Here is a 576,716-nt window from a genome sequence, read left to right as displayed (position 1 = left end):
AGAAGGACATGACTAAGGACAGAGCTAGTGAGGATAAGGAAAGTGTGGATAAAGGGCTTCTCTTAGATAACCTCAAGAAACTCACTAAAGCAAGAATGGCTTATGACAGATGGACTTACAAGCTCCTGAAGAACCTAGAAAAAAAGGGGAAAAACATGAATGAGAAGAGGGAGGATGACAACAGAGACCAGATAAATTGGAAGCAGAATATGGAGGATAAGGTTAAATCACTGGAAGAAGGGAGAGAGACAATGAAAAATCTTATGGGCGTTATCCTGAGTATCCTATCTATTGTCACTAAAAACCTAGAGGATATTGCTAAGGTTGTTGATCATACCAACTCTCCAAAACTGGTAGTGGAACTTGACTTGGACGAAGAGACTATCCAGACTGGTAGCGGTGAAGTTACTTCGGTTGGTGGCGCTGCGAAGAGGACCAGGGCTAGTGTCAAGAAATTCGTGGTTGCTTCTGCAAAGGATCTCTCTAATCTTAGAGATAACATCAAAGAGTTGCATGAAATTAGCAACACCCAGGCGAATGCCCTAGAAAAAATCAACTAGTTTCTCTCTTGGAGTCCGGCTGGCTTGCTGGCTTTATGGGGCTTTTTCTGGTTTTCTTTGGTTTTCTGCTGGCTTTTCGATGGTTTGTTCCTTTTTGTATCTCTTTGCTTTTGTTGTTTAAGTTCTGCTTGGAAAGGGTTTCGAGGCCCCTTCAAAACATGCTTTTACCTTAATCAAAAACAAATATCAAGTTGGGAATCCAGCAAGGAACTAGTGAAAAAAAAATTTAGAACAAGGGATAGAAATGCATCATCTGATTTAATTTTGTTATGGGACTTTTTCCCATGGAATGGAGTTATAATAAATAGTATTAAATAAATATAATTATGGACATTATAATTGTTATGAAGGGTTATGACTTTTGTTACCACCTTTGAGACATTATTTAAAACCTATGAATCAATAAAGAAGGACAGAGAGAGGAAGAAAATAATAGAAGAAAAAGAAATTGAAAGAAGCAAAAGCGACAAGATAGTTAAGGTTTGGTGGTTGGGCATTGGACATTGGAGAAGGGGCATACAGTGTGTGTCCAACTCAGGGTACAATGTACACCTAGGAGTGTCCTGGCCAGGGCTGTGTTTGTTTCATGTCATGAAGGCATGTGGAGTTCTGTGTAAGAACCGTGTTTATTTCATATCGTGAAGGCATGTGGGGTTTTGTGTAAGAACCGTGTCCTCCTAGAGTGCTCCCTTGCCTAGAAACCCTATACCTATAACTAATCCTCTACGTGTAGGAAAGCAGCCTCTTCATGATTTACAGATATGTATTAATAGATCTCATATAGTCATTGCCCTAATGTTTCACCATTGCAAATCATTATATCAATGTTTTATATATTCTGAGTAATTAGTTTATCATTATTTAATAATAAATACTTAATAATAAATAGTGGATTACATTAGATTTAGATTAATATTTTATTTATTTAATCTACTCCTAATGACAAAATTAACCATAGAGAAAAGTACTATCACAAATTCCCTCAAAGAGTTGCAAAAGGCAAAGTTGATGTGGATCTCTCTCTCTCTGTGAAATCCAGGGTTTTTGTTAGATACTCATAGAAAATTAAAAAACAAAATAAACTTAAAACAAATGTCATTGGGTCAAAAAAAATAAAAAATTTAATATATACAACAAACTAAAATATAATTTAATTCTAAAAGATTGATAGATTATGTGTAATCTAAGGTTTATCTCCCAAAACTTCTTATTCCTCCCTCTTTAAAAAAAAACACAAAGGGTTAATTAAAAGTTACTGTCTACTAAGAATGGTTACTTTTTCTCACATAATTTATCATATTTACATTTAAAGATGTTAAAATTTGGCCTATTCTATTAGTAATTATTTCTTAATGAGAAGTAATCCACTCATAAAGTCATATTCAGTAATAAAAATGTGATGGTAAATACTTTGGTAAATGATTTATAGGGAATCTAAAAACCTAAAGTAAAAAGTAACTACTATTTTATTGTCTTGGTGATTTATTTTCTAATGTGTAAGGAAAGGAAGCTAAATGTGTAGCAACAGAATTTCAAATAAAATTGAATGATCTCGTACAGGCTCTCAAGATTGATTTGGCTCTGATACCAAATGTAATGGTCTTTTCCCCTATGATTAATTAAGTATTTGCAGCGGATCAAATAAATCAAAGATTAAGTTAAACCTAATGTAATTAACCTTTTACCTAAGATAAATAATTTAAAAGAAAGGTGTTTAATTTATTATTTATTATAAAGTGTATACACAATATTTTAATAAAGCTTCAAAAGTAATTATTCAAGTTAATGATAAACTAATCACTCATAAAATTTATATTATTTTATATTGAATGAACCTTTGAAACATTTATAGAACAATTATATTAAAGATGAACTTTTATAAACATGAATGTACATCAATAATCAATAATAAAACATTGAGATAATAATTTGCAGCAGTGAAACATTAGGGCAATGATTATAAATAAAATTGATCAATACATATCTGTAAATCATGGAGAGGTTACTTTCCTGCATGTAGAGGATTAGTTATAGGCCTAGGGTTTCCAGGCAAGGAAGCACTCCAGGAGGACACGGTTCCTACACAGAACCCCACATGCCTTCACGACATGAAATAAACACAGCCTGGCCATGACACTCCTGGGTGTACGTTGTACCCCGAGTTGGACACACACTATATGCCCCTTCTCCAATGCCCAATGCCCAACCACCAGACCTTAACTATCCTCTCACTTTTGCTTCTTTCAATTTCTTTTTCTTCTATTATTTGCTCCCTCTCTCTGTGTATCCTTCTTTACCAATTCATGGGTTTATATAATGTCACAGGGTGGTTACCAAAAATCACACCCTTCCATAACTATAATAATGTTCATAATTACATTTATTTAATTATATTTATTGCAATTTATTTCCACGGGAAAAATTCTCGTAACATGCAGGACAATACTCCAAATCAATGACATTCTCCTGAATCAGCTCCCTGGTGTAGTACATGTGGATCTTGATGTGTTTGGTTTGTTGATGGTGAACCAGGTTCTTTGAGTTTTGAATGGTACTCTGATTATCACAATGAAGGATTGTAGGTTGGGGAGTGGTGATGCCAAACTCTATGAGAATATTTTGAAGCCAAATAGCCTCAGTAGTTGCATTAACAACCCCTCAATACTCATCCTTAGTTGAATAGAGAGCAATAGCATGCTACTTCTTTCTCTACCAACAAATGGGCCCTAAACCAAGAATGAAATTTCAAACCTAAAATGGACTTATGATCATCAATATCACAAGCCTAATCTGATTTTGTGTAACCAACCAAGGTAAGTCCTATGCATGTTGCATAGTGAATCTCATAGTGATGTGTACCCTATACGTAGTGCAATATGTGTTTGGTATTTCTAATGAAGCTCATGTGGTTCCTACATAAAGTTTGAAACCATGCCAATCATAAAGGAAATATCAAGGCATGTGTAAGTCAAGTAGATGAGATTCCCAACAAGCTGATGATACAATGTGGCATCAAGTGGAGTGGAACACTTAGCCTCAAGCTTGACTCCTAAAAGAAAGGGATTTAATGCAGGCTTACAATCACCCATGTGGAATCATGCAAGAAGATCAAAAGCATACTTGGGTTGAGAAAGAGTAATCCCAAAAGAAGAATGTGATATCTCAATCCTAAGAAAGTATTCAAAAGGCCTAAGTCAGTCATAGCAAATCTCTCATGCAAAGTTGATTTGACACTACCAATGATGGATGAGGTGCTCCGCATAATGATCTGTAGTATCGTAAATTGCACACCGTTGCTAGGGTGGTACAATTTCACACTTGGTTTAGCACCCGCCTTAGTGTGTTTTGCATCTTGCATTTCTAATCTCTTTTAAGTATTTAATTAATTAGTTTAATTAAATCTAAATTCATATTTCACCTCTTCACATGCTATAAAATTGGTCCCTTTAACCTAAGTGGGCCCCTTTTTATTCCTTTAATAAATCATTTAATCATAAACCTTAATTATGTCCTTTTTTGACCTTTAAGGCACAACTTCACATATCAAAACATCTCAAAATCAGCTATAACTTTGGGATCAACTCTAATATCACCATATCTAATGGCCCCAAAAATTTGGTGAAAAGTTGGTCGAACCATGTTGAAAGTGCACATAGTCCTCAACTTTTTTCTTGAAATTTTGGGACCATAAACTTATGATATAATAATGCTTAACCCCAAAAGATTGGCAAGAAATTCAAATCCTAGGTCGGCCTAAACATGAAATTAAGATTTAGGGTTTCATACTCAAGAGCTCCCTTTCTTCATTTGAAGGGGTCTTCTTCTAAGAATCTAAGGGCAGGTTTTTGGAGCATAAAGAACCTTCTTTACAGCAAAAGAGTAGATCTTTGAAGTCCTCAACAACATTGAACATCCATCCATCAAACATTCATCAAGCATAATTTCATCAATTGAGGGCTTTTGAAGATGTAGGAGAACAATAAGAGATCACTGACTGAAAATTGGCTTGTACCTCTCCCTTAGGGTTAACCACCTGAAACCCTCTTTTTCAGCTACAGGTACAGGTTCGGATTCGAGCGTCGCTAGAATTTTTAGGACCAGTAGAGAACACAGAGGCTATCTTAGGGTTTAAAACTCATCAAAAAACCCCTAGGACAGGGGCATGGCACTCTGGTCCTGCCTGATTTCAGTAGCATTTGGCAGTGCAGCAATTTGCAGATCCCAGAATCCAGTCTTCCAGTTGCAACTTTTGACTTGCAAAATCGGGACAGTGTTGTGGCACCCTGGTCCTGGACATTTTGACTCAGATTTCAGACATAGGTGCACCTCTGATTTTGCTTCCTAATCTATACTTTTTGGTAGTTTATCAGTTGTTTTATGTTCTACATTTCCAAATTAAGGTTTGCTTTCTTACTTGCACTTTAGGTTAAATTGCATTTTGAATCATTCCTCGCTCTCATTTACAGCAAGGGAATAGAAACCCTAAGAGGTAATCCATGACTCTCTCTTTCTCATAAGAAGTATCCAAAGTGTGTTACCTCCCTAGGCTCTTTTGTATTTTGTGGGTGTGTATGAGAGTGGGATTAGGGTTTCCATACTTAGTCTCACTTTTTCCCCTACACATCTTTGGTGAACCTGACGTGAACCCAATTGAATTTTCATTACATTGCATTGTTATATCTAGATTTTGTATCTTTTCATTTTTCTTTATAAACATAAAATTCCAAAAAAAAAAGAAAAAAATTCAAGAAAAAAATAGAGAGATTTCCCTTTATTTGCTTGCATTGTGTGTTTAAATCTCATTCAATTTCCATTTCAAAATGTCATATTTTTATTTGCAATATGTTCATGCTTTTGATGATATATGCAATTATATTGATTATGAGTTTAGTAAGGATGAATTATATGAAGCTCTAGATGAGTTTTTTTACCCTAAGCTTTCTAAACCCTCATTTTGCCAAAAATTAATCAACCTTGTTACTATGCCATTTCATGGTGATGAGAAAGATAAGTTGAATGGTTTCTCCCATGAGTATATTCCTATCAACTCCTCCACTAAATCTAGTAACATGGTTGACTTTCATAATTCCCTTTATGAGGTTATGTCTCCTTTTGAGTCCAAAGATAAACCTTTCAATCACTATGATCATGCTTTATTGGAATCAACATGATTTATGTGAATGAGCATAGTAAACCTCTTTTTTTAGTCCAAGGTGCTTATCGATCTCCAACCTCACCTCTTTCTAATCAACCTATTTTCACAGTTCAAGGTGGATATAGTCATGATTCCCTTAGCACTCCAAACAAACCTATCATTATTGTGCAAGGAGGAAATCCCACTAAGAGTCCTTATAGCTATGCTAAATAATTAACTAAAGAGATTTATAATGCGGTTATCAATACCTATAACATAAGAAATAATGGGCAACCTAATCTTCCTCTGGTTATCCCAACTTCTCTTCCTGATCCTCAACCTATTCTTCCTCAAGCACCTCACATTTCACAAACTCTTGGTAAGTAATATGATCTTGTTGAACAACTTAAAGCCACTCCTTCCAAGATATCCCTTTGGGACTTGATTCAGACTTCTTAAACTCATCATGGATTTCTACAAGATGCCTTGAAAATATTGAATGTCCCACCCATAGTGACATCCAATAATATGGCCTCCTTGATTAATTCTATCAGAGCTCCTAAGGCTCAAATTGTGTTCACACAAGATGAGCTACCCACTAGTGAAATTCAACATCAATATGATCCCTTAATTATTGTGGTTATGATAAATGATAGTGCAATAAGATGAACACTAGTGGACAATGGTTATGGCCTTAATGTTTGTAGCATTAACTTGTTGCATAAGATCAATGTTGATACATCTCTTATTAAGCCCGATTATCTCACTATCTGAGGTTTTGATAATGTTTCTAATCTTCATTAGGTATCATCACCTTGCCTGTTAAGGTAGGTCCTATTACTTTACCCACACCCATCCATGTCATTTTGGGAGAATTAACATACAACTTGTTACTAGGGAGACCTTGTATGACATCAACTTCCAAATCCTCTTCAATTGGTTCTTCCCCAACTATCTTAGATGATTCCTCTAAAGCTTCTAGTTTGTCCACTTCATCAAACCAATATCCTACTTCCGAATCACTTCCCAATACTTCCTCAAGTGGACCCAAAAGTTCTTGAGGAAGAGTCTTCTCAACCTGATTTTACTTTTGAGGACACTTTCTCTCCTTAAAAGGTGCTTGCAGAAGATGATTGGGGACCCTTTATTTTAATCATACCTTCATAGAGGAATATAAAATTTTCCCTAAAGAACCTAAGGTTGAAAGGAAGGAAGAAGAAGAAGAACCTAAAAAGAAATCCACTGTGTCTGGGCCTTTGAGTAATAACTTTGTGGTGGCTTCCCAGACTTCATCTCCCTTAGTTTCTGACCTAGAGGACTTTGACTTTTCACTTTATGAAAATCCTTCTTCTCTCTCAGAAATGGATAACCTTTATGGTCCTAGTTTTCACATCCTAGCTAGGTGTGGATATAATGGTAATGGATGTGGTGCTCAAGAACAAGGGATAAAGGTTCCCTTGGAAAACATTTTTTTGTGATACAACATTCGGGCTTGGTTATGATCCTTTTAAGTGTACTAAAGCCTCTAAGAGACCATCTATTAGTGTTAATATCATTTCTTCCTCTCTCCCAATAAAATATCCAAAGTATATTGACCGTGACTCTTCTAGTGTCCTCGCTTTGGATGTTTTTCCTACTAATGATTCCTTAGCCGAATTCTTAGGAGCTTATGACAACCTTCCTCATTATCACCATAATTGTGTCTTTCCCTATTGTCTAAATGTTGAAGCTTACTTTGGGAAAGATAGAAATAATGATGAGATAGTTAAAGAATTTCCTCAATTATAAGATGCTCCTCAACAAAGCAATCTCCTAATAAGTGACACTGTTGATATCAAGATAGATCCTTATGTTGAAGATAACATCATCAAGATAGGGAAATGTCTTGACGAAGAGAAAAACAATATTTTGATTTATTACTTGAATTCCCTGGAATCTTTGCTTGGATGTACTCTTACATGCCTAGCATAGATCCTAAGATTGTCACTCATAACATTATCCTAGTTCCTAATGTTAAAATTGTGAAGCAAAAGATTCGAAAGATTCACCCTGAAGAGGCATTACTTGTTAAAGTTAAGATTTAAAAATTGTTGGATGTTGGATTCATCCGTCCTATTGATTATTCCCCATGGATTTCAAACATTGTGGTTGTGGCTAAGTCTGATAATAAGATTAGGATGTGTACAAACTTTCATGATCTAAACAAAGCCTTTTTACGAGATGATTTCCCTCTCTTGAATATCGATATGATAGTGTCAATTCTATAGAGGGTCATGCCTTATTATCCTTCATGGATGGTTTCTTTAGATATAATCAAATCTTCATTAATCCTCAAGATCAATACAAAACTGCTTTCACCACCCCTTGGGGCATGTTTTGTTGGGTTATGGTGCCTTTTGGATTGAAAAATGAATGCACAAACTATCAGCATGCTATGACTCTTATCTTTCATGATTACATGTGATGCATGCTAAAAAAGATGCAAGAACCATAAGATTCAAACGTTAGTGTTGTTAGTGGCAATCAAAAACAAAAGATGAATGAAACTACAATCCTAAATATGCATACCAAGAGAGATATAAAATAGATTATGGAAAGCACACAAAAATGAAGGAAAGACACAAAACCCTCCAAGATGCCCTCCAATATGCTTATAGTTGCTCCTCTCTTGTTCCTCTCCTCTCCAAGTTCCACATGAGTGTAGCCCTTAGCTTTTTGCACTATTATGGATGTCTTATGGAGATTCAAGATTGTGAAAAATGAAGATAAAAGATTATGCAAATGCAAACAAGCTAAATATGAGAAAATGCCTAATTAATCTATGTTAATTTTAGCCAAAATAACAAAGAAAAATTCTTTTAAATGCTCTCTCAAATTTACTATAAGTTTGATGCATACAAGATTTTTGGATCCTTTTGAAAAAGGAATGGGCTCTATTTATAGGAAAAACAGAGCAATGGATGGTTGAGATTGAGTAATCTCAACAAGGGTTAGGATTAATGGGTTTATGATCCATGTGAGGGATTTCAACCCAATCCTAGGATGACAAATGTCAACATGAGATGGCTTGAGAGGAGAGGGAAGAAGAATTAAATGCTTGAGATGACTTGAAGGTTACCTTAGGAGATAAGGTTTAGGCTTGAGTTAATGAATAAAGCTTTTATCCAATGAATAATGCCTTTATCCAATGGAAAAGATCTTGTGCAAGAATTAGTGGGGATAACCATGGTCAAAGCAATAAATGCTTGAAGAGACCCATGAGTCAAATGAGGGTTGAGTTAGAGGGAAAGTGTCTAACCATGTGGGTGAGTTGATTTTAACCATTAATGGTTTTGAGGACTTTAGGGGTTAACTTGTTGAAGACATAAAGGCTTTAAGTCTTTTCAAAGACTTTGAAGCTTTGAGAAGTGACTTCAAGTTGCTTAGGAATGTGACAATAATTAGGGAGGATGATTAGGCTAATTTATAATGGATTAGAAGAATCTAGAATGGGTTAGAAGAGTCTAGAATGGGTTAGAAGAGTTTATTGGATTTGGTGGGTGAGAGAAAATAGGATTTTGATTAGAATAAAATTCATTTATTTCAACTAAATAGGTGCAACTTGCATTTGTAGGTGAATGCAAGTGGGGGGGTAGTTTAGGGGTTTAAATAAATATTTATTTATTTATTTAAAGGAGGAAAGGGGGTTAAATTAAATAAATGTGCTTTATTCATTTAATTGATTTAGAGTGTGGCTTAATGAATTAATTTAAATAAATTGAACAATTTATCTAGTTAATAGAAGAAGAGGTTGAGGATGAAATTAACTAAATATTAATTTAATTAATTGATTATTGATAGTTAAATAATCAAATAAATAGTAAATATTCATTTAATTAAGTGGACAGATTTATGTGACTACAACATGCATAAGACCTTAGAACATTGCGTTGATGATATCTTAGCTAAATCTATTCTTCACATAGATCATGTCAAGATCCTTCATCAGGTCTTTGAGAGAATTTGTAAGTATAACATGTGCTTGAATCCCCAAAAATGTTTTTTTGGTGTGGATAGTGGAAAACTATTAGGATTCATAGTTTCACATCGTGGAATTGAGGTGGATACGAAAAAGATAGCTGTCATTGTTAACATGTCACCTCCTAAAAATGTCTCTCAGCTCAAAAGTTTGCAAGGAAAGATTCAAGTTATTCGTAGGTTTGTATCTCAGCTTGCAGATCGTACCTTTCCTTTTACTCAATTTCCTAAAAATAATATCACCTTTTAGTGGAATGAAGATTGTCATCAAGCTTTTGAAGACCTAAAAACTTATTTGGCCAATCCTCCTATTCTTCAATTCGTTGACCCTTCTAAACCCTTTTTTCTATGCACAGTTGCTTCCCTTCATGCTCTTGCAGCCTTATTGGGACAACATGATAAGGATGGTAGAGAATGTTCGGTTTATCATATAAGTCATACTCTACTTGATTACGAAGTCTGATATTCTGCAATAGAAAGGCAATGCCTTGCTTTTGTCTTTGCAACCCAAAAGTTAAGGCATTACCTTTTGAATGTTGAATTCCATTTTATCATTAAATTTTATACCCTCAAGCATCTTTTCTCTAAAGATGACCTTTCGGGACGCTCGGCTAAGTGGGTTATGATGTTGACTGAGTTTGACCTTAAGTTTGTCTTGCAGAAGGCAATAAAGGGTCAAGCATTGACTGGCCACTTGGTTGAGGCTCCTTCACCCTTCTCCCTACCTAATCCAAAGTCCTTTCCCAATGAATACATTTTATCTATTAAGATTGATGAGATTTGGGAATTATATTTTGATGGCTCTATATATCGTACATGATCGGGGGTAGGGGTAGTCTTAATTTCTCCTAAAATGAAGCCTATCCCCTTATCATATCATCTCAATTTATTGTGTACCAACAACATTGTTGAATATGAGGATCTTATTGCTAGAATTAAAGTAGCCTTAGCATTAAACATAAAACATCTACATATCTATGGAGATTCTCAACTAATCATAAGACAAGTGACAGGAGTTAATCAAGCTAAGCAAGACAAATTATCACAATATAGAGATCTAGCTATATCCTTGTTACATAAATTTGATTCTTATACCATGGAGCCTGTTCCTCGAAAATATAATCGACATGTTGATGCAATGGCATGTGTAGCTTCTCTTTTATCTTTAGAGGATCCCTTGGTAGATCTTAAATTCACTATTCACAACCTCACTACATCGGCTATTGCTGATAATCCTAGTGATGTGGCATATTGTTGCATTATCGATTCCAATGAATGGTACTCGCATATTGTGAGATATTTAAATGATGGTACCTTTCTTGACTCTACAAACAAGAATACTCAGGATAGGATTCATAAATTGGCTACTAGATACATTATCCTTTCTAGTGTTCTTTATAGCAAGGGTTATAATGGTCTTCTTCTTAGATGTCTTAACAAAGCTGAAATACCTATTGCTCTTGAGGAAGCACATTCAGGTGCTTGCAGGGGGCATTTTGGGGGTAGATCCTTAGTTCAGAGATTACTCTAAATGGGATATTGTTGGTAGACTATGGGAAAATATTCCTTTGTGTTTGTTAAAAAATGTCATCTGTGTTAGCAACATAGTAATTTGATCCAGGCTCATGCCCAAGAACTTCGATCTCAAGTAGCATCTTGGCCCTTTTCTACGTGGGGTTTGGATATCATTCATAAAATATCTCCTCCTTCATCCTAAGGACATACTTTCATCATCACTACAACTAATTACTTTGCAAAGTGGGTGGAAGCAGTTCCTCTTTGATCCACTACTGCTGAGGTAATTTGTCAATTCATCTTAGAGAACATTATTTCCCAATTTGAATACCTTTTGCCTTAGTTTCATATAATGGAACATCATTTAAAAATAAGGATGTGAAGAATTTCCTCAAGAAATACTATATTCAACATAAATTTTCTACACCCTACTATCCTCAATCAAATGGTCAAGCCTAGTCTTCTAATAGGATAATTGACCAGATTCTTCAAAAGACTATAAACAGGCATGGTAAGGATTGGCATACTCAATTAACCTATTCTCTTTGGGCCTATCGGATGAGTGTACATGTTGCTATGGGTTGTACTCCTTATAATCTTATTTATGGTGATGATGCCATTATGCCTTTGGAGTTAGAAATTCCTTCTTTGAGACTTTCTCTTAGGGGTATAGTGGATGACGATTCCTATAAAAAACAAAGACTTTAACAACTTGAGATGCTCGATGAACAACGTATAAGCACTCTCGAGCATATTCAAGCATATCATAAAACTTTACAATGGAGCTATAATGATAAAGTCATTCAACTTTCCTTTTCAGTGGGCGATCTAGTGCTTTATGAAAATCAATGTAACGTGAATGCTCTACTTGAGGAGAAAGGAAAATTTAGCCCTATTTGGCTTGGACCATACATTTTTATCAAATTATATGGATTAGGTGCTTACAAGATAGCAGATGTGAAAGCTACACCTCTCAAGGAACCTATAAATGCTATGCACCTTCCTAAATACTATGCCTAGCCTCTTTTTCTTTCTTTCTCTCCCTGTTTTCTTTCTTTCTAGTTTATCTTCTCTCTCTTTGTACCTTTTCTTTCTTCAAAATTGGATAATGTGTTAGCATATCTTCATTAAAGTATGTGGTATTGAATTATATTGTATTATTTAGTCTACATTACTTCGTTCTTGACAAGCATGTTTCTTTACTTCGTTGTTTTTCTTGGATTCAATTATGTAAATTGTAATAGATTTATATTTTATATGTGCTAGCATGTTATAAAATTTCTTATGTGTTAAGTAGGATTATATCATGTTGTGTTTAATTAGAGTTAATTAAATCACATTAGTCATATAGTTCTTAGGCTTAACACATTTCTCTTCTACATCATCAAAGTAGCATTTAATTAAATAATTATTTATTTAATTAAATCACACATGTATCAATTTAATCATGAAGCATTGAGAAATAAATCACTTATAAATTAAATTAGATATACATGTTCATCACCAAATGTGTTACTTTTAATAAAAGCAATGTATACATTGTTTAAGTATTAAAATAACATAATTTAATACATATCCATGAGTGTCATAACATATACATCAACAAAATGTCTCCTAATAAAGCAGAGTCATCTCCTATCCCTAGGACTAGTAGTTGGAGGATGGTGACTAGATGTCCCCTCCTGATCTAGCCATGGGGGTGGGCCCATGGGTGTGTATCATGATATAGAATGTGAGTGACTCTGTAAGGAGCTCCTACAATCCCTATCCATCATAATATATCTGAGACACTGCTGGATCACACTTTGTTTGTTGTAATCTCTCTTGCAAAGATCTCTTTGTGTCTCACCAGACCTCCATCTCCATTTGAATGGGGGTAAATAGGTTCTCATGTCATCCCACTCTTCCCTGTGATCTATGTGCTATCTACAAGGAACTGGGGATGTGTGCAGACATGATGAGTTATGTCACTGCATGTTGGATAAGGGAGCGCCATTCCTAGATGCTAGCTATAGAGAGAGAGAAGTTTTCATCAATAACATTCTATTTTATGAAGTCTAACCAAATAAGATACATAATTAAAAAAATCATAAAGTACCTTACCTAGATCTCCCTCTCGCCAGTAGGGGTTGTGGAAAGGAACTACCTGAGACTGGGACCCACTAGGCTCTTCGCACTCGTACTATCTCTACATAATAGGCACCATTCGATGGGGACTGGAATCAGGACCCTTTATAGGGTCCTTCTCCTCCTGTGATGGGAGGTTCAGAGGATCAAGTGCTATGGTGTCATCCCCGGAGTGATGAGGAATTGCATCTGACTCATCCTCCTCAATCTCCTTGTCCTCTTCATCCTACTCGTCCTCCTCCTCTTCCTCCTCCTCCTCATCCCCATCCTCTTCCTCCTCCTCTCCATCCTCCTCATTATCTCCATCCTGATCTCCCTCTCCTATATCAGAATCATCTCCATCACTACCCGCTTCCTGCTATCATACATCGTCAATCTAATCATCTATGTCCTCCTCTGATGTATCAGGTCTCTCCTCATCGCTCGTCTATCGCCATAGTTTGGGATTCCCTCTAGGATAGTCTACTAGAAAGAAGGCTCCAGGGTATGTCCTCCCACACCATGTGATGTACCATCAATGCATGCCCACATCATCTTTATAATCGGTCGCGATATCTTGATCCAATCCATCTGAATTTGTGATGTCAATTTCATCGCTCGTAGGCCTTAAAATAGCTCCTGACCTAGGAGTCAGGCGTGAGTGTAAGATGTAGATAAGCACATCAGTAGGAACACACTTCTTGAACCCAAACTGCCTCCAAACTCAATCAAAGTACAAGGGATGACTATGTGACTATACCATCCCTCCAGTAGATGGCTCCTCTGCATGTAAAATAATTGCCTGTGTATCCCTACCCACATATACATCTTGAGGTAAGGTCTCCATATGATCATATCTATTGTCAATCTATCTAGACTCAATCTCCAATGCAGTAGATCCCCAAACCACTACTCACAGGTAAGTGGATAAGAAAATACCCTAGGTTGCTCTAGAACTAAGTCCGTAGGGACTCCAACAAACCTAGCGCATGTAATATGCTCAAACATCCACACCTGTAGTAGTGTGCAGGTCATCAGACTACACCCCTGTCCAAACACATACTCTACAAGGTTATGATAGATATATGCAAGCATGATCCGATCCCAAGAGTATACTCTTTGATGTCTCTCCATGTCCCAAATCATGTAGGTGAGACCTCCATGTATGTGGGTGTCGCGCCCATTGGGGCACATAGCTAATGCAACGGTAGTGATCATGAGCTGCCTCACAAGTGAAACCTCATTGGCAGGGTGTAGGATCCTACTAACCATGATGTATCCCCTCATCTTGTCGGGCATCACTCTCCCTACACAATAGACCTGCTCCTCTTGTACGCGGTAGCTGAGCAATCGGCTCGATATTTAACAGTCTCTCCTCTGATGGGAAGGCACAGAATATGGTATACATCCTCAAGGGTAACTGTCATCTCCCCCACAAGTAGATGGCATGTTCATCATATACCACAAGGCTACAGTGTGAATAAACTCTCTCTCCTCCAGTGTGAGCCTCGAAATCTGATTTTGAAGGCTCCGAAAGGTATGACCGGTAGTGTGCTCCCAAATGTATGGAAGAATCTACAAATCAAAACATCAAATCATCAATAATCAATCATCAATCATCAATCATAATCATCCAATAGAAGACATCATCAATCTATTCTATCTATCTGATGCTTGATCCCATGCACCCTTTGGTCACCCCCAACAGGGACCAGGGTGCCCAGGTGGGACCAGGGCCCCTCATGGGACCAGGGTGCCCATGGAGGACCATGGCGCCCTAGGAGACCATGGTGTCCAAATAGGGGGCACAAGCATGATCTTGGTGATGACATCATTCAACATCAAATTCAAAGAAAACATAAAAAGTCAAAGACAAGTCTATGACAAGTCAACTCACCTCGTCCAAGGGTCGATCGGTGAGTATGGACCTATGCAGGATCTCCATCCATGTTGGTTGCTTGGGTCGGCGTCGAGGGATGATGGTGAATAAGTGGGCTCCTTAGCAGTGAATAGTGCTAAAAAAATTAAAAATTGACAAATGAAGGTGTCACTTTCATATTTATGAGGTATGTACCTTTTCAATTTTATGCTTTTAAGTTATAAACCCTAAAATCTAGACTTTTCTTCAATCTATCATATCTTGAGCTAGGGAACTCCAATTTTCGCATCATCGGTGGTGTTGGAATCATGAATTTTCCCTCTCGCTCTGCATTAGTTCCATAAAGCACTTGGATGCACAACCAAGCCTTGTTGTGAGCATTTTCATCAAGGTTTTTATTTCAGTTCACTGTGGTAAACATGATACCCTGTTTCACCTCACTAATTAGCAAGCTGAAACAGGGGGGCATATAGCTACCCGCGAATTTGATCACCTTCCTTAGTAAGCATTAGGTGATTTTGTGATCTAACATGTGGTTTTGTAGGGTGTGGGTCCTAACCGTATACTGCAGATACCTCTGGGAGCTTCGTCTGACAAATTATGGATATATCCTTTTTCAAATAATGTTTACTTTTTTGTACTTTATCTTGCATATTCACATAGTGTCATATGAAAACTAAAGTGGGGGCTAAATGTAGTATCATAAATTGCACACCCTTGCTAGGGTGGTACAATTTCACACCTGGTTTAGCACCCACCTTAGTGTGTTTTGCATCTTGCATTTCTAATCTCTTTTTTAGTATTTAATTAATTAACTTAATTAAATCTAAATTCATATTTCACCTCTTCACATGTTATAAAATTGGGCCCTTTATCCTAAGTGTGCCCCTTTTTATTCCTTCAATAAATCACTTAATCATAAACCCTAATTATGTCCCATTTCGACCTTTAAGGCCTGACTTCGCATATCAAAACATCTTAAAACCAATTGTAAATTTGGGATCTGCTCTAATATCATCATGTCTAATAGCCCCAAAAATTTGGTGAAAAGTTGGTCATGTTGAAATTGCACATGGTCCTCGACTTTGTTCCCAAAATTTTGGGAGCATAATCTTATGATATAATAATTCTTAACCCCAAAAGATTGGCGAGAAATTCAAATCCTAGGTCAGCCTAAACATGAAATTAAGATCTAGGGTTTCATACTTAAGATCTCTCTTTCTTCATTTGAAGGCGTCTTCTTCTAAGAATCTAAGGGCAGGTTTTTGGAGCATTTAGAGCCTTCTTTGCAGCAAAAGAGTAGATCTTTGAAGTCTTCAACAACATTCAACATTCGTCCATCAAACATTCATCAAGCATCATTTCATCAATTGGGGGCTTTTGAAGATGTAGGAGAACAATAGGAGATCACCAACTGAAGATTGGCTTGTACCTCTCCCTTAGGGTTAGCCACCTGAAACCCTCTTTTTCAGCTACAAGTATAGGTTCTGAGCATCGCTGGAAGTTTGGGGACCGACAGAGCACACAGAGGTTGTCTCGGGGTTCAAAAACCATCAAAAACCCCTAGGACAGGGGTGTGGCACCCTGGTCCTACCTTTTTTTAGTAGCATTTAGAAATGCAGTAGTTTGCAGATCCCAGAATCTAGTCTTCCAGTTGTAGCTTCAGAGTTGTAGAATCAAGACAGTGGTGTGGTGCCATGGTCCCGGATATTGTGACTCAAATTTTGGACATAGGTGCACCTCTGATTTTTCTTCCTAATATGTACTTTTCTGCAATTTATCAGTTATTTTTTGTTCTGCATTTCCAGATTAAGGTTTGCTTGCTTACTTGCACTTTAGGTTAAATTGCATTTTGAATCATTCATCTCTCTCATTTGTAGCAAGTGAATACAAACCCTAAGAGGTAATCCACGACCCTCTCTTTCTCATAAGAAGTAGCCAAAGTGTATTACCTCCCTAGGCTCTTTCATATTTCGTGAGTGTGTATGAGAGTGGGATTAGGATTTCCATACTTAGTCTCACTTTTTCCCCTACACATGATCAAGTCATCAACATAGAGCACAAGTATCGAATAAGAATCATCCTATCACAAAAATAGGACATTCTGATTGGAATGACACCTAGTGAATCTTGTGAACAGAAGAAAGGAATTCATCTTGGTATAACAAGCCCTAGGGGCCTACTCAAGGCCACAGATAGACTTCATCAATTTGAAAACCAAAGAAGAATCTTGAATGAATCCATGTAGCTACTCCATGTAAATCTCCTCTTTGAGATCTCCATAAAGAAAGGCGCTCTTCACATCCATGTAATGTACAACCCAACTATGAGTTGCGGCAATAACAAGTGTCAAGCGAATGGATTTTGTCTTAGCTATGAGTGCAAAGGTCTAAGTATAATCAACACCAAGAACCTATGAGAAACTTTTCACAACAAGCCAAGCTTTGTACTTATCCATACTACTATCTGTTGTAAACTTGGTCTAATAGATCCACTTACATCAAATCATCTTTCTCCCCTTAGGGAGAGGGACTATTTCCAAAGTGTTGTTCCTCATCAAGGAACTATACCCTTCCTCCATGGTTAAGTCCCACTTAGCAACTTTGGATGCTTCCTAAATGGTCTATGAATTAGAAGCTATAGCAATGTAAGCATGTGGAAGCTCCTGATGTTATGACTAAGTCCTTTGAGTGTTGGAAGGATCCCCAATAAGAGAACTCACTGACTCAAGAGTCTATCAAGCCCAATGTGATCTTGGAGGAGATGAAGGATGATTTGCATCAACTGTGAGTGGACCCTAAAAAGGGGTGAGCAAGCAAGTTGAAGTTGAGGAAGAATCATCATCTAAGTCACTATCATCACTATCCACAATGGAGTAAGGAGGATGAGAAGCTACGCTAGGAGATCTTTCCTTAAAGTAAACACTCCTCTCAATAAATACCTCATGTGTCTCTAGATCCATAAGTCTATATGCCTTATTACCCTATGATATCCAACAAATATCCAAGGCCTACTTTGAGGTTTCAATGCCATGGGTTTATGCAGAGAAATGTGAGCCCATGTTGGACACCCAAAGACACTAAAATTTCTCGCAATCAGTTTTCTACCATAACAAGCCTCAAAAGGAGTGATACCCTTCAAAGCCTTATTGAGAACCTGATTTTGGATGTGTGTGGTACAACTGATAGCTTTTGCCCAAAAAGATGAACCAATAGAACGAGCATGAATCATGCAACTAGCCATCTCCTTAAGGGTTCTATTCTTTCTTTTTGCAACATATTCACTTCCATTTTTTGTGCAAAGAAACTTGACTAACTTCCCTAATTGCTTCTCAACATGAGCCTTGAAGGCTAGAAATCTATCAAACACTTCACTCTTGTGAACAAGAAAGTACACCCAAGCGAAGCGGGATTAGTCATCAATGAAAGTGGAGACATAGTGGGCCTTGCTAAATGATGGCACTGGAAATAGGCCTACTACATCACTGTGAGCCAATTGAAGAAATTTAAAGCTCTCCAAGACTTCCTTTTATCAAACTTCTCTTTGGGATGCTTGCACATGGAACACCCTGAACATACACCTTCTAAAAAACTGATTTAGGGTAGACTTGTGACCATTTCCTTAGATCTTATCTACTAAAGATAGTGATAGTTGAAGTGGCCAAACCACTCATGCCATACCTTACTTTCTGATTTTGAATGAGTGAACAAGGCCATAGAAGGGGATTGATGCACAAAGGGAGAATGAATAAATTTGTGAGTTTGATTGTCTTATCCCACTACTACCAAGGCATCATTCTCAAGTTCTTTTACACAACTAAATCAGGTGTAAACTCAACTCTCTTTCCATTTCCATAGTGGGTGATTTGGTAGATAGAAATGACGTTGGTGTTCAAATTAGGAACATAGAGAAGATTTTCAAAAGTTCCATCATCCATGGAAATTGAACCCTTCCCTTCAACTTTCACTTGTGTATCATCACCAATGAATTTTTAAGGTACCTTAGATGGCTCTAATGAGTAAAACTACTCCCTTATAAAACCTATGTGATGAGAGGCACCCGACTCAAGTATCCACTATTGTAAAGAACCTGTTTTAGCCAAAAATGTTGCCCTTTTGCTTTTGACTATGAGGAAGTGGAAGGAGATGAATCCTTCTTCTTGTAGGTGGATGGGAAATTGACGATGTTCTTCTTAATGATGTTTGTCAACTTATCAATTTTCTTTGAGTAGCAATGATTCTCATAATGACCAAATTTCTTGCAATATGAACAAATTGGCCTCTCCTTCTTAGTTGTGTTTCCCTTCTTGGAGGAGGATGAAGTATGGCCTTGTTGTTGAGAGGATAATTGTGCTCAATCTTGTTGTGGATTTAGCTTAGACTCTTTTAGTTCTTGCATTTTCCTTGATTCCTTTTATTCCCTTGGTTAGCCACCAAAGATTTGAACTTTGAAGACTTGAGAATCCCCATTTTCATGAACTTTGCTTGCTCAAGTATCAACATCTCTATGAATGTATCAAATGATGGTGTAGTGAATGAGGCACATGAAGTCAATTGATGGGTTTGGAATCTAGAAACAAAGGTTGCATACTCTAATGGAAGCTTGTCCAACAATTGTAAACCAATTGAGCATCCTTCTTGTCAATGCCACAATCCTTAAGCTTTTCTCTTAGCTTGGTTGCTTTTGTGACATAATCTTGAAATATATCAAAATCCTTGGGATCTAATATTGTGAGTTAATTATCAAACTTGTAGCCCCTAACCTCATCAACTTGTCCATACAATTTGCAAAATATATTGCAAGCCTCTTTAATTGTAGTACATTTATCAATGTGAAAAATGAGGTCATCTAATACATACTTTCTCAAAGTTCCAAGAGCCATAAAATTTTTAGTGTCATTCCAATTGAGCATTTGGATCAACTTTAGGATTTGTTAGTGTTGTCAATATTTCATTAATGTAATGAATGAGACCTTTTTCCATTAACTTACTTCGTCCTTTAATTTTTCATGATGCATAATTTTATGGAGTTAGAAGTGGAAATTTAGGAGAACCCATAACAATAAAATGAAAGAGCACAAGATAGAGAACGACATAATCACACAAGACTCTCCCCCCAACCCCCCCCCCAAAAAAAATGATGATTTGGCACTTTATACTTAGTGCGTGTGCAATGGGCCACTTGCAAACAAGGGTAAAAAGGGCTTCTTATTTCAAGATTACAACTGCCTCAAATAGGCTATAGACAACTCAAACCAATAATGCACAAGATCTAAGCTGAGATCCAAGCAAATTATGAGTGCCAAAAAGGCCAACAAAAGACAAATTATGGAAGTGATATTTCTACTCAAAATGGTGAAAAATTGATAGCACCACATGAAAGTAGACAAAATATTATGCACTTTAAAAAAAATGGCACCTGAAAAGGAGGTCGCATGAGCTTGAACGGAGCCCAAGAAGTTGCAAAATCAAGGATTAGATAGCTAAAATTATGAATAACTAAAAAATACTTTTAAAATATGTCCACTAAAATCAAAAACTAAACACACCACTATGGAGAGCATAAAAAACTAGCCCAAATTAAAAAAAATCACTGAAAAAGGCCTCAAAATGACCAAGTTCAAAAATTGGCCAAAGTTGGACTACAAAATCAAAAATCTCAATGGTGAGTGGTCAAAAAAATTTCAAAAAGTGTTCATGTAGTGCTGATGTCAATAATCCATTGGGTTAAATTTGATGGTCATATGACCATCATGACAAAAATCCTCTCAACTTGTGTCACAATCCATACTGTACGGACTGCTGACATGGAAACGTACAACAAAGGACACATGGAAGGTACGGATGCTGACTCGACCTACTAACTGTGCATACAAATGTTGATGTGGAAGGTACAGATGCTAACTTGACCTACTAATTGTGCGTACAAATGTTGATGTGAAAGGTAAGGATTTCCTAACTATGCATTGTATGACTGATGGCATGACAGTACAAATAGGCTAACATGGTAGTGCGGACAAGATGACGTGGCAATCTAAGTTAGTAGTACAGACATACGGATGGAATAATGTGGCATGTGATGTGGTAGGTGACTATACCATTCAGGGATGACATGTGTCAAGCAACAATTGGTTCTATACGTGTTGCATGGTGCTTGTTGTGTTCTAACTATGTACTAACTGAACGCTTATGTTGGATATGACTGTGCATCCATCTAACGAATCTCAAAGTGCCACAAGGCATAGTTGTGGAAAAATTAAAAACCATCGTGTCATAGCAGTGGCCGAAGGAAGGACCCAGTGGTAGTAAGGTAGCCTAGAGTGGTGGTGGGGAACCAAGTGTAGGGGTCATAAGGAGAAAGGAGGATGTGATGGTGCCAAGAAGACCACATTGGGTGGCGGGCAGAGTATGATGGCTAGGAGGTGTACAAGCGACAGACCAGCAGCAGCTGATGGCAACGGTATGACCTCTACACACACGGTAGGTAAGACGATATAGAGAGGAGGGGTGGACTATGATTCCCCCCTCAATAAAATTTTGACTTTTTTTCTTTACAAAATAAAATTTGCGGTATAATAATTTTAAAAAAATCTATAGAAATTACAAACAAAATTTTATTTTTTTTGAAAAAACGTACTACACTGCCTAGGAAGTGATTTTTTTTTCTAATGCCCTAGAATGAAGTTAAATAAATATAGCTAAATTTATGGAACCAACCTCCTAGACTCAATGGCAATATCAAATTTGGCATAGGATTTCCCCAATTGGCATTGCTCCTCAAATCTAAATCTATAAATGCACCAAGATCTCTCCAAAATGACTACATAATGGCGCTCCAATGGCTCTGATACCATGTAAGAATTTGTCAATAGTAACTAAGATCTAGAAACCAATGAATAGCAAAACACAAGAGAGACAAAGATAGACAAGAACAAATTGCTTTCTCATCAAGATGCAAAAATCGATCAACTATACGATGAACATAAGCCTACTTATAAAGGCAAGGCCATAGGAAAATGAGAGCACACAATCATGACATATGGCCCGATGAGATATAAGGGTAGGTAGGGGTAGGTAGGAGAAATAATATAATATTCCACTAAAGGTGGATCACCCACCAAAGGTGAAATGTGATAACAAGATAACAAAAGGTGGAATTTCTCCTACAAACATCTTCCCTAGATGCACACTTCCCTAAGTGTCTCATATGCAAACTACAATGAATGCATTATCCTAAGTCAACTTAAGTAAAGTGTAATTATGAGACATAATTTACACCAACACTTGTCATTTAAGAATTGATAAGAAAATATATGTGAAATAAAATAAAATGGAAGGAAAATATCTTTCATTTATGAACCACAAGTTTATCTACCTATAGAAGCATGTTTGAGAATGCAACACACTTAGAGATTCACATGCACCTCAAAGTGGGAGAAAAATATAATGGTAAAAAGTGCATCTTCAATGCATTACCTCATATAAGTTTATGCTTGATTTGTGGCAATGTCTTAGTATATTTGTACAACTACAAATGCCATATTTTATGCATGGTTAGGCTTATATACCAAATCTTTCTTGCACCTAAACCTATGCCTAATTGCACACAATCCTAGTTTGATTGGCATATTTCTCTAATTTTGATAATTAATCTAATTTTATTTTTTTGATAGGTAATAACAGCGTTTTTATTGATATAAAGTAAATTTATACATCTTGTTCCTCAATTCATTCAAAAACCAACCCCTATCACCATTTCAACTACACCATCGACTCTCCACAATTACATCCAATACATATAAATTGCAGAAATGTCATCCTACAAAACCACAGCCATTATTCATCACCCATACTATCACCATCTTATCCTTTGGCATAACACATTTTTAAGTGTATACACAATACAAAAACTAAAACTCTTTATTATTCTAAACCATAATAACTATACTACACCCACAATTCATTATAGAAACATCGAAACAACAAACGTTTGCTGCATAATTTTGGACAGAAAACAAAATTGAACAAAGGCCATATAACCATTCTTTTTTAATAGGTTTGAGGGGGTCGTTCACAGAATGGTCGCTCAAATCAAATTTTGCCACTTGTTGTCCTTGTTCACTGCCTCTACATCAGCCTCATTTTCCTCCATTTTTTCTCCCACGTAAAGTCCTTCAAAGCTTCCCAACCTATGTATGCTTCTATTTGTCACTCACTCTTGTCTAAGGTAACACTCTAATGTATAAATGAATTCATAGGAGGAATTATCTCCCCAACCTATATCCAATCCCCTTTGCTTACCAAAAAACCAACTCCAAGCTACGTCATTGCCATCAATGACTTCATGCCATATGCCCATTCTTCCTTTACACACTTCTGCATCACCCACTCTAATTCTTCTTTATTCCCAAGTTTGGGCCCCCACATTAGTACCATTAAAACAACATTAATTTTTTTATGATATTGATGCTTTGTAGTCATAAACTCTTCACCAAGTAGTATGTCCATAATTTTCAAAAAAAAGGGATCTTCAAACTTGAATAAACTTTGCATTATCTTCTTTGTCACCTTGCCAATAAATGACAATTGTTGTTTGAGAGTGATAGAGGGTAAATTTTTCTTCCATGTTGCTCAAACCCTCACCACCAATCCTATCATTTGGCTCACTTGTCACAACAAAATCACTCAATAAGAAGAAAATATCACCTCCTCGATTCATTTATAACTCTACCATCCTATCATATAAATGATCCATCACATTCCATAATGGATCCTGCAAATGGTGGTATACAATCTTGCTCATGGGTCAAGGTGTACATTTCAAAAATCTTCACATATCTCCCTTGATGGCTCATCATTAAATGACACTACAAATTTCGATAATATGTTTTCTATAGTATTACTACCTCTCAAGACATGCAAAACTTCAAATTCATTAAAATAAAATAAATAATTTCTTATTAAATTAATATAGTTATTTAGTTTCCATGTCATGGCCTTTCCTTTTATCATTGCATTTATGATTATCATATAATCCTCTTCCAAGTGCAACCTGGAAATATCTAATATTTTTACCATTGTTACTACTAAAAAAGTAACATGTACCTCTACCTAATTATTTGTTCCCTCTGACAACTTGTTCGCCCCTAGAGCTATAATACTTCTAGTCTAGTCTTTCACCACAAAGACAGCCTCACAGAGGCCTAGGTTACCGTTTGATGCCCTGTCAAAATTAAACTTTATCCATCCATCTTTGAGCTTACTCCACTCTACATCTGAATTTCCCTTTGATACCAAATTAACCCAAACAGTCCCATCAATAGGCTAAAACCTGATACAACACCATTTGGATTGAATAAAGTTATCCTCCCAATAGTAAATGACCTTAGTCAGATCAATTCTAAGTTGCAATAGCTCACACCAATTTTGAAATGGCACATTCAATTCTCCCATAGATTCAGTTTAAAGATTACACTTTCTCTTGGAAAATTCTTCTATTGTGTTCCTTCCATATTCCCCATATTAGAGTGGAAGGACAAATTTTCCATATACTGGAGAAAATAGACTTCTTACTTGTATTATACCATCTTTGAAATTACTCCCTCAATGTAGAGGGAAAGGGGATGTTCCAATCAAGTTTCACTATGACATATCTCAAATAACTTATTCACAATGCAGAAATAGATCATCTAGGGTTTCTTCACTTTTATTACATAATACGCATTTGAAAGGCCTCATAAACCCATTTTTTTTAGTCTCTCACCCGTAAGTATTATGCCCCTCAATTCTAACCAAGATAAATTCCTTGCTTTAGGTAAGCATTTATTATTCCAGCATAAACTATAAGGCCAACCCTCTTCATCCATAGCAAATTCTAGTAGATTGTAACTTCTTTTAGCAGAGTAGTTACCTTCCCTCAATCCACATGAGACAACCTCATCTTTTTCTCTTGTGATCGACACTTTCCTCTCTGACAAATTTTTTTGTAACAATCTTGAATTACCAATATCTAATTCCAAGTCCCCAACTGATTTTCATTTCCATTTATTTCTTCCATCCACCATTGTTATTTCCAAAAAACCTACCAACTTAGATCCCCAACAATCACTAGTTTTGTTTTGTTTTAAGTATTTTGAAACATAGATCCCCTCCCAAAGTCAAGAATCCATCCCAAGAATCTTCCTAAAAGCTAGTAGACTTTCCATCCCCAAGTTGCCATGTGATATGATCAACAATAATTGGGTGACACAAGATCGTACAAATCCATATTCTTGATCCCCAAGGGGGATTCAAAATAGTCAAAATCCTTTCTTTCACATGATTGTGAAGATATTTAGCTTTCAATATCTTCAACCACATCTATCTAGATTGCAATACATGTTCCAAATAAGTTTGCCCCCCATGGAATCATTAGTTATCTACCAAATTCTCAACCCAACTCCTCCAACATGCTTCGATTTACAAAATTTATTTCATGCAAGAAGAGAAATTTTATCTTGGTCTTGATTCCCATTCCAAAATAATTTTTGCATCTTCTGCTCAATCACCCTGATAACCTTGTTTGGAATCCTTAAACAAATCTTTGAGAAGATTATAATGACAAAGATGAAATCTTTAATATCAATATTTGACCAACATACCGTAACCACTTTCTTTTCCAATCATCCATTATGTTTAAATAACACTCCACCAAATTTCTACAAAGTTTAGATCTACACACCCCTACATAAAGTGGAATGCCCAAGAAATTTCCTAGTAACATACCCGACCTTATCCCTAATATTTTAGAGATTTCTCTTTGTTTTTCCACTTTTGTATTAAAGAGGAAAATTTTAGATTTATTAACCTAATTCTTATTGATAATCTAAACCTTTCAAACATAGATAGATCCTAGTTGTGTAATTCAATTCACAATCATGGATGTGAGGTTATCCTCATAACTAATATATTAATTTTTTAATCACAAAATCAAAATCAAATATATATCCAAGTGTTCTTGTCTTATATTATGTCAATAGGTTGACTTTACACAAATATTCATATTTAGGTGCCATGTCCATGTATAATAAGACATTCATTTCATTATTTATATGTCATATCATATAATTAGAATCTATCAACATTTGAGGTCAATGACTATAACAAGACCAATCATTTTCATTTGTACTCAAATCAAAAAAGGAATCTAAAATATCTAAATATACTCATCCTAACACATGTAAATTTCAAGATTATAAAATGAGAAAGATGAAGCTTATTGCTATTTTGTTGATTTCAAGAAGGTATTTGACTCAATTCCTAGGGATAAGCTACGGTGTAGAATGAAGGATCTTAGTATTCTAATGCAATTTAGAGAAGTTTTATATAGGCTCTGTCAACAGGTTAAGGTAAAAACCAAAATAAAAACTCACATAGGTACTTCAAATAAATTAGGCACAACATTGGAATTAATCAAGACACTCGTTGTCTCCTACACCTTTTACCTATATGTTGATAAACTTGAAGAATGGTTGAATTTTAAAGAGGATAATTTTCTTCTAAGTCATGATTCTATTTGCATGTGAATGATTTTACTTCGGTTACTAGGTCCACACAATGGTTATAAGAGCATTCATGTAACCTTGACCACCTTTTAAAAGATGTAGGTATGTGACTTAATGCTAGTAAGACCAAGATCACAATCTTCTCCTATAGAAATAAAAAAGAATAAATTCAACTTTTATTTTGAAGGAAGTAACAAAGTATAAATATCTTGGGACCTATTGGCTAAAAAATTTATAAACTAGAAGAGTTTACAAAAATGTGGTTTCAACCACAACAACATGAGATTAAATCTCTCCTAATTTTTTAGGGAAGGATCCCCATGTGATTCACTACTCTATCCTAATAAAATAAGATACAAATGTTAACTCCTTTTCTAACATGGGTGATACATCCTCCTATCCTCTTTTTTCAAGATACATGTTGTTCTTTTCCTCTCTTTTCAAGAAAGAACTTACAATATAGAGCAACACTAATTCTTACAATCTTACAATTACAAATTAACTCAAAATTCAAGAATGATACAATGTAGATAAGAAAAGAAGCAAAGTTTTTATAAGGCACAAAGTCCTTCATTGCTTCCCGAGATGGGAAAGAGTAATCAAGTTCAAAGTCTTAAAAATCATTGTTGTCTTATCAACCTTTTTACAAATTCTTTTGGAACCCAATGTGTTAATTAATAAAATCAAAATAAAGCACAAAGTCCCTAAACTAATTGTTAATTTCACTTTTGATAATATTTTTCTAAAATGATAATATAAATCTCAAAGTCTTCAAGTTATGATTTCCTTTCCAAGATGACACAATAAAGAACAAAGTCTTCAAAGTGTAACCTTAATATATATCTCAGCTAACTTTAACTTGAAAATACCAATATGAAGCACAAAGTCCTCAAAATGATATCACGATCAAAAATTCCTAATTATATTAACAATATAGTCAAAATATGATACAAAGTTCACAAATTAACAATTGCCTCTACATTTTAACCATATTCTCTCAACACACCTTTACTTGAGAAAAATAAGAATTTATAATGAAAATGACATAAGGACATTCTCACCACAAACCATAAATGAATCCAACACAAAGTATGGATGCTAAATCTTTCTTATTATTTCATCAAGTTTGTAAAATCACAATAGGAACACAAAGTTTCACTTTTGCACTTCACTTTGGTATTGTTTTAGCACATAGATTAAAGATAATAGACACTAATTACAATAAGAAGCCTCGTATATATAGGAGAGGTGTGTTGAGAAAATGTAGGAAAAACTATGACTAATTCAAAGAAGATTCCTAATTGACTTTGGACTTGTGCATTGCCTAAGTGAAAAAACTAAATACAAAATGACACTTGAGGTGTCAAAGTCTTTTTCAAAATTGCATCTACTATGAAAATAATTAAGTGTCACCAGAAACTCCATTCTGATCATGCTTCATGAGTTCCTCGAACTTTTGTAGAACTTCTTTCATCTATCCCTAATTAGGTCCTTGAGTGTGACTTGTGATGACCTTGACCCAGGTGATGGAATCTCTAAGGCTCAAGTAGCATTTCTTGTGCTTCTTCAGAAGTGAGACTAGATCATCTAGATTTACTTGGATATCTATCAACTTATAAATTGAGGATAATGAGAAATCTTGTTTATCAACCTCTTCACCATTCAGTAGACTAAATTCTTTAATGATGATATCTTCATGAAGGGGCTTTTGGTTCTCATTGAGGAAAGTGCAAGGAAAGCTGATATCTTTTCGATGATTTCTTTCCCTTTATCATTACATTATTTTTGTTCTTTCCTAAAATCTTTGATAAGCATCTATATTATGTTCACTGATATTCCAATATCTCTCTTTTCTCAACATACATATCCCTCGAATGGATCACTCCATTATCAACTAGAACATCCAATAGGAAATCTTCTAACTTCAACCAAGAGTTGAAGTCCTTCTCATGTGCTTCCAATTTATTAGAAAATAAATTCAAAGTTTTATCAATCTCGATTTTTACCTCCTCCAAGTTGTTTACAAGAGTAACTATTGAACATAAATGATGAGTTCCCTGCCTCAGCAATCTATCCATCCATTCACCAACTATTCTCCTGTGAGAATTTACCTATTCAACTTTCTTAACAATTTTCTCATCCAGTGAAGAAGTGTCTAGCTTGACTACCTCTGATGATTTGGTAATCTTGATTAGGACTTTTATGAGCTGATCAACTTGTTTCTTCAAGTTATCTTTCTTAACTTTCTCCTCATTGAACATTGTCACAAGATGTTGGAAAGAATTTTGAGCATCCTCAACTGCACCCTCATGTGTTTGTTTCAGTTTGTTTGCCCAAATCAGTTATTTTAATGACATAATTAGTGGACTGCACTTTATCCAAGTCTATGTCTGTAGGAGGAATTACCATTTCTACATACGTGTTCTTTGATTGGTCTATTCTCAATCTAGAGAAAGTCTGACCTTCTTTGTAACCTTAGGCTTGATAGGTACCAATTGGCTAAAATCAAACTCATCTGAAGAGATGGCTTTCTTATTTCTCTTAAGAGTGTTACGCACTAGCCAAGGTGGAAATGGAGAATTGTCATCCACTCCAGTAGTCAACACTTATGTCTCCAACTCCTGAGACTGAAATCTTGTGGTAACAATGGGTGAAGTTGAGGTAACAATGGCGGTTGGATTCAAAGTAGTATAAACCTGTGAAGGAACTTGGGTTTCTAACATGAAATTATCAAAATCTTCCAACTTGGAAGAAGTAACCTTAGACAAATTGGGAAGGAAAACAGTATCAAGGTTGTCATGAGGTGTATCAAGGGAAATTTCACTTGTGGAAGTGGAGGGAATAACATGAATTTTAGGAGCTTGGGATGAAAATGACACAGTATAACCTAAAGGAATAGCATCAATAACCGATACTGAAGTAATACCTGTTATATCACATGATGTAGGAGGAATACCTTTGTGCATCTCTTGAGACTAGGAAGTACTTGGGATTTTAGGTAATCCATCTTCATCAAATCCTCCTTCCTCTTGTTCCTATTCCTATTCAGGAACATCTTCTTGTTGTTCACCTTCATATTCTTCTTATTCTCCTTTATCAATCTCTTCATGAGCATGAGTCTCTTGAGTTTAAGACTCACCTTTGTTGGCAACAATGCAACAAACTGAGAGGGGGGTGAATTAGTTTGCACAAAAACTTTCTGCAACTTAAACCACAAATCAGATCTAATAATTAACAGTTAAAGCATGAAACAACACCACATCAATAACACACATAACACCAATATTTTTGATGTGGAAAACTTGGTTAAGGGAAAAACCACAATGGTATCCTACCCACAATGAGATAATACCATGTTAGGAGTAAATGAAATATTACAATGGGGAATGCACATGCATTCAGGCACACTGCCTAGAGCTCATTGCTCAAACGAGAAACCCAGAAAGGCTACAACCTTTAGGGAGGACTCACTGCCTTACAAGAAGTCTCAATGACTTAAAAAAGCATTCAAACAACAATCTAGATTACATGAACTGTGAAAATAGCATCTCCATATGCCTGGCTACAGTTCCGGTTGAGCACACAGTCTACTCTGCAACACTTCTCTTTTCTCCTTCACACTTCTGAAAGATCAAATCACTTATTTGCACATACAACTTGATCATACACACTCAAGATCATAGACATACATCTTACATGATTATTATATTTATTTATATAGGACATCAACCTATATTTCAAGGTTGGTTAAACCCTCAATACAAATTACAAAATAATAACCTCACATGCTACAACAACATATGCGGACAAAAAAAATGTCGGCTAAGACATAGTCTGGACCCAAATCAACACTGCAAACATGCAACACCTCCAACAATTACACCTCGATCATCCACAACATGCTACAACCACCATGAATATCGCATAACATGAAGAACATCACCTAACAAAGAAAATATTCAATAACATGTACAATAATAAATGCGGACCACCAATATGCATAGAACATGAGATATTCACAAGCAATGTGAATTGTACCACAACAACCGCAATAACTCGAATTACCAAAATCATCACCGGAGCTCAAGAACACCATCATAACTAACTGTCAACATGGAAGATTCACTTGTGGATATCCAAAACATGAACCAATCAAACTGAGGACATACATCAACATCCAAAACACATCCCATACATCCGCAACTAAAGATACACCAATTCCAGAGCAATTTGGAGCACAAACCAAAATATCGAATAACATGAACAACTAAATATCAACATCAATACTAGATCTCATAACTCGTTCAAAGCATTATGCGGACCTCTACAAATGGGAATAAACCATCTATAGACAACATACCAGAAACCCTTTAAACCACATCAACTCATTTGCAATACAAAGGCTAAACCAACTCATCCAATCAAACTGCAACACTCGAATATACAGAAGAATATGTTGACATCAATGAAAACACATCATTCCAACAAACTCTCAACAACATCCAACAACCTTGACTCTTACCTTTTCCAATAGTGAATTTTAATTTTGGACCTTTAGGAATCATAGGATCTTGTCTATTCTTGGTCCTTACTCATAAGTCTTTCCCTTAGGCCCTAGAGCATCATCTTTAATTATTCGGTCCGAAAAGGATTCGGCTAAACACCATGTACATTAACCAAGCATTGGTAATAGCAAGGATACTCTGGAACCTGGCCCTTATTGAAGTATTCTCCTTTTGGGACCATTGTATAGGAGGTAAATGTGATCCAGTAATATTTTTTTCTCATACATAGGATCTAATTTGTCTCCATCCTTTTCAAGATCCTCAGAAACATCCGAAAGATCAAAATTCTCAATTTTCTCTATTGTCAGACCACAGTAGTCAATTATTTGAATGTCCTCTTTTGTTCTATAGTCAATCCATACATCTTCAATTTGATGGAAATGAGTGTAACTCTTCTTGATTATGTTCTTCATTCCTTTGTAGTCAAAATACTTCATAGCTTTGTAGAATCTTATAGTCACCCTCCTCATCTCCTCCTCCATGGCATAGGCCTTGTAGATGGAATTGATGGAATATCTCCCTATGGAAATGGAGAACTTGAGACCTATCTTATGAACTCCAAATTGACACTCATGGATTGATATCATTTGACGAGCCATTTCCATAAGAATGATCTTATCTAATGGATACCTTGGGAGTATGAAGGGTTCTCGATCAAAGCATCCAAGCCTAATATATGTGAATGTGGGGAATTCTAGGAAAATACAACCATAATCCCTCACCACCTTCCAAGCCTCATCTAAAAATCTCTTGTTATGAAGATCCTTATCAAATAAGCAATAATAATGAGCAAAGAAGGCATCATATACCCTCCTAATAGTGTAAACTCTCCTTAAGAGTCAACAGGCAAAAATATTTGTAAACAAGAACCGAGCTCCCATCACCTATGGTAGAGAAACCTAGAAAATGCCTCATCAAGGTGGCTGCATAGACAAGATAGGAAATCATATAAAATTTAAAGGTGGTGGGAACCTTGGTCAACTGATCGCACAAAGCATTTGCAATCTTCTTCCCCCAGTAGATCTTATTATTATGCCTGATAATATGAATGTACTAATACATCCACTTGTGGTAAGTATTGGAAGTTAGGAGGCCTTTCACCCTGCTAAGAAGAGTAATGAGATAATTAACCTCCTCCATAAAATCATAATGAGGAAGAGTCTCCAGCTACCTTGAAATTGTTGGCCTAGGGTTCTTTAACCAATTTTTATTCATATTCTTCCTGCATTTATCTGATTTTTTGTCAAAATAAGCCATAGTTGATTGCATGTCAATATCAGCATATTGATCTATAAGTAAACATTTGAAGATCGTATCAAAGAAAACTTCATCAATCTTGATGAGTGTCTTCTTTCCATCTGCATCCTTCACTAGCCTATTGGTAGGGTCATATCTGTTGGCAAGAGCCAACACAAATTTTGGATTATGTGCAAACATGGGAAAGGCCACCACCAAATGTATTTCATTGTTGATGGAGGGATCCATTTTATAAGATACTGGTGGCTCTTGACTCTCTTCAATAATTCATCGAGATGCACATGCTCAATGTTTGTATCCTTAATATTGTCAATATTGGATGATACGAAAGGAGGAAAGACTTGATGAATCTCTTGCTTCTTAAATTTCATTGATTTTTTTACTTGGTGAGAGCTTTTTCATTTACAATAGATTCACTAAAACTGTAGACACCTAAAAATGGTCAACGCTTGCAGAATCGTACTTTAACATTTGCACATTGCCTCATTTTAGGTTTTTGCGTCGCATTAACATTTCTCCTATGTCACGCACTTGGTTTTTATCATTTGCGAGCATTGAGTCTTTCTTCTGCACTCCTCATTCTTCTCGCTTTCGAATTAAGGTTTTGTCCTCTTATCAATCTTGTCATTTTGTGATCGATTTGTCATTGATCCTCGTCCTTGTCAATCTTGTCAATTTTGCGATCGATTTGTCATCGATCCTTGTCCTCATCAATCATGTCAATTGGCGCATATCAATTTGGTCTCTTTATCAATATTGGTCAATTTGTCAATCAATCTCAATTGTTTATCAATCAAATCATTCAGAATCATGATCAAATCGAATCAACATCAAATCAATTTTATATCAAGACCTAATTGTCGTCCTTGCATTTCTAATTTATCTTCTGTGGTTTTATGATTTATTCATTTAACCTTGTTTGTCATTTTCTCTCCATTTTCTTCGTCTAGGTTAAATAATTTATTTATTTATCCTAGGTCTTCGTGTCACAATTAAATGTTTAATTTAATTGGCTAACTAATTATTCCTTTTTTTGTGAATTAATTAATAAATGACAAATTATTAATTAATTTACCTAATTTCCTAAAATTCCCTCTTTGTGAATTATTAATAAATGAGAAATTATTAATTAATTCACTAAATTCCTAATTTCATCATTTCTAATTCTTAATTTCCTAATTTCCACCTATTTTCTAATTTGTCAAATTTAATTTCCACCTAATTAACTTGTCTCTAGTTCTCCCTATTTTTGTGCTTCGGTGGAAGCATGAATTTCTCATGCGTCATACTCTTGACATAGCAAGATGTCATAAGGTTCTAGTTCTCTAGTCTTTGCATTGGCAATATGTCATAATTCATGACATAGAAGGTGTCATAACCTTCTTCTTTTTACTCATTTTTCCCATTTTGAAATCAATTGCTTCTAATATCCATTTCATGCTAATTTGATCTTTTCTCCAATTTTTCTATAAATTGGATGATTTTTCTTCAATCAGGGGTAATTACTTTGTTGAAATAATCACTTTGTCAAAACAATCACATTTCGAGTACTCTTGCGCCATAATCTTGTCTATTTGCTTTCATCTCATGTGTATGCACTTGAAGGTGAGATCCACAAACAAAGGCTATTTGGAGAGGAAAGAAGAACAATGGAGCCGCATGAAGGAAGCATTCCTATCTACGTTTGGTTTGCATAGTATTTAGTTTTGAATGTTTTGTCTTTATGTCTTTATTAAGTGTGTTTAGGATAGATCATTACATTTAAGCTTTCGTGATTGAGCTAGATTAATTTTTATATTGTTTGTGATGATTTCCGAATTCCTAGCCTACTTTTCAGTCAAACCAGACATTCAAACCTGATCACACTTGTCATATCAATCAACCGCAAATTTATTTGTCCTTGGCACATTAACATGGGTCTTATACAGGGTGTGGTATACTCGAAACCAGACTGTGTCCTGCCTTAGACGGGGTACCGCATGTCCTGAAACCAAACAGCATGATCGTCCTCTCAACACTTTCAACTTTTGACAATGAAGATCAAGATGTTTGTTTGATTTGTTGGAATCTGTGCATCTTATCTTTTTACTGATTTATCTTTGGCTTCGATCATGTTCCTATGTTGCTCGATGATGTCACTGAGTGATTTAGAGTGATCGGGATGGATCATGGTCCTTTTCTTTTTTGATTGTGATCGTTGTTTGTCTGTGATGTGTTTGTCTTTTGAAAAAAGTGTTGCATTTCAGCTTTGGCCTTCAATGCCATGATGCTACGGATCCATTTTGCTACATAAAAATAAAGGTTCTCACCTACAAAGTGCATTACTGAAAGCAAGTTTTTCTTCATCTCTAATTGTCCTTTGTTTCATTTTCTTCTTACTAACATTTCTTCTGTCAGTTCGGATAGCCAGTTCGGTCTAGTGCTCTGATTTCCCCAAACATACATGCTACATCCTGCATCTATTTGGTTAGTACATTTGCATTACATCGAGCATCATATCAAGTATCTTATCCATTTCATATTATAAATGCATCAAAAACACATAAAAAAATATATCCATACATGTTCCACAATGGTACATAAACAGTGCATAAGTCATCCATACATGGAAAATAACATCAGTCATAACATATTGCATCCCATCATATCGATGCATATCATATCATATGTCATAATAATATCGGAGTACAAAATTGGACTGTCTGTCCTAAGTATGGCCCGCAGGCTGACTACAAAATGTCAAACTACATAATGTCCACTGCCTGTCCTAAGGAGCACGTGCCTCTATCACTGGGTGATCCCTCTGTCCTCCTCATCCCTGCCATGTCTCGCGGATGATGTCCCTCCTGGTCCTGGCTGTGGTGGTCTCATAGGTCCACTCACCCCCATGCTGCTCAATGACCTTCAAGAGCGTGTCCTGCTCTCTGTCCTCGATCGTGCCTGATATGATGATGCTCTCTACTCTGGTGGAACTACACTCTCATATAGTGTCCTCCAAGTCCTGCTAATGTATCTTTGTCCATGCTCCTGAGTCTATGTCGTAGAATGAAGCAGTCAGGTCGTCTCTCCCGTGTGATCAATGGATACTATCGACTCTGCATCACAATTGGGGCATATTTTGTCAGTTTTAGGGTTTCCTTCTATGGGTTGCATTTCCTCATTTTCATGTCCAAATCAGGGTGTTTTTCCTCTAATCTGACCTATCCTACCCTTATCCCCCCTTTTCGGATCATTTGCATGCAGTTTTGTACCAAAATTGAGTTGCCAATGCACAATTGCGCCTATGTCAAGGAACCTGCACCTATGTCATTTAACCTGCGCCTGTGTCTCCCTACACAAGCGCAGGAGTCCTTTTCTGCATCCCCTGTGGGCCCCGCAATGTCCCGCAAGCAATCAAAATTCATGAAATTGAAAATATGGGTTTTTGAGATCCATACCACTACTCCCACATCGTCCGGTCATCTATATGTGCATACATGTTCCCCGAGGTGATCCACCATTGGAATGTTCACCATCTATCTGCAAGTGTCCTTGTCCAGAGCAACAAATCCTCCTCTTTGGCTAGTGCAAATGAGCTCTTTTCACTTTCTTGGTCCCATTTATAGATCTTTGTCAATGCATAGATGGACGTGCATCCTCTCCATCTTATGTTGGTTGCGGTCTTGTGCACCTTAAATTGCTTGTCCTTCATGCATCCGATCTCCGATTGTCAGTCCGTTCGATCCTATCATTTTTATCGATCAATTGGCCTCTTCTCTGCATGTTTCCGGCCAATTCCTTGAGGGGGCATGCATATGTCATTATCATTGTCTGGGGCATTTTCATTATTGTTCTTTGAAACAACGCTTAAAATCGCATTGTCTCAAAGAGGGGAAAAATGTAGACACCTAAAAATGGTCAACGCTTGCAGAGTCATACTTTAACATTTGTGCATTGCCTCATTTTAGGTTTTTGTGTCGCATTAACATTTCTCCTATGTCATGCACTTGGTTTTTATCATTTGCGAGCATCGAGTCATTCTTCTACATTCTTCAGTTGTCTTACTCTCAAATTTGGTCTTGTTGACAACACTCTCCAGTCATGATTTTAATCGATCTTATCTTATTGCATCAATGTGCGTGCTCATTTGTCATCATTTTGGACATCGTCAATCCTAATTAGGGTTTTGTCCTCTTATCAATCTTGTCATTTTGTCATCAATCTTTATCATTTTCAATCTTGTCATTTTGCGATCGATTTGTCATCGGTCGTTGTCATGTTCAATCTTGTCATTTTGCGATCGATTTGTCATCGATCGTGGTCATTTTCAATCCTGTCGTCTTGCAATCTATTTTGTCATCGATCCTTGTCCTCTTGTCAATTTTGGTCATCTTGCGATAAATTTATCATCGATCATCGTCATTATGTCAATTTGGATCAATTAGTTATTGTTCCTCGTCAATTTGCGTATTTATCAATCGAATCATTTATCACATTGGTCCTTTGTTAATCAAAATCAAATCGAATCAATTATCTTCAATCAAGACCTAATTGTCATTCTCGCATTGCTAATTCATCTTTTAGGGTTTCATGATTTAATCATTTAACCTTGTTTGTCATTTCTCTCTCTAGGATTAATAAATTATTTATTTATCCTAAGTCTTCTCATCGCAATTAAATGTTCATTTAATTGGCTAATTATTCCTCTTTTTGTGAATTAATTAATAAATGACAAATTATTAATTAATTCACCTAATTTTTCCTAATTTCTATTTTCCCATTTTCTAATTTCTAATTCATCTAATTTCAATTTCCTCCTATTTCTCTCCTAAATTCATGGAAATGACATGTCAATTTGTCATAATTTGTCATAATTGACAATCAATCAATTCTTGACATAGAAATTTGTCATAAATTGTCATGAATTATCAATCAATCAAATTTTGCATAGAAAGTGCATAATTTGTCATAAATTGTCATAATGACTTAATTGATTTGCAATTTCTATTTGAATTGAATCATGCTAATTTGATCATTTGCTCCAATTTGTCTATAAATTGGATGAATTTCTTCAATCAAAAGGCCCTAATCAGATTATTGAATTTCTAATCACTTTGTCAAATTACGCTTCGAGTACTCTTGTGCCAATGTCAATCTTGCTTTCACATTAGGTTTATGCACTTGAAGGTGAGATCCACAACAAAACTATTTGGAGAAGAAAGAAGGACAATGGAGCCGCATGAAGGAAGCATTTAGATCTACATCTGGTTTGCATAATCTTTTTGAATGTTTCAATTTTTATGTCTCTATTGAGTGTGTTTAGGATAGATCATTGCAATGAGCTTTCATGATTGAGCTATTCATATTACTTGCTTTGATGATTTCTTATTTCCTAGCTACAAAAACATGAAAAAATCATCATTTGAAATGATTAGCCTCCATGAGAATCTTCATTTGATAGGATAAAACCACCAAACAATCACAAAAACACTACTAATTTTCAAGTGTGTGTATTAGGTGCAAATCAGACTTATAAGTTAGATTTACACTTAATATAAGTGTAAAATCAACATTAAGTGCATATCGGACTTTTAATTCCAATTTACACTTAATAAACTAAAAACCAAAGCTAGGTGTATATCGGGCTTATATTGCCAATCTACACCTAGATATGAAAAATTTGAATTAGGTGCAAATCAGGGGTACACCTTCGATTTACACTTTGGGAAGTTATTTTGGTGTGAATTAAGGATATAACCCCAATTAACACCTTGGTGAGTAACAATACAAAAAAACTAATATAATGTCAAATGGGATTACAAACCCGACCAACACTTTGGAGAAAATCCAAAGGTGGTATCGGGCGGGGTTGTAAACCTAATCGACACTTTGGGAAGGATTTGAAAGAATGCAAACCAAACAATGGTGACGTTTGCGGTGTTGGGATCCAAGAACACTGAGAAAGTGAGGTGAATCAATGTTTTGTCGGTAAGATATGATTTTACCCTTTTATAACATACACATATAAACCATTAAATAAAGAAACATATAGCTTGAAGCAAATAAACCATCCACATAAGTGAACACCATAACACACAGAATTTATATGTGGAAAACCTCAAAAAGGAAAAACCACGGTGGGATTTCTGACCCACAATATCAGTTCACACTGCTCATCGCAAAAAGGCACACTACTCATCACAAAAAGAGTCTCACTGACTACAAGCTTCTGCTGAACTGAAAAAGTAATAATGAACTCACAAAATGCATCTGCTATGCCAAAAAGAGTTCTAGTTATAGTTTTACTTTGTACCAGTTCATAAACCTTGAACACTTCTAGCGGTATTTCTCCTCCAAGAATGCTTTCCAAACTATCTATAGATCATTGCATGATATAACATTCACATACAAATGATCTACATAAATATACTTCACATTTTACAGTTCTACTATATTCTCCTATGTCACCATGTTTAAAATGACCTAGCAGACTGACCTATATACCCTTACAAACAATAAGCATTAAGTTGGCTTGCAATGTATTACAAAATATATACAGCGTTGGCTTTATATAGTAATTACAAAATGATTTTACAAATAAAACTTTCTTCGGGTCCAAGCCCGATGTCAGCTTCACTAAAGTGTCAGATGTCGGTGTCTGTGTCGGTGCTAGTGTAACCCTGGATTCTCCAATGTTGGTGTCTACCGGTGAATGTCGGTGAATGCCTCCTATTGTCAGTGTATGTCGGTGTAAGCTTCCTTATGAATCTTTTTTCCAAGTAACCATGTCGCCATCAATGACAACATATGAATCCAATGAGTGTCAATTGCCAACAATCTCCCCCTTTGGCATTGATGGCAACACTCATGGGAAAAATGGATTCCCTACCGGTTCAACCTGAAGTATGCTCCCCCTGAGCAATACACTCCTTCGTGATATCCTTCCCATATTTTTGTCTGATATTTTTCACATTATATACACTCCCCCTTTAGCATCAATGCGAAAGACCGGTAAAATAATTGAAAGAATTAATAAATACAGATTACTTTACCGAATCTTGACCAATTTCAAAATTTCTGGGTAAGCTTTGTCCAGCAACCGTAAATATGTATCCCAGCCAATTCTAAAGGTTTCAGATATGGATACAAGTCCACTCAGTAAGTGTGCAAATGTTTCCTTCTCCTTGACTTCTATCGGTGTGGGCTTAGCAATCATATCCATGCATTCCCTCTTATGTAAATCGAGTGAATCCAATCTTGGACTCACCAATCCTCTAAGACTTCTTTCTCTTCGAATGATCTTGTCTCTTTCCTTTTCAAAAGAAAAAATTTGGTTCTCCAAGGACAAAATTTGTCCATCAATAGATGTTGTTAGTGAGGTTAATCCATCAAAAGAGTTTGCAATATTGGCAACCATATCATGTAACTCCTTTAGTATGCTATCTACATTTGTTGTAAGAGTTTCTATGTTACAATAGACCCTATAGATATTTGTACACTGTTTTAAACAATTCTCAATAAGAATCAATTTTCCTTCAATTTTATTTTTCTCTGTTTCAATAATTTGATCAAAAGTGGCTCTCTTAGCCATGGTAAATCTCTCAAGTGCATGTCAGTCTGAGATTTTCTGCAAAGATTGAAATTTGTTAGCTATATTCCCAATTAATGCCTTAAGCTTGTTGGAAGGGCTTTCTTCATTTTCAATCTTACAATCAGGAATTAGTCTGTGCAAAACTGTGATTGAGTGATCTATTATTCCTTTATCTGTCGATCCCTCCTTTATTAGTTTCTAAGTAGCCATCATCATTGACTCAGTGGGACTCATCTCAGTGATTGATTTCTTCTCAACTTGAGAAGTGTCAATTGCCAAAACCTTTGTCGGGGAATCAATATTAGCTATCAGTATAGTCTTAGTTTCCTTTGCCTTATCCTCCTTAGCACCGGTAGCTTCGCCACTTGGTGCAGTATCTATTATTGTCGGTGGAGTATTATCCATAATATTGTCAGTAACCTATGCAATGTCTTGTTTAAAGGTTGTTTATGTCGGTATTGACTGTACACTCTCCTTTACTGTCGGTGGTGTCTGTATACTTATAGTTACTATCAATTTATTCAAAATTGGAGTTGAACTATCCAAAATACCTTTCCAATTAGATCTGTCCGGAATGGTGGAAGTTGTTTCTTTTACAAATTCTTCTTGGGAGGTGAGAAAATCAAGATTCTTTTGGAAGAGTTTGGTCCATCTTTGGTCTCATTTACTACCTCATTTACCCTGCCCATCATTAGGCTAATTTGTCGGGGTTTGCTACTAAAAACTGTTATGTTAGCAACATCTATGCATCTTTTCATTTCCTCGTTGTTTATTGATCCACACATGCCCAAAAGTTCCACTTCCTTAATTTCTCTTTCCCTCTTGATTGCATCAATTCTTCTAGCATATAATTTATTGTACAGTGATAGAGGAATTTCCTTAAAAGTTTCTACTAAGGCTTTCTTATATATATCTATATGTAACAAAATTGCCTCTTCAATCTCATTCTGCTCATTATCCTCTAAATCTTCATAATAAATGGATACATTTTTTAAAATTCCATCCTTGGTTTTTTCATCAATCAATTCAGCACAGGTCATTGTAGCTTTACCAGATTTAGTATCATCATCATTCTTCTTCTTCTTGTTGTGGGTTGTCGGGGTGGATGTGACTGGTTTCCTCTTCTGAATAGGTTTTATTACTTTTCTCACAAGCTTCCTCCTTGGCTCCACCTTCTTCTCCTCTACTAGAGGTTGGTCAACTTTCTTTCTTTGTACCCTTCTGAATGCTAGAGGTTCATTGTCCTCTGGATCAGAGTTAGAAGTGACAGAAGAAATGAAAGTTTCAAGCCTCTTTGCCTTAGGAGCACTAACTGTTGCCAATTCCTTTGCCGGTTTGGATCTAGAACCCAGTTGAGTGTCTATCTTATGAATTACATCCTGTATATATGTAGACATCTTGTCTATTTTCTTCTCTCTTCTTTTCTTGTCAAAACCAATTTTGACTTCAAGAGCCTTTTCTTCAGTAGTACCAAAGTGTTATGTCTTATCATCCAATGAAGCTTCAAGCAGCATTTTTAAATAGAGTTCAAAAATGCTATCATCCACTTCATATCCAAGCTCAGTGATCCATATGATCCTAGGCTCTACTGCCTCTATAAGAGTTTCATTAGTTTTCACCATAAAATAGATACAAGTGGAGTACTTCTCCACAATGTGCTTTGACATTTTTTCCCTCTGTCTCATGTTTTCCTGAAATATTTTCAAATAGCCCGAAAGCTTTTCATCCTTGTCAGTACCAAGACTGGTGATTGCTTCCTTTATTTTCATACCTACAGTATGTCATGAGCCCAATGCTTTTTCCCTATACCGGGTAACTCATTCATGAAGTAAATCATTAAACAAACAATGAGATTTCCGAACCTAAAAGTTCATTTCCTAACACTCTTAATCTTTCCAAGATTTATCATTAACTCACTTCTCAACCATTCACATAAATCATACTTCTCATTATTCTTTAACATTTGATAAGCAACATGGATAGCAGAACTACCAACAGAGTTCAATCGACTAGATTGAGTTACCTTATAGTCTATTATCATGCTGATAAATTTCACATCTAAGTCCTTGATGGTGCTGATTCTCATAGATCTTTCATCATGGGTTGTGTCGGTGAGCTTTTCAACCACAATGGTGGAAATCTTCTTGTCAAGTTCTTGTCTGACTTTGGGTAAGTCGGTGACTGCTTGAATTGTTTCCTTTGTGATCATGTGGGGCCTATCTAGCCAGATGAACTCATTGTGAACCCTGCTTAGAACATATATCATCACGTCATCTTTGAATTCTAGTATGTGCAGAATATCGATTAACCCTAGATCCTAGATGATCTTATATTATGGCTTGATTGTTCTGAGTCTCCCAGTATCACAGATCGATACATGCCCTTAATCTCTTCTATACCTAGATCCTCCAAGGTGTAGTGAATATATGCCCTTACATCTTCAACATACATCACGCCATCAGGAACCCTAGAGAATGTGTCTGTAGAGTCTTCTTTCTTAGCTATCTAGGGAACTTCCTTGAAAATGGGTCTCAACCTATCCTTAACTTCAACAATGGTGGTATTTGCAATGAAAGTAGAAGTAGATGATTTGGATGCCATTTTGAAGAAATACCTAAAACATGATCGTCGGTGTTAAGATTTTGATTGCTTCTCTGATGATTGTTACTTTTGCTCGCTCTTAATCACCTAAAATTTGCCTTTTCTTTGCTCTAGATTGCTTGAATGTTGGGTAAGTCAAAATAAATTGACTTTCTCCTTTTATCAGCAAGTAAACCCTAATCCTTCACTGTCATAAATGTTTCGCGATGTACCCTACAGCATGTCAGTTTCACAGTCTTATATCGAGTAAACCTTCATCAATGATTAAAAAAACTCTCTAGATCTCTTCCAAATCTCTTTCAGATCTCCTCCAGGGAATATGCAAGTTTTACAATATATTTGCCAACCCCTAAGGCATATGCCTCAATTACCGGTGGAATTTCTTGTCAGTGCAGGAATGCTCTATTCTACTGGTGGAGTTACAAGTGTAGATCCATCTCCACTTGGTTCTTCAGACTTTCTAACCCATCTCTTGGTGTGCTCTTGTTGAATTTCATCTACCTTCTGCTTTCCTTTCTCATTTGCTTTATCATTGCTAACCAGTTGAGTCTTGCTTCTGTAGTACTTGGCAATATGACCTATTTTGTTGCATGTAACATTATTCTTTTGAATTGCTTTAACATATTCGATGTCATTTCTTGACCTACATTGATTAGCTAAATGACCAAACTTTCCACATGCATGACATTTGACATTCATTCTACAATCTTCTAATCTATGACCATATTTCTTGCAATTTGTGCATTGACCAGGAATAGAATTGTAGTTTTGATTTGCTCTATTTCTACACTGTTTAGCCATATGCCCAAATTTATTACAAACAAAGCATCTACCATTGAATTTATAAGCATTAGATTGCCTTACCGGTTTCCTCTAGTCTGATGGGTTCTGCACACCGGTTTTCTAATCTTCATTTGTAGTACCGGAGCTTTCACCTTGTAAAAATCCAAGTCCTCTAGAATCATCATTCTGCCTTTGTCTTTTCAATAAGTTATCCATCTGTGTAGCACTAATCCTGATTTTTTCTTTATACTCAATTGCAGTAGTTAGATCATCTCCCAGAATAATTATTTGTCTTTCAAGCTCTTATTCATTGTTCCGGGAGTGTGCCAAATCAGTTCTCAGTAGATTATTCTCATGATTCAATCTACCACATTCATCAAATTTGTTCTTCAGAGATATAACAAGATTATCTTCCTTCTTCTTTTTGTCCTCAATATATTTTGATAACCTCATATTCAGGTCTTGCATTTCATTCTTCATGAGCATATTTGCTTGACTTAGTTTCCGACATTGTTCCTTAAGTGCATTTTTCTCCTCATCATCCGGGTTTTGCAGAAGTTCCTTTCTCTTGGCTTGAGTTGATGATAACCTTTCTTGTAGGACAAGGATGTATTCATTAACAAAATTCAATTCATCTTGCAATTTTAAATTCTTCATCCTTTCAGCATCATAATCCTCAAGAGCCATCTCAAGTTGTTTCTCCATAGCCATGTTCAATGATTCCAGTTTCAGGATCTTCCTCAAGCTGTTAAAATTCTTCTGAGGAACTAGGATTTGATACCAATTGTTAGGATCCAAGAACACTGAGAGGGGCGGTGAATCACTATTTTTCCAGTAAGATATGACTTTACCCTTTTATAACATACACATATAAACCGGTAAATGAAGAAACATATAACTTGAAGCAAATAAACCATCCACATAAGTGAACACCATAACACATAGAATTTATATGTGGAAAACCTCAAAGAGGAAAAACCACAGTGGGATTTGTGACCCACAATATCAGTTCATTGGCCATATGAAAGGATATTACATAAAATGGGGGCCTGCACATGCAGGAAGGCACACTGCTCGTCACAAAAAGAGTCTCACTGACTACAAGCTTCTGCTGAAATGAAACAGTAATAATGAACTCACAAAATGCATCTGTTATGCCAAAAAGAGTTCCAGTTATAGTTATGCTATGTATCGGTTCATAAACCCTGAACACTTCTACCGGTATCTCTTCTCCTCCAAGAATGTTTTCCAAACTATCTACAGATTATTGCATGATATAACATTCGCATACAAATGATCTACATACATATACTTCACATTATATAGTTTTTCTATATTCTCCTATGTCACCATGTTCAAAATGACCTAGCAAACTGACCTATATACCCTTACAAACAATAAGCATTATGTCGGCTTGCAATGTATTAAAAAAGATATACAATGTCGGCTTTATACAATAATTATAAAATGATTTTACAAATAAAACTTCTAAGGGCCCAAGCCTGATGTCGGCTTCACTAAAGTGTTGGATGTCGATGTCGATGTAACCCTGGATTCTCCAATGTCAGTGAATGCCTCCTAGTGCTGGTGTATGCCGGTGTAAGATTCCTTATGAATCTTGTTGCCAAGTAACCATGTTTCCATCAATGACAACATATGAATCCAATGAGTGTCAATTGCCAACACGGGGTTGTAACCCTAATCACACCAAATACTCCAAGAATATGGTGGGATCGGGGTTGCAAACTCGATCACCACCATAAATCAAAGAACATGGTGGGACAAAAGGGGTGGCGAAACTGTGTCCCCGCCACATACTACAAAGCAAGGCTCTGGTGTATGATGGGACCACAACCATGCAACACATCGGAAAGCTTGAATCAAAAGAAAATAAAGAGATGAATCGGGATGAAAACCTTACTCATCCTAGATGAATCAATGGTGTGAGTTGCATTCTCATCTTGACTCATACCTAAAACTAGGGTTTTTCAAAATTGATAGAAACCATTAAGATTTAATGTTAACCATATTCATTGAAGTATAAATTCAATGTATATGGTCAATGTTAAAATAGTAGAGATAAAGCCTGAAACAAAATAAAAGTAAAGGGCAAAAATAATACATACCACTGATTTGTAAAATCTAGTATTTGGAAAGCAATTTGGTGCCCATTGAATCCTGATGGAAATAATGAGGAAAATCAGGGCACAAATCAATAAATAAAAGGGGAAAAGAAACTCGATATAAATCAAACTCTAAAAATAATAAATGAGAAGTCATGCTTCATTATGGTGTCAATCGAACTTATAGGTCCAATTTACACTATAATGTCAAAAATGATGTAACGGGCTTATAAGTCCGATTGACACCATAATTGGTTACCATGGTGAAAAGTTAGGGTTAAAACCTGCCTTGACACTTAACAACCGAAAATGGTGCAAGATCATGTTTAAAACCCAACTTGACACCAAAATAGGGAACTTAAATTTTTAAGTTAAAATTTGAATTTTTTATCCAAAGGATGGAATTTCAAGATCAAATACTTAATATTCAAGGACAAATGAGATGAAAAAAATGCCTCATTACTTTCCTTAAGAGAAAAGAGGATGATTTTTTTGAAAATTTTGTAGGGGTTATCCTATTTTCACTAAAAACTAAAACAAGGACAATAGGACCGACTTCAACAACAAGATTAGTTGGGAAACATGTAGAAGAAAGAGAACTTTGGGAGGGTAGAGAACCATTTTTTACCCTCCAAATAGTTGCAAAGATGTAGAGGTGATGTAGAGTAATAAGATTGAAAAATTATTGAGACTTTATTGTGGCTATTAATAATTATGAGGGTGCTTTATGCGCATGAAATATGTGCTAGTAATGTTATAGACACCCAATAGATGCAAATAGAGAGACTCCAGAAGTGCACGATAACAATCAAGTTCAATTTAAAAAATTTAGTTCCCTATTTGATTCTTCTAACTAAAATAGATATAATTCCTATTGAAGCCATTGTTATGATTGTTTTATTAGGATACCTAAAGAAATTGAGTAGATAGAAACAAAACACTAATCTAATGTTGTCTTTCAAGATATCTTGAACAAAAGAAAGTAGTCATGGAAGGAAAAAAACTATAAGTGGATGAGTACATGACACATTCACTTAAATGCTTGTCCTAATAATAGCAAACAAATAAAGATATTTTTTGTTGACAAGTTTCACAAGTCTATGTAGGAAAAGACATTAGAGAGAAGAAATATTGTTCTAGACACTTAAAATTGTCCCGCTACTAACATTGCTAATTATTCTTCTATATTAATTAAATATTTTTTAATTATTTAATTAATCTAATTTTATTCTTCTAAATTAATATTCATTCCTTTCACCATAAATTAATTATTCTTTCATTCTTAATCATTTTTTTAAATTAATTAAATAATTTTTTTATTATTTAATTAATCAAAATTTATGTACTTTTTTTTTGGTAAGTTCTACCTATAATGGGGGTAGATCCCTATATTAATATGGAAGGCAAAGTAACTTATATAGATATCCAACATAAACTTCAAGGAAACCTCCAAAAACCTCAACACCTACAAGCACTTCTCTATCAATCAGCCCCTCCTTGACCCTTCAAACAAAATTTCTACAAAAATACCCAATCCCCTTACATAAGAGAAGAATTATCCTCGCCACATTTCTTGAAAATGGTGATTTATCTAAAAAAATTAGCTTAAACAACTTCCTGAAATTATTCCTTCTTACGCTCTTTTGAAACTCCCTCTATATATATTATATTGGGATGAGATCCTTCCCATTATACCCCTCCAAAGGCATGTCCTTTGAGTCCCCAACCTTCTCTATCTCAGATCCAAAGAAGGAAGAGAGAGGCAGGCTTAAATTACCCACTTTGATACCATAAATCTGGTCTGCCACTTTGGGCTAGAAGGCTTTTACGACAAAGTCATTTCCCACTTGGGAGCCTATATTTGTTGAGCCCATTTTTTGCATGATGGGGTACAAAAAGGCTCTAAAAACTTCCCCATCATGTTGATGGCCCTCCCCTGGGCTCGCCTCTAGAATCATCTCTAGAGCCTTCACATTTTGATCTTCTCCAATCATAAAGAGTCGTTTGAATTGCTCCTTTGTCTCCTATGTTGACTAGGTTGAAAGGATCATAATACTAAGAGGGGGAGTGAATCAGTATTTCTGTAGGTATATATAAAAAGAAACTTTAAGAAATAATTTAATCTTCCACAAAAATATCAAACTTCATCTATCATACTTAACAGATATAAAACTGCAAAAGTAGAATAATCGTGAAGAGCACAACCACAAAAGAAACACCAGATTTTATACGTGGAAAATCCAAATGGGAAAAACCATGGAGAGTTTTAACACGAGAATATAACTAGTTATATGGTGTTTACAAAGGAGTGGCTCACTTCTAGACTACAAAAATGGCTCACTGTCGAACTACTCATTGCAAAGATACAAAAGAACAACTCACTATCGAAATGCTTATTGCAACAGAAAAGGTTGAACAGTAAAGGATTGTATCTCCAAATGCATGGGATCAATTATAAGATTAAGCTCAGATCATATATATATATATATATATATATATATATATATATATATATATATATATATATATATATATATATATATATATATATATATATATATATATATATATATATATATATCGGAGGATACAAACACTAAATAGTGTGTCGGCCAAGCCCAACACACTATCCATCATAAACAAGACACTCACGTCGGCCTCTGCAAGATCTCTATACACTTCCTTTTTCATACTTCATTTTCCAATTCATATACCAATATTACCAGAATGGGGCAGGGTCATCCAGACCCAAAGATACTGACCCATATTCTGGGGCAGGGTCATCCAGACCCAAAGATACTGACCCATAATTACAAAATTAAGCATAACATCTCCAATCTTCCAAAGATATAGACTCCACACATACCAAGAACATTTCAAAATTAAAAATGAAGAGATACTAATGTCATGACCAAAAGAGCTAATACGGGAACTCGTAACTGATATCGGGACTAATGAGAACTCAAAATTCTAGAACGAAGATCTTCCAGAGATTACCTCATCCTATCACCTCCATCTGACTACATCATAACATTTGTCCATAACAAATAACTAAACATACTAACTGCATATAATATTCAGACCAATATGGATAACACAAAATTGCATATACTATATGGTCCAAACCAGATAGGTAGTTTCACATCAACGCCAATAATATTCACACAAGTCTAACAATCTCCCCCTTTGTCATTGATGGCAAACATATCCAAAACATATCTTCCTATGACACAACTCCCCCTTTCTTATGCAACTCCTCAAATCTAGGAAACCACATTCCTTTCTCCCCCTTTTCACATCAAGGACAATGGATGCCTTTGATAAAAAAAAGAAGGAATAAAAAGGCATAATATATATAACTACAAAAATGTTGGAAACTGAATACCACAAAAGAACCCTTAGCTACTCTTCTTTAGAAAGATAAGCTTGTATTTCTCCTTTAGATTGAGAAAAAGAACTTCCCAAGAATTTATGGCCAATTTAATGCTAACTGAAAGGCTTCTGCATTCCACCAATAGATCAACTGCATGAGAAAAATTGTTCGGAGCAAATGGATTTTTCTCATGGTCAATTGCACTTCCAAGTGTTAAAAATGCTCTAGTTTAGACTCAACAGTTTGCTTCACCTTCCAAAACATGTTTATAAAGTCTTCTTTCTATCTTTACAAGAATAAGAGTTCATCTTGAAGAAAGTTAATTCTTTTCTTTGCTGGCCATCCTTATCATCCAAAAAATCAAAAGATTTGCCTAAACTTGTCAGCTCATTTTCAATAGCATCAATTTTTCTTTTGTGCTTCACTGCAGCTACCGACCAAGAGATACAATACCTGTAGACTCTACTAGCACTGTGGATACAGTTCCTCAATTCCTTAATACATGTTGATAAGATCTTTTGCACATCAACACATTCATTCAGCAAATTCTACATATCCAAACCTTTTCCTTCAGATATTATACCCTCAACAAACTGCTCAGAGATTTTCTCCTTTAGAATCTCATTCAAGGATTCCAAAAGTAAATTATTGATATTCTCAATGCTCATGTTATTTTGAATCAAATGATTCAAAAAAATGCTTTCAATTCCATCTGACTCAACTAAAGTCAGCCACATCACACTAATTTTCTTGATTCCATCCATGTTGTCCACTAATTTAGCAAATTAGATTCATCATCTGATTCTCCAGCTTCTTGCTCTACAACTGTCGAATCTCCTCTAGCTACAATCGACTCTAGATCTTCAATCACTACAATATCCTCTACCTTTCTTTTCTTTGACTTTGAAATACTGATAGGAATGGACTATCTTCTTTTCTTCTTTCCGAAGGAAGAACCTCAAGAATGGAAAACAAAAGATATTGGGCCAACACTCCACGTGTCTAGAAAAGGTTTCAAAATAAGTATCACAGACTTCCTCTTTATTATTCAGACTGTTCAAATATCTAAATATTTGTCTTGCAATCAGAACACCAGACTCCCATATAAAATTATCTTTTGTCAGAAGGGATCCCAAACAATACATAGCCAAACTCACAAGCAATGACCCAAACTAGAAAGGATAATTCCTTTATTTTGTCATCTTAACATTCTCTAACAACAATGCTCTCAAAAATTCACAAAAGTCATATGATTTTTTTTCCATTGCAAGCATATGTGCCATATATACTGCAATTGCTGAGGTGGTACCTTCCCTATTCTTAAAATAAATTTAATTAAGAAATATTGTAGGCTACATACCTCACCACATGGTTGATGATAGTGTAAATTTTCAATGCTCGCTAATCACCCTTTACACCAATTAGGGCTTCCACTTCTTCGTTCAATATTAATTTCTTTGCCAGAACTTCTTCATTGTTGCACAAACCAGTGATCATAGAGATAACCTCCTTCGAGATGGGGTAGGGTTTATCTAACATAATTTTGTCATCCTGTACACAGCTAAGGATCATCTTGATAACCTCCACATTATCAAACCAAGGAAATTTTGTCCAAAGATTCAAATATTTTCTTTCCAATCCTTTGGCTTTTTGCAACTCAACATCAATCAAACCAGCTTCAACATCTCTGATTTCTCCAGGTTGAATTCATCTAGGAACACCTTATCCAAAGCTTGAAATTATTCATTGCTAGATTCTTCGATGATCATTTTTCCTTTCATGATTTCTCATATTGTTCTCTTGTTTTGCTACTTCTCTACCATTCCCAATACGAATAACTGATAATGAAAAAATGAATTCAAAAAGTCGATACGTATCTTGCTAAAAACACTTCCCTTAGGTTTTTTCTGCCAAGAACTATTTTATTGACTATGTCAACAAAATACCTTCGATTACCAAATAGCCTTTAAAACACCTAAAGAATAGTCATGGCGGATCAACAACATGATCCAATCAAATGGGGAAGACAAAAGATTTTTCTTTCAAAAGGGAATTTCCCCGACGCAAAGAACTATACTTAGTTACCAGAGGAAGAGGTGCATGCACTAGATTTTGGTACATCAGGCTCACTTCCTTTGTTCTCACTCTTCTTTCTCCAGACCAAATTTTCTTTCTTCTTTAATTCACCATTCTTCACTACACTTTTCTTAGAAAATTTCTCTATATTTCCATTTCTACATTGATTAGCATAAAGTCGGGACTATTCTCATTTGAAATAATTAATGTCTTCCTTTCTGATCTTACCGGATGTGATCTATGTCTACACTGATTAGCCTTATGTCCATAGTTATTGCAAGTATAATAGTATCCATGAAAGTTGTCACTCTTCCTATTCACTTCAACCGGATTATGATTCTAACTCATACCATGGTTTCTACAATGATTTTCTTTATGACCAAACTCTTGCAACTATAGCATTGAACTCTTTTGCAGCTTACTAGATTATGTCCAAATTTATTGCATTAAAAATAATAGACATTAAAAGATGGGTACCTTTTTGCATTAGGCTATCGAAATGGTGGTCTTCTTACATTATAATTCTAATTCCTAGATTTTCTCTCATCTTTTGACTTATTCTCCACTTTAGCTTTGACTTCTTTATTTTCCTTTTTGTCATTTTGATCTAAACACATAACGGGTTGAAAGCCAAGTTTGGTCTTATCCAAGTTAACTTGTTGCATGTTGATCAAATCTTCCAGGAGGTTACTACTGTCAAGGATTTTATTTTCTTCCTTCAGATTCTTCACCTCTTGCTCTAGCTATTCACATTCGTCAAACTTATGCTTGATTATTTCTATTAGGGATTTCTTTGTCTTGTCTTTTCCCTCAATCTTCTGCATCAAATCTTTAATAGTCTCATTTGTCTGCTTCAACTAATTGTTAACCTCCTTATGCCTCAGTTTGAATTTATGGATTTCCTCTTATCTTTTGCATACATTCATTTTCTATCTTCACATTCTCTTTCAATTTTAATTCTTTGAATCAACACTTTCCAAATCTCCAAGGGTTGTCTTCAAATTTTCATCCAGATGAAAATCTCTGGTCATGTATATAGGCTCCATGATTCAGCCAACATGGATCTCCCTCAAGCGGTCAAGCTTTCAAGAAAGGGACCAAAGCTCTAATACCAATTGTTGACTAGGTTGAAAGGATTGGAATACTAAGAGGGGGGTGAATCATTATTCCCGTAAATATATATAAAAATAAACTTTTAGCAATACTTTAATCTTCCCTACAAATATCAAACTTTATCTATCATACTTAACAGATATAAAACTGCAAAAGTAGAATAATCATGAAGAACACAACCACAAGAGAAATACCAGATTTCAAATGTGGAAAACCCAAATGGGAAAAACCATGGAGAGTGTTAACTCTTAGGAGAATATAACTAGTTATATGGAGTTTATAAAGAAGTGGCTCACTGCTAGATTACAAAAATGACTCACTGTCGGATTGCTGACTGCCAGAATTATCACTACAATTGAAAAGGTTGAACTGAAAAGGATTTCATCTCCAAATGCATGAGATCAGTTCTAATATTAAGCTCATATCACAATTCACAAACCCTATAGTAGATCTGGTTAAAGATCTTTGCATAATTGTTCTACAATAGGTCTGGTGAAGAACTACTGCAACATTATCTACCTTCGCTATCCACAACTCACACTACACATTTTTCTTTTCTGCTACCTTCTTCATACACACCTCATATACTTTCTTAATCTCTTTTTCACACATACTCTCTCTACCACGTACACCCTACTATATATATATATATATATATATATATATATATATATATATATATATATATATATATATATATATATATATATATATATATATATATATATATATATATATATATATATATATATATATATATATATATACTGGAGGATACAAACATGAAATGGTGTGTCAACCAAGCCCCCAACACATTATCCATTATAAACAAGACATTCACATCGGCCTCTGCAAGATCTCTACACACTTCCTTTTTCATACTTCATTTGCCAATGCATATACCAGTGATATTACCGGAATGGGGCAGGGTCATCCGGACCAGAGATTACTTTAGTGGTGAATATTTGCCAATGGCAATTTTTTCATGTCAGTGACCTAGGAAATGGCAAATATTTTATACCGATTAGGGGTGGCCATGTCGTCAGAACATTATCAATTTCTGTCAAATTCACGGCCCGATCACCATATGTTTTATGTAATTAAATGTTCAATTTTTTTGCCTACACTTTCTGAGGTTGCCTTAATAGACGGCCATAATTCGCCTATAGGCAAATGAAGATTTGTTAGCCAGGAGGACCCAATCTTCCCAGCATTTTGCTGACACGTGTCTCCATTCACCCCCATTTTCGCCAACCATATTGTATTTGCCAATTATTTAGACGACCCATAATCACCTTGAAAATTACATAAGTCGTGTTATAGTTAAGCGGGATTCACCAAATATTTGTATACCATATAAAATTCCCGTGGAATTCACCATATAAGGATTGGTATAAATACATTCAAAGATCAGATCTATCTCTACATAATCTGGTGGGTTCTAGGCTCTAAATTCATATCAATAGTGAAGTTTCAGACCAAGGAAAATCATTGTTGTTGAGTGTTGACTGCATTGGCGATTGCTAGTGACCTAAAGGTGAATGATCATAGTTTTGAAGTGTTATAATATTATTCTAAACATATATATCATTCTTATTCAATGGGGACCCGTTAGTACCAATTGGTTAGCTGGGAGATACAGACCTCGAACATCTAGATTGTAGGTCATAGGGCCAATGAAACATATATTATAATTTATAGTCTATTATTGCTTCTTCAACAAATTGATATTTTTCTTGCACCCTTTATTTCACTGGAGATGTTGAACAGGAAGAAGGGTAGGAAACCTGAATGTGGGGAAGGCCATGAGAGGCCAACAAAACGTAGAATGTTGTCTTCATACTTTGGCTTTAGAAAAGATTGTGGTGAAAATCAAGAAGGTACATCATCACAAGTACAAGTACAAAATTCACAACCTACACTGCATGTTGAAGACAGTAGTGAACCTGATATCTCAGATCAAGATGATCTTGAAGAAGATTATCTGGTAGATACCCAAGTTAGCCAAAATGATATAATCGACTTCGGTGATAATGTCATAGATGATAATGCATGGAAGGGGAAAAGAAAAGTCAGATCAAAAAAGGATTAGGAGTGGGATATGTCAGTGAGGAATTTTCAAATTAATTGGGCATCAAAGTATCCATTCATTGAACTAGTAGAGAATCCAATTGAAGGCGAGCCTCCAATATAATATAGGTGTAAGATTTTTACTTGGAAACATAACAAGGAAATTAGGTTACAGCTAAAATTTGACACCATAGAGAAGCATATGGGTAAAGTTTATGAAAAACAAATGATAGACGAAGTTGAAAAATCGGTGATAAGATGGAAAACAAAGGAGGAATGTAAGCATGTGAGGAATGTCGAAGAGTATCATTTTCATGAGAAAATACAGATGAAGCCTGCTAAAGTTAAAGGTTCTATTAAAGCTAGTTTTGGAAAAGCAATGCAAATAGAACAACTAGGAAAAGTTATTCAGTTAAGTGTTGTTTTTTTATATTTTGAGTAGAGGGCGTGCTATGACAAATTTCCCATCAATTAGTGGTTTATTACACTTTTTGAAAGTTCCTAACTATCTTAATAGTCACTGGTCAATAACCAGTGGATGGGAATGGGCAAGTTGTCTTGGTGAGGTTCAAAAAGAAGACGTAAAGGAAAAAATAAGAGTCAAATTTTATTGTATTTTCTTTAGACAAAGTTACGGCAGTAGACAATACTTCATGGGTATGCATGCATGCTTATACTATACAGAATCATGCCCGCCAACCTCATCTACTATATGTTGCTAAAATGAAGGATAGTGCGATAGCGGAAAATTTATTTCAACTAATAAAGGGATGTTTAATTGAATATGAAGGTATGGATGACATGACGGTTGCCAAAAAATTGGTGTGTGTTGGAGCAGATGGAGCTTCAGTAATGCAAGGTCACAGGAATGGTCTTTTCACAAAGATAGAAACTTCTTTTGTGTCGTACATTATTGCAATTCACTACATGGCTCATAGAATGAATCTAGATTTTGGAATTGTGAGCAAGTATGCTTCAGCAAAAAAAATTAAAATTTTAATTAGAGAGCTCTACTCACACTTCTATCAAAGTCCCAAGCGATTTATGGAATTTCAACACTTTGTTGATGGACTAACTGATGGGAACAAGATTTTCAAGGATAATGATACCAGATGGATCTCTTTGGATGGTCCAATGCATCAAGTTTTTTCAGAATATCCATCCTTGATTGGACTATTTCACACAACTCGTGACAAATCAGAGCAACCAAAATTTCCCAACCTTCTTTGAAGGTTAAGTAATCTAGAGACACTCTTAACTTTAGCATCTATGTTGCCCATGATAGAGGAAATGAGGAATATTATGAAGGTTGCCCAAAAAAGAGCTCTGTAAATTGCAAAATATGTTACGCTTCGTAAGTTGACATTCATGGCCCTTGACAATCTCTATTGAAATCAACTAACACTATCTGATGAAAAATTTGTTAAGTGGCGGACACTCATATATTGTAACAATCCTAGTAACCTTTTTACAAATTGGTGCAAACGGGGAGGTATGTGCCAATGTATGGGGAGTTGAGATACCTATGCACTTATATGCCATGGTCGACCCCGAGGATCCAAGAAAGCACCCCAAGAAGCAACTAGCAAGAGGTACAAGGGAAGATTTAGACAAGATTGTTGAGTCTGTAACTACTTCTATGAAGAAAACTACCTATGATCTTTCCTCACAGATTAGAAGCAGATTCCCTCCTGGCAACCTACTCGAAGCCATGTCTATAGTGTTTCCTCAATATTGGAGCCTCAACAGTGCAGTTGATTTTTTAAGTAAGCTACTGACTTTGATAAAACAATTTTGCATATCCAAAGAATTGAATGGAGTAACTATAAATGGAATAATAGACAAAACTCATCTTAGAGAGAAATCATCTCATTTTGCATACACTATGAGGGAACAATATGGCAAAATGGAGAAGCCCCGCGAACAAGGATCAATAACAAGGCTTTGAAAATATATAGCTAAGAACATAGTGTTGCATGATTCAATACCAAAATATTTGAAGCTTGTTGATTTATGTCTTACCATGAAATTGGGTTCGGTGGAAGATGGAGAGTTTTTTAGTGCTTTGGGGTTCCTAAAATCAAAGCTAAGAAACAAACTAGACAAAAATTTGGAAAATTGCTTGAGGCTCTATACATCTAGGTATGATGTCCACACTTTTCCTTACGATACGGCACTAAAAATCTGGAGGTCCAAATATGAAAGAAGAGGTTTGGGAAACACTTCAAACCAAAGTTCCAGTGGAACTATTAACTCATGTACTAGACCTACTGGTAGCATTGAGATGCAGTTCAACAAAGTTATGCAGAGTCAAGAGTGAAGAAAACATAGAAAAGAATCAAGAAAGCTTTGAATTTGATGAGGATGAATGGCAACTGTAAGAGATTGGTATTTATTAATCTTATTATTGTATCTCATCATTCATATTATAAAAGTGTATAATTATTGTTGATAACTTGATGATATTTTATGAGTCCATCAACTTTTTGCAATTAGAATTTAATATTGATTTGTAATTGTATTTTTCAACTTTCTATCTCTAGATTTAAAATAGCATAATAAAAGACCATAATGTGTTTATTGATACAGAGATGTTTATTTAGACATGTTGAGAACTTAGATTTTCATTAATTCTTTCAAAATATAGCCATATAATACAATTCATTCAATACACCACTCTATGTGATTCTTCATGCAAAAGTCAATACAATGTTTCAGAACCCTTTGCAAATGACCCTAAATTCCCTTTTATACAAACAAGGGAGCAACAACAACTTCAGGTCAATTTACAACATGTGAAGAATCAACATCAAAATCAATTACTAAGGCACTGAATATTGAATGTATCATCCTGACTGTCATCAGTATCACAAACTCAGCACAAATTTAAATAGCCATCACATATCATATTAGCAATTTAGCAATTTAACAACTGCTACATGTCTCCTATTCAAAAAATAGAGTTCAAAGTTAAATATTAATTCAAGCCATGACAAATTAAATATAGATAATAACAATGCTCAAAACCTAGTAATTAGAAATAGAGAAATATAAAAATGTTAAAAGTTGGGAGAATTTGAGAATACAAATTTACAGGCTGAAGGTTTGCACTGTGCATTATAGATTCATAGGTTGGATTAGCTGTGTGGGAGAAAAAGTGACACTAAGCAAACATGCCCTAATCTCACTTTCAACCACACACTTGTGGAATACGAAAGAGCCTAGAGGTATCACACAATTGGCTACTTCTTCTTGTGGAAGAGAGAGCCACGGGCTACCTATTAGGATTTCTATTCCTTTGTTGCAATTGAAAGATGAAATGATGCAAGTTCAATCCCTAACCCCAAAGTGCAAGTATGAACTAATGACAAGATTGCAGAATTGAACTTAAACAATGGAAAGTTGTAAACACAAGGACAAGACAAGAATGTAAACGCGTACCCGGAGTTAAAATCTGACTGAAAATGTTCAGGACGGGGGCGCCGGCGCCACTGTCCTGATTCTGCCCCTGAAACTACTCCGGAAACTGTTGTTTTGCACTCTGGAAAAGCTGTCAAAAATGCTGAAAATGTTGTCTGTCAGGAGGACCAGGGCACTCAGCGCCCCTGTCCTAGCAGGACCAGGGCACCCCATGCCCCTGTCCTGGTCTTTTGCTTTGAGATTTGGTGTGTTGTTTGGTCTCCGTCTGCTTCTTCCGGATCTATAACCTGCGGCATCGTCCGAGTCCCGAAACCTGCACTTATATCTGAAAAGGGTATGGGTGGCTATATAGGGTTTTGCCTTAGTCAAACCCCCACTTCGGTGATTTCCACCTCCACGAATAGCCAAGTTGTATTGTAAAATGTATTGTGTGTGCAGACCTAGTGTGTGTGCAAGGTCCTTAAATGCAAGAAAGCAAACTAGAGCAACCTAGAAAGTAAACCCTAATTGCTTGTAAATGATAATTTAAATGCTCTAAATCAAGATGCAAAGTGATCTAAAGCATGAATAAAGGATATATTGAAGCTTATACAAAGACATGAAAACAACATGAAATCATACCCAACCCTTAAGGGAGGAGTACAAGCCAATCTTTATTCGGTAATCTCCTATTGTTCTTCAATGTCTCCCAAGCCCTAAATGAATGAAATTGATGAATGCTTGATGGATGGATGTTGAATGTTATTGAAGTCTTCAAAGATCTGCTCTTTCACTGCATAGAAGCTCCTTCAAAGCCAAAATTTGGATCCCTTCAAATGAAGAAAGAGAGCTCTTATATATGAAACCCTAGGTCTTAATTCCAACTTTAGGCCGACCTAGAGATTGAATCTCCCGTCAATTTCTTGGGGTTAAGCTTTATTTTATGATTGGATCGCGCTCCTAAAATTTTGGGAAAAATGTCCGGGACCATGTTGCACTCTGGGCGCCATGGTCTTGACAACTTTTCACCAAATTTTCAGGACTGTCGGATATGATGATTTTAGAGAGAATCCCAAAGTTACAGGTGATTTCGAGATGTTTTGACCCCCGAAATCAAGCCCCCAAGTTCAAAATAGGACCTAATTAGGGTTTTTGATTAAATGATGTATAGGAGGAATAAAATGAAAAGGGCACACTTTAATGAAAGGGCCCAACTTTATGATATGGGAGATGATAAAATAGAACCTTAGACCTAATTAATTTAATTAATTAAGTGCTAAAGGGGAAATGTAATGCAAAATGCAAAATGTGCCAAGGCGGGTGCTAAACTAGGTGTGAAATTGTACCACCCTAGCAAGTGCGTACAATTTACGACGCTACATTTAGCCCCCACTTTAGCGGTCATATGAACACTACGTGCATATGCAAGCTAAAGTACAGAAAAGTAAACATTATTTGAAAAAGGATATATCCATAATTCTGTCGCACGAAGCCCCCAGCGGTATCTGCAGTACACAGTTAGGAACTGCACCCTACAAAACACACGTTAGATCACAAAATCACCTAATGCTTACTAAGGAAGGTGATGAAAATTCGAGGGTAGCTATATGCCCCCCCCTGTTTCGGCTTGCTAATTTTAGTGAGTTGAAACAGGGTATCATGTTTACCACTTCGAATTGTTAAAGAATATTGATGACAAATGCTCACAAGAAGATTTGATATGAGATCAAAAACTAATGGAGAATCATTTGGTAAGAAAGAGGACTAAATCTCAATTCCAACACAACAAAGAGTGTGAGGATTTGAGAGTTCTCTAACACAAGATGAAGGATGTAAATGGAAACAAAATGCCAAGAGAAGAAAAGAAAGGAAAAAAGCATGAATACACACATTGGTGATCCATGAGAAGAATAGTGAGAGAGAAAACATGGACTTCTCGCCCCTAGATCTTGTCTAGGTGATCCATGGGAAAAGGACATGGAAAAGTAGCCCCTAGAGTCTGTCTAGGTGATCCATGTAAGGGAGGAGAGTGAGAAAGTCTAGCCTTATGCCGCTAGTTCCACTCAACCTCGTGCATGTGTGTGTAAGGGAGGTTAGGAGCACCTCATAGGAGTCTATGCCCGAGTATGCTACAACTTGTATATGTATAGTACAAAAGCGTGACATCTCGCTCTAAGAGTCCGTGCTCTGGTTCCGAGAATAATCACCTTGCATAAAAGAAAAATGGAGGCATCTCGCTCTAAGAGTCTATGCTCTGGTTCTGAGAATGACCCATTGCTCAAAAAGTGTAATGTTTATGTCATAAGTAAAGTAGAACAAGGATACCTACCTTCATCACAAAAGAAGATACCCAAAAAATGCAACAATGTCATAGATCCAAGCAAGAGAGTTTTGCACTCTTTAAGCAAGGATAAGATAGTTGAAAAGGGATATCTTGTAATATGTGTAAAGGAGATCCTTAGAGGAGAAGAGATCTTTGTACAAAAAGACACCTATCCCCGAGAGGACAAATATAACATCTTCTAGAATAAGACAAAGAAGAGAATAAAAATGCAATACTTCCTTCTTTTGCGAGGTGAAAGTGATTCTTAATGAAGGATGACGCTCTTTTTAACCCGATTAGGAGAGTGAATTCATTATGGATGTATTTTACCAAGTGCAAAAGAGGTTGTAGTCAAGGACTTACACCTCTTGTAAGAGAGAATCCTTGAACAAACAACAACAAATGCATACAAGGAATAACATCAAGTAATAAAGTTCACACCATCCACGAAATAGGAAAAAGTGGATCCTTAGAAAAAAATAAGGAAAGATCATTGCCTCCCAAGGATAAGGACAATGAGAAGGACTTACATGATCTTCTAGGGAGAGATTTAGACATAAGAAAAATGTACTACATGCAAGCAAGACATTAGTGTATGTAAAATGCTCCTCATAAGAAGTGGGTAGGATAAGAAAGAGAATACACATCTTCTCCCATATCTAGGAAAAGAGGATTCTAAAGAAAAGATGATCAATATTTCCACATTATTACCCCAAAGGGAAATTTTAACCATAAAAAGAAGAGATGTATGAAATCACTCTTGTCCCCCCTAGGAACAAGAAAATTAGGCTATTATGTTGCTTCAAAAATATGATTGCACTTGAAATTGTACCATCATGAATGACAATGAGCCCCCAGTAAATGAGCTACCAATGTCACATAATGATGAGCAACATAATAGCCATTAATGTTATTTAAAGACATGATAGACTAAATGAGGTATTTGAATATGACATGTTAAATGCTCAACTATAAGTGAGATCAAAAACATGTATAAAATGATGAAAATTGAAGAAGAAAAGTCACATGAAATCTTAGAAGAGGGATGAGTGTAATTTATTAGAGCCTTATCCCTAGAGGAAAGGACTTTGTGATGAATAGGAGATAAAGATTCATAAGTGGATTTAGAAATTTGAGGGAATTCATAAAGAGATTTGTTTATTGCCAAGATTTCCTTATGAGGGGAATGAGAGTTGATAGAAGTAGAAGATGATTTAGTTGAAGTGAGATCATCATCACTACTAAATATAGCATTTACATTGAGAGATGGTCTTTTAGATGCTTTGGTACATTTGCAGGGATTATAGCCAAGCCCAAAGGCATAATTATGAAAATTAGTCTCTAGAGGAACTTTTATCCCTTGTTCATGAGCGCCACAACCATTTCCATGATACCCATGCTTAGCAAAAATGCGAAAACCACGACCATAACGATCAGCCATTTCAGAAAGAGAAGGTGGTCTTTCATAAGACAAAGAATCAAACTCTTCATAATTAGAGGTGTGAGGAGAAGAAGTTTGAGAAGTGGCCACAAAATTATTGCTCATAGGTTCAAGTAAGACTGATTGATTTTTAGTTTCTTCCTTCTTTTTAACTTTAAACTCTCTAGGAGGAACCCTATACTCACCTACAAAGGTGGGATTAAAGTCAAGAGACCCCCAATCGTCTTCTGCGAGAACCTTCTCAGGATCAAAAGCCTTTTTATGCGTATATTCAAGTCGAGAAGGATCTTCTTCAGGGGCTTCACACTTATCCAAAGAATTTTGATTATCAGAGGGTAAGGATTCATCCATAGGTATCTTGTTCAAAGAGTCATTACTAGAAGAGGAAGGCTTAGATGTTTGCAAACAAGCTTGAAGATTAGTGTCACCTATCAAGGTATATGTCTTATTGTTATAAATGAATTTAACTTGTCTATGCAATGTAGAGGGGACAGCTTGCATACTGTGAATCCAAGGCCTCCCTAATAACAAGTTGTATGTTAGATTTCCCGACATAACATGGATAGGAGTAGGCAAAGTAACAGGTCCCACTGTGACGGGTAAGGTGATGATACCTAATGAAGACTTAGCCACATTATCAAAGCCTCGAATGGGATGAGAGTCAGGCTCAATAAGGGATGTATCCACATTCATCTTATGCAATAGATTAATGCTACACACATTAAGGCCAGAGCCATTATCTACCAGTGTTCGTCTTATAGCAGTGTCATTTATGATAACCACAGTCATCAAGGGATCATATTGTTGTTGAATTTCACTAGTAGGCAACTCATCTTGAGTAAACACAATTTGAGCTTTAGGATTCATCACAGAGTTAACCAAAGACACTATATTACTAGATGTATTAGGTGGAGGAACATTCAAATCTTTCAAGGCATCTTGTAACATCCCATGATGAGCGGAAGAAGTTTGGATCAAATCCCAAAGGGATATCTTAGCAGGGGTAGCTTTAAGTTGTTCTATGAGATCATATTCCTTACCAAGAACTTGTGAAATACGTGGAGCTTGAGGAAGAATAGGTTGGGAAGGAGGAAGTGAAGTTGGGATAACTAGAGGAGGATTAGGTTGCCTATTGTTTCTAGTATTATAAGTATGGGCAACCGCATGATAACTCTCTCTAGTCAATTGCTTAGCATAATCATAAGGGCTCTTAGTAGAATAACCTCCTTGCATAGTAATAATAGGTTTGTTAGGAGTGCAAAAAGAATCATTAGCATAACCACCTTGAACCACTAAGATAGGCTTATTTAAAGGTTGAGAATTTTGAGAAGGACAAGCACCTTGGACAGTGAAGAGAGGTTTGTTAGGTGTTTCATTCACATGTATCAAATTGATTGAGGATGGTTTAGAGGAATGAACAAAAGTGTTGGAAGAATTATTGATAGTCTTCTCTTGCACTAAAATCTTATCACAGATTAAATCAATTTTAGGAGAGAGACAAGGGGTAGGCATTGATGTTCTAGTAGGAAGAGTAATACTAGGAAAGGTCATATCATCCTCTATCAAAGGATCTACATGGGGAATAAACTCTCTAGGAGAAGGATCAACACTACTCTCTAAAGTCTCACTTTTGAGAGGGAGATCTTTGAAAGAAATGTTAACCATCTTGCTTTGAACTAGGGTTTCCTTATGAGTAGAACCAAGTTGAGGAGAGGGAGATGCTTTATTTTTAGAGGGAGAATAATTGAGATTCAAGGAAGGAGAGAAACTATCAAGGGAGTTTCCAATCTCGATTTCATCCCCTTTGGCTAGGGTTCTCTCATGGGATAGAGAATAATCTACACCTTCTTCTAATGGTTCATCCCAAATAGTGAGGTTGTTGAAAGGAATGTTTGAAGTATTGTCAATTTCGGGAGAGGAGATAACATTGTTTATTAATTCCTCATGCTTAGGAGGGAGAGCATCAATAGATGTGTTAAACTCATCCTCTTTCCTCAAAATATGTTCAATAGGGGAGAGAGAATTAAGGAAATTGCTTATTATTTCATCTTCTTTCTCTAAGGGATGCTTATGGGTAAGACAAACTTTAGGAGAAGGGTAAGCATTTATCATTAATTCATCATCTCTAGTGGGAATTTTGTTGGAAAAGGAAAGGCCATCACTAGGAAATGTAGGGATAATGTCATCTTCTTGCACAAAAGGATCCTCATGAAGGGAGTGTTTTTTAGGAGACACAAGGGCATCAAGGGCATCATTCAACAAAGCATGATCATATCTATTAAAAGGTTTATCTTTTGATTCAAAAGGAGATATCTCTTCATAGAGGGGATCATTGAAAACAACCATGTTACTAGATTTAGTGGAAGAGCTGATAGGAATGTACCCTTGAGAGGAATCATTCAACTTATCTTTCTCATCACAACGAAATGGCATAGTAACAATGTTTATGAGTTTTTGGTAAAATGAAGGTTTGGTATATTTAGGTTTCAAAAATTCATCTAAAGCTTCATCTAACTCATAAACATCTTGCAAATAAAAATCTAACATTTTGAAATTGCATAAAATTTTAAACACACAATGCAAAGAAACACACTTTTTTTTTTTTTTTTTTTTTTTTAATAATGAAAATGAAATGAAAACACACTAAATCTAGATCTAGATCTAACAAATGCAATGCAAGAGGAAGCAATGATAGTTTCACGTCGGGTTCACCAAAATGTGTGGGAGAAAAAGTGACACTAAGCAAACATGCCCTAATCTCACTTTCAACCACACACTTGTGGAATACGAAAGAGCCTAGAGGTATCACACAATTGGCTACTTCTTCTTGTGGAAGAGAGAGCCATGAGCTACCTATTAGGATTTCTATTCCTTTGTTGCAATTGAAAGATGAAATGATGCAAGTTCAATCCCTAACCCCAAAGTGCAAGTATGAACTAATGACAAGATTGCAGAATTGAACTTAAACAATGGAAAGCTGTAAACACAAGGACAAGACAAGAATGTAAACGCGTACCCGGAGTTAAAATCTGACTAAAAATGTTTAGGATGGGGGCGCAGGCGCCACTGTCCTGATTCTGCCCCTGAAACTACTCCGGAAACTGTTGTTTTGCACTCTGGAAAAGCTGTCAAAAATGTTGAAAATGCTGTCTGTCAGGAGGACTAGGGCGCCCAGCGCCCCTGTCCCAGGGACCAGGGTGCCCAGTGCCCCTGTCTTGGCAGGACCAGGGTGCCCCACGCCCCTGTCCTGGTCTTTTGCTTTGAGATTTGGTGTGTTGTTTGGTCTCCGTCTGCTTCTTCCGGATCTGTAACCTACGACGTCGTCCGAGTCCCGAAACCTGCACTTATATCTGAAAAGGGTATGGGCGGCTATATAGGGTTTTGCCTTAGTCAAACCCCCGCTTCGGTGATTTCCACCTCCACAAATAGCCAAGTTGTATTGTAAAATGTATTGTGTGTGCAGACCTAGTGTGTGTGCAAGGTCCTTAAATGCAAGAAAGAAAACTAGAGCAACCTAGAAAGTAAACCCTAATTGCTTGTAAATGATAATGTAAATGCTCTAAATCAAGATGCAAAGTGATCTAAAGCATGAATAAAGGATATATTGAAGCTTATACAAAGACATGAAAACAACATGAAATCATACCCAACCCTTAAGGGAGGAGTACAAGCCAATCTTCAGTCGGTAATCTCCTATTGTTCTTCAATGTCTCCCAAGCCCTAAATGAATGAAATTGATGAATGCTTGATGGATGGATGTTGAATGTTATTGAAGTCTTCAAAGATCTGCTCTTTCGCTGCATAGAAGGTCCTTCAAAGCCAAAATTCGGATCCCTTCAAATGAAGAAAGAGAGCTCTTATATATGAAACCCTAGGTCTTAATTCCAACTTTAGGCCGACCTAGAGATTGAATCTCCCACCAATTTCTTGGGGTTAAGCTTTATTTTATGATTGGATCGTGCTCCTAAAATTTCGGGAAAAATGTTCGGGACCATGTTGCACTCCGAGCGCCATGGTCCCGACAACTTTTCACCAAATTTTCAGGACTGTCAGATATGATGATTTTAGAGAGAATCCCAAAGTTACAGGTGATTTCGAGATGTTTTGACCCCCGAAATCAAGCCCCCAAGTTCAAAATAGGACCTAATTAGGGTTTTTGATTAAATGATGTATAGGAGGAATAAAATGAAAAGGGCACACTGTAATGAAAGGGCCCAACTTTATGATATGGGAGATGATAAAATAGAACCTTAGACCTAATTAATTTAATTAATTAAGTGCTAAAGGGGAAATGTAATGCAAAATGCAAAATGCGCCAAGGCGGGTGCTAAACTAGGTGTGAAATTGTACCACCCTAGCAAGTGCGTACAATTTACGACGCTACATTAGCAATAGCAAGTGCTGGTTTTTTCCTGTTCATAAAACAAAGTTATTTCAAGCGATGCCAAATTCCAAACAGAAAAAACATAAAACCTTGAAATTAAGAGTAAAAGCAGAAAACTATGCAATACATACTATGATTTTTTAGATTTATGTGCCAATTTTTGTAGGGTGCTCCACTCTTCGTCTGATGGAAGGTCAATATTATTTAAACTAGGGAAAGTCAATTGCAACTTCGTCAATAATCCATATTTAGAAGAGTGACTTGACATCACTGTTTTACCCAATACCGCATTTAGAGTTGTAAATGGTTTGATGAATTCCAGAAAGCTTTGGGGAGTTGTGTTCTTAGGAAGCAAGTCTAAATCAGACTTCATTTTTATCTCCATGTTTTTTTTGTAAGCTTCTTTTCCAATGAATTTATTTGATGGGTCAACGGTCTTAGGCAAACCAAGTTTAATCAAAGTAGTTGTCTTTTCTTGCATCTTCAATATCATTTTGCCACATTTATCCATAACTTCTAATGTTTCTCTTAGTTTCTAGCATTTTTGAAGGATAGATGATATCTTAAATGCGGCATCAATACGATTGTTAACTCCCTTGGATGCCAAATAGTTGTTACTGGTACTGTAGACTACTTGCAAAAAAAAAATTGCCATATCCTCTTTTGAATAAATATGTATTCTCTTCTTAGTGTGCCCTTTTATTTTCATATAAATTAACCTCAGACTTTCATTCAATTCAAACCATTCACACAACTTGTCACTCCGCATTATTTGCCCCCAAATATTTTCTTGTATATACTTCATTGTATTTTTCATATTATCTTTCAATCTATCCTCCGAAGTTTTAATTTTATCATTTGCATTAAGCAGGTCTTCTTTCATGTGTGCACATTTTTTTCTTTCTTCCTATATTTCCTCTTTCAAATGTTTTTCTTTTTCCTTCTCATGATCCAATAGGTCTCGTATTTTTCTTATTTTGGCAACAACAGACTCATAACTTTTGTATAATTTTTTAAAACTGCCTCTTTCATCATAAGTTTTTTTACTGCATTTAGCCACTTTTTCACTCAGGTCCTTCAATTTTGCCTCTATCATTTCCTACTCTGCAATTTCTACTGCAGAGCCCAAATTTTTTATCCTTTTCTGTAAATCATTGAACTTGTTATCTGTTGCTTTCCTCTTTGATTTTTTCATTTTCCAGGTCTACCTGTAACTTTTCTATTTGTTTCTCCATTTTATTTTTTTCTCTCTCCACCTTTAGTAGTGAAGTGTAGACCACTTCATTAGTCCTTTTTGACACATTAATTTTGTCCACATTTTGTACTTTGGAAAAATCCATTTGGAGGGTGCTAACTTGAAATTTAGAGGGATCTATCTAACTATGTGGTGGATTTTTATCTTTATTTAGGGGCATAACAACCATGAACTCCATAATATATTTGTGTGGGTCCTATGTTGGAAATACCCTATTCCTTGCAAGTTGTTTGTCTAAAACTTCAGTCAGGGCAACCCTCTGCAATGCTCTCTTTTTTTCTTTATTTGCATTTGTTGTGAGTTCAAATTTTTCATAGTAATCATGAAATTGAAAATATGAGCTTGCTAAATAAATTGAATGTTTGAAAGGTGAAATAGCAGAGGCTCCAGATCCACCTATGCATGTGGTTTTAACTAATGCATTACGAGGAGTACCAATAACCATTCATGATCCTGTCCCACTATCACTTGCATGTGTAGTTTCTATAGTCTTTTGAGGGGTCTGTTCTGAAGCTACAAATGATAGATTTGTAGTGGCAGTGGCACTTGATATAGGATTTTGAATAGTATGAGTATCTACCACTAGTGGCCTCTTGCAAGAGATATTTTGTTGTTGCACTTGTCCAACACCAAGACAACTAGTATCAGTAGTAGTACCCACACCAACCCCACCAATCACAGTGGCACTTGACTAAACACTAATAGGTATACTATCCCCAGATTCCCCACCAGTGGCAGTGGCACTTGATTCACCACCAATGGGAATACCATGTTGTGTTGGTTGTGGATTTGAACCTGTAACAAATGCAGGTGGACCCTAAGGGTAATGAGTAGTACCTTTCCATGATGAATCCAACAAATCAAGTCCAATGATTGGTTTAACAAGAGATTTTGATTTTGAATCTGATGGAATTTGTACCTCAAGTGGAAACCAAATGCCTTCTCCTCTGGGACCTAGACCACCACCTTCAAAACCACCTTTTTCCATAATTTTTGCCCCTTTGCTATTTTTTTCTTTCATGTACTCATTGACTCCATCTAATATTTTAGGGACTGTATTAGTTGTTGGAGTGGCCTCAACCTCATACTCATTTTCATCATCACTCATGTCATATTTTGTTGTGGGATGCTCCATATTCCACAATTTTCTAAACTCTACATCCTCGTCGATGAACTCAAATTTTGAACTTGTCTTTGGTTCACCGAGACTCTTCCTCATAGTCCAAAAATTTATTTTGGTTTGAGTCCAACAACTATCTTTACATTCTTGCAGAATTATTTTGGGAATAGATTTATTAGATGGATTAGCAGATTTTTGGTATAAATTGTAGGACCTCCTATTTTGGATGCCCTCCTCTATTGTCCTCTATGTGTGCAATGCCATAATTTATGATGACAATTCTTTTGTTGAAATGTTATTGTTAGCAGCAATATTCTCCATCTCTTTTTTTACCCCATCTCAAGAGTCCATGTTTCTAAGCTTTTATAGAAATGGTTTACTTTCATGTTGAGATAACGTTGAAGAGTTCCTATTTTTCTTAAGCCTTTCTTGAACTACACTGATTGGATCATACTGTTAGAGAACTTCATCACCAAAGCTAAAAACTATCAAAAAATTATGTGCCACATTGAATTCTTTTCTCTCAAATGTGAACCCTCCACATGAGAAAGTCAAGGAAGGAAATATTCTCTTCTTTTGCTGACCATGAAAGTGCCTATTTGTGCTCTCCAACTATCATACATATTCCAATGCAAATACCCTCTCTATCACATGTATTGGAAGTCTGTAGGGTTTTACTGCTCATCTGTAAAACCTTAACACTGTGTATTCTTCCATGAAGAACCAGTCAGCCAATTGTATTTGACTTCCGAGTTGAATGCAATCTTTACAAGACACAAGCAATCTAGGCATAGGAGTGTTTGTAATTTCATTATACATTGGTGCCAAAAAGAAGTCTACAAAATGGTTGTAGTTCTTTATGTTATCATGCATCCTTATCTTTGGTGTCCATTCATATATCAGACACTTTGTTCTATTTTGAGTCTTTTGTTCAATCTTATAGTTCACAATGTGAAGATTGTTGGTCTCAAATATTGTACGATACTTGGATAGAAGAAGATAGCACAAGTAGGATGAGAACCTAAATGTCTTGCAGGAACCTTTTTTGATCATTAGTAATTGTTTTTGCATGGATTGAACATCATGATCAACAAAATTATATCTTACTGGTTGACTTACACAATGCATATTAAAAATCATTTCAAGAAGGTTAGCACCCACTTCCCTATCATTTTCCAATCCCAGGCAAAATGTCAGCAAGGAAATATTATCCTGAATCCATGGAACAAAAATGTTACAATCATAAGGAGGCTTATGATTCCGATCCAACGAAGTACCATGCATTATTAGAGCTCTGATAAATGAATCTCTATGACTTGGATCGAGACTCTCATAATTCTCTGCCAACTTTCCTAGGTCAATATGAACGTTTGAGTTTTGTGCTTCAAACCCTAGGTTCAACAAACGAGAAAATTCTCGCTCGTTTATGGATAGAATTTTTGATAATATGATGAAACTATAAAGATCCAATCAACTAGTGAGAGGGGGGGTGAATCAGTTGATAGAAAATTAACTGGGCTTTCACCAAGCTTATTTCCAACTCAAAAATAACTCACAAAGTTTACCAGTTTAGTCACTTTAACAAATCTTCAGCAGCACTGCTAAACCTTACCCGTTGACCAAAAATTTTAGTGATACAATGCAACAGATCTGAAACTTCAATATTCTTTGACCAAAACCTTAAACCACTTTACTAATACCAATAATAACATATTTCAAATTATTTTTAATTATGTAAATATATCTATGCAGATTTACCAATCATTCATATCAACCATACCAGAAACACATCCACAAAATCATTCACCACTTGACACAATGATTTTTCACATGGAAACCCAAATGGGAAAAACCACGGTGGGGATAATACCCACAAGCATTTTAAACTCTTCTGAAGTTCACTAGGTTAGGAGCCAAGCCTTTTAGAAGCTCATACAATAATGTTCTACTAGGAACATATCCGGTTAAGGACCACCCAGTTAAGGGATTGACTACAAATACCCTGTGAATGGTAATACCCTGTTAAAGATAACCTTAGTGGAGGATTTCAAATCCAAGCTAATGGATCACCTGGTTAGGGGATTTCAATAACAAGCCTATTCAAGCTTACTTTGTTAAGGGATTTTACTGCTGTAATGGTAAGAGAACAACAAGTTCTTTGATCGATTTGGAAATAGCACTTCCTTGCTAAATCAGATCCTTTACTGCTCTTATCTGCCTTCACATCATTTTGCAAACACACCTCCTCGTTTGGCAACAATCTCTTTCACACTTAATCAAGTTTACCAACACTCTTTCAAACAATCCATTGACCTTAAAAAAAAGTACATTAGGTCAGTAACACAACACAAAACCTAAAATTCTCATAGAGATTACAAACACATTGGTTCAATCTTGACCATTAGATTACATGCAATCAACTTCACATTCTTCTAGGCATCTACAACCGCTCTTGGATCATCGCACTTTGAATCTTGTAACACATTACGCATTTTTCACTTCATACTGTGCATTTGATCATTCCCAAGATAAATGATTATATTTACACGTCAAAACCTTTTCAAAACTCATCACGTGTAACATGCTTACGTGGAATCTTCATCACTAATCATCATTCAGTTATTAATCATCACAACCGATCATCAAGCTCCATCGGTTAGGGTTCTGCATCTCAACTGGTTAGGGTTACCAGTTGATCTTCATTGTATCATTACCAGTTGCTTTACTGCTTCCTTACCGGTTGCTTTACTGCTTCATTACCAGTTATAATTGACATCAATGACAACACTATACTTCTTCAATGCAATCTTCATGCAATGCCAACAATTTTCTCTTTTGTATTTTTATTGACAATTTATTTTTTATCTTCATCATAATTTTCAACACAGACCATGACAAATTCGGGGCAAGGGAATACTTCAGGTAACACCATGCTTCCCAATCCAGCATCCCACAATGCAATTTTATTTGTTCTTTGTTTTAACATTGTGTTGAAAATAGTACATTTTTCCCTGCTTGGATCTGTCGCCTTCTTAGACAATGCATATCTAATTTCTATGATACACTTTTCACTATGGATAGTCAGGTCATAAATATCATGGTATTCATCAGTGAAACCTAGTGTTTTAACCAATTCGGTTACGTATTTTTTTTTCACTTGGCTTCCTATTGAACTACTGCTTCCCGGTTTCCCCATTGTTGTTATTGTTAATAATTCAAAATAATGTTAGAAACAAGCCTGAAAATGCTAACCCTCAAATTGAACCACAAGATTAAAAAAAGTAAAAAACACAGGATGTAGGTGTTCTAGATTTTACGCAAAATTTCTAATTCACTAGATTGGCACAGACAGAATCTGTTACAACTTGCATTCCTCAATCTAGTAGCCATTTCTGAATCTCCCTGGATTTACTGGTTTTGTCCATGAAATGAAATACGATTATGAGTCACTTATTTTAAAAACACTGAAAAGTACAAAAGTAATACCTAAAGGGAAAAATTAATATCTATTCGTCACCGAAGCACAAAACATTCATTGCTTCAATCTAAATTTTGAGGATAGTGGACACGTCACGAGACTCGAGTGACGAGTCACTTTTCCAGACTATTTTTGAAGTTTGTTTAATCATTTTCAACTTCTGCTAGAAATAGAGCTTAATTATAGATAATTAAATGTAAAACGTTCAATTCTGGGTCAAGTTGTCAAAAATGTGTTTACTTCCCACACTCAGGCAGAAATCCATCCTAAGTCGTTGATCTGGGCTCATCTAATGGATGATGGTATATGTTGTCAGTTATCATGGGTCCCATGACTTTTGCCATTTTTCGAGCATGTCACCAAACTCGAGTCACTTTTTTGGACTATTTTTTAAGTCTTTTTAATCCTTTTCAACTTTCGCCCGAAATAGAGATTTTTAGACTTAATTATAGTTAATTAAATGTAAAATGTTCAATTCTAGGTGAATTTCTCACAAATATGTTTACTTTCCACATTCGAGCTGAATTGACCCTAAGTCATTGATCTGTGCTCATCCAACGGATGATGGTATCTATTGTCAGTTATCGTGGGTCCCAGGACTTTTGCCATTTTTCGGCCACATCAATAGACACGAGTCACTTTTTGAGAATGGTTTTGAAGACTTTTTAATCCTTTTCAACTTCTGCCCGAAATAGAGCTTATTAAATTTAATTAAGCTTACAATTGCAAGTTTAGAATTTAACTATACTTAATTGAATTTTTATCATTTATGGAAGTCTTCTGTTAGAAGTTTGCAAAAAATGTTTATCGTTCCCACATTCGGCCCAAAATACACCTCACGTCATTGATCTGTGCTCATCCAACAGACGACAATATCCTTTGTTAGTTGTCATGGGTCCCATTATACATAGGATTTATGCCACCCAAATGCCACATCACCTAACACTTCATCGTCCCATGGGCCTAACCTTTCTTTCCTATTGGTGTTCAATGACACGTGTTTCCGGTGAAAGTTTGCAAAAAAATTTAGAGATCCCACATTCGGCCTGAAATACACATTAAGTCGTTGATCCATGCTACTGCTCATCCAATGGACGACAGTATCTGTTGTCAGTTGTCATCCGTCTCATTATCAATAGGATTTGATTATGAATTAAATATATAAATTTATAATAAATTAAATATATAATTTAAATATGTAATTTCAAAACTTGCATCATATTTCATTTTTTTTTATCAATAATTTTTGTATTGTATTTACTTGGAAATAAAATATTACAAATATGCAAGTATAGGTGGTATAGTAAAACCACCAGGCAATACCACCACAAAAAGAACCCCCAAGGGCCAAAACCACCATTCCCAACAAAAAATAAAACCCTACTACATGCAAAAACCCCATAATTCCAATTCGGCGTACCAAAATTTGTAGCAAACATCCCCTCATACATACAAAGTTGGGTATGGGGAGAAAAAGGACATGGAACAAAAAGATGAAAATAGACAATACCAAACACCACCGACCATAGTAGGATTAACCCAGAAACAACATGTACTCTAGGTCATCATATAATTTTGAGAGTCACTTCATTGCTTGGGTAGTCTTGGGTCTTGGCTGCAACTGTCAACCCACCTCTGCACATGCCACTTCATGAAGGACTGTTAAAACCTCATCACACTGCATCAACCTTGCAAACATTTTGAAGGCCTTCCACCCACGTCAAGCAAGAGCTCTGCATATTGCCTTCAAATCATCATTAGCCCATTGAATGAGTGGTAGCGGTGCCACCGAGCCAACCACCCCTACCTCAGGAACAATTCCCACCTTTGGGACCACATGAGCATACACACTATCCAGATTTAATAGGTAGTACCCATTAATTACAACTCTCAGGACATTTTTTACTGTGTCCACCTCGTCCTCAAATTGGAAACCCCAAGCAGCAATCAATGAATATGCCTCCATGTTTGTCCTGTAGTGATGACCTATATGGACAATTTCCTCTCCCAACAGCATTTTCACACTCTAGTATAGCCGCTCATCCTTAAACAAGAACAAACCTTTCGGCCTCCTATCCGTAAATCATCCGAGAAATGGGACTAATTTCTTATCAGTATGGAAGGTGAAATTTTCTTCCATGCTACTTAAGAAACCCAAGATAATGTTGCAAGTGCAAACAGTATGATACAAAGACTTCCAATCCACCTAAGATTTAAACACCTCTCACTCAATTCTAATTTCTGACATCAAACAACGACGGTCATCGAAATTAATCACAAACCCTGTCATCATTCCTCCGCATGCACTAGTTCAACCGCATAATTTGTATGTACAAGTTGGCATTAAAGCTGCATAAAGGCTAAATGTTAACCTTTTACTTTCATGACAGTGATGTGTGTACCATAGGTGATAGGTCCATAAGGCAATATCAATGCATATTTGTTGTTAGTTCCCATGGGTCCCATTATACATAAGATTTCTGCCACCCAAATGCCACGTCACCTGACGCTTCATCGTCCCATTAGTCATAGCCTTTATTTCATGTCGGTGTTCAATGACATGTATTTTCAGTGTTCAATGTACAAATAATTAATGGAACAAACTCGACTTTTTTTTTTAATATTAAATAAAGAGGAAGAAACATTACATAAAAAACATCACAGTATAAAATTTATTTCCATTGTTTAACAAAATATTGAAATAATGTAGCCCATAGACTCATAGACATTGTGATCCTTATTGGATGCTATCACTTGCAGCCAATCCCGGACATTATGTTTTTCCAAAACTTCTTTGTCAAGCACTTCAAATATCTTTTAGAAAAGGTCATCTCAGAAGTGACATTGAGTTTGTTCTTTAACTTTACAGAAGAAATTAGAATAGACCTGCTATTTTTTATGGTGAAAATTAAATCTTATATCCACACAAATTAATAACTATTTAAGCTATTTCAAAACATAATGATTATGATAAGTATCTTTCCATGGCATCATGGTAGCAACAAATAATAAAATAAAATAGAAAGTATTTTTATATCCATAAGAGGCAAACTGAAACGAACTGGAATTTGCAAAATTATTATTAATATATATGTTTCGCAAATTTATAATTTTTACATGTCGGAGTCCCTCAAAAACTTTAAAGCCAAAATGAGTGAGGTTACGAGGAAATAGCCAAAAAAACAAAACTACTAGAGGGTCACGGCTAGGGCACAGGTAGTGGACACATTCATGGTTTACCCTATGAATATCACCCTCCCTCCATGTAGAACTCTTTAGACATTATAAGTTGTGAGAATTCTTCAAGCCAACTGTAGTTTGGAAAGTCATCTAGGAGGAACCATTTCCAAAGAAATTCCCTACCAATCCGTGCCCATTTCCTATGACGCATCAACTGCTCTACGTTCAGGTTCAAAAGAAACAGTTGCCTGGCCACTGTTTGGTCTGGGAGGAGAAGATTGGTTAATTCATTCACCCAAGGGATCCCCACCTCTACTTCTGCAAAGATGACAACAGTAACGTTGTCTTCAAGGAAGTCTTCTTTAAATACCTTCCTTATCAACATCAACATATCCACCTTGTCTCCTCTAAGGTCCAGAAGAGATGCCAAGAATCGGGATGTAACGTCTATGTTAACACGGTATCTATTTTCATTATGCAGAAACTCTCTACCCAACACCATCCTCACAGCCTCATTAGTGAATATCCCAACTTTCTTACAAACTGTAGAGGGTTGGGTCTCTAACGAAGCCCAAAAAGGCCCTTTGGTCCTTTGCAAAAATGCTTCTCAACCAAATAGGAGTGTCCATCTTAAGAAATTAGAATATCAAATTATACATCTTAAGCCTATAGACCTAAACCAGAGGTAGAATTTAAATACCGTGAGCTCCAATGATTTATCTACCAAAGACTAATTGAAGATGACAAAAGCAGAGATCATCTATAAATAGATAAAGCTCTTGATTGTAATAATTCCTTCTCTAACCTATTAATTCCTTTAAAAAAATTTAAATCTTTCATATATCTCTGCAAATCTTTCCCATAAATGCACTAGTGTGCAAAATAGGAAACAGCTATAAACCAATACCAAATACCACATTCAAAGTCGTGGGGACAGAGTCGATTGTAGTTAGTGACTAGACATATAGTAAATGACAACCATTATCGACCGTGACATTTGATACGTGTCTATTGAATCCAATTCCTTTCTGGGCACTTTCTGGTGAACTACATTCTCTTTAGAAAGTTGGGCCAAAATAAAACTTCAGCCATTGATCTACGATCATCAAATGGTTTAAAATGATTGATGGATTTTAGGTACGTGTCACGTGTCAAAGAGGCCATGCTTATCGATACATCGTGTACAGTCCAGACTCAATGTGATTTATTGATGTGATGTGATGTGCCTTGTCTATTAATGGCAATGAATTCATGAAATCGCCAATAGAATATATATTTTTCCATAAATAACAAAATATTAGCCAAATAAATTAAATAATTTTCAAGCTGTGGATAAAAATCACCAATTCACTTAAATAATTTTTCCTTCAGAGTAAAAATTTTTGCCCATACAATTATATATTTGTTCCTTTAAACGAAAAAATATTCGCCTCCTACAATATATATTTTCCCCACAAAACAAGGTATTATTCGCTAGAATTTTATGGAATTTTTGTACCCTAGAAAAAAAATCACCAGTACAAAATAATTTTTTTCCCTATTTTGAAAAAATATTTCGCCATCAATATGAAAATTTCCCCCCCAAAATAATGCCTGATTCGTCAGGTTTTTACAGTTTTGCCCAGGGGGTGCTTTCTTAAAGTTATCCCTAATCTGGACCCAAAGATATTGACCCCTTATTATAAAATTAAGCATAACATATTCAATCTTCCAAAGATATAGACTCCACGTATACCGAGAACACCAGAACATGAAACTCAAAGAGATACTACTATCATGACCAAAACAACTAATACCACAACTCATAACTGATATTGGGACTAATGAGAGCTCAAAATTCTAGAATGAAGATTTTCTATAGATTACCTCATCATATCACCTCCATCCAAATGCATCATAACATTTGTCCATAACAAGGAACTGCACATACCAATTGCATATAGTATCCGAACCAATCCGGATAACACAAAACTACATATACTATTAGGTTCAAACCAAATAGCTAGTTTGACATCAATGATAATAATATTCACACAAGTCTAACATCATGTTCGCACATGCATCCAAAGGAATCGAAAGCCATCTTTTCCTCTACCTAAACTATCCCTCCCAACCACTCTAGATATCAAAACTGTCTCAAACTTGACATTTCAGCCATACTTATAATTAAACCCTTCTACTATCAATTCCTAGATAAGAAAAGCAAATCCACGAGAAAGATAACAGGAAGAGAATCCTCAAACTCGGGACATAGATCAACTACATGAAATCATTCCTCGAATCCTATTCCTAATCCTATCCCTAAAAGATCGGCCCATCTAACCACAATCCTTGAGAATTCCTTGCCTCAACACCATAACCTCAATACAGTACCAAAACTGAAATGTGGTCCTAATAACCATTGCAACCATCGGTACTACTAAAAGGAAACATATCTAACTAATTCCTACTCTATTGGTGTAATGTCTAGCCTTTCCATTAAAAGCCACAAAATCTTCTAATTGAGGCCATAAGTCACTTGTACCACCAACTTCTCCAAGTCTACTATCAACTCCTTTATTAGCCAAGCAGATTGTCACCCTATTGGCTTCCCTATATACATGGGTTAAACTATAATCTTCTATTTGGTTCAACCAAAACTAATTATAGTTTTCTACTGCTTCAATTTCTAATTCTTTATATGGCCTTTGTTAATCACATTGATGCAGGCCTGTGAGTCCCTTTCAATCTCAACCTTCCAAAGCCCTTTAGAAACACAACTTTATACCTCACATGAATGCATCCATTTTTGTCGAACTGTTTGTGGATACACCTATATATCCAAATAGGCTCCACATACATTGACAAAAAGAATCACAAAAGATACACCCTACCCCCGTCTCTCCTAGATTTTCTCTCAAGCCACCATCGAAGCTGAGTTTAACCCACCCATTCTTTGGAACAATCCATCAGGCATTCTTCCTCTTAAGCTCAACTTTGAGGCCAACCCCAACTAGTGCTATTAATACCCACAATGATTGAATATGATCAACCCCTTTAGAGAAATAGGAAACCTTCTTAGAAGAATCTTGGCCATCGTAACTTTCCAAATCCCATGTTTCAAGTCTAAAATGATATGTGGCAGAGAGAGAGCAATGTCCCTAAAAAATTCTTCTATTGTTCCTTCCATAACTTCCATGCCACCATAGAAGGACCAATAACCCATAACTCCACCCAGAAATAGTACAATCCCAAGGATGGCCAACTAAAGATGAAATCAAAAAGATTTAGGTGCCTAGCATTTTTCCTACATAAGGACTCCATTAAGCATTCCCAACACTCAAAGGCGATGGGAAACCGATATAACAAGTGGTTCACAGTTTCTTTGTCTTTTTTATGCATCGAGCAAATACTAGGCCCAATGATCCCAATCAAAAGCAACCTCTCACCTATCAATATATTCTCATGAATAACAACCCACAAGAATGCACCAGCCCTGGGAGCCATTGCTTTACTCTAACATAAGGTACTCAACCATGATTATCCACTTCTATTTCTCTGCAACTCGTAGCCCAACTTGGCACTATATTCTCCTGAGGTTGTCATGCACCAAACTATTTTGTCATCCACATCAGAAATAGTGAACCTCCTCCCTCCCAGTTCTATCAAAATCCTTTTCCTATCCTCCTAACATAGAAAAAAAAATTCTATCGGCCTCCATACTACAATCCTCCCAACAACTCCAAAATCGAGAATATAATTTGCCACATGTTCGCTAGATCTGCTTTCATTCTTGGTGTAGGAGCACCTAGGTGGTGATATGCTTCTTTTTGGCCATCATGGGTTGTTTTAAATTTTTATGTTATTTCAAGGTTTAATAAGGTCATTATTTACCATTTTTTATGTGATAAGGTCCTTGAGACCAATTTGTAATGTTTGAGTTCAAGTTATAGTCCCGATTGTCCTAATTTTGTCAAAGTTGTCATTATAGGGTGACACTATTTCAAAGGCATCAAATGGGTTATTTAATCATTTATAAATGGTATTTGGGCATATTTTAATATATTCATAATTGTTTTAAGGAATATAGGTCCTATTTTGGATCTTGGGTTGAGTTTTGTCAAAAGTTGTCATTGCAATTTTAATGCAAAAAGTGCATTAAGGGTGATTTAATGTTGGTTAATACTAAAAATGTGGTTATGTACATTGGAGGGAATAAAAATTATTTATATATCTTTATTTCATCAACCAAGGGTCGGTTGGGTAATGTAAGTAAGCACAATCAATAAAAACTTGAAGTTTGTCCTTGCATTTTCATAGTTTCTCACACGTAACAGTTTAATCAATTGCATTTTTCAATGTTTAATACTATTAATTTTCTTTAAAAATATATTAGTAATGTTAGAGGAGTGAATCCTCTAAAATTTTGTCTTTGTTTCATTTATTTTCATTGTGTTTTGTGCAAGTTATCGTTGTTTTTGTAAAAACTGTCACAAACCCTTGCCAGGGTATCTAGTGACATCAAATAATGTAATTTTTTGTCATCCCATCATTCAAAACCCTTTCCAATGGATGTTATGACCCCTTTAAATGTTATTGTTAATTATCCTTTCAATGTAGGGTCCCATGATGAGAATGGCATATGCTAAGAGTGACACAAAATCTGATTTTTGTGTCCTAGACTGAAAATGGCCACAAGTTGGCGATGTGTGGGTTGATATAAGTGCAAGATTGGGCTCCCAGAGGTTGGGTGAAGGCTTATATGGGTTTTATGAGTTATTTCAGACCCTATTAAATTATTTTTGGCCCTTTATTGGTCAAAATACTCGCCATTTTTATGACTATCCTAAAATTGGGTATATTGTTGTCCTAATGAACTAGTGGACTAAGATTTTGAGAATATGATGCAATGGATTGGTTTGGTGGGTAGAAAATACTTGGGGAAAGTGTGTGAGATCTCTTAGTGACCTTTTAAGCTATTTTAAATCCCTAGAGAGAGGAACTGACTCAAGTTATTATGACTGTCCTAAACAAAGTTGTAGTTGCCACAGTAAACCAATGATATAGCAACAAGTTCTCTTTATGACCTTTAAGGTGGATGTGAGGGTGAAGAATAGTGATTTATCTATTAAAATGAGTCTCTTAAATGGTTTTATGAAATCCCTTGGGTTGGTGAGTACCTATTTATCAATGTGATTTATGCCTAAGGACAGTTTGGAGTCCTAGTTGGAGATAGGCTTGTGTGAGTAGGTGTTTGAGGGTTTGGTGTGGCCAAGTTGTTGAAGAGTTCCAAATTGGCCTTGGGAAAGTTAAATGAGCCTATTCTAAGGTATTTCCATGATTGTAAAAGGTTTGGAAAGCATGGAATCACTTTTGGGGTGTTAAAGCCTATTGAGCACCTATTAGCCTTGTGAGGGCTCTTGAGTATTTTTAAAGAGTTGTCAGCTATTTGAGTAGGTGAGTTGGTAGAAAGATCTCCCCTAGGTTGTTTTTGTTGGGATTCTTTGCATCAATTCTCTATCACTGAATCCTTTTTTGTCAAGAGATCAACCAAAACCACACCGTCATTCTAAGAGTCCTACCAAAATCTTGCCTTCCTACCACTACCAAGCTTCCACATGAGGTGCTATGTAATAATCCTCCTGCTTTTCAACATAAACCTCCAGGTAGGAGAATCTCTGACAAATTTGTCAATAGTAAGAATTATTTATGGGTATGTGGAGCATAAAAATGGAACCAAGTAGCTAAGACCTAATCCCACTCTTATGTACACAGTAGACTACGAAAGAGCCTAGGGAGATATTTCGCTTTGACCACTTCTTGTGAGAGAGAGAGATGGTCAAGGAATATCTCTTAGGGTTTCTATTCCTTTGCTATAATGTAGAGGAGATGTGTAAAATGTAATGAAATGATCAACTATGCTAGGAGATGAACAAAGATGAAAATATAAACTGAAAATCCAGAAACTTGCAGATTTGAAACTGAGATATTGAATACAGAGAAGGAAGGGAGATTCAAATGTGCACCTATGACTGAAATTTGGAGCTGACTGTGCACAACCAAGGCGCTAGGCACCTTGGTCCTAGATACTACAACTTGTTGTGGTTCTGGGAATCAGGTCCTGAAGGTCTCATCTGATGAACTGTCAACAAAAACTTAAAAAAGTAGAGGACCAGGGTGCCACTCCCTAGTCTTGGAAACTGGAATCTACTTCTGACGCTGAGTTTGTACCTGTATGTTTTATTGGTCCCAAAATTTGTGCATTCACCGGAATCCTGTACCTGCACCTGCCACTTGAAAAATGGTGTCTACATGGCTATATAGGGTTTTGCCTTAGTCAAACCCCTTGTTTTGGTGATTTTCACCTCCACAAATAGTCGATAATGTACTAAAAATGTGTGTGCAAGAATCTTGTGTGTATGCAAGATCCTAAATGAACAAGAAAGTAAATCTAAAGTTCTACCCTACGCTTTGGAGAGTAAACCCTAAATGAGTGTAAATGTAAATGCTTCAAATCAGGAGTATGTTGGAATTTGCGACATTTAGATATGTGAAATTGGGCCTTGAAAGTCAAAATAATAATTAGTGTACTTGATGAAATGATTAATTGGGAGAATAAAATAAAAAGGGGCAAACTTAGGGTAAAGCGCCCAATTTTATGATGTGTAGAGGGATGAAAGAAGGCCTTAGATTTAATTTAATTAATTAATTAAATGCTTAAAGGGAATTTGAAATGCAAAATGAAAACACACTAAGGCGGGTGCTAACCTAAGCATAGAATTGTACCACCCAATTAAGGGGGTACAATTTACGACGCTACAGGGTCATCTTCATCTAGATATTTTTAACGCATGACTCTACACCATATTTTCTCAAAATGCTTAAACATTTTCCATGTGAGTTTAGCTCCAAGAGCAAGGTTTTAAAAATCCAATTTCCTCAACCCTTTCTCACCCTCAGCCTTGTCCAAGAATTCCACATCCCACTTGACTAATGAAATCTTCGTCTCTACTTTAGCTCCAGACCATAAAAAAAATTTGAGCAATCTTTCAATTTTATTGGAAACATGGGATTTTAATTTGAAACACGACATTAAATATAGAGGAATGGCGGATAAAAGAGATCTGATCATGATAATTCTCCCTACTTGAGACAACCATTTATTCTTCCATGATGTTTCTTTGGCCTGGCATTTACTCACAACCTCCTCCCAATAACTGCTTCTACTGGGTCCTACAAATAAAGGGGCACCTAAATACCTGGAGGGAAGAATCAAAATATGGAATCCAAGCGCCTTGGTGACTCTCCTCTAAAGAATATTTCTAGTATTAAAGAAAAATATCTCATACTTATCCCCGTTCATACTTTGTCCTAACGCAACTGAATATGTATCCAACGCTGCCCTAATTGCTTTTGCCTCATGTAATAGAAGCCTCCACGAATAAAATAGTGTCATTAGCAAATTGGGAGTGTGTAATACATTCCATTTCCTCATGGATGATGATTCCTCTCTTATTAGTAGCCTCCCTTTACATCTTTATTATCTAACTCAATTCTTATACCATGATCACAAATAGAAAAGGAGATAACGGATCTCCCTAGTGAAGAGCACTACCCAATTCAAAGAAATTGAATAATGAGTCCTTCACCACTATGGAGAACCTTGGGGACCAAATGCATGCTCAAATAATATTAATCCAATTCTCAAAGAATCCATTTATGAAGAAAATCAAACAATAATTGTCATGATACTTTATCATATGCCTTACTCATGTCTAATTTAATCACCATACCTTTGTGTTGGCTTCCTTTGATTGAGTGGATGATCTTTGATGCAAGGATGATGGTATCAGCTATATCCCGGCCCAAGTTAAACCCATTCTACTCCTTAGAGATGATGTTGGGAAGCACCTTCTTAAGCCTATTTGCCAAGGCTTTCGAAAGAATCTTGAAAATCAAATTACAAAGAGATATGGGCCTGTAGTCTGCCATGTATTCACAATCTTCCTTTTTGGAAATAAGAACTAACACAGTGTTATTCAAAACTCTTATGAACTTATTTTCTTTCCTAATATTCTTAATCAGCCTGGAAATATCTTCTCCCATGACCCCCCAACAATGTTGATAGAACTGAGCTCAGAAGCCATGTGGACCGGGCGCCTTGTTGGGGTGCAATTGGAAAGCAGCAATCTTCACTTCTTCTCTTGTGAAATCTTCGCATAGCATGTCATTTTCCACATCAGACACTAATCTAGGCACCACACGTAACACCTACTCCCTTTGAGATGACTCTAAAATCACCTCAACAAATAGGATAGATTTAAAATGACATATGGATTTACTCCCAATTTTCTCGGAATCCAAGCAACGCCCACTTGTATTATTCCTAATTTTATCAACCCTATTATGCACTCTACTTTCTTTGATCAATACGTGAATTTTTTTTAAATTGGAATCTCTTTATTTGAGCCAATTTTATCTGGCCTTGTCCTTCCAGAACAACTCTTCTCTGGCCAAGAGTTCCAAAAGGATTTCTCTGAGTTCTTCCTATTTTCTAAATTCCTCAAATGTCATCCCTTTCTTGACAATATGATCATTTAATTCACAAAGCTCTGCTTCCACTCGAGCTTTCTCAACAAAAATATTCTTCAAGCTCTTCTTATTCTAGATCTTAAGCTTTTTTTAAATGAAATTCAATCTGCACATAAACCTAAAGCTTCGAGTGCCTTTGAAAATATTGTTGTCCTTCCACCATTCTTCCAATTTAGAGATCGATGATCCTTCTCTCCACCACATTGTTTGGAATTTAAAATAAACTTTTCTTAGCTTAATAGGTAAGCCAATGTGCAACAACATAGGAAAATGGTCTAACAAGGAATAAGGAAGAATAAAGGAGGAGAAAGAAAAATCATTTTCCACCCAATATTTTCCCAAGAAAAATTTATTATTATTTAATTAGTCTCAATTTATGTACCTTAATAAAATGATTATTTAATTAAATTCAATTTCTATTTTCCCCATAATTAAATAATTTCTTGAAATTATTTAATTATCTAATGATGTCCCCCAAATTAAATAAATTTCATAAATTAATTTGAATTAATTTCCCTCCGATTTGAAAAAAAACAAATTTCCTCTATATTCAAATTCATTTAATTTTCATTTCATTTGAGACATTCAAAAATCTAAATGCAAATTAAATTGCATTTCATGCTAATTTCCTACAGCACATGCTAAAAATCTAACTACCACTAACGTCCATTTAACTCCTTATCAACCTCCTCTGACTAACTAGTTAACTCTCAATCACCTTCTTCTGATTGATCAATCAATCCAATCATCTAGTCCATCAATTCAATTAACAAATCAATCAAATCAGTCTTCTAGTCAATTAATCCAATTAACTATCCAATAAAATTTTCTAACTAAGCAACCAATTATGTCTAAATCTAAATCAAATCAGTAAACTCAATCAAGCCAATTATCTCTCCAATCAAGACAAATGATTTATTAATCAGATTCAGTCATCATGAGAAATTCTCTCCCACCAACTTGTCATATGAAATCTCAATTGTCGATCATTTCAATTCTCAAACAAATCTAAACCATCCAATTAGACTCTCCAGAATATATAAATTCGACATCAATTTCCCTTTTTTAACAACCAATATCTTTGAATTCTTATGCTACCATCCTGCAAGTTTTTCATAGTGCAACTCTGAGAACCAACATCACATAAGAACCAGAAGAATAATGGAAGTGACATGCATCAACTGAACAAGGGGTTTCTAAAGCTTATAATTATTTCTTTATTGATTTATATGCATACTTTCATTGATATTGCGATAGGAATCTTGTTAATTGGATTAGGTTTAGTGGTTGTCTAATTATTTGATTAACGATGACAAATTTTTGCATACATAAATTGGTGAACATGACGTCAATTTTGTAGGTGAACTTTCATTGATGTTACGAACTTAATTAATTAGATTTGGGCTTTTGTGGTTTCCCATTAAATCTAATTAACGCGAATGAAATTTATTAGTACACATAAATTGGTGAACATGGTGTGAACAAATCTTCTAATTTTATTTTATTTTTGTTTACTCGTACGTTACAGGTTTGGAATTTTGTAAGTGTTTCCAGATTTTTGCATTCATCAAAATCTTTTTCGCATTTGTACTGATTTTGCATTCATCAGCTTCCCATTTCGCATTCGACCAACAGGGTTTTCGCATGCATTCAAGGAAAATTTGTAGGTAAAGTAAAATAAATTTCAGGAAGTTCAAGTAACTTTGGGTTTATCTAGGGAGGGAGTTGGAATTGTAGGTTTAGATCCTATGGTTAATAAACACCTACTTTAGTTTCCCTTATCCCCTATTTTACCTTCCCCTTCTCCAGCGAAGAGGGGTAGGAAACCAAAGACTTTCTACACACAATTAGAAATTGATGTTGGTATTTAATCTACTCTCTTGAGTCCAAAATCAGGGTCTAGTAAAAAGAAAAAAATTAGTCCACCTTTTACTCAGTCGGTGGCTTCCAAGCATTGCCTAAAGTCTGAGCTGGAGAAGGTTGATCTAGAAATTGAGAATAGGGGAGAGGTTGCCTCCCCTCGAGGCCAATGAAGTTTGTATCTTGGAATGTTAGGAGCTTAAATTCCCCTAACAAAAGACGTCTCATTAAATCTCAGTTGGATTTAATGAGGTGTGATGTATTACTTTTGCAAGAATCTAAGTTAAATAGTCAAGGTGTTGATCTGCTATTTTCCAAGTGGAAGTCTTGGAATTTTTGTGTATCCCCATCGATGGGGGCTTCTGGGGGTTTGGCATTCCTTTGGAAGGATATGTTTGTTGATCTAAAACTGGTTGCTTCTGCCCCCTCCTGGATGTTGGCTTTGGTTAAAAGTTGTGTTTCGAATATTAAACTCTGGTTGTTCAATGTTTATGGTCCAATGTCAATCGGAGATAAGAAAGCTCTTTGGGATTCATTATCTCTCACATTATCCCCTCTTCATTGTCAGCTTGTGGTTGTTGGAGGAGATTTTAATGCCATCTCCTCTGATGATGAGAAGTGTGGGGGAATTCTTCCTAATAAACGTATCCTGGAAGATTTTTCTGCTTTCATTTTAAATAATAATCTAGTGGATTGTAAGACTTTGAATGGGCCATTTACCTGGACAAATAGGAGGAAGGATTTCTCACAAATTGCTGAGAGACTGGATCATTTTCTGGTATCAGATAACTGGATTTCCTCTAATGTGGATGTGGTTGCTTCAATCTTGCCCTATGTTGGTTCTGATCATTTTCTAGTTGTGTTATCCATTTTTTATGACAAAGCCCCTGGTCAGTCTTCTTTTAAGTTTGAACCAATGTGGTTTCATGATCCTTCCTTTTTATTGCTTTTACAATCTTGGTGGTCTATGGCTCCTTTTGTTCGTGGATCTAGGATGTTTCGGTTCGCTAAAAAGCTTTCTTTTCTTAAGCTTCAAATCAAGAAATGGAATGTTTTGCATCTTAAAAACATTTTTTCTAAGAAAGCTAAGATTCAGGAAGAGATTGAAGCTCATAATAACAAGGTTATGAATGGTGGCATGGACTCTGCTTCTTTCCAGATGCATAAGTCTTTGATTTCACAATTAGAAGAAATCCTTTCCAGGGAAGAAATTTATTGGCATCAAAAATCCAGAGATTTATGGTTGAGTGATGGGAATCATAATACCAAATTTTTCCATGCCTCGACCAAGTTTAAATGCCAACATTGTCGGATCTCTTCCATACAAAATTCTGATGGGGTTGTTTTAACTGAAGAATCGGATATTGTTAATGAAGGTGTCCAATTTTCCAAGTCCTTGCTTTCTGAGGAGTTGTCTATTTTTTGTGATAATTTTGCCTCTTCCATTCCTAAGCTTATAACAGAGGAGGATAATGCAATGCTCATGGCCCCTTTTTCCATCCAAGAAGTCAAAGATGTTGTCTTCTCTATGTCTCTAGAGAAAGCGCCTGGTCCTGATGGCTTTACTGCTCTCTTTTTTCAAAAATGTTGGTCTTTTCTTGGGGAGGATCTTCGTTTGGTTTTAGAAGCTAGATGTAATCGGACTATGTTAAGAGAAGTTAACTCAACTCTAATTGCTCTTATCCCAAAATGTGAGAATCTTGTATCTTTTATTGACTTTCGCCCAATTGCGTTATGCAACTCCTTATACAAAATTTTTACTAAGGCTATTTCATTACGACTCGCAAAGCTCATCCCTAGGATCATCTCGAATGAGCAGGGGGGCTTTGTCCCTGGTAGAGAAACGACAGAAGGGGCTATTGTGGCCCATGAGATCCTACATTCCATCTCTCAGTTATCTATTCCGGCTATGATTCTGAAATTAGATATGATGAAGGCTTATGATAGGGTAAATTGGCAGGCTTTATTGTCTGTGCTCACTAAATTTGGGTTTGGAGTTAAATGGGTTAAATGGATTCAGGCTTGTATTAGTATGGCTAGGTTTTCAATAATATTGAATGGATCTCCATGTGGTTTTTTTGCCTCGTCTAGAGGCCTTAGGCAAGGAGATCTACTATCACCTTTTTTGTTTATCATTTTGGCTAAAGCCTTTAGTAGAGTTATTTCATGTGCTAGGGAGAGAGGCCTGTGGAAGGGGATTTCCATCCCTCCTATGACCATGTCCCATACTCATTGTTTCTTTGCAGATGATACTTTACTATTTGGATTAGCTACTATGAGGGAAGCTCAAGTCATTAACAAGATCATTTTGGATTATTCTTCGTTCTCTGGGCAAAAGATTAATCAGGCTAAATCTAAAGTTTTCTTCCTTAATGTCTCCCCTTTGGTACAGTCCAGCTTGTCTCGATTTTGGGGTTTTTCTGTGGGTCAATTTCCTTGCAAATATTTAGGGTTTCCATTTTATACTGGTTCTGAGAAGCATAATTTCTGGGAACGGGTTTCTGGGGCTATCTCATCCAAAATTCTTTCTTGGTCTCATAAGTGGTTAACCTTTTCCATTAAAATTGTGCTTATTAAAGCAGTCTTAAACGCGGTTCCTATCTATTTGTTATCCATTTTAAAGGCTCTGAAAAAAACTGTGGTGGCTCTTCAATCAATTGCAAGATCCTTTTTATGGAATAACAATGTTGATAAGACAAAGAGGAACTCCCTGTTGGCCTAGGATAGAGTTTGTGCTCCTAAAGAAAAAGGAGGTGCTGGGATTAGGGACCTTGGTAAGCAAAACTTGGCACTTGGTGCTAAGTTCGTTTGGAAATGTTATAAACAGCCTACCTCTAAATGCGCATCCATCTTATCTGCTAAATACTTGCATAATTGTTCTAAGGCTATCTTCACTACTTCTTCTCTTCCCAAGGGCTCTGTGATCTGGAATTTTATGACTAAATGTAGATCTGTGATTTTCCCAAGGTTGTCTTGGCTTATTCATAATGGTCGTAAGGCTAGGTTTTGGGATGAGGTTTGGAATGGCTTCCCTGTTTTGTCTTGTCTTAGGGACTAGGCATCCCTTATGTCCATCCTTAAAACCTCTTGGGGCATTTTTGTGGTGGATTATTTCTTTGTAGACTCCTCGAGTTCCCTACCTGTGGCAAAATGGAAATCAGTTGACTCTCTTCTAGTGGATCAGGATATTAAATCTGCATTTGAGGATGAGCTTAAGAAACGTCTGTTACTCTTCTTGAGGAAGGATGATGAGCTCCTCTGGACTTACTCAAAATCAGGGGAATACTCGATTAAAGAAGGTTATAATTTTTTGTCCTTAGATGTTAAAAGGGAGGTCTTGCCATTTAAACTATTTTGGCATGCTGCCTGTTTGCCTAAAGTAGGGGCGTTTGTTTGGCTGGCTGTTTAGGATAGAATTCTTACTAGCATGAGATTAGATAGGTTGGGTATTACTGTGGTTTTTCCTTGTGTCATGTGTGGTGGGTCTCTTGAATCGGTGGATCATCTCCTCCTGCATTGTCCCTTTGCTACTCATTGCTAGAATTGGCTTTTTAGCAAGTTGAATTGGAAGTCTTCTCTAAGTAAGGATCTTAGATCTCATTTTATGAGCTGGCCTCTGTTATATCCATCTGCATTTTATGCTTGTCTCTGGATAATTGCTCCCTCTATTCTAATTTGGAAAATATGGTTAGAAAGGAACAATAGGATTTTTAAGAAACTTTCCTCCCCTCTGCATGAGGTGCTTTGCGGTATTGATAAGTTGATTTCTGAAACTGTTTTGGCTTTCATCTATAAAGGCTCTGGTTTGCATAATACTTACACTCCTTGGGACAATTAGGTGTCCAATAATTGGGAAGCCTTGCAAACACTTCCTCGGAGTGGTGCATTATTTCAATCACAGCCTCCAATTAATAGAAAGGAAGTCGTTTGGTTGCCCCCTCCGGTTTCAAAAGTTAAATTGAATTTTGACGGTGCTTGTCATGGTAACCCTGATAAATTTTCTATTGGTATTGTGATCTCTGATGATAGGGCGGGTATCATTAAAGCTCAATGTAAATGTATTGCTTATGGGACTAACAATGTGGCTGAACTACATGCTCTTTCATTAGGTCTGGATTTGCTTCTCTCATTACATTTGTTGGATGTTGTTATTGAGGGTGATTCTCAGGTAGTTTTCTACATGGTTACGAATCACTCTTCCCATTCCTGGCACTTAAAGTATTGGTTGAATAAGATTCTTGATCAGCTTGAGTTGTTTAATTCCTTCACTATGACTCACTATTTTAGAGAAGCTAATAAGGTGGCTGATTTCCTGGCTAATAAAGATTTGGATGAGGATATTCAAGATTTGGTTGAGGTGGCCTCCAGTTCTCTACCTCCTCATCCGGTCTAACTAGTATCAAATCGATTGTAGAAGTATGACCTTGTGCCTTATCTGTAGATCACATTCAGACATGCAGTTTAAAGTGGTGGTATCCAACTTGGGACATTACTTCATTATATCTGCATGTTTGTGTGTAACCTCAAGTAGGGCTCGGGCCTTTTTTCTTCTATACAGTTGGATTTTGTGGTGTGTGAAAGCTTTCTTATCATGTTTTTCTGCCACTCTAAGAGTATTTATTCTTACTCATTTGCAAAAAGTTGATCATGTACCCTGGCTGGATGATTATTTTTAGGAATGCAATGTTATGACTGCATTTCTATTTAATCGCAGTCTCTGTACAGGTCGCCTTTATTGCAAGTATTGGTTGGGGAATTTTGGTGTGTAGGGGAGGTTTTCTTGCAAATTTGTAATCTTCCCTAAGATGTTCATTATTGTTCTCCCTTGATGATTGCACGGTTTCTCATATGTTTACCTCATGCTCATTATGTGGCAAATTTTTGAGGTCTCTTGGTAGATTTTGCTCATGTGGATATCTTGGTTTATTAATTGACATGATCGGCTATGTGTTTCGTATGGATTGTCATCATTTTTTATTAGGGTGGCGCATTGTTTCTATTTTCATCACTATTAGATTGTGTCGAGTAATTGATTGTGCCGACCTTTCGTGGTTATGTTACTTCCTTATGATGACATTGTGTTCTTTTATTCTCCTCTGCTCTCTTGGCTTTGCATTATCCTTTTTGATGGAATCAGTGGGCTACTGCATTCTTATGCCTCACAAACATTATGATTTCCAAGACTCTTTTGTTTTGGATGATGAAAAGCTTGGGCGTCTATTTCAAATTCACTCGGTGGATTCTTCTCTGGCTTTTCGCAAAGTTTTGGAAAAGCAATGGCTTGTGGATAACACAAGTTGTTTGCTTGTTGATATTGCATCTCAGTTTATCACTGTATGTATGGATGTGCTTCTGGATTCTTCTATGGTTAGGGCAATCTTTGATGCATATTTCAGCTCCCATTTCTACACTACTATTGATTTGGATAGTGCACTCTCTAATTACCGTTTTGAATTTGGTGATTTTGAATATGCTAGTTTTATTTCTCGTTCTCAGTTATTATCTTCCGATTGGCATGGGGAACTCCTTTCAATCTTAAGGAATGGTTTGATATCTAACTTATATGATGATACATTATTTGCTTTGGTAGGCCTTTTAGACCATGTATGACCAGATTGTTTGGCTGCAGCTATCAATATATTTGCAAGAATTCACTTTCTCTTAGAATCAATGCCCAATGTTTGCTCTTCGCCAGTCTGGATTTCACCTATATAGATGGTGCCTCCTTCTTCTCCACCATTGGAAGGGCCTAGCTCATGGTTTTCAATTCCTTGATAGCATGGTACTAGGCTTTTGCATTTTGTTCACGCTTTACAGAGTATTTGAGCATAGAAGGTTTTTGTCTACGGGTTTTTGAGCAGAGCTACGGTTTCATCTGTCTCCTCCCTTTTTTGGCAAGCAGAGCTATTATTTTGTGGGAAATCTCTACTAGATCTGTTAGTATCATATGGATATTATGTAAATGCTATATCATATGTGACCGTATTTTTTAAGCGGCTGATTGTATAAACTCTTAGTATAGCCTTATTTTATGAGCTATGACCGGAGGTTTTCTTTCCAGGGTTCTTTCCTCCGTTATGCTCTTTGAATCCTATGTTAAAATAAAAATAAGATTTAATAATAAAATTTAGTGGAGTATTCCACTTTTATCAAACAAAAAACAGAGGTATAAATTATTTTTTGTGTCAATTTCATTCCTTTGTTTTTATTTTATTGATCTAACTTGTGATTGTAATGGAATTTATAAGATTCTTTTGGGAGTGAATATAATAAAATGTCTCATAGGATAAAGGCTAAGTTTCTAGGTTACTATTTGAGAGTAGAGCAAAGGAGGATAAACAAATAATTATAGCAAGTGTTGTAAGCAGAACGATTACTCAATGAGCCCAATGAGTACATTAAGCTTAGAAAGTACTGAATGCGCGTCATGGCTTATAACTTGAAATACAACATGCACCTAGGAACAACTTTGATGTTCTAATTTTATTCTATTTTCTGGATATTTTCAATTTATTGTTTTACAAATTTTTCTATTAGATAGTAAAAAAATTTGCATCAATGAGGTAACCTTTTTGCATTTGTTGGTCAAACATTTTGCATTTGTTAGTTGTTTATTTCACATTTGTCAAATGATTATCTCGCATCCGACTAATAAATAATTTTATCTTTTGACTTTGTTTCTCCCTTCAAAATTCGACTTTTGCGTTGCTACTAATGTCATTTTTTTCAACGTGTGGCAAACAATATTTTGAGTAACACATATGATCAGTCAAAGACTAAAAACAAATAAAACTACTAATCTAGAGCTTTTGCAAGAGTAGTGTAGGAGAGCATTTATTAATTTTAGATTAGCTTTCACTTTGTTTGGTAGTCAAAATGAACAATCTTTTTGAGGTGTCTAGGGCATTTACCTATTTTGTTTAACCCCATTAGAAGGCCTACCTCCCAGTGCATTACACCTATGAGAGGGAATGACCTAAGTGGTACTTTAATCCAGTCTTCTCTATAAAAAAAAGTGTGAGATGAAATTCATAGATAAATATGTATTAGTTTATGTTGTTATTGTTAATCTAAAAGGGATTTCATATCCCAAGTAAGGTTGGCTTGACACTCACAGGGTGCTAGTGACCCCATATTCTAACTAGAAACAATTGTTTTTAGAGGCCAAAATCCCTATATCTTGTGGTTTAGGGAGTGCAGATCCTACCTCATAGATACCCCTCATGTACCCTTTAGATTAAGACAAAAATCCCCCAGGTACAAGATCTCCTGATTTTTGAGGTAAGAGGAAAGGTGTTTTGGTGTCGTGGAGGGGAGCGAGTGCCACCTGATCTCTAGATTTCCATTTTGTCTTAGGTATTTTGTTGCAATGGCCCCACCAAATGGTTTCCTTTGTATCTTGAGTAAGCCATTTTCTTTTCTTCTGAATGTTTGTAAAAACTTCAATGTGCTAAACTAGTAGTGTTAGTCCTACTTGGGATAATTTAGGCCCTTCAATGTGTAACTCTGATTTTTAGAGTAATAAGAGTCCAAAGCCATAATGTCTGTGCTATTTTATGATTTTATAATTGTAGACACCCAAAATTGTCATGTCTAATTAAATAAATATTTTATTTATTTAATTATCTAAGCCTAATTCTTCTATTAATTAAATAAATCTTTATTTATTTAATTCATTCATTTATCCTCTTCTAGCCTTATTTCTCATTTAAATAAATACATTTATTTATTTAAATTATCCTTTCCCTAAATTAAATAAATATTTTATTTATTTAATTGATCTCGCTCTTTCTATTAATTAAATAAATCTTTATTTATTTAATTAATTCATTAACCTTTTCTACCCATGACACATGTCATTCATCTCTTAATTCATACACTACCTACCCCTTTCATTATTTTATTATTTCTTTTACCTACCCTCTAATCATAGCCTATCTCCTTTTACACCTCTCAATCTTATCCCTCCATTTCATATAGTGTCTTCTATATAAGGAAACGCTTCCTTCATTATCAACCCTAATCAATCATCCTAATGACCTAACTACTTGATCAATTGACTACACTACGCTTTTGAGCATATGTGATCCTACTTGCAACCACATTTCCGTTCTTTGTTGAGCTCTTGTGCACATAAAATCTGAGAGCAAATATATCAAGCAAGATCAATGGAGATAGGAAGAATGGAGATCCAAACCCTATTGGACATGTGATGGTATAATCTTTGTGATTTCATTTTATTTGCATTGTCTTAGGTAATCTTCATATGTTATGGTGGATCTTTGTTGTTGTTAGGCTAGGGTTTTGTGGTTGAATTCATTTAGCCTTTCAATATCGTTATTATTGTTATCCATTTTCACCATATACATTTTGGCACGCCCCATGGGACATGGATTTTTGTTAGATCTGTGTTTATTTTTTGCAGATTTTTCTAACCCTATATTGTTGTTTTGTAAAACAATTTGGAGTATAATCTTGTGCAGCTAGGGTTTTGGACACAAAATCAAGATCTTGGAGAGATTCGATCATATCTCACAAACGGCTAAGAAATTTTGCACCAAATTTTTTTTGTGGATTGAACAAAGTATCAAGAGCTCTTAATCGAAAATTTAGAACTTTTGGAGCAGATTTTCATTTTCTATGAATTTTTTATGATTTTTCATAACAAATTAATTTTGAGAGCAAATGAGAGGATTTTTTGGATTTTCTTACATTTTTGGAAATCTCTCATAATTATACATAGGATCTGTTCTTTGTGGATTTAATTTTGATGCAAAATATTTTTCTAAAAATTGGATCTTTAAAAATTAGGGTTTTTCCTTATTTTGATCAGATCTCACAAACGGCTTCGAATTTTGATATTAATTTTTTGTACCGATCAAGAAAATTATTATAAGGATTCAGTAAAAATTTCAGATTTTTTGGATCATTTGTTCAATTTATATGAATTTTTTATGATTTTTCATAAAAAATTAATTTTGAGAGAAAATTAGTGAAGTTTTTAGATTTTCTTACATTTTTGGAAATCTCTTAGAATTATACATAGGATTTGTTCTTTGTGATTTTAAATTTGATGCAAAATCATTCCTCAAAAATCAGATCTTTGAAAATTAGGGTTTTGCATTATTTTACTCATATCTCACTGTAGCATAGGAAATAGGAAATCATCACAAGACAAGATAAACGTAATAGCTCAATCACAAAATCATTCATTGCAATGATCTATCCTAAACAACACTCAATAGAGACATGAAACAAAAGCATTCAAAACTAGAATTTAAGCAAACCAAAGGTGAGATTTGAATGCTCCTTCATGCGGCTCCATTGTTCTTCTTTCCTCTTCAAATGGTTTGGTTGTGGATCTCACCTACAAGTGCACACACAAAATTGAAAGCAAGTAGACGAGATTTTTTATCAAGAGTACTAGAAGCGTAAATTCGATAGTCTGATTACCAATTAGCTTTGATTGATGAAGATCATCCAATTTATAGAAAAATTGGAGAGATGACAAGATTAGCATGATCCAATTCAAATGGAAATTGCAAATCAATTATGTCAATTATGACAAATTATGACAAATTATGCACTTTCTATGCAAAATTTGTTGATTGATAATTTATGACAAATTATGACAACTTCTATGTCAAAATTGATTGATTGTCAATTATGACAAATTTATGACAAATTGACATGTCATTTCCATGAATTTAGGAGAGAAATAGGAGGAAATTGAAATTAGGAATTAGAAAATTAGGAAATTAGAGAATTAAGAATTTAGGAATTAGGAATTAGGTAAATTAATTAATAATTTATCATTTATTAATTAATTCACAAAGAGGAATAATTAGCCAATTAAATTAACATTTAATTGTGATGAGAAGACTTAGGATAAATAAATAATTTATTAATCCTAAAGGAAGAAAATGACACACAAGGTTAAATGATTAAATCATAAAACCCTAGAAGATGAATTAGGTCTTGATGAAAGATAATTGATTTGATCATGATTTGATTTTGGATTGATAAATGACCAATGTGATAAATGATTTGACTGATAAAATGTGCCAAATGACGAGGAACAATGACAAATTGATCCAAATTGACACGATTGAGAAGGACGACGATCGATGACAAATCGATCGCGAAATGACAAGACTGACAAAAAAGACAAGTATTGATGACAAAATAGATTGCCAGACGACAATATTGAAAATGACCACGATCAATGACAAATTGATCGCAAAATGACAAGATCGAACATGACAACGTTTGATGACAAATCGATCATTAAGATGACAAGATTGAAGGATTGATGATAAATCGACAAGATTGATAAGAGGACAATGATCGATGACAAATCGATCACAAGATTGATAGGACAAAACCCTAATTAGGATTGACGATGTCCAAAATGATGACAAATAAGCACACACATTGATGCAGGAGGAGAATTTGTTGCTCTGGACAAGAACACTTGCAGAGAGATGGCAAACATTCCAATGGCGGATCACCTCAGGGAACGTGTACGCACATCACCTCAGGGAATGTGTACGCACATTCAGATGATCGGACGACACAGGAGCAGCGGTATGAATCTCAAATACCCATGTTTTCAATTTGATGAAATTTGATTGCTTGCGGGACATTGCGAGGCCCATAGAAAATGCAGAAATTGACTTCTGCACTTGTGTAGGGCGAATCCTGCGCTTGTGTGAGGTCTTCTACGCTTGTGTAGGGGGACACAGGCGTAGGTTACCTGACACAAGCACAGGTTACCTTGCACAGGTGCAATTGTGCAATGCAAACCCTAATTTTGGTCAAAATGACATGCAAATGATCCGGAAAAAGGGGACAAGGGTAGGATAGGTCAGATTAGATGAAAAACACCCTGATTAGACATGAAAATGAGGAAATGCAACCTGTAGGAGCAAACCCTAATACTGACAAAATTTGCCCCAATTGTGATGCAGAGTCGACAGTATCCGTTGATCACATGGGAAAACCGACCAGATTGCTTCATGCTACGACATAGACTCAGGAGCACAGAGAGAGATACCTTAGCAGGACTTGGGATATCTATGTCACATTCATGCCCGAGATTAGGGCAAACACAGGACTGCTTACCGCATTGGCAGAGCGATGGCATTCAGAGACTTCCTCCTTCCATCTGGCGACTGGAGAGGCGACGGTGACACTGGAGGATGTATGGCGTATCCTCCGCATTCCAATTCATGGAGAGATGATAGAGTATGACCCAGTGATAGGGAGAGATGCATTATGCAGATTGTTTGAGTGCAACGCAGATGATCTGGATATCGTCGAGAGGGAGATTGGCTGGGAGACTATGGCATCGGAGTATGATCGACGATACGTGGTGATAGTCGTGCTGATAGCATGTCTACTAGCAGGAGACAGACGAGGACATGGATTCCCTATTGGATGGGGAAGAGTGCTGGAGCAGATGGTGATAGAGGGGACGGTGTACGCATGTGGACCAGGTGTACTGGCTATGCTCTATTTTCAGCTGCATCAGATAGCATATCAGGGAGTGTAGACTTTGAGTTGTGGAGTTACATTACTACAGGTATGGGCATTTGAGCACATAGCCATATGTCGACCGATTACAGATAGACAGGTAGTACCACATCAACCATATGTGTATTGCTATGGGGGAGCACTGAGACAGGGTCCTTTTGGATACATATTGTACTGGCGACATGAGTTAGACCGACTGAGAGAGTTCATATGGAGGCCATATCGTGATTGCCCAAGATGGTCAGATGACAGTGAGGAGATACCATATTGTAGACAGGAGAGGTACTTGATTGGGCGACCAGTGAATCGCCAGAGAGTGATTGAGTTGTACCTACCAGAGAGAGTCAAATGACAGTTTGGAGAGAGGCAGGATGTACCCAGGAGGACTGCACACTTTGCCCGATCTCATAGAGAGACGAGTCAGTGGGGGAGTATGATTCAGCCACACACAGCATATGCGAACTTCTCACAGCTACAGCAGAGACAGTGGGATTGGAGATTAGATGTGGCAGACGTCGGGATGACAGATGAGTATGAGAGATGGTTTGCATGACGGCGGCCAGTGCCGTTGACAGATCTGGATATTCCAGTACCGAGGAGACAGGAGGACTTCCCACTCACAGGAGAGGAGGAGGGAGATGATGAGGACGAGGAGGACGAGGATGAGGATGAGGATGATGGAGATGGGGATGATGAGGACGGAGACGAGGATGGTGGGGATGACGAGGATGAGTCAGATTCAGGCGAGCATGAGGCATTGCAGGATATATCCATAGAGCTAGAGACAGCTAGGACAGAGGAGATGGAGATGTGCAGGGCTACCATAGCGAGTCAGCAAGATCACATTGAGACTTTAGAGAGAGAGCATGATCAGTTCAGAGCGGAGATAGCTAGACTCACAGCGGCTCGAGATGCAGCGATTGCTCAGGCACAGCGAGAGGAACAGAGAGTCACTGAGTATATTGGGTCGATTCGGGATGCCAGTGTACGGGAGCTAGGACAAATGTTGGTAGACCGGAGAGGAGATACGCCATTGGAAGTCACTATATGAGAGTGCAATTCCACCAGAGAAGAGAGCACCTTCATATTGGGCACAATCGAGGATAGAGAGCAGGGCACGCTCTCGGAGGTCATTGAGCAGCATGGGGGTGAGTGGACCTATGAGACCGCCACAGCCAGGACCAAGAGGGACATCATCCGCAAGACATTGCAAGGATGAGGAGGATAGAGGGAGCACCCAGTGACAGAGGCACGTGCTCCTTAGACAGACAGTGGACATTATGTATTTTGACATTTTGTAGTCAGCCTGCAGGCCATACTTAGGATAGACAGTCCGATTTTGTACTCTGATATTATTGTGACATATGATATGATATGCATCGATATGATGAGATGCAAATGACTTATGTGATTTTCTCTGTATGGATGACTTATGCACTATTTATGTACCATTGTGGAATATGTATGGATGTATATTTTTTTGCTTATGTGTTTTTGATGCATTTATAATATGAAATGGATAAGATGCTTGATGTGATGCTCGATGTGATGCAAATGTACTAACCAAATGGATGCAGGATGCAGCATATGTGTGCGGGGAAATCGGAGCACTAAACCGAACTAATGGAAGAAATGTTAGTAAGAAGAAAATGAGACAGAAGATAGTTAAAGATGAAGAAAACTTGCTTTCAGTAATGCACTTTGTAGGTGAGAACCTTTATTTTTATGTAGCAAAATGGATGCGTAGCATCATGGCATTGAAGGCCAGAGCTGAAATGCAACCCTTTTTGCAAAAGACAGACACATCACAGACAAACAACAATCACAATCAAGAAAAGGACCATGATCCATCCCGGTCACTCTAAATCACTCAGTGACATCATCGAGCAACATAGGAACATGACCGAAGCTAAAGATAAATCAATAAAAAGATAAGATGCACATATTCCAACAAATCAAACAAACACCTTGATCTTCGTTGTCAAAAGTTGAAAGTGCTGATAGGACGATCATGCTATCTGGTTTCAGGGAATGCGGTACCCCGTCTAAGACAGGACACAGTCTGGTTTCGAGTATACCACAACCTGTATAAGACCCATGATAATGTGCCAAGGACGAATTGATTTGGAGGTTGATTGATATGACAAGTGCGATCAGTTTGAATGTCTGGTTTGAGTAACAAGTTCATCTGTTAATGCATGATTTCATTAACACATAGTGTTTGATTGCGTGTCGTTGGATGTATACTCAGTGATCTGTCTATGCACAAAAAGAGATCCTTTATTGCAAAATGCTTGTTTTTGGATTTTAATGTTTTTGAAATGTTTTTGGGTTCATTTTTTCAGGACTTTTTATGATTTTTAGGGATTTTCATTTTTTCAATTTTTAGATACTTTTTTCAGGACTTTTTTCAATTTTTTTTTTGCTTGAAGATTTTTTTCAGGACTTTTTTAAATGTTTTTGAGATTTGTTCAGGACATTTTTCAATTTTTTAGAGATTTTTTTTTTTTTTTTCAATTTTTTCTTTGATCTTTTTTTGTATTTTTCTCTTTTTGATTTTTTTGTATTTTTTCATTTTTTTTTTAATTTTTTTTGTATTTTTCTCTTTTTGATTTTTTTGTATTTTTTCATTTTTTTTTATTTTTTTTGTATTTTTCTCTTTTTGATTTTTTTGTATTTTTTCAGGATCATATTTGAAGAAGTATTGATAGAAAATTATGCCCAGTACTTGTGAAGATGCATGTTGTTTATAGGATCGGACAGAGGTTCACCTTCCGGGGTAGCAAGCTGATATGCCCCAGAGCCATATGCTGCAGTTACTATGAAAGGACCAACCCAATTAGGTTCAAATTTACCTTTGATGATGTTAGTAGACTATGCATTCTTAGGGTTTGCCTTTAAAACCAGGTCTCCCACTTCAAAGTGTCGCCCTTTGACCTTCTTATTATAAGAGCGATGGAGACGGTTTTGATATGCTTGCAAATGTGTCAGAGTTGTCTGACGTTTCTCATCTAACATCTCAAGCTAATGCAGCCGAGAGACTCTTTGTGTCTCGTCATCAATCAGATGTTGCAAGGAAACATGCAAGGAAGGAATCTCCACTTCCAAGGGTAAAATAGCTTCCGCACCATACACCAAGGAATAAGGTGTTGCGCCAGTAGGTGTGCAGATAGAAGTGCGATAAGCCCATAGTGCTGGATTCAGCTATACATGCCAATCTTGACCAGCATCATTGACAACCTTTTTCAGGATCTTGATAATGGTTTTATTTGATGCTTCGGCTTGACCATTCCCGTATGGATAGTATGGACTGGAGAAACGGTGTTGAATATGAAATTTTTCACAAAGTTCTTTGACATCTTTATTCTTGAAGGGACGACCATTATCTGTGACTATGGCAAGGGGAACCCCATACCGGCATATGATATAATTCAGCAAGAATTTTGAAATTTGGACACCCGTGATATAGGTCATGGGGATAGCCTCGATCCATTTTGTAAAATACTCTGTGGCAGTAATGATGAACTTGTGTCCATTTGCAGAAGTCGAGTGAATCTTGCCAATAAGATCCAATCCCCATTGAGAAAAAGGCCACGGAGATATGACAGAATGAAGCTCTTGGGCTGGTGCATGAATGTAGTTTCCATGAATCTGGCATTTGTAGCACTTCTTAACAAAATCATGAACATCTTTTTCCAGAGTGGGCCAATAATACCCAGCACGAATCAACTTTTTAGCTAAGCTGAGACCATTGAAATGGCCCCCACATATACCATTGTGAACCTCATGTAAAGCTGTTTGTGCTTCATCAAAATCCAAACACCTGAGGAGGGTATGGTCAGAGGAACGGCGGTAAAGGGTGTCGGCGATGATGACATATTTGGCTATCTATCGGATAAAGGCTCGGCATTGGTTAGCGAAAAGGTTGGGTGGTAAGGTTTGGGATTTTAAATATTGATAGACGCCATTGTACCATGGGGAGTTGGGACCAACAAGAACGCACAGCACATCCGCTGTCGGAATGTCAAAGGAAGGAACCAGCAATTGTTCAACTAAAAATTCACATTTGTCCATATTGTTTGGCATATTCAACATGGAAGCAATCGTAGCCATCGCATCTGCCGACTTGTTTTGCATTCTTGGAACTTGACTGAAATGGATAGCCGTGAATTTGGTCTTGAAGAAATCTACCATATGCTTATAGGGAATAAGCTTTTCATCTTTTGTTTCGTAGTCATCATTTACTTGTCGGATGACTAATTGAGAATCTCCATAGACTTGCAAATGTGTGATGTTCCAGTGGACTGCTACTCGGAGTCCTGTAACCAGTGCTTCATACTCTGCAATGTTATTGGTACAGTGGAAAGTTATTCTGTAGGACTTTGGAATAGCGTCACCTTGAGGGGTGACAAACAAGATGCCAGCTCCGGATCCAAACTTAGTGTGGGACCCATCAAAGTTTAACTTCCATTCAGTAGAGGATGTGAGAGAAAAGACTGACTCATTTGGAAAATCAGTCAACATGGGATGATCATCAAAAATAGGAGCCTCTGCAAGTTGATCTGCTATGACTTGTCCTTTTATGGCCTTTCGCTCCATATACTCAATGTCAAATTCAATGAGAATCATGACCCATTTTGCTAGGCGGCCCGTCAAAGCTGCTCGGCTAAGCAAATATTTTAAGGGATCAATTTTTGCAACCAACAATGTTCGGTGGCTCAGCATATAATGTCAGAGTTTCCGTGTTGCAAATACCACTGCTAAGCATGCCCTTTCAATAGTTGAATAATTTAGCTCATAGCCTACCAGTGTCCGGCTGATATAGTAAATGGCTTGCTCTTTGCCGTTCTCATCTTGTTGGGCCAAGAGAACTCCTAATGCCGTTTCAGTTGCAGAAATATACAATAAAAATGGCTTTCCATCTATCGGAGGCATTAGAATAGGTGGCGACAGCAAATATTCTTTAAGAGCTTGAAAGGCTGATTGACATTGCTCAGTCCATTTGAAAGAGACACCTTTATGCAATAGATGCTGGAATGGATGACATTTGTCAGCCAACTGAGCTATGAAGCGGCGGATTGACTGGAGCTTTCCTTGCAGACTTCTTAATTGCCAGAGATTTGAAGGTGGAGGCATATCCATTATTTCTTTGACTTTAGCAGGGTCGACCTCAATGCCTCGGTGAGAAACAATGTATCCTAGTAACTTGCCAGCTATGACACCAAAGACACACTTCTTTGGATTGAGCCTGAGTTTGTAGGTCTCCATTCGGTCAAAGATCAGGCCCAGGATGGCCAGATGACTATCTCTAGTGACAGATTTGCATAACAAGTCATCAACATAGTCCTCCATCAGAGTGTGCATGAAATCATGAAAAATTATCGTCATTTCTCTTTGATATGTTGCACCTGCATTTTTAAGACCGAAGGGCATCACGTTCCAACAATAGGTACCCCAAGCACAGGTGAATGTTGTCTTATGCTGATCTTCAGGAGCAATGCGAATTTGGTTATAGCCAGAGAAACCATCCATCAATGAAAGCATCTCATATCCAGCCGTCATGTCCACTATGATGTCTATGTTTGGCAATGGAAAATCATCTTTAGGGCATGCTTTATTGAGATCCCTAAAATCTATGTAGATTCTGATGCCCCCAGTTACTTTGCTAACTAGTACTAAATTTGAAATCCAGTCTGCATAATCAATGGGTCTGATGAAGCCCACATCTAGCAATTTTTTTAATTCCACTTTGACCAAAAGAGCCACCTGAGGATGCATCTTTCTAAGTTTCTGTTTGACAGGCTTGGCATCTGCTTTTAGTGGCAAATGATGAAGAACCAATTCCGGATCAAGGCTGGGCATATCTGCATAGGACCATGCAAAGCTGATCTTCTTCTCAAGAAAGAAATTGACAAAATCTATTTTTTCCTGTTGTGAGAGAGAAGTGGCAAAATGAATGACCTTAGGGTTGTCAGGTGTACCCAAATTGATTTCCTTGGTCATTTCCACAAGCAATGTTGATTTGTCTTGACTTGATAGGGGTATGTCCACTCTTCCACCTTTGGGTGCCTCAGAGAGGTTTTCACCCATAGGTACGTCTTTTATTTTGACTTTTGTATGATTAGAGAGTGCCTTATGGTTTTCACCCAAAGATCTATTCTTTTGATTTTTTACTATTTCTTTTCTTTTTTCATTTTGATGACTGGAAGAGGGAGTTGACTCCCCAAAATATGCTGTGGAATCCAGGTCAATAGCAAATCCTGCCTTATGATCACCTTGTGGTATGCCTTCCCGTAGTCCAAGGAATTCTGCAATTGCTTCATCATTTTGAAAACAGTCCAATGTGAGTGGTTCTTGTTGGTCATGTTGGATAAGCTGGGGATAGATGAGGGGCATGTCATCATCAGTTGTAAGGAGAGAGAGGGCTGATATGGTAAAGATATGAACATTTGTGGTGTCACTATCCAAACTGCTTGTATCGGATTCGGAGCTTGGATCCCAAAATTTCTCTATCCAAGCATGAGGACATGTTTTAGGAAGTAGAGTTATTTCGTGTTTGTCTTCCATAGGCAAATTATTAGGGTCAATGAAAATATTGTCGAGGGCATAGGAGCTAGAAGAAAAAGAACTCCACTCCCATTCATTGGAATTAGTCTCGGGTCGGGTATCCTCAAGTGTTATGTCATCGTCAGAATCACGCCCTTTTCGACACGTGGGCACTTTGGTAGATGTGGATCCAATTCGTAACGGTACAAAACCTAACCCTAAAGTTGGAGGTCATCTCTTGGGTATGACAGTTTCTAGCCTTCCATTGTTGTTCAGGCCTAAGCCACTGCAACCATCATATCCTTTCTTTTGCAGCATAGTAAATCCTTTGCCATATCGTTCCACTGGCAACCTGACAGGTGGGGTCTCAACTGGATCTTTATAAAGCCAATCTATGACATCATCATCTACAGTTTCCTTGTCAAGTTCACCCCATCTTGTAAATGTAGTAGGAGGCTGATATTGAATAATGACCTTAGGTTTCTTTTGCAATAAATGCAGTTTGCCATATGATTTTGGAGATGCTGGCAAATTCCCGATGAGGAATGTCTGATCCATTGAATATTCTCCACATCCTTGCTCTTGTATCTTCAATTTTCCTTTGACAGCATCTAACAATTGATTAGGATCCACATAGCTATGTGATTTGGCCTCTCTATTGACTGGGACTTGCCGCTGAGGGGTATCCTTTAGCGTAGCACAAAATTGGAATGGATTACGATCTCCCAGAATTGTTATCTCAGTTCCATTGTAAGGACATTTTAAACATTGATGATAGGTGGATGGAACCGCTTTCATTGCATGAATCCATGGACGGCCAAGGATCATATTATAAGGGAGATCAAGGTCGAGGACTTGCAGGAAAGTATTTTCTATCATTGGACCAACTCTAATAGGCAATGTAATTATCCCTTTGGATGGGCGCTCAGCATCATCATATGCTTTGATTGTTATTCTTTTAGAAGCATCAATGTCATTTTCTATATATCCAAGGCCAATAACCACTCTCAAAGTACAAATATTAAGACCTGCTCCGCCATCTATCAAGACTCATCGGATTTTGCAGTTATGAACAAAGACTTCAAGGTGTAAAGGATCATTGTGAGGGATCTTATCAGGTGAGATATCATTGTCAAAAAATGCGACATTTTGGGAAACAGCTAAATGTCCAATCCGGGCTTGAAACTGGTCAACATCAATATCTGTCAGAACAATGGACTCAATTAAAGCTTTATCCAGGACTGCATGATGCATGGGGGACATTTTTAATAGCTCAAGGATTGATATTTGGGTAGGTGTCTTTCCTAGATGATCCAAAAGATTATACTGGCTTGCAGGAGTTGGTTTGGGAGGAGCTGCAGGAGCTCCTTTCAGGACTATCTTCGATCGACGAGTCGTAACTGCACAAGAAGGATCTTGTCCCTTTATTCTCAAGGTAGAAACATACTCATTTGATGCGTGAAAACAATTAATGACATTATTATAACCAGAACTTGCATAATTTGTTGTTTGGGTAGAGTTGGAAGAGGACGCTTTACCCTTGTCATGATCAAGCAAAGGAGTTTTGAAAATAGTATGATCAGTGTTAGAGGTCGGGTGGGGTGGATCTACCTCAATTACTCCTTGCTCTAATAAATCTTGAATCATGTGTTTCAATTGGAAACAGGATGCAGTTTTATGTCCTTTGGACCGATGATACTCACAGTACGCATTATCATTCCACCAATGCGGTTTTACCGCTGGTTCTGCCTTGATATCTGGTAGCTTAATAAATTTTGCTTGTATCAATTATCTCATTACTGATTCAATAGGCTCTCCCAATGGCGTAAATTATCGAGGAGGTCCATCCCGCGATCGGAAGGGTTTGCGCTACTGGTTTTGTTGTTGGCCTTGTTGTTGAGTATGTTGTTGTTGAGCATGTTGTTGATATTGCGGCTGTTGAGTAACATTGCTCATTGGTGCTTGATTTTGTTCCATAGTTGACATATTAGGAACACTCAATTTCTTGATCGTGAATGGGGGTTGATTTGCATTCACCGCTCTTGCATCAACAACTCCATCATTAGTGACATTCTTGTTCTTATACCAAAATCTATTTCTATCCCCCGAATAATTGGTATTGTCATTGTCTTTATTGAGCTTGATAATTCCTTTAGCTACCAGAGCCGTTTCAATGCTCATTCCCTTCTTAATAAGTTTCTCTATAGTACTGGGACTTTTCAATTTTAGCTCATACATCATTTCTGGGACCAAATTCTGGATAAACAGATTCACTTGTTGTTCTTCAGGTATATCAAGAGAAGAACGACTATACAAGCTTCGCAATCGTTGCAAGAAAGTCACTAATGATTCACCTTTCTTTTGCTTGGTGTTGCATAAATCTGACATGGTCACATCACTGTCAATGTTGAACGCAAAATGAGATAAAAACTTTTGAGCCAATTCAGACCAAGTCTTTATATTTCCTGGCAGATGTGAATACCAATCCACAGCTTGTCCTGTGAGACTTCGTGCAAATAAGCACATTAAATACGTCTCTTCATATCTTACCTCAGTACATGCCACGAAAAATGCTCGAATGTGATCTTTTGGATTGCCATTCCCTTTATATTTCTCAAAATTAGGTGCCTCAAAATGCTTAGGGAATGGAGGCATGTGTACACTCTTGTCAAATGGATTGGGACATAAATCTTGATCTGTATACAACTTCTTTGTTCCTTTAGTTTCTAATGCGTCAACTTTTTGTTGCAACTTCTCAAGTTGTTGCACAATTGTATCAGAATTTAGAGGTCCATCATTAATCCCAGTTGGTATCCTTTGTCGATACATCGCATTTTCGATCGGTTGTTGGTACTCTGAAATGGCCATTTTTGGTGTTTCCGGCATATAAAGGTCTTGGTACATCGCTTGTTGTTGTGGTTGTGCTATGCCTTGATATTGACCTTGTTGTTGTGCTTCTTGGAGCCTAGGTTGATATTGCAATTGAGTAGGTTGTTGATATTGCATAGGCGCCAATTGCGGTTGTAAAGTAGGATAGCTTGTTTGCCTTGGCACATATTGTGGCACATGTTGGTGTTGAGGCTGAAAGATCGGAACTTGTTGACTTTGTGCCAATTTTTGTCGTGGTGTATATCCCATCATTTGTAAAAAACTTTGTTTAGATGCTTTTCGTTGCTTCTCCTTAGGATGGGGTATAGCACTTGCATTAACTTGTTGTGTTGTTTGTCCAATCCATTGTGATGGTTGCAAGTTTGCATTAACTTGTAATGGTGCCGAAGGCACTGCAACTTGTTGTCGAATGTGAAATTGTTGTTGTTGCACATTACTTGTTTGCACACTCGATTGTACCTTTTGTATATTACTCAATTGTTGCAACAATTGTTGTTGGTGCAAACCACTATCTGTAGCTCTTTGTGTTGCCATTATTGAAGTATTTGTCGCAATAGTATTCAGCAAAGATATTGAACTTAACGGGACATAAGAACTTTGTTGCATCATGGAATTATTTTGGACATTGGTGACATTAGGCATTCCAGTTGTGAAGCTTTCCTGCATCTTAGATTTTGATCCCACTTTATGCATGTAAGGAACCACTTCTTGTTGAGGGACAGCTGTGAATACTTGTGTGTTCTTCATTTGATCTTGCGTTACAGGTGTTGTGTTGAATAGTGGATTATTTATCGTTTCAAATGGTGACTTTTGAGGAATAGTCACTGTCAATGCCTTTGAAGCACGTTTACTCATCAATGTAGGTTGAGTTGCTTGTTGTGCATTTTCTTCATTTGGATGTAGGGAAAAACTTAACAACTCACCACCTTGTTGTTCTTGCACATTGATTTGGTCACTTGAAGATGTCACATTACTCATCATGTTAAGATACTTTTGTGGAAACATCTTAAAGACTTTGTTCAAGAACTTATCCATCTTTTTTGTTATCTTCGGATCTTGAAGGAACATGTCAACATCCTCAGAAGTATCAGAATCGGATGAAGAATCTGGTTCGACATTTGGATTCGTTTCTTGGTGAAAGCCTTGATCTGAACCAAATCCTTGTGAGAGGGTTTGTTCTTCATATAGTGTTTGATTTTGAATGTCATGTTGCAGGTGTGGTTGATTCAAATTGAAAGGCGCACTTCCTCTTGGAGTTGGTGGAACACTCCCATGTCCTGGTTTCATAGGTACAAACACTGGTTCATATAATGGAGGTGGCCCAAGTTGAACCGTTCCATATGGTGGTAGAGATGTGTTTGATGAACCTTCAATTTGTACTGTTTGACTGGTTTGAAACTGCGAATTTGCTATGTTGTCCATGGGTTGATACATTGGTTCACCCATCTTTTTAGATTTTGATCTTGTCTCAACAGGCATGTCACTTGTGCAAATGCAATGTTTTTGGAATTTTCAAAGATAATGTATGATATGCAACTAAATGCAAACTATATAGATGAGCATGCAATCTATGTTTTTGGTTGTTTTTGAAGATTTTGACAAACTTTTGACATGCAAATCTAAGAGAGGGACCCTTAGGAAATTGGAATGATATCTAGACCTTAAAGGACAAAAGGACGTAAGTGACAAAAGGACAAATGACAAAGTCTCCCCTATATGCTTGGATACTAAGCTAGGTTTGACCAAATGATATTGATGACAAAAGGACAAAAGATTTGATAAGGTCTAGACTTCTTAACAATGACTTAGGGTTGAGTCAAAGATTAGGATTACTCAAGTATGACAAAACCTAATTTTGGCACTATATGCAAAGGGACATTACTATGCAAGTGACCTTAATATGATATGATAATGACCTAAGCTTAATGAAGAGACCTAGGGTAAGCAATGTAAATGTATGACAATGATATGACTTAAATGCAAGAGGACACATGCAAATGGATGACTCTTATTGATATGCAAAGGAGTATGACTTAGGTGACACCTAACCTTGGTACTTAACAATGAACTTCGTAAAATGCAACCTAGGATGAACCTAAATGTAAGTGACATGCTTGTTGAGATAAGATTTTGAACAATGTTTGCTAGCCATGCTTGAAGATGAGTTTTGAAGATTTGTTGGACCTTTGTTGGATGAATGTCTCTTGTGTTTAATCTTATGTTGGATCAATTTGTTTTTCTTTTGAAATGAGATGCAATTCAACTTTTGACAAGCAAAGAATACAAGATATTGCAACTTAGACTCAAGACAATCATGCTCATTTCCACATTTCTTATGGTAGGCAAAGACATTAGGTACTTGAGAGGTAGACTCATTATGAGATTCAAGGAGAATACATAGATGCTTGACCCCACGGGCTCCCCTCCATGGCACTCACTTCTCAGGGCAGCCAAGCATCAGTCCCCATGGAAATCTCCCCATGGCGAACTTAGTATCTCTTCCAAGTATCCGAACTTGTCCTTCTCAAGCAACTAGAAAGGCTTTTGGCCTCTAAAAACAAGGTGTTTAGTAAGGATTTCTGTTAAGTGTTACTCCTTGATGTCACGCAAGCGTGATTGAGACATTAAGCTCATCAAGATACCAAACAAATGTAGTCGCGCAAGCATGATTTAGACCAAGAGGCCCTACTTAGATGTTGATATGAGAAAGAGTTCAAGGGTCATCACTTCCCAAGTAACTGCAATTCCCACGTAACACTTCCTTCAAAGCTTTCGCTCATCGGGTATTTTTTTATAGTGAGTTAGAATGCCAAGGAATTCTAGCCGTACTCACTTTGGGTCATTCCCTTCTCACGATTATCACTTGCTTGCAAAAGCAAAGTGGTCGAGAAGACAGGCCCTCTAAAGGAGACACACAATCAAAGACAAAAGCATGGTATCGAAGATCTGGATTTCTGATCACCCTAAAAGGATGAGAGCATACTCTCCTACTCCAATGTCACACTCAACAATCAAAGCAAAAACATGTTCATTCCAACCTATTAGAAATCACTAGGTACTTAAAACATTTAAAGACAAACACCAAGTTTAGTTGTTTCTCCAAGGCAACCTGCAAAACCCAAGTTAGGAGTTTGATTTGTTGTCTTTGACTATCGATTCTGCATAACACATGTTAGTAGTTTGATTTATTGTCTTTGCCATGTGTATGCCAAGATTCTGCACAGATAATTAGTACCAAAATCCAAAGCACAGAAAATAGAAAGCAAAAACTAAACAATTTTCAAGTAAAACACTGCATTTTTACCTCTGTTCTGGACTTTACACAGGCGCAGAACCCATGACACAGGCGCAGAATGTAGGACACAAGCATAGAATGTCTTCAACACAGGCGCATAATGCTCAACACAGGCGCAGGTTGCTTCACACAGGCGCAGAAGTCTCCAGAAAACCCTGCACGACCCTGTTTTTGGGTTTTTTGGCCTGCAAATCAACTTGAAAGCACTCAAAAACACCATAAAGAGGTTAGATGGTTAGTGTTCATGTCAGGTTCACCAATTAATGTAGCATAGGAAATAGGAAATCATCACAAGACAAGATAAACGTAATAGCTCAATCACAAAAGCATTCATTGCAATGATCTATCCTAAACAACACTCAATAGAGACATGAAACAAAAGCATTCAAAACTAGAATTTAAGCAAACCAAAGGTGAGATTTGAATGCTCCTTCATGCGGCTCCATTGTTCTTCTTTCCTCTTCAAATGGTTTGGTTGTGGATCTCACCTACAAGTGCACACACAAAATTGAAAGCAAGTAGACGAGATTTTTTATCAAGAGTACTAGAAGCGTAAATTCGATAGTCTGATTACCAATTAGCTTTGATTGATGAAGATCATCCAATTTATAGAAAAATTGGAGAGATGAAAAGATTAGCATGATTCAATTCAAATGGAAATTGCAAATCAATTATGTCAATTATGACAAATTATGACAAATTATGCACTTTCTATGCAAAATTTGTTGATTGATAATTTATGACAAATTATGACAACTTCTATGTCAAAATTGATTGATTGTCAATTATGACAAATTTATGACAAATTGACATGTCATTTCCATGAATTTAGGAGAGAAATAGGAGGAAATTGAAATTAGGAATTAGAAAATTAGGAAATTAGAGAATTAAGAATTTAGGAATTAGGAATTAGGCAAATTAATTAATAATTTATCATTTATTAATTAATTCACAAAGAGGAATAATTAGCCAATTAAATTAACATTTAATTGTGATGAGAAGACTTAGGATAAATAAATAATTTATTAATCCTAAAGGAAGAAAATGACACACAAGGTTAAATGATTAAATCATAAAACCCTAGAAGATGAATTAGGTCTTGATGAAAGATAATTGATTTGATCATGATTTGATTTTGGATTGATAAATGACCAATGTGATAAATGATTTGACTGATAAAATGCGTCAATTGACGAGGAACAATGAAAAATTGATCCAAATTGGCACGATTGAGAAGGACGACGATCGATGACAAATCGATCGCGAAATGACAAGATTGACAAAAAAGACAAGGATTGATGACAAAATAGATTGCCAAACGACAATATTGAAAATGACCACGATCAATGACAAATTGATCGCAAAATGACAAGATCAAACATGACAACGTTTGATGACAAATCGATCATTAAGATGACAAGATTGAAGGATTGATGATAAATCGACAAGATTGATAAGAGGACAATGATCGATGACAAATCGATCACAAGATTGATAGGACAAAACCCTAATTAGGATTGACGATGTCCAAAATGATGACAAATAAGCACACACATTGATGCAATAGGATAAAATTGATCAAAATCATGATTGGATAGTATTGTCGACAAGACCAAATTCGAGAGCAAGATAAATGAAGAATGTAGAAGAATGACTCGATGTTCGCAAATGATAAAAACCAAGTACGAATCATAGGAGAAATGTTAATGTAGTGTCCTAAAATTGTGACACTTGCAATTTCGACCGCATTTGGGTCTTCACGATGGTGACGCAACACTAAACCTGAATGGAGACCCCGAAACTTGCTCATGACACCAAAAACTGCATTTTTCCAGCACCCTGGCCTGATCCTCCTTGCACCCTGCTGTCCCGAGAGGTGGGACCAGAGCGCCCAGTGCCCTGGTCCTTCAGGACTAGGGCACCCAGCGCCCTGGTCCCCCAGGACCATGGGGCCCAGCGCCCTAGTCCCTGGCCCTATTTTGGGCCCGGACTCCTATGGGACTTCGGGCCTTTTTGTTTGCAATTTGGAAAATAACATTTCCTGGTCGGCCTAAGGTCGGGAAAATCAATCTTTTAACCCTAATTGGCAAGTATATAAACTACATTTTTCTCTCTCATTTGGGAGGAGAAAAGAAGGAGAAAAAAAGGTGAAAACGACATTCAAGCATTCAAGCATTCAAGCATTCCTTCAAGCAATTGATCATTCTAAGTCTCCATTCAAGGCTAAGTGTTGCATTCAAGACAAGGATTCAACCATTGAAGAGGAGATCACTTACAACACATTACATGCTACAACATACAACATACAACAAACAACAACTTCTATACCTTCGCATATAAGGATACAAACATCCTTACAACAAGGTATTAGTACTTGTTTTACATTACATTTACAGCATTTCTCATTTCTCGGTTAATTCCAAAACTAGGGTTTGACCTAAGGGCAAACCCCTAATCCCTAACCCCCCAATCGTCTTCGCTTTTCTGTGTGTAGGTTGCAGGTACGCGGCTGAAATTGAAGATTTGGAATCCTTGTGCAGAGACGAACAGATCCCCCTTCGTTTCACGGATTTTTCGGAGGACCGTGTGCACGCTGGGCGCCATCGTCCTGTCAACTTTTGCTCAAATTTGCAAGACAGCACCGTCTTGACATTTTACTGCTAATTCCAGGTCCGCAGCTTCATCCTATATCCCTAACTCAATTTATAAGCGAATCTTTCTCACTTTCTATGCATTCCTAGTTCAATCTTTCCATCTACACTCTTTACAAAAGAGGGTATCCTTGCTATCACAACCCTTGAAACTCATATAGAATCCAATCTTGCATTGCATGGGATTTGATCTTGTGGGTTTCAACCCCTCTTTTGAATGTAAAGTCCCTCCTAAGTGAAAACCATCAACCCTAGTGACTCTCCCTTCTCCCTCCTCGGAGTTGGGGAGGGGAGAACGACTAAGGGTTCGATTTTTCCGCTTTACATTTTGGTGAACCCGATGTGAACATCCTTTCTGATTATTCATAATTAGATCTGAAAATTGGATTCCTTGATTACATTTCCATGTTTGATCTTTTGCAAAATTTTAGAGGTTAATTGCATAAAAACCCTAAATTTTCTTTTTAGTAATTGAGCTTGTGAAATGTTTAATTGTTAATGCTTGTTTCAGATCTGCCCTTCTATTACAAATTATCAATTCATATTTGTGCTTTAATTTTAAAAATTAAGTGGTTAAGTGTCAAAACCCTAATTTTTGAAACCCTCTTGATTCAACCTTTGTCCGACAATTTCACTGATCAAAACATCTCCAAATCAGCTGTAACTTTGGATTCCGCAATAAAATCATAATATCTTTCATCCCTGAAAATTTGGAAAAAAGTTGCGAGGACCATGTGCACTCCGAGCGCCATCGTCCCCGACATTTTTTTCGAAATTTCGGGAGCGAGATCTTACTGTATTTTCCTGCTAAAATCCAGAATTTTGGCTAATTTTATCAATTTTAACACCTTCAAAATTACAGTCAAAGTTGGTCTAGTGATTGCTTGGATTGAGGCTTCTAATCATTCAAAAATTGTTGAAATTGAAATTTGTGTCAAAATTGTGTTTCTTACAGTCCTAAATCTGAAAAGTGTGTTAGCATTCATTCGAAATTTCAGTGATTTATTCAAATTTTTGCAATTTGTGACTTTTGAAATTAAGTGCTTAATTACAACAACTGTGATTTCCGCTTTCAAAATTGAATTTTGCGTGAAATTGAGTCAATTTTCAAATTTCAAAACTTCCATTGCTCTTAACATTCCCTCTAAAATCATAAAATTCAAAATTTCAGTTTCCCTCTCTTTTTCAAAATTCAAATTTTGCATTTTTCGACAATCTTGGTAGGGTTCAATTTTGAGATTGCAACTTTAATTTGGCCTATCTACAGATCGTAAAATCACTCAATTTTTTCAGGTTAGCTGTAAAATCATCATAACTTTCATCCCTGTAAATTTTGAAAAAATTTGCGAGGACCGTGTGCACCCCAAGCGCCATGGTCCCGGACATTTTTTCCGAAATTTCGGGAGATTGTCCTGATTGTATTTAACAGCTTAAATCTAGGAGATTGGCTGATTTTACTAAAATTTGCTACCTCTAAAAATTCAAAATCTTCTCTCTCTCTTTAGTGCATGAGTTTTACAACAATAAGTCCTACTTACACTATTCCCGTTAGACGAAGCCTTAAAATTAAGTCCTTCCAAGGTTTAATTACTGAGGAAATGGAACCTAATTTGAATGGCCTTTTTAACGAGGACATGGGTAATTCCTCTAATCCTCTTAATGATGAAGAAGCTCTCCATGAGGTTTCTATAGAACAACTTTCAAAATTGGATAACCAATTTGACGATTTTCGATAATGGATGTCTCAAGAATACCCTGATAGTCAAGCTCTTCCTTTAATTGAGGGTCTAAAACGTATGCTTCAAAGTGATAAGACTGGAATTGATATTTTGCATGGTATTGCACACATTGTGGATTCAAATGTGATGCCTATGAAAAGTTGTGCCGAAACCTTAGGTTATACACAACCTCCTACTCAAGACAATCATTCTATTCCTTTGACGACTCCTATTGCTAGTATACCTACTTTTACATCAAACATAATGACTACTTCAACACAAGACATTCCTCCTATGATCACCAGTCATGGGGGCAATCCCTCTTCTTCAATTAACCCTCTTCCTTCATTCAATCCAACTTCTTCATTCATTCCTTCAATGAGTGTTCCTATTATATCACCACAAATGAACATGACGCAAGGGGGCAACTCGTTTAATCATTCCATTCCTCCTTGTAGTGTTCCTCCTGTCCAATCATCTCCTATGACTAACTATCATAGTGTCCCACCACCTTACTCTCTACCTTCTTTCAATAACATAACACCTCCATCACAATCTAACATGTCTAATATGAACTCTTCGACTGAAGCGACCATTAACAATCTTGCACAAACTGTCTCTTCTTTACAGCAACAAATTGCCTCTATGAATCAATCTAAGTTTAGTGTGCCCACATTTGATGTTGTGAGTCCACTTTCTCTTGACATTGTTCGAGCTATTCCCCCTAAACATGTTGAAATTCCGCATTTGGAGCTTTATAATGGTAAGGGTGATCCTCTAACACATGTTAAGACCTTTCAAACAATATGTACTGATTTTGCTTATGACCAAAGGTTGCTTGCAAAATTGTTTACTAGAACATTAAGAGACAAAGCCCTACAATGGTATTGCTCGTTGCCTTCCTATTCTATTACTTCTTTCGAACAACTTGCAAATGCTTTCATTCAACAATTTCAAAACAATATAAGTCCTAAAGTTGCTTTGATTGATTTAATGCATTGTAAACAAGGTGTTAAAGAAAAAGTGACTGATTTCATTGGTAGATATAAGCATTTGTATGCTCAAATTTCTTTTCCAGTGCCTAACAATGATATTCAAAGAATCTTTATTTCTAATTTACAAAAAGATATTAGAGAAAAACTCATGTTTTCTGAGTTTACTTCTTTCCAACAGTTGTGCGCAACTCTTCACAATTATCAACTGACTGTGAGTCAAATGGAACAATCACATCCTATGGCTCCGAGTGATAAGGGTGATAGTAGTCAACAACCATTTGGGAAGTTTAAACCGAACAGAGAGTCCATTAAATTCAATGAAAACATCAACAACAACAATGTGAATGCAGCATCAGGTGTGTCTCCTATTTCTAAGTTTTTCAAGAAAGAAAGAAAGTTTACTCCTTTGAATGAATCATTGCATAGTATTATGAATAAGTTATTGGAACAAAATGTGCTTACTCTTCCTCCTATAAGGCAAATTGATCCTGCAAAGATTAATTCACCCTATTTTGATAACAAATCTTTTTGTCAATTTCATCGTCAACCTGGGCATGATACTGAAAAATGTTTTGCTTTAAAGGGGAAGATTCAAGATTTGATTGATAATAATACTATCTTTGTTTCTGGTGTGAATGATAAAGGCAACAAATCTGTAGCTCTTCCTAACCAAAATCTTCAGATTTTTACTGATCCATTGCCTTCTCATACCTCTAATGCGATTGATACTACTGATTCCTCTGTCTCACCTGATGATCTCGTGTCTATGACTCCGAATGTGATTAACTTTGTAGAGCAGCAGAAAATCCCTAAAGAACCTTCCATCACATTTGATTCTAGTGAAACTATCAGGGCACCTGATGGTCCTTTATATATAGTTGCAAAAGTCAAGAATACACCTTGTCGTGGAGTGCTTATTGATCCTTCTTGTATGGTTAATGTCATTACTGAAGAATTTCTTTTTACTTTGCAATTGAATCAAGTGATCTATGATGAAACAAATGTGGTTGTGAAATTATTTGATGCATTTTCTTCTCCTGCAATTGGTTCTATTACATTACCTATTGAAGTTCATAACAAATCCCTTGATGTGAACTTTGCTATTATTCCATCTTCCGAACAATTTCGTGTGAAGCTAGGCTATCCTTGGCTATCTTCCATGAAAGCTATTGCTTCTTCTATTCACAAGTGTTTGAAATTTCCCCATAATGGTGAAGTTGTTACTATCAATCATAGTCTCTTTAAACCAGCTGAAAGAACTTCTAGCGTTCCTCTTGATTACTTTTGGCCTAAACAATTCCAATCTCTTCCTCTGCGAAGTGATCATCTTTTCAAATCTTATCAAAAGTGGAAAACAGATATGATCCTATCTCTAAGTGAACCTAGAACACCCAAACTTGACATTCCTATCATTCTTGAGAAGGAAGTTCTTCCTTTGAAAGATAAAACTAATGTCTTTCCTCAAGAAGATTCCCAACCCATCCCTATGGATGTGACTATGCCTATGATTAATAAACTTCCTAAAAGTAGACCTATCCCTCCTCGTCATGATGGACTTGGTCTCCTTCCAAAACCAAATATTCCTCCTTTATATGGAGCAGTTCCTCCTCCTTCCTCTTATGGAGAGAAGAGACCTTCCTCTTCTCCTATTGTTCAGCCTAAGAGACCACAACCTAAACACCCAAGTGATAAGGATGAGAACATTCCTCCTCCTCAATCTTCTCAACTTCCTACTAAGACTAGACGAAATCGTTCTGCACGTGAACGCCGGCGAAAGCGTCGTCTTAGAGCTCAAACTTTGCAATCCCCAAAAACACCTTCAACAAGCATTATTCCATTTTCTCCTCAGCCGACGATTGAGCCAAAATCTCCTAAACATAAGATGCATGATGGTCTTGATCCTGTGCGAGTTAAAGATCCTATTTTTATAAATCTTGATGATGATATAGATGAAAATGTTATTCATGATGAAAATGCTACTTCTCCTGTTCATTCTGATAGTGAATATGAACTTATTGATATTGATAACCATTTATCTAACGAATTTTCTAAAGCACTTATCCTAGCTCCTAGACAAGAACACCGCGGCTTGGGATATGAACATAGCCCTTGTTTGGATCTTGTGATAGCTCCATCTGCTGTGTTGGATGTTCCTCCTCTAGCATGTTCCCTGCCTTCCCGAAACATTGATCAGCAAGATCGGGGGGTAGATGACGTGCTAGACTAGTTTCATTAGCATAGCAGATTCTCTCCTCCTCTCTTTCGTTACTTTTTCTATGTGTTATTCTCATTCTTCTATTTGTTGTCCTTAGTGTTGTCTACTTGAGGATGATGCAAAGCATTGAGATCTCTCGATCTCTCTCATGTTGACTCAAAAGACACATGTGTTCCCTTCTTCTAGGTGACCTTCCTTGATTGGGGAATGAAGAACAATTATGCATACATACATATGATATACATGAATTATCATACAGCATACTGACCCCGAGGAAAGCGAAGTCACCTTGTGCTTTGTGTTTTGTGTCTATTATCCTTGGGCTTATCTCACACTTGGGGGCTAAAACCTTGCGATAACATGCTCCTTTCCCTTTTTCATTTTCTTATATGTATCACTACCTTAAAGCAATCACCCCCGGTGAGGCGTGTGCGATCGCTTTAACGTAGGGGGGCATACATCCCATTCATATCTTTTCAAGATACTTGAAAATTTCTTGACAAATTTAGCTTTGCCTTGAAAATTTTTGATATCTTTCTTGCATGACTCATAGTGAGGGAACCTTGCTACTGACAGTCATGGTTCTCCCTCGTGATCTTCCCTTTTACCTTATCAATCGAAGTCGTAAGATCCTTAGTCCACTGGGGGCTTGGTGTATCTTGCCTCCTTGACGTGGTGAAAGTTTTTCAATGTTGTTTCCTTGTACTTTACCGGAAGTATGAGCGTACGCTTATACTCCCGCTAAAGTGGGGGCTAAATGTAGCGTCCTAAAATTGCGACACTTGCAATTTTGACTGCATTTGGGTCTTCACGATGGCGACGCAACACTAAACCTGAATGGAGACCCCGAAACTTGCTCATGACACCAAAAACTGCATTTTTCCAGCACCCTGGCCTGATCCTCCTTGCACCCTGCTGTCTCGGGAGGTGGGACCAGAGCGCCCAGCGCCCTGGTCCTTCAGGACCAGGGCGCCCAACGCCCTGTTCCCTGGCCCTATTTTGGGCCCGGACTCCTATGGGACTTCGGGCCTTTTTGTTTGCAATTTGGAAAATAACATTTCCTAGTCGGCCTAAGGTCGGGAAAATCAATCTTTTAACCCTAATTGGCAAGTATATAAACTACATTTTTCTCTCTCATTTGGGAAGAGAAAAGAAGGAGAAAAAAAGGTGAAAATGACATTCAAGCATTCAAGCATTCAAGCATTCCTTCAAGCAATTGATCATTCTAAGTCTCCATTCAAGGCTAAGTGTTGCATTCAAGACAAGGATTCAACCATTGAAGAGGAGATCACTTACAACACATTACATGCTACAACATACAACATACAACAAACAACAACATCTATACCTTCGCATATAAGGATACAAACATCCTTACAACAAGGTATTAGTACTTGTTTTACATTACATTTACAGCATTTCTCATTTCTTGGTTAATTCCAAAACCGGGGTTTGACCTAAGGGCAAACCCCTAATCCCTAACCCCCCAATCGTCTTCACTTTTCTGTGTGTAGGTTGCAGGTACGCGGCTGAAATTGAAGATTTGGAATCCTTGTGCAGAGACGAACAGATCCCCCTTCGTTTCGTGGATTTTTCGGAGGACCGTGTGCACGTCGGGCGCCATCGTCCCGTCAACTTTTGCTCAAATTTGCAGGACAGCTCCATCTCAACATTTTACTGCTAATTCCAGGTCCGCAGCTTCATCCTATATCCCTAACTCAGTTTATAAGCGAATCTTTCTCACTTTCTATGCATTCCTAGTTCAATCTTTCCATCTACACTCTTTACAAAAGAGGGTATCCTTGCTATCACAACCCTTGAAACTCATATAGAATCCAATCTTGCATTGCATGGGATTGGATCTTGTGGGTTTCAACCCCTCTTTTGAATGTAAAGTCCCTCCTAAGTGAAAACCATCAACCCTAGTGACTCTCCCTTCTCCCTCCTCGGAGTTGGGGAGGGGAGAACGACTAAGGGTTCGATTTTTCCGCTTTACAGTTAATGCGATGCAAAAACCTAAAATGAGGCAATGCGCAAATGTTAAAGTATGATTTCGCAAGCGTTGACCATTTTTAGGTGTCTACACTCACAAACTGCTTAGATTTGTTGCAGAAATTTTTTTATGCAAGTTTGGAAAACCATTAGGACTTTCCAATAAAAATTTTAGATTTTTTGGATCGATTTTGCATTTTATATGATTTTTTTATGATTTTTCTTAAAAAATTAATTTTTGGAGCAAACTAGCAAATTTTTTGGATTTTCTTACATTTCTGGAAATCTCTTGAAATTTTAGAGGTGGTCTTTTTTAATGATGAATCAGATCTTTGAATTGGTCAACAAAACACATTATTGAAGGCCCCTATTTCACAAAGTCTTTTGGATCTAAAATTTACCTAACTTGTGTGCTTGTAGGAAGGGGTGATCATTTGAAACAATCCAAACTACTAATAAATATTTGTTGCAGGTCCTTGGCAAGGGTTTTTGGATTTTTATTATGTGCCTTGTTTTCATAGACTAGCAAACACTTCAATTGGTGCACTAAAATTGAATCATTGTCTTTTGTGTCTTGAGCAATAGGCTCTTTTTGTTTAATTTTTAGAGGGCCTGTCTTCCCATGTGGTCATTAGGACTACTAGTGAGAAGAGAATGACCCAAGTGGTAGCGAGGAAAACCCACCTCTTCCGAACCACTATAAACAATTGTATTCATGGTGAAAACTATGGATAACGTGTGCTGATTAGTTCATACCAACACTATGTCTCCCCATAAACCCGTTTGATCAAATTTATTTGATCAGTTGTAGGGTGTAACCCCTACCGGCTGGGAGCCTTCTGTATTTACAGAGCTGAAAGTGCCACATGTATGGCCACACGAGCAGATGCCCTTAATAGCTCCTTTTTGTTTTAGAAGCCAAAATCGTTCTAGTTGTTGAGGCAGGAGGTCGGACCTCTGGTAGCGGCCCACACACATACGGTTCTTAGTAGAGATACAAAGTTCACCATGGGGAGTTTTCATGGGGACTGATGCTTGGCTGACCCGAGAAGTGAGTGCCGAGGGTGGAGCCAGTGAGGTCAAGAATCTAAGTATCCACTTTGAATAGCGTAGCCTCAAGGGTTAAACCTCATGTGGGATCAACAACTATTGTCTTGGCCAGCCATAAGAATTGTGCTTGACTTATTTTAAACATTCAAACATTCAAGACCAAACAACAAAACATTGTGTCTTTTGTGTCTTCAAGTGTATGCAATACATTTTTACATCAAACAACACACTTTTCTTGGAGTCATTTTGAGTCTAAACACTTGCAAACATTGAGTCCTCATCAACATTGGGTCCTCTTGTCATGAAAAACAGTCAAACATTCAGATTTGGTCACAACCAACAACTTCACAAATTGGAAAAATTTTACAGTCCAGCAAACAAGAGCAATCAGTTTTGGAATTCTTGAGCTTCCTAGGTTGTTTCTCCAGGTTTTTATCTAGCATTCAACTTGTCTTTGGGTCTCACAAAGTCCATCATTGCTTTACATCTTGCATTAAATTTACATTTGTCTAAACTTGAGTCAAAAGGTCACTTGCTTGTCCTCATCATACTTTGTCAACACACTACATACACCAACATTTTGCTAAGTGGTCCCTCATCAAGGTCTATCACCTTTGGGTCTCATTTGGTCTTACTTAGAGTCAAGGTCAACTTACCTCATCAAGAGAAACTATCCTCTCTTTGGAAGCCACACCTACTCTACTACATACATACTTGGTCTTACACTTTGGACATTGCAAGTACACTTCAGATTCATTTACATTCCATCCAACTCTTAGTCTTCCATACTCTTTCCATTTTCTTCTAGTCTCACACATCTCAGTCAATACCTAGTTCATGGTTGAAACCCGTCTTCAAAAATCTAGGAGAGAAACTAAAGAGGCTCAAGAGTCCGCAAACATGAGTTCTTATGAGTATGACAATGATATCTTTTTCAATTCTGATCATACTACATTACCTGACATGGATGCCTATAGAAACATTTCAAATGTTGAGAACATGGACACTACAAACAACAATGATACACATAATGATGATATGGAATAATTTTCAGTACATTCGGCAGATGTGGAAGAATCCATTATGGATCCCCATTTCAATCGATTGGTTGAGGAAATAATGAGGAGGGATAGACAATACTTCTTACAAATGATGGCACAAAGTGGAGCCATGATACCTCATGATTTTGACATGTCTCAAATAATGGAAAATCGACCTTTGCAACAACCTCACTCCAACATGGATCAAAGGAGGCCTAATAGTGGAGGCAATAAAAGACCACATCTTGTGCCTGAATCACCATCATCTTTGTTTCAAAAACCAGAGGTCCCAGACACACATGGTCAAGCATATGATACTCACCTTCACAGACCATTATGGAAGTCTTATGCAGAGAAATATGCTCAATCACATATCAATGCTAAGGATCAACCACCAAAGCAATTGGATATTCAAAGGCATGCTAAAAATTTGGACACAAGGAAACCCCGTGTCAAATTTGGAGGCAACACATTAGAACATGACATGCCTGTAGAGTATGGTATACATGGACAAAATAGATACTTCATTCCTCAACATGAATCTATACCAAGTGGTCCATATATGCAGCATCACTATAGACCTCCTCCATATGAACATGTGTATGATCAATATCATCCATATATGCAACATGCTTCTCCTCCAATTGGTGCCTCAAGTATGGGGTATGGTCCAAGAAGTCGATCTCCACCTAAGAGCAATTTGGAGCAACAAATCAGGGACTTACAAAAGAAAATGGAGGACATAAATACACCGAAGCCAACATACACAATGAGAGACATATGTCCTTATCCATTTGACAAGAGCATTCCAATGCCTCCTTTTCCTACACACTTTGTGATGCCTAAATTTGATTAGTATAGAGGAAAAGGGGATCCTAAGGCACACATAAGACATTTTTTCATAGCTTGCATTGAGATAGCAGCAAAAGAGACATATTTGATGAGATTATTCCCACAGAGCCTAGGCGATCAAGCTATGGAATGGTTCTCCCAACTTCCACCTGGAATTAAGTCATGGGGTGACTTAGCAGAGGCATTTATTCAACATTTCTCCTACAATATAGAGACAGACATATCAGTCACTACTTTGTGCAACACCAAGCAAAAAGAGGGAGAGTCTTTTGCATCATTTTTACAAAGATGGAGGAATCTAGCCAACAGATGCTCTTGTGAAATTCCAAAAAAAACAAATGGTAGAGATTTTCACCCAAAATGTTAACAAAGACATTGGTTATGATTTAAGAAAAGCTTGTTTGTCCACCTTTAAGGACGTCATTGAAAAAAGCTTAGCAATAGAAAAGGTCCTAATTGAACAAGGGGTCATTAAGATATTCAAGGAAAATAAAGATGACTTTAAAGGAAAAGACAAGCCAAGATTTTGGAATAAAAACAAGAACACAATCAATGATGGTGTTGTTGATGCCAATACAATGTGACCCAAATTCATTTTTTCAGAATCAAATCAGGTGAATACTCAAACAACTTCTAAATCACGAAGGGAGTATACTCCATTGGGAGAACCATTTGAGTCAGTTTTCAAGAAGCTAGTGGCAAACAAAGTAATCACAATTCCAGATTTTCCTCCATATGAACCAAAGGTTAAACCAAATTGGTGGAATGATGATGAATATTGTGAATTTCATAAGAGCAAGGGTCATAAGACAGGAAATTGTCATCGACTGAAGAACATCATACAAGATCTCATTCATAGGGGTGGCATTGAGATTGAGGGACACTCATCCAATCAAGAACATGAAATGTTTAAGGAACCATTCCCAAAGCATGACAAGGGAAAAGCTAAAGCCACAGATGACCAAACCAACTATACCAGAGCAACCTATAACTATGATTCAACTATCAATCACATTTCAATGGACAATTACGTCTCTACCATTATCATCAAGGACAAAAACCCTGAGAATTCTACCCAGAGACCCAAGATTGTCTTAAAAGGCATTGAATCTTCTTCTGAACCTACCTCTGAATGTCATGTTACAACCCGTCGAGGTAAAATCACTTTGCAAGGTGCTCCAGCCAAGAACACCACTTTTTCATCAACTAAGCCTGAGTACGACCTTGTAGAATAGTTAGGGAAGACACCCGCGCTTATCTCCATCCTTGAGCTCTTACGCATATCCCCCGCACATAAAGCCATTCTTGACAAAATCTTGAGAGACACTGTCGTTCCTACTGATCTGAACGTGGACCAGTTTCAAGCCATGGTGGGATACCTTTCCATTCCACACTCCCTTACATTCACAGAAGCTGATGACACCTCCGTAAATCAGCCACATAATGCAGCCTTCCTACACAAACATAGAATAAAATGAGTCTTGATAGATGGAGGAGCAGGTCTAAACATTTGTATATTGAGCACTATTAAACAATTGGGATATTCTGATAAAGCTATGAATTCTACAAACAAAATCACCATCAAGGCATATGATGATGAAGAGTGTTCATCCAAGGGCACAGTCATTTTACCTCTCAGAGTTGGGCCAGTTACAAAGGATGTGGTTTGTCAAGTCCTTGATTTAGATCTCACATACAACATACTTTTGGGACGTCCATGGATTCATGAGATGAGTGCAGTACCATCAACATATCATCAATGCATCAAGTTTCCACACAATGGAGTTGAAGTGACCGTCAAAGCGGATCCAAATCCATTCATATATTGCAACAATCTGTGACCTCGATCAGAAATAACAATACCAGTCAATCGAGAGGCTATTCCATCTTCAGCATATGTGGATCCAGAATTATTGAAAGCTTCTACATCAAAACAAGCAGAGATCAAAGAAAAGTTCAAGATTAAAGACATGGGATGTGGTGAGTATATCTTTCATGTTGATCAACTCCCACTATCTCCTAAGGTATTCAATCGACAGGAACAATCTATAAATAATTTAGAAGGAATTGGATGTGAACCACCTAGTGTTGTGGCTACTAAGTTTGAATGCAAATCTCCTCTAGTGGTGCAAGCATCTCTTGATATCAATAGTCGTAAGAGTGGTTCCAATGAAGAATCTATTGAGTGTATTGCCAACCCTCTTGACAACTCACATAGCCTTACCATATCATCCACTCATTCCATTTCTACTCCACTTCTAGACTCGGAGCAACGAGAATTACAAAAGCCCTTACTCATTGGGGATCAAAAATCAAGCTTTGAAAAGAAAAATCTAAAAGTCAAAAATAAAGAGAAGTCCTTCAGTCTAAATCAAAATCAAAAGCTATTGGACTCTACAAAAATTAAAGTCAAGGATAAAAATCCTATGAAGCAAAAAGAGAAAGAGTTGATCTCCCCTAATATCAAAATAACTGGGGGCAAAAGTTCTACAATTTCAAGTCAAAAAGAATACTTGTTGATCCTAAGTCTCCATCATGCTATCCTACTTTCACTTTTTTTCACAATCATAAGCCTTCATAACTCATCCACTTGTTCCACACATCCTTTCCCTTCTGGTGATACATCATGGACCTTTAATGGAACTTCCTCGAAGGACTTTGTTATCAGGGATGCCCAAACTTCTTCAAGTGACATGCATACGGGCCTATGTAGTCCACACACTAGTAATTCTATCTCAGTTCCTTTATCAAGGAAGACAGTCACTCAAGCTACACATAATTCAGTCAAGGAACATTGCATCTACAATCACAAGATAAGGCCTCACACATTTGAGGTGGGTGACTCAGTTCTCAAAGAAAATCCCAAAAATCAGCAAGACAGAGAGAAGAAGGGCAAGTTCGAACCAAACTAGCTTGGTCCTTACATCATTACAGCAGCATATGGATCTGGGGCATATCAGCTCTCAACTACAGAAGGTGAACCTTTGGAGGATCCTATCAACAACATGCACCTTCGCAGGTTTTACACATAGCTCTTCAGAGTATCCTAATTCAAAAAATACAAAAAAAATCAAAAATTTCAAAAATACAAAAAAAATTATAAAACAAAAAAAAAATCGTTACTTGGTGAAAACCTGGCAAACAGGCGCCTTGTGACACAAAAAACATTGAAAAATCAAAAAAAGTAAAGAGAAATAATTTCATCCAATGGTGAAAACCACTTTGGTGGTGCCTTGGGCAAGTACCATGGTGAAAACTGGGTCACCAGCGCCATGCGTAGAGACACTGCTCCTCCCTCCTTCAGGATTCTCTTTCATCACTTCACTTTGCACACACTCAAAACCTCTTCATCCATAATAAACTTACCCATTCCCATCATGGCTTGTTATTGATCTACCCAAGATTGGTTAGCCATTTATAATAAACCTCCCTTTTCACTCCCTTTCCATCCATAATAAATTAGATCCTATCTGTGGCTAAGGCAAATCCTATGTCTAGTGATGGGTGTGGAACTGAGAGCATTGCATGTTTTGAGGAGTATAGTTTCTTCTAGCTTTCTTCAGTCTATTCACACACAATCCGTAATAAAGCAACATTTGCATCACAAATCCACAATAAAGTTTCATCTTCTCCACAATAAAGTATCAGTTTCATGGATTCAGTCAGTTTCAGATGAGACAGCAGCAACAATGGGCTTCAACAAATCAAATCTTTCAAGAGACTCAAACAACATTATGGTTCAATGCTATCTATCCTTTTTGTGAAAGTAAACATTGTGAGCACAATCAAATAAGACTTATACAAGTGACAAGAGACACTAAACTTGAGGACTACAGTGGATGTTGGTGTCGAGTCTTGTTTTTCTTTTGATTTTATCTTTTGGTGACATGTCTTTTAGCTTTTCCAGGATGTCTCTGACTAGAGATTCTATCTCTAGGATGTCTTTGACTAGAAAGGCGAGGATGGGGTATCGTCACCTATTTTTATTTGTTGTATGTGGATTGTCTCTTAGTAATGCTATGACTTGTCCAAGGATATGAGGGCACTGTGAGTCTAGTGTGAACTGGGGCATTCCTTGTTTGTGACTATCTTATCTCCATGCAAACAGGTACAATGACTTTCTGGGTCGAACATATGCCTCGATTGTCATAACCTACTTGCCATAATAAAGCTCAATGATGATAACGCACAAGAAGCTCTTTCAATTTTATCTCTTCTGTCTTCCATCCCCCTTTTCTTGATTGACTTCCATTGTCCTTCTCGAGTCAGTGTAGCCCGCTATCACATGACTGAGTATAATGACACACCAAAAACATTTGCATTTCATGTAGTTGCACCTGAATTACCACATATAAGCATTTCATACATACATATAGATATCACAACTGCATCACATCCTGCACACAACACCTGTTAGAACAATTTACATTTGCATTGTCATAACATATAAAAACATAAAAGAACAAAAATATTGTATTTCATCATATACATATTTGCATCCATATCATAAGCATCACATAAGAACATCTCATCACATAGGTACACATGCATATAGTTGCCGCAAAGATGAATCATCTCATATATATATATATAAAGTGTCATGATACAATGATGTCAAAATCATATGGCTACAATCACCCAAAGGTGTCTACATCATCATAAAAAATGGTAAAAAACTGATACATAAGAACCCACTCATCACTCCTACCAGCATCGCCACTAATGCTAATCTTGTCTATGTCATCATGTCCCATGCCATGTGTCCAACCCTCATCTCTAGTCCTGGATCCTGAAACACTCATCTCAGTGCATCCATGTCTCCATCTTGATCGTAGGGTACTAACTCCCCATTGATCGGTATCCACAGTATCCTGTATACATCCTCCAGGGTGACTGTCATCTCACCCATCGGCAAATGAAAAGTGCAACTTGCGGAGTGCCACCTCTCCGCTAGTGCAGTTAGTAGTCCCATGTTCGCCTGAAACTCAGGCACATATAGAATATGTCTCAAACCCATAGCCTCAATAGCCGCTCACTCCTCGAAGGTCAGCTCAGGTCGCAATCTCTGTGTCGATGGGAATCTCTCCCATGACTCCAGCATAGGCAAATACTCCTGTATTCAAGCAAATCAATCATGTCAGTCATCGTGGTATTCAATGTTCATCACAAAATGCTACTTTTTATCTAAGTGCATATGGCATTCTATCCTAGTGACACTCCTTGTTCATCACAAAATGTTGCTATCTATCCTAGTGACACTCACTATTCATCACAAAGTGTTGTTATTTATCCTAGTGGTACTCCTTGTTCATCACAAAGTACTACGTGTTTGGCACTCCCTATTCATCACAAAGTGTTGCTCACATTTGCACTCACTGTTTATCACAAAGTGCTGCTCGTATTTTAGTACTCCCTGTTCATCACAAAGTACTATATCTTGGTACTCACTGTTCATCACAAAGTGCCTTGATCTATCTTATCTAGGGCCTCTACTTGAGTGAATCCTCTTGAGTAGTTTCCTAATTGGCAACGTATGTTCTATCACAGAATTGTCAATCCTAGCCCTATTTGCAATTCTAGTCTTCCCTAGAGGACCTACTTGAGTGTATCCTCTCAGCAGCTTATCCAATCGACAGCGTATGTTTATCACAGAACAGTCGATTTGACCTAGAAGACAAAAATTCACATTTTTTGGACACAAACACGCTTTCTTGACATAAATGCGCTTGAAGACTGCATAAACGTGCCTGTTTTACATAGACGCGCCTGAAACACACAGACATGCCTATGCTCTGCACAGAAGCACCTGGGCGACACAGACGTGCCTTTTTGGCATAGATGCACCTACACAGCACAGACGTGGCCGCATTCGGCATAGACGTGTTTTCCATCACAGACGCGCCTGGCACAAACACAGACATGCCTAGAAAGCATGGACGCGCCTGGCACCAACGCAGACATGCCTGTACATTTTTTACATTTTTGGACCCTAACCTAGAGCGCATTTATTACCCTATCTAGCATGCATTAATGACAACAATAAATGCAACAAAGTACGAGGCAGTTTTGTGGTACTTACCAGCTCTCCTGCCTCTGCTGGCCTTTGGAATCGACAAACGCGGTCGAATCTGTGAACAAAGGCCATCGCTGTTGACTATTGTTGGAGACGCTTCCTTCATTATCAACCCTAATCAATCATCCTAATGACCTAACTACTTGATCAATTGAATACACTACGCTTTTGAGCATATGCGATCCTACTTGCAACCACATTTCCGTTCTTTGTTGAGCTCTTGTGCACATAAAATCTGAGAGCAAATATATCAAGCAAGATCAATGGAGATAGGAAGAATGGAGATCCAAACCCTATTAGACATGTGATGGTATAATCTTTGTGATTTCATTTGATTTGCATTATCTTAGGTAATCTTCATATGTTATGGTGGATCTTTGTTGTTGTTAGGCTAGGGTTTTGTGGTTGAATTCATTTAGCCTTTCAATATCATTATTATTGTTATCCATTTTCACCATATACAATAATTATCACAATTTAACCAAAATTCCTTCAAACATTTTCAGACTCCATAAGGAACTTGAAATTTTGCATTCAAACACATCACTTTACGCATTTGTCGATGATACCCTTTGCATTTATCTTGATTTTACCTCGCATTTATCTAGTATTCATTTTGCATTTGTCTAAAACATACTTTGCACTTGTTATTTTTTCATTTTGCATTTATCTTGGTCCAAACTCACATCCAACTAGTAAATTAGTGCTTGGATAGATGATTCCCGATTTCACAATCAAGGTCCAGGCTGCTCCAAACTTTTTTGATCAATAGAGTCTTTTAGAGTCATTAGCTCCCTATAGGTTCCATATCCATCAGAGTCCTCATTTTCATCCTCAATTTAGTTGCAACCCAAGCCATCCAAGGATTGGATTTTAACATCAAGCTAGAGAAACCATTAAGAAATTAAGACTCCTTTTCAATTCACTATCATAATCAAATTCCCTTGCTCATAAGTCTAGCATAGGGTATCAACATTTGTCATCTTGCAATCAATCTCAAATTTGTCTTGGGTAAAAATAATCTTTAATATCTCTTTCTTAGTGTCTATAACTTTATCCTTGGGTATAATTGACATTAGCATCATCCATATCAATAGCTTCACCACTTTAGGAATCATGTATAATCTCATTTAGAAAAGATCCTCTAGCATGAACCAAAATGGTCTTACCCCATTAGAATGTCTTCCCAATCTTGCAACTGAATTTAGGATTTAACGATGACCAAGAAGACATTATCTTAGGCCTAAATAACCTTGCTTGGAAACTAAAGAGAAGTGCACCTGAGTATATGAGAGTTATCTTTGTATAAGAAGAAAATGAGGAGAATACCCAATGCATTCAAGCAATAGTTGAAAGACAAATCCTTCAAAAAAGACTTGAAATATTATGCATACATCAAGAACCTCCTCCTCACCCTGCACAAACTCAATAGATCACATAGAGTGTCTTAAATAATCTCACTTAGACCCATATTGCATCCTTAGTGTATCAGAAAAATTCTTAACATGTGCATATACCAAAGTTGCATTTTTAGTGTCTTAGGAGTCATTAATTCTTATTAACTGATTGCAAAAGGCTAAGAGTCAAATGGACCACAATAGTGACCCCACTTTCAATACTAGTAGCACTATGAACTTGTCAGCATATTCACATGGAACCTAGAAGAGGTGCAACCTTACCATCAAATACTAATGATTCATTATTCATAGACAACCTTCAACATAATCTGACACCTGAAGAACTTGAGGCCGCACAACAAGATCCTCATACACTTATTCTCCTCAACGGTCTTTGAAATAATGACTTGAATAGATGTCTCCAATTTCTACTTCATAATGGAGCCAAGTTACTCTCAGTTTTGACATCACGACTATTCTACCACTTGGGACTATGCATCATCCAAAAACAAGACAAACACAAGGGTCATCCTCTCAACAATCTTAGGCTAGTAATGCCTCATCTAATACCACCCAAAGTTCTACACAATCAGCATCAACCCAAGTCATTGCAACTTCTACCCAAAGCACAAATATTATCGGCAAACACTCAGACAAATGCTAATGTGTCATCTCAAACAAGCACTACTACTTCACCACAAACACCATCCAATGTCGCTCAAATTCCAACCTCAACCCTTGGAGGAACAATGGCTAGCATGACACAACCTTCGATATCAGTCTCTATGGGATCAAGATATAACCATAAAAATGTCACTCAACCCAATGAAGGTTCTTATAATCCGTTTGGTGCAACTCAACCCAATGTTTAGCACCCATTTTGTGTATTTCACCCCACCCAATGGGTCTAGAAGTTCACAACTTTAAAATCATTCGACCTTCCAGCAACCGCTTATTTATATGAATACCAACCCTATTGTCAATACCAATCATGCCACATAGGTGTCATTTACTCAAATAGACCTCCTTATTCAACAAGTCCATTACCTACAACAATAGATGTCAAACCTCCAGACAGGGAACACAAAAAAGAAGGACATTATTGAATATCTCTATCCATATTCTTTCAATCGAACAATATATATGTCACCCTTTCCTCAAAACTTTGAAACCCCTGAATTTGAGAAATATAAGGAAAAGGGTGACCCAAGAGATCACATTCAAGAATTTTTCACAACCTGTATTGAGGTAGCAGGCGATGATACATACCTTATGTGTCTCTTTCTGTGAATCTTGGGTGGTCAAACTTTAGAGTGAGTCTCTCGCCTCCCACTAAGGATACAATCATGGGGGGAACTAGTTGAACAATTTATTGCATATTTTTTTCACAACATCGATAACCCTATGATGTTAATGGACTTGTGTACTACTAAGCAAAAAGAGTGAGAATCTTTCACTTCCTTCTTACCACAATGGCGTTCACTCTCCCGAAGGAATCCTTGTCATATACCTGTGAAAGAACAAGTTGACATGTTCATAGAGAACTTAGTCCCCCAAATAAAATATCCTTTGAAAATGCAATGCTTTAATTCATTTCACTAGGTAGTGGAAAAAGGACTTGAGTGTGAGAAAGGTCTCACTGAACAAGGAATATTAAAAAACCCCAAGGAAAGCAATTCGACCAATAATGCGAGTAACGAGAAATCCAAATTCTAGTCAAAAAACAAGAATGTTACCAATGATGGTGTAGTGGATGTAGAGTAGTAAATAGGGCCCAACCCATCATCTCTCTACAAGGCCCCAATAATGTATTCACACCTAATAAGAGTCCACCCAATGATAATAACATTATCTCTATAAATGCAACTCAATCTAATAATTCACATTTACCAAGGAATGTCAACCCAAAATGAAATTACACTCCCCTTAGGGAACCCATTGAATCTATGCTCAAGAGGTTAATCCAAATGGATGTGATAACACTGCCTAAAATCAAACCCTATAATCATGTCCATTCAAATTGACGTGGTAGAATGATAACAACTTTTGTGAACACCATCGAACTAAAGGTCATAAGATAATGAATTTCTATAATCTTAAGAATCTAATTAAAGACATTGATGAAGGAGATATAAGTGTTCAAAATCTAAAGGAAACCTCAAACACTGATCGCACTATTTTAATAACCTTTTTGGTAATCATGAGAATGGAAAGGCCTCTAGTTCAACTTCATAGGACAATAAAGCCAATTATACATGTTTCTTATGATTACACAATCAACCACATCATCCAAGCTGATGAAACTGTTGCTACCATTACGGTAAAGACCAAAAATACCGATTGTGCAGTAGTTACCAGTTTTGCTAAGTTTACTCTCCAAGGAGAACCACCCAATCCTTCTCCAATAGGGACTTATAATATAATTGATCAGCTAAAGAACATCCCTACATAGATATCCATTGTTTAATTATTTTGCATATCCCCAACTCACAAAGTGATCCCAGACAAAGCCCAACGTGAATCTGTAGTACCCTGTGATATCAATGAGAATGTTGAATGTTAAAATAATTGAGAGGGTGGTGAATCAATTGTCAATTAAATTCTTAATTCTTTCACAAATCCGGAATAACCACCTTATAAATTATGAACAAATGTAAACATTAAAGCTCATATATACACAATGAACAATAAATATGATGTGGAAAACCCAAGGGAAAAAACATGGATAATGTTAGTTCTCAATATACATAACACCTATTAGGGTGACATTTGTTAAGGTGATTTTTACAAAGGGTGGCTTGTTGCCAGAATGCTCACTGCAAGAGGGCTCATTGTCCAGAAACACTCATTGTTGAAAGAGAAAGAAAAGAAAAATCCACTAGAGTGATACAACTACCACAATAAGCAATGCTAGAATAGCCTCCAATGACTAAAAAATCACTACACACCTTTTCACAACTTCTTACATCAAAAATTAGTCAGATTTAGCTTTTTAATCTTGCATATCTTCCATACATCACTCATTTTGATCATCCTTGACTTATACTATCCTCTTGACTACATAAACTTCCAAGTCAGCCAAGCATAATTTGAAATAGGTCTACACTAAGTATTCCCATAAAAGAAAGGAATGAGAAGTGGACCATACCACAACACACTTCAACATGTTACATCCATCACTGATATTGAAACTAAAAACAAGATTCCTACACTACACAAATGTTGCTACACAATCTCCAATTCTGGATCGAACCGAACCCAAAACAATACTTCTCAACTTAGCAAAAACAAGAATGGAACCAAGATAAACATGAATTCAAGCAAATAACTACATATCCAAAAAATGGAGAAATTTGGATTGCAACCAATACTATCAATTACTAATCAGCACTGAACACCATCTAGAGCACTAAACAGTTCGGAAAACATATTCTGGATCGCCAACTCAGAAAAACCAATATGTTGACATCAATGACAACCATGATAAACATATCAGCATCATCAACATCACATTTTCAATAGATAATTCATTTCAAGTCATGGTAGGAAGATTAGTTGTTGCCCTTACACAGCAACATATTTGTGTTCATAATCCATCACATAATGATCCTTTGCACCTGGAAGTGTTTGTCCACAAACATAAGATCTGAAGGGTATTGATAGATAGTGGAGCCAGTCTCAACATTTGCACATTGAGCTTGGTTAAATCCTTGGAGTACTCGAAACTTAGTATCGATCCCTTTAAGAATATTAATATCAAGGCTTATGATGATGAGATATTCCCATCTAAAGGAGTGATCACATTACTAGTAAAGGTTGGGACAGTGACAACAAACACAACATTTCAAGTTTTAGACTGTGAACTAGGCTACAACATGCTCTTAGGTCATCCTTGGATACATGTAATGCAAGAAGTGCCATATACTTTTCACCAGTGTCTCAATTTTCCATACAATAGCATTGAAATTACAAAACAAGGGGGTCCAAATCCGTTTCAACTTTGTAATAACCTGAGGGCAAGAACAAACAACCAGGTTCCTATTGTAGACCTCTAAAATTAATTTAATTAATATTTAATTAATTTGAGCCTTTCTACATAGTTAATTTATCTAATTATGTTTATCCTTATTCCCTTATTCCTCTTAAAATTAATTAAATAAAATTTAATTAATTTTATCTATACTCCAATAATTAATTTGTCAATAAATTAATTATTTCCCTATTCTTCTAAAGTCCTAATCATTATTTCTTCTAATTTTCATTAATTAACCTACCAAAGTGATTCATACAAATCACTTTCCTTAATCTTCATTTAGTTGAATTAATTCTTTCATTGTCGTGCTTATCATTATCTCTCAATTTTATATTCCTCCACTCATTCTCTCTCCTCATGTCACATCCTCCTAACTTTCCCACTTGCACTCTAATCTCCCACTAATCCATCTAATCACTCATTTTAATCATTTGCACATTCCTAATCCCCAAGATTAAGAGCAAGTCAACCATTTGTCATAAATGGCTTTCTCCTCTCACCTTCCAAACCTTAAATGCAATAACTTTGGTCATGCCAAAGGATTTCAAATCATTTGTGTGAGAGTTGAGAAATACAACACCACAAAGCCCAAAAGATCTCTGCCAACTGAAATAAACATGTTACAAGGAGAAGCAAGGAAGCAATAACAGCAAAACAAATACACAAAAAATATGCTCAAAAGATGAGAGCTCAATATTCACAAAATTTGTAATGTGATAATCCATCAATACATCAAATCAATAATACAAAGAAAAGAATTAACCTCTAATAGGTTAAAAAAACCTTAAAAAGGAAAACCTAGGCTTGCACATAATAATTAATAAAAGAATTAATTATTATTCACCTAAAGTTAGCTTAAGTGTAAAAGAGATAAAGGGAACTTAAATAATTAAACAAATGTTATTTAATTAATCAAGTAAAGACCTTAATACTCTAACACCCCCCCCTTAAGCTAGACATAGGGAGAAGCTAAAACCTAGAACAGCTACTGAAAGCAAGAAAGATGGGTCCCGATAACAAGGTCTGATCAGGTACCCAAATATAACCAAATCTCTATAAACCAGAGAAATAGAGAAAACCATGTGGGAAAAAAACTCTACTCCAAACAGAGATGGAAAAGGCAAGAAGAAGGACTGAAAAAACCTCCAAACAAGAATGTTCCAAAAAGATAAGAACAAGAGAAGATCAGAAGAATCACTGAAGCATGAAGAACCTACAAACACTGTCGAAGAATAACTGCTAATCTGAAGAACCTCCACTAAAATAGAACAAGACTAGGTAGAGAAGACTGTAATCTGCATGAGTGCCCTCAAATGATACTACTCGAATCAGATGGCAAACAAAGGCAAACAACTGAACTCAAAGATACAGATGGCATGAGAAACCAAAGCCTAAAGAGCTGATCAATTAAACCAAGGAAGCATTAGAACCAATAGGATAAACCTCCCCATAATGCTGAAAAGGGAGAGGGACAGGTACACTGAAAATAACAGCCAGCAAGATCTGCATGACAAAGAACCAAGAGCATCGAAGGTGCAGAGAAAGTACACAGTGTCGTAGAAGGAACACTCACTTGACACACATCATGAGGCAAATGTCATGGAAGGACCACTCATTGGACAACGGTAGATGGAAAACAAAAGGCAAACATCAACCCCCCCATGGCACTTTATAAGGAGTGCATGTACTAGTAAGGCACAAGATGTGCAAGATCCCAAGTAAACAATGTCTTATGGCACTTTATCTTAGTGTGTTTGCATAAATGAAGCTACAATGATAAGAAGACTGCAAATAGAAAGAACGGCCAAAACTGAGACATCCTACTCAGAGAAGAGATCTCAGGACCTGAAACAACCAAGATATCTACCAGAGTGCTGAAAAGAAAAAAATTGAATAAAATATTCCTGGAGCAGAATCTGGAAAGAAAACCCATATGGCTGGAAAGTACATAGAACAAGATTTCCAACAATATAAAGTTTTCAAAAAATGGAGTTCAGATGCTCATTCTACGGCCCTGGAAGTGCAAAAAAGAGACCCCACTTTGACTAGAAAAAAGTATAGTCAAACAGAAAAATTGGAAAGAAATTCCAACACTACAAGGTCCGGCTCGGAACCAGCTTCCGACGCATATTCATTTTTGAAAAAATGACTCTGTTTGCCCAAGTCATGGCAAAAAAACCAACCCCCCCTAAAAGAGGCAAGAGGGAGGTGCAACGATGGCAGGGCCGAGTGGAGGTGGCCCGTGGTCGGTGCTCTAGTGGCGGGCGGGTGGTGCAGCAGTGGCCAGTGGGCAGAGCAGCAGCAGCGAGTAGAGCTGCGGTGGCAATAAACCTATTACAAGGAGAAGCAAAGAAGCAATAACAGAAAAACAAATACACAGAAAATATGCTCAAAAGATGAGAGCTCAATATTCACAAAATGTGTAATGTGATAATCCATCAATACATCAAATCAATAATACAAAGAAAAGAATTAACCTCTAATAGGTCAAGAAACCCTAAAAAGTAAAACCTAGGCTTGCACATAATAATTAATAAAAAAATTAATTATTATGCACCTAAAGTTAGTTTAAGTGTAAAAGAGATAAAGGGAACTTAAATAATTAAACAAATATTGTTTAATTAATCAAGTAAAGACCCGAATACTCTAACAATTTGCACATCCCCATGTCCTCTCTTCTCAAGGAATTTTTAATTCCTTTTTCCTTTATTCTTCCCACACATCCCTTATTCTTGGAATTTTTAATTCCTCTCCTCGTTCCCCAAAGAATTTTTAATCTTTTTTCATTCCCAATGTACTTGGGGATCTCTTCCCATGTACCTTAGAGGATGTGGAGACAAGAAATGCCTTTATGGAAAATCTCTTGATCCCTACACCTTTTCCTTTCAATCCTCTCCCACCTGCTTTCAATCTCCACCCTTTATTTCAAATCACTCTTGTTGCCCTTCATTTGGACCTCCTCCAATCTATAATTGGAGTCTCCTCCCTTCACAATTCATATCTAATGGTATGATGAAAGAATAAGTATCCAGTAGAATACTGAGAGGGGGGGTGAATCAGTATATTGAAAAACTGATACAAAGTTCCCAAACTCAAACCCAGTTAAATAAAGTAAACATATCTCAATCAAGATCAATATTCATAAGAATACTTGACATCAATAGGTTTAACAGTTATGACAACTTTAACAGTAAATGACTTCAATCTTGTAAACATCACTCAACATATTCATCTCTCAATGCTTCTACTTAACATGCCTTAACATAAATTAACCAAATCAACAAATAAGATCACATCCACAAAAGCATTCACCACTTGACACAAATGTTTATACGTGGAAAACCCAAATAGGTAAAAACCACAGTAAGATGTGACTCACAAGGATAACTATCTGAACTCTTTCGAAGTTTGCCCTATTAGGAGCCAAGTCTATTAAAGCTTTACAATAAGTCATGTTAAGAACTAATTCTGGTTAGGAATCACCCGGTTAAGGGATTTACAAATATGCCTTGATTAAAAGCACAATACCCTGTTAGGAGTAACCTCACTAGAGGATTTAAGAATCAAAGCTAATGGACCACCTTGTTAGAGGATTTAATGAGTAACCAAGCTTGTTAGAGCTTACCCGATTAAGGGATTTAACTTTTGTTGTAATTGTTAGAAAACAACAGGTTTTCTTGATCTGTCTGAGTAGCACTACATTTTGCTTGATCGGATCCTTCTAAGCTTCAATCTGCCTTCACTCAAAGTGCGGATCCATTCACCGATTAGGCAACTACACTCAATAGGTTTTCTACCAAACTTGCCAACAATCTTTACAACAACTTCATCGACCTTAAATAGAAATCAATTAGGTCGGTAACACAACAAAACCTAATTCTCACCATCGAGATTACAAACAAGTCAGTACAATATTGATCATTAGAAATCATGACAATATCTTCACATTCTTCAAGAAAATTCCAACCGCTTCATGATCACTACTTCATAGGACTTTGTAACTCATCACATGTTGTGCATTAAATGCAATCAACTTTGCTCTTTCCCTAGACAAAAACAAACGTGCCAAAACAATTTGAACATATCCTCATTCAATGATCACACATGTCTTCATCATTACCACTCATCAGATAATTAACCAACAAACTTGATCGGTTAGGGTTTAACAGCTGATAGGTTTTACCGATTACAATGCTTAGAAAGGTTTAACCCTTTACACCAGTTCAACTCACAAACTTAACATATAGGTTTACAACATCTTCCACAAAGCTCTTCGTACCAGTTACTAGCCAATATCAAAAACAACAATATCAGCAATAACATGAATACCATTACCGATTCAATTGATGTCAATGACAACATATCATTAATGCAATCTCTATGCAAAATACCAACAATCTCCCCCTTTGGCATTGATGGCAATACAAATATCAACGCCTCTGATTGCTACTAAGATTGGTGAATAGGAATCTTGGTTTACATTACCTAATATTCACCTTGCTTTGTTTGTCTTCAACCTGTCGTTGGTTCACCTAATCAGATACATAATTCTTCTCCTCAATCACATAATTCTTCTCCCCCTTTTACAACAATGCCAAAGTGAAATTAAAACATGTAATTCTACTCTCACTGTGATGTTGATGCTCCCCCTGTGGAATACATCCACTTCTTCATTAATCCATGTAAAATTCTGCAAGTAATTCAGGGACTGATGCAATCAACATCATGCTTAACTAACTTGATGAAGAGGGATAACCCCCAATTGACTTCTAAGATACTCAAAAGTGGTCTTAGGCAGAGGTTAGGCAAAGATATCTGCAAGCTACTCCTTGGTAGAAACATGCTCCAAGATAACATCTTTACTTTGAACTTTTTCCCTCAAGAAGTGATATTTCAATTCAATGTGCTTAGTCCTTGCGTGCAAAACAGGATTTTTAGAAATGTTTATTGCACTTGTATTATCACACAAAATCTTTATTGGTTCTGAGATTTCCATCTTAAAACCTTCCAAAATGTGCCTCATCCACATAGCTTGTGTGCAATTTATATAAGCTGCTACATACTCAGCTTCAGCAGTAGATTGTGAAGTGCAACTCTGCTTTTTACTACTCCATGAGCCTAGCCTTCCTCCTAGAAAGAATGCTCCACTGGTATTACTCTTCCGGTCATCAATATTTCCAGCCCAATTGGCATCTGTGTATGCTTTCAAATCAAAATTTCCACCATATGGATACCATAACCCATAGTCAACAATACCTTTCAGATATCTAAAAATTCTCTTGGTTGCCATTAGATGTGCCTCCTTCAGATTCTTCTGAAATCTAGCAACAATACCAACTACATGGGCAATATCCGATCGACTCTGAACAACATAGTGTAATTTGTCAATCATTGACTTGTATTCCTTTTCATCTACAGACTTAGATGCATCTTCCTTGGACAATTTGCAACCTATAACCATTGGGGTTCCACCTAGTTTACAGTCACTCATACCGAAAGTATTCAAAACCTCTTTCACATACTTGGATTGAGTAATGAAAATACCATTCTTCATCTATTGTATCTGTAAGCCTATGAAAAAATTTATATCCCCTACTAATGACATCTCAAATTCATTCTTCATTTCATCTGCAAAGCAATTACGCATGTCATCATTACCTCCAAATATAATGTCATCTACAAATACTTCACTGACCAGTATATCATCTCCTTTAGACTTGAGATAAATGTTGTTGCCATCATTGGTTCTAGTAAAGCCTATCTTCATCAGATGAGTATGAAGTCATTCATACCATGCTCTGGGTGCCTACTTTAATCTATACAAGGCTTTATGCAATTTGCATACCATGTCTTCCTTATCTGTCAATGCATAACCATCAGGCTACTCTATATAAACCTCTTCTTCCAATATCCCATTCAAGAATGCAGACTTGACATCCATCTAGTATACCTTAAACTTCTTATGAGCTGCAAATGCAAGTAGTGTTCCGACACCTTCCATTCTTGCTACTGGTGCAAAAGTTTTTCCATAGTCTTCTCCTTCTTCTTGCGCATATCCTTTGCATACTCATCTTGCCTTATTGTAAATTACAACACCATCTTCATTTAATTTGTTTCTGAACACCCATTTAGTACCTATAACATTCTTGTTTATCAGTTGAGGTACCAAGGTCTGAGTGTTTTTCTTCTCAATTTGATCTAACTCCTCCTCCATAGCTTTCACCCAATGATCATTACCAAATGCCTCCTTAGAACTTCTAGGTCCAAAGGTAGATATCATGCAAGAGTTGTCTCGTATTCTCCTTTTAGTTAGTAGTCCAGCATCCTTATCCCCAATTATTTGTTTAGGACTGTGATTCACTCTCACATACCTAGGAATAACATGATCATTCTCTTTAGGTTCAACTTCTTCATTATCATCTTCCTCTGAATTTATTTGTTTTGGTTGGACAAGTACATTAGGATTTACTTTATCGGTTTTTGATTTAACAGTTTTAGGTTCCAAAAGAAAAATGCAAGGATCTTCATCCTTCTTCTCAGATTTGGTTCCTTCTGAAATTTTAGGATATTCATCTACATGAACATCAACACTCTCAACAATTTTTTGTGTCTGGTTGTTGAAGCATTTATAGGCCTTACTCTTGGTGGAATAGCCAAGAAATATGCCTTCATCACTCTTAGCTTCAAACTTTCTTATGTAATCACCTCTTTTAATAAAACATTTGCTTCCAAATATCTTAAAATAGCTAACATCAAGTGATCTCCCATACCAGTACTCATATGGGGTCTTGTCCTTACCTCTTTTCACCAGAACTCAGTTCATTGTGTACACAGATGTACTTACAGCTTCTTTCCAAAAAAATTTTGATACACCTCCTTATATCAACATAGTTATAGTCGCTTCAACCATTGATCGGTTGTTTCTCTCTGCTATACCATTTTGTTGTGGTGTCCTTGGTGCAGAAAGCTATCGCTTGATACCATTATCATCACAATATTTAGTGAACTCTGTAGAAGTGAATTCATCGCCTTGATTTGTTCTTAGATATTTTATCTTTTTCCACTCTCTTTCTTAGCTAAGGCTCTGAATGCCTTGAATTTACCAAAAGCTTCATTCTTATCCTTCAATAATGTGACCCACATCATCCTTGAGCAGTCATCAGTGAAGATCATGAAGTATCTGTCACCTTGAATGCTTCTTGTTCTTATTGGTCCACATAGATTTGTATGAACCAAATCTAACAAGTGCTCTGCTGAGAAGGACTTGCTCTTAAAAGTTGAAGAAGTCATCTTTCCTAGTTGGCATTCTTTACAAAGAGCATTAACCGGTTTGTCTAGCTGAGGCAGACCTCTTACTGTCTTAGACTTGCTTTACTTTAACAATACTGTCAAAATTTATGTGACAAAATCTCCTCTGCCAAAGCCAGCTATTATCTATTTTCGCAATCAAATAGTTGCTAACTTTAGGATTGAGATGAAATAGATTACCTCTGGTTTGTTTCCCAGTTGCAATCAATTCACCTTTGTTGTCAAAGATTTTGCACATTTCATTTCTCAACTCTAGTGGGTATCCTCTATCATTAAGTTGTGCCACACTTAACAGATTGTGTTTTAGGCCTCCAACCTAATAGACATCGTCAGCACTACTCTTCCCATTAATAGAAATAACTCCCCTACCTTTGACCATACAGAGTGAGTCATTGCCAAATCTGACAACACCACCATCAAATTCCTTCAAGGAAAGAAATTTGCTCTGATCACCAGTCATGTGATGTGAACAACCACTATCAATGATCCAATCATCAAAGTTATCCATTCTGGATACTAGTGCCTTCTGATCTGATATTTCTTCATTAATAGCTACAAACACAATATCTTCACTACCATCATCATCATATTCTTCATCAGTAATACCACTCTCAATAGCTACACGACAATATCTCTTGCCTTTACCCTTATATTTCTTAAATTTGTCTCTCTTGTATTCATTTTCACCATTAGGGCAATTTGTTGCTATATGACCAATCTTGTTGCATGCAAAACATTTTAAAGGTAGCTTACCTTTATATTTACCAGTGCCTCTAGGCAGTCATTTTTCCAACAATGCTTCAAGTTCCACTAAGTTGTCTTCATCTTCAGCATCTTTGTTGGATCTAGATTCATAGTTATGGCCGGTATCTCTACTTCTTCTCATAGATGGGTTAGAGACAGAAGCTCTAAATGCAGATTCTGATTTCTGTACAAAACCAGCATAGCCATTTAGTTCAAAAGCAGTAAGTTTGCTAATAAAAGAGTCAAGAGTTACCTTTGTTTTGTCAATGGATTTCAGCTCCTGAATAGCTACAACTCAGATAGCATAGACTGGTAGCAGGGTTCTCAGTACCTTACTAATTACTGTGGCATCTTCCACTTTCCCTCTTGCACTCTTTATCTCACCAACTATCTCTTTAATCCTTTGACCGTACTGTTGGATATTCTCACCTTCAGACGTTCTCATGTCATCAAACTTTCCTCTTAAACTCTCCTCTTTGGCAATCTTAACATGTTCATCACTACTATAAATCTCTTCTAATTTCTTCCATACTTCATATCCAGTTTCAAGACCATGAACATCTACATATTTAGTATCAGACGGGGAACTGATAATAGCTTCTAATGCCTGGAGATTTTCTTGTTGTTCTTTCTTTTGATCATCAGTCAGGGGTCCAGTAGGTGTAGTATACTTATTTTCTATATGATCCCAATACTGACTACCAAGACTCTTGATGTAAATCTTCATTTTGTCACTCCATATTCTATAATTATCTTTGTTGAACTTCGGACCTTCTTTCTTCATCATGATCTACAGGATATTTTCCTCAAGCTATTAGGCTTTTAGATTAAAAGGACCTGAGTTTCTCTGATACCAATTGATGGTATGATGAAAGAATAAGTATTTGGTAGAATACTAAGAGGGGGGGTGAATCAGTATATTGAAAAATTGATGCAAAGTTCCCAAACTCAAACTCAGATAAACAAAGTAATCATATCTCAGTCAAGATCAATATTTATAAGAATACTTGACATCAACAAGTTTAGCAGTTATGAGAACTTTAACAGTAAACAACTTCAATCTTATAATTATCACTCAACATATTCATCTCTCAATGCTTCTACTTAACATGCCTTATCAAAAATTAACCAAATCAACAAATAAGATCACATCCACAAAAGCATTCACCACTTGACACAAATGTTTATACGTGGAAAACCCAAATAGGTAAAAACCACAGTGAGATGAGACTCACAAGGATAGCTATCTGAACTCTTTCAAAGTTTTCCCTGTTAGGATCCAAACCTCTTAAAGCTTTATAATAAGTCCTGTTAAGAACTAATTCCGGTTAGGAATCACCTGGTTAAGGGATTTACAAATATGCCTTGATTAAAAGCACAATTCCCTGTTAGGAGTAACCTCGCTGGAGGATTTAAGAATCCAAGTTAATGGACCACCTTGTTAGAGGATTTAATAAGTAACCAAGCTTGTTAGAGCTTACCTGGTTAAGGGATTTAACTTCTAATGTAATTGTTAGAAAACAACAGGTTTTCTTCATCTGTCTGAGTATCACTACATTTGCTTGATCAGATCCTTCTAAGCTTTAATCTGCCTTCACTCAAAGTGCAGATCCATTCACTGGTTAGGTAGTTACACACTCAACTGGTTTTCTACCAACCTTGCCAACAACCTTTACAACAACTTCATCGACCTTAAATAGAAATCAATTGGGTCGGTAACACAACAAAAACCTAATTCTCACCATCGAGATTACAAACAAGTCGGTACAATCTTGACCGTTGGAAATTGTGACAATCTGTTCACATTCTTAAAGAAAATTCCAACCGCTCCATGATCACTGCTTCATAGGACTTTGTAACTCATCACACGTTATGCATTAAATGCAATCCACTTTGCTCCTTCCCTAGACAAAAACAAACACGCCAAAATAATTTGAACATATCCTCATTCAATGATCGCACGTGTCTTCATCATTACCACTCATCAGATGATAAACCAACAAACTTGATTGGTTAGGGTTTAACAACTGATAAGGTTTACTGATTACAATACTTAGAAAGGTTTAACCCTTTACACCGGTTCAACTCACAAACTTAACATACAGGTTTACAACATCTTCCACAAAGCTCTTCGTACCGGTTACTAGCCAATATCAAAAACAACAATATCAGCAATAACATTAATACCATTACCGGTTTAATTGACATCAATGGCAACATATCATTAATGCAATCTCTATGCAAAATACCAACAATATCATCCCTTATGCAATTTTATGTTGTCCATGTAAGCCTTAGAAATCATCCATAACACCCTTATTATGCCCAAATCACTCCACACTTAGCTAATTTTTATCTATCATCCCATCAAACCATCAAGCCATCTTGTTGTTGTGTGGTGGAGAGCAATCCACATCCTTCCCAAAGAACCAATCCAATCAAGTGAGGAAGGGGTGCATTCCTTACTTCATTAATGGTTCAATCTGAAGGAGAAGAGAAGGTATAAGAGTTTTTAATTGCATGTTTGATGTTTTATTGGCATTTCTTGATTATTGTATGCATTTGAACACTCTAACCTATTCTCTTGTCTCCATTTTGGCAAACCTGGTGGGAACCACATCCCTTTTAGCTAATCTTTTTTTTGTTGTTTTAAAGAATTGTTCTTGCAGGTTTAGCATATCAACATCTCAGACTACACTTTGGCATCTTCGTAGGCAGTTTTGACATCTGTGCTGAGCTAAAATGGTGTCTCTGTTCAAATTTGAATTTTCCTACTAATTGTTTCTTGTAGGGTTTATAGATATGCGTCTATGTCTAGCTAAATTGGCTTCTCTGTCTATAGTGTATGCCTATTTCTTGTGTTATTTTACTTTTTAATCAATCAAAAATACAAAAAAATCACAATATAACTCTAAAAATCACAAAAACAATTAGCTTAATAATTTTCATTTTCATAACATTCGAGATTTTAGCAGTAATTTTGCAATCTTTGGGCTAACTACTTAATACTTTTGGGATACTACGCTTTGGTATCTACACTAGAGATGATCGTCCCTGCATGACTATTTTCCCACCTTGAATAAAATTAGAATTTTGAATCTTTCGGCTAACTATTTTTGCAAAGACCCCTACTTCGGCCTTTACGCAGACATTACCGTTTGTGCTACACACTTTGACGTCTCCTCTAGTATATTTCCTACCCCTTTTCAAATTTGAATGTTGCATTTTTTCCAGCATTTTGTTTATGTTCTCTATGTTCAGGCCTTAAATCAGCATTTGCACAGATGTTGGCATTCATGCCTGTACTTTAGCATCTACACCAAGTTAGATAGAGTTTTGATGCTACTAATCAGATTCGGGTTTTTCGCCTTCCTCATTTGCCCAAGTTTGTTTTATCAAACTATTAACATTGTTTTTGCAGCATGTTTGTCGAAGGTTATTAATTTTTCTACCAGGTTAGTTTGTTTTTTGCATTTAGATTAGATAACACTTACATGTGGGACTAAAAAGAACAAATTTTTGCCATGTCTTGTGCACTTGCACATACATAGGGTAGACCCACTATTGCACCAAGTATCCTCTCCCCTCGCCTTTGTGGACCTTTGGTGAAGCGAAAGGTGATCAACAACACCCGTCTTTTTTTTTAGTAGTTGAGAGGTATCTTTGATTGGGGATTTCATCACCCCACAAGGGTATCACAAATTGGGACACATCAGGGATATCGTCTCTCCCAGTGCAATCTCAAGTGGTGTCTTTCGAGCCGCTATATTAAAAACCTGGTCAAATGGCCAGACTGTTGAGTGAATTTGATTTATGTGGAGGCCTTCTCTACATCGATAAGCTTAGTTAGAGCCTTGAGTAACTTTCTTCAAGGATTCATTGTTGGACTAGACCCATTGAAAAATTACTAAGAACCTTGTTGTAGTAGCCCAAATCCCACATTTGATAGTTCAAGGAGTGTGGATCATACCTTGTAGACACCTCTCATGTATCCACTCAAGATGGGATAGGAATTCCTTAGTTAAAAGTTCTTTGAAGCTTTGGGGTAAGAAAATCCAATATGCCTGAGAAGTGAGTGTTGTGGAGTGGAACCAATGCTACCAGAATCTCTATATGTCTACTTGTTTGAGGTATTTCTATATAGCGATGGGGCCCAATTGAATGGTTTCCACTTTCCAACCTAAGTTGTATGTTTGTTGAATGTCGTTATTATGCAAGCCAATAATTTTTTTATTGGGTTAATCTAGGCCCACCTCACTTTCAGGCTTGTTATAAAGTGTTACCTTGGCCAATGTGCTTATTATTGTTTTATTTCTCTTGCCAAGAGTAGACACATGTCAACCTCACCAATATTTTTCCAATTTCACTCATGCACCATAAAAAAAAAAGTCCCTTAAACATCCCAAAAGGTCCACTTATCGCCAAGTCAAGAAGAATAAGCCTAGTTACAAGAAAATCCTCAAGCATCACATTTTTTTGTAAATCAATCGCAAGCTCTTGTTGAAACATCAAACCTTCTTGCATTTTTTTCACAATTACCTTCATGGTTACAATAATGAGTTTCATGAGGAACCTTTGAGAACCCGTGCTTTCCATCAAAGATTAGGCTTGTCCCAAATCATCAATAGGAGTGATCGCATCCACTTGTCCAACTTGTCCATGCCCAAAATCACTTATTGAGTCACTTTCCATCTAAGGTAACCTTCATTCCCTTCCATTTCTTTTCTTCAAATCTATCCTTTTATTCCATAATCATTTCCATTGTTCATCTCTAAGGACTTAGCATAACCAATCATCAACCTTAATCCAATCAATCAATCAACCTCTCGATACAAGGTCAGCACTTTACAAAAGTTTGACTTAGACCTTTTTATCATTAATTAAATCCATAATTGGCCTTGTTATTGAGGCAGAATCTACCTCAAGTATATTGCTTTATTGATCCTAATCATTTGGGTTAATCAACACCCTTAATCTTGCACCCAATTTTGCTTAGTAAATAAGTATATCCTAAGTAGAAGAGGGCTTGATCGAACATAACCTAAGGTTTGAGTTTGGCCTAGCTTGGTTGTTACCTCACTTTGTGGCCCTCCCCATCTATGTCCAAATCTAAGGGCTAAGATATCATCTAATCCATGTTCTCCTAATCTAAGGACCATCAAATCAATCTCAATACAATCCTAATCAAATCAAATATCATTTTTCTAAGTCCTTTCATCACCCTTTCCTTACCAAGTCTAATCCAATCCAAAGTTTGTTCTTCTCATTTTTCATCTTTAAGGTTACTCATGTATGGTCTCGACTCACTCACAAAAAGCGAAGATGGTTGTTGAAGGCAATGAGATGGCTAAGACAAGTTACCTTTTTTATTAAGATCCCTAACAAGAAGAGGAACAACTCATTGATCAAACTGAGATTTCTAAACATGTGAAATCCTTCATAGAGGATCCTTATAATTAGGAGATGATGGAGAGATTATTTAAATCCAATCCCAATGGGATGGTAGCTCAACTCATCACTCAAGGGGCATGATTACCCCTTGATTTTTGCTGATCTATTATTGACAAACCACCAGAGGGTGACCTCGTAAACCAATCCATCCTTGATGCTCTTCTTTTCCTGCCACCTGCAACTTCTATGCCAACAACTTTCATGCCTTTGAATTCTATTCCCCCTAACACTTCTAATCCATCTATCTCTCAACCTCCCAGATCATTCGCACCTCTTCACAATTCCCTCAATTACATCAACACTAGCCTACCTCCTAGCATATCATGACCCCAAAACACTTCTAACCTCCTTCTTCCTCTTATCAATACATTGGTGGTGGTATCTCATCCATGTCCAACCAAATCCTAAGGTCTAACATAGGTCACTACATCCTCGTGTCCAAAATCAACAACCTAACCTCATGAAGGAAATTTAAGACATGAAGGACCTCATCAAAAATTTCATGGGACTAACAAGAGACCTTACCCTTTTGAAGAAATATGTCCTTGTCCATATGACCCTTCCATTTCAGCTGCCCCATACCCTCCTAGCTTTGAAATGCCTAAGTTAGAAAAGTACAAAGGAAAAGGTTACCCAAGAGACCACGTTCAGCAATTCTACATCCTTTGTCAAAAAGTTTTCTACAATTATGTCTACCTTAGAAGATTTTTCCCCAAGAGTCTTAGTGGATATGCCCTTGCTTGGTTCTATGCTCTACCCCATGGCTCCATCAGGTCATTCATAGACCTAATAGAGAAGTTTGTGTCCCATTATGCATATAACATTGAGAACAATGCTTCTATGATGAACTTATGTAATACAAAGTAGAGGCCCAGAGAAACTTTCACCAACTTCCTACAGAGATGGCGACATCTCATCAAGAAGCTTCCTTGGGACATACCAGAGTCATATCAAATTGAGTTATTCCAATGTAACCATGTACTAGAAATTTCTCATCTCTTGACTTGTCAATGCTTGGACACATTTGAACAAATCGCTAAGAAAGGTTTATTCTTAGAGTGTGTCCTCTTAGAGGAAGGAACATTAAAACCCTACCAAAAATCTAATCAAGTTTCTTCCTCATTTAATGAGAAGCCAACGTATTGGTCTAAAAATTAAAATGTTGTTAATAATGGAGTCACCAATGCCAAGTGTGTTTATACTGTGACCATCCCCTCCAAACCTACCGCCACCAATAATCTATTCAACACCCAAACTAACCCCTGCATTAATGTCTCCATCCAAGGTCTAACTCCTTGTTCAAACAATCAGTCTCGGAGTGAGTACACTCTGCTTGCTAAACCCATCGAGGTCATCTTCCAAAAGCTTGTCAAGGATGGTGTTGTTGTCTTTCCTATGACTTTCCCTTTTGATGCAAATGAACCAAAACCCTGGTGGTATAATGAGAATGAATATTTTGACTACCAACGTGTCAATGGTCATGATACACACAAGTGTATGAAACTTAATAATTGCATTCAAGACCTAATTGACAAGGGTGGTATTGAGGTAGCAACCGCTAAGCCTATAAATTCAAATGACAAACTTAATATGTACCAAGATCCCTTTCCTGAGCATAGTAAGGACAAGGCATGGTCATCTCATGAATTCCATTATGACTACACCAATTAAGTCTTTGGCTTTGACTCCTTCATAGGTCACATAGAGCTCGCTAATACCCACGTCAACACCATTAGAATCCAAGGAGCTAACTCTCCTCCCACTACTCATAGACTAGGGAAACCATTCAAGGTGCCCCTTCCTTGCAATCATCAAGCATACCCTCCCCAACTAAGATAGTCATTCAAGGTGCTTCACCTTCGACTTCATATTATCAAAATGACTGCAACATCACTACCTACAAAGGGAGAGTAACCAATCAAGGAGCTCCTCCCCCTCCTCTTCAAGCCCCCATGTCATCCACCCACTGTTATGATATCCTTGATCATCCCAATAAGATGCCTACACAAATATCCATCTTAATACTCCTCAAGACTTCACCCATTCAAAAAGAGATCCTTGAGCAAGCCCTTCTAGAATCTTGTGTCCCAAATGATACTAATGCAGCCCAATTCCAATCACTCATTAGAAACCTTGCTATGCAGCACCATCTTGTTTTCACATCCAAGGATGCCCCATTCTCTAATCCATCCCATAGCAAACCCCTTCATGTAGAGGCTACTGTTCAAAAGCATAAAATCAAGAGGGTCTTAATAGATGGTGGATCTTGCCTAAATTTGTGCACATATAAATTAATTAAATAATTGGCTATCCCTGAAGACTTGGTTGATACATCTAGAAAAATCACAATAAAGGCCTATGATGATGAAGAAAGGGCCTCTAAAGGTATCATAACATTGCCTCTTTAAGTGGGCCCTACAACGATGGAAACTACTTGTTAAGTCTTGGACCTTGATCTCCCCTACAACATCCTTCTCAGTAGATGATGGATCCACTGCATTCAAGCTGTTCCATCCACTTATCACCAACGTTTGAAGTTCCCTTACAATGGCAGAGAGATTACTATCTCGGCTGATCCATAGCCCTTCCAATATTGCAAGCTCCTTGAAGGGAAACATCCCTATCATTGGCTTCTCAACACACCCACTTTGCCACCTCCATCTAATCCATCAAACGTTGCATCCACTTCATCCCAACTCAAGATTAAGGTCAAGATAATTGGCAATGGCTATGGAGAGTACATTCTTCAAAATGCTCTCTATGTGGGTCAACTCCCACCCTCTCCTAAGTCATATGGTAAACCTACAGAAATCAAGGTTCAAAAGAAACCGACGATGAAATGCAACAAGACCACCTTTCAGCAATGGGGCCCACTCGATGAAGAGATCTTGAAAACCAATGTCACTTCTTCATTGTACTAGGAAGAAGATGAAGCACCAACAAATATCCCCAAACAAATGTATCCTAAAGCATATGCTATTGTAGAAAAAATGATCTATAAAGTACATGGTCTTGGACCTTTAGAACAAGGAAGAAAAGCACCCATCTCTCCAATCTCCTACAAGAATAATAGGGGATTGGTTTACTCACCAGTGCCTAAGATCACTATCATTGGTGCTCCAATAGACCCTCCTTCTAAACTTGAAGACTCTAACGAAGCGGAATTCCCCAAAGTGCATTTTGAATACCTTGATGATCTATTTGATGGTGCCTATGTTAACACCATCGCCCTAATCTCCCCTTCCACCCCATCAGAAATTCAACTCGTTCAACCTAAGCTTATTGATTGGGACCAACAAGGATCACCCGTTCTCAACATTTGTGTTGATGACAATGCCCTCTTGTCATTACTTACTATGTGAGACCTTGAAGATCACACATCCGTGAATAGAATCCAACTCAATCAAGAAGCATACTTTGGCTATCAAGTCAACTCCCCTAGTCACAAAAATGAAAATAAAAAGATAAATCATAAGTTCCCTAGTGAAAACCTCTTTGAGGCGCCTTTGGACTCAAAAAAGTAAAAATAAAGGATGTATCTTCTAGCAAAAACCTGGATCAGGCACTAGAAGATGAGGGACTTGACTTACCTACCATGGTTCCCCCGTATCAAGAGAAATCACCCTTTCTTATTGAAGAAATAGATTCTATCAATATGGGTACATATGATCATCCAAAGAATGTGTTCATTGCCAAGCCTCTTACAGATAAGGAAAAACAAAAATTGCATGAGTTTCCTCAGAGAGACACAAATAAACTTCTCCTAGTTGTATGTTGATATGTCAGGCCTTGACCTAGAGTTTGTAGTACACAATCTTATTATCTAACTAGATACTAAGCCAGTAAAACAAAAGATTCGCAAGATGCATCCACAAGTTTCCCTCCTAGTAAAAGTAGAACTATAGAAAATGTTGGATGTTAGATTCATCAAACCCATTGACTACCCTAAGTGAGTCTCAAACATTGTACCTATTAATAAGACTATTAGGGGCATAAGGATTTGCATGAAATTTAGAGACCTTAACAAAGCATGTCTGAAAGATGATTTCCCCTTGCCTAACATAGACATAATTATGGACCTCACAACTGGGCATCAAATGCTTTCTTTAATGGATGGCTTCTCTAAATATAATCAGATTAGGATTGTTGAATAAGGTCAACTCAAGATAGCATTCACTACTCCTTGGGGTACATTTTGTTGCCAGGTCATGCCTTTTAGATTAAAGAATCCAAGAGCAACTTATCAAAGAGAAATAACCACTATCTTCCACAACCTATTGCACAAAATTATGGAAGATTATTGTTAACACAAAAGTTTGCACCCCTGGTGATTAGGCTTGACCACCAACCTTGTGAACATTGAATCAACCTCTCAAGTGTGGGACATTGCGCTATTATGAGGTTGAATCTCCGGAGAAGGCCGACTTCCTCTTCAATCTGAATGCAGAGTGTTGGACCAACCCAATTATTGATAAAACTAATCTATGGTCTAACAAGGAAAAGGGAGGAGGAAAGGGAAACTGAAAGAGAGGGAAAGGGATTTGCACCCAAATGGAAATGATGACCTCTCTTGCATGTAACTACATAGAAAATGTGGCAAAAAAGAATGGGTGTGGAGTGAAAAGGAGCAGGAATCCTAGATTTCAAAACTGGGAATGGCGGACTTTCTAGGGAAGGCGGATTTCCTGGGGAAGGCAGTTTTTCTGGGGTCAGATCTGGCAACCAGGCAAGAGGAGAGGCATCTCAAGGGTTAGAAGAGGACAAGGAAATAGTCAAACTGAGGGAGGACAAAGATTCTACAACTAGGGTCCCACATGATAGAGGTAAAGGTAATAAATGGTCTTCACTCTTTGGAGTGAAACCACTGGCTAAATCAGGGCTCCCGAAAGTTACAAATATATTAGATCTAGTTTCAAGGCTGGTTGTTATTTCTATTCTGGATAAATTGGTAGATCTGACTATTGCAAGTTTAACCATGACCTTAGTGGGACAATTTTCTGGCTTTAGGCCTAACATTAATGTTGTTAGGAATTTCATAAGCAGGAAATGGATTTTAAAAGGTCAAGTGGATGTGGCAGCGCTACCTAGAGGGTTTTTTTCCTTTGCTTTTAACTCTGAAGAAGATATGAATACGGCTCTATGTAAAGGCCCATGGATGTTCGGCAAGTCAACTTTGGCTCTTCAGAAATGGGTCCCGAATCTCGCCCTTGATGATTCCTTCTTTGTTTCTGTGCCAGTCTGGACTTGCCTCTCGGATCTCCCGCTGGAATTATGGAATGAGGAAGTCTTCAAGGGTATTGCAAACTCTTTTGGAGAACTTCTTTTGATTGATCTGATGATGGCAGCTAAATCAAGGTTGGTCTTTGCTCACATCTATATAAACGTAAATCAAATGACTGATATGCCCCAATCTATAGATATCATTTCTAAACTAGGAAAATGGACCCAAGCCATTGAGTATGAATCACTTCCATTTACCTGTTTCCATTGCAAGAAATAGAGGCATTGGGCAAAATCATGTCCACTTAAGAAGAGTAAGGAAAGCAAGACTGACAACAATGTCAAGTATAAAAAGACTTAGCAAACGATTGATAAAAAAGGAGACTCATCTACTGAGTCTAATCAAAATAAGGATATAACGAAACTATTAAATGAAGTCGAGAAGGCTGGGAATAGTAATAATAAAAAACAAGATTATGTCTGCTCTAATAACCAAACAAAGAGTTCTAAATAAGGGGAGCAAGGTATAGAGTTGAACAACAAATATAACCCAGAGGTCCAGGAGGTTGGATCCGTCAGTCAAGAGAAGGAAGAGGCAAGCCCCAATGAAGTTGTTCCTGTTTCTACTCTCTCAAAATCAGTAGAGGAAAACTATAATGAAGCTCAAGAGTTTAACCCTTCTGATATTGAGCCTTTATTGCTTTTAACTAATGGAAGCCCAAAGCCTCCTCTATGTAAAACCCCATCTCATTGTATGGTTGTGGATATCCTGGAAGGGAATCTCTGGATTCTCGGTTCGAAAGAAGGAAAAATGAATAAGGAGGATCTCAATGGAGGGATTTCAACTAGAAGCAGGAATAAGAAAAAGGCAGATGTTGGAAGCCAGAACAAAAAGCAAGGAAGGCCATCTCTAAAACATCAAAGGGAACAAGAAAGTTGGAAGAACCGTGTTGATAGAACACAATGTTCCATCAAGTCAGCCCTATCTCTGGTTAAAGTATGAAGATAATATCCTAGAATATCAAAGGGCTGAATGCCCCTCATAAGCAGGATGTGTTATGAAACATCATAAGAGATCATAAACTGGATGTGATCCTCATTCAGGAAACCAAGATGTCTAAGGAAAAAGTAGAAAAGATTAGAATTTTTAAGAATAATGGTGTCATAGGATCTAGCTCGGAGGGAGCTTCTGGAGGAACTATGATTTTTTGGAACCAAAAAACCATCAAAGGTAAGGAAATTATCTCTGCTCTTAATAGGAACTCAGTGCATCTTGAGCTTATTAAGGATAACTTTGTGTGGGTGTTAACTAATGTCTACGCACCTAACACCAAAACTGGGAGAGTTAAATATTGGAGAAGCCTTGTCGATGACAGACTTAAGTTTGCTGATCAAAGTTGGATTATAATGGGAGATTTCAACACTCTGCTAAAAGAGGAAGAGAAGATGGGAGGTCTCCCCTTGCAGCTTGATGGGAAACAAGACCTTATGGAGTTCATCAATGATCAAGCTCTTATGGATGTGGATCTTCAGGGCATTAACTACACATGGACTAATAGAAGAACTGGAGTTGACTTGATCCAAGTAAAGTTAGATAGAACCTTAATTTCTCCTGAGTGGTTAACCAAGTATAGCTACTCCCTTGCTTCTGTTATCAAAATTTGGTCAAACCATTATCCTATCTCTTTTACTACAAACTCTTTTTCGGCTAAGAGAAACTTTCCTTTTAGATTTGAAAAAGTGTGGCTATCCCACCCCTCTTTGGAAGCTTGTATCGTTGAGTGGTGGAATTTTGAGGTTGAGGGTATGGCTCTCTTTAGAATAGCTAAAAAGCTCAATATTTTAAAGGCCAAAATCAAAATCTGGAACAAAGAGATTTTTGGGGACATTTTCAAGAGTAAAATTCAAAGAAAATTTGAAATTAAAGATGTTCAGGATAGAATTCAAGAGATTGGGTTGTCTGAAGATCTCAGGGTGGCGGAAAATGTTCTTTTGTCTAAATACCACACCATTATTTCTAATGAAGAGATGTTCTAGAGACAAAGATCAAGAGCCTTGTTCTTGAAGGAAGGTGATAAAAATACCCGGTTCTTTCACTTAGCTGCTCTTAAGCATAAGGCAGCTAACAGGATTTCCAGATTATCTTGTAATAAAGGGATCTTAACGGAGGATAATGATATTAGAAAGGAAGCTATGGAGTATTTCAGCACCCTATTGGGAGAAGTGGATAACCTGGATATCAGTAATCAAAACATCCTCTTGCAAGTTATTCCTTCTATCCTGACTATTGATGATAATAACTTTTTATCCTGTATTCCCTCTAATCAGGAAATCAAGAAGGCAGTGTTTTCTTTTTAGGGAGATAAATCCCCTCGACCGAACGGTTTTCCTATGTTTTTCTTCCAAAATTTTTGGCACATCATGGAGGCAGACATCTGCAATGGTGTTAAAGAATTCTTTGGCTCTATAAGGCTCCTAAAGGAGCTGAATGCTACCTTCATTGTTCTTATTCCAAAGATCCCAAGTGCTAACTCTCTCAATAAGTTTAGACCCATTAGTCTGTGCAACTCTGTGTACAAGATTTTATCCAAGGTTTTGACTTCTAGGTTGCTGGAAATTCTTCCAAGAATTATCTTTGTCCAGCAAAATGGCTTTGTCCTTGGTAGACTGATTCTAGATTCCATCATATCTGTTCATGAAAATATTCACTCCTTGAAAGTGGTGAATAAACAAGGTTTATTCCTAAAGTTAGACATGGCTAAAGCTTTTGATAGAGTGAACTGGCAGTTTCTCCTAAGGATCATGAAAGCATTTGGTTTTTGTAAAAAAGTTATTCAGCTTTGCTCTCAACTTATGGAAACCTCCTCTTCTGCTATTATTGTCAACAGTTCCCCGACTAGCTTCTTCAAAATCTCTAGAGGACTTAGACAGGGGGACCCCATATCCCTATCCTGTTTACTATTTTAGCTAAATGCTTGGGTAGATTTATTCTTAAAAATATGGAAGATGGCAATCTTAAGGGTCTGAAACCATCTTAATCCAATGTCACTTGCTCCCATCAACAGTTTGTTGATGATTCTATTATTATGGGGGAAGCTTCCATCTTGGAAGCTAAAAACATGAAGAAGGTGTTGAATACTTATGAATCTGCCTCTGGTCAAAAAATTAATTGGGATAAAAGTTCTTTGTTCTTCATCAACACCCCTGTTCAAAGGCAACTAAGAAATGAAAGAATTCTTGGTTGCAAAATTTCTGAGCTTCCCTCTTCTTATTTGGGGCTTCCTCTGTGTATTAAGCCTGAGGATTCTTTCTGGAATAAGTTGATGGATAGATTTAACTCAAAACTTGTTGGTTGGAAAGGGGTTGTCCTTAGTCAAGTGGGAAAAGTTACTTTACTTAAAGCCACTCTCCAAAACCTACCTGTTTATGCTCTTAGTTTGTTCAAAATCCCCAAAAAAATTGCGGAAGCTAATAAAAGAATCCAAAAAAAATTTCTTTGGTCGGGGGTGGAAGTCAAAAACAAAATTCCCCTAATTGCTTGGAATAAAATATGTTCTCCTAAGGCCTCAAGTGGGTTGGGTTTAAGGAATATTAGTTCCATGAATAAGGATTTATTAGCCAAACATATTTGGAGGATGAAAGGGGAGGAAAGAGAATGGAACTCTATCTGGAATAACAAATATCTCTATATGCAACCTTTTGACGAAGAAGTCTTAGACGATTCTTTTATTGTTGAAAGTTCGGCTATATGGAATGTTGTTCAATCTACTAAAAGTTGGGCTGCTACTGTATGAATTTGGAACCTTGGGGATGGTAGGAGAATAAGATTTTGGGAAGATAGGTGGATATTGGACAAACCTCTGGAGGATGTTCCAACCATTAATGAATGGAAAGATTGGTTCAAAAGAAGGTTTGGGGAGCTAGTCAAAGACTACTGGAGAAATGGGAATTGGATTGATTTCAACCAACAGTGTCCGGGGCTTAAGTTCCTTCAGATTTCTCTCTCTGCTAAAGTTCCTAGAGACAACAAAGATGACATACTGATATGGAGGGAAACCTCAGATGGGAAATAATCTGTCTCCTCAGTTGTGGCTACCCATAATGAATCTATGGAAGAAAGTCCTATTTGGGCTAAAGTCTGGAACAAGAAGTTAGTTCCTAAAGTTAATATGTTTTTTTGGATTTTCATCCAAAACAAGGTTTTAACCCTGGACAACCTTCAAAAGAGAGGTTTTGTTTTTCCTTACTGGTGTTCTCTTTGTTGTAGGGAAGAACAGACTGCCTGCCATATTCTTAATCAGTGTACCTTTAGTCAGGATATATGGAAAATCATCTTAAGTAGGTGGAACTTGAGCTGGGTTTTTCCGAACTCCCTAGGGGAAACTTGGCAGCAATGGCACTGCCCAAATTATAATCCTAAGATTGTGGAGACTTGGAGACTTACTCTTCTAAATGTTATCTAGAACATTTGGAAAGAGCGCAACAATAGGATTTTCAAGGATAAAAGTGCTACTCCTAAAGTGGTGGCGGATAAAATTTACAGGATTATATTTGAAGGTATCTATGGCACTGATTATGGACCAGCTGCTAAAGATGACTTCAAAGACAGGTGGAACTTCTCCACTACTACTACTAGCAAGGAGAAGGGAAGAGAAGGTCTCTTTTGGATTTTTCCTCCTCAGGGATGGATTAAGGCTAACTTTGATGGGGCCTCTAAGGGGAATCCAGGTAAAGATGGATATGGGGGCATTGTCAGGAATTTTGCTAGAAGTTGCTTAGTGGCGGTGGCTGGTCCTTTGGGGAGTCAAACAAGTCATTTTGTCAAAGCCTCAACTGCCCTGAACACCTTAATTATAGCCAAGAATCTTAATCATGATAAATTATGGCTCGAAGGAGACTCACTTAATATTATTAAGTGTCTGAAGGGGGAGTCGGAGCCATCATGGTCAATTGAAAATATTATCTTGCAAGCTAGGGAAATTATTGTTAGTTTTATAGATATTATAATTCAACATGCCTATAGAGAAAAAAATATGGTGGTGGATTGTCTGGCGAACCTAGGGGTTAATTATGATTCCCAAATGATTTGGCACGGGGAAGATGTCAACATAAACATTAAAGAGCTCCTTAGAAGGGACAAATATAGAGGAAGGGAAGGACCACATAATCATGACAAAGCATATAAATAATTTATGCCTTGATAGAAAGGTAATTATTACCTGGCAAAGCGGCAGATCCCCAACCATTTCTTATAATACATCGCACGCTTTGTGGGTCACCCAGTTCAAAATCTTGAGTAACTACAGGAAAGAAGTGTTGACTATGCAGAGGAACAGAGCCGATAATCCGAATTTGAAGATGGGAGGAGATTTAAGGAGGGAGGAACCAGATAATACGTCAACATGGAAAGCAATGCCGAAGGTGTGGGCAAAACTGGAAAAAGGATCCCTCACAAGCTTTATGGAGAAGCTAGTGGATTATGATAAAGGTAGGGTAAATCTCACAGTTACCAAAAATTTTGAAAATTGGTGTAATGGTTCCTTTAAAATCTATGGAGTTAAGTTCAAGTTGGATGTGTGCCTCATAGCTACTGTGAGTGGCATGCCCCATACTGGGCTTAATTTTTTTAGAGACCTTAAAGTCTCCAACAACGTGGTTAATATGTTCTCGCGGAAGGAAAAAGAGGGATAGAATTGGCAAAGCCACAGGAGGATACTATGAAGCTGCTAATATCAAGAAAATCTGGGGCTCAGTTTTGAATGCTATAATGGAATATATCACAGTTGAGGGCCGATTCTCCAGGGCCCACACCTAACACTTTATTCTTTTAAACCATTTCAGACACGACAAAAAGGTATCCCTACCCTACTACCTTTTCAGGTCCCTCTCCAGGTCCCTCAATAAACACAGTAAGAATCCCTCAAGTTCGGTTCTCCATTGTGGGCTCTTGCTGCTCATCTATGAGCACTGCAAAACCCTCGCCCTGCTGGAAAACAAGAGGTTATCTGCCTCCCCGGGGAAGAGAAAGATGGAGGGAGGCAATTTCGGCAAGGAGAAGGCGTCTTCTAGCAAAAAAAAGAAAGAATGCCCCTGGGATGGAAACAGAGGAAATTGGAAAAGAAGGCAGCAAAATGGAGATGGATGATTCTGATGGTGAAGACAGCTAGAAAGATGAGGAGGTGGGTATTGAGGAGGAAAGCGGTGATAATGAGCCTGACAATGAAAGCCCTATCCACAGCGAATGCCCTGGCAAGGTCAACAACCATCCTATGGAGGATGTGGATTACAAGGATAATGAGGAAATAGATGTGAATTCTAAGAGGGAAGGGAATAAGGAACCTGAGAAGAATATGACTAAGGATATTTTAAGCGAGGACAGGGAAAGTGCGGATAATGGGTTATTCCTGGATAACCTCAAAAAACTTACCAAGACGAGACTAGATTATGACAAATGGAGCTATGAACTCTTGAAGAACTTGGAAAAAAAGGGGAAAAATACGGATGAGAAGAAGGAGAATAACGACAGGGAGCAGATAAAATGGAAGCAGGATATGGAGGAGAAGATTAAATCGTTGGAAGAAGGGAGAGAGGCCATGAAAAATTTGATGGGCATTATCCTGAATATCATGTTAGCTATCACTAAAAACTTGGAGGATATTGCTAAGGTCTTCGATCATACCAGCTCTCCTAAACTGGTGGTGGAACTTGACATGGATGATGAGACTATCCAGATTGGCAGTGGTGAAGCTACTCCAGTTGGTGGTGGTGCTAAGAGGACTAGGGGGAGTGTCAAGAAAGTTGTGGCTGCTTCTACTAAGGATCTCCCAAATCTCAGGGATAACATCAAATATTTGCATGGGATTAGCAACACCCTGGATAATGCCCTGAAAAAAATCAATTAGTTTATCTTCTTGGGTTTGGCCGGTTTTGCTGGCTTTGTGGGGCTTTAGCTAGTTTTCTTTGGTTTTCTGCTGGCTTTTCGTTGGCCTGTTCCTTTTTGTCTCTTGTTGCTTTTTCTGTTAAGCTCGAATTGTAAAGGATTTTGGGGCCCCTTCAAAACCTGTTTTTACCTTAATCAAAAACTACACAGAAAATGATAAGACTACCCAAGTATCCACAATTTCCTATCTTAACCAACCCCTAAAGTGTAGAGTGAAATTTGGAATTTGTAAGATAGAAGGAGCAACTGATTAAATTTGCAGATTCCATAAATAATCAACACAGTCATCTATACTCAAGAAACAAATTAAAATGCACTCAGACAAAGACACAAAAGAAATACACACATTGTTAGAACTAAAAGGAGGCAACATAGGTGAATTCTATTCATGTAAGGGCAAGGCAGAACTTTACAAGTGTAGAGAAAAATAAGAATTCTGCATGAGAAAAGAAGGGAGAAGATCCTCAGAAAAATGTACAAAATTGTCTTTATAGTCCAGGCATAACTTAGATGGTTATATTGAGAAAACCCTAACCCTAACCCTAACCCTAACCCTACCTAGGTTAGGTTACAAAAAAAAATTAGAGGAGAAGAGATCAGATCGACAGATTTGATGACATATTGTAACATCTCTACAAGTTGTTCCTCTGTCTCTAGAAGCATGGAAAACCCCCCCTCGACGAAGTAATCCTTACCAAAAAGCATGGCTGAGCGTATTTGTAGGGACAAAAAGTTTCTATTCTACATTAAAGAGGGCATGGTGGTATCTGAAAATGGCCTGTAGGGTCGCATCTAAAGTAATGACGAGCAAATCTGGTTGTTGGAGGGCGATCGGATTAGATATGAGGCGTTGACTTGAGAATGAAGAACGTCTTGACAGTCAAGTCGACAACAACCCACTTGTAAAAGTTCAAATGCCAACAGCCTCCATGAATTCAAATACTAATCATTGATCTGAGATATTCACGTGAAGATGGACATACTAGATCTCTCCATCGAGGCTTCTAGCAGGCCCAATCGATGATTAAAACATGGTCATCAGATCGGGCCTTTATGAAGATGTGACGACCACAATTGGTCGATGTGGCATCCTAAGTCCATGTATCCTTACTGTGTTTGACTGCTAAACGGCCCCTAAAATCCTATCTCGCATGGCCCCTGCGAGCCTCACTTTACCTCGCAGGATAAGCATTTTCTTTAATTCTTCCTTGTTCCTTATCCCGCGGGATCTCTCTTATCTTTGTTTTCCTTCGCGGGATAAGGGTCCTTTGTTCCCATTGTATCTTATCCTATGACATCAGTTGTGCATTGTTCTAACCTCTCGGGATAAGAAAAAAGCCTTTTGCTTGGTTTTCTTATCTCACGGCCCATCTGTTGTCATCGTTCCACTCTTTGGGATAAGGAGGAATACTTGCTCACCTTTGAAAATTCTCATCCCACAGCCTTTGCTTGTTGCGTTTGAAAATCCTGTGACCAATAAGAGGAAGGGGGAAATCAACTCACTGACGACTAGGAACCCATCCAGTCGGTTCAACCTAAGTGAGTTGATCAACTGACCCGGTCAACTCAAAAAAGAACTGGGGCCCACTTTGCAATTTTCTTTGTTACTTTTCTTATCACGCGCGGTCTCAACTATCTTAATTTATCTCTACAGGATAAGCTTTCTAAGCTTTATATTTTCTCTCTTATCCTGCAGGACCTTATCCCGCGAGATCAAAACCTTGCCAAACACTTAGCCAATTGGATCCCACCTCGATGGTCAATAACATGACCCGATCTTAGTGGTCAATAACATGACCTAATCTCAGTGGTCAATAACATGACCCGGTCAATGGTCAATAACATGACCAGGTCAATAACATGATTTGTTATTGACACATCATATAACCCTCATGTTATATGACTTTACAAAACTATGAAGGAGCAGCTAACTCTGTTGTGACCAATAACATGACATGTTATCGGTATTGACTAACATGAAATGTTAGCCACACTGAAATCCTGGATTTAAGCTCTGCTAAGGTTGGCACAAAAATTTCCAACATTTTTGGTGATTTGGAGGGGATGACAAGCCTGCTTGGCACATTGATTAGTAGCCTTAGATGTCCATTGGGCGTAGAGTCAAAAACTGAAGCAAAAAGATAATCTATGCACTTGCAAAAGGTCAAAACTTTGTCATTCTGGATAATATTGTACTCACGCACTTCTTGGAAAGAAGAAGACCATAAATTACAAATATATACAAATTGAATTCTCCTTAAGCACATGCTTTAAGGTGAATGTAATTCACTGCAATGGGAAGGTCTTTGCCCCTCAGTCTGGCCAAATTGAAAGCATTATACTCCTTATGATTTGTGATCACATAGGGACCAATATATATTGCATCAAATTTTGAATGTTTCCCAGGCTTTGCCTTGTCGGCATCCCACTTTACAAGATCTCCAACCCTAAAAGTCCTGAAAGTGACCTTCCTGTCAAAACATCTCTTTACTTGCCCCTGATTGACATTTAAAGCCTTCTTGGATTTCTCCCGGACCTCTTCAAGCTCTATAAGTTCATCATACCTCACTAATAAGACATCATTTTCTAGGAGCTCCAACTGATGTGCTAGGTCCAGGGATGGCAACTGAAGGGATATGGGAAGCCTTGCTTCCCTTCCATACACTAGCATGAAATGTGAGTTGCTCAAAGCTCTCTTGGGAATAATCATATCAGCCCATAAGGTTGTTCCCAATTTGAGGTTCCACAACCTCTGATTGTCTTCAAGAGTCCACTTGATGATTCTAATGAGATTTTTGTTCGAGGACTCAGCTGATCCATTACCTTGGGGATAGTAATTTGATGATATTTTCAAAAACACATCATGTTGGACTGCCCATAGACTAATCTGAGATCCCACAAAGGTCTTGGCATTGTTTGATATGATTGTGGAAGGGGCTCCAAATCTGGTTGCAATCCCCTCAAGGAATTGAACCATTGAATTCTTAGTTGCATCCTTCAAAGCAACAACCTTTGTCCACCTTGTGAAATAGTTTGTGGCAGCCAAAATCCACTTGTAGCCTACACTTGGCATTGGGTTGATGGGCCCAATGAAATCAAGCCCCCATTGTGCAAAGGGTTGATCAATTGAAATGGGATGAAGGCACAGGGCTGCGAATCTTTATTTTCCTACAAAAAGTGCACACTCCTTGCACCTCATGACCCACTTGTGAGCATCATTTAATAGAGAATGCCAATAATAGTTTTCTCTCATGATCTTCATAGTTGTAGTTCTTGTTGAGAAATGGCCACCAAAGGGCCTGTTGTTCACCAAAAGTGATAACCTAAGAACACCTGCAAATCTTTCTATGAAATGGCCAATTTTAGTCTACAAAACACATCAGGGCTTGGACAACATAACATAGGACCCTAATTGATCCTCCTGCACTTCAGGTTCTGCTAGACCTAGGGGGACACCCTTTTGATGCACTAAATACAACAATTACAGACACATAACTGCATCAACGCTAAGTAGATAGATCATTTCACAAGCTCAACATGTTAGGAAACATTACAAATTGGCTAGATCTGTACAAACAATAGGATGAAACAGAGCTTGGAAAGAATGGAACACAAACACCCCTAAACATGAAGGGAAATTAGATTTATCTTTTAAAATGTATATCTGAAAACACCCCCAAACTTGTAAGACTAGTGCCTTGTTCATTGGGCAACAGAGTCACAGATAGAACTACAACTATGAATCATAGATGCAAGTTTGTTTTCCTTAAACAAGATATTCATGCACCAATACCTTATATTTATGCACTATTCGATTCATTCACAAATTTATCAGATCTGGAAATACATTTCATCATTTATGACTGACTATAGAATTTAAAACCTTCCTTGAAGGATGCCTATAAACAGTCACACAATTTCCTTAAAATTGACAAGTCTTCATCCTCCTTGAGGATTCAATTTATGATAATGAAATGCATACCTAGAGACAATACTGTGAGGAATTTACTCATGCCTGACACAAGCAAGACCTGCAACTAAAATCACATTTACAACAATACACTGCAATCCTCTATACCCTGAAACAAGCCAAAAGCATTTACAAATTTGGGTCATGACATTCAGAAGTGGAAGCCATCAAATCTAGAGCATTTTCCAAATCTCTGGAACCCTTACAACTGAGAAGAATTGGGAATAAGAAGGAGAGGGAACCAAATCAAATCTGCAACTGAATTGCCAAGTGTCTCCTCTCTAATTGAATTTCAATCTTGACCAAACTACTTCCAAAATATCTAATCTTCACCAAAATTAACTTCATAATCAGATTCCTCATTCCGAGAGCTTTCCGAAAATAGATAACACTTCATACTTTGGCCAAAAATTGAGCCCTGGGCGAATTAATTCCCCATTTGTGCATATCATTTAAATTTTTGAATTTTCGACATAGTTGAAACTATATCATTAATTGATTTTAAATTTGATTTTTGGCTCTGATCATGCTCTGATGCTTTGCCACGTTGTGGCCTCCGATTGGTCGATGGGGTTAACCGGATGCCACCTCATCACCACCACGTCATCTGCTTTGTCACTGCCACTTGGCCGCTATGTGTACACCACCTTAGCTCCACGTCATCTCCACCTAGGCACCACCTCATCGCCACCTCATCGGGACCCACCTGCTGGACATCTAACAGTACCCACCACCTGTGCGCCACCTGGCTTTCGCAACTTCGCAGGGTTTATCCGGCATGCATCTTCCTTTCGCGAAACAGCGCAAGCCATTGATCTCCATCGAACTTGCTCGACCTTTACCCTTTTTGCAACTTCACAGGGTTTATCTCGCGTGCATCTTTGGCCTGCGAAATCACGCACTTCGTCAGATCATCTCGGACGTGCTCACCGGTTAAGTCGACCTTTCACTACAAAATTTTGCCTATCTACCTCGAAAAGTGTGCCTACATGGGGTCCACCTAGTCCCCGTTCAGTCACCTCCTATGTCACCTTGGGATTCGTGCTCATGTGTGGGCCCACCTTGGGTGCCCATAGGCACCATCTGTCAAAAGCCTTTATGGCTTAGACATATTACTACTGTGTGTTCTTAGTTATAAACATTAAAAAATACCACTTCCCAGTGCATGTTGGATATTGTGGTTTTGCCTGTAGCTTCATTTTTTTGAAGGTTTTCAGCTAAGTGCATCTGCCTGGAAGTTTGAAACACCTTCCAAATACCATGCTAAGGAGGAAACGGGCAGAGGATGTGGATTTCATACTTTACACCTGCCATTTACATTAGTTAAAATCTCACGTGGAGGGAGGGTGTGATTGCTGTTCGCATTTGTTTTAAATTACTCCACGCCCATTCAAAACCACGTAGGAGAGGGGGAGACTGCCTTTGCTTTGAAACATGTTTCCAACGCCCAGCACACAGAGGATCATTGCTAATTACAGCTGCTTGAAAAAATGATAGTCCCTCCTTTCAAAAAACCACGTATGGTGAGAGGATACTAGCAATGCATTTGCCTAATTTTCTATTTAAACAAATACCTTCATCATCCACGCACAGGGAGATTTGCTGGCAAAGGCACGTGAGGGAGGAAATTTCTAAATCGTGGAGTTTGAATTTTGATGCGCACGCCATAACACTGCAGCAAATCCACGCCATACCAAATGGAGAATAGGGAGACATCGCACCAGAAAACCTTATCCACCACGCACAGGGAAGACTTGGCAATTTCTGAAATCTTTTCACCAGCCACGCCAAAGGAAGAATGCGTCTCATAGCTCACGCAAGGGAGGATAGGGAGGAATAAGTCTGGTTTTTTTTTTGCTTCCCAAACACCACATGAGGGAGGCGAGACTGCAGAAGTTTCCATTTGATTTCAAAATTCCCCCTTTCACCAGTCACGTGGGGGAGTTTTGGACTGTTTGCATTTGTTGTGAAAGCATTTTGTACCTTCCTCAAGACACAATGCAGCCTAGAAAGATTTATGTTGTTTTGTTTTTGTTTTTGCTTCCCAAACTCGACATTAGCATGCTCTGCAACTTACCCATCACGTGGAGGAAGGAATGGGAGATCTTTTGTTTACAAATTTTCTGCATTTAAAAACATACTACATGCCACGTGAGGGAATGAGGACTATTGAAACATTTACTTGGAAGATTCAAATGCTGCTCTTTTACCTCCATAATGTAGAGATGGAGTTTTGGTTTTGAATACCATTACCACTTCAAGTGTCACGCAAGAGGAGGCTACCAGTTTGCTCTTGCAAAATTTTAAACTTTATTTAAATACTCTCCTCACTCTAGCACACTCAAATTTGATCCATAATATAGGACTGTATTTCATGCTTGCACTTGCACTATGCTTCAATAAGCTTTGGTTCTGAAACGTTTCTCCAATTTCCTTCAAACCTCTCCAATCGAGATTTTGCATACTTATATATATCTGTCCCTAGGAAATTGCATGCCACTACATTCGCTGAAAGAAGTCACAGAATTTGAATAATGATGTTGGTGATGCAAAGACCAAGGCATGGGAAAATGCACTGCCATGAAACAAGAACAGTTCGCCACAAAAAAAAAAAATAATGCATAAGCATGAGCCAGGTCGGGCCCCAAAGTGGGTCCGACTAAAAAAAATTTCATTTTCATGCCACTGACCTCTGGAATGCTTCACGGACCTCAAACATACCTCTGGAAATGATCGGCATTGTTTTCGGATCATCCGACTAAATTTTGTAACCTTCAGGCGATTACGCCACATTTTCGCATTTAATCGCGAAGACGTAATTTTCAAACCTATTAAAACACCTTTTTGGATCTCGCCATCTGACAGACATGTACTCTGATATACAAGGATGAAATCTACCAAACGGTTTCTCAAGACAAGTCCCGAGTGAAGATATATTAATTTCCGAAAATGCCCAACTGGCTTTGTCGACACTACGAACCTGATGAAGTCAATGTCCTAGCAACACATGACGCCTTTCTCAAAAATATCAAACGACCTCCGTAGGCCCTCAAATTTGAAACATAGGTACCTTGAAGTACATATTAAAACTTTGAATTCTCATTTCAATCACCAGACTGATAGGATGCAAACGGCATGCTCGCAAAAATGGCTACATTAACTGATATTGCACTAGAAGTATGGATAACTGAAAACGATGGCAAAATGAGCTCTTTTGAAAACTGATCAAATGGATTGGTAGAGGCTTGAAATTTGAAACGTAGCTCATCATTTATACCAACATTATCTTAGAACAAACATTCTGACATGACGCTTACTGAGGCAACTTTTACACTTGTGCGAAACAGGGCTCCAACTAGTTGTTGAAACAGGGACTTGCCAAAACACACAAACAGCAAATGGATTTGGCTTCAAAAACTGAGCAAATGGATTCGTTAGGACTTGAAATTTTGCAGATTGACTCACATTTATGGATACAATTGAATCCACTTTTAATTTCTCCATGACAATCAACATGGCAAAAGATGTAATCGCTCAAAGAAGGCTACTCAATAAAATCTGCATTTGTGCCTAAAATGCACTTTCAGCTCACCCCTCAAACTGGGTACCTCATAAACTTATCCAAATTGAATTTTGAAAGTTGCACATCACTAAATAGGCCAAATGAAAGGTGTGGGACATGAATCCCGAGCCTTACCCTCTGAAAATCAACCGGCTCCATTTTACCCCCTCTCAAACTAAGCCATTCAAACTGACTCATTTAGGTACTTTTTTTGACATGCAAAGCAAAATTTTGAAATAGGCCTACAAACTTTGACTCAATTTTAAATACTCCCAACAGGGCCCATTATGAAATTCTTCTAACAGCCTATTGGTCTCATCTCCCTGGATGCATCTCAGTAAGACACCATACATACCTCTTTTGAATAATATGTCATCCACTAAGGCATAAGGGATGGACCACAATCTGAGATGTCTTCTCTTGGTTCTATCGAAGTGATAAGGATAGCTATCATCCCTTAAGAAGGTAGACATAACTTCCAACCAACCGGTTTGTGCATCTCTTTGGTTATCAATCAGTTCTTCTTCCTATAGCAAGAGGGAGGTCTTTGACTCTTTCCCAAAAGATGAATTGAACTACTCATAGAGTCCTCCTCTTCTCACTAACCTGGTAATTTTTATGTCAAGGTCATACTCCATGACCTTAGTGATCCACCCAACTCTCTTCTCACCTATATCCTTGTTGAGAAGGAAATCCTTAATGTTGGCATGTGGGACTAGGAGTTGGATCCTATTGTTTGAGAGCATGTGTTTGAACTTTTTAAGAGCTCTCATAATTGTGATGACTTGTTTTTCCACATAGTTGTACCTGAGTTCATAGTCCTTTAGGCCTTCACTGAAAAAGGCTATGGGCTTCTCCAAATCATCCTAATTTAACTGTATTAGGACAAGAGATATACTTGCATCTCCTCCCAATGTATAAAGGATTAAATCCTTCTCATAGTTAGGCTTTACTAAGGTAGTATCCTGAGAAATGGCCTGCTTGATCTGATCAAATCCCTCCTTCCCTTCACTAGTCCATTTGAAGGGCAACTCCTTCTTTAGCATGGTTGTGAGAGGCTTATCCAAAGCTACAAGGTTTGGGATAAACCTTTTGAAAAAGTTGATTCTTCCAAGGAAGCTTTGAAGTCCTTTCTTTTGATGTGGAAGTGGAAGAGACATAATATCTTCCACTCTCTCTAGGTCTATGGCTAGACCATCTTTGGATACAATATGTCCAACTAATTTTCCCTGATTAGTGGTAAATACACACTTGTTGGGATTCAAGGACACACAATATTCGCTGCACCTTTTGAATACTTAATCAAGGTGAGCAAAGTGATCTACTGCATGCTTGGATTATGCAGTCATTAAGATATACTAGCACAAATTCTGCTAATACTCCCTTAAAAGCCATATCCATGGCCCTTTGAAAAGTTGCACCTGCATTGGTTAGTCCAAAAGGCATCTTACAATAGTCATAAGTGCCCTATTTAGTAGCGAATGCAGTCTTGTATTGGTCAGATTCTTGGACTAAAATTTGGTTATACCCCGAGTATCCATCCAAGAATGAAACTCTTTCTAAGCCACTTTTGGCTAAAATTTGTTCCATGGAAGGGAGGGGGTGATGATCCTTAAGGGAGGCTCTGTTGAGGTCCCAAAAATCCACACACAGTCTGATTTCTCTATTTTTATTCCTAAATGGAACAAGATTGGCTACCCAAGAGTAATTCTTAATTGGAAAAATAATGTTAGATTCTATAAGCTTCGATAGCTCTCTCCTCATCAAAGCCTCAATTTTGGGATTTACAGGCCTTTGCTTTTGTCTAACTAGTTTAGCATTGGGATCTAACTCTATGGTATGCTGAGATAAATTAGGGTCAAACCCTTTTAGATCCTCATATGTAAAAGCAAAAATATCACTATACTCTTAACAAATATTTACAAAAGTATTTTGATCTGATTGGAAACATACCTTCCCCAAATTGAGAGTTTGTCCTTCTGCCATGGCTATTGATTTGTAGTCTCCTTTATTGGCAGCTAGGTTCATTGCTTCCCCTTTCATTTGATCATCATGGTTGAAGATCCCCTCCAAGGTGATCAGCCCCTTGGGCAGCTTGTTAGAGCTGAGCTGTACTATTTGATTTCCGTACTGGTCCTGCAGCATGCCCTGCTTCCTATGGGAGAACTTTGCTTCATCTTGAAGGAAGTTCACAATCTGGTGATCAGAATCAAAGACCTACCAATTTATTTGGTTATCAAGCACTGCAGGTCTCACCACAAGTCTGATATGTTGTTCTTTCTCAGTTGCAACATGAGATGGAATGTCATGTTGAGAACTAATTGTTGCTAATTGATCAGCATGTTTATTCTAATTTCTAGGGACACTAGAAATATTGAAGGCTTCAAATCCCTCAATTAGGTCCCATGCTCTATGCTTGTGGGACTTGAGAAAGTTGTTCTTGATGGTGCTCTAAGCTCTAATCTGATTTACAACCAACTCGTTGTCTCCATGCACCTTTAAGGATTTGATCCCTCTCTTTTGTGTCGTTTGGAGACCCAAAATCAAGGCTTCATACTCAACTACATTGTTAGTGCAACTGAAAAGAAGTCTAAAAGAAAAGTAATATTTCTCCCACTTGGGGAAGGTCAGCAATACGCTGGCCCCTGCACCATTATTGTTCCTTGAACCATCAAAGAACATGTCCTATATCCCTTGCATATCAATGTCTTCCTTTGAAATATTGGGAATGGGGGTGTCTTGCTCATGTATACAATATGTTCCCATGCCAGTATTATTGACCTCATTGATGAGATCAAATTGAAATGCATTTGCCCACTCATCAAGTAGGCAATCAGGAACCTCATCCAACTGATTAGTAGGCTCTCTTACTAAAATTTCTTCTTTCTCCTCATGGAGAGTACAATTCATGTTGATGGGAATTGGGGTATAAGGTTCTATATGATCATTGGCAGCATGTTTAGCCCTAATAGTTACTTTGGTACCATTTATTGTCCTAAACAACATGTGAGACCAGTCAAAAGATAGGTAGCCACCTATCTTGGTAGTGAAATCCCTAGACGGACAAATAGCAAAATAAGCAGGGAGGTCAATCATTGAGATGTCTTGCAACACACTACAACCCTGACAGGCATGCAAGGTTAGATTTTGTTGCCTTGATGATGATTGTAATAGATGACTTCATTTGTTGTCATTGATGGCACATGTATACACACACATATGATCACATTGTCTCAGTCCTCTTAGTTAAGACAAACCGGTATTACTCCTAAAAAGTCTTTGTATTGAAACTCGTATTGGATTTTTAGTTTAAGATAGTTTAGAGGGTGTCAAACCGGTATATATAGACAACTGGTATATGCAAGAATGGCTTGACACTAGCTTGGAGATTCAGCGAAGACCATCAAAGAAGAAAATGAAGTACAATCGGTTTATGTATTGAATGAGGTTAACTCTTAACCGGTATCGGTGTTCCAACTGGTATTCATTGATTTTATGATGAGTTATCACTGGTCATGATGAGTTATCCCTAACCAACCGATTTGGTGGCAATCTGTGATGAGTTATGTTAGATTGTCCAGATACACTGCACCTAGGAAATTGTGATATGATTCCTGAGCCAACATGAAATCTAATGTCTATATAATGACATTATGATGAACTATTTTTAATTATGTGAAGAAGTGTTGAGTTATTGAACGCGTTGTGCAATATGTTGGTGATGCAGTTTTGAGTGAGCAGAAAAGGATCTATTCAAGCAAGTTGTGCTACTTCTAGATCACACCACCTGTTGTTTTCTAATCACTACAACAATCAAATCCCCTAACCGGGTTTGCTATGTATTCAATTGCAGAGGTGGATGCCATGATTAAATACCTTTTTCTGCCTTGGATGGATAATTGCTTGGAGTGTGCTTGCTTCTTGCTCGAAATGCCTTAGCTTGGAATCTTCGCACTCTCTGAAAATTTGAAATCACAGTGAAATGAAATGGAGCCAAAACCTTATTTTTATAATGTCTTTTCGCCATCTACCACATTAATTGCATGTCGGTTAAGTATTCACTTAACATTGTCTTGCTAGTAATAAGTAATTTTCAACTTCTTATCTCTAACCGAGGGAATAATTAGCACTTGTGTCATTTGATTTCCAAACCATCAAGGAAATTTTCTTCAATTAGACGAAGAACTTCCTACAGGTGGAGAACTGCTCTGTCCTACCAGTGAAGCATCACTTTGTCCTACCGGTGAAGCATTTGTTGGTTCTACCGGTGGAGAAGTATCCCCAATATTTAGATCAGCTTTTCTAATCCATTGTTTTGAGAATTCTTGCTTAACCTCTTCAACTTTTTCTTTACCTTTCAAGCTAGTACTTTTGTTGTCTACCGGTGTCCCTTTACTTCTACAAAATTTAGCAATATGCCCAATTTTGTTACATGCATAACAAGTTACATTATTCTTCTGAATAACTTTCCCATAACCTATGCCGGTTTGTGTTTTGCATTGATTTGATAAGTGTCCAAATCTTCCACAAACATAACATCTCACATTCATTCTGCAGTTTTCAGAGTTATGACCAACTTTGTTGCATTTTGAACATTGACCAGTGGGTGTATTGATATTTTGATAATTCCTAGATCTATATTCATTTGCTCTATGACCATACTTATTATAGTTAAAGCATCTTCCATTGAATTTATAAGCATTAGGTTGTCTTACCGGTTTGCTGTGATCCTGAGTATTTGCAGTACCGAAGCTTTCACCAACTTCAAAGACAATTCTAGAAGTGTCACCTTTAGGTTTTTGATTCTTCAATAAGGTACCAAGTTCCTCTGAGCTTTTCTTGAATTTTTCTTTATGTTGATTTGCAGTTTCCAGTTCCCTTTCCAAGATTTCTTTTTGTCTCATCAGTTCATTTGAGTCATTCTGAGTATGCATCAGATATGTCTTCAACATGTCATTTTCATAGCTAATTCTTGTGTTCTCATTTGCTGCATCACTTAGTCTTCTGGTCAATTCTTCTTCATTCTTCTTTCTATTCTCAGTCTCTTTGCAAAATCTCATAGTCATATCCTGCATTTCATTTTTTGTTGTCATGATCTCTTGTTTCAACTTGCTTATCATATCATTAAGTGATTCCTTTTCATCATTCTCATTTTGCAATTTTTCACAGAGTTCTCTTCTCTTATTTCTTGCAAAAGTAAAATTTTCTTGAAGTGCATGAATGATATCCTGAGCTGCTCTTAAATCATCTTCTAATTTGATATTTTTCAATTTCTCTGCATCATAGTCTGTAAGAGCTCCTTCAAGTTGCTTCATCAGATTTTCCATCTTTACCGGTGTCAAGATATTCCTCAAGCTGTTAGGCTTCTAAAAATAGAGGACCAGGCTCTGATATCAATTGTTAGGGGTCCCACAGATACTGAGAGGGGGGGGTGAATCAGTATCTAACCGGTAGTAAGAATTTATTAAGTTAAAACATGCAGAACATAATATAACAGTGTACCGGTATGCAAGAAATAATGCAATAAACAGAATCAAGAATATCCACATGAAAAGTACACCATAACACAAGATGTTTAATGAGGAAACCTGGTGTGGGAAAAACCTCAGTGGGATTTGTGACCCACAATATTCACTCACTGGCCAATAAGAGAATATTACTTACAATAGGGGCCTACACATGCAGGAAGGCCAACTGCCTAGAGCTCACTGCTCAATGGGAAGTCACACTGACTTACAATAAGGATTATACTAATCCAATGACTTGTACTGCTTTACCATAGCATCTCCAATGCCAGATTTAGTACTGGTTCTTGCTCTGTTCTTTACATATACCCTTGACCTATAATTCGCACATTAGGTCTGCCTAATAATTTTCTTTATGCCCTTTCATCACTTTTTCAAATGTCTATAATGATCTCCTTTATATACAAGAGTCATTTTACAATTTTCCAAGTCGGCTTACAATAATAAACAAAATATTACATAACAAAAATCATGTCGACCTCTGTGCCAATATACATATTTTCTTCTGTGTCGGTGTCGGTGTAGAGTGATCTGTTGATGTCGGTGCACTGTCTTGCCTGTGTAATGCTTTGCTGGTATAATGTCTTGCCGGTGCCATAGGATTGCAAGGTTGCCATCAATGACAAAACCTTCAATCACATACAATGTCTCATTGGAGTGTCCATATGCCAACATTTCCAATGTGCTAACAGTTTATTGTTCCTCAATCTTTGTAACATGTTTCCACATATGTGTCCAGGTTCAATGAATTAGGTAACACGTTTCACTCGGTGTGTATCAACTCGATATACCATCTTTGTTGCTCAATAGTCATAGAACGTTACTCGGTAGACAACTCGGTGTATACTAAACTCTGTGACTTGTAACTTCTGTAACTGACTGCTCTGTGCTTACCGACTAAATATTTCGGTAGTAATAACCGACTAGAGTATATAGAATGACTTTGGACATAAAACTAATGAAAACTTAGTAAATAGTAACAATCTCCCCTTTTGACATTAGTTTTGAAATGTTTGACAAAACTTCTTTCAAAGTCATAACTCAAAAAAAAATATACTTAAAAAATTTGACTAAACTGTCAGTATATACAATTGTCAATAAAATAGTATACTCAGATATACTCCCCTTATCAATATATTGTACATAACTCTGATTATGCATGCGCTGTGAGCAATATTCGGTATTCACTGCTCCCCCTGTCAAAATTATCTGTATACTCAAATATGTTGATATGCTCGGTATACTCCTCTTGTATACACTATACTCCCCCTTTTTGACAAACATCAAAACTAGTTACCATTCGGTGGAGGCAACTGATCAAAAATGGATTTATACTTTGTTCTTGCATCGGTGAGAGTGGTAGAGAGTGCATCCTTGACACTATCCATAAGTGAATTCTGAGCTGTAATATCAGCTAGTAGTGAAATCAGACCATCTAAAGTGCTTCCCTCTGGCTGAGTGGATAAGGAGGTAGCCTTGTTGATCTATTCTTGGACAGAGGATAAGTGTGGAATGAATAAGGTTTGAAGAGTTATAATGTCCATCCTTATTTTGTGCTCTTCATTCCTAAGTTCCAATTGTTGAGCCATGAGCATTTGTAACTTGGTATAGAAATTCTGAATAGAATTTGGCTCAGTGGTCAATTTATTGGAGAGATCAGTGATCTCTTTCTCAATCACTTTTGTTTTATTCTTGATATCTTTAATGAATAAAGAAAATGTACAAAGTTTCTGAAATAAATAAATAATGTGCTTGAGTTGAGGGGACAACTCAACAATAAATTTGACAAGTTTTACTTTACTGATAGCAATGGCTTTCTGTACCTCTTCAATCATTTTTGCAGTGAGCTCTTTGTCCTTCAATTTGCTCAAGTATTCAGATGCGTCTACTCCAAATGTCTCGATCTGATTGAGGAGTTCATCCAGTTGAATATGGATGGTTGCATCTTTTGTCACTATACCTTCAGGTAGTATTTCTATTAATAGTGCTTTGACCTTCTGAGGTACTCTATTTTTCTTTTGTATAACCATTTGTCTCTCTTGTTCTGCTTTGGCTTTGCATAGTTCACTGAATTCAATAAGTGCTTGCCCTTTTAATTTGGATGTCTACATTCAGTAACACAATTGGTTTCGACAAATCTAACTTGAAACTATGCTTTTGCATTTTCTTTTCTTTAGAGGAGGAGGCTTTCATCGGTTGAACTAATACAATGGCTTGGGAGGCTTGTTTACCCTGGGTAGGTTGCTCGGTAGAGGCAACAGTTTTGTCAATTTCTTTAGCCTCAGATGTAGCCTTCGATGAATCCTTGCTCGGGGTCTCAGTGGTTACATTGTCAATACTTGAAGGGGCTTGAGAAGTCTGTTCCACGGTCGTCTAAGAAGTAGCTTCTCCTTTGGTAGACTGTTGACCCTCTTTACCTTGTTCAGTATCTTGAGGTGTCTCGGTTGAAACATGTTGACTTACCGGAGGATAAGACTTGACTTGTTCCAAAACTGACTCACTTGATACCAGTTTGGCATAAGCATTCCCTCCTATCATTTCATGTTCTTGTACCTTGGTATCCATGACATCCTCATCAGGTTGTATAGTTTCAGCAGGATCTTGCTCGGTGATATCCACTATTTCAACTTCACCTTGCTCATCAGTACTCTTGATTCGAAAGATTTCTTGCCATTTTTCTTTTGTCTCATTCTCTACATCAAGATAAAGGCCATTCATCAGTTTCAAGGCTCTTTGCTTGAATAGGAAGTTTGTGTGGTAGTTTTTTAGATGTTCACTTATCTCATCTACCGACATGTCTGGAAAGAGATGTACTAGACTTCTTTGTCTCATCTTCTTTTCTGAGTCCATGGCATATTTCCACCTGTTATCAATATGTAAATACAATGCTTTTGGAAGAGAATTAGTTACTTCCAATGGGACCAATCAAAATTTCATAAGAGTGCAGATTATAGCTTCTTCTATTTGTCTCTTTTCTGCATTAGATCTGGAATCATATTCTACATATTTGAATGCTCCAAATCCACCATATTGTTTCAGATTTGCACAAAAATTATCAACACTATGTACATCTTCCTTTTTACTCTTAACAATCTGAAATTTATTTTTGTCTTCAGATTCGATGTCACTGGACTCTTTATTCAAAATGAGTCTCCAAGTAGATTTCTTATAAGTTTTTGTTACCTTTGGAACTACAACATTTTTCTATTTCTTGCTTGGTGACACTGTAGATGATCTAGTATTTGGGCATTTCACTGGAGGATTCGGTGATACCTGTAATGTATCATGTTTCTTCCTTTTCAAAGTTTTCCCTTTTGGCAACTCGATGCTCAATGTAATAGCTACTTCTTGGGCTTCAGATTCCTCCTCGGTGATGACTTGAACGCTCTTGACAAGAGTGGAGGAAGAACCTTCTCCAAATTTCTCTATTAATACTTTAATCATTTTTGTTGCTTTCCTTGTATCCTTTGGTACTACAATGCTCATTTTGACTTTTTCTTTAACTTCTTCATATGTATTGTATCTGATCTTGGTAGCATGCCTTGGTAGTGCAAGAAAAGCATCTATATGTTGTTGTGTAATGTCAAAATCAATCTCATAACCCATCGGTGGCAAAGATTGAGTTCTCGGTTCTACCACATTGACATAGCAGTAGTCGGTGTCCACTTCAAAACATATACTATCCTTATATTTTTCCACTAACTGGGGTGGTATTCTGTGCCTATTATGCATCTTTTCCCGAAACTTGCTAAAATAATCATCCATAATCTCATTGAAGTTATCACCTAGTTATTTGATGAAGTCATTGATTTGATGGGTGATTGGTCAATGTAGCTCCCAGACTACATTACCGACTGATGGAAAGAATTTCTCAAAATAGAAAAACATGCATACCAAAAGTGATCCAAACATCAGTGTGTTTGCCGAGTTGTTCTTCTTCGGCTTCCTTATGGTGTTGAGATTTTCAAATAGATTTTTCAACAACACTTTGCATAGATCAATCTTCATACCTTTCTTCACAATTTTATAGGCTAAATCAACAACAGCACAGGGTACACTGTTTTCCCTTGCCAATTGAAAGAAACAATAACCTATGACTCTAATTGCAAACTTCAGCTCTACATCTGTGACATTGTTCATTTTTAGACCTCTGCAATCAGATTCAACTCCAGTTAAAGTGATCAATTCTTTCTATGAAATCATTTTCTAAGCTCGGGAATGGTCAAAAATAGGGTATCCGGTGATCAAGTGGATGATTTCCTTAGTGATCTTGTATGGTTGCTCCTCTAACCACATAAAGTCATCATGAACTCTTCTCAAAACAAATTTAACCCATTGGGGTTTGAAGACTTGCAGGTAGGTTAGGGCTTCGGTCAATCCCTTGATTTTAATATGTTCAAACTTGCTATCCATTTTTCCATTAATACACAATTCATCATACATGTCCTTGATCTCTGTGTGACCAAGTTCCTCAACATGATACTTAGTGAAGAATCTGACATCCTCAACTAATAAAACCCTATCCAAAATGAGTGAAAATGCAGTTTTATCATCCAGTTCAGATGCTACTTTGGGAGGTAGTGAGTATTTCAGTACGAGCTTCTCAATGTTCTCAACGATAACGGGTTTCTGAATCTTAAGAGCCATTTAAAACTTTGGATAATCGCTAACGAAAGAGACTTAGGGTTTGAAAACTTTTAACCAGCAAATGCTTTCCACTTAGTAAGTATAAAACAGATATTCACAACTAATATGATCGGTTAACTTGTGTTGTGATTGATATAAATACCTTGAATTTTGCTTTGAAAGAGATTTGATCGCCTTTGAATCGCCTCGCTTTGCTTTCTGAAAACTTGGTAAAATGACCGCGCAAAAGCTTTAAGTACACATTTTACCTTATCAGGCTCTGTGCAGTTAGGTCAGAAAGCATTAAATGCACTTGGTTCCACTAAACCGATTTACCTTCCTTTTTGTGCTTTTACCAAGTAGCCAGACTTCCTATATTTACCGACTTGACAGGCTTCCTGCATTTACCGACTTGACTAGTGCTCCAAAAAACTTGATAAGGTTTCAAAACTTGCTAATGCATCTTAACTATGCAGATTTTGAATTAAGTACATGATAAAATAGGAACTGTTAAGATTTAACCTTGAGAGAATGCAGTCCCTTCATACCTTTACCAATTAAATTGGAATAGATGCACCTAACTCGGTAGGTAAGGTGCTTTCTTCATTTGACACAATTTCCTTCTTTTTCCAAATCATCTGGAATTTGCTTTTTATTTCTTCAATATCTTCTCTAGGTTGATCTCTGCAATCTCTAGCTAAGTGTCCAACTTTATAACAATGAAAACATGCCATACCAGGATTTCTCCATGATCTTCGATTGTTCATTCCAAACCTTATAAAGTAGTTGGCACTTATATGTCCATATCTTCCACAGCATTCGCACCATATCCTTGTATTGTAATCCCATGGTACTACAGTATATTGTCGGTTGATATCTATGTGAGTTTGATAACCTCTAGTATTTGCTCGGTGTGCAGACCACATATAGTTCTTTTGCTTAAACCAACACTTCTTGGTACTGTGTCCATATCTATTGCAGTTTTTACAAAACCCTTTGAATTTTGCCTTCTGATAATTGCTAACAGACCTAGTCCTACATTGATTAGATGTATGACCATACTTATTGCAATTGTTACAATAACCATTAGACCTAGTGACATTCGGTTGCTTACCTTTTCTAATTTGGCACATGTTGGCAATATGTCCTTGTTTTCCACAATAGTTACAAATAGGCTTCTTTCCTTTGATGTTTTTCTTGTTTCCAGCTTGCTTTGATGATTCTCCTCTCTCGGTAGTGTGGATTCCCTTCTTGGTAGAGTCTTTTCCTTTGTAACCGAGTCTTGCATCTTTGTTGGGTCTTCTTGTATTCAGTTGCTCATCCAACATCTTTGATGCTTCATAACTCTTCTTCGGTGTTTCTTTGGATTTCTTCTTTGTTTCAAGTTCATCAGTCAATCTTGATAGTTCAAGTTTCAATGCTTGATTCTCATCATCTTTCAAATTTGCTTCATGATGTGCATAACCCAATTGATCTGACATATTACTTTGAATTCCTGTCATCCTTGTGATTTCATCATTCTTTTTAGATACTAATGCTTCAAGCTGTTGTTTTTCTCTTTCTAGATCTCTTAATTTATCCTCGGTTGTCCTCAATGGATCAAGATTTTCAGTCATCTGTGTGCTGAAATGCTCATGTTCTCTTTTCATTTCTTTTAGCTGATCAGTCAGTGCTTTGTTCTTTTCTTTCAATGCTCCAATCATTTCTTCAGTCTCTTCAGATATACTATTCTCTGATGATGTCTCAATTTGTTCCACCAACTCTTGAGAGTCTTGCAAATCATCAGACAATCTTCTTCTAACTTTCAGATATTTTTGCATTTGTTTCTGCATGTCATCAATCACTAGATTAGCATGATCCAATTCATTTTGAAGATTCACAATTCTCTGAGATTGTTTGTAGCCTTCCATTGATAAGATCTTTCTCTTTAGGCAGTTAAACCCTTTTCCAAGATTCAAGCTCTGATACCAATTGTTAGGCCCAATATGGAAAGCTAATGTACTGAGAAGGGAGGGGTGAATTAGTACTTTAAATCTTTTCTTCAATAATAACTTTATTGTTAAGCATAAACTAAATATTGTTGAAACATAATATAATGCTAAAACAAATAAATAACAATCATACATGATTCACTCCATAACGCATATATTTTGGTTACGCAGAAACTCCTTGTTAGAGAGAAAAACTGCGATGGGGATGGCACCCACAACTTCACTACTACAATAATAAAGGTTGCTTGGTTAGAGCTACATGTTTAGCTATTTCTGATAGCTTACCCTGTTAGGAGTATCAAGATCTTTAGATCTACCTTGCTAAAGGATTTTACAACACATATTCCAAATGTTGCACCTGGTTAAAGGCTTTACAATTTATAGACTTTGTTAGAGTCTTTTACCCTGTTAAAGGTTTCTCTTACAACTCAAAATATTACAATCAAAATCTTACAAAATATCTGCAACTTCACATCTGATATGTTATAGCAGATTCTATGTGCTCAAAATGAAATTACCTTGCTTATAGCATACCTTGGTAACCCATAAAATAACTCGGTAAACCTTTCTGTTTACTCAGTTCCTTGACTGGTCTCTGAAATCCTTCTCGGTGACCTTTGTGTATCTGTAACAGTCATAACACTCAGTGCTTTCCCATAATTTTGCTTTTCACATATGTCTTGCTTCACACACACATATGATCCTCAATTCATGCTGTATAAATAGATCTCTTGTAGCGGTGATCTTGTTCATGCTTCGATCTTACAAACATGATTCATTAAATGAATAACCATACAAATTATTTCATTGGATAGATGTCCTCAAAATCATACAAAATCTTAAGTGCAATTTCCAATGCGTTAACGGTTTCTTGTTCCTCAATCTTTGTAACACATTTCCACATATGTGTCTAGGTTCAATGAATCTGGTAACACATTTCACTCGGTGTGTATCAACTCGGTATACCATCTTTGTTGTTCAGTAGTCATAGAACATTACTCGGTAGACAGCTCGGTGTATACTAAACTCTGTGACTTGTAACTTCTGTAACCGACTGCTCTGTGCTTACCAACTAAATATTTCGGTAGTAATAACTAACTAGAGTATATAGAATGACTTTGGACATAAAACTAATGACAACTTAGTAAATAGTAACAATTTTTTAGCTAGTTTTATTTTTGTAAGTGTTTCTTTAGCGCGAGCGCTCTGCGAATAGCACAAGCACTTTTAAAACATCCTGCTTATTTTCAAAAATTTGAATTTTCAAATTTGGTCATAACCGCTAGCCTTTTTTGTTTCTGGCATGAGTGCATGTGCTTCGGCGCGACTGACAGCAGAATAGCGCGACCGCTTGCAGGTATATAATCTTTTTCTTTTAGGAAATTTAATATTTTCTGTATTTTCAATTTTCTACTCTCAGACCTCACTGTAGCGCGTACGTAGGTGCTTCCGTACAACTGTCTGCAAAACAGCGCGAGCGTTGTTTCTGCAGAATTTTGTCTATTGATCATAATTTTAAGTTTTGCAGGTCCTATCCTAGCGGTCCAAGACATAATTTTAGACTACTAATCTGGTTTTTTGCATGACGTTTTGTAGAAGATCAAAATTTTCACTAGATTAGTTTTGTGTACGCTTTTTTAGATAGATAACACTTGGATTTTGGGCTTAAAATTAACCACTTGATTCTATGTCTTATTTTCATTTTTTCATGCACACTTTTTACCCTTAGCAGGCCTGCCCTCCCGATTTGCCTAACACACTTGCACAAGCATTGGTGAGAGGGGAACGACCCAAGTGAGTATGCCTAAAACCCAAGCATTCCAACTCACCATAATAAATAGGTCTCTTGGGATGAAAATCTTGGAAGACAGAGCTATTTGAGGTTATCCTCATATCGTGCACTTTGTAGGGTCTTTGAGGTCTAAATCACGCTTGCGTGACTACCATTGTGCTTGGTAATTTGTAGAGCTATAGGCCTCAATCACGCTTGCATGACTACAAAGGGTAGCCTTCGAATGGAAACCCTTACTAAGAACCCTAGGAATAGAAACTACCCGGTTCACCTCCAAAAAGTGGATTATCTTTGTGCAAAGGAGATAATAACTCCCCCAAGAGACTTTCCATTCCGTGCCCCCATTAGCATTTGGAGTCAGCTAATACGGCATTGAGAATCCATTGTGTGCGACTCAACATTCGTATCCCGATTAGTTATTGGGTGTGTGACTAAGTTAGCAAGCAAAGGTTTTCCTCCTCAGCCAACTTCCTAGGATAGCGCATTGTGTTTGGATTCTCTATTTGCGTCTGTGGCCAATGTGTATTCATTGCTTGATATCTCTTGCCAAATCCATCCTTCCTTGAACCAATCAATCCTCCCTCTTTCCAAATTCCATCTTGTCATCATTAAATCCCTAATACATTTCTATCCATCCAAGCAATTCTCCAATCCCCAATCCAATTTTATCCATCCAAACAATCAGCTTTCCTCAAACAAATTTTTATCCAAATCATTCATCCAACTTTGGGTAGCCTTCCCCTTTCTTCTTCCTATCATCTATCCATTCTTCCATAATCATTCTCCTTCTAATCTAATCAAATCTCCAAAATTCCAATCAATCAATCAATCCATCTTTCTAATCCGGTAATCAATCATCCAATCCTTTAATCCAATCATCCCCCAATCAATCATCAACCCTAATCCAAGGTCAATACCTTGTGAGAGTTTTATTTAGCCATTTATTTTAAATCAAATCAATCATCTTGGCTTTTGTGCTTGGGAAATAATCTCCCCCACGTACCTTTCCTTAACCATTTTGGGTTGATCAAAACCCTAATCCTTTTACTCTCTTTTGCTTAGGCACATAAGGCTACCCTAAGTAGAAGAAGGTTTGATCATTATCCTAAGGTCTAAATTTTACCTAGCTTGGTTGTCATCTTGCTTGTGGTCCACATCATCAATTCCCATCTAAGTCTTAATCTAGAGGCCAAGGTGTTATCCTAATCCAAGGACCAATCAAATCAAATCAAATCAAATCAAATCAAACCCAAACCAATCAAGTCCAATCCAATCCAATCCAATCTAATCTAATCAATCCTCAATTCAATCTGAATTTGCTAAGTCCTAGTCCTCATCTTCATCCAACATCACCACCTTTCTCATATGGCTATCCAAAGTTCACATCCAAACTTCAAGGCTTGGTATGAGTAGGTGCTCATGGAAGTTCATGAACCACCTCAACCTGTCTACCAAGTCAATCCCATAACTTCCCATCCATTTGTCATATCCCCATCCATTTCATCTCAACATACTATATCCAATCCCAATATATATCATATCTCTTATCCTTCCTCTACCTTTTCCAAGGTAAATCCATCTTATTCCCCATCTATATCTCCATATTATCCCTCATCTGCATACCCCTCTAATCGAATATGTATACCTTCATCTCCCCTCCCATATACATCCCAATCCCTGTCCTTTTGCAACACTCACTACCCAAATTTGTTACCCCATAATCCTCCACACCCTACCCCTGATTCCCCAATCCATTATCCCAATCCTCCAACCAATCCTTATCCTCCATCTAATCCCAATCCTCCATCTAATCCTACTCCTTCAAAATCTGTATTATCCACATCCTCCAAGTCCATCATTTGTGATCTTATCCAAGACATGCTATCAAAGGAGACAAAATCCCCTTCTCGAAATCAAGTTCCCTCGTCTCCTCAAGTTCTCCATCACCTCCAAATCAAGACGAACCTCAATCCCCTTAGCTTCACGATAACACCATCCCTCCATCTACCCAAGTCAAAACTTCCATATCCTCCTCGATCATACAATTCCCAAAACTCCAAATATGGCTAGAGCTTGTTCCAACGCATGCTAGCATAAATTATTCTTCAGCATAAGATAAAAGAATTCATTCATCTCATGATACCTCTCCATCTTAAAATACATGTCTACCCTCCACTCCATCTGATTATCTCATCCCCTTCACTTCCTCTCATGATCATATGATCCCTCCATCCAATCCTCTCCCTCCATCGCATGGTCCCCTTCCATCCCAAGATCCAATAGTCCCTCCCACTCCACCACCAAGTCAAGATCAAAATATTCCTTCCTCGCCATCTCAAGATCCTAATCCCACACATGATCCTAATCCTCTGCATGATCCTAATCCCCCACAAGATCCTAATCCTCCTTCCACATCCCATCCTCTTCAAAATAGACTCGCATCTTGTTTTCGAAATAATGAGTATCCTATTGGGAAAAGAAATGCTCAAAATGTTTGTACATCTCCTATTCTTTCTAAATCCAAAATCCCTTCATATAAATTAAAATCCCACCACCCCCCATCATCCACATCCATCTTAGGACCCTATGTTCCAAAGATAAATCCTCCATTCCTTCCATCCATTTTTCATCCTTACATCCCTCCATCCACCACCCCATCACCTCAAATAATCCCTAAGCAAGATCAATAAAGACACACATCATTGAATCCCTCCCAACACTTTCCTTCCATCATCCCACCATCCATTAAATCCCTAAGTCATCCATCCTCATCCACCCATACCATTGCTATTGGAAGCAATTTGGATGCCAAATCTAAAATGCATAAAGTCAAGAATCCACAAAAATCAAAGGATCAACATTAACCCTCAAAATGACATGCTCAAAAGAAAAATATGATCCGAATGGAAGGACAATCCAAAAGGCCCCAAAGGCCCCAAAGGCCCCAAAAGAAAAAATCAAAAACTATGTGGATTCCTAAGATACTTCTAGAAGTATAACTCAAAATTGGCATCCAAATTTGCTAATCCAAAAGCTCCATCCACTCATAAGGCCTCCAATCCGCCATAATCAAAATCCATTTTGGGCCCTTATAATACCTTAACTCCATCACCTCCTTCATCTATTTTCGGTCCATATTCCCCAAAATCTATATTTTATCCTCCATCTAATTTAAAACCCTCTTCTCCACTACTCCGCCACCCTTCAAGGTGAGTGCCAATGTTGATCTTCCACAAATTTTTCAAAACCGCATTCATTATCCACCATCCATTTTTCACAGCCCCACTCTGTTAGTCCAATCCTTTGCAAATACTTATCTTCCATCCCCTATCCATTTCTCTCCCCAATTAGTCTCTGAGGCAAGCTTCAATCTATCTGTCGGTTCATCGCACAACTTGCAAACAAGTGTCATCCATTCGCACATCTCCTACGCAAGGATAATAAGTTTAAGTGGGAATACTTATGTCAGAATGCGCTTGATAAACTAAAAGAATATCTAGCATCCCCTCTAGTTTTGATGCCACCTATTCCAAGACAACCCCTCCTCTTATACATATTAGCAACTATAGTGGCACTGGGGGCGCTACTTGCACAAACATATGACAAAGGGAAGGAGTATGCAATATACTACAACAACTACACTCTTATGGGATATGAACTCTGTAGACACCTAAAATTAATGTTTAATTAATATAAGTTTGTCAACATAATTAATTGATTTAACTGTGTTATCCTTATTCTTCTCAGTGTTAATTAAATCTAATTTAATTAATCTTGTCAATATAGTCCAATAATTAATTTATCAAATAAATTAATTATTTCCCTATTCTTCTAAAGTCACCTCAACCATTATTTCTTCTAAAACCCACTTAAAAAATTAATTAACTTAACTAAAGTGATTCCTATAAATCACTTTTTCCTAATCCCCACTCAGCCTAATTAATTCCTCTCGAATCTCTCATAATCCCACTTATCATTATTCTCCAATTTTAAAATTCCCCCGCTCATGTCACATCAATCTTGAACCTCTCAAAGAAATTCAAGTTTCCTTGAATTCCCCTATGAATCCTCACTTTGAAATTCAAATTTATTTCCCCCCCTTTTTCCCAAGGAATTTTATATTCCTTTTTATTTTTCCAATGCATCATTGATACATGTCCACTATCTTGAATCAATCTTAGCCCTTCATAAGCAAATCAATCTTGGCCCTCCATTGGCATCCTCCAATCTATAAATTTGAGCATCTTTCTCAAAAAAAAAAGGGGAGTCTTCCATTCTTATATCATCATGCTGCTAATTTTTCCTCTCATCCCCCTCTATCACATTTTTATCATTTTCTCATAGTCCTCTATCAAATCCTTCTTATCCATATCCATCTATCCTTGATCCAAATCCAAATCCTTAATCCATCTATCTTGCTGAGCATTTGAGATCAATCCACGTCTACAACGAGCAAAGAGAAAATCAAGTGGAGCATCAAAGGGGCGCCTTCACTTCATCAATCTCAATTCAAGGGAGAAGACAAGTTTGTGTAGGTATACTTGGTTTTTTGTGTTTTGAAGGCTTTTACGCTTATTGTTTGATCATCTAATTATTTCATCTCCTCACCCAATTTGCCTCTCTCCAAACTCAACTATACTCCCATAGAAAGAGCTTGCCTTGCAGTGGTATTCAGCGGTCAGAAGCTTCACCATCACATGCTTAACAACAAGACTAAACTCATAGAAAATATTGTCCCCCCTCAATTACTTGTTATCTAAGGTTGCTCCCACAGGATGCACAACAAAATGGGTGATGCTAAAAGTGAGTTTGGTATTGAATATGTAGACAGAAAAGCAATAAAAGGACAAATCATAGTTGATCAATTGGTTGATGCTCCGCTTCAAGGTGATCATGCCCTCATAACAAAATTCCCTGATGATTCCATTATGATTGTCACCACATCAACACAATGGCAGTTATACTTTGATGGTTGTTGCACACAACATGGATCAGAGGCATGCATCCTGTTGGTTACACCTCAAGGAGATTGCATCACTAAGTCCTACAAGATAGCTTTTGCATGCACAAATAACATAGTGGAGTATGAAGCTCTAATCACTGGACTTCATTTGGCTATCCAATGGAAGATCAAAGAACTACAAGTCCATGGAGATTATCAACTTGTCATTAAGCAAGTAAATTATGATTATCAGACAAAGGATGACGAGCTACTCCCTTATCGGTGCATGGTAGAATACTTCAAGCAAAAATTCACTGTCATTCAGTTTGAGCAAGTTCTTGGGATAAACAATAGAGTTGTTGATTCAATGGCCACAATTGGTTCCCTCCCGTGAATGCCTGCAAATAGTCAGAAATGTGAATTCTTGGTTGAGAATCTTTTAGTACCAGAATATGATGTCCTTGACTTAGAAACAGTGTGTGTCCTTATTGTTCTTGGTTCCCCATGGTACCAAGAAACCTTCACCTACCTTCAAGACAACATCATCCCTCCTCATCTTACCAAAACCCAACAACAAACATAAATTCATTGATCCGCCCACTACACTATCCTCGGTGACACCCTCCTTCAAAGGCACTTTGATGGAACCCTCCTAAGATGTTTAGACAAAGAGGAGGTTGAACAAGATCTATATGAATTGCACAAAGGTATTTGTGGAGAAAAACCAAGCGACCTCACTTTGGTTAAGAGGCTCTTGCACATAGGATACTACATGCCCATAATGGAAGAAGATGCCTATCAAAATTATGGTCACAAGATTCATTTGCCTTCTAAAGGTATTAATGGAAGAACATTGCTTCTCAAATCCCTACTACTCGCAAGGTAATGGTCAAGCTGAGGCTTCAAATAAAACTCTTATCACAATCCTCAAGAAAATAGTCCTACCGCACAAGCATTTGCACCCCCATAAGAGCCAGACCATACTTCTTAGTCTTCGGTTCTAAAGCCATCCTTCCCCTTAAGATCAAGATCCCTTCACTTCGAGTATCACTATAGAACATCCTTCCCAATGAGGAATACAGAGTATACATATTAAAAGAGTTGGAAATACTAGATGAAAGGCATCTTAAGCCCTTAAATCATCTCTGGGTATATCAAAATCATCTTCGCATGAGCTATAACAAGAAAGTCAAGACTTTAAAATTTGACATTAGTGACCTTGTACTTATGAAAAATTAGAAAAATCTTCAGGATCGTGAGAAGAAAGACAAGTTTGAACCTAATTCACTTGGATCCTATGTCATCACTACAAAGTATGAATTAGAATCCTATCAATTGGCTACACCTGAAGGAGATCATTTGGATGAGCCTATGAATATCATGCATCTAAAGAGAATTTATGCCTAGTCTTCAAAGGTTACCAGTATTTAAAATCAAAAAAAGATCAAAAAAATCAAACGATCATAAAAATATAATGTAGGGGAGGAGATTTGTCACCTCCAAGATGATGAATCCTAGAGGACAAACCAATTCACCACTACCTCACTCAAACTGGTGCTAAGATGAACCAGGGGATAACAAAACTAAAACTTATTCTAAAGTAGAAATAATTAACAACTTAAAGTATTAGAATAACAAAATATGGAAATCTAAATTGATAGAATAACACAGAGCTTGAAATAGATCATACCACAAGGTCAGGGAGCTCTCAAGTTTTGAACACCAGTGCAACACACTGTCGTTTGCACAATTGAAAATCATAGAATCTCCCCAAAAGCCTACAATGACTCATTTCCACAGCACAAAACCTATTCATCACCTGCACACATGGATACAGAAGAAATGTTGGGGTTGAATAGGGGCCTACCTTAGTTAGACCCCCATTTAGGTGTTTTCACCACCACAAATAGTTGAATAGATAAATTAGAATAGATGATAATTGGAAAAAATGCAAATAGAAACTATACTCCACTTAATGAAAGCAAGCCACTATTGCAAGTAGATAAAATGACAAATTGGTAAGTTGAATGTACCTAGATAATAGATACACCCAAAGATGGAAAATATATATTGCATGCAATATAAAATAGAAAGATAGATGATAAAGAGAAGACAAGGCATGCAACCAAACCCCCCTTTTCGAGATGCGAGCGTGACAAAGCTCAAGATGTGTGCTTATTAGTGAGATCGTTGCAAGATAATCACAAGATCACTATAACTTGGTAGTGTTGGTAAAGCCTTCAAGAGAGCATTCAAGAGATCAAGAGCGAAATAAGAGCTATGAGAGCCAAATGAGAGCATAGCATATAGAACCCAAAAGGAAACCCCTCCAAATGAGCAAGGAAGAGTTTTTAAACTTGAAAGGGGCACGGAGAGTCATTACGGTTGAAGGCAAGCCAAAGGACATGCGTTGACCAATGTTCGACTCATTACAAGATTCGAGAAACCACAGACTTATCAAGATATTAGCATAGCACACAAACGTCAGTGCATCATGCTTTCGTCCTTCCAAAGATAGGACCAAATGGGATTTTAGGGCAAACAAAGGCACTTTGTCTTCGAGGCTCATGATGCCAAAATAATAAAATTTTGATCATGAATTTGTCATTAATGCACCGGGTGTTATGCGTAAGTGTCATAAATGCACTGGGCGCAATTTAGGACACTACATACAAAAAAAAGAAAAAAAGAAAAAGAAAAAGGTAAAGAAAAATCAATTTGTCCATTAGTGAAAACCACCTTGTGGCACTATGGGAAAGTACCTTGGTGAAAACTTGGTTTCAGGAATCAAGGTAAATAAGTTAGATCCACTGTCTCTTTGGATGCTCATCTCTCCTACTTGCATTGCTTCCCCACCCTCCTGCCTGACATCCATATTTTTGTAATGTAAGCCATTAATTAGCCTCTTGTTTCCTCCCACCCCAGTATCAATAGCCATCCACCCTCCTACCCAACATCCATATTTCATTAGTGATGTCAAGAATTAGTTTGCCACTTAGCCCGTCATTCTGTCCCCCTCATTTATGTAGAGCGCTTTTGTCTTGATCAATCACATCATTCAACTAAACCCCTCACACTTGCCTTGATCCCCCATGAAATGATCAACTTTCATCTAATATGTGAATAAGTATCGTCCTAGTGCACTGAGATTTTATCCCATCACACTGAGCTTTCCCTCATTTTTTGGGCTTTTATCCCATCACATTGAAGCTTTCCCCTAGTTTCTAAGCATATCCCATCAAATTGTGTTTCTTCTTGACTTGCGCGTCACCCAAACATCCATCCATATTGTGCTACTCAAATATCAACAATCGATTTCATATCCACATCCACTTGGACATCACACTTGCCTTGATCCCCCATGAAATGATCAACTTTCATCTAATATGTGAATAAGTATCGTCCTAGTGCACTAAGATTTTATCCCATCACACTGAGCTTTCCCTCGCTTTTGGGGCTTTTATCCCATCACATTGAAGCTTTCCCCTAGTTTCTAAGCATATCCCATCAAATTGTGTTTCTTCTTGACTTGCGTGTCACCCAAACATCCATCCATATTGTGCTACTCAAATATCAACAATCGATTTCATATCCACATCCACTTGGACATCCCATCTGCTCTATTACCTAATCAGTCCTATCAGTTACCTTTACCCATCGAGATGCGTCCTTCCCATGTCTAGCATATCATCATAATCATAGTCCTAATTTGGAAAGAGATTTCACTTGGCCATGTGTATGTTGTTTTCATGATTTGATCTTTTGCTTTGATTTACATCTTTGTGTCCTAAAACTATTCCTATCTAGGGCTGCCATGATCATTTGATATCCTGGTATGTCTTGGGTTGGTGTATACTAGGGCAATTTTTGTGGTATAACGTGTTTGAGGGTTTCTCTTCCATGATCTTGTAGTTCTACATTTACACCATCATGATGTTTGCATACATGTGTGCATTGAGATACCTATTGTTTGAGAATCTAGTCCATGCATCGGATCTTCACAACATCTTGATCCCTGTAATCAATGGTGTAGACCATCCTTGGCAATATAAAACTAGGTTTTCTCTCCACATCTACACAATAACAAATCAACCATTCCACATTCATTCTATTTTTAACCATTCCCCATTTTGGAGACTTCAATTTATTTATTTTCCCCTCCTCTTCTTCTTTTATCTAGTCTTATATCATTGTATTATGGTCAGCTCATTACAAAAAATTATCCATTTCCATCCCATTTGCATGTACATATAGGTTGTCATTTTATTAGGTCTTTGCATTATCATTTAGTGGCATTTTCATCTCATTATTATTTATTTCATTTTCATTATCATCTCATTATCATTTTCATTTAGTTATTGTTATCTCTAAAAAATTGCACCCTTTGCTAAGTTGCAGAAACTTAGCTTTCTAGAGAAACATGGAAACACTCTTAGGCAATGCGTCACCTAGAACTTGGAGTGAATCTTCAGAGAAGGTCGGCTTCCTATCTGATACTTCACCTAAAAGAACTTGCTGAAAATCTAAAACTGGTTAAGAAAAGGGAAAGAAGAAATGATAAAGTTGAAACAAAGAACTGAACTTAAAAGGTGATGCACCAAACTTGATGGGGATTATGAAAAAAAAAATCAAAATTACAACACTTGACTACCAAAATAACTAAAGTTGAATTTGCACAACTCTTTACAACATGTCTCTGCATAAATATTTCACAAAAAGGCCACCACACACTAACATATAAGAGGAACAAGACTTCACAATTACAGAGTCATATGTATTTTAGACACAGTTAGTAACCTGCATGAACATACATTCTACATAAAAGGTATAAAAATTAGACAAAAATACTAGGAAATAAGAAATATTTCACAAATAACTTGATCAATCACCCGATAATACACAGAAATGCAAGAAAAAGAAGGCAAACCACTCAATAAATGGTATCCAATACTCCTATGTATTCCATATATCCTTGAGTTACAAAATCTGCTCAGAAAATGCTTAAGGACTAAAAAAAGTCAGTCTAAGACAAAAATTGTATCAAAATAAGAACCGCCTTACAAATGAGTCCACTAAGTGACTATATCCAACTCCCCAAGCAGTTGTAGAAAAATAGGAACTACCAACTTCTTGGGTTGAATGTCTCTCAAAACCCCCAAATCTAGCAACAAGATTCTCATCAAAAGTACTCCAAGAAGCTAAAAAGGTCAACTTTGACCAAGTATACCATAAAGACACCCAAAAAATGCTCCAAGTTTCTCCACAAAGATCTAAAAATCCTCCAAATGTCTCTCAACCTCTTCAACCACCCCTACATTATTGGCACACATGTCGTATATACTTGGCACTTCTCATTAATTTTCTAACAATAAGTTTTGACTCATTCCTAAAACACTATTACATTGCATAGATATATATTGAAGTGATAAACATTAACGCTTAACATATTTACACTAAAAGTTAGATGCAAGAGATACAAGGCATATTACAACATTGCATTGTCAAAGGAAATTAATTCAAATGTGAGAAATATTTTAAACCAATGCAAAGATATGCCTAGGTCATAATCGAACATATTTTAGGGTAAACAAACCCTAAAGCAAAATCTATTCATTTTATGCATTTTTTTTCTCTTCTTTTGCAGTAGCGCTGCCACCATGAGGGTTTAGTGGTGATTTTCTTCTCTGAGAGTTTTTCTAGATGGTATCTTCAAAACAAATGCAGGTTTTGAGCAGATGAGAGTCAAAATAGGCAAGTCTTTGTTACATTGAATCATAACATTGCTTCAAACCCTATTTTTGAATGCAATCATTAGCAATGTGGTTGCTACCGCCTTTTGTGTTTTGACAGCGCCTTCATTGTGAACATTCAAATTGTTACTACTGGCACATTTGATAGTATTATCCTTGCTTTCTTATGACAATTTTGACTGATTTCTTAGAAATTACACTATTCATTTGGCTCACAACATCTTTGTGACTAGGCCGGAGCAAGTAATGGTTTATGTGTATGCCTTTCATGGAATGTACAAGGTTGAGCTAGTACGAACATTTCCTTGGATCTCTTTGGATTTAGTGCTCATGTCATGATGATTTTGAACACATATTTCACTATGTTTTTGTTCCTTATTGAGAGATTTTTACTGTTATACAATATTTCATTGATATGGTTGCTTCAAAATTTCATGACATTAACTGATCTCTCTATTAAATGCTTTCCTTATGCATGGATGACTGTATTTCTTTCTAATGTGGTAAAAACCCTTGGAGTTCTATATCTTTTCATCGTACTTGATGATGATGCTTTATGGTGATTGTTTTAGCTATGTCCTGATCTCTATCATTGCATATCATATCTAAGACCATTGTCATACCATTGATCTCAACAATCCTTTGTGTTTGTCATGGCTTCTATATATTTTATAGACTATTCTTGGATCACTGTTAAACTTTGGCATGCTTTATGATTGCTATAGGATTTGAATGTTGGCCTTGGCAAAGAAATGCATCAAAGGCTTTATTTACCTTGGCTGCTCTGATATCTCTAATACCCCTATAATTTCTTTGCGGCCTTCTGACTCGGTTCTAGGGCTATGATTTATTTCTTCTTACTGCCCGTCTTTGCTATTTGACAATGGTAGGAGTATTTGCCAAGATGACTGGTGTTGCCCATATTGTTTGGTTTTACTGAGAAAACCTCTGATGGAAATGGAGTCTTCATTCAATCTATAGGTCATTTCACAACAAATAATATCACTGTTCTTAATAATTGTACACTTACATCTTTGATCTATATCCATTAATGAGAATTTGATGCTTTGCCATAATTTGGTAGCACATAGTTACTGTGGCTTTTATTTAATCCATAATCTTGTTGTCTTGATGATGATTGTAATGTATGACTTCATGTGTTGTCATTGATGGTACATGTATACACACACACATATGATCACATTGTCTTAGTCATCTTAGTTAAGACAAATCGATATTACTTCTAAAGTTACTTGTATTGCAACTGGTATTGGATGTTTAGCTTAATATGGTTTAGAGGGTGTCAAACCGGTATATGTAGACAATCGGTATATGTAGGAATGGCTTGACATCAACTTGGAAATTTAGCAGATACCATCAAAGAAGAAAATGAAGGACAATCGGTTTATGTGTTGAATGTGCTTAACTCTTAACCGGTATCTATGTTCTAACCGGTATTCATTGATATCACTGGTCATGATGAGTTACCCCCAACTGACAAATTTGGTGGCAATCTGTGATGAGTTATGTTAGATTATCCAGATACACTACACCTAGGAAATTATGATATGATTCCTAAGCCAACATGAAAACTAGTGTCTATATAATGATATTATGATGAACTATTTTGATATATGATATGATGCGAGATAGAAGTGTTAAGTTGTTGAAGGCATTGCAGAATATGTTGGTGGTGCAGTTTTGAGTGAGCAGAAGAGGATCTATTCAAGAAAGTTGTGCTACTTCTAGATCACACCACCTGTTGTTTTTAATCACTACAATAGTCAAATCCCCTAACCGGGTAAGCTCTAACAAGCTTCAATTTACAAATCCTTGAACAAGGTGATCCATTAGTTTGGATTCTGAAATCCTCTACCGAGGTTACTCCTAACATGGTACTACCTTTAATGGGGTATAGCTTCTTGCAGAGCTTTGGGATCTTTATTAATATTCGCTCCTAGTAGAGCACTTTTGTAGACCTTAACTGGTCAGTTATCTATTTCTGCTGATAGTTAACTTCTGAGTCCCATCTCACCGTGGTTTTTCCCATTTGGGTTTTCCACGTAAACACTTGTGTTATGATGGATGTTTTACTTATTGTGGATGCTTCAATATCATTTTGGATTGCATGCATAGTGTTTGGTAAACGTGTTAAGTATCTCTACTGGTCAGTGTTTAAAGTGGTTTTGTTTTTGCTGTCACTGATTCACCCCTGTCCCTCTCAGTGCTTTATAAGTCTATCAAATCCCAGTCATTTATGCACTTTCATTCACTGTGCTATATATGTTCTCATGTAAACTACAATAAAGATCTAAGTCTCTGATAAGGACTCAATATTTCCTTGTTTAGAAGGTTATATTATCACTACCTTAATGCTAAATGTTGTTGCTCTATGTGTTGATTGAAAATAATGACAGCCACAAAGTGATCTCAAGATCATGTCTAAAATAAAAATTATATCACTGCTCTATAATGAATGATTGCACTCATTTTGACTAAACAATAATAATGACTTTTCTTCGTATTGAATCTATGACTTAAGCCAGTCTTTATGTTTCTAATCATGAAGGCTCTTGTATTGATTTTGTGTTTAATACAAAGGATTCTCATTGTCTTTTACCTCATGACTATTAATCTTACTCTTGAATCTTATTAGCAATGAATGGACTAACCATTTTGATTATTGTATTTATGTTTGAGATTATTCTTAATACCTCAGATTTGTCCCTATGATTTATGTGACAGATTGTCATAGGTTCAGACTTTGGTGTTTAGATCCATCTTCAAATTGCATAAAATCCTTATAACTTTGATCTTTGCTAGTATCTGAAAAATGATTGCATTTTTATATTGAGGTTGTTCTTTCTTTTATTCATTGTATTTGAGTTGAACAGGTACTGATTGTTTGCAACAGTATAAAATCCAATTCATTGTTACAATAATGAGTATCTATTTGACACAACTACAAGATTTGTTGGGCTCAACCCTTTTTGGGAGCCACATTTTACCCCACATGTTGAAATTAAAAACATGACTACACATGTATCTACACATGAAAAAAACATGTTAGAAAACTAAATGCCTATTTTAGGTGTATATGATGGCTCAGATGGTTTTCATGGACACCTAAAGTATGAATTTAGTTTTAATGGTCATTGAGATCAATTTATACATGCATGGCGAATAATCAAGTAAATTTGCGTGGCTTTTCATTGCTTAGAGAATTTCTCTAACACATTGATATGATCTCATGCAAGAACAAGGAGCACTAAGGAGCTAGGAAAAGTCAAGCAACACAGGCAGTAGCAGAACAGGACAACTATGAACCAATCATTCAGGCAATGACTAGTCACCCTCCTTATATGCACATTCATTTTATTTACTTATTCATGAATATGTTTATCTCAGTTTGTATTGAATAAGCAAAAGTCAGTCTCACGACTTGTGTGAGACAAAATGTACATTCTTACACTCAATAAGATTACTTTTATTCAGAAAATACTTGTAAGATCTTTATTATATTTCATGCATTTGCATAAATGAAATGATTTGAATCTTTAATCCTTGAAATTTATTCATTTATACATTTGAATGCAATGGAATGAATATAGAAAAATGTACCATTTCCCTTTTAAAATGTCAATGGGCTCTACCTAATTGAGCCATAGGTGAAAAAATCTAGTAACAATTACATCATTTATCATTTAGTGGCATTTTCATTATCATCTCATTATCATTTAGTTACATTATCATTATCATTTAGTTGCATTTTTCATTATCATTATCATTTAGTTGCATTTTTCATTTAATTATCATTTAGTTGCATTTTTCATTTAATTATCATTTGGTTGCATTTTTTATTTAATCGTCATTTTAGTTTAATTTTCATCATCATTATTTTTCAGCTACATTTGGCATCATCCTTATTATTTAGTTCATTATAAATTGTATTCATTCATTACATTATAACCATGTCCATTTAGATAAGCATATTATATCTGCATTAGTAATCATATAAGCATCCATTACATTGCATTATACATTGTATAAAAAAACATTTTGCATATATCATTATAAATATTACATACTCATTCCACATCATAATAAATATAGCCATATCATCTCATAAATGTCCGTCTGAATGTATACATGTATAGGTCATACATCCATTCATCATGTAATAATTATTCAAATCCCATCCAAAATTCATCATAGGATTAGACATAAGTGTGGCATATTACATAATCACACACATCACTTAAATCTCATACATCCATCCTACATCCACAACATGTTAAAAACATAACATAGACACACGTGCATACATATCATATAGACATACATCCTATATCACAAACATATCAGGTAATCATCATCATGCATCATAAATCATCAACCATTCATCATAAATATAGAATCCATAATAAATTCCATAACAATAAAGTCCATAAATGCATCACCGCCAAACTCATGACTCATACATATATCAAAATTAATGTGTCCAACCATAATACAATGGTACATCCCGAAGGGTTAAAATGTCACACATATATATGAGAGCACTAGTTTGTGCTCTCCTTGTTTGTCACACCTCTTGAGGGACCTACTAGTAGTGGCCTAGGAGCTCTCATGCTTATTGATTACCTTGATGTCTAGTTTCACATCTGTCTAGACTGTGTCTGCTCTACATAGCTCGGGGCTCTCCGATCCTCCAACACTACCCTCTCACATAGGGTCCTATAATATTGGGCCTCCCTGAGTGACCTATCTTAGGATCTACGGGCATCCATCAACTTTATAAAAAGTATCATCATTTGTCCCGAATCTAGGGCTCATCTGGCCATATTCCTTTCTCCTCGCAGTCTCACAACCTCTCCCACTGCCCTGCTTAGTATGTCCCTCAATGCCTCTAGATTCTCATCCATCCTCTCCATCTCTTTCCCAATTTGCCTCATGACTCCCCCACTCCTCGTTGCCTCTAGTAACTTCGATTTAGTCTTGACCTTTGTCCAATAGCTATCTCGCTCAGAGATAGTGGCCTCTAAGTCCTTGCTCAGAGCATCCCCCTCCCTCCTAACCTGGTCCAGCTTTGCCTAAAGGTTTTTTCTCTGACTCTCTCCTTCTCTTTCCTTTACCTCTCTACGACCAACTGCTCCTCTAGGCTCTATGCCCGAGCCTGCTCTGTGCCTAAACCTACTCTGTGTGTCTATCTAGAATGCCCTGGTCCAAATGGCCTAAGAGAACTATCATACTACCCACTCTCCCCTCTCATGTCCTTCCCCCTCTGCATCCATCGACTATGCCCTTCCTAATAGTCCTTATACATGTTGAGTCACCTCTATTTTCTTTTCAGTAGCTTCTACCCATCTCGGTGCTTGTACCTGCACTAGCACTATTGTTGTTGATCGTCTCTGTCCCCTCCCTCCTCTTCTGGGTAATCGTCGCTACCCCTAGCCCCTTCTACCTCCTCCTCCCTCCCCTAAACCATCTCCCTCCCCTCCAAAAATCTCATCCATTGATGGAGAAAGTTCATCAGCCTCCAAGGCCCCTAGTACAGTTAGGCAAATAGGTCTATGTGCCTCCCACCATGTCGCATAAGCACCCATGCACCCAGGATTTGCTATCTCTGGGTGCTCATCCCATATAACTGGTGTTGCTCCCCTCCAACTAAGATAAACCTCAAAAGGCCCGACTACATCCCCCCATGTGGTTCTCTCCCTAGTGATCCGCAGATGCACACGCTCATACCCTACTATGTCCTGACAGATCCCAAACTGTCTCATAACTCTATGTGGCAAATAATAATCTATAACATGAATGGTCTGACCAAATAATCGACACTATGTCTGGATGCAAGCAAGAAAAATGTCCAGATGCCATCTCTCACAATCACAAAATGGTCATCATGAGAACTCCATAAGCTCGTAAAAAACCCACCTCCAAAACCATAGGGCACCACCCCGAGTTTAGTGCAAAATTCCCCTATATTTGTCAATGTAGGGGTATCTCCTCCGTCGGTCTTGTACACTAATTGGTTGGGTAACTACAATGTACTCCCACACCCATATATATAGGAGCATCATATCAGTCATGAGGTTCTTATAATAAATATGCATATCATGATACAACTGGCCTAATATAGCCACCCCTATGCATACTCAACTCCATCCTCCATCACATAATATAAACACCTTGACCATCCAATGGAACAATTGTGTCCACTCAAGTTTGGCATAATCTGTCCACTAATCAGGCTACATATGAATATACTGAGATGTGAAATCCCTTGATGTGGCTCCATTACTAGCTCCAACACCATTTGTGTGTAGTCCATAGGTAGATCGCCAGTGTCACAAATGTTATGCATGTATCACTCATCTCCCTCTAACCAGTGCTCCATCAGTGCAGACATCATAGATGTGTGGCATCAAAATTGAGGCCACTGCACAACGGACCCTAGACCAAGCCACGATAATGTGGTCCACTCCACACCTGTCAGCTAACGTTGTAATGCCATCATTAAAGGCCAATGCTCCTTTGACCTTAGGACCGTAGGATCCTCCTGTAGTCATGCAAACCACTCCATTAGCCCTCTATTTTAGGCTTAGGGCATCCTATCGATACCCCGCAACCCTACCTTAGCTCTCATTTTCCCTCCTAGTTCATCTACAGTGGAGACGACATTCCCCAAGTCGAGATGTTGAAACAATGACCCTTGTGTTGTTCCACAGTGCGAAGACGATGATCCATACTTTTTTTCCTCCCCCCCTTTTCTCCCCGCAATGGAGACATTGATTTGTAGTTCAGTTGGATCAATGTTTGCACAGACATTGATCATCTGTGTGGATGTTGGTTGTTTGTGCAAATAGGGGATCATCTCCGCAAGCGACAATCCCCAGTGTAGACGTTGAAACAATGATTGATGTTTGTGCCCCGCCAAGGTTTACCTCTGATTTATGACGTGTATTTAATGTTAACTAAAACACAAGGTCAAGCTCAAGGTACATACCAGTGGGCCATACTCGGTTGTTCTCTGGTAGCGAAGAACCCTCTTAGTGTGGTGCTTGTGGTGTGGAATGTGTGCCATCACTCTTCTTCACTTTGCTCTCCAAGGGCTTTGTGAACTATGTGTGTGACAATGACCCCTCCTCGGTCCCAGTCTGGCTTATATAGGGCCTCTCTTCACCCCTTCCCTCACCTTTTCTCTGTCATTCCTCCTTTTTCCCCCTTAATTCTTTCTACTTTCTCCTTTTTCCTTTTTTTCTTCCTTTCTTTCTATCTTCTTCTTTTTTCAAGAATTTTCTTGAGTTTTTTATTATTTTCCAATTAAATTCTCGAGAAGGCATACATCACCCACGTTTGCATGTGGGGCATTTTTCTTTGTCTTTTACCCACTGCCAATTTTGTCGTTGCGTAAAAGAGGGACAAAATGTAAACATCTAAAATTAATTAAATTAAATATTTAATTAATTTGAGATTTTCTACATAATAAATTAATTTAATTATGTTTGTCCTTATTCCCTTATTCTTCTTAAAATTAATTAAATCAAATTTAATTAATTTTATCATTGTAGTCCAATAGTTGATTTCTCAATAAATTAATTATTTCCCTATTCTTCTAAAGCCCTTCTAATAATTATTTCTTCTAATTTTCATTAATTAACCTAACCAAAGTGATTCCTACAAATTCCTTTCCTTAATCTTCATTTAGTCTAATTAATTCTTCCATAGTCATGCTTATCATTATCTCTCAATTTTATATTCCTCCACTCACTCTCTCTCCTCATGTCACATCCTCCTAACTTTCCCACTTGCACTCTAATCTCCCACTAATCCACCTAATCACTCCTTTTAATCACTTTCACATTCCTAATCCCCAAGATTAAGAGCAAGTAAACCATTTACCATTAATGGCTTTCCCCTCTCACTTTCCAGCCTTAAATGCACCAACTTTGGTCATGTCAAAGGATTTCAAATCATTTGCACATCCCCATGCCCTCTCTTCCCGAGGAATTTTTAATTCCTTTTTCCTTTATTCTTCTCACATCCCTTATTCTTGGAATTTTTAATTCGACTCCTCATTCCCCAAAGAATTTTTAATTCCTTTTTCCCTTCCCAATGAACATGGGGATCTCTTCCCCATGTACCTTGTAGGATGTGGAGAAAAGAAATGTCTTTATGGAAAATCTCTTGATCCCCATACCTTTTCCTCTCAATCCTCTCCCACCTTCTTTCAATCTCCACCCTCCATTTCAAATCAATCTTGGCCTTTCATTTGGACATCCTCCAATCTATAAATTGGAGTCTCCTCCCTTCACAATTCACATCACCCCTTATGCAAGTTTATGTTGTCCAAGTAAGCCTTAGAAATCATCCATAACACCCTTATTATGCCCAAATCACTCCACACTTAGCCAATTTTCATCTATCATCCCATCAAACTATCTTGTTGTTGTGTAGTGGAGAGAAATTCACATCCTTCCCAAAGAACCAATCCAATAAAGTGAGGAAGGGGCACATTCCTTGGTTCATCAAAGGTTAAATTCAAAGGAGAAGAGAAGGTATAGGATTTTTTAATTGCATGTTTGATGTTTTATTGGCATTTCTTGATTATTGTATGCATTTTAACACTCTAACCTATTATCTTGTCTCCACCTATAAATCAAGCAACTCTACTTACCTCGTAGCTTGAGTCCTTGTCTATATCTAACACATCAATGCCTTTCACATCTAAATCTAATACGAAACTTTAAATAAATGACAAAGGATGTGGGGAATACTCTTATTTAGAGGCCTTTTGTATAGGGCATCTACCCTTTGTCCCTATAATCTTTTGGGAGACCACTCTACCAAATCATATTAACCAGTGCAAAGGCAAAGTAGTAGTTCAGTACTCACCTTCTTTGTCCTTCATCAAATAGGGATAATTGAATGAAGAATTACTAGAATAGGATATATGTAAATGGCTATATAAGAATGAAGAAGACAACCCCTAAGTCCAAATCCCCTTAGATCAATATGGAAAATGTTTCACAATGCTGCAAAAACATGGCTACAATTTCACTACAAGCTTGGGGGCACAAAGAATCTAATAAATCAAGGCCCAGGATATGGAAGGATAAAACAGGGATCCATGAGTTGAGATAATACACTAGTGATACTAAACATGTCTATAATTATATTTCCTCCTACAGAACAAATTAGTATAATGCCCGAGCAAGAATCCACAAATCAAAGAAATCTATCAATGGTGGACAATATGAGAAATCAAGGCCTGGGATATGGGAGGATAGAACATGGATCCACGAGCTGAGATAATACACCAATGATACTGAACATGCCTCTAATTAGCTTTCCTCCTATAGAACAATTAAGTGTAATGCCAAAGCAAGAATCCATAGATCAAAGCAATCTGTCATTGGTGGTATACCGAGTCCCTTCCCACTTACTTTTGTCAAAAGAAACAAGTGTGGCTCTTGCATGAGACCTTAGTTTAAGGAAGAGTAATGTTAATATTACTACTTTAGTACCCATCATTGAAGAAGTTAGCATGACTCCATGAATAGAACAGGGGTCCACAAGTTGAAGTAGTCTACCATTGGTAGTGAACATTACTGAGACCCCATTGCCTCCTATTGAAGAAGTTAGTGAATCCTTTAAAGAAGGATTTGATGTGGAAACATGCATCAAGATTGTGAATGTTTATCCCTTCATAATAGTAGCACCTATGTTGTAGACCGGTCTTATGATCATCAACCTCCCGCTGACGATGGTGCTATTTATAAGGAAAAAGAAATTGATCCTAATTCATGGAGACATTACTGTGACACTTGTGCTTGCACTCTAATAGTTTCGTCCTATTCTAATGAAGGCAATGACCTTTGCCTTATGTTTCACCATCTTATAGAATGAGAACAACAAGATAAACCACATCTAGATTGGTTCGAAAATGATGAGGCGATAACAAAATTCCTCATTGTTCATGAAGGACTATCTCTATACAGTGAAAAATGATGATTAAAAACTATTGTAAAACCATAAAGATCCAACCTCAATAAATCCTTAGTTTTACAATCAAACATTCACCATACACCAATGAAGATACCTAAGAACATGTGAATCACCAAATTGAACAATAATACCATTCACATGCCAAGTAGGGTTTCAATCTCCATTGTTCTGATTGAATTTATGAGTCTGTCTGAATGGGAAGTTGTTTAATGTGACCAAATCTTAATATTGAATGTTTTTGTGGCAAGAAAGCACAACAAACAATTAAGACACAATGTCTGAAGGTGTGTTTGTCCAAAAATGTTTTTGTGTATGTTCAAAATATTTCCACGGGTATAGCACAAATGGAAGACACTTGAAAACATGCACAACCTAGGATAGAAAGAGAAACCATTCAATGGCCCCCCCGCAACAATAAAATACCTCAAACAAGCGAACAACTAGAGATTCTGGTAGCACTGGCTCCCCCACCATGACACTTACTTCTCAGGCATACTAGATTCTCTTACCTCAAAAGACCAATGATCAAATGAGGGATTCATGTCTCAACATGAAACGGTACATAAGGGGTATCTATGGGGTACGATCTGCACTCCCTAAACAATCAAATGTAAGGATTTTTGGCCTCTACAAAAAAAGGTGTTTAGTGGGGGAACTTTTGCGGTCCATGGTGTCTACCCATGCGATGGCGGCTTATTTAAGAACCCACTCCTAATCCCCAAAGAGGATTTTTAATGCATCCAACACAAGTGTGGATACTAGGGAGAATTTTCAATGTAGATATACGACACCAAGTGATCGTTGCTTTCGCCTAATGTATTAATTTATATAACCAGCAGAAGAAGTACCGCTTAGGTCGTGCTCTCTCACTTGGCCTTATGGGCTACCTGGGAGACAGACCCTCCTACCTAAATAGAAGATGATAACGATTTCTCTTACACCCAAGGTCCAATGGAAGGCGAGGGGAGAGGATACTTTTATTATCACCTCTAGGGTTATAAACATAAAATGTGCAAAGTACACCAAACGCTTCAAATAAGCTCTTTAACCCCAAATGAAAAATGTGTGACCCTAATTAGATTAAAAAACAAAGACACAAACCTAGATTGCCCCTGCAATAAATGATTAGTAGTTTTGGGGCCGAAGAATGGAGTTGTGCCATACTTTTGGCCAATGGAGGGTAGTCCGACTAGACTATCCCTGAGCCGCGTGGCGTTGGGAGTCCGATCGAACTAAGTCCAGTCAGACTTAGTTCGGCCAAACTCCCTTAGTTCAAATGGCGCCATCCAAAAAAAATTCAATTTTTTTTTAATGTTAGAACTAAGGGTAGTCTCGCCAAACTGAGTCCAATCGGACTATCCTATTTGTCATGTGATGTGGCAGAAAAAGGGTCAAAAACTCTGTATTTCTGAAACTTTTCACTTCTGCTCAATTTTTCTTCAAGCAGAGTATTTTTTTACAAAAATCGAAAAATGCCCTTTTGTAGAGCTCGAAGTCATGAATCTAGAGATATAATTTTTTATTATTTTGATTGATTTTAATATTTTTTATTAATTAAAATTCCGAGTAGCTTTTTAAAGTTCAAAAAGAGGTTGATTATAAATTAAAAAAAATATTAAATTTAAAATAAAAAAAAATTCACTAGGTGAGAGAATTTTTTTTTTGACACTACATATATATGTTCTCTATTTAGAAAAAAAAAAGTTTGTTTTCATTTTTTTTTTGTGGCGCTAACTAGAACCCCTGTTTTTTAGCATTTTCAGCAATGAAAAATCTGTCTTTGAATTTATTAAAAAAAAACCAATTTTTCTCCAATTTTTTTTTTAAATAACAGACATAAATTTCATTCATATTTTTACATTTGATTAGTTTACATCATTCCAATATTCAATATAAAAATGTCACTTTTATACGATCAAAGTTAAACAATTTTAGTTGTGTTGGTCGGTTTCTTTATAAAAGTGTGATACAAAATTGTGCTTTTACCCTTTGGTAATTACCCCCACCTGCAAGCACACTAGTTAGGTAAATTTTAGAAATCCAAATCCAAATGTGAAAAGGGGGCCTTCTACAATATGATATTTTCTTCTTTTTTTCAAAACAGTTGCAACACTTTGTTAGTCCAATCAAGGGGTTAGGCCAAAACCAAATTGCAAATCCCTAAAATGAAAAAGAATAAAAACTAAAAACAAAAACACGGTTATACTGAACACAGATGCGTCGATATCAGATAGACAGGTGATTTTTGAATCTAAAACCTGTAAATTAAGATCTAAACAGAGACACAATAACAGGAAATGCAAACAAACTTTTTGGCCAGAGATGTGGTATTATTAGTCACAGACGCGATTTCGGGAAAACCTGCACCTGCAACAAACAAAAAGATAAAAAATGCAAAAATATCTAACCTAGACGCAATTTATGATCACAGACACTGAAATATGATTCACATATGCGAATTTGGAATCTAAGACCTGCAAAATCAACAGAAAAACACAGACGTGATAACATAGATCATAGACACTAAATGAGAACGCAGACGCAGAAACATTTGTCACAGACGCGTAATAAAACAAAATCATTGCAAATCCGACCTAAAACTTCACAAAAAAGCTATATCTGCAAACAAATGAGAGAAATAAAAGGGACAAGAGTCCCACCGGGCGTGCCAAAATGTATATGGTGAAAAATGATGATGAAAAACTATTGTAAAACCATTAATATCCAACCACAATAAAACCTTAGTTAGACAACCAAACATTCACCATACACCAATGAAGATGCCTAAGAACATGCGAATCACCAAATTGAACAATAATACCATTCACATGCCAAGTAGGGTTCCAATCTCCATTGTTTCCTATCTCCATTGATCTTGTTTAATATATTTGCTCTCAGATTTTGTATATGCACAAGAGCTCAATAAAGAACGGATTGTGGTTGAAGTAGCTTGATCGGAAAAAGGCTTGATTGCATAAGGTATACGCATTCATTAGATTTGATAATAATGCAAGTGTCCTCTTATATAGAAGATGCTTTAGAAAACAGAGGGATAAAATTAAGAGATAAAAGAAATAAATGGTCGGCTAGGATTAAAGGGTAGGTAGAAGAAATAATAAAATAATGAAGGGGGTAGGTAAAGGAAAATTAAGAGATAAATGACATGTGTCATAGAAGAAAAAGCTAATGAATTAATTGAGTAAAATAATATTTATTTAATTAATGGAGGAAGTGGAGCCAATTAAATAAATGAAATATTTATTTAATTGAGGAGAAATATAATTTAAATAAATAAAAAATTAATTTAAATGAGAAAATAGCTAGAAGAGGCTAAATGAATTAATTAAATAAATAAAGATTTATTTAATTAATAGAAGACTTAGGATAAAATAATTAAATAAATAAAATAAAAAATTTAATTAAAGAGGACAATTTTAGGTGTTTACACTATCGTATGGAGATCATAAGGTCGGTTTTGTAATAGACCTTGATAGAGTAGCATATTTTAGGGAAGCAAGTTCTTCCTCTAGCCAGGGAGACCAAGAAGAGGATGGAAACAAAAATGAAAGTAAAGGGTCCAAGGATATAAATCAAGGGACATCATTAGATCATGGGAAAGAAAAAATAAGTGATGAATCCGAGGTCATATCAAGGGGAAGGTTTGATAACTCACCAATTGATCAAGAGAGATCCTTACTACTGGTAGACAAATTAGAAGAGGTAAATATTAGAGATGGTAAAAACATGAGAAAAATCCACCTTGTAGTCACTACAACTAGAAGAAAAGGAAAAGTTCAATAAGTTTTTCAAAGAAAGATAGATAAACTTTGCTTGGTCATACACACACATGCCTGGCCTAGATCTATAATTGGTTTTGTATCACTTGCCCTTACTCTTAGGAGAAAAACCCTATAAACAAAAACTAAGAAAAATGCACCCTCAGATAACCCTCCTAATTAAGGTAGAGCTATAGAAGTTACTAGATGTGGGTTTCATTAGACCCATAGATTATGCAAAATGGATCTCAAACCTTGTACCTATGACCAAACTAAACAAGGGCATCCACATTTGCATAGACTTCAAAAATATGAACAAGGCCTATCCTAAAGACGATTTTCCTCTCCTGAATATCAACATGATAGTGGATCTCACAGCTAGACATGAGATGCTATCTTTAATGGATGGTTTTTCAAGATATAATAAAATAAGGATATCATTAGAGAACCAACACAAGACTTCCTTCACCTATCCTTGGGGAACATATTGCTAGAATATGATGTCATTTGAACTCAAAAATGTAAGAGCAACTTACCAAAGAGCCATGACAACACTATTTCATGGTATGATATGTGATATCATGAAATATTATGTAGATGATTTGTTGGAAAAATTTAATATCAAAGACATTCATCTTGCAGTCCTTTCTAAGATCTTTGATAGACTTGAACAGTATAAAGTCTGGTTGAATCCAAAAAAGTGTGTATCAAGGATAACAACGGGTAAACTTTTGGGATTTATAGTGTCAAACAAAGGTATTGAAGTAGATCTGGCTAAGGTTAAGGCTATTATTGAGATGCCCCTGCTTGCAAATTTGAAGCAATTTAAAAGTCTACAAGGGAAATTACAATCCATTAGGAGGTTCATAGCACAATTAGCAGATAAGTGTCAACCTTTCCAACATCTTTTGAGAAAAGGAGTGATCTTCAAGTGGATAGAACAATGCCAGGAAGCCTTCCAAGCATTAAATGATTACTTGCTATCACCACCAGTGTTAGTAACACCAACACAAGGAAAGACCTTAGTAATATACATTTATACAACTAAATCATCCCTTGGGGTACTTTTGGCAAAACATGATGACCACGGGAAAGAACGGGCCATATACTATATCAATAGAACATTGGTGGGCTATGAACTAAACTACACTCTAATAAAGTGAGCATATCTAACTATGATTTTTACATCCCAAAAGCTACAACACTATATGCTAAGTCATAAGGTAAAACTTATTACAAGTATCGACCCACTAAAATATTTCCTAAATAAAGCCACATTGATAGGAAGGTTGGTAAAATGGGTCATGATCCTCAACGAGTTTGGCATTGAATATGCAGACTGCAAATCAATCGGAGGACATATTATAGTAGACTAGTTGGCGAAATCTCCTCTTCAAGTTGATCATCCCTTGTTAACTGACTTCCTTGACGAATTAGTATTCACCTTAGCGGCTTCAACAAAATGAAAATTATACTTTGATGGATCTTGCACCAATCATGGAGCAGGGGCAAGAGTTCTCTTTGTGACACCTAAAGGGGATTCAATCTCTAAATCATATAGAATCAGTTTTCCCTACACAAACAATATGGTAGTGTATGAGGTTCTCATCACAAGACTTTGAACCACTGTGCAATGGAAAATTAGAGATCTTGATGTGTATAGGGATTAATGGCTTATAATAAATCAGGTTAATGATGATTACACCACTAAAGATGATAAATTGATGTCATATAAGTGAATGGTGGATGAATTTAAACAATAGTTTGAATAGATCATCTTTAATTAAGTCCCTTGTGTCCAAAACAAAGCAATTGATGCAATGGCGATAGTTTTTGATTAAGTAAAATAATGTGGCAATGGCGATAGTTGGATCTCTCTTGGACATGTAGAATAATGTGGCACACTTTGAGTTATTAGTAGACCAGTTAATGGTCTCATCTTATGAAATTCCTCGATCAGAATGTGTGTGTATGATAGTGTTATGTATGCAAATGGAATTGAGTAGTTTAGGACCTAATCCCACTTTCATCCAAATATTGGAATATGAAAGCACCTAAAGGAGTAATCCTCTTTGACTAACTCTTGTGAAAGAGAGTCAAGAGATACTTGTAGGGTTTCTATTCCTTCGCTTCTATGAAAGAGAATATGTAGAATATGGAAGAGTGCAAATCTAAGCTATGAAGATGAATAAAAGTAACTATAGCAATGTTGGTTGAAAAATTTGTAAACCAAATGAGTTTACAAAATTGAGGTTTCAAGCACAGTGTGTGCGATTGAATCTCTCCCAATTTCTAAGGGAACCCCCCCCCCCCCTTTAACTTACTATTCTATCTTTCTAGAAGAAGCTACAACTTTCGATTTCTAATCTAAAATTGGGTGGTGCATCATCCTATCCTCATTTTTTAGAATAGATGTTATTCTCTCCTCTTTCTTGAAGAAAGAATTTACAATATAGAGTAGTAATAATTCTTAGAATTTCAATGTTACAAATTAACTCAAAATGTAGAAATGGTCAAAATACAAATAAGTAAAGAAGCAAAGTTTCCATAAAGGCCCAAATTCCTATGTTGCTTCTTCGGGATGGGAAAATAATGTTCAAGCTCAAAGTCTTCTAATCACTATGCTCCTATCAACCTTTTACAAATGACTTCTATAACCCATAGTTGAGTACTTCAGATAACAAAGAAAAGCACAAAAGTCTCTATCTTGATATCCTGTTAGAACTTTGATAATATTTTCTTGGAATAACAATATGAAGCTCAAAGTCTTCAAGTTATTATCTCCTTCCACTAATAGCTAATCCTAATAAACAAAAGCTAAAATATGACACAAAATCCACAAACCAACAATTGTTTCTACACTTTAACAATATTTCCTCAACAACACCTTTACTTGAGCAAAATAAGAATTTACAACAAGAATGACATAACAACACTCTCACCATAAACCACAAATGAATCCAACATGAAATTTGGATGCCAAAGCTTCTTTTTATTTTATCAAGTTTGCAAAATAACAATAGGAACACAAGTTTCACTTTTGCTCTTCACTTCGACAGAGTTTTGGCATATAGATTAAAGATTCCTCATTACAATGAAAATACTTATATATATATATATATATATATATATATATATATATATATATATATGAAACTAGGAAAGTTACAATAATTTGTGACCAAGTCAAAGGTAGAGTTCGATTTGACTTAGGACACGTGTGAGTTCTAGATGCAAAAACTTGAATACAAAATGACACTTGAGGTGTCGATTGAGATTACAAAATGACACTAGGCTAGAGATGCATAAAAATGACTATGTCTAGAGCCTCATCTTATTCATCATTGTCTCCATTTTTCTTCAATAAATTTTCATATTGTGGCAAGGTAGCTTGTATTTCACAATCATTTGGTCCCAATGTGTTTAATATGGCATCTAGAGTGGAGTTGCATAAATGAATTTGAAGAATTCCCAGAGTTGGAAAAAACAACCAAAAGGGGGTCATGAAGTGCATTTTAGACTTATAAGTCCAATTTGCATTTAGGGAGGGGTCGATAATCATATAGGTGCATATCGGACTTATAAGTCCGAAATGCACTTATGCAAAAAACAAAGGAAACTAACTTTGGTGTGAATCAGGGTTATAACCTCGATTTACACCTGAGAAATAATTATGGTGCAATTCGTAGTTACAACCCTGACTCGCACCAACTCTTAGCACTTGGCAAAATTCAAAGGAAATGGTGTAGGTTGAGGTTATACCCCCGACATGCACCATGATGGGGAGACTTGGTGCAGATCGGGGTTACAACCTCGATCTACACCGTTTTCAGAGGACTCGATGTAGGTCGAGGGTATAACCCTGATCTGCACCGGATTGGGCATACTTGGTGCATATCGAAGTTATAACCATGCCTTGCACCATAATGGGAGGACTTGGCATAAGTTGGGGTTACAATCCCACCTTTCACCAAATATAGGAGGACTTGGAATTTTAAAGGCTTTAGGTGTAGTTCGGGTTTGTAAACCTGACCGACACCTGACACAAGTTCAAATGGATATGAAGTGGTGTAAATCGGATTTCCATTGGACCTTAAAATTTTGAAAGGGAAGTATAATTTGGGTTTGTAACCTTGAGTCATACTTGTGTGCATAAAAGAGGTGTAATTCGGGTTTGTAAACTCGATTTACACTAAAACACAAAAAACTAACTTAAAAGACCCAAAAAAGGACTAGAACCTTCGAATCAAGAATCGAGGGTCCTAAATCACATTTGAGGGGGAATGAAGACTACCTTGAAAAGCATGCTTAGAGAACATGAACTACAAATTAGACAAAATTTGTAGGGGTTATCCTATTTTTTTGACATAGCAAAAAATGAGGACAACAAGCAACAATAATAGTCTAATAATTGTATAAAACTGAAACAACAAGTACATATCTGGGAATGGAATTCTGATGTGCACTTGTAATCAGAATTTGAGCTTGAATTAACAACACAATCTACAACTCTCCAAATTGTCTCAACATTTGATCAAGAATATGAACGTCTATGATACGCCATGAACTAACGGTCTACCCTATCAAATATCTCTTCTATTTGCAAAAGGGTAGATGTTGTGCATTTTTTTATCGAATCGGGGCACCTTAGATATGACCACCATGTAAAGTGGTGCAATATATCTTTAGCATGTTGCCAATACAATGTGTAACCCATGCATCTGTGTCGAATGGAACCCACATACTTGTATGCATATGGATCCTCCACCTGTAACTCTACACGTACCATTGATGTGAACACCACTATATGCTCCCATGTCTAGACCTAAAGGAGCATCACACCATAGCTGATCGATAGAGAACCCAAATACGCCATTGTATGTGTATATTAATATAGCATCCCCCAACACACACGAACCCCAAGAATATACCTGACTCTCCATGATCATCCCAACCAACACCCTCCTCCAACCCACCAGAAATCCATGATTTCATCAACCTAGAACCAAAGTATAGGCTATCAAACTATATAAGACAATGCTAACATCATCGTACTCCCTCATCATGTGATCCCAACCGATCTCATACAGTGCCTTGATGCCAAGCTCATGCATCTGACACTAATATCACACAAATAAATAATCCTTGAGCAATGATCATACTGTTGGGTGAAAATTTTGTAAACTTATAAAGGGTTACAAAAAGAGTGTTTCGCGACAACACTCAGGATAATATCTCTCAGAAGGTAAGATACACTCCCTCCTAATGATAAGGGGAGGATTCCCCTTTCTACTGCAATTATTCTACTTTCTTTTACCTACTAACTTTACACTAACAAAGGTACAACAACAACTTAGTTCTCTTTTTTCAGAACCAGTTCCATCTAATTCTCTTTTAAGAAATGACTTTTATCTTAGTTTAAATAATTTGAAAACTTGCAATAATACTTAAACTAATTATTTTGGAAAGTAAAATGTCCATGAAAGAACAAAGTCTCTCGTTACTTTCCTTTTTTGAAAATGACCTAGGGACGGGAACTCACACACTTAAGAACTCAAAGATTCTTTTTATGTATTATAACTCATATCAACCACTGTAACCCAAATATATCATTATCTCAAAGACTAACATATATATTGAAAGATATTCTACCCTAACTAGATAGTCTGCACAACACAAAGACTTCACTTTCTATGTTTTCAAATTTAACTCGAGGGATAATTTGCAAAAGCAGAAAGACTTGAAACAATATTTTCTTAACCAGATCCCAATTATTAAATCTTCAAAGTAACTCAAAGATTACTTGCAAAAATCCAAAGTTCTTCAATATCTATCATCAATAACTTTCTCCAACTTCAATCAATTGAGAGCATATGATACTAAATGACATAAGAACATCAATATCACACAAAGATTGAATTCAAAATAAAGTTTGAATGCCAAGCTTCAATCCTTCTTGATTAAATTGTAAATTCCCAAAAAGAATAGAAAGTTTCAATTTGTTCTTCACTTGGGCAGAGTTTTGTTGCATAAAATAAAGATGAAAAAAGATCCTTATTACAATAATAACACTCATATATATAGTAGAGGGGTGCAACATGAAAATAGGAAAATATAACTAAACTATGACAAAGTCGAAGAATTCGATTTGATTTAGGACTTGTACACTCAGTAGGTGCACAAGAGAAATTACAAAAAGACACTTGAAGTGTCATTGAGTAAAATAAGAAGCCACTAGAGAATCATGAAAATGACTAAGTGTCACTTTCCTTAGGTAAAATTCTTTTTTCTGAAATTCCTCAAACTTCTGGAAAGCATGCTTCAACTGAACTCCATCAGGTCCCTGGGTATTATCGGTGATGATCTTGACTTTGAATCCTCTAAATCAATACAACATTTCTTATGCTACCTCAAAACAATATCTAAGAAGTCCAGGACAAATTGAAGGTCAACCAACTTATCAATCAAGGATAAAGAGAAATCCTCTTTGTCAACTTCAGCAGTTACAAGTAAACTCGATTCTTTAATGATCTCATCTACTAGAAATACTTTTCCATCCTGATCAAGGAACACGTGGAATTTATGAAACCTTTGTAACAATCTCTTCCTTCTTATCAACACATTCCTTTAAAGCCTTCCTCATATCCTTGACTAAACACTCAAGAATATTCATTTTGTGTTCTAAGGCTTCTCATTGTTCCACATACATGCGTCGTGAAGGAATAAAATTATTCTATATGAGTTCATCCAAATCACAATCTTTAAATTTCAACCAAGCCTCAAAGTCTCTTTCTTGTGTTTCAAGCTCCTGGGAGAAGACCTTTATAGTGCTATCTATCTCTGTCCTAATGGTATCAAGGTTGTTGACAATGGTACTAATTGAACCTGTTAGTCGTGTGCCTTGACTCAAAATATGATCCATCTATTCGACAACAACTCTACTACGAGATACTGCTTGCTCAACTCTTTTAGTAACTTGCTCATCCAAAGAAGAAGTTATTGGTTTAACAGTCTCATAAAACTTATTTACCTTGATCATGATCAAAGTGAGTTGATCAATCCTTGATTTGAGTTGATCTTTCTTAACCTTGTCTTCATCATATTTGGCAACAAGAACTTCCAAAGCCGATATTGCATCACCTGAAGCAGAATCATGAGTCTGTTTTCCCAACTCAACCCTCTAAATAGTATAATCAGTATCCTATACTTGACCAATAATTGCATCTTGGGGAGGAACAACAACCTCAACATACTTGTTCTTTTCTTTATCGACCTTAACTCTTGACAGAGTCTTACCTTTCTTGGTAGTTTTGGATTTGACAGGAACAAGTTGACTGAAATCAAAATCTTCAGGGGAAACAACTTACTTCATCATTTTTTGGGGCATTAGAAAACAACCAAGGTGGCAAGGTAGAATCATCTTCCTCACCAATCACCACATCCTGGGAAGGATTGATATAGTCCTGAATAATTGTAGTCACAAAAGGAGAGGCTATGGTGATCACTTTGGTGGGATTTTTTAATGAAGATTCATTTGATCTAGGAGTCGGCTCATTGATGAACTTATCAAAATCATCTAATATAGATGTAGACACTCCAGACAATGTGGGAAAAGCCGAGAAAACATTCTCAATATTATCGCGGTGTGTGTCTATAGCTAACTCACTAGCACTTGTGGAAGACATGTGAATAATACTTGATGAAACAACACTTGCAAATATTGGAGGCTCGAGATCAAAAGTAGAGACAATAACCTGCAATGTAGATGTAGGAGAAGATACCCGGGGTAGAGGTTCGTCTGTTTGTGGCAACTCTTCTACATTCAACTCATATTGTTCTTGATCACCCTCCTATTCATGAACTAATTCTTCATCGGGAAGTTCACCCTCCTCTTGCTCATTTGGTGTATCCAATTTTGATATCACCTGAACATTAGAACTTGAAGGTTCTCCCTGAGATTTACCTTTCTTGGATCCAATTGTGAATTTCAATTAAGGAGCTTTTTCTGGAATTGCAACATCTTGTTTGTTCTTGGTTCTAATCTCAGATCTCTTTCCCATTGGTCCAATAGTGTCATCATCGGAGCCAGAGGAGAAAGGTTTTAGAGGAACACCATGCAAAGATAACAAAATATTAGTATTTGTGAGAATACTCTGAAAAAGTGCTCTAATGAAAATACACTTCTTTTGCAACCATTAAATCAGAGGCAAAGAAGTAGAAGAAACCATGTTCTTTTCATATAAAGTATCAAAGATATCACCATCCTCTTCTAGATCATCGGGAACATCAAGAATACCAAAATTCTTAATTTACTCAACTGTCAAGCAACAGTAATCAAGTTTCCTTATATCATACTCGGATCTACAATCAACCCAAACATCTTCGATCTAATGAACATGCACATAGGCCGTCTTCAATTTGTTTCTCATACCCCTATAGTCAAAATCCTTCCTGGCTTTGAAAAATCTCATAGTCCATTCTCATTTGATGCCATGGCTCTAGCCTTGAAAATAGAATTGATAGAATATCTTCCAATGGAGATAGAGAATTTCAAATCTATCTTATAAGAACTAGATTAGGACTCATGTAGTGCATTCATCTGATGAGAAAGCTCCATTAGCACAATCTTGTCAGAAGAATATCTAGGGAGCATGAAGGGCTCACCATTGAAACATCCAACCCTAATATAGGTAAAAGCTAGAAACTGAAGAAACATGCATCCATATTGATTAACAACTTCCCACGCGTGATTCAACACCCTCTTATTATATAAGTTTTTATCCATCATAACCATATAATAACCAAAGAAGGCATCATTGACTGTTCAGAAATGACTATGACTTTCTTTCAAGACCAACTGGGTATAGTATTCATGTACCTCAACTTGCCTTCTGTCACCAATAGTGGTTAAGCCAAGAAAGTGTCTCATTCAAGCTGCAACGTACACCAAGTAAGAAGACATATAGAACTTAAGAGAAGTAGGAACCTTGGCGAGTTTCTCACAAATGGCATCACTGATTTGCTTTCCCCAAAATATCTTCTCCTTGTTTTGTCTGATCACATGAATATATTGATACATCCACTTATAGAAAGTATTAGAAGTGGGAAGTCCTTTAACTCTACTCAAAAGAGTTATCAAGTCACTAACGTCTTCAATGAAGTCACATCTAGGAAGAGTTTTTAGCCCTCTGGCAATAGTTGGCCTTGGAGTTTAAGCCAATTGTCATTAATATTATGCCTACACTTGTCAGAATTTTGTCAATGTAAGATACAGGTGATTGCATTGTGATATCTGAATATCTCTCAATACTTAGACATTTGAACACTGAATCAAAGAACCCTTCATCAAGCCTAATTAACTTCTTTCCAGATTCATCGTTCATGCTTCTGCTTTCAGGATCAAAATGCTTCGCCAGTGCCATCACAAACTTAGGATCCTGTGCTGACATGGGAAAAGTTGCAACTAAGTGTATACCACTATTGATAACTGCGTCCATATCCCGATATGAAGGTGGTTTCTTGATTCTCTTTAGAAATTCTTCTAGGTCAACATGACCTATCTCCGTGTCTCTAATATGATCAATATTAGAAGTAATTGAAGAAGAAGGAAAAATCGGATGTAGGTCTTGCTTCTTGAATTTCATCCATCTTTTATTTGGAGATACTTCTATCATTATTATGATAACAATACCAAGAGAAAAAGAAATTCATTAGTATCAACATGATACACTTGCTCAATTCATTTTGTTCATATGATTTGAACAAACTCTAACAATAGTACATTTGAGTTTCCAAAAAACCTATTTTTTGATAACTCGATATTTCCAAAGTAAATGGAATGAAAATTTACCATTTATGTGTGTGCAAAATAAATGAATTTCAAATGAAAACATTTGAAAAAAATACATTTATAAAAGTGTAGAATGAAAAACCTAATTAGTATTCATTTAAAAATAATCTAATTACACTTAGAAAAATCCAAAAAACAAGTGTAATTCGGGCTCATAAACTCGAAATACACATATTAAAGAAAAAACACCAAAATGTTGGTCGGGTCTATAGACCCGTCATACACTTAAAAATTGCATGAAAGCCATATAACACGGGGAGGGTTTACAAATCCACACTACACTTTAAAATATTTTGAAATGGTGTCGGGTGGGGTCATAGACCCGACATACACCACTTGTGGTGTGTGGCGGGCCTACGATTGGGTATTGCAAGAAAACTAGGGCATGATGGGGTGTTGGCAGGGTCTCTGACCTATCATACACCATGTCGTGGTGTATCGCAAGCCAAAGGCCTTGCCAACACCACAATACAACTGTGAGGTAAAAACAATGTGGCAGGTTGGCGAACCGCCACACACCACACTGTGGTGTGTGTCGGACAGTCGACCGTCCTTAACTTCCACTGTGATTCAAATGTAATGTGCAGATAATACTTGGTGTCGTGGTGAGGTCACAGACCCACCACAAACCAATCAATGGTGTTTGGTAGGCTTAAGACCCTGTCATGACACCACTGAAAATTTAAATCGATGAATCAAATAAAAACCCAACTCGGATCAAAGATCCAACTGGGTGAAAAGCTATGAGGAACAATTTTATAACATATAAATTCATGAAAAAAGTAAAACAAAAAGAGTTATAAAAACCCTAAATCGAAGGGAAAAAATTCATACCTGAAAATGGAAGTTGAGAATCCTTCTCCTTCCAATCACAAATTCAATCTTAGAAGGAATTAAAATTGAGATTAAGGAGATAATTTAGTCTTTAAAATAGGAAAATTGACTCCTAACACAACACTTCAAAAATTTAACAAATAACTCAAAGTGTATTAAATAAGTGCAATTCGGGTTCATGAATCCAATTTGCACCTATGAAGTGTAATTCAGGTCTATAGGCCCGAATTACACCTATAAAGTGAAATTAACCAAAAGAGGTGTAAGTCTGGTCTACGGACCCGAATTACACCTAAATTGTGAAACTTGCACAATTAATGAAAAAGGGATAAGCCAAGGAAAAACACGCTTTCGATTACACAAAACATTTCAAAAAGAAAACCATAGAGCAGGAGAAACCACAAACAAGTAAAATTTTGTGGGGTACCCTCATTTTTGCTAACGCTAAAAAAATGAGGATAACACATATGTAAGCCTCTCACCATGGATAGGAATGTGTAGAATCCTTCACACATCCTCAAGTGTGACTAATGCCTCCCCAATCGACAGATGGAAAGAACAGGTCTCTAAATATCGTCTCTCAACAAGAGCAGTGATCAAGCCCCTGTGGTCGTAACCTTGGGCATGTACAAGATGTGATCAAGGCCAACTCGTTGAAAGAAGGCCTGCTCCTCATCGTCTAGCTGATGACACAACACAAGGTCCTTAGACCTATTCTTGTGTGTAGCAAGAATGAGAAGCATAGTCTGTAATGACATGACAACATGAGTCTAAATTTGCCTAAAGTTATCAAATGCCTAAAATGCATGTCACAATTTGGTCCTAAACTAAAAAAATTCTCTAAATTTACAAATTCAAAATTCAAAATTTGTTAAACAATCAAATGCAAGAGACTAAGAAAAAATGCGAAACAATTATGACCTTTGCAAAATGCTTAAAATTTTTGTGAAACATTTAAAAAATTGTGACATGTAACCAACACATGCAAAATATATACAAATGGATGTGAAAATATATGAAACACATGCGGAAATCATCAGTCAAATGCGAAAGATTTAACATGTGTGAAATACAAATTATGCATGCAAAATAGAATTAATAAATACGAAAAAATCGATATACATATGCAAAATGCTTAAAAATTTGGAATTAGACTAAAGTTTTTTGATGAATGAAATCGGGCAAAATTCGACAAGATGTCTTAGGGTACTTACCATACCACCAGTACCCTCTAGACGATGATATGATATGACCTGCTCTGACAAGTGTTGTTGTGCTCTAATCCTTGCCAAATTGCTCAAAAATCACTATGAATGCTCCAAGCTCCTAGAATGTAAATGAGCAAAATGAACTCCAAAATCCCTTTTAGTAGCCAATTTGGAGCCAAAAGTAGGGTTTTCCACCCTTATGGTCTCAGTTAAAATAAACTTTGAATGCCTTGTAGGTCAGTCAAACAAGCTTGAAACTTTGCCAAACTAAAAACACGTAATCTTGATCACATTATCGTTAAATTAGTCTTCAATTCAAAAAAAATGATCAATTTCTTGAGGGGGCACAATTATACCCTACTAGCGTTGGGGCATGCTGGGACATGTTTTTCACCTTTTCTTTGAAACAATGATACTTTGAACATTGTCTCAAAGAGGGACAAAATGTAGACATTTATAATTGTCCCACTACGAAGATCACTAATTATTCCAATCATCTAATCAATCCAACTACCACTAATGTCCAATCAACTCCTTATCAGCCTCCTCTAACTAAATAGTTAACTCTCAATCACCTTCTTCTAATTGATCAATCATTCTAATCATCTAATCAATCAATTCAGTTAACAAATCAATCAAATTAGTCTTCTAGTTAATCAATCCAGTTAACTATCAAATCAAAATTCCTCACTGAACAATCAATTATGTCTAACTCTCAATCAAATCAGTCAACTCCTCAATCAAACCAGTTATCTCTCCAATCAAGACAACTGATATATCAATCACATTCGGTCAACATGAGCAATTCTCTCCCACCAACTTGTCACATGAAATCTCAACTGTCGATCAATTCAATTCTCAAACAAATCAACCATCCAATCAGACTCTCCAAAATCTATAATTTCGACATCAAATTCCCTTTTTCAACCACTATCTTTGAATTCTTGTGCTAATATCTTGTAGGTTTTTTCATAGTGCGACTTTGGAAGCCAACATCATGCAAGAACCAAAAGAACAATGGAAGCAACATGCATCAAATCAATAGACGGTTTCTGACGCGCAAAATTATTTCTTTGTTAATTTATATGCATACTTTCATTGATATTTGTGATAGGAATTTTGTTAATTGGATTAGGTTTAGTGGTTACCTTATTATCTGATTAACGATGACAAATTTTTGTGTACAATTACCTTGAAGAATTTAACTCCACTTTTGACCATCAACAAAAGACCCATTTAGGAATCAATATTTTATGAAGAGAAAAGATTATTATAGCCTAATTGAGGACTAATTCACACTGTCTTTGATGTGAAATAGTTAAATAGAAAAGCCCAAGAAAATTATAGGAAGGGAGAGTTTGAATATTTTACACAACTAGAACAATTAAAATAGAAAAAACAATTTATTTTGAAATATAAAGCTTACAATGACATTTGAGATTGAGTACACAAATAATTTAAAAACTTTATTTCAAGATCTACTCAACCATGAGATGGTTAAAAAAATGAGAAAACTCATTTTCAAATTGAAAATTAAAAAATTAACACTGAAAGAAGAGAAAAAAATAACTTTTCCATTAACTATCTTCTTTCTTAGTATGAAAATATGAAAACAACTTGAAGGTTGACAACATGCATCAGTTATTTAAAGAAGCTTGAATTTGCTTCCGAATCAAAATTTTGTCAAAAGCAAAGATTGTGCTTTGATATCATGTTGAAGCAAAGATTAAGTTTTGATACCATGTAGAGGTTTGATAACTTTAATACCATGTTGAATTTTGCAACACAAGCCTGTAAGATCAAACAACAAACTAGAACATCTTCCACGAATGAGAGTAACAAGAAAAATACGCTACATTCCTTAAAAGCAAAAAATTTAGGATTAGATTACAATGTATAAAAGTATGCTTTTATAGAGAGTAGAAAGTTTCCCTAAGCTAAATTTAGGAGAACTAAATTGAAAGCATGAGGAGCTAAATAAAGCTCAACTCTAGTTAAACTAGATGCAAACTAAGAGAACTTGAGCAACTAGAAGCACATTTAAGTGAACTCAAGAAAAAAAGCATAACTAGATATTAAAATGCTCTAACTTCCCCCTTAAGTGAAACTTAGGGTGAAGTAAAAAAAATTTGAATGCAAGAATGGGTCTTGACAATAAAGGTTCGATGAGTTACCAATGTACAAAACAATGCATGCCATGCAACTCTCACAAATGAAAAAAAGGAAAAAATACCAATAGGAGAAAACTCATCTCCAAAAGAGAGAAAAAGAGAATGAAGAACTAAGAAGCCTTAATTTTTTTATTTTTTTTTCAAAAGACTAGAAACATGAAGAACATCTTGAAACATAAAGAAGTTGTAGACAACTATCAAACAAAGAGATTACTATAGTGCTAAATGAAGCACCTCCCTTGAAACCAAGATGATGATCAGGATCAAGAAGACAAAAATTTGTATGAGTGCCCCTCTTGAACAAACATATGGTAAATAAAGGCAAAACATCTAGCAATCGAAGATACAAATGCCACATAGATCTACACGAGTGACCCTAATGACACTACTCAACCATGCAAGAGTAAACTTCTAGTAAAAAATATAGGATCTAATATTCCAAAGAACACTGATCAATTGATGATAAGTCACCTCCACAAAGCTGGAATGTAAGAGTGTTTATATTGTAAAAGCTCCATCTCATCGAAATACAACTATTGCATCTAGATAATACATAGGAACAAATACTAAATATGTATCTCACTCCAAAACAAAACCAAAGAAGCATTAGCACCAACAGTAGAAAGTCGCCCAACATGCTGACAAATGAGAGAAATGATAGATCCATTGAAACCGTGTGTCACTAAATAGTGCATGAAGGAGAGTTTAATGTGTGCAAGAAAATACTCGCAATTGAAAAAGTGTATGCAACTAATGCACACACGATTGGGACAAGAATCTCTAGGATTCAATGTTATTCGTGGAGAGACACTCATTAGACAACTGTGTGATGGAAAAACAAAAGGCACTATGCAACCTCCCATGGCACTTTATAATACAATGCATGTACACAAAAGACACAACAAAATGTAGAAAATCTTCAAAACCATACACAATAGTGGTACTTTATCTCACTGCATCTACAAACAAATATGTGCATGAAAAAGATGCTCAAAATGCCCAAATAGGGTGAAGTGTTAGAAGCACACGTAGAACAACATGAGAGAAGCCATCTAATGTGAACAAAAAGTTTTTAGGAGCCAAAATGACCAAGTAATTAGCCATAAAGTAAAAGCATAAAAGACTGAATAAAAACTACCTAGGAAAAAATCTAGTAAAAATAGTTGCAGATTTGGATAGAGCATTAAACCACCTTTTCAAAGATGTGCGAAAGTCAAAACATGGAGTCTATTTGCCCATATTATGGCTCCGAAAGCATAAAAAAATGAGTTGACTTTGACGGCTTGCTGCAGTCTTAAGAGTAAAATTAGATAAAACCACTTGTAGATTCAAATAGCCCTCTAAACTAGCTTTCCAACGATATGTAGAAGTTGAAAAATGAATGCCATAGGAGCAAGTTATGACCAAAAAACCAACTGCATGTCAAAATGGGCTTGGAGGCTTGAAAGGGTTTCTAAAAACAGAAACAATTTGAAAATAATGTTTTTTCAAATATAGAAACTTTTCAAGAATAGAAAGTTTCCAAAAATAGAAACTTTTCAAAAAAAAAAAACTTTTTGAAAATAGAAAGTTGCCAAAAATAAAAAGTTTTCAAAAAAATAGAAAGTTGCCAAAAATAAAAAGTTTTCAGAAAAATAGAAAGTTTCCAGAAAATAGAAAGTTTCTAGAATAATAGAAAGTTTATGAAAATAGAAACTTTTCAAAAATTGGAAGTTTTCTTTTTTTATGCTCATTTTGCTTCAAAAGTTGATAAAAATTACTTACTTTCAAATCCACACAAGAAGACAAATTTGGTGACTATGCAATGCTTATGAGAAAATAAACCCTCAAAGTTTTAGAAGGGGTTTGTTGAATCTATGCTTTGATACCATGCTGAATCAAAGATTATGCTTTCATACCATGTTGAAGCAAAAATTGAGTTCTGATACCATGTTGAATTTTGATAGCTTTGATACCATGTTGAATTTTACAATACAAGCCTTTAAGATCAAACAACAAATTAGAACACCTTCCACAAACAAGAGTAGCAAGAAAAATATGCACCATATTTCTCAAAAGAAAAGATTATAGGATTAAATTACAATGTATAAAGGTGTGCTTTGATAGAGAGCACAAAGTTACCCTAAGCTACATTTAGGAGAACTAAATTGAAAGCATGAGGAGCTAAATAAAGCTTAACTGTAATTAAACTAGATGCACAACTAAGAAAACTTAAACAACTAGAAGCACAACTAAGTGAACTTAAGCAAAAAGATATAACTATAGAAGAAGAAGAAGAAGAAGAAGAAGATGATTTTAATGTCCACGAGGCTAAGGATAGCCTATGAGACAACTTGTCCAATCAAAGCCAACTTCTATATAGATCAATTCTTTGCCTAAGAAAGTTGATGATGAGTGCTCCAAACTTCTCAATATACTCCTCGTTGAATAACTCATACCACGAGCTAGCAGTTAAGAAATTAATAAACTTATTTTCGTTGTCCTTGAAGGCATCACACTTTGAGATAAAATGCTTTTCAGTTTCCACTTTTCTGGAGGTGCAAAAAGTGCAAACCCTTTTTGACCAAGCCTCTTTTGGCCTTTTCTAACGCCCGGTCTCATAACGAAGTTGATGAGAGTTACTTTTAAGCTAAGCAATAAGAATTTTAGCTCTCCATGATATATTAGCCCTATGTAAATTTTTTGAAGATGATCACACGCGGGATTGAACTTATTGATATAGTATTGTTTTTTTCTTTCTAATCCGATACCCCAAATTCTCTTGTAGAACTTATCCATAACAAAGGCCTTTATCTCTTTGTTATTTGTGGGGCACATATTCAAATAAATGTTCCATTTACTCATCCATTTGATATTTTGTTACATCCAAGTCTTCTTTCTTTTGCACAATATGTCATTGAAGACAACCTTAGGCCCGCTACCTTCTTCCATCTGTTCGGTTCTTTTTAAATAGTTAACGAGACACCATAAAAACTGCTTCAATAGGGGCAGCTTCAGTTTCACTTAACATGATATCATACGAAACTGTACTTCTAATTTTGAACTAATTTATGATTAAACGTTTTTGAATTCTCTCAATTTACTTTCATTATAAGACTAAAAAACTGCTAGCCCATGGATGTGCCGTTTAATCATGTCATTAAATACTTTCTTATATGTTGAAATACTCTTATGAATTCATAATAGAAAATCCGACATAAAAAAAAATGCGAAGATAAATAAAAGATGTTTTTCTCGCTGTGTAGTCGTGTCATTAAAAACTTTTTTCCTTTCATTCATTCTTCTCCTCGCATCAAAATTCACATGTGCCTCTTTTCTATATAGTCAGCTTCGCCCGGACGAAAGAAGCCATAAACGTCCCATATACGTGAAGGCTTTTTCCCTATTTGACTTGTGGCGGCAGGGGATCGACATTACCGTATTTGAGCGTGTTGTTAGGGCGAGAATAGGCTCAAGGTATCAGGAATCATGGCGCAGAATCCATCCATTACAATTGCGAAGCCACGAAATGACAAGAGGGAATACAAGAGCTTGCTCCTTCCCAACTCTCTGCAGGTCCTCCTCATCAGTGACCCCGACACTGATAAGGTATTTACTTTTCTGTTTCACATGCAAAGAATTTGAAGGGTTAGTTTTAGACTGTAAAGCTTTACAAAGTATTCAATAGCCTGAACAAATATTCAGAAAATTACCAACCGAGCAATCAGCGGTACCAAATTTTCCCCAATTTTCAATAGTCAACAGGTTAACTGCCTTAAAAAAATCATTGGAGCTGTACAACTATGTGCGTGTGTGGTAATTGGCTGAAAATAAACAGAGGGTCCACCTGCATACTGTTGGAAATTCTTTTTGATGGAAACAGAAAAGATACTTAAGCCTTCTCAAACAAGCTGGTCAAAGCCTCAACTCTTTGGGTTTGAAGGGACCAAAATCTGCACTGCTTTGGATTATATTTTTGTCTGTGGGTCATGATAATGCTTTGCTGCGTTTTTTTGGTCAGGAACTCATTATGAGTAAGATTTCCCTTCATATGCCCAAACGATAAATATCCTTCAAAAAAGCGAAATTGCCTTATCAAAGGGTGCCTGCGTAGGTTACCTACATTGTATTTCTGAATTAGCCTTTTCTAGACCGAACTGGATGGCTTTTAAGCCTTTCAACTAGCTTTTTCACCATCTTATGAGAATTATTTTGAACTATATGGATTTATTTGGTTTCTTCCATGCTGCCATTGTCCATTTTTAATCCAAAATGAATCAGGAGGTCGGAAATTGAAAGGCATCAGAATTGAAGCATCAAAAGAACGAAATGCCATTGGTGTGTTAAATTGGAGAGAGTTTTTTGAACCAGTATCTAGGCATTTGAGAAAACCTATTGACTAGAAATGTCTGGGATCCTGATTTTGTCAGCACGATGTAGAACTTGATAGAGCTGGAAAAATTCAGCCCTGACAAATTTGTCACCTAATGCAGAGAATCTGTCCCAAAATATGAGTTAGCCCATGTGACTGATATGGGAAAGTTTAGATGACCTCGAGAGTATGTTGCGATTAACAAAACTTTGGAACAAATTATCGTGTAAGATTACAGGACGAAATTTTGCCAGGTTATACTGAGTTTTCAAGTGGTCACAAATGAATTTTCATGTGCAAACTTCATTGTTTGGTAGGTGAAAAGTATGTTGCTATTGGTAAAAATTCCCAAAATCAGCCGTTGTTGGTCATCTTCCAGTTTTCTTAGCAAGCTAGAAAGGAAGCAATGCAAAGGATTGCAGGGGATGATTTGAAGGAGTTCTGTAGCAGGCCATTTGCAGAAGCTTTACAATATTCCTTGCTTCTAAGGAAGCCAAATTTCCTTTTCCACTTGTAACTCACAAGCTCTCCCTTGCTGGAGATTTTCTGTGTAATACCCATGCAATACTCAAGTAAAGTCTAAACATAGATACAATGTTTTGAAAGTTAATTTTTATGTTTAATTACAAGTTTAAGTCAAATTGACTTTGGCATATGCTGATAGCACAACGGCAAGATATACAGGCCATTTGCCACTCCACAAGGTGTACATGGGTTTCACTCACACGGATCTATGTCTTTAAGGAGACCAATAAATTAGATTAATCCATTTCCTGCTGTAGTGTAATCGAAAACGTTAGTTAAGCTGCTACCCTAGGCTTAACATTAAGACCTCCATGGTTTCCATCTGCACAGAACCAAAATTCTGTCCAAGTTCGTTAAGGAAATCAACTAACTAAGAACATGTTAAAACTAATTAATTCCCAGTCATTGAATTATGAAGGTTGTCAGGGTTGACCTCAGGTCTAGTAGGTTAGTACCACCAAGGTCTCTAACTTAGGTAAATAAGTCCCCCTCTTAAATTATTAAATAGAGAAATTACCAAACTTTTAAAAGAGGGAAGGGGGTTGATGTATCTAGAAATACAGCAACGATCCAATAATATTTTTAATAGTAAAAGATCCAAAATTTATATTTTTATTCTTCAAAAACGGACAACAAAATACACTAGAGTCTTGCTTTCAAAAGAAATGTGTCTCTCTCCCACTATCTAGCATAATTAAGTTGCAACAAAAACTAGTAAAAATAGAAGCTGCCTTGAGTAATTGAAATTGCCAAATCTGCAACATGTCTAAATAAGTCTCGAGAGTGACTTGCAACACAGGTTCATGCTCCAATACAAAGCCTTAAAGTATAAATTAAAAAAATTACTTAAATACACCACTAAAATGCATTTTTGAGGCCTTAGATTATCAAATTAGGCCCCCCAAAATGTTGAAATGACCGACAATTGGAGCAAGTGGGTTATGGCAACCTCAAACTCTTTGAGATCTTCAATTGGAAAAAAATGGGCTTAGTGGTTTCCTGAGTCAAAAGTTATGGCCTTTTAAAGCTATGCTTCTGCATCACTCCCCTCTAGTTGAAAATACTCAACTCCTGCAAGTTGTTCTAATTAAACTGGTGCCATTTACTCTTATCAAGTTTCTTCAATTACTATCTTGAGATCTAGGTGTTATCCTCCTGTTGCAATCCTTTCCACTTTACCAAATGCTTCTTGTTGCTACCTTGCCTCATGTTCATTTACTTCTTGTCTAGAACTTGTGCTATTTTTTCTTTCTTCTTTCTTGGTACCTATTCTTTCCAATCTACTTCTTCTTCCTCATCATCTTCATTATCTTCCCCATTAGATGCTTATAAATTAGAAACATTAAATATTGGAGAAATATCAAAATTTTGTGGTAAATATTAACACTTCGATAGAGGGTGTTAAAATCTTCCACCCGAAACATCCTCAATGGTGTGAGGATAAAAGGACCCAAGGGAGCCATCTCTAGCCCCAACTCTGAAAACACCCCCTTCCAACATTATTGAATGAATATAACTCTTCAATGCATTGTCGAACAACCATATTCTTCATAAATTCCTCAAGCGTAATGTGAAAATCAGCCAATATTGTGGCACACAACCTAAGAAGCCCCCTATTGTCAAACCGATTGGGACCTAAAAAGTCTTCATGAGTTAAGGACCTGAACAAGAAAGGTTTTCTTCAGCAGAAGGTCCAAGACCCACCCAATGTAATGTCCCCTTCCTAATTCGCCCTAGAATCGCAGTTGCAACAAATTAGGGTTAGTGTTACATCTTACCAAGTAAAATATCTCTTGTAATAATGTGATCTTGAATTTGAATCCCGATTCTGAATTAGAGTCTGATTTGTATATGGATTTTAATCATATAAGATATGGAATAAGGAGGCATGGTAGGGTGCCTTTAGACAACTGTTTTCTCTCTTTCATGCAATTCCCCTCCATTCTTCCATGGCTAGAGAATCTTGGGTTCGTCAACAGTCCCTCAATTTAGGAGTTGGAAGGGAAATTGCAATAGGGTGCCCTTAGCCGTTCTCTTCCTATTTGCCATTGTAGCAGGGTGCCCTATATAGCTGTTCTTCCTTAATTGCAGATTTCCTTCCTTCCCTTTAATAGTCTATTCTAGTGTTAAATGCATATTTTAATGCTTATTAATATATAATAGATATGTGCAATAAATTCATATATAAAACTAAACAACAATTTCTATATTACCACAGTGGATTGGAATATTCACAAGTTATATTCTGATCTGATTATTACAGTGTTCAGTATTCTGTAATCTTCTTTTCTGTTCCAGCCTTTCTTAAAAGGACGGTGGGCTATATACATCTCCTTAATGGGATGTTGTGTCCTTTCCAACAAACATCCCTGCTCTTCCACCATGTATATTAATTGCTACTCCTAAACTCTATCTATTTCTTGAGATATATTCATCCCTGCTCTTCCACCATGTATTATATGTGTCTTCATAAATACTGCTCCTTGTTTAATCATTCTTTGCATTATCGTAGGGTCAGATTAGGGGAAGACATTGTGAAGTCTTACTATCATAAGACAATTTATTATTTAGGTTCTTTGTCAAATCGGGGGCATGACAGTCCGCCCTTCCTGAGTTTGCTTGTCCTTAAGCATAGTTAGTTTTCATTGAGTCTTTTGTTACTATGATGATCCCAAATCAGATTTTGATCTTTTGCATATGTTCTTATTGTAAGTGAAGGTTTCCAAGTCCTAAGTTTTCAGAGTATAATTTCCGCTTACTCTTTTTGATATCATACATGTTGTTATAGTGTATTCGGAGTTTTACTTAACCAAGAATTACTTTCATTCAAATATGAATCAATTGATGAATCAATCTTGTACGTCAACTATTACTATCCACTAGGTTAATGAAGATATGAATGAAATACAGCATATTTATGCCAAAGTGTCACTTAGAAGTGTTGGCAGATGACCCTAGCCTTATTGAGGCTGTTGGAAAAATCTATATACTGTCTTGATCCCTATGTAAATTGAGAGCTTTCTTAGAGTCAACATTATTTTTACATGTAATGGGAACATGGCTGACTAGTTGGCAGGAAACCTTCTTCAACATCTTAGAAGTATTGTACATTGATACTTCAATGTGAATTCAATCAGTTTGTTGATCTCTTTGTGATTGAAATCTGTTCCTTAAACTTTCATTCTATGTACACTTAGATAGGCATACATGCGATACACTACTAATTTATTGACATTCATGCCTTCAATTTTCAAATTGTGCTACCCTTATTTACACATGAAAAGACTCCCAATTGTCTAAGAGAGTTGACACATGAAAAGGCTCCTAATTGTCTAAGAGAGTTGTTTTGCTGTCACTCTACCTGCATGAATACTTGTGGCAAACTCACCATCTTAACTACATTAGCAGTTTCAATATTATCATTTGTATTGATTGATGGTTTTATTATCAATAAGTAGTAAAAGAAGTCTTTGTGCATCTTTTATGCCAGGAATCCGTATGAGAGCATAGAACGTGTGATTTCTTTTGATCATTGTGGACTTACTGCACTTGATTTGCTACCTTGGGCTGACACTCATCTATTGACCTTAAATGCAATATTCTTTTCTAAAGTGAATTTATATCTTTTGGTTCACTCTAGTTATTCTCATATTTTGTATCAACCAAAAATAGGAATATGTTTACAGTAATCATAGATTCTTCATGGAATAGACATACTGGAAACACATTATGTTTAAATCAATTGTACTAGAACTAATTGTACTGAGTGTTATTCATAATTTTTAAGCATAAAGTAATCATAGACACATATGAAGTAGACGTGCTGGAAACTTATTAAGTATGAACCAAACACAGAGCATACACATGAAAACACAAGGCATACACTCGGACATCTAATGTCTCCTTTTGGGATTGTCCTATATTTTGCCCTTACTATTATCAAGTCTGCTGGCTTCCTCTCTTTATTATTCCGAAATCAGTTATGAAGTTCGATGCTCCCTTGAATAGATCCATTGATCTTCTTCTTCCTTCCACCCTTCTTCAAATGATGTCTCCTTCACTTTATACCCTTCATGGAGAAAAAGGGTCACACCCTTTGGTTATGAAAAGATACATCTATTTGGCAACAACTGCTGCTCTTTCACTTCTTATTTAATCTTCACCTATCTATCACTTCTCATGTCTGTCTTTACTGCTTTTCAAATCTGCATATATCCCATTTAAGATCTGCATATCTTATTTTCTTCTTTCCTTTTCAAATCTTATTTCAAATCCCTTCATGTACTCCTGCTCTGAATCTGCTCTAGATCTCCTTTAATTCCACTTCCTTCCCTCCATTCCATTTGATCCTTCTTCCCCTTTATATTTCCAATGTGAGGGAGAGGTCACACCTCTTCATCATTTCTGTCTTTTGGCAAGAGTTACAATCTTTCACAATTAGCACCCTTTGAAAGAGTATTACCCTTCATAATTTCTGCCCTTTTGAAAGAGTCACTTCCTTATTTACTTTCTATTCTTTTCTTCTTCCCTTAATCCTGTCTTGATTCACACGCTCCATTTGTTCTTCCTTTCTTCATATCTATTAGAATATTTAATTATATTTTAGTCACCTATATTTAGTTCCTTGTTTAATGGCCATTTAGCTTTTTAGTTAATTAGCTTTTAAGCTTTATTTAATATTTAGCTTTTTCTTTTTAGTTAATTAGCTTTTAAGCTTAATTTAGCTTTCACACTTAATTTAGCGTTTAGCTCTTTAATCTTTTACTTTAACGTTATGTTCTAATTATAGAACATCGTCTTGTAACCTCTATATATACGTGTGTATATCGTTCAATGTAATCGTCCAATTATTGAATCATTCATTCAATTTATTTTTCATGGTATCAGAGCGGGTCGATGCGATTCTTTAAAGTTTGGTGAATTTTTTAACAAAAATTCATGGCCTTCTTTCTGGAATATTTTCCAGATTTTTTTTATTGTTTTTTAATTAAAAAACGATTTTGCTTTTTTGAAGACTTTTTGAGGGTTTCGAGGATTTCTGGTTTGTGGACCAATTTCTTTGTGCTGGGCAGCAGTTCTTGTTTTTTTAGAGTTCTGGAGATTTTCGAGCCTGCAACCTGGAGGTTTTTTTGCAGATTGAAAATTTTCCTAGGGTTTCTGCAATTTTCGACTAGGGTTTTAACCCTTCAGTTTAAGTCACAATTTTATTCTGGTTACAGATTCTTGGTGGGTTTTTTGAGGCCTCAACTAGGTCGTCGTCAGATTTTTCTGGGTGCATCGTTTTTTGTGCCTCGATTTGTGAGCCGTCGGATCTGCATTCTGATTTCAGATTCTTGGTGAGTTTTTGGAGAACTTTTCTAGGTTGGTCTCAAAACTTTCTAAGTGCCTCGAATTTTGTGCCAGTGAATTTGCCTTGGAATTTAAAAACAGTCAGTGATTTTTGCTAATTTTGTGGACGTCGGGAATTTTGGTGTCTTTTGGGTGCTGTTTATGTTGTACATCCGACCTAGGGTTTCTGCCCCTATTTTTTTTGCGGTTTTTTTGGAAAAAAAATCATCAATATTTTTCTAGTTTTTTTACAAAAAAATTGGAGGTATTTTTTTATTTTCTGCAAATTATTATTTTTTTTGATTATTTTCAGGAAAAATTTCAGGTTTTGAGTTTGCAGAAAATTTAATTTCTGGGTTTCTTCCAAATCTTGAAATTCGTGCCTTAGAATTTGTGCCAAAATTCTCCTCCAGGGTTTCAGATTTTTTGTGTAGCTGCTTCTATTTTGATTTTTGAATCAGATTCTTCTGCCTCATGCTTTCACTAGGTTGACCTAGTTCAACCTCCAATTTTGTGATGACATCTTTGACCAACATCATGTTGGAACACAGTCAAAAGTTCAACAGCTGCCACAACACCTGGAAACAGTGCATGTTCACGATATCTGAATATCGTTACCTTTATCAGATTGATTTAGGCCAAACTTCGTCTTACAGGTCCCAGGGTTTTCACGATTTTTTCCAGAAAAATTGTCTGTCGGTTTTCTGATTTTTTCCACAAAAATTCATGGGAGGGTTTTCACGATTTTTTCCTCAAAAATTGTTCGCAGGGTTTATAATTTTCCCTTAAAAATTATCTCATCTGTAATTCGCGATATTCGCGTAAGATTTTAGTTATCTGGGTTTTACTGTTTTTTTCCACAAAAACGATGATTTGTAACCTTAGATTTCTTGGTTTTTCGATTTTCTCCTCAAAATCGTAAATTCTCTTTTCGAGGGTTCCTATTTCAGGGTTTGACGGGTTTTTCCTCAAAATCATGCTTTGTTGCAGTTAGTTTGGGTCGCACCTGCTAGGGCGAACATTTGCAACCGTGGTATCTTGTAGTTAGTTTTGGAGTTGGTACTCTTCTGCAAAAGGGTTTGCCGATTTTCCCTCAAAATCATGGTTTTCGGTTTCAGTTTGGTTACCCAACGCCAGGTTTGGATGGATTCTGGTAATCTTGGTCATTAACACTTTTCAGATCCAGGGAGGGTCTCCACCGTGTTGTGACGTTTTCACACATCGCCCCATTGCAAATGGGGACCCCCTTCTTTTTAGGCCCTCCCGGTTTTTTGGCTTGCGTTTTTGTGGTCTTTTCGCAACAATCTTGTCAATCTATCTGCTTTGCAAGTGTTTGGGGGTCATATTGGTCAAGTCTGCCTTTCGTTTGAGCAAATTCGGCTAAGTCTAGGACTCGTTTTGTGAATTTTAGGGTTTTTTGCCTTCTGTCCTAGATTTTAGGGGTTTCTGTTAGGGTTTCGAGAAAGTTGAACATACAACTGGAATCAGGACCCTTCAAGGAACCTCCCAGTAAAATTTGAGCCAAAACGGAGCAACTTTCTATTTTTAGAAAGTTCCTATTTTTTAGGGATTTTATTGAGTCTCGGATTGGTCTAATTTTGCCAAAAATCAAACTTACTATTTTTAGTAAGTTCTTTTTTTAGTAAGTTTCTATTTTTAGTAAGTGCTTTTCTGACCCTATTTGCCCAAAGACATTTTGAAACACTTACTATTTGGGAAAATCTATTTTTGGTAGGATCTTCATAGGAAAACACTGAAAGCTGAATATCTCTGAAGACGCTGAAGACTGAATGTTCCTGAAGACCATTTCTAAATCCGGAAAAGTCAGAAGGCAGACAAGTTGGATCAAAAATGGTTAAGTTTGGAACTCCTATTCCAGAAGAGGAAAGCATGCAAAATCATCCAAATCCAGAAATTCACATCAATCCAACAATGTCATCCTGATCTGAAAATGGCCTGAAATTTGACTAAGTCTGGAAATTTGGAAGATCTTCCAAAATCCAGAATTTGCATTATGATTCCTATGGACCTGAAACCACTCTCAAACATCCTGACAATATATATGAAATATAACTTAAAATATGTCCTTTCTTATACTTAAATGTTATATTTCATATATATATCCTGACGAAGAGCCTGAAATGGTGGAAAAATCCACCTCTCCATGGCCATGGCCAAAATGCGCCCAAGTCAGGGCTGGGGTGCTAAAACCAAGAATGAATTCACAAGTGGAAAAATCCACCTCTCCATGGACATGGCCAAAATGCGCCCAAGTCAGGGCTGGGGCGCTAATTTCAAAAATGCATTCACAAGTGGAAAAATCCACTAGTCCATGGACAGGGCCAAAATGCGCCCAAGACTCTGAGCTGGGGCGCTGAATTGAAGATGTCATTCACAAGTGCAATAATCCACCTCTCCATGGATAGAGCCAAAATGCGCCTAGGTCTAGGCTGGGGCGCTGAATCCAAGAAGTCATTCACAAGTGCAAAAATCCATCATTCCATGGACATGGCCAAAATGCGCCTAGGCATGGGCTGGGGCGCTGAATCCAAGAAGCCATTCACAGAAAGAAAATTCATGAATCCTTGGCGTGGTAAAATTTTCACCCAAGCAAAGAATTTGAAATTTTGCCTAAGGCATGGAATCCAAGGAGTCAAGGAGGAATAAAAAGCAGAATTCCCCTCGGGCGAATTTTCAGTTATGCTATTTTTAGACATCAAACCCCGGCCAAATATGGAAATTTTTATAGATTCGGAATCGTGGCAGAATTCTCCATCCAATGAACCTGACTCCTAAATTTTAGGAGGATCCCTAAAAAATAGGGATGTTGAAAAGGAGACATGGACAATTCACAAAACAATGAATTCCTTCCTTCAGGACAGAATTCCAGGAAAGATGAAAATTTGGCTAAGTAATGGAAATTCCTTCCTTCGGGACATAATTCCAGGAAAGATGAAAATTTGGCTAAGTAATGAATTCCTTTCTACAGGACATAATTCCAAGAAAGGTGAAAAATTGACTAAGTATTGAAAATTCCTTCCTTCATGACAGAGTTCTTGAAAAAGGTGAAAATTTGGCTGAGTGTTGGAAATTCCTTCCTTCATGACGAAATTCTTGGAAATGTGAAAATTTGGCTAAGTGTTGGAAATTCCTTCCTTTAGGATAGAATTCCAGGAAAGATGAAAATTTGGCTAAGTATTGGAAATTCCTTCCCTCAGGACAAAATTCCAAGCAAGGAAGAAATACACCCAAGGATGAATTGAACATAAAATTTCAAAGGCAAGGAAGGAATCAGGGATGAACTGAACAAGAAATTTTCCCTCCAGGGAAAAATTTGAAAAATCCATGCTCAGGCATCAAATCACATCCAAATTTCAAAAGTTTTACAGATTTGGATTCGTAGGAGAATTTTCTCTCTCCTGGACCGTGGAACCCTAATTTGGAAATTTTCCTAAAAAATAGGAAATGTGTAGAATTGATGAAAAACCTTCTCTGAGCAAGGAAAGTTGAAGAGACTTCAAGAAAATTCTTCCTGAATCGAATTTTCCCTCTCCAACAATTCCAGATGTGCATGAGCAGATATATGACGTCGGGGTCCACTTGCATGGCGAGGATCTATTGAACACGTGGCAGTAGAGTGGTGCATTCATTACCAGAATATTTGACCAAATGGCGACCCGGTCATTGCATGTTGAATTTATGGCAGATTCCTTTTGCATGCAGTTGCCGTATGTGGAAATGATGGATCATTTATGACATAGTGGGGTGATTTTTGCATGGATGAATATTCAACGCATGTTGGACGAATTTGAAGGAGGTGGTGCATTTAATGCGCAATGGATGCTATTTTGGGTACTTTTGAATTAATTGTATATGGGCATGATGGGTTATTAATTGGAGATTCCCACCTTGTTGCATCTTGAGTGGAGAATCTTTTAGGGAAAACCTTAATTAGGGTTTTGCATGTAGCCAGGGCTTGAAGCCTATATAAAGGGGTGACCCCCCTCATTTGTAAAGGAGGGAGCTTTGTATGAAATTGTTGCGATAAATTTTTGAGAAAATAATAGTGAAACATTGTTCTTTGATGGTGTCCACTTGAGTTATTTTTTCAAAACTTGCATGGTTTCACCTTCCTCACCTAGATTAGAAGTAGTAAAGTGCTTTGATTTCAATGGAGAATGTAATGGTGTTTGATGAATTTCCATGGTTCATACTTTTTGTATCTTGCTGATTGTAAGTTGCAGTGTAAAGTTAGCTTGAACCCCCAAATTTGTGCTAAGTTCAATTGTGAATAGTCGTTTGGATTGCGCTGTGTTGGGTATTCAGATGCACTTTTCTCAATATGAAAATCCTCCAACATCCTCAGAAGATTGCACTGGTTCCTGTGGAGTTGTAGTTTATCTTGGCGAAGCAGAAGAGCTTGGTTTATTTGGAATTTGTCTGCCAAAGCACTATTCATTGTTATCACTGCTCTTAGGAGTAGATTTAGATCCTTCTAAACCCTTTCCCTTTTTACTTTCAGTTCATTTTAGTCCATTCGAAGCAATAGCATCGCAGAATTGCCATATCCGATGATGGAGTTCCAGCCACAACAAAGAAGTGAAAGAACGATGCACACGTAAGGCCCCTTGGATTACCAGCAATCACATCAGCCAACTGAGTCACGTCCACGCATTGAAGGAACCATGGAGTCGATTGTTTGAACTTCTTGCAATCTTAGCATGCCATCGCACTTTGATCAAGAGAGAGTGAAGTGACCGTTAGGCAACTTTATTCTGTGTTAGACGCTGTCATAAAAAACACGTCAACACATCACAACAAAGTGTTTCATTTGTGATCAAAAGACCTGCAGTGTCTTCTGTAGGGTAGTTAGTAGATAGAATGACCATTAAGGGAGGGTATTAGAATATTTAATTATATTTTAGTCACCTATATTTAGTTCCTTGTTTAATGGTCATTTAGCTTTTTAGTTAATTAGCTTTTAAGCTTTATTTAGCTTTTAAGCTTAATTTAGCTTTCACGCTTAATTTAGCATTTAGCTCTTTAATCTTTTACTTTAACGTTATGTTCTAATTATAGAACATCGTTTTGTAACCTCTATATATACGTGTGTATATCGTTCAATGTGATCGTCCGATTATTGAATCATTCATTCAATTTATTTTTCAATATCCCCCCATTCAAATGAAGTTCTCTTATCCCTTTTATATCTCATGTTTGAGGGAGACAACTTTTCATGCCTTTTGACCATTTATTAAACTTAACTAAATTTTAATTATTTTAATTTTATTCTTTAATATTTTAATTTTAATCTGCTATATTTCAATTTATTATCAAATCCTATTTCAAAATCCCAAGATTGCTTGTCCTCAAGCAATGATCATGGAGTGCTTAAAATGATTCCCAATATGAAATGGCTTTGGAAACACCTATGGAATAAACTTGCTGAAAACACATCAAGTATGAATCAAACATAGAGCATACACATAAAAACCCAAAGTATACACATGAATATATGCAAACACGGAGCATGCACATAAAAAAAATGTTGTTAGATCCCCGTTTATTTTTTGAGCTAGAAAGTGGGCCTAACCCCAATCTTGCTGCTCATAATCTATTTTGAGCTAGAAAGTGGGCCTAACCCCATCTTTTGCTCATAATCCATTTCGAGCCAGAAAGTGGGCCTAACCCCATCTTTCTGCTCATAATCCATTTTGAGCTAGAAAGTGGGCCTAACCCCATCTTTCTGCCCATAATCCATTTTGAGCCAAAAAGTGGGCCTAACCCCATCTTTCCGCGCATAATCCATTTTGAGCCAGAAAGCGGGCCTAATCCCATCCTTTTGCCCATAATACTTTTTGAGCCAGAAAGTGGGCCTAATCCAATCTTGCTGCTCATAAGCCATTTGGAGCCAAAAAGTGGGCCTAACCCCATCTTGCCGCTCATAAGCCATTTGGAGCCAAAAAGTGGGCCTAACCCCATCTTGCCGCGCATAAGCCATTTGGAGCAAAAAGTGGGCCTGATCCCATCTTTCTGCTCTCATATGCTCATAAATGTGTCATAAATTTGCTCCAATATGCTTCAAACATTTGCTTATGAAGTCCGTTTGGAACATTGTGACTGTCCTATGCTTGTTCTTATCATGGCAGTATGTTTTGTTTTTGCACAATTCATTTTCCTCCTAATAGGCTGATCATGCATACATTCAAACCCTCTATACTCTGTCATTGCAACTCTATCTTCCATCTAATGTTCATGTGCAATCTTCTTTTTTTGACTCTTGCATGATGTCAAATTACTGAGTGTCAACTGTGATCTTTGAGTAATGATTTGTACACTGAATCTTGTCATTTCTTGCCACTCGTTCTTGATGACTATCTTCAGGCACATTGCATAGTGCCGTTCTCACAGGCTGCCAGAATCACTGCTCTAATACCAATTGTAATGTCCACTTTTGGGATGGCCGTATTATCTTTTCCTTACTATTATCAAGTCTGCTGGCTTCCTGTCTTTATTATTCTGAAATCAGTTATGAAGTTCGATGCTCCCTTAAATTGATCCATTGATCTTCTTCTTCGTTCCACCCTTCTTCAAATGATGTCTCCTTCACTTTATAGTATACCCTTCCTGGAGAAAAAGGGTCACACCCTTTGGTTATGAAAAGATACATCAATTTGGCAACAACTGCTGTCCTTTCACTTCTTATTTAATCTTCACCTATCTATCACTTCTCAAATCTGTCTTTACTGCTTTTCAAATCTGCATATATCCCATTTAAGATCTTTATATTTTCTTCTTCTAGATCTGCATATCTTAGTTTCTTCTTTCCTTCTCAAATCTTATTTCAAATCCCTGCATATGCTCCTGCTCTGAATCTGCTCTAGATCTGCTCTAATTCCACTTCTTTCCCTTCATTCCATTTGATCCTTCGAGGGAGAGGTCACACGTCTTCATCATGTCTGTCTTTTGGCAAGAGTCACAATCTTTCACAATTAGCACCCTTTGAAAGAGTACAACCCTTCATAATTTCTACCCTTTTGAAAGAGTCACTTCCTTGTTTACTTTTCATTCTTATTTTCTTCCCTTAATCCTTCCTTGATTCACACCATATCCCCCCATTCAAATGAAGTACCCTTATCCCTTTTATATCTCATGTTTGAGGGAGTCACAACTTTTCATGCCTTTTGACCATTCATTAAACTTAACTAAATTTTAATTATTTTAATTTTATTCTTTTATTTTAATTTTATTTTTACTCTGTTATATTTAAAATATATTATTAAATCCTATTTCAAAATGGGGACTTTACAGGATATATGCAAACATGAAGCATACACGTGAATTCACTTATTGTTAGATTCCTTCTCATTGACTAGAATGATTCATTGATTCATCTTTACCTTGTAGGATGGTAGGATTATGCTTTGTATAGACGGCATAATTGCCGTGCCTAAATAAATCATAGTTGTTATTTGAGTGATATGGCAATGTAATGAACCGTTGGATCTGTTAGGGATAGATAGCTGTCCGGCGGTTGGCATCCTTAACCAACTGCCGAGGGTATATGTACTGGAGATGGTACCGGGAACGGGATATTGATATTACTGTACTATTCATTACATGATGCGATAAAAGCTATATCTTTCTGCCTTAATTATTCTGTGAATGTTATCTGTTATTGGTGTTCACGTCTGTTTACTTCTAGTAATATAGAAACTCACACTGTAGGGAGTAAACATTTTGGCGATGGCGCCAAAATGTCGCCCTCCTAATTTGCCCAAGAATTGCAATTGCAACAAATTAGGGTTAAGGTTACATCTTACCAATAAAACATCTCTTTAAATAATGTGATCTTGAATTTGAATCTTGATTCTGAATTAGAGTCTGATTTGTATCTTGGATCTCAGTCATATAAGATATGGAATAAGGAGGCGTAGTAGGGTGCCTTAAGCCGACCATTTTCTCCCTTCATGCAATCCTCCTCCATTCTTCCGTGGTTGAGAATCTTGGGTTCATCAACCGTCCCTCAATGTAGGGGTTGGAAGGGAGATCACAATAGGATGCCCTTAGTTGTTCTCACCCTTTCATATTGTAATAGGGTGTACTAATAGCTGTTCTCTCTGTATTCGCCATTGTAGCAGGGTGCCCTATATCCATTCTCCCTTAATTGCAGATTTCCTTCCTTCCTTTTGACAGACTGTTGTAGTGTTAAATGCATATTTTAATGCTTATTAATATATAATAGATATGTGCAATAAATTCATATATAAAACTAAACAACAATTTCTGTAAAACTGTTATCAATAAGATTTGCCCACTGCTGAACTTAGAGTTCAACAATCTATTGAAACATGGAAATACTCCTAGGCCTGTGGGTTGTCCGAAACTTGGAGTGAATCTCTAGAGAAAGCTGGTTCTTCTTGGAACTATCACCTAAACTACTTCCTTGCTGGGAAAAGGGAAGAGAAATTGCATAAAATGAAACCTACAACTAATGGTGATACACCAAATTAGTTTTCAGACCTACACATTCTGTTTGACACACACAATTGATCAATACACAAGCTAATCCCTACACAAGTCAGGTTTAACATACTCACACATTAGCACTTCATAGGAAAGAGTTTTTTCAGTCCTAGAAGGAAAAATCAAACTTTCCCCAACTAGAATGTTAATTTTGAGATCAGTTTAGGAGAAAGCAGATAGAAGATAATTCAAACACAATTGCACGGCATATACCCTGGGAAAACCTTCCAACTTGAAGGTGAAAAGCCCAGCAATAAATGTTTCTTATTATATTTACAAGTTGTCTTTACAATAGGTTTGCTTCACTCCTTGAAGCTAGACTCAAACACTTGATAACACAACCCGATCTGAAAGTGTTGATTGATGATTATAATACAAACCACAAACTGCTGAAGATATGTTTGATATGCTGGAGATAATATTCAATCTGCTTGTGTGTATCCAAACTGCTATGAATGATATTTAATCTGCTGTAGATGGATATCGAACTGCTGAAGGTAAACACGGATTGCTGTAGATGATTCGATCTGCTTCACTATGTATTCATTCGATGCTTATGGAGAGAGGGAGACAAACTATATATATATCCATACATGTGTGCATCCAACCAACACGTCTATTCCAAGCAACATGACTTCTACCAAAAGTCGGCTCTACTCCAATCATCATGTCTTCTCCAAGGATCGAGTTAATGCCAAATAACACGTCTTCATTAAGGATCAGGTTTATTTGCAAACAACACAATTTTCCCAAAGGTGGCGAACTTAACAAGTAGTTATATTTCCTTAACAAAGCGTTTTATATATTTGCAAATATAAATGTGTAAAGTCGGCATCATATGTTTAATGAATTGGTTCATATAAATGTCTAAGGCCATTAGGCCAATTAGTTATGTAGTCTATGTTGGCCTGAAGGAATCCGACCATAGCTACATTATCATTAACATAGAGCGCTATCCAAACTCATGACATAACCTACAACCTGTATAAGACATGCTTATCTCTGCATAAGTTGTTGAAGGAATGAGACATACTTAAAAGGATTTGCATGAAATCACAAGAAATACATCAATCATTCATTGTTACACACAAAGAAACATATTAGAAAAGGTAAATACTTAATTTATTAATAAAAAAGGTGCTCACTACAACTGTACATATCTGAATATGAGTTACAATACACAATAGGCAAGAATGAACTTGTTTCAGGTTACAATACAAGCCTAGAGCGGCAGGAACTAACTTAAAAATGAAGCCTAAGGTTGAGATTTATAGCTGTAACAACTTGCTACAACAAAGGAACATATGCTGAGAAATAAATGACAAGAAAGACGTGCTACATTGATTTTGCTTGGTCAATCCTCCTTGGGCGTCCAAGTTATTTGTTGCTATTTTTTAGCCTTCAAATCAGCTCCAAAAATTGTTTTTTATGAATAAAATTCTTTCCCAACTGTTACCCTATTGATAAGGCTCTTTAATCAGCTCCTAGATGCTTGGGAAAGGCCTTGGAAGTGGTCAAAACTGCCCCCTAAATTTTCTCAACTGTTTGAAGAAATCTTCAAACTCCTCCTAGATGCTCTCAACCACTTGAAAAAGTCTTCAAGCTGTCCTAGATTTTCTCCTTGACTGTTGCAACCTCATTCCATGGTAATAGGGCATGTGTTTTGTTTGTTTTGAAGTTGAAAAAGTGTTGGGGTCGGATTGAACTAAAATAGGCCAATTAAAGATCTCCAAAACTACTTCAAACTATGTTATTATAGCTCCAAAACTGCTCCTTGAATTCATTCATATTCATAAAGGACATTCTCACATGTCAAAATGACACTTAAGAGTCCTAAAACTGCTCTTTTTCTCTGCATTTTATATATTTTTAGTTGTCTTCAAACAAACCCTTTTTGACAAGACTAATCTTTTAGAACTTTATTTATATGCCGAGGCTCCTTTTTAGAAGAGGAATAACATGATTGATGGCCTTGAACATAAACCAAACACCTTATTAACCTGTACACTTGATAACATTTAATCTTTTGCAAATGCCAGGACCAAACTCAAGACTTATTGAACCTTGAGAACACAATGATAAAGGCTATTTAGGCTGTAGGGGAAAAATAGACTAACAATTACCATATTGGAATATTCACAAGTTATATTCTGATCTGATTATTACTGCATTCAGCATTCTGTAATCTTCTTTTCTGTTCCATGCCTTTCTTAAAAAGATGGTGGGCTATATATATCTCCTTAATGGGATGAAGGGTTGTGTCCTTTCCAATGAACATCCTTCTCCCAAGGGTGGCGACCTTTACTTGAATAAACCGTTGGAAACTTACTGAAGTTTGTTAATAGAGATCGCTGCTCATAATGAATTTTCCCTGCCTTTCAATACATTATTTTCCTTAAATATCATAGCAAATGAATCGCTGCTTAATGTATACTAGTTGCTACTCCTAAACTCTTCAACATTAATCTATTTCTTGAGATATATTCATCGCTTCTCATCCACCATATATTATATGTCTTCATAAATACTGCTCTTTATTTAATCCCTCTTTGCATTATTGTAGGGCCAGATTAGGGGAATAAATTGTGAAGTCTTAACTATCGTAAGAGAATTTTTTATTTAGGTTCTTTGTCAGATTGGGGCCGAGCATGGGGGCACACTTTCATCCTCTAATTCAAACTGTTGTCTTTCTTAAGTGCAGTTTTACATTTTGAGAATTGCTGTTAACAGGACAGAGCCAAGTTTACAAGACAAACCCACCATAAAGGAAATGTGGCATACTCAACTGACTACCAGCACATCCAAAAGATGTACCACGTATAAGAGACACCCTTTTATACAATTGTACTTGGATATAATACAATTATACTTGAATATTAGTAGGACATAGAATGTAAGATGGATCTTATATGAGTGAATGTAAAGATAGGATAGAAGGAGGATTATGACGAGGGCTGGTGTATACTTGAGGATTGTATCATATATATATATATGAGAATATGATATACTGCATGTTGATCTAATGGATGTTTCTGGTGCTATGATATATGATGTATATGTGCATGTGAATATATTTAATTTTATTTGCTCTATTCTGCCACAACCTTCTGTAATCTACTGCATAAACCTTGAACTTCCTTTAAGCACTGATACTGGGGTATAAATACAACTCTTAAGAAACTTAGGCACAGATTCTCAATCTGTACCCCATTCTTGCTAACATTTGGTTACATTGTTAGGACTGTGGTAAAGTGGTAAAGAAAGATTAGATCAACAAATAAATCATTTGCAGTGGTAATAGATTCAATAAGGATTACAGCTAGAGAAGAACCTAATTTTATGGTTTGCAGTTGTATAGTTTAGGTACTAGCCTTGTGAGAGGGGGTTAGGCACCTAGGGGATGATGAAAGGAAAGAGGGGAGGGAATTCTTGGAAAAGGATCTCCAAGAGAATCGAACATTGAGGTAGGTCTGCCATTAGGGATGGATAAAAATGATTAATACATTGCAAATCAAAATCACCTATGGCCTACAAAGCAGCAAGAGACAGAGAGAGAATTTCAGGCAAATTAAGATGGCAATTGAGATAAGCATTGAAGAAGAGAGAAGTTTAAGGAGAATTCAAGAATGAGAGGAAAGGTATAGAAAGAGGATTAAGAGAGCTAAGGAGGCTTCGTTAGAGTGTGCACTAGGAGGGCATTGTAAAAGGTTTTGGAAGTCCCCAGTTGGGAGTACAAATAGTACCGCTAACATATGATGAGACAACATTGAGCTTGACTACTTGAGCAATAAAATCCAAAGAAAACCAAATAGGAATGGCTGAACAATTAAAGGATTATAATGAGGTTGAGTAGTCAGGAAAGGAAAAAAATAGGAGTAGTAGTGTTCAGTTAGGGCATGTAAGTGGGGTGCTCTGCCAGTAGAATTTTTCACTCGACAACCATTTTCTTGAATCAATCAGTCAAATTTGAAGGGTTTGATGGTTTAATGACCTCAATTGAAAACTAAAGCTAGTAGTTTATAATTTGAAAATTGGATGGTGTGGTTAGTAGAAGTTTGAGATTAATTAAGAGAGGATAGTAGGAGAAAATAAAAACAGACGATAATGATGATGCTATGCTTAGTGAATTTACCGTGAATGTTTTCCAAGAGAGAAGGGAGTAAATCTTTAGTATCTAATAGGATGTCTCTAGCAAATGAAAAATTACCAAACACTATATCCCTAAAGATGAAGAGACATCTTGAAGAGGTACCCCATTAGATCACGAGTCATCTCTCTTGCTGCTTAAGACAAGGAGAGTAACTATAGAAGATATATTTAGTGAGTCATTGTGGGAAAGGGAAGTCAAAAAGTAGAGAAAGGTTGTGAGTGATTGCGAGGAGATTTTGGGGAAAGAGTTCTGTCATGCCTCTGCTGAAATTCAAATTTGGATCACAGCATGTGAGCTGCTAAGAAGTGAATGAAAAGTGACGCCAATGTCATCAATGAGATAATGCTATTAAAAGTGGCTCTAGTTTCATACTAGCAATTTAAGATAAACATAGTCACATTAATATTAAACTATAATGTATCAAAGGGCAGCAATTGTGTGAAAAGGGTTGTGACTCTTTCAAAAATATGTATGAGGTCATTCCACGAGAAGAAGCACATCAGTTTGGAATGAATTGTATGTGTCTTTGCAAGTATTTATTACAGACAAAGAGGACAAAACCCCTCCAAGGAAATAAAGATAAGGATGAAAATCGTTACTTCTCCTATTGAAAACCCTTAACTTGTCTAGATATCAAGGAAAAACATTAAAGGAAAAATAGCTGCAAATAGAAAAGGGAATTATAGCAGAAATTCAAGATTAGTCTATTTTCAATTGAATATTATAATAAAATTCATATTTTTTTTATTAAGTTAAATTTATAAATTTAAATATGAGTATCATTTTTGAGTTAGAATTATTGTTTAAAGACAAAAATAGGAAATGTTCTAGAAATGGACATTACAAGTTCTTTGAGATTCAGTTACCAAGATCAAGGGCAGGAACAGGAAACTAGTGAAACAACAAAAGTGCGGCAAGGACAGTAGAGTATTGGAAGAGAAGAAACATGTGAATCCAAAGACAAAACAAAGAGTTCAACAAACAAGTGAAGTAGAAATCTCAATTAACAACAACAAAAATGAGGAAACTATCACTAACACATGGACAATAATGGAACAAAAATTGCCAATTTTTGGTAGACACCAAAGAAGCCTTTGGAGACATATTTGTCTTGGAATCTACACGGTGGAGAAATGGAATCTGAAGTAATCAAACCAAATTTAACAACTTTGTAGGAATTCTTAGAGATGGAGCCTTTAGATGGTATACGAAGAAATACTGTCATGTCCCCTCCTTGGCCATTATATATATAACTTAAATCAATATGATAATTATCAATAATAAAATTATTTGAAAAATATTATTTTTCTAATTAATATTCATTGATATTTATTATTAATGTGATGAACCTTATAGTATATTTTTATCTTATAATATTACATCTTAATGTTTTATATCATAAACATAATTTATATATATTAAATTTAATTCATAAACAATCTAATTCTCACGATCCTCTATATAAGGGTTGCAGCCTGTTGTGACCATTTCACACATCGCCCCATTAAAATGGGGACCCCCTCTTTTTGCTTTTGTTTTGCCTGTTCTTCTCTCTGTTTTTAGGGTTTTGAGTGAGTGAGTGAGTTGTCTGGGCTAGGGCTAAGCCTTAGGGGTTTCTTTTGGATATTTTTCAGGCTAAGTCCAGTCAAATTTTGAAAGTTATTAAGCGTCCTTCCGAAGATGGAGATTTTTTTTTTTGAAATAAGATAAGTCTATCAGAAGGTCAGATATGTCTCAGGTTAAGGTCTAGTTAGGGTTTTTGGGGTAAAAATTCAAATTTTGTCTAAGTGTTAGCATTTTGAAGATGAAATTGTGTATTCTTGCCTAGGTAAATTTTGATCAAATTTCGGAGGCAAGATGATGCCTGAAATAGAGAAAGTGCTCCTGTCCTTCACTGGAGGCCCAGGGAGAATTTCATTCTAAGTGCAATTTTTGATTTTGCGAGAGCTTGCTAACCGATTCCGGGCCTTGAAGATGACCTAACTCTGCCTTGTGAAATGATTGGAGACCTAAATTTTGAATATTTTAGCCAGAATGGATGAAAGTGCTCCCGTCCCTCTCCAAGGGACCAGAGCACAAATGTTATTTTATGCATATTTGTCACTAACTTTTCTATTTTTGTTTTGTGCAGGGTCTTCCGGAATGATAATTGGACATGACTTGATACTTTTGAAGATTTTGAAGGCACAAAAATGGTGAATTTTGAAGGTTGAAGGAAAAAGTGGTCCCGTCCCTCTCCAAGGGACCAAGGCAAAGTGCTCCCGTCCCTCACTGAAGGACAAAGGCGAAAAGACTTATTGGAGCCATTCCTGGCCTTGTTTGGTCAAATTGAAACATCAAAGGCATGGTGAAGGACGAAACGAACATGATAGAGCATCCAGACTTGATTGAAAACAATGAAATGATGAAGTTTTTGCCTAGAAGGTAAAAAGTGCTCCCGACCCTCACTGAAGGACCAGAGCACTTTTCTTTATATGCACAATTTTAGACCCCTTTTGGACATTAACTTTTATTCATAGCGTGAAGTAAGATGAAATCTTCTCTAGCAAAGGAATTTCGAGGTGAAAAGTGAGACATTTTGGCTTAGAAGGCAAAAAGTGCTCCCGTCCCTCATTGAAGGACCGGAGCACTGAATTTCAAACTCGCACCATCTTTGCAAGGTTAAGGTGATTGTATGATTTGAAGAGGTTAAGGGAGGCATGTTTTGTCCATTGAATATAATTTAAGCGGTTCACAAAGGAGTAAATCAACCCAAATGACAAAAAGTGCTCCCGTCCCTCACTGAAGGACCATGCCACTTTTTCAAGTTTCTCTTCTTTGTTTGGTATTTTATGGCAAAACTTGACTTGGATGGGAAGGACGAAGGATGTTTTATGCCTTGGACGCGATTGAACTTTTAAAAGAACAAAGAAATACACCAAGATGCAAAAAGTGCTCCCGTCCCTCTCCAAGGGACCAAAGCGATTTTACAAAAAGTGCTCCCGTCCCTCTCCAAGGGACCAGAGCGATTTTCCAAAAGGTGTGGATTTCCTGCAAGGCCAAGGCAAGTTGGTGATTGAAATGAATGGAAGAGGACATGATTAGCCCATTGAAGATAATTTGGGAAGCTAGCAAAGGACGGATAAGCTTGAAATTGAAAAAGTGCTCCCGTCCCTCACCAAGGGACCAAGGCGAAGTGCTCCCGTCCCTCACTTAAGGACCTGAGCACTTAACATGTTATGTTGCCTTTCTTGCCAATTTTGGGCAAATTGAGGCCAAGGCGCAAGTTTGAAAAAGTGTTTAAAATGCCTTGAAGTGGAAGTGAGATGCGAGAGTTGCAAATTTTGACGACAACTTGCAAAAGTGCTCCCGTCCCTCACCAAGGGACCAGAGCGCTTTTTTCAAACATGACCATTTACCTTGCATTTCGAAAGGATATTTTTATTACCAAGGCTCAAGATGGAGTGAAATATGATATTCTATGCCTTGAGAGTAAATTGAAGATTAATGTGATCAAGAATTCATGCAATGGACTCAAAAGTGCTCCCGTCCCTCACCAAAGGACCAGAGCACTTTTTATGAAAACAACTAATTCCCTTCGAGATTATGCTAAAGCAAAGTTGTGTGAGATAGGAAAGAACTTCTAAAGCATGGTGAACGAAGGTTTGACTTCAAAAATTGAGAATCCTAGCCTAAAAATGAAAAAGTGCTCCTGTCCCTCTCCAAGGGACCAGAGCGCTTAACATGTGCACTCTTTATTTTTGCCATATCCCAACGTTGACATCCTCCAAATCACATGAAATGCCAAAATCATTAACTTCGAAATATTTGAAAAATTTAAATTAAATTGGCATTTAATAAAGGCGCATGGCATTTAATAAATTAATTTTGAGCCTTAGTCGAAATTTTAATTATAAAGGCATTTAAAATTAATTTTTATTAAATTAAAATTGAAAAGGGAGTGCTTGAAGTATTATTTTTATCCATTTTATTAGGTCGGCCTCTTGTTTTTGCAAATTTATTTATTTTTTGGCCTATTTTGCCAAGTCGGCCTATGGGGAGATGAAATGGTGAGTGCCCTATATAATGGGGGTATTTTGAGCAATTTTAATCATCATTCATTCATTATTTCAAGTGCGATTTGAGGAGCAAGGAAGGAGGTGCGAAATCTGGTCTAGTTGGAGCGAATTATCCTAAGTGTTGAAGACTAAAGGTGGTGGAATTGATGCTTGAGAAGATTAAAGGAGGCGCGTTTTGCTAAAGGAAGGACTTTGATCTATATTTTGCCTAGCGAATTCTCCTTATTTTTGCATCATTTTTTTGAATTAATTCTCAAGTGGAGGTATGGCGAGATCATCCTAGTCCCAATAATGAGATTTTGAATTTTGAACTTCAAGTTTTTGAAAGTTGTGTAGTTAATTAGGAAATGATAACTCAAAGATTTATCATGAAGTTTCCTAATTAAAATCTTAAATCTTCCTTTCTACTCTATATTTCTATGGTGCAAAATATATTACTCATTATGAAATGTTGTGTAGGTGTCAAGATGGCGACCTCGAAGGCAGGAGCATCCACTAGTCGTCCAGCTCTCATGAAGGAAGATCAGAGGAATGAAGAATTGGAGACCAAGATCGTGTCCAAGTGGAGCAACATTGGAGATACCAACTTGGGAAACTTTAGTGTGAAGAAGTTTCGAGAGGTCCCTTACATTGGCAAGCCATCACCTGTTGCAAAGAGAATAATTGAAAGTGGCATCATCAAGGCGGCCGGTTTCCCTCCAGCAGTCCAGTGCCATGAGCTGATGATCGAGTGTGCTCGCCATTATGACCCACAATCAAGATCGATCGTGTCCAAGGAAGGGAACACTTTGGCGTACCTTTCAGAAGAGGCTATAAGTGAGGCTCTCCATCTTCTAGAGCATAAAGATATGATTTACAAGAGCCTAGAAGGAGCCAGGTCGATGTATGAAGATGATCCTGACTCTTGCTTGAGCATCATCAATAAGAATTGGTTACTCAAAAGTCGTCCTCGCCTGAGCAAGATTCCCAATACACCACATAGGATCGACTTCCAGGAGGAGTACAGAGATTTGATAACTTTGCTCAATCGAGTTACAAGGGCTCCTCAAGCCTTCTATTTTGAGAAGTGGATGTTCTACTTCATCCAAGTGATAGTTCAAGGAAAAGGAACGATTCATTGGGCTAGAATTAATAGCCATTGCTTGGATGTGTAGTTGAGAAGACTGAAGGCTACCAAGTCATTTCACATGAGCTCATACGTCATATATGCCTTGATCAGGAGTTTCGAATATGCAGGACTACCTCACAGAGGAGTGATCGGAAGAGGACCCGGGGAAGTCAGAGTTTGTGAGTCTTATGTTCATTTGCATCATCCACCAGGAAGTGACTACAAGTTAGTCAATGATACCTTCACGATGAACATCACTAGGATATTACAAGGCGGGATTCACAATCGACTATCTCAAGATGCACAAGAACTTATCAAGAGGTACGGTGCTTGGTTCATCCAGTTTCAAAAGTTTACATATATCAGAGTCCATGGATGTCCTTCACCCCCCTACATGTTGCCGAGGTATCCGACAGACAAGATAGTGCTACTCGAGGTGGCTAGGCAGTTGGCAGACTATGCGAAGAGATTCAGACACAGGCATAGAAATGGAGCTCCCGTGCCCATCATATTGGGGAATTCAGTTGAGGTATGTCCTAATGCTCTAGCCTTGGATGATGCAGAGAGGGAGTTGGCCTCATATTCATTCACGTTCTTTGCCTTGAGGGAGAATTTTGACCCTTATGGGTATATAGAGGAAACATATGGTAGGAAGTACAAGCACGAATTTCAGGTAGAAGACTTTTGGATGAATCTCTCAAGTGATTTAGAAGTGAAAAGAAAGATGCATTCCAGGTTACCTTTAGATTTCATCAGGAAATGTAAAGTTTACAGAGTGGCCGATCAAGTTCAGGACAGTGGCAGACATCTCCAGTCATCCTATGATAGAGAAGACAAAGCAGTGAAGATAGATTGGAACGAGCCTGAGATTACGGATTTGAGAACTTTGATGGCTCCAGTTTTGTCATGTACTCGCAGATGGGTGGATGTACAACATCAAAAGTTAAGAGAACAAAACGTACCAATGACTTATACTTTGGAGGAAAGACCAGAAGAAGGAGGAGCAAGCGCAAGTGAAGACAATTCTCATCCTAGAGGTGCGAAGAGGAAAGAAAGACCTGAGAAAAAGGAACCATCCAAGAAGAAGCAAGAGGCTAATCGAGATCGCTCATTAGGTACATCATCTCGACATGAGAAAAGGACAAGTCAAGTTGAAGGACAAGAGATGACGATGCCTGAGGTGGATGAATCTATGGAGTCAATTGTACAGAATGATAGACCTGAAAGAGGAAAGGCACCTCAACATTCATCAAGGCGATCTCCCCAAGTCAATGAGCTACATGAAGACAAGAATGATGATGAAGCGACATCTCCTCTTCGAAAAGAAGAACCATTGCCTAAAGAAATACAAGACAGAGAGACAAGATCCGCCATTCCAGATTGGTTGAAGGAGAGATTGACAAGGGTGATTGTGATTGAGGATGAAGATAATGTGATTGGCTTAGAGAGCCTTGTAGGGAATTCTCAGGAAGTAACAGAGAGGAAGAAGGCCACCAAGATGTCCAAGATGATCAGAGATGAGACAGGGTCCAGGAAGTTACAGATAGCTACACCAGCAGTGGACAAGTATGAAGGTGAAATCCTTGCAGAGGAGTATGATGTAGAAACATTTGAATTTGGTCCACTCACCGCTGAGCAGGCACTGGATGAGGCAATCGATTCATTTGAGGCACTTAAAGACAAGCTTAGGGAAGAAATGGAAAAGAATAGAAAGCTTGAAAGAGAGGTCGGTGCTTGGTGAGGCTACTTTAGCCATCTCAATCAGCCCTTGGGACGTCAAGATCTAGCAGTGTCCCCTGTGCAAGCACTTCCCCTTGAATCAGTTGGCGAGGCAGAGAGAGTCAAGAGCTTGGTTCAGCTTATGAGCTCTTGGATTGACAAATCCCACACAGTTGCTGTTGAATTTGCAACAAGATTGATGTAGACAATCCACCGAGCTATCCAGGTCCTTGAGATCGTCCACAACCTGATGATAACAGTAGCCGCTTTCGCTCACACTAGGGATGTTATCATTCCTGTTCTACAAGTAATCAGGCAAACACCAAGGAAGATCCTAGCACAAGAAAAGATAATGGATGGAGGAGCTCATAGTTTACTTCAGTGGTCAACTCTACTCCAGATGAAGGAGGTTCTTTTCGAGGACATCAACACCAAATGCAATCAAGTTGAGGGCGTCATCCATCCAATTCAGGACAAGGTGTTTGAGGTGTTATGTACCATTCTGGGCAGAAGGATCGAAGTTGAGACAGATGTGGACCTTCAAGAGTTGGAAGAAAGGGTCAAGGTCATCTTTTGCAAGGATGAGAATGTCATCACGGATGGGCAACAGGATCAAATGTTTGCTATTATGCTCCTGATTGAGAAGATCAAAGAACTCGAACCTGGATGGGATGCAACTCTTCTCAAGGCCTTTGATCAGGTTATCCACTTGGAGGAACGAATGAGGAACCTTCCCGAGATTCCTATTGCTGAGATTGAAGGAATTGTGTCCAGATTCATTGCATATGCTAAGAAAGAGCATTGGAAAGGGAATAAGGTTCTAGAAGAGAGGTTGTTGTAGATGATGTGGCACCTTAATTATCATTGGTCTATGTTTCCTAGATTTTTGTGCCAATTAAATATTTGGCTATGCATTTAATATTGTTCAATAAAAGGGGTACTTTTTGTAACAAACCCTAATTAGGGTTTAGGTGTCAGAATTTCAGCCGTTGATCTTCTTTCGATCTGGGCCGTTCATTGTAATTGAGGATGCTATATATACCCTCACTCATTTTCATTTTGTCATTAGAGATGAGATATGAGATATTAGATGAGAGATTAGAAATCAGATTTTAGAGAGAAGAAAGTTATTTTGTAGCAAGATTGAGCATTGAAGAAGGAATTTCAAGCAATTGTTGTTTATTTTGGCTTTGAGATCAATAAAATATTGAAGTTATGGTGTTTTATTGCAATTCTTGTGGCTATCTTCATGGTTGTTTACTTTCTTGAATCATTCTCAATCGAAGTAGTATTTAAGTTTGAAGGACTAAGTGTTGGGCTTGATCTTTGGTGAGATTCACGTTCCAAACCACTAGCTTCTTACTGATTGTAAGAACGCCTTGTGTGGTCAACTGGAGATATTTGGATTGCTCAAACCTTCAATCATTATTGAACTATTGATACGTACCTTCATGGTAGTGTCTATGATTCTTGATGAATTGAAAAATCATTAGTCACCTTAGAAGATCGCATCAATTTCAGTAGAGTTGTTATTCCTTGGCAATACTGAAATTGGTAGAATCTTACCAAGTCTAGCCTACATTGAGTCATTCTTAGGATTAGATTAGAATTCATCTCTTGCAAACCCTATCTTTTGATCTTTTTGAGAACTTGTTAGTTTAGGAAATTTCTGTTCCTGCAATTCGGATACGTAAGGCCCCTTGATGAAACAGCATTCACAACGACTGCTCGTGCTTATCCACACGTAGAGACCCTACATCAAAGAACCTTGGAGTCATCCTGATTGACCCTTTTTCGTGACATCTTCAGCAATCAGAGGCTTTATTCAAGAGAGGATAAGGTACCCGTGGGTATTTTATTCTGTGTTTGATAGTGTACAAAATACACGTCAACACAGCCCTACATTAATCCAAAGTTATATGACATTCAGAAAATATATATGTAAAAGAAAGATTTGTTAGTAAAGATTACCTTCGTAAAGAAAGGATGTGCCCCCTCGGTGGCATCTATCCAAAGTTATATGACATTCAGAAAATATATATGTAAAAGGAAAATGGGAATGGAGAAGGGGAGGAAAAATAGATATTATCTGAAAAACATCGATCAGATCATATTAGAACTGTTATTAATTACAGTTCGTTGGTATGCATAGGGGATATGCTTAATACGTATGCTTATTATATGAAGCCTGACAATGTTTTAATGCAGAATTTAATAGTAATATTAATATATGAATAATAATATAAATATTAATAGTAATATTAATAGACTGCAATACGTATGACAGTCATATTTAATACCATATGTAGTGGCAGACCAGATCTGACACATTTCAGATCTGTCTGCCTTTAGAGTCATTAGATAGACTAATAATTAGTGTTTAGGCAATGGTAGTGTTAATAATATATATAATAGGTAATACTAGTTGATTCATTTATTTATGTATATATATAGATATAATGTTTGATCAGACAAATAACAATGATAGATTGTAAAATCAGTATAATAATGGAATTACTTTAAAATATTCTTGCCATTACTACCAGTAACTAAGGAAAGGTGATGGACTTGTTTCCAAGAGGGGCAGTCTAAATCCAGTCAATAGGTTGTTTCCCAAGAGAGGGTGGGGATCAGTGACCCCAGAACCTTGAGGACAGGGTCCAAAATGGGGTAAGGGCTTGGATCTGTAAATTTTGAGGGAAGCCTATTGAAATTTGTATCAAAGCGCTTGGCAACATAGCCATTCTTTTCCTCTTAGACTAGAGCAATGCAAGGGTTAAAGGTCATAATTGTTGAAGTTAATCATCTTAAATTAATTAATGAACAATTTACTTATCAATCAATCAAATCAATAGAATATGGAATGACACACATTTGATTATTTTTGCTGAGCCAGTTTTTTATTTTAACTAATCTAAGTAAGTCATATTGAAATAAGATTAATTAAGATTAAATATGGGACATTACAAATACCCTCAACATGATCAAGAACAGCAAGAATGGGATGAATTCTTTGTAACTTTAAGTTCTTGGAGGTGTCCTCGGAAGGTATGAGTAAGATGAGAGAGATGCTCTTGAAAAAGGAAGAAACCATCAAAGAATTTGATTAGAGCCTTAAAAGTGGTGGTGCAGAAGTTGGAGGAACCACTAAGAGAGAAGCAGAGGGTAGAATGGTTTATCTTTGGACAATCGCCAAAATCAAGAGCCTCTCTAGGTGGAAGAATTTTTGGTAGCTACTTAGATGCAGTGAGGTTGGCTTGTAAACTCAATTCTATCTTGTCAACAAACACTTTCAATTCCTAACTCATGGAAACCTTGTAACAAAGATAAGGCTGGCTATTAGCACCTCCTATTCCACCTCCTTGTTAGATTTCAAACCTAACAAATGAGATCCTAGGTCAAAAATATTCCATTGCCATCTTTTAGTACCTTGCACCTAATTATATATATATATATATCTATATATATAGATATATGTATGCACATATATATAGATATATACATATGTATGTATGTGTGTACATATATATATATATTATGTATGTATGCATATATATATATATATCATATGTATGTATGTACATATGTAGATACATATATGTACACACACAGACATATATATATCTATGCATATGTCACACACATATATATCTATGTATATATCTCTCTCACACACACACAGATATATATATATATATCCCACATGCGCGCACATGTGTGTACACATATACATGTACACAGATGTAGTTATATGTACATATATGTACGTAGATACAGATATATGCACACAAACATATATATATATATATATACACACACACATGTACACAGATATAGTTATATGTACATACATGTACATACATATAGATATATGTACACACACACACACATATATATATACATGTACACACACACACGCACACACATATATATATACATGTACACACACACGCGCACACACACATTTATATATATATATATATATATACACACACACATGTACACACATATATGTACATGCATATATATATACGCACATATATGTACATGCATACATGCATGTGTATATGTGTGTGTGTGTGTATGTACACACATACTCACACAGATACACACACACATAGATATATATACACTCACACACACGTGTATATATATATATGTATGTATATATATATACATATGTGTATATATATATCCTTATCTGTCTTTACCCCCTTATCTCATTCTCTCCTTGTCTCTCCGTGCTCACCTTATCTCTTCGTTCTCACCTTATCATTCCCTCTAGTTGCTCCTCCGCACCACCAATCTCCTTATCTCTCCGCTCCTTATCTCTCCACCCCTTATCTCTCCACTCTTCTTCCTCTCTGCCCTTTTTTCCTCGTTCTTCTCTTCTCTCTTCCTCTTCTTCTTTCCTTCTCCAACCTCCCCACACTCCTCTTTCCTCCTTCCACCTGCTGCTGCGATTGCCTCCCTTCCACATGTGTCCTGTCCATCATGGCAACCTGCGTGGTCTCTTTCCACCAGACTGCTTATCCCTCCAACATGACTCCTACCCCAAACTCCTTCACCTCTTCTCCCTTTGCCCTCCTTCCACCTGCTGCTGTTGTGCCTTTGTTATCCTCCATCTTCTAGTCCACATTTTGATTACTGTTGCTGGCATGGAGCACTCTATCTGCACGTAGGGGCCTGTCCCCATTGTACTCCCTGCTGCTGCCGACCACCAAGGCCTACCTCCGTCTTCTGTCTGTACACACCACTTGCCATGCTAGCATGATCGATACCTGCAACAGTCAAACAACCCCAGAGGGATTCTAAAAGGTGGTTGCAGGTTCATATTTTCCCCTTTGCAGTTCCAAATACAACTCGTAATCGGATCCTCATGATCAGATTTTAAAGGCAAGCTATCAATTTTTGCTCACCCATTAGCAATCAATCCTTACTTGCAATCAGGTCCTAGAGACCCAATTGCAAGTAGACGTTTATCATTGCATTCCAAGTTTGCAAGCTTATTACATTTGCAATCATGCTTATCCATACTCCAAGTGCTTCCAAAAAAGTTACATTGCATACTATCCATATGCAATTGGGTCTTGAAGACCCGATTACAAGTGCTGCAAGTAGAGGTTTATCATTGCATTCCAAGTTTGCAAGCTTATTATATTTGCAATCATGCTTATCCATACTCAAAGTGCTTCCAAAAAAGTAACATTGCATACTATCCAAGTGCGAGACCCCATTGCAAGCATTCGTTGCCATTAACCTCTCAAGCAATACACTCACACTTGCAGTCGGATCTTGAAGACCCGATTACAAGTGCGAGTTATAAAGGTTTACTTGCTTCCATTCTACTTGCAATTGACCCTCCAAGATTGGAATTCCACCCATGTCGCTGTCCAAAGTCTATCCACAAGGCATCTTTGTATTGATCTATCCCTTCTCATGATAAATACCCATGCAAGTCTTGGTGTGAGCATTGGTTTTCAAAGTTTTGGCATCATGGAATCCCCAATAGTTGCGGAAGATGTTCTTACTCTTTTGAGTTTTCATCATAGTGTTGCAGATTCTTGTTCAATGACGGAAGAGCCAGCATCTCCTTCCAACAAGAAGATGAAATACAAATATGATAAATACTAGAATGGGATCGCTCCCACTCAAGTGGTTTCTCTCATTAATGAGATCAGAGACACAGAGATCGGACATGTTTACATGTCCGAGTTTCTAGAAAGAACATAAGGATCACCGACTCATGGTATGCAATTGCTCTTGAATAGCCAAATTCATTTGGTTTCCTCTTTCCTAGTGGCTACCTTGGAGCCAAAATTTGTACTCGCACGAGCTTTTCATTTTGATCGAGAAACTAGGACAATCAAGGATGATGATGGTAATATCATAATCAGGCTAGATGTGGAGACCATTGACAAAATCTTCAAAGTTCCCGCAGCCCCTGTGTATGCAAATATCTCTATGAAGAGTGCTCTGGATTATTACAACTAGAGAATATCAGATTGCATCAGACACATCAACTCTAAATGGCTCAATACTCCCAGGGCCCGTTTCTCAAGATGGCCTAAGCTGTATCGCTCTAACTTTATTGAAGAAGTCAGCGATATGATTACACTTCTCAACAAGATAATGGGTTTGAGACACTCTAATGTGTTTGAGATTTGGATGTACAAGTACATTGTAGTCATGAGGAAAGGGCAATCTCATATTTTCTGGGGAGAAGTCATTAGTGACAACCTATGCGAGCAGCTGTTGCAAGTGCCAACTACCCTCACCTTCTACATAATTTGTATTTGGTATACATAGCGGTGCCGCTTAGACAGTTTCCTTGTCTTTCTACCAAAGGTGACAAATCGTTTGTACCAGTATGGAATTATTATGAACAACTCAGTCTGAGGCCTGGTAGAATTCATTATAGAAGAGTGCAAGATGCTTTCTTTGGTCACTTCATGTGCCTATTTGATAAAACACTCAAAAACAAGAGAGTCTTTGAGGCGGCATGGAGGAAAGTTAATGAGTACGGATGTTTGTTCTTACTGTTCCCAACTTTCACCTACATGAGAGTCGGGTGTTTCGAAGGTCAGCCATACATGCTACCCAAATATCCTACCGACAAGATCATTTTGATGGAATTGGCCAGGCAGTTGATGGTAGTTCATGCGATCTAGCTAGCCAATCACAAGCAAGGTATCAATATTTCTTCTCACAATCCATTGCAAATTGGTTGGTATTCCTTGACCACCTCAGCAAGAGCCAAGGCAATGGAAATTGGACTTCAAGAAATCAAGTTGAGGAAGTTCAAGGAGAGGAAAGATTTTGATAATCGGGGGATGAAGGACAAATTCAAGAGAGCTTTCACTCATGTTCATTGCCTCGAGGATGTGTGGGCTGATCTTCGCACTAAAGAAGACATCAGGAGAATGGATTACGACAGGATCACTTTGGAGCAAATTGTCGATCTGGATCTAATCAAGATCCTAGAAGGAATGATGGGTGACGGGAAGATCCTTGACCCAGAGTATACAGAGCAAAGAGTTGCAGAGGCTCCTCTTCCCTCTCCTCAATGCTCAAAAAAGGGGTGTGATTCTATTTTCGATAGATTTCAGCCCATTTTTGCTAACACCAATGCTTGGCTAAAGAATAATAATGTCAAGACCATCAAGATTAAAGATAGAGGAGAAAGTGATTCAACTGGACCAGTTGGGCTGAGGTTAGGATCAAAACCAAAGAAGGTGCTTCCTCTTTTGGCACCGAAATCAAGCTAAGGGTCAGCAGGGCTTTGGTCATTCCTCCACCAGACATATCACTAAAAGGAAAGGAAAAGCCTCAAGTGCAAATTCATGTTATTGATGTTGAAAATGACACACATGAGGAGGATACAGCAGGATCACCCCCTGCTATAGGCTCAAATTCTCCTCATACAGCCGTTCCTCAATTGTCATTGGACCTACCCATGTTTCCAATTGACATAGATGTGGACTCTTTCTCCATAGTTCATGTAGATCCTGTGGAACCTAGTATGTCTATTTGTGCTAGTATAGAAGTACCTGTTGAGACTTCTCATGGTGCCTTGGAGAATGTCTTTGATGTGAATCCCTCATATGCCATCTTGTCCAGTGTATCTTTTCCTGAGTTTGATACTTCTGCCATGAGTTTTGATAAGTTCATGACTGAAGCCAGTCATGATTTGCCACCTAAACAAACGCTTTTGAAGCTAGTTATGATTTGCCACCTTAACAAATGCTTGTCACTGTCCAGACAAAGACTTCTCCTAGAGTAACAACTGTGGTACAGGCAAAGCCCGTTTCTTCACAAACAACGGTTGCTGTCTCAAATGTGAACTCATTAGAGCTACCCCCTTTCAATCACGCCCAAAAGAAAGAAGCAGGAGATCTCTCTTGACATATTTGATTTCCAGCAGCTCATGAAACCTAAGCCAAGGGTTGCTAAGAAGGCAAAGAATAAAATGAAATATGTAGAAGTGTCAGAGCCTTTAGATGAGAAACCACCAAAAGAAATGTAGCTGACTGATTACAGGCTCACAAGGGTAGAACTTAGAAAATAGATGCATGCAGGTATTATGCATGATTCTACGGATTCAGTGGCTTCACTAGTCCAAAGTTATGATGAGCTGCTGGCGAAGAAAAATGAGCTTAAGGCTAAGAACTCACAACTCATAACAGTGATCCAAAAGATCACTAATTATTCAGAACAAGTTGATCCTTTGGCCTCCACATCTAAAGAATCTATCAAGCAGTTGGAGAAAGCTGCTCAGAAAGCCAAGGTAGTTGATTCTTGGGTAGATCAACTCATTGATCAAAGCACTCAAGTGGTGAAGAAAGCATTGCATGTATTGAGCAATGTGAGAGAAGCAAAAATAAAGTTGAATGAGACTTTGGAGGCCTTTAACCAAAGTCTAGAATCAATTGAGAAAGATTTGGGGATCTGGCATGAGATGGATCAGATCAAGTTGGAAATCCTGTGCAAAAATATGGTGATACCAGGTAGAGAAAGGTATATAGAATTCGATGAACTTTTGACCAACAAGTCATTGGTTATCAAAGATTTCATCAAAGATGTACATTTTACTCTTGTAATGAGTAACGATGTGGAGTAGGATGTCCTCTCTAGTTTTGACAAGATATCTTGCAAGATCTTAAGTCATGATGGAGAGTTACTCACAAAAAATTTGATACTTATGGAATTAATGTCAAGCCTTCGTTAGGAACTAGAATCAGAACGGTTTACTGTGGCTTCAATCCACAAGTTTGTAAGTTACCAAGTATTCTTTGAAAAGATGCAAACTATTCTTGAAGAGCATAGGGAGGCAACAATAAGGTATTTTGATGTCATCATCAAGATTGTTGCCGTTGCCAAGAATACCACAGGTTTTGATCTTGATGAGTTGTAGAAATCCATCGACAATTTCCAATCCCTCATGGCCAGAGATAGAAAAGAATAAGAAGTGCCTCATGACACTTGCATTTTGTTTTGCGCATTTTGTTGTCGACAAATTACATGTAGTGTCAGGATTCATGATTACAAGTGGATTCTCACTTGTAATCTTGTAAATTTTTATTACATGTAACCAAATTACAAGTTGGTTAGCAATAGAATTGTAATTTGAATAAGTCATAGTTGTGGAAAAAGTCTTAGTTAGCTAGACTTCTCCCACTTTTTGCTCTCAGCCCCTCTCCTATATATAGACAAGGGTGCCCTTTGTAATTTTTATCTTCTTAGCAAGCAAGAAAACTCTACAAAAATTTGCAATTGAGCTTTGTACTTGTAAATTGTTTTCTCAAGTAATATCAAGAAGACTTTGAGTTTCAGACTTTGTGTTGAAGTCATACCCTTATATCCATTGTGCTTTTGTGTCATAGTGGCATATAGCTTTATATTTACTTGAAATTATTGTAGTGAAGTTGTTGAAAGGAGCTTTAATTTGACTTTGTGCTGCAAATAGTGAGGGTTGAATTTGTTTAGTTATTAGTTAAAAGTTGAGAAGAGTTGCAAGACTTTGTGCTTGTGGTTGTTCCCATTTGAAGTGATTCGAAGGTGCATCATCTATATATTGTTCTCGTTTTATCATTCTGAAAAAGGTAGATAGGATTGTGGGAACTCAAGACTTTGTGCTTAGTTGCTGTTCTCCTGTCCCGGAGGAAGTGAGGGAAGTCTTTGTGCTTTCAGGAAACTTCATTTCCTCTCTTGTCTTGCTTTAAGCTGCTGTAATTATCTTTTAAAAATTGTTGTTTCTTTTCTGGGAAGAGAAAATGATATAATATTTTCTGAAAAAAGAGGAAAGGTTGCTGTCCTGCCCAAGTTAGATTAGTTTTTAGTTAGTAATAGTAGAAAAGGGGGAGCCTTCCCTAAATTGGAAGAGTTTTACACTAACACGTTGTGGTTGAAATACAATTTTGCACATCCTCTCGGGTGTACAAAATTTTCAACCAACAACAGGTAAGCTTGAACATAGTCTAAAGGAATAGTGTTTGGGTGGCCATTCAGGTTGAATGATGCATCAAGGAGCTATTCATTTACAGTGGATCATGTGTTGCAGTAAGAGAGTTTGGAGTCTTTGGACGCTCTTTATATGGGCCTGTTTAATGGCCTGCAAGCTATTTCCCCAAACCTATAAACCATATAAAGTTGTAGGCTTGATGATTGTTTAAAAAATATGCAATTTGGAGGGATGTCCTAGAAGTTGATTTGGAAACAATGATTTCTAAGCCAGAAAGTGAGGAATATGATTCACAAAGGTGCAGGTGAGAGGTAGACTTTATGCAAAAGGATGAACTAGAAAATTGAAACCCAATTATGTGTAGGCCAACATGCGCTCTAGAAGTTACCCTTTGTAGAAAAAATGGAATTTGGAGAGACATCGTTTGGAGATTTTGAAAATCATGACCTTAGCATTATCAAGGTTGACCACAAGCTGTCAAAGTTCATAGAAATGAGCAAAGGTGTCAAGTTATTGTAAGCCCTTGGAAAAGTGTGAGGAGGGCATCTTCAGCAAAAAGAAGAATAGTGATAACTACCTCAAGTAAAATACAACTGTCATCTAAATGGGTATGCCGCTGAAGATATTACCCCAACTCATCAATGTAAATGCTGAAAACTGTTGGTGAGAGAGGACATCCTTCACAAAGTCAGAGCAAGTGGAACACACCTCAAGTGGAGAGTACTCCCTAATGCACAATAGTATTTGTAAGATTGTATTAAGAACCAAAAATTTCTATACCCAAAGAGGGGCACATGAGGTTCTACTTGAGGAATACTTGCAAGCAAGGTGGCATCAAATGCAAGAAGACGAGGAGGTAAGGAAGCTAACTTTTTAGTCATAATAATTCCAATGTAGCTAGAGACATTCACACGAGTAAGATAGTGTTTAGAAGATGAATTGCTTCCATAATATTGGTATATGACTTGCACCTTTAGATCCTCTAGGTGCATATGGAGCAATATGTGCTTTTGTTAATCTATATCAGAAATGGCAAGGTCCAATGGGGTATGGTATGAAAGAGGACAGCTGAATACTACCTCAAGGAGGGATTGTTTATGCCATGATCACTAGTTCCTTTAGGATATGGAAAAAAAGCCACATGTAAGGAGAAGGTAACCATGGAAACCAACCGAGAAGGAATGCAAAGTCATTTTTCAAATTTTTTGGTCTCCATTACTTGTTCTCCTTGTGGAAGAGAGGGACATCCATCACATTATCACTGGGTTTCTCATGCATGTAATATGAAAAATTGAAATCTTAGCCTTCCAAGGATTGTGCAGGTTTTAGGATAAAACTCCAATTACTCTTGTCACTTTAATGAGAATTTGAATATAGCTGGATACCATTTTAATGCTATTGCAAGCTTTGCAATCAAAGAAAAAGGTTTCATGTCTTGAAGTTCTTTCATGAAAGTAGGAGTGTGGAATGTAGATCACTGAATGCAAGATTGGAGGACAAGTATATGTAGAGACTTGTACTATGTTTATATTAAGCTGATTTGAAGATGACAGTGGCTGTTAAAAACATATGTGTAATTGGTATCTTTATTAAGTAGCAATACATTAGACATTGTGGAGGTTAGAACATTCAACCATGGAGTGTCAAGGTTTTTGTTATCACAAAAGCTCGCACCCTTGCTGAGCTATCAACTCAGCAACCTTGTGAAACATTTAAACAACCCCAAAGTGTAGGACCTTGCGCAAGGGGTTGAATCTCCGGAGAAGGCCGACTTCCTTCTCAATCCAGGTGCAGGTGTTGAACCAACTCAACACTTCAAAACTAACTCCTAGGCCTAGCCTAACAAATTGTAGAGGTAAAGGGAAGAGAGGAATGCTTAAAACAAAAGGAGATGATGCACCAAGAAGAGATTGTTTCTCTCCCTACCTGAAATGACACAAAGAATCAACTGAAACACCCAGGAGATGCACAAACTTCAGTTGTATCAGTGACCCCAATGCATGTATGGAGGTTAGAATTCGCTGAATGTCAAGAAGGGAGAAGGTTTCCCACAAGTCACACTCAAAAATAAATCTAACACAACATATATGAGAGAAGAACCACAAAACATACACCTATGATGAAGGTAAGAAACATACACAACATATATAAGTTGAAAGAAGGCAAGAATGGTGATTTCAATTAATTATAAGGCCAATGGCCAACTTATAGTTGCAAAATACAAAATAATACAAGAGAAGTGGGAGAGCATAGAAAAGCTCAAGCCAGCAGGGAGAGAACCTTTTCCAATGAGGCTTAACAACCTTTATATAGAAAAATGGTTACAAGAGTGATCATGACCCTTGTATGTTAGTCTAGGAGTGCAGGGAAGTGCATGCATTTGACTTTTGTACATGCAAACAACCTAGCCATACCCACAAAAGGCAACCCTGAGAAGGGTGGATTGACTGACCTTACAAAGTCAAAGTATGCAGACATGACATAAGTCACTACAACAAGCATGGCCCCGTACCTCTCTTGATGGAAATCCTGCCAAAAACATTAAATGCACCCCTATGGCTCCACAAAAGAAGGTGCATAAGTCACAAAAGTTGTCAGAGCATTTAAAGCTTTGAGTGTTGATCACGCCATCCGGAAGTGTCGCCAGTCGGAAAGAAATTTGAGGACTTCGGAAAGAACTTCAGAACCTCGGGGTTTCGGGAAGAGAAAGGAGAGCAACAGGGAACTTCGGAACCTCGGGGTTCCGGAGTTTCGGAGAATTGAAAAAAGGGGCTAAGGAAGGAACCTTGGAACCTCGGGGTTCCGGAGTTCCGGGGGAACTAGAGAGAAAAGGCAAGGAGGGAAGGAACTTCGGAACCTCGGGGTTCTGGAGTTCCGGGGAAGGGAAGAAGAAAAGAAAGGAACTTCAGAATCTCGGGGTTTCGGAGTTCTGTGGAACTGAAGTGAAGGGAAAAGAAAGAGAGGAATTTCGGAAACTCGGGTTTCCGGAGTTCTTGGAAAAGAAAGGAGAGGCAGCGAAGGGAAGGAACTTCGGAACCTCGGGGTTCCGGAGAAGGAAAACAGAGAAGGCAAAGAGAAAGAACTTCGGAACCTCGAGGTTCTGAAGCTCTAGGGAAGGAAGAAAAGGCCAAGGGAGGAACTTCCTTCGGACAAGGCAACACTTCACACTTCATGATTCTTCTGCTTTCTCCCTAATCAACTAGGGCAGCGTTGGTCCATGGTTCGTATCTCTGATCGGTTCTTACTGATGGACCAAGGGTGTCATAAAATGACAACAGTTTCGTATGAGCAAGATATATGACTTTGGGGATTCACATTAGGAAATAGATTTTGAGGATGAAAACCAATGCTTACTCCATCCAAAGGAGCATGCCAAGGAAGAGATGGGTCAATAGTACCTCAATAGTGTTCAAATAAGTTGAAGATGATTCATGCCATGTGGGAGGCCTATAATTGGAAACAACCAAAGAGTTGGAATTGAAGCCATGCCACAATCATATGATTGTGTAAGGTGTAAAGAAAGAAGCGTGCTTGAAACCTACCAAAGCTTCCAAATGATTATAACAATCAGATTCGTACATGAAAGGGAGTGAGACCAAATCTTTGAGACATGAGCAAAGCATCAAAATACTTCAGTCAACATTGGAAAATAGCCAAGTCACCAAGGAGGCAACAGCGATTCCATGTTGGAGCTTGGGTAATGCACTTCATTGGAGAAAGTGGTAGCCCTAATGACAAAGAAAAATACAAAGCAATTGATAAGGGTTTATCTAAGTTACAGTCGTAGGTTGGAAATGGAGCAAACAGTGAAGGTATGTTTTGTAATAATTATATAGAGCAGTCAGCCATTTGTTCTATATGACCTCTCGTGTATTTCTTATATGACTTTTTGTATGTAGTGTCATGTAAGCTCACTTGTGTAAGCTGGTTCCTCTAGTTCAGCCTAAGTGAAAACTATATTTTCATTTGTAGATCTTCATTTTACAATTTACAAATGTACAATTTATTTCTGACAGTTGTTTATTATTTGCTTGAATTGAGACTGAAATGTTCAAACAAACGAAGACGGAGGAACTGAAAGGAAAAAAAAGGCTTTATGGCTGCAAATTTTTTGTTATATTTAATACACAAATTATGTATTTGAGGAAATGTACCATTCTTTTGCCAACATAAAATGTTTTCATTGTGATTATTTAAAAAATCGCTTAATTGAATTCGATTGAAAGGCTTAATGTTGAGTTTCTCATTTGCAAATAAAGTTATATAACAGAAACAAGTTTCTTTGGGTATTATTACGAAAATGAGGTTATATCTGATTGGTTTCGAAATGGGTAGACTCAAAAGTGAATGGATTTCTATTATGTCCAAGTTGAAATGTATCTCTGAAATGATTTTTTATTTGCCATTAAACTCTTTAGAAAGACGATGTATTTTGAAAAAGCAAAAACTGTTTTGGAAGTTAATTTGAAAATATGCCATGCAAGTGATAAGCATTTTACTCTTTATATGCAAGATTTATGTATTCTCTATTCATTTTATCTTGTGCTTTACCTTTTAGGCTGCTGCTTCTATGACTGTCTCCATCGGAACATTTAGTGACCCTAGGGGTCTTGAGGGTTTGGCACATTTTCTTGGTAAGTAGTTAACAAATCTTAGAAAGTCACATGTCATTTGATGTTTTTCTTGTTTTAAACGAAACACACATAAGAAGAAGAAACTGTTTGTGATAGTATCCTTTGTCTAAACATCGGTAATATTGTCATAAAAGAATTGTTGCTTCAAAATTTTTGGATAACAGATCATCAGAGATTCTTAATGGAGAAGTTTTGGTGGTTTCATGCCAACCTTTTTAGATTGCAATGCGAGGAATTTAGTTTTCTAACATAGTTGAGTTTGAACAATTATTCTCAAGATTACTGGATGCATAACTTTACAAACAAAATTATACCTGTATTTTTCTGGATTCGACTGTGTAGATTTTTGGTGCCAACATTTTGGATCAAACTCTATATGATCCATCACTAGGGAAAGAAAGCACGAGAAGAGTGAAAAATGATAGTTTTAGCAGACCAAGATGTCTAAATAGATGGGGGAATTTGGAGCCCCAAGGCCTGTTGGCACAAGAACCAATAAAATTACTAAATAAATAAGAAAAAAGGAAGATAATAAGAAAAATCAGAGAAGATGAAAAACAATATAAAGAAAAAAGAGGGGTATGTAATGACATTTAAACAAAGATCTAATATTAAAAGAGGATCGTGGAAATTCTAAATAAGAATTTCAACTCTCCTCTTAATGGAAAATAAATAACAAATTAAATAATAAAATGAAAACTAAGATACATAAAAGGAATTAATAATAAATTCTAGAAAATAATTAAAGGAGGAGGAAAAATAAGATGAAGGAAAGAAAGAGAAAGTATCGAACTGAAAATAATGAAGGTAAGATAAGAAATTATTTAAAATAAGAAAATAAAAAGAGGTCAAAATAGAATTAAGGGAAAGAAAAGAATGAATAATAAAAACAAGTTAATAACCAAGTAAAACTCAAGGAATAGAAAGAAAACAAAATAATTAAATAACAATAAGACAAGAAAATTCAAAAGGACCAGCTTTGATACCATGTGAGATTTTGCCAAGATCAAGAGGCAATGGAAAGCACAAATAAGAGAGAACAAAATAGTTGATAGAAATAAACTGTATTCTATCAAGAGAAAATACTGATCAACTGGATCATCAATCGATACATACAATGAATATGAGCCTGCTTATATAGGCAAGGCTATATGGATATGTGAGCACACAAACATGACATGTGGCTCAATAAGAAACAAGGGTAGGTAGGAAATAGGTGTGGGTAGGTAGGAGAAACAATATAATAGTCAACATGAGGTGGATAACCCACTGAATGTGGAGTGTAACAACAAGATCAACACCATAAAAGGTGGAAATTCTCCTCTACACACTATCCCAATGTGGCACAAAAACCCAAGTGTTTCATACCCAAACTACGATGAAATGCATTTCTTAAGTAAACTTAAGTAAGGTGTAATAATATCCAAGATGAATAATTATTTACACCAACACCCCTCCTTAAGTGCAACTTAGGGGAATGCATTTAAGTCTACAATGCAACTAAGCAATGCAAGATGGGTCCTGGCTATGAGGCCATGTTAGGTACCCATGTACAAATGCAAATGCATGAAAACCAATGCAAGGAAATCTCTCACAAAGCGGGGAAAGAGAGAAAAATCCAATGGGAAAAAATCCTCCCCCAAAAGAGAGATGAAAACTAGATACAAAGAACTCTCATAGAAGTATGTGAAGGACAAAACCCTATGTGAGGAAAAAGTCCCCCCCATATGAGAGAAGAAGAAGAGAGACTAGGAAGACCCCCCTCAATCTGGAATCTGCACCAATGATAGAAGCTCGAAGATGAAGGAAGAAACTGCTCCATGAATGTCGAACAACATTCCTCCCCTTAGGAAGAAACAAAACCAAAGGTGTATCCATGAAGTCTCCCCAACCATGAAGGGAAGATGAAGCAAAAATACTCATGATGAAAGGAATCTCTTAAAACTGCTCAAGTGTTCCCATGTCGATACTGAAAGGTACCCCCTCCAAAGGTGGTAAACTGTGCCACACTGCTGAAAAAGGCACTCTAAGATCTGGTGGAGATGAATGTAGAACAATATCCAAAGACTCATATGTCTCCTCAAAAGATAAAGAGACCTCCTCCAAGTGTTGTACAAAAGTATCCACAATCATGTCAACCTCTAAAGATTGATCATGTAGAGAATGCACAAGAGGGTCAGAGTTATCCCTCGCAACAATCAAAGAAGGATCATCTTCATCAAAGAGAAGATGAATGTCATGAATGGTGTCTCCCAAATCTGCAATGTAGGAGTCCACAAACAAACTTGCAATGTCTGTCAAGTAGGCATCCCAATCAACTGAAGTTGGAAGACATGAAATATCCTGCTGCACTGAATCATAAGAAGGAAAAACTGTCGCACTAGCTGCATCATCAGGTGCAATAGGTGGTGTGATATCAATAGAAGGAGATGAAATGCAAGGCTCAAGAACGGGGTCACATGTGAGAATCCCCAAGTTCAAATGCCCAGAGTTCTCCTCAAAATCTGAATCATCAACATAGGAAGAACCAAACTTATCAATAGGACCAAAATCTGAAAAAGAGTACAACCGAGATGCATGATCAACCACCCCAGTTGCAATGATAGCTCCACTCTCCAAGTCTCTAATGATAACTGAATCAGGTGTGAACTCCACAGTTTTCCTAGTTGCCCCATGTGTGATTTGATAGATGGAAAGAAGATTATTTGTCAAGTGGGGTACTGTTGACGTGTATTTTGTACACAATCAAACACAGAATAAAATACCTAAAGGTACCTTATCCTCTCTTGAGTAAAGCCTCCGAATGCTGAAGATGTCGCGAAAAGGATCAATCGGGATGACTTCAAGGTTCTTGTATGTAGGGTCTCTATGTGTGGATAAGCTCTTTGTGGTATGATGTGATTTGCTGGTATCACAAGGGGACTTACACTTGATGATTGAACGTCTGATCTACTTTGAATATTGCTGGAACGCAGGCTCTTACTAGCTTAGATTTGAAAAAAGGAAAAAAGAGGAGGGCGAGGAAGGATCTAATCCTAACACTAAGAATGTAAGAACAATGAATGATCTTTGATGAAATTCTAACTAAGTCTTGTTTTGACATCACAGGAACATCTCCACAAGGTTAGTGCGATCTTCGAAGGAAAACTTTATGATGTTCAAATCATCACTGCAGGCATAGACACCATCAGGTTGATGCATATCAATGAAGAAGCGACAATTGAAGTTAAGCTTAAGCTGAATGATTCCAGTTGACTACACAAGGCAAGTCTGCAATCAACAAACTGCTAGTAGTATGGATGTACGAATTCCACCATCAATCAAGCACATTTCTTCCACTCATCTAATAACATGAAATCAAATATGAGGAGTATAAAGACCATGCAAATTGTTGAATCGACCCATAAATTTCACCATTTCTTCAATGAAGTAACAAGTCTTTTACAACAACATCTTGGCAACAATCTTTGCCTTCTCTCTCTACTCTACTCTAATTGCTATTCTATCAACTAGCTTCTAACTGCTTCCAACTATTCCTAACTATTCTAACTATTGCCTTTACAAAATGAAATGCCAGGGCTTATATAGTGCCCTCAATACAATTCGATGGCTTAGATCAATTCTAGATCAATGGCCAAGATTCAACAATGAAAAACCCTAATTAGGGTTTGTTACAACCATTACATAACATTTAATGCTTGACCAATGATAAAATTGTATTGCTTGGACACATGTCCTCTCTAGAAAATTCCACCAATGGATAGCTGGGGTAGGTACATCGGAGTTTGTGCCACCTTCCATCAGTTAAGTACATTGAATCTGGAAATGTTGAGGTAGACCACACTGACTGGAGAAGTGATGACTAGGATGCCACCTCGTCTGACACTTGTAACTTGGTAAATATTCAACTTGATGTTGTTGAGAAGCTAGCTTTAATTAATTCATCTGGAACTATCTGCTTCTTCAACGAACCCTTGTTCTAACTTCTTGTGTCCTTGATGTGCAGGATGATTGATGTACCTCACCTTGGAATGCTGGATTGGAAGAGGTCGCCCTTGTCGATGCTAGGCTGGATCGAAGAAGGTTGTCCCTGTCGATGCTAGGCTGGAGGAGGTCGCCCTTGTCCTTGCTTGATCGTCCTTGATCTGACTTGATTTTCCTTGAGGAGAGTCTTCCGACTTGTAGATCTTTCGAGCTTGGAGTCGCCATCTTGATACCTACACAACATTTCACAATTAATAATATATCTTGAAACCTAAAAATTAAACTTTAAAAGGAAGATTCAAGATTTTAATTAGGAAACTTCATGATAAATCTTGAGTTATCATTTCCTAATTTAGGATTTTCAAAGCAAAATTTAAATCTTCAAAAATGGTGCCAAGGTGATTACGCCATACCTTCACTTGGGAATTAATTCTAAAAAATGATGCAAAAATAGGAGAATTCGCTAGGCAAAATGTAGATCAAGACTCCCTTTAGCAAAATGCGCCCCCTTTAGCTTGGAAAAGAACTCCATCTTCCACTAGCTTCTTCAAGATCTGGAAATTCGCCTTCAAATGTCTTCAAAAATCTGGAAATTATCCTCCAATCTAGCAAGAAATTTGCCTCTCCAATAGCCTTCAAGATGAATTTCGCTCCACTCCTCTGGATTTCGCTCCTCAAATTGCTCTCCGATTTCGCACTTGAAAGGATGATTGAATGATTTGAATTGTGAAACAACACCTCCAATATATAGAGCGCTCACCTTCACCTCCCCATAGGCCGACTTGATGAAAATAGGCCAAAAAATAAATAAAACTAAAAAGGAAGAGGCCGACTTAATTAAGCAATAAAAAATGATACCTCAAGCGCTCTTCTTTTAAATTTTAAATTAATAATAATTAATTTCGAAATGCCTCAATTAATAAAAAAAATGATTTTCCAAGGCTCAAAATTAATTATTAAATGCTATGCGCTTATCATTAAATGCCAATTTAATTAGAATTTTTTAAAAATATTTCGAAGTTTTTTGGCGAATCTTGGCATCTAGTGCGATTTGCTAAAATAAGGCAAAAAATAATGAATTTTGATAACTTCGCTCTGGTCCCTTGGAGAGGGACAAGAGCGCCTTGGCAATTTTTGTCCTCCATCCTTCATTTTTTACGTTCAAAACCTCATCCTTGACGTTCAAAATGGCATTTTATCTGGAACTTTAAGTTCAATTCATGTGATCTTTGGAAGGAGCTTTCCTTAAGGCATTTTCGCCCTAGTCCCTCGGTGAGGGACAGGAGCGACTTTGGTTCATTGCGCAAACTCTTGATCATATCAACCTCGAATTACTTTCTAGATGTAGAACATCACTCCCCACTTCATCTTGAGTCCTGGCAACAAGAAATAGCATTTCAAAATGTTAGGCACTTAGGCATTTTGAAGATTTCGCTCTGGTCCCTTGGAGAGGGACAGGAGCGATTTTGCAACTATGAGCTTACTTGTGTTTTGCTAGCCTTCGAAATTATCTTCATTGTACCAATCACGCCCCTTTTCATTCATTTCAAACATAAAACTTGCTTTGCCTTTGCCCGAAGTTTGTCTTGTGAGAAAATCGCTCTGGTCCCTTGGAGAGGGACAGGAGCACCTAGTGCAACTTGGGTTGATTCTCTCCTTTGTGGCCTATTCAAGTTGTATTCAACGGGCAAAACATACTTCTTTTGACCTCTTCAAATCGCGAAATCACTTAAATCTTGCGAGGATAATGCAAATTCGGAATTCAAGCTCCGGTCCTTTAGTGAGAGACAGGAGCGATTTTTGTCCTCAAGGCCAAATCACTACAATTTTCATCTCAAATTTCCTTTGCTAGGGAAGATTTCACCTTACTTCATGCTATGAATAAAAGTTAATGTCCAAAAAAGGTCTAAAATTGTGCATATAAAAAAAAGCGCTCTGGTCCTTCAATGAGGGACAGGAGCGAATTTGACCTTCTAGGCAAAAAACTTCATCATTTCATTGTCAAGTCTGGATGCTCTATCATGCTCATTTCGTCCTTCATTGTGTCTTTGATGTTTCAATTTGACCAAACAAGGTCAGGAATGACTCAAATAAGCCTTTTCACCCTGGACCCTTGGTGAGGGACAGGAGCGCTTTGCCTTGGTCCCTGGGAGAGGGACAGGAGCGAAATTCGCTCTGGATCCTCAGTGAAGGACAGGAGCGAAATTTGACTTTTTGAACTCTCTATCAGGATAATTTTTATGGAATATAACATTTAAGTATAAGTGCTTATACTTTAAGTTATATTCCATATATACTTTCAGGATGTTTGAGAGTGGTTTCAGACCTCCAGGAGTTATATTGCAAAATCTAGTTTTTTGAGGTTTTTCAGTTTCCAGACTTAGTCAAATTTCAGGATCAGGACATTCCAGACCTAGCCAAATTTCAGGCTCAGGACTTCACTCCAGCAGGACTTGCTATCCTATTGATCTCCCTGACAGCACTTCAAAATGCAAAGGCCAGCTAACAAAACCCTAAAAGACCTAGAAAACAAACCCTAAAAAGCAAAAAACATGGGTCCCCATTTGCAATGGGGCGATGTGTGAAAACGTCACAACAGGTACACACAACACATCATTGAAGGAGTAATCCCCAATGGCAATAGATCCTTTCCCAATCACATCCATGTATGTATGATTGCCCATCAAAATCTGTGGCATGTGGCAAGGCTCAAATGTAGAAAACATAGACTACGAAGATGCCATATGATGAGAAGCCCCTGAATCTAGAAGCCATCTCCCTGAATCATGACTTGTAATAGCACAAAGAGCTTGTCCCTTTCCTTTATCTGTCCTAAAAAAGTGATCCTTTCCTTTATCCTTGGAAGAAGAAGCCGATGCAGACATTCTAGAAGGTAGGTTGATTCTATTCTTCTCAAGAAGATTCTTCAACTCATCAATATCCTTCTTATAACAATGATGTTCATCATGTCCTGACTTCTTGCAATATCCACAAAAAAGATTGTCCTTATATGATTTCCTCTTAGGTGAGAATGGTGAATCACCTTGTTGTGGAGAGGAAGATTGTGCTCCATCTTGTTGTGGTTTAGACTTAGGTTGCTTTTGATTCTTGCCTTTTCCTTGATTACTTTGATTCTCTTTGTTAGCCACCAAAGCTTGTGACTTTGAAGATTTGAGAATCCCCATCGTGGTCAACTTAGATTGCTCAAGTATCAACATCTCCGTGAATGAATCAAATGAGGGAGAAGTGTATGAGGAACCTTGAGCTAACCTATGGGTGTGAAAGCTAGATACAAAGGCTGCATACTCTGAAGGAAGCTTGTCCAACAAGTTATAAACCAATTGAGCATCTTTTTTGTCAATTCCACAATCCTTTAGCTTTGCTCTTAGCTCAGTTGCTTTTGTGACATAATCTTGGATTGTATCAAAATCCTTGGGATCCAAAGTTGTGAGTTCACTATCAAGCTTGTAGCCCTTAATCTCATCAACTTGACCATACAATTTTTTAAAAATATCCCAAGCCTCTTTAATTGTTGTACACTTATCAATGTGAAAAATGAGGTCATCTGATACATACTTTCTAAGAGTTCCAAGTGCCATAGCATTCTTAGTAAGCCATTCAATTTGAGCATTAGGATCAGCCTTAGGATCAGGTGGTGCTGTAATAGTTTCATTTACATAATGAATGAGTCCTTTTTCCATTAGTTTACTCCATGCCTTAATTTTCCATGATGCATAATTATGAGGAGTTAAAAGTGGAAATTTAGGAGAACCCATAGCACCAAAATGAAAAAACACAAGATAGAGAGAGGCACAATCACACACGACACCCCCCCAAAATACTCAATCAAGAAATCCCCCCAAAATGGTGATTTTGGCACTTTATACTTAGTGCGTATACAATGGGCCACTTGCAAAACAAGGCAAAGTGGACTTCTGATTTCAATTTACAACTTCTCAAAATGAGATCTAAGAGACTTCAACAAATACTGCTAGTGATCTAAACTGAGATTCAAGCAAAATGCAAGGACCATATATGCCAAAAATGGCCAAATACTGAAAGTACAATTTCTACTTAAAATCACTGCAAACAGATGGTAGATTATGAAGTAGATGAAAAAATATGCACTTTAAAAAAAAAACGGCACCTGAAAAGGAGTCCATATGAGCCCAAATGAAGCCTCCAAAGTTGTAAAAATTGGGATTTCGCGATTTCCGAAAAACCTGTATCCGAAAATCAGAAAACTCCTACACCACTGTATAGATCACAAAATTCTACCCCAAAACAAAAAAAAACTCTCGAAAAAACGAGTCCGGATGAGTAAGATATCGCTATTTGAAAAATGCTTGCAAAATTATAATATTTGGAAAATTTCCGCCGTAGCGTCAAACTCCAAATGCCTCTAGATTTGGCCTCCGAAGTCCGATTTGGATGAAACAAAAGGAAAAACTAACTTTCTTGGACCTCCTAAATCCAATGGTAACCTCAGATTTGACCCATCAAGCTTCAATAATAACTTGCAATAGAAAACTCCAAAATACACAACCCCAAATAGCATCAACTTTCTCTCAATTAGCAAACCAATGACACTCTAATGGCTCTGATACCATGTGAGACATGGACCAGCTCTGATACCATGTGAGATTTTGCCAAGATCAAGAGGCAATGGAAAGCACAAATAAGAGAGAACAAAATAGTTGATAGAAATAAACTGTACTCTATCAAGAGAAAATACTGATCAACTGTATCATCAATCGATACATACAATGAATATGAGCCTGCTTATATAGGCAAGGCTATATGGATATGTGAGCACACATACATGACATGTGGCTCAATAAGAAACAAGGGTAGGTAGGGAATAGGTGTGGGTAGGTAGGAGAAACAATATAATAGTCCACATGAGGTGGATCACCCACTGAATGTGGAGTGTAACAAGAAGATCAACACCATAAAAGGTGGAAATTCTCCTACACACACTATCCCAATGTGGCACAAACACCCAAGTGTCTCATACCCAAACTACTATAAAATGCATTTCCTAAGTAAACTTAAGTAAGGTGTAATAATATCCAAGATGAATAATTATTTACACCAACAAGATATATAAAAAGGAAGTTAAAAATTAAAGGAAAGAATGGATAAAAGGTATAGAATAATAAAAGATATAATAAATAAAAGAGGAATCAAAGGAAGAAAAACAAAGAGTTGGGAAAGAAAGATTAAATAATAAAACGAGATAAATACAAACTATTATTATTAGTAACGAGGAAAAAGGAAGAAAATAAAAAGGAGGTTAAAAAATTAAAGGAAAGAAAAGAAAAAATAAGAAACAAGATAAATATAAAGTAAAGAAAGAGAATAATAAAAGATGAAAAAATGAAGAAAGAAAAAAAATTAGGGCACAAAGGAAAAAAAGAAAGAGGCAGTTAACCTAGAGGAAGAACAACTTAAGAAATAAGGGAAAAAAGAAGGGGAGAATGAAATGAGCTAAGGGGCTTCTGCTTCAAACGAACCAAATTGGAATGAACTGAAATTTAAAGGGGAAATGGTTTAAGAAGACTAAGCTAAATCTAAGGATTCAATAGATAGCAATGCTTCGGATGAGATTAACCACACTTCACTTTGCCACTAGAAGACAACTACATGAAGCGGGTGCAATCTTCAAAGGTTGTGCTTGAATGATTTTAAACCATTGATGAACACCATTAGAGAACAATGTTCATCCCACGATTCAGATTAAGCGCATATATAAAATAGCTCAGTCCAACCTTGCACTGTTGATAAAAATCATCTATCAACAAAAGGTATGAGCAAGCGATCTTCGCCTTAAAACATTGCAATCAACCTTGTTTATCTCAATGCTTGGAAAATAAAATTCTACTCTAAGTAAGGAAGGTGAAACCATGCAAGTTTTGAAAACTAACTTAAGTGAACACCATCAGAGAACAATGCATCACTGTTATTATCTCAATAACTTATCACAACAATTTCATACAATCTCCCCACTTTACAAATGAAGGGGTCACCCCCTTATATAGGCCTCCAGCCTTGATTACATGCAAACCCTAATTAGGGTTTGACCCAAAAGATTCCACACACATGATGCAACAAGGTGGGAATAAATATTAATGTCCCATTATGCCCATTTACAATTAATTACATTCCTGCCAAAAATGGCATCTATTGTGCATTAAATGCACCACTTCTTTCAAATTAGCCCAATGTGTAATCGCCCATTATGCCTCGAATGCTCCACCATTTCCAAAATCAGCTACATGCAATAAATGCTCCATTATGCAAAGTTCGCCCAATATGCAAAAGATGCTTCATTATTTCATTAAGTATGACGGCTGCCATGCATTGAATCAGTCACCACTTGGTCAAACATCCTCCAACAGCAAATGTGCCATCATGCCTCCATGCATTCAATAGATTCTCGACATGCAAGTGGACCCCACCATCATAGGAACTTCTATAATTTTTTGGGTTGTGCTTCATTGATACAGAATATTCTTTTTGCATGTTGCCAACTCATCTTTTGCAAGAATCTTTCTATTCCGGGCTCACAAAAGACATTTTGGAAGATTTTCCTTTCATGAAGGAATTTTAACAATCTTTTCCACCTCTGAAGGATTCCTGTACGTCCAGAATTCGAGGAGAGAGAAAATCCTTATAGAGAGATTTTTGAAGGAATTTTCTCGTGTTCTCATGCACATGTCGTCTTGAAGGAAGATTTTCCATCAATTGAGCATTTCTTACATGTCTAGGAAATTTGTCCAGTTTTGAGTCTTGGAGAGAGAAAATTCTCACAGCCAACTTTTTTTCGTACTTTGAAATTCATCATCTTGCACGCAATTTCACCTTGAGGAAGAAATTTTTTGAATTTTGAACTTTTCTTCGTGAACCTTGATTTTCACGTCTTGCTTCCAACCTTGGTCACATTTTGAGCTGGAGAAGAAATTTTGGAAATTTGTTCCTTGAGGAAGGAATTTCTAACACTTAGTCAATTTTTCACTTTTTCCAAGAATTCTGTCCTGAAGGAAAGAATTTCCAACACATAGTCAATTTTTCACCTTCCTAGAATTTCTTCATCTTGGGTGTAATTTTCTCCCTGGGAAGAAATTTTGATCAATTCATCACCTTTCCTATGTTTTAGGAATTTTTTCTCATTTTTAGCTCTGGAATTTAGGAGAGAAAATTCTTTCTCCTTCATCAATTTTTACCTTTGCCTTGAAATTTCTTCATGAATTTTGTTCCTTGGGCATATTTTGTTCCTTGAGGAAGGAATTTTGAATTCTTCTTTGACTTAATTTCCATGCCCCTCTTTCAATGATAATTTCATCACGTGGAGGAATTCATCACCAGGAAGGAAATTCCTTCCTTACCCCTGCCTAGTGCTCCTTTCCTAAATTGGGCGTCAATTTCACCTTGAGCAAGAAAATTGCACTTGGAGGAAAAATCCTCCATACCCCCAATTTGGTGCTCTCCATATCTGCTTGGGCTCTGAAGTCATATGATGCAAGATTTTCACCTTGGAAGGAAAATTCTTTCCTTACCTTGCTTTGGCGCTCTCTACCTTGATATGGGCATTGATTTGACATGGTGAAGGAATTTTGGGTTGGAGGAAAATTCCTCCACACCCTCACTTTGGTCAAGGAGGAAAATTCCTCCATGACCTCACTTTGGCACTCCCTATTTAAACTTCCTTCCACTTGGGTGAAGGAAGTCTTGCTTAATTTTCCTCCAGATAGCCATTTTCATCTTTCTAGACTTGGAATGCCATTTTTGGATTTTGAAGTGATATTTCCTGCCTTAGAAGATTTTTTCGTGCTTTTTCCACTTCTTAGCCATTTTTTGATCAATTGTTTGCTTTTTCAACTTTCTAGATTTAGCCATGGATTTTCAGGAATGTTCAGTCTTAAGTGTCGGGACCCCTACCTATGAAGAACCTGGCAAAAATAGACTTACTAAAAATAGTAAGTACTTCAAAATGTCAAAATTAGGGCAAATCGGGGCATGATGACACTAAAAATAGAAACTGCTAAAAATAGTAAGTTTGATTTTTGGCAAATTAAAGACAATCAGGGAGGCAGTGAAATTCCCTAAAAAAATAGAAACTTTCTAAAAATAAAAAGTTGCTCAGAATTTGCTCAATTTCACTGGTAGCTTTGTTGAAGGGTCCCAATTTCAATGCAATGTTCAGTTTTTTCAAAACCCTAAGGAAAAGACCTCAAATCTAAGTCTAAAGGGCGAAAAACTAAATGGACCAAACGAGTTCCAAACTTAGCCAAATTTGCTCAAATGACTTGCAAACTTGATCAAATTTCACCAAAACACTTGTAGATCGGGGAGACCGAAGAGACTGCCCTGAAAAGACCCAACAAAACAAAACCAAAAGACCAAGAGGACAATAAAAGTAGGGGTCCCCATTTTCAATGGGGCGATGTGTGAAAAGGTCACAACAAGACCTGTTTTAATGAGAATCTTGGCGATCTTGTTCAAAAGGCCTTCAACAAAAGGGAGGGATGTGATCAAGAAGGATGGAGAGGGGAAGGTCTCACGATTAGGACCACATCTAGATTTGGCTTGCTTGATCGCCCTAATGATGTGTTTCCTTTTGTAGCCATTTAATGTGAAGACGTGAATAAGGTGGGCAATCTCTTGCTCAATATTATCATCATCGCATATCCGAAAAGCACGAGAGAGCAAGGTTTTGAGGACACCGGCTTTTTGGGTTGGATGGTGATGAGAGGATGAGTGCAAGTACAAACTAACCTAAGATAAAATTAGGCTTGACTATAGCTTCTGAATGATATTGAGCTTCATTCATCAAAATCTGTGTATTTTTGAGTTAAGTGAGGAAGTATACAATGGATAAACAATTGCATCACAATCCCCTCCTTTGGCATTGTACTGAGTGGAGAAGCTGGCATACCCCTTATGCCTCAAGACACCTAAAGAAATTGAACCTTCTCATTGTCTATATGTTTATAAGCATAGAAGAAAATTTTAACAGGTTGGTTGAGCATAAAAAAATAAGGGGCAAGCTACATGGTTCTTAGCTATACCAAAAGGATATCAATTATCCAATTTTTAGTTTGAGGATGATACATTCCTATTTCGATTTTCAACTCATCATTTGAAAAATCAAGCACCTTTGTTCTCATATGTGAACCAATGTGGCTGCCTTACAATATCAATAGACAATCAATAAGTGTAAGTTGAACGTGCTTTCACAAATATCCCAACACAACAAAAATAGCACTTCTATGAGTTCCAGAATTGTGGAAAGACGAGCTTCTGATAAGGAAAATTAATGTGACCTAATTTTAAATATATTTCAGTTAAAATTGGTTCTATAGACAAATAAATATCTTCTTTTGCTGAGAGATTTAGTATATTATACAATTATACTGAATAGTTTAAGATAAGTTTTTAGTTTGAGATATTGTTTTAGTAGAGACTCTGCTGTACGTGCTATTTTATACTCTTAAATTTAAATTTTAGTTTGAGATGGCAATTTGTACCCATTTGGTTTACCTGTTTAAATTTTTAAGTTACTGCTATTCTGTACTTAAAATATATTCAAAGGAATGAACTTCTTATGCAGAATTCTACATATGAAACTAGTCTCCATATCATAGCGAATCGTATTTTGTCAAATCACAATAATGTCTTAAATGATAGTTTTCTTGTCAAGAAATTTCATTTTCATTGGAACTTGACTAATGTAATGATATTGTTTTGTTCAGATAATATAATCTTTATATTAAACTTTTGATTTATTTTGTTTTTGGTTTCCAGAACACATGCTGTTTTATGCAAGTGAAAAATACCCCTTGGAGGATAGTTATATGCAATATCTTACAGAGGTAAAATGATCATTCTTAAACAATCCTTTTTTAATTAAATGTGATTAACATCAATTTCACTAACAAGGATAAGCATTATTTTTGGTGGTATTATTATTTAAATTGTGAATAACATTTGTAATACTAATTTATTTTGAAGGGACTCTGATTGATCATATGAAGTACATGTGAGATCCATTACTTATCATTTCATTTGTTGTTTCGAAAGGTTGAAATGGTAATAGTTATTGTACCATCCCATTTCCAAACACACTTGCTGACTCTAATTATACAATGGGTTACTTTAGAGGTCAATCTAGAAAGCATGTAGGTTAGAAATACATTTTGAAGATCATCCCTTACTAGGATAAACGGTAAACCCCTTTTCCTTGGAGAGTTCTGTTGATGTAATCATAATAACAAGACATTGACATATTAATAATTTAATATGCTGTTATTACTTTGAATCCAATGCTTTTCTCTATCTATTGGGAACTACCTGACCAGAAAATTTCAACAAATGTTTGTGAAGAAGAAATTTGTATATTTCTTATTCTTGCATTACATCTGGCAGTTACTGCTTGTCATCCATAATTTTTAAAACTCTATAAGTACTCGTAATGCAACATTCAGGCATTCTGTTATAACTTGGTCTTTATCATGGTCCGAGGATAACTTTATTTAGACTTACAGGAGTTAACAACAAAAAATATCATTATTTATTAGTCAAATGGTGTTGCCACCTAACCTCCATAGTTCCTGTAATAGATCTTTGGTAGACGTTATACATTTAGTAGACATGGATATGCTTGCAGTTGAGCATTTGTGATGGTCAATTCATGCATATTAAGATTGAGATGTCTTGTCAGTTTGTGGTACTTAGTAAATTAGAGTGCTTATGGTTGCAAAAACCAAGATTCAAATCCAGTAGGCATACTACTCAAGATAATGCTTTTATTGAGTGATGCTGTCAAGCTGAATTGAATTACCTGCCAGATTTCTAATGGATTTTCCAACAAAAATCAATTCTGAGATGCAAAATTATATGAAAGATTTAAAAATAAACTGCCATGCAAGATTACATGCTCCAGTTACAACCTTGGTATCTTTTTCTTATTTCTACCAACTAGACTGAGAAAAGGTTTTTCGAAAGAAAATATGTCCAAACATTAAGAAAGTAGAAATATTTACTGGAAATGTATAGTTTTTGTTAAAAATTTGACAATTTTTCAAATGTAAGATATTAGCCAAATTAACAATACTTGTTGAAAAAATACAAAATAGTAAAACTAGCGATCGTATCTGTAGCAGTCTAGATCAGCACCTGGTAATTGCACCAAGGATTAAAGTTAAGAAGGATATTGTTGATGTGTGTTTTGTGACACTCTCCAACACAGATTAAAATACTAAGTATTCTATCCTCTCTTGAATAAGGAAACCTCAAATGGTAAACAATGTGATCAATTAAGGTAACCCCAAGGTTCCCATTCTCAGGTCTTCACGTTCCAATGGATAGACTCAGTGAAATGATGTGATTTGCTGTCTACACAAATGGATTTACGCTTTACACTTTTACAATGCAGCTGGAACTTGAACATCCGATATAGCAATATAATGATGCTTTCCTCCTAAACTAATTTAAACTTCTACCAAACAAAGCTCAAAGAATTAGGGTTAGGGAATCTATTCTACAACCTATGAACAATGATGATGATAGATAGTGCTTTAGATAGACAAATTCCTTATGGAATTACTTTCTTCTTAACCAGAGATAGCTCACAATGCCACAAAAAGTGTGCAATCTTCTAAGGATAGTGAAAGATTTTCATATTGTAAACATCCATTTAAATACCCAATGCTGCTGCAATCCAAATGAACACCCACAATCAAACTTTTGCCAAAATGAGGTTCAGACTGACCATACACTGCAATTTGCAATCAACAGACTACAAATGGTATGAACCAAGGAATTCATCAAATATCTTTCACATTTCTCCATTATAATCAATGCACTTTAACTAAAATTTTAGTAGAAACCATGCAAAAATGTTGAAACTTCATACAAATGTCCACCATATCTTCAATGAAAATTATGCATTGATTTTGACATAGTCTTGGCAACAATTTTTGATCTCCTCTCCTACTCCTACTATTATTCTTGCTACCATCCTATTCCTCAATTAACCTTTACAAATGAAAAGGCCAAGCCTTTTGTAGACTTTGAGTTACAAAATGAAGTGCCCAGATTGATTATAAATCAACAGCCAAGATAATTCAATGAAACCCTAAGTGGAGTTGGTTATAACAACCACCTCATACATTTAATGTCAACCAATAAGAAAATTGGAAGTCTTTGAATACATATCCTTTTAGAGAAAGGACCAATGAGAAAAATGGTTGTAATATTGCATTTAATGTCTTTCACATGCCAATCTCTTCTTCTTCAGATGAGTCAGGTTCGATGAATCTGGACATGATAATCTTTAACTTGTCATTGGTGGAGATGAGTAGGGGCCATCTCATCTCTTACACGTCTTGTAAGCTTTCTTCTTTCATTTCATCCAGCTCTTTGTTTCAACTCCACCGGATGAGTTTCTAACTTTGATTAACTCTTCTAAAACTATCTTCTCAAGAGTGAAAATTGCTTCCTCGTCCTATCTTTCACATGTCCATCTCTATCCTAGGCAATCCTTGAAAAGCCATCTTGCCGTAGTTGTATCCTTCATGTTGTTGAGTCCTTCCTTGTCATTTTCTTGAATATGTTGATCTTGTCTTTCATCCATTTCCCTCCGTTTCCTTGCATCGATCCTAAAAAGGAAGGAGAAAATATCTTGGATCAAAGTCATGGATAAACACAAGGAGAAAATATCTTGGATCAAAGTCATGGATAAACAATTCTATCAACCGGATTTTAGAATCTCTAAAGTGAAATGCAAGAATTTTATGATAAGAAAATGATAATTCAAAACTTGCATTCCTAATTTTTGAAGAACTTAAAATTTTCATGGCAATCAATGATCAAAGAAATTGTAAAACAAATTGTATCAAAATTGCTTCACAAAAGGACTCACAAATCCCTGTTCTTCACTTTTGCATACAATTTTCTAGAAAAATGAACCTCAGTAAAGTTTGATTTTACCCTTGACAATCTGGAATACTTGGAAAATCTCTGGAAATGAAGTTACAAATCTGGAAAACACTCGAAATGATGAAGGAAAAAAATCAGATCTGGATATATAAAACTTGTTTTCCTTTCACAAATCATTCCCTTTTAGCTCTCAATGTCAACTTCTTCTGGTGTAACCTGATTTTCTTGTTCAAATTGCAGCTATCTCTGCTATCAAATTGCTCTGTTATGAAATTCGCCTCCTTGCTATCTTGGTTCTTCAAAAACATCAAGCACCCCTCTTGTTTTTCTTCACCACTTTGCTTGGGGTTTGATTTTCTTGAGCAAATTTGCACTTATGTCCTGTTGAACTTGCTCCTCTGCTATTAAATTGCTCGTCTGCTGTAAATTACTTTTAAATGTTTTGAAAATGATTGGTCAGATTCCTTTTTTATATTCACCCCAAGCATCTTAGTAAGGGTCGGCTATGAAGGGTTATGTATTTTCTTGTTTTTCAAATTGTGAATTGCTTTCTCATTCAAGTCAAGTTGGCCTTCACCCTACTTCACACGTTTTGAACCATTTTCCAACCCGACGATGACCTATTCATGCACTTTTCTAGGCGGGATTGCAATGTATATATATGCATTGATGAGCAGAATTTCATGGTCATTATGCATTGCTTTTTTTCTTCAGGGATTCACCTTACCTTTGCATTTTTTCCCTTGTGGATTTGATACTTGTGCATGTATTGTCAAGCGGAATTCCAAGTGAGTCTTGCAATTTGTGGCACAATTGCAAGGTGGGGTGGTCTTACATTTTGTGGCGTGATTGCAAGGTTGTGCAACATTTTTGTTTGGAAATGCAAAGTCTTTCAACATTTTGTTGCAAAAATGCAAGGGGATCTTACAATTTTGGACAGAGTTGCATCTAACCTTTACATTTGCAAGTGAACTTTCATCTCACTCTTGCATTTTGTAGTAGAATTTGAATCTTGTCTTACATTTTTTGCACAAAGGGTTATTAAGTATCGCTTATGACTGCTGAATTGATTTTGAGGAAACCCCAAATGATGATTTTACTCCATCATTACATACAGATATGTCTAAATTTCTTGCTTTATAAGTTGTAGGATGGATTAGTCAATAGTCAAAACAATGAGTGAGATGAATTTCCCAAAAACGTATAAAGGTTGTATTAATTAGAGAAGTGAAATATGTTTGACCTGGATGAAACCATGAAAAGCTAATAATAATGACTATACTTAACTTGACACCAATAATTAGAGTATGTATCTTGAACCCTAATATTGGAGAGTGATCGAAAATTTCAGTGGGTGGTGTGAATGTCACTATCGTCATAGTTACCAAATAGAGGTGAGTAATTTTGATTTCTTAATTACAGAAATCTGGCATCGCCCCCTTTTGCCATACAATTTGTATGCATATAGATTGTTATGGTTAGATATTGATGTATTGGTAAACTTCAGTGGTTGATTGAGATTAAATGTATCACGAATATATTGAACGGCTAACGTGTTTCCTTTCTCCTTTAATGACAATTTATAGGAAAACTTTCTATACTCATCAAGTTCTTATACTATCACTTCATGGTTTGAGCAATTGTACTCTCACACATTCTTCCTTCCTATAGGTTTTCATAGTATTGTTAAAACCCTATGTTGTTATGAGTATGAGACTCATGTTTGCAAAGAAGGGCCTCGGTGACTTAAAAAATGCACCCCATTTAGAGTATAGTCCTTAAAACATTTACAAGTACTCAAAGCATATTCATGGAATAACTAAGCGTATTCAAGGAAGGCACACACACGCATGAAGTAATTATGTTGAAACATGTAAGATATGAAGCATGCACGTAAGGTGTGAAGAAATACATATAAATGCCAACAAGACGTGAAGTCATGCAAATCTATAAACATACATGAGAAAGGTATATGGGAAATACTTTATGCATGAATCCAATGCATCAACTATGAAGCATTCACATGAATACATAAGACGTGTCATACACACGGATACACCTAAGGTGTAAAGCATGAAATATACAAATGAAAGCACATAGGACAATTGTAAAGCACATAAAACATGGAGTATACACATAAGGAACGAATACATGTAAAGCATGAAGTGTATACATGAATACATGTAAATACTATCACTTCATGGTTTGAGCAATCGTACTCTCACACATTCTTCCTTCCTATAGGTTTCAATAGTATTGTTAAAACCCTATGTTGTTATGAGTATGAGACTCATGTTTGCAAAGAAGGGCCTCGGTGACTTAAAAAATGCACCCCATTTAGAGTATAGTCCTTAAAACATTTACAAGTACTCAAAGCATATTCATGTAATAACTAAGCATATTCAAGGAAGGCACACACAGGCATGAAGTAATTATGTTGAAACATGTAAGATATGAAGCATGCACGTAAGGTATGAAGAAATACATATAAATGCACACAAGACATGAAGTCATGCAAATCTATAAACATACATGAGAAAGGTATATGGGAAACACTTTATGCATGAATCCAATACATCAACTATGAAGCATTCGCATGAATACATAAGACGTGTCATACACATGAATACACCTAAGGTGTAAAGCATGAAATATACAAATGAAAGCACATAGGACAATTGTAAAGCACATAAAACATGGAGTATACACATAAGGAATGAATACATGTAAAGCATGAAGTGTATACATGAATACACATAATGCATGAAGTATACACATGAATTCACTTAAGACATGAAGCATACATGTGAATACATGTAGCATAAAGTATACATATGAGACATGAAGCAACACACATAAATACCATAAGACATGAAGTGTACACATAAGGCATGAAATAATGGACACATATAAGGTAAGAAAAACACACATGAATATATGTAAGGCATATAAAACATGTAAGACATTAAGTAATACACATGAATACACGCAAGGCATGAATCACACATGTAAAGCATGCAACATACATGTTTAAAGCATAAAGTATACATTTGAAAGGTACTCATGGAGTAATCATGCTGAAGACACATCAATTGCAAGGCGAACACACAAATACACATAAGTCACAAGGCATACATATAAAACACATATGCTGAAAACATATCAGATCTGAAGCAACACAAATCATACATGACAAAAGCATTCATATAAAATGCACATGGAGTAAGCATACTCAACACACCTTACACAGATATAGGAATGCATTGTTGGCCTTGCCAATGCAAGTTTTGCCCTGCAGGCTGGCAGAATCATGCTCTGATACCATTTGTAATGTCCCTTTTTGTAAATGCCGTAGTTTTCGCCCTAGAATCACAATCCCAAGTAAAACAAGAAATGGAATAGAGGAACATTAACTTAATCATAAATTAGAGAAATTCAACCATAAGGAAGCTAGAATAAGGTGACTTGATAGGTTGCCCTAGAGATCCTCTACCCTAGGCCCAAGAGCAGATATACCATCCCTCTTGGCCCCATGTGGCCCATGTCATCCATATGAGGTGGTGTACCTAGTGAGGTGTCCTATAACCGTTCCCCCTCATCTTGTCATCATCCTAGTTCCTCTACGATTAGCCCTCTTACACTTGTGGGCCATGGTGGAGAAGAGGGGAAGATTGTGGAGAGTGCCCTAGAAACCATCTCTTCCTAGACCCAAAGACCGTACCCTTTGAACTCCTTTGGCCTCTATGGGCTCATCTTGTGTCACTTTAAGGTGGCATATCTAGAAGGATGCTCATACGCTGTACCCCTCCCACAATAATTTCACCATTTCCTTCACCATGTTTAGAAATGTTGTAATAAATATTTAAGTTCACAATGATATTAATTGTTAATTATATTCCTTAACAGCATTACATTGTATTATCATTTATGCAGTAAATGTTATCAATATTGACAGCGTTTTAACGTTATCAGCTTTGTCTTGTATTACCAGTTTTAAATTCATATTAACAATATTGTACTGTTTTGGCAAATACCATATCAGATTGTATTAACAGTATTAGCATTAGATTATCATGTTATATTGGTACCATTATGTTACATCACATTAATAATATTATCATGTACTATATCAGGATTGAGTTGTGTTAACAATATTAAATTGTATTAATACTAATTGTATTAGTAGTATTAATATTGAATTGTATTAGCAATATTAGATTGTATTAGTAATGTTAATTGTATTAACAACCCACATATTCATACCGTAGAGTTTTCTCAGTCAATGTGACTGCTGGCGTCTTCTTTCTTTCCATATTCTCCTCTTCTTACTTTCCCGTGTATGTATTGCTGGAGGAAGGTGGTCAGGTTATTTAATTTTCTTGACTGGCTACGACCCTTCCTAAAGGATATGACTCAAGGGTCAGGTTATTTAATTTTCTTGACTGGCTACGACCCTTCCTAAAGGATATGACTCCCCCTTGAGTCGTGCCTTCTCTAATTTAAATTTGTCATTATTAAACACAGCCCGATGCATTAATAATATGATCAGTGCTTTTGTAATAAGCAAGTTTTGATGGAGGTAATGCTCAATATTAATAAATTGTGAATAATTCTGTTAATAATAATATGTAATACACATATTAAAATACCATATTGTTAATAACAATTTGTGGATAATTCTTTAATATTAATTTGTGAATAATAATCTTTTTAATAATAATAATGTACTGAAATGATTAAAGTAGTCCATAAAATGAACATATATATATATATATATATATATGGGACATTACATTCATATCTGAAACAACATATCATTACAAGCAATATCATCATATATACACTGCATATATTTAAGGATTGAAATAAAAAATAGCAATTCATTGCTATAGGCGATAGGAAGACAATATAGCATGCTCTCCATTTTCAAATTAGAGAAGGCTAATATCATATTGAACATCAAGATCATCCTTGCATAATTGTTATCAGTTATATCAGATACAACAGTGATCAATATCCAATATATATTGTTCTTTGAATAATATTATTATTATCTATATATATCTTATCAATTGCATAATTTAAACATTCATAAGTGGGGTATCATAGATCATAATTCATAGTGATAATTGAAACTCTAAGGAAAGAAGTCTCTTGCATTTGATTGATACAGCTAATTGTTCCCTAATTCATAAAGAATGACATAAGGGAACATTACATAAGGAAATAAACAATTTGGTGTGCTTTGCCCTCGAATGGACATTCTTGGTTACCGTTCACAGCTTCAGGAGGTCGAAGTTGAGATGTAATGCCTTGCTAAGGAACCCTAGAGGACAAGAGCAAACACACTAGAATATGCGTAGAAATATATTTTCCTTTCTAAAAGGGAATTAAGTGAGAACATACACATGAACTAATCCCACATCTCAAGATAAGATAATCATTTATCAACCACTATGCAATGTGGAGGCTACATATTCAATAACTCCATCAATACTATCTAACTCACTCTAATCTAAACACAAGACACCTCTAAGGGTTCCCAGACGACATTACTAGAACAAAATCCAAACCACTGGATTACAAGACAACACTTGGAGATGACTAAATCAATCTCCAAATCTACTCAAGACTTCTATGTTCATTTTAATGCATCAATTGAAATGTTCCTATGATAACATCCTAATAAAGAGTCAAATGCGAAGCATCCATGATCATGTGTGGTATCTGGTCCCAACATCTATCCACTAAGCCTACTCTAGTCATATCCATAGGTTTACATTACATCATTCTCCATTAGGAGTGTTCTTAATTCTTAGTTTTCCAATAATTACAATGATCAAATCAAGCCATTATCACTTATACAGCTAGCAATGCAGAAAAAGGAAGAACAAGTAATCGGCAAGGTGAAGAAGCTCTCCAAGGTGCTGACGAACAAGTCCACCGGTCTCCAATGGTGGTGTGCAATGCCACTCGACCATGTGGTACCCTCAAGTCCACCCCCCGTGCTCATGGAGATAGTGACAAGGCCTAGACACTCAAGCAAGGCAACAACATACAATAAGCTAATCACTCACACCATACATGGAGCATACATGACACAACACAGCATACGAGTAAGCAATCGAGGATCCATAATTAGAATGGTACACAATCATGAAATCACCAAAGGATCTCTACTCAATCTAAAAGAGGGCTAGATGATAAGGAGGACAATAGGGAAGTATCAAGCATAGCACCAATAGCTCATGCATAGTTTGAGTGAACCTTTTGTAGATGAGGAGCCTGCTAACATCGACCATCTCACATGGACAATCCCATTTTTCCAATTCATCCCAAGCCTTCACAAGCACTTAGGCATGAGGGAAAAGTACACATACTAATGATATGCAATCCATTATCTCATGCTATTTCAATCATAAGTCCCACTTTAAGGTCCACTTCCCAATTGTCTCCATCAACTAAAATCCTAGGCATATCATGCTCGTCATGAACATGAGACAACAAATGCAAACACATGAGCAATCCGAGACTCCAATCACAAATAGGTTCCACTAAGCACACAATATACATTTGATTTCATTCATCCATGAACTATCAGATCTATTCACTCAAGGAGGCATGATTCAAACATTTAACGCAGCATCTCAACGCAACAATGGTCTCGACAGTCAAGGCCACTCTCATTCACATAAGAACAGTTCATAGATACATATTACAATCATCATAACAACATCCAATAGATCAAAGGCATAGCAATGACATACTCATAATCAATCTCATGAATCTCATATAACAGTGTATCACGTTATTATTACAAATGTAATTGGTAAAAATTGATGTATTTACTAATGATCAAAGCGATCATTAAATAGCGTTACAAGACACGACGTTTCTAATAAGAAACGATCGTCGGAATCAGAAAGAAACTAATTATACTAGATTTACAATATATTGACCATTAAACATAATAGAAACAAATATACTGAAGATATTATTCTAATACCCTCCCTTAATGGTCAATCTATCTACTACACCAAGCAGCCCCCTAAACTTAACAAACTTATCTGGAAGTAGGGACTTGGTGAGGATATCTGTAGTTTGGTCCTCTATAGGAACATACTGCAAATCGACGAATCCATCTTCAACTAGCTTGCGGATAAAGTGACAATGAAGCTCAACATGCTTGGTTCTTTCAAGGAAGACTGGATCCTTTGCGAGTTTCAACACCCCTTGATTGTCACAGAAGAGGGGTGTAGGACCGGCTTGAGACAGTTGGATGTCTGAAAGCATCCGTCGAAGCCAAACTGCCTCACAAGCTGCTTTGACCGTTCCTCGATATTTAGCTTCAGTCGAGGAAAGAGTTACAACCTGCTGCTTCTTACTGGTCCAAGTGATAGGACCTGTGCCCAAACTGAAGATATATCCGGATGTAGATTTTCTTTCATCAACAGAGCCTGCCCAATTCGAATCTGTGAAACCAATGAATCTGTGATACCAAAGTCTGAAGTGCCCTTGACATAGCGCAGGATTCACCTCGCTGCAGCTCAGTGTTCTGATGTAGGGGTTGTCATGAAGTGGGATATGTAGCTCACTGCATATCTCAGATCAGGTCTAGTGGAGGTGAGATAGATTAAACTGCTCACTAGTTGCCTGAAGTCGGATTCATTATCAACTGGAGAACCGGATTTGGCTGACAACTTCAGGCCTCTCTCCATAGGTGTAGATGCAGGTTTGCAGTCCTGCATTCAGAACTTGTCTAGCAGAGCCTTGGCATATTTGGATTGAGAAATGAATATGCCATGAGATTGCTGCCAAACCTCAACACCTAGGCAATAGTGCAGAAGGCCAAGGTCAGTCATGTCAAAAGACTGGCATAAATTCTGTTTGATTCCTTGAACCAAAGATGCTGAGTTGCCAGTGATGATCAGATCATCAACATAAATAACCAGAATGATGATATCACTGCCAGTAGTCTTGACATACAGATTTGAGTCAGAAGGACTCCTCTGAAAACCCAAGTCTGAGGCCTTCAAAGGCAGATCCTCTGAATCCACAACTGGAGGAGAGAGCTGAAATGGCCCTCGACCCTCATCAAAAACCATGTCCTGACTAAAGATGACACAATCTGTCTCAATATCAACCAAGCGGTAGGCTTTGCGATTATCACTGTAGCCGGTGTGCATGAGTTTCTTACTCTTGGCATCCAACTTGGTGCATTTTTCATCAGGGATCCAAACAAAGGCAGTGGAGCCAAAAACCTTCAGGCGACTGATTTTGGGCTTGCGGCCTGACCAAGCCTCTTTTGGAGTCTTTTTCTTGACAGCCACAGTAAGAGATCGATTAAGAAGATAGATTGCAGTATTAACTGCTTCAACCCAAAATTTCTTTGGAACGCTTGTGTTCAAGCATAGACCGAGCCATTTCGGTAATCGTGTAGTTTCTCCGCCCAACGACACCGTTTTCCTAAGGGGTGTAAGGTGTAGTGAGTTGGCGCTTGATGCCATGTTGTTCACAGAAATGGGAGAAAGCAGAAGAACAAAATTCTCCCCCATTATCAGACCAAAGAGTTACAATATGATTACCAGACTCTTTTTCTACTAATGCTTTAAATTTTTGAAACACAGCAAAAACCTTTGATTTCTGATGAAGAAAATACACCCACATTTTTCTATTAAAATCATCAACAAAAAGTAGAAAATACCTGGACCTAGTGACAAAAGGAGTAGCCATAGGTCCACAAATATCAGCATGGACCAGTTATAGTACCTTAGAGGGTCTTGATTTCTGGCAATCCAATGACAAGATCTTCCTGAACAAGATGAGAAAGATAGTGCACATTCAAGTGCCCATACCGCTGATGCCAGAATGTACTAACAGAGGAGCGCATGGCTGCCATGGCGAGCTCCAGAGAATCATCAGAATCAACTAATCTGAATAGACCATGATCCATAAGACCCACAACAACAGTTGTTTGAGTCTCCCGATCAATGATACTGCATTGATGTGAACTGAAGGTCACGTCTAGCCGAGGAGAATGTCTCAAAATTTGACTGATTGAGAGAAGGTTGAGTTCCATTCCTGGAATGTAGTACACATCGAGGAAAATTAATTTCCTCCCGCCAGACTGAATCTGTACATTGCCCTTTTCGACAACGGTGTACTCTTCCCCTCCCAAGATAACTGAATTTGAGCACGGCTGAAAATCAGTGAACCAATCTTGGCGATGAGTGAAGTGGCGTGAGGCACCTGAATCTATATACCAAGCAGAGGATTTGACTTGGTTTGCAGGTCTTTTAGCCATGAAGGCGTAAAAGGCAAACTCGCTCTGCTCAGTGTGCTCTGCTACATTTGCTTTCGGCTGCGAACTACTTTGCTTAGCCTGTGCAGCCAAGCGCTTACGACACTCAAGCTTCATGTGACCAAATTTATGGCAGTAATTGCATTGAACATTTTTCTTCTTCGAGCCTTCTGATGATGGAGCAAAGTTCTTCTACTGAGAGGGCTGAGAAGGTTGAGATTTGCCTTTATCCTTTTGAAAGGATTTAGCTGCGGATGCTTGTTCTGAAGAGGATGAGCTAGTACCACTGCCTAACTGCTGCTTCCACCAATCTTGTTGTAGAAGTTTAGCGCAAAGATCAGTGAACTTCAGATCAACACCAGTTGAGGTGATGTTGAGAGTTTCGACAAAATGCTCGTAGGACTTTGGTAAGCTCTTCAGAGTTATCACGACCATGTCCTCCTCCATTTTCCGGCTGATGGCTTCCAACTGGTCATGGATTTCCTTGATTCGATTGAGGTGATCCTGAAGAGATTTCCGCTCATCCATGACAATAGAAAACAACATATTCTTCAGAAAGAAGGCTCTACACTTATCAAACGTCTCATGCAGCGTCTTGAGATGCTCCCATATCTTAGCTGTTGTGTTGCCGAAAGGTATTTGAGGAAGCTGATCGTCGGTCATTGAGAGCTTGATGAGCATAACTGCTTCATGATTTTGTTCATCAAACTTTGTCTGGTCAGGACCTGTTGCAGAGCGACGGGTGGCCTTTCCAAGAACTAACTGATCAATAACGCAATACTCAAAAATGGTGAGCATTTGCTGTTTCCAGGTGTTATAATTTCTGCCATTGAATTTCTGATTGCCCTCGAGTAGAATATTTGTCAAAGATGCCATTGCTGAAAACTGAGGTCAAAGCTGGTTGACCGGATAATGGCACAAATATTGAGGCAAAAAAATGCATGAAATCGTGTAAACATGACGTGTGCAAGAAAACAGAGGCAGAAGACTGGAACTGATTTCGAAGCAGATTTCAAGAAATATTCTGACACAGATCCCAATGTACGGATTTCTGGAGGACCCAGAAAAATCTTACAGGTACCCAGAAGAGCTGACAAAAACCCAAAAAACCCAGGTTTGTGATTTTTATTTTCTGAAAATCTCAGGCCGCAAAAACAGAACAAAGGGTTCGAAATAAACCCTAGGCGGCAAACTGAACCCATGAAACCGGCTCCGAGAACTCCTGTCAGAAAACACAGAGGGCAAGACAAAACCCTATCCGACGGGTGTTGATATAGAGCTCAATGCAGACAGGAAAGAACTGTTGAAAGCGTCGGGTCGTTCGTGGGTGAAGGAGAAGACAAATTGCGCGAGGGAAGGAGTTTTCATGCTGAAAAAATGGAGAAAACCCTCCCGTCAGTTGGCGTAGTTCGAACAAAATAGGTCGCGAATGAGCTGAGAGGACACGACTGTCGCACGAGAAATAAAAAATTGCGAGTTTCAGGTTTTGAAAAAAAGACCATAACTACAAATAGAAGGCGCCACAAAGAAGAACAGGTTCGGAAAATCGTGCGACACACACAGAGACCAGGCAAACTTGCAGGGTTGAAGTCACACGATGCAAATAGAGACCGAAGAACAGTTGCGAAAAATCGTGTTTTCTTGAGCTACCAAACAAACGTGGGTAGAGGGAAAAATTCCTCAGAACAAATCCGCGAAGACAAATCGCGATTGTTGCAGATGAAAGCCCTTAGGATGAACTAGAATAATTTCGAAAATTTCCAAAAAAGAAAAAATTTCGAAAAAATTCACCTAAAGTTCTGATACCATATTACAAATGTAATTGGTAAAAATTGATGTATTTATTAATGATCAAAGCGATCATTAAATAGAGTTACAAGACACGATGTTTCTAATAAGAAATGATCGTCGGAATTAGAAAGAAACTAATTATACAAGATTTACAATATATTGACCATTAAACATAATAGAAACAAATATACTGAAGATATTATTCTAATAGTTATCAGTACTCAAGGGGTACTCGTAGGCCTCAAAAACAAGGAAATGGATTTGGATTGATCCCAATTCAAGCATGCGAACCCAATTCTACATGCCATTGTTGGAATTGTTTGTCGTTGCGTCAAAAGCTCGAACTATCAACACTCGCTACAAATGTTAGACTTAACCCAGATCCATGGGAGGCTCACTACCATATCACGAATCTTGAGGTCAGCGTTGAACGCCTCACTGACAAGGGAACAGCTCACTACCAACAATTCCCCCCTCAACGCGACTCGAGGGATTCGAACCCATGACCCATGGCTTTGATACCGATTGTTGGAATCGTTTGCCATTGCGTCAAAAGCTCGAACTATCAACGCTCACTACAAATGCCAGACTTAATTGAGATCCATGGGAGGCTCACTGCCATGTCACAAATTCCGAGGTCAGCATTGAACGCCTCATTGACTAGGGGGCAGCTCACTGCCAACAACGACATCATAGCATCCTACGAAAAAATCATACATCATTGACATGAGGGTCAAATAGGCTCCAAAAGCCAACCTACAGGTTAGACAGGTTCAAACGGTGACTATGGGCTAAGATTGATCAAAAGCGCCATTCTGTGCATCAATTGTGCATTCTGGGCTGCAATAGTGCCAAAGCTCATCAATGGCACCATTCTGTGCATCAATTGTGCATTCTAGGCTGCAATAGTGCGAAAGCTCATCAATGTCGCCATTCTACATATTAGATGCACCACACTACTCAATAGATGTGTACCGACATGCCAAAAGCGCCATTCTGGGGCCAACACTGGGGGGTTTGACTCTGAGAGACCATCTAGGGCATCAATTCGACCATCAAGGCTAGGGTTGAGCTAAAATTGGGTTCTACCCATTTAAGAAACACCTCTAAGCAACATAACAATGAAACCTAAATGCCCCTAGGATCAATCTTTGAAAATTTGGAAGCAAAACCCTTTGAAATATCCATTTTCCAATCACACAAAACACACATTTGATCCAATCAATAAGAGCAATTTCAATTGAGGAAGAGGGATTCCAATACGAATAAAAAAACATCTTAAGCATGGATAAAGAAGCTCAAGTAGGGAAATCAAGCCAAGAATAAGAACCCCTACCTCATTCTTGAGAAGAAACTTCAAATGCAAAGAGGAAGCCCTTCACTACACAAGAGCTCCCCAAATTCGAACAGCATGCCCAACTCCTCAAAATAACTCTTCCATTTTGATGCCCACAAAATTCCATCCACCACAATTCAAAATCCAAGTATCTCCATCCTCTTCCCATAGGGTTTGAGAGCCAAAACAAGAGAAAAAGACTAAGTGTCTTCACACTCCCCCCATCCCCCCCTCCCCAAACAACACTATATGCTCACTTTATGAAAGTGGGATATAAAATAATGAAATTCAAATTTAAATTCACAAGATCAATAAACTCCTAAAAGTCCCCCAAATTAAAATCACTTAAATCACTTTAAATCAAATTCACATAAAACACGATGCTCGTTAAATATTGCTAAAGGTCATCAAATATCAATAATAGTCACATTATAATAACAATAGTGGACGACTAATAGACTATGCACAAACACTCTTTACTGGTCATTCGCAATATGCATAAGGGTAACTGGTCATCACCTCATTGGCATCCCAAAGGTGTAATCATGAGAGGTAGGGATGAATCGTCCTAACTAGGAGTGATGGCTTAGGCTAGGGAGCAAGTTTGGCCATTGTGCTATCTCCTATAACCACCGTTCGGGAATGTTGGCACGCTCAAACTTGTGAAGCCAGGTGGAGTTGATGCTATGTACCATTATCAATTAAATCAAACTAACACCTATGCATACACATCCATAGAATGCACTATACTAATAACATCATTAATCATTCCCCAATCCGGGTCACATAGTAACATGGTTAATAATCTCATAAAACATTTAAACATTACATCATCATATACATCTAAATAGTTGAAGTGCTAAAATCATTGGAAGGGGATTTTAATATCACATGCATTCTCATATATTCCAATGTTGTGATATCACCCCTTTCCGTCTAAATATCCATTGAAACATAACCATATTACTTTCAAATAATTAACTACATTGATAACGACATCATCACCATAGAAATCTCTAGATCTAGCATATATTTCTACCTACATTGATTATTATTTCAATACTAAATATACTCACCTCATCTCATCTAAGTAAGGAATCAATACCATGATACCTTCTTAACCATGTTAGAGTTGGAGGGGCATTACATGATTAGGTATCATTCCTCTTGCATCGACATCATATTCATCAGTGAACAATGCAGGCTGAAAATCTGATTCAAATTTGAACTCAGGAGCATGGAGTATTTTTCCTATTTGTCTACCTTCATGTTGCATAAATCATGCATCTTTGTGAAGCTCTGCCTTAAAAACTAGGGCCTCTTTGATAGGTTGACCTTAAATACTTTCTCCAGTTGTTCCTCAAATACAATCCCCATGGTTGAAGACTGATTATCCTTTGAGATTTCTTCATCCTGAACAGTTGGTAAATCTTCATTTGAATCTTTCTTTTGTTGTTGCACAACTGAATGCTCATCAAGGATTTCTTTTTCAAAATATTCTGTTTCAGATTTTTATGCACAATTGTCTGCTGTTGTGCTTTTTGCTTCTGCTACAATGTATTCTTCATCTGCAAGATATGTTCTCCAGATTTTGTCTGTAGTGTATTCTTCTTCTGATGAATCTGGTAATCCCAACTGAACCTGAACTTGACTGATCGCCATTGTGCATAATGAGCAAGTGAATTCTAAATGGGTTGTGTTATGAATCCTGCAGCAACAAGGTAGCAATATATTTTCTAGGCATGATCCATTATCAATACTTAACTGATTTTCAATCCACCTTTGGAACCTTGTGAAAGCTTCATTTCTCAGTTCTGAAACCTCCTAAACAAAAACCTTTGCTTTTTGCAAATAATTGTGAGTTTGCACCTTTAGTCATTAATTTCCCTCGATGAATGTTCTGTCTAGCATGATAAACATATTGTTACAAGAAGGGGTTAATGCCTTTTTTTGCCCCCAATGTGCGAGTCTTTGCACAAGCGAGCTTTTTAATTGGTTTTAGCAATTTAACTCATAAGTTGGTGCATTACTTAGGTTAGTTATCATTATTAATTTCTTTGTTTTTATTCCAAAACCTAAATCTAATCTTTGTTATGGTAAACTTTGGGCTGATTTGAAACATTTGGGAGGTGACAAAATGAGTAATCAGTGAAGACCTGGGTAGGGTATTGGAATAACTCTATGTGGTTTAGCATGGTAGTGGGTTTTGTATGCCTTTTATCTTCACCGTAGTTTCCACCAAAAATAGGTAGAAATTGGGGAATCAAGCATATAAATTTTTGCTATACTCCTACTTTTCAATTTTTCCTCCTACACATTTATAAAGCTTCAGGTACCAGAATCAACTTGCTGCATCATCAAGTGGAGGAAACTCCATTGAGGATGTGATATGCTGTCCCAGTGCCTTTTTGAGACATGAAACATGAAATACATAATGGATCTTGCTTTGTTTTGACAACTCCAGCTCATAAGCAAGTTTTTCAGTCCTCCTCAAGATCTTGCAAGGCCCATAGAAATACAACTTATACCGAGGTTTGTGGGCGGGGGGGGGAGGTGGGCGGGGAGGGCAGTGAATCAGTATAATAAAATTCCTTTTAACCTTTTAAAACTTATTTGATTCAATTTTGCTTAAGTTCTAAATTAGCACATACAACAACAACAACAAAGTTTACATGGAAACCCTTGCGGGAGGAAACCACGACAAAAAAATTGCCTATATAAATTAGCTTGTTACAAATTCTAGACGCAGCAACCCCTCATTCACTTCGTGAGCACCAACTCACTAGAGGCACCAACCCCTCATTCAAAATGTAGTCACAAGAGTTACAACCCTCTTCTTTAATTTGCAATAATTCCTTCTTTAATTCTGCTATAAATTGATCAGAAACCTGTCAAGAATATGACAACAAACTCTTCATATAAAAATCATAAATATATACATATTTACAACAAAAAAACATGAATTAAATTTAGATAGTCACATAATGAATAAATAACAAACATAACAACTATAAAACTTTTATCAGTTCAGATTCGTCAATATTAAAAGCTTTAACTCACTTAAGAAAGAACTTAAAAGTTAACCATGTATTGTTTTTAATAGTGTTTAGTGAGTAATGCTAGCTTTTTATGAAGGAATGCAGCAGGTAATATACTCCCAACTTCTTTTAGAAAGACAAGCCCTAGACCACCATCATCAAAACAGTGGCAGCGTTAACAATAGTAACAGCAACACTAGAATACCATCATTGAAAGCACGGATAGCAGCTTTGATGAGGTGTTTGTAGAGGATGGCTTGTATTGATCGAGTCATGATGGGCAGGCTAATTTATTTGTATTGGCAGGTGAAGAACATCAATGAAAGTGTTGCATGCTGTGATGTGGGGTGAGAGAATACCATGATCCTATGGAAGACATGAGAGAAAAAAACATGAAAAATAATTAAAAATACATCAAAAAAGGCCTGGTTGTGTTTGGATGAATCTGGCCCCGTTGGATGGGATCCGTGCCATCCACACAATTGAACTGACTTAGAATCTGGATTGGGTTCAAATTGGACCCAGATCTGCCCCCCAAGCTGATGAACCAGTAGCATAGTTGTTTTTGTACAAAATTGAACAAACAATGTTAATTAACAAAACAAATGAATAAAAGTAACACCATTTTCCAAGGGTGCGTGATAGCAGACCATTGATCCCTTGATACACCTTTCAAAACTGATGCTATATCTTACCCTGTCTTCAACTCGAGTCACAAGCTGCTGCAAAATCAAACCAGGAAAACACACTTGCAAACTTAAGAGGAACACAAATTTGGTATGTGGTAATCATTTGCTCTGTAAAAAAGTCGCTTCTGGCATTGGAGTTCACTGTAAGATGGGTTCTAGTAAATCCACTACTTGTGAAAGATGGCTCACATAATAAACTTGATGCTAGGCAAGCAGTTGATTCTACAAGACTATTATTCGATGGATTGGTTAACTCTGATAAATTGACTGTTCAGGCTTCATTCTATATGTCTTTCAACATGTCAGAGCTAGGTTGCTGTTTCTATCAATGTAAATCTTTTTCTTAAAATCTTTGTCAAAGATGGTGTTAGTTTGTATAATTTATTGCAAATCAATGAAGAAACATTCTAGAAAACTTGCAGACTGTTGTTCTCCATTTAGAATCACTTTCATCTTTTGGCATTAAAAACTACAAACCTTGAGAGCCTTAATGGACAAAGGTTTCTTTACAAAGCTTTATCGCTCACAAGTTCTATGCTTATTGGAAATTTTTTATAGGCTTGAAACTAAGATACTATCAAACTTTCAAGAAAATAGTATAAACAAGTGAAAGAAATTATATGACATGAGAGAATCATCAAAAGTGATTTACCTTGGAGAAACCTAACGTGGAAAGGAAACTTCAACGAGAATACACTATAAATATCAGTTGTACAAGATTTGTCCCTTCATGAGAGCCTCTAAAACACCTTCCTAGCGTTGTATTGCTTGCACCTAGTGAACCACATGACTAAGCAGAGTTCTGTTCTCCCAAGCATCCATGACCATGAACTGCAAAGTGCAAACACACCTCCTATGAATCAGTATCACCAAAGGACTACAATCAGAAAAGCCTTTAATTTGAATTAATTTAAGCCGCCTTATCCTTCAAAATTCTTTTTCTCTCCATCTATATCTCCAAAACATAACACAATGGGTGTTTATTTATAGAAGAGGAAGAGTAGATATATAAACAGAGAGGTAGAGTAACATCTCCCGTGAGAAGAGACAAGAAGAAGAGCTGTTAAACTTCTGAAATGATTCTTTAGCTCTACTTTTCTGCCCTGTATGGAATGAGTTCAACAATGGTGAAACAAGTCAACTGTGCTGTGTTCCCTCAGAGATGAGTTTAACACTGGTCGAACATGTAGGAGGATTTCAGCTGTGGTTGAAACTGCAATTGATAACTGGTATTGCAACTTGCAGATGTCATAACTTTTTCGTGCAGATGTACAATGAAGTTTTTATTTAAATTGCATAGCTTTTTGAGATGAATCTAAATATAATAATAGCACACTTTAAATAAGTCCCTTTTGCTGTTTTTGACCCTACAGAAAACTGCATTTTCATGCTCTCAATAGTTCAACTGTATCTGAATGTTCAATAATTTCTGGATATCATTTGCATATTTATGTTCTTGGATTTAGCAAATTAAAATAATTTTTAGTACTTACACATGCTTCACACCATATTTTAACATCTGTAAGCAAGGGAAGGGATTGTCCTTAACAGTGGAACAGCGGCATTATGATTTCTGGCCTTCGTTCCTTGTATCATAGCAGTTTACTTTGTGTGTGTTTAGATTTATGGTTTAGGTATTTGTTCTCAGCAACTCGGTATATGTTACATTTTGTTGTTGTTTTTAACCTGCTGATAATTCGGGATTTGTAGTCTGGAATTCGAGTATATTAAGAACTGTAGGTTTATTCACTTGGACTCCATTTGGTACTTTGTTTCTATCACAACATATTCTAGATATTCCAATTTGATAACACGCTTGCACACAAATAAATTACAGTTTGATTTAAGAACAAGGAAATGATATGAGGCAATATTCATATGACAAAGGTTTTGATCCCAAATTTACTAAGCTCCGCAGGAATGTGTTTCCACATCCCTGTCCCTGTCCCTGTCCCATCCTATTTTTTAATTTAAATACAATTTCTAGGATTGGAGTACTTCTAACTTCTAAGTATCCCCTGTGTCCTCATGTTTGTCTGCTTTCAGCTGAAAGAGAACTTGGTGGAACATAGAATTTTTAAATTGAATGTCATGAATGGATGACATTGTATTGCAATAGAAACTATGAGAGCCAATGAATCAGATTATTGTAAAGCTTTTTTTTTTCTGTTGTCCAGTGCAGTCTTATTTTTGTCACCGAAACTCTCTTTTTTGGAATGGATGATGGTTTCTCTTATTCATTCTTTTCATATCATTTTCAGCATGGGGGTCGGTCGAATGCATATACTAGTTCTGAACATACAAATTTCCATTTTGATGTGAATGCTGGCTATTTTGAAGAAGCATTGGATAGGCAAGTATTTTTTCTCCATACTCGGACAAAGTACTGTTATTTATCCTGAATTTTTAGTTTGCCTTAGTGTATGAAGGTTTCAGAGTTAAGGTGTGTGTCTCACATTGGATATATTTGATTCAACAACAGATTTGCTCAATTTTTCATTAGTCCCTTAATGTCACAAGATGCAACAGCTAGAGAGATCAATGCTGTTGATTCAGGTATAAAATCTGATAAACGATTACTGCTTAAATTATACTGAATGCTTGTAATTTTGGTGTACATGTTGATCATTGCTAACCTTCAAAGAGGTTTGTGCTTTGCCTAACAGAAAACAAGAAGAATATTCTGGTGGATGGTTGGCGATGGAATCAAGTAAGAACAATGGACTACTGACATACGTTGTTGTTGAATAGCATGTTGGGTATTTTTACAATATATTCTAGGAAAACATACTAAAAACTTTGCAGGCAACTTAGTGGGTACTTGGATAGATTATTGATTAGTTATCAACAAGTAACTTGATTATGCTTCAGGTGTCTCAAGACCTTTTTTTAATTATTGTTATGCATGAAGTCACCTAACACTTTTACATGACCGTTTCAATGGGTGCCACATGCTGCCACAAACACTTTGCATAGGCCATAGCGAAAAGTCCTCATGACACCCACCTCCCGACAAAGCTCTTATAGTACTTACCTTTGCATTAGAGCTAATGACAATTTTATGAAGTCTGCCTTCTCTAGTTTTAATTCATCCTTTTATATTGCCCCCTTGGGCTCCTTTGCAAATTTAACAATCTCCATATTCTTGAATCGCTCTAGCAAGAAAATATTCATCAAACTAACCCTTAGCTTTTTGTTAGTAATGAAATCAGCTGAATTTGTGATAAAATTACAATGTATGTTTCTTTTATCTGGTTAGCAAATTTGAATCTTTCCTCCCGCAACACTTTGTGAACAAATCTTAGTGCCATTTCATCCTCCTAGTGAATTACAAGGAAGATGATCAATCGAAGCTCCATCACTATGTTTGAAACTCTTAACCTTTTTCAACATTGCATTTACTAGTCATTCCGACTAATCTTAGGAAACCTTCACCATTTATGGGACAACCACCAAAGATAGTAAGTCACCAGACCTACATTTCAACTATATAAACAAAAATGACACAATATAGAGGCCATCTACATGGATTCTAGAGGTGCCTTAAATTCCCACACATAGCTGTAACATACCTTGAGCATGCCTAGACCAGCATAGTCACCAATCCTCTACAGTCTCACAAAACACTTAGTAACTATGCTTTCAAAAAACCGAACGTGTTCCTCATGAAGCAAATGTAATTAATTCTGTAATAACACTCTCCATTGGAAGAATTCTTTAAAATTAGGACCTAGGTAGAGTTTTCCCATCCTAAATTGCAGAGAGCAATATCTGATCATGCAGGGTGTTGCCACGTAAGCTTTTTAAAATGTTTTTAAGTGTGATCATAATGACCATATTCTGCTGTAAGAGGATCCTGCTCTGTTCCTACATTAGCTAAATGATTTTTTGCAGCATTTACACTTCCCCAACTGTGACATATTATTATTAAAAAATTCCCTTTCAATCCTTTCAGTTCTTCCACAAAACAGCTGAATTGCCAATTATAACTGAATCCTTTTCTAGAGCATTTATCACTGTCATGGAATCGCTGTACACTATCACATGATTGAGACTGAGAGATATAGCTATGCCCAAACCTGCTATTAATGCTTCCTATTCTGCCTCATTATTAGTTTTATTGCCCAAGAATGAAGATCCATTGAACAAAAAAATTTCATTTGAATCTCTCAGAATCAACTGCCCACCTACTTTACCTGGATTTCCTTTGGATGCTCCATCAAAAATTAAATTGATAAATCCTTTTCAAGGAGACAAAAATTCCTTGTCTACTTCTGTACAGTTCTTTTTCCTTGCTTCATGCAGTTTGCTTGAATGTTCTGATTTTACCCCTTGAACAGGTAAAGATAAGCCTCTTTGTTATGCGTCACAATGATTCTGTATTACTGCTACTAACAGAGTTTATAATCATGAAAGATAACACTTTTCAGTTTTCTTGCTTTAGACGCAAATATTGTAGCCTAAAATTAGTGCTTACAAAAGTTTGACAATTCTAATGGCTAAGAACTCCTACAAAAATTGGGCTTTTCTTGTATATTTTCTTTCTACTGGATTATTTTCTTGATGGTTATTTATTGGATATACATTCTATTTATATTTTTGTTTTCTTCATGTAGAACGATTCCAAAACATTTTATATAATACATTGAATGTACAATAGACTTTTTAATCTATCTCTCATATGAATCTATTAATGGGAGAAATATCCTTGGCTGTTTTTGGGTGCAGTTACAAAAGCATTTAAGTTCCAGTGATCATCCTTTTCACAAATTCGGTACAGGTATGTGATTATTAAAAGAATATACTTTCTGTGCTGTCTGGTCTTGCTTTTCTAAGTGGACATGAAAAAAATCTTTGCCCTTGAATTGCACCTCAGTTAAAATTCAAGGGAGAAGGGTTTATGTATGAATGGACAAAATCGAGGAATGGAAGAAGATTCTCAACTTCCAACAATGCTTGTCATCTCCTCTCTTTGCTGCTCAAAGGTTTATATCTTTTGCATTTCACACATAACCTCAGGAGGTACATGTGGGATGGATTAGCATCTCGGACTGGTATATGTGCTAGATGGTATATTAATTTTTTAAATGCCTCCCTGTTGTGCGAATCGCACACCCATCCCCGTCTTGGACAGGGATCCCCCAGTTGTGCCTTTCTGTCCTTGCGGAAGAGGAAGGGGATATGAAGGGTCAAGTGCCACTAAAACCAAATTCGGCCTCTAGGGCCATATTGCGAAGTTAAAACTCCCCAATTCTCGCAAAGTCGCCTAAATGTGAAGAAAGAGTTAAGGCCTGCAATGACGTTGAAATGTCGATTTTCACCAAGGGATACAAAGGAGATAAAGAATGCAAAGTGCCAAGGTTGACGAACTCGCCCAAGTGCCAAAACTCACACTTTTTAGTAAAAAGCTGGCAAAAAGGCAAAAATGCCCCAAATGGCCAAATTCAGACCTTTTAGCCAAAATGTTAAAAAGTGAAAGTTGGCAAAAGTGCCCAAAGGGCCGAATTTGGACCTTTAAGTGAAAACCTGAAAAGTGAAAAGTTGGCAAAAATGCCCCAAATGGCCAAATTCAGACCTTTTAGCCAAAATGTTAAAAAGTGAAAGTTGGCAAAAGTGCCCAAAGGGCCGAATTTGGACCTTTAAGTGAAAATCTGAAAAGTGAAAAGTTGGCAAAAATGCCCCAAATGGCCAAATTTGGACCTTTTAGCCAAAATGTTAAAAGGTGAAAGTTGGCAAAAGTGCCCAAAGGGCTGAATTTGGACCTTTAAGTGAAAATCTGAAAAGTGAAAAGTTGGCAAAAATGCCCCAAATGGCCAAATTCAGATCTTTTAGCCAAAATGTGAAAAGTCAAAAGTTGGCAAAAGTGCCCAAAATCCCGAAATTCACCATTAAGGGGTGAGAATGTCAAAGTTTTTAAAACTTTTCGAACGCCCCTCTTCCCCGAAATTGCCAAGAACAACTAAATTCGTGGAAGGAGTAAAAGCGTTAAAACTTGGAAAATTTTCAAATGACCCTCCAGGCGTTAAATTTTAATAATTGTTAAATTAATTAATTAATTTTTCAAATTGATTTATTAAAATTAAATTGATCGTTTGCAGGTCGCATGACATCATTAGAGAACCAGGAGAAATACTTGAAATGCAAATCGAAGAAGGATCGCAATCAAGGCCAGGCTCTGAAGATTGGAAAAGAAAAAAGATGTGGGAATGCGCTGCTGGAGTGCGAGAGAAACCAAACGTTGGGAACCGTGCCGCTGAACAAAGATGAAGTCCACCATCGGGACCAAAGACCAAAGAACACTCTGAATGCTGCAAGTTTATGCCTTCTCGAGAAAAAGCACATAGATGGATTTAATTCCAGGAATTCAATTTCTAAAAAGCTGAAATTGTTTTATTGTAGAACTGCTTGTGGGTCCCACTCAGATATTTTGAAAGAAAGGGGAAACAAGTTAGTTGTGGACAGTTATGTCCAACTATCGGATAGACTCAAATTGAAGCCAAATAGTGGTAGGTAGTTGAAATTGTGGTTGAATGGATGAGTGAGAATTTAATGGGCATGGGTTAGGGCTGCTAGTTTCTGGAAGGCAGATCAGGACCCTTGGATGCAGTTAATCCTAGCCTTTGGTTCGTATTGTAAAATCTATAAAAGGCAGAGGCCTTTCTTTTGTAAAGGATTAGATAGTTAGAGATTTTTGTTAAATAGTTAGACTCTGGTGAGAGATAGATTTTAGAGTTAGAATAGGTTAGATTTTAAGCAGTAGCATAGAGATGCTGCAGAAATTGTTGTAATAGGCAGCTGAAATCAATATATAAACATTGATTTGGTGTTTATTGTCTTGTTTTCATCCTGTTTGCATGGTTTCTTTCTGCATTTTAGATAGATCTTTCTATTTTGGGTGTGCAGGTATTTGATAGATTCAGGCTCATAACATTGAGGATATACTGATTGTGTATCCTTTTGTATGGTTAACCCGAGCTTTTGATTGTGCTTAGTTCAATTGCAGATGTTCGTCTGAGCTACGCTAGAATTGGGTGCTTAGTCGTGCATCTCTAGTCAGAAAATCTTCCAAGTCCCTTTGAAGATTGCATTGTTCCTGCAAGGTTGTGAGCTATTCTGGCCAAGCAGGAATTGGTTATGTTGAATCCGTCTACCCGCATACTCGTGTTGTTAGTTTTAAATCTCCTAACCCTTTCCTTTTGCTCTTTATTACGTAATTCAAGAATCGCAGCAGACCAACTTGTTGCAAATTGTAAGTCCCCTTGTGCTCCTAGCAAATCACATCGACCACTGAGTAATCCCGCAGTCAAGACCTGACAATCAAAACCTTGAGGTCGTCCCCTTCGATCAAACAAAAAACAGCATTAGGGATTTCCTTATCTCAAGAGAGGATAGGATACTCAGCGAGTACATTCTATTCTGCGTTGGCCGGATGAAGTCGCAAGTTCAGCGATTTTAGACACATCAACACTCCCCCATGTTAATTTGTTTTGCAATGAAAACAAGTTACTTCTCATTTCTTTTTCTTAGGGGTAATAATAGCGGGTTTCCATCAAGGGTCCCTTCTAACTAGGTTTAGGACATTGTGATAAAGGCAATTAACATTTAAATCTCAAGAATGCTACAATAACATATAAATAGAAAAAAATAACATTTATGATTTATAATTAAACTGATATAAAGAATCTAGAGTTTGCTACTTGTTGATGTGTATTTTGTACACGACCAAACACAGAATAAAATACCTAAAGGTACCTTATCCTCTCTTGAGCAAAGTTTCCTGACTGTTGAAGATCTCGCCGAAGGATCAGTCGAGGCAACTCCAAGGTTCTTGTATGTAGGTTCTCTACTCGTGGATAAGCTCTCTGTGGTATGATGTGATTTTGCTGGAATCACAAGGGGACTTACACTTGATGATTGAATGTCTGATTCGCTTCGAATATTACTGGAACACGGGATTTCACTAGTCTAGATTTTGAAAAAAAAGAAAAAAGGACGAGGGCGAGGAAATGATCTAACTCTGACACTAAGAATGTAGGAGCAATGAATGACCTTTGATGAAATTCTAACTAAGTCTTGTTTTGACATCCCAGGACCATCTCCACAAGGTTAGTGCGATCTTCGGAGGAAAACTTTATGATATTCAGATCATCGCTACAGACATAGACACCATTAGGCTGATGCATATCAGTGAAGAAGCGACAATTGAAGTTAAGCTTAAACTGAATGATTCCAGTTGACTACACAAGGCAAGTCTGCAATCAACAAATTGCTAGTAGTATGGATGTACGCATTTCACCATCAATCAAACACATTTCTTCCACTCATCTAATAACATGAAATCAAATCTGAGAAGTATAGAGACCATGCAAATTGTTGAATCGACCCATAGATTTCACCATTTCTTCAATGAAGTTTTACAAGCCTTCTACAACAACATCTTGGCAACAATCTTTGCCTTCTCTTTCTATTCTACTCTAATTGCTATACTATTTGCTATTAATCATTAGCCATTCTAACATCTATGAACTAACTATTAACCTTCTAACTACTGACTCACTATTAGCCTTTACAAATGAGGAGCCAGGACTTATATAGCGCCCTTAATACAATTCAATGGCTTAGATCAATTTTAGATCAATGGTCGAGATTTTACAATGAAAACCCTAATTCGGGTTTGTTACAACCAACTCAATTCTGACCAATGAAATAATTGCATTATTTGGACACATGTCTTCTCTAGAATATTCAACCAATGGATAACCGGGGTAGGTACATCGAAGTTTGTGCCATCTCCAATGAGTCAGCTACATTGAATCTGGACACGTTGAGGTGGACCAATCTGATTGGAGGAGTGATGACTGGGATGCCACCTTGTCTGACACTTGTAACTTGGTAGATGCTCAATTTGATGATGCTGAGAAGCTAACTTTAATTAACTCTTCTGAAACTGTCTGCTTCTTCAACGAACCCTTGCTTTAACCTCCTTTGTCTTTGATGTGTAGGATGGATGGTGTACCTTTCCTTCAAATGTTGGATTGGAAGAGATCGTCCCTGATGACGCTGGACTGGAGAAGGTCGTCCTTGTTGATGCTGGACTGGAGAAGGTCGTCCTTGTCTTGGTCTGGTCTTGTGGAGGTCGTCCTTGATCTGGCCTGGTCTGCTTTCATTTGCAAGACAAACCATAAGATGATTAAGGACACATAATATATATTTATTCTAACATAGCATTTTATTCCTTAAATCATCAACAAGAAGACATCAAAATGAAGTTTGTTCAAGATTCTTCTCGGGGACAGGCCCTCTAAGAATTTCGCCTTCGACCCTCTGGAAGGGTCAGGAGCGAATTTTGCATTCCTGGCCAACTTAGACCTCTTTTCAACATTACCTCACAACTTGCACTTTGCCTGGCCCAAACAAGGTGAAGAATAGTAGTTTCAAAGGATTTCGCCCTGGACACTTTGGAAGGGTCAGGAGCGATTTTCTTGATTAGGCCTCAATTACCCCATTTTTTCACTCCAAAATCTTCCGGAAGGTGAGCATATGCTAGTCTTTTCTCCACCAAAGCTTGGGAATCTATTTCTTGATTGTCATTGTGAGCAATTTAGGTGAACGTTGGAATTTTGCTCTGGACCCTTTGGAAGGGTCAGGAGCGAAATTCTAATTTTAGTTCAAAGTTTGCATTTTTAATGATCAAAAATCCTTCCAAGGCATTCCAAATAGCTTCTCTCACCCTAGTCTAGGCCTGACTTTATTCAAAATTTGGGAAAAAGGATGGTTTTTAGTGTTTTTCGCTCTGGACCCTTTGGAAGGGTCAGGAGCGATTTTCATCCCTAGCTTGTCTTCCCTCACTCAATTCCATTCTTTTGATTTTGTCTCCCCTTGACTCCCTCAATTGGATCTATCTTTCAACTTGACAACATTTGCTTGATCCCCGGAAGGCCTAAAAGGGAAAATTCGCTCAAAATCATGGCCAGGGATAGGACCTCTCTAGGATTTCGCTCTAGACCCTTTGGAAGGGTCAAGAGTGAAATTCTCATTTTAGCTCAAAATCTACATTTTTGGTGGCCAAAATCCATTCAAGGGCAATCTTAAGGGCTTATCTTACCTAGGTCTAGGCTTGGCTTGGCACAAATTTTGGAGAAAATGATGGGTTTTAGGATTTTCGCTCTAGACCCTTTGGAAGGGTCAGGAGCGAAAATATTGTTTTAGGCTCATTCCTGCATCATTTCAACTTGAATTCACCTCCTAGACAAAGGACACATTGCCTCACTCCTAACTAGGCCATAAAAATCAAAATTTTGACTTGTCTTGCAAAGAAAGTAGGTGATCCTAAGATTTTCGCTTTGGACCCTTTGGAAGGGTCAGGAGCGAAATCTTTGGTTTGGGCTAATTTCCATCATTTTTCAACACCAATTAACTTCAAAAGGCAAGAACATGTCTCCTCGCACCCATCCAAGCCATGAAAACCTAACGTTTGACTAGACTTGCAAGGAAAATAGGTGATTTTAAGATTTTCTCCCTGGACCCTTTGGAAGGGTCAGGAGCGAAAATCACTTTTTGGCTCAATTCCTTCAAGTTTGATAATCATTGCTAAGTCAAAGTCATTCCTGAGGACCTCTCCCATCAAAACTCGCCCTAGTCAGTACTTGGCTTGGCACAAAATTGGGAAAAAAGGTGATTTAGAGAAAATTCGCTCTGGACCCTTTGGAAGAGTCAGGAGCGAATTTCTTAATTTAGGCTTATTCCTCCATCATTTCAAGTTGAATTCACCTCAAAAGGCTAGAAAACACTTCTCCTCTCACATCCAACCCAAGTTTGACATGATTTTTCAAGGGGAAATAGGTTGTTGAAGAATTTTCGCTTTGGACCCTTTGGAAGGGTCAGGAGCGAAAATCTTGTTTTTGTTCAATTCCTTTAGTTTCAATGCTTTCTAGCAACTTGAAGTCACTCTTAGGGACATCTCCTTCTTGATTTTACCTTAGCCCTCACTCATCTAGCACAAAATTGATAGCAAAGAGAGGTTTTGAGAAAATTCGCTCTGGACCCTTTGGAAGGGTTAGGAGCGAAAATCTCATTCTTGACCAAAAATTATCATTCTTTCAATTGGAAACTTCATTGCAAGGTAGAATCTCACCTTTCTTCACCCTAGGAACAAGGTTTTAAGCCTAAGAAAGGTCAAAAGGTAGGCTTGTAAGGAATTTCGCTCTGGACCCTTTGGAAGGGTCAGGAGCGAAATTTCCTTTCTTGGCTAAAATCCTTCAATTTCATAGCTACCAAACACTCTTAAGGGCAAGATCATGTTCATTCTCCTTCTCATCATGCCTTGGATATCAAATTTTAGTCAAATGAGGAAGGAAATGCATCTTAGAGAGATTTTCGCTCTGGACCCTTTGGAAGGGTCAGGAGCGAAAATCTCATTCTAGGCTAGATTACTCACTTTTCAAACTTCAACCCACTTCAAGAAGCAAACTTAGATCATTTTCCACCTGAGGAAAAAGGTTTCAAGGTCAAACAAGGTAGCAAATGAAGTTTATGATGAATTTCGCTCTGGACCCTTTGGAAGGGTCAGGAGCGAAATTCTCCTTTAGGCCAAAATCTTGTTCTTCAAAATCAATCAACTCCATCTCAAGGCAAGAACATACCAATTCATCCCCCAACATGCCCTAGAAACCAACACTTAGCCAAAATTGGGAAGGAAATGAGAGCTACCAAGATTTTCGCTCTGGACCCTTTGGAAGGGTCAGGAGCGAAAATCATGTTTTGGGCTTGACTCTTGACCTTTTCAACTCCAATTCTCTTTGAGAGGCAAACATAGATCCTTCTTCACGCATCTCCATCAAGATCCTGACTTTAGCCAAGGGAAAAATAAGAGTTTTCAAGAATTTCGCTCTGGACCCTCTGGAAGGGTCAGGAGCGAAATTCACATTTTTGACCAAAATCCTTCATCTCATCCACCATCAATCACTCCCTAGGGCTAGAATGTATCAAATTGCCCTTACTATGCCTAAGGAAGCTATGGTCCTGGCCTTGACAAGTGAGAATTTGTTGTTTAAGGGGATTTTCGCTCTGGACCCTTTGGAAGGGTTAGGAGCGAAAATCCCACTCTTGGCTAGCTTCTCACTTAGGTTCACTTCATTCTCCACCAAACTTGATCCAATCAACTTCCTTCTTTCACTATCAAGATATTCCATCACTCAACTGGGTCCAGGCAAGGTCAGACTAGGTTTTAAGGCCAAAGGAAGGGAAAAAGGGAGGATTTCGCTCTGGACCCTTTGGAAGGGTCAGGAGCGAAATCCTCATTTGAGGCTAGCTTTCATCATCTTGAGATCCAAAAATTCCTCTTCAAAGAAAATATGTATCAAAACCTACCAAACCATGCCTTAGAAGTTCCTAACTTGGTCAAACTAAGAAGCAAAATAGAGGAAATATGAATTTCGCTCTGGACCCTTTGGAAGGGTTAGGAGCGAAATTTACATTCTTGGCTCAATTCACCCTCAAACTGGCTTGAGTTTGTTCTAGGCTAGATCCTTGATTCATTCCTTCCTTGTCTTACCCAAATTTGCTCAACCACTCACTGACTTCCTCAAACTCAAACTGGACACCACCAGCAAAACCAAGCTTAAAGAAGACCTGGAAAGAAACCCATCTACTGACTCATCTTAGCTTGAGCAGAGCCTGCTATCCATTGATCCCTCTGGCAACACTCATCATGCAAAGGCTAACAGGCAAAACCCTGAAAGACCTAGAAAAACAAACCCCAGAAAGCAGCAAAAGTAGGGGTCCCCATTTGCAATGGGGCGATGTGTGAATACATCACAACACTACTATAAAATTAGATTAAAAAAACACCCAATGTTTGTTCTGTTGATTGTAACTAGGTAGAATGCAGATTCCAATTGCTTTAAGGCAACATTGGAATCCACCAAGGGCTGGGCTCTTCTCTCCCCTCTCACACGCCACACTAAAGGGAAACATGTTCCCTCTAATAGGGCTGACCCTATAACTAAAAGACACGCCACTCAAAAGGGAAAAGTGTTCCCTCTAATAGGGCCGACCCTATAAAGTAATAAAATAAATAAAAAGGATCAGCACCAAGCCGACCTCAAATAGGTCCTCTTGCCTCATATAAATAAACAACTACTTGACCTCATTAATATACCAATGACATCACATGTGATAATCATTCTGCAAGTGCGAAAATCAGAAAGAAAGAATTCTAAATGCGAAGTGAAGGAAGTGTGCATTGAGGTGATTGTTAATACAAGGGTGAACTTCAATAGAAGATGCGGATTGCAAGACATATGTGAAGCCAAAGACAATTTCCAGATCTGTTCATCTGAAGGTCATCTTGCTGTTATATGCAAAACAGATTCAAGAGGTGTATTGCTGTGTGAAAGGCTTAGACAAATTGGTGTGCCACATCAAAACTACCAGCTAAGTAATGTACTGTTACAATTGGATATAATCCATAGTCAGATTTGAGGATCTGTTGGTTAGGTTTTTCCTCCTAGGAGGTTTTCCTAGGGTATTTGTGTGTCGTGTTCATTTTGCTCAATTTATGTTTATATCTAAGTCTGAAAGTAATTAAACTAAACAGCAAATATATTGATTTAGTAATTAACTTCAGTTTTTTGAGTATAGTTTAAATCTGAAAGTCTAAAATTCAACATGTTCAACAAAAAAATTACCTAGTCTTTGTTCTTTGTTCCACTAAAACAAACTAGAAGAAAGAAAATTGAATTTTTTGTCAAAAAAATAACAAAAAAACCTTCAAAATACAAACTTACATCTTAAATCTTGCTTGAAATCAATAGTGAGCTCTTCCCAATCCTTTGTAGACTCCTCTAGATGCACCAAAAGTAGCTACAAACTTGCCCAAATGTGATTCAACCACCGATTTTTTCTCAATCTCCTTGCTGGTTTCCATACAATGCAATTAAATATTGGCCCAAACCTCTCTTTTTTCTTTCTCCTTTGGTTTGAAAATTAAATGAAATTGCTTTTAGGGTGTGAGGCAAATATAAACAAAATAAAAATTGAGTTGCTGCTTTTTTTTTGTCACTTCTTGTTCAAAGCACTACGACTAAGTCTTTGGATTGGGACTTGCCCAGACTTCGTGATTTTGGCAAGTCCACCAGGCTCAGCAACTCTGGTGAGTACATAGCAACCAAGTTTCCCAGACTCGTCAAGGGTGGCTTGCCTTGGGAGTCATCGAGTCTAGGCGAGTCTTGGCAAGTTTTGTAACATTGTGGCTAACCCTTCGAAAATCCTAGGCGTGTCATTCTTCTATTAGGTGCATGTAAATATGTGTTGACAAAAATAATTGCTTTGAATTGGCACTTGCCATTGCCTAGACATGTGCTTGTTTGTTAGAATTGAAAAATTTAAACATCAACCACCTTTATATTGTTGTGCACCACTATCAAAGTTTGTGCCTATACATTGAAGGGAAAATTTGATTGAATCCAAGCCATTATTTATTCTCATGCACTAGTCTCTTGGCATGTGGCAATATACTTTAAAAATATTTTCAAATTTTTGAATGAGATTCTCTTTGTATTGGCCCATTACAACACACTAGAGGCAATATTTTCTAGATTTGACTCTGCGAAAGTGAATCTAATTTCTTTGTTGCATGTTGAATTTTCCTTTGGTGGTAGGCAAAATGATATTCTTCTTTGAGTCGCCTTATCTTTGATGTGCACCTATACCTTGAGTTCAAGTTCTCAACTTGATGCTTTTGGCTCTCCTTTATGCGTCTTCTTGAAAATTTCTTTGCATAAAACTTGTCTATCATCATAGTTCTTCTTGAGTAGAAAATTTGATTGAAATGTGCTTTTTTTTATTGACTTGCTTTTGCACGAATTTTTGACAAGTTTGAGAAGGCACTTAGAAAGATGAAAGTAGCCCATTTGTTTAGGGATGTTTATCCTCTTTTAGGTGGGCCTTAATAAAGAAGCTTTGATTAGGCACACACCACTACGCATGATCATGCCATTACACTAGATTTTTGAAACTTCGCTATCTTTGTATTGGCCTATGCCTGTACATTGTGATTCCTTTTACCATTTTCATCTTAAAAAAGAACCTTTATTATATTCTTCATGTGCTTTTCATAGACAAGGCTTTGCTCTGTGTTCTTTGTAGATTAGTTCTTTGTATTGGTGTGCTTGAGCTTCTTGGAGTGTGCTCCTTCACAAGACAAAAACTTACAAGAAAAATCTATGCCTTTGTATTGGCATGTCAACAACCTTTGGTGTGCCATCGGTTTGGACACATTTTCTTTTAAAATCAGTTTCTTCTTTATAGGTGCACACTGTTATTTTGTCAAAATTTAAATCTTCCTTTACTCTGCTGTGTTTGCTATCTCCTTCGATTGCTTATGAATTCTTATGTGCCATCCTTTGTTGTTTTGGTGTGTCTTCATTCCATTTGATGCATATCTTTCCCTACTCTCACATGTTTGTCAAACTCCTAGGTTTACCACTTTCCCTTCTCAAGGTGTGTTTGTTTAAACTTATGCACGACATTGTATAGAATTGTGAAAGTTACCTGCTTTGTATTGGTACATCCTTTGCCTTAGACGTGCACCATTACATTGAACAAAAAAAATTAATTTTTAAAATTTCTTTGCTTTTGCATGCACCTTTGTCTTGAGGTGCACCAATACACCGAGGGTACACTTTTAATCTTTTTTGTTTGGAATGGCAAACCTTGTCTCCCTTGTGCATTCGTACTCTTTGACTCCAAATTGTTCTTGATAGGGTGTGATAGATGTTGATTTTATTGTAGCTGTGGTCGGAATCCAGATGCCTACATAAATAACACAAAGCTCGTGATTATATTGATGATAATTATTTTATCAATATAATTATTATATTATTAGTTGTGAGAATATAATTATAGTTATAATTATTAATAATATAATAATAATATATTAATATTATATTAATATATATAATCATTAATATTTAATTATTTAATATTATAGTAAAGTATGGTGTCCCTTGGTGAAAGGGCACCTCTTGCATATATATTATGAGATGTGTGATCTCATTGAGGAAAGAATATAATAATAATAATAATAAAAAATAAAAATACAGGCAATACCTGGGACTTTAACATGGTATCAGAGCCAGGTTAATCGATGTTGTGCCTGCACCTCCTTGCCATTTTCGCAGTCCATAGCAGTTAAGTCTAAAAAGGAGAAGCAATTCATATTAAATAATGCAGCGACTTCATATGACATCGATCATAATTCCTAATAGCGATTATGAGGAGAAGAAGTATGCAAACAATTTGTAAGCATTCAGAAGACGGTAATTTATAATAGCAATATCAATATCAGGTAATACACATCAATGCTATTACAGGCTGCGATTATTATTAAGGAAATAAACAACAGACTAAGCAACACGAAAAAGAGTGATATGAAGAAGCAATGTCTTAAATTCCTAATGTCTAACAGCATAGGCAGCAGCCCGAGTTGTATAAGTTTGGAAGAATGTCCGTGTGAAATCTATTCAACCAGAGATCATTATTCATATATAGAATGCTCCTGGTAACAAGTGATGGAGGAAGACTCATTAATAGATTGCAATATACAGGAGTCGTGTGAACTTCAGTATGAGACAACAGTCATGACGAATTACAGAGATTAATGAAAGCAACTTCTTTAGCAGATGGATTAAGATGAAATTTGGTTATGAGCAGCGATAAATTTCCATAGCCGACTACATGTGTGATGCAGAGGATCATGAAACAAACCATCCAATTCCTAAACCAACCATGGGAATCATCCTTTAGGTTGCTCACTGACCCATCCAACCTATAACTTTGATAGGTTTGAGGCATGTAACAAGATTAAAGACATCCAATTAATCCAATCTTCCAACATCCAAACAGTTCACAATTAATCCTCAACTTAATGCAAGATCCAACATCTTCCAAATCATTCCAACATGAGCATTAACATTGTCAAGATTCACAACATATCAAAACCTCTCATCAACTCATCACAAACCTTTACCTTGAGCAAAAGAACATCATCATAACTCCCATGATTCTCATCCACACCAATCTCCAACAACTTCCATTAGTCATATCTCTACCAATCCTTCATACACCTGCAACATCCAACAAACTCTTTGACTGCCCTATCAAATAATCAGATCAGCAAGATTAATCAATGAGTAATCAATCCACATTAAGTCCTCAACATTCTCTAAATTAGAGAGTTGTAAAACCCTGGAATTATTCCAACCATTCCATTAGAGGTCAAAGTTCATTAATCAAAACAAACTGACGTTGCATCATGACTGTCATACTCCATTATTGTGATCAGCAAGCAATCAACAATCACACTTCATACCTCTAACAACCAACAATAAACTTCAATGTCCTTCCAGTAGAAACCTTGTAACATCAATGACAACTTTTCACCAATTCATGGTGAATATTAAGTCCAAGGTGCAATCAAACAAGTAAGAACTTCCATTCTATATGACTGTCCTAGTTATGACAGGAACTTGACAGTACTGAACTCTGTCATTCATACCTTTTGCACCAGACAATATTAAGAAAATCTCTCCGGTGATAATGTAGATAATTTTGTTACCAAAATTCATAAAGATCCAACGGTGAAATAAAAAGTTATGCTATTAGTACGGAGACTGTTTTTGACTGTCATAAAAGTGTTAATTTTACTTTCAGTTTAACAATAAACTCAGAAAATAGATGTTTGTTGTTAGGGTTTTCAACTTAGTAAATGATAGAGAGCAAGCAAGCAACCATATGAAATGAGACAAGACAACATTACCTTGAGGAAACCTCCTAGGAGGAAAAACCCAGCAAGAAGAGATCCTCAGATCTGATTATGAATTATACAATATTCTGATTACAACACTTATCTCTGATTGCTGTCCAAACAACAAGTTGCCAAGGTGATGGAGGATGATGCCCTAGCTGTAGATGACCAAGGAACAAATCAGCAGAAGATGACTTCAACAGGCTGAAGCAGAATTATAACCAAATGTCCTTGGAGTTCGCCAAAGAGCAGATTCGCCAAGTGTAGGAGAGCAGATCGCTAAAGTAGAAGAGCATATCGCATTTGCTGGTAATGTGTGGAAGTGAATGTCTTACTTCATCTTGAAGTTGTTATATATATATCTTCCCCTTTTGGCGGTAGACATCTAGGTCGGCTTGCAACAAAATAATTTAATATTATTTTCTTAATTGCTTTTCCCACGTTTGGTATTTGGGTACAGCCTTAGGACGTTTCATTTTGGGTGTTGAGACACACAATGTGGCCTGAGAGAGGGCCCAGCCCTAAAGGGTACACGTTACCCTTTGAAGAGATAAAAGGGCCCAGCCCTTAAGGGCGGATTCCAATGTTGCCTTAGGCAATTGGAATCCGCTCTTCACCCTAATTAAAACCAACAAAAAGAACAAGAAAAATGTATGTTCAGTCCGCCTAGGGCATCAATTATCTCCCAAAATACAACACCAGTCAACATGAAACCAAAAATGGAAAAACCATTCAAAAGACCTGTGAATCTACTCTCAGAATAATCAAGAATAAAATTTTTCCATCGGTTAAAACTCAAGTTATTGTCAAACCCTTGTGACTAACTCTGTTAATGAGGGTTTAATGGCAGTTTTCTCAAAACACGTTATAACTTTCACCATACTCAACGTCTGAGGATCAAACCTGTTCCAAAAGTTTGTTAACTCATTGCCCTACACTTTCTAATCGGTTTTAGATTGCATTCAATCCATTTACTAAGTCAAATATGCATCAAAACAGGGAAAAACGTGTCTGAGAACAAAGAACCAGTTTTAGTTTGCACAAATAATTCATTTATTCATTTCATATGACTACAAAACATTACAAAGGATCTTCACCATGCTCCTTTCCTTCCATACTCCTGTTTTCAATCAACATTTGGGTGATCTTCTTCCTCTTACATGCCAATCTCCATGACTGTCACCCTGTCTAGACTAGGTATGACAGTTGGAGGCCTAAAACAACTTTGCTTGATCCAACTATCCACCCCCATTGGATTCGACCAAATGATGGATTTTATAACCTTCACACATCCATATGGCAGTTACAACTGCCCAAGACCAATTACATCCTTGGTTTGCAACTTTCAGAACATGGTTTGTTGCTTGACAACATTTTACATCATTGACAACTTTCACATTTTAGAAAGAATGACCTCTAAACTTCACTTAGACTTTTTGAACACCTTGTAATGGACTCAAAACAACCTTTTACATCATTGTTACCCTTTCATGACTCTTTTACACAAGATTGACCTCCTTGACCATATTAGGACCCTGTTGCACAACTTGAGCAACTTGTTACAAATGAGTTACATCATGCTTACAATTACATCAAAAGGACTCGTTACACTTCAATTACATCAAAATGACCTTAAAGCCAATAATAGACCCAAGTACACACGAAAATGACTCATGACCTTGACCTTGACTAGGTGCTCCGACACCAATGTGGTAGCCAACTCAAAGTCTAAAAACTAATAATATACAGTGCTGGAAATGATCGATTCTTAAGAGAGAGTAGAAAAGTCTTCAAGGGACAGCGATCTGCGTTTAGAAGCAATAACTTCATCAATATACATGTGCAATTGATTGTATTGAAAAGATAGTGAAAGCAGTGATTGGCTTACATCAGTAGCAACAATTTAGAAGAATGATAAGTATTACAAACAGCGCTTAGAGTGTGAGGTGACGGCAGTAATAATAAATCTTATATGGCAGCTGTATCTGTATGCTAAGGACAACAATCTTCTTTGAACAGCGACTATGCTTCATCAATGATGTTCGACCTTCAAGTGCCCAACAAATACATTATGAACGCATCTATATGTTGTTTAAAGTAAACAAATCATTAGAGTTCTATGCGAAGTTTTGATTTGGAGGATCATGTACTTCATTTCAAGATTTGATCGAAAGTTTGATCTCATCGTGAAAATCAGACTTCTGGTTATTTGGTTGTCATTTCACATTGTGTTTTGGCTATGTGAGAACTGCGTTGCATAGTCTTTGGTGGGCTTGTGTTGCAGGAAGCAATTATCGTCAAACTTCGTAATATGAGAGCTAGGTTGGATCTCCCTGCTCCCTGTACGATTGGAGAAACACGAAATAATGATTGATTGTATTACATGAAGGAACAACAAGGCCGAATGCAGAATTATTACTGGCAGTCATATGGCAGCTTTCCGGTAGTTATCCTGGACGACAATGGGTTTCTCAATACAAGCTGCATGGTTAAATCCAATTCGATCTTGGCATCCAACACTAACGAGGGCACTTGCTTGAGAAGGCTCGTTTTAGAGAGCAGTGGGAACCTTCAGTTGTATGGTTGGAAAATGGATCCTTATTCTTCATGGAATATAGTGTGGGAAGTGGTCTCAGAGTACTGCACAATCCATGGGTATTATGGAGAGAATGTTGTTCGTAAGGTCAACGAATAGTGGGAACTAGAGTGTTGGTGCCCGCTCGGTTTTGAACACAGCCCTAGTGATAATCAAAGCTTCAAGGCGATTACTGATATCAAGAACCCCTCCAATGTAAGATTTGTGCCGTTGGACTACGTCGATTTTGCGGGATCGAATATTACAGATTGGACAACGTAGACTCCTTGCAGGATTTGGAAGTGATCTTTAAATTGTCTCGGCAGTCATGGCTGTAGCTAGCGCATTGATCACCATGAAGGAGGCTCTCACGTTGCCAAGCCTTGGGATAAATCCACAGTTTATTACAGTCACTCATGTTACAATGAAATCAGACAAGTACATTTGTGTATGGGAAATTGATTCTGTAAACAGTGTTGTGATCATTGACACGAATAATCTTGTGCCCGTAGTGAGGAGATGAGCTTTAGCATCTGTGGGCATAGCCTCGATGGTGCCCTTGCACTTCTTAATGCCTTTTGAATAGCCGCTAAGGGAGTCAATGTGGATGCAAATGACCAGACTCGAAAAGTTCTTGTTACTATTTTCTCATTCGGGGCTCCACGGGTGGGCAACGATACTTTCAAGGACACAGTGGAGGAGCTCAGAGTGAAGGTCCCACGTGTTGTGGGTAAGCAAGACATGGTGCCCAAAATGCTTGACATTTTGTTCAATGAAGGGATGGAGAAATATGAGAAAGTAATGGGGCATGTGTTGGAGTCACTCCCTTGGTCATATAAACATGTAGGGGTTGAATTAGGGCTGGAGATCAATAAATCTCCGTTCTTGAGGAGTAACCTTGATTAGGCCGGTGTTATAAGTTGGAGGTGTATTTGCATTTGTTGAATGGGTTTGAAAGCTCGAGTGCTCCATTTAGAGCTGATGCTTGACGTGATGTGGTGTTGGTTAATAAGGCCTCTAATATGTTGCACAAAGAGCTGATGGTTCCCACTAATTGGCATCAATTGGAAAACAAAGGGATGGTGCACAATTGTTATGGAAGATGGGTACAACCTAAGAGAGATGCTGATGATGTGCCCTCTCCACACTGTCTAGGCAACCATGGACAAGGAGGTCAGAAGGTTGATGCAAGTACTTGGAGATTCAGAGGGAATCTGACAAACCTATAGAAGCAACCTTGGACGAGAAGGTCAGCAGGTTGAGGTTAGTACTTCAAGCTTCAGAGGGAGCAGTTAGAGGATCTTCTTTATTTGATTTCCAAGAATCTTGATCATATTGATTTAGAGGGAGAAGACCATGTTGAGATGGTTTCTCTAGTGATCAAGAAATTGTAGCAGTTAGAGGAATCTATGATTCATGAGATAGAGTTCTATGTGATATCCCTGGATGGATGGATACTTGGTGGGCTTGGGATTCACCAAGGGTGATGCAAACCTTCGAGGCAAGCTTGGAGATATGGAAAAATGAAGCCCTATTTGAGAGGGAGGCACAACATTAGTGATCTTCTCTGATTTGATAATACATTTCTCTTTGAGAGAGACTTGAAGTGAAAGTCCTTATTTCCACCCTCTGATATGGTTCATGGTGGATGTCATGTGTGTGACTCCATGACTTCATTGGTTCAGTGCTTGTTGAGCCCCTGTGAACATTATTTAGAGGTGACGATCTCACAATGATGAACACTTGTACTTTTGATCATTATTGTAAGGTGACGATCTTGCAATATTGATTGACCATACCATCATGATGGATGTCATGAGATGTGATATTTGTGGATAAGCCATGATGGTTGATATTACATAAAGAGATATTCATGGTGGATATTATGTGACGTAATATCTGTGGACATGCCATGAAGTAATATCCTTAAATGCCATAATAGTGGATATCATGAGACGTGATATCTGTGGACAAGCCATAATGGTGGATATTACATTATGTGGTTATGGTGGATATCATGTGACGTGATATCCGTGGATATGCCATAACCTCTGATATCATGGTGAGGTGATATCTTTCTCTCACACAATAAATGGAGCTATTGTGTTTACTATAAGGTGTTATTACTTATTGAAGATGTCAAGTAGGAATCCTCCCTAGCTAAGAGGGAGTGTTGATTTTATTGTAGTTGTGGTTGGAATCCACAACCCTACATAAATAACACAAAGCTTGTGATTATATTGATAATATAATTATTATATTATTAGTTGTGAGATAATATAATTATTATATTATTAATTGTGATAATATAATTATAGTTATAATTATTAATAATATAATAATAATATATTAATATTATTTTAATATATATAATCATTAATATTTAATTATTTAATATTATAATAAAGTATGGTGTCCCTTGGTGAAAGGGCACCTCTTGCATATATATTATGAGATGTGTGATCTCGTTGAGGAAAGAATTTAATAAAAAAAATACAAGCAATACCTGGGACTTTAACAACAAATCCTTCTAGTTTATTCATGTTATATAGACTTCTTTATGGTCTCCATTGTTGGGAGCATTTTAGTGTCCATTTGATCAATCTTCTATACAAACTATGCATCCATAGCAATGATCATATTGATTGTCATGTCCCCTCCTTGATTGTTATATATATAACCTAAATGAAGCAATAATTATTTATTAATTAATATAATATTTATCAACGAATGATTATTTGGAATTATTAAATATATTTTTTAATTAATATTTATTTATCAATAATAATATTTTTGAAATCTTTTAGTTTAATTATATTACATAAATTATAAACAAATATTACAATATGGCATGCCCCCGTATCAATTGATATGGTGATGTTTTGAGAGTTGATTATTTATTTAATATATTTGATATGGTAGTTGATTAATTATTTATTTAATTTAATATATCTAGAAATAATAACTATTACTGATTGAGGAGATATGATTTAAGTCATGCCAACGATAAAGTGTGTGGCGTAAATGCAATTTCACAATACTGTGATTTTTAATAATCACACAACGTGACCAAAGGCACTCGTATCATAAGCAAAATAATCGTATGATACGATTTGCTTGTTAAGACAAGTCAGCAGGTTAAAACCAAGACAAGTCAGCAAGTTAAAACGAAGAGAAGGTTGCCACTAAACCAATTGGTATCAAAGACTAATGGTGCAGTTTAAATTAAACAAATACGTTTTGTTAAGAAGTAAGAATCATTAAAGGATTGGATCATCTAATCAATAAACAACACTTATCATTAAATGGTGTGAGTTGTATAACAAATCAGTGTTAACTTTATGAAGAGGCACATTTAAAGATCAGCAAGTATAGGAGACAACAGACATGTCTCTTAGAAGCCTCCTTACCCACGATATAAGGGGTCAAACAAATTTATTCCAAAAGGGGGATATATTACTTATTATTGGGAGCACTCAAGTGACAGGCAGTAAACATCCTTTTTCTTGGTGGTATGTAAGGTGATGTGCTTCATATGAATGCGTAATATATGAAGTACGATAATGTTCTTATGCAGAATTTTAATAATTATAAAAATATTAACAATAATATAATAATTATAATTATTATAATAATTTCTGGAAACTGCTCTGCAGTAATATATAATAAATCATATAATAGGTAATTAATAAATAGGTAACTAATAAATATATAAAATTTAAATGATTTATAATATAATATAATTCATTTATTTGTTTATTTATATGTTCAAATCAGAATAAGGATAATATATTTATATGTATAATAATGATGTAATATCAATAAGATTACACTTACACACACACACACACACACACACACACACACAATGTCTTAATCAGACAAATAACAATATTAAATTATCATAAATAGCTCATAAGATAATAAACAATAAGAAGAATATGTTTATATATATATATAATTATTGTTACTACTGTCAGTGTTTAAGAAGTTGGGAAAGGAGATGTTTTCACGTAGGGGATATTACAATCGGTTTGACACTTGCATTAAGAACCATGGATGTATGATAGATGAACAATTTATTTATTAATAGTTAATTGATTGAGCTGTGGAATATCACTGATTTGATTCATGTTAAGGTGGAATTGTCTCCTAATATATGTAGTTTGAGTCATAAGTATATTGAAATAGATTAATTATGGTTAAAATATGCCTAAACCTAGTAGGGGACATTACATTGATAGACTGTATTTTGCCCTTGGGAGCAAAAGTTTCCCCATATTTGACGCTTCCGTTTTGAGTATAGCCATTTGCCACAAATCTTGCCTAATACTCGTTGATGTTCCCATCTTCCTTGTAATTAGTCTTGAAAACCCACTTAGTGGCCTTCTTTTTGTTAGGAAGACCATTAAGTTGCCATTTGTTATTCTTCATCGATGTCTAGTACTCTACACCCACATCTTTCAAAGGCTTTGACATTAGGGATTTGTGAACTGTTGCAAGTTCAATTTTTTGAAAAATTGTATTCATGGGTGCTAAGTTCACCTCACTGCATTTGCTGCTGCAAGTTCCTGGGTCTAAAATTTTGTGTGGGACTTCATCTATCTTTGTGTTATGTATGGTGTTGGTATGCTACTTGGGTATTTGTTATGTAATGTTTGTAGATGATGGTGCTAGAGAACCTAGTAACCACTACCACTCCCATCGTTTTCCTTTTCATCACCAAAAGGGAGTATAGGAAGAATAAATGGAATTGGTGATGGTGTGGAAGGGGAGTTGGATTCACCCTTTCCATCAAATTCTACATCGATATTGAAGTACACCTTGGTATTGAGATCCATGAGTCAATAGGCCTTCGACAGATCATCACATCAAAGAAAGATTCACTTCAGGGTTTTGTAAAGGAACCTCATTCGCTTCTCCTTTGGAATATGCTTTTATGTTGTGCAATTAAAAACACGAAGATGGGAAATAGAAGGCTTATTCCCTATCCATGCATCCTCATGAGTGATGGCGTTGAGAGCTTGGGTGGGCATGCTGTTTGGCAATTAAATTGCTGTGCAAACATACTGTGCTGAATATGCATGTTCCTTAAATATATAGCACATCATTTCCATGATGATGTTTTTTCATGTCTGAGCAACTCTATCATGTTGATGCATGTAGGCAATGGTCAAATGACATCAAATGCCTTGCCTTCAATCTGAGGAGAACAATGGGTACAAGAGAATTGTTTTGTCACTATTTTGCCTTCCACTTGTAGTGAGGATTGAAATTTAGTAACTTGTCTAAGGAAGGATTTAACTTTTTCATGACTTTTCATTGTCAAGGAGTGTAATATGTTTTGTAGGTGTAGAATCTTATTTTGATTCTTTGCCTGGTACATGGTTTGCAACTTGTCCCATGCATACTTGTCACTTGAAGAATCTTGGATTTGAGCTGGACCTCATCCTATACACTGAACATAATAATCAACATGGCATTCTGCTTATCCTTGCTGATTTTCTGTTGTTGGTTGGCATCTGTGGCACATCTGGTCATTATACTGTCAGCAACTGGCCTTAGGTTTCCAAACTCAAAATTATTTTGACTTAAGTTTTCCAGGCAAAACAATTATTCCGTCTCAAAATTTGGGAACCAGGCAGCAAAATATTTGAGGCAATAGTGGCCACAATACTGCACAATTGTCCATTTTTTTAAAACAATGCTTAATTTTTTGAACAAAGCACTAAAAATGTAGAGAGTTATAGATAAAAAACAATTAATTCTTACACATCATAAGATCTGAAGTGAAACCCTTTTGGTGGTTGTTTAACAATGATAAAAAAGCTTATGCTGGAAACATACATCAAAAAATTCAACTTGGATTACGAGTTATCATCTTATTCAATTCCAGCCGGTGAGCAGAAAAAAACATTTTCTTAAAGATTGTCAAGCTGTGGTATTATGCTTGAAAGAGATGGTTCAATTGAAATAGGGCATTCAATTGAGATTTTTTATTCAAAGGTGCTGGATACAAGTTTTAAATTGAAATATTGAAATTAAAAACCTTTTGGCATTTTTCTCTATGCCATTCCTGAATGCCCTTGTTGCAAAAAGAGAAATTTGTGCAATTTATGGCGTATCTTTGGATGCTTTTCACATGGGCCACTTCTCTTTTTCCCTTCCAACCAATCTTAAAAAAACATCAGCTTTTCTGTAGCAGAAGTTTACCTGAAGAAATACAGAGGTGGCAAATATGGCTCGAGAGTACCATGGAGTTCCACCCATTAACATAGAACCAGAGAAGAATGCAATGGTGCTCTTCTTCTTTCTCAGGTTCTGATACCAAATGTTAGAATCGATGGAGGAATAATCCCATTCAATTAATCAACCAGGATTCTGAAAAAGTTAAGCTGGTCAATGTGCAACCATGTTGGATACAGAAATCAATCTATTACCTAACTTTGATTATAAAAAACTATGCTACATGAACAATCTAACAATATTTAGTAAAAACAATATCAAAAATAGAGAAAATCAACCTATCTATTCCCTATGTAGTTTATTCTATGATGTAATAATTGATCAATCCAACAAAATATGTATTTGCATTTATGATTTTCAATGGTTCAATGCATTCTTTCTTGTGTTAATGAAATTAGGACAAGCAACTTGTAAGAACATGCACTGCTGCTGTTGTCTAAAGTTCTAAACTGCAGTTACCTTTATTTGTCACTTATCTTAGCAGTAGCTTGGAATCTTTTAAATGCTCAAGTCTCTAAATATTCCTGCCTTACAAAAATGAATTTAACTTCTTAAGTTTTAATTTATAAGCTAAGTTGCCAATCTTGGCACGTGGACAGGGATGGGTCAGGGTTTGGGTACACTGGTATGGTTTTTCCCCAGGTAGAGGTATTTATAATTTCATAAATATTAAAATTCTAAAATCAGTAATACTAATTCTAATAATTGCCAATAAACAAAATATTTAAATACCTTATAACTTGCAATAAAGAAAATACTTATGTATTAAAATTCATATTTCAATAATTTATCAATTTTCAATACAAAATGAAAATTACATTGAATTTTCAATAATCTTCTTATGGCTCTTCATTTAGAGCATCGAGGTCAATATCTGGTTAAATTTTGTTTGAACTGCAATTAGTTGCAATGCCACTCCCACCAACCATGTCATATGTAGAAGATACCTTATCTTTTGGGATTTCATCAAGTTATGCAACAATAGTGTATAAGTCAGCACACTCAAGTGTTAGATCCCAGTTCTGTGTCACATCCTGTTTTAATCAGGCTTCTTATGTGAAAACAGAAACAAGATGGAGTGCACAAAGCCTGAATCAACATTTTTTGTACCCAATCAGTTGTGTTTTTTTGAGTGGATAATGGAGTTTTACTCTTATTCTACTCAACTGAAGAAGAACTTGCAACCTGTTGAACTTGCATACAGCATTTACAATTACAAAATCTAAATAATAATACTTAGCAACGAAAGAAAGACTAGGAAGTAAGAAAATAAAAAGATGCATCCTTGAGATAGAACTTTTATTGCAAGAGTTGTAGGTAAACAGAGTCTTGGCCATATGGTTACCACCATTCATCAGTGTCTTTTATGTACTAGTTTTGGATAGTCTTGAAGAGCATAAACATGATGATTATTTGAAGATATGAAGTGGCCATACTTAATCAAAACAACTTTGTATGTCTACTTTTGGGAAGTTTCTTCTGAATGCAATCTTGTACCCAATAGCAATCTCTTCATCTTTGTATGGTGCCACCCTCCTTTGCAAGGGAAGTATCTCTTTTCTATGATACTTTGGGGCAAATAAAATGTTGAAAGATGTAAGTGTATTGCCGTCTTGTTCCAGCAATCGACAATAATTTTTTCACTCTTATGAAAAATGCTTCTACCCACCTGGTTATGCTTCTCATTTTCTATTATGATCCTTATTTTTTCAATCATTTAGTTAATGAAATCATAAATTTCACCCAAACATTGTTGATACCTATTTATATAACTAATCACACTCATCATGTGCTCCGTGAAATTCAAAACTTATTTCACATGAGTTCACCACTCATTATCTAGGATTTAATCCTTTGATTTTTTGGGCTATCTTTGTGTGTGATTGCCACAGTACACTTCAAAGAGTGTTGATGACCATGGCGCTTAATGCCTTTCACACCTTCACAAGTTGTCTCAAGATGATTGGGTGTGATGTGAACTGGGACTTGAAAGTCTAACATGGTGTAAAGAATCAAACAAATTAGAGTATTTAAAAGTATCAATTTAGCAAAAATAAAAAAATAATAAATATACTAAAAATTAAAATTACCTTCAACAACTCCAAGTTGGAGATGGTTTTGAAGATGCTTTGTGACATATGATTATTTGTTACAAATATTTGAATCTCCTTAGCCTTCATGAATATTTCTTTGGCCCAATCAATCTCTATGCGAATATATACCAAGTTGAAAGAGTGGACAACACATGGTGACCAAAAAATATGCCAGGTTTACTCTCCATTGTTGAACTTGCTGCTTTACATTTTTGAACATTGTCTATTATGAGTTGGACAACATTTTTACGGTCTACCATCTTAATGGCTTGTATGAGGATATTGGCAATGAAAGTTGCATTCTTCATGTAATTTTACTTTTTAGAATATTCTTTATTTTTTGCCTTTAAACAATAATGTTTACTCAAAATGATAATAGCTAATGATAACAGCTTTGTCAAAGATTAATAATTTATCATAATATTCAGATCAATAAAGCATAGTATGATTCTCAAAATCAATTATCTCGTGAATTCTTTGGAAATACTTACAAATCTGCTTAATTAGAGGTTTTAGTCCTTCCAACTCTCAGTCCACCTTGGAGGGTTTTCATCCTCCTTGACCAAGATTTGGGATTTTGTCGAAACTCGATAAGAGCAATAATGATTTTTATCCTTATCCTCTTGTGAATCTGGAAGGTATTTCATCCTTCCTATTTGCTAGACACTTCCTCAAATTCAAAGCTGATTGCTTGATTTATTTGCTAGATTATTGCTGATTGCTTTGGCTGATTAATATTTCTTGATGGACTTGCAAGTCAATGATTGAATGATATCTTGGAGGATTGATGCTTGAATTGATAATTTGATTTGCTGATTCAATGTCTTTCTCAAACGAAATGTTCTCCCGTTTATATCTTCGAATTTGAGGGAGTCACACCTCTTCGCCAAAATTTTTGTCTTTGGAAGAGTTACATCCCTTCATAGATAAGCACTGCCTTGAAACTCTTTGATTGATTGGGCATATACGTTTGAGAAAGACATATAGGTTTCACCAAATAGGTTAGGCATCTTAGCTATAATTCAGGGCATATAGGTTTCACCTTTTTAGACTTGTAAAACATTTATTAGCATTTATGATTTGAAGTAGAGTTACAAGATTCAGACTTGGTGTAGACTTGGCAAGCTTATTTTTGATTCGGACTTGGACTTGGAACCTAGATTTAGCAAATTGAAAAAAACATGAAATATATAGATTTTGTAAGTATTTAAAACTTGTATCCAGCACCCTTCAATAAATAGATTTTAAGGACAAAATAAACTAATCGTATAAGTATACATTGATCACATGAGTATAAAAACGGATTTTAGTTGAAGGAAACACTATTTGTAGATATATAATATTGTTAAGTGTTTAATGTGTACAAAGCTCATGGATTGTGATATCCATGGCATCAAAAAGAAAATCACCATATGGATTCATGAACTATGGTAGAAAGGAGCTTGCATCCCTCAACCTAACATTATTAGCTCTATGTGGAGCCATGCGCTTGTATCTCATACAATTCTAGAAATGCTGCTACAGCCTTAGGAGTGTTACTTAGGATAGGTTTCGACTTTTAGAACTAGACATATAAATGTAACTTAATAAACTCGGCTGAGGCTACCATTCAGGACTTGGTGAGTCTATTGGATTTGGCAAGTTTGCTAGACTCATTGAGTACCTAGGTCATGAGTCCCCAGGTCTCATTTGGACCTGCTCACCTAGAGGCTTGCCAAGTTTGGGCAAGTCTTGTCACACAGTTTTGAAGGTGACGGACAAAGGTTTCTTCCTTATATATTAATGAAATGATGACAACTAGACTGTTTGTATGGTCAAAATTGGAAATATCACCACCAAATTCTAGCTACTAGTTTTATGACTGCCAAGTTTCAGTGCTTGTCTGTATGGATAACTTACCATTTTCTGTGATTGTGTGTTGATTTGCTGTTTTTTGGGAGAAGAGAATGTTATTTATAGTCTAATGACATTTTTATTCTTTTTTAAGTTTTAACTTTTATGTTGGCTTGTTTGCTTTGAATATTAACAATCCATTCAACTCAGGAAACAAGGATACCCTGGATGCAAGGCCTACAGCGAAAGGAGTAGATATAAGAGAAGAGCTAATTAAATTTTATGAAAGACATTATTCTTCAAATCTGATGCACCTTGTTGTCTATGGTAAAGGTAAACATTCTTTGTTTTGTCTATTATATGAGATGATTCCGATAATCTGAGGTCTGATTTCTAGTATGTATTACAATTAAGATTGTGTTGCTTAAGCTAGCTTTTCAATGATAAAAGATGAATCTTGCAAAACTGTTTTTCAGAAACCATTGAGGAACTTGAAAAGATGGTTAAAGTGAAATTTAGTGAAATTAAGAATACTCAACAGAGTCGTCCTTATTTTACTGGTCAGCCTTGCCATTCAGAGCACTTACAGGTAACTGTCAAAATAACTTCTAGTGGCCAGGAAGGGTTTATGCAATATTATTATGGTTGAAAAAGGTGTCAAACTTTTCATAATAGCTCAATATGAAGATTCCAACTAGATTGCAGAATAAAATTTAATTTCTATGGTGCATTGTAGTAGTTTATCTGTTTTTTTCCAATAACTATGTTTTTGCAGATTCTGGTCAAAACTGTTCCTGTAAAAGAGGGCCATACATTGGGTATTTTATGGCCTATCACTCCTGAACTTAAAAATTATAAGGAAGCTCCCTCAAGGTACCTTGGCCACCTAATTGGGCATGAAGCAGATGGTTCCTTGTTTTGCCTTCTGAAGAGCTTGGGTGAGCTATACTTTATATTCTTTAGTTCATTTTACATGATGTGTGCGATCTTTGGAAACAGCAATTGTGGCATACTGGATGATCTTTGGAAACAGCAATTGTGGCATACTGGATGATTAACCTACATGATGTTACCAAGAAATAAGCTCAAGAGAGTTTTGGTTTTGCTTTATGATACTCAAATCATGAAATACTACACACTATGAAAATGTAGGTTTAATGTTTGCTTTTTATATTAAATTTCATGTACTATGACAGCTTAACTTCTATGTTCAACTTTTAATTTTACTTAGTTGTTATATAATTATATTTATATACTTATGGTAGAAATCCATGCTCAATAGTATTGCAACATTGTACTGGTTTACAATGGTACATCTGGAGGAGGTATGCGTAAAATTATTTTCTCTCATGGGTTGTGTTTAGGTTAGTCATGTTACAGTTTTTTGATAACAAATAATAATTTATTGATATACAGCAAAAGCCCTGTTGGCTGCTGTATCAATCTTTATGGAGAAGTATAGATAAAATCATGTATATCATTGGATACAATCATTTTTTATGAGTTATAATGGATACAATAAAATTGGTATAATACCAAATGGTAATAAAAATATAACAATCCTCAAAACAGAGCAAATTTTATCAATGCAAAACTCTTTCCAGAAGTTCTATATGGCATTTATCAGCAGAATAGAAGAAGGTTCTGTGTATCTTCTAGGAGGTTGTTTGAGGATGAGGTCTGATGTTTGTTGGGATGTGTTGTGACTTTTTTCACACATCGCCCCATCACAGATGGGGATCCCCTGTTTTTTCTTTTAGGGTTTTGCTTTGGTGTCGCAATTGCTAATCACCAATCTTTTTGCAAATGAGGAGTTTTTGAGAAGTCATCCCGAGCCAAGTAGAAAAATCATGCTCTAAATAGTGTTTGAACGATGTCAAAGTGTTTAGAAGGTCTGAAAGACGAGGATCACAATTGCTTTGAGTCATTTCTGACATCTTTCTATTTTTAGGAATTTTTTGTTTTTTTCTAAAAATAGAAAGTTTGATTTTTGGCACTTTGGGCACATTCCGGGAAGTAACTTTTTTGGCTTGCTTTTTGCTTTTTGCTTTTTGCTTTTTTCTGCTTTTTTGAAAGTAGAACTTGGGTTTTGTTCCTCAGGTCATTTGGTCACTGCCCATGTTGTCAGACTCGAGAAATTTTGCCTCTAAGTACAAAAAGCAGGATTATGTTTATTTTGCTTTTTTCTGGAATTAGGGTTTTGATCCTCAGGCCATATCATTATTGCCCATGTCTTCAGATTTGAAAAATTTGGTCTCTAAGTGTAAAAAGCAAGTTGGAAACCCTAATTAGGGTTTTGTTCCAGAAGATCATTCCTCAATCCATTTGATTAGTACCCATGTCCTCATATTTGAAAAATTATGTCTTTAAGTGCAAAAAGCAAGGTAAAATCCTAATTAGGGTTTTTTGTTCCAGAATGTCTAGATATGGACATGGTGGGTTATAACAACAACATGGAAGATCAAAATTCATGGTATAAAGGACAAATTCGCCCAAGGAGAGGAATGGTAGATAGATGTTGAAATCCGCCTTGTCTAGAAGCTTGGAAGATGCTACATCAACTTGGATGTCCAAGCTCTCTTCAAGTATGCCCATGCACAAACAAGTTGGCAATGCCACATCAACTTGGATGTCCAAGCTCTCTTCAAGTCTGCCCATGCACAAACAAGTTGGCAGACTTATGATAAACTCCTACCTTCGGTTAAGGAACTTATGGCGAGAGTTAATCAAACTCCTACCTTTAGTTAAGGTCAAGCAAACAAAGATGGCAGCTCATTCATGAAGTCCACCCTTGGACTGTCTAAAGAAGCATGAAGTCCACCCTTGGACTGTCTAAAGAAGCATGAAGTCCGTCTATGCATAATGTCCAAGACCCCTTGAAGTCCACCCATGCTAGTTTGGAAAGAGGTCGGTAAAGTCCGCCTAGGCTAGTGTGGAAAGGGATTGTCAAAGTCTGCCCTCTGGGAGAAAGACTAAAGAAAAACATAAATTGGTTGATGCACTTCAAAGTCCGCCCTATACACATGATGAGATTAAGTTGGCAAAGACATGACATACAAGATGTCCAAGCATGTCTAAAGTCCGCCAAGAGGAACTTGTCCAATGGTCTTCAAAGTCCACCCGTATGATGAATATCCAAACTTCTTGAAAGTCCACTAGGCATGTATAAGAAATTGGCAGGATGTCTTCACAGTCCTCCCTTGAAGGAGATGTCCAACAAAGTTTGAAGTCCGCCTAGGACAGTCTAGACATCCTCAAACCCCGCCTAAGCATGATCAAGGCAAAGTTGGCGAGACTTCTTCCAAGTCCGCCCATGTCATGAGACCCTCAAATTCCGCCAAGGCATAAAGAAAGATGTCTAGATTTGTGTGAACTCCGCCCAGCCAAGTATGAAAGCATAAAAGCATGGTAAGAGAACCTTGAACTCTGCCTTGTCTTAGAAGACTCCAAGTCTGCCACAAGGAGAGGAATAAAAGCAAAACATGAAAAGGCTAATAAAGTTACATGAAAAGGTCAATAAAGTTGGCAAGCATGTTAACTCCCAAGTCCACCAAAAGCAAAGAAGACATTGGCATGAGACTATCCAAGTCCGCCATGAAGAAAGCAAGGCATGGTTGGAATAAAGGAAGCTATACTTCAAATCCACCTAGACAAAATGGCAAAGACAATGCAAACTCCGCCTAAGGTAGAAAAGCAAAAGGTTTTGGCAAGTAAAACACATGCAAAGGATAAAAGTGAACCATTGTCCAAACAACTTGGAAGTTCGATCAAGCACACTAAAGCAAGACATGGTCTAGACTTGTATCAAGTTTACCTAGGCAAGGTTTAGATGTTCAAAGCCTAATGAAAATACGAATAAATTAAAAGATGGCGAAGTAAATTGGACAAAATTTTAAAGTTGGCAAAAACATTAATATTCCAAATTCAACCTAGGCATAAATGGAATATGTGAAGATGACTAAGCTAAACGTGAAAATTTGCCCAAGATTTGAAGATCAAACATGAAGATCAACTCACCATGCCGAAGAGAGAAAATGGCTAAAGGCAAAAACAAAGTTGACAAAGTAGCACATGAAATCAAGTGTCAAACGAACGGGTTGGAAAATAAAAGTTTGACACATAAAAAATGGCTGTGTGGAATATTCCACAACCAAAAGAATCAAATATTGACTAAGTGTTGGAGAGGAAACAAGAAGAAAGAAGAAGAACAAAGAGGAAAATTCTTGTCCAAAGGTGGAGTTTGTTCTATTTAGCACAAGTTAGATTCAGAATTGAGGGCAGAACCACAAACAAAGTTCATTTAGGCATAGAGATGGCCAAAATCTTGGCTAGGTGTTGAAGGATCCACATGAAGGTATCGCAAGATAAAAATGACTTCACAGAAAAAGTTCCAATTTCCTTCATTGTGGCAAAGGTACATGGAAGCTCTTCTCCAAAATCAGGGCCCAGACTCTGCAAAAATATGAAAAGAAATTTTGGATTTCTTGAAGGATTTCATCTCTTGAAGACAAGCTCCCAATCAAGATCAGATGGTGGCAAGAAGAGTATTCCAAACAAATTTCCATACATAGGCAATTTTTCGACACAAATTGAAGAATTCAAGGAGGACATTCAACAATCAAGATCAACATGTCTAGGTTCAATGAATCTGACTTATCCCGAGCTTCTAGAAGGCACACTTCACAATGCAACAACCTTCTATTTTACTATTGGCTTATATTTAGCAAGAAGGACAAGTGTCCTCATATGTAATTTTCTCATTGGTCGAGAGGTAGTTAGTTATACCAAACCCTAATTAGGGTTTTATTTTGTAATCTCGATCATTGATTTGAAATCAATCCTAGCCATTGAGTTGTAATTGGGGAGCCTTTAAATTGAGCTTGCCCCTCATTTGTAAATCATGGGAGCATGTTGCAAAACATGTTGAGATAAGTAATTGTTGCTTACAACTGCCAAAGTAATAAGTAATGCATTGTTTGAATTGATGGTGATTACCTCTTTTATTTTGGAGTTGGCATGGTTCTTATCTCTCATCATAGTTTAGATTTTATTTCATATATGTTAGAAGAATGCAAGATTTGATAAGTATTGATTTATGGTGAATTTCCGCTCATACTTTTGATGAACAAATGATTTTTGTTCATTGTGTAAAGTTAGTCTGAGCTTATTTTGTGAAGGTTTAACTTCTACTTTGAGTAATATTGTTCAACTGTTGGTATTATTCATAAGTATGAAAATCATAAGCACATCCCTTGAAGATCGCACTCACATTGTGTAGTTGTCCTAAGCATGGCGAAGCAAAGTGTTGTTATTGAAGTCACCTAATCAATACCATCTCTTGAATTCTTAGGAATAGATTAGAATTTCTAAACCCTTATCTCCTTTTCAGTTTTCTTGAAATCCATGATCCAAAACTCAAACCATAAATCTCCATTGTGAATTGAGCAAGCCAAGCGTAAGCCCCCCTTGTATTTCAGCATACATAACCAAGGAAGCTATCCAACATAAAGTTGCCTGTTTGCACATATAAACCTTGGAGTCGCCCTTGTGATCTTTCTCGCAATCTTGGCACACGTAGTGATTTTGTTCAAGAGAGGGTAGACTATCCTTGGGCATTTTATTCTAATGTTTGGTAAATGATAAAATGCATACCAACAGGATGCTATGTTTGTTTGTTTGATTTCCTCACCTTCTGTTCTTGCTGTGTCCATATCCCACCAGAAGCTTCCCTTCAGTATTGAAAGCTTTGTTCAGCATTTCTAGCTTCTTATTTGAAGGGGTTTTTCACAAGGGGAAGATCCATTGTATTGACAAGGAAGCGGGTAAAAATATTATTCCTGCTTGATGAATTACATCACTTAGCTGTTTCCTTGCTTTATCTCTTGTCAAGATTTCTTCTATTGTTTTAGTTCTGCTTTGTGGACTAAACAAGTTTTGCCTCAACAGATTGAAGGCTTTGCTGGTTCTCTTACTGCTGTTGAATGTAAGACTCAAGGATATTGACACATTTTTGCAGAAGTTCTGTCTTTTCTTGTTTGGAGTCCATGGTGTTAGCGGCCTATGTATTGTGCCATTTATGTCGTCCAATGCAATAGTTATGGTCCAGTGTCTGTGCTGAAAAGGATTTCCACTTTTTCTAGTCCAAGTGGTGGGATTATGGGTTGGTTGGGGATAGAGGATTGTGTGCCATAAGTATCATGTATAAAGACTTGAGATTGGCACGTTGTCATTAATGTTATCACAATGAAAGAGACCCTGATTTGAGATAAATGGTGGGAGAGGGCTTTTCTTTCAAAGGGAAAACAATGAGTATAGGGGTGGGGGTGTGTGGGACTATTTAAGAATGTTAGCAGCACAGTGAAAGTCAGATGGCAAAGTAGAGTCCATCTTGCAATTAGAGGAAGGAACAGGAAAGGTAGATTTGAACAGATTATTAGTTCCTTTTTTCGGTAGTGAAGATCAAGTGGCTCCTTATGAAATTTAAACACCTTTTCTGCTATATGTTGGCATCACTGTCTAGGTTGACAGCATTGAAAAACAGCCAGATTCACTTAAGCATTGCCCTTGTAACTTGGAGGAGTGGGCCATGCACTTTGTGGGGCTTTGCAGCTCTGAACATATTTTACTTATTCCTTGAACATGTTTTTTGCTTGGAAATAGCTAACTTGAAAACATTTATACTTACAATTCACTTTTTATAAACTTGGCTAAAATTTTAGAATTTCTTCTATGCATTTTTCGTGATGGTAATCTTTGCTCCTAATGATATTAAATTAATTTAAAATGATCTTTTGAAATTCTTGTAGACCTAACAAAGAAATTGTGTGTGATGCCATTGTAGATTTTGTACTAGATAAAAATTTAAGATAGTTTCATTTTCTTGATGGTCCACTTTTACACTTCAAATAGGGGTGATGGGATTGGTTTGATCCCTGTTTGTGTGTTGAATTGCATTTTTGAATTGTGTAGATGGATAAATCATCTTCATGGCTGATTAGGATCTACACTGCTGTGAAGAGCATTGTCTTGCCAACTTTGTATACAACAATAAATTTTTTGAATGACTTATTTGCAAACAAATATAACAGATTCTGAAAACTGCTTTTTATTATGAAATTGTTACTCTTACAAACTGGAAACTTGCTGCAAGACTAGGAGCAAGGGAGATTAAAACTTAATTAATGTGATAAATTCTCAAGAAAGCTGATACAAAATTTATAAATAGGAAAATTTATACCTTGTGTGCCTTGGATTGGAATCTCCTCTATATCTTTTGCCAATTGTCTTGGTAGCTCCTTCAGGCTGCCACACACAACCTTAGATTAAACTTTTGTTGCTATCCTTGTCTTGAAGTCTGTTATATTAAATGCATGGGAGTGAAGCATGCCATTGGCTGCTATATCATCAAAACACAACGTATATTTGTATGCAGCCCTGTTTGTCCTTATTTTTTTTGGTTTTGAATGTGTTTTTGAGTTGTTTTTGCAATATAATCAATGACAATAATAGTATGACAAATATTCAGAAATAACACAGCTGAAAATTTCAGATTTAATTTTTGATATGGAAATACATTTTTTTTCAAAAATAACAGCAACCTAGTTCTTAAAAAATTAAAATACACTACATATCTAAATCCAACATACCTAGAAAATGCAGCCAAGAAATAACTGGAGCTGCTCACAAAATATGCATTCTTGAGGTGTCAAAATGCTCTCAAAATGGATGGCTAGGTCTGGAAATGTCAAACAGCAGCAAAGAAGTCTAATAAATGCAGATTCCAGCTCTTACATACCCCAATGGCTGCTGCCCTAGAAACCTCACATGGACCTTCAATAAGTGGTATGGCTGGCTGGGAATGGTGTGGCTGGGTAGAGAAGATATAACGAGCAAATGGAAATAAATCCTCTTCAATCTTCTTCAAATCTGATAGACAATAACCTCGGAAAAGTCTGATATATAATCTCCAATATGCCCAAATGTGACCTTTGAATGAAATCACCAAGTATTCTCCAAATTGTATCTCTCAACAACATAGAGAATGCTGCCTGTAAGGGTTTTTGTCTTCACAAACCAAAGATGAAGAAGCAACTTCCTCCAACAAAAGTAATATCAAAATCCAACCTCAAAATATCCTCCAATGAGAGTCCCAATCCTCTTATATTTTTTTGGCTTTTTGGTTGCTTTTTTGCTATTTTTTTTTGGGAAAAACATTTTTTTGCTTTTATTTAATAAAAGTCACTTCCCTTTTTAATCTTCCAATGTAGCGTTAAATAATAAAGATCCATCCATTAAAATAAATCACCTTTAATTTAATAATTGGCCTCTATGGTCCCTTAATTAAATAAATTAAGATAACAATAAAGTTTAATCTTTAATTTAACTTTATTAACTTATAACTTATTGTTATTTAATTTAAAGTTCTTGGACTATATCAAAAGTTGATATGATCATCAAAATTGAACCCATCGACAATACTAAAAATAGTAAGCTTGCCATTTGACTCTGTCAGTGCCCATAACCAACTTACTAAAAATAGTAAGTGTGGGATAATTAACCCGAAAATGTTGCAGAAAAGAGCGTTACGCTTGTCATAACTATCTGATCATGAAACTGCTCCTGATATTGCCTCCAAGATTCCCTACACCTGCTCATTAGCCTACAAGAATCAATTGAATAGGTTAACAGTCCCACTGTGTTGAATTGGCTTAGGACGGGGACATTACAAGATTTCACCATCTTCATAATGGATCGCTTGGAGCAATTGAATTTTTTTTTACCCTAAGGTCAAACACACTCCCTCTGCAAAGGGGGTTCTTCCTTGGTGAACAAAAATCTTCCCTAGCTATGGAAAATACACCAGAAGCCAGCCACACACACCATGTAGGTAATACTAAGGACTTTTTTCAATAGCAAACCGACTCAACAGATGCACAAGAAAACAGATAGAGGGTGTCCATAAACGAGGCAACTTCCACTCTAAAGCAGAGATAACAATAAATATCACATAAGCCAGATAAAATCCAATTTTGTCAATCCCATACACACACAAAGCCATCACATCAAATCCTAGCAGCCCTTCAACAGAAAAAGGCACAAAGAGAAATAATTACCATTCTACAGAGAGTGGTGAAAACAACAAATCATCATGACAACCTATTTACTTCAATAAGTTTTGAAAGATCATCCCAATCCGACATCATGTGATGTTCTAGGGAGGAGACATTAGAATGGTCCATCCCATTATTGGCTAATAGATCTGCCACTTTGTTTTGCTTCCTATAGCAATGTACCACTGCAACAGAAGCACATATGTTTTTCCAAATTAAAAATTATTCCAACATAGAGTGTAGCTTCCAATTAGAACAATGTGCTTTTTTAAAAGCTTTGATATCAATTTAAAGAATTGTCGTCTATTGTAATATTGTGAAAAGCTTTAGAACTGGCAAAAATTGTACTAGCCAAGAGTTCCTTCCATTCAACTTCTTTGTTTTTTGATTTCCAAATTGCATGAACCTCTAATCACAAAAACACTCAAGACGTCTTGGAACACATATCAAGTACCTAATTGTGAGAAGCTCAATCAAAGTTAAGCTTCATACTCTACATAGGGGCTTTCTATTTTTCATCTTTTCCATTATTCTTAGAGACGACTTCCGCTAATGGGAGAGTGGTCCACATACTGTGCATAGGGGAATTATATGAAATTTAAATAACTGGTGGATTGTTCTAATTGTTTGTATCATGTCTTTATATTTCTGAAATAGATGGGGCATTGCAGCATATTTTCTGAAGTTGGTTGATGGTCAGCATTTATGATGCTAAGCCATGAAAATGTGTTACTTTAGGCCATCCTATTATGGATGATAGGTTACTTCATTTTGCTACTTTGACAGTTTTATGGGAAAAATGCATTTGTTTAGAAATAACTGTAAATTTCCCTATGGGGGTGGCACTCCTAACTATTCTGTTAGCTTTGTGGAAGAGCGAAGTGATCATTTGATAACTCAATCTTTGAATCTGGTCTGGAAATTCTTACATGATTTCCTGTCAATTGCATGTTCTATTGCAATAGCTCCTCACCAATCATGGTGGATATAATCGAAGATGTAGATTAGACCTTGCTTTTGTAGTTTGCATGTTATCATTTTCTTGGTCTCTATTGGTCAGGAGTCATTCCAAATTCTTTCTTAGAGTGACATTTTTGCTTTCACTATTGCTCAGGTTAAGCTTTGTTGCAGATATTTTTGACCATCTTGGGTATTGTTGAGAGTTCTATTTTCCATTTCATGTGCATATGGTGAATGGTGTTCGTGGCCATGTATTTCTCCTTGTAGATCTTAGTCTTTGCCGTTAAGCAATAGTGGAATAGTTTCCTGGCTACTGTCATTGCCAAGAGTAGGTAGATTTTTTTTTAATGTATGATATTAGCCCCCCCTTTTTTTTTCTTTATTACATCCCAAGCTAGAAGAGAAATTTTGAAGAATGCTTGAGCTACTTGCAACAAATCTAACTTTGAATTTTCCAAATGCGATGGAACTAGACAGAGATAAACTAAAGCTATGGTTGAAATGCCTGCAGAAAATGAACCTCTGACAGAAATGACAGTAAGAAACCAACTCAGAAAAAATGGTGGATAGGGATAAGCCTGGCAGAAACAGCAAGAGTGGATGAGCTAAAAAATAATGGAAGGATTTGACACTAAAGCTAGAATTTGAATTTAACCAAAGCTCAATCATCATCTCCACTTGATCCAGATCAACCACCATTTGTTTGACTAAGAGGGTTTCTCCATCTTTAATAATTTGACTTTTTCTTGTGTGGATGTATTTTCTTTTATTTTATCCAATATTTTCTATTTTATATGCACATATATATATATAATATAATGATCTGTTTGACAAATTATTTGTGTTCAAACTTTATTTAATAGCATAATACCCAATTAGGGATAGTGCACAGAAGCCAATTTCTGTGAGAATTCAAGGGATTAGTGCATAGGTTGAAATGAGTCTTGAGGAAAGCAAACTAATAAATTATAGAGTTTTGTCGTGTTGGTGCAAATTCTACATAGTTATTGTGAAATATACCATAACAGCAGATTGTGAAAATAATGGTATATTCTTACAGAAAGGAAGTTATAACTAGGTAGTTTACTCTTTTAGGTTTTAAAGTTTGAGTGTAGTTTTCTCTTCAGCACAAGGACTTATTCAAATATAAACAATGTTTTGTAGGCCTATTTTTGATTTGCGGAAAATTTAAGATTTTGTATACGAATCAAACTACATTTAGTGAGGGTTTCTTTGAATTTTTACACAAGATGTACTTCCTATATGCATCTAGATTCCAATTTTTTATATAGTCTGCATGTGGTCCCATTCTTTTGGGTGCAGAATAAAATACCTGATACAATTGTGCCATGCCATTCTGTAATGTCCCCTTTTTAGCTCGTTCCTATTCTTGAGTGATTAGCTTATCATTCTGACCCTCGTAGGCTAATAATTGTGGATAGAGGGTCTTCTAAGGTAGAGGCTTGGTTAATGGAAGTTCTTGTCTTCTCCAGAATTCAGTATGTTCCAGTTTGGTCTTCGTTTGGCTTAGATTGGACTTCGTTTGGCTCAGATTGGACTTCTTTTGGGCTCAGTTTCACGTACTTACTATTTATAGTAAGTCAGGAGACAATCGAGAGGGACCCTTTCTATTTTAAGTGAGTCAGTGGGTTGGACAGAGGATAAAATGGTCAACTCCCCGGTGCAGACAGAATGAAGAAATATTGATTAATCATGGAGTTATGCTTATTTGATTATTAATAAAGTGATAACTTTATTAATAAATTTTTATTATGAGGCCATTTAATGTTATATTATAAGTTATTATTATTTCATAAAGAAAGGGTCATGTTCATCATGAAAAGGGGGTGCCATTTGAGGAATTAATTACAAAGGAGAATTTTAATGAAATATTAAAAGTATTCCCTAAGTCTCATTGAAATAACATTTTAAATGTTATTAATGTGTTTTTTAAATGGAAATCAAGCCAAAAAGGAAATCTAAATACTCCTTCATGAAATTGTACAATTCATTCTGGAGGATTGTTTATGACATTTGAGTTCTGAAAAAAGAGGAGGGCAGGGGTTTCTGCCTGCTTCCAGCCATTGGAGAACGTCAACTCTTCAATGTGCTTGCAATTTTGATGCTGTGAAATACCAGCAGAATTATTGCTTATCTGTGGGCTTCATATAGAGGTCCAGATTGTGCATATTTGAGAAGATTCTATTGGAGTTTGATTGAAAAGTATTTTTGCAGATTGGAGAATAAATTATAAGTCTGATTTTTAAATTACAGTCATATATGTTGCCATTAGAAGCCATGATTTTGTTAGTAGCCTACTCATTTGGCATCGACTTCACAAGGCACTTGCAGCGCATCATTTTAAGTCGCCAAGCAATGATTTAAATTCAAATTGACAGAGGTTACAGGCTGCTATCTTTATATCAGAGATCTAATTTCCAGAGACGGGTGGCAATTTCATTGTGAACAAAAAGAATTGAACTTGTATGTCTTCACAGCCATCACTTCCAGGTTTGCTACTGTAGGAGTTCATATCAGACTTTGGCATTGTTTCAAGACATCATATTAGCATTGAACTCAAATTGTCATTCTTTTTTGGATCTATAAGTTACATGCCAAATGCTTTTTCAAATCTTCATGTTGAATAGAATGACAGTATGCATGCCGATTGTTCAACAAAATGTCCATTGGCTGTAGGTGTTCATTTTACTTGTAAAAATTCATTCACATGCATTAAAGAAGTCAAAGGAAAGTTGCTTTTGCATCTAGCTCATTAATAGACAATTGTAGTGTTAATTGCAAGCATTCAAATTATAATCAATGTCCATTTAAGCAAACAAATCAGACTGAAAACTACAGACCAGCGTACATAGAGGTTGCACAAGAAGTGTTTGACTATATTCCTTGAAGGCTTTGACAACGAATTTAGGTCTGAACAGCCCAGGGTCTTCTACACATTCTGCATCTAGTCTTTATATTGCAAGACACATCAGATTTCAAGGATAGATTTTGTAACATTGCAAATATCTAATCATTTTTAATTTTTACAGGATGGGCAACCGGTTTAAGTGCAGGTGAAATGGAAAGTAGCTTTGAATATGCATTCTTTGGAATTATGATAGAGCTTACAGATGCTGGGCAAGGTAAAAATATTTTACCTGTTGATGATTTATCCTATCTATAGTGAGAATCTGATGGTTTTGTGCATGAGAAGTGTTTTTATTTATCTTTGGTTTAATGTTTCCAATTTTTTTACAGATTAGTTAATAAGTAGGGTATCAAAATTTTAATTCACCAGATGGCATTACTTAGCAGAAGCTAAATGATTTTGTTCATGTACAGGACATATTTTGCTTGCACCTCTTTGTTGTTGTGTGATTAGACTCTTAGAGGAACTGTATGTATAATTGCTGTTCTTTATTGCTTTCATTGCAGAACACATGGAAGAAATAGTTGAATATACATTTCAGTACCTCAATATTCTACGGAAAATGGGTGTGGCTGACTGGATATTTAATGAGGTAAGAAGATTTAAATGCCTCGTCAGCTGTTATTTTATTCAAGAAAGGTCTGTGTGCGCGTGTCCGTGTGTGTGTGCGTGCTATATAAATAAAGAGCTATAAATAGCAAGGAAAGACTGCCAGAAAATGTCAATAAATTGCAATCAGTTGTGAACAGGGCTCTATGCCAATTTATTTGACTGTAACAATTATGGGTTTTGTCTTTGAATTGACTGCCATGTTTTTTTGTCAATTTTTACTTGGAAAAAGTGGAATAAACTTGCTTGAATCATGATTAAACTTGAGTCTGGTCAATTTTTTATTTGTTTTTTTTTCAACATAAAAACATATTATTTAATTGCAATTTTTTTTATTTCTTATGATGCTTGACTTAAATTGTTCCTGCCATGACCAAATCTAATACTACTACTCTAAGAAACATAAGACATCCGGACTATTATATGTAGTATGTACACTCTATCTATAGATATTGCAGTAACTTAAATGTTGTTTCCTCATGCTTCTTCAACTAGGTATTTGCTTTTGCTAAAGATATCCGTACCAAATGAACCTGGATCAGAAATTGTAATAAATTTTGAATGCATAATGAAGGAAGCTGGCCAGTGAGCTACATCTAACTTAAAATACATGCAACTTGGTGGAGATCTCTCCTACTATGCCACCTTTCAAAGGCGTCAAGTTAGAAATTAGATCACTTACTGTCATATTTTGGTCACCAAGGTAGAACTTCAGGTGAAATATGACAAGTCTAGCACAAATTTGTTTCATTTCAGCCAACTTCCTTTTGGGCAGAACATTCAATTATGTTTGCCACCTTACAACTTGCCATTAGCTGCTGACATTGCCTTGTTATTCTGTTGTTGGATCAGACTTTAAAAAGAACTTGCTTTTCCAGAAAAAAAATTCAGGGTTGTAACAGAATACTTTTATATAACTACTGAAATTAAGATGATCTCTAAAATTTAATTTAACAATCATTTGTATAGGAATTGTTGACGGATGTTTTATGACCACACCAACATAGAATAAACTGCCCAAAGGACACTCTATCCTCTCTTGAGCAAAGACCCCTGATATGCTAAGATTGTGAAGATCATAGAGGCGACTCCAAGGTTCCTACCGCGAACTTGCGACTTTATGTTGGATATAAGCTCGTTTGGCTTGATGTGATATGCTAGTAATACAAAGGGACTTACATTTGAATCGTTCTTCACTTCTCCTGCAATGCTGGCTGGGACTCGTTCATCGGATATTCCAATCTCGTGATGCCTATTTGAATAGACACAACTGAAATGAACTGAAATTAAAGGGGAAAGGGTTAGAGAATCTATTCTATTCCTAAGGACAATGATATCAATGGATGGTGCTCTAATGGACGAATTCCAAAGAAACCAAATTTTGCTTCACCAAGATCAACCCCAACTTCACAAGAATTGGTGCAATCTTCCAAGGATGCTGAAGGATTTTCACATTGACAAAGTGCATTTGAATACCCAAAATGGTGCAATCCAAATAACTATCCACAATCGAACTTAGCACAAATTTAGTGGCCCAGGCTAACTTTACATTGCAAATTATAATCAACAAGATGCAAAAAGTATGAACCATGGAAATTCATCAAACACCATTACATTCTCCATTGAAACCAAAGCACTTTATCTAACAATTGAGAAATTGTAAGAACACCATGCAAGAAGTTGAAATAAACATGAATCCACCATATCTTCAATGAAATCAAATTTATTTCTTGAATTCTTACAACAATGTCTTCTCCTTTTCCTATTCTACTTCTACTCTAAGGAGCGAGAGCTTTCTACTTCTAATGAGCTATCTATCTAATGAATTACAATTGAGAATGCAAGGCCTTTTATAGTGATCCCCCCACAAATGAACGGTGATTTGAAATCAAGGGCCAAGATTACAAAATGCAAAACCCTAATTAGTGTTTGACTGAAAATGAACCCTTTGTGGCGCCAGAGTAGTGGGTCTGGTAATAAATAAGGCATCGCACCCACTTTGCATTAAACGACCCATCATTCCAAGTAAGGCGGCTACCATGCATTAAATGAAATGCCACTTTGATGTGACCTTTTCACACATCGCCCCATTGCAAACAGGGACCCCCTTTTCCGCTTTCTACATCTTGTTAGTTTAGGGTTTAGCAGTTAGGTGGCAAATTTTGAGCTTTTCAAGTGTTCGAGTCTCAAGTTTTGATATGATCATGCCTAAAGTGCTATCAGGGTTTTGAGTTTTGAGTAGGATCAAACGTGTAAAATGTTAGATTGTTAGTGTGATCCTAAATTTGTCTAAGTCTGGATTTTGAGCGTCAGTGAGTTTAAATGTGTCTAAGTTAGTGATATTTTTGTGCCTAATTGTCAAGAGATCCTTTGGGAGTTATTTTTTTGCTTCAGTAGGTAAATTAAGTCAAAGTTGTAGTTTGTCCCAATGGAATCCTAATTTTCTCGCCCAAATTCAGATAAATTTGACTAAGTCCAGATGCGTAATGATGAAATTTGACACATCTAGATGTTTTTGAGTGTGAAAATCATCAAATTCTGATGGAAAACATTAATTTGAGGTCTAGAAGTCAATTATCTTGATGGAGGACGCTTTTCCCAAAGCTTTTTGGACAAATTTTTGATGACCCTTGATTTTCCCCACTCAAATTCTTGATCTAGGGCGTTCTTCCCCAAGTATCTTGAGATTTATCCTGATCGACGACGTTTTTCCACCATGGGCATCCAGACGCGCCACGTTTTTCCCCAAGGTGGATTTTTGGGACAAAGTTGATGAAATGAAGTGAATTTATGCATCTTGATGGGGGTCAATTTTCCGCAAATGCCATTTGTGATGAGTTATGTGAAATTTTAATGGGGATTTTTATCCAAACATGGGGCGTTTTCCCCAGCTAGCCCAAATTTGAGAAATGGAGATGTTTTAAATGCAAGTGTGGTTGAATTTAATTGTTTTTGACATAGCAACAATTATTTAATGATAAACAACAATTATTTAATGCTGGGAAACCATTATTTTAATGATTAAAATATTTTTTCCAAGGCAAATTGATTTTTCCCAGGCAAGTATAAAAAGACAAGTTTTATCCCACATTGCTTGTGTGGTGAAATGTCAAGGAAAAAACTAGTTTAAATATGCTCAGCCAGCAATATAATAATATTGTATTTGCTGATGTGACTGATTGAAGACATTATTTGGAGGCTGATTGGTGTTCCCAGCTGGGCAATTTTTGCCGAAGAGTCCATTGGACACCATTGTTGTGAGCTAAGTTGCAGATTTAAATGGATTATTTGCCCAATCAGACCTGGGCGCCTCCATTAGAGGAAGAGTTGCAGAGATTTTTGTGGCTGATTGGGCCACATTTGGTGAATTTAAAGGGTGGCGCCACCATTGGGGGGGGGGGGCATGATTTTGCTATGTGGCTGGTTAGGTTACATTTTCTGAGAATTTTGGGTTGGTGGCATGACTGGAAAACCACAATTTTGGTAATATTGATTGCTTCATGCATTGAAGGCGATTCCTTGTCATTTTGCCTAGTGCCATCATTGGGAGACTTGGTGATTTTTATTGGAGTGTTGGGTGGCCACCATTGTTGAGGATTTTGACCTCCATTGCTTAATGCCTTTGCTGGTTATTGGCTGAGAACTTTCATTTTCAGACCTATTTTACATTTCCAGCCATCCCACACTTGGGCGATTTTGTTTGGGAGGCATTTTCTGAGAGTTTTCTGAGCATTTTTTGAGTACACCATTGCTGGTGTAGGTTGTCTTCAGATTGGTTTTTCACTTCCAGGCCTCTACTTGCACCTAGATTTGGCCATTTTGATCTTGGAGAGGTTAAATATGTCAAATGCAAACATTTCACAGGGCTGCAACTACTTCAAAACGCTGATTCATGTTAGTTGCAGGTTGTCTTCAGACTTGTTGGAAGCCATTGTTGACCTTGGAAGGTGTTTTCAGACATAGAAAGTTGAAAATCAGACTGTTGCACACCTTTTTCCAAGTGCAATCTGACTTCTGGTATACTCTTTTGACCTCATTTTGACAATTTTTGGAGTATACTAGGTTGCTTCAAGACTTAAAGTTCACATGACCAGACCTTACAAAGCCTGAATATTAAGGTTTTTGTGAGGGTTTTGTACCCTATTTTCATCAAATTTCCATTTTGTTTTCAGAATTCATGATAAATAATGGTAGAATTTCTGATTTTTTGATCCTAAATTTGACTAAGTCATAAGAAATCAGAACTTAAACAATTCTGAAAATAAATTATTTAAGTGTTTTTCCATGATATCGACTGCGAATTTCATACAAGTACCATGTCTAAAGTGGGGATCACTGCGAGGAAGGATCAATTGAAGATAGTACAAGAAGGCTTCTATCCGGATTCACAGTTGTCATCCCGATGGAAGAAAATTACGGATACAAACATGGAGTTCCTGGACATGGAGCAGATGCGGCAAAGGATGTTCAGAATGAAGAATCAGCTTCCTTCCACACTTTCTGCCAATATCATGAAGAGTGGCATATACTAGGTGGCTGGCTTTCCTCCATCCATACAATGGAGTGAGCTAATTGTGGAGTGTGCAAAGTACTATGACCCGATGACCCAAATGATCAGATCAGCTAAAGGGGTTACGCTTGCATACCTTGCCGAAGATGCGATCGTGGAAGTCTTTGGTATCCCCAGGAGTATGGATATGCGAGAGAAACCACAGATGAATATGAAGCAAAGTTCCTGAAGAGGGCGGATGCACGTATGACAATTGTAAATAAAGAGTGGATGATTGAACCAAGGCCTCACCATTCAAAGATGCCCAAGAGGCTCATGTGTATGGATTTTAAGGATAAGTATAGTCACTTGTTGTTCCTACTCAATCGAGTGATGGGGATGCCTCAAGGTGCTTTGTTTGAAGGATGGATGTTCTATTTTATCCAAGATTGTACAAGAGGAATAATGGTCAATTGGGCCAAGATAATAAGTGATAATCTCGACTTCCAGTTGAGAAATGTGGAGAAAACCAAGTCATTTGGAATGACTTCCTACCTTGTGTACTTGCAAGATTTATTACATACAAGGGATTGATATGCAAAGGTGAAGTTGGAAACGGACTAGGACAATACAAAGTTTACGAATGCTATTTACAACATCATATGCACAAGATCAAACATTACAAAAGGGTGAACGATGCTTTCCCCATGTACATCACAAGGCTACTGCAGGGCAGAGTCCACAAATGGTTGTCCAAAGCAACAACGAAATTAATTGATCAATATGGATCGTGGTACACTCAGTTTCCACCTTCACATACTTACGGATTCAGGGATTCAGATTCACACCTTACAAACTCCCTAGGTATCTGACAGATGGAATGATCCTACTTGAGGTGGTGAGACAACTTTTGGAATTTGATTTTATCTACAAAGAGAAGCACAAATTAGGGATAGATCTCCCTATTGCATTAGGGAAGACTTTGGAAGTGTGCCACAATGCAGCTGTAGCTAGTTCAATGATTGATGAACTTGCGTTCTATCGCCTTGGAACTTACAAGAGAAGGGATCAATTTGATCTGTATAATAAAGTTGTAAAGATCAGAGGAGAAAAGTTCATACATAAGGTTGACATTGAGGATTACTGGGCTAATCTCATGGATGAACAAGCAGTAAGGAAGAGAATGTGGTCCCAAATGCTAGTGGATTTCATAAGGAAATGTTAACTCTTTTCCATTCCTGATCAGGTAGTTGATGATAGCGATCATACTCATTTGCAGTATGAAAATGAAGTGAGCAAGCCCATCTTATTGCCTACTTGGAAACAGCCTGAGGTGGTGGACTTGAATGAACTTATGAGAGAAGTTATTGATTTCACTAGGGAATGGGTGGACAAATATGTGAACAAATTAATAGAAATGGGTATCACTCTCACCTATGAAAAAACGAGGCAAGTGGAGCCTTCTCTTGATGATGATGATGAAAGAACACCCACAAATATAAGGATACATGCAGATGAGGAGAGTCATGCTCCCAAAAGAAGGAAGGGTATGCCTAGAGAATGCAAAATGAAGGGGAAGGAGACGACCAACAATCAAAGAACAATAAGCATAAACCTAGCGCTCCTTTATCTACCATCGGTTCCTCCTTAGTAAAAGAAATAGGAATGCCAGAGAAGAGAAAAGAGTTTGAACATTGTTCCAATATAGAGATCTTGCTGGAAAATATTTAGGAATTACAAGCTACAGCGATGTTGGCATCATCGAATGAGGATGAAGAGCAACCATGGTCTCCCACGGTCCATTTGAATGTTAGTTTGGGCAATAATGTGTTTGATTTGACTAAGGATAAGGAGGAAGATGATGATGTCATCTCAACATTGAGGGGAATAGATCAAGAGATGTGCCTTGATGATGGGATGGGTATTTCTACCATTCCCGATTGGCTATTACAGAGCATGGAGAAAAGCGAGCTGGTAGGAACACAACCTACTAAGAATATTGATGATGTCATAGCAAGGACAGACAAGGAGAAAGAGAAAAAGAAGGCTAAGATATTTTCCAATGTGGCTAGAGATGAAACATGTGTGAGAATTGCACAAGTGGCTATCTCGATGGGTGATGTGACCAAAGATGTGGCCTCTCCCATGGATTATCAAATCACTTCGATTGCCCCTGGACAAACTATAAAGTAGGAATTCCAAGAATTCAATGATACAGTCCAAGCAATCAGGGCGAGATTGGATAGGGAGATTGAGAAGAAGAATATGTATAAGGATGAAAACATGAGACTTAAGGAATATATTGCAAGGATGAGTTCCCATAGGAATGAAGATCCCACTTTTGTCTCACCTGATATATTCCCCTAGGATATTTGTTCCAGGCTTTTTACCAAATAATCCACATCAAATTTAGACAACAATTTCATATGCAATTGTTTTCAATACATCTTCAATTTAACTGATATTCATTAATTACCACACTAAAATAATAGTTCAGAAATCCAAATTAAGCATTGCATAAAATCCTCAGAAGAACGTCAAAAATTACCAATCCCAGCCACATCATTTACAGTCGGATTGGACAATCAGCAAACATACATTGGAAACACGAGTCACTTGCGCAATAACTCCAACTGACAATGGGTTTTCGTCGTTTGCCTCCAAGCTCGAGGGTTTGCATCCTCAAACCTGCTGAAAATTAGAGCTTCCCAGAAACTCTCCAAGAGAATCAATCTCCAAACATATAACCCAAGCATGCCAAAATGAGCCTCTCCAAGTTATTAAATAACTCAACCTTGTGACTATTCATTCGCCCACTATCTGTCTCTTGGAATTCCCTTCTATTAAATTAAGTGACTTTACTTAATAATTTGATGTTGACATAAAAAGCCACTTTAATTTGCTTAGATAAATAATTAAATTAAGTTGTCTTTAAGTTATTATGTTTAGACAACTTAAACTTATTTAATGGATTTTCCTAATGTCCCAAAAAGGGGACATTACAGTCCTCCCTCCTTAAAGATTGCTTGTCCTCGTGCAATCATGAATCTGTATACCAATACGAGGATCCCAAACCATCCTTAGGAACATTGTTCTACTAATCTGTTGTGCCACACTGATTAAAACATCTGCATAACCATGGCAAAGCAACATATCTTGGTCCACAAGAGTTAATGCACCAAACATGTCACTGCCTAGATCCCATATCAATATGTGGAACCTACTATAAGCAATGGAGGAGTTTGTCTACCAATCACTTTGAGGTAACCATCCATGCATGTAGGACAACTAGACAAATTGTAAATATCACCTTTTGCAGTTGATCGTGGATTTCACTTTGATCATGAGGCATCAAGCAACACACATACAAAATTGGGGAAGTGGATTGAAGATGGAACAAAGCAGGCGGATGATTTCCTAACTCAGTTTGTCTAAGCATTTGACATATCGTTAATGCTCACATTCAGGATACAATATTTTGAAGGAGTTTGGGATGATTTCCAACCGATACAGTAGAAGACAATTATCCACCTCAAGGTGTTGAAGCGAATTTCGATAACATTAATCCATGAGGGAGTTGTGCACAAGGGAGATATTTATGACTTTCAAGGATGACATTGTTCATTGGCCATGCGGAAGTCTACTTATGAGCATGCAAGGAAAGATTGTGCAAAGATGGAAGGATCAATCCATGAGATTCAATCTAAAATCCTTTCATCCATTGAAGAATTGTCAGGGGTATATGTGAATGCTTCTAGTGGTCTACACTTAGAAGAGTTGAGAGAAAAGATGAAGTTCATGTACTTCAGCCAATTGGATTCTTTGAAGAAGAATCAAATTGATGATTTAGTTTCCTTATTGATCCTCATCCACAATTTGCAAAGGCTTATGTTGGATTGGGAGAATGTTTTGGATGCTTGTTTGGATGCATTGGATGTACTACAGGAGGCTTTGCCCAACATCATCATGGAGGAGCTAGATTCAGTTTTGGCCAGATTCTTGGAATATGCTGCTAGAGAGAGGAATGCAGGCCGAAATCTTCTAGAATTTTCCCTTTTTGATGACTTGGCATCATTTCATTGGAACACATGTTGGTGATTCCCTTTTTGATGTAAACCCTAATTAGGGCAAATTTAGGGTTGTCTTGGCATGATCTTGGCCCTTGATTCTAAATGAATCTTGGCCATTCATTTCTTTTGAGACTTTATATAAACCCCATTGCCTCTCATTTGTAAGAGAGATTTTTGAGAATTGTCGCCTATATGCTGCAAATTTGAATACAATAATTGAAGTTTGGTGATTTTGTTTAAGTGTTGTATGATTTGTGGTTCGCATTGCCTCCAAGTTAGATTAGAATTTGTTTCAAGCATTTTAGATTGAATGAAAGAGTTGTTGAATGCATTTGTGTGGAATCCATTTAATCCATACCACTAGGTTGTTGCTGATTGTAAGTTTCCTTGCGTGGTCATCTGGAATTTAAAATCAAACTTTACCTCAGTTGTTGCACGTCCATTGGTATGCATTGCCTTGATGGTATCAATGTTTGATGGTGATAATCTGAACATCTATGAAATTTACCTTAGATGATTGCACTAAGCTTGTGTCAAATTGCTCATTGATGTTGAGACCTTGCCTAGTAGGATTCCATTGAATTGTTCATTGCCTCTTGCATTCTAGGTTTTAGAATAGACTTTCTAAATCCTGTTCCTTTTGTCCTTTTTTAAAATCCTTGTTAGAATAGATTGAGCTCAAAATGTAAAATCATTTGAAATCATTGGCATAGTCTACTGCAAATCCATGCTAAGATTGATTGATTCGAATAATTACGTAAGTCCTCAAGTGAAAATAGCATATCACATCAAGCCATTGAGTTACCCACATGTCAAAAACTGATCGTAGAAACCTTGGAATTGTCTTAGTTGATAAGATATTTAGCATCTGAGGTGATTTTGTTCAAGAGAGGGTAAAATACTTTGGTATTTTATTCTGTGTTCATATGTGCAGAAAACACACATCAGCACAATCCATCAAGCATTTAATAGATTCTCGCCCAAAATAGCACGCTCACTATTCCTCTCCTTGGTGGCAAATGCATTGAATTTGGTCATGATGGTTTGGAAACACATGATTGGCTAGAGAAGATGATGGGGCACCACCTCAGCATGTTGGACGCCATATGGACCCGATGACTCATCATGAGGAATATTCCATTTTGCATCATTTTGTGATCAGGGTTCTAACTTTGATTTACTTTTCTGAAATTATCTTTCCTTGATCATTTTCTTCCTTCGATGTACTTGTTTGGGAATTCACCTTCTTGGAATTTCTTTCCTTGTCGACGATTCTGTCATTCTTGAAGTCTTTCATACTTGAACTAGATATCGAGAACTTTGAATGCCTTCCTTGAATGTCTGAAACTGGAATTCTTCCTTGTTCTTTTCTGACTGGTATCTTGGACTTCCAGAGGAAATTCAAGATAGTTGTAAATTCTTCTCATCTGTACTTGTTTGAATCCTGAGGTCTTTCAATTGGCACTCTCTGGAACTGGAATTCCTCCTCCATGATCCTCCCGAGACTAGATTTCCTTCTTAAACTTGGATGTCATAAATTGGATCTGCTCATCTTGGACCTCCATGCCTCTTGATGTCTTGATGTTGTCTTTGGATTGGATAGATGAATTGTTGATGTTTATCATTTTCTGACTTGTCAAGAATGCTACGTTTTATCAAAATATCTCCTTCGGAACTTCAATATTATGTCTCCAATCACTTTTCTTCAATTGGCACATTTTAGATAGGTGGAAGGATTCTCTATGTTTGGGCACCGATTCTCCATGGTGGAGGATTCTTCTTGCTTTGGTGCACACGAATGACATGGAGGATTCCTCCCAAACTTAGTAAAATTTCATCATTTCTTGCCACTCTGGATACTTGGGCACATTTGGAAGGGAAAGAAGGAATTTTTCCTTAGTGAAATTTCATCCTGTCTATGCCCTAAAAGTGCTTGGGCGCATTTGGGAGGAACTGGAGGATATCTTTGCCTTGGAAAAAATTTCATGATCTTTTTTCGTTTTTGAGGAATTCCTGCACACATATCAACCTTGGAAAAGGAAAAATTCCTTTCCTTATGAAGTTTTGCCATTTCTTGTTCTTTGAATGCTCGTGCTTGCTTTGTCTAGGAGAAATTTTCTGACATTCAACCATTTGTTCCATCTTTCAATAATTTTGTCTAGTTTGGAGTCCAGAGGAGAGGAATTCTCAACACTTAGTCAACTTTTCACTTTCTTGGAATTTTGCATGCTTGGGCACAGTCAACTTTTCACTTTCTTGGAATTTTGCATTCTTGGGCGTATTTTGGCATGGAAGGAGGAATTTTGATAGGGAGGAAAAATCCTCCTTGACCAAGTAAATGCACTCTCCTCTTGTTCTTGAGTGCAATTTTGAGGTAGTGTAGGAATTTGGCCAAGGAAGGAAAATCCTCCTTGACCAAGGAAATGCGCTCTCCTCTTGTCCTTGAGCGCAATTTTGAGGTAGTGGAGGAATTTTCAGTGAAAGATGAATTCCTTCATGCCCAAGAATAGACTTTCGTGCCTTTGCCATTTCGGGAAAGAATTCCAAACTTAGCTAAAATTTTGATTGTCTGCCTTCTTTTCAACTTTTCCGGATTTAGAATTGGATATTCAAGAATGCTCTGCTGTCAGTGTCCTGCCATCTGTGAGATATAGGTTGTCACTGTCCTGCCAGCTGTCAGATATAGGCTTTCCAAAAATAGACTTATTAAAAATAGTAAGTTCTTCCAAACATCAAAATAAGGCAAACCGGGACATAGTGACACTTACTAAAAATAGACACTGCTAAAAATAGTAAGTTTGTTTAAATGCAAAATTAGACCAATCCGAGCTACAGTGAAACTTACTAAAAATAGTAAGTCCTCAGAATTTGCTCAAATTTCACTGTTAGCTTCATTGAAGGGTTCTCATTTCAATGCTTCGTTCACATTTCTCAAAACCCTAAGTTATTGACCTCATTTCTAAGTCTGAAGGGAAAAAACCTTAAAATAGACAATACTAGCTGCCAGACCTAGCCAAATTTCTCCAAAATACTTGTAGACTTAGCCAAAATTTGCTTGTTCCTCTTTCATTTCTTCATATCAATTCTTAGGGTTATCTTGACACTTAGCCAAATATCCATCATTCCATTTCTCTGCATGTGCATTCTTTGTTCTATCACTGCAATCTCTTCCTTGGATGATGACATCATCCACTGAATGATGTCCTCCTCTTAGCATCCAAAGTCCTGCTCCCCACAATGTACTTGAAAAGGCGAGGAAATGTTGTGAAGTACAAGTATCAATCAAGTTGATAGTTAACAAAATGCAAAGTTCGAAGGATAAAGCAATAAGCACAATGCATTTCTCAATACATCAAAATCCTAATTCTCGACTTGATGATAATATTAAGGCTGTATTCTATCTAGGCTATATATTCCTTAAGAATCCATTCCCTGCTTAGTCATTTTATTGCTTTCAAAGATCAAAATCCAGACCGACAAGACCTTACAACTCATTCCTTAGGGTTGAGAGATGACACAGGTTGTAAAAGACTTGGTTTATTCAGCAAAAAAGAGTGGGTCCCCATTTGCAATGGGGCAATGTGTGAAAACGTCACAACATCTAGTGCCAATTCAAATAAGTGTTCCTGAACAATTCAAAGATAAAACCTATTCCATACCCGAAATCTTTGAAAAATTCCATCGAACCTTTCAAATAGTTAGAAAACATACTTGAAAGGAAGCATAATCTCAGATTGGATCAAGTCACTCAGACTCAGATTACCCAAGTGTGTGCAATTGAATTCATTACGGCTCATAAGATCATTAAGACCCTTAAAATCCCCCGTGGCGAGTTACGTAAGTATCTTAACTCAAAAAGCATCCTAGACATTGCCTTGCTGCCAGTTAGGCATCCATAGCCCCGACGAGGTTATCACTGTAATTCCCACAAACATTGCTCCATTCCCAGCCAGGTGTCCATAGCCCCAATGTAGATAGTTGCAAATTCCCAAAGCCAATGACTTTGATATTTCTTTTCATTTCTCTTTCTTCTTTTCTTTCTGTTGCTTTTCTTTTTTTTTTTTCCGTAAATTCTACAATTGGCTCGTAAGCAAAGAAGCAATGAAGCTATTAAACATGGAGGAGTCCTGAAGTCGGTCAAATATGGATTTAATTTTGCAGGACACTCTGGATAATTTAATGCTACTTCAAATTTGAAGATCCACTTATTGATTACTCTATGTGAATGATTGCTTGCTTTAATTTAGTGGGAATTCAATAATATTTGGGTCACATTTCTTTCTGGACTGCAAGCTCTCAATCATATCAATTTTTTTATTTGTTATTTTCATAGGATTTTCCATGTGCTGTTTGATTGGACTGTTACTGATATATCTAATCTATCTTGCTGAAGATGGGTTTCATCTAACCATAAGTTTAGGTGGATTGCACACTGGAATGGGACATGGTGGGATTTGTTTTCTTCCCATCCTCAAGGCTGTGTTTTCTCTCTCTAGTTGTCAAATAAATTAGCAACATTGTTATGTCGCCAACCTTAATGGCTATTGGCTACTGATTGGCTTTAATGTGTTGTATCACTTGTCTGTGGTTTATGTATGATTTTGGATAGTGCCTACAATATTTTATATTTTTTGATCATTAAGGCTTTTTGTTTATTTTTAGATTTGTAATCATTTGCTTTCACATTTTGGAACAGTTGTATGATCAGTAGCCCTTTACTTTCCTTTTCCTAAAATTATGTGGTATAATTCAAATTTCACATACATAAAATGTCAGGATACAGATTCTGTCTCATTCTTATCATGTTGAGACAGCAAAACATTATACAAAAGATATTCTGATTGAAAGAAATTCTAATTTTAAGTTTCACCCTGTATTTTATGTTTTTGGAGGAGTCTTATGTGACTTTCTCTTTTTTTCAAGGTACAAGCAATTTGTGAGACAAAGTTTCATTATCAAGATAAGATTTCACCAATCAACTATGTAACGAACATCGCTTCAAACATGGAGGTAAGTGATTGTCTATTCATTTTGTCCTTCTGTCATTTATTTGTATTATTGAACATGGAATGTTTATTGGGTCCAATTTTAATGTTTTGTGTGTTTGATGCCCTTTGTATTTCCCTTCATTTCCATTTTATGCTTCTGAAAGTTTTAATTTGCATGGAGAGATTTGACCATGGCTAAATTTTTTTCGTATTTATAAATTTTGTTTCAGGTTTCCTAAGGATTTCTCAAGTTTCAAAGAGTTAACATTAGATCTAGAGTTTTATCTCCTACATATGTTTTTGTATAATAAATTATGGTAACTTGATTTGTTTTAAAAGTGGGGCTTTTGTTGTTGAGTTGCAATACTATCATACAATTGAGTTGCCTAATGGTGAAGGCTTGAGTACTCTTAAGTGTCGGTCACATATTCAAATCTAGAGGGGGATAAGGTTGGCCATAGTAAGATTACACTTTAAAACTTTGTAGTTAATGACAACCTGCAACATTTGTTGTGCTGTTTCCCCAGGTTATCTTCATTTTTTTCAAAAAGTGGTTTGTTTAATTTATTTATTTTCATATAATTGTTGGTAAATAGTATAAATAAGTGTTTTTTGTACTTAGTTGTTTCAATCAATCAATTAATTAATGGAAATTCTCAAATCTGCATATTGTCAGAGTTTTTCTTCATTGAGTATTTGCTGTTATTGTAATTTTGCTATATACTCAATCGTATTTATTTCACCTATCCTGTTTTTAAATGTTTATTGAGATGTCTCATTATGTGTGCTAAGGGTTAAATTGCTTTGGTGAATTTGAAGCTTTTTATCATAAGGGAGCTTGAAGATGTGTCTTGCAACTTTGTACCAAGTTTTTACATTCAATTTAATTGTTTGTGTTTATGTCTAGGCCTATCCAACTTCTTGTGTACTTTGCTTAGTGTCTATTTTTAGCTTAATGACATAATTGTGTAGTCATAGGACTTGTTTTAAGTCAAAAAGCATCCTAGGGAGCAAGGGCAATCTTGCATCAAACAAAAATGGTTTTGATTTGTTTGGTCACATGTTTTAATTTATCAGTTAGTTTCTAAAGAAGCTACTGTATTTGACTGCAGTTTATATTTTGTGTTTGTGGTTTGAGCAGAGCTATAGATATTGTTGATGGATACCATGTTAATATTTGGGGTGATTTGGATTAGTAAAAGATTGTAAATTGGCTTGAGAGTGTCTTTGGGTAGGCTGTTGGGCGTAATTGTGATAGTTCCAATATGAAACAAGGTATTTGGGGTTTTCCCCAATAGAGAAACATTTTTTAAGGATTTAATTGATCATTGGGGATGTATGCTATGTACCACATTCTCCACCTTTTAAGCATTTGAATTTGTAAGTTTGTTATTTCTGGCCAGTGACACATTTTATAGAATATTGAACTTTGTCCCACCTTGAAGCTGATGTGGATTGCTTGGAAGGTTGGCAATTGCTATATATTTATCATCTACAACCATTGGAAGATTTCAAGGAGTACAAAAGAATCAAGGGAAAATAATTGGAAGTCCCAAGTGCAAGTAGGAGGATGTAGGTTTTGGTGTTTGATGAAGCAAAGTTTGTTGTCAACAAAAGTGTTGAATATATGTCGAATCAATTAGTTGCAATAGTCTTCATTAGTAGTAACAAATAAAAGGTTGTGGCCTGCATGTAATAAGCCTTTGTCACAAGTTGTAATTAATTGAATATGAGAATTTTGATTTACTTGTAATTCCTATTGATATTGTGCTGTTTGGGGCATTTGGCTACATGGTTGGATAATCCTTCATTGGATCCTCCATCCATGACTGCATCATATTGTTGAAAGAGCTTATTAACAGTGTTCCACCCTCGTTGGGGATGGGGGGACACAGGGATGGGTTTCGGGGATGGGGGGACAAAGGGCCTAAGTTTGGGGACAGCGAGGGGATGGCGGGGGGACGACGACGAGGGGTGGCGGGGTGGTGGTGCTGATATAGTTATACATATACTTATAGTACTTGAAAAACTAGTTGTGAAAAGATGTATAATAGTATAAGAATTACATTTCAAATGAACTATAGGAAATTAGTAAAATTACAAAATAGCAAAATTTGAAATATTAAATCTAAATACAATGATTTCTTGAATGCTAACTGCTAAATAAAATTTGACAAATGAAATTGTCAATTTGGAAATTTCTATTATTAAAATATCATATGGATATCTGATATGACAAAGTTGATTACATGATACATCATTACAATGATTACAATGAGTAGCAAATAGCAACAACATTACAAAAGACAAAATGGCAAGATGCTCAAATCGCTCAAAATTAGAAAAAATAAAAATTTCAATTGATTTTTGAGTCTGACGTGTTCGAACGGGAGACTCCTGCAAGTCTCCTTGCGCCTCAAGAGACGCCTAGGACTCTCCCAAGGAGTCTTCGAGATGTCGGATGGGAGATCCCTGCAAGTCTCCTTGCCCCTCAAGAGATGCCTGGGAGTCTCCCAAGGAGCCTTGGAGACGTCGGATGGGAGATCCCTACAAGTCTCCTTGCCCCTCAAGAGATGCTTGGGAGTCTCCCAAGGAGACTTGGAGACGCCTGGGAGTTTCCCAAGGAGACTTGGAGACGGTAGGGGGTCTCCCAAGCAGATGCTTGGGGGTCTACCAAGGAGACTTGGAAACGCTTGGGAGTCTCCCAAGGAGACTTGGAGACGTCTCCCAAGGAAACTTGGAGACGTCGTTTCCGTGTCTCCGGCGGAGCACTGACGACAGTGGCGGGATGGCGGGAGACGCCAAGTCCCTGTCTCCCTGTCTCAGAAACGTCTTTGTCTCAGAAACATGGGCTTGAGGGGGGGGGAACGCGTTTCCGCGGAACACTTCTTATTAACCTTTTATGCTAGGTATAACAAAAAATATATGTATTTACATTTTTCAGCATGAACATGAACCACCCCAAAAATTATTGTAAATATTGTAAATTGCAAGCTAGTTTTATTTTAGCTTTTAATTTATAAACAACTTCTAATTGAAATAGTAGTTTTATTGTGCAGCTATCTTTTTTGTGTAGCACAGAAAGGTACAAATCAAAATGCTAACAACAATGAGGCATTTATTGAGTATTTGAATCTATTGGCGGAGAGGCAAGTAATAATCTTTTTGTAGGTTGGCAAATATTTCTTAGAGAAGGAAAGATAAACAAACCTACTCATTCAACTTTTGAATTCGAGAAAAATGCTTTTATGGCATTCAATACATAGCAACCATATAACAATGTACAACATTTTTTGAGGAAAGTGATAGGTCCCAACTTGAATGTCTAAAGATTCTTTTGAGTCTTTAGAAAGGTTGAACTCAATGTAGACACAATTATTGGGGCAGATTGATTAAAATGTGCTTGTGTTATGATAGGTTAGATGACCTAATTGCTTGGATATTTGGTTGAAGAAGGTCCACAATGGGATGGAAAAACTGGAAATTCAACCCAAACAATGAAAAGATCCTTACTTAGAAACATCAAAGTCACAAGTACATATTGAGAGCACCATCAAGTTGTTACACATAAATCGATAGGTGAACTCGGCCAATAATGTTAAGTTTGGCCCGTTCAAAAAACCCCAAAAGCCTTTGGTTATGTTATGAATAGTAGCTTGATGCCACATGGCTCCTAGACTTACTTGACCCAAGCAGCAAGAGATTGCTGTGAGGACATTCAATCAACATAATAAGCAATTAAACTATTGATTTCATACCATTTATAAATGGATTCAATGTCATTAGCTATGAGCCCAATATTGATTGACAAGTAATTTCAAATACAATACCTTGTTGCAGACTTTTGGAACAAATGTTTGGGCTTAATTTGGTTCCCTTCTTGCCACTTTTGAGTAATACTAGTAACATTAGCTAGGCTGAGTGTCATACTTAAAGCAATCCTCCAAAGGATGGGAGTTGATGTGGGTGTTTAATGCTAAGTGGTCCTAGATAATCTTACAAAAAACACAATGTGATAACAGTTTCCATGGAAAATATAGATCATAGACATAAAAAACAATAGTAGAGGAAAATCATGGTATGGAATAAGTGATTGCTTTGAATCTGATATTTTCAAATAGCCTAGTACATATTCACTATGACCACATTTGTCCACACACACACACACGCACACACAAGCACACACACAAGAAATGGACACATGCCCGGTATGTGTGTCTTGTCTAATTGCAATGCTATTTTTTCTGAACTTAGATACATTGCTTTTGGGTTTCCATTGTGGCAGAGGGTTTGCCACTCAAGTTGTATGTTGCAAGGAAATTTGCCATACTGCTTGCAAAATTCTTGGAAATGTGTTAGAAATAGATAGAAATTTTCTAGCAACATTTATTAAAAACAAAACATTATTATGAATGCATCTTCATACTTCTCATACATTTTAGGCCTTATAATGCCTTTCACTACCCCAAAAAGATGATTTGGTGGAAGAAAACCCTTGGAAATGTGTTAGAAATAGATAGAAATTTTCTAGCAACATTTATTAACAAACAAAACATTATTATTAATGCATCTTCATACTTCTCATACATATTAGGCCTTATAATGCCTTTCACTACCCCAAAAAGATGATTTGGTGGAAGAAAACCCTTGGAAATGTATCTGAATATATTTTAATCATGGTAAATGCTATGGCACTGTTCAAACCATTTTAATTGAGAGACTGTACCTAAATGTAGTGCCTTTGTGACTATGTCATGGGCATGCATAAGAAATTTAAAAAGAAACTAGTTATATTAATGTCTGCAAATGACCAAACTCGGTCAAATTGAACTCAAATGTATAGCTGATTATGCTCTAGAAGAACTAGGGTAAGAATACCCTAGGCTATGAAAATATCTAAACAAAAATTACAAAGGAAAAGAAAAAAACAAATCAAGAGAGGGTAAGCAGAAATGGTGAAAACCCTTGAACCACAACATTGAGTATAATTTACCATGTGAGAGAGGGACTTATCAATGAACCAATGAAGCATTGATATTAGGAGGATCAAACCACGTGTTCAAGCTTGAAAAGCAATGCTTTCATGTGTTTGCACTTTGCAGAAAGGCGTAGGTGAGAAAATCCAATGATATCATCATCAACCATTGTAAATTTCCAAATGCAAGACTTGGTAATGGTCATAAAATGGTTGAGGCTAATAGGACTGAGGTTGAAAATCCTAGGAGGATTTAATGTCCCGTTTTTGACAGCTCTGAAAATAAATAATAAATTAATTAAATTATTATTTTGTTTTTAGTTTTCTTTTGGCAATTAATATTTAATTAATTATTTAATATAAGGTGTCTTTTAAAGTTAAAAAAATAAAACTTTATTAAAGTCACTTATGATCCAAATATTAAATTAATATTTATTATTGGAGTGGTTACCAAATAGGTGATGCCATGATACAAGAAATTATTTTATAAGGTTTGGAGAACTTGGTCACAGGTTTAGACTCTTGAGGATGGAAACCCTTGTAAGTTCAAAAAGTGGACGAAAACCCATTCCTGGTTGGAGATGCCTGCCAGGTACTTTATAGTGTGCTTATAGAGCAATCCAAATTTGTGAGTCTCCATAGGAGTCAAATTTGTTGAATAAAGGTATTTACAGAGGTATTTTCTTATTTTTGGAATAAGGGTTAACATAGCAGCAAAAGTCTTTTGGGGAAAAAATCGGCAAACAAAAAGTATTAAAGTTTTTGAAAAAATTGGGATGTAAACGGGAAAAATTTGTGGAAAATATTGGATTTTAAAAAACTTCAAAAAATATTGAAAAAGAGACAAAATCTACTTGTTCTTAAAATTTAAAAAGATTTCCATAGCATAGAGATATAGAGAGCAAATAAAATAGAGAGTTTAATCCATGAATTGTCCAAATGAAAATTTTGTCTAAAATGGAAGAATGTAGTGTACCATGTAAGCTTTGCTACTAAATGATTCTTTGGTAAGTTTTGTATGAAGATGATAAGTTATTGCTAAGTTAACAACGAAACAATTCACTGAATTAAATGCAAGTAAACCTCTAATCTTGTCGTATGATGTGAGTGGATGGTAAAATGTTACTAACGAACACTACATTCCAAATTATTATTAATATGAAAAGAATGTTTTGTCATGACAATGGACCATCATAACAAACTCTGAAAACTTTGAAAACTTAGTAAGACCTCAAAACAACTACAATAAGCATGTTTGCATTCCAATAGGATAAAATAAATTAACATTTTATCGCTGCAAAATTTATGTAGCCAACTGATTCTATGCATCCAAGGGTTTTTCTACTACAACTTGAGGGAAGGATAAAATGTTATGAAGACAAAGATGAACTACACATAACATTATGTCTTCATTTCTAGTAATGAGACTAAGAAAAAAAATGAAACTATAACATTGTAATATTCATCAAGCAAAGCAATGATATGACAAGCCTAAATTAGCATTAAATTTAGGCCATTTAGCTAGGAATACAAATTATTTCTTTCCAAAGAATCTTTTACAAGGCCACCACTGTAGGGACCAAATAACCAATCAATCTTTGTTGAGTTTTAGTGATCAGATTAGATAGAAATAATTCAAACACAAATGCACAAAATTTACCCTGGGAAAACCCTCCTCTTGAAGGTGAAAAACCCAGCAATGATGTTCCTTATCGTATTTATCAATTTACAAGATGTCTTTACAATGAATTTGCTCCACTCCTTGAAGCTAGCATCAAACAATTTATTGAACACTTCAATCTACCATTCACAAGTGTGAGGAATATATACGATCTGCTGTGTATGAGAAGTGCAGTCCACTCACTGTCTATGCAACTGCTGTGTGAAGATATACTAAGATACGATCTGCTGAAGATGAATACATCACTGCTTAAGGATGAACACGATCTGCTTGCTGTGTGGGAGATTCGAACTGCTGAAGAATATCACTATGATGTCGAAGAAGAATACGATATGCTTTTATGATAAATTCGAATTACCAAAGGAGATGGAGTGCACCGATCTATATACCCAACCACATCATGATCAAGCAACACGACTTATACCAAAAGTCGGCTTCTTACCAACCAACACGTCTCATTTATTAGACATTGGTTGTATTATAATTAACCCGACTTTTCACAAAAGATGGTGGGATTACATTTAGTAGTAATTTCAAATACAAAAATCGGCAAGAGTATATAAATATTAAATCGATACACATATGACTCGATCTAGCAAAATGTCGGCCGGAAGGCCAATTAGACATTTAGTTTTGCTCTGTCGGCTCAGAGAAGGATACTGACCGACGCTATAAACATCAACACTCCCTCTTAGCTAGGGAGGAATCCTTCTCGACATCTGAGTTGCATAGTCACAACCACCATGGCTACTCCCAGAGGGTGAGTATGCACAAATGCTAAGTCATGGAGTCTCTCACATGACATTCACCATACCTACTCGTAGAGGGTGAAACAAGGGCTGGAACCTCAAACTTCTCTCATAGAGAGGAATGCACAACAAGCGCTGATACCTCAAAATGCTATCTCTTTGGACATGAACCCCACCAAAATAAAATCTAGATTTAACTTTTTTGATCTTGTTGATTTGAATTGAAAGATATCTGCTATGTGTACATGGAAAATTCTATTTAACACTCAAAGTAGATAAGATGACAAAAAACTAAACCATGTGTTGAAATTAATGGTAATTGCTTGTATTATTCAAAGAATCAATGTACATATATAGGCAATTAGACATATTGTTTCCTAATGAAATGAAACAATCAGTAAACTAAAGAAAAAAATAGAAAGAAATCTATCTATGTAGAAATACAATATTGACCATTAAATAAGATATTTTAATATTAATCTAATACCCTCTCTTAATGGTCAATTTGTCAACTACACCAAGATGCCCTCTAAATTTTACAATCTTGTCCAAGCTCAGAGACTTGGTGAGGATGTCTATAGTTTGATCCTCTGTTGGAATATACTGCAACTGAACTAATCCATCTTCAACAAGCTGTCTGATGAAATGACAATGAAGTTCAATATGCTTGGTTCTTTCATGGAAGACCGGAATTTTGGCAAGTTTGAGCACCCCTTGATTGTCACAGAAGAGGGGTGAAGGCTCTTCTTGAGACATTTGCACGTTCGAAAGCATCCTACGAAGCCAAATTGCCTCACAAGCTACTTTAATAGTTCCCCGATATTCAGCTTTGGTCGAGGAAAGAGCTACCGTTTGTTGCTTCTTGCTAGTCCATGTGACTACACCTATTCCCAGACTGAAGACATACCTAGATGTGGGTATGTGTAGGATCATGAGGGGCCAAAAAGTGGCGATATTCTGACTAAAGTCCTGATTGAAAAATATCTAAAACGTTCGTATGGTATCACATGTTTTGAATCCAAAACATGCATCACATTCTATGCTTCGTATGCTATAGGATTTAAAAAAAATGAATTTCATAAAGTTTTGACCAAGTTATGGTGGTCAAATATATGAGTTTTTATATTTTTGAAAAGTTGTAAAAAAATCATAATTAATTAATTATTTCAAAAAAACAAAAACAAAAAAATGTGTCACATCTGGACATGAGTGTTCTACTTAAATCTAAAATCGAAAAAAAAATACTATGATTTGATTGTTGTTAGGGTGGTCAGACAGACACCTGCTTCTTATCTTTTTCCTAAAATTTTAGTACTATTGCATTGAAATTTCAATTTTTTGTCAAATAGATTTATCTTATTTTAAAAAAAAAAACTAGTAGCTTAGAAACTACATTCAATTTGCTATAGATTTAATTCTTGCATATTTTTGAAATAATGTTGGTAACTTATTCAAATTTTTATGTCAAGTTGCCTAAATTTGTTTTTTTGATTTTCATTGCCAATTAAGGGCCTGTTTGGCCCACCACGATCCTGCACATACCCATGTTGATTTCTTGTCATCAACAAAATCCGCCCAAACTGAGTCTGTAAAACCAATGAGTCTAGGATCTTTGCTTCTGCCATATAGAATGCCAAAGACAAAAGTGCCCTTCACATATCTCAACACATGCTTCGCTGCAACCCAGTGTTCAGAGGTAGGGGCTGGCATGAAGTGAGAGGGGTAACTCACAACATAACTTAGGTCAGGTCTAGTGGCGGTGAGATAGATGAGAATGCCCACTAGTTGCTTGAACAAGGATTCATCCACCTCGAGTGAATCTGATTTGGCTGACAACTTCAACCCTTTTTCCGTAGGACTAGAGGTAGGTTTGCAATCTTGCATCCGAAACTTATCAAGCAGACTCTTGGCATACTTTGACTGAGAGATAAAGATACTGCCATCAGTTTGCCAAACCTCAAAACCTAAATAGTAATGCAAAAGTCCCAAGTTTGTCATCTCAAAGGACTAGTACAAACTTTGTTTGATCTGCTCGATCAAAAGTGCTGAACTAAGAGTGATAATTAGATCATCAACAAAGATGAAAAGCAAAAGAATATCACCACCAATAGTTTTGACATACATATTGGAATCAAAAGGATTCCTTTGAAAGCCTTGATCACAAAGGTACTTATCAATTTTTATGTACCAAGCTTGAGGAGCCTTTTTCAAGCCATAGAGTGCTTTCACTAGTCTGCATACCTGGTGTTCTTTATCAGCAACCTTGAAACTAGGACGCTGTGTCATATTGACTTCTTCCGGCAACTCACCATTGAGGAATGCACTCTTGACGTCCATTTGATGGACTTTCCAACCAAACTAGGTTGACAAGGCAAGGATGAGCCAAATTGTACTTATTTTGCCTATAGGAGCAAAAGTCTCCTCATAGTCAATGCCTTCTTTTTGTGAGAAACCTCGAGCAACTAGCCAAGCCTTGTACTTATCAAGGGTTCCATCAGCCTTATACTTAACTTTATACACCCATTTGCAACGCATGGGCTTTTTCCCAGGTGGAAGATTAGATAGGACTCAAGTGTTGTTCTTCAGAAGACTACGGAGTTCAGCTTCCATAGCTTGTTCCCACTTAGGTATGCATTTAGCCTCTGCATATGTCTAAGGCTCATAAGCACTGTGAAAGTTGGGCATGAGAGCAAAATTGATTGTATGCTATTGTTTTCTCTTGTGTCTAGACGATCTACCCTCAATGAGCTCAACATTCATGAAGATCACCAATAGTCTTGGCCCACCACTTAGGTTGGAGAGTAGAAGTACCAACATCTAAAACAGGTGGATCAATATCACCGGAAATGTCAATAACAAAGTCATTAGGATGCTGCTCAAGATTATCCTGAGGAAAGTGGACCTAACAAAAGACGGACACCCAAATCGTTAGCCTTCAGACGTTGATACTTAGGGCTCAAAACAGGAGAAGAGAGCTGAAAAGGCCCTCGTTCTTCATCAAAAACATCCCGATTGAATATGAGACAATCAGTGTCTACCTCAATCAGCTGATAAGCTTTGTGGTTATCACTGTACCCAGTGAACATGAGTTTTTAACTCTTAGAATCTAGCTTTGTGCGCTTGGCATTTGGCATCCAGACATATGCAAAAGAGCCAAATACTTTCAAGTGACTAATTTTGCACTTCCTGCCAGACCAGGCTTCCTCTGAAGCCTTCTTAACTACCTTTGAGGGAGATCGATTCAGAAGATAGACTGTAGTGTAAATTGCTTCCACCCAAAATTTCTTCGGAACACTTCTATGTTCCATCATAGAACGAGCCATCTCCGTTGTTGTGTGGTTTCTTTGCTCAACAACATCGTTCTGTTGAGGGGTGTAGGGTGTAGTAAGATGACGCTTAATGCAATGTTTCACACAGAAGTCAGAGAAAGCAGAAGAACAAAATTCCCCCCCATTATCTAGCCTAAGAGTGATTATTTTTTACTAGATTCTTTTTTCACTAAGGCCTTAAATTGCTTAAACATGCTATAAACACCTCTGATTTTTGTTTAGGAAAATACACCCACATTTTGCGACTAAAATCATCAACAAATAACAGAAAATACTTGGACCTAATAATGGAAGGAGTGTTCATCGGACAACAAATGTCAACATGAATCAATTGCAATACCTTAGAAGCTCGCGAAGAATCTGTAAATGGAGTTCGATGCTGCTTTCTATCCTGACAAGCTTCGTAAACTTCCTGATTCCTGAGTCTGAATCTTAGGTAAGTCATGAACCAGATCCTCTCGAACAAGCTGAGAGAGTGTATGTTCAGATGGCCATATCGCTGATGCTAGAGATTACTGATTGAAGAACGTTTTGCTGCCATGGCGTGCTCTTGAGAATCTCTAGTGTCAACAAGTCTATAAAGACCATGATCTTCAATACCCACAAAAATTGTAGTACGAGTCTCCCTATCAACAATGCTACATTTGTGCGAACTGGAGACCACATCAAGTCAAGGAGATTGTCTCATAATTTGACTGATAGAGAGAAGGTTGAGTTCCATGCGGGGAACACAGTATACATTAAGGAAAATTAAATTCCTCCCACCAGATTGAATCTACACATTGCCCTTGTCGACAACTATATACTCTTCCCCTCATCCAAAGATCATAGAATCGGTGAAAGGTTGATATTCTATTAACCAGTCACATCGATGAGTGAAGTGTCGAGAAGCATCTAAATCAATATACCAAGCAGAGGACTTCACATGATTTGCAGTCTTTTAGCCATAAAGGCGTAAAAGGTAGATTCCTTCTACTCAGTGTGCTCGAAAACATTTGCTTTTGGCTAAGACCCTCCTTGCTTCTTTTGTTCAAAAGCCAAGCGAGACCGACGATCCTTCTTCATGTGACCATAATTGTTGCAATAATTGTGTTGAATGTCATTCTTCGAGCCTTCTAATGACAAAGCAAAGTTCTTTGCTTAGAAGATTGAGATTTGCCTTTATCCTTTTGAAATGATTTGGCTGCGAAAGCTTGTTCTATGGAGGACGAACTAGCACCATTGTCGAACTGTTTTTTCTACCGATCCTACTAGAGAAGTCTGTTGCACAGCTCTGGAAACTTCAAGTCAACATAAGTTGAAGTAATGTTGAGCATCTCAATAAAGAACTCATTAGACTTTGGTAGACTTTTCAGAGTGATAACTACCATGTCTTCTTCCTCCATCTTTCAGCCAACCGCTTCCAACTGATCACGAATGTCCTTGATTTTTGTGAGATGGTCCTGTAAAGACATCTGTTCAGGACTCATGATGGAAAACAACTGGCTCTTCAGAGAGAACTCACGACTCTTGTCTGATGCTTCATGGAGATCTTTCAAATGAGTCTAGATCTCTGCAGCTGTCTTGTTGGACAACACTTGCGACAGCTAATCATCAGTAACATAGAGTTTTATAAGCATTACGACTTCTCGGTTGCACTCATCAAATTTCTCCTGGTCCTATCTGGGTGTTGCAGGACAAGATTTCGTACCCAGAACGAGTGCATCAAGGCGGTGATATTCAAAGATGGTCATCATTCGCTACTTCCAGGTGTTGTCTTCTTCCAACATTATGTTTGTCAAAGAAGCCATCTTGCACCCTTTTCGAGGCATGAAAAATGAGGTAAACAGAAAAGGTTGAAAATCAGAGTCCACAAAATTCAAGGCATGAATGCCAATGCACTTAAGATGGCAACACTGTGGCACAAATTTCAAGGCATGAATAACAAATCCAACACCCTGACACAAAATCAAAAAAAGTCTGCAAAAATATATAAAAAATATATTTTTGTTTTTCGAAACTCTAGCAGCGCTGTAGATTTCTTAGCTCCAAGTGATGCTGAATAGAGGTTTAAACCCTACGAGCTCCGGATTTGCAGCAAAAAACAGATTTGAGTTACAGAGGGTCGGATTTAACCCTACTTGCAGGCAAAGATACCATGAAAATGCAAAATAAATTCACGAACTTTTTGCAAACAAATCACACCTAAAACAGAAGAAATCGTGCAGATTGTTGGATATCATTGGCATATGATGAACCGGTATGTTGATATGATGATAATGTATGTTGTCATTGATGTCAAATAAGTGTAAGTGAACCGGTATGCAGATTGAAGAGATTCAGTGAACCGGTGTCAGGGTTTCACTAAGTGTGATTACCGGTTGATAGTCTCAGCTCTAGGGTTATGAGTTTGGCGATCCAGCTTGTGCGATGAATCGATGATACTCTGTGATGAGTTAGCTAAGAGATGTGAATGAGATTGAGGTGCAAATCAGCCTTGTGCGCGTGAAGGATTGAGGCACAAGAAGATCGACCGCGTTTGAAGTCTACCTCGAGAATGATCTTTCTTCTTAGTGGTATGAGAAGAGAGCGTGATGGGTTACTGATTCCCATGTGCGGTGATGAATGAATGATGCAGATTGTCTTGTAATCTGTTTGAAATTGTAATGCTCTATGCAATATGTTTGACGGTCAGGATTGGACCGCCTGTGTTGTAAACCTTAGATGCTTAGGGTTTAAGGTTTATGTTACCGACCTATCTGTTGTCTATAAGGTCGATGATGTTTGTTATTGAAAAGTTGTTGGCAAATGTTGTGTGTATGTATTCGAGTGAAGAGATACTTGATACTTGCCAGACCAGTAAGAGGGAAATTGCAGAGTGTGATTGCAGAAGTAGAGGATATGAAAAGGATCTGCGTTGGCATGTAGTGCTGTTATCAGATCGTAGTTTTTCCTGTTGTCTTCTAATCATTTCAATAGATGGAAAATCCCTTTACCGGGTAGCTTTAACAGGGTTATTGTAAAACCTGTAACCAGATGACTCAAGATCATTGAGCTCTTTAAATCCTCTAGCGAGGTAACCTTTAACATGGTTTCAACCTTTAACATGGTATATAGCCATCCCTTAATCGGGTGATCTCTAACAGGATCGGTTCCTAGCAAAACCTTATTGTAAAGTCTTTAACTGGACTAGGCTCCTAACAAGGCGAGCTTCAAAAGAGTTCAAAACAAGCTTTTGGGTATTCATCCCCACCGTGGTTTTTCCCATTTGGGTTTCCACGTGAAAAATCTGTGTTATGTGTTATGCATTTTTCATGTGATGTTTATGAAGTATTTGGTTGAAAGATTATGCATGTAGGGTTAATAGGTTATGGTATTTTTAGTATACCACATGCATATCTTTATGGGTGAAGTTGATGTTGCACAATTGATCGTATTTGAAGTATTCAGACCTATCAGTTTATGGTGTCTGGTGTCTTACTGTGTTTAACCGGTATCGCCATGGTTAAGTTCAGTAATGGTGATAACCAGTTGGTTTTGCTTTAGCTAGATAAGTTGTTAAGAGAGTTTTTACCTGTACTGATTCACCCCCCCCTCTTAGTACCGGTTGGGGTATCTGCTGTTCATCATTATTCATCAATTGGTATCAGAGCGCCTCCAGGTCCTCGGTGATATAAGCTTAACCGCTTGAGGTAAAAGATCCTATTGTAATGATGAAGAGGGAAGGTCCTAAGTTCAATAGAGATAACTTTAAGATATGGAAGGACATAATGAAGATTTACAATAGAGTATGGGTGCTCAACACTGGAGCTATGTTGAGAATGCCTTTGTTACTCCCACTGGCACTTTGACTGATGATCAGAAGAGAGAAATCCAGGAAAATGGGCAAGTCATGGAAGCTCTTATCAGCAGCCTGTCAGATATTGAGTTTATTAATGTTCAAGACAAGGACACACCTAAGGATGTATGTGATGCACTGGAAAACATCTATGGTGGTGATGAGCATGTAAAGCAAGCTAAGGAAGAAAGCCTTAGAGGTAAATTTGAGGATATGAGGATGGTTGAAGGTGAAACCATTCAGCAGTATGGCATTGGGATTAAGACTGTGGTTGGTGACATCAAAAGCACTGGTGGAACTATTGATGATAGCACTGTTGTTAGTAAAGTCCTCAGATCATTATTACCAATCTATGCAATCAAAGTTGCTGCTATCCAGGAACTGAGGTCTATTGATAAGACCAAGGTATCCTTAGATTCTATTATTGCAAAATTAACTACATATGAGTTGAATTGATGGTAGTGTTCAGAAGACTGAGTCAGCCTTTAAAGCATCTACTGTACCATCCAGAAAAGGAAACGAAACTAGTACCAGTTATGAATCCAGAAAATGCAGAGATATGGATGATGAAGAGATTCTGATGGAGTTGGAATCTCTTCTTGCTAAAAGACTTCCGAAGGGAACCGGAAAATATAGAGGTAAACTTCCTTTAAAATGTTTTTCCGGCAATAAGATAGGACATATAGCTGTTAGCTGTCGTAACAATGACAATAAGGATAAACCAGAGAGGTTCAGAAAATATAAAAGTGGAAATACAAGAAATTGTCTAGTTGTTGTGGATGAAGGTTTCACTGATGAAGAATCAGAGGATGAAGAAAATGAAGACATACTGTTTGTAGCAGTAAAGGAAGAAGTGTCAGACAAGAAAGCTCGTCTCCCGCATTGACAACTCCAATGAGTGGATAATTGATAGTAGTTGTTCTCACCATATGACTGGCGACTGGAGCAAGTTTTTATCTCTGGAGGAATATGATGGAGGTGTTGTCAGATTTGGCAACGATGCACCATGCTTGGTAAAAGGTAAAGGATCCATCTCACGTAATGGAAAGAGCAGTGTAGATGATGTCTACTGGGTAGAAGGTCTTAAGCATAACCTGTTGAGTGTTGCTCAATTGAATGACAAAGGATTAATTCTGGAATTTATAGTATAATTGGGAAGAGTGGTGAAGTTATAGCGACTAGTAAGCAGACCAGAGGTAACTTATTTCAGTTGAATGCCAAGATAATACAGTGTCTAATGACTAAGTTTGATGATAGTTGGATATGGCATAGGAGACTTTGTCATATGAACTTTGACAACATTGTTAAAGCTGGTAAGATCAAGGCGGTAAGAGGATTACCGTTGCTGGACAAACCTGAAAATTCTTTGTGCAGAGAATGTCAACTTGGGAAGATGTCTTCCTCAACTTTTAAAGGTAAGTCTTTTTCAGCAGAAAATTTACTTGATCTTGTGCATACTGATTTGTGTGGTCCTATGAAAACTAGAAGTATTCAGGGAGATAGGTATTTTATGATTCTTACTGATGACTGCTCAAGAATGATGTAGGTCACATTCTTGAAAGACAAGTCTGAAGCATTTGGAAAGTTCAAAGCTTTCAGAGCATTAGTAGAGAAAGAAAGTGGTAAAACAATAAAGTGCCTGAGAACTGATCAAGGAGGAGAATTCACTTCTCATGAATTCAATAAGTATTGTGAAGATAACGGTATCAACAGATAGTTGTTTGCCCCAAGGACACCACAACAGAATGGCATAGCAGAAAAAAATAACAGGACTGTAGTTGAAGCGGCTAGAACAATGCTGATCCAAGGAAAGGTAGCTCACACTTTTTGGAGAGAAGCGGTGAGCTCTGCAGTCTATACTATGAACCAGGTACTCGTCAAGAAAGGCAAAGATAAAACCTCTTATGAGTATTGGACCGGAAAAACTCCCAATGTGAGTTACTTTAAAGTGTTTGGTAGTAAGCGCTATATCAAGAGAGGTGAGCATTTGAGCAAATTTGATGCAAAATGTGATGAAGGAATATTTCTGGGATATTCCACTAGGAGCAAAGCTCTCAAGTGTTACAACAATAGAACTCAAAAAATTGTTGAAAGTATCAATGTCAGGGTTGATAAATCCCCTGAGGAACCTGAGGTAACATGCAGCGAAGAAGTGGAAGATGAACCAGGTATAGCCTTCTGGGAACCGGTTAAGAAAGAAACTTGTAAAGATCTTAGTGTTCCTATATCGGTAGAAGCTGCAATGAGAAAAGAAGAAGATGTTAGTGGAGAAGAAGAAGAAAAGCTAGCAGACCAGGCTAGAATCATTCATAGATATGTGAAGTTGCATCATGATCCAAAGAAAATCATAGGAGATAAAGATGCAGGGATACTCACTAGAAGAAAAGTGAAGGAGAACTCTTGCATGATTTCTGAATTTGAACCCAAGACTTCCAGAGACTCTCTTACAGATGAAGACTAGATTAAAGCAATGGAAGAGGAGCTAGATTAGATAGAAAAGAATGCAACATGGTCTTTGGTGCCCAGACCGGAACATAAAAATGTCAGGTACCAAATGGGTCTTCAGGAATAAGTTGAATGAGGAAGGCACAGTTGTCAGGAACAAGGCTAGGCTTGTATGTAAGGGATACGCTTAGGAGGGAGAAGATTATGGAGAAACCTTTGCTCTTGTGGCTAGACTAGAAGGTGTTCGAATGCTACTTTCATTTGCAGCATTTAAGGGATTGAAGGTCTATCAGATGGATGTGAAGTCTGCTTTTTTGAATGGAATCCTAGAAGAAGAAGTGTATATAGAGCAACCAGAAGGGTTTGCCTTATCAGAAGATAGTGACATGGTGTGTAGATTACACAAAGTCCTGTATGGACTGAAACAAGCACCTAGGACATGGTATGAAAGACTACACTCTCATCTTGTGAAGATTGGATTTCAGAGAACAAGTGAATATAGCAACATCTACTTGAAATCAGAAGGTGATCAGATTCTGATTTGTGAAGTGTTTGTGGATGACATAATCTTTGGAGGAGATGATAAAATGAGTCATGCATTTGCAGATGAAATGAAGAAAGAATTTGAGATGTCTTTGATAGGAGAAATAAAGTTCTTCATTGGTTTATAGATTCAGCAAATGGAAGAGGGCATCTTTATTACCCAGTCCAAGTATGTCAAAGAGGTATTGAAGACTTTTGGCATGGATAAAAGCAAACCGGTTGGTACACCGATGGTAACTGGCTGTAAACTGACTAAAGAAGATGATTCAGCACTAGTAAATGAAAAGGAGTATCAGTCAATGATCGGTATATTGCACTATGTGGTGCACAACAAACCAGATATTGCTCATGCAGTGTGCATAGTAGCTCGTTTTCAGAAATGTCTAAGAGAATCCCACTTGGTTGCTGTGAAGAGGATTCTTAGATATCTGAAAGGAACAATTGATTATGGATTGTGGTATCCATATAATGGTGACTATAATCTCAAAGTATATACCGATGTCGATTGGGCAGGTAATGTGGACGACCGAAAGAGCACAACTGGTGGAGCGTTCTTTCTCGGTGGAAGATTAGTATCGTGGACAAGCAAGAAGCAGAGCTGTACTTCTCAATCTACAACTGAAGCAGAATATGTGGCAGCATTTATGAACTGCACTCAAGCAATTTGGATGAAGCATGTATTGGAAGGTTTCAAGGTACCTGTATCTGAACTGTTGAACATATTTTGTGATAACACAAGTGCAATAAACATTTCAAAGAATCCGGTATTGCATGCTAGAACTAAGCACATTTAGCTTAAATATCATTTCTTGAGAGAGAAAGTTCAGAATAAGGAGGTTGTATTACAACATGTTTCCAATAAGGAGCAACTAGCAGATATATTCACTAAGCCCTTACCGAAGACCACATTTACCTATTTGAGAGGTGAATTAGGGGTTCTGCCCCTTCATGAAGTCAACTAAGGTTGTGTGCTCCACATCAGTCAAGTACTATAGCGTCAAATCTTTCAGGATTGATGTTTTGATGGAAGCTACTCCTTAGGGGGAGCAGCATAGTAGATTTTGGAAGCTTATGCCTCCACTTTGGCATTGCTGTCAAAGGGGGAGAAGATATATGATAGATGTATGGGGAGAAGATATCTGATGTATGAAGGAGAAGATATCTGATAATGCAGATACACTGGTCTATGAGGTTTTCAGTTGCAATGCTACACTGAGTATTGCCATCAATGCCAAAGGGGGAGATTGTTGGATATCATTGGCATATGATGAACCGGTATGTTGATATGATGATACTATATGTTCTGATTGATGTCAAATAAGTGTAAGTGAACCGGTATGCAGATTGAAGAGATTCAGTGAACTGGTGTCGGGGTTTCACTAAGTGTGATTACCGGTTGATAGTCTCAACTCTAGGGTTATCGGTTTGGCGATCCAGCTTGTGCGATGAACCGATGATACTCTGTGATGAGTTAGCTAAGAGATGTGAATGAGATCGAGGTGCCAAATCAGCCTTGTGCGCGTGAAGGATTGAGGCACAAGAAGATCGACCGTGTTTGAAGTCTACCTCGGGAATGATCATTCTTCTTAGTGGTATGAGAAGAGAGCGTGATGGGTTACTGATTCCCATGTGCGGTGATGAATGAACGATGCAGATTGTCTTGTGATCTGTTTGAAATTGTAATGCTCTATGCAATATGTTTGATAGTCAGGATTGGACCTCTTGTGTTGTAAACCTAAGATGCTTAGGGTTTAAGGTTTATGTTATTGACCTATCTGTTGGCTATAAGGTCAATGATGTTTGTTATTGAAAAGTTGTTGGAAAATGTTGTGTGTATGTATCCGAGTGAAGAGATACTTGATACTTACCAGACCAGTAAGAGGGAAACCGCAGAGTGTGATTGTAGAAGTAGAGGATATGAAAAGGATCTGCCTTGGCATGTAGTGCTGTTATCAGATTGTAGTTTTTCCTGTTGTCTTCTAATCATTTCAACCGATGAAAAATCCCTTTACCGGGTAGCTTTAACAGGCTTATTGTAAAACCTGTAACCAGGTGACTCAAGATCATTGAGTTCTTTAAATCCTCTAGCAAGGTAACCTTTAACAGGGTATATAGCCATCCCTTAACCAGGTGATCTCTAACAGGATCGGTTCCTAGCAGAACCTTATTGTAAAGTCTTTAACTGGACTAGGCTCCTAACAAGGCGAGCTTCAAAAGAGTTCAAAACAAGCTTGTGGATATTTATCCCCACTGTGGTTTTTCCCATTTGGGTTTCCATTTGAAAAATCTCTGTGTTATGTGTAATGCATTTTTCATGTGATGTTTATGAAGTATTTGGTTGAAAGATTATGCATGCAGGGTTAATAGGTTATGGTATTTTTAGTATACCAAATGCATATGTTTATGGGTGAAGTTGATGTTGCACAATTGATCGTATTTGAAGTATTCAGACCTATCAGTTTATGGTGTCTGGTGTCTTACTGTGTTTAACCGGTATCGCCATGGTTAAGTTCAGTAATGGTGATAACCAGTTGGTTTTGCTTTAGCTAGATAAGTTGTTAAGAGAGTTTTTACTTGTACTGATTCACCCCCCCCTCTCAGTACCGGTTGGGGTATCTGTTGTTCATCATTATTCATTAAAACACAAAATCACTTTAAAAACTTAAAAAGACTTGTAATAGGGAAATAAAACCCCTATTACAAGTTAAAAGCACAAAGTAGGAACTTTTATGAGAACTTACAAGTTCTCATTAAACTTGTAATTTGTCTAAAAAGTTCCTACAACAACTTAAAAGACAAAAAAAGGGGGGAAATAAAAAGTAAGTTACAAGTTTTATGTTTTAAATAAAGTGCACTTATAATCGTTTGAAAAAACCCCTACAACACAAAAACGTAAAGGAAACTCCTAACCTGCAATAGAAATAAAATTTCCCACCTGCAGTCAGAAAGACAAAACCCGAAATTGAAGGAAAGACATAGCAAATGAACTTAAAACGCGATCAAATTTGAAATGCGGATCGTGGATGGACCATAGAACAGTCCTGTTCAACAACAAACAAATTTTTTTTGCCTGAAGAAGTGTGCCTTAAGAGTAAAATCTCCAACTTGCAGTGACTGCTCTGAAACCGGAAATTGCACAAAGAGCTAGGAATTTGAAGACCAAAATTCACCAAAACTTGGACAATGATGGCAAAGACACCCCCCAATGATTTGACACTAACAAATGTGAAGTGTGCCTTAAGAGTAAAATCTCCAACTTGCAGTGACTGCTCTTAAACCGGAAATTGCACAAAAAGCTAGGAATTTGAAGACCAAAATTCACCAAAACTTGGACAATGATGGCAAAGACACCCCCCAATGATTTGACACTAACAAATGTGACTTTTGCACCTCGTAAAACGTGCCTTGTAACAAAAATGATGTTTTTTTAGCAAAAATTTGTAGGGTTTGTCACATTTTTGAAAATCCAAACATGAGGACAACAATTGGCTCTAACTAGGGAACTTCCTTTCCTTGTTGGAACGATTGAAGGGAGTAGAATCCAAAACTCTAAGTGCCTTAGTATCCATTGGGTTACAGAGTCAAGCAACAAAGACACAGACAAGAAGAAGGATGATATGACTGATGCAAAGCAACTACTTAAAACAAGATGCTAAATTGTGCAACTGCACTTGTTGAAAATGGAAACCTACCGATCCTAAACTAGCCATAATGAAAACCTTTCAAATGAAACCATTCACTGGCTCAGCAAAATAGTTGCCTTTCTTCAACAACTTATGGTACCTTGCATGATCATTAGCAACCACAATGAATTGAATCACGAACAAGTGTACTAGAACTTGATGCAACACTCTTTGGAAAAGTTGAACAAATTCACCTTCCTCTTGAAATGAATCATATGTACTGCTGCTCCAAAGTAGATTTTTGAAATCAGACTGCTCTTGTTTAACTGAAAATGCATGTTTGGTCTCTTCCTCAAGTGTATCTTCAAGCTTAGGAACAAGTGAAATCTTTGGCTTTCCATTGGCTTCCAATCAAGCAAGATGTCTGATTGGACATCCTCTTGATCGCACAAGGACTGAATCATTCTTATTAGTTGCAACTTGAACAACTGTTTTTTCAACCATGACAATCTCATGCTGAACGAAAGGATCTTCATGTGATTGAAATGAAAACATGACTGCATTGCATTCCTCAGTATGCTGTTCACAAACTTCTGATTTGAGAGAATCGTCCACAAGACTTGAACAAAATTCCTCTATTGAACTCATGAAATGATCTTCATCAAGTTCTGGGGTAGATCTCTTATGCATAACATATTCTATTTCAGCCTTAGAAGAACTTTCTTGAGGACCTGAAAAACTATCAAAACCTTCACCTTGGAAAATATACTCTTGATTTTCATCTTTCTCAAGCTGCTCATGATCTTCTAACTTATGGGATACTAATTTGGCATCAAAGCTTGAACAAAACAGTTCCATCTCATCCCAAAATGTATCCTCTTCAATATCTGCTTTGCTCTTTTGAATAGGTGAGCTGAACTTTGCTTCATGACAACTCTCATCACTCTCCAAGGAGGTTCTGAAACAGTTGTTGATGCTGGTTTGAGTAGGTTTTCTTCATCTTTCTCCACAAAAGAGGGCAATTCATCAAACCAAACTACAAAAACTTCATTTTTATCTTCATAAACCATCTTTTCACATCCCATGATGTGATTATCCTCCTTCATCAACACCTTGAAAAGGTGGCCTTCAACCTCTTGTTGCGTATTCCTCATGGTATCCGATATGGTCTTTTCCTTTTGTTCATCAGCTTTCTGGAACTGCATAAACCAGATTTTAGAGTCACCAACTGTGTTTGCCTCCTCTTCGTGGAAGAGACCATCAAGATCACTTTGTTCAGATTCAGAATCCTCCATTGCTGCATTTGTTGGTGGTGCCTCAATAGAAAGACCTTCTGGTGATGAAGGAAGCTTGTCCTGATTTCTAGCTACATAACTAGGAGTAATATTTGGATACAAATCCTTGAAATGTCTTCGTACGGGGAAGAGAATACACCTTGAGCTATTTGCCTTTTGAGGGCAACCAACTCATTAGCCAACCTCTGCACCATGGGATCTGTTCTCTTGGTAGCCCATGATCCCAATGAAGAGATTTCTTTGGACCCATTTGGCCCTATCTTTATTTTACCAGCAAGGATAGGATCATCTTCAATATCAATTGATAAGGTTTGCGCTGCTGCAAGGTCTCTCAGAACTACCCTTCTCAACAAGAAACCCACCTCAGGCAACTGAGCATTGATGAAGAAGCACTTTAAATTCGCAGCGGTGTGCTGAGCAACAATTGGAATTCTGTTAGACAACTTGATGAATTTAGCCACAAACTTCCACATGGGTTGATGGGACTCTTTTTTCATTTGAGTCAATTGAGCTATGAATGCATGCACATCCTCTACAAGCTTGAACCTCTCTTCAAAATTTGTTGTGAGTGTAGCCCAGTTTGTGATGGTCTGTGGCGTGAGGTGGTAGAACCAATCTGCAAGAGCACCTTGGAATGTTTCAATGAAAAGTCTCATTGAAACATCCTCATGTTCCACACCAAGCACACCACATGCAATATAGAAGGCAGCAATGTGCTCATTTGGATGTGGTGAAGTGCTTTGGGGAAATAGGATCCCTTATAGTCCGATCACTCATCCTTTTGACTATCATGGTCATTGAATTGGCGATTATTGGCATGCTAAGATCAAAACTCTACATTGCCGTGTGAAGTGGTATATCTTTTCTTTGCCGACATTCTCATCCAAAACATTGCAATTTAAGTGAAATTCATATTGTTCATGAAAGGCCAACAAGGAAAGCATTCAAATACACAACAATAGCATATGATGATCGCTGAAGGAAAAGGAAACTTGAACAGCAAATAGTGCAACTTCATATTTGTAAATTATGTTTATAATTTATACTATATAAATTATGTTTATAGTATAATATTAATTTATTTTAATTTTAATATCTTCAGAATATTATTAGTAATAAATATTAATTAAATAATAGTATTTAATAAATAAATAAATAATTATATTAATTGGTAATTATTATATAAATCATTCATTGGTAATTATTATATTAATTAAGAATAAAAATTGTTTCATTTAGGATATATTTAACGGTTAAGGAGGGGACATGACAAAGACAAAATTCTAAGGGAAAATACAACTATGAAAGCCTATAAGGTGGAATTTCTAGGATATCCTACTACAAATGAGGGAAAGGAGCTTATAGGGTGATGCTTGACATACAAGCAAGTAGAAAGAAAGAAAGAAAGAAATGACATCTGAAAGTAGGTCAATGGGATGCAAGAGTGCAACAATTTACAAAAGAAAGCTATAGGAAGAGATGCCTAGAAAGGCTCCACATAGGGGAAGAATAAAGAAAAATCAGTGAAGAAGCTTGCAATGTGCATTTGCCATTGTAATTGGGGGGTGGCCAAAGAGGAGTAGCTCTATGTTGATGAGAAGAATTCAAATTGCATCATTGGAAAGAAATAGAACCATGGTGTTGAGGAGGAACATGTTGAGGTAGAAGTTGTGAGAGGCATCACTGTTGGCATTTTTTGTGCCAACCCTTGCAAAGATCGGTTCAGAAAGTTCAGTGTCATATAACATGTCATGTTAGTCGGTGCCGCTAACATATCATGTTAGCGCACTCTGCAGAGTTAGCTGCTTCCTTATATTTTTCAGAGCGCATAACAAGAAGGTTATGTGATTGTCAATAACACGATATGTTATCGACTCGTGCCTTGCAGTAACACCAGCATCTCATGCAAATAACACCACGTGTTATTCACCATCTTGTATCGGCATTGCGTGTTATTGACCGTCGCATGTTATTGACTGCATCAAGCTATTTACTGTAGCGTGTTATTCGACTCACGATAAGTCTTTTTGTTATCCTGCAGGGCGAAAGAAGAGATTAAAAGGGTCGTGCGGGATAAGAGAGCAAGCAAAAATAGTGCTCTCCTTCCTTACCCTACCCCGAGATCAAGGCACAATGCAACATTGTGCGAGATAAGGAATTACAAAATGAGGTGTTCTTTTTGCTATCCCGCGAAGCAAAAATGGTCGATCAAAGGGCCGTGCGGGATAAGAACACGATGCATGATAGTGGTCTCCTTATCTCGCAAGATGAAGTGATCAAAGCGAAAGGTCGTGCGGGGTAAGCTATCCAAAGGCAAAATATGTGTTCCCCCTTATCCCGCGCTAAAAATAATACAAGGCTAAGGGCCATGCGGGATAAGAGGGTCAAAGGGCGAATGGCTGTCCTCCTTATCCCGCATCGAAGAAAGGCACAAGAGATGGCCAGTGTGGGATAAGAAAGACAGTGGGCAAGACTTTCTCCATTATCCCGCAGGGGAAAGTGGAGGTCCAGGATGGCCATGCGGGATAAGAGAGTCGAGGGGTGGAAGATGGGCCCAATGACTCAGCGGCCACGTCAGTGGTGGTAGATGACTTTCTGGGCTTGGTGGGCCCAATTTTCATATAAATGGCCTTGACGCCAAGTCTTCTCATGGCGGCAAAGCGCAATTTTGTTTGGCCGAAAGGCCATGTTACTCCAAAATTTTGGAGTGGGGCCAGTTGCCTCGTGGTGTAGTCATGACTGTCGCTAATCACTTGAAGCCCAATCCGATGACCACGACTTGTTCTTTCGTTGGCCCCCTCGGCACTCTCTTGGTGAGATCTCGGGCGTCCATTTGTGCTCGAGATCTCCAAATCAATGGTGGGCATTTGAACTTGCAGATGCCGTTAGCATTTAGAATTTTGCAAGCGGGTTGTTGTCGACCCGATGGTCGAGACGTTCTTCTTGCTTAGTTGGTGCCTCATTCCTGGTTAGATTCTCATCCAACCACCGAGGATCGCTTTCTTTACTCCAGACCTGATCCTATAGGTCGATTTTTTTATGCCACCATGCCCTCTTCAATGCAGAACAAACACTTTTCGTCCCTTCAAGTGTGCTTGACCATGCTTGTTGACAGGGATTACTTCATAGACGGGTTGTTTTGTCCTTTGCAAGGGAGAGGACATATTGCGGAAGGATCCAACACGCCATCAGATCTCCTCTTCTGCAGATATTTTGTAACCTAACCCTAGGAGGGTTAGGGTTTCCATTAGTAGTTCAATTTTGAGTTGTCTCAACTATAAAGGCAAATTTTGTATATTTTCCAAAGCATCTTCTCCTCTTTTTCTCTTACAGTAGTCTATGACTCCTGCAACTGTAAAAATTACCTTGTCTCTGCATTAATAAAATTTGCTTGCCTTGTTTCAGTTTATGCAAATTTGTGTATTTCTCTTCCATGTTTGTGTGAATGCATCTTTTTCTTGTTTTCTTAGCATCTGTGATAGTGTTGACTCCTCTTAGAGTGGCATCTGAGAACATTGTTCATTCCTCTGGCATTGTGAAGAATTCCAACCTTGACTCAGTCTGTGAAAGCTAGACTTAGATAGGAATTAGTGCATCTTTTGGGCAATTTTATTGATGTTCTGTGCAATTATAGGTGGGGGTAGATCAACTTTCAGTCGAGGTGCAAACCTTTTTTCACTTCTTTCATGTGATCCTTCTCTGTTTCCCCTTTCCTTGTCAGAGCATAGATTAGTTTTACTAGTGTTGGGTTGGTCCAACACCTGCATTGAGATTGGAGAGGAAGCCGACCTTCTCCGGAGATTCAACCTCATATTTAGCAAGGTCCCACACTTGAGAGGTTAATTCAATGTTTCACAAGGTTAGTGATCAAGTTTGGTCACTAAGGATGCAAAGCTACGAAACCCGGGGATGTGTCCCCTACCTGAAAACCCCGTCCCAGTCCCATGGACGTTTCGGGGACTTGGGGACGGCCAGGGGACGTCCCCCCCCGTCCCCAAATTGTCAGAATTTTGAGGGGACGTCCTCGGGATAGGGGGACAGTTGGGGACAGCTGGGGACGGATTGGGGACGGCTAGACGTCCCCCACATCTAGAGCTAGGGAAAAATATTAAAAAAAAAGTCGTATTTTCAATTTTTTAAAATTTTTTCTAACATGGGCCCTCTATATTGAAAAAATTTAAAAAACGACTATGAATTTTTTTATTATTGAATTTGAATAGTTATGAAATCAAAATACGACTATCTATATTTTATTATTTTTCTAACATGGACCCTCTATCAAAAATTAAAAGGCAACATTAAATTTATTAATTCATATCAAATATTTATAATTTTAAATTAATTCATATTATAAATTTTAAAATTTATAAATAGAAAATAAATTAAATAATAAAATATTAAATAATAAATATTATACTTTGCTTTTTAGTATTTACTTAGTACTATTTTGATTTCCATATCGCAATTGACAATGAAACAATATGGCAGCAGTGTGGCCTTTGGGCATTTTGTATGTTATTTCTTTAATATCTATTATGATATGCATATTGACAATGTGAATGAATTGAAATTCTGAATTATGAGTGCATATTGAGTATTGAGTCTATTGATAATGTTGCATGTTCGATGTTTGCATTCTAAAATGTTTTCATAGTATCATACACATGCTATATCCATGTTTTCATATGAATATAATGTATAGATGCATGCTTTATCCATGTTTTCATATGAACATTTAGAATTTTCCTATATATTTTAAATTTTCCCTATTATTTATATAGCCGTCCCCTTTGCCGTCCCCCCCCTGTCCCCAAATTTGGCAAAAAAAATTGCCGTCCTAGAAACTCGTCCCCTCGTCCCCCCGTCTCGGAAACTTGGGGTAACGTAGATGCAAAGTTTTGTGACCAGTTTTTTAAGCATTCGAAGAAGATTTAGTTTTCAGACCATTCCACTTCAAGCCATCGGTCATACCACGATTTTTGTCATGCCTGATGGGACTGTTGAACTTTTAGTTCATAGATGACCATCTGGGGTACAAAGTCTTAGTCATTGGTCATATTCTGTGCTGATCTTGGTGTGTGGATCAGCAACTCAGCCTTTGGAGGCAACAAATCACATACCTGGCAACTTTCCATAACATCTATTGGTGAAGCAATTTTAGTGCTCAAACAACTAAAGATATAGTGTGCTCTTTAGTATCTTGCCTTTGAGAGTTAGTTACATTTAGCACTTGGCGACTCTGACGATCGATCTTGGCTCTTGTTCAGGACCAGTTGCCTTCTCACATCAAGAATCCAAAAAGGGGGCATCTTCTAGAGGTATTTTTCTTTGATAGTATGAACTTCCAGATTCTAGAAGAAGAGGGAGTAGCAAAAATTTATGGCTGTCCCTAGAGTACATGCTTTTTTTCACCTTTAATGGTGGCATCCCCTTAGGTCTAGCCCAAAAGAATGACATCCCAGTATCAGCCTTAAAGGCTATACCTTTCTTTACTGGTGAAACCTCTGTTACCCCTAATGAGCATATCAAGGATGTACTAGGCATCTGTTCTGTATTTAACATCACAAAGGATAATGCTGCAGTGAGGCTTCTTGCCTCCTCATTCAAGGGAAAAGCCCTACAGTAGTATAGGGGTCTACCCTCTGGCTCAATCCATAGCTGGGATGAATTGGGGGAAAGATTATGAAAGATCTTTGAAGACAAGAGTGACCCCTTGTCACTAGTTGAACAACTAACAACCATAAAGAGAGCCCCATATGAGTTTATGGCAGACTTTAACTACAGGTTCCAAAAGACTTGGGATAGAATCTCTGCTTTGGTCAAACCATCTTCCAATTGTGCCTTTCTCTACTTCTTCAGGGCTCTAAATAGTGACATAGCTGTGATGATACAGTCATTGGGGGGGGGGATAACTTACCATGGGCCTATGACACTGCCATCAAGGCAGAAAATTGTTTGATTCAAGCAGGAAAGCTTCCTCCTAGGCCTCCTATGTCGTTATTCCCAGTGACATGTGCAAGTCAAATGCCTATACTTGCACTTACACCTCCACCTTTAGTGATTCAAGAGCTCAAGACCCAGGTGTAGGTACTCAACAATGAGTTGGTCTCAATCAGAGGACAACAGTCTCAACGCAGCAAGCCTTATCAATCCCAAAATCTGAATTATCCGCCACAGAGTCCCAATTTTCAAAGGCAAAAACAATGGAGTACCGCTAGGCCTTTGAATAGGCTATACCTTGCAATTGCAAGCACCTCAGGAGAGCTTGTTCCTATGCAGTCTAATCATGTTAATCAGGTCGCTTGCAAAAATGAAGATGCCTCTTAGGCCTTGGTGGCGTAGGGGGATTTTGTTTTAACAAACTGGTAGGAGGAGGAGATGCCTACAGGGAGGTTGCCGCATGAGTTTCAGCAGGCTAGTGTTGAAGTGGTCACGAGAGATTTTGTTTCTGCAACACATGATATATTAGATGTTTCTTGCCATGAGCCTGAGGTTGCTGTAGTTTGTCGCCAAGAGGAAGGAGGATAAAAAATAGAGAGACAATCTGAAGATTTTGGATCTTCTTGTGAGGTGTCTCATGAGCCCGAGACATGTGCTGATGAGCTAGATATTAGCACATGTGATTATGATGTATGCTGGTTCTCCCCTATCCCTGAATGTAATGATGTTGAATATGAGGCCTTCATCCAAGGTGAAGATGTCTCTTTTGGCATGAGGATGAGGTGCCTGAGTTTCAATGTTTTACTTGGGACCAACATACCAAGTTTAGTGTTGTTGAGCAGCAACAGGTTGACCATGCAGATAGTCTTTCAGTTGCTCAACTTGACAGTATACCTGAGCTTCAAAGTTTCCAATTTGATATGTCTGAGGAGCCTCCTCATGCAGATCAAGACAAGGAGATGGTATACTTGTCACCCTCATGTGAGTTTGAGACCTTTTCTTTTGGTCTCAACTCATACTTGGAGCAGGGCAGCAGTGATGTCGGTGCCCCTCCCCTTGCTGAGTGTGCATTTGATGTGCCTCCATGTGCTTCAGATGCCTATCTTATGTGGATTCCCAGTAGTAGCAAGGTAAATGGTGAGTTTTCTTGTCACCACATCAGCATCATGTGTGCTCTGTTGTATGCATGCAGGATACTTCATTTGTTGCAGTTGGCTGATGACTGCAACCATGAACTAAGGGAGAACAACTCCTTCAAAAGGATCATTTTTGACAGAGGCAGAAGCTTTCATTTGCCTCTTATTGTAACAATGTAAATATTAGTTAGTTTTTCTCCATACTTTCCAAGAAGTGCGCGTGCATAGGTCATCTCTTCTAGAATGGCCAAAATTTTGATGTAATCCAGGTTGTAGGGGTAGAGATTATCTTTTTGTTTTAGGACTTGACTCTACGTCCAATGGATATTCTAAGACTTCTGGTCTTGCCCTAAGTAGGCTTAGGGCCCCCTCTGAGTTGCTAGAAATGTTGGCATTTTTTGTGCCAACCCTTGCAAAGATCGGTTTAGAAAGTTCAGTGTCATATAACACGTCATGTTAGTCGGTGTGGCTAACATGTCGTGTTATTGCACTCAACAGAGTTAGCTGCTTATATTTTTCAGAGCGCATAACACGAAGGTTATGTGGGTGTCAATAACACGATATGTTATCGACCCATGCCTTGCAGTAACACTAGCGTCTCATGTGAATAACACGTCATGTTATTCGTCATCTTGTATCGGCATCACATGTTATTGATCGTCGCATGTTATTGACTGCATCAGGCTATTTACCGTAGCGTGTTATTCGGCTGGCGGTAAGTCTTTTAGTTATCCTGTAGGGCGAAAGAAGAGATCAAAAGGGTCGTGTGGGATAAGAGATCAAGCAAAGATATTGCTCCCCTTCCTTACCCTACACCGAGATCAAGGCACAATGCACCATCGTGTGTTATAAGGAATTACAAAAGAAGGTGTTCTTTTTGTTATCCCGTGAGGCAAAAATGGTCGATCAAAGGGCCGTGCGGGGATAAGAACGTGATGCAGGATAGTGGTCTCCTTATCTTGCAAGATGAAGTGATCAAAGCGAAAGGTCATGCGGGTAAGCTATCCAAAGGAAGAATATGTGTTCCCCATTAGATTGCGCTAAAAATAATACAAGGCTAAAGGCCATGCGGGATAAGAGGGTCAAAGGGCGAATGGCTGTCCTCCTTATCCCGCATCGAAGAAAGGCACAAGAGATGAGTAGTGTGGGATAAGAAAGACAATGGGCAGGACTTTCCCTGTTATCCCGCAGGGGAAAGTGGAGGTCCAGGATGGCCATGCAGGATAAGAGGGTTGAGGGGCGGATGATGGGCCCAATGACTGAGCGGCCACTTCAGCGGTGGCAGATGACTTTGTGGGCCTCGTGGGCCCAATTTTCATATAAATGGCCTTGCTGCCAAGTCTTCTCATGGCGGCAAAGGGCAATTTTGTTTGGCCAAAAGGCCATGTTACTTCGAAATTTTGGAGTGGAGCCAGTTGCCTCGTGGTGCAGTCATGACCGTCGATGATCACTTGAAGCCCAATCTGATGGCCATGACTCGTTCTTTCGTTGGCCCCCTTGACGCTCTCGTGGCGAGATCTCGCGCATCCATCTGCACTCGAGATCTCCAAATCAACGGTGGGCATTTGAACTCGCAGAGGCCGTTAGCATTTAAAATTTTGCAGGCGTGTTGTTGTCGACCCGATGGTCGAGATGTTCTTCCTGCTTAGTTGGCACCTCATTCCTGGCCAAATTCTCATCCAACCACCAGGGATTGCCTTCTTTACTCCAGACATGATCCTATAGGTTGATTTTTTGACACCACCATGCCCTCTTCAATGCAGAACAGAGCCTTTTAGTCCCTGCAAGTGTGCTCGGCCATGCTTGTTGATAGGGATTACTTCACAGATAGGTTGTTTTGCTCTTTTCGAGGGAGAGGACATCTTGCAGAAGGATCCAGCATGCCATAAGATCTCAGATCTGATCTGCTCCTCTTCTGCAGATATTTGGTAATTTCCATTAGTAGTTCAATTTTGAGTTATGCCTCAACTATAAAGGAAAATTTTGTATATTTTCTGAAGGATCATCTCCTCTTTTTCTCCTACAGTAATCTATGACTCCTGCAACTCTAAAAATTACCTTGCCTTTGTATTAATAAAATTTGCTTGCCTTACCTTGTTTCAGTTTATGCAAATTTGTGTATTTCTCTTATATGTTTGTGTGAATGCATCTTTTTCTTGTTTTCTCAGCATCTGTGATAGTGTTGACTCCTCTTAGAGTGGCATCTGAGAACATTATTCGTTCCTCTGCCATTGTTAAGAATTCCAACCTTGACTCAATCTAAGAAAGCTAGACTTAGGTAGGAATTAGTGTATCTTTTGGACAATTTTATTGATGTTCTATGCAGTTACAGGTGGGGGTAGATCAACTTTTAGTCTAGGTGCAAACCTTTTTTCCCTTCTTTTATGCAACCCTTCTCTCTCTCCCCCTTTTCCTTGTAAGAGCATAGATTAGTTTTACTAGTGTTGTGTTGGTCCAACACCTGCGCTAAGATTGAAGAGGAAGCCGACCTTCTTCGGAGATTCAACCTCACTTTTAGCAAGGTCCCACACTTGAGAGGTTGATTGAATGTTTCACAAGGTTAGTGATCAAGTCTGGTCACTAAGGGTGCAAACTATTGTGACAAGAATCACCTCATAGGTCTATTAGCATATATAAGAGATGTACTGGTATCCAAAGGTTGTTAAGAGTTGCTTGTCTCCTAGATGTGTTGGATGGAGGCAATTGATTTGTGGGTTCTAAAATCCCAAGAGGATTTGTGTTGAAGGGAAATGACCTTTTGAAGATAAAGGGGCAAACATTGTTGGCTTGAATTTCTAAAGAAAGTAGGTAGATTGTTGCACAAGCCCCTATAGAGGCAATAATATCTTCTTTGGATCATATAGAAAATGGGGTATCTGAAGATGAAATGCTCCTTAGTCTACAACACCTCCTAGAGGAAGCAAAGATGGTAGATTTGGAAGGTAAGAAATATAGTAATCTATCTTGACTGATAGCTAGTGGAAACACATACTCATTTGGCCAAGGGGAAATTTCAAGCCATGTGCTTATTGTATCTCAAGATCCGTATATATATTATGTCAAACAAAATCCCTAGGCATGTGCTTGATTAAAGGAGAAAATATATTGAAAATTAAAAAAAAATTAAGGCCATACTTGGTCAATTGTGAGAAAAGACTAGAAAAAAGAAAATAAATAGCTGCACTTGAATAAGTAAACTAGAAAAAATGAAACCCTTATTCGAAACTATTCAGTTTCAAAGCACATAAATGGCACATGTGTTCACAAAGACATATTTTAACAAAGATAAAACTTATGTTTACAAGAACGACACATTTAAATCTTCAAACAAAACAAACAAATATAGATGAAATAATGAGGTGCCATTTCTGTAATAGTTATTTATTTTCAAAGACAAAAGAAAGTCTCTTATAAACCAAAAGTTGTAATGCTTTTAATAGCTTTAATTGAAACTTCAAGCAAATGTTCATTGATATCTTTTGAAGAGGTGGCATACATTTTTGAAGTGAGACGTCTGTTTTCAAACACTTTTAAATGAGGTTTTAAAACATGCAAACATCAGATTGGTACCGATTTGTAAAGATTCACATTTAATATCTAAATGGCTGTCATGATCAAGTTGCCTGTAAACAAATAGTTGTCTACATTCAAAAAGTTTGAATCCTGAAAGTTTTTGGGAGTTTTCAAAGTTCCACTATGATCCGTGTAGAAGAGAAGAACGATTGGAATCATGTAGAACCACTTGTCTAGAGTAGCCGTCATTATATTTTTAGCAGAACATATTCTAGCGTAAAGCTATTTTTAGATGGGATTTACTATTTATAGCTTTCAACTACTTTTAGCTTCCTCTATTTGTGGCTAGGAGTTGGCTATTTTTAGATTGTCTATCTCATCATGCAATATACATGAGCTTTGAAGATATTGTAATAATTGCAACTATCAATTCAATTAGTAGTTGCATGCATCAAAATTAGAATTAGTGGATAGGATTAATCTGTAATAAAGGTTGCATGGCATCCAAGAAATTGTAGTTAGGGTAAAAAAGTAACTAGTTTAATTCATTTATTTTCATGCAATTGTTTGTAAACAATATGAATTCGTTTTTGCACTTAGTGTGGTCAATGGAATTTCTCACAATTAAACATTATTGAAATTACTCTTTGTTGAGTATTCAATGTTATTATGATTTTGTTATGTAGTTAGTGACATTTATTATGTCTATCTTGCTTATGAATGTTCATTGAGATGTCTCATGTTCTGCTAAGGGTCAAATTGTTTTGGCATATTTAAAAAACTTTGTATTGCAAGTTAACCCAAAGATGTAGATCGTGGCTTTGTATCAAGTCCTTATAAAGTATCATAACATTTGTGTTTGTGTTAACCCATCCAATCCTTGTGTACTTGCTTTGTTCAGTCTCTATTTTCAAATGAATAGTGTAAATGTGTAGCTGTAGGATTTGTTTTTAGTCAAAAAGCATAAATTCCTTTGCCTAGTGTTGAAAGAGCATCTTAGCCTTTTATACTAGGCAAAACCAAAAAGATACACATTGACATTTTTTTAGCATGAACGTGAAGCACTCCAAAATCATTATAAAGGTTGTTATTGCAAGTACATATTGTTTAGTTTCAGGTTAAATTTATCTTTTCTAGGGAGCTTCCCCTTCTAATTTGGAGGGCCTTTCTATTGCAGATTTGTTGTATTTTTTGTTCTACTGAAAGCTGCAAATTAAAATGTTAACAAAATGTTTGGCGGCATTAAAATAACATGGTAACTCACTTTTGCCACTGTGGACTTTGACTACAGGCCAAAGGGATGAGAAGTCCTAAACTCCTAAAAAAAATAGATCCACAATGATTTAGAGAAAGTTGGGGCTCCCTTATGTTGGCATAGTTTGTACACTTGGACTCAAGTTAACTATTGCTTATTTTGAACTTCCATAATTGTCTTTGCATTTGCAACAACATTTTTGAGCAACCTCCCACTTAACTGTTTTGGGAAGGGCAACTTCCACCCTTTCATTGCAATTGTCTGTGGTGTCAACAAACACTCTCAGTATTAGTTTTACACCACATTGAAGGAAAGTAGTAATACCAAAAATTTGCACATGCCTTATCTAGTTCTGCATTTCTTTGTTCTGCCTTATTGTTTGCAGCGAAGGTTTTTCTCTAGGTATGTTTCTAGGCACTTCTGATTGGGCTTTTCGCAAGCTGGATGAGGTGGCTGTGTTGTGTATGTGTAGATCACAACTAGAGTCCATAATATCTATTATATTTACTTCTTTTTGCTCTGCTAAATTGGGATTAATGGCTGCTGCTACAGTTGCTTATGTTCTAAGCCTCTGTATTTTCTTCTCATCCAACAATGCAATGATAACATCATCTCTTGTTTTGCCTTTATTGTAGCATTATCACACAGATTGGTGTCATGGTCAGGAATGCATGCAATATGATATTTGCTACGAAACCCGGGGACGCGTCCCCTACCTGAAAACCCCCGTCCCAGTCCCGGGGACGTTTCGGGGACTTGGGGACGGCCAAGGGACGCCCCCCCCCCCCCCCGTCCCCAAATTGCCAGAATTTTGAGGGGACGTCCCCGAAACGGGGGGACGGCTTCCCTAGCTGTGGGGGACGTCCGTACGTCCCGGGGACGGCTGGGGACGGATTGGGGACGTCCCAGCCGTCCCGGGGACGGTTAGACGTCCCCCACTTCTAGGGCTAGGAAAAAATATTAAAATAAAAAAAGTTGTATTTTCATTTTTTTTTAATGATGTTTTTTGCGTAATTGAGGGAGTGAAATATCTCATGAAGGGTTTTTTGCCAATAGAAAAATAACACTTGACGCCTAAATAAAATAATAAAAGTATTTTTGGCCTCGCGGGGCGCTGCCCCTCGACCCCGCCCTGTATCGCGCAAGGGAGCGCGCAAGGGGCGCTGCCCCCTTGACCCCGCAAGGGGCGATGCCCCTTGACCCCAACTTGGGGGTGCTGCCCCCAAACCCCCGTCGAAAAATATTGGGGGAAACTGCGCTGATGGAAGTAGTGAAAATTTAACCTCCGAGTCTGATTAGGCTCCATTATGTATGTTATTTCTTTAATATCTATTATGATATGCATATTGACAATGTGAATGAATTGAAATTCTGATTTATGAGTGCATATTGAGTATTGAGTCTATTGATAATGTTGTATGTTCGATGTTTGCATTCTAAAATGTTTTCATAGTATCATACACATGCTATATCCATGTTTTCATATGAATATAATGTATAGATGCATGCTTTATCCATGTTTTCATATGAACATTTAGAATTTTCCTATATATTTTAAATTTTCCCCATATTTTATATAGCCGTCCCCTTTGCCGTCCCCCCCCGTCCCCAAATTTGGCAAAAAAATTTGCCGTCCCAGAAACTCGTCCCCCCGTCCCGTAAACTTGGGGTAACGTAGGATATTTGTGCTGATTGATAACTATTCAATTTTTTTTGAGTGCAAGAGACAAATCTCAATTCGAAATACTAGTCCAATATGACATATTTCCATATGGGGTCATGGATTCTAGTGGGTCTACTTCCAGCAGAATGGTTCACATGTATTGAATCTAAGCCTAATGTGAAGTTGGTCTCATTGTATGTGAACATTCAAGCCAAAAAAAAAAATGATATTTGAAAAATGTTCAATGATTTTAACAAGATTTAAAAATAAAAATAATTATGTAGATGTATTTCGAATATAAATGGTAATTGAATAGCAATACCATTACCTAGCGAAAATAATGTTTTTTGATTGTAAAAGATGAACCCTATGTTTAGGGGGTAAAAAGAAGCATTTTCATTTATAAAAACTATGTAAATCAACAAGATATTTCCTATATTTGCTGGGAACATTGGAAAAACATTGGTGCTAAAAAAAACGTTGCGATTACTCAGCAAGTAATTAAAATATGAGTGGTGGTACAGAAGTAGTAGCATTGTTTCATTGTGTTGCTCCCCTCTATGTGAATGGGCAGCATGGAATTGTTTTTTAATTTCCTATATCTGCTGTGAAGATCAGCTAAAATGAGTTAACCAGTCTAATAGCTCTAGAGGTCTTTAGGAAGGTCATATGGCAACATGTGATAACCTTTGTAACAGAGTAATAATGTATTTATGCTTACTGATAAATTATCAAGATTAATAGATATTGTACTTGTTCATACAATCTGTACTTGGATAGGATAAAGATTTTGTGCTATCCTATTAGGACAATCAGGGTTTATAGTCTGATTTTTAAGCCTGGAAGTGTTTTTTGTTTGCTGCAAGTGTAACTATATATTTTAGAAACTCTTCATTTTTAATTATGTTTGAATTAGCATTAAACTATGGTGTTTTGCCATCTTTATGCGGTTTAAGGGCTTATCTTTGAAGAAGTATGCTTGTATCACAAACTATACTCATTTCCAAGATTTATTCAACTTAGCTTCATACAGACAGCAAAACGTTTCCTAAAGACACATGTTTTTACTTTTGTTTGAGTCTTGATCATTTTTAATTATCAAAACTATATATTTTTCGCTTCCCTAGTATGCAATTGTAGTTTGTAGTTTTAATTATTGAATAATATATATCTTTGACTTCCCTAGTTGGACTCTTACAGTTTTGTTCATTTTGGTTCATTTAACAGCATTTGTTGATCATTCTCGTGAAGTAATATTTACCATGTATTGTAAAGAACCTATTATCTAAAACCCTTAAAGCAAATGTTGCTGGCAGGGCCCTTAGAAAACTGTAATAACTCTACAGTTTTTGTATCAGTTAATATAATTCCGTGTTAAACATGTTTGTTTTATTTTTTAATCAAAACAAGAAGTTGATATATCGAGGGTACCATATAAGTATGGAATTTGGATAGTAGGAATTTGAAAGGATTTAGATCTCGTGATCATATTCAAGAGGCTGTCAGTCTTCATAGTAGAAGTGATCTGTCATTTTACATGGTGAAAAAATGTCATTTATTGTGAATATAAATGTTGTACCATTTAAAAGCTTTGAATATCTTAGTAGCCATGATTGATTCAAAATCTAGATACTGTAAAGTTTAAACTGTCCCTTTCATCCTTATTGTCTGTTGAAATCATCTTAAAGGAAGAAATATACACATTTTAATTTTGTTTTACATAGCACTATTAATATCTCCAAGTTAACCTTTGTGCGAGTGTCCCAATGATTTCACAAATGAACCGTGCCATGCTGTCTTACAAAGCACTTAAAAAAAAATAAAATTGGGTTATAGCTTCAGCTTTTAACTTGTGCTTTATTTATGTGATATTAAATTTTTTTATCATATTTTGATTTTTTTTCTCTATTGTTTTGTGCTGCTCCACCCTTTCCTCTCTCTGCCACTATATAAAAATGTAGACATTCTGCCTTTGTAATTGCATTAATTGGAAAACTTGAGGTTTGAGTGAATGCACATTAGAGGTAAGCTTTTCTGTCAGTAGCATTTGGTTTCTTTAGGGTTTAAATATTTTGAAAAGAACATTGCCTTATAAGGTACTAACAAATTCTAATCCTTATTGAAATTATTCAATTCTCAGTTGTATCCACTTGAAGATTGGTTGGTGGCATCATCGTTGCCTTCCAAGTTTAATCCAATTACAATTCAAATGGTTTTGGATCAGCTTCTTCCGAATAGGTCCAGGTTAGTAGATTTTGGATATATGCTTCTTTCTATAGTATATCATCAAATTTCATTAATTTTTTGGTACCTGGCATCATTTTTTTTCCCTATCTGCAATAGAGAATACAGTAACTGTTACATATCATGTAATTTGAAACTTTATGTTTACCTTCATTATCATTCTTTTGTGATATTGCTTACTATTTCTTATTAATTTTTGGGCAATTATTGGGTTTTGCAGGAACCCTGGCCAAACTAGGACTGGTCTTGACTGGGAAGTGATCCTGGTCTGGGTCTGGCTTGGATTGCCTAGGTTTCTGTATCATGCTTGTGGATTTGGCTCAGGTACATTTAGATGTACCTGGGCGAAATCTATAGGCCCAAGACACGACCTTTGGTGAATCCAGGGAGAATGTGATGTCCCCATCTTATTCTTAAAGCTAATTTTAATAAGTATATGTTCAGGGGAGAAATAAAGATTAGAAACCATGGAGTCTTATAAAAAGACGGTTTCCTTAACAAAATAAAGGAGCAAGAAGAATGTTAGCATTGATTACCTCCAAAAAGAAAAGCTTCACTGATGGTCCACTGTATACCTGCAATAAATTAGTAAGCATCATATCATAAACAATAAAGACTTGCAAGCATCCTTGAAATAAGCAATTGATCTTCCTTCAAAAGAGGAAATACACATTCTCTATAGTTGCCAAGCATGATGACCACAACCATCCACACACCTGCTCACAATCATACCATTCCATACATAAATTCAGAAAGAACAATGCATAAGATCACGAGCAGATCGTCCACGGAGGAAATGCATCATCATAATGACAAGCATATGGCTACCCAATTCATCAAGCTCCAACTATTCCTGATGAAGTCATTGATCATATGTACAAGAAGCGGTGAAATTATTTATTACAAATCAGACTGAAAACATTCCAACTGTATGATGAAGGAATCCGATGAAATGAGATTGACCAAGATACGGATTCAAGCATGTATCTTTGCCAGCTATCAGACAAGGAGAATCCGATAACCTTAATACCATCGAACCATTGAGTATTGACCCCTTTACAATATCAAAGATATCAAGCATGATTAAGGAGTTAAACCGATTCCTTAGGAATCACATTAACTAACATAATCGGTTAATATCCTGAGGTGGTGCGATTATGTCTTAACAAATAAACATGTCTCTATCCACCAATAGACACAACCCATCGGTTGTGTAACTATATATTTGCAGTCATTTCATGGAGGGAAGATGTCGAATATATTTTTATCTTGTTTCTTGTTCCAGTTTGGAAGATCTCGAGGAGAGCCAGGCCAAAGGTCCAATAATCGGGTGCATACATCAATTGTATTCATACCAGAGACAGCCCCACTGCCATCGCAAGTATTCATTGCCAGATCAGAAACAGCATATCAGATCCTTCTTGCATATTATCACCTCTGAATCAGACAGCATCATTGTATTCCATATTTGATATAGCAACCATATCATTGATAAACGATATCAATATTTCAGTCACTGCAAGAGTTGAAAGATAATAACAGAGATAGCAATCTAATCCACATAGGTGATATTGTCTTCCCAATCATTGCATGCATTTAAGGATCTATATCTGAAATAGCAATCCAATCGCTATAAGCAATTGTAGACAAAGATCACAGCACATTATCCATTGACAAATCAGGAAAGGCTAATATAATAATTGTCATTTATTATTTGACTACATCTTTACTTCCAAATTATATATGTTTATTGTAAATATCAGACATTGTAATTTAAGAAGTGTACGTAACTCCTAAGATATCTTAAAAGGGACATTACAGAGAACCTGCAAAAGACCAAAAAAAGTCATGTTTGATGAAAAAAGCAATCTAATAAACTCTAATTAACCTTAATAATAGCTTTCCTTAGTCTGTACCTGCACCAAATCCATAGGCACAGGGAAGGACCATGGGTGAACATAGGTTGGACCTGCATGAGAGTAAAGGGAAAGTCATTTGAGGAAAGCAAGCCATTAAAAAAAAACTCTACCTAACTTTAATAACAGCTTCCTTAGTCTTGATCGAGGATGAAACATGCATGGCTACTACACAGAACTTGTACAGTGCAGCTAGTGGGTGTGGCATTGGCACTGCTGATGGTTCGAACCATAGTTGAAAAACTCGGAGTCAACAAAAACTCAGCAAGGCCAGAAAATGCAACTTGGCAAAAACTCAACAACTTATTAAATTGCTTAAATTTCACTAAAAATTCATTTTTTTTTGCAAAGTTCAATGAGGGGATGCATCCAATGAGTCAATAAATGAGTACACAAAAGAAACAAGACTAGTCTAGTTATATTTGATTGATTTAAATGCAAATTGGGTACAAAATGACATCCTCATGTGGAATACTAATGGCTGATAGTTTAAAAAAAAATGAAAATAGCAAATTGTTTTTGTAAAACTAAATGTAAATACTATATCAAAACATTTTACATCTTCCTCTTCCTAGCTCTAGTGAAAACTAGGGGAGAGGTAGAACTAGAGGGTCTAGTCCTAGGAGTGTGTTGTGGCTCCTTCACCTGGCCAAAACAAGGTTGAGGGTGGCACCCCTCGCAGGGGTCTAAGGGTGTGAGATAGAGAGAGGTAGAGAGATAGGTCTAGATATTGGGGGAGAGAGGAGAGAGTGAGATAGAGAGCAGTAGAAAGAGGGATAGAGGAAGAGTGATAGGGAGAGAGATAGGTCTAGAATTTAAGGTAGTTAAAGTCAGTGAGATGGAGAGAGCGAGAGAATGCTGATAGGAGCCTGCTGATTAATGAAATTTGACAAAGTCTGAAAATTTATAAGATCTCTAAAACCTAGAATTTGCATTATAACTCCTAGAGGTTTGAAACCACTCTCAAACATCCTGCCAATATAAACATGAAATATAACTTAAAGTATAAGAAAGGAAAATGACATATTCATGTATATATTTTGATGATGAGTATGAGAGTGGCTTGAAGGAATTTTTTTTAGATAATTTTTTGGTGCATTTGGGCCTCTTTTATTATTCTGATGAATTTTTGCTAGAGACATGCTGAGTTTTTGTGAAAAATTCGCCAAAAACTCAACAAGTTTTTCACAAAAACTCGATGAATTTTCTCTGCGAGCTTTTTGCTGAAAAACTTGCAAAGTACTCTGCGAGTATTCCAACTATGGTTCCAACAAACTAGTTGATATGATGATTTTTATTGATTTTCCATGTGCAATGCTAATCTAACCCTTTTTGATTATTTTCTAACATTCATTATTGACATTGAAATATCAATTATCAATAATGTTCTATATTTAATTTTGTACAAATAATTAATTTTATGATTTATGTATATATTGTACAACCAAATCTGACCATACAAAACTTTAACCTGAACAAAACATATTTGTTTGGCAGTTGTAACTATAACCAACTTACCTATTCATTGAACTACTGCTATTTGTACTCCTTTTGTGATTATTTGTTTATTATTTTTGCTAAGTTGCCGGTCCTGGTATGGGATGGGGATAGGTTTAGGGATCTGGTCTACTGGCATGGAATTATTTTATTGTCCAGGTACAAGTATAATTTATACTGTAGTGAATGATTGGAAATGTGTATTTGGGTCACCTTTTCCGTTATATATCTTAAAGCAAGGTGCCACAAATAGGTAACGGATATGTAACAATCTCAAATAACAATTGGGTATGTCTGGTTTCAATAAACTCATTAAAATTTGGCCCCCAAGCATACATTCTATTAACTTTTTTTCTTAACTTTTTCTGGTTTCTTAAGGATGGGTGTAGGTAGGTGTTATGGGATAAAACATGGAACAGTGATGAGTGTGAGGCATATAAAGAGAGGACATGTACTGAGGTGACATAGGAAAGGAAGGAGGAATATAATGATAAATAGAATCAGAAGTAACAATGGTAGAAGAAGAAATAGTATTAGGAACGATCAATGTGGTAGGAGCCATCGAAATGGTAAGCAGAGCAATAATGGATTGAGGAGAGAGGTTGTGAAAAACTACATATGAGATGCTGTTATGGTGGTAGGAATAGATTTAGGAGGAATGCCATATTGACGAGAAAAATATTTGGGAAATAGGTAGGGAGATACACTATGAGATGGGACAATGGTAGAAGAAGGTAGGGCCATAGAAGGATTGGAGATAGTTGACGCACCAGTCAAATAACTAGGGGTGGCAATCTTACGACCAATGCATTGAAGAACTTCCAATCCAAATGTCTTATTGAGGGATATATTATGTATTGCTTCAGCAAGTCCTATAGGATTCACTATAGAAGGTAAAGTGGCAAGTTGTGCAAAATCTTGTTGAGTCTTAATGCTCCTCAAGATCGTGATCTTCATTTCCATGCTAGGAGGAACAATGTTATTCGTTGTAACTTTGGTAGGCACACCATTCTCAGGAGAATGAGCTACTTATGGTTTTACGTACAAGTCTATAATTATGTTTTGATAACATTGACTATCCGACTATGTATTAATTGATCGTATTAAGTGTTTGTCAGCTTTTGTTAGTTATAAGTGTTGAGTAGTTACAAGCATCAGTTGGTTGACAATTGTGTTCCCCTTGGCAATCGCTGGACCCTTTAAATGGATTGTGTATTGTCAAGGAAAGTAGTATGATCTAGTCAGTCAATTTTGATCCTTGGCTGATCATCTTTGGTCTTCTTTTCTAATAATTTCATGTGCAAATAAAGATATATTTTACTCCTATATCTGGTATGCATTGTCATCTTTATTATTAATTCATGTATTTGTTTTATGATTTTATCGGATGGAGCAGTAAACAATGATTCAAGTATGCACTTCTTTTGAAGGGGAGATGACGTGGTTTAGATTTTAGCATGCACATAATTCTCAAAACCATTATAGACAAAATGATATGGGAATGGCCTAAGGGCTGACATAAATCAGTAAATTCAATCAATAATCAGATCTGAAACAAGTGTAAAATGGGTGGCTAATGTGGGAAAAGGATAAGGTCAAACAGAGGCAAGCAAAACTCTAAAAGAAATAGAGCAATATTGATCATACAAGAGCTCAATCAAACCCTAGGCAGATCTGATCTGAAAGATAAGCAATCGGACAAAGTGAGATCTGAAATCCTAATGAAGGAGAAGAAACTCTGAAGGAAGACCCTAGTTTGTGTGTTGAAAAATTTTGGACTCACCAAGTGATTCCACTTTAAATGTTTTCCATAAAATTATCTAGGCTAATTAAATAAAAACAATCAATTAAGCACAAATTAATCTAGAATAGATTATTGGAATCATAGATGGCGTACTCGCTGAGTATAATAGAAAAAGAGGTTTTGCACCATTTACTCGTTAGTTGGACTTGTCCACTTTTTGGAAAGTACTTGCCAATTTTTTGGTGAGTCACCAAAAAGTTGGTGATTCTGACTTAAAAAGTCGCCATCTGTAGTTGAAAAGCCCGTTGGGTCAAAAAGTGACCACAAAATGCCAAAATGCAGGTCATTTTTGCAGTAAGGAAAAAAACCATCCAATGCAGCTGCCAGTTGAAAGTTGAAACACACCATTTCCAGCATGTTTGCATTGAGGAGAGAAGATTGAAAAGGATATTTTGGCAAATTTGGAAGGCAGGTTTAAAGCATAGATCTCTCTTTTGTTTTTTTTTTCAAACATTTTACTTCATTTTAGTAAGGAGTATTTTTATATTTAAATTCCCCAAAAATGGAGTCATCACCATTTTTGATGATTTTTTCTGATTTTTTTTAGTATTTTCATTTTTTTTTTGTATAGCTTATTTTTTTATTTAACCTACTTTTTGAAAAGAATGTTTAGAATCTTTTAGATTATATTAAACTTTTACTGATTTAAACTAATTGGTATTGGTTTAAATCAATTTAAGACAGTTTTTAGTGATTTATATATAATTTAAGTTTTTTTTGTTGTATTAAAAAATTAAAATGTCGTGCTTTCACTTTGTATGTGTAGGTTAAATACATCATATAATGGCAACTAAAGAAGCTTCTAGATTAGGTTCAGCATCAGGCTGTGTCCCATCGGTGCCATAACCTATTACAGGGACTCGTCTTGCTGGAGCTAGACACCCTGCTTAGTTATTTGCATTAGATGCACAAACTTATGTCATGGAGCTACAAATTTCCTCAAATACCATCTTGTAGGCATTACTTATCACGATGCCAAGCCCTATATCAACACCATAGTAATGTGAGGAAATTTGTACTTCCACGATAGTAATGTGAAATGGCTCCTTTGGCCCTATCCATGGCCTCATAAATGAAACCCATTGGCATGCCCTCTCCATCCACCATACGAAGAACCCTTACCAAAGGTTCTGTCACCTAAAAAAATGAAAACAAATTTTAAATTAGGACAAAATTAACCCCTAAAAAATAAAATCAGCAAATAGACAAGATTGTATAAAGTTTACTTTTGTGTTTGTTACTTATCGCAGTCAACTCCTCTCCACTTTTGCTGAACTCTTCATCAAAAACAATGCTCACAACCTTCTCTGCTTCAGGTCTTTTGGAGTATGTAGACCCCAACCAAGCATTGGGCACGAACATCTTCTTAAGATGAGGAATGGCACTAAGAATGCTCTGCAAAGTGATGAAGTGGCTAGAAAATTGTGTCACTCTAGGTCGCACAAGGTCCTTGCCATTTGTGTGTTTTCTCATCAAAGCAAGCACCCAAGTATGGTTGTAGATGAATTTGGTGACACTTCTTGCATCTTCAACCACCTTTTTCACCCATCCAATCTTCCCAATGTCCTCTAGCTTCAAGTCCAAGCAATGTGCAACACAAGGACTCCATGTAATCGTAGGATGCCTCTCCATAAGCATTCTACTTGCAAATACATATGCAACTTCGTTGTCCGTGATAATTTGGACAACATTCTCAACTCCAACTTCTTGAACCATCCCATCCAATAGATTACACAAAGTCTCTGCATTTTTTTATTTCATTTGAGGCATCAATAGACTTTAGGAGTACCATTGCACCATTTGAAGCCACCAAGAAGTTGAGAAGAGTCCTATTCCGTCCATTTGTCCATCCATCAGATAAAATGCTACATCCTTTTCTCTTCCAATACCTTTTCTGATCATCAACCACAACTTGTGTATTTTTTACAGCTTGTTCTAGCAATGGCCCACTGAAGTCATGACCTGTTGGGACCTTAAACCCCTTACCCACAACTGTTAATGCATTAATCAAACCTTCCCAATACACATTGTTTGCTGCATTGAAAGGTATATTATTGTAAAACCAAAAGTTTGATGCTGCTATCTTTGCTTGTTCATGCTTCTCGCTATTCCATCCTATGCCTTCAAGTGAAGGTTGTGCACCTGGAACATTGCGTGGTACAAATAAATTAGGGTCTAATGTAACAGGAGTGCCACTAGCCTCACCCTCATTGTCACTAAAAGATGAAAGTGGCTGACGACCATGAGTGTGTCCAATGGGACTTGAAGTGGACAATGTGGGATTCATTGCAGCTTCCATGGCTTCTTTTGTTCTTTGCCTTTCTTCCTTTTGCATATCATGCTCAGCAAGAAGGGCCTTCATCTCTCTAATAATCTCAGGAGTTGTTTTGGGGCATATCTCCACACCATATCCAAGAATTTGTGCAAGGTGGTATTTCAATCTATTGAGTCCACCGATCATCCATTTCGTACATTCGGTGCAAGTGACCTCCCCCTTTTTGCTTCCTAGAATCCCATATTTCCTTGCTTTATCTCTTTGTCTTCCTGACCTTGGGGTTGCCCTTGGAGTTGAACTTGCCATTGCTGATTTAACATGAAAAAATTAAAAAATCAGTAGGGTTTTATGAAAAATCAACAAGAAAAATGACAATGAATCATTTGGGAAAAATAACAAGAAAAAACAAGAAAAAAATATGAGGAAATAACTTAGGAAAGGAAATAGAATTTTTTTTGGCAGCATATCCCCTTGTTTTTCAATATTTTTTGGATTTTCAAAACATGGAAATGATTCAAATGAAAAAAAAAGAGGAAAAATCCTTACCTAGATCTCTTTTGCTGATTTAATCTTCTTTCCTCTCCTCCTTCAAACCCTACAAACCTGTTATAACCAAGCAAGAATGCCAAATGAGGGGAAAAAAATTAAAAAAAATTGACTTTTATTGCTTGTTGGACGTGTTTTCTGGGCTATGTGCGTCCGAGCAAAAGGCTCGCGAGTATTTCATAGCGACTCGCTAGGACTCGCCTCGCGAGTCCTTGGCGAGTCGACTCGTGGCTCCCACGGACTCGCGAGTCCGTGGCGAGACCACGAGTCTTAAAACTATGGTTGCAAGCATAGTCTTTGACAACCTTTTTGCACAAAGAGATACAAAGATCGTGAAACTAATCTAAAAACTTGGAATTTAAATTTAAATCGATTTTTTTAAAAAATTTAAATCTTTTATTATAAATTTGTAATTTTAATTTTTTTGTATTTCTAAATTGTCGAAGCCCTTGGTTAGAGTTCGCCATTTGATAGATGAGGATGAAAACCGAATGGGGTATATTTAATATTTATGAGGTTATGGATAGGGCCAAAGAATCCATAAAAAAATATTACAAGGGGATACCCTCAAATTTGATCCCATAAGAAAAATTATTGATGAGAGGTGGAAAAATCAACTCCACCAACCTATCCATGTAGTAGGGTACTTCCTCAATTCTTGTTTTTCCTATTCAAATACCTTCTCATATCCTAATGGAGAGGTTATGGAGGGCCTTACGACATGCATTCAGAGGATAGCAACCTAGGTTGAGGGGAGAGATCTCATTGGCTAAGAATTGGAAAGTTATAGGATTGTTAAGGTAGGCTCTTTTCTTTGGAGCTAGCTACCTCAGGAAGAACAATTCAAACACCAGGTATGAAATTTGGAGTCTTTATTTCACATGCATCTTACAAGTTCAAATTTCAAACTTGCAACCATTGATAATTTGATAAAATATGTTTTGACTTTGCTTTCTAACTATTCAATATTTTATTTTTCGAAGCCTTAGTGAATAAATTGGGGTGCAAATACTCCAAATCTCCAAAGATATGCCCTTTCGCATTTTATGTCAATCTTGTAGTGCATCCAACTGTGAGCACAATCGGTGCTTGTTTGAGGCCATCCACATGAAAAGAGGAATAAATTATAGCTCAAAAATGACTCAATGACCTCATCTTTATGCAATACAACCTTCCCTTCTGCTGCGCACAAGAATGGTAGAGGACAATTAGAGGATCCCATTGATTTGGATGAGACAGATCCATATAGTGATTGGACAATGCAGGATGAGCAGCTTCCACTGTTTATTGAAGATGACATTCTTGATTTTGAGAGGTAGGCATTGGAGGATGTGGGCACAGTAGGAGTATTGTCTGAGTTTTTACCGAGTTTTTTTTTCAGGCCTTGGCGAGTTTTTGCTTTTGGCGAGTAGCTCAACTATGGTTTGAAGGGATAAAGAGCTGATCTTGAGTTGGCATGAATATTTGAGAATTAGTGTGAATGAGGGTGAAATAGAATAAGTAGTGATTGCATAGGTGTTAGTGCAAATGGAGGTGAAATAAAGATAAATGAGGATTGGGTCACAAGCCAATCTTAGCACAAGAGTATGCCGCTTGTTGATATGTTATTGAATCAAGACATTCCCATACTGGTGAGCACAAAACTAAATGGCAGAAGCCATGGGTATGCTAATTTCACCATTAAAATCTATTGGAGTACAACAATTTACATTAATGCTTCTAACTACCATTAGAACATGCCTTGCTTTGCCATTTGCGTTATAGGTGGTTTTTCCAATGGATGCTGTCTTTGCCTCTATGTGCACCTTGTAGACTTCGATGCAGATCAATAATTTTTTTTTGAATTCCTCAGTAAATAAATTATTGGTAATGAGAATCTTCTTGTGAACTACATCATATCAATACATTGTTTTCTATTGTACTCGTCACTTTGATTCCTTTACAATACAAGTATAACTTGTCTGTTTTGTGGGGATGATACATGAAGGTAATGGTTGATTGCCAAACGATGCAGTGGGGATGTCCATTCCCATTAGAATAGATTTGGGTTGAATATGGCCACTTAAGAAATCTCAGAAATATGGAGATTGTCTTCTATTTATGAATTGAAATAATAAAATTAAAAAAAACTGTTCGCTACATGAGTGAGTTAGTGAACCTGCATAAAACTACAAAAAATTCTGAACACAATATTTGTTGACACTATATAGATTTTTATGATTTGTTTATGTTGAATTCAAACTTATACTCTTTTTTACTTATTTTCTGTTCTTTCTAGTTTTTAGTTTTATAGTAAATGTTGAATTCTAGCTAAGTTTACTTATTTGCAATTCTTTCTAATTTCTGATTCTAAATAAATATTTGATTCTAGCTAAGTCTCTATTTTATTGTTGCATGCTGCATTGTATCTCAAAGATTTATTTAATTTTTAATATACTGCTTTTAAGTAAAACATAGAATTTTCGTTATAATTACTTTTCAACTTTAGTAAAGTTATTGTTTATTAGCTTCGCGTTGCTCTCTATCTTAAAAGTTACAACAGTTTCTAAGTCTTATAGATAAATGTTAGTTTCAATTACAATTCTCTTTATACAATTATATTTTTAGTTTCATATGGCTTTCTACCTCGTAAGTTACTGCCTTCTGTTTAGAACTAAAGTATATATTAGATCATGAATGATATAAATATAATTAAATTAATTATAATGAGTCGATAAGATTTAAAAATTTAACTATAATGAGTAAAATAATTATATTTTAGTTTAAGATAATTTCACTGTAACCGATGATCTCATTTTTAGAATGTTTTATTTTACTTTATAAGACATTTCACACACTTTAAAGATTCACTTGGTGGTCCTTTTGTTATTGATGTTTCCTTTGATGATGTTCATTAATTTCTAGCACATGAAAATAGTGAAGGTGAAGCAAATCATGTTATATTGTTTACAACTGCACTCATTGCATAATTGCTTACCTGGATATTGCTAGTCCCTATTTCGGATGGGGTTCAGATTTCTCAGTATGCCTATACTTGAAATTTACTTGGAATTAGAGGAAGAAAGCACTTCCAACTCATCTATATTGCTTAGTAGAATGTTTTTTCTTATGTCTAAACTAAGGTAATTCACCCATTGTAAAGGATTTGTCAAGTAGAGGAATCACTAGAAACAATGATCTACGAGATAAGTTTATAGGATAAAAATGCATCGGAACTAGTATATTGGTTTAGCTTCTATCCTAGCGTCAATTTAGAATTGTCAATGACTTTCTTCATGTTTAGTAATGGGATATGTATTTATACATTTGTTATGGTATGCCTGGGAACCAGCGCATTTTCTTTTACATTTAGAAATATATTTGTTCTTTTCAGTTTGGTCTTTTCTTTTTGAAATAGGTTCTAGAATAATACATAACATGGGGAAAATGATATGCTTGTGTAACAGAATAATCTGGTCTTCAAAACAGTTTGAAGGTTGCACAAATGAAACTGAACCCTGGTATGGAACTGCATTCTCCGTTGAGAAAATCAAGGATGAATTAGTAAAGGTGCGCAAAAGCATACAAATATATGAACATTGTGAAGAAAATTAAATGTCTTTATCTGTTTTCTCAAGAGCGATAACAGTTTGTTCTATGTTTGTAGAAAGAGGCAATATTAAGCCCTATTTTGAATGTTTTACTTTTGGTCAGTCTTGAAATTGGAAAGAGTATGGTGAATTGGTTTCCTATTTTTAGTCCTCTAGTAGCTCATTATTGATATGATCAAAGAAGGTGAATTTAGTTAGTGGCTGTTCAGCATGGTGTGTCTTTTGAATTCAAAAGAAATGAGATCCACCACTGATGGATAATGTTGTTTTCTGTTATGTTTCTTTATGTTGATCTTGATTGTCTACTTGATGCAGCAATGGGAAAACTCAGAACCAGATACAAGATTGGGATTACCTTCACCCAATATGTTTATACCTACTGATTTGTCTCTCAAACAAGAGGAGGAAAAGGTGATGAAAACTATTTTAATGACAAGTTCATATTTTATCAAACATCTTTTGATTGGGCATTCCTCAGTCACATATACTTAAATTGTTTATTTAATAAACAGGTCAGGCATCCTATTTTGCTGCGGAAATCCAGATTTTCAAGGCTGTGGTACAAACCAGACACAATGTTCTTTACTCCGAAGGCTTTCATCAAGCTGGATTTTAACTGTCCTGAATCAAACGGTTCACCAGAAGCAGAGATTCTAACAGATATTTTTACGAAGTTATTGGTGGATTATTTGAATGAATATGGCAAGTATTACTGTACTCCAAAAGTTTTTGAGAAACTTCGTTCTCGATTTTTTGTTGGCTTGATTTGAGAGGAAGGGTTTGCTTTTGTGACTGAATGTTGTATTTTAAAGTCAGTCTTTGGAAGTTGGCAATTTAATGTAGGTTTAGACAACATTGGGACAAGTTCTGATGAGGAATGTCCATTGCAAGAGAGGAATAGTGAAGTAATGTTTTTTATGCTTAAGTAGTATGTAGTGTCCCCATTTTTGGGTTCTCTTGCTTTGTAGTTGGTTCTGACCTTCTGAGCATGTGTTAGCCTTATCAGAGGTGGTTATTTGATGTTGCTAGCAAGCTTAGATGCTCTAGAGGGCATAGAAGACACCTTCTGAAGTTATTTTCGACTTCTGGTTTTTTTTCCAAGATTCTTGGAGAGAGTGTCTATTTAGAGTAAGTCACCTGGTCAAGTCCGATTATCATCATTCATCATTGGTATCACTGCTAGCAGTCAATTTTCAGTTTTGATGCTTTTCAACCGTTTCTGCTACTCGGGTGAAATATTGAGCTATTAATTAACTTATTTACTAAGGTTGCTGAATATTATTCAATTATTTTAAGTGTACCTTGGTATAATAGCTCATTGGAACGAAAATGGAAAGTTTTAAATGCTGGATGCTTAAACATGTTACTAGAGTGCTCTAAATAATTAAAGATTTAAATAAATCACTTGTCAGGGATATAAGGCTTAATTAAACTATAAAGTGATTTTAAATTGCACTTTCCGGAAAGTTCTCGGAATGGTTATAAAAGAAGGCTGGGGTTCTCATTTGAGATATATAGAAGATTCAGAAGCTTTTAATTTCTTTGCAGAGATTCGAAGGTTTGTGCCTCTGGCCAAACTTTTGCCAATGGGATGAAAAACCCCAATGGTTTCTTGGAGCTGAGGATGAAAACCCTCTATCTTTACCAGAACAGTTCTACACAGGGATCAACAGAGAGTTGAAGGTTTGAGTAGGGACGAAAACGCTCATTCTTTGGTACAGATTCAAAGATGAAGCCAGGTAGGATTCATACTTGTGCTTAAGGAGATTTTCAGGTTGGGCATTTGACTTGATGGTTGGATTTGCAGAAATTTGTGAGGTCTTTTTTAAGACAAATGTATCGGTTTATTGTTATTTGAAGTTTTGTGCAATTTTCTATTTCTTGCTTGCTGGATGATAACCAACTGGAGGTATGACATGAAGTTTATGAAAGAAACTAATATGCTCATTGGTCTTAGCTAGACGTATTCACTTTTTGGTGCTGGGCAATAATCTTCTGGGGGAAAATGTGCTATTTTGACGGAGTTGGGCATTGCTACTTTAATAGTTCAGAGCAAATGATTTCTTGATATTTGTTGGGTGAGTGCATTATTGGCACTTCATGGCTGGGCACTAAGAAGATAAGGAATATGGACATCAAGAATGATTTTATTTTAATTAACAAAGAAGATGTGCTGGAATGGGTGATAAGGTTTTTATTGGGCTGCCATTAACAAACCAAATGGGTGAGTTAAGTGAAGCATAAATTGCAGGTGTTTAGCTGCATTGTTCACGCAAAGTAATGTGTTTTGATATTTACTCCCAGTGGCTGAAGTATACATAGCTGGGAGTGTTATATAGCAGATTGAACGACCCTTGCTTTAACCGCTAACTCCAATGGTAAAGGCGTTGAAGGTGAAGGACTGGCGTAGGGAGTCTTGGTTCAAAGTGGAGGTGTTTGGGTTTATATCTGCTAGTTGACTTTTGATTGGGAAGTGATTGCTTGGATCGTAGTGTTATTTGGATTACCTTCCGAGTAAGCGCGTGACTGTCAATTGGAGTAAAGGACCATCTTCTGATTGTCATGAGCCTTGGTGTGTCTTAGCGTGAAGGTTGAGGAAGCTGCAATAACATTAACATCAATCCAGAAATTAAGTGCTGGACATCTCTAGTGGAATATTGGATCATTCTGCAGTTTATATCTTATTTTAATTTATCTCCCAAGAGGATGGCTACAAGCTATTGAGTGCAGGTCAGAAAATAGTAATGTATGACTTCATTATATGTTCATTACGTGTAACAGTGAATTAAGTTAATCAGTTTCAGTTCATTCATGTGTATCTGTCCTTTAATGAAAGATCAGTTGGGTATTTATATATCTTTATGCTCATTAATTTTCAATTAGAACTTAAGATAGCAGAATATTTTATCTTCTGTACGAAATGAAAACATTCTGTAGAACACTGAAGTACTACTGAGGGTGGGGTGAATCAGTAGTAAATAAAATTCAATTAAATCCTTTAAAATTTCTTTTAAACTGAAATTGAAACCATAATGCAAAGCAATCACACATTGAACACTTGCACAAGATTTGACGTGGAAACCCAAGATGGGAAAACCACGGTGAGTAACACTGCTAGGATTCTACTGTCCTAATCCAGCCTTACAGATAAAACAATTACAATCTTTAAGGGCACCAACCCTAAGGAGTCACCAAAGCCCTATCGCAAGAGCACCAACCTAATCAAAACTCTACTAGAGAGCACCAACCCTCTTAGTCACAATCTTGTCAATCTGAGCACCAGCTCAGAACCCTTATAGCACCAATCAAAAAGTTAATCACATGTAAGACATAATTAAATCAAAACTGAAATAACGTGATTTACAAAATCTGAAGGTATGTGAATAAAAGTTTTTTTTTTCAAATGATGACAATATAATCCTTCAGAGAAATTACAAACTGATCAACATAAGTGTTCAAATATTTCTTGTAACAATTCAATCTGCATTCTGCAAATAAACTCTTACCGTCTTTGTGATATTCAGTAATCTTCAGAAAATCTATACACTTGAAAGTTGAAACAACCATTAAGGATGATATATCACAGTCAAAATCGAATTCCAAAACAGAAAGATTTCAGTAATTCTGAACAACATATCCTCACCAACATATACAAAAGCTGCTTTGCTGTGGTTTTATCATTTCTTCTTCAATTCAAATAGCATTTTATGAATGCCTCATTGCTGTGGTGCTATCGCTTCTTCTCCAATTCAAATAGCACCATATATGAATGTCTCATATCAAACACATTGCTGAAAATAACTTCAGAAAATTATCTTCCTTTATAATACGTGTTTCTGAATCTCTAAACTCCTTTTTCACTTCTCAATTACAGAAACACCGAATGAAAGGAGGAATATATCAAATGCAAGAGAAATAAGTTTGCTGAACCGTATGGGAAGTTCCTTCAAAACTGCTTAAGAAGTAAAAACTGATCATAACTGAAACTAACTTCCACCCACTTATTATCATTCTTAACCTGTTTCCACTATTGACCATCTCCAAGCTTTTTAAAACAAAGCTTTGTGGTGGGTCTAACTTCTTCAAGTAGTTACAACCGAAGTCTAAGTACTTCAACCAAGTCACCTAATCTTCTTAACAAAAAATAAATAAAACATTATAACCAATCAGCTAATGAGAAAAGATTATAAATAAGGCAAACAATATCAATGAAAACTTTCATGCTGGAAACCAACACGTATCTCCTCTTCAAGCGTTTCCAGATCGGAAAAAGACTGAACATTAAGATGGCAATGCAGGTCTGAGTATATTAGTTCTTTCAAACATCCACTATTATCATTTTCTTAATATTATACCATATTCGTGGGAATAATATCTTCCAATCTTATCATTGTACAGCCAGAAGAATATGGGAATCTAAAATCATAAGAATGATGTATCTGTGTGCAGACAAAGCAATAGAATGTCTAGATCATAAGAACGACTGTGTACAGCCAAAAACGTGCAGCCAAAGCAAGAAAATGAACAAATCCAGAATCTCAAGAACAATACAATGAAACCACATTTGGTAATGCTTTTGATTTACATTTGGATTTGCAATTAAAATCTATTGACATCAATGACAAATGCCAACTCATTCAACCAGCATATACACCTTCTGTTTGTTGCTACAAATGGGGTGGCTTCTTGCATAGTGACACAGCCAAGAAATCAGTACAATATATTATATTTGTTATATGCCAAACTCCTACTTTTGCTAGGCTAACCATATGAAGTCATCACTAGTACAAAAATTTAGAATGGAAAGAGGTTCTTTATTGGAAGTCTGCATCCTTATCTGCATATAAAGATTATCCTTCTTCTGGTTAATCTGGATATATTTACAATCCATTATCCTTTGAAAATCATGGCTCAGTGATAATAGAGAGTTCAACGATAGACGTCTTCATAGTATTGTTGCTCACTAGTTTGGAATTTGCATAGCTGATAACTAGAAGCCAAATAACTCGGGAAATTGAGAATGAAGGTTCATACCTAAAAAAAATGTAAGTACACATATCTAAGTTGCTAGCTTGATAATTTAAGTCAGCAGAAACAGGTAATTTCATGGAACTGTTTTGAACTTCTGAAGAAGTTTTGTAGCTCTCTTGAGGAAAATTAGATCATTTGATTTTTTAAATTTTCTAGTCAAATAATCAGGAATATTTCTCATTTGATGTGTTTTAAATGTGCATCAGTTGCTTGTTTAAATTTTTCCATTGACTAATCTTGCATTTATATTTTCTCCAGCTTATTATGCAGAAGTTGCTGGACTTGCTTACAGTATTGATCATACGGGTACAGGGTTTCAGGTACTTTATAAACCTCTCCTAAATCTTTTGTTTATGTGTTTACTCAACAAATGGAGACATTGAGATTGTCCATTTGGTTGTGAACCAAATGCAGTAGAGCATCATCCAAGGCAGAGAGAAAGAAGAAAACAAAACTTATCGTCCATATTTAACTATGATATTATCACATTCATCAAACATAATATAAGACTATTAAATATTGGATAGGTGTAGCCACTGCTGCAGCTGTCACTTATCGCTAGTTATGGGGATCTCTATATGCTAGTAGATGGTTGTGAGATATAATAGAACACTGGTACTCCATTCTTGACAAACTTTACATTCTCATGCATGTCTTCTTTATTGTTTGCTTGCACGATAACCTATCATTCTTGCAGCTGCAGTTTTTATTGGAGTAATCAAGTTGTCTTACATTGTTATGTGATATATTAAGAAGGCTTTTGTCACATGTATTAAACACTACATAAGACTCTTTAATAATGGCTCAGTGTAGTAACTGTTGTGCCTATCACTTCATCCTTTTCAAAGAGATCTCTCTATACACTTGGACATGTTGACGTGTTTTTTATGACTACGTCAAACACAGAATAAAGTTGCCTAATGGTCACTTCACTCTCTCTTGATCAAAGTGCGATTGCATGCTAAGATTGCAAGAAGTTCAAACAGTGGACTCCAAGGTTCCTTTATGCTACGGACATGACTCAGTTGGCTGATGTGATTGCTGGTAATCCAAGGGGCCTTACGTTTGCATCATTCTTTCACTTCTTTGTTGTGGCTGGAACTGCATCATCGGATATGGCAATTATGCGATGCTGCTGCTTCAAATGGACTAAAATGAACTGAAAGTAAAAGGGAAAGGGTTTAGAAGGGTCTAAATCTACTCCTTACTCCTAAGGGCAGTGATAACATGAATAGTGCTCTGGTGGACAAATTCCAAATAAACCAAGCTCTGCTTCGCCAAGATCAACTACAACTCCGCAAGGATCGGTGCAATCTTTTGGGGATGCTAGAGGATTTTCAAATCGATAAAGTACATTTGAATACCCAAAAACGACGCAATCCAAACGACTATCCACAATCGAACTTTGCACAAATTTAGGGGGCTCGGACTAACTTTACACTGCAACTTACAATCAGCAAGATGCAAAAAGTATGAACCATGGAAATTCATCAGACACCATTACATTCTCCATTGAAATCAAAGCACTTTACTATTTCTAATCTAAGTGAGGAAGGTGAAATCATGCAAGCTTTGAAAAAATAATTGAAGTGGACACCATCAGAGAACAATGTTTCATTGTTATTATCTCAAAACTTATTGCAACAATTTTATACAAGCCTCCCTCCTTACAAATGAGGGGGTCACCCCTTTATATAGGCCTCAGGCCATGATTACATGCAAACCCTAATTAGGATTTTCCCTAAAAGATTCTCCACTCAAGATGCAACAAGGTGGGAATCTCCAATTAATAACCCTTCATGCCCATATATAATTAATTCAAAAGTACCCAAAATAGCATCCATTGCGCATTAAATGCACCACCTCTTTCAAATTCGCCCAACATGCGTTGAATATTCATCCATGCAAAAATCAGCCCATTATGTCATAAATGCTCCATCATTTCCACATGCGGCGGCTGCATGCAAAATGAATCTGCCATAAATTCAACATGCAATGACCGGGTCGCCATTTGGTCAAATATTCCGGCAATGAATACGCCAACATACTGCCATGCGTTCAATAGATCCTCGCCATGCAAGTGGACCGTGTCGTCGTATATCCGCTCCTGCACATCTCGGATTGTTGGAGAGAGAAAATTTGATTTAGGAAGAATTTTCTTGAAGTCTCTTCAACTTTCCTTGCTTGAAGATAGGTAAGTCCTCATGGGGTATGGATGGAGGCAGGTTATGTAGGGAGAGGCGGAGTAAAACCTCAAAAGATAGGTAAGCCCAAGATGGGGTAAGGACGGAGTCCTAAAACCTTGAGGGAGCCTACTTGTAGACTGGTTTCCAAGCGCCCTATGACAGTAAATCCATGTCCTCCATTAGGTTTAGGAAAGAAGTAAGGATGGGGTTTGAATATAATAATTATTTTTTATCTAGTTTTAATAATCTGATTGAAGGCATGATAAGTTTGGTGATATATGGTTTATTAATGGGAAACAGGCGTAGTCCCAGTAGGGGACATTACAAAGGTACCTGTCATGCTGAGTTTATATTTGAAACACTCAACGTTGCTAATTTATATGATCAATACTTGTTTGTTTAGAGCCAAAAAGGTATCCCCTATGGCTGAAATTTGAGTTTTTTCAATAAAATCACAATTGTTCTGTCCCATTTCTACATTGGCAAACTTTGAAATCTTTGCTGCTTTGCATTCATATATTCAGTATTCCCAACTGAAGGGGAAACAAACTCCAGACCTATGTCTTCCTCTCTAAGGAAAATGCACTTTGGAAATTTGATGAAGATATTCCATGCATATCACTTTGTCACTTGTATATCTTGCAACATAAAGGGTAGGATGAAAACCCAATGATTCAAATGCAAGGGAAATTTGGGAATTGGATGTACATGTGACACCATTTGTCATGTGTTATGGGCCTTGTTTAATGTTATAACGACTCTCTAGGGTGATCGACATTTCTGCTTCTAATGAAATCATTGAAGGATCTAATCTCTAGTATTAGATTGTTTTGAATTTTTGAAATTCTTCCCACTGATTCATGGGTTGTGTTGAGATATTAATTTGGTTAAGCTAGCTTTTAATAAATGTAGCAAACATCCTATGTGATAACAGCTAGCAAGGAAGGAACGATATTATATGTATAGAAAACTGGGGCATTTTCATCCCAATGTTAGTCGTTGTCATTCTAATTGTTCGTGGCATAAGTTGGACAAATCTGCTCTCTAGTGCTGAAAGGGTTCATATGCAGATTGACAGGGCCATGTTAAGTGAACCCTTTCATTACCTTTGCCAATTATTTCCGATCACTAGTTGAATCTTATCAGATATTGTCGTTTCAAATAACTTTTTGATCTGTTTTTGTTTGTCACATCCAAAAAAAAATATGCATTTTTTCCTATACACATCACTACTAAGTCATAAGCCTACTAGAGCACATGTCCAGCACAATTTGTACTTCAAGCCACATCGTCATCATAGGGTTGGTTTGATTCAATGGTGAAATGATGTCATCAAGTGTATTTGTCACTTTTTGCATGTTTATGGCCACCAACTAGCATTGCATATATGAGGCCACCACCTTGCAGCTCTATCATGCCACCATTGAGTTGGAAACTTGGAAGTGCTTCCATTTCCACCTACTTCACAGCTGTGAGTACCCAAGCTTCAACAGGAAAAGCGTGTTGTTGGTAATCACACAACATAAGGAGCTCAAATAAAAGCCTATTCATTGGCTTAAAATTAGGGACATGGTTTCTAAGGAATTCTTTCAATTCTTTCATCCCTACCAAGCTTCCCAAAAAAATCAAATACACCAAAGAAAGCTAGTAGCTCCTAACGAAATTTAACAACCCAAACCATCTACCCAAATGATATCACTAAATTCTTTTTTTGTTACTTAGGTATTCATCTATCCATCAAACAGGATAGGCATCAATCCATCAAAGAGGCTGGGAAAAAGAATGCTTTGGTCTCAAAGCCTTACTTCATCTCCCAAATTTGTCTGCTTGTCTGAGTTTGATACTCAGACCAAGCCCTTCTAAGCAAACATGACATGGGTTAGTTTCCTGTACCTTCAATATTCACGCATTAGGACTGAAAGCACGTTCAAGGAAAGAGAAGAATACTGGATTTTGTGAGTGTAAATTGACTGATTCAACCTCCCTTTTGAATGCATAATGCTGTTGTTATGACAATATTTGATCCTGTGATTGATTTTGATTTGATTTTTGCATGTCTAGAGAGGAAAATGGAAGAATTCAAAGGAACTATTGTTGATACAGCTGCTGTTACTACTGCTTACCTTCAAAATTGTCTATCTACAGCTACTGTTATGACTATCATTTGTTTGTAAAATTAAAAATCATTTGATATTAATTCTTCTGTCCCGGTTATACTGCTGTTCCTGCTGCAAAGTTTCCTTAAATATTCACAACTGCTGGCCCTGCTGCAGCTGTGTGAAATAATGAAGGCATGAAGGCTTCAAAAATAGGCATTGGAATTCTTCTAATAATAACAAATTTTTTTTTAGTAAAGAAAATATTAATTCGGCACTGCTCCTCTATTTGAAGACCTAAATTCTATCTTGATTCATCTGAATGTGGTGGCCCCCTATTTATAAAACTTGTCGTTTGTATGAAGCATCATTTCCTTTTAGAAAAGGCGCCACCCTCCATAAATAGAAAATCTATTTTAAACAAAGCTGCCTGGCCATTTTCAGATGTACCCTTTCACAAGCAATTTTTGTCTTTGGCATATGCCACAAATTCACTCCTTTTGAGGTGTGTGCCTTTGTATGCGATGCATACTTGTATATGTAGCAAATTTTTAAACTTGAATGACAACTCTTTGTATAGATATGTGCCACTACCTCTCCCATGCATCTGTAGTAAGGCAAATGACATGTCTTCTTGTAACTTGATGACCTCATCAAGATATGCACACATCTACCTTTGTAATTCGCACCTTAATATAGACTTGGGAGTTAGGAAGAAAAGTTTTCCTTAGTTGGGTGCGCCTCAAGCCCCTGGGCACGCCCTTACATGCTATATCTTGGTCCTTTCTCAAAACATGTTGATCGCTTTGTATGTAGAGGTGCTCCTATACAAAGACCTCTTTTTCAAAGAAAATTAACTTCTTTAAGAGGCATGCACCTATATCCCCGGTATGCACCTGTACGTAGGTTTCAAAGTTTGTTTTAAATTGCAACTGTTTTGATGAAGTTTTCTTGATGCTTATCCCACTCACCCATACATACAATCTTTTTCTTTTAAACTATTGAGCTTTATTTATATGGTTGTGTATCGTTGCCTCACATGCATGCTTGTCAAAGTTTTTTTCGGTTTTTGACTTTATTCTCTCTATACAGTTGCATGTCTACCTCTGTCATTGGCACTTGTCATTGGAACTTTGAATTTCTTTTGCATAGGTGCACCTTCACACCTCTGGGACACAGTCAGTCTGCTTCTTCTATATTAGGTGCACACCTCCAAGCTTGGATGTATGATTTGGACTCAAAGTAATCTTTGATGAGGTGCATTCCTATCTCCTAGGCTTGCACTTGTACATTGATATTTGCATTTCTTATCAAATTTCCCTTCACTTAGGTATGCACCAACACTGTAGGTGCACACCTTTGTATGTGAATGCAATATCCAAAACTTTTCAAGTGTGCCCTTCTATATGAGTTGGGCATCTTTGAATGCTATATTCCATTTTGACTCCCTAGCATCTAGGCTAAGTCACAAGGTTCGAATTCGAATTTGAATTTGACAACCATGAAATTCAGATGAAATTCGACAAGGGAAAAAATCGAAAAAAAAAAATCAGATTAAATTCACCTTACATAATTTTGTTTATTTTTTAAATATATGTAATACTTCTAATAAATTATAACCAATGTAACTAATATAACTAATAATATAACTAACGCATTAAAATATATAACTAATAATGTATATCGAATGCATTAAAAAATATACATAATAACTTATTAATGTATATTTTTGAATGCATTCGATATACCTTTTACCTAATTACTAATTTATTACAATAAAAAAATTAAACTACAAACTACATTAGACAATATCGAATACCTAATTACTAATTTATTACAATAAAAGAATAAAACTACATTAGACAATATCGAATGCACACAAACAAATGGAAGGCAAATGAAAAAAATGGAGAACTCAAAAGCGACGACAGGCGACAGCGATGACAACTACAGTATGCGGCAACGATGGCACCCACGGGAGTGAATAGGAAGAATCGCGGCCACATGAGTGAATAGGAAGAAGCGCGGCCCAACAGATACCTAGCCACAGTCTACAAAAGGTTCTCGCATTTGCAAATCCGCATAAAATCTTTAGAAAACCCTAAACGCTTTTCTGAGTTGTGTGTTTATAGAGGCGGAGTGGCGTTGCGTTGAAAATATTCAGAAAACCCAATGCTTTTCAAAAACCCCCATCCGAATTTATGGCCAAATTTGAACGCATTTTTTATAAAAGTTTGAAATTCGATTAAATTTGAACTTCATCCATGAAATTTGCCGTATTCTGTGACTTAGCATCTAGGTACATTCTTGATCTCAACCTCAACAAATTTCTCTTTTGAGCACTTTTTTTATCTATTGTGATAAACAATGCAAGACTCCCAATTTCATGATCTTACAGAGATTAAAAATGGACAAAGGAGGGCAGGAGAAGCGAATTTAGAAAAGGCTTGAAACATGTTTGGCACATGCAAAAACAACCAGAGTTGCCGGAAACTCCTTTGTTCCTCCCTGGGAACGCGTATCCCCATATCCGCTCCCATTTCTGAAATGGATACGTATCCGATACAGCCCAGATACACGCCGAATATTGTACCCACGCATGCCCAAAAATCCTTGATTTCCAACCATGTTAGATACTAATGTGATTTGATTTTTTTTTAAATTTGACGTAAATCTTCCTAAATTTAATTTTAAAAAATTTCATTCATGCATTTTATGAAAAAAAAAATGATATTAACAAAACCTACATCAAATGAGAAAGACAAATGAATCTATTTCAGTGACCCATTTTTTGGGTTATCTTCCAATGCAACTCTACTATTTTTGTATGTCGTAAAATGTCAAATCAACTTATCATTATTTAATATTTATGTAGCAATTATGTGTCTATATTGCTTTTGAAGTAATGAAAATCTCGTCGAATAACTTTGAAAATTGTGTTAAATATATGTGTATTTGTTTTTTATGTATCCAGCCGTATCCATATTGGGGGTCTTAAAAAATAGCCGTATCCATACCCGTACCGTATCTGTATCCAATACCGTATTCGTGTCCATGCAACTTTGAAAACAACAGACTTAGCTAGATGCTTCACTCAATATGAAAATTTTCATATGGGTAAAATATGCTCTAGGGGAAAAGGCATTTGTAATAACCCCTACCAAACTTTTGCACAAACTTGTATATCCTTCAACTTAAGCTCAAATATTTCATCAAATACTTGGTGAACAGCTGCTGGAGTTGATGGGAAATCTTAAAAGTCAGAAATTATTTCTGATTTAATAAATTATCCTTATAGCTGAATGGCTAATCTTTTTCTTTGATGGTATGGGCCTCCAAAGGAAAGTGGAGCTGAGGTTAAAAAAAGAACAAAAGATCTTCAAATAGTAAACCCAATTCCTTTTCAATCTTCAAACAATGTTCCAAGTGGGTCCCATTCCATTTAGTGGAGCTACTGGAAAAAACACAACAATTACTGTGGAATTTCCAAAACCCCTTTTAAGTGCTGTGATTGAGGGATATTTTATTATAAAAATCAGAATTTATATCAGTAATAACAATTCTTCAGTCCCTTTGTAACCTGTATGGCAATAGTAGAAGCCAGTATATGGCTGCACCCAGCAATAGGAAGGGGAAATTTTCCCCAAGAAGATGCGGCTGGGTATTTGGGGATTCCAAAACCCCACAATCTTAATGTTGACTTCCCAATTGAAATGTCCAGGTTCCCAAAACATGTATGGCTGCCTTCACTTTCATATAATATGGTTACGGTCTAAGTCACCAGGTTCGAATTCGAATTCGAAGTTCGACAGCTTTGAAATTCGAATGAAGTTCGATGTGGAAAAAATTCGAAATGTATAAAATTCGAATTAAATTCGCCATATGTAATAAATTTATAAATAAACATTATAAATAAATATTATAAATAAATAAATGTGTATTATGTGTATTTTGTAAAATTATATTGTATAAAATAATAATAATATTAATATATTATTAAACCTAAAAAAAATAAAAAAATATATAATATAAAATTAAAAACTATTAATATAAAATTATAAATTATATAATAATAATATTCAATAACAATACAAACATTATAAATAAATATTATAAATATATAAATTTGTATCATCAATTATGTGTATTTTATAATATTATATAATATAATAATAAACCTAAAAAATATTAATTATACTATTGTTTAATAGTGTTTAATTATTAAACCTAAATTATTTTTTTTAAAAAAGAGGATAAGCGGAAGCCTACCCGTGCAGGTCGGGCGACTCCCGTGGGCCATGACTGCAACTTCCATGGCGGTCAGCAACGTCGGGTAGCAATGGCGACTCTCGTGGGCCGCGACTGCCAACTCCCGCGACTGGCAATTCCCGCGATTGGCAACTCCCGCGACTGGCAACTCCCGTGACTGCAATAGCAATGGAAACCCGTTCGACGAAACCTTAAAACGCAAGATAAAAAAACGGTTTTCGGTTACCCTAAATTTTTATTTGAATTTAATCGAATTTTTTAAGGTTTTTGTAGAATATTTCAAGTTCGGCGAATTTCGAACTTCAAGGTTGAAATTCGGCCGAACCTGGTGACTTAGGTTACGGTTATTCCCCTTGCAAGATGTATGCTTAGCGAAGGCAAATAAAACATGCAAAAATCTGCTGTATAATCTTTTTCAAAATATATAAAATTGGCACTTTCACACTGAATAACCAGCAATAATAATATTAAATTAAACTCTCAAATATATATGAACCTGAAATTTCCCGTAAGCACAAATTTATTTCAAAATTATATCCCTTCAGCATGAATTGTGACTCTGATTGAATCATGTTGTATTGGCTGAGGAAGATATTTTCACTCTCAAAACCATTGTTTGCCTTAGTGTTTCTGTCTTAGGTAGTAGAAATTTTCTCAACTCCACAACTGGGGTATAAATGAAATAGCAAATGACAGGAATGAATTAGATGAGTCTCCTCAAACTCTTTTTATAACCCCTTGTGAAACTTTCCGAAAATAATATTACAAAAATCACTTTTTAAATAATAAATTAAATCCTTTTTCTTCCATATAAGTGACTTTATACTTAAATAGTTAGCATAAATTGTCTTTTAATTTTTGCTTTTTTGACAACTTAAAATTTAATTATTTGATTATTATACTATTATCTACAAAACTAGCCAAAATTACAAAAAATATTAGATTAGACTGCAAATGAATTTCAACTATGCCAAAATATTCCTAAGACTTAGAAAATCGAACCTTTTGAAACTTGGCGGTTTCCAAAAATAGCAAACCTCTCTGGAAGTGTGGAATGCTTCTAGAGTCTTTGCATTGCATTAAACAAGTACCATGAAATTCACTTTGATCCCCAGAACCCACCGCCACTATCAGAATTATAAGCCATAAAGATTGGCGCTCTTCAAGAAAGTTGGAGCCCTTGATGAAACTGGAATGACCATAAAAAGGGGACATTGCATTTTCATTAGTTTTGAGTGAACAACCTAAATAGTTATTAGACACTCACTCTATCTAGCTAAAAGTGGAGATTGAAATGATGTAAGGCACAAGGATTGAATAGGTTTAAACTGAAGGACAGAAACACTTAAGTAAACTGAATCAGCATTGTGGATTAACTGAATGATTTATCTCTCCATATTCTGCATTGCATTCTGTTGAGACATGGACCAGCTAGGACTCGAACCTAGGACCTTCCATATGCTGTTGGAGTGCTCTACCACTGAGCTACTGGCCCCTCTTGGACCAGTCCATCGTCGGTCCGGGTGTGACTTATTTCCAACACCAACACCCTCACTTAAGCCACACCTCTCGTGTGCTTGGGGCTCCTAGCCTGGACTCGACTCTGATACCATGTTGAGACATGGACCAGCTAGGACTCTAACCTAGGACCTTCCATACGTTGCTGGAGTGCTCTACCACTGAGCTACTGGCCCCTCTTGGACCAGTCCATCGTCGGTCCGGGTGTGGCTTATTTCCAACACCAACACATTCAATATATTCCTAAGTTACCGGTTCTTCCCCTTTTGGCCTAGGTTCGGGTTATGGTTCTTGCCCGGTCCTGGTTCTCCCCGGGTTCTCCTTGGGTTCCTCCCGGGTCCTTCCCAGGTGGCTGGGTTCCCTGTGGGTCCTGCGTCGCAGGACCCACAGGGAACCCAGCCACTTGGGAAGAACCCGGGTGGAACCCAGGTCGAACCCAGGAGGACCTGCGTGAACCCAGGCCCGTGGTTTCCAAAAAACAGGGCCACGGGTCAAAAAAACAATAAAAAAAGACTTTTTAAAATAGTTTTTTAATAATAAAACTCTAATTTGCCCCTTTATGACTTTTTAAAAAAGACTTGAAACTTGAATATTATCTTTTTTGCAAATTACGAATATGATATTAGACTTTAGTTATTAGTTTACTGATTACATTTGCGATACATGAATATTTATTGGCATTGGCAATTAATAATTATGGATTTATGATTTATGATTTATGATTTATGTATGGAAAGTCACATTGTATATCTTATTTTTGTATGGATTGTATATATTGAACATATATATATATATATATATATACGGACGAACCCGTACCCAAGATATTTATTTATTTATTTTGCCGAATCCACGAATCCGTACCCGAATCCGAACCTGAATCCGAACCCGAACCGGTAACTTAGATATATTCCCTATGTAGAAATAATAGATGGGGACAACGGAACATATATCTCTTAGACTGTGAGGCATGTAAAGACTAATGATTTCATCTTATGCATATTATTACAAAATATGAGGAATGTCAAATAGAGAAGAAATTGTGACAGTTTGTGATGCATTATGCTATAAACATTCCTTCATTTTTGCTACGTGAGGAAATTTTTAACAGAATGAATTAGGATTTTGATAGATGGCAGCAGTGTTTGTGCTCTGATTTAGATGACTAAGGTAAACAACTTTCAATGCTGAGATTTTTGTCACTTGCTTGAATTGCGTAAAAAAAAATACTTTATGGAGAAAATGCCCCTTTTTCCATAAATTATGCTGAAGTCTATTTACAAAAACCATTAAAAGAAAGAAAATGAGCATAGAAGGGCTACATGTATTCAGATGTGATTGGATAACCTTATAGAAATGATGGTAGAGATTATTCTTACTAGGTTGTTTTGCACTTAAAGTTTCTTATTTCTAGAGCTAGCATGTTTGGTGTACATGTTCGTTATGTGGGATGCAAGGATTTTTTAATGATAAAGAGTTATATTTATCTCTGTTGTATGGAGCAGTTGAAAAGTGAATGGCTGAATACCAAATGATATTATTTTACCACAATATACTCATGCTCTGTACGCTCAGTTGTAGTGCGTTTGATGAATTCCATGTTGATGTCAATGGCTATATGGTTTCTTTATGGTAGAATTTATTGAGTTTTTTTCTATAACAAATCAGGCATTAGAGGATTAATCTAACAACCATGAGAATGAGACTCTTGACTATTGTTGTCTTTTGTTATTTACTGAAGGGAAAGAAACAGTAAGGAAGAAATGAGAAACTGGAACTTGTTTGTCATTAGATTTGAGAAGTATTCCTTTGTTATAAGTGAAGAGAGTGGTGTCTTTGTTAATGGCAGACAAATGCTTGTGAAAATAATCCTATAGAATGCAGCAGCTGCATAACTTGTACTTATTAAACAACATCTGAACTTCTTAAACTTTGATGTGGTTTATCATACATCCAATTCACCAATGAAAATCTAAATAGGGTCTTAAATGTTTATTCTTAGTGGTCGGAAGACATGCATTCATAGAATAACAGAGTAAATACTAGAAAGCCATAGAATAGCATTTATAAATATATTTTTTCTTTTGGAGTTCACTCTACTATTTCTACTTCCTTACAGACCAAGTTGACTAAGCTTTGATAACTGTTGGAAAGTATCTTCAAATTGTTGAAATGTTTACGCCTTCTATTAGTTTACTAAGTAGTAAAGTTCCCATTGGCTCCTTACTCTGCTCCAACCCCAAGCTATTGTTGAAGGCCTACAATTGTGTTCGAGATCTTCAGTATGACAGCCAAAAGATTAATTACAACTCCAAATTCAAGAAACTCTCTCTCATGTACTTAAGAGTAGAAATAAATCTCTCCAACTAATTAAAATAAGGTGTGTAGGTGAGTGAATCCTCGTGCTTGACTCCAATGATACAATTTTCTGGAAACTCTTCTGCTAAACTTGTACAGAATCTATCTGGTAGCTGAGCTTGCATCTGAAATAAGTCAATGACAATTATATCATCCATATTTCATATCTTAGAGGCTTTTGATATTTTTTTTCCCTGCACAATTGTAGGTCTCAAAATGCAACTTTTCTAATCCTATAAATCTATTGAGTTTTTTAGTTTCCATTTCAATCTTTTGTCTTTTATTCATGGCAGTACATATTTCTCACTTCATCAGTATAAGACATGCTTCATGAAACTCTAGCAGCGTACCTAATTCATAAATGCTTATGGATATTTTCAGGTGACTGTTACTGGATACAATCACAAGATGAGAATTTTGCTTGAGAAGATTTTGGAAAAGATAGTACACTTTGAAGTCAAGCAGGAAAGGTTTGCTGTGATCAAGGTAAGAAATTAGTTCATTGTCATCATAGAAGTGTGGGAAAGCATTATGATAAAAACTTGGTGTAAAATGGTAAGGCATGAAAACCAAATAAACCAAATAAATTATAATATCAATAGGAAAATGAAGTGGGTGGAATGAGGACGAGGAGTAGATGGAATAGATTAATTAGATGATATGGTTTGCAGTTGGAGTGGAATTATTGAAGCATGGAAGAAGCATCAAACAATTTAACAATGGAAAGAAAAACTGCAGGCAGTGGGTGTAGACAGGTTAACAATGATCAAGCATTCAGCTAGATGATTTTTTCGCTCGAACAAAATCAGGATCAGAGAATGAAATTGACAAAGAGATGAAAAGGTGGAGAATTTTGATAGGTGCCAGCCTAGTACAGTTGGGTGACAGTAGCAACTGGGTGTAGCCTCAACTAGATTGATCCCTTGTTGCCCCCTAGTGCAAATTGATACAAAGGGTAGGCCAGCAAAGTAGCCTCCCTATGATACTACTACCAGCATTCTCCCACAATAGAAAGGAAAAAGGAAAAAACATGCAAAAAGTGACAAATACACTTGATGACATCATTTCACCATTGAATCAAACCAACCCTATGATGAGGATGTGGCTTGAATCAAACCAACTCTAACTCCGGAGGTATCCCCTTCAAGTCCTTGTACGTCCATGCAAAGACGTCTTTGTACTCCAAAAATATTTTAAAGGCCATTGCTTTTAGTACAGGGTTCCAATCATCCCCCACAAGGATCACCCTTAGATTGTCATTATTTCCCAGATTTACTTTCTTCACATTTGATTCCTCATATTTGATGGCCTCGTCTCGTTTGAACTAATGAGCCGGTGTATCATCCACTTGCGCTACACCCTCTCGGTACTCTTCGTACTTTGGAGGAAAGGTTGCACTCTCCATACCTTCACGTGGCTCCTCAATCTCATAGATTTGCAACATATGGCACTCCGAGTGGAGGACCTTGTAGTCCTCCATCTGCTAGTGGAAAAGCCCACTAAGTGAACTGGTTTCATCCTCCGAGCAACCTTCCAACTCCAGTACCCCGTCGCTGTTGGGTTCCATCTTTCCTTTTCCGTCCTCTGAATCCCATTCATAATCGTGAGAGTCATCTGAGTCGGAGTCGGAGTTGGAGTCGGATGATGCCACTTCCTCGCTCACTACTTGGTTCCTCAAGTCAATGACATATTTGTGCCCTTCACTCTCGATGGAGAGTATTTTCTGCTTCCAATTATGATTTGCCTTTGCCATGATCAGCCAACCTCTCTCAAGAAGAGCATCGTAGGCTTTTTTCTCCATGGAATGACGATGAAGTCGAGGAAGAAATGTTGGGTGCCAACAACAACTTTCTGTGCCATAAGTGTTCCCAAGGGCTTGATTCCATGCTAGTCGACACCTACAAGGTGGAATGTTGGTGGCCATAGAGTTGGTTTACCTAGATCCCTCCATGTCTCCTTCGGTAATACATTTACTCTAGAGCCACCATCGACGATGGTATTTGTCATCTTTTGTCCCATAATCTCCATTTCTACTACAGTTGGCTTCCGACCAATGCTCACGGTGAGTAGCATGGGGTCCATGGCAGACATGCCAGGTAGTTTTGTTGCTGGCTCGCAGTGTTCCTGGCTGATGATATTGTCGCTGACTACATTTGTGAGGGCCATTTTACATTGTGGCATAGTCTATAGAAGGTTAGATACTTGTACTAGTACGGTAGCCTGCAACATTTGTTTTATTATAGTTTTCTCGAACTCTGACCGTAGTGGGGTACTGGCGGCGTCATGTGAGGCCCTTCGCTCTTCCCCCATTGCCCATGCAACATCCAGCTTTGCCTCTTAGAGTCTTTCCTTCTTCGTATGGGGATCGGGGTACACTGACTTTTTACTTTGTAACCTCGTGATTGCCAGCATGGTTTTAAGACTCGTAGGACTCGTCACGGACTCGCGAGTCCATTGGTGGGCCGATTTGACTCGCCAAGGACTTGCGAACCGAGTCTTAACAAAAGACTTGCGAGAATTTTACACAAACTCGTGTTGCCCAGCATACACACCCAGAAGGAGAGGAAACACGTCAAAAAATTATCTATTTTTTTTTTTGAAGTCAGTCTTATTCTCTTCATCAGAATATATACATGAAATATAACATTTAAGTATAAGTCACATTTCAATATGTCTTTTTCCTTTCTTATACTTTAAGTTATTTCATGTATATATTGGCAAGATGTTTGAGAGTGGTTTCAGATCTCTAGGAGTTATAATGCAAATTCTAGGTTTTAGAAGATCTTTTAAATTTTCAGACTTAATCAAATTTCAGTAATCAATAGGCTCCTATTAACATTCTCTTGCTCTCTCTATCTCACTCACTTTATCTGTCCCGAATTTTAGACCTATCTATCTCCCTATCACTCTTCCTCTATCCCCTCTCTCTACCACTCTCTGTTTGACTCTCTCCTCTCTCCCCCAAGATCTAGACCTATCTTTTTACCCCTCTCTCTCTCACCCTCAACCCTTAGCAAGTGGTCCTACCTTCAACCTAATTTTGGCGAGCTGGAGAAGCCACATTAGACTCCTAGAACTAGACCCTCTATGAAGATCAACTTGAACTCTATGCAACCAATGTCAATAAGTTGTGGCTAGAGAAGCCGAGACCCAGTCTCAAGAAGGTGCCAAAGAAATTATTGGGCACTAACTTCAAAGAAGACTATGGCGATCTCATCTTGCTGTTCAATAAAGTAATTGCCAACCCTCAAGGTGCGCCATTCGAAACATGGATGTATTACTTTATTGATGAGATCACGTCTGGATTTAGAATGTCTAATTGGTCTCGAATAATCAACGACAACTTGGACGAACAACTAAAGAATTTGGAAAGGACGATTTCCTTTTACATGATCTCCTACATTGTCTATCTACTAGCAAGAAACTGGAGATTCATAGGATTGATTTGCAGAGGCATGGTAGGCAATGGCGAAAATGAGTTTAAGTCCTATGACTGTTATCTGCAACTGCAGCTGAGCGAGAAGGCCCACTTCAGGTGGGTAAATGATGCGTTCCTGATGTATATCACTAGAACATTGCAAGGAGGAACCCATCAAAGAATCACTCCAGAAGCCAAAAGTTTAATAAGAAAGTATGGATCTTGGTTTATCCAGTTTTTGAGATTCACATACATAAGAGTCAAGGGGTTTACCGGATGTCCTTATTGACTTCTGATTTATCTGACCAATAGAATGGTCTTGCTTGAAGTCCTTAGGTAGCTTGAATTATATTAGGGCTTCGAAAAAAAAAAGCAGAAGGTGGCTATTTCCTTTCCATTTTTCATTAGGAATATGTAGTCTTGTCCAATAGCATAGGCAGTTGATAGTGCTAGGTTGGAGATGCAGTGGTATCTGTTCACATTCTATCGATCTCGGGTTGATTTTGATCCTCATAACCACATTGGATCAGTGAATGGAGAAAAGTACAGACACAAGATTGATTTGGAAGATTTTTGGGCAAATGCTGTAGATGAGTTTGAAGTCAGGAAAAGACTGGTCTAGACTGCCAGTAAGCTTGATCTAAACAACTGAGCTCTTCCGTGTCCCAGATTAGTTAGAGGACGATGGAGAATACACTTAGTCACGCTTTGATGAAAATTTGCCTCTTTCTCCTGTGAAGTGGTCAGAACTAGAATTCACTGATCTAACCTCCTTGATGCGGCCAATTGTCAAATATTTGCAATGGTGGGTTGACCAGCAAGTCCAAGGGTTGAAATGAAGAGGTGTGACTCTCACGTATAACCTGATGGTTACCATGGAATCATAGTCTTCCAATGAAGAAAGTGCCAGGCCAATCGAAAGAATCAATTTAATAAAAAGAAAGGAAGCAGTTGATGACCCTTCAAGGTCAAAGGGGAAGGAAGTCGCGAATGAGAAACTTGCTCAGAAGAAGCAAAGATTAGAACCATCCCATTTTGCTACATCTAGGAATTTGAACAGCCTAATGATTATTGAGGAGCAGCCACTTGATGAAGTAAAAATTCCTTCTCCAATCCATGAGGGAAATGTGATGTCAGTCCAACAAGAAGATGAAGAACCTCCATCTCCTACAGGCACAAAGATATTGGAATCAGATAATGAAATGGATATTATGGGCGATGAGTTTCAGGAGGGAACGATTTCCGCTCTTTGAGGAGCTTAGGATATTCTATGTGAAGAAAGTAATTAGGAAGAGGAAGGCATTGAGAAACCTACGATTCCTGATTGGATGAAAGAAAGGTTGAAAGTAAAAGTATTAGTGGAAGTCCAGGAAGAAGAAGATGACACGACCAATTTCTTGGCCAGACTAGAGAAGGTTGCTACAAAGAAGCCTGCCAGGAAGTTTTCCACAATCCAGAAAGATGAGGCAGGTTGTTGTACAGTTCAGATTGTTGTACCAAAAGTGGACAAGTCAAAAGAAGATATAACTCATTAGGAGTATGAAATTACCACTTTTGACTTGGGACCAACTACAATGGGTCAAGAGGTGGAAGACTTAGACAATTAAGTCGCTTCTATGAAGGTGAGATTGGACAAAGAGGTAGGAAAGAAGAGAGAATACAAAATGGAAATTGAGCGCCTCAAGGAATACATTCAGCACTTGACCAAACCTCTTAACCAAGACAATCCAACAACTCCACTTTTGAATTCCTCGCAAGAAACAATTGAAAATTTTGAAGAAGAAAAAGTGATGGCAAGAGAGACTAAAGAATGGATGGCAAGCAAAAGAGAAGAGGCAGCCAAAGTTGTGGACAGATTGATGCTGACATATGGACAAACCTCTTTTTTACTCTCCAAAATGGAGAGCATGGCAGAAGCATGGGCTGACCTTCAGGATGTTCAAGATAGAATTATCCCATGCCTTAGGGTGTTGAAAGGCATGCCTAAACAAGAACTGAATGATGGAAAGATAATTGTTGTTGGAGCTGCATATGAATTCAACGCATGAAATTGGGCATTGGTTGCATGAAGCAAAGTCCTGGAGAAGGTGAAGGCTGATAGTACTAAAGGCCGAAGAGAAGGTTAAATAAATACCAAGCAAAATATTCCTTGCAATAACTGATTTACTTGAAAAGGAGACCATTCGAGAAAGTGATATGCAGCTAGAAAATCTCAAACTCAAAACTCAAGAAATTTTCATGTCACAAGACTAGTATTGAAGCAGAATTTGACTAAGGCATTAGATTTGTTGTCCATTCGGGATGCCTTCCAAAAACAGGAGTTGGAATGGGAGATTGCATTTGCTGCTTGTGCAGATGACTTGGACGGATGGGAATACAGGATCAATATGTTGCCACTTGTCACTATGGAAGAGGTTGGCTCAATCGTGTCTAGATTCATTGAACACATTGTCGCTCACGAGGATAAGGATGTGCCTTCCTAGAAGATAGCTCTTCACGCCACTTGTCTAGCATGCATTTGTCTCTGGTTTTATTTTGGGAAACCCTAATTAGGGTTGTGTTGTCCTAATCTCTGTCATTGATCTTAGATCGATCTCTGCCTTTCATTTGTTTTCAAAAACTCTATATAAACTCTCATTCTCTCATTTCATTGTGTTGTGGAGAGATTTATGAAATTGTTGTTTAGAGCTATCTTGATAATACAAGTTCATTTGCAGTTTGCTTTGAAACCTTACTATTATCATATGGTTGCATATCTTTCTTCAACAATAGAATAGTTTTGTTTTCAAAGTTGTTAAATGAATGAAGGATTTGATAGTATAGGTTGGTAAAACAATTGCTCATACTTTCTTTGAATAGATGATTTTTATTCAATGTGTAAAGTTAGCCTAAGCTTATGTCGTGGATGCTTAACTTCTACTGTGGATGAATATTGTTTGTTGGATGGTATCATTCGTAGTCTGAAAATTTCAAGCACAACCTTAGAAGATTGCGCCTACTTTGTATAGTTGTCCTAAGTGTGGCGAAGCAGAGTATTGTTATTGGTTTCACCTAATCTCTACTGTCTCCCGAGTTCTTAGGAATAGTATAGAACTTCTTAACCCTCATCCTTTTTATCCCTTTTTTAAAGTCCAAAACTAAAAAGCAAAAAAATAAAATAAAGGAGAGAACTCATTGTTATATTCGTCTAAATCCTAACTTGTGATCAATATTGTTGACTTGTTTTTTAGGACTACGTCGAACACAAAATAAAGTTGCCTAACGGTCACTTCACTCGCTCTTGATCAAAGTGCGATTGCATGCTAAGATTGCAAGAAGTTCAAACAATAGACTCCAAGGTTCCTTTATGCTGCGGACGTGACACAACTGGCTGATGTGATTGTTGGTAATCCAAGGGGCCTTATGTTGGCATCATTCTTTCACTTCTTTGTTGTGGCTTGAACTCCATCATTGGATATGGTTATTCTGCGATGTTGCTGCTTCGAACAGACTAAAATGAACTGAAAATAAAGGGGAAAGGGTTTAGAAGGATCTAAATCTATTCTTAAGGGCAATGATAACAATGAATAGTGCTCTGGTGCACAAATTCTGAATAAACCAAGCTCTGCTTCGCCAAGTTTAACTACAACTCCGCAAGAACTGGTGCAATCTTCTGAGGATGTTGAAGGATTTTCAAATCGAGAAAGTGCATTTGAATACCCAAAACGATGCAATCCAAATGACTGTCCACAATCGAACTTAGCACAAGTTTAGTGGCTCAGGCTAACTTTACACTGCAACTTACAATCAACAAGATGCAAAAAGTATGAACCATGGAAATTCATCAGACACCATTACATTCTCCATTGAAATCAAAGCAGTTCATCTAACAATTGAGAAAATAAAATTCTACTCTAAGTGAGGAAGGTGAAACTATGCAAGCTTTGAAAAAATAACTTAAGTGGACACCATCAGGGAGCAATGTTTCACTGTTATTATCTCAAAACTTATCACAACAATTTCATACAAGTCTCCCCCCTTTTACAAATAAGGGGGTCACCCCTTTATATAGGCCTTAGGCCATGATCACATACAAAACCCTAATTAGGGTTTGCCCAAAAGATTCTCCACTCAAGATGCAACAAGGTGGGAATCAGCAATAAATACCCCATAAACCCCATATACAATTAATTACAATCATGCCGAAAATGGCACCCATAAAGCATTAATTAACCATTACATTGAAAACGTGCCCACTATGCAATGAATGTACCCTCATGCAAAAATCGCCCATGATGCCATAAATGCTCCATCATTTCCACATGCGGCGGTTGCATGCAAAAGGAATCTACCATAAATTCAACATGCAATGACCGGGTCGCCTTTTGGACAAATATTTCGGTAATGAATGCGCCACTCCACTGCCATGTGTTCAATAGATCCTCGCCATGCAAGTGGACCCCGTCGTCGTATATCCGCTCCTGCACATCTGGAATTGTTGGAGAGGGAAAATTCGATTCAGGAAGAATTTTCTTGAAGTCTCCTCAACTTTCCTTGCTTGAAGAAGGTTTTCCATCAATTTTCACCATCTCCTATTTTTTAGGAATTTTCCACAAATTAGGGTTCAAGTCCAAGAGGGAGAGAATTCTGCTACGAATCAAAATCTATGAAAATTTTAATAATTGGATGTGATTTGATGCTTGAGAATGGATTTTTCAAAAATTTTCTCGAGGGGAAATTTCTTATTCAGTTCATCCCTGATTCCTTCCTTGCCTTAGAAATTGTTTTTTTACCTTCAACTCATCCCGGCGTGGAATTCATGTGGGGAACGAATTCCCCTTTGGAAAGAAATTTGTTCCTTACCCTTGAGGAAAGAAATTCTTCATGCCGTAGCCAAATTTTTACCTTTTCCAAGAATTTTGTCGTGAAGGAAGGAATTTCCAACACTTGGCCAAATTCTCACCTTTTCCAAGAATTTTGTTGTGAAGGAAGGAATTTCCATCACTTAGTCAATTTTTTCACTTTCTTGGAATTTCTTCTTCTTGGGTGCAATTCTTCCCTGAGGAAGGAATTTTTATGCTCTTTGAATTCATCGTGTTTGCAGGGAGCTTTTCAACCAATTTTCACATCTCCGATTTTTTAGGAAATTTCCTAAAATTTAGGACCCGGGTCCAGGAGAGAGAGATTTCTCCCACGAGTCCAAATCTGCAAAAAAATTCGGATTTTGATAAGATTTGGTGTCTAAAAATGGAAATTTTAAAAAATTTCTCGAGGGGATTTTTACTTTTCATTCTTCCTTGACCCTTGGATTTTCATGCCTTACACAATTTCTCTTCATTCTTTGACTTGAACGTGGAATCCAGCTTGGTGAAGGAATTTCATTATTTCCATGCCTCAAAAAATTTCTCTTCAACTTCCTGACTGGGCATGGAATTTTGACCTTGATCGAGGAAATTTCATCTTGAAGCATTCATCCTTGATCCCTGGATTTTCACGTGCCTCAGACAAATTTTCAGTTTTCCAACTTAGGCGTAGAATTCACTCTTCATGTAGAGTTCATTTCATCCTTGATTTTTTCCCTGACTTAGCCATTTCAACATCCTTTCCTTGGTCAGGGCACAATTCTTCACTTGTGAAGGAATTTTGAGTCTTTCAACCTTTTCCATGGATATCTCTTTTTGGCGCCCTTTCAATGAAGGAAGAATTTCTCTGTTTTTTTGCGAATTCCATGGTAGCTTAATTTTAGCGCCCTCCTTTGGCCTGGGGCGAAATTCTCACTTGTTCAAGGAGGAATAAATCTTTAGTCTTTTCCATGCATCATTCATTTTAGCACCCTACTTGAGTGTTGGGCGAAGTTTTGCATTGGTGAAGGATTCGTGCACTTCTTCATCTCTCCCTGCATACCTCATTATAGTGCCCGCCCTTGTCTTAGGGCGGAAATTCTTCATGGAGGAGGAATTCATGATTTTGTCTATCCTTCCTTGACCCTTCCAATTTGGTGCCTTTCTGGGGAGTAGGGCGGATTTTTACTATGGCCAAGGAATTTTGACCATGGAGGAATCTTCCTTTATCGGAATATATACATGAAATATAACATTTAAGTATAAGTGGCATCTTCAATTTGTCTTTTTCCTTTCGTATACTTTTAGTTATATTTCATATATATTGGCAGGATGTTTGAGAGTGGTTTCAGGTCCCTAGGAATCATAATGCAAATTCTGGATTTTGGAAGATCTTTCAAATTTTCAGACTTAGTCAAATTTCAGGCCATTTTCGGATCAGGATGACATTGGTGGATTGATGTGAATTTCTAGAATTGTATGATTTTGCATGCTTTCCTCTTCCGGAATAGGAGTTCCATACTTAACCATTTTTTGATCCAACTTGTTTGCCTTTTGACTCTTCCGGATTTAGAAATGATCTTCAGGAACGTTCAGTCTTCAGCGTTTTTCAGGGATGAACCTACCAAAATAGATTTTCCCAAATAGTAAGTGTTTCAAAATGTTAGGGTTTGGACAAAATAGGTCAGGAAAGCACTTACTAAAAATAGAAACTTACTAAAAATAGAAATTACTGTTAGGGGTAAATAACGTATGTTAGTAAGAATAATATTTATAAGTGTGTTTATGGTTATGTTTTGTCACCGAGAGGTTCCCGTCGGGTAGTTGGGAGTTGGTGACTGTTGGCAACTTGGCCAACCGTCGAGTATATATATTGTTTAGATGGAACCTCAGAAGGGGAGATTATGTGTGGAGTTATTCAGATCAATCAATAAAGATTTAACTCTTCTGGTCTAGTTGTTTATTGTTATTACTTATGCTGTGACATATGAATGTACTGGTACATGAATAATTGGTACGTGTGGAAAACACTGTATTATCTGTGAGTTTGACCAACCTTACTTTAAGGACTAAACAATTACTAAAAATAGTAAGTTTGATTTTTGGCAAAATGACAACATCTCGAGACTCGGCAAAATCCCTAAAATATAGGAACTTTCTAAAAATAGAAAGTTACTCCGTTTTGGCTCAAACTTTACTGGGAGGTTGCTTGAAGGGTCCTGATTCCAGTTATATGTTCAGTTTTTCCAAAACCCTAAAAGAAACCCCTAAAATCTAGGACTTAAGGCAGAAACCCCTAAAATCTAGGACTTAAGGCAGAAACCCAAAAATTAACAAAACGAGTCCTAGACTAAACCAAATTTGCTCAAACGAAAAGCAAACTTAATCAATTTGACCCCCGAACACTTGCAAACTTAGAGAGAGACTGACGAGACTACTACGAAAAGACCCAAAAACGAAGCCAAAAGACCAGAAAGGCTTAAAAAGTAGGGGGTCTCCATTTGCAATGGGGCGATGTGTAAAAACGTCACAACAAGTATTAGTTGAGTGTAAGTCCCCCTTGTATTTCAGCATGCATAACCAAGGAAGCTATCCAATATAAAGTCCCCCGTTCGCACATATAAACCTTAGAGTCGCCGTGTGGTCTTTCTTGCAATCATGGCATACGTAGTGATTTTGGTCAAGAGAGGGTAGAGTGTTTTTGGCATTTTATTCTAATGTTCGTTGAATGATAAAAAGTACAACAGGAGGTTTTTTTAATGCTTAGCTTGTTGGTTCAGTTATATTATCATTTCATGTTTTAATGCTTTGTTTCAAATGTCAAACCCTCAAGAACATTGTAACTGAACATTGAAAGAATCAAATCAAATTTCTTATCAGCAAGAAACACTTATTTTGCTTTGTCAAGTTGTCTTTTCAAAAAAATATAGGGGTGTTGTTACACATTGATTAGAGGTGGAACAGTCAACTTCAACAACCAATTCATGCAATGGGGTACTATCTAAACCTCAAGTTTTTCTTCTATGATAGCTTCATGGATGCTAATGTGGAGGTTATGAAGGGCCTATCCACATGTATTGAGAGGATGACAGCAGCAGTTGAGGTGAGAGACCTCATCATGTCTGAGTTGTAGAATTATAGAGCAACTAAGGGGAGGCTGGTTTCTTTGCGATTAGCTATACAAGGAAGAAAACCCAAACACCAAGCAAAAGTGAAGTCTTATATGTTGCAAGTTATAATTTACAATTGTTAATAGAATATTGTTTATTTACAAAACCTTGAATATCTTATTTGCAGATTCTTGGTGAGATGATTGGGTTGCAAAAACCCAAAATCTGCTAAGGCTAGCTCTCTGAGATTTTTCTGAACCTTGTAGTGCTTCAGTCTATGAGAGCAATTAGAATTTGTTTGATGCCATTCACACAAATAAGGGTAATAAGTTGATTCAACAATGTCTCAATTATCCTTTTTTTTTTGTACGATACAACTCTCTTCTTTGCAAAAGGAAGGTGGAGGACTAACCAGAGTGACTATTTGATTTGGATGAGATTGATCTCTATAGTGACTATTTTATTGGCTGTAATGTCCCCTTTTGGGATTTGCTGTAATTTAGTCCTGAGACAACAATTCCAACTTAATATGAGAGTTGTAATACATTAATAAATATAATTTTATCAAAATTGAATATATTTCATTATAATATTCAACTTAAAGTTTTAAGGCTAGTTTGGAAAAGTAATACTTATCTTGATAGATTCTCTGATTTGGGATATATGTTTTTATATTGTAGACATCCTCTTAAACCATCTTATTGATATCTCACAATTAGTGGAGAGGGTAAAAAACACCAATAATTTTCCCAAACAAAAATCTTCAATCTTCAACATGTTGTTGACCTTTTGGTAATGCTGACTGTCCAAATCACAAACAATAATCTCCAGATTCCTTGTGAAAACTTAAGTGGGGCTGAAGTAAAAAACACAACTAATAAAGTCTTCCAAATAGGTCCCATTCCATTTAGTGGAGCTTCTGCAAAAGACACAACAAGATTGTGGAATCTCCAAAAACTCTTTCTAAATGCTGCAGTCACTGTTTCAAGCTTCTTTTAACAAGTATTCAGCTGCCGATTGTTTGGGGCCCACAAAGCACTCGTGGCAAGCTTATTTTAATACTAATAAATCTGAAGTTTTATTGAAGTCCTCGTACTTCAATTCTGATATTTGTGTCAGATCAAATGGTATTGGTAATTCTTCAAATATTATCCTCCCTTCGGTTCTTTCAAACTTTGATAGGAAACAGTATATAAAGCCATCCATGCCCAATGGAATGATATCGAGTGCCTCTTTATACCTTACCATAGGATGCATTTATCCCCAAGAGACGTCTCCATTGTCTACCTTAGTTCCGATTTGTTATGCCAAACAGTCACCTTGTAATCGCAGTTATGAATTCCATGGACAGAATATTTCTTGTGCCTTCCACAATTATACGATAGTATTATATTTGGTGCCATAATAATATCGACTCACAAATTAGTTTATCATTGATACTCTTTCTTCTATTTGATTGCTGACGTAACACATTAGTTGCCGCCTAAGAGTTTATTAATGTAAACATATTAATCATTGCTGCTTTGACAAACATAATCGATCCTTTCTTATTATTAGTTATCACTATCTCAAAGATTATAATCACTGATCAATGTTTGTTATTTGTTCTAATAACAAGATATTGTTTAACCTTTAAGTCACAGTCATCATAACTAGGGACGTTGACCATGTTGTAAGTAATCCGCTGAGCCTTGGTTATTCGAATATAATTGCCAATCGCAAATCAATGGAGTCAACCGCTTCTGCTGCTCTGTCGATCTCTTGGCAATGTCCCTTTACTCGCTACCTCCCATCGTATGTGCCTTACATGATCTGCTCTTTTCACAATGATTATCGAGGTTGCTTATCTGTAACTAGTAAGTCACATATTTATTTATCTGCTGTCTTAGAAAATTGACTATTACATAAGGTTGACTAACATAAACAATTCTCTCTCTTTAAGATTAAAAGTGCACTTGTCATAAATCATAGGCTTATTCACTATCCTCAACCTCATCATTCATAAAGATTATACAAGGAGCTTTCTTAATATTAACAATATTTGATGGGTTTCAGTTTGGGGACATCACAAGAGACCTCATCTTTCTGAGTTGTAGAGTTATAAAGCAACTAGGGGGAGGCTGGTTTCTTTGCAATTAGCTATACAAGGAAGAAAACCCAAACACCAAGCAAAAGTGAAGTCTTATATATTGCAAGTTATAATTTACAATTGTTAATAGAATATTGTTTATTTACAAAATCTTGGATATCTTATTTGCAGATTCTTGGTGGGACGATTGCGTTGCAAAAACCCCAAAATCTGCGAAGGCTAGCTCTCTGAATTTTTTCTGAACCTTGTAGTGCTTCAGTCTATGAGAGCAATTAGAGTTTGTTTGATGCTATTTTCACAATTAAGGGTAATAAGTTGATTCAACAATGTCTCAATTATCTTTTTTTTCGTACAATACAACTTTCTTCTTTGCGCAAGAAAGGTGGAGGACCAACCAGAGTGACTATTTGATTTGGATGAGATTGATCTCTATAGTGACTAGACCATAAAGGATGATGTGCCCTCCTTGTATAGAAAGGATGAGATTATCGATTTCGAAAGGCAAGCTATTGAGGTTGTGGCTGCAACAAAAGAAAGGGAAATTGGATTGCATGATATTGATATGGTGGAGGAAGAATCATCGCCATCTACCAATAGGGTGGAGCCACAAGGCCGAGCCACAATTTTTCACTACCATCGAATTTTTCACTAGGTTGGGGAAGAGGAAATTGTAAAAAGTATTAATTTTTTACTTGCCTTTATGGAATTTATGATGATCATTTTTAAAGACAATTGTCATAAATTCATAATAGTTATCAGTTAGCAGCTAGCTATTGTAGCCAGTATCCAGCTTTGCATGATGATGCAATTTGTTTATCCATATGTATTAAATAATCAAATTTGATAGAAAACATTTTCTCATGGTTTTTTAGACTCATTTGATACATTTTGTAATTGAATTTTGTAAAATGAAAGTGTTTTTTTAAAGAAATTTTAGGATTTTTTAAGTTGCCGAGTTTTTGTTGAGTCTAAATTTTTGTGCTTGCCAAGTACTCGATAAGTCTGAGTACTCGACAAGTCTGAGTTAATGAACTATGGTTATTGTTTCTTATTGCCTGCACAAGAAGTGGGATCCACTTTAAAGTAATAATAGCTTGAGAAAAAGAAACACTTTGAGAGTAGTAACAGTTATGTGAGGCTACTTTATTAAATTCTTCATTCCAAAAATGAAATGAATTCAATACAACTAGGAATAGAATTTATTTGTTGTAATAATATAAAACATCTGAACTGTTCCACCATTTAAGCTGATCACAACCATGCTACTAAAGTAACTCACTGTGGCAAGTTATATCAATGTGAACACTAATTGCCCATATTTTAACTGTCAAAGATCATCAATATCCAACATGGAAACAGTGATTGCTGCATTGATAACATCATGGGGAATCATTGTTTACAAATTGGATATCTCATTTAAAGTGAAACAACTCATACTAAATATGACAAGCATTAACGAGAAACCATTTCCCTGAGAACATGTTTATTAACCTACCTATAGCAATTTCTGGTTTTGCAGAATTCAGATTGCATAAATGATAAAATTATCTAACTCAAACTAAAGGAGATTATAAGCAAACAATGAAAGGGATTCCTATCCAAAAGTGTAAACATAGACTAGATGATCACAGTATAGAATTGTTTGAAAGTGGAGGAGTAGATGTTTGTACTAGCAGCTGGCTTGAGCCATCAATGAGATGGCTTGGCCATCCAATCTGGGGGCTGGTTTTAGGGTTAACCCTTCTGCCCCAACTCAAGAGGACTAGCTCCCTTGTTCTTATGTTACCATGCAAACAATGCTTATGTATTTACACATTAATGCCTCTGCTCTGCACTGAAGCTTTGCAGAAGTTGAGTTTGAGTTCTGGAGTTGATGCATGCTGTTATGCAAGTAGCTCCAGTCTTGGCATACATGTGGTATTTGTAGGGTTTCCTTCTGTATCCATTTTTTTAACATCTTACAATGATCTGGAAATGAAACAAACTTGAGAGCTTGACCATCAGTCATGATTTCTAAACTGTTTCTCATATTGACTTTGTGAGAGATTATGAAGAACAACATTCACAATTATATTCTTAAGTAGTTAGAAAGGATAATCTGTTCATTCACATGAGTGCGTATTGTGTTTGACATTGGATATTTGCAAACCTCCCATATATTACCATATCATGACAAATATTTTTCTGTAGTCGGTCACTTAATGTATCCATTCAGCCCCATACCCTGATTTACATTTTCTTTTCTGTTTGTGGTCATTAAAGACCTTAATTCCACTGATAGTCAGTAAAAGCCTAGTTCTTCATCGATCTTTTATCCATGCATGTGCACATTACTTATTGTGTTTTATTAGTTTTTGATAACAGGAAAAGGTCTTGAAGAATTATCTGAATTACAAGTTTCATCAGCCATATCAACAGGCTTTCTATTATTGTTCATTACTATTAGAGCATCGCATGTGGCAAAGGACTGAATTCCTTGAGATTATTCCTCAAATTGAAGCAGATGACCTGATGAAATTCGCTCCCCGTATAATCTCACGAACATTTATGGAATGTTATGTTGCAGGTTTGGTTTTTTAGCCATGCTATGTAGTTCTCTTCATGTTGAAACCTGAAACAAGAAACATGAACTTAATGCAATACATGATCATACTTGATGCAATTTCAGGTAATATGACATCAATGGAATCAAAGTCTCTGGTTGAGCATATTGAAGACTCTTTGTTCAATGGTCATTTGTCTCCATGCAAGCCACTTTTTCCATCACAACATTTGGAAAGGAGAATTGTCAAACTTGATTCAGGCACAAATTTCTACTATCCTGTTGAGGGACTAAATGAACAGGATGAGAATTCTGCACTGCACCATTACATTCAAGTAATCTTCATTTTACATAGCAATATGTTTGGCATCTTTTTTCATGAATTCACTTGTTACTGGTAAATGCTTTGTTTTTCCATTTTGCATGTTGGTTTGTTATATCCAGATTTGACTAGGTTTTCTATTTCTTATTAATGTCAAGTCATAGATGCCAGTTTCCATTATATAGTCAATTGTAAGTTCTTGGAAGAAAATGATTTTTAAAAAATAGTTTTTGTCTACCTTTTGTGCTTAAATATTTTTTTTGCACTATTTGGCATTGCATGGGCTGAGAGTGTTGTCCTGTATTTAACAGTGAAGTCTTCTATTGCATCTTTGAAAGTGTTGGAATGCCATTTTTAGAGCACTAGCCAGACGATATTCAAGACAAAACACAGAAGACAATGATGTCAGCTACATTAGCCACTTATTTCTTAGTCATCTTTTATTTCATCATTTGAACTTTGTTTTAGAAGTATTAATTAGGACATCATCATCAAAGTCAAAGTTTTGATACACTGGGCCAAAATTTTGTATTTTCCTTGAAGCTGACCTACGTAGAATTCTCCTAAATCATCTCATTCAACCATGCTTTACCATAAAACTTGACATCAACCTCATCAGACTTGCATTACTTTTTATTGATGGATCTGAATTAGAGCCTTTCAACAATGAGGTTTAGGAACCAATAAAAAAGTTAGGGCTGAAGAAAAAATTGTAGCAGAGTGGCACTGGTTTTTCTCACACATATATTTTGCTATTGGGCAGCTAATTGTCCTGTTGGAGACAATAGCCAAAAAACAAAGAAATTAAAGAAAAATATTTTGATTTTTTGGGTGATGGAGACAGGGTTGGTCTTAAAGAAAGAAATGAAGAAATAATTTTAATGACTGAAATACCTATCTGAGACATCTATAGGACAATGGGTGTCAAGGGATGCCCATGATCTAGAAATATTTTTGGTATAGTCTCTATTCATATGAGATCTTGTGTTTTTCTTATGGATTTATATTGGTGTGTGCATATGCTATATTTGTTGCTCACATATCCTGCTCATTGATGAAGATACAGTGGTACATTTCATGCCAAGATTGAACTTCATAGCCATTCCTAAAAATTGAACATTTGGGAAGAAAATTTTGACATTGAGGCACATTAAGTACACCACCAGCATACTATTCTTCTCCATATTTGAATGTAATATTCACATCGCTTGTGGTTTTAATAGAACTTTTTAACTATATGTAACCTTTTTATGTTTCGTGTATCCATGCTAAGTCTTAAATATATTCACTCTTTAGATTGCAGAAAGTTAGTGGTTCATGGGGATCCTTTTGTTATCAAGCTTTCCATTTTCCCAAGGTTCTAAAAATCATTAGATTGTTCCATTGTTGGAGATCAATAGTGGGCAGTATTCTAGAGATTAATGGGTTTACACAATTTTTTACGTAGCAATTTGTTCCCATATATTTGTGAAAAACCAGTGGCTCATGGGGATCCGACTGATATTAAGTGTTCCATTTTCTAAAGGTCACAATTTTTTTTAGGTTTGTAGTTAGTGTACAATGCCTATTTGTATGTTTCGTTAATATGGTTTATCCTGCTATGTCTTAATTGTTTGTTGGGTTTGGTAGTTATAAGAGTTGACTGGCAATTGTGTTTCTCTTGGCAACCATTGGATTCTGTAAATAGATTTAATAATTTGTATCATTAAGGAATGCAATATGATCTAGTCTGATCACATTTTATCCTTGGTTGACTATCTTTGGTCTAGTTCTATAACTTCATGTGCAAATACAGATATGCTTTTACTCCTCTATTTGGTATGCAATTCTACATTATTTCAAGTATTCATTTTTATCAAATAGTAGAGTAAACATTGGTGGCATTGTCTTCATAGGATACAGATCAGATTTGAGAGGTTCATGCCCATGGACCTCAATAAAGCCAAGTAGAGACCACCTTGTGTTCAAGATCAAGAGATTAGGCGCTCTTTAAGGATTGTAGAGCAAAGAGAACAAAGAAGATTGTTGATGTGTTTTTTATGACACCCCGAACACAGAATAAAATATCAAGTATTCTATCCTCTTTTGAACAAGGAAACACCAAATGCTAAGCTTTGTGATCAAACAAGGTGACCACAAGGTTTACAATGCGAACAATTGACTTTAAGTTATGGATAGACTCATGGTTTAGATGTAATATGCTGGTTCACACAAAGGGACTTACACAATCGTTCTAGGATTCTATCAATTCCTTCTCAAAGTGATTTATGATTTTGCAATAAGGCTCTCAAAGTAAATCTATGAAAGATCTTTGAAATAAAATGCAAAAGGATGAAGTTTAGGAGTCTAATCTATCTCTAACAATGTAAAAAACTATTGATGACTTAGTGAAACCAAATCAAGCTTTGCTTCACCATAAGAAACAACTACGCAAAGATGATGCAATCTTCCAAGGAAATGTAAATGATTTTTAAATCGCCCATACACATTAACACCAAAGACAATGTGAATCAATGAGCATGAAGCAATTGAAGTTAAGCTTTAATGGAGTTCAGTCTAATCATGCACTGCAACTTGCAATCAACAAATCACAAATGGTATGAGCATGTAGGTTTCACCATGAATTAAACAACAATGTCTTCCATTCAACTAAGTAACTTGCTGTAAACAACTATTAACCTAACTTGAGAAATAGGAAACTATGCTAATACCAAAAACAACACATAGGCTCACCAAGCTTCAATGAGTTTGTATTTACTTTGGCAGTATCTCGGCTACAATTTCACAAGTCCCTTGCTACAAATGAACTGAGCAATCCTTATTTAGAGCTCAAATTACAAACAAAGGGCTAGGATTGATTTGAAATCAACGGCCAATATAATTCAAAATTGCCCTAATTAGGGATAGTTACAACTAACTACCTATTGACGTGGCTAACGTCGGATTTCAACTCCTTTCGGTCAACACAAAATAGAATCTATTAGCAATCCCATTATCTCTTGCATAAGGTAGTTCCAATGCTACTGAAACGATCACTGTAGAACAACCTCAAGGTTCATTTCGTCAGGGCTTTACTATGGGATGACTCAGAGGTTCATGTGTCTTGTTGGTAGACACAAGGGTGACTTACGCTAGTGGACAGACTTGGCTCAAAAGGTTTGGTAAGATATCCCCTAAACTTCTACAAGTCAGTTTTCATCTGATTTTGCATTAAACTTGATGCTACCATGATGGATTTACTTTCAGATTATTAGAAAAAAGTAAAAAGAGGAAAGGGGGAAGAGAGATACTATCTACTTCTATCTAAAATAATACATTCAAGCAAATAGACTGAGATCTTATAATAACCATGTTTTACTTCGCCAATAATTTACACAACTAAGTAAAACCTGATGCAATCTTCAAAGGAAACTAGATTTTCAAATTATTAAGCACAAATGCTTACTTTAGACATTCACTCATCTAGCTTTTAACAACTGAACTATGTTTGTAAATAAGTTCAAACTAACCATGTAGAGGGATTGACAATCAACCAATCCTTAATGGTGTGAACTAAAGACCTCTATCAAATATAAATCTGAATATATTACTTGAAAGGAAAATACATAACAGAAATTAAAGGGTGAGGAAGTGAACCACGCACTCACAGGAAATAACAACAGCTTTTAACTCAATTAAATCTATGTATATTTCGACAGAGTTTCTGCAACAATCCAAGAACTTCTTAAAAAAATAAGGGAAAACCAGTCTCTTTAAATAGATTTTTAAAACTGGATGAATGGCCCAAATTTAAACAATACAAGTAGCCAAGATTCATCCTAAAAAGCATGACTGCGCATACCTAGTTAATAAGGGACATACTTCCCAACTAACTAACCAACTACCTACCACAAAGCTGTCCCCCAAAAAGTACATTTGCACGGAGCTCAAAATCTGAAGAGTGTACTTGGGTAGTTGGGGAGAAATAACTAACTTTGTGGACCTTCACTTTTTATGATCCCAAAGTAGATATTTTCCCTTTTTTACAAAAAGTCACTTTCGCCCTTAAAATATCCTGTCCTGATATCTCGGTCTACTGCCCGCTCTACACGAACATGGAATCGTAAGCATGCAATACACAATTTCTTAAGGGGAGGAATAGGAGGATTATGCATGCAGAAGCGGATGTCCTCGCAATGACTGTCCATTCTTCTTAGCTACTCGAACCAGTCTATCCTATGGGTTTCAAAATTTTGTATTGCTATGTGCAGCGTGCTGGCGAACTCTATGTAAGCTGTAGAGTATGTGGTCTTATCACTTTTCAGCCAGCCATTCCAGTACAATTTCATTTTGTCACACTCCATGTTATCTTTCCAGTCATTGACTAACGCCTTGAGGGCCCTTTCACAAAAAGTCTTGACGTTAGATAAGGTTGCCTTGCACTCGTCCCACCCTTTGCCGATGTAATCTGCCATGTCACTCTTCATGTTAAAATCCGGCACCATTCCCCAAAAATGCTGATGTCATGGGGATCAAGGATTTCTTTTATTGCGGGAATTCGGGGATGAGTCCAGATGAAAGCCCTCATGATGGGAAGAGGCCTATCAATCGCTTTCTGGAATTTGTTGAATTCTTCTTTAGCATCGTGCAGCCTTTGATGGGTATGTTCCAGATCTATTGTCATGTTGGTTGCATCCTCAATCACTTGGTTTCCCCTTGTCTTGATGCTCTCGATCCATTCTCTAACTACTTTTGTCGTGTCACGCACTCCCTCAAATTCAGTTGTGGTTTTTTTTGCTAATGCGAAGGGGGGAGCATAAGTCTCGGTAGCATGCTGTAGTGGCTTGAGCAGATGATCTATATAGCCTCCGGCTTGCTTAGCATGAGATTTATACATTTCTCGCTCAACAATCATTCTTTCTAGTTGGCCCAATATGTTCTGCACGGAGTCCTTGAACTCTTCAACTTCTTGTTCTTTTGTCGCCTTTCCCAATGGGATTGACATAACACTATAATTGGACAGTGCAACTTCCTCGGCTGATTTGCCTTCTGGTGGAGCAACAATATGTATTGTTCAGTTTTTCTGAGCATCCTTGGTGACCTTTGAATAGGTCCGCGGCTTCTTCCCTTTGGCTTGAGGTTCCCCTATCCTAGAGAATAAGTCATCCAAGCTTATGGGTGGCCTTCTTGCGTCCTTCTTATGTATTGGGGACTGCAACCATGCACCAACTTTTTGTTCTGTTGTCCTGATGCCTCAACATATTCACTATCTACTCGAGGTTGGTCATTCATGGAAAGAGGCTGAGTCGGTTTTGTATCTTGATCCTTACTCGCAGCTAAACTCTCCCCAACTTCACTTAGCAATTGCTGAGTGACCTCAATTACTTGTTCTTCACTCCCAAGGAGGTCTTCATTTTTGTTTTCCTCCCCATTTTTCGCTGTGACATCCTCATTCCCCCTATCATCCACCTCCTTTTGCTCTTCATTCTTTTTGGTAGCTGTCCCATCATCTGTATTACCTTCTTCCCTTTGCAGCACATGTGCACCCTCTGGTCGACAAACTTCCTCATTTGGATGTATTTCTCCTTCTTCAACCTAATTTTTAGGTCCCTCCAGGTCAATGGTTTGTATCTCTGCTTCCTGCACATTAGGCTCCTGCGAACCAATTGCCTCAATGACAACCAAATCGATCTACGAGGGAGGAGTTGGTAGGCGCTCAATTTCAACTACATCCTCAGCTGAGTCAGGGTCTTTCAATGTTGTGGCAACAACTGGTCTTCTTACAGGTATCTTTTTCCGCACAAGGGCCTCAGGTGATTGGCGTCTATTTGACAAAGAAATGATACCAAGAGTTGCAGATTTCCTAATCAAGTTACACAACAGAAGATCCACGATGCAGAAGGAGAAGGAGAAAGAGGTTTAACAGTCTGGATTTGTTCGGGCTTTGCATGCCTTCTTTGCTAGCTATCCGTGGGTTCCATAGGTTGTTTGGCCTCATGGACGTTATTAAAAACATTCATTCATTCATTCTTGTCTAGACCTCTTTGATGCTTGCGTTTCCTTACTACCGCCTTCATTTTCTTTCTCTTCTTTTCAAGCCTCGTCTCAATTTCTTCTTCCTTCGTAGAATTTGATGCCCCTTTGTCTTTTGATGAATGAGATCCAAAGCCTCCCATTAGGCTGTAGGTGAATTGTATCCTCTCATGGGTTAACTTTTGAATATGCTGATATAGCCAAGCATCTGTGTACCTCCCAGGGCCTTCCATTATAGCTTCTAAATCGGTGATTGGATCTTGGGACTAGTTGATCGATGGTGGGAGGTCTTTAATTGCTTCATAGTCTTGGTATTGTAGACAATCCCCATAGTCAACTAGCTAATCTGGGACCTGGGCATACTCGAAAGTCCTGATTTGATGTACATTAAGTCTCGAGTACTCCCATCCGGACTTCAAAGTCATCCTTGCAGTTGGCCCAATAGTCTTCTATAGTCAATTTATGTTTATAATGCCTGCCATGAGCTTTCTTCCCTAACCCAGTAGGATCAAAACTTTATTTTGAAGAGGTATTCTTGTAGACAATAGGATCCAAGCTCCTCGTTGGATTGCTTAGCTTGTGCAAAAGTCTTAAAATACACATCATTGTCTGCTATGGTCATGGGCAACGTGACTCCTAATATCTTCTTGTCTTTGAGGATTTGCCCAATCAGTTGTGTTTGTTTGGCAACTTCTAAAAAGAATCATCCTGTCTGTAGGGTACTATTGATGTGTGTTTTATGCACATAACATTTCAGAATAAAATACCAAGGTAATTTACCCTCTCTTGAACAAAATCACCTCAGATGCTAAGGATAAGATCAACTAAAATGATTCCAAGGTTTCTACATGTCAGTTCTTGACGAGTTGGTAACTCAATGGTCGATGTGAATTGCTGTGTTCACTTGGGGACTTACGCAAATGTTAGGATTATCTTCTTTGATCATGAAATATGCGGAATAGTTGTGTTGACAACTTAGGATTTAGCAATGTAGCTCTGGACTTTATTCTTACTAAAAAATGGGCAAAAGGAATGGGGTTCAGGAAGTCTATTCTAGGCCTAGGAATGTAGGAAATGATGAACAAATCTAGTGGAATCAAACTAGGCAAGGTCTCACAAACAGGTATTGACACAAGCTTAGTACAATCGTCTAAGGTATACTCAAGGATTTTCAAACTATCACCATCAAACGTTGACACCATCCAAGTTGATGCTTGTCAAGGGATGCGTAACAGTTGAAGTTAAGCTTACTCAAATTTCCAGTTGACCACAGAAGGCACACTTACCAGCGGCAAGAGGCTAGTGGTATGGATTAAGGATTCCACACAAATATATTCAACAAATCTTTCACTCAATCTAACAAACATGAAAATAAATTCTAATCTAACTTGGAGGAATTGAGAACCATGGATGCAAAGACAACATTTGAAGAGCAAAATCACCAACAATTGCAATGATTTAGATTCAAATAGCTGCAGCATATACCAACAATTCTACAATAACTCTCTTACAAATGAGAGACAAGGAGGTATATATAAAGTCTCTTACAAAATGGATGGCCAAGATTGATACAAGATCAACGGCCAAGATCATGCCAACAAAACCCTAGAATTGCTCTAATTAGGGTTTACATAAAAAATGGCGCCACCAACATATGGCCCAATAAAAAGATACCTAGTCATCAAATAAGGAATCTTCTAGAAGATTCCTCCCTGCATCTCTCTCTCTCTCTCTCTCTCTCTCTCTCCTAGCATACTCCAAGAATCTAGCCAATACAGAATCTAACTCCTCCATGGAAATGTTGGGCAAGGTATCCTGTTGAAATCAATCACGTCCAGTGAATCCGAGCAAGCGTCCAAAGTGTTCTCCCAATGAGGCATGAGTTTCTGCGAACTATGAACATGAATAAACAAAGAGACCAAGTCATCTATTTGACTCTTCTTCAAAGAGTCCAAATGACAAAAATACATAAGTTTCATCTTGTCTCTTAATTCGGCTAAGTGTAAACCACTAGCATCACTAACATCAACACCCAATAATTCCTCAATTGAGGCAAGGATCTTCATCTGAATGTCTTGAATCAATCCCTCCATCTCCATACAACTCAACTGGGCGTTCTGATAAGTTGATCTCTTCACGGCCAATGAACAATACCAGCCATGCAAATTGTATCTGTCTCCATTGTGCACAATGTTCTTGCTGATCAAAGTGGAATTAGGAATCCTCTTCAAAGCTTTGAGGCGTGGAATGGTCTTCTCCTGAATAGGCCGGAATTCTTCCCAAACTCCCTCCAAATACTGGATTCTAAACACGAGCCCTATTGTCCTATCATATGCCTGGACAAACTAAGTAAGGAAATCATCCGCCTATTTTCTCGCACTCTCAATCCACTTTTCCACCTCTGAGAGTTTATTTCTCGCTGCCTCATAGTGTGAATGTAGTCCATGATCAACTGCAATAGAGGAAATAAGGGTAGGATTCTCACGCCTTACCCCCGCAATATACTCTCTAAGTTTGATATTCTCTTCTTTGTACTTCTCCTTCTCTTCAATTTCTCTATCTAACCTGGCGTTGATCGCCTTAAGGTTATCACCAACCTCCTGAAACTCTTGCTCTCTCGATGTACGGCCAAGGGCAACTGAAGTAATCTGGAAATCCATAGGAGTAGCAATGTACGTTGTCACACCTCCAATAGGAACAACAACCTACGCAATGCGCATTCCTATCCCATCTCTAGCTATGTGCGACACAATCTCAGCTCTCTTGGGTTCTTTCTCCTTATTGCTCCCAGATAGGTAATCATCAATGTTATCAATAGGCTGTACCTCTATCATTTTCTTACTCTTTTCCATACTTCTCATCAGCCAATCAGGAATAGCGGCCATCTCCATACCATCATCGAGACACATCTCGCGATCAAGCCCTCTCAATGCCGAGATAACATCATCATCATCATCATCATCATCAGGATTATTCCTGGTCAAATCATATACCTCATTTCCCAAACTAACCTCCAAAAGGACAGTAGGGGATCCCGGCTAATCATCATTCTCATTTGGTGGGGCAGATGTCACTGTGGCATGTAACTCTTGAATATTCTCTGGTAGTATCACTGTGTTGGAACATTGTTTGATTTCCTTATTCTATTTTGTTATTTCAATTACCTTAATTGATGAGACACTGAGAGGTGGTGAAGGAATGATAGGTGGAGGAATGATAGTCTTTTGTTTCTTCTTCTTCACCTCCTCAATCTTCTTCCCTCTGGCCTTGACTCCTCCTGGCGTGTTTTTCCTTCTCTTGGGAGCTTGACTCTCTTCATCTGCATGAATCCTGACATCACTGATAGTCCTTTGATCATCTTTGGAAATAGACTCTTCCGGCTTCATCTTTTCATAAGTGAAGGAAACACCCATATCAACTAACTTATTTATCTGAATATCCACCCATGCACAGGAGAAATTCAAGACCTCTCTCATCAATACATTCAAATCAATCTCTTCTGATTCTGACCAATTAGGCAATAAGATTGCCTTCTTCATTTCATTCTCATGCTGTGGATGCGTATGATCCCTGTGGTCTAACACGTGATCAGGAATGAGGAAAACTCCACACTTCCTCATGAAATCCACTGACATTTTGGACCACTATTGTCTCTTCACTGCCTGCTCGTAGGTTGGTCCAATAATCTTCTATGTCTACCTTGTGGATGAACTTCTCTCCCCTAATCCTTCCAACTTTCTTATCTGGATCAAATCTTTCTCTTTTCTTGAAGGTTGCAAATCGATAGAATGCAAGTTCCTCAGTCGTAGTGCTGGCGGCTAAGGCAAACTGACAAACCTCCAACGTCTTCCCAACTGAAATAGGGAATGTCATGCATGTCCTATGCTTCTCTCTCTGAATGGAATCAAACTCTAGAAGCTGTCTCACCACTTCCAACAAGATCATTCTGTCGGATGGATACCTAGGAAGCATGTAGGGTTCGGATTGAAACCCATGAATCCTAAGGTACGTGAAAGTGGGAAACTGAATATACCATGATTCATATTTCTCCATTAGCTCTGTTGCCTCCTTGGACAATCTTCTATGGATTCCGCCTTGCAGCATCTGCGTGATGAGTTGGGGATAGAACTCATGACTCCTGAATTGTCCTTGTCCATTCCCGACTTCACCTTTGCATATCAATCGTTTGTATGAAACGAACCGTGCAAGCAGGTATAGCAAGTAGGAAGTCATGGCGAATGATCTAGACCGCTCTACATTCCTCAGCTGAAAGTCCAGATTGTCACTTATGATTCTAGACCAATTTATCAATGTCCCTCTAAGACAGTCCTAGATGAAGTAGAACATCCATCCTTCGAATATTGCACCCTGTGGCATCCCCATCACTCTGTTAAGCAGGAATACTAAGTCACTATATTCCTCTTTGAAGTTTGTGCACATGAGTGTCTTGGGAGCCTTGGAATGATGAAGCCTAGGCTCGATCATCCACTCTTTGTTTATCATACTCTTACACACATCCGTCTTCTTCATGTACCACTCTTCATATTCATCCTTAGTTGCATCCTTCATATCCGCTCCGCGTGGAATTCCAAACAACTCAGCAATCGCATTCTCAGCAAGGTAGGCAATGACAACGCCTTTAGGAGTCTTGATCATTCGTGAGCGAGGATCATAACATCGTGCACACTCCAGGATAAACTCACTGCATTGTATGGACTGTGGAAATCCAGCGGCTTGAAAAATACCACTCTTCATAATGTTTACATAAGCTGGGGAAGGAATTTGATTTCCGATTCCGAACATCCGCTGTCACATTAGGTTCAGGCTCAGGAAATGCATGTTTGTATCTGTAATCTCCTTCCGTCTGGATGACATCTTAGACTCTGGATAGAATCCAGTCTCCAATATCTTTTGTTGTTCTCTTCTTTCTTTAAATCGGGACTTCGACATCGCACCTGTTGTGTAGGGGAAAAAGCGAGACTAGGCTAACATGCCCTAATCCTACCTTTTGACACACATTGTGGAATACGAAAGAGCCTAGAGGTATCACACAATTGGCTACTTCTTTTTGTGGAAGAGAGAGCCACGGGCTACCTATTAGGGTTTCTATTCCTTTGTTGTAATTGAAAGATAAAATGATCCAAGTTCAATTCCTAACCCTAAAGTGCAAGTATGAACTAATAACAAGATTGCAGAATTGAGATTAAACAATGGAAAGCTGTAAACACAAGGACAAGGCAAGAATGCAGATGCGTACCCGGAGTTAAAATCTGAGTGAAAATGTTCGGGATGGGGGCGCAGGCGCCACTGTCCTGATTCTGCTCCTGAAATTGCTGTCTGACAGAAGGACCAGGGCGCCCAGCGCCCCTGTCCTGGCAGGACCAGGGCGCCCCACGCCCCTGTCCTGGTCTTTTGCCCTGAAATTTGGTGTGTAGCTCAGTTTCTGTCTACTTCTGCCGGATCTGCAACTTGCGGCGTCGTCCGAATCCCGAAATCTACACTTATATCTGAAAAGATACGGTGGGCGGCTATATAGGGTTTTGCCTTAGTCAAACCCCCGCTTTGGTGATTTCCACCTCCACGAATAGCCAAGTTGTATTGTAAAAGTAGTGTGTGTGCAGACCTTGTGTGTGTGCAAGATCTTAAAATGCAAGTAAGCAAACTAGAGCAACCTAGAAAGTAAACCCTAATTGCTTGTAAATGATCATGTAAATGGTCCAAATCAAGATGCAAAGTGATCTAAAGCATGAATACAAATGATATAATGAGGCTTATGCAAAGACATGAAAACAACATGAAATCATACCCAACCCCAAGGGAGGGGTACAAGCCAATCTTCAGTCGGTGATCCCCTATTGCTCTTCAATGTCTTCAAAGCCCTAAATGGATGAATGAAATTGATGAATGCTTGATGGATGGATGTTGAATGTTGTTGAAGTCTTCAAAGATCTGCTCTTTCGCTACGTAGAAGGCCCCTGAAACCAAAATTCGGATCCTTTCAAATGAAGAAAGAGAGCTCTTATATATGAAACCCTAGGTCTTAATTTCAACTTTTGGCCGACCTAGAGATTGAATCTCCCGCCAATTTCTTGGGGTTAAGCTTTATTTTATGATTGGATTGCGCTCCTAAAATTTTGAGAAAAATGTCCGGGACCGTGTGCACTCCGGTCGCCATGGTCCCGACAACTTTTCACCAAATTTTCAGTGCCGTCGGATATGATGATTTTAGAGAAAATCCCGAAGTTACAGCTGATTTCAAGATGTTTTGACCCCCGAAATCAAGCCCCCAAGTTCAAAATAGGACCTAATTAGGGTTTTTGATTAAATGATGTATTGGAGGAATAAAATAAAAGGGGCACACTTTAATGAAAAGGGCCCAACTTTATGATATGGGAGATGATAAAAATAGAACCTTATACCTAATTAAGTGCTAAAGGGGAAATGCAATGCAAAATGCAAAATGCGCCAAGGTGGGTGCTAAACCAAGTGTGAAATTGTACCACCCTAGCAAGTGCGTACAATTTACAACGCTACACCTGTACGAATTTTAAAGTTAGAACTGAGGAAAAAATACAATATTCTTGATAGAATTCCTGACTTCCTAATGATTTGGGCTAATTAAAGCATGAAGTCAGGAAAATAGTCCACACTAGGTAGATCTTAACAATTTAAATACAAAATGTGACAAGCCTAGGGTATGAAAACCCTCATGAAATCAACACCTCGTTATACTTAGAAATTTCGTGCAAATCATAGTGCAAAGGAGTATACCGGATCAAGGGTGACTAGGGAAAGGTGTGAAAGGTTGTGTTTTCACAAAAAATTATGTCTGGAGACACCTTCCGCAGTCAACAATGGAGGTCACAAATCTGAAGACAACCAGCAACTAATAAACTAACTTCTCAAAACATGTTGCAATTATCTAAAAATATGCACAAACTTGATAAAAATCAGTCTTGATGATGAAAATAATCAATTTTGGGAACATAGGTATGGCTGGTAAGAGTTAAATTTTCTGAAGACAAGCGGCCATGGTGAAGTTGCAGACCTGTAACAGCCCTCAAATGGTCAAATGATTGACTGAAAATGATTTGGAAAACCCTCCCAAAGGAAAATCGTTGAAGCTGGAGCTGGCTGGCAATGAAAGTTGAAGTCTGAAAATAGATAACCAGACGACAATGGAGGCTGAACCAACTGCAATAATGGCGTTAAGACTCAGATCTAAAGCAACATCAGCAAGTAGGGAATAATGGTGACCACCAAACACGAGGTAATCGACCTAAAAAGGCACAAAACTCTTGCTAAATCAAAATCGTATTTTTCCAATCATGGCACCAAACACTAAGTCTAAAAATGTCTTCAAAATTTAATTCAATCTGCACACAATCTGCACAATGGAGGTCTGAGAACAGCAAGCAATGATGGTGGAGTCAAGGAAAATCGCCAAAGTTCGCCAATACCAAAATCGCCAAACACACCAAAAATAGCGCCAAACTTGAAAAATCGTGGCATTAAGCCATTAATGGCAGCCACCAAAAGGTTGCTAAGCTGGACAAAATGGAGAAGAATGGAGTCCTCTACCATTCGCTTCACCAAAACACTTCGCCAAAATTCACCAATAAGAGAGAAAATCACCTTTGCATGGAGACACCTGACAAACTTAATAATAAAATAATGGTGGACTCCTCCCTTTAAGCTTACTTTCATCACCAATTTTCACCACACAAGTAATGTGGGATAAAACACTTGTTCTTATACTTGCTTGGGTGAAACTAACTTGCTTCTAGAAGGTTGAAAACATTAAATGCTCATTGCAAATCGTTTATTAATTGTTTTCATCTTTTAAATAATCATTGCCTTTTATTAAAAACAATTAAAATGAGGCTCATTTATTAAAATATTTCAATTTAAATAAAAAATGGGCCAATTGGGGAAAAGCGATCCCAGTCTGGATGAAAATCTGGACTCAAAAAATCATCAAATGTGCATAAAAATGGGCTAGGGGAAAATCGATGAGTGGAATGAAAATTCCACTCAAAAATTAACTCAACACCCAAAATACCCCTTTGGTGGAAAATCGACCTCAGTCTGGATGAAAATCCGGACTCAAAATTATGAAATGCACTCCCAGTGGAAAATCGTTGAGTCTGGATGAAAATCCGGACAAAAATCCTCAAAAACCTATCACAAATACCTGGTGGAAAATCGACCTAGGTGTGGAATGAATGCAAACATCATCAGCAACCTATTCGTACCTCCCTGGTGGAAAAACGTGGGTAATCAGGATAAATCCTGACACTTAGTCAAATTTTAATGCTTCCAGGGGTAAAACGACCCTAGTATGGATTCACAGTGGTGGAAAAATGAGGCAAGTATGGATTTCAGGGGAAATCCATGTTCAGTCTGGATTTTGAGTGGGGAAAACCATGGGTTGTCAGGAATATGAGGGGAAAAGCTCCTCTAGCATGGAATTTTGACCTTTTAACCCTTAGAATATGGATTTTACTCCGGAAAATGATGATTTTTCCACTCAAAATCACCTAGAAACTCCGAAATTTGATAAAACTTAACTAGACTTAGGCAAATTCATCAGAAATTGGAGCGTAACACAAGGGAATCTAGTGCGAAATTAACTTGAATAATTCCCTAGGAGTGAGAAAACAACTCCAAAAGGTCTAAGAACGCCCTAGCACTTAAAATCATCGACCAGGACATTTGAAAACACGTTAACGCTCCACAAGGGTCTACACTTAAACAAAACTAGGATCATTTAGAAATCTCAATTTTCACGCGCTTGATCCTATAATCTCAAAAACCCTAAACAACACCAGACATGACCAAAACTCCGAGACTTAGGCACAAGAAACACAAAATTGCCCACTAAGCAGCCAAAACCCTAACCTAACAATGCAGCAAGCAGGAAAAAGAGGGGGTCCCCGCTAGCAACGGGGTGATGTGTGAAAAGGTCACAACATGTGTACCGTGGGAGTCTATAAGGAGAACTTTCAAAACTTGAGATCCTTAGGTAGGAGAAACGGGGCAATTGGATGTACCATGCTCTGTACTTCCATATCAGTGCGGTGGCCTGTTTGGATAGTCGTTGATGCAATCCTTCCTGCATTATCCTGACCATGCACATGGTGAATGCGTCATTCACGCGCTCATACTGGCCCATTGCGTAGGCGATGTTGTTCTTCTCCCTCTGTTTTATCTTGTAGTAGTGCAGCTGAGGGTAACAATCATACACTTTGACTTGTCCTGGCCCGTTTCCAATCTCCCCCAAGCGAATCAACCCTGGCAGCTTTAGATGCCTTGCGAACATGTACACTAGGTAGGAGGATATCGTGAAGTATTTCTTTTCCTCAAGCTGGACTAGCTGGGTATGTATGTTATTGCTTATGATTTGGTCTCAATCAAACTTGACCTTTCCCAGGAAGACTTGCTTCGTATAATAGAACATCCATTCCTCAAATAGGTTGGAGTGGGGGAGTCCCATGACTCGGTTGAGCAACATTACCATATCTCCATACTCCTCAATGAAATCACTCCTATAGGTCTTCTTGGGAATCTTGGTGCTAGGGGGCCTTCTCTCCTTAAACCATTCTTCATTTATTTTCCCTTTGCACTTATTTGGATCAGTGTCATAAGCTGCTTGAGCTTCTTCCATTGCTGCTACAATTGCATCCTCAGGGAGTGGGATGTCAAAGGCCTCCCCAATAGCCTTTGGGGTGAAGTCAACCATCATTGTTCTATTTGCGACCACCACCTGGCTATCTGGTAGATAATGCTCAGAAGTCTCGACAACAAGCTCATAATTCTGGATGGCTTGGGGGAAACCTGCTGCCTGAGCAATACCACTTTCTACCATTCTCTTGACTTTCCCGTAGGCATTAGGAGCATACACCTTGTCTCTGAAATTTTAAAGATCAACATGCCCAAAGTTAGTGTCGCCAACATTCTCCTCTATACGTTGAACTTTTGATTCTCGTATCACCCTTTGATACTGATACTTCATTTTCTCCAACTTGCGGGTGTTGTCAACTTTGGGTGCTTGGGATGTTTCCGATGCGTCAAGTGCCTTAGAGGATTCAGCAACCTTAGGCGACATCTATCCTACACATCAGTATGCGAATTACGAGGCAAGCTTAAGGTAAAAACGTGGTTAGTGGTGCGTTAGCATCGAAATTATTGGGGTAACAGCATTATAATTGCAAAACAACATGATAACCAGAATTTGAAAGTATTGCTATGGTTTGTTGTTCGAATGATTTGAATTTTGAGGCACGGCTGGGGATGGGGATTAGGTGCGTTTTAAATTTGAAAACAATGCTTCCCATACTGTCGGCTTGCCTTGGCGGAACACGAGAGTTTTAGTTTAAATGCACTTTATTCTTGAACTTGCTTTGCGTTGCCAAACAATGAGGGAAATTTTGAGCACTTTGAAGGGCACTTGGGAAGATGTTTTGACATTTTTTCATTCTAGCCGACATTCTTGAAATTTCCTCAAGTTCAAAATTTGAAAGCAGTGATTCCAAATTTGGGCACAATTTTGATGGGGTTTATTGTGCCTAAGGTTTGATTTTAAAGCTCACAAAAACTAAAGTGCATACAAACCCTAGCTAGAGCATGGCCATTCACCATTTCATGTATGAAAATCTCAAAACTTTTGGACTGATTAGGCATACTTGGAAGCAATCAAATTGGGAACTTGATTGTTGCAAAGATTTTGGTGAGAAGGAGGCTTTGATACGTGCTTCTGACTGAGAAAACCGCTTTAAACCTCTTCCTTCACTCGATCTTGGGAGAAAACTCAAGTTTTAAGGTGAAAAATGTGAGTTTTGGCATATAATGTTTTTTCTATACTTTCATTTCGCCAACGCCAGGAGAAATCTTGACCCTTTGAATAAAATGCGAATCATACCCCTCACTTTGGTGCACAATTTTGAGAAGGACTCGACACTTAACAGAAAATGCAAAACTTCAATTTACCTCCAAACCCCTTCTTCTTTCACTTGGCCCTCCTTAGGGGAAGAGACTCGACATTCTGGAGAAGAAAGCGAAAATGATTTGCATCGTGCGACTGATAGGTTTCACATAAAAACCCCAAACTTTTCTTTTCCCTCATCCTTCTCAACTTCTATCAGTAGCCTTGGGGAGGAACTAGGCTATCGTCAGAGCTTTGCAAATTTATTGAAAATGTGAACTCCTTTTATTCGCTTTTTTTTTTAAAGAGATTTCAGTCTTTTTGACTAAAATGTGAGTCATATCCCTCACTCTGGGCAAAACTCGAGCCTTTTAGGAGAGATGCGAGAATGTTTTCATTGCAAAAACTCACAGATTTTCTAAAATTGCCGAATTCCTTTGTATTTGTGTTGGTTCTTGCACTTAACCAAGGGAGAGACTCAAGCATATGAAGGGAAATGCGAACCAATTTTTTATTTCTCAAAAAACTTATAAAAACATTGAACTTTCTCTTTTTTATTTGATTTTTCACTTGACCCATCGCTTGGAAGAAAGAGGTTTGACATTTTCAAGGGAAATGCGTGATTTTGTCTTTAAAAAAAAAACGCCCTTTAATTTTCCTATTCACCCTTTTGCAACTCGCGATTTTAACACTTCTTAGGAGAACATCGGCCGTTTTAGGCAAAATGAAAAAAAAGGTCTATTCCTCTCCTTTTAGTTTATTTGACATATCCCTTGGCCCAACTTAACTCGAAGGGGGCGAAACTCAGCTATTTTGGCTAAAATGTGTGATTGGGCTTTAAGACTGAGCAACGAAGGGAGATGCTCGACCCTTTTAGGCATTGTGCAAGGAAAGCTTCTTTCAATTTTGACTTGCAACTCGTTTCGAAAACTCGACTTTTCTTGAAAGACATTTAATTGCTAGAAAAAGTTCAACCTGTTGAGCCCAAAATTTAAAAATAATCTGGCTTGTTGTTTATAATTTTGTTTGAAAAGCCCCCTTGAATTTTCCTCTTTTTTGCCATTGAATCTAACTTGGGATTGCGTTTAGAGGAAAACTTGGCCTCTTGAAGGCAAAAAGTGCAACTTAGCGCATTTCTCTTTCAACGATACATTGACTCTTTGAACTCACCCTCCCCGAAGCTTAATTCACGCTTCGCCATTCCTAGGACTTAGGATCTTAGGTCAGCTCGACATTCTAGGTTGAACCATCATCTCGAGTCCTACCTTTTCATTCTTGCATCCTACTTTGCCCAGTAGACAAAAATCCTAGGGGGACCTGGAAGAGGTTGAAAGGGGGACCCTGTCAACGACAAGGAGTTTGTGCAAGGCACAACAAATGGTGACTCTGCTGGAGAAATGCTTGCAATCATTTTGGGGAGGATAGTCCGGATCGAACCCAGAATCCTTGGTTAGCCACCACCAGTTGGACGGAAAGATAGAGAAAAGTCTTTTAGGACTAAATAAAATTGCAGGTCAAATCAAATAATACGCTATCAGATTATCCAGTGTGTGCAGTGGGGTTCATTCTAGCTTAGAAAGGGTTGAAGCATGAATGTTTCACTATGTCAAGTTACCCTGGGGACTCATACTCCAAAAGCAACTTGGATAGAACCTCGCTACCAGCGAGCATCTATAGCCCCAACGGAGTTATCGCCTATAAACTCTCAGAGATTGCTCCGTTTCCGATAGATTTTCTTTTTTGAATATCGGCAGAGGTGTTTGCACTCCCAAAGCCAAACATATTTTGATATTTCTTTGTTTTCAATTTCTCTTCTTTTAATTTTCTTTTTTGTTTTTACTTTCTCTTTGGCTTGCAGGCAATTAAGCCTATGTGGGATTGAGCATCACAGTGGTCGCTGGAGCAAAGCTTCAGATTTTGACATTGACATAGTGTCCTTTTGACGAACAACCACTCCTATGCAAATCGTTAAATGTAAAGGGCAGTAATCACGATGTTGAGGATAAGTTTTGACAAGCAACAAGATTTTGAATGGAAAGGTTTTCTCGACCAACTGAATATCCTATGGGGCGTCCCTATGGTCAAGTGTTTTACTAGAGCTAACATCGAAGGAACGGTAGGAAACAAACGTCTAACTTTGTATGCCAATGCTCTACAACGAACACAAACACTCCTTTCAAAATGACAGGAAACAACCCTTTCCGAAAAGCAAACCTAAACTAAAGCAAGAAAGCAAACTAAGCTAAAGCAAAAAACAAGAAACCTACTCTAGATATATACATGGAAAGGATTCAAAAGAAACCTATGGCTGAATGTAGTGCTTAAGAAATTGACTGTTCACAGGCAAGGGAACATCCTTTCCTGTTAAGGTCTTTTGTCGAAATGCTTTTTCTCCCAGGATTTCTGAAATCTGGAAAGGACCGAGCCAAAGATTATCGAATTTGTCATGCTCGCCTTTCCGTTCATGTGCTTTGTCCCAACAGAGGACCAGGTCGGAAATATGAGAAGTTTTTACTTTTGCCCTCTTGTCAAACCAGCGTTTGAGGACTTCCTGATGTTTGGCAAAGTTGTCAATTGTGTTGTTTCTTTTTTCTTCCAAATATAGTAATTGAGATAGCCTTGCTTCAATAGTGTTATCAACTCCTATTTAATCTTGCATGAACTGCAAGGGGATTCTCAATTGGACTAGAAAAATGGGATCTAGGCCATACACCAAGTGATAGGGTGATGTCCCAATGGATGACTTGAGTCTCGTGTGGTCTGCCCAAAGGGCGAACCAAAATTGGGGGTGACAATCCTTTCGATTCTTATCCAATAGTTTTTTGATCACCTGTAATAGGTTTTTGTTCGTGGACTTAGCTAGACTGTTCCCTTGGGGATAGTAGTTAGATGAAAATTTTAATGTAATCCGATAATCAAAAGCCTAGTTAGAAAATTTCAAAGATGCAAAAGCAAGGCCATTATCGCATACTAAAGAATGAGGACATGCAAAGCGTGTAATAATATTTTCTTCTAAAAATTTGATAACAGCATCAACATTGCACTGTTTTAAAGCTTGAGCTTCAAACCACTTGGTACAGTAGTTAGAAGCAGTTAGAATGTACTTGTGCTACATCGAGGAAGGTGGATTGATCATACCAATCTCACATGCTACTCTACCCACTAGACAAAACTCCTACGAGACCTCGAAGAGGTTGAAAGGGAGACCTTGTCAACAACAATGGATTAGGTAGAAAAAGAAAAAGTGAAAGATAAAAAGTGGGCCCCACATGGAAGAAACAAAAAAAAAATAATATAAGTTCAAGTTCGTGTAGGTGGAAAAGTCAAATATTAGAAAATTAAATATTAAAGGTCCCCCTAATACCATTGAATGGACCGTGCTTTCCCCTATCATACAACTTTATTTTGCCTTCATCGTATGGCTTGCTAGGAGCGAGTTTCCAATTTCTTTGCCATTATTTACCACTACACAATTTTCTTGTACTACATTTGTACGACCTACTATAAATATTGTTGTACAGATTCATCTCTCATGCATTGTACAATCTCATCGGGTTTTGTCAAACAATTCTCATTTACTCCTATACAACCCATCTATAAATTTGCTATACGAATCATTATTGTATGACCCTTGCAAACAATATGGCCTTTCTAAATTGTATGGCTTAAAGTTCTTGATAGCCTAAGTTGTCATATGTTGTATGATTATAAACTCTACATACCTATACATTGTATAATTCTATTTCATATATTAATGTACCACCATGCTCACAAGTTTGTTGTTCAACAGTAGGTATGACTTTTTGATTGTTGCATTATATGGTTTGTACCCCCGACATCAGTTATACAACCTATTGGAATATGGTTTTGTCTCAAACAAAATTGGGGTTCTTAGAGTTTGACTAAAGACATCATACTTGATTCTTCCTCTACTTATGATTGTGACAAAAACAGATTTTTTTAATTCAGGTTGTTGAATTGGGAGAAAGTACATTCTTGGACAATGGGCTATATTTTCATGATTAAAATGATTCCAAAGTGCTTACAATACTATTTGGGTTCAATGATTGATTGGATGCAACATCCTCAACCTCTAGTGTGCAATTAAATGGGGTCCTGTTGTGACCTATTTCACACATCGCCCCATTGCAAATGGGGACCCCCAGTTGTTTGCCATTTTTAAGGGTTTTGTCTAAGCGTTGCGATTTCATAAGTCTTCCTTTTTCGAGAGTTTAGAGTTAGATTTTTGAGAGGTCATCTTGGTCAAATAGAGAAATCATGCCCCGATCAATGTTTGGACATCACCAAAGCACTCAGAAGTTCCAAAGGACAAAGATCGCAATTGCTTTGGGTCAATTCTGACACCTTCCTATTTTTTAGGAATTCTGCTTTTTTGCTTTTTTTATTTTTGGCACTTTGGAACCAATTCGGGAAGCAACTTTTTTTGGCTTTCTTTTTTCTTTTTTGAAACCAAACCTAGGGTTTGGTCACTCAGGTCATGTTATCGGTACCCATGTCTTCAAAATCAAAAAATTATGTCTCTAAGTGTAAAATGCAAGGAAAAGCTCAGGGCTAAGGTTTGATCCAGAAGATCAAAACATGGCAGTGGAAGCAAGAGTTGGAATGATGGCACATGAATTTATCTCCAATCAGCTATGAAGTTTGCCCTTGCATGTGCATAAAAGAAGCTATCAAGTTTGCACGAGGTTTAGACATGGCAGATGAACTTCAAAGTCTGGCCAGCATGGTAGAAGGCATGGTCTAAACACTCTCTAAGTCCAACCAGCAGCTAGAATAGATGTCCAAAACACAAGACCAAGTCCGCCTAGCCCAAGGAAGACTGTCCAATTAGCCTTCAAGTCTGCCCCCTATGAAGGATATCCAATGAAGAGCAAAGCCCATCCAAGAGGATTGGCAGATGAAGGGTCAAGCCCGACCAAGGCAAAGAGGAGATGGCTCAACAGTAGCAAAGTCCGCCCTTGCACATATCCTATCAACTACCAAGTCTGCCAAAGCATGTTGTCTAATGGACCATAAAGTCCGCCTTCTATGAAGGATAGCATATGAACTCTAAAGCCTGCCCTAGGAAGGTAAGAAAACATGGCATGAAAGGAGTCGGCCTAACAAGCATCAAAGTCCAACCGAGGCATAGAAAGAACGTCCAAACACGAGGTAAGTCCGCCTTGTCCAAAAGGACTCAAGGTCCGCCAAGAAGCAATCAAGGAAGTTAGAAAATCCACCAAGGAGAAAGCATGACAAGGTGACTTCAAAGTCAGCCTTGGCCAAAAAAAGATAAAATCCGCCTAAAGGGGGGAATTGGATGTGTCAAAAAGGTAAAGTACGACTTACAATATGATTTGCATTTTTCGAAACTTGAGTGAAATCTGCCCTCCTGACTTGGAATGCCCAATCAACCTTGAAGTCCACCATGACTAGAGAAAGATGGCCAAAGGCTCAAGAAGTTTGCCATAGCATTGGTTTAGACAAGATGAGCAAGTTTGCCATGAGAAAGAGAAAAATGGCTAAACAAACAGACAATTTTGATGAGAAACACGTGAAATCCACTATTGGAAGATCGACCAAGATTGAAGAGGTTGGAAAATAAATTCAAACACTTGGAATATTATTATTTTTTTCCAACACTTGAATTAATTTCGAAGGGAAAATAAGTTCAACACTTGAAGAAATTTTCAAAAAAGTTCAACACTTAGAATTTTTTTTTTTTTTTTGAAATTTGAGAGAATCATCTAGAAGGTTCTATGCCTAAACACCTTGGGTGAAAATAAAAGTTTCCATTTTGAGAAAATAAAACAAGGCTAAGTTCGATGAACCTAAGGAAAATAAAAACAAACACAAAAAGAACAAACACTTAAAGCTTCTAAAAATCAAGCTTCTCAACTCAACCTGTCACTTCAAAATTCATTATCAAGTTCAAAGGTTGAAGTTCGATTGCAGAGGGTGAAAGATAGGTTTTGAAGGTGAATTTTCAAGGTGAATTCTGGAAGACAGAGATAAATTTTTTAGTTGAAGAAAAATTTTAAAGTGTTGGAAGACAAAATCTTCGAGAGAAACAAAGTGCTTTTTCTGAGTTTAAGACAGAATTAGAGACAAATTTTCACCAAAATCAGTCAAAGAAAACTCCAGAGGTTCAAAAAATTCATATTTTTGACTGATTCCTTCTGTCTAAACTGTTTATTTCTCAGAATTTACTAAGTACTTGACCAATTTCATCCACTTTCAGTCTGATTTTTCTCAGAATTTTAGCTTTTTAACAAGCTGAAAGTGAAAATTCTGAGATAAAACGTCTAAAATCAGAATTATAACTTTGAATTTTCTCAAGAAGTAGTGTTAAATTTTTCATGTGTTTCGCAAAGTTGCATGGACACAGATACGGTATCAGATACAGATACGGTATCGGGTATGGATACGGCTATTTTTTAAGACCCCCAATATTGATACGTCATACATAAAAAACAAATACACATATATTTAACACAATTTTCAAAGTTATTCGAGGAGATTTTCATTACTTCAAAAGCAATATAGACACATAATTGCTACATAAATATTAAATAATGATAAGTTGATTTGACATTTTACAATATACAAAAATAGTAGAGTTGCATTGGAAGATAACCCAAAAAATGGGTCACTGAAATAGATTCATTTGTCTTTCTCATTTGATGTAGGTTTTGTTAATATCATTTTTTTTTCAAAAAATGCATGAATGAAGTTTTTAAAAATTAAATTTAGGAAGATTTACATCAATTTTTAAAAAAAATCAAATCACATTAGTATCTAACATGGCTGGAAGTCAAGGATTTTTGGGAATGCGTGGGTACAATATTCGACGTGTATCTGGGTTGTATCGGATACGTATCCATTTCAGAAATGGGAACGGATATGGGGATATGCGTTCCCAGGGAGGGACAAAGGAGTTTCCGGCAACTCTGATGTTTCGCAATTTAATGACTACGAAAGGAGCACCTTCGAGAAAAACCCAGATGAAGTTTGCCAGTAAAGGGTTGCAACTAGAGTCGAAAGTCATTTCCAAATGGATAAATGTCAAAGACGCCAACCTTAGGCACGTAGATTTCAAGGACTTCAGAAAAAGAATGTATGGACTAGATGGATTTTTGCCAACACCCATTGCTTGCCGGATGATGAGAAATGGCATCGTCCAGGCAGCTAGATTTCCACCGGCTATGGAATCTGCAGAATTGATGGTTGAGTGTGCCATACACTACAACTCACAGGAGAGAGAAATTGTTGCAGCAGATGGAAGATTCTTGGCTCGTCTTGGAGAACTAGCCATTCAGGAAGCATTTGGGATTTCGAGCTACAACAGGACTTCCTATAAAACTAAGGAGCAAACTAAAAGAATTTATGAAGATCAGCTTGAATTGTGCATAACAAATATCAATAAGTCATGGTTAGGAAAGCCAATTCCTAATCTCAAGAAGGTGCCAAAGAGGTTATTGTGCACTGATTTCAAAGAAGACTATGGCGATCTCATCTTACTGTTGAATAGGGTAATGGGCAGCCCTCAAGGTGCGCCATTCGAGACATGGATGTATTATTTCATTGACGAGATCACATCCAGAGTCAAGATGTTCAATTGGTCCAGAATAATCAGTGACAACTTGGACAAACAGTTGAGGAATTTGGAAAGGACAAAGTCCTTTTATATGAGCTCTTACATCGCCTGCTTGTTGGCATGAGACTATAGATATATAGGACTGATTTGCAAAGGCATTGTAGGCAATGGCGAAAATGAGTTCAAGTCCTATGACTGCTATCCGCAACTACAATTGAGCGAAAATGCCCACTTCAGGTGGGTAAATGATGCTTTCTTGATGTATCACCAGAACATTACAAGTAGGAACCCATCAAAGGCCAACTCCAAAGGCCAAAAGTCTAATAAGCAAGTATGGATCCTGGTTTATCCAGAGTCCTTGATTCACATACATAAGAATCGAGGGGTTCACCGGATGTCCTTATCGTCTTTCGATTTATCCCACAAACAAAATGGTCTTGCTTGAAGTCCTTAGACAGTTGGAGACATATCAAAACTTCCAAAGATCCAAGCAAAAGGCAGCTATTTTCTTTCCATTTTTCATTGGAAATATGCTAGTGTCTTGTCCAATAGCACAGGTAGCTGAAAGTGCCAATTTGGAAATGCAATGGTACTCGTTCACACTCTATCGATCTCGGGCTGATTTGATCCTCATAATCATATTGGATCAGTAAACGAAGAAAAGTACAAACATAGAATTGATTTGGAAGATTTTTGGGCAAATCTTGCAGATGAGTTCGAAGTTCGGAAAAGACTTTGGTCCAGACTGTCAGTAAGATTGATCAGAAGAATTGAGCCATTCCAAGTGTCTGATCCATTAAAGGACGATGGGGAATACACTTAGCCGCGCTTTGATGAAAATTGGCCTCTTCCTCCTGTGAAATGGTCAGAACCAGAACTTGCTGATCTAAACACCTTGATGCGGTTAGTTTTCAAATATTCACAATGGTGGGTTGACGAGCAAGTCCAAGGGCTGAAGCGAAGAGGTGTGACTCTCACATATAACCTGATGGGTGTCATAGAGTCATAATCCTCCAATGAAGAAAGTGCCAAGCCAGTTGGAAGCATCAATTCAAGAAAAAGGAAGCAATTGATGACCATTCAAGGTCAAAAGGGAAGGAAGTCGCAAATGAGGAAATTGCTCAAAAGAAGCAGAGGTCAAAGCCACCCCATTCTGCTGCATCTAGGAATTTGGAAAGCCTGATGATTATAGAGGATCAACCACTTGATGAAATAGAAATTCCTTCTCCAATTCATGAGGGAAATGTGATGACAATCCATCAAGAAGATGAAGAACCACCGTCTCCTACAGGCACAAAAATATTGGAGTCGAATAATGAAATGGATATTCTGGGCAATGAATTTCAGAAGGGAATGATTTCTGCTCTTCGAGGAGGCCAAAATATGCAATGTGAAGAGAATGATTAGGAAGAGGAAGGCATTGAGTAGCCTATGATTCCTGATTGGCTGAAAGAAAGACTGAAAATAAAAGCACCAGTGGAAGTTCAGGAAGAGGAAGATGATGCAGCCGATTTCTTGGCTAGACCAGTGGAAGGTCACTGCAAAGAAGCCTGCCAGGAAGTTTTCTACAATCCAGATAGATGAGACAGGCTACCGTACAATTTAGATTGTTGTACCAAAAGTGAAGAAGTCAAAAGAAGATACAACTCATCAAGAGTATGAAATTACCACTTTTGACTTGGGACCAACTACCAAAGGTCAGGAGGTGGAAGAGTTAGACAATTCAGTCGCTTCCATGAAGGCAAGAATAGATAAAGAGGTAAGAAAGAAAAGAGAATATAAGAAGTAAATTGAGCATCTAAAAGAATACATTCAGCACTTGACCAAGCCACTTAACCAAGGCGATGCACCAACTACCCTACTTTTGAATCCTTCACAAGGGGCAACTGGAAATCTTATGAGGAAGAAAAGGTGACAGCCAGAGAAGTTAAAGAGTGGATGGCAAGTAAAAGAGAAGAAGCAGCCACGTTCATGGATAAATTGATTTTGATATATGGGCATACCTCCTTTCTTTCCAAAATTGCAAATATGGCAAAAGTATGGGTTGACCTTTAGGATATTCAAGACAGAGTTATCCTGTGCCTTAGAGTATTGAAAGACATGCCTAAGGAGGAACTAATTGATGGAAAGATAATTGCAGTAGGAGCCGCATATGACTTTAGCACATGGCATTGGGTATTGGTTGCACGCGGTGAAGTCCTGGAGAAGGTAAAGGCTGAAAGTATTAAGTCCGAGAAGTAGATTAAAGAAACACAAAACAAAATTATCCTTGTAACTGCTGATTTGCTTGAAAAGGAGACCATCCGAGAAGCTGATATGCGGTTGGAAAATCTAAAACTCAAAACTCGAGCGATTTTTTTCATCGTCATAGGACTAGTCTTGAAGCAAAATTTGACCAAGGCATTAGAACTCTTGTCCATCTGAGATGCATTCCAAAAACAGGAGTTGGAATGGGAGATTGCATTCGCCGTTTGTGCAGATGACTTGGATGGATGGGAGTACAAGATCAATATGCTGCCACATGTCACTATGGAAGAAGTCGTCTCGATCATGTCCAGGTTCATTGAACACACTGCCGATCAGCAAGATAAGGATGTGCCTTCCTAGGAAATGGCTATTCATGTCACTTGTCTAGCATGCATTGATTTCTAGTGTTATTTTGGGAAACTTTATCTAGAGTTGTGTTGTCTTAATCTCAGTCGTTGATCTTAGATCGATCTCGACCTTTCATTTGTTTCTCAGAACTCTATATAAACTTTCATTCTCTCATTTCATTGTGTTGTGGAGAGTTTTATGAAATTGTTGCTTAGAGCTACTTGAATAATAAAAAGTTCATTTGCAGATTTTGCTTTGAAGTCTTATTATTATTAAGTGGTTGCATGTTTGCATATCTTTCTTCAACAATAAAATAGGTTTTCTTAGAGTAAATTTGCTTTCAAAAGTTGTTAGATGATTGAAGGATTTGATAGTTTAGATTGGTGAAACTCTTGCTCATACTTTCTTTGGATGGATGATTTTCGTTCAATGTGTAAACTTAGCTTGAGCTTATGATGTGGATGCTTTAACTTCCGATTTGAGTAAATATTGTTCTATCGATGGTATTATTCATAAGTATGAAAACCTTGAGCACAATCCTAGAAGATTGTACCCGCTTTGTGTAGCTGACCTAGAGTGGTGAAACAAAGTGTTGTTATTGGTTTCACCTAGTCTTTACCGTCTCTTGAGTTCATAGGAGTAGTATAAAACTTCTAAACCCTCATCCTTTTTATCCTTTTTTTGAAGAAGTCCGAAATTCGAAAATCAAAAAAAAGAGAGAGAGAGCAGCCATTAATAAATCCATCTAAGTCCTAGCTTGTGAATGATATTTGTTGAGCGTAAGTCCCCCTTGTATTTCAGCATACATTACCAAGGAAGCTACCCAACGTAAAGTCACTTGTTTGCACATATAGACCTTGGAGTCGTCGTGTGGTCTTTCTCGCAATCTTGGCTCACGTAGTGATTTTGTTTAGGAGATGATAGAGTATCCTTGGATATTTTATTCTAATGTTCGGTATATGATAAAACGTACACCAACAAGTCCCTTGATTAATTGGTCCCAAGCATTATTCATATACTAGCATATGTTGGTTAAACACTCCAAAAGCTTTACTTTATGGCTTTATTAACATTTCTTTTTTTCTTTTGAAAAATCATGAAAATGGTGTGCGCCATGAAGTTTTGTGTGGTTTTGAAGTGTTCATTTTGGCTTGCCCTAGACCCTGTGAGAGGCTTTTCCCTTCAACCTTGTTAGAGGCACTGCTCCTTGACCTTGGAAGGTATGCTGCCCCTTGACTCTGCTAGGGGTGTTACCTCAAGACCTCCACCAAAATCATTTGATTGGTCAAGTAATCTTTGAGGTTGCCTATAATTTTTTGTCTATAATATTGTCATTAGTTTGGAAAGTCTTCCTTAATGTTACTTGATGCTTACTTGTTTTCCTTGTTTCTTAGAAGACGGCCTTTTCTTTTCTTTTTTTTTCTTGGGGGAGGGGTGTAAATATGGTTTATTTGATTGTCTATTAATTGTTTTTTGAGTTTAAGTAGTTATATGTAATGTCCCCTTTTTTACACTACACTATTCTATGAATGTTGGCCAATATTTGGGGTTTTCTATGCACATGGTGATGTTTTCGAGTTCAGTTCGTAACAACCCTCCTTGTAGCATTCTAGGTGTTTTTGGGTTGCTCTCCTTAGCCCTTGGAGAACACTATTGTTTATAGTAAATGCTCATTTTAGGCATCAGTCTTTCTGGGTTTTATGAAATTCTTTTGGATTCAATTGTGTAGATTTTTAGTGCCAACGTTTTGGATCAAACTCTATAATCCATCATCAAGGCAAGAAAGCTTGAGAAGAGAGCAATTATGATGCATCATAGAGTTTGATCCAAAACGTTGGCACTAAAAATCTTTGCAGTTGAATCCAAAAGAATTTCATAGAACATTATTGAGTGTAGAAATTTCATGATTCAAACTTTTTGGGTTTCTCTGGGTTGTTCTCCTCAGTCTTTGGAGAACACTATAATTCTTAAGAAGTGCTCGTTTCAGGCACCAATCTTTCTAGGTTTTTCTAGGTTTGTTCTCCTTAAACATTAGAGAACACTGCTATTTATAGTAAGTCCTTGTTTTGGCACTAGTATTTCTTGGCTCTTTTGGGTTTGTTCTCTTCAGACCTTGTAGAACACTATTATTTATAGTCGGTGCTTATTTCAGTACGAGTCATCATTCTTCAACGGTTTTTGTGTTTCAGCATGATCAATTTTCTGTTCTAGTGTCTTGGCAAGATTTCAATAAGGTGGTTGATATTCTTTTAATATTTCCTCTAAAGGAATAAAGTATCAAGTGTCATGAATAGTTAAATAATGAAATCAGTTTTCAGAACCCCACCTTGCATATTGTGCAAGCTGTTGTATCAGCTATATAGGGGTTAAAGATGGCTAGTTAGCTCAACCCAATGACAGTCTTACGGGCTCAGTAGGTGAGTTGGGTTTAGCTATCAATTGTTGCCTATCTTTGGTGATTTCAATACCTGTTTAGGTGCACCCTTGGGAATGTCCTGCGAAGTTCGAGCTGAGCTGAAATTGTAGAAAATAAAACCCTCTATTGTTGAGTTAGCTCAGAGTCCTCCATAGTTTTGTTGATGAACTGATTTCATTGCCTTGTTGACATCCCTATGCTAGTGAATGAAATATAGTTCTAGGGATGGAGCCTTCATTTTAAGACCTAACAAATTGGTGTTGTTTCCACAGAAATACAGCTGTTAAAATTGTTTAGCGTGATTTGTAGAAGTCAAAATCAAAAAACATTTTGCAGTTTTCGTTATGGGTTGCATTGTTAAGTATATTTCTAGAAAATATTTTCTCCCTCAAGTAGTGGGGAGCATCGGTGGGATTGTATAATCTATGGCTCATTGGCCCATCTCCTCCCCTCCCCACCATCTTATTACACATTTTTTAGACTTGGTCCGTATAAACCAAAATTGGACTTGTGAACCTTATTTGAATGTAATTAAATAATTGGTTTTGGTGATAAATATAAGGATGGATAAATTATTTCATGGAGGTTCTGATGCACCTTTCCTTACCAAAATTGAGTGCTTTGACTTTGTTTTTGCAGCACTTGCATGCTTAACCCAAGTTATAAAATAAAAAACAATGAGCTAGAATATCAATTATCATTATGTGATGTCCCCATCTTTAACCTTATAATAAGAAGCAATAAAAGACACTTATGTGATCAAGGGTGGCAGTCTTGAAACACCTTCAACTAGTCAGTAGTTAGGAAATAACAATTTGTATGTAGTATTTAAGAAGTACAAGTAGGTAGCCTTACATGTTGTATCAATAAAGAATGAAGCATGAAGACCTAAAGGAGGAAAGTCGTCTTATTCATAAGACTTCACGATTTTCCTATCTTGGATCTGAGTAAAGCATAGAGAATAAGGTAGATTAGTGAAGACAAGAAGTTTGATATGCTATCCACACTTGTCATAATCAAGGAATGAAGGCTTACAGCATACTGAAGCTATGATTATAACGAAGATCTCTTATGCACCAATCATGTATGCATCTATATTGATCTATAACATCTGTCATGCAGAGGAAAGACGATGGAGATGATGAGTAACATATCCCATCATCATCATCAAGACAACATGAAGGCAGCCTGATTGCATGCATATAATAACACTCAAATATCAATGCTACACTGATCATACATGGAGACAACTACTTATCAATGTCACCACTGTAACATCCATTCTTATTCATCGCTATCATAAGATGACAGAAAGAGTATCGATTGCCTCATGGATCTGATTGTGTATATTATCAAGAAGCATATTGCTGGATAAGAAAGATTCAGTTCGAGCGCATGATCAAACAAATATTGATTATTATCAGCAACTAACCATTCCATTGGTTTGTTAGTCAAACAATGACTATAATAATCATAGAGCAACTTCAATCAGAAAATGATTAATTAATCCTTAACAATGACCAATGATTAATAATGGCATCCATAAAAAATGATCATGTAAAGGTGCAATTAGAGGATAAGTTCATTCGAGGAAGAGACACAACCTATCGATCCCATGAGATATTTAATGAGGATCAAATACTCACTTCAAGTCATGGGATATCTTTATTTCTTATTTCATCCTTTGTGGATTCGCTCTTATTGAGCAAACAGCCCCTTGGCTTTTGGACACATATTTACTAGCGATACATATCAGACACACCGCCTTTGGAATTTCTATAATTCACAAGATAAATAAGGCAAGCATCTATATCTGGAGATCATATAGAATTGCTACATAAACACATATATCAGGCAAGCATTTATATATAGATCGAAGGTCTTATTAGACCAATACAAAGTTAATTGCATATCGATAGAGCCAAATCAGGCATAGAAATTATCTTATTGCTATAAGCTATAATTAAGGAGATCACTGCATACTTCAGGAGTCTAATCAGAAACAGAAAATCTACATCATCGCTATAAGCGATTGAGAAGAGAACATACAGCATATTAATATCGTATTATCGATGTATGAAAAAAGGCTACAAACAGTTGACTTGCAGCATAGTCTGCATTGTCATATCAGAGATACTCTATCCATATTTAGCATTGATTGCATTGCACTAAATGCAGATAAGATATACAAATCAAGATCATCTTTGCATACATTTAATTGTTAAATCAGAGATAGCAGTGATATTGGCCTTATATCATCGTATTATAAGTGAAATCAATTGTTTATCAAATCTATCATTCTTGCATTGACTAGTATCAATTATCATTATTTGAAGTATTGTAAGAGATTTCTTTATACTTCGTGGAAAGAAGTCTCTTGCAATTGAATTTAGTAAGCTAGTTGTTCGTATTTCCTAAGTTTTAATGTAAGTGGACATTACACATTACTAATCAGCATATATGAAAACAATAATCACCCAATATAAACATCTATCCAGAACACATTATATGGTTCCAAAACATTTTTGAAGTATCAAAATAAGGTACAATGAGGGAGACAAGAATTGCAGAAATGAATGAGACTTACACTTAGACACTACTTATTTAGGATATAAATTGGGAAAGTATATCATCGTTTAGTTTTTTCTTTTCTTCCTTCTTTCTTTTTTTACATTTTGTGGAGTTCAATTTTTTTAAACAGTTTCTCTAATATCGAAATATACAAGAATACAGCTATAAATTCCTATACACTTCATTTTTTATCTGATGTGGACTTCTGCATGAAGAAAATGATGCTATTTATCATCTACTATACTAAAACTGTGGTTCTTGAAACATTTAATGCTTGAGCAAGACAATCTTAAGATACGAAGTGAGAAAAGAACTGCAGAAATGAATGGGCCTCACACTTAGAAAGTATTCATCTAGGATATAGATTGGACAAACCATATCATTTTTTATCGCTTCTTTTTCCTGTATTTCTTTTGTTACATTTTATGTAGTTCAATTTTTTAAAACATTTTCTTCTAATATAGAAATATACAAGAATACAGATACAACTTGCTATATGCTTCAGTTTATATCTGTTTTGGGCTTTTCAATAAGGAAAATGATGCTATTTATTATCAACTATTCTAAAACTGTTGTTCTTGAAACATGTAAAGCTTGAACAAGACAATCTCAAGACGAATGTTGAACTAGAGCTTTTTGTTCTTAGTGCAAAGCAACCAGCCTTTTATCAACTTCGATCAGTTGAGCAACTTGGATATATTGTTGTACTTATGACGCGGTAATTGAGTACATGTGTTTCTCCCATATGTACTCCAAAGTTATTTGGGGAAAGTCGTTTCACCACAGTTGTCAATTTATACATAATAGTGCTTTTACATTTTTTAGCAAGCGATCAAGTTTTTAACAGAACCATATTTTATTATTTTCTTATATGCACTTCTGATGCAGAAATGATTCTGGAATTCGAGGAGCTCAATTCATTATTCAATCCACAGTGAAGGTATTGCCAGTGACTTCAATGGTTCGGGGTATCTGAATCATAATCTTTTTGTTTCAAGTAACTTGAATCCTTTTTCTAGTATATAGCTTATTTCCAGACAATATCTTAACCTTCAGATGTCTGTCTTGATTATTTCCCCACTTTATAGGACCCTGCACAGCTGGACATTAGAGTGGAGGAATTTCTCAAGGCATTTGAAAGCAAACTTCATGCAATGTCAGATGACGAGTTTAAGGTAGAACTTTTCATAAATGAGATTATAATCATGTTGATGTAATAGATCATCCTCCCCATACTTAGGCATTTTATTATAACTTGGAATTTTCTTTGACGTCTTTATACCATTTGGATCAGTATGGATCTTGGAGAAATGTTGGAAGAGAAATATGTGGAAGCAAGCATTTATTAGATGCAAATTTTCAAAATGTGTCATTGGCTTCTATGCATGTGTCTTGATAAATTTATGTTACCAGGTGGTGTTAATGCACCATGTTATATTCAGATACTTGACGTGTCAAGGGACCTTTTCTATAGTTAGTTTAGCAACCAAATGCATCAGTCTGCATGCATTTGACCATGAAGGTGAAACTTGTTTCTTCAGCCCCTTATTTTATAGAATGTAATTGATGAATGGTTTTCATATTACTTGCGATACCATGTAATCCATATCTCTTGAAGAGCACAAGTATATAACTTATCTGATTAACATATTCATTGCATACCAACATTCATATGTGATATAACGCAAGTAGAACACAAGATATATACGTGGAAACCCTTATGGGAGAAAACCACAGCAATAAGTGCTTTTATAAATATCTCCTCTTACAATGTTAGTAGGCACCAACCTACTAGAAGCACCAACTTCCAAATCTGATTTTGTGAGCACCAACCCACTGGAAGCACCAACTCCCAAATCTGAATTTTGTGAGCACCAACCCACTATAAGCACCAACACCCAAATCTGAATTTTGTGAGCACCAACCCATTGGAAGCACCAACTCCCACTTCAGAATTCGTTAGCACCAACCCACTTCACATGAATCTGATTTTCCACCTTGACAATGCTGCTATAACAACGAATGATGGACAATAGCAAACTCTTCAAATCTGCATATATATCTTCATATAAATCTGTCACAATTTCTTTCTCAAATCTGCTATAAGCTGATCATAAATCTGCCTTACTAAGCTTCAATATACTTTTATATCTGCTGTCATATAGACATACACTCGGACATCTGTCTTTGACAATCTTCTATCACTTTTACGTACAGGTCTGAATGTGTACATCTGATATTTCTTTTATTCCAAAACACCACTCTTCACAAGTCTCATAAAATCTTCATAGTTATGCTTTGTAGAATCTTCATGAATCTGATCATTAAATCTGCATATTCTTCACTTCAAATCTGCATGTGCTAAGTTTATATTTCTGCTGTTATATTTCAGATATATGCTCTTCTAGAACTGATTATTTATGTCTTCCACTTGCACACCTCATATGTATTTTATATCCTTATGAACTCTCTGCACATATGATATACACACTTCACTCTTCACTTATATTTCTTTCACACTCTCTTATATCTTCATTCCAACTCCTTTAGTAATCTTCTTTTAATCTATTCAAGTGCATATCTGAATAGATATTTTATTTTCTATTAGTCACGTACTTACTCAACATACTACACTCTCTTACACATGCCATTTATTTTCACATACACACACCTCATACATATACACATTTCCTCTCCAACTACAAAATGATTTTTGATCTTTTTATATCGTTCATATGACCTTTCATAGAAAGGTTGTGTCTCTTTAATATGAATAGTTTTGTGTCTTCTTTTTATTTCATTAAACATGATTTGCATCTCTTCATTCCTTATTAGAGGTAATTACACGCCCCTTTTTATTATGTGTTGTCTTTACGTTAAGATAATCATTGTTATTTTAGTAACACACTCGCTTAATAACAGTCTCTAAAACTAATTAATCCACATCATATTGATACGATATATTCCTGCAACCTATTTTTGGGTAGCATGCGAAACACAGCCTTATGGATCACTTCCGTTGGATCCTTTGCCATCTGATCTTTCAAAGTCCTCTCTTTCAGATTACCTGTATGCCATCAATAAATTTTATCAGTTATTTTCCTGCCTGTTACATAGATATCTTTTGTTTATTGATTTGAGTCTCTTCTTAATCTCTTTTAAGGAATCAACCTTTGATACTATCTTTACCGCTTGATAACTCACTGTCCCAATCAACACACTTTATTCGGCTTAATCAACTAGCTTTTCTAATACACCACCTTGTATGAATCGCTGCACTAGAAATGGTTATCACTGTCCTCAATGTAGTTGCTGCATATATAAATATTATCTTTTGAGTTTCCCGTCTCATGATCTTTACCAATTTTGTAACTTATTAATCATATTAGCAAAACTATAGTCAGCGACTTAAGGCATGTTGACCATATGCCTTCTATTTCGTATGCATACATTTTGTTCACGTATGCCCTTTACACCTTATCATTCTGCTGTAACCTGATGGCTTGTGAATATTATAGTCGCTCCCTTCTCATACGGTGATGTAGGAACCTGACGTGTCAAAGAATGGTACGCTTTTGAAGCATGAAATTATATTGAAGTCAATCACTTATTCAACGCTTATCATTGCTTTCTGATATTGCTGTTCGTACAGACTTTGTTAATCACAGCTTTCATGTGATCTAGTACAAGTGCTGTCTTTACAACATATTTTCTTCCATCGTTGCTCTCTCTGCCATCTACTTCCATGCTTAGTGAAAGGTTTCATCTTCACTGTCAAAAGATACATATGATGTCTTCTGAGTGTTTCATCACCATTGGGTGCAACTGAAAAACATTCATTGTTTCTGTATACAACAATATATTTTTTTCCTTTATTCATTTTATCGGCTACCTGATTTGTTTTATTTGTTTTACATATTACATAGCATCTTTGTCTTTAATCAAAGTCACTGTACATGTTTACTTCTATCACTGCTCTTTTTAATTGTTATGCATTATAATATGTGTATACATCTGCTTTATATATCAGTCGTCGTTCTTTATATTCAAATCAATTCATATATATGAGTTCTTATATATGTCTTCAAACATCTCTACATCACACACAAATCCTGTTCTCTATCTTCAAACCTTGCTCCTTGACATTAATGACGATCAAACCAACAATATAGTTCATGCATCTTCTTGACATGTTTTTGACATCAATGACAACTTCATCTTCGAACTTTAACATCAACGACAATATTTCCAACATCTCTTTATTGCAGTTATAAGGTACAACAATATTTGTTGGAATCAGAATACAAGAATTTTTAAGAAAATGATGTTTATGGTATTGTTCTTAGATGACTGATAGCTGAATAATTGTTGCTGCAACTTGTTTATTGTTTACCCTTAAAAGCAAGCTTTATCCTTCTTTATAACCCAAAGAAGTCAAAACTTAAATCTCATGTGGATTATGAGTAGTCATCTATTTGACTCAATGAATTTGTGATGGACAAAAAGGGGGGAAGAGCTTCTGACAATGACTGTCTAAATATTTTTGAATCAACATTTCAGATCACATTCTGTGATCCATCCTTGAGATGACATTTTGTGAAAGAATGCAGATTTGGTTCTCTAAATAGGAGAGGACAAGGATAGGAAAGAGGAATGTGAAGTGAAAAAGGATAAGAAAATGGATGGGGAATGATGAAGATTGCTACACATGTTAAAAGGAGAAAAATTAAAAACTAAAGAAACAACAAAGAGAGGGAAAATAGAACAAATCTAGAAGGCTAGAACAAAAGAGCTCACAAGAAGAGAAAAAGAAATTAAGATGCAAATTAAAACAAAAGATAAGATTATAGAAATGGGCAAACCAAATAAAATTTACTTAAAATAGATTTATAGAGAAATCAAAGAGAAAAGAAAGCAAGCATTAGAATTATTAATCAATTAATAATAAGAATATATTGCCATTAAATAAGTTAATAACCTATATAGTAACCAAAATATTAGAAACATGTTAGTCCAATAATAAGCTTAACGTTCAGTATGATGTTAGTAATGATGAATTGATCAAATTAATGCGCCTGATACTGTAATGACCCCAATTAAGAACCCTAGGAAATATGCAATTTCTTTTGTATTTTTCTGATTATAAAAGACTCAACTAAAATGCAAAATAATGAAAACCCTCTACTACTATAATCAGATTTAAATTGCAGAATTTAACTCAAGACAATTATTTGTCAAATAAGCAACAGATGATTGTTAGATGATGCCAAATAACTCTAAATACTTAGATCTATTTGGGAAAGACAATGATTAATATCCAATTGAAACCCTTGATAATATAATGAGACTCAAACCCTTAACCAACAACAATCATATCAGCATTAGAGAGCAGATATGCCATTAAAAAACAATAAGAAATCAGATTCTGATTAAAAATTAAACTTTTGACGGTCTGCCAACTCAATATGCAAAAGGTAAAGTCTATACATAAATTATCAGATCAAGGCAACTAAATCAAGAATGCTTTAACCAGTGTGAGAGGCAGATAAGAGCAGTAAATAACTTCATTTAAAATTAGTAATGAATATCCTTACTTGCAGGCATCCATACAACCTGTACAGCTGTTGAATAACCTTCAAAAGAATGATGCAATATCCTGGTATGAGTGCTGATGATAGGCATGTACTACAAATTTTCGATAAAAATTGAAAATCTAAATTGCAAATATCACTAAAAGTTGGTGCAGCAGTAGGCACATGTACAAACTCCACCAAATTGACAAACGCTGATTTTCTTGCAATTATAAATTGTTCCAGCTGAAAATAGGTGTAACAATAAGTTATATTGCAATTTCTGAATGGAATTGCCATCCATTGGATTGGAGTGATTTTGTCCTCAAAGCTTCTACTTGAGTACAATTCCCTACAATGTTCCATAAGAAGAATCTGGTCATTTGAGTACCATGAAAACTTGTGAAGATATCCAACAAATCCACATTCTTTGATTAAGTAGAGGTAGGAAATTGGGCGAATCAATCTTCCCACTCCTTGATAACCATCCTAGCCGGATATGAGATTCATTAATAGCTTTCATTCTTCAAGTCTTTCACCATTAACATGTTGAGGACATCATCCATTCTCTTGAAATGTTTCATCATTTCTCAATATTCCAGCTATTGATACCTCAATTTTTATTTTTCTTGATCTCACCTTATCCAATCCTTCAAAGGTATTACCTTGCACAAGGAATAAACTAAATAGGAGACCATATGAATGGTCCTAGGATCAAAGAACTTTATCATTTGAGAATGAATGGAGTTGCTAATCAAATGAGCTCAACCAATGTACTTTATTCCATCATAAATGACACTGATAATGTAAAACATTCACTTTTTGAAGGTTCTTGCTTCCACTTGGCCTGTGACCCTATTGATAGTGATCATTAAGCTGAGTTTTCTGAAATCACCCCACTACGCTGTTGGAAAGCAGAAAGATCTCTTGGGTTCATTGAACCACTTTTGTGCAACTTCATTTTGGCATTCTTGTAGTGTTGTCCCACTGATAGAGCTGCTATCTGAATGTGAATTCAATTTATTAGCATCCATTCTACAAGTTACGCAGCTGGTAGAAGAAATGATCCTTCTAATGCTAGGCCCATAGTAGCAAGCACATACTATTACCAATTCAAGAGATTAAACTGTAACAGGAAAGGAAGCAGCTTGGATGAGTCTACTATCCACTAACTTGACCACTTAATTGCTTCCAGCTCTCACTCTTTTGCCCAGCTTCAAGTCAAGAATATTTATATGCCCTAACACGGTGTCTTTGACATGGTAAGAACTGTTGGATTTGCAAGTTCTGCACTCCACAATGATTTTTTAATGTAACTCCATTATTGAAAGTAACTTCTTACTCTCTGTGACTTCATAAGAAATTCAAAAACGAGCTTGATGTTTACTGAGAAATCAGAATTTTGGAAAGAGGTTCTTGATGTAATGACATAACTTAAAAATGAGTGTCTTTGCTGAAGCAGAAACTATGAAACCCTTTGTGATAGTGGCTCTCTGATTTGATCATCTTGACACCAAAATTCAGTCCTTGACAGCAACAATCTATGATAAAACTTAGGTACTTGAGCCAAATCTTGCATTTATGACAGAAACCTAATGAAATTCTGAATTCAACTCTGACTATGGCTTTTCAAGCTTAAATAAACTCCACTTTGGCACCTTAAATCTACCTTTAAAACATGCAAAAACAAAGAAATAAGACTGTACTCTGCCGTTGACACCTGGGACAAAGATTTTTCTGTGATTTAAATGGATAAACACCTGATTATGTAGCATGCCTTGATTTAACTCTTGTTATCTTCCTACAATTGGCTGACTGGGACAAAGGCGTCATAAAACCTTAGTGTTTTTTGCTTTTCGATATTGCAAATACGCATTTTAGATTTTCTCTTGGCCAACTTTAAACCCTGTTGCATTTTTTGATGAGTATTAAGTATTACCAATTGCATTGGCTTTTTTGAGTGGTGATGCCACAGGAGAAACGAAACTTAAAACTTATGTTCTAACTTGCCATTGGATTGGGCACAGTTTTAGGAGTGCATGACCAGTTGAATCACCTTTTTAGAGTGTTAATTCCAGACAAGAAATGCGATAATGACTTGACACTTAAAATGCCTTCATTGCTTGCATGGCTTAATGGCATGATTGCTAACATAGTCACCATTTTTGCTTGGCTAAGCCGTAAGGAAAAATCTATTGTTCCTCAATTCTTTCATTTCTGGTAACACTTTCAGCACTCCACTGCCAGCTGAGTTGCATTTTTAGGATGGTAACACCAAGGATAAAGTGTGAATTCACTTGAGACTTGTAATCATACAAGTTGGTTGCAAATTTTCAATGACTCAAGTACTTGAATCATGTTTTTAACCTGGTTCAACCATTACAAATGTGTGCTTAACACATTACATTCCTCTTTGCTGGTTGTGCATTTTCAACCATGTAACCATTCAAATCACCCTTTCACCTTGGCATTGCGACTAACAAAGGGCAATTTCATACCTAGTTGACATTTAGCTTTGTCCTTGTGCATTTCTGCAGCCATTGCCATTTTAACCCAGCTAAGCCTTTTGAAAGGTGTAACAACTTAACCTTGGATGAGTCCATTTTCTCTTGAAATAGTCATTTTAACTGCTTTTCCTTCATAGCATTGTTGCTCACATTGGCTTGCTTGAACAGAATGCTGAAAAGATGTTACATTATTCCCTCCCATTGTCCTTGTCTTCCAGCCTTCGTTGATGCATTGTCTTCTATTTCATCTTGGAGCCTTCAACCATCAAAAGTTTGACTCATCATAGATTGACATCCCTTATCCATGACTGATTTGCAAACACAGTTAGTAGACAATCTAGGCCATGACCTGATAGCTTGACAAAATGACAAGGATAACCTGGCTAATCAAGGATATTAACTAAAAATTTAATGTGGAATTCAAAGTTTCATACTGGTAGCAATTTTGGTACTAATACTTTGCATCTTACTCAAACTTTTCTCCTTGGGTCCGGATCTGTGGTGTCTACCACTTCTACTGATTGCTTTCAAAGGCAGAGTTCATATGACCTTTTGCCAATATTCCTATGTCCTTGGCACAATACACCTACGCCTTATGTAATGTCCCTGGTAGTTAGAGATCACTTTCCTGCAAAACAGATTGTTAGAATACAACAAATATATATATATATAACTAATCTGGCTTGCAATTTAACTTTAAAATACTTAATTAACACTGCTCACAATTCTTAAAAAGGATACGAGTGCAGCACCAGGACATGTCCTTAGGTGGCTTGTGAAGCTCACCTTCTTGGAACCCATCTTGGTTCCAAGCCATACCAGGAAATCGAAGGTTAATTCGATTCCTGTCTTGGATGTAATTTCTTACACCCAAGCCATCCAGGAAATCGAAGGTTAATTCGATTCCTATCTTGGATGTAATTTCTTGCACCCAAGCCATCCAGGAAATCGAAGGTTAATTCAATTCCTGTCTTGAATGTAACTTCTTACACCCAAGCCATCCAGGAAATCGAAGGTTAATTCGATTCCTGTCTTAGGTGTAATTTCTTACACCCAAGCCATCCAAGGAAGACCATATGTCAATTCCTTGCCTTGGATGATGCATCTCATCATCCAAGTCCATCAGAGGGGACCGGCCAGATCCGTCTCTTCTTGGACGAACTTAGTCAACCAAGTCATATATATGCATATAGATATTCAGTATATATACTGCCTACCAGAGATTATCATAATCCCTCCATTAGACTAAGGGAGTTTCCTCCCTATAGCCTCCATCATGTAATCACATTTATATTACATTTTACAATTTATTACCATTTTCTATTCCATAATCCACATTTACATATTCCTAATTTAACATGTATTCCCTGACATATATTCAGCGAAATATCCATTATCCAAAATTCATATTTATTCATTAACGTATATTCCTAACTATTCATTGAGATGTATTTATAAACATCTAAGAACCATTCATTAACATATGTAATAAAATGTTCATTACTTATATTCATCAATATACGTATTAAAATATTCATTATTAATATTCATTAATATTCATTATTAACATTCATTAATATACGTATTAAAATATTCATTATTAATATTCATTAATATATATTAAAATATTCATTATTAATATCCATTAATATGTATTAAAATATTCATTATTAATATTCATTAATATATGTATTAAAATGATGAGATTCATATTTCACCTCGATATTGATTGAGGATGGCGTTTGTGCGAAGGCTCGCAGGCAGCTGAGCTAGGGTTTCATGGCCCTAGCTCGCGAGAGGTGCAGGTGCAGGCTCGTGCTGGGGGAGGGAAGTGCAGGGGGTCGGGGGTTAGTGGGGTTGCCGTGAGGGGTGGAGGCTGCGCGGGGGTGGGGTTCTAAACCGTTGCGGCCCGGGGCAGTCCCGTCTGACAGAGATCTCCAGCGGGCCCTCTCTTTGCAGGTGCGTGGGAAGGGAGTTGCCTAGGGTGCTGAGCCTCTGTGAGGGGCCCTTAGGGGTGTGGGTCATTGGCCCTCTTGTTTTATTTTTTATTTTTTTTTGTGCCCAGATGGCGAGTTCTGGTGGTGAGGCCTCGCAGGGTGCTCCAGCCATGGATTTCTGTGTTGCGGTGGGCTCGAAACCCCCACTTTAGAGTATGAAGACTTACAACAATAATCTATTCTCCTCCGATTCGGGGTTTGGGAGTGCTCGCAGCTCTCGCATTGGGAAGATTAATGGTTGTCTGGAGAGATGCAATGAGAGGCCTAAGCTGGTTATTCCTCCGGAGATGATAGCTGAAGACATTGAATATTTCTCAAATCACTCACTATAATGCAAGTTTTTGGGGATGAGGGTTTCCTTGTAGTTTTTGGAAAACTGGGCGCAGAGGACTTGGGCACCGGAAAGGGAAATGGAGATTATGTTGCTGGCAAATAACTATTTCATGGTCTCTTTCAACTGCATGGAGGATCGCAATAGGGTCTTTGAAGGAGGCTCGTATTTTTTCAACCAAGTGGGATTATTCATCAAGCCTTGGCATGTGGGGTTTAATCCTTCAGAGGAGCTCCCAAATAGGGTTCTAGTGTGGGTTCGGTTACCACGTTTTCCAGTAGAATGTTGTCGTGAGGATGTGCTAAGGATGCTTGCTGCTCTGCTTGGGAGGCTAGTGGGATCCTCACCGCAAACCCTGGGGAGAAAGGTAATGACCTTTGCGCGTATCTGTGTTGAAATTGATCTTAGTAAACCTTTACTAGATGCTATAGATATGTGCGCAGGCTCTTATTCTTGGGTTCAACAATTAGATTATGAGGCTTTACCATTTCGTTGTTGGCTGTGTCATGAGTATGGTCACTTACAGCGCAAGTGCCCTAGATACAAACCGGTGGTGCGACAACCTCAGCAGTCTGACCCGAACTTAGTTAGGACTGAGAAAGGGGAAGTTGCCATGTCGGTCGAGGTTGAGGGTGCGGATGGTTTTGTCTCAGTTAAGACAAAGAACAGGAAGAGAGGACAAAAGAGGCCCTTACAGGAGAGACAGGAAGAGGATACCTTTAACAGATTTGAGGTCTTGGATGACCTTAGTCATCAGGAAGTAAACTCGGGGTTAACTCTTATGTATCAAGGTGTATCAGGAGGGGTTCCGGAAAGTGTAGTTGAGGATTCTACCCAGGCCCTACTAGTGGTTGGAAGCTAGCAAATGGAGATGGACCAGCCAGTAAGGGTTCAGTTGGGGTTGGATCTTGGTTCTGAGGTGAATGTGGTTGAGGGGGAGGGCTCTCCGATAGCTTTGAAATTGGAACCAGTTGGGGCTAAAAGTAATAAGTCCTCCGTTCACCTGGGACTTCACCAGAAAGATATTAAGAAAAGTGCTTCAGAGAAGAGCTCAAAGGTTGGCAGAAAGAAGGATATGGATAAGATCAAATTGATGGGGGAGAATTTGATTGAGTCAGGGTCAGTAAAGAGTTTGGATTCGCACTTTTCCAATCCTCCAAAATGATTGTGCTTTCATGGAATGTAAGGGGCTTGAACAGTGGCCCTAGACAAAAAGTTGTTCGGGATTTGATTAGGAATCATTCACTTGATGTCCTATTCTTGCAAGAAACTAAACTTTCAGTGGAGAGTATGTTGGGTCTGGTGCCAAAGCTGTGGGGGCGAGGCGAGTGTCAATGTGTTGGTGCAGCTAGTTCCTTGGGAGGGGTGGCCTGTCTTTGGAACCCTTTAAGGTTTCGCCCTGTCTGGTGGGCTACCTCCAGATCCTTGTAATCCGGAGTGATATCTAGTCTTGAGACTGGGGAATTTATCTTGTTTTCGAACATCTATGCTCCCACTGGTCTTCAGGGTAAGCAAAACTTATGGTCTCATGTTGCTAGTATGCGAAGGCTGGCCCCATTTCATCCTTTGATTATGGCAGGAGACTTCAATGCCATCCTGGAGTTGAGTGAAAAGAAGGGGGGTGTTATGCGGTTGAAACCTTCTTCTTTCCTTTTTCAGGATAGTATATCCTTGTTGCAACTAGTTGACATTAAGCCTGGCAATGGTTTGTTCACTTGGAACAATAGGAAGGTGGGAGAGCATTGGATTGCAGAGAGGCTAGATCGTTTTCTGGTGTCCAGTTTTTGGATTGGGGGGGGGTGGTCCACGAGTTCTGAGATTCTTGACTGGAGGGGGTCGGATCACTGGCCCATCAAGCTGGTGTCTTCTTCGGCTCGAGCTGCCCGCTCACCTTCATTCAAGTTCCAACTTATGTGGCTTCGGGACCCTACTTTGTAGGCTCTGGTTGCAGAGTGGTGGAGGAAAGGAAGGCCGGCCTTTGGCACTGCCATGTACTCTTTTGCCAAGCAACCACCATTTGTTAAGTGTCAGCTCAAGCAGTGGAACCGACAGAGTTTCAGGAACATTTTTCATGAGAAGAAAGCTGCTCAAGATGTGCTTAATGGGATCACCAGTGTTGTCAGAGAGCATGGTTTGTCTGAGGACTTGCTTAGGGAGGAAGTCAAGGCTGTCAAGGTGGTTGAGGAATGGGAGCTTAGGGAAGAAATATACTGGAAGCAGAGAGCTCATATTGATTGGCTGAAGGAGGGGGACAAGAGCACTACTTTCTTCTTCAACTTAGTGAAAGCACAGAGACATAGAAATTCCATCCCGGTTCTGGTTAATGATAGAGGCGAGCAGTGCTTATCCTTGCAGGAGATATCTAGGGAGTTGCTTCGGTTTTTCCAGTCCCTCTTCAGGGAGGACTCTCAGGGGGAAACAGTGGAGGAGAGTTCTGGCTTGCATTCCTGCTGTTATCACGAGGGAAATGAATGAGCAGCTTCTGTGTCCTATTTTGTTGGAAGAACTTGTGAGGATTGTCTTTAACATGAGGAAAGGCAAAGCTTCTGGACCGGATGGGTTCCCGGTTGAATTCTTTCAATAGTTCTGGGATATTATCAAGTTGGAGTTATTGGAAGTAGTCAGGAGTCCCAGAGGAATAAGCAGATGCTTCGGGCGTTGAATGTGACTTTCATTGCTCTAATCCCCAAGTGTGATGGGGCCGACCAGTTAGGCCAATTTTGCCCTATCTCTCTCCGCAATGTGATTTACAAGATCATCTCTAAGCTAATTGCGGATAGCTTGAAGAAGTGTCTGGGGCAGGTTATTTCTAAGGAGCAGAGTGGGTTTGTGGATGGGCGCCAAATTCTGGATGGTGTGGTCATCGCTACGGAGACCATTCATTCTATGGCTACCTCCAAGGAAAAAGCTATGTTTATCAAACTGGATATGGCTAAGGCGTACGATAGAGTTCGGTGGTCCTTCCTTCAAAAGATCCTCAGGGCTTTTGGCTTTGCTGATGAGTGGATCCAGTGGGTTATGAGTTGTGTTACGTCTACTTCTTTCTTTGTGCTTATCAATGGAGACCGTACTGAGTTGTTCGGTGCTTCTAGGGGTCTCCGCCAGGGGGACCCCCTCTCCCCTTATTTATTCATTCTTTTAGTTGAGGGTTTGGGGAGGTTGATTAAGCATAATGTGGGGTTGGGTATTATTCAGGGTTGGAGATGGGGTAATGACTTGCAGCCGCAGTCTCATTTGTTGTTTGTGGATGAGACGACCCTTATGGGGCTAGCTAGGATCAAAGAAGCTTCTAATCTACGTAAGGTTCTGGATGTTTATCTTGCGGCCTCAAGCCAGTTGATCAATGAGGATAAATCTTCTATCCTCTTTTTCAACACTCCTGAAACTATTCAAAGGAGGATTGCTCTTATCTTGAGATTCCAAGTTGGTTCCCTGCCCTTGATTTATTTGGGTATTCCTATTTCTCCTGGCAACCCTCCCAGAGAGTCGTGGCAGGTATCTTGGACAAATTTCGCTCGAAGGTTGATCACTGGACTCATAGATGGCTATCCTTTGTTGGGAGGGTTCAATTGATTCAATCGGTGGTTCAGGCTCTTCCAATCTATCGGTGTATGCTTCAAGTGGCTCCTAAGTGGTTCTTGAAGGGTTTGGATTCTCTGGCTAGGCAATTCTTATGGGCAGGTAATCTCTCCTCTTCCAAATGGAGTCTTGTTAATTGGGATCTGGTGTGTAGCCGGAAGCAGTCGGGGGGGCTTGGTTTAAGGCAGTCTACTCTTTTTGGGGAAGCTCTTGCAGCTAAATTGTACTGGAGGTGGTGTGTTGAGCAGGATCGAGGCTGGGCTAGGATTTTGGCCAACAAATATATGCAGAGGATCCCAATGGAGGAAATCCCTAGATATCTGCTTGAGGGAAAGGGCTCATCGATCTGGTATACTCTCAAGAAGGGGGCTTCTCTCATTAAGGCAGGACTTTTTTGGATTTGCAGAAGGGGGGAAGAGGTCCTTTTTTTGGAATGACTCTTGGGATGGATACCCTCCCATCCCTGATCAGTTTCCTAACTTGGGGAATTTGTGTCAGAGGTTTTTGGAGGCGGGATGGTCAAGGGTGAGTGACTTCAAGGCTGTTTATAGGTGTGGTTGGCTGGACTTGGAGCGATGGAAGGCTCCTAATGAGTGGCCGGTTGTTGGGATGGAGGAAGAGTGTGCGGAGTTACATGGCATTTTGGCAAGTAGACATTGTAGCTCTCTCGAGGGTAGGGATGGGCTTGCTTGGTCTCCAAATCCTAAGGGTGTTTTTTTCTGTGGCTAGTGGATACCGGGAATTGTTGAACCGAAGACTTGAGGGAGGAGAGGTGAACTGGTGGAAACAGGTGTGGAGTAATGCCTCTTGGCCGAAGTGTAACTGCTTTGCTTGGACTTTGGCTTTAAATAGATGTCTAACTTGGGACAATATTCGCAAGCGGGGATTCTTGGGGCCCTCTATCTGTGTTTTATGTGGTAATGGGGATGAAGACTCCTCACACCTGTTCTTTAGATGCCCCTTCTCTATACTTATTTGGCACTATTGGTAGGGGGTGTGGAAGCATCCTTGTGTCCATGCAGATTCTTTGGTGGAGTTCTAGAGCAGTTTGGGCAGACCTCCTATCCTTTCCTCCTTCCTCCAGACTGTCTGGTATATTGGGCCCATCTTCATTCTGTGGCAGATCTGGCTCGAAAGGAACAGGAGGATCTTTCGTGAGGTCAAATTGTTTGGAATAGGATCACTGCTATGATCCGGGAGACAGTGGAAGCTAAATGTGAGGTGAGTTTTCCACTGGGTAGAGATGAGGCAGATATTGTGAGTAGGCTTGGCCTGCAGGAGGTGTCTTCGGCTTCTGCTTGTGTTAGGAGAGGTAGACGGGCTATGAAGAAGGTGCATAAGGTGGGAAGGTGGATACCCCCTCAGGATGAGTTTATCAAGATTAACATTGATGGCTCATCTAGGGGTAACCCAGGCCCTGCTGGAATAGGTGGTGTTGGCAGGAATAGTAGGGGGGAGGTTGTTTTCCTCTTTTCGGTGCATAAAGGATGGCAGTCTAATAATTTTATGGAGGGATTTGCGATTCTCCATGCACTAGAGCGAGCTTGGGTGTTGGGTCGAAGGAAGGTGATTTGTGAATCAGATTCACAAATTGTTGTTAACTTGTTGACTGAGCAGAAGGTGAGTGGGATTCAATGGCAGTTGGCAGGGATTGTCCAGCAAATTCTCCAAATTAGCTCTTTAATGGAGCAGGTGTCTTTCATTCACATCCCTCGAGAATGGAATAGAGCAGCTGGTTGTTTGGCCAAGTGGGCCTCGGAACATGGTAGCGATTGGAAAGTTGAAGGTTGGGAGCATCTCTCCGGGGATTACTGTCAGGACTTGCAGAAGATTTTCATTGAGGACATGGAGGGTTTTTGAAGCTGAATGATCTGAGGTTGGGTTGGTGGTTTTTTCTCTGGGGCCTCGGGGCTCTGGTTCTCTTTGTAATTCTTGTGTCTGATTTTCAATAAAGTTTTTACCCTTTTATTCAAAAAAAATAAAATATATATATATGTATTAAAATATTCATTATTAATATTCATTAATATATGTATTAAAATATTCATTATTAATATTCATTAATATATATATTAAAATATTCATTATTAATATTCATTAATATATATATTAAAATATTTATTAACTATATTCATTTACATATACATTTGTGACATCCCTTACCTATCTACACCCACCGTAGCAGTTTCCAATCTGCAGTTCCTAATTGCTTGCACACAATGATGGACTGTTGTTCCAGATATGACAATAAATATATGCAAGGTCTGGTTGCCTTGCTGATTTCTGCCTTTATCTTTTATGCAGCTTCAATGTGCCTTAATGGCAATCTGCTCCTTAGAGCAATCCGAACTATATTATAAAGAAGAAAATACCAATTCCACCTTCCTGAATTGAATGATAGAACTGCCTTCTTATATCTCGTGCTTGGGATGCGGAGTCACGTGTAAAGGACATGACTCACGTCTATTCTTAATCGCATCATTCCATAATACTTCCAATCACTGTATCAATCCATATCGGGTTTGTGTACAAAAGTCAACACACCCATTCATAATTACTAATCGCTGATAAGGATATTAGTTTATGTTTAACATAGGCTTGAATATGGACATTTTATATTGTAGACAAAGATATAAACATCGCTGAATATTTCAACTCTTCACAAGGTGAGTGTTGCCGCCACATATACTTTTGATTAATCGAATAATTATATCGACTTCTACATCATTGACTGTTCTGATCAAGGCGACTGGATACTTACGTTTACTGAGGATTTTGATGTTGTCGTTCTATCGTTCTTCTTGATTTTATTATGTTCTAAAGTGGATAAGAAGACTAATAATGAGGAAACCATCTTATTTATAAGACTTCACGGTTTCCAATCTCTATTCCTACTATAACTACTTAGAGATTCGGGACTGCCACTCCAGACCATATACTTGGTAAAGGTTAGCTTTTCTAAGATGGGGACATCACATAGTTCCCTATAACAGTGAACGTCTTAATTTGGATGTCGATCCAATGTTCATTAATCGCTTTTGATTATCTTGGACACTGTCTATGTTCAGATTCCTTCCATTTTAGTTGTCTTAATAAATATTATATTTATTGTTACTTATTTATTTATTTATATTATTATAGTTTTATTATTTATTTCTATTTGAATATTTCAGGAATATTATTAGTAATAAATATTAATAGATATTAATTAAATAATATATTTAATAAATAAATAAATTCCAAATAGAAATTCGTTGTTATTATTATATTAATTAATAATAATAATTACTTCATTTAGGATGTATATAACGATCAAGGAGGGGACATGACACCTTAATCCTATTTATTCTTCTTATGTTCTAATCAGTTCTTTCTTCTCTGATTTGCCCCTGAACATCATCTTCATCTTACAAAATTGTGACTAACTAGGACCATTATAGGACAAATGTATTTGAATACTAACTGCAAGGAAAACAGTTGACTTGTACCTGATGCAAACTTGAGGATTAACTGACAACTACATCACAAGAGGTCTGAAAATGAGTTTTCGTAGGGGCACCAATGGAACGCTGCTGCACTAACGCTACAATATTCGCTAAATCTACATGCTTTGCAAAGCATACAAACTAGAAAATATTGTTAATGTGAGAAAAATATGGATTGATGTCACAGTCAATGTGTTGACCTGACATTGTTAGGCCAGGTCCAATAGGTTCAGCCCTCTAAAAATATCTTAGGTTTGTTGAAAATTCTTGAGCTTCAATTGAATGGTGTTACTATGCAGGCAACTAAAATTGAGGAGTAGTGCTATGTGGCTCTAGTTGAAGTGTGTTTATTCTTTACCAAATTGGCATCCTGGACATGTAAAGTTAATTGTCCATTTGAAATGTGAACATTGTTTAGGAACAATCAGAACAATCATATTATTTTCAAAGGAAATTAACCATTACATGTGGTACCACTTGCATATGAGCCATGCCATTATTTGTAGGATAGGATACACTCCTTAAACTGTGCCTTCTTGCATATCTACTGTCTTGCCTTGCTCTGTCTGAATCAATTGGAAATTGACCTTGCATATCTCCATTTGTGTTGAATCATATATTTCTATTTCAGTACATGTGCAAATTTCTGGTTGCAAGTTCCTTTTAGAATGTCTGAGTAGCTATGTCATTACCAAATTTCTGGTTACAAGTTCCTTTTGCATTAGTCATTACCAGTTAAGGAATCTCAATGTTTCTGTACTATGTTTTAGCAATTTGGATAGACTTGAACAATTTGAATGAATTTATTTTTAAATAAACTAAATGCAATTTTACTTTCAGTCAAATGTGAATGCATTAATTGACTCAAAACTCGAGAAACACAAAAATTTGCGGGAAGAATCACGCTTCTATTGGAGGGAAATTGATGATGGTACCCTGAAGTTTGACAGAAAAGAAGTTGAGGTATGCAATACCATCTTATTATCTTGTTTCACGTATGGACTAAATTAAGAGGTGGATAAACATTTTTCTAGAGCTTTTTTTTTCTTTTATTATCAAAGCTGAATGAAACTCTCTTGTTTTGGAGTTTTAGTTTCTTTGTTCAGATGTCTTTTTTCATATACTTGTTGATCTTTGGATCAGGTTGCAGTACTGAGGAAATTGACAAAGGAAGACTTACTAGAGTTTTTCAATACCTATATTAAACTGGGGGCTCCTGAAAGAAGAAAATTGAGTTTGCAAGTATATGGAAGTTCTCACGTTGCAGAATATAAAATAGCTAAGTATGCTGAAAAATCTTCCAATGGACATGCTATTTTTAATGGCAAAGAAGTTGCCCAGGACACTGTGGATAGTGAAGCATTAAAAGATGAGAATGTTGAGGTTGTTCCTTCAGATCAGCTTGCAGATTTAAATAAGGAACTGAAGGAATTTCACTGTGAGAAAATAGATGACATATACAACTTTAAAAGGTCTCAAGCACTGTTTGGCTCATTAAGGAGTGGAGTCAATCATGTTTATTCTTAGTTGCATTTCAACTTTTAACAATAGCCTATGTAGACTATTAACTTCAATTATATGTTCATTTTGGTCAGTCCTTGGTAAATCCAGTGTTGAAAAGCAAGGGGTCACCATGTTTTTCAAGGCAAAAATGTTCAGGGCAAGGTATTTAAATTATAACAGTTAGTCCCTTTTATGCCCTTGCTTCCAGGAAAATAAATATTGATTCTAATCACATGTATAATGGCTCCTGTCCTTGCCATTCCTTAGATTATAACCAAAGTTGCATGGAAACAGATACGGTATCAGATACAGATACAACCCCCAATATGGATACGGCTGGGTGCATCATTCATAAAAAACACATACACATATATTTAACGCAATTTTTTAAGTTATTCGAGGAGATTTTCATTACTTCAAGAGCAATATAGACACATAATTGCTACACAAATAATGATAAGTTGATTTAACATTTTACAATATGCAAAAATAGTAGAGTTGCATTGGAAGATAACCCAAAACATTTCATTTGTCTTTCTCATTTGGTGTAGGTTTTGTCTATACCAATTTTTTTTTTTTAAAAAGAAGCATGAATGAAGTTTTTTAAAATTAAATTTAGGAAGATTTACATCAAGTTTTTAAAAAATCAAATCACATAGTATCTAGCATGATTGGAAATCAAGGGTTTTTGGGCATGTGTGGGTATGGTATTCGACGTGTATCTGGGCTATATCGAATATGTATCCATTTTGGATACAGGAACAGATACAGGGATACTTGTGCCTAGGGAGGGACACAGGAGTTTCTGGCTACTCTGATTATAACAATTAGTCCCTTTTATGGCCTTGCTTCTAGGAAAATAAATATTGATTATAATACCATGTATAATGGTTCTTCTGTTCTTGCTAACGCAATGATTCTAGCTTTTATGTATTCCTTTGAGCAGTTTGAATTAAGTACACAAGATACAATTAAGTACAGCTTGTAAATTTTCCATCTCTTAATGAAAGAAGAAAGTTTGTGGTTCTTGAGTGATCAGAGGCTTCCTAAGAATCCTTCATTTTTTTCAATACTTTTCTTCTTGTTATCACAACAAAATTTCAGAGTTTTTAAGCCACTCGATTTTCTTGAACAATAAGTCCACATTAAAGCAGAATTTATAATATGGAATGAAAATATATAGAATGATTTTCACCTATAGTTTGTGATGTGAATTGGATCATGAATGTAACTCTCAGGTAACTCAGCCACTAATTATTATTTAGAGTCGAGCAAACTAAGATGAAACTTGAACTACTATTTAAAACTCTTACGTAATGGATTTCAATCAAGAACAAATTTTTGCCGGGATCTACAAATGTATCGTAATGTTCCTCAAAATCCACAAGTAATTTTATTATTTAAGAACATATTTTTAACTTGCTTCTTTAGCTTTATGTACTCAAGAGAGTCAATTAATACCATCTTATAGGTGTAGAGATCAACTTGCAACTTTTCAAAACCCATGTTTCAATATACGTACTGCTTCACAATTGGAAAGCTCATCAGAAATCTAATGCAGATAATTAAAACCAGTGAAACATGGGGACGCTCCCCCCCCAACCTACCCCCTAAAATCCTCACATTTCCAGGGTGGGGATGGAGAGGGGACGTTTCCCTGCCGTCCCTCCATCGCTGCCAAGACACCCAAATGTGTCTGAGACATCCCAAGGACGCCCAAGTGTCCCTCAAACATCTTGGGGATGTCTAGACATTTCTTGTCCGAGGGCATTCCAAAAAATTGTTGTTTTTTTTTAATTTCTTTCTTTTTTCTCAATTTTGATGCCAGGGTTGAACCTTAATGGGACGTGGGTCCCATCCATGGCTTTTACCCTCTACAAAACCCTCTCAAATCCTCTTTTTTTTATCACATCTGGTTTTCTAATTTTTCCAACAGTTAGGCGAAGAGGAGAGAAAAGAGTGAGTGAAAGAGAGATTGCTTTTTTGCAAGTGCAAGAGGGGTGACAATGAGGAAGAAGAGGAGGATTCTACACCAACTTGGAGAGATTTTTCAAGCACATGGTAGGTTTCTATAATTGTTTTTTTCAAATTTTTTGTTGTTTTTTGTAAGTTTTATTTTCAACATCTGATTTGATGTTGCATTTCAATGTAACATTGTTCATTTTTCATTTTGACATCAAGATTCAACATCAACTTTTAAATTTTATTTTCAGATCTGTTAAACTATGCTGAAATTAGGCACTTATAGAATTTATATTGTGAATTGTTGTGTCACAATGAGCTCTCATAACATGAGTGAGAATGAGGTGGAGGTTCATTATCATGGTGAAACTAAATCAAAATATGAATGTGAGGCTAAAAGGAGTGACCAGGGGATTGATCTTGAAGCCCAAACAGCTCTCATAACATGAGTGAGAATGAGGTGAAGGTTCATTATCATGGTGAAACTAAATCAAAATATGAATGTGAGGCTAAAAGGAGTGACCAGGGGATTGATCTTGAAGCCCAAACTAGTTCCATGACAAGTGTAGTAGCTAGTGTAAAGTGCCCATCCACAATCTTGGGAAAGTATGCTAAGGGTCCTTATGATCATAAGTCTTCTCTCAAATAGTTTGCAACAAAAATACAAGGCGCATACGAGATGAGTGATGGTACAGTGAAGTGGAAATGCAACTTTTGTGGTCTAGAATGGTATGGCAGCATTACTAGAGTTAATGTACACCTTTTATTCGAGGAAAAAGTGTGGGCATATGTACCTTTTTAGAAAAAACGGCAAACATCAAATATAGAGTTGAGATCAACAAGCTTTGAGGTGTTCTGGATGATACTGCAATTGCAATGCCTACAACTTTGTCTCATAGGACACATTCAACAAAGTTTGCCATAGACTTCTAGGCATACTTTGCAAACAAGAGTAGAAGTGACGTCAAGACCACCTTCCACTTTTTGTGACACGTCCCATGCAAGAGAGGGTAAGGAGAAACACAAGATGCAAAGTAGCCCCATAATGGAATTGTTCAATGTGCAACTAAAGGATGAGATAGATAGTGCTATTGGCAAGTTCTTCTTTGCTAATGGCACTCCATTTCATGTAGCTCCATCTCCTTATTATAAGGAGATGATATCGATGGTGGCAAGGGGAGGACCATCATATGTGCCACCACATGGGACAAAATTGAGAACCATAGTTTTGGATAAGAACTATTCCAAGATCAATGTTTTGATGGAGAAGATGAAGGAATGTTGGATGTAGACTTGATGCAGCATAGTCACGGATGGATGGACAAGCATTAGCTATCATCCACTCATTAATTTCATGGTTACATGTGCAGAGGGTCCATACTTTCGTAAGGCAATTGATTGTACAAGGCATCACAAAGATGTTGATTTTTAGTTTGAGGTTCTCAAGGAAGCTATTAAGGAGGTTGGACCACAAAGCTATGGGAAAACTTGTTGAGGTAGCCTACAGACATATTTGGTGGACTCCGTGTTGTGTGCATGCCATGAACAATGCACTCAAAGACATGGGGAAGATTGAGTGGATTAGAAAAGTGATCAATGTTATGAGAGATGCAAAGATGTTTGTTTGCAACCAACACATTTCACATGCACTCTTTAGGAGCTTCTCTAAGGAGTTCTTGAAACCTTTTGAGACCAGTTATGCATCCTACTTCATTCTCTTGGAGAGAATAATTGAGTTGAAAGAGGCACTACAACTCATGGTTATGATAGCAAATTGTAATTGGTGGGCCGAGTCTACGACAGAGAAGGGGAGGAGGGTGAAGGATATAGTGAAGAGCGATGTGTTTTGGATTGATGCAAAATGCAGTCTCCATCATTGTTCCAGTTTATTAGGTCACTAGATTTGGGAATGTGGATGCACCTAACCTCTTAAGAGGTGTATGAGTGCATCAATTCTATGCTTGACCAGATGAGGGTTGTGCAAGTGAAGAACCCCACTTTAGCATTTCGTCGTGAGCACATTTAGCCTATCCTTCAGTGGAGATGGGACAATCTCCACACTCCCTTGCATATGGTTGCCTATACATTGAATCTTAAGTGGTATTGGATTAGGCTTGATAGAGTTACATGATTTAGGATGTTGAGGTGAAGGCAAGGTTTTTTAGAAGTGACCAAGATGGATATGGCAACTATGGTATAGGAGGGCCCAATTTTGTGCTAGAATTGCAATGGACCAAAATCTTTGACTACCACTCTAGCCAATTGTTTGCTATCTAAGTTTCTAGTTCTTTAGGTGATAGGAATTGGTCTACCTTTAGCTTCATCCACTCTCTTAAGAGGAATAGACTTACGTCTAGGAGAGCATAGAAGCTTGTGGTCGTACATAGTGCTTTGTGTTTCATTGACTACAAAACACTTGTGTACAAAGAGAGTTTGTTGGAAAAAAACTTCATTGCTAGGAACACAATCTACAATATGAGCTTCAAGGAGAGATATTTCACCAAGAAGATGAATTGTATTAAGATGCAAAACAATGTACAAGAGCCTTTCTTATAGTGCCAAAGGTGAGAGGTGATAGGAAACATGAGATGTGGATGTGTCTCAATCACGTGAGAGTAGGTAGGATGGGTAGAAGCCAACTAACGTCAACTACCCAGCTACATAATGCAAGGTAAATGATTTTCACCTAATGTAAATGAGAATATTATGCAATGAACAAGGTGCAAGATGGGTCCTAACTACAAAACCATTTTAGGTTCCCATGTACAATGCAAATAAATGAAATCTCTCACAAATGGAGAAAAGGAAAAAAACCACTTGGGAAAAAACTCATCTTCAAAAGAAAAACAAACAAGATGCATGGATGGAGGACTCAATCAAACCCTTCAAGGACTACATACATCATGTATATACAATTAAGTATTCTCCCATGGGAAGGAAAGGAGGAGACTACACAGCCCCCCCGTCACCCCCCATAATGAATAATGTCCTACATAAATGGTGGGTGCTTAAAAACAAAAAATACTCCAATGCCTACAAACCTTTCTCCCCTTGTGAAGAAGATAAACCAAGTACAAATGTAGGAATTCTTCCCACTCTATATAGGAATTAGGAAGTTGAATCCAAATGTAGGATGATGAAGTATTCTCCATCATGTATATACAATTAAGTATTCTCTCATGGGAAGGAAAGGAGGAGACTACCCCCCCCCCCTTTAATGAATAATGTCCTGCATAAATGGTGAGTGCTTGAAAACAAAAAACAGTCCAATGCCTACAAACAACCTTTCTCCCCTTGTCAAGAAGATAAAACAAGTACAAATGTATGAATTCTTCCCATTCTAGATAGGAATTAGGAAGTAGAATCCAAATGTAGGATGATGATTTCTTTGAAATTTGCTCGTGTCACCAAGTCATTGGATAATGAAGATGCCACAAACCAATCAAGTTCATGCCCAATCATAATAGAAGATGACAACCAAGGAACCACTGGAAATTGATTTTGAGCAAGCTCGAAAGACAAAGATGAAGTGACAATGCTAGTGCCACGACTATCAACAGTTGTTATGAAACTATCATCAAAGAAGATAAATAAATCCTCAAATGTGTCCTCCAAAATCTGAAATGTGAGACCACACAAATAATGAACTAATGTTTGGCAAGTAGGAATCCCAATTAGGAAGACAAGTAGATACCTCTCGTAATGCATCATTGGCAAGAGAAGAATGTGTGATCTCAACTAGAGAAGTAGGAGGTGCAGGAGGAGCATTGGATCATCATCTCTCAAGCGTTGCATCATATGCAAACTCCTCTAGGGTACCATCATCAAATGGAACATTGTCAACATCATCAAGTGGAAGAAGACGATGTGAAATAGGATCATTTGGGAAAGTAGGAACATGTGGAACTCTAAAAATTTCTCAAATAATGGTCCAAACTATGTGAGGGCACTAAATGCATCTAAACTTGGGGTAGACCTATGATATGATCATTCTTATTACCCCAAATTTGATTGCTTTCATGGTGTCTTTGGCTCAAGAATGAGTCCATAAAGATGAGGTAAGAGATCAAACCACATACAATGTATGATGATTCATTTTGCCCCTGACCTCTAATTCTCCTTAGTTAAAGTAATAACAGAGGGATGTGTTGCATAAACCATTATGACATCAATGGTATACTTTTCACATCATATAGAGATCAACAAAATGATATTTTGGAAAACCAAAATTCAAATTTCAATGGACAAAATTCAGCACCAAACAACAAAAAATTAAAATAATATTGTCTACCATGAAGATGACAAAAAAATATTTCCATCAATTAATGAATTGTGAAAATTGGCCTTCATTTGACCAAGTTATGAGCAAAAGAAAAATACCCCATCCTCCCCACCGCTTAGAGGCATTAAGTGGCCAATAGGAACCTCAGCTGCACAAGTTTGAATTTTTTTGGGGGATGAGGTGCTCAAGGTGCTATGCACCACTTCCAAAGCACCAACCATACAAAAACGTATCAACCCATGCTAAAAAAAATGGGTCCCACAAAACCAGTCACCTTGGAGCAAAAAAATGGTGGTGGGTACTTGGCTTGAGCAAGGTGCCAAAGCTTACAAAGGAAATGACTTAAAGTGGGCCAAACAATCTATAGGTCTCACTCACTTTCACCCATACACAATGCACCAAAGCACTCAAATCACTCCTTGTGCTAGCCAAAGCCACAACTCCACAAAACTTGGAGATAGAGTACACAAGTCTCCCCAACTTTTCACAATCTATTTGTGTAAGTGATCATATAAGAAGTATAGAAAATTGCGACACACAAGTCATATGGGACAAAAGTCCAAAAGACTAATGCTCAAAGTTACCTTGCTAGACTAATTCTCAAAGTTACCTCGCATGGGCCCACCAATGAAGACTTTATAGGATTTAAAAAGACCAGGTAAGAATGCTTATTGAGCAGTAAAACACCTGATCAATAAATAAAGGCCTGCAACAATTACCATAACTGTCCACCATATAAACCAATGCAGTACAAAGTGTTAGACTTGTGTGAATATTGTCGTTGTTGTCATTGATGTCAAACCTAGTTATCCAATTAGGATCGGATGGTGTATGTTGTTGAAGTAGTTTTGGTATTGTTGGTTGAACGTTAATGTGATATGAAGCAGTAAGGCATAGTTGATCTACTGAAGTTATTTTCACAAAGTCACAACTCCACAAAACTTGGAGATAGAGTGCACAAGTCTCCTCATATTTTCACAATCTATTTGTGTAAGTGATCATATAAGAAGTATAGAAAAATGTGACACACAAGCCATATGGGACAAAAGTCCAAAAGAATAATGCTCAAAGTTGCCTCATTGGACTAATGCTCAAAGCTACCTCGTGCAGGCCCACCAATGAAGGTTTTATAGGATTTAAAAAGAGCAAGTAAGAATGCTTATTGAGCAATAAAACACCCGATCAATAAATAAAGGCATGCAACAATTACCATGATTTTCCACCATATAAACCAATCTAATAGAAAGTGTTAGACTTGTGTGAATATTGTCATTGTTGTCATTGATGTCAAACCTAGTTATCCGGTTAGGACCGAATGGTGTATGTTGTTGAAGCAGTTTTGGTATTGTTGGTTGAGCGTTAATGTGATATGAAGCAGTAAGGCATAGTTGATCTACTGAAGTTATTTTTGGAAGATCTTCATCTCCAGAATCTTGAGTTGTGCTTATTTTGGTTTGTATCCTATTTCCATGTCAGTTGTATGAGTTTCAATATCAGTTATATCCATCATGATTCATATTATGGCATTTGTGGTATATGTGGTATCTGTATCTTGGAGTTAGGAGTTGTTATGCTTGGAGTTTTGTGCCTTTGGGTTCGTGTCTATGAGTTCGGTAGACCCCTGTTTTGTTCCAGTAATCAAGATGTATGCATCGGGAAATGAAATAAGTGAAGGAAGCATGTAGAAGATTAAGTGAAGGTTGTCTTTGTTATCATGTTCCTTTTTGGTTAAGGCTTTATTGGATAACGTGTTGATCCGAGCAGCATATTATTGTGGAAATCATTTGTGTTTGGCCGACATATTATCTCGGTGTGTGTGTGGGGGGGGGGGGGGGGGGGGGGGTAGATGAGTGCAATATGATTTAGCAAAGTCAGAGAAGTGCAAGTTGTGGACAACAAAGCAGTTGCATTAAGAGAAGCAGCAAAGGAATACATATAAAAGAGTCAGAGTGCAAACAGTGTTGCAGTAATCCGGATTTGTTGCAAGTGATTGTGGACAATGGAACAGTGATCCTTTACTGGATTTGTTGTATGTTTTGTGAGTTGTAATTTGAGCTTAACCTAGAACTGACCTCAGCATTAGGAGATGCAATTTTTCCTCAGTTCAATTCTTTTATGTTACAGTGAGCATTCCGATAGTGAGCCACTTTTGTAATCTGGCAGTGAGCCACCCAGTTTGTAAACACCATATAACTAGTTATATTATCTTGAGAGCTAACACTCTCTGTGGTTTTTCCCATTTGGATTCTCCAAGTAGTAAATCCAATGTTCCATTGTGGCTATATTATTTGTTTATTCTGCACTAGCTATTTCATTTTGATGATGTTGGTATATTAGTAAAAGGTTTAGAATTTGTGAGAAAGTTTTAGTTTTGAGGGAATACTAATTCACCCCCTCCCCCCTCTCAGTATTTCGGTCCATTCAACCAATTCAACAATTAGTATCAGAGCTTTGGTCACTTGCTTCAAAGCTTAACCGCTTGAGGGAGATCCTTGTTGGTTGAATCATGGCTCCGATGAGTATGACCAAAGAATATCAGTTGCATGAATAATTACAGACATCTCTTGAAGATCTAAAAAGTGTTGAATCTGAGAATGAAGAATTGAAAGAGGATGTGAAGGTAGTGAATGAATGTGTGCAGAAGATGACAGAAAAATCTGGAAGTTCAAGCTGAGACATAAAGAAGTTAACAACCAGTTGAAGAAGACGAATGAAACTGTTAAAGATCTGATACAGAAGATTGAGAAGAAGAACAATATAGAGGAAACCCTAAAAGAATCAATCAAACTAAAGATCGAAAAATGTGAGAAGCTAGAACAAGAAATGAAGAAGTTGAAGGCAGAAAATAAAGTTCTTGATAGCAATATACTTTTAGAAGAATTGATCAACATGCAGAAAGCTCATTTAGACAAGACTTGACTTGGATTTTAAACCGGTGAATGTTCAAAGCAGAATGACAAAGACAAAAGCAAAGAGGTTAAGGCAAAAGCAAAGAATAAATCAGAAGAAGCAAGCAAGACCCAAAATCAAAGTACTAATGCAAGACTATCAGTTCGTCGACCAAACGCACAAAGGTACCCATCATTTAATGGCTATTGTTTTCAAAGCAATAAATTTGGTTATAAGGTTGTAAACTGTAGAAGCATTTAGTGTTACAACTGCAAAAGGTCTGGTCATAAAACAAATTACTGTAAAAATCATGGTGTTGGTTCCCAAAACCATAGATTGGAAATCAAAGGGACTTGCCAAATCCCTAACTGATCCAATCAGCCTTGGCCAACGAACAAGAATGGTCAAAAACCAAATTCCTCTGCACTTCAGGCTCCACTAGACCTAGGCAGGTATACCTTAGACTTTGAAGCACAAAGAGACTTATTTATAGTGAATTTAAACTTTGTAAACTAGAAATTGCAACGATGGCAAAATGTTTCCTGCAACTGTGCTTTATTATGTGCTTTTAACTTGCTTTAATCTAAAAACTTGAATGTAATTAATAGTGAATGAATTCTTATTAAAGAATGTTGTTGGAACCTTAAGTAATTATGAAAGAACAAAACTGATAGGAATAAGAAGTATGTTGCCCTCATGAGGACCTTATGCACACCAAATTTACTCACAAAAAGCTAACAAAAGACCAGTGCCTTATCTGACAATTTATATGTTAGTGAATGAATATTTGTAATCAACTTTGGAGACGGTTTGAAAAACTCACAAATATGCAAGACTATCACTGCAATGGTTTCATTGTGTGTTGCAAGAATAACAAAAACAATTATGTTTCCTACACAATAGCATGTGATGGCACACTACAACAAATATTAATTAGATTTATCCAAAGAACTTGATTCATCAACACCATGTAACATAAAATGATCTGAAGATAAAGACAGTGAATCTTATATATTAATTTTGGAATAAAAAGATATACAGAAGCTACACACTCACAGGTACTTCATGATGTTCTTGCTTGCACAAAAGTAATTTCTCATTCCTACAGACTTGCCTTAACATAACACTAGTAGTCCCAACAAGCAGGGTCTCTGAAAGATGAAAAAATTGTCCCCCTTGTTTGTTTTGTGTGACTTCCCTTTTATAAACATAAGGCATAGTTGCAGACAGTTTCATTCCCAAAGGACACACCCTTTGGTTTAAGAAATAATTACAAATAAAAACCCTAAAATACATACTAAATAAATGCTTTAATAATGTTCTTTTATTTTCCGCCTTGATAAAGTTCTTCGGCTTGATCGTACAAATCTTTAAATATTCATTATCACCCAAAGATCTCCTGCACATAAGATAAGCCAATCAAATTCCTTGATTTAAGAATTAATCATATTCTACCCTTGATTAGGGTTTGCCTTCAAAAAATTAATAACCTTTTCTTGCGTGTAAATACTTGGTTAGAGTAATCAAAGTATTTCAACCCTTTTGGAAAATATTAATTTACCCTATATATTTTCAAACAATAACATAAGGTAAAAGATATCATATCTAATATGATTCATAAAAGAATATACTTCCCTTTTGAAAATGATATCAAATATTCCAATAACACGATAAGAATGCATTTTCACCTTTTAGGGGAACTTCAATTCTTTTGAAGTATTTTATCATATGAAATCTATACTTGCAAAAAACCAATCAAACCATTATCCATATGATATAAATGATTTACCCTAATGCATATCTTCAATTTATTTAGGGTAAATATATTTGATGAAAAAAAATATCAAACATTTGATAATCAAATGTTTGTTTTTTTTCTAAATAAGAGGTATACGCTTTTGACTTGGAGCTATGAACCAGTGAGACCACAAATGGGGGACCTCATCCCCACACTTCACTTGTTCAAATCCGTGAGCACAATGGCCCAACGAAAGCACAAGGCCTTGCGAGCACAAAGGCCCAGTAGGGATTTGAACCATGGTGGCCACTTCACCAACGAAGTGTTTTAACCACGGCACTACATGTCTGAAGAATTGATAATCAAATGTTATTTATTATTGTCAAAAGGCATTTATAAATGTAATTCCTCCTTATGACAAAATATTTCATTTTCAAAAGATAATTCAAAGATCATAATAACTTTAAATGTGAAAAATAATAACTTTTCCCTTTTCTATGGTATTTACATGAATGATAAATATCATTATGAAAATATAATATTCTATTAAATTTCTTAGGTAAAAGATACTTCTTGTATATGCAAACTTAAGAAATATAATTCTTTGTTATAGTATTCTAATGACAAAATTAAATCATATTACCTTAAGCTCATCAGGGTAGTATGCATTGTCGAGGAAGTACATTTTAAGTTGTGTCGATGCCCGATGACAATTTTCTCTTATGCAAAGCTCGTCGAGGTAACTCTACTCATCGAGGTAGTGCATTTTAAGTTATGTCGATACTTGATGAGAAACTCACCTTCATAGTAGATTGTCATCGGAGTAACATATGTCGTCGGGGAAGCATTCTTTTTGTTGCATCGACCTCCCGATGAAAAAGAACTAAAATGCAAATGCCTCCATCGGGGTAACTATGGTCTATCGGGGTAACACATTTTATGTCTTGCCGATCTCCCGATAGGGTGATGAAAAAGTAATTTAATAAATTGCTTCCATCAACCAAAACTGGGATGAAACCTATTACAGGCGATTCCAAAGTAGTATCATTTTTTAACAATGTTGTCTCTTTGGAAAATCCATATAGTTCTGATGCTTCTGTGAATGCCACTTTCAATTTACTGATTTGACTTCCACTAATACCCCTTTTAGCAGCATAGCGGCAAGAATGAAAAAAAAGGAGGTTTATTATTTTCATAATTCTTTGTGATATTATTGGAATTTCCATCTGTTCAAGCCATCATTTTTAAATCTGGGTTATTTATGTTGGTATTATGGATGTGTTGCATTGGTTTTGTCATTGATGTCAACACTTGAGAACACTTGAGAACACTTGGAGATCTTTGGTTATGTTCACCGATATCTGGTTAACCGACAGGTTATATTGTTCACCAGCATTGAGGATGATCTGTTATCATCTGGAGATTACTTGGTTATGTCGAACACATTGTTTGGACACTTGGTTTAGGTGATTTGATCATTGGTACAATTGAGTTTGCATATTTGTTGTTACCGGCAAATAGGTCTAGGTTATGGACCGGCAAGCGTTATCTATTCCAGATCAGCATGACACGTTATGGAGATGATTTGTTATTGTTGTAAATGCATTGAGTTGACATCATGCAACGCATATTGATTCATTTGTAATTGATTTTATTGTAATATCTTAGTGAGCTGACCTACACAGTTGGTCTTAGGTTTTAGTATATATGTAAGATCTCATTTATGAGATTATGTGTGGAAGTAGAGGAGTGTGGAAAAAGATTGTAATAAGGTATATGCGAATATAAGCAGAGCTATACACGTAGACATCATTTGAAGATTCAAGGAAGGTTTGAAGAAGGCAATCAGAGCTTAATCGGTACTGAATCCAGCATATGAAGATGTTATTTTGAGCAGTACATTATCATTGGATTTAACCATCCAATTGTAGTCAGTGTGACTCTCATTTTGTGATTGAGCAGTGAGCTCTAGGCAGTTGGCCTTTCTACATGTGCAGACCCCATTTGCACACACATACTATCTGCAGTAGTATCATTTGATTGTGGGTAAGGTTTCCCACCGTGGTTTTTCCCCTTATAGGGTTTCCATGTACAAATAATTGTGTTATGTGTTGTGTATGTTATTTGTCTTTCTATTTCATGCATTAAACTTTACCAGTATTGCAATTAACTGTTAAACTGTCTACCGGCATTAAAGTTTGGTTTACCGGTATTATGCACTAAGTTTGGTTAAGTTATAATTGGGTTGAAATTAAGAAACAACTGATTCACCCCCCCCACCCCTCTCAGTTGCCTTTGGGACTTAACAATTGGTATCAGAGCCTAGTTCTCTTTTTGCAGAAGTTTAACAACTTGGGGAGATCCAATGTCTACTAACTATTTCAGGAAGGATAGTCTGAAGCTTGATGGAACCAACTATGGTATATGGAAGATCATAATGGAGACACATCTGAATTGCATTGGAAAGGACATATGGGATGTTACAAAGAATGGCTATGTTGTTCCTACTCAAGGTCAACCTAATCCACCAACCTTGGCTAAAGATGAAGAAAATGATTGCAAAGTAAGAGAAGCACTTTTGAGCGTATTTTCAGATCAGCAAATCATGGGATTATTAGACCGATCTACTGCTAAAGCTATTTGGGATAAATTGGAGACATTGAATGAAGGTGATACCACTGTCAAAATTGCAAAACTGGAATGCTTTTGGATCAGGTATGAAAATCTAAAAATGAAAGAAGATGAAAGGATTTCTACTTTTATGGAAAGAGTTAATGAAATTTTTTTGGGTATACAATGTTGTGGAGGATCCTTAAGTGAAGATAAAATTGTTTCTAAAGTTTAAAGAGTTTTGCCACCAGCATACAAAATGAAAGTAACTGCTATTAATGAATTGAGAACAATGCCTAATGCCTCAGTATCTAGAGATACTTTGGTTGGAAAACTTTCAGCTTTTGAACTTGAGGAATTTGTTCCTATTGCTACAATTAAGACAGATTTGTCTTTCAAAGCTTCATCATCTGCAGCATCATCATCATCATCATCTGAAAAATCTAATTGGAAAGCACTCTATGCTAGAGAACTTGAAGAAATCAGAAGAGAGAATGAAGAGCTTGAAGAGCTTGAAGCACTATTTGCAAGGGAAATGCCTAAAGGTCCAGTTGGAAGTAAGTATGAAGGTAAAGCACCATTTAAATGTTTTAACTGCAATAAAATTGGTCATATGGCATCTAGGTGTCCTGATAGACATGCAAGATTGAAAGGAAAAGCTAAAAGAACATATAAGCCTAACCCTGAATATCAAATGTACAGATTTAAGAAAAATAGAGATAAATCAAGTTATTATGTTGATGAAGGAGTTATTGATGATTCTAATGAGAAACTGAAAGACAATGGATGGGCTTTTGTTGCAATAACAAAAGATCAACCAGCACCTACTATTCAACCAGTAGAGCAGGCCCTGGCAGCTAAAATTGAAGAAAAGGATGAATGGATTATTGATTCCAAATGTTCACATCATATGACTGGTGATAAGAGTAAATTCTTAACCTTTTAGGAATACAATGGAGGTCTAGTAAGATTTGGAGATGACAAAGTTTGTTTGATCAGAGGAAAAAGGACTATATCTTTTGATGGTAAGCACAATACTGATAATGTTTACTATGTTGAAGGTTTGAAGCATAATCTTTTGAGTGTTGGTCAATTAGTTGAAAAGGGATTTCAATTACAATTCAAAAATGGTAAATGCAAAATCATGAATAGAACTAGTTTGGACATTGCAACCGGTAATCAGACTAGAGGTAATATCTTTCATTTGAATAACAATGAGAAGACATGCTTGACTGCACAGATTGATGAAAGTTACTTATGGCATAAGAGACTGTGTCATGTAAATTTTGATTGCATTGTGAAGATCAGTACAACTAAGGCAGTAAGAGATTTACCTAAGATTGTTAAACCTCACAATTCGGTATGTAAGGAATGTCAATTTGGAAAGCAAGTTAGAGCAACTTTTAAGAGTATTCCAAAAAAATCCAATAATGTCCTTGACTTCATTCATACTAATTTATGTGGTCCAACAAGAACTAGAAGTTTACAAGGAGATAGATGTTTTATGCTAATCGTTGATGATTATTCTAGAATGTGTTGGGTTACTTTTCTCAGGGAGAAATCAGAAGCTTTTGGGAAATTCAAACTATTCAAAGTCATGGTAGAGAATGAAACCAATAAGAAAATCAAATGTTTGAGATCAGATCAAGGAGGTGAATTCACATCTAAGTAATTTAATACATTATGTGAAGTGAATGGAATCAGAAGACAATTACCAGCACCTCGGACACCCCAGCAAAATGGAGTTGTGGAAAGGAAGAACATAACTATTTTGGATGCAGCTAGAAGCATGATATCAAAAGCAAACCTACCTCATGTGTATTGGAGAGAAGCAGTCAATACAGTTGTTTATACATTCAACATAGTTCACATCAAAGGTGAAACCAGTAAGACCCCTCATGAACTATGGTTTGGTAATACTCCTACTCTTAAATATTTCAAAATATTTGGAAGCAAGTGTTATATTAGGAGAGATGATTATATTGGCATATTTGATCCTAGAAGTGATGAAGGAATATTTCTTGGTTATTCATCTAAGAGCAAGGCATATAGATGTTTTAATAAGAGATTGCAGAAAATCATTGAAAGTGCAAATGTGAAGATTGATAAACAGTTTAGAAGGTCTATAGACTTTGAACCGGCAGTTGAAATAATCACAAATGAACCTACTATGAGTACACCGGTACAGAATGTTGATCCAGTCACACTAGCATCATCTAAGAATTTCATAATGACTGAAGAACAGCAGCAAGTGAACACACCCAGATATGTAAGATTGAATCACTCTGAAAGTCAGATAATTGGGAATAAGTATCAAGGAGTTATGACTAGAGGAAGACTGGAAAATGAAGAGGTATGTCTAATTTCTCAATTTGAACCAGCAACTATTAGTGAGGCATGTGAAGATAAACATTGGATTAAAGCTATGGAAGATGAATTGGAACAAATTGAAAAGAATAACACATGAACATTGGTTCCCCGGCCTAAAAACAAAAATGTAATTGGAACTAAATGGGTATTCAGAAATAAACTTAATGAAGATGGTAAGGTAATCAGAAACAAAGCAAGATTAGTGTGTAAAGGATATTCACAGAAAGAAGGAATTGATTACAATGAAACCTTTGCACCGGTAGCTAGAATTGAGGCAGTCAGATTATTCTTAGCTTTTGCAGCACACAAGAACTATAAAGTATATCAAATGGATGTTAAATGTGCATTTTTTAATGGTGATCTTGAAGAGGGAGTTTACATTGAACAACCTGATGGATTTTCTTTGATAGATGACAAAGATATAGTTTGCAGGTTAAGGAAAGCTTTATATGGATTGAAGCAAGCTCCTAGAGCTTGGTATGCTAGATTGGACAAATATCTTTTGAAGCTTGGTTACACTAAAGGTAATGCTGACAGCAATCTATACTACAAAGTGACTAATAATGACATCTTGGTTATTGAAGTTTTTGTTGATGATATTATTTTTGGAGGAGAGGATGGATTGTGTAAAGACTTTTCTAATAAGATGCAGGAAGAATTTGAAATGTCTATGATTGGAGAGAGAAAATTTTTTTTAGGATTGCAGATTTCACAAACTGATAAAGGTATATTCATAAATCAATCAAAGTACTTGAAGGAATTAGTAAAGAAATTTGGCATGGAAAATTCTAAACCGGTAAGTACACCTATGACTAGAACTAATAAACTATCTTTGAAGGATGAATCAACACATGTTAATCCGACAAGATACAAGTCTATGATAGGAGGTTTATTGTATTTGACACAAACAAGACCTGATATTATGAATGCAGTATGTATTGTTTCAAGATTTCAAAGTAATCCTAAGGAAAATCATGAATCAGCAGTGAAAAGGATTTTCTGGTACCTACAAGGCACAACAAATCTTGGCTTATGGTATCCTAAAGATGAAAATTTTGATTTATGTGCACACACATATGCAAATTGGGCAGGAGATGTAGATGACAGAAAAAGCACCACCGGCAAACCATTTTTTCTTAGCAATAGACTAATTTCATGGTTGAGCAAGAAACAAAGTTGTACATCACTATCAACAACAAAATCAGAATATGTTGCAGCAGCAACTAACTGTACACAGGTATTATGGATTAAGCAAATGTTGAAGGACATAAAGGTAAAATACAAAGAACCTATAATCATTTACTATGATAATATGGCAGCAATTGATATATCAAAGAATCCGGTATTTCACTCTAAAACTAAACATGTTTCTATCAAATTCAAATTTTCTGAAAGAGAATGTTGAAGCAAAAGAAGTGAAATTGGTTTATGTGAATACTAAAGAGAAGATTGCAAATATCTCTACTAAGCCTTTGCCTAAGGAAACTTTTGAATATCTAAGAGAGAATCTTGGAGTTATACCCTCACCGGTAGAAACTTAGACAGTTGGAGCATGGCATCAGATCGACAGAATTAACAGAGAAATTTTTTTTTTTCGACTTTGATGAAAGAGAGCTACTTCTCGGGGGGGTAGATTTAATAAATGTGGTTATAACAATTGGTATTTGTAACAAGTTCTATGAACTGATTGTATTTGGTTTTGTATTGCTTTGGCATTTGATGTCAAACGGGGAGAGATATCTATGGAAAAACACTTTATCTTTTGGGGAGAGATTATTCATTGGGGAGAGATTGTTACTCTCTGTATCTGTATTTTAATGATCTCTTTGGGAGATTGTTGGTTTTTGGTTTTTGGCATTTCTGCTTTGGCACTTAGATGGTTTTCCCATCTTGTGTTTCCATCAATGCCCAAGGGGGAGATTGTTGGTATTATGGATGTGTTGCATTGGTTTTGTCATTGATGTCAACACTTGAGAACACTTGGAGATCTTTGGTTATGTTCACCAGCATGTTCAGTGACTTATGCACAATCATTGGTATCTGGTTAACCGACATGTTATATTGTTCACCGGCACTGAGGATGATCTGTTATCATCTGGAGATCACTTGGTTAAGTCAAACACATTGTTTGGACACTTGGTTTTGGTGATTTGATCATTGGTACAAACGAGTTTGCATATTTGTTGTTACCGGCAAATAGGTCTAGGTTATGGACCGACAAGCGTTATCTATTCCAGATCAGCATGGCACATTATGGAGATGATTTGTTATTGTTGTAAATGCATTGAATCGACATCATGCATCGCATATTGATTCATTTGTAATTGATTTTATTGTAATATCTTAGTGAGCTGACCTACACAATTGGTCTTAGGTTTTGGTATATATGTAAGATCTCATTTATGAGATTATGTGTGGAAGTAGAGGAGTGTGGAAAAGGATTGTAATAAGGTATATGTGAATATAAGAAGAGTTATACATGCAGACATCATTTGAAGATTCAAGGAAGGTTTGAAGAAGACAATCAGAGCTTAATCGGTACTGAATCTAGCATATGAAGATGCTATTTTGAGCAGTACATTATCATTGGATTTAACCATCCAATTGTAGTCAGTGTGAGTCCCATTTTGTGATTGAGCGGTGAGCTCTAGGCAGTTGGTCTTTCTGCATGTGCAGACCCCATTTGTACACACATATTATCTGCAGTAGTATCATCTGATTGTGGGTAAGGTTTCCCACCATGGTTTTTCCCCTTACAGGGTTTCCACGTATAAATAATTGTGTTATGTGTTGTGTATGTTATTTGTCTTTCTGTTTCATGCATTAAACTTTACCGGTATTGCAATTAACTATTAAACTGTCTACTGGCATTAAAGTTTGGTTTACCAGTATTATGCACTAAGTTTGGTTAAATTATAATTGGGTTGAAATTAACAGACAACTGATTCACCCCTCCCCCCTCTCAGTTGCCTCCGGGACCTAACAATTTATGGGCTCATCGACACTTTGAAAACAATAAAAATATCATAAAAAGACCCTCCAAGGTGAGATATATGATCGGGGCAATCATTTTAAGACTAAAAACATCATTAATCACTTATGGATCTCCAAAAGGTGGCTCGAACTGCAAAAATGTGAATGAAATTTTTGTTGTTGTTGTTTATTATCTTCAACTAATCTTTATGAGCTAATTTTAATTCCCACAAGATTTATTTCATAGCTCAACCTATCTCTTTCTTTACTAGATCCTAAGTTCATCAAGATATATTCTGCATGCTTAAATGTCTCAATTTATCACGCACGGGAACAAAATCATTGTGGGGTATTTCAAATCTTCACACCCAATAATCCTCCAACCTTCTTTCACCATATTTTGAATTTTGAAACAGTTATTTCCCATTGAATTAGATTCTATATGTCGTCATATAATGATGTAGACAATTCATAGGCATGATCCGATCAATGTAATGTTCCTGAACATAGGTGTCTCACATGATTTCTCCAGTGAACTCGTTGTCCTGCATGAGATTTGGAACTAATTTTTTTAAAATTTAGGGTTCCATCAGTGGCTCTTTCTAGGGACGTATGCTTCCTGTGAGCATAGCGAGATTCCAATTATCTCTGGAAAAGCAGACCATTTGATATCATTCCCTTCTATAGATCGTCATCTAAATTTAATTGGGTGGCCCAAGGCCTCCCAAAAATTTACATTATTCCCTTTCCTCTGTCAAATACCTGGTTCTAGTTATGTAGCAATATGAACCCTCTGAATATATCATTTTCACTTGCTTCAATATTTATACTATTCATTGTATTCCTTTTCTCCATTTTATTATAATATTTCTCACATAGATATCTTTTTGATACTATTTGATTTGAAAATAAATAATCACACTCATATCCTTGATCACATTTGGCTCTTGGACTTTTAATTTTGCAACTATTTATCCAATGTATTTTATGCTCATTTGAAAACCCTAATATTTTGTCATATGCCTCCTCCTTTGGAAAAATTAAATCACTTTTACTATATGTAATCCTTTCCTGAGTGTAATTTTCATAGGAAACTTCAATATCATAAATTTGAATATCTTTTTCACCGTGCAATGCATTTTCAGATTGTGCAACATTTCTTGGGTGAAAAATAATTGGTAAATATTTCTTAGAACCTTTTGAAATATAAGAAATATTTATCTCTCGAACCATAATATATGAATTGTGCTCCCCCAAACTTTCACAATTATCTTTTGTGCCATGTTGTATTTTTCTATGTTGTATTATATTCTCATACTCAAATGACATTATATTTTCTCTGCACATAAACTTTGGACAAATATCATTTTCACGAGTATCACCATATATTATTTTTTTATCTTCCATAATTTTATTATATGGTGGTTTTGAAAAATTTAGGTCATCTTAAAAGTACCTTTTTCCTCCTTTTCTTCACATAGTATTCTTGAATGTATATTGTTTTAAAAAATATTTTGTGAAAATAATTTATCCTTCTCTTTATGTGTTGTCTTATTGTTTCCAATAATTTCATTATGAAAGCATCTCTAAACCATTTCCAGGCAAATTTCCTTCTAATTCTCCAAACAATGGAATTGAATATACAGGCAAACCTTTGTGGAAATTTTCCTGTTGTCCGTCACATAAGATATTATCTAGTGTACCATTGTGCAGGCTTTCACAAAATGTAATTTTCTCAAAGTCATCATCCGCCTTATCAACATGGTAACAATTCTTATCAGGGACATCTCTTGAAATCTTTTCCTATACATAAACTGTATGCAAACCCGTTTCATCCTCATGGTCTAGACGGGTCATATTCATTTCACAAAATGGATTAGAAATTGATTCATATCCAGAACATATTTTCTCATATTTTTTCAAGAATATCATTATCCAAAAAAATTGGAACATTTGAAAAATCATTTGTAAATATATTTTTGTCTTCAAATATCTTATCCTCCTGAGAGCTATTTTCCATTTCAATGAATGCCTCCTACATATGCATTGATTTATTAATCTTTTTATTTTGATGGATTGAGAAAAAAATTGGACCATTTTTTTCAACATGTTTATGGTATTCAATATCTAATAAATCTGGAATTTCTTCCACACTGAGAGATACGTCATTTTGATATTGCATGTTGTCTATTTCCATACAGGTCTCATCAATAATGGATTCTTGTTCAATCTGATCCAAACTTCCCTCTTCATTAGGGTTTTGTGTTCCCTCTGTAGATTTCATCCTGCATCCATTATCTTCTGCAACTATTTCATCATGTAGATACCTGAGAAAACTATACAACTGAGAGTCATACCCTAACTTATATATTTTATTTAATAACTCATAAAATGGAGGCTTGACATTTGAAGGTATCTCGTGATAAATATTGAACATCCTCATGAAGAAATTTACTGCAGATTCATCTTCTTGTTTTTTATATTTAAAAATTCATCCAAGGGAGACACAGAATTTTGTTTCCATAGTGTATTCTTGGTCTTCCTCTAGCTCATAGCACATGCTTCCTTCTTCACTTTCATCATGAAACACATCAAGGAACCATTGCTCCAACTCTCTCCATGATGAGATGCTTTGTGTAGGGAGTGATTCATAGGCTTCTCTTGCATTATCCTTCAATGTCCTGACGAATAATTTCATCACATAATCTTCTGCATAAATCTCATAATCTTTTACGAATGTATAAAATGAACCCAAATGATCAAGTGCTAATTCATCATATTCCCCATGGAATTTTGGTACAAGTTGTGAAATCTCAGGGAAGAACTTGTTTGGGATACATTAAAAGCTTTTGAGATCTAATGGCCTAATGCCATCTGGAATAAATGGTTTTCTTTGAAACATTCTAAAACAAAATTGCTATTTCTTTCAAAAAGGAAAATTTTCATCTCCTTCTAGATCTTCTCACTCAATAGAGTCACCAACTGAAATAGATCTTGTTATGTAAGAATAGAGTTGCCACCTCCTATGGAGGGAAATATTACTTACTGATCTCCTGGGTTCTTCCTTCCAGTACAACACACCTTAACAAAGATTCTGGAATTGAAATTCTGTAGACAACTCCCCAGCAGAGTTACCAATTTGTTGTATGACTCAGATGGAGAAAACAAAACTTATCAAATCTTCAATAAAAAACACCAGAGCTTCTAAGTGAATGTCAAACTATGTATGACAACTCCCCAGCAGAGTCACCAATATGTTGGTTCCCAAAACCACAGATTGGAAATCAAAGGGACTTGCCAAATCCCTAACTGATCCAATCAACCTTGGTCAACGAACAAGAATAGTCAAAAACCAAATTCCTTTGCACTTCAGGCTCCACTAGACCTAGGAAGGTATACCTTAGACTCCAAAGCACAAAGAGACTTATTTATAGTGAATTTAAACTTTGTAAACTAGCAATTGCAAGGATGGCAAAATGTTTCCTGCAACTGTGCTTTATTATGTGCTTTTAACTTGCTTTAATCTAAAAACTTGAATGTAATTAATAGTGCATGAATGCTTATAAAAGAATGTTGTTGGGACCTTAAGTAATTATGAAAGAACAATACCGATAGGAATAAGAAGTATGTTGCCCTCATGAGGACCTTATGCATGCCAAATTTACTCACAAAAACTAACAATAGACCAGTGCCTTATCTGACAATTTATATGTTACTTAGTGAACGAATATTTGTAATCAACTTTGGAGACAGTTTGAAAAACTCACAAATATGCAAGACTATCACTGCAATGGTTTCATTATGTGTTGCAAGAGTAACAAAAACAATTATGTTTCCTACACAACAACATGTGATGGCACACTGTAGCAAATCTTAATTAGATGTATCCAAAGAACTTGATGCATCAACACCATGTAACATAAAATGATCTGAAGATTAAGACAGTGAATCTTATATATTAATTCTGGAATAAAAAGATACATAGAAGTGACAGACTCGTAGGTACTTCATGATGTTCTTGCTTGCACAAAAATAACTTCTCATTCCTACAGACTTGCCTTAACATAACACTAGTAGTCCCAACAAGCAGGGTCTCTGAAAGACGAAAAAATTGTCCCCCTTATTTGTTCTTTGTGACTTCCCTTTTATAAACATAAGGGATAGTTGCAGACAGTTTCATTCCCAAAGGACACACCCTTTGGTTTAAGAAATAATTACAAATGAAAACCCTAAAATATATACTAAATAAATGCTTTAATAATGTTCTTTTATTTTCTGCCTTGGTAAAGTTCATCGGCTTGATTGTGCAAATCTTTAAATATTCATTAGCACCCAAAGATCTCCTGCACATAAGATAAGCCAATCAAATTCCTTGATTTAAGAATTAATCATATTCTACCCTTGATTAGGGTTTGCCTTCGAAAAAATAATAACCTTTTCTTGCATGTAAATACTTGGTTAGAGTAATCAAAGTATTTCAACCCTTTTGGAAAATATTAATTTGCCCTAGTATAGATTTTCAAACAATAACATAAGGTAAAAGATATCATATCTAATATGATTCATAAAAGAATATACTTCCCTTTTGAAAATGATATCAAATATTTCAATAACGTGATAAGAATGCATTTTCACCTATTAGGACAACTTCAATTCTTTTGGAAACATTTTATCATATGAAATATATACTTGCAAAAAACCAATCAAACCATTATCCATATGATATAAATGATTTACCCTAATGCATATGTTCAATTTATTTACTTAGGGTAAATATATTTGATGAAAGAAAATATCAACCATTTGATAATCAAATGTTATTCATTATTGTCAAAATGCATTTATAAATGTAATTCCTTCGTATGACAAAATATTTCCTTTTCAAAAGATAATTCAAAGATCATAATAACTTTAAATGTGAAAAATAATAACTTTTCCCTTTTCTATGGTATTTACATGAATGATAAAAATCATTATGAAAATATTATATTCTATTAAATTTCTTAGGTAAAAGATACTTCATGTATATGCAAACTTAAGAAATATAATTCTTTGTTATAGTATCCTAATGGAAAAATTAAATCATATTACCTTAACCTCATCAGGTTAGCTATGCATTGTCGGGGAAGTATATTTTAAGTTGTGTTGATGCTCGATGACATTTTTCCCTTATGCAAAGCTCATTGGGGTAACTCTACTCATCGGGGTAGTGCATGTTATGTCGATACCCGATGAGAAACTCACCTTCATAGTGGATTGTCATCAGAGTAACATATGTCATCGGGGAAGCATTCTTTTTGTTACACCGATCTCCCGATGAAAAAGAACTAAAATGCTAATGCCTCCATCGAGGTAACTATGGTCTATCGGGGTAACACATTTTATGTCTTGTCGATCTCCCGATAGGGTGATGAAAAAGTAATTTAATAAATTGCTTCCATCAACCAAAACTGGGATGAAACATGTTACCGGCAATTCCAAAGTAGTATCATTTTTTAACAATGTTGGCTCTTTGGAAAATCCATATAGTTCTGATACTTCTGTGAATGCCACTTTCAATTTACTGATTTGACTTCCACTAATACCCCTTTTGGCAGCATAGTGGCAAGAATGAAAAAAAGGAGGTTGATTATTTTCAGAATTCTTTGTGATATTGCTGGAATTTGTACATGTTCAGGCCGTCACTTTCAAATTTGGGTTATTTATGGGCTCACCGACACTTTGAAAACAATAAAAATATCATAAAAAGGCCCTCCAAGGTTAGATATATGGTCGGGGCAATCATTTTAAAACCAAAAACATCATTAATCACTCATATCTAGCTCCAAAAGATGGCCCGAATTGCAAAAACGTGAATGAAATTTTTGTTGTTGTTGTTTATTATCTTCAACTAATCTTTATGAGCTAATTTTAATTCCCACAAGATTTATTTCATAGCTCAACCTAGCTCTTTCTTTACTGGATCCCAAGTTCGTCAAGATATATTATGCATGCTTAAATGTCTCAATTTATCACTCACGGGGACAAAACCATTGTGGGGTATTTCAAATCTTCACACCCAATAATCCTCCAACCTTCCTTCACCACATTTTGAATTTTAAAGTTGTTATTTCCCATTGAATTAGATTTTGTATGTCGTCATATAATGATATAGACAATTCATAGGCATTATCCAATCAATGTAATGTTCCTGAACATAGGTGTCTCACATGATTTCTCCAGTGAACTCACTGTCCTGCGTGAGATTTGGAACTCTAATATTTTCAAAATTTAGGGTTCCATCACATGGCACTATGAGTAATAATCTGATGCAGGAGCATCCCCGGTTCACAACAATCTTCCATCAACCAAAAACATTTCCTTTTTGTTTTGTTTGCAGTTTCAGTTTTCCTTTCTGTTTGTCTCCCAGTTTTGGCTCACCGGATCCTATGGAGTTGGATTCTACTTGAAGACTTGATCATATTTCTTTCTTTCAAACCGCATCTCTTTTGGATCACTTTTCGGCAAGATATCGCTATTGGTTTCCTTGTTAGTTTCTTGTTACCGGTTGTTCCTTTGTTACCAGTTGCTTGAGACCTATTCTGGTGATCTACCAGAACCTATTTCGAAGCTTGTGGAGCCTTGGATGGTCATATAGATGTTTCTTGGCGTGTGGCCGACCTTCTACGTTTCATCCTTGGGATTTTCTAGAGGAATCTCTCAGTGGAGGCCGACCTTGTTCATTTTGTATGTTAGGTCTTCTTCTTCAGGTTTTAATCCCTTTTGGGCCGATCGGATCCTTTGGATTGATATATATATATTTTGTAATCATGCTTTAGAATGTAATCAATTTGGAATTAAGAAACATTAGATAGATAGACTGTGCCTAGAAGATAGATCTTTCGAATTAAGGTCCCGATGTGACTTATTTTACCAGGCATGTGTGTCAGTATGTTGTAACCGGTTGTTATCAGTTGGATGTAATCAAATTTCATCCAATAAAACTATTTGTTCTGCATTGCCTCCATCATATATGTGTGTTTTTGTTGTGTTTACTCTTGTTGACCAGTCAGATTGATCTCCTTGAGGTCCCTCCTCACCGGTGACTGCTTCAAGTGGTATCAAAGCGAAGTTTTGTTCTGAAGGTTGCATGTCCTGAAACTTTGTTGTAGGGTGGTGGATTGTGGATCCGATCTGCAATTGCAGAGGACTAGCATGAATCAATGGTGCAAAGAGGAACTAGGAATGGTGGAGCACGTGGGAATGCAGACCTTGTTGTGATGGAGATGTTGCGAGGAATAGTAGCCCGATTAGAAGCCGTGGAGACAGCCCAGAGAAGAGGCCGACATATTGAAGATGTAAGTGAAGATGAAGGAGAAGAAGCCCTAGAAGAACAAGTGAACCCACCAACAGTTCATCCGGAGGAGAAAAGTTTTTTACAGATTTTGAGTAGGGTGAACACTAAACCTCATTTTACCCCACCAGAATATGATGGGAAGTTAGATTCAGATGAATTGATAGATTGGATCTCGGAGATGGTGAAGTATTTTGATTTTGAAAACACTACAAAAGAGAGGAAGGTGAAATATGTCTGTACTCGATTGAAGGGTCATGCATCTCTTTGGTGGGAGAATTTGCAAGTTGATAGGCAAAGAAGAGGTAAAGAATAGATTAATACATGGGATAGGATGATTGCTAAGTTAAAATCAAAGTTTGTCCCGATGAATTATCAAGTGGATTTGTTCCGGAAGTTGCATAATCTGAGACAGAAAGAATCTAATGTGAAGGAGTACATCAAAGCATTTTACAAGTTGAACATCAAATCCAGACATGATGATGATGAATTTGAACAAATTGCAAGATGTTTGAATGGATTGCGGATGTCTATACAAGAGGAACTTAGTATGATAAAATTGGAGAGTGTTGAAGAGGCTTACCAGTATGCAATAAAGGCTGAAGAGAAATTGAACAAAAGACATGAGCAGAGACAGAGAGGTAGAGGAACTAGTATAGATCAGAACAAGGACAAGGAAGTGAGAAAGGAAGGTAATTCATACCGGAAGGATGATAGAAATTTCTACCGGAGGAGAGAATCGGATGGTTACCGGAATGAGAACTTTGGAAGACAAGACAAGAGGACATTTAGAGGAACCTTCTTTAAATGTGGAGGAGAAGGAGACCTTGCATTTGAATGTAAGAAGACAAAGGCTACCAGAAGAGCAGCAAGGGTGGAAGAGAACCCCACTGAATCAGACAATAAACCAAAAGATGGAGAACTGTTGATGATGAGGAGAGCTTTGTGTTATACCAGAGGAGATGAAGAACCCTTGCAAAGGAAGAACCTATTCAAGACCAGATGTAAGGTATCCAGTAAGTGTTGTAAAGTTGTTATTGATAGTGGTAATTCAGATAAGCTTATTTCAAAAGAGACGGTGAATAAGTTGAAATTGGAGAGATTGAAACACCCTAAGCCTTATTAGATATCATGGATTCGGGATGAACATAAGTTGTTAGTAAGTGGATAATGTTTGGTAAAATTGAAAATTGGGAATTATCGTGATGAAGTTTTGTCTGATATTATGCTTATGGATATGTCATCTTTTGTTGGGAAGACCTTGGAAGTTTGATAGATAGACAATACATGATGGGAGGAAGAATACATACACTATTGTGGCCAATGGGATGAAGCAAACCTTGTTACCTTTGGAGGAACCTTTGAAGAGTGAAGTCTGTACAAATACCAGAATCTGTCTAATAGATGGAAGGAAATTTATGGATCGACTGAGACATGAGAATGTGTGTTTTGCCTTAATTCCTAATAAGACTGAGAGACCGAAACCGGAAGGAGAACACTCGACAGAGATAAGAGATTTGCTGACAGAATATGAGGATATCATTTCAGATAATGTACAAGATGGATTGCCACCTGTTAGAAGTATTAGTCATTGCATGGACTTGGTTCCCAAAGCTAGTTTGCCTAACAAAGCTGCACACTGGTTGACATCAGCAAAGAATGAAGAACTGAATAGACAAGTGCATGAGCTATTGAAGAAGGGTTTGATCAGGGAGAGTATGAGCCCTTGTGCAGTACCAACAGTATTAGCACCTAAGAAGAATGGAGAATGGAGGATGTATACCGATTCAAGAGCAATAAACAAGATCACAGTGAAATATCGGTTTCCTTTTCCTAGGATGGATGACATAATGGACTATATGAGTGGAACAAAATACTTTACAAAGATAAATCTGAAGAGTGGATATCATCAAATCAGGATCAGAGAGGGTGATGAGTGGAAGACAACATTTAAGACAAATGAAGGACTATATGAATGGTTGGTGATGTCTTTTGGATTGACTAATGCACCGAGTACTTTCATGAGGCTGATGAATGTGGTATTGAAGAAATTCTTGGGTAAGTTTGATATTGTGTATTTGGGTGACATTTTGATTTCCAGTAAGACAAAAGAGGAGCATTTGTTGTAGTTAAGACAAGTTTTGCAGAGGTTGAGAGAAGAAATGTTGCTGAACAATATCAAGAAGTGTACTTTCATGAAGGATGAGTTAGTCTATTTGGGCTTTGTGATATCTGAGGATGGTTTGAAGATGGACCCTGAGAAAGTGAATGCCATTGTTGAGTGGCCTACACCAGAAAGCATTGGAGAGGTAAGATCATTTCATGGATTGGCTATCTTTTACCGGAAGTTTATCAGAAATTTCAATTTAGTTTGTAACCATATGATTGAGACCATGAGGGGAGATCGGAAGGAATTCAAGTGGACCATCGGAGCAAACAAAAGTTTTGAATTATTGAAGCAGAAAGTGACTGAGCAGCCTGTGTTGGCTTTATCGGATTTCAATAAGGTATTTCAAGTGGATTGTGATGCAAGTGGAACAACAATAGGAGTAGTTTTGATTCAAGAAAGGAAAGTAGTAGCATATTTCAGTGAGAAATTGAATGATGTCCAGAAGAGATATTCAATGTATGATCAGGAATTGTATGCCATAGTTCAAGCCTTACAGAAATGGAGACATTATTTTTTGCCTAAAGAGTTTGTATTGTATACAAATCATCAAGCTTTATAGAATTTGAACAGTGGGAGTAAGTTGAATCAAAGACATATGAGATGGGTAGAGTTATTGCATAGTCACACCTTTGTGTTGAAGCATAGAAATGGGAAATCTAACAAATTGGTCGATGCCTTGAGTAGGAGAAGGAATTTGCTGACAGAGATGAGAGTGACAGTATTAGGTTTTGAAGATTTGAAGACCTTGAATGATGAAGACCCGAATTTTGCAGAACCTTGGAAAGCATGTAGAGAACCAGTTATGATTGATAGAAGAAAATGGTTGGATTATTTCATTCAAGATGTGATGTTATTAAAGGGAGTTCAGTTATGCATACCTAAGAGTTCCATGAAAGAGAACCTAATCAAAGAGAAGCATAGTGGAGGTCTAGCTGCACATTTTGGCATTGATATAACAGTTGCATTGGTAAGTGAGTAGTACTTTTGGCCCCAAATTCATAAGGATGTTAAGAGATATGTGCAGAGTTGTAGAGTTTGTCAAGTTGCAAAAGGTAGTAGTCTGAATATGGGATTGTATAAACCTTTGACAGTACCGGTAAGACCTTGGGAGGATATAAGCATGAATTTTGTACTTGGATTGCCTAAGACATCGAGAGGGAATGATTCTATATTTGTGGTAGTGGATATATTTTCAAAGATGGTTCATTTCATATCTTGTAAGAATACATCAGATGCATTGCATGTAGCAGACCTATTTTTCAAGGAAGTGGTGAGATTGTATGGATTACCTAAGAGCATAGTTTTAGACAGAGATACTAAGTTTGTTGGCTATTTTTTTAGAGCACTTTGGAAGAAGATGAAGACAGATTTGAAGTTCAGTTCTACTTTTCATCCACAGACTAATGGACAGACATAAGTAGTTAACTGGAGTTTAGGAAACTTGTTGAGATGTTTAGTGGGAGATAAAATCGGAAGTTGGGATTTGATCATTGCACAAGCAGAGTTTGCCTATAACAATTCAATGAATAGAAGTACCAGAAAAACACCTTTTGAGATTATTAGCGGAGTGCATCCTAGAGGAATAGCAGAATTGAGAGACATTAGTAGTGAAGACCGGAAGAGTTCAGAAGCAGAAGAATTTGCAGATCACATGGCAGCATTGCATATTCAGGTTAGACAACATTTGGAAGACATGAATAGAAAATATAAGGAGAAGGCAGATGAGAAGAGGAGACATAAGGAATTTGAAGTTGGTGATGAAGTGATGGTATACTTGAGAAAATAGAGATTCCTGGTTGGAACTTATAATAAGTTGCAGATGAAGAAGTTTGGACCCTATAAGATTTTGAGAAAGTTCAATTCTGGAAATGCATATGAAGTAGGGCTATCAAATAGTCTAATTATTTCACCTATATTCAACATTGCAGATCTTCATAAGTACCATGAACCAGAATTTAGTGAGGATAGTGTTGCAGACCTTGAGAAACAATTGCCCCAGAAGGAACCAGATCAGATTGAAGAGATTTTGGATAGAAATATTAGGCATAGTACCCGGAACAGATAGTAAAAAGAATATCTTGTGAAGTGGAAGAGCAGACCAGTTGAAGATATATCTTGGATTTCTCAGGCAGAGGTAGACTGCCTTGGTTTCCCTCTGACCCCAGCAAAGTGAGAGGCTCACTTTTTTCCATTAACCCCAGATGTCTGATGTAGGAGCATTCCCAGTTCATAGCAATCTTGCATCAACCAAAAACATTTCCTTTCTGTTTTGTTTGCAATTTAAATTTTCCTTTTTGTGTGTGTCCCGGTTTTGGCTCACCGGATCTTATGGAGTTGGATTCTACTTAAAGACTTGATCATCTTTCTTTCTTTCAAACCGCATCTATTTTGGATAACTTTTCGGCAAGATATCGCTATCAGTTTCCTTGTCAGTTTCTTGTTAGCAGTTGTTCCTTTGTTGCTGGTTGCCTGAGACATATTCTGGTGATCTACCGGAACCTACCGAAGCTTGCGGAGCCTTGGACGTTGATCTCGATGTTTCTTGGTGTGTGGCCAACCTTCTACATTTCATCATTTGGATTTTTTGAAGGAATCTCTTAGCGGAGGCCGACCTTGTTCATTTTGCACATTAGGTCTTGTTCTTCAGGTTTTGATCCCTTTTGGGCCGATCAGATCCTTTGGATCGATATATATATTTATAATCATGCTTTAGAATGTAATCAATTTGGAATCTAGAAGTATCAGATAGATAGACTGTGCCTAGAAGATAGATCTTTCGATTCAAGGTCTTGGCGTGATTTATTTTACCGGGCATGTGTGTCGGTATGTTGTAACCAGTTGTTACAGGTTGGATGTAATCAAATTTCATGCAATAAAACTATCTGTTCTGCATTGCCTCCATCATATATGTGTGTTTTCGTTGTGTTTACTCTTGCTGACCAGTTGGATTGATCTCCTTGAGGTCCCTCCTCACCGGTGACTGCTTCAGAATCTTAATCAGGTTGAAACAAATAAGGTGAATAATAACTTTCATGGATATTGTCATACATGTAATGGTCATGGTCACAAATCTAATCAGTGTAGATCTAGAACACATTCAATAAATTTAGTGCAGAAGAACATCAGTTGGTACAAGTGCAAACAATCCAGACATTATGCTAATCAATGCAGAAAAGAAAATATGGAAAAGTCTACTAAGAAGAATGTAATGAAGACTAGTGGATCAAAGATAAAGGAAGTGTTGATTTGGAGAAAGAAGGAGGTGAACAATGAAAGCAAGCCTGGTGTACCAGAATCCGGTACCTACACCTCTTCCTCTGGTAACTGAGATATTGCTTCACCTCAGGGGGAGTTTTCAAAGAAAATCTTTTGGTCCCCTCTTCTGAGTTAGTTCATGTCATCGATCTGGCAAGACTGTGTTAGAGATGTTATCCGATAATCGAAGTTTTTTGTTGACATCATCAACAAGACACTTTTTGGTGACAAAACCCTAAAGGAGATTTTTGGAAAGATAAGTATCAATGTTGAGATCATTATTTTTTATCATGATAGTAGTGCTTGAAGAGGTTGTGTGCAGTTGAAAAGAAAAGAGTAGAGAAGTAGAGTGAATAGTCATGGAAGCCAAGATGATTGTTGGAGAACCGAGCAGCAGTGATTTTTCAGATTGTGGAGAAGGTATGTCTAGATGAATTTAACCCTGAAAAGATCATAAAGGTAGAAAAGAGCTTGAGTCAAATTTGCAGAAGATTAAGGAATTTGAGCATAAAGGATTGAATCTATGGAATAAGTTTCCCTGGTTTGATGATGAAGAGGTCATCAAAGTAATTCTAAGTTGTGTGCAGAATGATTGCATCGTGTTGGATAAACCCTATCCAATCACGGAAGAGATTATTTCGGCTATTATTGATTTATGCAATAGTGAATCTGTACTAGTGAAGAAATTTATAAAGAATAAGGAAGTTGAAACCCTAACCGATGTGATAGGTGATCAAAGAGCATTGTTGATCAACAAAATTATCAATCTTGTTGTGAGGTATGTGGCATATGGCATTTCTTACAAGATTTATTTCATAAATAAAGAAGGTTCTACTTTGGCTATTGTTGTATACTTGACACATATGCTTGTTATGGAAGATAGAGTGTTTGATTTGTGTGAATTATTAAAGAATATGTTGCTATAGAACATCAAGATGTCAAAAGAGAAAGGTTACCCCTTCTAGTTTTGATCATTGCTTGTTTGTTTGGCTATGTATTATTTGGGATCCCTTCTGACTAAGGAGAACGTGATATGGGAATCTGGAGTCCCAGTTGCTAGGCAAATCTTTCGATATTTGAATGGATTGGATAAGAGAGAGGATGCATGAAATGCTTATTTCAAATCATTCCTGGATATGTGAAGTATCGGCCCAGTATCCCCTACTACCATTTTTGTTAGAGAAGGTTCTTCCTCCGATAAGAGGAAAAGGAAAGAGTTTGTGCCTACCAGTGTCTTGGAATCTAAGAAGCAAAAGAATGATCAAAAGCAAAAAGACATTGTTGCAATTGAGGATACAAAATCTCCTATGGTTAAGGGAGAAGAGCTTATTGTAGAGTAGAAAGCAAAAGCATCCGAGTCTGATGATGAGTCTAATTTGCTCAGCATCATTGGCAGTTCAGATGGAATAAGGAAGATTGGAAAGATGTGGCTAACTTCTGTTGAGGTGAACAAAATTGAGAATGTTCTAATAAATCATTTGCTCTAGAACAATATCAAGATTGAAAATGTTAGTGACGTTCTTTTGGAATCCCTATCTGAGGTAGTTAAAGAGAAATTGAGTGTGCAACCCATTAATTAGAAGATTCAAAATATGATGATGATATGCAGAATATGTTGGAGAAGTGCAATGATGCACATAGGGCTCTATCCATTTGCATAAATAAAATGAGAGACTACATTGACAATGCTAGTAGAGTTTACAAGTATTGTCTTTCATGGCTAGCTGATGCAATGAAGTGTAAAGCTAAGATTGATGTTGTTGAAGAAGAACTGTGTTCCTTAGGTAAGTCATTTGATTTTTTGAGTGAAAGGATGGAGAATAGAGGAAAAAGGTAAATTCTCTTTAGGCTAAGTCATTGTTTATGCAAAGGCAAAGAGAAGACTTTGTGAGTGTTTTCTAGAAGGTGAAGGAGATTGTCGAGGCAAAATTGGCACATTTCTTAGCATTGCTTAATAGTGCAATTGAGTACAAGCAGAATTCATCTGCTTCGGACAACTTTTCTCATGTTGTTGACTTATTAGTGGAGTGCAGAATTTTATCTATTAGTATTAAATTGGTTGTACATTCTTGTGAGGTTCTTCTTCCGGAACTGAAGGAAAATTACAAGAAAATATTACAGAAGAAGAGCAGTTAAGGAATTTTTTTTTTCTTGCTTACATTTTTTATTTTTATTTTGTTGTCACCCTTTGTCATTGTTGTCAAAGGGGGAGAGGAATAGAGATGGAGAGATAGGTAGAGTATCAAAGATATCAGTCATATAATTAAGGGGGAGTTTCAAGTTTCACATGCATAATTCTTTTCTTGAGATGTTTTGCCATCAATGACAAAGGGGGAGACTGTTAGACTTGTGTGAATATTGTCATTGTTGTCATTGATGTCAAACTAGGTTTTTTGGTTAGGACCAGATGGTTTATGTTGTTGAAGTAGTTTTGGTATTATTGGTCAAGCATCAATGTGATTTGAAGTAGTAAGACATAGTTGATCTACTAGAATTATTTATAGAAGATCCTCATTTCTGCTATGTTGATTTGTGCTTATTTTGGTTTGTATATAGTTATGGTATCAGTTGTGTCAGTTTCACTATCATCTTTATCAGTTGTATCCATCATGATTCATATTCTGGCATTTCTGGTATATGTGGTATCTATATCTTGGAGTTAGGAGTTTTTATGCTTGGAGTTTTGTGCCTTTGGGTTCGTGTCTATGGGTCTGGTATACTCCTGCTTTGTTTTGGTAATCAAGATGTATGCATCGGTAAATGAAATAAGTGAAGGAAGCATGTAGAAGATTGAGTGAAGGTTGACTTTGTTATCATACTCCTTTTTGGTTAAATCTTTATTGGATAACGTGTTGATCCGAGCAACATATTATTGTGTAAATCATTTGTGCTTGGCTGACATATTATCTCGGTGTATATGTTTTTTGCTGTATATATATGCAGGGATGGTAGATGAAGAGTGCAGTATGAATTAGCATAGTCAAAGCAGTGCGAGTTGTTGGCATTATGTGAACCGGTATGTGGACATAATGACATTGTGTGTTGTCATTGATGTCAATATGATGAAGAGAAGAGAACCGATATAACACTGTGAACCAGCATTTTTGCCAAAGTGAATAGTGTGTTTGTTCAAGGTGAACCGGCCAATGGTTATGGGAACCAGCACATGGAAGCTTCGTATGACTACCAGTTGGTAGTCTCAACTTCAGGGTTTCCGGTTTAAGTGCTTCAAGCTTGTGTGGCTCAACCAATGACTTTGTGTGATGAATTAGTATTGTAACAAAGAACAAATTGTGTTGCCACATCAGCCTTGTCTGTGTGAAGGATCTTGCATGAAGGAGATTGTTCCCATCTTCCTCGAGAATGTGTGAAGCCTGTAAACGGTGATAACGTGTGATGGGTTATCAGCCGCCATGAAATCAGTGGAAAACAAACGATGGAGAACATCTTGAGATTGGATCAAGACTGTTGCATTTAATGCAATGTGCTCAATGGTCAGGATTGAACCGTTTGAATTCCTTAACCCAACAGGTTTAGGGTTTAGGGTTTATGCTACCGACCTATCTATTTTCCTATAAGGTCGATGTTGTGTTTCTTTTTGATGTTGTTGGCAAAAGTTGTGTGTGTGTATCCAAGAGAAGAGATACGTGATTCTTGCCAGACCAGAGGAGAGAAGTGATACCTATAGAGTGTAAATACAGAAGTTGAAGAGGAGCTAAAGCGGGTCTGCATTGGCATTGAGTGTTGTTACCAGATCATTATAATACCTGTTGATCTCTAACCACCTCAACAGTTGGAAAATCTCTTAACAGGGTAGCTTTAACCGGCTTGTTGTAAATCCTTTAACAGGGTGACTCAAAACCATTGAGTTCTTGAAATCCTCTAACAAGGTTTAACCCTTAACTAGGTATTCTAGCCATTCCTTAACCGAGTGATCCCTAACAGGATCGGTTCCTAACAGAACCTATTGTATCAGTCTTTAACCGGACAAGGCTCCTAACAGAGCGGACTTCTAAAGAGTTCAAAAACAAGCTTGTGGGTATTCATCCCCACCGTGGTTTTTCCCAGTTGGGTTTCCACGTGAAAAATATGTGCATCATATGTGTTGTCTTCTTCATGTGATGCTATGTTGTTTTCTGTCAAGCGGTGAATCATGTTGATCTAGTTGTTATATGTATATCTTTGATGGTAGATTACCTGTTCATGCACTAGGGTGAAATGGAAATGAATTGTTAGATTGTATGAGAAGATAAGTGTCAACCGGTTTATGCTTGTCTCAGTTATTCTGGGTTTTGCCAGTTGTACTCTGTTTAAAGACCGGTGTTACTGTTTGTTTGTCAATGCACAGTGTCTGCTGACAAAACGATTTAAGATTGTTTTTTTGTCTGTACTGATTCACCCCCCCCCTCTCAGTACCGGTTTGGTACTATCTGTTCATCATTGAGTTATCAATTGGTATCAGAGCATCCTCCAGGCCCTCTGTGTTATAAGCTTAACCACTTGAGGTAAAGGTCCCAGTCTAATGATGAAGAGGGCAGGTCCAAAGTTTAACAGAGAAAATTTCAATATATGGAAAGATAGATTGAAGATATACATCAGAAGCCTGGGTGCTCAACACTGGAGCTATGTTGAGAATGCCTATGTTGCTCCTACTGGGACTCTCACCGATGACCAAAAGAGAGAGATGCGGGAGAATGGGCAAGTCATGGAAGCCCTAATTAGTAGTTTATCTGACATTGAGTTTATTGATGTCCAAGATAAGGTAAATCCAAAAGAGGTATGGGATACTCTTGAAAATATCTATGGAGGTGATGAGCATGTAAAACAAGCTAAGGAAGAAAGCCTTAGAGGGAAGTTTGAAGACATGTGGATGGTTGAAGGTGAGACCATTCAACAGTATGGAATAAGAATCAAAACCGTTGTTGGAGATATCAAGAGTGCAGGTGGCAAAATGGAAGATTCCATTGTGGTAAGCAAAGTCCTGAGATCCTTATTATCGGTCTATGCAATAAGGGTTGTTGCTAGTCAGGAGTTGATATCAATAGACAAGACTAAGGTATCCCTAGACTCCATCATTGCAAAGTTGACAGCCTATGAGCTAAATAGTTTTGATGGCAATGTTCAAAAGACTAAATCAGCTTTTAAAGCTTCTGTTTTACCATCCAGAAAAGGAAAAGAAGCTAGCACTAGTGGCGAACCAAGACAGAGCAGAGAAATAGATGATGAGGAGATTTTGATGGCATTTGAAGCTCTTGTTGCCAGGAAACTTCCTAAGAGAACCGGAAAATATAGAGGTAAGCTCCCTTTGAAATGCTTTTCTTGTAACTGGATAGGACATATTGTTGTAAACTGTCTTAATGGCGACAACAAGGACAAACCGGAAAGGTTCAAGAACTTCAAAGGAGGAAACTGGAGAAATTGTTTTGTGGCTATTGATGAAGGTGTCACAGATGAAGAATCAAAAGATGAAGAAAATGAAGATATTGTGTTTGTTGTTGTCAAGGAAGATGTGTCAGACAAGAAGGCTCTTGTCTCCCGGTTTGATAATTCCAATGAGTGGATTATTGACAGTGGTTGTTCTCACCATATGAATGGTGACCGGAGTAAGTTTCTATCCTTGGAAGAGTATGATGGTGGTATGGTTTGCTTTGGTAATGATGCACCATGCATGGTCAAAGGCAGAGGGTCCATCTCTCTGAATGGAAAGAGTAGTGCTAACAATGTGTATTGGGTTGATGGTCTCAGACACAACCTTCTAAGTGTTTCCCAGCTAAATGACAGTGGTCTCACTCTGGAATTCAAGAATAGAGTGTGCAGAATCAAAGGAAAAAATGGTGAATTGGTGGCCACTGACATGCAGACCAAAGGTAACCTATTTCAGTTGAATGCAATTATAAGTACATATCTTATGGCTAAATTTGATGATAGCTGGATATGGCATAGGAGACTCTGCCATGTAAACTTTGATAACATTGTGAAGGCTAGTAAGATCAAAGCAGTTAGAGGGTTGTCAATGCTAAGAAAACCGGATAATACCTTGTGCAGAGAGTGTCAATTGGGGAAAATGTCTTCCTCAACCTTTAAAGGTAAACCTTTCACTGCTGACAATTTGTTTGATCTTGTGCATACTGATTTGTGTGGTCCCATGAAAACTAGGAGTGTGCAGGGTGATAGGTACTTCATGATTCTCACTAATGACTGCTCAAGAATGATGTGGGTCACATTCTTGAAAGATAAGTCTGAAGCTTTTGTAAACTTCAAAGCTTTCAGAGCATTAGTAGAGAAGGAAAGCGGTAAAAGAATCAAGTGCCTGAGAACTGATCAAGGAGGGGAATTCACTTCCAATGAACTCAACAGGTATTGTGAAGAATATGGCATCAAGAGACAACTGTCTGCCCCCCGGACTCCATAGCAGAATGGCCTAGCAGAGAGGAATAACTGGACTATGGTTGAAGCAGCTAGAACCATGTTGATTCAAGGAAAGGTAGCTCACACCTTTTGGAGAGAAGCAGTGAGCACTATAGTCTACACAATGAACCAGGTACTCATCAAGAAAGGTAACGATAAAACTCCTTATGAGTATTGAACCGGTAAGACACCTGTGGTTACCTACTTTAGAGTGTTTGGTAGCAAATGTTACATCGAGAGGAGCGAACACCAGAGAAAATTTGATGTGAAATGTGATGAGGGAATATTCCTAGGGTATTCCACCAAGAGAAAAGCTCTCAAGTGTTTCAATAATAGGACTCAAAGAATTATGGAAAGCATCAATGTAAGAGTTGATGAAACCTCTGAGAAAACTGAGGAAACCGGCAGTGAGCAAGCAGTAAATGAACCGGTTATCAGTCAACCGAGTACCAGTAATAGTGTTCCTACATCGATAGATGTAGATGTTGATACTGATGGAGATGAGGATGAAGAAGAAAAGCAAGAGGAATCTGATGCCTTGCAAAGTGGACAAGGTTACTCTAAGAGAAACAACACAAAAGACACAAGAAACCGTTAGTGTTATTCAATCAAAAACTAATCTAAACAGGCATATCAAGAGAGACACTAAAATCATGCTAATATATCTAACTAATGAAACAAAGATAATGAGGCATCTCCAAATGCCTCTTAGCATGTTCTTAGCTCCTTCTCCCTTGTTCCTCTCCTCTCCAAGTTCTAAAATAGTGTAGCTCTCAGCAGCTTTTTGCACTATGGATGCTTATGGAGGATTGAGATTGAAATATTGCTCTAAATGTAAATAAAGAAGCTAATATTAAGCTATTGATGCTAAAATGATTGATTTTATCCAAAATGACAAGATATTAGTTAATTATGCTAAAATGCCTATAGCTTAAATGCATACAAGTTTTCAGGATCTGGATTATGAAGAAATGGGCTCTATTTATAGGGAAAATGGAGCAATGGATGGTTGAGATTGAGTAATCTCAACAAGGGTCAGGATTGAATGATTTCAAATCCATGTGAGGGCTTTCAACCCAATCCCGAGATGACAAGTGTCAATGTGAGATAGGTTGAGAGGGGGGAGAATAAGCATTAAATGCTTGATATGACTTTGAGATTTAGAGTCAAGGTTAGTTGAATGAATAAACTCTTTATTCAAAGAATAAAGCTTTTATCCAATGGATAAACTCTTGTGCAAATGTGAAATGGATGAATATGGTCAAAACAATAAATGTTTGGGGGGACAAGTTTGAAATAACCATAAATGGTTATGTAAGAGCCATAAATGGTCATGTAAGAGCCATTAGTGGTCTTGGAAGACTTTGGGGGTTAATTTGTTGAACACACAAAGCATTAAATATTTTTCAAAGATTTGGAGTCTTTGAGAAGTGACTCCATTTTGCTTATGAATGTGACAATAATTAGGGGATAGATTAGGCTAATTAGGAAGGGGTTAGAAAAATCTAGAAGGGGATTAGATTTTGCAAGTGGATTTGGTGGGTGAGGGAAAATAGGATTTTATTAAAATAAAAATTCATTTATTTCAATAAATGTGTGCAAGTTGCATTTGTAGAAAAATGCAAGTGGGGTGGGGATAATGATAAATAAATGTTTTATTTAATTTATTCAAAAGAGGAAAAGGGGATTTTAATTAAATAAATAGATTTTATTTATTTAATTGATTTGAATTTGATTTAATGAATTAATTAAAATAAATTGAATAATTTATTTAATTAATAGAAGAATGTTTGAAGATGAATTAATTAAATATTAATTTAATTAACTGATGGTTAGTGGAATTTTTAATCAAATAAATAGCAAATATTTATTTAGTTAAGCTAGACAGATTTGTGTGACTACATTTGCCCCTCTTTGAGATGGTGCGGTTTATCGCGTCGTTTCAAAGAAAGAAAAACTGATGTGAAGAAAATGCCCCATAAAATGTAAATTTAATGGGTGGTATGCCCCCTCGAGAGATGGGCCGAAAAATTTTGAAAAATCGAGCGATCTCTCGAAAAAGAATGAAAATTGGCGAGGTGGTAGAAGAGAAGAATTTAGGCATACGGGTGAAAAATAGAAGAAAATAAGGGAAGAATGGAGAAATGGGGGGCTTGGGAAATTCACGGGGACCACGGCGATGAGCGGGGAGAAGTTATGGTGACAGCGAAGGGTATAAATGGGGTGAAAGGGGTGAAAATAGGATCATTTGTGACCGTGACCATTTGAAAATGAGAGCTCTGATAGGGACATTTGGAGGAGCGAGTAGCAGCTACGATGCCGATTCCGATCACCGAGCATAGATTCGAGCGAGTCTGACAGTTCCAGCGCCCAGATGACTACGGACCAACGGTACGCAAATTCGAAAACTTAATTTTTGTGCATTTTTGATAGGTTTTTAACTGAGTCCAAGTCAAGTCGGAGCAAGAGCGTTGGAACTATTGTTTTGGCGCTTTTGCTCCATAAACTAGCACTATTGTGCCGCAATAACGCTATTGTCCCTTGGTTTGAGCGCTTTTGCCCTGCATTAGCGCTATGGTATGCAAGTTTTAGCGTTATTGATTAAGTAGCGCTATTGCTGAGTTAATTGAGCGCTATTGTGTTAAAATAGCGCTATTGCGTAGTTTATTTGGCGTTGTTGCAGTTTGAGCACTTTTGTATAGCTGATTGAGCGTTGTTGTTATAGTTGTAGCGCTATTGTTAGGAAACTAGCACTTTTGATGGTAAAATAGCGCTTTTGTCTAAGGATAAAAAGATGCCCCAGTTTGGATGAAGAAAAATCTCCCGATGCCAATGATTGATGGATAGCGAGGTGAAGTGGAAGTTGTTTTGAACCATAGCAGCCTGATGAGACTTAGGTCATTTGTTTAGGATAAATACCCATTGAAGTCTAGGTGGCCATGATTGCTTACCTGTTGAGACCTGAAGATACTTGATCAAAGTATCTGATGATAGTCTAGGTTTAAACTTAAGAAAGTTTGAAAACAAAACAACTGATGGTGATTGATGAATGTCCATGTGCAGGAGGATCTGCGCGTGTTGCAGTTACATGAGCGCCATCCTGCGACATAGGGGTTGTGGGACCGATTGACTCAGGCGGAGATAGACTGCATTGCCGCGACTGGCTTATACAAGGTGATGCACATGCCCGTGATTCATATGAATCATGGTTTGATCACAGCATTAGCAGAGCGGTGGCACAGTGAGACGTGCACCTTTCATTTGGCACAGGAGGAGATGACCTTGACTTTAGAGGACGTGTGGCGCATCCTTCGGATTTCGATTCGAGGGGAGCTTGTCACATACGATAGATCCTGGGGGACTGTGGCAATGCAAAGGATATTTGATGAGGATGTGTTCATTGATGATGGCTCGATCGCGTGGGAGGATATAGCGGCACTGTATGAGCCTCTTCCAGTAGGTTTGTCAGGGATTGTCGGAGGACTGCTGTGTCCAGACAGGCGGTCACATGGGTTGGCGGTGGGATGGGGACAGGTTATCGAGATGATGATGACCGAGGGGACCTGATTTGCATGGGGGTCGTGTGTGCTGGCGCACATGTATCAGGAGCTCCATGAGGTAGTGTACCGGGGGAGGGCTTCCTTGGCAGTGGGCATGACGTTGCTACATATTTGGGCTTGGGAGCACCTACCAGTGACTCGACCGGTGAGTCTCAGATTCCATGCAGTAGATCAGTCGTACATGTTTATGTACAGCGGTATGATGAGTCAGCCCCACTTGGGGAAGTTAGAGTGGTGGCGGTGGGCATTAGATGACCTCGATGCAATGATATGGCAGTCATACTTGGAGTGTGAGCCATGGGATGATGACGTAGAGGCACTGCAGTATGTCTTTATGACCCGATTCCTCATTGGGAGGACCTCATACCATGTAGAGAGACAAGTGCCCGGGAGAGTGATGAGGCAGTCCAGACGGCAGCAGGGACTGCCCAGTGGATCTGGAGAGTATGCGCGGGTGATTCGAGAGAGGTATGCATGGGGTCCAGTGCTACCTTATGATCAGGCACTGGTAGAGTTTTGGACACTGCAGGCGAGGCCATGGGACCTACGACCGAGGGTCGTTGATGCAGGTGTGACAGATGAGTATATGCAGTACCGAGCTGCGCACCCGATCCCACGGATATCAGATCCAGCAGAGTCGATCCAATCTTTTGAGGATGAGAGGGGACGGAGACGGAGGAGAGCAGGAGGTCGAGGAGGGGGAGGAGGAGGAGGAGGAGGAGGAGATGGAGGAGGTGGAGGAGGTGATGGTGGAGGAGATGGAGGAGGTGGTGGAGGTGGAGGAGGATTGGGGATGCGGAGTCAGCGGAGAGGGAGAGGGAGAGGTGGACTGCCTCTACAGATCTCACAGGGACCACTGATATCGAGAGGAGTTCAACTGAGTGGGAGGGGGATGGAGAGAGAGATCCCGATGGACAGAGGGGAGGGGACTACTGGAGAGGGAGGTGTAGGGGAGGCAGCTATGGACACCGGGGAGGGAGCCACTGGAGATCTGTGGGATCACATTATAGTGCGTTTGCAGACGCGGATAGAGGATTTGGAGGCAGAGGTGGCAGCTAGGGATGTGCAGCTATTTGCACGGGAGTCAGAGCTGACGGTGGTGCTGCGGGAGAGAGATAGTGCCGTGGAGAGATTGGTAGAGTTGTAGGAGAGAGTGCGGATTGGAGTAGGAGCACAGGGGCCTACAGGGGAGGTGATGAGGGAGATGCGGCGAGCTCAGGCAGAGATAGAGTACTGGCGGGGGTTATATGAGTAGGTGGTTCCAGTGAGTCGGCGAGCTCTCAGTTATTCGTAGATGCGGTAGGCGAGATCAGAGCGATCACAGAGGATGCAGAGCAGTGGGGGTGTGATGGGTCCTTTGAGGAGGGAGAGATCAGGGGATGCAGGAGGGAGTGGTGGTTCGATGAGGCCTCCACGGAGAGATGGATCAGGTGGTGCAGGCACCAGTGGTGGAGTAGGGGGAGGTGTTGGGACATCATCTGGCCAGAGTGGCATTTGAGAGAGCATTTTTGCATGCATATATGTATTGTATCATTGTCTATTTTTTGGACTGTATCTTGGATGGCTCCTGGTAGCCGATTTTGTAGACTTCATTGTACTCTGATATATGAGATGATATATATGAGGAGATCCCATATTTTGATGATATGTAGTTGATTATGTATGGATGTTTATGCAGGATGATGAGTGTATTGCTTAGATGGATATGTGTATATGTATGTATTGATGAGATGTTCCTTATATGCATATTTTGATGATGTACGATGTTGGATACTGACATATGAATGCAGGTTCATATATGATTTGTTTTGATTTGTTGATGCAATGATTTATGTATGTAATGCCATGATAATGATGTATGCTTATGATAATATATGAACAGGATTTTGGTGTTTCCTATTTTGATATAATGATGAGATGATGATGTTAATGCAATGGTCGAATGAATGATGTTATGTATGGATATGCATCTAGATGTTTTTAGATGAATGTAATATGGATAAACAGAATGTAAAGTACAAATGTTTATATGATAATGTGTTAAATGAATGCAGATGCATAATGGATATAAAATGTTAAGAACCAATGTTTTGTAAACAAATGGATTTATGATTCTAAATGCTTAAATATGATTTAAGTACAAATGATAATGTGATGATACTATAACTAATGTTTTAATAACTACACCTTAATGCAATTAAAAAGAGGATAAATGAATGCAACTGTGAATGAATCCTAAAATGAGCATAATAGGATACTTAGTTAATGGATGAATGAATGCACTTTTTAACTATAAATGAACGTATGCAATAATAAATGATAAAGGATGATAAAATGATGATGGATAATCGATACTATATGAATGCCTATTAAATGATTTAAAACAATCAAAGACAATTTGATCCCATGAATGAATCTAATTATTTATGATTGATGCAATGATGCAAATGATTTAATGAAAACTAATGTCAAAAATGAACTATATGCAATGTTAAGTTTTAAAAAAATGACATGAATGTTCTTAATGCAAGATGCAACTAAATGTTATGATGATATGACCATGAGGAATGCAAGATTTTTTTAAGACTTTGCATGATGCATTGATGATGTATCAGAGTACTCGGTCGTGGTTGTATCCAAGACCAGCTTTAATGGTCACTTTTGCATAAAAAGCCTACATATGAATGAATGAATGGATGGGTGATATGCAACGGAATGCAATATAGAAAAAGATGAGATGAAATGACGATCCATAGTGCTCTATTTTCATCATTGAGCTTTAAAATGTTGGAAGAGAATACAAGCATCTTGACATAATGATTCAAGATGACCTGAGTATTCCTTACATGGATTTTATATAGCAAGTTAATACAAATGACTTGATATAAGGGTCAAGTCAACCAGAGTATTGCTTGCGGAACAGACAAGGATTATCTCCGTTCGCGCATGACTTGGATCGTCCTCCTTGATCTTAGGCTGATCATATCCTGAGACAAGTGCATACCGTACTAAGAGATAAAAACCTTTATCTAGTTTGGATGAGGTAGGAGGAACCAAAGGAAGAGCATTGTACCCGCAAACAAACAGTATAAACATAAAGAATAAAGAATAAGGATCCTTGGTAATGGTTCATGCCCATATGGTCGAGGTATACGCTGTAGTCAACAAGCCGTAATGATCCATGACAGTTGGCATAAGATTACGTAGCTTGGTGAACTTCCCATGTAGACACCATTAGTACATGCCCCAGAACTTCATCGGAAATAATGCGCAAATGATACAAAACAAATGCTGAAAGATCCCGATACAGATAAACAACTGATTATACTCACAAATCAACCAAGTATTTGATAGCTTAACATAATTTTCTTGTCAAAGAAAACGTCACTTTTGTCTTTGTTTTGGTAAGGAAAGATGCATCCTTGTTGAAGACAGTTTTGAGTGTTGATGTTGATTGTGTGGTTTGATTTTATAAATGGTCATCGTGTGAGTATTTTGTCAATGTTTGTCTTGGTATCCACATGGATGAGTATGTACAAGGTGTTGCTATGTTTTTGTGTGATTTTCGATGTTTTCTGATGTTTTTGGATTTTGTATTGTTTTGAATGTTTTTGGTATTTTGTTGAGACATTTTCCAATATTTTTGGTATTTTGATGATTGTTTGAATGAAGAACTTAATAAATCATAAGACAATGTAGAATCCACTTCCATCAATAGGTTAAGGGCATTGCCCCCAGTTTTAGACATGACTATGAAAAAGTGGGATGCAAGATGTATGGAGTACTATCATAATTGCAGATGAATAACAAGCCATGGTTTTGGACGGATGGATGTATGTATGAAGTAGATGTGATCGCAACAAGTCTGAAAGACAATGGAGCCATAGCCTTTATGAGTGGTGCCTGTTTGCCAGGTTTTCACCATCGTACTTACCCAAGGTGCCACCGAAGTGGTTGTTCACCATTTGGATGCATGATTTTTCTTTACTTTTTTGAATGTTTTTGTATTTTCTTCAGGACATTTTTCTTGAATGTTTTTTTTGGTATTTTCTGGTATGTAGGGGAGCTTGATGCTCTGTACAGCTTAGGTATAAAACCGTTTAAGGTGCATGCTGTTGATTGGATCTGCAAGCGGTTCTCCTTCTGATGTAGCCAACTGATATGCCCCGGACCCGAACACAGTAGTGACAACATATGGGCCCAGCCAGTTTGATTCAGACTTGCCCTAATGTTCTCTGTTTGGTTGGTTTCGAGGATTCTCTCGTAGAACAAGATCACCTACCTCAAATGTACGAGGTCTGACTTGGTGATTGTAGCTTCTGCTCATGCACTGTTGATAGGCTTTGAGATGATTGTATGCAGCTTGTCGCTTCTCATCAAGTAATTCTAAGTCTTGGAGGTGTGAAACTCTGTATGCTTCATCATCGATGAGATTGTGCAAGGAAACCCATAATGACGGTATCTCAACCTCAATAGGCAAGATAGCTTCTGCACCATAGACCAATGAATAAGGAGTTGCACCTGTAGGGGTTCGAATGCTAGTTCGATATACCCATAGCGCTGGATTTAGTTGAACATGCCAATCACGGCCAGCATCATTGACTATCTGCTTTAGGATCCTTAATATGTTTTTATTGGATGCTTCGGCCTGACCATTTCCTTGTGGGTAGTAGGGAGTGGAAAAGCGGTGTTGGATGTGAAATTTCTCACAAAGTTCACGAACATCCTGATTTTTGAAAGGAAGACCGTTATCTGTGATGATGGACATGGGTACACCATACCGGCAGATGATGTAGTTGAGGATGAATGAGGCGATCTGCTTGCCAGTGACTTGGGTAAGTGGAACATCTTCGATCCACTTTGTGAAATATTTGGTGGTGGTAATAATGAATTTATGGCCATTGGATGAAGATGGATGAATCTTACCCACAAGGTCAAGGCCCCATTGACAAAAAGGCCATGGTGTTGTGATTGGTTGCAGTTCTTGGGCGGGTGCATGTAGCAGGTCATCGTGAACTTGACATTTCTTGCATTTTCTGACAAAGTAGTAGGAATCCTTTTCCATAGATGGCCAATAGTATCCATTGCGCAGGATTTTGTTGGCGAGTGATGGACCACTTGAATGAGTCCTGCAAATGCCTTCGTGTACTTCTTCCAAAGCCTTTGTTATCTCATCTTGTTCCAGACATCGAAGGAGAGTACCATCAAGACCGCGTCGGTATAGGGTTTCGACAATAATGGTATATCGAGCAGTTTGGCAAATGAAGGTTTTTCGTTGGTTATTCGATTGGTTGGGAGGAAGGGTATGATCGCGAAGATAGGTGTAAAATTCACCATACCATGGGGATTCAGGACTGACAAGGTGACATATCATCTCAGATTCAGGGATATCATAAGCGGGGATCCAAAGTTGTTCTACCAAGAACTCGTAGCGTGTTGAATTTTGTGGAAGATCTAGGAGAGATGCGATGGTAGCCATAGCGTCAGCAGCTCGATTCTGATCTCTTGGTATCTTCTCAAAAGTGATAGTAGTAAATGATGTCTTTAGAGTGTCCACCATTTGCTTATATGGCATGAGTTTATCATCCTTTGTCTAATATTCATCTGTTGCTTGTCGAATGACCAGTTGGGAGTCGCCATATACTTGTAGTTCTTTTAATTTCCATTGTACGGCTAACCTGAGTCATGTGATCAAGGCCTCATACTCTACAATGTTGTTGGTGCATGGAAATGTGAGCCTATAAGACTTCGGGATGCTGTCACCTTGGAGTGTGATAAACAGAATGCCTGCCCCTGAGCCATGCCTAGTGTACGAGCCATCAAAGTAGAGTTTCCATGGTTGTGTTGTTGTGATCATGAATATCTCTTCGTCTGGAAAATTGGAAATAAGAGGATGATCACCTATGAGAGGTGCATCGACCAACTGATCTGCAATAACTTGACCTTTGATAGCTTTACAGTCCACGTACTCGATGTCAAATTCACTTAGAATCATCACCCATTTGGCCAAGCGACCTGTTAATGCTGCTTTGCTGAGTAAATACTTGAGTGGATCAATCTTTGCAATGAGTTGTACTTTGTGTGTCAACAGATAGTGCCTCAATTTTGTGGTTGCTAAGATCACTGCTAGGCAAGCGCGCTCAATAGGTGTGTAATTGAGTTCATAGCCCACCAGTGTGCGAGAGATGTAGTAAACAACACACTCTTTTCCTTCTGCATTATGTTGTGCCAGTAGTACACCTAATGCTGTACCTGTTGCCAAGATATAGAGTAACAATGGTCTACTTGGATCTGGTGGCATCAGCAATGGTGGATTCATGAGATAGTCTTTAAGCGTCTGAAATGCTTGCTGGCATCGGGCATCCCACTGAAAGCGGATGTTCTTGTGTAGCCAGTGTGTGAATGGGTGACACTTATCAGCCAATTGTGCAATGAATCTTCGGATGGATTGAAGCTGTCCTTGTAATGTCCTTAGCTGACTGATAGTCTTTGGAGGTGGCATGTCCATGATTGCCTTAACCTTTGCTGGGTCGACCTCAATACCTTTGCTTGAGACAATGTATCCTAGAAGCTTCCCGGAGGTCACTCCAAAGACACATTTCTTTGGGTTGAGTCGAACATGGTATTGTTCCAATCTATCAAAGATTTTATCTAAGATGTGGAGATGCCCTTCTCTGGTGAGTGATTTTGCTAATAAGTCATCAACATAATCTTCCATCATAGTATGCATCATGTCATGGAAGATGGTGGTCATTTCTCTTTGATAGGTTGCTCCTACATTTTTGAGACCGAAGGGCATCACATTCCAGCAATATGTGCCCCATGGACATGTGAAGGTTTTCTTATGTTGGTCCTCTGGTGCGAACTTTATTTGATTGTATCCTGGAAAGCCATCCATGAGTGAAAGCATGGCATGTCCTGCTGTCAAATCCACTATGATGTCGATATTTGGAAGGGGGAAGTCATCCTTAGGACAAGCTTTATTCAGATCTCTGAAGTTAGTACAAATGCGGATGCCCCCTTTTGGTTTGCCAACAGGCACAATATTGGAGATCCATTCTTCATAATCAATTGGCCTAATGAAGCCAACATCTAGGAGTTTCTTGAGTTCTGTTTTGACTAGCACTGCAATCTGAGGATGCATCTTACGAAGCTTCTACTTGACAGGTTTGGCTCCTTCTACTACGGTGAGGTGATGCATGACTAAATCAGGATCAAGCCCAGGCATGTCTACATATGACCATGCAAAGTTGATCTGACGCTTCTGGAAGAACTCTATAAATTTAGGTTGTTCCTCTGGAGTGAGAAGAGATGCCAAATGTATAATATGAGGATTTTCAGGAGTCCCCACATTGTATTCTTTGGTTTCCTCGATGAGAATCGTTAATCGTTCCTATTGTGTACTATCAGGGAGAATGTCAAACCCTTCATCCTCAGATGCCTCAGAGAGGTTTTCACCATTGGATACACTCTTTCTTTTTACTTTTGTCGGATCAAACAGTGCCACAGTGTGGTTTTCACTGGAAGATCCATGTTTTATTGTTATATTTTTGCAGCTGAAAGGTTTGGCATCTGCCCCGAAGTATGTTGCGCTATTAAGTTCAATGGCGAATCCAGCTTTGTGATCCCCGCTTGGTAGGTTATCCCTTAATTCCAAAAAGTCAATGATGGCCTCATCGTTTTGGAAGAGGTCAAGACATGGGGGATTTGGTTGGTTCCATTCGATGAGTTCAGGGTGGATAATGGGCATTACTTCATCGATTAGGTTAAGTGCGTTGGACGTATCAGTGAGGGTTAAGACGTTATGGTGAAGGTCGTTGATGGTACTCTCCCTATCAGAATCAGGCGTAGGATGAGACGTAGGGTCTGTGGAAGATGTTTCCAATTCAAGAACCCAAGTGGTCTTTATCTGTGCTTCTCCGTAAACAGGGATATCTTTGTGTGGTGGAGGTGGTGATGCGTCTTCCCCATCTGAAGTGTTAAGCTGTACCGAATCAAATTCCCATTCATGTGAGTCGGTCTCTGAATCACTTTCCAACATCGGATTACTATACCATACTGGGATGTCCTTTGAGTTAAATACTGCAGGTGTGATTGGTTGATGTACTTTTGTAATGATCGGTGCTACCAGAAGGTTGATGGGGATTAAAGGATCTGGTACGGGGAGTATCGGTAGTGTTGACTCAGTGGCTTCTACTAGAACTGCTAGTGCCATAGATGTCGTTGCGGGTTCTGATACAGTTGCGGCTGCTAGTGGTGCTGCTGGTGGGTTCACAGGTTCATTAAATGGCTTTGGTGATGGTTGCATTGGGGTTGTGAGCCACGATGGGGCAGTTGGGATGGTGCTTGAGGCTGCTTTAATTATGAAAGGTGTCCGCTTTGCAGTAGGTGGACAAAATGGTTTGCTGGGCTTTTCTTTGAACTTGAGTTTAGGAAAGATCTCTTTTTCAAAGCCTAGGCTTGTATTACCTTTGGGTTTTAATTCTGGTGGTAGAGGTTCGTGTCTTCCTTGTTTGCAATATCCCAAAGCACTCTGACCATCATACCCCATTCATTGCATAATGAGGAGACCTTTGCCATACTAATCCGTAGGAAGTGTAACTCGCGGTATATTAGTGGTGATGGGATCTTTATAGATCCATTCCGCTAGGTCCTCATCTTGTGTTTCTTCCTCTTGACTCTTTCCAAGAATGAAGGGCGTCAAAGCACATGCTGGTATGTTTAGTGGTTGCTGGAGTACCTGTTGTGGTTTACCATGTGTTCTAGGAGAAGTGGGCATTTGTCCCACACAAAAGAGTTGACTCAAGTTGTATTCCCCAGGACCTTCCTCTGCTACCTTCATCTTAAGCTTTTCTTGCTTGGGTATAGTGGTGTTCGAACTGGCAAGAGAGGCGGGACTTATATATGATGTGGAGGGAATGGCTTCTCTATTATTAGGAACAGTAATCTCTGGTTGATGGCTGATATTATGGCAAAACGCAAAGGGATTTGCATCACCCAGGATTGTGATCTCTACACCATTATGTGGGAACTTGATACATTGATAGTAGGTAGATGGAACAGCTTGCATGGCATGTATCCAAGGTCTTCCTAACAATAGATTGTAGGGTAGAGGAAGGTCCAGAACCTGACAAATGATGTGCTTTACCACGGGGCCCACTCGGATTGGTAGTACCACAGCTCCTTTGGATGAACGCTTTGCATCGTCATAGGCTTTGATTGTGATCTTCTGACGAGGATCCATTGATTCGACCGCATATCCCAATGTTGTGACCAACTACAGTGTACAAATATTTAGGCCTGCTCCATTATCGATCAAGACTCGCTTGATCCTATGCTGGTTAATAAATCCTTCGATGTGGAGTGAGGCGTTATGCGGTTGCTGGAAGGAAGAGTTATCACTTTTGGAAAAAGTGAAACAAGGTGATGACTTTAGACTTCCAACCATGGCTTGAAATTGGTCCGTATTCAGATTTGCAGGGACCGACGCTTCTTGGAGTGCCTGATCCAAGATAGTTTTATGAGAGGGCGATAGGCGCAGAAGCTCTAAAATGGATATAAGTGCAGGGGTTTTGTCTAATTGTTCCACAAGATTGTACTGCTTTGGGATGGAAGTGGTGCCTTGTGGAGCTGCCTTGATGGTAACTTTGCCGCGATGCGTAACAACATTGCAATTTGAGTTGGGATTTTTGAAGGTTATGGTTGCAACTTGTTCACTGGCATCATACAGATGATTTATAGTGTAATTATACGCAGCCTGTGTATAATCAGTAGTATCAGTGCCTCGCCTGGAAGTGGAAGGACCCCTTTGATCTTGTGATGGAAGTGGATTTTTGAACATCAGATGATCATTATTTGTTGTTTTTGGGTCATGTCCTTCAATTTCAATTTCTCCTCGATCAATAAGATCCTGGATAAGATCTTTTAATTGGTGCCAATTACTTGTCTTGTGTCCTCTTCCTTGATGGAATTCACAGTGTTCAGTATCTCTCCACCATGTCGGTTTGACCTGAGGCTCATAGTTTGATAGTTTACGTAGAGTGACCAAATTTTGAGAAATGAGTTGTCGCAATACTGTTTCAATGGGTTCCCCTAAGGGAGTGTATGTGCATTTCTGTTTTTGCTGACGAGGTCTAGGTTCATCATGAGATGTGATGCGACCTTGATTAGAAGGAACATTTGTGTTGTTTTGAGGTGGAGGATTTTGTCCTACAAACCGAACCACAGGTTGTGCATTTTGTATAGTCCTGGCATCCACAACCCCATCATTGACGATATTCTTGTTTTTATTCCAGAAGTTTGGTTTATCACTATTGAAGCGTGGGCGAGGACCATCTTTTGGTTCATTAAAGATTTTGATGAGTCCTTTCTTGATAAGTGCCCTTTCACATTTCAAACCCTTGGTGATCATATCATTAAAAGAGTCTGTGTCCTTGACATCCAGGTGAAATTCCATTTCTTCGTTTAAGTTGGAAATGAATATTTCCACTAGTTCTTGTTCAGGTAACTGAAGAGAACGTCTGCTAGACATTTGACGCCATCGTTGCAAGAATACTGAGAATAGTTCACCTAGTTTTTGTTTGGTGTTGCACAGATCGGCCATGGTAATGTCACGTTCAATGTTATGAGAGTAATGAGTGAGGAATTTCTGGATAAGTTCCTCAAATGTTCTAATGTCACCTGGTAGTCAGGAAAACCATGATGTGGTTGTTCCTCCCAAGCTTTGGGGAAAAAGGCGCATTAGGTAGGTGTCTTCATATGCCACTTCGAGGCAAGCGGAATAAAATTCTCTAACATGATCACGGGGATCCCCCTTTCCTCTATATTTTTCAAATTTGGGTGTTTCGAATCCTCGTGGAAAGGGTGGCATATAAAGATTCCTATCAAAAGGATAGGGACAGATGTCATTGAGTGAGAATTGGTTAGTCTTGACACTTCTATGAAGTTGTTGGGCAAGATTCTCGACTTGTTGCCGCAACCTCTCCATTTCATTTGGAGGAGGAGGTTGTGGGTTACCTCGAGGAATGTTATATCTGATGGGATCTCTACCTCTTTCCTCTTCATGGCGACTTTGTCTTTCTGATGCTTGTCTTAATTGGGCAAGATCAAAGTCAGAGGGGATTTTTGCTCCTTCTTGAGCGAGTTTTAAGAAGTGAGCATCTGCATTGCTCCTGAGTATTTTGTCAAACAATCTGTTAAATAGAGGGTTATGTTGAGCCCTTTCTATTGTTGCAGGAGTAGGAGTACTTGGGTTTTCGTCATTTGCATTTCCTCCAAGTGCTTCTTGGAATTCATCGAGATTTTCCTCTTCTTCTTCTTCTATTTCTATTTCTCGTTGTCGCGACTGTGATCGGGTTTGAGCCATTTTGTTTATGAGTCTTTGTTGAAGTTGCATGAAAATGATGATGAGTTTTTGATGAAATGAGAGATTGATGATTGGTGAATTGTGTTGCATGTGGATCTCTTAACACTTTTAAGGTAGATGTAACTGAAATTCCTTCTTTGAATTGCTTGCTTGTTTGATAAGATTTGATGTGATAAGGTGTAGAGAAATTTGAGATGTGTTACAGATTGAACTACCTAGTAATGAGAGGATTCACTCATGAACTAGTTTTAACCTGCATAGATGTGTCTCTTAGGATGAGCTTATCCTAGATATAGAAACAATCTAAAAAGTGATGTGAAGTGTTTGATTTCAAGCAATATCTAAAAGAGAACTTGGAACAATAATCTCTTAATGTTTTTGAGAGTTGGGACGGATTGATGATGAAGTGATGATGTATGAGTGAGATGATGGATGAAAATGTTTTCAACTTCAATAAAAACTTTGTGTCACAAATGGGACAAACTCTACCTCTTCCCTTTCAGGTGTTGGAGGTATTTCTCAAGCTCTGTTGTAGGTGATACAGACATTTGGGAAGAAGTTGTGATTAATCTTACTTCCTTGATTTTTGTGATAACTCGGGGCTCTATATTGCATAAAAGCTCTGCGGTTCAATGATTCGGAATCAAATTCATTTGTTTTGCCTTGAAGGTAGAGACGCATACAATGTAGAAAGACTCTATGTGAGACAAAGATTTGTCTATTAATATATAAGAATTTCCTCCTTTTGATCAAAGCCTTTGAGCTTAATGGTCTTATTTTCAAGTTGATATTCTAATGACACTTCTTCTTTCGCAAGATGTGAAGAATGGTCATAAAATTTGACTCTTTGTTGTTTGTACCTTGTTTTTGATGTTTTTTTTGGTTGTTTTGACAGATGTTTGGTTGGATGAATACTTTGTTTTTGGGAAGTGATTTTCTGATTTTTCTTTGACAAGAAAACAAAGCAAGCACACAAACACAAGAATGTTGCCCCAAAGGCACAAATGAGTATGGGTCTAGATCAACCCAATCCTTGGAATTTTATATAACCCTTCCTTTAGATGTATTTTAAGGTGTATTTCCAAAGCCTGAAGTTAGCTCAATTTGCACTTGTTCTTTAAAATGAACACACTTCAAACACTTTTTATCCCTAAGGTCAAATGGTCAGTTGTGATAAATTTAGCGCACATCTTGATATTTCTTCGACTTTGGTACTACATACCTTATGAATCCCGCCGTGGCAGGTAAGGATGTGATATACTAATTCTTGCACGAGCATAACAAATAGATGATCCCTATGATGGGGGATTCACCACTTTTATCAAGCCACAAGTGACTTTTCAAAAAGCTATGTTTCTACTCAAGGAAATATGTATGGTGAGTATCTTGGGAGCAAAACCATCTATGCTCTTGCACTAAATTATATCACAAATATTCTCAATCAATAGAACGGGTGGGCTACTACTTAAAGGTGTTTAGTCATGTTCGATGTTTTTGGACATAAGTTCATTCTGCAGTGACTCACTTAAGAGCCTTGTAACTGGTGGTGGGGCCCATTTGTTCTTTCGGCCAGTTACACTGTAGGAATAGCTATACCCAAGGCTACAGCTTTCGCTCTCACCTGATTTCTATAGCGGCTTGAAGGATTTACCGCTCGAGGTCGTTCCCAAGAGTATCGATCCCTTGACAGGCCTCTCTTAAAAAGATAAAATTTTGAGTGTTACTAACACTTTTCTCTTGCACCTAGGACCATGAAAGCCAAGGGAGAGGATAGTGTGTGTTAGAGGTAGGACCACTTGACTGACCTTTGCGCACAAGTGTGCCAAACACAAAAGACACTTGTTCTTTTTAATCCATCATTTCAAAATGTGGTCTAACTATTTGGAGATGTTGCTCCAACAGCCATGGTGTTCTTTTTTTTAACTTTCAAAGGCAATGTGTTTTGTAATCTAGAATTCGAAAATCCTGGTCAACTTAAAAAAAAAAAACACGTTTGCTTGAAGTAAAATTTGTTTTGCAAAAATCTAAACAAGTGGATTGTTCTTTTTATTTGCCCAAAATTGAAGTGTGGCTTGTGATTTTTAAGTTTGATGCAATAAAAGCAAATTTGTGTGTTGATTTTAAGCACCAAAAGACAATTTATCCTAACTAGAAAGCAATACAATTTTGTGTTTTGTCAAGTTTTTAAGCACCAAAAGACAAGTTTGTGATGATTTTTTATTTTTTTTGTTATGGTGAGTTTTTAACCTGCACAAACAAAAACGTGTTAGTAAAATCGATGTTCAAGGGGGGCTTCCACAAGCCTAAGAATTTCCATTTTTGTGGTTACAAGGCGATTTGGACAACACTCTGTGACAATAGCGCTATTCTGCGTTTAAACAGAAGCGCTATTTTACACAGAAGTGTTGAAAGAAGGGTAAAACCAGAGAGGCAAAAGCGCTGAAATATTTCCAATAGTGCCGAAAGAACGACAAACGCGCTAAAACAAATCCAAAAGCACTGAAACTTGGACCATAGCGCTATTGTAAGAACAATAGCGCTAAAAGAAAAAGTGTCAGTAGCGCTAGAACGTGTTCAATAGCGCTAAAGTGCGACCTGTGTGACACTTTCAACAATCAAACATGTTAGTTAAAAAAAAATGATATGTTTTTGGTGCTTGGATTCACATCGGGTTCACCAAATGATGCCCTCCTAAATGGCACAAGGTTAGCCAATGATAAACAACACAAAAGACACGAAACCGTTAGTGTTATTCAATCAAAAACTAATCTAAACAGGCATATCAAGAGAGACACTAAAATCATGCTAATATATCTAACTAATGAAACAAAGATAATGAGGCATCTCCAAATGCCTCTTAGCATGTTCTTAGCTCCTTCTCCCTTGTTCCTCTCCTCTCCAAGTTCTAAAATAGTGTAGCTCTCAGCAGCTTTTTGCACTATGGATGCTTATGGAGGATTGAGATTGAAATATTGCTCTAAATGTAAATAAAGAAGCTAATATTAAGCTATTGATGCTAAAATGATTGATTTTATCCAAAATGACAAGATATTAGTTAATTATGCTAAAATGCCTATAGCTTAAATGCATACAAGTTTTCAGGATCTGGATTATGAAGAAATGGGCTATATTTATAGGGAAAATGGAGCAATGGATGGTTGAGATTGAGTAATCTCAACAAGGGTCAGGATTGAATGATTTCAAATCCATGTGAGGTCTTTCAACCCAATCCCAGGATGACAAGTGTCAATGTGAGATAGGTTGAGAGGGGAGAGAATAAGCATTAAATGCTTGATATGACTTTGAGATTTAGAGTCAAGGTTAGTTGAATGAATAAACTCTTTATTCAAAGAATAAAGCTTTTATCTAATGGATAAACTCTTGTGCAAATGTGAAATGGATGAATATGGTCAAAACAATAAATGTTTGGGGGGACAAGTTTGAAATAACCATAAATAGTTATGTAAGAGCCATAAATGGTCATGTAAGAGCCATTAGTGGTCTTGGAAGACTTTGGGGGTTAATTTGTTGAACACACAAAGCATTAAATGCTTTTCAAAGACTTTAGAGTCTTTGAGAAGTGACTCCATTTTGCTTAGGAATGTGACAATAATTAGGGGATGGATTAGGCTAATTAGGAAGGGGTTAGAAGAATCTAGAAGGGGATTAGATTTTGCAAGTGGATTTGGTGGGTGAGGAAAAATAGGATTTTATTAAAATAAAAATTCATTTATTTCAATAAATGTGTGCAAGTTGCATTTGTAGAAAAATGCAAGTGGGGTGGGGATAATGATAAATAAATGTTTTATTTAATTTATTCAAAAGAGGAAAAGGTAATTTTAATTAAATAAATAGATTTTATTTATTTAATTGATTTGAATTTGATTTAATGAATTAATTAAAATAAATTGAATAATTTATTTAATTAATAGAAGAATGTTTGAAGATGAATTAATTAAATATTAATTTAATTAACTGATGGCTAGTGGATTTTTTAATCAAATAAATAGCGAATATTTATTTAGTTAAGCTGGACAGATTTGTGTGACTACAGAATCTATCAAGACCATTCCTCGGTATGTCAAGCTAAATCATGATCCTAAGCAGATCATAGGAGATAAGGATGCAGGAATCCTTACAAGAAGAAAGGTCAGAGAAAACTCATGTATGATCTTTGAATTTGAGCCTAAATCATTCAAAGAGGAACATAAAGATGAAGACTGGATCAAGGCAATGGAAGAGGAACTTGACCAGATAGAGAAAAATGGTACATGGTCTTTGGTACCCAAACCAGAGCATAAAAATGTCATTGGTACCAAATGGGTTTTCATAAATAAGCTGAATGAGGATGGCACAGTGATTAGGAACAAAGCCATACTCGTGTGCAAAGGATATGCCCAAGAAGAAGGAGAAGACTATGGAGAAACCTTTGCTCCTATAGCCAGATTGGAAGGAGTTCGTATGCTTCTTGCATATGCAGATTTTAAAGGATCCAAAGTATATCAAATGGATGTAAAATCTGCATTCTTAAATGGTGTACTTGAAGAGGAGGTGTATATAGAGCAACTAGATGGGTTTCCTATCTGAAGATAGTGACATGGTGTGTAGGATACATAAAGCCTTATATGGTCTAAAGCAGGCACCTAGAACATGGTATGAACGCCTGCATTCCCATCTTGTGAAGATTGGATTTGAGAGAACAAGTGAAGATAGCAATATCTACTTGAAGTCTAAAGGAGATCAGATCCTGATCTATGAGGTATGTGTTGACGACATTATCTTTGGTGGGGATGACAAGATGAGTCATGTGTTTACAGATGAGATGAAGAAAGAGTTTGAGATGTCACTCATAGGGGAGATTAAGTTCTTCATCGGACTGCAAATCCAGCAGATGAAAGATGGAATCTTTATCACTCAGTCCAAGTATGTCAAAGAGGTGTTGAAGACCTTTGGCATGGAAGATAGCAAACAAGTTGATACACCGATGGTAAACTATCCAAAGAGGATGACTCAGCATTGGTTGATGAGAAGGAATATCGATCAATGATTGGTAAGTTGCATTATGTAGTGCTTAGTAGACTAGATATTGCACATGCAGCTGGCATTACTGCAAGGTTCCAAAAAAGCCCAAGAGAATCCCACTTGGTTGCAGTCAAGCGGATTCTTAGGTATCTAAAGGGAATTGTTGATTATGGATTGTGGTATCCATATAGCAAGGATTTCAACTTGAAAATATACACAAATGTTGATTGGGCAGGTAATGTAGATGACCGGAAAAGCATAACTGATGGTGCATTCTTTCTCGGTGGTAGAATGGTCTCATGGATGAGTAAGAAGCAGAGTTGTATCTCTCAGTCTACAATGGAAGCAGAGTATGTTGCAGCTTTCATGAACTGTACTCAGACAATTTGGATGAAGCATGTATTAAATGGCTTCAAAGATCCTATATCTGAACCGGTAAGTATATTATGTGACAATACTAGTGCAATTAACATCTCCAAGAATCCGGTTTTACATTCTAGAACCAAGCACTTTGAGCTTAAGTATCATTTATTGAGGGAAAAGGTTCAGAACAAAGAGATTGCACTAGAACATGTTTCCAGTAAGGAGCAGTTAGCAGACATATTCACCAAGCCTCTCCCAAAGGCTACATTTATGTACTTAAGAGGTGAATTAGTGGTGTTGCCCCTTCAGGAGGTAAACTAAAGGCATATGCTCCACATCAGTTAGGTATTGCATAGTCAAAAAAAAATTTGATTTGATGTGTTGAAGGATGCTACTCCTCAAGGGGAGCAGCATAATGGAACAGGGAAGCTTGTGCCTCCACTTTGGCATTGTTGTCAAAGGGGGAGAAGATGTGAAGTAGAGAAGATATCTGCAGAAATTGTGGGAGAAGATGTGAAGTAGAGAGATATCTTTGTAAATTGCCATAAATGCCAAAGGGGGTGATTGTTGGCATTATGTGAACCGGTGTGTGGACATAATGACATTGTGTGTTGTCACTGATGGCAATATGATGAAGAGAAGAGAACCGATATAGCACTGTGAACTGGCATTTGTGCCAAAGTGAAGCGATGTGTTTGTTCAAGGTGAACCTGCATATGGTTATGGGAACCGACACATGGAAGCTTCGTATGACTACCGGTTGGTAGTCTCAACTTCAAGGTTTCCGGTTTAAGTGCTTCAAGCCTGTGTGGCTCAACCGGTGACTTTGTGTGATGAATTAGCATTGTAACGAAGAACAGATCATGTTGCCACATTAGACTTGTGCAGGTGAAGGATCTTGCATGAAGGAGATTGTTCCCATCTTCCTTGAGAATGTGTGAAGCCTATAAATAGTGATAACGCATGATGGGCTATTAGCCACCATGAAATTGGTGGAAAACAAATGATGGAGAATGTCTTGAGATTAGATCAAGACTGTTGCATTTAATGCAATGTGATCAATGGTCAGGATTGAACCGTTTGAATTCCTTAACCCAACAGGTTTAGGGTTTAGGGTTTATGCTACCGACCTATTTGTTTTCCTATAAGGTCGATGTTGTGTTTCTTTCTGAGGTTGTTGGCCAAAGTTGTGTGTGTGTGTATCCAAGAGAAGAGATACGTGATTCTTGCCAGACCAGAGGAGAGAAGTGAAACCTGCAGAGTGTAAGTGCAGAAGTTGAAGAGGAGCTAAAGCGGATCTGCATTGGCATTGAGTGATGTTACCAAATCATTGTAATACATATTGATCTCTAACCACCTAAACAGTTGGAAAATCCCTTAACAGGGTAGCCTAAACCAGCTTGTTATAAATCCTTTAACAAGGTGACTCAAAACCATTGAATTCTTGAAATCCTCTAACAAGGTAACCTTTGACAGGGTTTAACCCTTAAGCGAGTATTCTAGCCATCCCTTAACCGATTGATCCCTAACAGGATCGGTTCCTAACAGAACCTATTGTATCAGTCTTTAACCGGACAAGGCTCCTAACAGAGTGGACTTCTAAAGAGTTCAAAAACAAGCTTGTGGGTATTCATCCCCACCGTGGTATTTCCCAGTTGGGTTTCCACATGAAAAATATGTGTGTCATATGTGATGTCTTCTTCATCCCCACCATGGTTTTTCCCAGTTGGGTTTACGCGACATTTGATAGGCATTGTAGTTGCGAGTGTCTTGGTTGACATGCTTGCAAAACATGGTCATTCTATTTGACAGAATGCTTTAAAGATTTGTCATCGCATGGGGAGAAATGATTGTAGGATATGCGCTAAAGGAGATGTAGTGTAAAGGATTTAGAAATATTCAAGCAAAGGCAACTAGCTAGTGTAATGCCAAATGCTATCGCCTTTGCTAGTAGCCACCCTGCACAAAATAGAAAGTGTATAATAACATATAGAACATGCAATCATGGACAAGGCACATGCATTGGAAATAAAGCCAAAACATGGACAAAACACATGATTTGTTAGTCACACTATTTCACATCTGAGAGTATAAACAAAACATGTAAATTGTAATTCAAAATGCTACATGTGAAAGCTTTTAACAAAGTACATGATCTGTATAACAACGAAAAAATGTGAGGCATAAAAGATTGAATTGGGCAAGTCAAATGTTAGTAATCAAACAAACTCAACTCATTTCAAAGTATATCAAGGAATATTAGTAATAAAGCATAAATGAGAAACATGAATAAATAAATGAACAATACTTCCTTTATGATGCTCCCTATGTCATTGCTCTTCCTTGTTCTCCTCCTCTTCACAATCCTGATGTCACGAGATTGACGAATGAAGATTGGGAGATGATGGTTAGAGTAGTGAATTTGGATTGCTCTCACATTTTCATATCAAAAGGTGGATGGATGGATGAAGATTTGGACATGGTAAGGGTGCTATGGAAATAATTATGCTCTCAAAATGACAACATAAGGATGCAATGGAAGTGGATATGGAAGTAAATAACAACATAAGCTTACTTATGAAATGGACATGGAACCAAAATGGCAGCATAAGGATATGATGAAAGTGGATGATTTGATGAAAGGATCGAGGTCCAATTTATAGGATTTGGGGATTCGGAAGTTAAATGAAGGGCTAAGATTGAAGGTGAGGAGATGAGTTTGATTGGACTCATAGCCTTGTGACAAGTGTCACAAGGGTTAGGCTTTGGGAAGAAGGAAAAGTGTGCTCACACACGTGTGAGAACCTCTTGGGAAGATCACTTGTCAAGGGGAAGAGGGTGAAATGTGCTCACACATGTGTGAACAAATCTTGGAAAGACCATGAGACTGACAAGTGGAAACACTTTTAACAAAGTGTAAGGGCTATAGGAAGGGGGTATATGACATATGGACTAAAAGGGAAAGGATTAGGATGGCTCCATGGGAAAGAGCATTCTCACACGTGTGTGAGCACTCATGGGTCAAAGGTGAGGTGGAGAGGAAGTGACTTGTGCATACAAATCATTTATAAGGGGAAGCATATATGCAGTCACATGTGGACTTGGGTAGGTGTGTAACATTTAAAAATAGGATAAATGTTAATAGGGATTTGTCTTAGGTTAATTAGCTTGATGAGGGGGTTTAAAAGGTGGGTTTGTAGGAATCACCAAATTAGTTTTAATTAATTATGAATTAATTTAACTGTTTGAGATTAGTAGGAGGATTGAAATATTTGGCTAAAGTTGAGTTTGATTAATTGAAATAAATCAAAATTTAGGAGAAACGAGACATATATAATAAATTAATAAATTAATTATATGGATGGAAGGGGGTAATTAATTAAATATGATTTAATTAATTTAGGGATAATAAAGGGCTAACATGATTAAATTAAAAATTAATTAATTATACAATGTAGGGTCACATGAAGAAGACATTACATATGACACACATATTTTTGTCATAGCATTACATGAAGAAGACATCACATAGCATAGCATCACATGAAGATAGAAAACAACATAGCATCACATGAAGAAGACATCACATATGACAGACATGTTTTTCACGTGGAAACCCAACTGGGAAAAACCATGGTGGGGATGAATACCCACAAGCTTATTTTTGAGCTCTTTAGAAGTCCGCTCTGTTAGGAGTCTTGTTCGATTAAAGACTGATACAATAGGTTCTGTTAGGAACCGATCCTGTTAGGGATCACCCAGTTAAGGGATTGCTAGAATACCCAGTTAAGGGTTAAACCCTGTTAAAGGTTACCTTGTTAGAGGATTTCAAGAACTCAATGGTTTTGAGTCACCCTGTTAAAGGATTTACAGCAAGCCGGTTAAAGCTACCTTGTTAAGGGATTTTCCAACTATTGAGGTGGTTAGAGATCAATAGGTATTACAATGATCTGGTAACAGCACTCAATGCCAATGCAGATCCGCTTTAGCTCCTCTTCACCATATGCACTTACACTCTGCAGGTATCACTTCTCTCCTCTGGTCTGGCAAGAATCACATATCTCTTCTCTTGGATACACACACACAAATTTTGCCAACAACCTCAGAAAGAAACACAACATCGACCTTATAGGGAAAATAGATAGGTTGGTAGCATAAACCCTAAAACCCTAAACCCGTTAGGTTAAGGAATTCAAACAATTCAATCCTGACCGTTGAGCACATTGTATTAAATCTCAAGACATTCTCCATCGTTCATTTTCCACCTATTTCATGGCGACTGATAACCCATCACACCTTATCACCATTTACAAACTTCGCACATTCCCAAGGTAGATAGGAACAACCTCCTTCATGCAAGATCCTTCATGCACACAAGGCTTATGTAGCAACATGATTTGTTCTTCGTTACCATGCTAACTCATCACACAAAGTCACCGGTTGAGCCACATAGACTTGAAGCACTTCAACTGGAAACCCTGAAGTTGAGACTACCAATCGATAGTCATACGAAACTTCCATGTGTCGGTTCCCATAACCATATGTCGGTTCACCTTGAACAAACACACCGCTTCACTTTGGCACAAATGTCGGTTCACAGTGTTATACCGGTTCTCTTCTCTTCATCATATTGACATCAATGACAACACACTATGTCATTATGTCCTCATACCGGTTCACATAATGCCAACAATCTCCCCCTTTGGCATTGATGGCAATATACAAAGATATCTCTCCGCTTCACATCTTCTCCCCCTATTTCTGCAGATATCTTCTTTGCTTCTCTTCTTCTCCCCCTTTGACAACAATGCCAAAGTGGAGGCACAAGCTTCCCTGCTCCATTATGCTGCTCCCCTTGAGGAGTAGCATCCTTCAACACATCAATCAAAAAAATATTGACTATGCAATACCTGACCGATGTGTTGCATATGCCTTTAGTTTACCTCCTGAAGGGGCAACACCCCTAATTCACCTCTTAAGTACATAAATGTAGCCTTTGGGAGAGGCTTGGTGAATATGTCTGCTAACTACTCCTTACTAGAAACATGTTCTAGTGCAATCTCTTTGTTTTGAACCTTTTTCCTCAAGAAATGATACTTAAGCTCAAAGTACTTGGTTCTAGAATGTAAAACCGGATTCTTGGAGATGTTAATTGCACTAGTATTGTCACAAAATATACTTACCGATTCAGATATAGGAACTTTGAAGCCATTTAATACATGCTTCATCCAAATTGTCTGAGTGTAGTTCATGAAAGCTGCAACATACTCTACTTTCGTTGTAGACTGAGAGATACAACTCTGCTTCTTACTCATCCATGAGACCAATCTACCACCAAGAAAGAATGCACCATCGGTTGTGCTTTTCTAGTCATCTACATTACCTGCCCAATCAACATCTGTGTATACTTTCAAGTTGAAATCCTTGCTATATGGATACCATAACCCATAGTCAATAGTTCCCTTCAGATACCTGAGAATCCGCTCAACTCCAACCAAGTGGGATTGTCTTGGACTTTTCTGGAACCTTGCAGTAATGCCAACTGCATGTGCAATATCTGGTCTGCTATGCACTACATAATGCAACTTACCAATCATTGATCAGTATTTCTTCTCATCAACCAATACGGAGTCATCCTCTTTGGATAGTTTACAACTAGTCACCATCGGTGTACCAACCGGTTTATTGTCTTCCATGCCAAAGGTCTTCAACACCTATTTGACATACTTGGACTGAGTGATAAAGATTCCATCTTTCATCTGCTGGATCTGTAGTCTGATGAAGAACTTAATCTCCCCTATCAGTGACACCTCAAACTCTTTCTTCATCTCATCTGCAAACTCATGAATCATCTTGTCATCTCCACCAAAGATAATGTCATCAACAAATACCTCACAGATCAGGATCTGATCTCCTTCAAACTTCAAGTAGATATTGCTATTTTCACTTGTTCTCTCAAATCCAATCTTCACAAGATGGGAATGCAGGTGTTCATACCATACTCTAGGTGCCTGCTTTAGACCATATAAGGCTTTATGTAGCCTACACACCATGTCACTGTCTTCAGATAGGGAAAACCCATCTGGTTGCTCTATATACACCTCCTCTTCAAGTACACCATTTAGGAATGCAGATTTTACATCCATTTGATATACTTTGGATCCTTTAAAAGCTTCATATGCAAGAAGCATACGAACTCCTTCCAATCTGGCTACAGGAGAAAAGGTTTCTCCATAGTCTTATCCTTCTTCTTGGGCATATCCTTTGCACACCAGTCTGGCTTTGTTCCTAATCACTGTACCATCCTCATTCAGCTTATTTCTAAAAACCCATTTGGTACCAATGACATGCTCTAGTCTGGGTACCAAAGACCATGTACCAGTTTTCTCTATTTGGTCAAGTTCCTCTACCATTGCCTTGATCCAGTCTTCATCTTTATGTGCCTCTTTGAATGATTTAGGCTCAAATTCAGAGATCGTACATGAGTTTTCTCTGACCTTTCTTCTTGTAAGGATTCCTACATCCTTATCTCCTATGATCTGCTTAGGATCATGATTCAACTTGATATACCGAGGAATGATCTTGATAGATTCCTCTTGCTTTTCTTCTTCATCCTCATCTCCATCAGTGTTAGCATCTACATCTATCGATGTTAGAACACTTTTACTGGTACTCGGTTGAATAACAACCGGTTCCCAGAAGGTTACAACTGATTCATTTACCACTTGCTCACTATTTGTTTCCTTAGTTTTCTCAGAGGTTTCATCAACTCTTACATTGATGCTTTTCATAATTCTCTGATTCCTATTATTGAAACACTTGAGAGCTTTTCTCTTGGTGGAATACCCTAGGAACATTCCCTCATCACATTTCGCATCAAATTTTCTCTAGTGTTTGCTCCTCTTGATGTAACATTTGCTACCAAACACTCTAAAGTAGCTAACCATGGGTGTCTTACCGCTCCAATACTCATAACGAGTTTTATCCTTACCTTTCTTGATGAGTACCTGGTTCATTGTGTAGACTGCAGTGCTCATCGCTTCTCTCCAAAAGGTGTGGGCTACCTTTCCTTGAATCAACATAGTTCTAGTTGCTTCAACCACAGTCCAGTTATTCCTCTCTGCTAGGCCATTATGCTATGGAGTCCGGGGGGAAAATAGTTGTCTCTTGATGCCATTTTCTTCATAGTACTTGTTGAATTCACCAGAAGTGAATTCCCCTCCTTGATCAGTTCTCAGGCACTTGATTCTTTTACTGCTTTCCTTCTCTACTAAAGCTCTGAAACCTTTGAACTTTACAAAAGCTTCAGACTTATCTTTTAGGAATGTGACCCACATCATTCTTGAGCAGTCATCAGTGAGAATCATGAAGTACCTATCACCCTACACACTCCTAGTTTTCATAGGACCACACAAATCAGTATGCACAAGATCAAGAAAATTATCAGTAGTGAAAGATTTACCTTTAAAGGTTGAGGAAGACATTTTCCCCAATTGACACTCTTTGTACAAGGTGCCTTGTTCCTACTAGCCTTCACAATGTTATCAAAGTTTACATGGCAGAGTCTCCTATGCCATATTCAGCTATCATCAAATTTAGCCATAAGACATGTACTTATATTTACATTTAGCTGAAATAGGTTACCTTTGGTCTGCATGTCGGTGGCCACCAATTCACCATTCTTTCCTTTGATTCTACACACTCCATTCTTGAATTCCAGAGTGAGACCACTATCATTCAGTTGGGCAACACTCAGAAGGTTGTATCTGAGACCATCAACCCAATACACATTGGCAGCACTACTCTTTCCATTCAGAGAGATGGACCCTCTGCCTTTGACCATGCATGGTGCATCATTACCAAAGCGAACCACACCACCATCATACTCTTCCAAGGATAGAAACTTGCTCCAGTCACTAGTCATATGGTGAGAACAACCACTGTCAATGATCCACTCATTGGAACTATCAAACCGGGAGAGAAGAGCCTTCTTGTCTGACACATCTTCCTTGACAGCAACAAACACAATATCTTAATTTTCTTCATCTTCTGATTCCTCATCTGTGACACCTTCATCAACTGCCACAAAACAGTTTCTCTGATTTCCTCCTTTGAATTTTTTGAACCTTTCCAGTTTGTCCTTGTTGTCACCATTAGGACAATTTACAGCAATATGTCCTATCCGGTTGCAAGAAAAGCATTTCAAAGGGAGCTTTCCTCTGTATTTGTCGGTTCCTTTAGGAAGTTTCCTGGCAAGAAGAGCTTCAAATGCCATTAGAATATCCTCATCATCTATTTCTCTACTCTATCTTGGTTCACCACTAGTGCTAGCTTCTTTTCCTTTTCTGGATGGTACAATAGAAGCTTTAAAAGCTGATTCAGTCTTTTGAATACTGCCATCAAAACTGTTTAGCTCATAGGCTGTCAACTTTGCAATGATGGAGTTTAGGGATACCTTAGTCTTGTCTATTGATCTCAACTCCTGAATAGCAGCAACCCTTATTGCATAGACCGGTAATAAGGATCTCAGGACTTTTCTTACCATAGTGGAATCTTCCATTTTGCCACTTGCACTCTTGATATCTCCAACAACGGTTTTGATTCTTATTCCATACTGTTGAATGGTCTAACCTTCAACCATCTGCATGTCTTCAAACTTCCCTCTAAGGATTTCTTCCTTAGCTTGTTTTACATGCTCATCACTGCCATAGATATTTTCAAGAGTATCCCATACCTCTTTGGGATTTACCTTATCTTGGACATCAATAAACTCAATGTCAAATAAACTACTAATTAGGTCTTCCATGACTTGCCCATTCTCCTGCATATCTCTCTTTTGGTCATCGGTGAGAGTACCGATAGGAGCAACATAGGAATTCTCAACATAGCTCCAGTGTTGAGCACCCATGCTTCTGATGTATATCTTCATTCTGTCTTTCCATATACTAAAATTTTCTCTGTTAAACTTTGGACCTTCCCTCTTCATCATTAGACTGGGATCTTTACCTCAAGCGGTTAAGCTTATAACACAGAGGACCTGGAGGACGCTCTGATACCAATTGATAACTCAATGATGAACGGATAGTACTAAACTGATACTGAGAGGGGAGGGTGAATCAGTACAAACAATAACACAATCTTAAACCGGTTTGTCAGCAGACACTGTGCATTGACAGACAAACAGTAACACCGGTCTTTAAACAAAGTACAACCGGCAAAACCCAGAATAACTGAGACAAGCATAAACCGGTTGACACTTATCTTCTCATACAATCTAACACTTTATTTCCATTTCACCCTAGTGCATGAACAGGTAATCTACCATCAAAGATATACATATAACAGCTACATCAACATGATTCATCGCTTGACAAAAAACAATATAGCATCACATGAAGAAGACATCACATACGACACACATATTTTTCACGTGGAAACCCAACTGGGAAAAACCATGGTGGGGATGAATACCCACAAGCTTATTTTTGAGCTCTTTGGAAGTCCGCTCTATTAGGAGCCTTTTTTGGTTAAAGACTGATACAATAGGTTATGTTAGGAACTGATCCTATTAGGGATCACCCAGTTAAGGGATGGCTAGAATACCCGGTTAAGGGTTAAACCCTGTTAAAGGTTACCTTGTTAGAGGATTTCAAGAACTCAAAGGTTTTGAGTCACCCTGTTAAAGGATTTACAGCAAGTCGGTTAAAGCTACCCTGTTAAGGGATTTTTCAACTATTGAGGTGGTTAGAGATCAACAGGTATTACAATGATCTGGTAACAGCACTCAATGCCAATGCAGATCCGCTTTAGCTCCTCTTCACCTTCTACACTTACACTCTGTAGGTATCACTTCTCTCCTCTGGTCTGGCAAGAATCATGTATCTCTTCTCTTAGATACACACACACAACTTTTGCCAACAACCTCAGAAAGAAACACAACATGGACCTTATAGGGAAAACAGATAGGTCAGTAGCATAAACCCTAAATCCCTAAACCTGTTAGGTTAAGGAATTCAAACGGTTCAATCCTGATCGTTGCGCACATTGTATTAAATGCAACAGTCTTGATCCAATCTCAAGACATTCTCCATCATTCATTTTCCACCAATTTCATGTCGACTGATAACCCATCACACGTTATCATTATTTACAGACTTCTCACATTCCTGAGGTAGATAGGAACAATCTCCTTCATGTAAGATCCTTCACGCACACAAGGCTTACATAGCAACACGATCTATTCTTCGTTACCATGCTAACTCATCACACAAAGTCACCAGTTGAGCCACACAGGCATGAAGCACTTAAACTGGAAACCCTGATGTTGAGACTACCAACCGGTAGTCATACAAAGCTTCCATGTGTCGGTTCCCATAACCATATGTCGGTTCACCTTGAACAAACACACCGCTTCACTTTGGCACAAATGTCAGTTCACAGTGTTATACCGGTTCTCTTATCTTCATCATATTGACATCAATGACAAAACACAATGTCATTATGTCCTCATACCAGTTCACATAATGCCAACACCATCATATAACAGGGTGCAGCTAGCTACAGAATATCAAGGAAGATTTTCTGAAAAAAAATATTTTTGCAGGTTTTGAAGGCTTCGAATTTGCAATATTTTCTTTAAAACATTTTAATTGAAAAAATTGATCAATGCTAGGATAGTCACCTTTATTTTACACAACAAATGGGTTAAAATGAACAATCACTTTGCCATTTTTGAGGTTTAAAATGAACACTTACATTGTCATTTTCGCTACAAACCAGTTTTAAAAAGAACACACATTTTGCAATGAGGCATTAAAAAGAACAAGTGACTGTTGTGATTGGCACAATGGTACATGCTTGTGCGAAATCCTAAAGTATTGCAGAGGAATCCTCTCCCCTTTGTTGGGTGCAAGAGAAACCAAAATATTTCCTTAGCAAGTCTACCTCTCGGTGTGTTACACCTGTGAGAGGGAACGACTCAAGTAGTATTGTTTTGGTCCGCTATATAAATAATCATGAGGGTGACAAAAGTCTCACCCACTTGGTGTCATTGTTCTACACTGATAGATGCCTCCTGCAATATCCTTGTGATGTGTTAAATCCTTGTTCTAAGGGTTGGGAGGCCTCTTAATTGAGCAAACCACCACATGTATAGACTAGGATTACCCCAAAAGTTGACTAAACACTTTGTTATAGAAGGCCAAAAACCCCTATTGCTTGCTAGTGTAGGAGGTTAGATTTAAGCCACCCACACGTATTATTAATTATCGAGACAAATGTCCCTCAGTGCATAAGGTCTCTGGATCTTTGAGGTATGAGATTTTGGTGTGCCCAAGAAGTGTGTGTCGTGTAAGGGAGCTCCAGTTCAACCAAAATCTCTCTGTCTACTTTGTCTAAGTATATGGAGTAATCAAAATGAGAACTCAGCAAGTAGTATCCTCTTCCTAGCGTAAGTTGTATGTCTTCAAGTGTTTGCAATCATTGACACCCATTATGTTCAAATCAGGGCTAGTCTAGGCCCCCCTTTATCTCAAACTTGCTCAAAGTGTTAAAACTTGGCCAATGTGTATCATTGTCTGATATCTCTTGCCAAGAGAAAAAAGTTCAAATTTGATCAAAACATACACCTTTGTTATTACAAATTTTTCAATGCATCATATCCTCAAGTCTCTCAAACATATCAATAAATCCATCTATCATAAAATCAAGAAGAAGAAACCTAGCCAAAAGGAAATCTTAATGAAAAGAAGCTTTCTCTATAACAAATTGTGGCATCTTATTAAAGCACCGCATATTCCTACATAGATATCACTTCCTCCATGGTTTCTCTGATGAGTTTGAACTAGAGCCTTTAAGAATAATAGCCCATAGCCAAAGAATAGGCTTGTCTCAATATCTAAATGGAAATTATTGTATTATGATGTCTCATCTTCCCAATCCACATATCACCTATCAGTAACCTTTCACCTATCGTCTTTTGCTAACAACTCATTTTCCAACCATCTTATTCCAAATCTAACCTTTCATGCTTCATGTGGACTTGGTGCAATTATCTCAAATTGAATTTATGATCCAAATCTATCAATCACATCCAATCATTGTTATCTTGAAATCCAAATTGAGACTTTACGAAAGTTTGTTGTCACCGATTTCAGCTAATCTGAATCGTGATACAACCCCTACGAAACTTGTCAATTCTATAGCCTATGTCCTCCTAGGTCAGTCAACTTCCCTCGTAAGTCGTGTTGGTTTGCATCTTCGTTTTTGTCATTTTCATGTTTTTACCTTGATCTTTTATTTCATCTTTTAATTGCACTGCAAGTTTTAAAACACGAAATGCAGTGTTTCCTGTGTTTTCCTGCACGTATGGTTTTAAAACCCAAAGTGCAGTTTTGGTCTACAAAGTAGTGTGGGTCGGGTCTGCCTATTTGCATGTTAGTCTTCCCCATGGTGCAAGTCAGGTTTTAAAACCTGACCTGCTAGCCTCTTTTACTGTCACAACGGGTGCAAATCATGTCCGACCCCTATGCAGGTCAAGTTTTAAAACCCGACCTGCAACCTAGGTTTTTCCCAACTGCAGATTGAGTTTTAAAACCCGACCTGCAGTCTTGACCTACCCAAGTACAGATTGGGTTTTAAAACCCGATCTGCTTTTTTTTTGTCTTTTTTTGTAAGTGTAATTTTCATCTTGCAGACATCATTCCAGGTCTTTGAAGCCGACAATCTAATGGTGAATATTGATTTACATGATGAAATGTTGCACATTCTAGTAGATGATTGATCTTTCTCCAATTAAATCCAGAGGGGAGAAAATGAAGAATAAAGTGTCATTGACACTAAGTAGTTTTCATGTGGTTGTATCTTTTCTTACTACAAATTTACTTGCAGTTGCATTTTTATTTTATGGAGTAGTTGTAGTCAAGTGGGAGTTTGCAGTTGAATTAGTCAATTGTGCCCACATTTTTCTTTACTCCTTTCCTATAAAAGGAGGAACCTCATTTGTAAATATTTATCTTTTATATGCTAAGAAAAAACTTTGTTGAATTGTTGCCTCAACTAAGACTTTGAGCTTTTTGTTGTGAAGATTCAATCAAGCAAATAAAGAAAGCAATTCCTTTTGATTCCAAACTTTGTGTTGGGACAAAGATTGTTTATATGAGTGGATGTTCCTATGTTCATTGCATATATATGTTCTTTAATTCCTTGATATTGGTGGTGTTTTTGTTCATGTGATTAAGGGAGAATCTAAATTGTGGCAAATAGACTTTGAGCTATTTTCATATTTAGGAATTAGTATTGTTATACAGTGATTAGATAGTAGGATTTGTACTATTCTTGATTACTTTAGATTATTGTAAGTTTCATATATATATTTTGAAGACTTTGAGTTGCAAGTTATATTAGTTATAATTGTAATTAATTTGAAAGTTAGATTATATTCACATAAGACTTTGTGCTTATGCAGTTTTATAGATATAGTTTAGTCATTGTATGCAAGTTTCATTAGTTGGTTATTTTGTAAGAAGTTTCATCAAGTAATGGGATATACGTTAATTTTGAAAAAAGAGAATTATATGCCCTAAGCTTACCCCCAAATTTACTTTCAAAATTGTTGAAATACCCAAATTCTAGCAGGGAACCTCCCCTTGATGAGAGGAGAGACTTTGTCTCAATATATTTGTGTGAAGTACATATTTTATCATTGGTACGTTGGCGACAAAATATTCACCCAACAAAGTTAATCTATATCTTTTCATCCTTTGAAAATACCTAATTAGCATAATTCTTGAGAAACTATCTATCTCAAGTATTATTCCTAGTTAGCTTTAATCACTTGGGGTTGATCAAAACCTTTATCCATGTCTGACCTTTCTTAAGAACTTATTCTATCCTGAGTTAGCAAAGACCTAATCCTAATCCAACTTAATCAAAGGATCTAGATTCAACCTAGCTAGGTTTTTACCTTGCTTCATAACCAAAATCATTGATCCTTACACCCATCTATTTTTTCTTGGAAACTTTGGCTATTCCAAGTAAGAAAATATTTTAATTCAATCCAATCCAACCTAATCTTGATCAAAGGACCGTGGTGTCATCCAAATCAAATCCAACCTAATCTTAATCAAAGGATCAAGGTTTATCCAATTTAAATCAAATTTCACCCAATCCTACACTAAAACTCAAATGTTCCAATTTAATCACTAAGTTCAAAGTCAAGATCACATATCCCTTCATCTCTTCTTTAAATTTCCACATCAATTTCATCCCAACATTCATCCATTCTTTTCACCTTAAGGTTACCCATATATAGTATTGATGCAAGCCCAAAATAGAAAAAGATGGCTACCCAAAGAGCTAAACTTCTCGATCTCAATCCTCATCAAAGACCTTATGTAACCCAAATCCAAAACCCACAACCAAACATCAGGATTTGGTTTGAATAAATAGTTATGGGAGTTCAAGGATCACCCTATCAATCATAACCATCCAACTCATGCATGCCCCAAAGTTCTCAAACTGAAACCTATCCATGTCCCCCACCCCAACCCACTTACCAAGTCAATCCCATAACCTCACATCCATATACCATATCTCCATCCTTTCCACCTCAACACATTATATCTAGTTGCAGTCCATCTCACATTCCTTATCCTTTCTCTACCTTTGACAAGGGAAATCCTTCTTATCCCTCACAAACACACCCCCTAGCCAGTATATATACCTCCATCTTCTCCCCTGTCCACATCCCAATCACTCGACCTAGTTAAGGAGCTCAAAGACCTAAAAAATATGGTCAACAACCTAAAGGGAGGGACTCGCAAGAAGACTTACACATCACAATCCCTATCTTTCTACAACACCTCCACTCATAATCCAATTCTCTTATACTACAATCCTCCAAACCATAATCTTATTCCTCTTCATAATACTAATCCTCCATTCAATCCAAATCCTCTTCATAATCCTAATCCTTCAGCTAACCCCCCAATCCATAATCCCAATCTTCCATCTAATGCTTAACCTCCACATAATCCCAATCCTTCAAAATCCACAATATCCCCATTCCTTCAGAATTTTTTCCAACAAATAACCAAAGAATTAGGAACGAAGTAGACAAATTCCCAACCTTGAAATAAATTTATCCGATCTCTTCAAGTCATACATCCACCTCCATCCCCTCCAAATAAATACAAACCTCAATCTCCTAAGCGTCATGATAGTTCCATCCCTTCACCCACCTAATTTGAAGGAACCATATCCTCCTTCGTCACACCATCCACACAACCCCAAACATGTCAAGAGCCTATTCCAAAACATGCTAGCATAGATTCCTCTCCACTTCAAGATAAAATCACCCCTCCATCTCAAAACCCAAGTCTACCCTCCACTCCATCCCATGATCCCCTTCCATCTCCAAATCCAATTAATTTTTCCTAATCCCCTTCAAGATCTCATTCCTCATCAAGATAAAGACATCCATTTTATCCAATACAATGATTCCCCTCCATGTCAAGATCAAATTACTCCATCTCATAACCCCATTACATTTCAAGAGGAAAGTATCCCCTCCACTCCATTGCATTATCCCCTTCCATATCAAGATCCAATCATCCCAGCCATTCCACCAAATTATCCTATCCCAAGTCAAGATCAAAATATTCCTTCATCTCCATGTCATGATACCAATCCATCTCACGGTCCTAATATTCCTCGTAATCCCCGACATGATCCTAATCCCCCACAAGATCCCAATCCTACACAAGATCCTATCATCCCTATCCAAGCCATTCATGAATCTCATGCCTATCAACTTGGCTCTTCCATCTTCATCCATTATGGTTTCCTCCAAGAGATTACAATCCCTTCCACATCCCAATCCCCTCAACATGGACTCGATTCTTGTCTCCAAAATAATAAGTATCCTATTGGAAAAAGAATTTTTGAAAAAATATATTATCAAGGCAAAGGGTTAGGCCTCCATGAACAAGGCATATTGGAACCCCTTCAAGTCAAAGAAAATGAAAGTTAAAATGGCCTTGGCTACAAAGCTCATTCTCAAGATCTTGGTATATCTTCCATCCCTTCTAAATCCAAAATCCATTTATATATATAAAAATTGCACCATTCCCCATCTTCCACATCCATTTTGGGCCCTTACATCTAAAATTCCATTACTTCCTCATCCACATCCATTTTTCGAACCTTATGTTCTAAAGCTAAACCCTTCATCCCTTCCATCCATCTTGGGTCCTTACGTCCCTCCATCACCTCAAATGATCCCTAAGCACGTTCAACAAAGGAAAACATCCTTGAGTCCCTTCCCACACTCTCCTTCCATCATCCTATCCATAAAATATCCAAGTCATCCATCCTCATGCACCCATACCATTGCTATTGGAAGCAATTTGGATGTCAAATATAAAATGCATAAAGCTATAAATCATGTGGATGCCCAAAAAGAAAAAACCAAAAATCATGTGGATTCCCAAACACCTCATAGAATAAATGCATCTCAATGAGAAATCCACAGTGGCATCCAAAATTTGTAATTCAGAGGCGTCCTCCACTCATAAGTACTCCAATCCTCCATCTAAAGATCCATTATCTTTACAATCTATTCTAGGCCCTTATGCCCTAAAATCCACTATCTAAAGTCCATCATCCCCTTCATCTATTTTGGGTCCTCATTTCCCAAAATCCACATTTGATCCTCCATCTAATTGGAAACCCTCTCTTTCATAACTCCACAACCCTTCAAGGTATGTGCCAATGTTGATCTTCCCAACATCCCCATCAATTTATCCACAATTCTTCCAACATCCATTTTCCATAATCTCTTCCATTTACTTCAAGCTTTTGCATAAATCTCCATCTTCCATCTATTCCATTTCTACCAACATCTATGAGCATACCTCCAGTTATCTTGGTTCAATATAGCTTCAAAGGATTATATCCATGGAACTAGATGCTTGAGTCTTCCCTCCATCTCCCTTTCATGCATCCAATACCTTCCACATCCAATTATCCTCATCCTTGTCCATCCAAACTAGTCCAAAAAAGATAAAAAACAAAGGAAAAAGAAAAGAAAAGAAAAAATCCATCCCATGGTGAAAATCATTGCTTGTGGCACATGGGGTAAGTAACATGATCAAAACTTGGTAAACAAGCTTCATGCATAATCCCCTTATCCTCTTGCACTCTACACTTGGGTGCAAGCTTCATCCATGTCATTATAAAATCCACATATCCCATATCACTTATCCTCTATCCACATCCTATCATATCCATTATCCTCTATCTGCATCCTATATATGGCCATCCTCCTTTCTTATCTTTGATCTTCACTATCCTATCCATATCCTCCATCTCATATTCTTCATCCTATCAAAACGCATCCTTCCAACCTTTGATCTTGATCAATCTAGAGGAAAAAAAATGTATGTACATTCTTCAGAAAATGCAAGCCTTAATTTCTCCACCGTAGATATTCATTACACACTATCCTTCAATCTCATACATCTTTATCCAACCTCCTTCCATCCCTAATTGCACCACCTCTAGTGTGTGGGGCATTTCACTCCTTTACAACATAGTCCATGGGTCTCCATAATCCTACCCTTAATCATTTAGTCATCCATATCTTATCACTATCCATCTACTTATTCCATCCATATCATATCCAAGAAATTGTTGGCATTTGATCATTTGGTCAACCAGTAATGTAATGAAATATTAGATGCAACCGGTACTTGTCTATAGATGAAAAGAGGTTAAATTAGTGTATGGTGACTATTTTGTATGTTGTCATTGATGGAACCTATATTTTTTTGTCATCTATACTATACAGTGCAACCGGTAAACAGAGGCAATTCCATCACAATTGGTAAAATGATTGACAGGGTCTCACACCGACAACTGGTACATGAAATCTATGAAGGATGACGGAATGTGGTTTTGCAGAAATGTTGATGACTAGAAGTTGAAGATAACTTCATGACCACACAAGCAGATTTGATCAACAAGGTGAAGGCCAAGAAACACAGTTAACCGATAGTGATGAAAATCACTCAAATCGGTAACACGACACGAAATTGGATTTGTTATGTTGGCGGCCGACATAACTTAAGCGTACAATGCAAGATTGTCTAGATGCATTGAACCTAGGGAATTCTAATAAGGTTTTGGCTGACCTTATGATAGTTCTTATTGTGTGATGAGGTATGAAAGCATATATATACATGAGCTTGATAGTGTGATATGTGATGAGCGAATTTTGTATTTCTGATAGTGCGAAGATCGGAGGAATTGTGAGATGAAGTCTTTGTGATGTTGTAATGTTCTAAAGTGGATCTTATCAAACACAGAAGGTGTTATACTGAGATCATTTGTACTTGTTGTCTCCCTAACATTTGTAGCAAGAAAATCCTCTTACAAGGTCACTCCTAATAGGGTGCAGTCAGATCCTAATAGTTCTGATCATTAAATCCTCTAACCAGGTGACACATTATTTTGTGTTTGTAAATCCTAGTTACTTGGGTAGCTCCTAACAGGGCTGGTCCTCACAGGCCTTTTTGTAATGCTCTTAACCAAGCTTAGATACTTCTAACAGGGTGTGCTCCTAACCAAGTGTTGTAGACCTTAACCGGTCATATCTCTATACAGCAGTTACTGGATCTTGTGGGTACTAACTCCCACCGTAGTTTTTCCCATTTGGGTTTTCCACGTATAAACTCTTGTGTCATGTACTTTATGCTTTATGTGGTTATTGCATACTTGGTGTTATTTCTTACATGTTTATTGAGTTTTAAGTTGGTGAAATTGATATTCAGATTTGTATTGTTTTTACTATCATGGATTCACCTCCCCCTCTTAGTACCTTATAAGTTCATCAATTCATATCAGAGCCTAGCTTCCTTAAGTCTTAACCACTTGGAAGGGATCTCTAATCCTAAGGAAAATATGGGTGAAGGAATGAGCTATAGAGAGATGGCTAGAGAACTTGTTGAAACTAAGGATGAGCTAGAAACCCTAAGAGGAAAATTCAAGGCTTCACAAGCAAAAAGGAAAGAACTGAGTGAGCAATTATTGGAGATCTCTGATAGCATCTCTTCAGATGAGGTGAACATTGATGCACTAGTTGAGGAAGTGGGGAAATTGAATGGTGAGAAACTCAACCTGAGGAGAGAACTTGAAGCCCTTACAATCCGTATGAGTCAAGAACTTGAAGATAGGAGGGCAGCTAAAGACCAGATCAAAGAGAAAGACCATGAGATCTTTAAGATCAAGCGGGAGAATGCAACTTTGTATGAACACTAGCATGAGAAGAAAGAAGAAAAATAAGAAATCAAAGTAGATCTTGATATAGAAATGTCTCTTAGAGAGACTCTTATGAATAAAAATGAAGATCTTACTAAAGAGCTTACAAAAGCTAATGAGAAGCTTGCAAAATTCAACAAGAGTTTTACTATGCTGGATGAACAGATCCAATCTTAGAGGATGAAAGGTGATACATCTGGGTTAGGAAACAATGCATCTGAGAAAGGTGAATCTTTCAATACTAAGAGTGACATGCATGAAGGTAAAATTGCTCTAAAGGCTAAGAAGCCTACCAGTAAGAAAGCTTACAAACCTGTTTGATTTAACTGTTATAAACCAGGACATACTACTAATGTTTGTAGAAGCATATCTAATGCTAATATTGGTTATAGACCTAATACTAGATATGTGCCTAGGAGATTTGAAGGTTATTGTTATACATGCAACATGTATGGGCATAGATCAGTTGAATGCAAATATGGAGAAAACAATCCTACACATCACATGAATCCAAGACCTATTGGTGACTGGAGAAGGAATTTCACTGACCGGAGGAACACAAATTCGCAAAGACCCTATGTTAACCGGTCTAGTCCTTATGAGATGGAAAAGAGATTCAATGTGACTTGTTCAATCTGGAAAAAATTTGGACATGTGGCAATGAACTGTAGAAGAAGAACATGTAGAGGCAACTTGGGACCTTGGAGAGCATCTGTAATGGCATACTATCATTACAACAAACTAGGACACATTGCCAAGATTTGTAGAACAAAGAAGAACCAACTAGTGAATCATCCTACAGATCGGAAAGGAAAGCAGAAGGTTGATATTGAAGAAACCAAAGTTGAGATGAATAAGACCTGGAAGAACAAGAGTGATGACAAACCATCTAAGGAATCAGATTCTTCACCTAATGTGGAGAATCCCTCTGGCAAACTAAGTTGTTTCTACAACTTGGGGTGAGCTTATTGTCAAATCTTGATTTGAACCCCTCGATGATGTATTGTAAGTTAAATCTGCATATTTTGATGTATTTTGATGTTTTGATGTGTTTTGGATCATAACCAGTAAATATCATTGAGTTTTTGCTACCGGTAATATGTTTCAAAGTTTGCTAAGGTATTTTAGGGTTTTGTTGGTAAATGCATTTATTGCAGTAGTTAAAGTGCAAATAAATAGAACTTTTCAAATTTTATTTGTCACTTTGCATCTTGAGAACTCTTGGCGAAGCAAGAAGAGCAGAGATAAGTTTGTGCAAGAAGCATTCAAATCATTTACCAACAATCTCAGGCGATCATAGTGAAGTTTGATTCCATGATCGAGTATTGAAATTTTTTACGGTTAGAAATCCTAGTATCGAAGAAGAAGAGGTATTTCTCTGATGAATTCTATTGTTTGCTTGGTGATTTGCATATTGTAGTATGGATACTCTGCATCTATTTGATATGACCGAGAGGGCAAGACCTGAATACAAACGGAATCCATACAAGTCGGAGGAAACTGACCCTGTCGGTGCCCTATCCGATGTAATGAACGGTATTTTGAATGTAGAGGATGTAAGATCTTTTTATCACTGCAAACTTGAAGACTTGGGAGTTGCAGTTATTTATGATCAATACAGATCTCTGTGTAATGAACAAGGAAGATTGAAAGAACAACTCAGAAGTATAGTCGATAAAGGTTTTCATCATGTGATCAATTTCATTGATGATTTTGGTGATGGGTTGATTAGATTTGTTTTGAGATGTATTCATGATCAGTTTATGTGGTTGGACATACCTCACAAAATCACTAAGCAATACATGTTGTAATCGTCTTTTTCTCAACTAGTGAAGTGCCATTGCTTAGGACTATACCTAAGGATGATGTTGTGAGGTTAACTGGATCTATATGGGATAGAATAGCCATGACCGTGAATGAGATTAATGATCCTGCTATTAAATATGTGTCAATGGTAATTGGTTACAGAGTTTTCTACTCTAGCAGAATGAACAACATACCGACAGCAGCTATTCACACTACCTACTGGATGATTAAGGAGGATGTTGATTGTGATCTCTATGAAGCAATGAGAAGTCAATTAATGGAAAATTTGGAAGCAGTCAGGAAGGACAAGAAACTAAGATTCAAGTTTGGATAGCTTATCATGGGTTTATTCTTTTATTTCCAAAAAAATTTCCCCGGTATTGGTGATATTCAATGGATATTCGGTACTCCAGCACTATTGCAAATAAAAAATAGTATCCACAAAGACAAGTTTGATGATATCATTTGGGGATATTTCAAGAAATTCCAAAAGCAAATGCATGCAAGAGAGAATTTCAGCTGAAGTTGTAAACAAATATGAGGATTCCATCTGTTTCAAGGTTGACACAGATACATGCCTCATGGAAGCTGTGATTCCAAGAACTACATGGGTAATTCCCATGGGATATAAAGTAGATAAATATCTGCTCATTGCCTATGTTAACCATCTATTAGGCCAACCAGTAGATGCTAATGTTGAAAGGTGTTGAACCTACGAGGAGAAATTACTAAAAGTGCATTCTGAATTACAAAAACCGATGATTGCAAAGAAAATAAGAAAAGAGGTAGAGGCCTTTGTTGAGCAGGCCAGATTCACAAAGAAACGGATAATTATAGCAAGAGCCAAATATGAGGCTCAACAAGGTGGAACTTCCAGTTTACCAACCGGTACCCCCACCAGTAAGACCAGAGAAGCCAAAGCAACTGAGAAGAAGAAAGAAGAAGAAACTAAGGTGAAGCCTGTTGAATCTCAAAGAGGGAAACCCTCTAAAATACAATTTCAAAGGAAAGGTAAAATTGTTGAACCTCCTATTGTGCTTACTCAAACCAGAAAAAGGAAGAAGGAGAAATCTCACAAATCGAATATTGATACAAATAATCTATCCACCCCTATTGCAAAGCTTGGATAGTTAGTTGTTGATGACGCTAAACAACTAAAATCACTTGAAGAGGCAACTCATGCCTTAGCAGAAAGAGATTACAAGAAGAAAAGGGGAGAACAGTTAATGGTTGAGATAGATAAAGGCAAAGTGGCTCTAACGGTGAACAAAGATCTTTTGAAAATCGGAATAGAAACCGGAGGTAAAATTTTGGCCACTATATCTCAAGTATCATTATTTTGTTCTGACTTAAAGAAGAAGAAAGAAGATATAGAGAAGGAACTAGAGAGGATAAGTGAAGCCTACATACTGGTACAAGACTCCGCAATAAATTTTGGTAAATCAGTTGATGCCTTACAGCACATATTAGAAATTTATGATTTTGAACAGGTGAAGCGGATAAGATCCTTGAAGGAGCTAAAGAATCAGTTAATTCCAAAGGTTGAAATCTTACGGAGAGCATACAAGAAGTCTGAAGCAATTTTGGCTACCCCGGAGATGAGCATTGTTGATGCTATGGAAGAATTTGCTGCACAAATTTTGACACATGTTTAAATCACTGAGACATTGTTAGAAACATGGGACAATGACCTTAAGCAGTTAAAGGTTCATTTCAGTGATATTTTCTTGCGAATTGCATTGTAAATTCTTTGAAACTCTTATATCTATCTATATATGCAATTTTGGTGACAATTTTGATGTAATGTATGTATTTTACTTTTCTATTTGGCATTATTGTCAAAGGGGGAGTAGAATTAGTTTAAGAGTCAAAATTTTGTATGTATTGTTAAGGGGGAGTAATGATTTCATTTTTGGTAATGGCATGCAATTGCTAAGGGGGGGTGTATGTCATGAACTCAATTTTTGTGTTGCACACTTAGTTGACAAAAATTTTCCTAAGTGTTGCCATCAATGCAAAGGGGGAGATTGTTGGCATTTGATCATTTGGTCAACCAGTAATGTAATAAAATGTTAGATGCAACTGGTACTTGTCTGTACATGAAAAGAGGTTAAATTGGTGTATGATGACTATTCTGCATGTTGTCATTGATGGCAACTATATTTTCTTGTCATCTATACTATACAGTGCAACCAGTAAAGGTTAATCGGTAAACAGAGGCAATTCTATCACAACCGGTAAAATGACTGATAGAGTCTCGCAATGACAATCGGTACATGAAATCTATGAAGGATGAAGGAATGTGGTTTTGCAAAAAAATTGATGACTAGAATTTGAAGATAACTTCATGACCGCACGAGTATATTTGATCATATGAATGAGATTTTATCAACAAGACGGAGACCAAGAAACACAGTTAACCAGTAGTGATGAAAATCACTCAAATCGGTAACATGGCACAGAATTGGGTTTGTTATGTCAGTGGATGACATAACTAAAGCATACAATGCAAGATTGTCTAGATGCATTGAACCTAGGGAATTGTAATAAGGTTCTAGCCAACCTTATGATAATTCTTATTGTGTGATGAGGTATGAAAGGATATATACATGAGCTTGATAGTGTGATATGTGATGAGAAAATATTGTATTTTTGATAGTGCAAAGATCAGAGGAGTTGTGAGATGAAGTCTTTGTGATGTTGTAATGTTCTAAAGAGGATCTTATCAAACACAGAAGGTGTTATACTGAGATCATTTGTACTTGTTGTCTTCCTAACCATTGCAGCAAGAAAATCCTCATACAAGGCCACTCCTAATAGGGTGCAGTCAAATCCTAACAGTTCTGATCATTAAATCCTCTAACCAGGTAACACATTAGTTTCTGTTTGAAAATCCCAGTTACAAGGCTGGTCCTCACAGGCCTTTTTGTAATGCACGTAATTGGGCTTAAACACTTCTAACAGGGTGTGCCACTAACCAGGTGTTGTAGACCTTAACCAATTGGATCTCTATACAAAAATTAGTGGATCTTGTGGGTACTAACTCCCACTATGGTTTTTCCAATAAGGGTTTTCCACGTATAAACTCTTGTGTCATGTGGTTTATGATTTATATGGTGATTGCATACTTGGTGTTATTTCGTACATGTTTATTGAGTTTTAAGTTGGTGGAGTTGATATTCATATTTGTATTGTTTTTACTATCACTGATTCACCCCCCCCCCCCCCCCTCCCCCTCTCAATGCCTTATAATTTCATCAAAAAACTCTCCATTTTTTTAGTCCCAACCGATGCTAAGAGGGGAGGGGTGAATCAGCACTTGATCCATTTTTCATAATTAAAACTTTTAACTCTAATTTATAATATTCATCAATATATTTAATCACTGAAGTAAAATATGCAAGCATGAAAAGTTGACAGTGACACCAAGATTTATCTCGTGGAAACCCAAATGGGAGAAAACGACAATGTGAGTAGGAACTCACGAAATTTGTACTCTTCTAGAGTATGCCCTATGAGGAGCCATCCCTGTTAGGAGATTACAAAGCCACTTGTTAGGTGCCATCTGGTTAAGGGATTTTGTTTAAGGTCAGTTAGTTCCTTTACCCTATTAAAGGTAGCTTGATTAAAGGACTTAAGAACATCAATTAAGATGTCACCCGGTTAAGGGATTTTACAAAGGGACTTGTTAAAGTCCACCTGGTTAAGGGATTTAAGTTGCAATGGTTAGAAAGCAACAGATTGATGATTTATTGAATTACCTACCGATAGCTTGATCAGATCACACTGAGAATCATACTCTATGCACACTAGTTGTGTCTGCTCTGCATAATACCGATTCTCTTCTTTGGCTCTGCACTCTGCTAGTCCTTTGACCTTCTTCTTTGTACTCTGTCGGTTCTCTAACCTTCGGCTTTGCACTGAACCGGTTCTCTATCTCTCAGCTCTGCACTCTGTCAGTCTACCTCAAACACCCTCTACTCTGTTAAATCCTTTTAGCACTACCTCTCTCTCTGCTCTTCACTTTGGATCGCCTTCAACAAGATCTTCTTATTGCAATTTTCATGATCAAATCTTTTTTAATGAACTCAAAAACACACTATACATTTCCTGTCGACACTTTCAGACATTCTCTCAATCAAAGCAATCATGGATTTTAGAAGATTTCAAATTCTAAATTTCCCACTCTTTCTTTGCACGCCTTACAACAATTCTGCCAAGGGTTCAACAAATTATGCCATTGCATCTCCCAAAGATAGTAACTTTTGCATCGTGTTTAGTCAATTAAGTGCGAACTAGAAAATCTACAGGTAATCATGCTTGATTGCATCATAACTAAAGTTGACCTTACCAACATGTGATTTGGCATAGACATAAGCTCACCAACTCATCTTTTGCCACCATAACTGAATAACCAATCACAACTCTGATATTTATGGTGATCACATGTCTTCCTTCTGTCATACCGGTGTACCAATATGCCACTACACTTTTCTATTACCAGTTCATCCTTTGATTGCTGGTTTGTTTTACTAGCATCAAGTCTCTTCCCTTGTTTGCCAATGAGGTTTCGGTTTGCATACAACTTCAAGTTTAATTGCCTGAGTCACCTTTTGTGACTTCATCATAATCAGAGTGAGCAATCTTCCTGAATAACAGACCGGTTGGCTTATTTTATCTTTCCTTGAGCTAATTAAACTTTTGGTCATTTGTTACAAATGTTGTCTCCATGTGTTTGTAAGTCGTCACCTTTTCCTACTGAGAAAACATCACTCTATTGATACCACTACACCGGTTAGTGTTAGACATCAATGACAAATCTTAGCACATATATTGGTTCTCTGGATTGACCGGTTTTGTCAATTCCAACAATCCAACAAATTCCATCCTTTTACCAAGCATTGGTTCTCCCTTACCAGTTTCCATTCATTATTTTGTCTTAACCATCATATCCTCCATGAACTCCTATCATATCCAATCATTTATCCTCCTCTTCATATCATATCCAATCATTAATCCCCATCCCATCTTATCCAATCCATTTATGATCCCCATCAAACTAAGCTTTACCCAAAAAACTAAGCTTTTCCCAACCATATAAGCTTATATTGATTTACGTGTAATCCAAACACCTATCCACAATGTGTTAACTGAATCATAGTAGAGATCCTCTTGACTATCATCTCTCACAATCATCTTATTTGTTGCCTCCCATCAATATATCCCATCATCATTCCCATCAGGATGCATCCTTCCCATGCATGGCAATCTTATCCAAATCCATGTCCTACTCTTGGCAAATTATTTTTTTTGGCCAAATGAGTTGTTTGCTTGAATGATCTTTACACTTTGATTTTTTTTTTATCCTAGGACTATACCTATTCATGGCTTCCTTGACCATCCTATATCTTGGTACGTCTAAGTGGGTATACATTGGGGCATAGTTTTTTGTGGTATGGCACGTTTGTGGTTTCTCGTGTCTGATCCAACAAGTATTGCATTCACTTTGAGTATGATGGTATAGTTGTGTGGCCCATCCTTTTCATATTCCAATCAATTCCCCATAAAGGATTTGAGTGCACAAGGATTCCATCCAACTCATATATCTCATATATCCGATCATAGTGAAATATACACTTGCATGCATTGAGATAACCTATTGTCTGTGAGTCTAGTCCACATATGGAATATTCATAACATTTTGATTCCTATAATTAGTGATGTCAATAATCCTTTGTAATATCAAATCTAATATTTCTCTCTGAATAATACATAACAACAACCCCATCCTCTTCATTCATAAGCCTTCCATTCAACCCATCCTCTCATCCACACCTTCCCTATCCCTCCCATTTTCCCTTTCATCCTACAGTCCTCTTATCCATTTCAAGAGCACACTCAAGTTCTTGGAACCCGCATGTCCTCTCCAGGGGTCATACCACTACCTCCTTGTCATCCTTCCTCAACCCGCTAGTGACTTGGGCATCATGCTACTAGTTCTTATCTTTTAATATCCACTATGTTTTATCCTGCTTTGATAGAACATCACTTCATGCCGCTATATCAAAGAGGGGCAAAATGTAAACACAAAAATTAATTAAATTAGTATTTAATTAATTACCCTATATCACATAATTAATTATTTAATCATGTTATCCATTTGTTATTCCTATATTTAATTAAATAACAGTTAATTAATTACCCCCTTCCATCCATATAATTAATTTATTAATTAATTATATATGTCTCATTTCTCCTAGAGTTTTATTTATTTCAATAAATCAAACTCAATTTTAGCCAAATATTTCAATCCTCTGGCTAATCCCAATCAGTTAAATTAATTCATAATTAATTAAACTAATTTGGTGATTCCTACAAACCCACATTTTAACCCCCCTCATCAAGCTAATTAACCTAAGACTAATCCCTATTAACATTTATCATATTTTTAAATGTTACACACCTACCCAAGTCCACATGTGACTCCCCTCATAAATGTAAGTTGAAATAAATATATATAACCCCCTATTATTTTAGCCTCAATGTAAGGTATTAAAATAATTATAATATCTGTTAGTATTAATTGTTACATCCCTCTTGTTCTCTAACACTTTCATATGTTTTAATGCACTAATATGTGATGTTGTTTAATATCATTAATGATGGTTCAAAATGCATACGTGAATGAATGAATTCAAAAAATCATTAAGTTTTAATGAGCTATTTAATAATGTTTGTATATGGTAGAGCTAATGATGAGATTTAGAACTAACTACATTGTTTTGACCGTGTGGATGTAGAGAATTCATCATCCTCCAAGAAGGGAGGGAAAGTGTCATTGAGAATGGGAGGTAAGTAGTCGATCGATCAAGTTACCATCAAAGTTTCCAAAACTTGTAAGTGTTGGTCATGTCATGTCATGTTTTGTTGATAAAGCCTAGAGATGAAGAGTTGTGTGCTAGGTATCCATTTGATTAACTCAAGTTAGTTAGTCAAGTTATTAGGGTTCCTTCTTATCTTGAACTCTTGGTGTTTACTTTAGCCATTGAATAACTAGGTTCATCTAATAATGGTGTTAATAATTGTAGCATCCTAAAATTGTGACACTTGCAATTTCAACTGCATTTGGGTCTTCACGATGGCGGTGCAACACGGAACCTGAATGGAGACCCCGAAACTTGTTCATGACATCAAAAAACTACATTTTTCAGCACCCTGGCCTGATCCTCCTTGCACCCTGTTGTCCCTGGAGGTGGGACCATGGTGCCCAGCGCCCTGGTCCTTCAGGACTAGGGCGCCCAGTGCCCTGGTCCCCCAGGACCATGGCGCCCAGCGCCCTGGTCCCTGGCCCTATTTTTGGGCCCGGTCTCTTTTGGGTCTCGAGTCTTTATGTTTGCAAATTGGAAAATAATGTTTCCTGGTCGGCCTAAGGTTAGGAAAATTAGTCTATCGGCCCTAATTGACAAGTATATAAACTACATTTCCTCTCCCATTTTGGTAGATGGAAAAAAGGCGGAAACGATATTCAAACATTCAAGCATTCAAGCATTCAAGCATTCAAGCTTCAAGCATTCCTTCAAGCAATTGAGCATTCTAAGTCTCCATTCAAGGCTAAGTGTTGCATTCAAGACAAGGATTCAACCATTGAAGAGGAGATCACATACAACATACAACATACTACATACATTACACCTTCGCATGTAAGAATACAAACATTCTTACAACAAGGTATCAGTACTTGTTTACATTACAAACATTTACATTTACAGCATTCTCATTTCTTGGTTAATTCCAAAACCGGGGTTTGACCTAAAGGCAAACCCCTCATCCCTAACCCCCCAATCATCCTCTCTTTTCTGTGTGTAGGTTGCAGGTACGCGGCTGTAATTGGAGATCTGGAATCCTTGTGCAGAGACGAACAGATCCCCCTTCGTTTCACGGATTTTTCGGAGGACCGTGTGCACGTCGGGCGCCATCGTCCCGTCAACTTTCGCTCAAATTTGTAGAACAGCACCGTCTCGACATTTTACTACTAATTCCAGGTCCACAGCTTCATCCCATATCCCTATCTCTGTTTATAAGCGAATCTTTCCTACTTTACATGCATTCCTAGTTCAATCTTTCCATTTACATTTCTTTACAAAAGAGGGTATCCTTGATGTCTTAACCCTTGAAACTCATATAGAATCCAATCTTGCATTGCGCGGGATTGGAT

At 37.1% G+C, this 576,716-nt stretch overlaps 1 protein-coding gene across 1 annotated transcript; it reads left to right on the top strand.

Moving 5' to 3' along the window:
- Positions 1-222,526: 222,526 nt before the first annotated feature.
- On the top strand, positions 222,527-489,492 carry LOC131077354 (insulin-degrading enzyme-like 1, peroxisomal). Its single transcript, XM_058014835.2, has 26 exons — positions 222,527-222,835; positions 263,532-263,607; positions 277,399-277,466; positions 298,950-299,041; positions 299,171-299,244; positions 299,355-299,398; positions 301,417-301,468; positions 327,452-327,574; positions 327,718-327,830; positions 328,017-328,179; positions 340,362-340,454; positions 340,747-340,832; positions 354,332-354,418; positions 392,501-392,604; positions 404,089-404,191; positions 404,548-404,643; positions 404,745-404,934; positions 409,522-409,583; positions 422,072-422,176; positions 437,492-437,693; positions 437,796-438,004; positions 470,700-470,824; positions 470,995-471,046; positions 471,195-471,281; positions 488,416-488,538; positions 488,719-489,492. Exons 1-26 carry the CDS (start codon positions 222,716-222,718, stop codon positions 489,100-489,102), a joined length of 3,033 nt encoding a protein of 1,010 aa, XP_057870818.2. The 5' UTR covers positions 222,527-222,715; the 3' UTR covers positions 489,103-489,492.
- The last annotated feature ends 87,224 nt before the right edge of the window (positions 489,493-576,716 follow it).

The sequence above is a fragment of the Cryptomeria japonica genome, chromosome 4 (genome assembly GCF_030272615.1).
Source record: "Cryptomeria japonica chromosome 4, Sugi_1.0, whole genome shotgun sequence".
Lineage (NCBI taxonomy): Eukaryota > Viridiplantae > Streptophyta > Pinopsida > Cupressales > Cupressaceae > Cryptomeria > Cryptomeria japonica.
Note: the sequence above shows the minus strand (reverse complement) of the source record. Positions and strands in the feature narration are given on the sequence as shown.

Coding starts and splice junctions, on each gene's coding strand:
- LOC131077354 (XM_058014835.2), top strand. CDS start 222,716: ATGGCGCAGAATCCATCCATTACAATTGCGAAGCCACGAAATGACAAG. Junction 263,608..277,398: donor GGGTTTGGCACATTTTCTTG/GTAAGTAGTTAA, acceptor TTTGGTTTCCAG/AACACATGCTGTTTTATGCA. Junction 299,399..301,416: donor ATGGTTGGCGATGGAATCAA/GTAAGAACAATG, acceptor TTTTGGGTGCAG/TTACAAAAGCATTTAAGTTC.